Genomic DNA, 576,716 nt, shown 5'->3' with positions numbered 1-576,716 from the left:
CTGGTATAACCAACAGTAACTTTAGACATATTAAAAAGTAAAATAAAACTCAGAAAATGAGAAAGTCCAACTTTGGAAGGTCAACTTCCTCCAAAATTAGCTAACTGCAGACTGCACATTTGAATGAGGTGAGTTGTTTCAGAGGGATGTCAAATATGCAGAGCTTAAGTGAAAGCAGGTAGAGGTGGAGTTAGTGTTTTAAACCAAAGGTTTTGGTTTTAAATGACCGCTTTCTAACCCTTTTTCCTGACAATAACTTGCATAGGTGGTGATGATAAAACCTCACCAACTGCAGACCAGAGAATGCTTCTTATTTTTTTTATATTTATTCTATCACCAAAGGGCATAGCATTATATGTAATGCCACTAAATTGAATAAGCACCTAGGAGACAGCCCCTAGTGATGTAGACGGATCACAAGAATGAAGTAGATTTGCAGAGCACTTGGAATTCTCACACACTGCTGGTGAGAATGTAAATGGTGCAGCCATTGGAAAACAGTTTGGCAGTCCTCCAAAAAGTTAAACATAGACTTACCATATGACCAGCAGCTCCACTTGGAGGCATATTGCCAGGAGAAATAAAAATATATAACCATGCAAAAAAAAAAAAAAAACCACATTGTACATGAATGTTCAGCACAGCATTATTCATATTAGACAAACAATGAAAATGACCCAAATGTCCATGAACTGAAGACTGGATAAACAAAATATGGTATGTCCAAGCCATGGAATATTTTTCAATAATAAAAAAGAATGAATTACTGACACATGCTACAACATGGATGAGTCTTGAAAGCACTATGAAGGCAGTCACAAAAGACCACATATTGTATGAGTCTGTATATGTGAGAAGTCCAGAATAGGCAAATCTATACAGAGAGGAAGTAGATTCGTGAACGTCTAGGGCTGGACAGAGGTGGTGGGAGTGACTCCTGATGGGCAGTTTCTTTTTAAGGTGATGAAAATGTTCTAAACTTAGATTGTGGTGAAGCCTGCCCAACTCTGTGGATATACTAAAACCACTGAACTGTACACTTCAAAAGGATGAATTTCATGGTATGTAAATAATATCTCAATAAAGATGTTAAAAAGGAAAGAACTAAGTAGGTAATTTGGCTGAAGTGATGGGGGAAAACATTCTAAAAGTAGCTGTGGGGAAGAATCAGAGATGGGGTATCCCAGACCAGTAAACTCTAGAGCTGTGGTTATCAATCAAGGGCGATTTTGTCCCCCAGGGGACATTTGGCAATGTCTCCAGACATTTTAAGTTGTCATAACAGAGAAGAAGGCTACTGGTACCTAGTGAGTAGAGGTCAAGGGTGCTGCTAAACATCCTGCAATGTGCAGGACAGCCCTTGCACCAAAGAATTATCCAGCTCAGAATGTCAGTAGTGCTGAGGCTGAGAAATTCCGCTTTAGCTGAAAGGAGTCAGACAAATAGTAGTACCTACTTTGCAGGGTTGTTCTTTGTATTCCCCACCCTACCAGACGAGTCTGGATTAAGTAGAGGTAGGACGTTATTACCCAAAGGCATCATTTATACTGAGAATTTCACAGTCTAACAGCCTTCAGTCTGATTCTTAGAGTTGCTGACCACCCAGGTTCTGGCTTGGGGGAAATTCACTGATGTTTGACCAATTTCCAAGAGCTGGTAGACTGGAAATAAATAGAAAATAGTATATCTTTAATTTGTTCCTATAGGCATGTCCCACGTTTAGTGTATCTTTCATAAACTCTAAGGGATCAAAGAAAAGTTACCATTTATTCTAAAGACTGGAAAATAAATTTATCTTAATTTACAAATAATCAGAATTCATTGATGGTGTGTTATTTCTGAATCCAGTTTCAAAGGATTATAAAATATTCACAAGGTGGAGGAGGGGAATTTTAGCCATTATCTAGCCCAGAAATAAAGTTTGTAGATTTATTTATTTGATGGAAAATCTGTACAGAAGCCAATACAAACACATGGGAGCTGGAAGCTTCTTCTAGGTTTTCCAGAGAATCTTTATAATCAGCCACACTTAGAGACAAGCCAAGCAGCTAATCAATCAAGCAAATTAGAGGCAGAGAATCTGGGGAAAGGCATGTTACCATAAGACTAGGCACAGAGCAGGTACATGCAGATAATTCTCCTGGAAGTTGGGGACATCAAATTGGGCTCAGTTTGAGTGTCAAATACAAATAAGTTGCCAAGGGTCAGGAGATTTGGCTCATTCATTTCCCAGGGCCTTAGGATCTCATTTTTTTAAATGTACAAAATAAAAGATTTGGAGTGAATTAATGTCTCCCTAGATTCATGGAGCTTATTAAATGTCTGGATTCCTAGGCTGAATTACTAGGAAGAATGAGTTCATAGGTCTGGAGTCAGGCCCAGGCACCCAGGCTTTAAGTTACGGATGATTCTCATGTACATCCCATTTTGGGAATAACTGGACATAATTACTTTGTTGATCCTGGGTGCTGTAGCAAGACAGCGGTCTAGCACTTAGCATGGTGTGGCATTAACTGCCCCTCTGCACTCTTTGTCCGTGTAAATCATGAAGTGAAAAAATAAAGAAATCTGCCAGGGAAGATGAGAGCCTGGCAAGGAGGGTGCTAAGGGGAGTGCTGGATGATGTTGCTATGGCAACCCCATCCTTTCCCAGCGTGTGTTCTGAAAGGCTGCCTGTGCTGTGCGGTGGGCTCCACCTCTGATGGAGTGCAGATCGTTCATGTCGTCAATTTGGAGATGAGGACTTGTGGATAGAGCAGGATAATTAAATAAAAGTGCATCTGAATATTAACCATCAGCGGCACTTCTCGGTAATCTGAATTAAGTGTCTGGGTGTTTGGTTCAGGTCCATCACAGGTAAAACAAGTGGAGAGCTGGTTTCTGGTTTTTGTTTTTTCAGAGATTCTCTGAGTTTGCTACTTTTATACTTCTTCCCACTCCAAGCCCCCACCTCCTGGAGGTTAATTGTATCTTTATTTGGAGGAATGACAAAAATGTCACAAAAATTTTTGATTGATTTGAGTAGAGCGGCAAATTTAACCTCAGGAGGATGAACTTCTCTTTCACGGAGTCAGTCTTTCTACATCCTTTGCTTTTTTCCCTGTGCTACTTGTAAGATGGTGTGAATGACAAAGAGGGAGGAGGTCAGCTGTGGAATACTAAGTGTGGGCAATGAATGTCCACGGAGAGCCTGACCAATTCAGAGGTAGTTTTCTTGCTGATGGCTCAGCAATCTGAGGTGATGGGCTGGGGGACATCTGAAATGTGAACTGTAGTCACAGCTTTCCTACTAACCCATAAAATCTAGTATTTATTGGAGCCTGCTGTGTGCTGCCCTAAGCATTTTCACAAATTACTTATTTAGTCCTCAGAGCAGTCCAATGATTTAGGGTCTATTATTTATCCCATTTTACAGAGAGGAAAACTGAGGTTTGGAGGGTTTCTATGACTTGTCCATGATCCCACTGTGAAGTAAATAGTGGAACAGGCCCAGACATCTGTCTGTCAAAGCCTGTTCTCTTAACGAGCACTGTCTCCTAATTACCCACATGGCTTTTCTTATGTCTACATGAAAGAGTTGAATTAGACAAGAGTATTTGGAATAGATGTCACTTGAAATACGTTAGGGGAATGCCAGATGAAATAAATTAAATGAGAATTTTTTACAGGACTTCTTAAAGCCCATTTATTATGCTAACATATTCTGATGGAAAACATGCATCCTTTCCCCACATTTATTTGACCTTGGAGCACACTTTCCTCTCATCTTTCAAGACTATTGTTGAATAAAACCCACTTTAGGAAATATGGCATTCGATGATTTTTAGAGCCCTACTAGGATTAAAGCCAAGGTTCTTTCTTTCCCTCACCTGCTAATTCTTACTGTGCTCTTTGTCTTGCCCCCTCACCTTTTTTTTTTTTTTTGACAACTCTACTCAAGTACAATTGATCTATAATAAACTGGACATATTTAAAGTATACAGTTGGATGAGTTTTGACAGATGTATATACCCATGAAACGACCAGTAAGACCAAAATACCAAACATCACCGTTGTTTCCTGTGTCCCATTGCAATCCATCTTTCCCGACACCCCATCTCCAGGCAACCCCTTGTCTCTCCAGTTTTAAGGTAAGTTATATGACTTCTGACCAAATTGCAGATTATTCTTGGCAATGGTGAAGTGCCACATGGTCTGTGGGTCACTTCACCAGCCATATGAGGAACTTTTTCTATCAATTTAATTTCCAATCCCTTTTTCTCTTGTTCCTTTCATTTTCACTAACACAAAATGGTGTGCAGCCCAGACTTTGCACTGGAGCCCTCATTCTGCCCATCACCGTGACAGGAAGTCCAGCAATGCTCTGACCATCAGGAGAGAAAGAAAAGGCTTTCATGTGTATTTGAGGGAAGTAGGAAACATTTATCATCATAAGAAATAGTAAGGCAATAGGAGATAATTCACTGAATTCTTCAAAAAGGTGTTTGGCATTTCACAAACATTCATGTGAAGAGAATTAATCGTGCACTGTCTTTATTCATAGAGAAACAAGGGAACTTGAGGATCTGTACTATTTAGATGAGCCATGTGGCCTGGAGAATGTTTCTTAGTTCAAGAATTATCTATGAAGCTTCTACTGTGGGATCAGCACTTTGCTTGATCCTAGGGAGACAGAGACGAATAAAACACAGAGCAGTCATGAAGGAGTTAAAGAGTCAGATGTCTCCATATCATTAATTTTCATCTCAGCTTTAGTTTTTATCTTTGTAGTGAAAAATGAACAAATAAAAATGTTTCACTTATCAAGTTGTCTTTTGTGACAGAGTCAAATGTTTAGAGATTATTTGCAGTAATACTACTTAAATATCTCCTCTAGGAAGTTTGCAAAAACTGATCTCATAGAAAATGGTAGTGTTAAAAAAAAAAGTCTTATTTTGCTGTCCTGTATTCATTTCAATTTTTTCAAAAACCTTTGACATGATTTAGCTTATTTCAACACCCAGATAACCTGGTAAGATAGGTAGCACAGATGTTATCGTTCCAATCCAGAAGGTATTTTAGGAAGGCCTCCGAAGGGATAAAGGGGATGATGCTTTTCTATTCTGGTTGAAAGATGGCACCTTACAGCTTGACGGGCGGCGAGATGGCTGTGATTGTCTCCACAAGACAAGATAAATGATACGGTCTGCTCAGGATCACACAGCAGGTTAGTGCCAGAGAAAGGCAAGAATTCACCGTTGGAAGTGAAGGGAAATATTAATATGAATTTGCTGCTCTGGGGGGGAATGGGATCTGCACATCCAAAGGACAATGAGACCCCAGAGCGCTTGAGACAGGAGGTGGGACAATCCCACCCCCAGCATGGAGTGAATCTGACATGAAGCTGACCCAGAATAGATGGTTGTGCCCTCACCACATTCTACCTGGAGCCTTCATAGAGTGCCTGGACAGAGAGCCGGACGTCCTCATGGCTGGACAGAAGTCATTGATCGGCCACCTTCTAGCATCTGACTTTTAGGCGGAGCTCTTGATCAGGGCGAAGAGAAAATCAAGGCGAAGAGAAAATCAAGGCGGGGTGATAGTGCCATGTGTTATCTGAGGCACTGGGGTAGGTTCATCCCCAGGTACCTCCACTAACCATCTTCATTAAATGGTCCTTAGTTTATTAATACATTCATTGATTAATGCACTCACTAACTAAAATTTTCTAGCGAGTCTTTTGGTTTCCATACAGTATTTTTGAAAGAATGAGAATACTTACCCATGTTCCAAATGCAAACTCTGTGGAAATTTAAAAATTCACATTTTATCTGGGATTTTCTCAGATTTGAACTATATATTCTTTACATACTGTCTCTTTCACCTTCAACATTTAGATATCTTAAAATTGGATTCCTTTGTTTTTATTCTTTGTTCTATTTCCACACTTAAAAAATATTAAGCTATTAGCTATCATATGATTACTGGTCCAAATTCTCTATAGTTATTAGGAGGGGTGTTGGTCTGAAGTCAGACACAATGGCAGTAAATGACTTGTCAGAGAAAGCCAACAAGTGAGCTGTCAGAACATCGCTCCCGTTAGAAGCATATTGCCTCTTCCTAATCAAATTACCTTATGATTGTCAAGTTCTTCCTTTCACAAAACTGTTTCTAGTATTTTTCCACAAATGGTGTTAAGCTGACTAGCATGTAATTATTTACTCCAGCTTATATTCTTTTTTTTTTTTTAATTTTATTTATTTATTTAGGCTGGATTTTAGTTGTGGCAGGCCAGGTCCTTAGTTACAGCATGTGGGCTCCTTAGTTGCGGCATGCAAACTCTTAGTTGTGGCATGTGGGATCTAGTTCCCTGACCAGGGATCAAACCCGGGCCCCCTGCATTGGGCACACGGAGTCTTATCCACTGCGCCACCAGGGAAGTCCCTACTCCAGCTTATATTCTGTCTTTAAATAATGTTATTTAAATTTTCCAGACTGGGTATTTAATCTGCTACAAGAGACTTCCGGTTATTTGGGATTCAGGCTGCAAAGACTGTGTCTTATTCACTATCCGTGACTCCCTAGAACCCAACAGACTGCTTGAGACATAAGAGGTGCGTGATCAGCACTTGTTTTCCCTTGTCCTCTTCTTTCTTTCATCATCATGGAGTTGGAACTCAGATGTTTACTACATGTATGTTAGGTTGGCCCTTGGGTCTCAAAATATCTCCCATGTTTTCCCACTGAGCCCACTTCCAATCCTGTAATTCTTCTCACATTTCCCCTGTAGTAGAAAGAAAGGGGCATGCATTCACAGCTGCAGGGTGTAGACATCATGATGGGCTCTTCACATACGTTATCTCATTGTATCCTCCCAGCAGTACTTAGAGATAAGTCGTTTTATCTCCTTTTTACAGCTGAGGAAACCTCAGAGAGCTGAAGGAACCGGCCTGATCTGACTCAATTAGGAAGTGGCAGAATCAGAGTCCAAATACAGCTGTCTGATTCCTAAGCTTATGTTCTTTCTTTTACATCATTCTGCCTCATTTTCGCAGTTTGCAGTTTCTCTGCACGTTGTTTAAAACATCTTCAACGTTGAGAGTCAGCAGCTAATTTTATCTGACCCTGGCTTCCAAACTTCTAGGACTACTCTCCCCAATCCTTTTTTTTTTTCTCTCCATTTCTTTATCTGGATCTACCTGACCTCTCTCTCTCTCGAGCTCTGTACCTTATAAATTGCTTACTGTATGTCTCACCTCTGCCCCAGCATCTTTGGGCTGTCTCCCCTCCCCTCCTCCTCCACTTTGTTCCAACAGCCCCATTGCCATTTCTACCAGAGCCAAGGGTCCCACTCTCCATCAAGTCACGCTGGACACAAACCTGGCCTTAAAAAACTTCCAAACTGGATAAAAACACAAAGCTGTGTTATACTAAACGTTAAAATAGGATTCATGATTTAAACTGCCATTGAAGACAATAATTTGAGAATGACCACGAGACCATGTGTGATAACTGTCTTGGAGAGGACATTTGTGTTGCGTGGGATGTTGGAAGAGTGAAACTGGGCCGACCGTGGAGCGTGGCAGGACCCAAACAGGTCAAGAAGAGCGTCAGGGGCGAGGCAGTCAGGGGAAATGGCAGGAGGAAACGGGGGGCCCATGCAAATAGGGCAGATTCACAGAACGAGGAAGGAACGTGTTTCTAAAGAGTTTCTGGGTCTCTCCATGAGAGATGATGAGTTCTTTTGAAGAACAGGGCCATTGAAGTTGCAAGGACAGTGTTCTGTTTCGTTCTTTTCATTATTCAGTTCCATCATTTCTTTGCAGGTTTAGAACATTGCTTTAGCATCACAGAGGACAGATAAATTTACAAGCTATGATTTAAGCGCTGACTTGGGTATTTACTGGGTTCTATAGGAATGTACCTTGCATCTTCATAATTATTATTATTATTGTTCCTTCAATTATATATGTTTTAACCTTTGCCTCTACTAACTCTTTTTTTTTTTAAGCAATGACTGAGTTGTATATACTAAAATCAAGTTCTTCTCTGTCCTCTCATAATAAATTCGGCTGCAGCCTGAATATTCTGACTAAATATTCTGACTGTAACTTTGACCTGACTTCATTTTCAAGACTGTCAAAAGCAATTAGGGACAGAGTTTTCCCGCTTAGCATCTAGAATTGCGAAGATACCAAGAAGGAGTCTCAAGTGTCATTAACATCACCTTTCTGCCTGCTTTTTATATCACCCTATAAAATAGTCTATTTTACAGCCAGCAAGGCCTATTATGGGAGCTGTCCTTCTCCCTGTGGGGTGTTGGATTTCCCCCTCTACTGGGAAGCAAAAAATGAGTTCCCACCTTTGGAAGATAGCATGAGTTTTCACACTAACATTGGGCTGTTTAGTTCACCTCCCTGCCTCAGTTTCCTCATCTGAAATTACCTCTAAAGATTTTATGAGGATTCCATGGAATAAAGCAACTTGCAAAGTGATTGGCATATTATAGTACTCAATATTAGCTATTAGGGTTGGTGAGTGTAGCAGTGGAGAGTTTTTTTTTTTTAATAAATTTATTTATTTGTTTTTATTTTTGGCTGTGTTGGGTCTTCGTTGCTGTGCACGGGCTTTCTCTAGTTGCAGTGAGCAGGGGCTACTCTTCATTGCAGTGCGTGGGCTTCTCATTGCAGTGGCTTCTCTTGTTGTGGAGCACGGGCTCTAGGCACACGGGCTTCAGTAGTTGTGGCACTTGGGCTCAGTAGTTGTGTCTCATGGGCTCTAGAGCGCAGGCTCAGTAGTTGTGGCGCACAGGCTTAGTTGCTCCGAGGCATGTGGGATCTTCCCGGGCCAAGGATCGAACCCGTGTCCCCTGCATTGGCAGGCAGATTCTTAACCACAGGGCCACCAGGGAAACCCCAGTGGAGAGCTTTGAATTCATAGACGATAAATTTTTCTTTTAATGAAATTAACAGAAATTGTATTCTAGAAAAACTTTATTTTTCTCCCCAGAAACAGCATGACTAAGAATAGCAATATTTTTGAAGGAATAGAGGCGAAATACAGAATATCAGAAAAGTGCTTACTGTCAGGACCCACCTTTCACTCAATAATAACCACAGTCACTGTATACTTAATGTTTTTTATTTTGTAATGATTTAAGTATTATAGAAAAGTTGCAAGAATGCACCCATATATCCAATTAGGTAAAGGTAAAAGCTGAAGGAGGACGCTGTGAACAAAGACAGTCTTTCACGAATTCACAGCTTTACCAAGGGCTTCCTTTCTTACCATCCTCCTCTTCAATTAGTGGAGAAGTAGCAAAACATTTTCAGGACACTTCTGGTTCGTGCACTCTAGTAATGTATGTTCAGGTAAGCATTGCCTCTCAGCTGCAAGATAATCCAGCTTCTCATGATTTAAGATGCACTTTGTTTTAAACACAATTCCCTTTTTGTTATAAAAGACTTAATAACAAAGTAATTCTTCACTGTAAAACCTAACTAACTGAGCTAAACCTCAAGCTGACTCAATGAATTGTGATTTTTTTTTGCATTCCAATTTCAGAAGAATAAAACAGATGACAAGAAGAAAGCTTTAATTATTCTGAATGGCATTGGGTTACCGGGACTCTCCATCTGAGAGTCATGATGTCTGGGGGTCCCGTGTAATCACACGTGAAAAATCTCTGGTTATTAATGTTACCCTATATAAAATAATCAGTTAAAATGGAGCCATGCAATACATAAAGTTTTCTTTTCTTTTTTTGTTTTTAAAGATTTTTTTTGACGTGGACCATTTTTAAAGTCTTTATTGAATTTGTTACACTATAGTTTCTGTTTTATGTTTTGGTTTTTTGGCCGCAAGGCATGTGGGATCTTAGCTCCCCAACCAGGGATTGAGCCCGCACCCCCTGTATTGAAAGGCGAAGTCTTAACCACTGGACCACTAGGGAAGTCCCAGTACATACAGTTTTCAGTTTTAGCAGGAAGCAACATTGGATGAGACACATCGCAGCCAGTTGTTATGGTAAGATTGGCCAAGACAGGTAGCTGCCAATTGTCAGGGTGAATAGATGGTCCCCAAGGTTTAAAGAGAGCTCAGGACAAGGAAATCCCAGGGTCTTAGGAGGGTTCTGGGAGAACAGTTGTCCTGATGAAGGGAAACATGCGAATGGGCCAACAGATTCATAGGCCCTTTTATTCTCCCTACCCCATAGCTACCTTTACTTTATTCCTGCAATGAAGAACCCTCGAAAATTGAGGTGCAGTCCCAGTGTGGCTGGCCTTACCATTATAACTGATCTATTTTCCCTTGCCTGGAAAGCTCTGAAAACCTTGTCTGCCAGAAGTGTCCTGTCTTCTGAGGTAATCAGAAGCCAGTTAGGGGTTCTAGATTTCTGGTTTGGATTAAATGCCATCTGCCGAATATAGGTGGGATAATCAGTCAGGTGTGCTATCATCTCTGTGTTCCCAAAATCTTCCCCAGTCTGCCTGGGGAATTGAAAGGAGTCTAGGCTATAAAGATGAAAACTGAAAAATAAGCCCGCATTTACGGGAGACATGTAGGGTCAGTCCATGCTCACATGTGTGCACGTGCACACACAAACACAAAAAAGGTCTAATCTTTAAATTTTAAATTCTCCAAATTTGCATTTAGAAACAGACATTCTCACTGCAGACCTACTAAATCAAAAACTCCAGGGTGAGGCCAAGCACTCTGTGTTTTAATGAGAATTCTAGGGCATCCTGGGGAACCCTAAGGTTGGGGAACCACTATGTTAAAGAAACTCTGGGGACTTCCCTGGTGGCGCAGTGGTTAAGAATCCGCCTGCCAGTGCAGGGGACACGGGTTTGATCCCTGGCCTGGGAAGATCCCACATGCCATGGAGCAACTAAGCCCGTGTGCCACAACTACTGAACCTGCGCTCTAGAGCCCGCGAGCCACAACTACTGAGCCCGTGTGCCACAACTACTGAAGTCCGTGCGCCTAGAGCCCATGCTTTGCAACAAGAGAAGCCACCGCAATGAGAAGCCCGTGCACCACAATGAAGAGTAGCTCCCACTCGCCACAACTAGAGAAAACCTGCATGCAGCAACAAAGACCCAACGCAGCCAAAAATAAATAAAATTAAAAAAAACAAAACCCCAAAAATACAGCTCACCATTAAAAAAAAAAGAAAAAACAAAAAGGAACGCTGAATGAGAGGAGCCAGTCCCCAAAATGGTTTTCTGCTTCTGTTTCAGCTACTTACCCAGGAAATTAAAGCAATGTTGGGGTTATAGGTAACAGTCATGTGTTGAGGAATGAAGGCTCAGATGTTTATTTTCATGTAGAAATAAGAATCATTCTCATTTAGGTGACTTTAAAGAAAAAACAGTCATAACCTGGAAAGTTTGCATTAATCCTTTTTAGCTCCGTGGGATCTTAAAATCCTCCTCATCTAACACTGCCGTACTCTGAGATTCTGAGCCTTGTGCTTAGTAGAGCTGGGGGTTCCTGTCCACTGCAAGCCTTTCTGTGACTCAGAGGATAGCCTCTCCCTGGCATAGAACATATTCCTTCTGTTCCATTAGCATACTGCAACAGCGTAAAGAATCTATATAATGATGCAGGCTTTAAGGGGTTCAAAGAAAACAGGAATTGTGCTCATCTATGGAGGTGAAATGTCCATTCTCTTAATAGCTACTAGTTCTAGAGTGTTTCTTATTTGGAAATGACCAAAAGTAGCTTTTCTTTGAGTAGCTGAGATCCTGAGGGGGGAAAGGGTGTGAAAAGAGGCAGGACTATAAAATACACCTAAAGAGCTCCGTGTGGCACCAGAGGAGGTATGCGTGGTGTGCCTGAGAGCAGGAGAGAAGAGTGAGAAACAGGTGGGGAGAGGGGAGATAGCAGCATGTGCTGATGCTGGAGTTTAGGAGCTGGTGGAGGGTGCTCTATGCTCAGGCACCTGGAGGAAATTCCAAGATGCCTGATATTAAACTGACAACTTTCGTTTTACTGCATCGGGAAGTCTTCTCTTCCCTTACCCTACTCATAAGCATTTTCTGTGGGTGGGATATTTTGTGCGTGGAAAACAATGTCAAGGGGCTGGCTGGATGTCTGGGTTGATGCGGTAAGACAGCAGGAATCGGGGAGACAGAGGTCGCCATAGGAACAAAGGAATCATGAATACATCCAGAAATCTGGGGCAGGACTTAAAACCTCCATGGAGTGTTGAGGCAGAGTTTGGGCTGAGCTTATTTAGGTTTCTGAGACAAAGAGACATCAGCAGGTGTGTTTATTTGTGGTGGTGTTCATAGTCATCACATCAGGAAACAGTTCCACATGGGCAACTACAGGGCTGGAATGTTGTGCAAACACTAATGAAAATGATGGTCTTCTCTCTAGACCAGTGCTGGCTGATAGAACTTTCTGCAATGATGGAAATGCTCTTTATCTGCATTGCCCAATTCAGTAACCACTAGCCACATGTGGCTACTGCACACTTGAAGTGCAGCCAGTGAACCTAAGGAACTGAACTTTTAATTTAATTTAAGTACATTTCAATTTAAATTGCTCCATGTGGCTACCATGCTGGGTGCACAGGTAGAGAAAGATTGGTATTTATTCTAGAATTAATTGAGCTAGACTTTCCATTTTATTCCCAAAGCTTTTAGAAATGTTCTGTTTTGTGATTATTTTTAAATCTCTCTATATCAATTAGTGTTTCCCTTTTAACATTTTACTTCTTTTATAGTTCCATATTCTCACCTCTTTTTCCTAATTGAGTTATTTTTATAGTGTATTGTCATTTATAGTTTATTGTCATTTTGTTTTAAACGTGTTTGGGGGTTTGTTATTTGATCTCTTATTTTGTTTCTAACTCCTTTTGACTTTCTCTTTATTACTTTTCCCTTCTGTTCTCCTTTAGCTAATTTTATTCTTTTTTGTCTCTTTGATTTAGCTGTTTATTTAATTATGTTTCCTAATAATTATATGGTATTTAAGAGTTTAAAGTTTGTTATGAACTAAGCTTTAGCTATAATAAGTTATTCTGTTTCTTAGACATTTTTGGCTCTTTTATTCACTGAATTTTTCTTTTCACAAAGTATGCCATATGTTTCTTCCCTTTAGTTTATGATGGCGTCTCTTTTGTTGATGTTTACTACTTTATTCTTGGCGGTGTCTTTATTATTTTGTATGGCAAAAAGAAAATATTTTGGGCAATCTATTCTCAAACTGCCCCTGTAATCCTCAAGTCCTGGGTAGATTACTTTTATTTATACATTTTAATTGAGATATACTTGACATTTAACATTATGTTAGTTTCAGGTGTACAGCATAATGATTCAATATTTGTATATATTGTGAAATGATCACCAGAGTAAGTCTAGTCAACATCCGTCACCACACATAGTTACAAAAATTTTTTTCTTATGTTGAAAACTTTTAAGATCTACTTTCTTAGCAACTTTCAAATATATAATTCGGTATTATTAAACATAGTTACCATGCTGTGCATTACATCCCTAGGACTTATTTGTTTCATAACTGAAATTTTGGTATATGACTTTTTGACATAGCTAGTTTTGACATGCAGTCATGTGAACATGTTTTTTGGGGACTTCCCTGGCATGCTGCATGGCGCGGCCAAAAGAAAAAAAATGTTCCTTGTGTTGTTTTTTACATGAGGATGTCATGATAAGTCTAAAAGAACAAACAAACTCTTAGCTTTAAAAAAGAAATGCAATGCATATGAAACTTAGTCTCAAACCCAGGTGTGCTATACATGTAATCTTCTTTGATTTTGTAACTGAAAATGTTGGATGACTCTGCACGCTGTCTCTCTAGTATAATCCAAACTAGTTTACTCGTGCTCTTGTCCCTGTGAAATACAGTGATTTCTCAGGTCAGCTGAGGCTCATTTACCTTTGTGTCCCAGTTACAGACTAGAGCTCAGAAGCCCTAAGCCACCTAGACAGCTCCATTACCCCGGGGGATATTAGTAGAGGTACCTGTAGAGGTGAACTATGTCCACTACTTGTTGTCTAAAGTGATCTTGAAATCAATGATGCACGTGTGGACCAGGCAGAGTTCCACTCTCACTCCAGCATCCGTATGTACTCAGTCTTGGAGCTGTAACTACGTTTCCCCCGGCTCTTATCATGGCACATTTTGTTGCAATAATGCATGTCATGTTTAACCATGTGAACCCAGAAGTGGTCTCTCTGTCTCTCTCTCTCTCATTGTCAATCTCAACCTTGTACTTGCTCTCTCTCTCTCTGCAAACCTCATACCAGGGTTGGAGTCATGATAAACTTCAGGATTCTCTTACACATCACTTAGATTCAAGGGAGGTGAGGTGTCTTGAACACCAAGAGTTGCCATGATTGCAGCTCTCTAATGCTCTCTATCATGCAGGTGAGATAGACAGAAAGTGCAGTGTTTCCATCTCCAAGAGGTCCAGGCAGGAGACAGAAGAGTGGTTCCCTTGACTCTCAGACCCCCGACATCAAGGTGTAGAGTTCACTTCGTCCACATTCTTCTTACAAAGCTTTCTTCTCCTTTTGCCGTTCAAAGTCTTCTCTCATCGCTTTAGATATTTCATCCCACTTTCTTCTTGCTTGCGTAGTTTTTAAGGAGAAGTTGGATGTAATTCTTGTATTTGTTACTCTACAGCTAAGGTGTTTTTTCCCCCTCTGGCTTCTTTCAAGATTGGCTAAATGAGGCCACCAGCTCAGCTCTGTAGATGGGCAGAGCCATTGGCTGGGATCTGTGCTCAGGAATGGGGTCCAATAAGATCTGAGCACCAATTTCGGTTAACCCCTCCCCCTTCTCCATGGTCTAGTTCAGTAGATTGCCCCAGTGACCCCCATGAGGCCAGACCTGAGTGAGCCTCTGGGAAGTGCTTCCAATATTGTGGAAGCTGGATGTTCAACTCTGATTCTCTTTTCCCACTGGAGAAGCCACAGGCCCGGGGGGCCCCCCCGGGGAAGTGCTGTGCCGGCCTGGAGGAGGGGTGGTGCAGTCAGAGTGCATCCTTCTCAGTCTTTATGGTCCAGGGGATGCTTCAGCCTCACCTTCTGGTTCTGGGATTTTCACAGTGGTGTCTCGTCTATAGCTGGATAGTTGCTAGTTGGTCTCCTTGTGAGGGGTACTGTGTTGGGGACCACCTGTGTCGCCATGTTAACAATGTCATTTATGGATGCCTATTATTAGTGGAACTTACCCCATTTTCCACTTGAAATTTTCAGAGTGTACATCACATTCTGTTTAGAGGCTTCTTAGTTATGCCAACCTTACTTGATCTCTTATCTTTGGACCGTGGGGGTGTTGAGGTGTTAGCTTACAGTGCGAGCTCTTACTCTCAGCTCCAGGGTAGACCTTTATTTCTTAATCATAAAATTTCTCAAACCTATAAATCATTTAAGCAATACAGACATGAATAAGATAAAGGTCCTTATACTTGTGTTTGGAATTAAGATTGGATAAGAGACTGGAATGGAGTAATATGGAGGTAACGTCAGTCATATCCATTACCTTGTAATAAGGAGCAGTAATTTCCCATTTTGACTCAGCTGACTTAATGTGGCACAAAAATGACTGCCCTAGGGCTTCCCTGGTGGCACAGTGATTAAGAATCCGCCTGCCAGTGCAGGGGACACAGGTTTGATCCATGGTCCGGGAAGATCCCACATGCCGCGGAGCAACTAAGCCCGTGCACCACAAATACTGAGCCTGTGCTCTTGAGCCCACGAGCCACAACTACTGAAGCCCGCGCGCCTAGAGCCTGTGCTCCGCAACAAGAGAAGCCACCGCATGAGAAGCCTGCGCACCGCAATGAAGAGCAGCCCCCGCTCGCCGCAACTAGAGAAAGCCCGCGCACAGCAATGAAGACCCAACGCAGCCAAAAAAAAAAAAAAAAAATGACTGCCCTAAACGAACCCCATGGTCGAATAGGAGCCCTCCTCTTGGAAACTTGGCTGTGAATGTAAGAAGAAAGGGCAATACTCAAATGGGTGTGCATAGTCGAGAATGTTTAACTTTTTTTGTTGTTATTCTTTTTTTTTTTTTTTTAAAGATTTATTTATTTATTGATTGATTACTATGTTGGGTCTTCGTTTCTGCGCTAGGGCCTCCTCCAGTTGCGGCAAGCGGGGGCCACTCCTCATCGTGGTGTGCGGGCCCCTCACCATCGTGGCCTCTCTTGCTACGGAGCACAGGCCCCAGACGCGCAGGCTCAGCAGCTGTGGCTCACGGGCCTAGTTTCTCCGCGGCATGCGGGATCCTCCCAGACCAGGGCTCGAACCCGCGTCCCCTGCATTAGCAGGCAGACCCCCAACCACTGCACCACCAGGGAAGCCCATTTTGTTGTTATTCTTAATTAAAGGTGACTCTTGGGATATGTGAAAGCCAAGAAGAGGAGAGACTCTTCCAACACAACTGGGATTAAATCTGCAGATGGCAAGCAAAGCAGAGCCAGTCCCACCCTTATTCTTCTGCTGTGCGGGGCTGATGTTCCTGGCTTTCTTTAAGGTGCCAGATGGAAACCACTCTTGGGCAACCCTGCTTGGTGACTCAATGGCTCATTACCCCATGGCCAGCTCATGTATTTACACACTTTGTCATTCGACCTGGTAAAGTCTCCAGCACATTGGGACCTGATGGTCCATTTTCTTGGCCCCATCGTTGACTATCAAGTGTGGAATTTAACCGAGGAGATATTTCCAATGGCTTGTGAATTGTTTTCTTATATTAAAGGTAAGCATTTGTTCAAGGCAGCTGGTTATAGGGAAGGAGAGTAAAGACTTTTGCTTCCGTGCTCTCTAGAGCTCTTGCAATATGCATTCCCTTAATAAAGCCAGATGCATCCTCTTGCACTTGCATGCATGTCAAATCGTGCATGATCAAATCGACTCAGAGCTGTAATTGTAATATGCCAATTATTTTCTAAAGAAAAACATAAGACTGCTTTGTATGCAAGAAGATAATTTGTCTATTTCAGACATCATAGATCCTTTGCAGTGAGTATGAATGTTTATTCTCCAAGAAAGCCATTGTATTTACAAAGTTGCAGCTTTGGTATTGCTACAGAAGTTGTGGTCCAAATAAAATTTGTGAATTATTTGTCATAAATAACATTCACTTTGTACATTTGTCAGTTGTACTACCATTGGATCATGTGAACTGTATATGACTGGATAGTTTTATAACCCATAAGCAGGGGCTGGCCCACTGGCACATGTCAGCTTTTGTACAATTGGCAGCTAGAGAGCTTCATAAAGAAAGAGATAAACCTGATTCAGGCTTTAAAATATGACACTACTCATTGATTGGCTCCTTTAAGTACCACTTATGAGCTCCCTAGTTTTGAAATAAAAGGGAATAATCTCCCTTTTTAAACTAAATGATTTATTTATTTTCTTTAAAATACTTATAAGTTTTTGGGGAAAAAAGGGGGAAAATTACTTATAAATTCACCCACCCTAAAGAGAGGAAACTGCTAATAACATTTTTGTTTTCCATAGACTTTGATAGTATGATTGGAAGTAAAATGTCTTGTATTAGAGGAGGGTATTGTATTTGGTTAAAACACATGTATAAAACGTAAGTGGTAGGTTGAATCGGGTTTGGGAATGTGGGGAAATGTTCTGTGTGTGGTGGTACAGGAAAATGACGTGTGTTAAGAAAGTGACACATGAGGAGAAACATAAGGAGGAAGAGACTGCACAATGTTTACATTTTTGAGACTAGAAAGGATTGAGCCAGTAACTCATTTTGGAGTTCAACTAAATGAAGCAGAGGTCTAGGTAAGATGAAACCCAGCAGGGGCAACTCCTCTTGCCCCAGTTATGGGCTCCTCTAGGACAATAATAATACAATGAGAAATGCCACATGCATTTGAAGTAAGCAGTAATTGGGGCAAAGGCATGTGTGTTCTAGAAAGTTCCACCTGGGGGAAGGCCAAGGAAGAAGAGAGAGTAGTTTTCTCAGTAGTAAAAGGAGATCACGAGGGGAATGGACTTGGGTTCTAAGTAAAATCCAAGAGTTTACAGACCCCACAGATTTGAGGAGGCAAATTAGTACAGTGTTTAAAGGTGTAGACTCCAAGTTCAGACTCTGGGTTCAAAGCCTGGTTAGGTAAGAAGCCTAGCCTTTTAGTTTCCTTGATAGTAAAATGGGAACGGTAATAGTTGGGGTGATGACTGTGAGAATTAAAGGATGTAAAATGCTAAAAACAGCACTTGATCCAAGGAAAAGTAACAGTAAATATTAGCTATTATCATCTCCCAATGACTCAGTCATAATCAGTGTAGACAAACTGAGGGTGTTGGAGCTACACTGCTTCCCTTGGCTCTTGCTTCATGGAAGACACTTGAGGATTAAGCATGATCAAATGGATTGTCCTAGTGGGTTTTATGGAATGGTTTGGCTTACTAATAGTCTTGATGACTTTTTTCTGCCATACATGTGATTTGATTCTTGATTTTTTACTTAATATTAAGACACGTGATTTGTCTCGATTTTTAAATTAATATTATAATAAGCATTCTCCAGTTCCAGACATTTTTATAATGTTAATAATGTTAATTTATCCAGCTCAACATTCCACCAATGGCATTGCTAATAATTACGATTTTAAAATTTGGCAATACCTGTGATGGCTTTCAGTATACTAGCATGCCTTAGCATACCAGTGGTTATGAAAGATACTTTGGACCTAATAATTTCTAAGGGTTTGCAGTCACTTCTCTAGCTTATATTGTGTTTGTTGGAAGAAATTAAATAATAAGGAACAAATAGCCCCAACATTTTATGAAAAAAGGGAGATTGTTCTCCTGTGAAGATTGATTTATTTTAAAATCAACAAAAAGATGACCTTCTGAAACAACATTTTCCCCAAAGTCCTAGAATGTTAACTGAATACAAAAATCTCAAACACGTTTTTGAATAAAATAACAGCTATACATAAATCATTGATGTTTATGTTAAAGAGTGTTGTAACAGGGAAGAGCCAAATCTGACTACATGTTGGATCTGTTTCTTTTACTTTACCCTTTGTTTTCAGCTGCTTTTGTTCACTAAAAGGATACCGTCTGCACATAATGGCCTGCCTCGGGGAACCCTGCCCCTCTGCCCGAATGTTAAACCAAAGTGCCTTTGTTTAGGGAAACATCCCGACCCTGTCCACCTGTGGATGGCTGCAGGAAAGAAGAAACTAACACATCCCCTCCCCGAGGCTGGCCCTTCCGGTGATATTTGCAAATCTTATGGCCTGTTTACTTTACTTCCTCATCTCCACCCCCTCTCTGTGCTATGAAAGAAACTGGCATCCAAACCCCGGTAAGCTGGTTATTCTGAGACTTTAGTCTGTCATCTTCTCCGTCTGCCGGCTTTCCGAATAAAGTCGTGCGGCGAGCAGAGCGAGCTGGGACTCGGTAACAGTGTGACTTATAAGAGGGCAGAGTAGGAAGACCCTGAGCTCACCTCCCACGGGCACACCAAAATTACAAATATTTACAGAGCAACTATTGAGGAGAAAGGCCAGCAGACTAGAGGAAAAGATCTTCTACAACTAAGTATATAAAGAAGGAATCACAACAAGATAGGTAGGAGGGGTAGAGTCGCGGTACAGTCAAGACTCACACCCCCAGGTGGGCGGCCCACAAACGGGAGGATAATTACAAATGCAGAGTTTCTCCCCAGGAGTGAGGGGTCTGAGCCCCACATTGATCTCCCCAGTCCAGGCATCCTGTGCGGGGAAGATGAGCCCCCAGAACGTTTGGCGATGAAGGCCAGTGGGACTTGCTTTTGGGAGAGCCAGAGGGCTGGGGGTAATAGACTCTACCCTTAAAGAGCACACACAAAATATTGCAAGCTCCGGGACCCAGGGCAGAAGCAGTAATGTGAAAGGAGCCTGGGTTAGACTCACCTGCTGATCTTAGAGACCCTCCTGGAGGGGCCGGAGGGGACTGGAGCTCCCCTTGGGGCCATAGACGCTGGGGGCAGCCACATGGGGGAGCTCTTTCTACCACAAGGACACTGGTACTGACAAGCACTATTTTGGAATCCTGCCTCTAGCTTATAAGTGCAGGCACGGGCCCACCCACCAGCCTGTCAGCACCAGTGCTGAAAATCCAGACAGAAAATGAATTAGGAAACACTTAAACGACATACATACATAAATATACCACACACACACAGGAATATTACTCAGCCACCAAAAGAATGAAATCCTGTCCTTGGTGACAACATAGATGGACCTAGAGGGTGTTATGCTAAGTGAAACAAGTCAGAGAGAGACAAATACTGTATGATTTCACTTGGATGTGGAATCTAAAAAACAAAACAAATGAACAAACACAATCAAACAGAAACAGAGTCATAGATACAGAGAACAAACAGGTAGTTGCCAGAGGGGAGAGGGGTGGAGGAAGGAAAGAAATAGGTGAGGGAGATTAAGGGTACAAACTTTCAGTTACAAAATAGATGAGTCATGGGTATGAAATGTACAGTGTGGGAAGTATAGTCAGTAACTATGTAACACTTTTGTATGGTGACATATCATAACTAGACTTACCCGGTGAACATTTTGAAATGTATAGAGATATCAAGTCACTATGTTGTATAACAGGAACTAACATAGTGTTGTAGGTCGATTATACTTCAAAAACAAAGTCATAGAAAAAGAGATCAGATTTGTGGGGGCTATGGGGGAACTGGATGAAGGTGGTCAAATGGTACAAACCTCCAGTTACAGGACAAATAAATACTGGGGTGTAATGTGCAGTGTGACAAATACAGTTAACACTGCTGTATGTTGTATATGAAAGTTGTTAAGGGACTAAATCCTAAGCATTCTCATCACAAGGAAAAATATTTTTTCTGTTTCTTTAATTTTTTATCTATATGAGGTGATGAATGTTCACTAGACTTATTTTGGTAATCATTTTGTGATGTATGTAAGTCAGATCAGGTGCTATACACCTTAAACTTACACAGTGCTATGTGTGAATTATGACTCAGTAAAACTTGAAGAAAAAAAATATAGTGTGATTTACCCTGTTTTGAAGGGTACATGGTACAGAAAGTAGAGTCACTAAAGAATCATATTTGCTTTGCCCATGCCACCATCTTGGGTTGAAAGTACATATCCTGGAGAAACTGTGGAGAATCAACACATTACATTTGATGCTTTTAATGTCACTGTTGAAGATTTTAATTTTTTTCTAGTGACAAAAGTTATAAGTCCTCAGTATGTAAAATTTGAAAAAATACAGATGAGCACAACAAGAAAGCATCACTAACTCATTACTCAGAGATAATTTCTGTTAACATGTTAGCAAATTTTCTTAGGTGTTGAGTCTAAATTTCCCTGGGATTGCAGAAGTAGATGATGTTAAGGATAAAGAGTTATTAATAAGTCAGAAAACCAAACTTTTCTATATATAGTATCACTGTTGCTCTGGAGACCAACATCTGACCCAGAGGTAACAAGGAAGCATGCTTGATGAGGAGGGAGGGCTGCTGAGTGGAGCGACCTGTACCCTGTGGAAGCTGACTGCGCCCCAAATGAGGACCCCTAGAGAAACATGCAGTGCACACAGATGTCAAAGTCAGGACAGAGAGCCTTTGAGGCCTGGCATCTGACAAAAGGCCGACCTTCCTGACCCACTCACAAAACCCAGGCCCCAGAGTTCCGACCCATCCACATGGGACCATTCACCACTGTATTATGGCAGAGAAGGTGCTTTCTAAGCATCTGTTGAATGTGTGAGCAAAATAGGTAGAGTGATAGGACCAAAATGGCCTTTTCCAAACTCTTCCTCTTCCACTCATAAATGGCCTTTAATCAGCCTGTGATTGTTATTATGACTATAAATTTAAAAGACTCGCTATAACAGGCTGGTTTTGTTTTCCCTGAAAACACATCTCCTTGGCTCTAACAACACCCTCAGAACCAGGAACTCTGAACACAGTAGAACTTTGCACTGAGTTGCCAATTAGAAAATGATTAGTCATGGATGACCTTCATGCTGGAGAAGTAATTTGATAATAGTGTGCTCTGGCTGGGGGCTATTTGCTATAATCCAAATAAAGCATTTTTACAACTGAGTGGCAATATCCCAAATTCATCCTGGAACCCTCTTTCCATGGAGATCTAAAGGGGAAAATTCCTAACTAAAATTTTTATAAGACCCTCCATGAGGTCTCTTTCACTGACAGTTGCAAAATTTATGAATTTTTATGAATCCATCCAGTTAAAGAAATAGAGTGTCTCTTAAATATATTCTAATTTCCTTCCATTTTCATTCCACTTGAAAGTGGTCTGTTGATGAAGGCCAGATAATAAGGCCCACAACTTTCCTATGATATTGCAAAGCACGTGAAAAAAACTCCTTTTGAAAGTAACTTACTAATTATTTTGTAAACTAGGGCAATTTGTTTCCTAGAGATTAAGAAAATACAATAAATAGGAAAACATGGGGTCCTAATAAAGTGAGTAGCCTGAATAAAACCTATGAGGGTCAGATCCATAAGCTGTTGTAGCCAGCTATGAGATAAGAATTTGGGAGTTCTAGGGACTTCCCTGGCGGTCCAGTGGTTAAGACTTCCCCTTCCAATGCAGGGGGTATGGGTTCGATCCCTGGTCAGGGAGCTAAGATCCCACATACCTCGTGGCCAAAAAACCAAAATATAAAAAAACAGAAACAATATTGTAACAAATTCAATAAAGCCTTTAAAAAAAAAAAAGTCAATTGTATTAAAAAGAAAAAAAGAATTTGGGAGTTCCATCATTAACAGTGATGAGAGAAGAGCTTGATACCCAGGCAGGCACAGTTGTTATGTTTCATCTGTATCATAGGAGTTGTTAGCTCTTCTTTTAGTCTCACCGGAAGCATCAGTGCATTGTCTTGCCAATTAATTTCAAGGTTCTCCTGGTCCTCTATGGGAATTACAAGTAGAATTCCAGATACACACACACCTGGGAGCCAATGTAAGTTAATGAGATCCACACTCAGCAGGAAACACGAAAGGGGGTGATAAGGAACAGAATTGTGCACTGGAATTTAGTCTTCTGTGTGTCCCTCCTCATAATCCGGGCTGCTCTCATGACTCCCAGGTGTTTATCCCTGTTTAGACCTCACACAACTGTCTGACCCTCTTGCCAACGCCTGATACCTCGAAGATTTGGTTGTTAGAACTGCCACCGATCCAGGGCCCTGCTCTTTGACTATATTCCATAAAAGCCAGGCCTTTGAGAAATAAAACCTTGCCTAACAAGGCTATCTTTGTAGATTTGTGACAAGGGAAGCCCCAGGTAGGGCCGGAATAGGTCCACCCGTCACAGAACAGTGCAGCGGTTAGAAACGAGGGCTCTGGAGTCAGACGTGAAGTTGAATTTGGGCTAAGATGCTTTCTGTGACGCTGTTCTCTGTGCTGCTGATTCCTAGTCTATAAAATGAGGTGTCTACCTCAGCTGGTTGGTGGGGGGTTAAGGGGAATAATGCATGTGACGCTCTTACTCAGAGATGATGGAGTCATTCAGGACATTGTTACTAACTGTTGCAGGTTCCACTTCAGCCCAGTGTTGGGTTGGAGGCCTCATCCCCCCAACCTCACCCTTCTAGGCCTTAGTAACTGAAGGACTCGGTACCCAGACCTGTCTGACACTGGACATTGGCTGTCTCAAAACCAGGGTCAGGAAACCATTGCTTCGAAACTTCCTATCCAAATAGAAACAAAGTCATGAGGATGGAAACATATAGAAGATATGTTTGTAAATGTGAGTTGTAGCATGAAGAAAAAAAATACACATACACACACAAACGAGGACATTCCATGAAAGTAGTAAAAAATCAGGTCAGTCACTGGTTCCATTGCCACATGAGTCCCTTGTATTTTTACAAAGAGCTGTTTGTCCCTCAGACTTCCCCCAAGAACTGAAGGCTTTGTACCTTAGAGCCGTTGGGTCACCTTTTAGTCTCCTTGCTCTGTTGTAGATTTATACCTGAATGATTTGGAGGCATTCCAAGAAAGATCATCTATCCAGCTGTGGTCATTTTCCCAAAGTCTCTAGGCAAAAATGGGGAGATCAATTGTGGCAATAACTTTTAGCATATGGTTTATTCATCTCTATTATCTGTGAATATCGGTAGCTCTGGACAGGGTTCTTCACCAGGGGTCCCCAGATCCATAAATAGAAATCAGGGAGGTCTTTGAACTTGGATTGAAGAAAGTCTTTATTTTCCTGACTGATATTTATCACTTCCCTCCAATTTAAAGCTTGGAAACAATCCACAGCACTATTAGCAGTATTTGTGATTTTGTCACTAACAGAAGTCACAGATATTTTCATACCACATTTTAGTTGTTGCAGCTCACAAAATATCATTTATGCCCTTCGCCACTTCAAAATTAGGATAGTTATGTATTAAGGTAGTTAGCTATTGAATGCATTAAATAGATAGTTATTTGCTGCATTTATTAAGGTAGCTGGTTATTAAATGTATTCATAAGAAAACACATTCTTGTAAGAAATGCGTAATCACAATCTAATCATAAGAAACACCAGAAAAACCCAAATTAAGGGACATTCTAAAAATAACTAAAGTATTCTTCAAAAGTGTCAAGGTCACAAAAGACTAGGGAGACACAACAGCTCCATACAATGTGGGACCCTGGATTGGATCCTGGAACAGTAAAAGGACATTGATGGAAAAACCAGTGAAATCCAAATACAGTACACAGTTAAGTTCAGAGAATTGCACGAATGTTAATTTCTTAGTTTTGATAGATGTACCACGGTTATCTAAGATGTGAACATTGGGGGACTCTGAGTGAAGTGTGTATTGAACGCACTCTACTATTTTTGCAACGTTCTGTAAGTCTAAAGTTATTTCAAAAGAAAAGTTTAGAAAGAATTACATTTGGGAACTGAAGAACAAATAAAGAACCACATATATTACTCTATCAAAATTTGTTTTTCGAACATTTTGACAAAAGTATTTAAAATAATTCTTTTCCTTTGAAATCCTGTGTACTGTATTTTATGATTTAAAATATTATCCTGAGAAGCAGCCCACTGACTCGCTCAGACAGCCAGAGGGATCATGGTGCAAAAAGATGAAGAATCACTGATTTAAGGCAATTGAAAGCTGCAGATACCAAATGCCAAAGTGACTGGATTAAAATCTATGGGCGGGACTTCCCTGGTGCTCCAGTGGTTAAGAATCCATCTTGCAATGCAGAGGACGCTGGTTCGATCCCTGGTTGGGGAACTAAGATCCCACATGCCACAGCGCAACTAAGCCCACGTGCCGCAACTACTGGGCTTGCATGACACAACTAGAGAGCCCGCACACCACAACTACAGAACCCATGTGCTCTGGAGCCTGCACGCCACAACTAGAGAGAAGCCCGCACACCGCAATGAAAGATCCTGCATGCCGCAACTAAGAACCAACACAGCCAAAAAAAAAAAAAAAAAAAAATCTATGGGAAACAGGTAGCCAGAGGAACCTCTTCACTTTGGCTTTGGTTTTGAATGAGTTGGCCTGAATCCAAGGTATTTTCTTTTTCTTTTTTTAAAAAAAATAATTAATTAATTAATTTATTGGCTGTGTTAGGTCTTTGTTGCTATGTGCGGGCTTTCTCTAGTTGCGGCGAGCAGGGGCTACTCTTCGTTGTGGTGCATGGTTTTCTCATTGCGGTGGCTTCTCTTGTTGCAGAGCACGGGCTCTAGGCGTGCGGGATTCAGTAGCTGTGGCACGTGGGCTCAGTAGTTGTGGGGCACAGGCTTAGCTGCTCCATGGCATGTGGGATCTTCCCGGGCCAGGGATCTATCCTGTGTCCCCTGCATTGGCAGGTGGATTCTTAACCACTGCACCACCAGGGAAGCCTCAAGTTATTTTCTTTAGTGTCCTTCAGTTCCCTTCTACAGATGTGTCATGGAGGGAAGCTGACTTTGAATGACAGGCAAGACCAACAGACTGAGGGCTTCTGGCCGTGAGCCACACACCCGTTCACTGGGCACTCACATCGTCCTCCCAACACGGCACTGCAGAAGGCTCATTTTTCTCTGTCATCCCACATTTGTTTTGAGCTTGGGTCAGGGTTTAAATTATTAATCACTTCCTGGGATATTTGTTTCTCAAATCGGTTTCCAAACCACTTTAGCTTGTACGCACAGGCTTTATCCTTCTGCCGTGCAGTTATGTAAAAACAACCTTGTAGATGTTACCGGCCACCTCTGCAGGTGCTGGCGTTGGAGCCAAATCTACAGAGGAAACTAATTGGAAACATGTCAAGATGCTTTTTGGAATGGGTATTTATTCAAAAGGCTGCATAACACAAGAGGCAGAGAGGAGAAAAGAGCAGTGCCAAGGAAGAAGGGTGGGATGAGGAATGTGGCTGCATTAAGTCTACCCCCCAGTAAGGGATGGGCATCTTAAATAAATATGGGTACCAAACCTACACCCTTTCCTTCCCTGTTCTGAACTAAAGAGGCCACCGAGCCCTTACTGGAATGAACTTCAGTTGCTTAAAATGGAAACGTGGGTTTCAAACAGTGTGGAAACTCTCTTTAGAAATAATCTAATCAAATTAAATGGAAAAGTACAGGCTGTTGGCTTTACAGTACTGAACGATGCTTTGGCCAACGTGTACAGAAGCGGAGCAGTATTAAAACACTGCTGTCAAGTGATGCAGGTCCATCCACAACCCCTCCCCACTTAGTAAACACCTCCATTCAGGCTTCCGGAGTGGGGATACCTGCAGAACTGTGCCTGTGTTTGGCCAGATAAATGCTTTGATGCTGCAGCTGTAGGGACCATTCCTATCAGTGAGAACTAGTGAGGTTTGTACAGATTCAGAACTGAGAAAGGCCTAAGGGAAGTCTTAAAAGCAGAACTGAATATAAACGTCCAATGAGGGTTTGGAAACTTATATGCCATGGGGCTTTAGGATCTGTCTTTGTGCTTTCTCTGTTGAATAGAATTAAAAACAAGGCAAGTGTATCTTGCATTCCCTCCAAGGAACTCGAACTACTGAATGGAAGTTTAGGTGGGTCACTTACGATGTGCCAGACAGTGAGTTAAATGCTTTACAGGTATTATCTCCTTTAATTCTTGCTGTATTCTTAGGAGTTGGGTATCATCGGTCCCATCTTACAGAAATGCACGAGTTCTTTGTGGAATAGGGTTTGTATTTAGTGCCAAGCCACAGCTTCCTAGCCCCTGTCTTCAGCTTGGCATTCTAAGTCCTGATCTGGTTGGAAATCGTGAGTTTCCTTTAAAAGCAATTCATGTTACTTTCCCTTAAGAAAATAATCACATAACTATCTTGAGAGAGGAGGTGCCATAAAATACATTATGTTTAAAAAAAAACCCCAAAAAACCCCACGCATTATGTTTAAAAGCGTAGGATTTATTTTTTTTAGTTGTACAAATTTGTGGTAAAAAATCTTTTAGATGAATACATTACAGATAAGAGTTAAAGAACCTGCCAGTTTATGACAGTGAGTGTGAAAGTAATTCCAGGCCAGAAAGGAAGATTTTATTTGAAAAAGAGTACATATCTGAATTAATCAACAAGGGGCCATGAACTTTAAAAATGGTGCCATTTTGAAATGCTGGTGCTGGACAGGTGTCATTGTAACGGGATGGGAGATGAAGCACCTACCTGAGAATTCCCTGCTAACTCTGGAATCAATAGACGGTAGTGGTTGGTTGGGAAGTCCCATTAAGGGCGGCAGATGCTGGCACTGTTTTAGGAAGCTTCCCTTGGAGGCCAGCTCAGGGTAACAGATAGAGGGCTGAAAAGGGGGACCTTCAAACCGAAGGTCAGGTGGGATTTCAGGTCTGGAGGCATCAAGGGCCCTGGTAGGATGACCACAAAGCTTAGCTCTCCTGCCCTCCTCTGCTCAGGGTAACCCTTTAAGGTAGTGGTTAACAGCATGGGGTTTACAGGTTAAAGGACTGTATTCAGATCTCTGCTGTGCCACTTCATAGCTGTGTGATGTTTGGCAAGTCACTTCACCTCTCTGATTCTTAATTTCTTGATTATAAAACAGGATTTTTATACTACCTCCTATAGAGCCCCATGAAGTTTAATTAGTTAAGTTATGTAAGGAACTTGGCAGATTTCCTGATGCTGGAGCTAAAGGAACAGAACAAATTCATAAGAGTTAGACGGATACACAAATGGACAAAATGTCAGTGTGTCAATTCCACGGGAGTCAGGTTAACACAAAAATGTGTAAAATATCATTAGTATATTTTCTCATTAAGTATTTTATGCTCTACTTGACTATAATGAATGGAAAAAATATCAAGTGAAAGAACTTGCACAAGTTCACAAATAGACTTTTCCCATAAAGGCTGAAGTTCCTCAACATACATTTAGGAAAACAGAACCCTTGAGGTTGAAGAGAAATATAACATCCACTACCTTCAAGGAAATTATAACCTCGGGCTAAACCTATACTAGCAAGGACAGAAGATGCTTTCTTCAAAATACTTGTATGACATTAGGTTTACCTTTACATTTTTATTCTCTAGAATGATTCTTTTTTCTTTAGATTCATTTAGCAATTTTAATGCATTTTTATGGAATAAAACATTTGTTTATTTATTATTACCGAACAATACATTTCCCAGGAAAGGCTAGCCTGACAAAACTTTCATGCATACCTGAAAGACTGGCTGATTGGTTGTGACCCTATTAGTTTGAATCAGTGATACCCATTCATTATTCAACAGACATTTATTGTGCACCTACTATGTTCCAGGCACTTTGCAGATGCGCAGAGTAAAGAGGTGAGACAGGGCAACCCTCCTGTCATGAAACACACGTACCAGTGGGCGATGCGGAGCAGCGCTAACAGCAAGCAGCCACCAGGTGAGTAACGTCATCCGACCTCCCCCCATCCCCCATGGGACACCCCCACCCCCCGAGATAGGTGCTACTACACACCCTTCTTTTTTTTTTTTTAAATTTTTTTACTCTCTCCCTTCCCTTTTTTTAAAAAAATTTATTTATTTATTTATTTTTAGCAGTGTTGGGTCTTCGTTCCTGTGCGAGGGCGTTCTCTAGTTGCGGCAAGCGGGGGCCACTCTTCATTGCGGTGCGCGGGCCTCTCACTATCAGGGCCTCTCTTGCTGCGCAGCACAGGCTCCAGACGCGTAGGCCCAGTAGTTGTGGCTCACGGGCCCAGTTGCTCCACGGCATGTGGGATCTTCCCAGACCAGGGCTCGAACCCGTGTCCCCTGCATTGGCAGGCAGATTCTCAACCACTGCACCACCAGGGAAGCCCAACACACCCTTCTTACAGAGGGGCACAGAGAGGTAGAGCAACGTGCCCAGGATCCCGCAGCTAGAAAGTGGCAGGGCTGGAATTAGAACCGGGGGTCTAGTTGTAGAGTCCAAACTCAACCATCGGGCTATGCCGCCCCTTTAAAGAAGAAAAGCAACTGGTAAACAAGTAAACATAAAAAAGAGAGTTTCAGAGACTGATAGTGCCATGAAGTGATAACCATTATGAAGAAATTAAACTGGACATTAATAGGAGAGGTTAGTGGTGATTTCTCTGTGGGGCATGTTTGCACTGAACTCGGGGAGGAGCATGAACTAGTCGTGGCCTGATCAGCTGGGAGGCGCCAGCAGAGGGGCGTTGGGTCAACGGAGCAGAAACGGCAGTGAGACGAAGGCTCCAAGGAGGGGGTAGGGTTACGGCATCCCAGAAGGCCAGAGGGGCTAGAGCACTAGAACAGAGGTCAGGTGGGGCCCGAGAGCTAAACAGGGACCCGAAGTTCATTCCCAGAGCTGTGTGAGCCCTTTCACAGGTCGGGAATGCTACTCAACACAAACTACGGAGATAAGACCCTGGAGTGACTTTGTCTTGTGAAGAAGAAGCCATCCTATTCTTGGTACTTTTGACATAGACACACCCTCGGAGGAGCAGGTCCTTCTCGCTGCGTACATCACAGATGTCACCTGACCACAAATCTTCTGCCCTCGAGACTCGCTGCCACCAGCCAACTGGCCAAGCAGCTGCTGCTTGCTCCACAGGACAGGGAGCACGTGATTTTCCCTCCTCATTCTAGTCTCTGCACCTGGAAATACGTGCTGGGAGGGAAGGAAAGCGTATTGGAGAAACAGAATTAATATGATAGAAGAGAATTATTATAAGGTACTGGTGCACACAATCCTGGAGGCTGAGAAGTCCCAAGGTCTGCCCTACGCAAGATGGAGACCCAGGAAGGACGGTAGTTCTAAGGTTTGAGAGCTGCAGACCTGACGGTGTAGGTTTGAGTCTGAGCCTAAAGACCTGGGAACCAAGAGGGCAGGAAGCAGGAGAATTCAACCTTCCTCCCCCTTTCTGTTCTATTCAGGCCCTCAACAGATCGGATGATGCCCACCCCGACTGGGGGGTGGGAGGTGCATCTGCTTTACTCAAACTACCAATTCAAATGCTAATCTCTTCCAGAAACACCCTCATAGACACACCCAGAATTAACGTTTAACCAGCTCTCTGGGTACCCGGTGGCCAGTCAGGCTGACGAGAAAATTAACCATCCCAGAAGGGGAGCAGGCAGTACCCCCGTCTCCATTATTTGCTCTGTTAGCTTCACTGTGCTTTATGGAAACTCCCTGTCCAGTCCTTCCTCCCCACAGTCTACAGCAGAAGAAAGCTAGAGTTGACAGAGAGAATCTCTTTGCCTTTTATCTCTGCTGCCTTTATGCCTGAATTCCAAGGAAGCTGATCTTTCCTGTGTTTACTGCTTTGTGCAGCCACTAAAGAAAGATGAGCAATTGTCTCTCTCTACCAACATTTCCAAAATGTGCTTGGCTGGAGATCTCATTTGCATGACAAAGATGCCCCATGAATGAGCCAGTGGCCTGGTGGGCCAGGCGGGATTTGGGGCACACCCAAACGGACTCTATGAAACTACAGAATTGCTTATTACGTACGATGCCCCCTCCAGACAACCACACTCCGACTGTGGGACAGCTTCCCTGGAGTCTGCGTTCTTTGTCCTTTGCGGGATCTGGAAGATAGCAGGGATCAGTGAGAACTGCAGACTCCCAGCTCTGCTCCCGGGTCTTGGAGGCCATGCCTTCGAGGTGCTAGTGGGCTAACACTTATTCAGAAGACTCACCTCTACTATCATTGTTTTCTTCCTGATATTCTGCTTTATAGATCAGTCATGTGAGCTTTTGAGGCCACGGGCTTTTCACTGTTGAATAGTTCTTCGGAGTAACTCACACGTCCTGAGTGTGTGCTGAGTGCCAGGCACCATTCCAGCGTTCTCGTGGGTTATCTTGTGTAACACCGATGGCTGCGCTTGAGCTACGGGTGATTATCGTACCCATTTTACAGATGAGGACGCTGACCCTAACCACGTCTGAAGTCCACCAAGGTGGACAGAAATGCTCTCCTTGCTGGGCTCCCTGAGCTGTGTGGGAAACGGAATTCCTGTCTTTTCAGGACGCCACTGCTGTCTGCCACTGTCCCTTCCCCTCTCCTCTCTCCTAACAGATCCTGGATTTGCTCAAAGTGACAATGCTAGGGGACCGGGGATTGGCTCCGTTTGTATACACACAGGATTTGTGGGAAGACAGGTGCGAGGGTTTTCTCTCTCCAGTTCTCCAATCACTTTACCCCTTTTCCTGAGGGTGTGTCTTCATCTTTTCTACGCAAAGAGCATCTTTCTCCTTCTGTCTGGTCTCCCCAGAACCATAATCGATGCTCTTTCTTTCCTTCGATTAAAAAAATCCCCATCCCAGTAGCATTTGTTTGGTTTGAGTCTCCCTCAGATAGGTCCATGGAAGAGGGCAAAGAGCCCAGGTTCTATTTGGGGAAATCTTGATCTACGTGTTAATTACGCACCTCAGTTTTCACAGTGTGTTACTTTGGTTGCAGACCCAGCCTAAGCCAGACCCAAGTGGTTGTACAACCAAACCCTGGGAAGGACAGTGACAAGTGATGGGGTTCAGGATCCTCTACCCTCAAATATGGCACCTTGGCATGTTGAAAATTTTAAGCTAAAGGAGTCTGAGAAAACAGCAGAACTACCTTCTCCCCTGAAAAAGGTCATAAAATCCTCATGTGATGGGTGCCCTCCTATACCCACAGGAAAGAGAATCTTTGTCTCCCAAGACAAAGGGACACCAAGAAGAATCTAAGCAAACAGGACATGCTAAGTCTCCCCTGTTTACTAGCCTTCCTCCTACCCCTTAACCTGTCATGTTCCTCCACGACTATCTGCTCTTCTTCAAACCCAGCATAAAAATACCCAGTTCTGTTTCTTTGGATCTTCCTTTCCTTATGAAGGAGCCCATGTCAGGTAAAACTTAACGAAATGTGTATCCTTTTCTCCTGTTCATCTGTCTCTGGCAGTCTACTTTTCAGACCCGGTCAGGCACCCTACAAGGGTCCAGGAAAACTTTTGCTTCCCTCCACAGGGTGAACCCACGGCTCAGGAGCCCTGAATGGTGCTCGGTCTGTGCTTGACTTTCATGTCTGTTTCTCTGTGATAGTTTCATTTCTCTCCCATGAGAAGGAAAGCATGGCTGATGGCATCTCCCAAGCTTTGTATTTAACAACTTCACAGAGGGACTTAACAATCCCTCCCTTTTCTCCCTCTGGGAGGATTCGTTGGGCCAAGCAAAGACCCAGAGTAATAACATGATGGCCCAGAGTTGCCATGGGGATCACGGGGCTCTGAAGAGAAGGGTTGGGCAGATGGAACCCTAGATATCCAAGACAGTTCATCGTCCTCATTAATGTCCGAGTACAGCCTCTAAGGTAAGCACATTATTGGACTTACTGAGAATTAAATTATTTCTGAATTTTAAGCAGTTGCCTATTGCCTTCTGTTTTAATGTTAGTTTCTGCCAAGAAGACCCCAAGCCCTCCTGCTACCCTACTCCCTGCATGTGTTCCTTTCCCATGTCCCCCCGCCAAGTACCTCCCTGGATTGTACGAATTCAGGCTGTCCTACCTTGCCTTCTCTAAAGACACATTATTAGCTCACACCTTTTACTTCTTTCTCGCTTCCTGCTTGTACCTCCTAATTAGCACCTTTTCTATAATTTATTAAGCCAGAACATAATGCTGACAGCATGCTGCCTCACTACCTGGCTATTTTATTCTACATTCTTTGGTTCCCAGCTAGATTGTGGGTCCCTATTGGCAGGGACCTTCAAACATGAGTCAAGTTAGAATGGGAACAAACTGAATACATACATGATTTCCACATGTGCTAATTTTCTCAATGTTCTGTGCTAGGAAAAGCAACAATACCAAAGCTGGTTGGACAGGGCATTCATTCCTTAGGTATAAGTTCTGTGCCTCCTTTGAAGCACACTCTGGAAAACAATTTTGAGGCAGTGATGCTGTAATGGTGGCAAACAACCATGGTCCATTGAACTTCCGATTCAGCAGCCAGGGATGGTGACCTTTACCTTCATGGGTGAAGCTCACGCCTACCAGAGAAGGTCCAAGCGTTTCAACTAACATTTGTTTTCTTTTTTTTTTTTTATTTAATTATTTATTTATTTATTTTTGGCTGTGTTGGGTCTTCGTTTCTATGCGAGGGCTTTCTCTAGTTGTGGCAAGCGGGGGCCACTCTTCATCGCGGTGCGTGGGCCTCTCACTATCGCAGCCTCTCTTGTTGCAGAGCACAGGCTCCAGACGCGCAGGCTCAGTAGCTGTGGCTCACAGGCCTAGTTGCTCCGCGGCATGTGGGATCTTCCCAGACCAGGGCTCGAACCCGTGTCCCCCTGCACTGGCAGGCAGACTCTCAACCACTGTGCCACCAGGGAAGCCCCAACTAACATTTCAGGTCAACAAAGTACTTCAACTATTTTGACCAATGGTTACTCAATATACATTTTGCTCACTCCACTGAATGGCCCCCTGTAGAGAAATGTGTGGCACATCAAGAAAATTATTCAGACCTTTTATTTGGAGGAGTTTATCAAATTTTAGAACTTTTGAAGCAGAAGGCCAAAATAGTATAATAGTTTAAGAGACTGCCTTGAGGTCTAATCCCCATAATAAACCCTCATTGTATATCACTCGTAGTTCTGTTTCTCTAGTCAAACCATTATTAATATTCATTTTTCCCCTTTGCCATTTCAAACAGCATTGGGAAGAAGTGGCACAGAGCCTTAGTTTGGGTTTTCCCCAGAAGCAGATCCTGAGACAAGGGCTTGGGAGTAGAGAGTTTATTTGGGAGACAGTCCCACAAAGCTCTGTGAGGAGGTGAGGAGAGTGAAGCAAGGAAGAAAGAAGGCAAGAGAGAGAGTGTTACTGAGTGTTGCCCCTGGGGGCACCTGGTGAGCAACCAACCTCAGAGTCAACACCGCGGTGGGGAGGAAGGCTGGGCATCCATCCACCTGTCCCCATTCTCTGCTGGGTGAGGACTGTCCCCAAAGTCATGCACTCTGTTGCCTCAGTCTCCCCATCTGATAAATGAAGTCATTGGGATATTTTTCTAGGCCAGGAAAAGGTGGACTAGACAAAATCCAATGAGAGGAGATGGCATATCAGGAGGTAGAGAAACTTGAGCTCTGTTTACCGTTTAAAATTGTGTTTTTAGTACAGGTGCTCTAATAAAATTCTAGTTCCACTTACAATTGTAAGAGTGAACCATTAAAATCTTTCCCTCTAGTCAATTAGATCCTGCTGCCTACCAACCAGTGGGTTTACAACAACATTTATCCTCTTGCTTGTGGTCTGTGGGTCAGCTGTGTCTCAGCCGGATGTGGCTCAGGGTTCCAGTTGGGTTGATGTCTACTCCCTACGTTTCTCCTTGACCAGTAGCCGCTGAGGTTATGCCCTTTCCATGGAGGTTCACAGCAGTGCGGGAGGCATGTTCAGGGCTTCTGTGCAAATGGTGTTCATTAATATTTCATTGACCAAAGCAAATCAGGCCCAAAACAAGGGGTGAAGAAGTGCCCTCAGTCCACCATGAAGCCATGGCAATGGCAGGGACATTTAATTCTATAACCGGGAGGGAGTGAAGAATTGAAAGCAATAATCCTACCCACCGTACCATTCTCATGTTCAGAATCACTTCTCATCAGCCTCTTAATCATACCTGCTCTTTTGGCCTCTTCTGACCCCCGCTCAGTGCCTGGCTGGGTCTCTCTACTGAGATTTCCTCTCACTGTCATGGCATTTCCTATAGGGAAAATGTCTGTAGTAGACTCTTTTGGTGCCCGCCATGCAACCATTCCCCAGCCGCTGTGAATGTTGGCTGCTAACGGCCCAGAGCTGCTCCCTTCTCCGGAGAACTGCCCTCTGTTGATGGGATGCCCCACCCTGGGAGGGGAAACCCAGAGACATGATGGACTTATGCAGAGTGCAAAATCCAGCCCCATGACTCAAGGTGAGGACAGCTTGGCAATATAATTTAGGTTCCAGAATGTTCCTGTGGATCAGGCCAAGGCTAAATGTTCTTTGAGACTACATCCGATCTTATTTCTTTTCCTATCCTGCTTCTCTTACTCCTTTGCAGTCTTCTCCTAAGAGAATGTCCTCAAAAAATTAAATGCCCCCAAGTCTTTTTCTCAGGCTCTGCTTCTAGGGGATCTGACCTAAGACAATGCCTGTTTTTTGGCATCTCTTTTAGTGCCTCCACAGCACCCTGCCATTTCACCAACTGTAACTATGCATGGGATGAATAAAAACTTAGACATTTTCCTTGCTTGGGATGGATGTGTGAAGCCTCCTCAAAGCCTGCACCCAATATTTCTAGTCATCTGTACCAATATCTACTTCGGACCTCTTCATCTTGGCCACATGGTCACTACAGTTCCTTATCCAACGTCTTATATGATCTGTGTATGTCCGGGGTGTCTCCCTCATCCATCGCATCCAGAAGGAGTTGTGTTTAGTCGGGTAAGTTTTTCTTTTAATATTTTATTTATTTATTTATTTATGCCTATGTCGGGTCTTAGTTGCGGCACGCGGGATCTTCATTGCAGCATGAGGGATCTTTTGTTGTGGTGCGTAGGCTCAGTAGTTGTGGTGCGCGGGCTTAGTTGCCCCACGGCATGTGGGATCTTAGTTCCCGACCAGGGATCGAACCCACGTCCCCTGCATTGGAAGGTGGATTCCTTGTCACTGGACCACCAGGGAAGTCCCTAGTCTGGTAAGTTTTGACTTGGTGAGCCCCTAAGGTTCCTAGTGACCACTCTCCCTTTTCTTTTCACACAGAGGTGTTAACCTGGAGGTCCAGGACAGGGGAGGCTGTTGTTCAGGGACTTTGGAAATGACAGATCTGTGTTCAAATCACAGTTCTGTCATTTACAAGCTGGAGTTTTGGCCAAGTTACCTAACATCTTAAAGCCTCAGTTCAGCTTCTATAAATTAAGTACAATGGTACTTGAAGAACAATATTCTCCTTTGCACTCAGAAAAAAATGTGTGGTTACAAATGCAATTTTCTACAGTGCTATGAGCTGCTTTTGAGCAGAGTTCTGAATCTCAAGTGTGTTTCACGTAGAGAAAATGGGACAATATACAGGTATCAGGCAGCCCTGAGCCTGGAACATCACAATGACGGCTTTCACTCATTAGGTGCTTGCTATGTGTCAGCCACTAGGCTCAGCCCATCACATGTGTTGTCTTGGAATCCTGTCAGCAACCTGGCATTGTTCTACCTCCTGCCTCTTTGTGGCTATGGGCAGTTGATCAGCCAGTGACCTTGAAAATGTTTGCAGCTGTTGACTTCCATCTCAGGAAATCAAGATTTGGGAGAAGGTGGAGGAATTGGACTGGGAAATGTAGACGTGTGTTGCCTGGAAGGACCGAATGTAATGAAGAAGCTCACCCACTGCACTCAGTGAGAACATCTGAGCTAAGAGGTTTTTACCCCAACCGTGCATCCTATGGTCCATTTTTGTTTGCTTTCTGTAGAAGTCAGTCTTCATCATCTCTTCAAGACTCATTGGTCCCATTGGTTCTTGTAAAAGTACACAGCGCTCTTATTTCATTTTCCTTCCATGTACCCAAATCCTTTCCCCAGCCTTGCTTTCATGTTCAGATTTCTGCCTTTTCCCAAATAAATTGCTTGGACTTTGGGGGAATATAACCCTGATTTGGAGGAAGAAAGACCAAAAAGATAAAAATACCCTCCTCTCCTTTACACCCAGGAAACTGTGATTACAACTGCGATTTTCTACAAGGCTGAGAGCTGCCGGTTGCCTGGTGCCTCTTAGCAGTGTCCTGGATCTGAGATGGTAGCTCCACCGTTTTTTTTCCATATCCATGACTCCTATTGGCACCGAATACAGCTGTGTAATATCTCCAGCCACTAAATTCTGCTCTGCAATCCCCCAGGCTCTTCATTTATTATTAATTACAACCATTATTTATATGGAACTGGAGAGTTTTACATCAAGGCTGAGGCCCAGCTAGAACATAAAGCTGTGTGGGGACCAGCTTAGAGGCAAAGGGACACGAGGGATCAGTAACCCTTATCCCCTGTCACCTCCCTCCCCCGCCAAGGACAGAGGTGGAAAGAGGAGGCGTGAACAGGTACAGACAGGAAGCTGAGGGAGGAGTACACCTTGCACGAGCTTTTATGCTCTGACAAGTTCCTTTTTGAAGCAGAAGGAGCAGCTGAGGAGGCAGAGATGGTAATATAGTCTGAAATTTTATGGTTGGAAGGATAGATCATTGTATACATTAATTAATTTATTTATTCAACTGTCAGTCACTGAGTGTTGATTATGTGCTAGGTGTAGGGAAAACAGAGATGCACAAAACAGACATGGTCCCTACCCTCCTGGAACTTGCATGCTGGTCGCATTCATACACACAACTGAGACTAGGGCAGAAGTCTGGGTGTTGGGGTGGGGGAGGGCGGTGGGGTGGAGTGGTCAGGGTGGCAGGAGTGGGATAAGAAGACGGACAGTTACTTAAGAGCAAACGCAGCATGAACATCCTTTTCATGGAGAGCCGTCACATGTCAGCATGGCAGTTTTCTAGGTGTAGATTTCTGTTTTAACTCTCTCTTGGAAGATGAACTCAGAGGCTATTACTCCAACAGCAATAGTGTAGGGTGTCAGTTGTTATTTAACACACATTAATCTGGTTTTCTACATGCCAGCTACTGCTCTGAGTGTTTTATACATACTGATTCATTTAATTGACATAACATCTCCTCAAGGTAGATTCTATTTTTGTTCTCATCTTATAGACAAGGAAACTGAGGCACAAAAGTTTAGCTATCTTGCTGAGTCATGCAGATGTAAACCTGGCGTCCAAATTCAGGCAGTCTGGATCCAGAGTGATCCTTTCAACCACCTGTGCTTGGATTTGAAGATGCTGCAGCTCTACCCCTTGCCTCTTATCACAGTAAATTATCATTCATTCCCCCAAAAAGAATGTATCAAATGCTAACTACATGCTTAGTGCTAAGAATACAGAGAGACAGAAAGCAAGTTGGGAGTAACTGCCTAGTGGGTATGGGGTTTTCTTTGAGGGTGATGAAAATGCTTTGGAACTAGCTGATTACACATCATTGTGAATGTACCACATGCAACTGAAATGCTCGCTTTAACACGGTTAGTTTGATGTTAGGTGAATTTCACCTCAAAAGGGAAAAAGAAGATAGGGGTGAATATGAAAGACCTGAAGGGGCGAGAGAGGTGTGCCCACTTCATTCTAATGCAGTGGGGAATGGATGCTAGCAGAATCTTGCACAGTAGCTTATGTATTGCTATGAGGACCAAGAGGAGGCAGTGATTTATTCAGCCTCAGTGGTCAGGGAAGCTTTCACTGAGGGTTTCTATTTGAGCTAAGCCACAGCAAAGATCATAAATCCAAGCGGTCCTGTGGGACAGGACGGTAATGTAAATGTGTTGTCAGCAGAAAGGCAACAGAATGGGGTACAGAGTTTTTCAAGTGTCCATGTCCCATCCTCTCCCCAATATCCAACAGGCTCCGCCCTTTCTTTCCACCAGGGTTTGTGTGCATGCCGACAAGTCATTCACCTGAGAATCACCAAATCACGGTAAATGCCTGTTTTTCACATGATGTGTTGGGAGTGGAATGAAGGTAAGGAACTCTGAGATAGATTGGAACTGAGCTGGACAGTTCTGCAAACTCCTTTCTATCTTCCTAGATTTTATAGTCTGTTGTCACTGACTCTACACCCCTCAAAACCAGGGTTTCAGCTTTGTCGGGGGGCTGCACCTGGCACTTGGGGAATTGGAGCCAGACTCTGTAGATCCAATTGCAAGGGCATCTTCAGAAGGCACATGTTGCCCCTCAGATCTGGGTCTGAAGCCCAAACAAGGATTACAGGGCCTCTTCCAGGACCTCAGCTGTGCCCTACAAGGTAAAACGTGCTAAGAGTAAGCGTAGGTATTGTTAACCCAGTCACGATGGATTTAAAGTTTGTCTTCCTCACCGTGAAACTGCATCATACGGGCTCCTCAGAGTATGAGTCCAGACAAAGTCAAGTGCAAGTGGTTCACTTGTGAGATGATCCCAGGAAGCACCAGTAGGGAAGTAAGGAAGTGCTATAGGGAAGGGGAGGAAGCAAAAAGGATGGAGTGTTCAACGAGGTGGGCAAGTAGAGCTTAGCCCCACTGGGGAATGCCGAGAAGCAGTGTGGAACATGAGCGTTACCAACCTAGGGCAGAGGACGCTGCAGCATCGCCCTGCAAACCCCTGGTCATGGGTTGCTGAAGGCTGCTTCCAGGGGTGTTAGCTCTCCGGCACCTCTGGCTTTTCCTCAATGATCGTAGAAAAGGTTCCTGCAGCCAGAAACAAAACATACAAACAAGAGACTGCTCAGGCAGAGAGTCTTGCGTGTAGAGGTGAGGGCCCCGAGGATAAGGGCGGGGCTCTGGCAGCTCTGCTACAATGTGCGGGGCTGAACTGAAGTTCCCATCTTCTGTCTCTGTTCACCATCTTTTTTTTCACCCCAACCAACAACCATAATAATAATCCATCGCAGGCAGAGAAGGTTTCTTCCAATGTGCCAGGCGTTGTACTCAGCTCTGTCCATTGATCAGTTATTTAGTTATTCAACTATTCAGCCAAATTCATCAAATACTCCCCACAGCCAGGAGCTGTGATAGAGTCTGTGAATAACGTCATGTGCAAAACAAGCACTGCCTCTACCCTTACGGGAGGGTGGACTAGTGTGGGAACAGGCATGAGCTGAACAGTGATATAAATAAATGTCTGTGCTTGGGCGAGGGTTCTGATGGATGAACTGCACTTCCTGGAGATCCGATTAATTAGCCTGGGGGTTTAGAGGAAAGTGCACAGGAAAAGGACATGTAAGTTGAGGCTTGGAGGATGAGCAGGAGAAAACGAGGGGAGAAGTAGGATCAGAACACTTCAAGTAGAGACAATAGCACATGCACAGCCCCTGAGGGAAGATAGAACATGGAAAATTGGAGAAACTGAGAGCAGACCAGTGTGGCTGGAAAATAATGAACAAGGTGGGTGTGTGGTGAGTGGTAGAGAGGAAGCTTGGAGACTGTGAAGGACACACGAAGGGTAAATGCAGTGGAAGCCACTGCCAAGTTGAAGCTACAGCCAAGGGGTAGAGAGGGGGAAGAGTGTGACTGCATTTTAGCAGATTGCTCTAGTTCCAGAGTTCTGAATGGTTGGAGTAGATCAGCCACAATTGGGAGACCAATGAAGAGACGACCCCAGCAACTTACCAGCAAGGTACAAGTAGCCTGCGAGGTGTGGCAGGAGAAGAAATGGGGAGGTATGAGTGGAATGGGGAGATCTCAAAAAAGGAAGATGCACAGGACTTGATGAGTTGGTGGATGTGAGGAGAGGGGAGGAGGAATGTCCAGAAAGACTCCGAGGTGCTGGCTTGTGCCATTTACACAGATGGGAGTGGTTAACTCTTTAGTGCTTACTGAGCTTCTGGAGATGGGGACTAACATTATCACTCATTTAGTGAATGAGGAAATAGAGGCTCAGAGAGCTTAAGAAGTGAGTGTAAGGCCACAGAGCTAATAAGTTGCCAACTAAGGACGTAACTGAAGAGCCAGTAGATATTAAAGCCCATGTGCTCTGTCACCCTCTGCGTGGCACCTGCTCTGTCCTGTCCAGTTCCACTGCCTTGCATATGGTACCTTTGTGTATCCCTTATGTGGTCTCTTTAATTAAATCACACAGCCACTGTGTAGGTGTTATCCTTTTGGAAACCAGCACTGTGCTTGGTGCCATCCAATAAACCAATCAATAGAACTAATTTGTGCTAATAGGACAAAATGTATCCACTTGATTGCAGGCTTTCTGAACAGCACCTTTGTGCAAAGTTATACAAAGAGTATTCAGGGCTTTGACATCCTGGCCTGGTAGCTTGTGACCCCACTAAAAATCCCACGGGGAAGTTTCTCTGCCCACCCTTGGGCAGCAGCACTGGCTCTGCTAGAAAGAGAGGCTCAAGGTCGGCTCAGAGCTCCCACACAGACAGCCTTGATCCTAAGATCAGGCTCCAGAAGAAACAATGTGTAGATGTCTGTCACGTTTTCTTCTTTTTAAACCTTAGCAGTTCTCCTACTTAAAAGCATACTCTAGAAATGCACGTTGACTGGCCTGGGATTTTCTAGAAGCTGTCGGCTGGTTTGAAGACATAAATCAGGAATATTGAATGGACTCTGAACACCAAGGGAAAGCTCAAAACAACATTTTCTTTTCAAATATGGCCCTTTATATTATGAAAAAGAAATAGTCATGCTCATAAACCAATTCATTCACGTACTGCAATTCATGTACTGAAGATTTTTTTCCCATTTTCCGGAGTCACCTAAAGTGAGCAACACACGAAATCTCAAGGAAGATTATTGTCCAAATTAAAGGCGAATGTCTCAGATGACCTGACCTTGCTCTTTTGTTAACTCAGTACCACAACAGTGGGCAAGTGTTGGTTTGTTGCCATTTCAAATATTCTCTTTCTCCTCCTGGGGACACTCACCCAACTGGAGTGGGTCCTCAAAGCTGGGGTGAGTACCAAGCTCTCTTACGTGGCCACAGGTAGCTGTGTGCCGCGTGTTAAGAGGAGATGTGTGCCTCGCTACCACCGTTTCAGCAGATGAGTTAAATCCGCTCAACAGCACAGATTCTCAGCCCGTAGGAAAGGTCATGCCAAGTGGCCGCCATCAGGCACTGCAGGTAACCATCACCTCCATCCCAGGTACACGTTTCAGGAGCTCGGAAAGCAGGTGCCGTTGGGATGGGAACCTCATTTGTCTGCTGGTTTTTGCGTGTATAGGTTTCCTGCTTTCTTTCGACTTCTTTGCCTTCTGTGATTGTCTGACTGTCAGAGGATAAAGAACAACACGCCCAATTAAGCCCTTTTCATGTATTTCATCTTCTGAATAGATGGGAAATGGTGTTTATGAAGACACCCACCAGAGGACCCCTGTAGTGAATGTGTCAAAAACTGACACATTGAGAACATTGCAGGAACATTTAAAGTTCTTCCCCCAGAAGCTTGGAAATTATGTTTTTCAAAATCCTTCAGGGGCTTTGATAAATAGTCTCTAAATCTGAACAATCTTGTGTTTATTATGGGTTCTGATTTTTAGAAATATAATTTGTTATTATAGGGCCCTGATAAGCTCTTCTCCATTCCCCTGGAAAGCAGAGCAAGGAGAAATTAATGCATATTTCAACAAGGAGCATATTTGAGTCCAAATATTTGAGTAGAAACAAAAATACAAGTTGGATTAGGTCATCCTGATACATGTTCTAAATGAGTTACAGAAATACTTCATGCAGTAGGAGAAGTGTAAGCAGAGCCTCATTTACCTTTGGAATGATTGCTAAAGGAATTATGTTCATATTGGAGAGGGTTCCTTGTATTTATGGCATATATGGCATTACGGGCAAATGTGACTAAAACACAGTTTACCGCTGTGGCCTCAAAGAGGAACACTTAGGAACACTTAACTTGAAATTTTGATTTAATGTTAATAAGTTAGCCTTCTTGGAGCTTGTGAGAGACGGCCTACTGATATTCATCTTGGGAACTTTCTTATCTTAGGAGATACTTAAAGCCCAGGATATTCTTGGTTCGATAGATCAGCACTTCTCAAACTTTCATGTGCACACAAATCCCTTGGGGACCTTGTTAAAATGTAGGCTCTGATCTGCAGGTCTGGGGTGGAGCCCGAGAGGCTGCATTTCTAACAAGCTTCCGGGTGATGCAGTGACTGGGACCAGTACATGGATGGTGTGGATTTTGTGTGTCAGGCACCTCCGGCCTATTCTAGGAAAACTGGACAAGTTGTACAAATTCAAATCTTCCTTTAGATTATGAAATTTGCTCTATTTTTCTCTTTAAAAGAAAAGCTAATTGGAAATAATTCAGAAATGTATGTATAAAAGAAAGAGGCAGAGACCATATAATTAATATGTAACCACTCTTAACATTAGAGTATTTCTGAGTGGTTCTCGACCCTCTGTCAGCATCACAGCTGCCAGAGAACCTTTCATACACCACAGACACTGGGACCCACCTGTTTGAGTAACCCTGGACTAAACCTACCGGTAAGTGAGCACAGGGATGGAATAAGTGGGAAATACCTAGTGTTCTGTATGCAGGAGAGAGAGGGTTAAACATGAGGGGATCTTTGAAAGAGAATCTTGAGAGACTAGAGTTAGGAGTGACCCTGGGCACAGGGGTTCCAAGAGCAGACATTATAGATATAAAAAACTCCTAAGTTCTAGGGTGAACTGAGAGCCTTCCAGGGTGTCTGCAGAGACGCTGTCTCCCCAGTCCTCTCAGGTGGGGTTCATTCTTGTGGGAATGATGTCACTGAGATCCAACATCATCGACACAATTCCCAACACATTACAGGCCACGCATGGCCATGACTCCCTAAGGAAAAGATCCAGGCAGCCAACAGAACAGGGTCATACATTCCCTCGTTCCCTAGTTATGTAGACAATGGTTGACCACAGCTCCAAGGGTAAATATGAAAACAGTGGGAAGAGGTTTACTGCATCCATGTGGATGGTTACCGTGTAGACAGAGGATCCCCGCTTTATTTTGAGTGAAAAGAACAGGAACCCAGGGGTCAGATGGATGAACATATGATATTACTGTGTAAATTGGTCTCAGTTTCACAGAGGGCTCTTGCCTTTGACTCTAGCAGAAAATATGTTCATACTTTTAGCCAGTAAGATATAAAAAATAATAATATTGGCCCAAGTAATAAAAAGATAGCATAAAATCTTTTCACCTTAATAGATGCAAAAAGCTTTTTTTTTTTAAAATTTATTTATTTATTCATTTATTTAATTTTTGGCTGCATTGGGTCTTCGCTGCTGCACGCGGGCTTTCTCTAGTTGCAGTGAGCGGGGGCTACTCTTTGTTGTGGGGCTCAGGCTTCTCATTGTGGTGGCTTCTCTTGTTGCAGAGCACAGGCTCTAGGCACGCGGGCTTCAGTAGTTGTGGCACATGGGCTTCAGTAGTTGTGGCTCGTGGGCTCTAGAGCGCAGGCTCAGTAGTTGTGGCGCACGGGCTTAGTTGCTCCGCGGCATGTGGGATCTTCCCGGACCAGGGCTCGAACCCGTGTCCCCTGCATTGGCAGGCGGATTCTTAAGCACTGTGCCACCAGGGAAGCCTGCAAAAAGCTTTCGATAAAATCCTCATGATAGAAATTAATAGAACAAAACAAAACAAACAAAAACAGAAATAAAAGGGAAGTTACTTTACCTAAAAACATGCCACCAAAAACTATTCTGACTGGTGAAGTATTAGAACCATTCCCTTTATTTCAGGAATAAAGCAAAGATAATCACTGTAGTTGTTTCTATCTGTATTACTGATAGCCAATGCTGCAAGTAAATGAAATCATATACAGCAGGAAGAAACAAAACGGTCAGTATTTTCTGATGATATGATTATCTACATTGGAAAAAAGCCCAATATATGTATGCTATTTATTACTACAAATTCAACAGGATTTCTGGATACAAGATCAATAATCAGAAACAAATTAGAAATATAATAATAATGATAATAATAATAATAAATCCATCATCAAAAGCAACATGAATTCTAAGAGGCAAGAAATATTTATCTAGCAAAATAAGTACAAAACCATTGTGGAGAAAAATGTAAGTCTTTAGTGAAATACATATAAAATAAGCTAAATAAGAGGAAAATATACCATATCATAAATAGGACGTTGAAATTGCAGTTACTTCTAGGCGTATAACTTAGAAAAACTCTCAAGCATGAATACTGAGATAAGTTCTAGAATATTATTGCAGAACTAGTTATAAAGGAAAAATAAAAATCAAGTAGCTTAACTGTCAATCAGTAGAAGAAATGGATACAAACACATATATATTACAGTATTTAAATGGGATAATATACAGCATTTAAAATGAATGAGCTAGGTCTATATGTATCAATACATGTGAATCTAGAAACAATGTTGAATCAAAAGAGCAGGTTGTGAAGAAATACACAGAGTGTGATGGAATGTAAAATTTTAAAACAAAGAAAACAAGACTAAATGTTTTCTAAAGGATGCCTATGCACATAGTAAAAGTATAAAATTATGACTGAGAATAATGCACACCAAAATCAGACTCATGTTTACCTCTGGGTGAGAGGGAAATTTAATGGGTGAGGACTTCACCTGTATCTGTAGTATTTTATTTCTTTAAAAAGAGGAGAATCTGAAATTAACTTGATATTGGTTAAAGCTGAGTGATGTGTTAGTTGTGTCATTATTTATTTCATGACAGTATTTTTCTCAATTTATCTCATCCCTGCTGGTTTCATCGTAGAAGCTTCATCTTCGTGGCAGGAACTGTATCCTATACTTTTTCTTCTCCCAAAGCAGAAGGAACCTCCTAGAAATTGTTAGTTGCTTTCTCACTGTAATCCTAGCATGGCTTTGCATGAGACCTCTCAAAGTTTCTTCTCATTAGCAAGGTTTTAATCCAAAATAAATAATTAGCAACTTGAACAGTGCTGACTGGAGTGTGGCGAACTCCATCAAACGATCGCTTGGGTGTTGGGAAATTTTACAATTGGTGCTAAGTGATCTCCTTGACAAAGAGGTCAGCTTTGGATTAATCCACTTTATAAGAAACCCTGAGTACTTTTTCCTGTTCTAGTTCTCTTCTCAGTGGTTTAAGAATTAATTACAATGCTTTCACCCGTCTTTATAGCAGAAAAATAGCAATAGGTCCTCTGTGCCGATAAGTCTACTGGAAACACAGTTGATTACAAATGCAGTGCCCATAGTGGTTTACCTACTAAATGTTTGTGCTGATCACATGGTCTCACACCATCAGAGGTTTGTAAAAAAGGACGACTGGCCATATGTCACAACCTATCCTCAAGTCAGTGTTGAAGGAGAACAGATCATCAATGACAGGAATTCAAGAATTGGGCATATCTCACTTAGTAGGGGGGGCTCTGTATGCAGATAGTCAAGGCTGACCAAACAGGTGAGCATGGGCACCAGGAATCTAGACATAGTCCCTGGCCAGGGGCAACCAAGAGTAGGGATCATCTGATGGAGTTGTAGGTATGGAGGTTGAGGGTGCTCAGTTTTAAGAAAAAAGCCAAGCGTCTAGTTACTGGGTCCATGAGGCATGACAAGATAAAAATGTCAGCTTCACTAGAGGGGTGGGATAGGGAGGGTGGGAGGGAGGGAGATGCAAGAGGGAAGAGATATGGGGACATATGTATATGTATAACTGATTCACTTTGTTATAAAGCAGAAACTAACACACCATTGTAAAGCAATTATACTCCAATAAAGATGTTAAAAAAAAAAAAAAGTCAGCTTCAGAGGAATGAAGAGCAGAGACTAATGGTTCAATCTACCACGTTGGGCCGAAGGTACCCAATCCTCAACACACACACACATTCTAGTATCTGACATTTTACCAACACACAGTAACTTCTTCAGACTGAGACATTATTTCTGATAAAGCTCTTGTTACCTGAGAGTTAACAAATGAAGACTTTAATAGTTACAAAGGACAGGAAAGTAATATTTTATTGATCTTTGTCTGTACTACATAAAACTTGATGAAGGAGCTCTTGTTATCCCCAGGTTTTATAAGAGGAAACAGTAGTTCAGCCAAAAGGTAATTAGATATTGCTAAAGATCCTATGCTTGTCAGCTGGGATTTAAATCCCGGTCCCTGTGACAGCAAATTCCCTGCCCCTGCACCACAGCAAGCTGCCTCCCTTATCAGGGTAATTAAGAACAGGAATTAGCACCGAGGAGAGCAATTTTGATAAGGAGTGAGAAACAGACCCTCAGGAGGGCAGCCTGATGGGTACACCAAGGGCAATACAAGCCTATCCCCAATTTGATCTACTGCTGTTCCTACTGTCAAGCTTGCTGACCTCACAGACTTGCTAGTGTGGTTCTTCTTCTAAGACACTGCCTGTTGCTCTTGCTGTTCTGACGATCTGTACTTTCCCCAGTGTTTCAGAACCCGGGGTTCCTCCGCATTCCTGGTCTCCTCAGGCAGCTAAGGTGTCCCCTCATCAGGCTTTGGGTACACCACGGGCAGCTTCCTGGGCCTCATGGTCTAAATTTACAGAAGCAGCAGACGGCGCCTGAGAGTAGCAATTTGAAGAACTATTGGTTGGTTCTGGTTCTAAGATTAGCATCAAAGGCTAAATCAATAATGCGATGTTCCTCTCCCAGAGTCATGCAGATGGCAATTAGGACTGCATTACAGGGATTGCTCACGTCCAATCCCTGTACCTGAGATCAAACTTGGCTAATTTGCCACTCTTATTTTAATTCCATCAATTAGAGAAATAAATTGCCAATAAAAGCTCATCTTTTAAAAAGGTTTATTTTAACCTTTTATAAAGTCCTTGGGCAAAAGCATAGAGAAGCGCTTCCTAAGTGACTGCTAATTTGTCAAGGTCGAGAGACAGACGCTGTGAAAAATACTGCTCCAAACAACAGCTGAACACTGTCAACCAAATGGAAAAAAAAAAAAGAATGGATTTTCTGGAGTTTTTGGAAACGAAGCATTTCAGCTTAGAATGGAAATCTATGGGAAAACGGAATGTTAAGTTTAGAACATAATCTAAAAATGAGCTAGCATGAAAAGATTAGTCCTTTAAATTCAAGCATCCATTCTGTTGCCAAGTATGTATTGAGCACTGGCTGTGTACTAAGTTCTGGAAAAACAGCGATAAGCTCTACGGTCATGGTCTTTGCATTCATGGAACTTGCAGCCCTGTTGCAGAGATAGTCATTAGACAAATGTATGCATAGATGAGTACAAAACAATGGTATTAAGAGAAGGCAGTGGTTGTGAGGGCAGCCGTGGTGGCGTGCAATAGGATGACACCAATTAGAGTGAAGAGATCAGAAGAGTGACCCTTAAGGGGAGACTTGGAGAATGGATTAGAGTTATTCAGGCGGAGGACATCATTCCAGGCAGAAAGAACGACCTGTGAAAAGGTCAGAAGGCAAGAAAGACATGGAGGGATCTGAAAGATCCTTGCTTGGAGGGTGGATTCAAGCAGAAAATATAAAATATAAAAATTGTGGTTTGAGACAGAGAATCTTAAGGCTCCGGAAGGAACTTCACTCACCACCCATCCTGACATCCTGATTATACAGAAGACAAAATCCAAGTTCCCAAGGCAGGACTGAATTATCCAAGATGTCAGAGCTAGGGCAAAAAATCTAGTATTGAGGACTCAGTGTCTCTCTAAGCCCCATAGACATTAGAACCAAAGTGTTCTTTCTAAGCTTATTCCTGCCTAACTTCCACTGTGATTTTCACCATGATGTCTTAAAAGACCGAAGTGCCTAAGGTTCACGTTGGAAGGCCTAGGGAGAGGAGGTGGGGCCAAGGGCACATCCTCTCAGCCTGTGCCTCTGCCTCCCCTGGGGCACTCTGAGTAAATATGTGGGCTTAAGGTTATGACTGGTGATTTGTTCACCACTGGAGTATAAACTCCATGAAGGCAAGGACCAGGCCTGTGTTGTTGGCTTCTATGGCTACGGCAGTGTGCCTGGCAGATGGTAGACAACCAAGAAACACAACTAGCGTGACTGAGTAACTAGATGGATGGGCTCCCTCTTCAGTCCTCAGTTCAGGAACCCTATCATACCCCAGAGAGTTCCAAGCTTCTCAACCTCTTCTCTACACGCTGATTTCTATGGCCCACATTTCTAGGTAAAGAACAACAAGTTAAATCCAGTGCCAGGAAAACTGGTGTGGATTGTATTATTTAGGGCTTATCAATTTTCCTATTTTGTCGAATGTAGTTAGAACTAAGCAGTTTCTTTTAATCCCAGGATTTGTGAAGAAACAACATGCATTATTTAAAGAGCAACAACAAAAATAAACCCTTGTAAATATTGCACATTCCTTTGCAAGCAGAAGATTAATACGATAATATTATTGTATTGGGTATGGAAAACAGTCAGCGAAATGCAAACCTTGCTGAGAGAAATTGCCTTCCTTCTTGGAGAAGAGTCACAGGAGACTGGAGAGAAAATTATTTTTCTCAGCTCCGGTCCTTTAGGGCATCAAAGCTTCCTGAGAAGGATTATGCATCGTGGAAAGTGTTAATGTACCTTATTATTCCATGTCTCTCCGATGAATTCTTTGGAATCAATAAAGGTACTTAACAGCTAAGAATTACATTAGGCCACATTGCAATACCAGGAATCTCTTAGATTAATATAACACCTATCTTCGGCAAGTTCTTTGAAGCAATCATAGAGGATGAATAGGTTTTCCTGCTGTGCGAACCCAATGAATCATGGCGATTTAGTGTGTTTTTCTCCTTGCGGATTTGTTAGCTGTGGGTAGGACAGAGCTTATGAAAGTATTGCAAGTTTCCTGTATGTTTAACTTTCTGTTGGTATGTTTTTAAAATATGTAAGTTCACTAAGCATGTGTCCAAAAAGTGGCTGAAAGGTGGGGGAAAATGCTACTGCTCTTGGACAGAGAATTTGATTTAGTGTGTAGCCGGGAAGATGAGAGGGAGATAGGGAAGGTCGAATAGCTCTGCAAGACAAAAACACAGAAAATGTCACAAGGCAGCCCTTTGAACAATCAGCTCCTGAAGGGTAAAGGTGGAGGCGTTGAGAGTTCACAGGGGCTGGTGTGTTCTTGAGAAGAAATGAATTGACCCTTGAAGGGAAAAAATATGAGTGGCAGAAATGAGCACTGAGATTATTTCAAGAGGCATCCAAGGATGACGTAGTATTTGTGTTGATTATGAGTTTCTTGCAAAACTTATCTATTTCAAATTCATTCTCAAGGGCAGCAATCACTGATGAAAAGTAAAAACCTGCATGGGTATCATCAGATAAAGGAAAGGAAATTAAAAGCTAATATTTTACCAATGCTGGGGAACCAGCTTGTGTGCTTCAGAGGCACCTGCTATGCAATGTTCTTCTACCTTAAATATTTTGTAAACCTTACAGCCATAGAGGATCCTGTAACTAGAATATTCCATGGCTTTGTGACTTAACCATCCTTTGATCACTCAATTATACTACGGTCATTTGATAAAACAACCTGCTCCAACATGAAACAGCAGAAAACAGGTCTTGATCCCTGCTGATAATATGCAGCTATCAAAAGCTGCAGAAGTCCCTCCTTGTAAAACTGAGCCACCTATAACAACTTGAACCCATTCACAGATTTGTGTTCATTTGGGAAAACTTGCAATAAAACCCACTTTTCTAGACTCTGTGTGTTGCTGAGTGTTGTGTGAGATATCACGGCCCTGAGTCCAGCTGATTCCTTGGAACCATGAATATTTTCTACACAGGCACATGCAGGGGAAAAGAGAGGCAGTTATCTGAATGGTACCATCCAAGAAAGCTGCCAAGGGGTGGGGGAGAAACAGAATAGTTTGGTTAAATCCACTGCATATTTATTCAACATTTTTTGCATCCTCTTTGCTTGTATGCATATAGGGCTTCCTTAGAAAGTACTCATTTAGAGAGGCAGTAGCTGTGATTCCTTGTAGAAGGATTTTTTTTTTTTCTCAAGTGCAATGAAAACACAGGGACTATTCTGATGACATTTTTGGTTTCTGTTCTGCAGGCCTGGGGCAGAACTGTTTCTGTAAATCAGTCTTATCCCAGTGCATTCCAGCTTTGATCTTCTCTCGCTTTTCACCTCTGTGCTGCAAGCATAAGCATCACTTTCCTAAAGCTAATAGAAGACTATAGTCAAATCTATCAGGAAACATCTGTGGCTTGATAAACACCTCCTCCTCCACCTCCACACTAATTAATTTCAGTTCTAATCACTTTATTCTTTGTGTGAAACAAAACATCTAAATTTGTTCCTCCCAATCTTTGTCTACCTTCAGATTCCTAAAAATGCCCCCAAATATGCATTAACATAAGGTTCTGAGAAGCAAGCTTTCTCTCCTACCCCTTAGCATTTTTCAACTTGAAAACTTCGTTGTCAAAGAAATCGGATGCAAAACATTCTCCCTTCAGCCAAAGAAATATTTCCTGTATCTGGTGATGTTGCTTCTTCAAAGTAGATTTTCTTATTTTGGTTTCAGATCACATTAATTGCACTATTTCTTTCTTTTCCCTTTGAGATTCTTTTTCATCTGTTCTTTCTCTCTCCTGAATACATTTCCTACTAGCAGGAAGCTCTAAATGATGAGTAGAATCTTAACCTTACCAAGCTTTAAGGCACTGATGTCTACATTTTGTGTTTGCTGATAGCAGGAGGCTTTTTAGTAGGGAAAGATGTTGTAAGATTCAAATTAGAAAAAAAAAAAAAAATGATTGTCTCCTGATCAAAGTCTTACACAACAATCTGTGGGTTTTAGAGAAGTTGATTGGTGGCCACCTAAGGGTTTGGACTGTACATTGTCAAAAGAAAGTGGCAAAAAGCAACATGGCTACCTCTTGGACCTGCCTAGAAACACTGAACAAGGTTTCAATCAATCTTCCTACCTGTTAAATAAAACACCTGGGAAGCATATAAATAATGCTCCAGAGAATAGGGTGCCATAGTGGAAAGAACTCTGTATAGGCAGTCAGGAAGCCTGGGTCCTAATCCCTGACTTACCCTAACCTACACATTTGACCTTTGGCTTGTTGTCACCTCTCTGTGGCTTGGCTTCTTCCATTTGTGGAATGAGAGGGTAAATGAAGAAAATGATCTCTAAGTCCTTTTGTAGTTTTAATAAACAGTGATGTCATAATTCTACGGTACTCAACAATAAGATGGAAGGACTGAATTCTGAGTCTGAGTTTCTCTCCCTTTGCATTATGCAAATCCGGAAACCTTCAGCATATAGACAGGGGAGGGTCACATTCTACAGTAGGATTAGTTACCCTACTTTTGGAGTGGAGGGAAAATGCGGGGACCTGGAGAATGTAAAGGTGTGGGACTGCTCCTGTGCAATCCCAGGTAGAGAGGGTTGGGCAAGCATGAGTACTGCAGAGATAACCACCGTGGCAGGGCATTGGCTGAGTTTCTGAATCAGTGTGTTTAAACCCTTGTGATTGCCTGAGTGTTAAGAATACTAAGAGCATCTCTTGTTCAAATATGTGGTCTTTGACCCTGGTTCTGGACACAGAGCTCCTAAATCCCTTAGAATTTCCTGAGTGATAAGATCGTCTTTTGTTCTAATGAGGCAACTCTTGGTGGGCTCTTGGATGAAGGCTAGTCATTAGAAAAACCAAACCATGATTAGAAGCCTGGAACTGTCAGCCCACCTCTATCCTCCAGGAAGAGGAGAGGGGCTGGAAATTGAGTTAATGGTGAATCATACCTATGTGATGAAGCCTCCATAAGAATCTCAAAAGTACGGGGTTCAGAGAGCTCCCAGGTTGGTGAACACTCCCATGTACCTAGACGGTGGCACAGCCCAACTCCATGGAGACAGAAGCTCCTGCTCTCAGGACCTTTCTAGACCCTGCCCCGTGTACTTCCTCATCTGGCTGTTCATCTGTATCCTTAATAGAATCCTTTGTTATATAATAAACTGGTAAATATGTTTCCCTGAGTTCTGTGAGCTGTTGTAGCAAATGATTGAATCCAAGGAGGGAGACATGAGAAACTCTGATTTGTAACCAAGTAGGACAGAAGTTGTGGGTCACCTGGAGACCTGCTACTGTGATTGGCATCTAAAGTGGGGGAAATCATGAGACCCAGCCCTTGAGCTGTGGGGTTCGTGATAACCCTGGCTAGTCTCAGAATAGAACTGAGTTGTAGGACATCCAGTTGGTGTCACAGAGGATTGCATATGGGGGAAAAAACCCACACCTTTGGTAACCAGAAGTGTCAGAAGTGAAGTGTTCTGTGAGGGCAGTAAAGGAGGCACACGCGAGTGTTTTTTCCTTTACGGTAGCCTTCTGTGGAAATCTTCACTTTACCTCTTTACCAGGTCCGGAAGGCACTAGTATTTCTAACTCAACATAAGTGTATACTTCTGCATTTTCCCAGAAAAATATAATGGGTTATGTCAAATCCTGCCATAGTCAACTCTACAGCATGGGAGTAAACCTGAATGGGAAAACCTTTCATTTTCAAGACTCTCACCCCATCTCCCAGTCTCCCTCCCAGTCCCTGCAGTTCCTTCCTAACTGGCACACACCTCTTTTGTCTTCCCCCCAAGCGTTGTCTCTCCTAGAAATGGAAGGACGTGGCATGGCTGACCACAGCAGGTGAAGTGTCTGACGTCATTTTCTGTTATTTTTATTCCCCTGCTTCTAAGGCTTCAAAGTGAAACGCTGTCCTGGCCAACTGTCAACCTCGGGCTGGTGAACACGTCATCAGGTTCACATGAAGGAATTTTACCTGTGTCTCATTGGCTCAAGGTAGCCTTGGTTTATGCCTGTTGCCCTGTAATAAGTATTAATAGCATCCCCTTTTCCTATCAAAGGGTCCTGGGTTGCACATTAAATGATATAGACACTCTAGCTTTGCCTATCATGCCAGGAACCACACTGGTGCCAAGAAGTCCTGATTACCTGGATTCAGATGGTGACTTTAAAGTATTTTTTGGTCCATGTATTGATATATAAAGAGCTCATGAGGTCACCAAATAAAACAGTCTCCCCGTGATAAATATCCATTAATGGGGTACAAAGGCAAATCAGAAATAGGATTCATTTTCTCCATTTTCCACGATTATCTCCTGCTTAGTATGGGGTGCAGGTTGTTATGGTGACGAAGTGCAGCTCACGTAGAGGATAATTATAAAGGATGTCGCACTGTGGCCTGGAGATGTCACATCACTTATTCCCCTGATGTCTGTAAAGAGTGGCTGGTTGAAAAAGTAGGCATGAGTACTGTGGAGGCTTGGTTCTGGCTACGACAACATCCTGAAATGCAGAGCTATGTGAGACTGACCTTTTCCAGGTCCTCCTCTGAACTCTTCTTTCTACTCCAGTCCCCTTTCTCTTCCTCCCATTCCTCACACCCAGAGGTTGCATGAAGGAAGCAGGAAGCCTAGCTCATTCCATTTTGACTAATGGTTAGATTAAGAAAGTGTCTATAGAGTTGAGTCAATTATATGAGTGTTGAGTTGTCGTGGGGCTGCTTTACGGTTGACGGAGCCTGGATAGTTCTTGGCTTCTGTATTTGGTATTCTGCCATCAGATAATATCAAATTCAATTGATTGTCATTGGGTGGTTGAATATTGTTTTGTATCCTAGTTCTGTTTAATCAATCAGTGTCCCTGTATTCATCACTGACATTCTGGCAGCATGGAGAAAAGGCACTACTTGCACTGTTCATAGGTAATGAATGCTTGATCTTTAGAGAAGCAATCATCCACACAAATTCAGTTTATTTTTAAAATTTTCCCAGATTATGTCTTTTTCAGAAAAACATGAAGTACTCTTCCTTGTATGCCCATGGTTTAAAAATGTAATTTTCAAAATAGGCCAAGTCTTTGACTGGTGACATATAAACTAGAGTTCTTTGTAGTTAGTTTATAGAGGTACATTTGAAGAGGACGGAATTGACAGTACGATAAGCAAATGCCTATAGCTGGGAAACACCCAGGCCACGTGTGCAGCATCTTTCAAACTAATAGTGTGTGAAATCATGCTGGAATATTTGTGAGCTTTGTCTTGCCACCTTTTTGAAGCAAAAAAAATATTGACTCTCCTTCTATATTCTCCACAAATACAGACCATGAGCTTGTAGTGTGGACTACAAAGTCATAATACTGATTGAAATGCGTTATGTTTAAGTAGTGATGATCAATAATGATCAATTTATAAAGGTCCTTTACATATGCAGCTTCGTATAATTCTTTCAATTATATAATGAGATATTACTATCTCTATTTTGCTAATGCGTTTGGAGGTTGGTCGTAAGCTGAAGAAATAGATTTGGGAGTCAAGTCCGCTCAGTTTTGGAGAGTAATAGACTATGCAACTTTCCAGAATCGTACAAAGAAGTAATGGTACACTGTCCTAGGAACTATTTGAAGGAAAGGAATGCTGTTTCCCTTAGCTTATTTGTCACGAGAACTAGTCTTATCTGAAGCAAAGTTATTTTTGGAAGTGCACTTAGTTTGTAAAAAGGATGGGTGAGCTGACCTCATGCATTCAAATGTCCGGGATACAAGCTCCTGGCTATGAGGTCCTTAGGATCTTTTTAGCCCGCAGACTGGATGTGCACACAGTGGAAAGCAAAGTGTCTCTTTCCTTGCTCACACTACTGGAGCAGTTGAGTTGTGTTGGCTATAAAATGCCATGTTTGCTGTCACCTGGGAGACTTAATGAAGCATTCTCCATGCAGGAGGGATGATTCTGTCTGCTGACTTCTGGACTTGAAAGCAGATGGTGGAGGAGCCCACGGCTTCTGGAACAGCACAGGTGGAGGTAATGATTTGATCCTACTTGTTTTCCTTTAGAAGTCTCCTTCTTTCCTTTTTCTGCTATTGCCCTTTGTCTTCCTATTGAAAGGCTGATTGTCCCAGAAATGTTTAAGGAATATGTGTGAACATGTTTGTATGTGTAAATGTGTCTGTGTAACATTAGTTTTGCTCCATAAATCCACTTTTCTCAAGAGAAAGGTAATAAATCAGGTTGGAAACACCCTCTTGAAGAACACTCATAGAAAAAAAATTAAATAGATACTTTCTAAGAAGAACCCAAATATTTCAGTCATTTGAACAGCTCAGTTCCGGGTCTCTAAAATTCCTTCCTCTCCTTCCCTCCTCCATTCCCCTTGTTATAGAAGCACCTGGGGAGAGATGTGCTTCACATCGGGCCAGTCAGGCAGGCACTTCCATGCCACTTTCCTGGCAAGAGGAAGGTCACCTTTGTCGTCTGATTCGTTCTTAAGGTTCTCCAATTAGAGGCTTGTGAAAGAGCGCGGAGATTGTGGGTTTTGTGCATCTCTCATTCTCTCCCATCTTCTCCTTTCCCAGCCTCATTGTTTTTTAAGCATATTGAAAACATTTAAGATTGTGTTAGATCTTCAAGAGCCACTTGGCTGGTAACTCATCCCAATTGTTCTCAGATGCAAATGCAATTGCCAAGTGGGCTGGCAGTAAGTCTCGATTCATTTCAATACATGTGTAGCTGTTTGAGAGTTAATAGAAAATTAGAATCAGAGCCAATATTGTCATGCATGGAGGTGACATAGGATCTGGACTCACGTGGCCAAAGTCAGGTCTGTGGTACTTGGTAAAGCAGAGCAGATCCAGCCTTGAGATCATGCTTTGCAGGTTCCCAAACACACTGGAAAGTGAAAGAGCTACCATTGTCAGTCCCACAAGTGTAGTTCTTACAAAAGAAAGACCCTAAGACATGAAAGAGCTTTTTATCACTTTGAAAACCTCTATTACTATTGAGAAGCAGAACTTTTGCACTTCCTCATGATTTTATTAAGTACTAAGCTAACTGAACAGGCACCTTTTAAGTGCCTGAAATAAATCATCTGACTTTTAAACCTCTCTAAAGAGTCTATATAGGTATGAAATGATATATAATGTTAATGAAAATAAGGACCATTAAATGCTTTGATTTTACGAAGGTGATGATGCTCATTTGTAATTCCCACAGAGGGTGCAAACTGTGAGTAAAATTTCCGAGAGAACCAGACCCAAAATTAGTTCTTCTAAAAAATATGATAGCATCCAACAAATGACCTAGGCAGATGAATACAATACAGGCTTGTGCTTCCCATGGAAGCTACATGCTCTTTGTTCAGTGTCTCAGGAGTTAATCAACTACCTACTCCAGATGACTGGCCAACAGGCAAAGGGGACTTGAGACCTTCTGACACTGAGACCTTTGGAAGCACCTTTGCCTTTCTATATACAGACTGGGCATATTGCCAGCTCACAGGCAGAAGAGCACTTTGTTGAGTTGTCTGTCAGCAGTGGAGATCAGTTTTCACCAAGCTACTCAAATTTTCCTCCCTCGTCTCAATTGTGACCAGCCACACGCATTTGTAAATGTGTTCATGGTAGAGAATGGCCATAGGCCTTGAGCCTACAGGTATAGATTCCACGACCTTGGTCTACTTCAACCATAGCTATTTCTGAATGCACAGTTGGGCTGCACCCTTCATCCTTCTACCCATCACCAATCTATCTCCCACGTTGTTCTAAAAATCATTGTTGGCTGTGGCTGGTTGTATTTCCAAAGACAGCTGCAACAATATCTCCCACCCCACATGGTCTTCTTACAATGTGACTCCAGGGCTCCTCCCATTGAGTGCTGGACTCTATGTCCCTTGTCCTTGAACATGACGGAACTTTGTCATTGCCATGACCAGCAAAGTATGGCAGAAATAATACTCTGTGACTTTCCAGGATAGATCATTAAAATGCTATGCACTCCTGCCTTGTTCTTTTGGTGCAACTGGTCTTGGAATCCAGCTCCCTGCAAGAAAACCAAACTGGCTCCTACAGAACGTCCATGTGTAAATGTTCCAGCCAATGGCCCAGCTGAGATCCCAGTGAAGTGCCAGCAAAAACCACCAGACACTGGAGTGCTGATGCCTCCAAAAGATCCCAGTCGCTCTTTATGAATCTCCCCAGTTAGGCCCCAGGCATTAAAGAGAAGAGAGAAGCTGTCCCCACTGTGCTTCATCCAAATTCCTGACACACAGAATCCATGAGCGTAATAAAAAGATTGTTTTATGCCATTAAGTTCCAGGGTAGTTTCTTATGCAGCAGTAGTAACTGGAACATTGTCAAAGCTTAGACTTGGACTGCTTTCAAGCCCTGAAACAGAAAATCATATTCCATCCTCAGAGTCTTTCCATGGCCCATAAAACCCCTCACGTTTCCACAAGCTGCAAGCTTCAGTGAGAGCCAACTGAATGAAGTGTATGAGCTCAGAGTGCCTCAAGACAAAGACATAGCTCTTTTCTGAAATACACATTTTTTAAAGTAAATAAAAGTCTATTTCATCCTTATTTAAAACATTTTCTTAATCCTGGTGCCTTGAAGGACAGTATTCTCTTGGAGGAAAACCTTAAAAGGGAGATGCATCCTTCCCTCCTTCTACAAATTAGAAAGGTCTTCTCTACATTTAAGGCGACCTGTCCTGCTGCCCCTGTACCACTTCCTCCAGTGTCAGAAGAGTTAAGCTCTCCTTCAGACCCACATAACATGACGGACTTAGATTTTTAGACTGATTGGATGCTTCACATGCCTTGGTAGCCAGTCATAGCATTCAGCTTTATGGCTTAAATTATCACAAGGAAGAGGTCTGCCCCTTCCCAGAGCCACTGATACTCTCTTCTTGATTGAGCTGACGTTAACCTTCCTCCCTACACATACATGAAAAGGAAAAAGAGAAAAGTCACTAATTCCCTCCTTCCTCCACTCTCACATGAGTAAATGCTGACATTTGCCCCAAGACTGTTCTTTGGCTTTTGTTTCCTCTTGTGGGAGTCTCCTTAGAAGCTCTCAAGGGAACACCATGGAGTTTTATCCACATCCAGGTGATCAGACCAGCCCCTCCTTGTATGGCTTGTCCTAAAGCCCGAATCTGCAGTGTTTGGTGGTAAACAATGTCCGCATGCCCAAGTGCCCCTTATCAACCCAAACCAGGCAAAGGCCTCTTCAATTTCCTTTACTCATCAATCTCAGGGGCCAGACAATACATAATTTCCTCTACCATCAGGCTGTTAGGAAAGTGCATCTTGTTCGGAACTAGACACTTGCTCCCAAAGATGACAGTTTGATTTGAATCCCGAGGAATCAGAGAAAGCAATCAAAGTGGGAAGCGGATACAAGCTTTCCAATTGCCAGGCCATCAAACATGGTCTCTCTGGGATCGGCTTGTCCTGGGGGCAGGAGGAAAACATTTGATGAAATGTAGGATTTCAGTGGCAGCTGAAGAAGCACCTGTAATATGGATTGAAGGGTCCCCCTGGGGAAAGCAGAGGAAAAGTTCAAAGCCAAGGAATGATTTAGGACAAAGAGAAAAAACTATAAACCCCAAAGTACTAGCTGCAATGCTAGTCATTGATTGCCAGTATCTTATTTGAATTCAGCCAAGTTCTTGTTCAAAGAGTATGTTGATATTATGCCTGTCCCAGTGTAGGACAGCTGCAAAGGTAATTTTCCCAAAGGTTTCATCCATTTTGTGAGCCATATTTAGGCATTTCACCCACATTTAATTTACAGAAAGGACCACTAGGCTAGGTGTCAGAAAATCCTGGTACTAGACCAACTCTATTAGAAAGGATCCATATAATGGAACCTTAATATCCAGTAGGCATTCCTGGCTCGCTGAGACCTCTACACTATTGCCTCACTCTCCTTTTTCTAAATGATGTAGAATTCCACAATTTCCCAGGTTTTCTGTACATTTCTGGGATGAGGCAAATGTTGCCGTGGTACCTCTGATCTTGGTTCATCTTTCAATATGTGTTATCTCTTCTAAATCCTTTCAACCCACACATAGAACCTGGTCTCTCCCTCCTTGTCTGCATAACATACCTATTCACATCAAGCATCTGGGGAGAAGAACACCGTGCATCGTGTAGCAAGCCTTGGAGAAACACAGGTCAGGCGCTCCTCCTCCGTAAAATCTTTCTGGTAACCCTGCCAACCCCAGCTTCCTGGTCCTCCATCGTCACCTTCAACTATGGGGTTTGACCTTCTAGGCGGCCCTTCCTCCCCTCTCTCTTTTCTTTCTCTTCTCTTCCAAAGACCGATAATTGAAAGCCCTTCCCCTTTTTATCCCAAAGAGCACTTTAATAATTTCTTTGGTTGTCTAACTCTAGCAAACAAAAGATCCTATAAAAAAGCTAGCCCTGTATCTAACTGAAATCATGATGGCAACTGGGCATTAAGAAAGGCACTTCCCATCTTGGTACTTGAGTTTCTCATTTTTAAGATGCCAGAGTGGAGCTGTGATTCCCCACTTTGGGATTCTCCTAGAGCCCATCGGGAGCCAACACTGTGCACGTGGAAAAGAAATGTCAGCATCTGGGCATCTGGGCTAATAAACAGATTCGTGTTTTACTTGAAAAGTGAAATTCAAGGAAAATCCAAGGGGATGTTAACATTGCTAAGCAGAGTCCTGTGCTGTTTTAAAAAATATGTTCATTCCTGCTCTGCCACTAATCATCTGTGAAACTCTGGGTAATTAGTTAACATATCTGAGCTTCCCTTTTTATCAATTTTGCATTTGTAACATGCTGTGATTAGTTTTGGTCATCTCTAAGGTGCACTGCACCGCTTTGAACGACTGTTTGATGAGATGTAATAAAGCTCAAACAACACCCTATGGCTTACACTTCTACTCCCAGGTGTAAACCCAACAGAAACGCACACACATGCCCCCCAAAAGACGTGTGCGAGAATGTTCACAACAGCACTATTCATAACGGTCCTAGAGTGGGTGGAATGTTGACCCCTATAAGATAGGTTCACGTCTTAATCCCCAGAACCTGTGAATGTGACCTTATTTGGGAAAAGAGTCTTTGTAGATGTAACTAAGGTAAGGACCTTGAGATGAGATCAACCTGGACTAGCTGGTGGGCTCTAAATCCAATGATAAGTGTCCTTTTGAGAGGCAGAGGAGGAGAACTGAGACGAGGAAGAAGGTAAGGCCGTGTGAAGACAGAGGCAGAGATTGGAGTGATGCAGCCACAATCCAAGGAACATCTGGAGCCACCAGAAGCTGGAAGAGACAAAGAAGGAATCTCCCCCCAGAGCCTTCGCGGGGAACGCAGCCCTGCAGACACCTTGATTTCGGACTTTTGGCCTCTAGAACTGTGAGACAAAGCATTTCTGTTGTTTTGAGTGCCCAAGTTTGTGGCAGTTGTTACAGAAGCCCTAGAAAACAATACAAGCCCCAAACTGGAATACTATTACATTCACAATAGTAGCATGAATACATAAAACACTATAAAATACTTTACAGCGATGAAAAAGAACAAATAACAGGAATGAAGCTTATCAAGATAATGTTAAATTAAAGAGGTTAGACTGGAAGTGCATAATGCTTGCTTCTATTAATATAAAGCTCAAAAACATGAAAAACATTATCATGTGATGGATGTCAGAATGGCAAGGGGCATTGATTGGAAGAAGCCACAAGGAGACTTCTGGGGTGTTAGCAGCTCTATTTCATGAGCTGGGGAGTGATTACAAGGATGTGTTTGTTTTGCAAAAATAGGTTGAATTATATGCTTAAGTTTTAAGTATACACTTTATAGTATGTATGTTCACCTCCAAGAAGTATTTTCAAACTTTATTTTAATCTTAAAGTATTAACGGAGTTGAGTATTTTGTTCACATAAGCAGAGAACATTCACCAGGGTTTACTGCATGCTTCAGGCTAGGATATCAAATGGTTGGCCATGGTATTTATATGAGGAGTACTTTGTAAATTTAAAGCAGAATTGGTGTAAACTAAATTCACATATTCAGTGACTATCCCAATACAGCTATTTAGGTTTCAAATATTCACACCTAAATATTTACAAAAATCCCCCAAGTGTGAACTCTACTTTGAAGGTCCCCAAACATGATCCTGCTAAAGCAAGTTGGCTTGAGCTGTTTTATATCCCTCGATCTATTCATGACATTCACTTTATAAGTCCATTAGCTCACCTCCTTCAGGGAGTCCTCCCTGCTTGCAGCTGCATCTGATACAGAAGACTATATCTACCTAGTGCCAAAGTATTCATATTTAGATTATATTTGATTCATCACAAGTATTTGTTTATGTGCCATTCCGTAAGAGTTCCTAACTTGTTTCTATATGTGTATGATACACAGCTGGTGCAGCTTTTAAGCATTTTTAACCATTTAAGCATTGGGGCCTCCTCAGCTTGTTATCTAAAAACGGTCACTGAGGTGAAGACTCCTTTGCAAGAGGTTTATTAAGGAAAAGTTCCTGGGAGAAACTGGTAAGGGGGTGAGGGAAGCAGGACAGGGAAGGGGAGGAAGCTACGCAGGAGGACGGTCCCAGGCAAGTCCTGCAGAGGGTGCCTTTAGCCTTATCCCGCAGGGAGTTCTGGTAGGTTCCAGGGGAACCAGGCTTTCCTATTCCTTTGCTGTCAGTCACTGGTAGCGTCCCTGGGGGGAGCTTAAACTCTCAGCCACCCTGACTTTTTATGCAGGCAAAGCAGTTCCGCTCATCCAAGGCCAGTTCTCTGAAGAACCCCCGTAGACACAAAAGCACACTGATGCCGCAGGAAGGGTGCACCCAAACAGTGAAAGGGACCCAAAGGGACCTGGGCAGAACACAGGGCCCACTGCAGGGCCCTCCCTCGGTCTCTCTGTGCAGTTCCCCAGCCTTCCCATTGGAAAGGTGTCCTCTCCACCTGGATGGGGCAGCCCAGAGCCGTTGCTGCCATCCCTGCTGTGCTGGGCTAGGCACAGGAATAGTAGAAACCTGCCATCCCATGAGTTCCACCCACAAAGCTGGGCTTAGGCCTCCTTTACCCTTCAATCTCTCCAAGCCTATCAAAATCCAGCAGGCGAAAGGGTGACGAGGGACAGGGAATGCTGTCCTTTCTCAGGGACCCATTGCATGCAGACGCCCTGTTCTCTCCTTGTCTGAGAAGTAGAATCGTGTGGTGGCGGGGAGTTCATGATCTGTAGGTGGTTTGCCTGGGTTGGAATCCCAGTCCCTAGTGTATCTGTGAGGCTTTGGGCAAATTACTTAACCTCTCTGTAGCTCACTTTCTTCAGGTCTAAAATGAGAATGACAGTCACATCTACCTTCTGGAATTATTTTGAGGATTAGATGAATTAACACATGACGCTCGATGAATGACATAGGGAGTGTTTACAACAGGAGGGTTCACTAGACCTTTCCAGCTCTTTATTACTAAAGTCAGGGCAGAAACCTCATCCAGTAACAAAGACACAGACAGAGGTACATTCACTATGAAACTAATGAAACGTAAGCTCCAGGGCTTCTCATTTAATTTCTGTTAGTAATGTCTTATTATTTTTCTTGTAGAGAACCCCCCGCATTGTATGACCTTTTGGCCCTTCAAAACCTGGATCCACTCCTGGAAATGAGCTAGAGTTTTCCTTTGGCTTCATCTCTGGGAAACTTGAGCACAATCGAGGGAGTAGGGGAAGATGATCGGAACCCACCGTAAATACCTTGTGACCAGGAAGGGTGCAGCAAGATCAGCATCTGCATCCAGGCCGTCATCCTCATCAACCTTGCCATCACCGTCAGCTCCGCCGGCAGCCTCAGCATCGGCGTCATTACTTCCACTCGCACCTCCAATCCTCCCCCTCCTCCTCTTCTACTTCATTATCATCCGTTTCATGGCATTTCTGCTCCGTGCTCTCATTCATGCTACCACCTTTCCTGAGAAAATAGAAAAGGAGCACGTGCTAAAGTCTTCATTCTTGAGTCAGATAAAGAGGGACACAGACTGATTGATTTTACCATGATTTACTGTTCATACCACACTACTTTCAGCCTGGCACAAAGAAGACTGGATGTGTCCAAGGAACCAGGGTTCAGGGCCCCCTGACCAGAGGTCAAATCTAGGCTGTATCACTAAGGGTAGGTGCAATTGGGGAAATACCTTCATCTGTAAAAGGAGAGGAAAATGAGGCGTACCTCACAGTGAGCAAATGGAGATCAAGAGCCACTTACTTGCAACATCGAAGGCACCAACCAGACCTCTGGAATCAAATGGAGATCAAGAGCCACTTACTTGCAACGTCGAAGGCACCAACCAGACCTCTGGAATCAGCTCCGTGTCCCCACCTGACCCCCTCCAAAGGACGGAATTTACATAACATAATAAGAAAACAAAGAATAAAACTCACAAAAGGGAAGGGGAAGCAAGTATGTAAACCATTAAGAGCCAATTTAGTTCTAACAGCTAATATTTGGCTCTGGGTTACACAGGAAGTTTTCCCCCAAAGAAGTACATAATTCTTCAATAGAAATGAGGGGCTTCCCTGGTGGCGCAGTGGTTGAGAGTCTGCCTGCCAATGCAGGGGACACGGGTTCGAGCCCTGGTCTGGGAGGGTCCCACATGCCGCGGACCAACTAGGCCCGTGAGCCACAACTACTGAGCCTGCGCGTCTGGAGTCGTGCTCCGCAACGAGAGGCCGCGACAGTGAGAGGCCCGCGCACCACGATGAAGAGTGGCCCCAGCTTGCCACAACTGGAGAAAGCCCTTGCACAGAAACAAAGACCCAACACAGCCATAAATAAATAAATAAATAAATAAATTTATTAAAAAAAAAAAAGAAATGAGTTTACCTTGACCTCAAATTCTAAAAGATGTTTTTCTTGTGAAATTTTACGTGTGATTTTCTGAGGCCAGTTTCCAAAAAAAAAATACTGAAGAGTTTCCATGTGACTGTTGTTTATATAGACCCTGGATCTACTGGGAGCCTAAATATTAAAATCCAACAGAGTCAAGGTGATTCTTCAGGGAATTACTCAGCTGTAGTTCAAGAATGGGGCCTGGGGGCTTCCCTGGTGACACAGTGGTTGAGAATCTGCCTGCCAATGCAGGGGACACGGGTTCGAACCCTGGTCTGGGAGGATCCCACATGCCGCGGAGCAGCTGGGCCCCGTGAGCCACAACTACTGAGCCTGCGCGTCTGGAGCCTGTGCTCCGCAACAAGAGAGGCCACGATAGTGAGAGGCCCACGCACCGCAGTGAGGAGTGGCCCCCGCTTGCCGCAACTAGAGAAAGCCCTCGCACAGAAACGAAGACCCAACACAGCCAAAAATAAATAAGTAAACAAATACTTAAAAAAAAAAAAAAAGAATGGGGCCTGACAGTGATGAAACTTAGTACAGGGACAGAATTCAGACAACATGGAGGAAGCTGGGACTTGTCCTTAACAACTTCTTCCCTCAATGTGGCTTCTCTCCGCTGCCTTTTCAGTAAGAGGTGATGAGTGGGAGGTTCAAGGTTTAATTCTTTGATAGGACGTTCGTGTACTGATGCTCGGATTCAAGGTAGGTCCATGTGTTATAATAGTAAATAATAATAATGGCGATAATAATAATAAAGCAGTTGGGTTGCAGTCTCATGAACTGTTGAGTTTTGGCTGATGGAACGTAGGAGTGTACCTGCTAACAACAACCTATGTGTCAAAATAATTAACATGAACCCTTATTTCTGGTAGGAAAAAAAACTTATTTTGCTCGTCAAGAGGTATAGCCTTCTAGATTCAGTTTTCATCAGTTGAGCTCAAAATATACCAAGAAGTTGGAACTGGTTTCCTCAGAACTTCCTTCTGCTTCCTGAAAGCCAAATAATTATTCAAACCATTCAGATAATTGAAGGGTTTGAGAAAAGTGTGCTTCTTTTTCAGGTAAAGAAATTTCTCTCCTACCCTCTTGTAGCTTTTTCTCTTCATCAACACAACATCCAAAAAGAACACCATCAATAAAAATTTCCAAAATTTTAGCTTTTCTTGCTTGTTTATCTCCCCGCCCCAATCCCTCCCAGTTAGAACTTTGTAACAGCGGGTGCTGTCCCTGGACCCGCTTCAGCTGCAGCCTTCACTCTGCATGTGTTACAGGACCTTGGCCAGAAGGTAGCTGCCAGCGTGACAATCAAAGTTGCACAACTAGGCTTGGCATGATTGGGTACGATGTGTCTCTGAGCTATTGGGATCTCTTGAATTATTCCGAGTTGGTGAACAAAGTGTACTTGTCAATATTTGTAGAAAGGTTGTTTCTAAAGAGCTGGAGTGTCATGTCACAGGGACATCTGGGAATGGATGGACCCCCAAGTTATGCAATTCTTTGAGTCTTGATTTTTTAAATTTGGTAAACAAATATCCTAGTTTCCTTCAGGTGGGACCAGTTGGAAGCATGTTCTATGTTGTGTCCTGGAAGTCCCAGCAGGATATAGGCCCCAGGTGCCCTCACTGTATCCTGCTCACTAAAGCTCTTTGGATTGACTTCCTTCCCCATCTCACGTCCCACATCCCTAAATTTCCTGGGGTCCTCATCCGGATAATCCTTGTCTCAGGATTAGATTCCTTTTTTATGGCTCATTTCAAAAAATTTGTTGAGGTATAATTGACATATAACATTATATTAGTTTCAGGTGTCCAATATAGTGATTGAATATTTGCACACCTTGCAAAACAATCACCATGACAAGTCTAGTTAAAATTTGTCACCCTACCTAGTTATAAAAACTTCTTCTTTGTAATGAGAACTTTTAAGATCTACTTTCATAGCAACGTTCAAATATACGATACAGTATTATTAACTATAGTCACTAAGTATTAGCTTCTAGAGGAACAAAAAAATGAGACACCCTTTATACACTTTTGATAAGCTATGTTCATTCCTGGTTTACAGACAAGGAAACGAAGACTTAAGAGTCATTAAGTAACTAGCCCAAGATCATACTCCTAATAAATAGGAAAACTTGGTTCAGTCCCACATGCCTCTTCCCATTACACCACAGTGCCTCATAAAATGGGAAGAGCTAATTTGCCCTGCTGCTGGTACACAGACATGGCTCTGGGAATACAAGCATCTAGAACTGGCAAGTCCCTTTTTACTAAACTGGTTTTCAAGTTTTAATATCTCTGCAGGGCATTTTCTTGTTTCTGTTTCATTGGTAACAAAGTATATTTGGTTGCTGCTTTGTAAGTTATGCATAAATAGTTGCCCAATGAAAGTAATTGCCGTTTCATGTTAGTATCATAATGTTCTTCACCTGGAGTGCTGGGTGTCTTCCCTTTGCCCCTGGCAGATCCACTGTCCCCCAGCTCTCCACCCTGGGAGGCTGCCCAATAGAACTGACAAAAATCCACATGCAAGCAAGCAGCCGTGGAATTCAAAGGTAATGGGTTAAGCTTTTTTCCAATCATGCTGTGGTAATAACTGAAATCAGTTTTTCAAAAGAGTCAAAATTAGGCAGTAGGATGTGATGAGCAAACACATCTTAGATTATTGTTAGAAAAACAGAATTCCTTGTTTCATATTGTAATAAAAATGCATTTAAAATGTTACAGAAAAATGTGATCAAAGAGAGAGAAGCCTGCCTTTTTAGATGTCCCAGAGCAGAAGCACATGTTAAAATGTCATATTTTTTAAGTTCTGGAGATAAAAAGTGAGGCTGAATGCATAAAAGTGCAAAATGGGTATTTCTAGATGTGGAAATGCGTAATGGAAAAAGTAGGTAGAAGAAAAAAAAAAAAAAGAAAAAGTAGGTAGGACGGAATTGATTAGGTAGGCAGAAAAAGAGCAAATATTCAAGCAAATACAGGACATTTGCATGAGCAGAGCCAGTGAGAAGGAAAAGGAATTAGTACGTCAAGCAAAAATAAATCCACTTTCTACAGGCTCCATAGGCTTTCCCGAAAGAGAAAAAGAAACTTGTTTTTTGGGAGGTGACCCCTAGAATGCCCTTCTTCATTTAAGACAATTTTACCCACATTGAAGGCTCAAATCCGAAGCCTTTTCCTCAGTCGGCTGACAATGCCTTAGCCAACGAACCTCTTTGGGTTTCACTCCTCCCGTTCTTTCAGAGTAAAGTCAGCTTCTTAGCAGTGGTTTGGACTTCGCAGCAGGCTTACTTCAGCCAGGCACAATCCTCCGGTACAGCTCTGCCTGCTTACTGGCAATTCCATACCTGTGCCATGTGATATGTGAGATGATCCATTCCCTCTGTCAGGAATACCCTCACCACCCTGACACCCCATCCACCTGGCTTATTCTTTAAAACCAATGACACCTTCTGTAGGAAGTCTCTTTGGTTAGCTTCACTTACCAAGCTTCCATCCCTCTTAGGTGTATTTGAGTATAGAGATTATCACATGGAATCCGAATTGTCTATTCACCTGTCTCTCTTTTCTAGTACATTGGAAATGTCTTAAGGGCATTGGGCTGTATTTTATTTATCTTCGTGTATCCAGAGCTTGACTGGGACACTGAAGTTGGTAGTAGGGGAATCTATGTTAAACTGAATCAAAGTTGAGTATATTTAGTATGGACTTTGGATCAATGTATTTCTAAAGTCTTCTTCAGCTCCACAGTTCTCAAATCCTTTGTCCTGGGGGTTTCTAGATATCATTTTGGGTATTTGTCCCCAGATGTCTTTATGGTATGGTAAAGTAAGGCAAGTGGGGATATCGAAATTGTACCCACGTTCAACTGAGTCACCAAGAGGCAAGGGATGTGTTACCTCCACAGCAAAGTTCAAACTAGAACTCCTTTTAATGAGGCTAAGCTGATACTTCATATAAGGAGGTTTACTCTTTGTGGATGCTCATATATTTTATGGCTGTGGTAGTCGGAATCACCTGACTCTCAGCTGTGTGTCTTTCATATGGTCCAGGGCAGCACTCGGCTCCCAGGAAACTGGGTCGCCTATGATACGATGTCACATCTGTAAGATTTGACAGTTGGGACGGAGCCGGCTGGGCGCTGCAATCAGAGGGAATTTTCTGCTGGGAGATCGTGATTTGCTGCATTTTGCATTCTCTGATGTACAATGTCTTTGATTGCCAGCACTGTCATTTCAGGTTTGACATCTTTCTATGGAAACATCTGTGGCATGCAGCATTTCTGTACCGGCAAAAAGACAGACAAGACACGGCTAATTTTTTTTAATCACATGATACAGTCTGATATATACAGTAACAGCTAGGCTGCATCTAGGCTGGAATTATTTTTCAATTTACAGCTAACAGTTGTTCATCTTGTTTTTTCTCTTGGTTTTTTAAAAACTGACACTTTGTATCTATCCGCACTTCCAGGGCTCTGGGCTGAGGCCGAAAGGATGGGTATTTCTTTCTCATTTCTTCAGGGGATATATCCTTTTAACTATGGTCCTCAGCCACATGGGAAAGCCAAAAAGGGTCGTCATGGCCCATCCTTCTCCCAATCTTCCCTGTTCTTCTGTAAATGTCCTCCTTTTGACATCCCCTGCCATATCTGCATCACAGAATCTCCCATGTTCTTCATTTTGTTCTTGGCTGTTGCCGACGAGAGGGCAGACCTGGCTAAGAAACAGTTCTACACCAAACCTTGGAATTTCATGTTTTAACTCCCTCCCATACCCCTTATACACAGTGACATTCACTTAGTGTAATAATTACTCTTTACCAGGAATAACATCAAATGAGCCCCCATGGGAAGAATTTCAGGCATCAGTGGTGGTTTTTGAGGAATTGTGAGTAGAAGCTCTTCCGCATTCCTGTTATAAAACTGGTCCTGCCTTTTCCCACAGTGCACGGTGTGATGACAGAGCACCCAGCTGGCTGCCTCATATTGGTTCTGGCTAATGCACTGAATCACTGTGGACCCTGGACAAGGCGACTTACCACTCTGGCCACAGTTCTGTCAAATGTAAAATAAGGGAATGTGTATTAAATGCTATACACATTGCTCACGGCTCTAAGGTTCCTACATAGCAGCGAATGAGAGTTTCTAGAACATTTCAAAAAGTTTCCCACACTTTGACATAGGGATGGTAACAAAACTAACAACAAGGCAACTCACTCTGGACATTTATCATCATAAAGGCATCCTGCTTGCTTGCCACTAAGTGAGGTATAGATACAGCAAAATACAAAACGAAAATAAAAGCAGGATATGGGTCTCGTCATGGAGTAGCAACAGTATTTTTCCCATCATCCTTTTAGATCGTTTTAATTGTTACTCATTTTTGTCCACACTTTGTTGATCACGTGACAGGATGCACCTAAAAGAAAATTGTATCTCCCCAGAAGTTTGTTTATGGCTGGTCTTTATTTTGGTTCATAGGATATGGGCCAGCTTAGACTAGACACTGCCGTCCTTACAGCTAGGTAGGGTATTGGAAGCTATGTGGCCGACTAGTGATGGCGACTCATTCTCTGACATTCCTTCCATGAAGAGGTGGGGTCGATGCCCCCAACCCTCCTATGTGGGCAGGCTCTGGAACCGCTTTGCCTAACAGAATGTGACAGAAGTGACGCAAATTGTCTCCAGGCCTGGCCCATAAGAGACCGGCGGCTTCCACTTTCTGTCTCATAGAGCACACTTTAAGACTTGTCTTTCAAGGAAAGCCAGATCCATGGAAGAAGTTCAAGTACGGCCCCCAAGACTACCATGCTGTGAGAAGCCCAAGCCACATGAAGAGGCCTTGGAAGATGATGCACCACGTGAAAAAGGAAAGAGGCCAAGGAGCCCCAAGACACCGGATATGTGGGTGAAGAAGGCATCCTGGGCATGGATCCTTCAGCCCTGCTGTCCCAGCTGATGCCACGTGAATCAGACGATAACCATCCAGGCAAACCCTCTCCAAATGTCTGGGCAAAATAAAATGTTTGCCTTAAGCATTAAGTATGGGATAAATTGGTATGTAGAAATAAGTACCTGGCATGAGCCATCAGGACCTGTGAGAAACGAGACAGTTGTCCTTTTTATCCAAAAGCGTCAGGGCGGTGTTAAGTGTCAGACTCTGATCTTCTCTTGTGGGGCATCACCAGCCGGCCCTGTGTCTCAGGTCTCTTTTAGTTGGAATCAACAGGACATGATCCTTCATGAAGTCAAATATTTGCCTCTGCTAATGAAGCTGCGAGGCTTTCCATTACCAATCATTTGGAAGAGCTTAATGGATCTAAAATCCCAGGTGGTGTGTGTTTGGACAGAAATATGGATGACTTCTTTTGCTTGGTGGTGCAAAACCATGAATCAGCAGAACACCACTTTGTTTGAGGTGAGGGTCTGGGGAGAGGAAATAACAGAGCCAGCAACTCAGGTGGCCACAGGGAACCTTCTTCTATCCTGAGATGCCCCAACATGCACACTCTTTGGCCATGCAGACCCTCATTGCTAAACTTTGTTCTGGAGCTAGAGAAACTTCAGCCAGCTGAGCCTTTTCTCCAGTTATTTGTAAAGTACTTTCTAGGTTTCTTTCCCCCGTCTATTCAATTTTCAGTAGTAAATTCTTCTAGCTGCACGTTTGGAGGCTTTAAAAATTTTTAGATTTATTAGCTTTTCCTTTTTTGTGTTTTCTTTTTTTAATTAATAGACTTCTTTGGATACAGTTTTAGGTTTACAGAAAAAAATTGAATGCTAAGTACAGAGAGTTCCCATGGACCCCTCATCCCCAACCAATGTCCCATGTGATTAAAATCTCCCCCATTTGTTACAATCAAGGGTCAATATTGATACACTGTTCCTAACTAGAGTCCAGCGTTTACATTAGGGCATACTCTGTGTTGTACATTCTATAGGTTTTGGAAAATGTGTGATGACAAGTATCCACCATTACAGTATCCTACAGTTCCAGATTTATTGCAAAGATAGCACAGAGTTTGTGTACACCTCACACTCAGTTTTCCTCATTATAAACATCTAACATTATTATGGTACATTTGTCATGATTAATGAACCAATACTGACGCTGATTAACTGAAGCCTATACTTTATTCAGATTTCCTCAGTTTTTATCTAATGTCCTTTTTTTGTTCCAGGATTCCATCCAGGACCCCACATTACATTTGATTTTCATGTTGCCTTTAGCTCCTCTTGGCTGTGACAGTTTCTTAGCCTTTCTTTGTTTTCGAAAACCTTTAAAGTTTCAGGTATTTGGTAAAATGTCCCTCTCGGGATTTTTCCAATGTTTTTCTAATGATTAAACTAGGATAATATGTTTTGGGGGAGGAAAACCACCAAGGTAAAGTACCATTCTCATCATATCATGTTAAGGGTGCATACCATCAATGTGATTTATCACTGTTGATGTTAACTTTAATCATCTAGGGTGAGGTACCTTTGTCAGGTCTCTCCACTGAAAACTTACCCTTCATTTTCAACCTTTCCCTACTGTACTCTTTGGGAGAAAGTCACTGCACAGCCCACTCTAAGGAATGGAGATTTAGGCTCTACCTTTTTTTTTTTTTTCTCTCTCTAGCTTTATTGAAGTATAATTGACAAATAAAATTATATATATTTAAAGTGTACAACATGATGATCTGATAATGTATACTTTGTGAAATGATTACCACAATCAGGTTAAGGTGTGTTTTGTGGCTAATAATGTGGTCTATGTTTGAGAATTTCCCATATGAGCTTGAGAAGAACACGTATTCTGCTATTGTTGGATGTGGTACGCAGTTTATAAATGTTGACCAGGTCAAGCTGATTGATACTGCTGGTGAGGTAAACTATATCTTTATTGATTTCCTGACTATAACCTATCAATTACTGACATGGGTGTTAAAGTCTCCAAGTGTAATAGTGGAGTTGTCTGTTTCTCCTTCAGTCATATCAGTTTTTTGCTTCATGTATTTTGATTTTCTTTTGTTAGGTGCCTATACGTCTAGGATTGTTATATCCTCTTGGAGAACTGACCCATTTATCATCATGCAGTGACACTCTTTATCCTTAACAATTTTCCTTGTTATGAAGTCTGCTTTGTTTGAAATTAATATAGCTACTCCAGTTGTCTTTTGATTAGTGTTAGCATGGTATATATTTTTCCAACTCTACTTTTAACCTACCAGAGTCCTTATATTTAAAGTAGATTTGTGTAGACAATATATACTTGGGTCCTGTTTTTTATCTGACCATCTCTATCTTTTAGTTGGTATATTTAGACCACTCATTTAAAGAGATTTTGATATATTTGGTTTAACATCAACCATGCTTGTAACCTATACCTAGGTATAAGAATTTTTTTTTTGTTTTTGCTTTTTGATATTATTCTGCTTGATGATCTCTGAGCTTCTTAGATCTGTGGATTGGTGTATGTCATTAATTTTGGAAAATTCTCAGCTATTATTACTTTAAATATCTTTTTGTGCTCTTCTGTTTCTTTTTTCTCCTTCTAGTATTTCAATTATAGATATATTACATTGTTTGAAATTGCCCCACAGTTGTTGAATGTTCTGTCCTGTGTTTATTATTCTTTTTTCTCTTTGCATTTCAGTTTGGGAAGTTTGTATTGACCTATCTTCAAGCTAACTTACCCTTCGCCTTGCCAAGTCAACAGTATTTCTATTTCCAGCAATTCCTTTTGATTATTTCTTAGAATTTCCCTCTCTCTGCTTATCCTATCAATCTATTCTTGCATCTGACATTGTCTACTTTTTCCATTAGATTCCTTTACATATTTATCATAGTTATTTTTAATTCCCTGTCTGATAATTCCAAACTCTATGTCATATCCGAGTCTGGTTCTGATGCTCGGTTTGTCTTTTCAGACTGTGCTTTTCTCACTTTTTTGGAAAGCCTTGTAGTCTTTTGTTAATTGATGGACATGTCCTATTAGGTAATAGGAACTAAGTAAATAGCCCTGTGGTGTGAGGATTTCTGTGACTCTAATTAGGACCTGGGCTTTGTTTAATGTTTCCTATAGCTATAGAGTCAGAAGCTTCAAGTTCTTCTCTTTTTGTTTGTTTGTTTTTGTCTTCCCTCTTGACTTAGGGCTTCTTGTAATTGCTCCTTCTCAGAGAAAGTCTGTGTCTTACAACTCTTCCAGCTGTACTTCACTGTTGTTATACTAGAGCCCAGCTAGTGTGATGGCAGGTTTGGGGATGAGGAGCATTCTGTAATCTTCCAGTTACATCTCAGTCACACATTGGGCCTGTGTCTCTGGACTGTGACCTTCACGCGTGTTTTGTCCTATAGAACTTCCTCCTACTGAAGCAAGATAGGAAGCTGGGGAGGGGGGGAGCTGGTGTGGGAGGGATACCCTTCCCCCACAGCTCTGAGACAAGGCTCTGGTTAAGTCCTCCCTGGGAGGGTAGGCATTTGTTATGGAGAAAGCTCTGGGCACCTTCCACACAGATTTCTTTTTCCCTCCCCCTGCCAGATTCACAATAGGGTCTCTATCAGATCTTTAACATGGAACATGGTGGGTTCCTGCAAGTAAAGCCTACAGCAGTGTAAGGGCCCGTGCAGATGGCAGCTCCCAGGATTTCCTCCCTCTCATGCTGTCCACACTCAGCCTCCAGAAATTCATCAAAATTGCCATGTAAGTGTTTCGAACACTCAACCAGTTCATGGCTCCCGGCTTCCACTCCAAGAAAGTCTCAGCCATGATTCTCAGCATTGCCTTTCCTCTCCAGATTTTGGGGTGGTCGATTTTCCCTGCAAATTCAGTTCTCTTATGGATCTAAGAAAAGTCTATGATTTCAGTTTGTCCAGATGTTTCCTGTAAGAATAGGAGAAACAACTTCCACACTCTTTAATGTCAGAGGTTTTAGGTTCTGCAGGTACGATATTTCTCAGGCAAAGTCAGGGTTGTCCTCTTGGGGAGAAGTTGTGCTAGGCTAAAACATGCTGCAAGTTTTCTTTTTAAAAAAAATACTTAACTGCAGTATGCATATATGAATCTACAATGTCAACCAATACAGTGAACTTACTCACCAAACTGTACTAATAATTTATTTTAGTATTTTTCTAACATCTTCTAGAATTTTTCTAGTACTTTTCTAATACTTTAAACAGATATTATTGAGACTATTTTGGAAATTTAGTAAGTAAATCATAATTTTTATAAAAATACATGTGTGTGTATCCAATTTAAACCCTAATGTGCTCAGACAGAACATTCTTTTTTTTTTTTTTTGGCTGCGTTGGGTCTTTGTTGCTGTGTGTGGGGTTTCTCTAGTTGCAGCAAGCAGAGGCTACTCTTTGTTGCAGTGCATGGGCTTCTCATTGCGGTGGCTTCTCTTGTTGCGGAGCACGGGCTCTAGGTGCACGGGCTTCAGTAGTTGCGGCGCTTGGGCTCAGTAGTTGTGGCTCACGGGCATGTGGGATCTTCCTGGACCAGGGATTGAACCCGTGTCCCTTGTATTGGCAGGTGGATTCTTAACCGCTGTGCCACCAGGGAAGTCTGAACATTCTTTAAAGAGGAAGCTTTGTTACTCATCAAAGCCTGATTACAGTTTCACTTGAGAAAAACTATAGGAATCCAATAACCAAATGACATCCAGTGGGCTTCCCTGACTTTTTTAAAGGCTGCATTGTGGAAGAAGAAATAATATACTTGTACATATGGAAGGTTGCCGCCTTCTTTAACTAGTTTTGTTTCAGTTTATTGTGCCTTTAATTGCCTTTGCACTGAATACTAAAAAAAAATGATGACATACAACAGACAATGGTAAACAATAGGTTCTTCCAATTCAAAGAAAATTTATTTTTCTTTGGACCTACTTATGAGGTAGGGACTTTATTCTGTTTATGTGCATAAAAGGAGACCCTGGGAATCCTCTGTGATCCAACTATGAACATCTTGTTGACTTAACTCTCCAGGACTTCAAGCAAAGGAAGAAGTATTGACATTACTGTTTTATTTTCTATTCTACTCATTGATTTTTGGCCACTGATAAATGAGAATCTTTCATGGGTAGAGTAACTTTTAAAAATCTCTCCATGTCTCAGCAGACGCAGAAACAAGAGATCGACTGTGAGGCATAGATGTTGGGAAAGACTCCGTGAAGTGGGGGCTTCGTATACAGCCCACATCAGCGCTCTGTGTACATCCTCTGCTGATGTCCTCTCTTTATCTCCCATCCGTCACTCACTTCCTGAGTTCCCTGGTTAAACTCTCAGGCATGTGCCATCACTCAAGTGAAACGATATCTGGAATCCAACCATTTTAGATCCAGAAAAGAACCTAGAGATAAAATAGTCCTTACTCATTTCTCAAAGGCAAAAGCGAAAGCTCTGTAGGAGCTCAGAGATGCACCCAAGTTCACACGACTGGCCAACTGCCATCGCTTCCTTGCTGCCATCTTCCTTTCTTTTATAACAGCAAACCCACCAATGGATCAGTGCATTGAGCAACTCCTGTGTGGACTTGCCTGATTCTCCAGTTTTATTTTTTTGGCAAAGGGAGGGGTTTGAGGGAAGCTTGAGCCACTTTTTATTTCATGTGTTCTCAGCTAAGCTGTCCTTTGAGTCTGTTGTTTTTCCTTTGGGCCGTTAATTGCCATTGCACCAAACATAAAAATAACCCAGGTTCTTAACATTCCTGTTTGCAACAAGAACACTTGATTACATGTCACTTCATTAGTCCTATGGGCAAAGGCCACAGCCCTGGGCTCTGCAAGGACTTGTCCTCCCTGGGGGCTTCACTCCTTTACATGGAGAGCCAGCTTCTCCCTTGTTGATGGGCCAGGGGTAATCCTTCTGTTTATGTAACCAGCCCCCTTTCCTCTACAGAGGAGATCAGCTCTTGGGCTCTGCAGTGAGCCTGTGACCATGCTAAGTGCCCCTCATGTGGGGTCAGAGTCAGCCATCCTCTCTGTCATGATACTCCCTGGCTCCTGCCTGGGTCCGTGTCCCTCAGCTCCAATTCAGGGCTGGCTGGCCCTGTTTATTGCATTTGGAATCTTTCTCCTTACAGGTTTGGTTCTGTCCAGCTTTTATCCTAGGAATGTTTGCTCTCCACACTCAAAACTCTCTCCAGTTCAGTCAATATTTGTTTTCTGCATCAGCACTCTTCCTTTCTAAGTGTTTACCTGATGGCAGTATTTTTCTTTCTTGCTCACTTTCACTTCCTTTTAATTCTCTCACTGTTGAATTTCTTTTAAAAGTAGCTTTGGAATAAAAGAAGGGCAAATTAGGGGTATGGGATCAAGAGATGTCAACCACTGTGTATAAAATGGATAAGCAACAAGGAATATATTGTATAGCACAGGGAATGATAGCCATTATCTTATAATAACTTTTAATGGAGTATAATCTATAAAAATATGGAATCACTATGCTGTATAGGTGAAACTAACATAATATGGTAAATCAACTACACTTCAACAAAAAATTGTATCTCCCTAGGTCCCTGCAGCTGGCCCCTGACTCCTAATCCTCCTTTCTTCCTGTGAACAATGGTCTCCACATTTTCCACGGTTACCTTTGAGCACAAAATAGCAAACTCTGTGACATGCATGTCTTTTTCTGGATAAGGCTTTCTAATGAATTTTGCCTACTGGTGAAGATAGAGTCTGCCTAAAAAGCAACAGACAAAATGATGAGGATGTCACCGAGCAATAAATACCCCTAAATTCATCAGCTTCAAAGAAACTTTACCCACTCTGACAAAGGGTAAGCAATGCATCTGGAATCAATGACTTGGGAACTTTCCTGCTCTGACATCAATAAAAAATGACTCAGAGACTTCATACCCTCTGCCTGGAAGGCTCTTCCTTTTACTTATAGCCTCACTAATTCCTGCTTATACTTCAAGTCATGAATTAATATCACTTCTTTAGAGAAGCATTCCCTCACCCTCCAGTCTAAATTGTATACTTTTATTTGATCCTCAAGTCTACAGCCCAGTCCTCTCCTTTGAACCACAGATTTTGGTGTCCACCTACTTGGAATCTCCAATGGATGTCCAATTTAAGGCATCTTAAACCTAACAAATACAAACTGAACTCTTCATTTTTCCCCTCAAAACTTTTTACCCCTGGGGTTCCCCATTACAGTAAATGTCACCAGAAGTTACTTAGTTACTCAAATCAAAAGCTTTAGAGTTATCTGTCTTAGGTTGGGTTCCTTAGAAGCAGAGCCTGAGTTGGAGATTCTTGTGTACGTGACGTACTGTGAGAAAGCTCATAGGAAAAAAACCTGTAAAGGTGTAAGGGAAGCTGTAAGGGCAGGAGAAGATGCCTGGCAGATGTGGGTTCTGCTGGCGTCTAGCCTGATGCCACGGGGAGCTTGGAGCACGAATGGCAACAGCGTTGGCCACTGTGAGGCAAGGAGCTGGGCTTTGTTATTCCACTGTCAGTGAGTCATTGGTTACAAGCTTCCCCCTCCTACCCCAATATTTCCACTGCCTGAGGTGAATTCTCCAGAGAAGGAGGCAGCTAAGAGCTCAGCTGGGGGATGGGTGCACTGACCTGGTGGAGGGGTTTGCGTGGAGCACTGACAGAGTTTACTATACCATCCTGGATTCCTTTATTCCTCTTGCAGAACTGCTTCCTCCACACTCAGTCAGCAAATCCTGACAGCTCGACCTCCAAATGATATCCCAACACAAACTTTCTCTCACTCTTCAATCAACATCACCTTAGCCCACGCCACCATCCCTCACCTAGGCTACCGTAAGTAGGTGAACTCCTCCCTCCCACAAGAAGTAGGAAAAAAAAGAATTAAGGTTGCTTTCTCAGGGATATGCTCTTAGACCAAGACATGGACAATCAGAAAAAAAAAGTGGAAAGTTGTATTTATAGGAGTAGAAAGGCTCCCCTCAGCAAACCTAGACTGGTAAGACTGAGTGGACAGGCAATACCCAAAGAAAATATCCCAGCCAAGGGAGCAGTTGGCCAGCCAAGGAAGCTACAACAGGAGGAGTGGCAAAGAGAAGCACTGGGAGAGAGCCCGGAAGCCTCAGTCCGTGGATATCATAACTCATGTCCCTTTGACAAGACCAGTCCCATTTTAACCTGCTGCCCCTCAAGTCATCCACCCAAATCCCTCACTCCTGTGTTCTGATTCCATGCTCACCAGGTGTATAGAGGCAAAAAGAATCTGAGGGGTCCTATAGCAATGACATTTTCTTCTCATTATAAATAATAAATGGGCATTCCAGTCTTATTCGTCAGTATTTTGATACAAGAAGCCACCAAGTGATGGATTTTCCACTTTTGAGAGCCAACCCCGAACTGTGGCAAATTTCGCAGGATGTACAGCAGATTTTATTTTCCGTAAATGGCCACAGCAAGAGCTCCGGTTCCACAGGGTCTTCCAGAACTTCGCCACACCCCCATCAAGAAGTGGGAGTCCATTTCCCCTCCTCTTGAATCTGTGTGGTTTTTTGTTACTGCTTTCATAGATACTCAAGTGTTGTAAAAGTGATGCTGTGTAACTTCCAAAGCTACATCATAGAAAGCAATATGGCTTCCACCTGGCCCTTGCTCTTTTGGGATACTCACCCTTTTGCCACCACGTTGTAAGGAAGTACAGGCCTCTGGGCAAGGCCATCTGCAGGAGTTCTCGACAACAGCTCCAGCTACGGTCCCAGCCACTAGCCAATGTCACCACCAGTCATGTGAGTAGACGAACCTTCAGATGATTCTAGCCCTGGGCTTTCAGCCTCCGCAGCTGATGATGTGCAGGGCAGAGGTGAGCCGTGCTCACCTAGCCATAACCAGATTGCAGGTTCATAAGAAAAATAAATGCTGGGGTGCTTTTTTAAAGCCACTAAGTTTTGGGGTGGCTTCTTACATGACAATAGGTAATCAGAGAAAAGGAAACTTGCCTAAAATTGGCAGATCAGCCTAATATTGCCATAATCATACCTGCTCAGGGCCAGTCTTATATGTTGGTGATTTGGGATGACTCTACTCATTCCTGTGGCTCCCCAGCCCATTTCTGAAAGGTTACAGCTTTGTCTGAGTCCTTTCCTCATGTTCTTTTTGAATTATTGTACTTTATCATGGGCACAACTTTTCCATCTACCCTCACTCCCTTGATGATTTCACTTAGTTGCTTAGCTTTAGTAAAACTATTTATGCTGCAGACTGTAACACTTTACCTCCAGCCTGGACCTCACCCAGCACTCTACATCCCACTGCTCACTTGATCTCTACACTTGAATGAATAATAGGCACCTCAAACTTAATGCTCAAATCTGGCCTCCTGGTCTCCTACTCCCTCAAAAGTGTTCCTCCCAGGCTTTCTCATCTCAGTAAATGGTAATTCTGAATTTCCAGTTTGCTCAGATTGAAAATCAGAGAGATTGAGGGGGTGGTGGTGGTGAGAGACGAGAAATATTTATTATAAGGAATTGGCTTCTGTGATTATGAAGACAGGCAAGCCCCGAGATCTGCAGGGTGAGTCACCAAGCTGGAGACCCAGGGGAGGTGATAGTGTAGTTCCTGTCCAAAGACCAGCAGGCTTGAGACCAAGAAAGAGCCAGTGTCTCAGTTTGAGACTGAAGGCAGGAAAAATTCTCTCGTACTCAGGGGAGGCTCCACTTTTTTGTTCTATTTAGGCCTTCAACTGATTGGAATGAGGCCCACCACATCAGGGAGGGCAATCTGCTTCACTCAGTCTATGACTTAAATATTAATCTCATCCAGAAACACGCAGAAAAATGTCTGACCAAATATCTGGGGTCATTCAAAAGCATCCTTTCTGTCAGTATCACTAAGAAGCAAACCTCAGGTTTAGGAAGGTGTGAGCTCTGGGGTCAGTACCTAACCTTCTAGGAGCATGAAAAAAGTGCTACAATGTGTTCTGGGAGAGAAACCTCTCCTCCCACAAGCCTCCAGAATGAGAATTTGGGGCAGCCTCCCATTTGCTACACTGTATGCTTTCCTAAGAAATGAGAGCACCAGGGAAGAAGCCAGCTCTGGAACTAATAATAAGACCCAGTTAGCATTTAATTTACACACATGCTGATTTATTTTTTTTTTTATTTTTTATTTTTTTTGTATATATACACACATGTGTGTATATATTTTGCATTGTGTTTTTTTTTTAATTAATTTTTTAAAATTTATTTATTTATGGCTGTGTTGGGTCTTCGTTTCTGTGCGAGGGCTTTCTCTAGTTGCGGCAGGCGGGGGCCACTCCTCATCACGGTGCGCGGGCCTCTCACTATCGCAGCCTCTCTTGTTGCGGAGCACAGGCTCCAGACGCGCAGGCTCAGTAATTGTGGCCCACGGGCCCAGTTGCTCTGTGGCATGTGGGATCTTCCCAGACCAGGGCTCGAACCCGTGTCCCCTGCATTGGCAGGCAGACTCTCAACCGCTGCGCCACCAGGGAAGCCCGTGATTTATTTTATAATTGCACTTGCTGGAGAGGTATGTTTTTCCCTTCCCGAGCCCCCAGTGACCCAAAGGGTAATTACAGAAACGGCTCAACTCTGCTCATAACATGGAAGCGTCACAGTTCTTGAAATGACTTAACCTGCAGTGCCATCGAGCGTCCCCTGAAGAGAACTGGGAGTGAGAAACCCACCTCACTGAGCGGAATACTCCCCTTTACTCATGTATAGGAACCTACTTTAATTACCTTCTTGCTCTTCTCTGTGTAAGAAGGTACCCAGGAGACTGGAAAACAGTCATTTAAAGAGCCTGATGATAAACACTGTCAAAGAAAGCCCTTTGGAAAATAGTTACGTGGTGTTCTTTGAAGCCACGTTTCAAGGGATTTTATGCTAGTTGATGAATCTAGGTTGTCAGGCTATGGAATTTAGAGCGTGCACACACACACACACACACACACACACACACACACATAGAGTTATCAATTCTATGAAGCCCAGTGCCTGGAATGGCCTGTGATGAATGCTGACGCACTATAAGAAAGGAGATGAGAGAGGACCCACAAATGACTAAACGAGCATTTCACTAGTCAAAGCCCTGCTGGTGGCCTGGCAGCACTCAAAGTCCCACTCTGTTGTGAGGCAAAGAAGACCAAGACCACTGCAGGTTTTCTTCCACTGTACCCCTCACCCCTCTTCCCATACTGGCTTCCCATCCCAGGTTTGGCCTCTTGACCTTCCCTGACCTTGACTTCTGGACCAAGTCTTCACAGGCGATGAGACACCCTTCTGTGAAGTTAGGTAGATATCCCCCAGGTAGATGAATGGAGAGAGATTTCCAACCAAAGCACCAACAACACAAAGGGTGGGACCAGGAAGGAGTCGCATGTCTGGGAACTCGTGTATTATGGCTCAACCCTAAAAGAGAAAGGCGGGTAAGTAGGCATAATCCACCTCAAGGAGAAATTCGCAGTCGGGCAGGAGTTTGAATTTAAATAGCTATGGAAGTGCTTGGTCAGGGCAGGGACACATCCCCTGAGGTTTTTAAGGCGGCTCATTCAGGCAGCAGTGTAGATGATGACTTGAGGGAACAGTAATAGAGGCGAGAAGACTGGACAGAGGCTGTTGAGGTTTGACCGTCCAGGTTGGAGGGTAAGTGCCAGCACATAGCATGGGGAAGAGGCAGACCACAGACACGTTTGTTGGGTAGAACTGGCAGGAGGAAAGGATGTTAGGGGTCACGTCATTGTGACTAGAGATGGTGCTGGGGCTGGAGCCCAGACAGCCAGTTTCCTGGGCCCTTTCCTCATCTCCCAGGACCATTCCCGGCAGTGAATATGTTATGGGCGCTCAATAATTACTTGTTAACTCAATTGATCTGATAGTCACCTCTCATCTCAACAATTCTCTGGAAGAGGTAGTAAAATGATGAAATAGCAAATAATGTAACTTGGGTAGGTCTCATAAATTTTCTGATTCTGTGTTTCTGTGAGTATAAAATGCGTGGGCTGGACAGAGATCTGGCTAACCGTCTCCAACTCTCATATGCCAAGTCAGCCAGTTCTCAGGGGCTGAGCTGGCAACCACCTTCTGGGGTAATGTTGGCAGAAATCTTGAGAGACGATCAGACTGTAAGAGGATCTTCCAGGTCCCCTCCAAACCCAGAGCTAAGCAAGAGATTGCTGCATTTATTGATTTATTTGTGTTATTTACAGGCACTGAAACAGTCATCTTTCTGCACTTCCCTTTAATGGAGGAAATAAAATGATCTCTATTGAGGGAGTGGGGTGGGGGTCCCATGTTGCCAAGGTAGGCTTACTAGTGGTATAAAATTGTGTTTTTATTTAAGGTGAGTTTCCAGTTGGCTGGATTGATGCTGCCTTTGACACCTACTCAGTGCTTTGAATACAACCTGATTCTTGTGGCTTTGTTTTCTCCAGGCCCTGAGAGGGGATCCCTGGACTGTTGATAAAAAGCCATTCAGCAACAGTCTGCCAGTGTTTCACGATAACATTCTCTTGACTGATTCATCAGGGCTGCCTGTGCAGGTGGGAGACTGGCTGGGTCTCCCCAGACAGGTGCTGCCAGCTCTGGCCTTGAGCCTTCAGAAACTTGAGCTGAGAACCTGAAGGGAGGGCAGGAAGGTGCCCAGTGCGAGCTTGTCCCAGACTTCACCCCTGTTCAAGTCACTTGCCTGTGTTGTGCTCTGGTGCCCCAGCACACTGTTTTCCCTTGTCAGTTCCGTGAAGTGAGTAGGAGGCTATATGGTGAACACAGTGTGCTCCTGGTATAAAAAGGAAAGAAAGGAGAGGTTCTGTATAGTTCTGCAGCAACCCTTGAATACTGTGAGAGGGGGAGGCAGGAATCACGTATAAGGGAGTATTCAGGGCTGGAATTTCCTTGGTGGAAGTGCTGGCAGGAAAAGACCCCTGGATTCAGAAGCTTGGTTGCTAATCTTATAGCTTCCTCATCTATGAAATCATGGCAGGGAGTTATCTAATCTCTACTGCCTCTTGGGTCTGGGATTCCTAGAAATGCACCCCGAATAGTTAATGCTAGTTGTTCTTGATCAGTGAGGTTATCGGGTAGAAGCCAAAGGAGAAACATCAGTGCTGTCAGATCCTTCCAGCTACAGGCGTGGATAAGAACTGTCCAAGGTGCTAAGGAGGTAGAGGGATAAGGATAGTCTTTCATGCAAACTAGGAAACTTCTGAAAATGAACGAGAGGGCTTTTAATGTTTCCACCAGGACAACAGACTTAAACTGGGACAAATGGTCATCTCAAGAGAGCAGCATCCCTTGGGTAAGATTACCCAGATAAGTGCTTCACTGTTACTCCTCTTCTTGCTTCCTGTGACTGCATGCTTTCTACCCCTCTGACCACATGCACTGAATTAATCATATGGCTCTCGTTAGTCTACCATTTATCAAGGACCTAGTATCAAACCATCTGTGTGGTAAATTGTTGCAATAACAGCTCCCTTATCCATGGCCTTGGGTGTCCCCTCCCACACTGACTCTGAGCTTGGCCATGTGACTTACTTTGGCCAGTGGAACATTAGCAAGCATACTGCAGAAGATTGAAAAATGCTTGCACATTAGGGCACGATCTCTTGTCACTTTTAGAACTTTGCAGTGGTGATGCATATAACCCCAAGTTAGCCTGCTGAATGATGAGAGACAACATAGAACAGAAAAGAGCCATTCCAAATGAATGGACCAGTCAATTTAGCTAAATCAACAATTTAGCTGTTGATTGCAGACACATGAGTAAGCCCATCTGAGGCCAGAATATACTTTTGGCTAAGCCTATCCTGAATTTCCAACCTACGGAATCATGAGCTAAATAAATGTATTTTTGTTTTAGGCCAACAAGTTTGGAGTGTTTGTTATACAGCAAAAGCTCACTGATATACCTTGTGTTGTTTTAGGAACTAGAGAGATGCTCCACAAATAAAGCATTCAGTACTGTACCTGGAATATACTAAATATTCCACAGAGGGTAGCCATTACTATCCCGTTGGGTGACAAAGTACTGAAGAAGTAAGAGTGATGTCTGTGTCCTCAAAGACTTTCCTGCACTCTGATGCTGTGAGTAAACCTGCTCATATGAAATGATAAGAGAATAATTCAAAGCACTGTGTCTTTGAGAACAAAAGTACTTGTTACTAATATTTGAATATTCTCATGAAGGTTGGTTCAGTTTGTACCTGAAGAGTAGAAATGATGATTACATTGAGAACCTTGTTCTGACCCCTAAGATGAGGTGGGTGAGTTTGATTTCTTGTTACCAAGGTAACCTCTTTCAAGAAGCCTTGAGAGGAGAATTACTCTGTGTGAAGACTTGCTTTGCATCGCACACCAATGTAGTTCACAGACAACGTAAGACATCCACGTAAGAACAACAGGCTCTCGTGGAATCACCTTGATTTCATGGAATGCAACTATTTAAAGTTTAAACATATATCTGTGAAAGATTCAATAAGCATTAGTTTAAAAGTGTCCCACTCATCTCAATATATGAGAGGATTTTAGTATAAAGATTTAAAAATATAAATTTGTTCAGTTCCCCCACTTTACAAATTATGAAATTGAGGCCCAGAAAATTTAAACCATAAGCTCAACGTCTCAGAGCACATTAATGGCAGAACTGGGATAAAAAATTGGGTTTCTAGACTCCTAGTCTAATGCTCTTCTCATCATTTTGTATATTTTGTACAACTGTCAGTGAGGCAGAATGTATTTTAATATAATATTATTTTTAATTCTTTAAGGCAGCAATTAATAATTGACAATTCAAAAAGATAGCAAAACACAAATTAGACTAAAATATCATATAGTCCTTCCATTCAGAAATAATCATGGTTAATTTTTCATATGTTTCCTTATAATCACCTTTCTACAAACATGTAATGTATTTTTTTTTTTATTTTTAAATACACTTTATTTTTTTAGAGCAGTTTTATCTTCTTTATCCATTCGTCTGTCAATGGGCATTTAGGTTCCTTCCATGACCTGGCTATTGTAAATAGTGCTGCCATGAACATCGGGGTGCATGTGTCTTTTTGAATTATGGTTTTCTCTGGGTACGTGCCCAGTAGTGTGATTGCTGGATCATATGGTAATTCTATTTTTAGTTTTTTAAGGAACCGCCATACTGTTCTCCATAGTGGCTGTATCAATTTACATTCCCACCAACAGTGCAAGGGGGTTCCCTTTTCTCCACACCCTCTCCAGCATTTGTTGTTTGCAGATTTTCTGATGATGCCCATTCTAACTGGTGTGAGGTGATACCTCATTGTAGTTTTGATTTGCATTTCTCTAATAATTAGTGATGTTGACCAGGTTTTCATGTGCTTCTTGGCCATCTGTATGTCTTCTTTGGAGAAATGTCTCTTTAGGTCTTCTGCCCATTTTTGGATTGGGTTGTTTGTTTTTTTAATATTGAGCTGCATGAGCTGTTTATATATTTTGGAGATTAATCCTTTGTCCATTGATTCGTTTGCAAATATTTTCTCCCATTCTGAGGGTTGTCTTTTCATCTTGTTTATGGTTTCATTTGCTGTGCAAAAGCTTTGAAGTTTCATTAGGTCCCATTTGTTTATTTTTGTTTTTATTTCCATTACTCTAGGAGGTGGATCAAAAAAGATCTTGCTGTGATTTATGTCAGACAGTGTTCTTCCTATGTATTCCTCTAAGAGTTTTATAGTGTCCAGTCTTACATTTAGGTCTCTAATCCATTTTGAGTTTATTTTTGTGTATGGTGTTAGGGAGTGTTCTAATTTCATTCTTTTACATGTAGCTGTCCAGTTTTCCCAGCACCACTTATTGAAGAGACGGTCTTTTCTCCATTGTATATCCTTGCCTCTTTTGTCATAGATTAGTTGACCATAGGTGCATGGGTTTATCTCTGGGCTTTCTATCTTGTTCCGTTGATCTATGTTTCTGTTTTTGTGCCAGTACCATATTGTCTTGATTACTGTAGGTTTGTAGTATAGTCTGAAGTCAGGGAGTCTGATTCCTCCAGCTCCGTTTTTTTCCCTCAAGACTGCTTTGGTTATTCGGGGTCTTTTGTGTCTCCATACAAATTTTAAGATTTTTTATTTCTTGAGGTAGGCTTGTATAGCTATAAACTTCCCTCTTAGAACTACTTTTGCTGCATCCCATAGGTTTTGGATTGTCGTGTTTTCATTGTCATTTGTCTCTAGGTATTTTTTGATTTCCTCTTTGATTTCTTCAGTGATCACTTGGTTATTTAGTAACGTATTGTTTAGCCTCCATGTGTTTGTGTTTTTTACGTTTTTTTCCCCTGTAATTCATTTCTAATCTCATTGTGTTATGGTCAGAAAAGATGCTTTCAATTTCAATTTCAATTTTCTTAAATTTACTGAGGCTTGATTTGTGACCCAAGATGTGATCTATCCTGGAGAATGTTCCATGCGCACTTGAGAAGAAAGTGTAATCTGCTGTTTTTGAATTGAATGTCCTATAAATATCAATTAAATCTATCTGGTCTATTGTGTCATTTAAAGTTTCTGTTTCCTTATTTATTTTCATTTTGGATGATCTGTCCATTGGTGTAAGTGAAGTGTTAAAGTCCCCCACTATTATTGTGTTACTGTCGATTTCCTCTTTTATAGCTGTTAGCAGTTGCCTTATGCATTGAGGTGCTCCTATGTTGGGTGCATATATATTTATAATTGTTATATCTTCTTCTTGGGTTGATCCCTTGATCATTATGTAGTGTCCTTCCTTGTCTCTTGTAACATTCTTTATTTTAAAGTCTATTTTATCTGATATGAGTATTGCTACTCCAGCTTTCTTTTAATTTCCATTTGCATGGAATATCTCTTTTCATCCCCTCACTTTCAGTCTGTATGTGTCCCTAGGTCTGAAGTGGGTCTCTTGTAGACAGCATATATATGGGTCTTGTTTTTGTAGCCATTCAGTAAGCCTGTGTCTTTTGGTTGGAGCATTTAATACATTCACGTTTAAGGTAATTATTGATATGTATGTTCCTATGACCATTTTCTTAATTGTTTTGGGTTTGTTTTTGTATGTCCTTTTCTTCACTTGTGTTTCCCACTTAGAGAAGTTTCTTTAGCATTTGTTGTAGAGCTGGTTTGGTGGTGCTGAATTCTCTTAGCTTTTGCTTGTCTGTAAAGCTTTTGATTTCTCCATCGAATCTGAATGAGATCCTTGCCAGGTACAGGAATCTTGGTTGTAGGTTCTTCCCTTTCATCACTTTAAGTATATCATGCCACTCCCTTCTGGCTTGTAGAATTTCTGCTGAGAAAACAGCTGTTAACCTTATGGGAGTTCCCTTGTATGTTATTTGTCATTTTTCCCTTGCTGCTTTCAATAATTTTTCTTCGTCTTTAATTTTTGCCTATTTGATTACTATGTGTCTTGGCATGTTTCTCCTTGGGTTTATCCTGTATGGGACTCGCTGCACTTCCTGGACGTGGGTGGCTATTTCCTTTCCCATGTTAGGGAAGTTTTTGACTATAATCTCTTCAAATATTTTCTCTGGTGCTTTCTCTCTCTCTTCTCCTTCTGCGACCACTATAATGTGAATGTTGTTGCGTTTAATGTTGTCCCAGAGGTCTCTTAGGCTGTCTTCATTTCTTTTCATTCTTTTTTCTTTATTCTGTTCTGCAGCAGTGAATTCCACCATTCTGTCTTCCAGGTCACTTATCCGTTCTTCTGCCTCAGTTATTCTGCTATTGGTTTCTTCTAGTGTAGTTTTCATTTCAGTTATTGTATTGTTCATCTCTGTTTGTTTGTTCTTTAATTCTTCTAGAACTTTGTTAAACATTTCTTGCATCTTCTCGATCTTTGCCTCCATTCTTTTTCTGAGGTCCTGGATCATCTTCACTATCATTATTCTGAATTCTTTTTCTGGAAGGTTGCCTATTTCCACTTCATTTAGTTGTTTTTCTGGGGTTTTATCTTATTCCTTCATCTGGTACATAGCCCTCTGCCTTTTCATTTTGTCTCTTTCTGTGAATGTGGTTTTTGTTCCACAGGCTGCAGGATTGTAGTTCTTCTTGCTTCTGCTGTCTGCCCTCTGGTGGATGAGGCTATCTAAGAGGCTTGTGCAAGTTTCCTGATGGGAGGGACTGGTGGTGGGTAGAGCTGTAATGTATTTTTAAAAGAGGAAGAGAGATCACACTGTACTATATTTTAACCTGTTTTGTTTCCTTTAATACTATATCATAGATATATGTTCCATGTAATTAAATATGCATCTAAGCACCATCTTATCAGCATAGTTTATCTCCCTGTGGCTTTTACATACACAAATAAGCTTGACTCTCAAATTAGGTCTGTCCTGAATTTCTTCTGCCTAAGTCAGCTTCACTTTGCTCCACACACAATTCTAGTGAGTTCCTGGAATCCACAAAGTAGAAAACCACCCTCATCACAGCCTAAGGAATAGAAGCCACAGCCCACAGCTCTTAGACATCAGGAAAGATGCTCAGTGTTGTACATGGGAAGAGAAATGCATATTAAAATTGCAGTTACCCTCTTTCTGCTGTTAAAGTGGAAAAGATCAACAAGCCTGACAACACATTGCAATGGAGAGCAGGCCGAGCATTGGAAATCAGCTCTGACTGATGTATTGCGGGTGGGAAGGGAAGTCGGTACAACTTTTATAGAGAGAAATTTGGCAAAATTCATTAAAATCCCAAGTACACACATTTTTCAATTCAGCAATGTCTTTCTAAGTCTAGGAAATATCATTCATGTTTATCTTCCCAAGTACAAAATGTCATGTGCTTGAAGTTAATGATTACAGCACAGTTTCTAATCAAGCAAGACTGGGAACATCTTAAATACCTATAAATAAGGGACTGGTGGCTTCTCCATAGAATGGAAAAGCACACAGCCACAAAGAATGAGGAGGCCTTCTATGTACTGATTTGGGACAAATGCCAAGAATTAATGTTAAGCGGGAAAAGCAAAAAATAAGATAATATATAGACTGTGTTGCCATTTGTGTAAGATGAGAAATATATTATCTCAAGAACACTCAAGAGATTCCTTTGTCATTCAGAATCTTGGGTACCTTGGATGGGGGTATAGCTCAGGGGTAGAGCGTTTGACTGCAGAATCTTGGGTACCATGGAAATTGATGTCTTTGAACAAGTAGCAATTTAGGTCCAAGTTTTGGCAAGTCTACACCAATTAGCAGCAAATGAGCTGTGCTTCTTGTGTCACTGTGTTGTTTATATATCAGTCTGCTTTTTTTTTTTTTTTTTCCTACCGGTGGCTGTTTTTCTTATCAGGAAGATTGGGCATATTCAACAGTGTTTAAGGCTAGAAAAGGTAACTTCTGTATTAGGACAAGACTTTGATTCTCAGGCCAACACTTGTGTTTTATAAACAAACCCTTTGACACGAGTCCTAAATCAGTTCACAGGACTTCAATCAAGCAATGAGTTTGGAAATAGAGGTGGGAAACTGTGACAAGCTTCTCATCTGCTGCTGATTATTGGATGTCCGTGATTCAGACAGGGAAGTTCTCTTACAAATAAAGACAGAGCAACTGAGGCAGGGCACCCTGGACTTACCACCTGGTTATGCCTGGGGATAAACAGGGCTTGTCCCTGATGCTTTCCCTAGTCACACATGATGTCTTTCAAGCAGGCTCTGACCTTTAAACGGTAAAGCCACAAGTCTCCCATTACAAGAAAGAGTCCCACTGTGTGCATCCACTTACTATCAGCTCTGATCTGCGAAAAGATCCCGGGCTGTCGCCATCCTTCTCCAGGTCCATAGCTTTGTCTCTTCCCTTTACATCATTTTTCTCATAGCACAGAATTCCATGTCTTCCACACATTCCTACCTTACCCTGGAAGTTGATCAGTTATACTGTCAGATGGCTCAGCCAGCTCTTTGGAGCATCACTGATCTTGAAGTCTGTTCTGTTCAATTAAAAAAATTATCCTTCCATATGTCCTTGAATTGCTGAGGACAAGAAACTGAAAGCCTAAGTGCTTAAAGTTTCAGGTTTGCTTTAATCTTGATGTCACCCGATGTCCTGTGGCAGGTACTATGAGGATCCCTTCCGTAACCTCTCAGTACTCACCTCCACATGCTGAGAGCAAATTCCAGTGATTCTTGGCCTGAAGGCTCTCTTTTTGCCTGTGAACAGAGCAAGCCAGAGCAAGCCTGTTCCCATGTCTCTGGAATTGTCTTCAACCAATGATGAATGGGGAGCTGGTCCCTAATGATCTCAGTTTCCTAATCCTTCACTTACGATAACTTTAAGCGTGTTCTACACAGTCTCCCAGAGTTCTTCAGCTACATCGCACTCCAGTTGGCCAAAGAGGTAACCTCCTTGATCATATACATAGTTACAAATGCAGCAGTAATGTGGTATAATAAAATGTGAGGAGAAATTCTAGTTAATAGTACATGGATCACCCAATACTGGATTGAAAAAAATAAAGCAAAAAAATTAAACTCATGGATAAGTTAACTGGCAAAGGAATGAGGGAATTCTTTAAAAAGTAGAAATAATGAAAAGCCAAATCCAAAGAAGTAAGCAATGCTGATGCCAACATTTTCTCTGTAGTTATCTCTGATCTCAGGTGCTCTAAACCTTGCATTTTAGTGCAAGCATGTGATAGGGAACAAGAGACAAAACTTGGGCCCAGACTGGGTGGGAGACTTAATCAAAAAGCCATACAAGAAGTTGAGACCTTTTGAAGACAATGTTCGGGGGTGTGGACCAGGAAAAAACACTCTGCCAATGGAAGAGAGGGTGGTGATCCATTCATGTCTGGCAGTGGCAATGGGAGAAACATTAATGATAATAATAATTTTTTTTTTTTTAAAGTATACAATTCCCTATCCTCTCTCAGGTGGTTTGTTTCGTTTTGTTTCAAGGAAATTTCTATATCCTACTCCAGACCTGATACGTTGGACCTTCAGGGAACAGACTCTAGGAATCTGTATTTTTATTTATTTATTTATTTATTTACTTACTTATGGGTGTGTTGGGTCTTCGTTTCTGTGTGAGGGCTTTCTCTAGTTGTGGCAAGTGGGGGTCACTTTTCATCGCGGCGTGCGGGCCTCTCACTATCGCGGCCTCTCTTGTTGCGGAGCACAGGCTCCAGATGCGCAGGCTCAGTAGTTGTGGCTCACGGGCCTAGTCACTCCGCGGCATGTGGGATCTTCCCAGACCAGGGCTCAAACCTGTGTCCCCTGCATTGGCAGGCAGACTCTCAACCACTGTGCCACCAGGGAAGCCTGATAATAATAATTTTAAAAGAAACTTGAAAATTTGTAACCATAAACCACCATCACCAAGCTGGGGGCAAAATTTATATAACCCATGTGTCCTGAAATAATCTAAGCTCTCACTGTAAAGTTAAGTGTTCCTGAGTTGGTAGTACCCTAAGAGCTGACAGAAACAAAGGCACATCATATTGGGAGGACTATTATCTTGACTCAAAAATCCAAAAACATTCCCAGAGATGAAGTTCCAAAGAAAAGAGCTCACAATCAAATAACACCAGACACACAGGAAACAAGGTACCATGAGTGACAGTCAGGAAAAACAACAAATGAGATCATCAGACTGGTAATGAGAGCAGACATTAGGATTAACAGAGATAAAATCTATGATAAATAGGTTTAATAAACATATAGATAGAAGAGAGTTAGAAATACGATGAAGGAATAAATAAAAGACACTCAAAATTGACTAAGCATATTTGAAAAAAGAACCAAATGGAACTTCTTAAGAAAATTGTTGTAATTAAAATGAGAAATTCAATGGATGGGGAAAACAGCAGATTATACACATCTTGAGATGAGAGTTCATGAATGGAAAATCGCTCTGAGGAAAGCACCCAGAGATGTAGGTACAGAATGCAGTACAGTGACAGTACAAAGGAGGAGAGGGTAAAGAGGTTTAACACATGTGATCAAGGTTCCAGAAAAAAAAAACTGAGGCAGTATCTGAAGAACTAATGACTAAGAAATTTCCAGAAAAAAAATTACATTAATCCTCAGATTCAGAAAACACATTGATCTTGATTATCAGAATAAAGAAAAAGAAACCCATATGTAAATATATCCTAGTAAGACTATATATTCTCATATTTAAAAAAAATCTAAATAGGCAGAAAAAAAGAAAAATATATGACAATTAGAAAGAGAGCTGTTGTATCAATGACAATAGAAAGCACAGGACTGTGGAATAAGATATTTCAAAGCACTAAGAAAAAAGTAACTACCAGCATAAAATTGTACAGCCAGTCAAGATAAATTTGAAAAAAAAAAGATTAAATAAAGACATTTACAGGCAAAAAAAATGGAGACTTTTCTACTGATAGATACTAACCACAGAAACTTCAGAAAATAAACTTCAAAAAGAAAAAAGTCATGCTTGGAAAATCTAAGATGCAAGAGAGAATGGTAAGCAAAGAAAATGATAAACATGGTGGTAAATTAATGGTAATTTCAATTTATTTTTTAACACCATAGTAAATTAATGGTGTTAAAAAATAAAGTTGAACTAAAATTCTTGACAACAATAGTATAGAGAGCAGGAGGTATAGTGACTGGAGGTAAAATATTCTAAAGTAAAATCTTATTTTGTATGGAAGAAACATAAAGATTATGCTGAATTTTAGAACTTGTTCAGCTTATGTTAGGTAAGTGTGTTTGATTTTCTAGGGTGTATAAGGAGGTCTTCTGGGCATGGGCTCTATTTCTTGATCTAGATGCTGGTTACATAAGTGTGTTCATATTGTGAAAATCCAGGAAGCTGTGTACTTATGATATGTACATTTTTCTATATGTGAGTTATACTTCAGAAACAATTTAAAATATAAGGATGGAAATATCTAGAGCAAATAGAATATATAAATAGGATATATAATTTTCCAACCATGAGAGGAAAGAATGAATTAGAAAAACACACACATGATACAAAAGACAATAAACCAGGTAAAAAGTAAAATAAAACAAGAAAAGAAGCATGAAAAGGTAAAATAAAAAATAAAATATAAAATAAGATAATAAAAGAGAATTCAAATATACCTGTAATTGCAATCAATGTAAATTTGGTTAAAGGACAAAAATTTACAGTCTGTTAAAAGACATAAATTTACAGACCACCAAAAACATATTTACATACAACCATATAATCTTATAAATTGTCAAGCAAATGGTATTTATAAACACACCTAAAACAAATGACATGAGGTATTACATACATACTAACTAAAGGAGAGTTGGTGTACATTAATATTAAGCAAAATAGACTTTCTGGGCAAAGCATTACTCAGAGGTAAAATGGATCACTAAAAATTGGTAAAAGTTGCAATTCACAAAAAAGATTATAGGAATTGTAAATTTGTATGATAAACTAATAACAAAGTTCTAAAACAAACACATTTTTCAGAAGGCTGGAAGAAACTGGCAAATCTACCATAGTAGTAGGCGATGTTTAACTCCCCCTTCTCGGTAAGGGGGAGGGGGGAGGAAGCATAGGCTAGAGAAGCTTTGAGTAACAGCAGGCACCAAAGCTTGCTCTTAAAATAATACCATTCTTGGAAGAAGCAAAAACCATTCTAAAACATGACAATACCTGAGATAAAAACACCTACATATCTCTGGATGAGTTTGTTTAGAATGTTCTTTTAAAAAATAAATAAAATAAAACCCTATGGATTTTTTTTTCTGATTCCAAAACCAGTACAATATGTGCAGATAAAATTGCAAGGTCTAGGGGACTTCCCTGGTGGCGCAGCAGTTAAGAATCCGCCTGCCAATACAGGGGACACGGGTTCGAGCCCTGGTACGGGAAGATCCCACACGCCGCGGAGCAACTAAGCCTGTGTGCCACAACTACTGAGCCCGAGAGCCACAACTACTGAAGCCCATGTGCCTAGAGCCCGTGCTCTGCACCAGGAGAAGCCACCGCAATGAGAAGCCCGCACACTGCAATGAAGAGTAGCCCCTGCTCGCCACAACTAGAGAAAGCCCGCGCGCAGCAATGAAGACCCAATGCAGCCAAAAATAAATAAACAAAAATAAATAAATTTAAAAAAAATTGCAAGTTCTAATAAATGTACGGTTAGGCAGTTGGTTTTCCTCAGACCTCCTTAATCTCGAGTGTGAGGCAGGAAGTGTTCTTACGGAGGCTGTGTACTGAGTCCGACACAGTGTCAAGCCCAGCACAGGTGACCACAGTCCTATCAATTAATTAGGCCTCTCCACTCTGCTTTGTTGCCTGGAAAATCACTGGTTCGAAATTCTGGAGGGAAAAAAACAGTTCAGTGTATTAGCTGGGATTACAGGATCCAATAAAGAGATGGGTTTTTCTATCCAATTAGAGGGTGGATTTAACAGCAGGGTAAAAACTGAACAAATACTGTTTTTATCAACTGGAATTTTCCAGAGACCCTTCCTGAACAACAGTCTAGATGTACATGCAGCTTCTAGGGGATCAATAAGATTAAGCAGAAGAGAACAATGAGAAAAGAGGAAGAGCCAGGTGTATGTCCTGGTGTTGTCCAGTTAGAGGAAGCACTGAGAACAGATCCTCTGGTTTCAAATCATGCACCCAAGTTCTCTCCCTCTTTTCCCTGATAAGCAGAAGTGCAATAAGTGATTTGGTAAAGTATTAGTCTCCCTGTATTAGCAACCTGCAGGGAGCTACTTGCAAAGGTTTGCTTTCTCCTCTCAGAGGACTCCCAAGCAGGGAGAAAAACTCTTTAGATGGTCAGTGTATTCATTTTTCATTGCTTCCAGAACAAATAACTGCAAACAGTGGCTCATGGAACCACAAATTTATTTTCTTAAACTTCTTTAAGTCAGAAGTTCAATAGGGTTCACTGGGCTAGAATCAAGGTGTGGGCAGGGCTGTGTTTCTTTCTGGTGGGTCTGGGGGAGCATTCATTTCCTTGCTCATTTGTTTGTCGACAGAATTCATTTCCTTTGGGTTGTAGGACCAAGATTCCTTGCTTCTTGTCAGCTGAGGGCTGTCCCCAGCTTCTAGAGGCCACCCATGTCCCCTGGCTCACGACCTCCTTTCTGCATCTTCACAGCCAGCAGTGGGGGGTCAAGTTCCACTTATGCTTCAGATCGCTCCTCCTTCTTCCAGTGTCTCTCTCCCCAGCTGGGGAGAGTGCTCTGCTTTTAAGGATTTATGTGATTAAACTGGACCCATCTGGATAATTCAGGCGTCTCTCTCCATCTCCAGCTGCATCACCTTAATCACATCTGCGTCATCTCTTCTGCCATCCATGTAAGGTGATGTGTTCACAAGTTCCAGGCACTAAGGTGTGGAACCTTTGGGGGAAACCTTTGTTTTGCTAAGCACAGTGGGATAAAGGGGTGGACCTAGCACAGGTTAGGTCTCACAGTTTGGGGATCAAGTTGGCACTTCAGCTACAGAAAGGTTCTTCTTTGAGCTGGAAGCCCTGCGGTGGAGAAGGCACGTGGGTAGTCCTGTTCTTCCTTCCCCTTCTCCACTCCCTCCCTGCAGGGTCCAAGTCCTGGAGTAAGGAAAGCCAAGAAGGTAGTGCAGTCATCACTGGGCTGTGGGTCTTTCACTCACTGTCCTGGCCAATGGTTAAAGGACCCTTTCATGGGTTCCTCAGAGGATCTCTGCAGGGCCTCGCTCCCCTGCAGTTCTCTTGAGCAAAAGAAGGTACATCTCTATCCAAGTGGTCAAATGCACTCCTCTCTCGGCTTCTGTGCATTCAGCAAGGTTTGTCCAGCACATTCCTGCTGAGGTCTCCTCACCCCTTCAACACACCAGATCTATTTCTCTGGTGGTGGTGTTGGTCCATGAGAAACAGCTGTAGTCTCTCTACTCTTCCAAGCTATGTGTGATGGGAAGGAAAATAGGAAATCAGACTTCAGGGAGCAAGCACAAGGTGACAGGTGGGGGTCCGAGTGGGGACTTGACCAAGGACAGGGAGCTCTGAAGAGAAGGAGGCAGCTAATGCTGCCTTAATAGAGGGTGTGGAGGGAGGTCAGCGAGTGTGCAATGGGCTCTAAGACAACATCTTAATCTCAGGTGGGCGTTCTAGAAGCAGACGCTGAGATGAAAATTTGAAGGCAAGCAGTTTACCTGGAAGTTTCCTTCAACACTGGCCAGGATGTGGGGGCCTTACACAGGAATGGAAGGCAGCCTACAAAGGGTGTGTTGTTAAGTTAGCTGTATAATGAGCAACTGGAACTTCACCCTATGGGAGAGCCTGAGGAAACTGTAGAACACACCTCTGAGCTAGCTCACCTGAGGGGCGAGGGGGCTGGGGTATTTGTACACCCTCTCCCATCACTCATTTGTCAAGTGTCCTCCTGGGGGATGCTTAATCCCCAGGCACTTCTGGCCTGTCCTGAGCCAGAGTAGCCCTATTGAAAGTCTCCAGTCACAGAGATGCAGGAGCAGGCCTCTGAAGCCATCAGCTGTACGTTGACATAATAGAATTCCAGGCAGACAAGTGACGCATCCAGGGCCTAGAGTGAAAGGGAAGGGAAGCTTAAGAGGAAAGCATGTGGGCTGTTGTTGAGCCCTTTAGAGATGGAATAGGTCCTACTATCTGGATAGGGATGGATCTAGAAGTGGACAAGAGGGCATCAAAGTAGAAAGATACTGGGTTCCTTTTGACTGAGGAGCCAAGACTAACACATAAGATGTCAGCACTAGAAACCAGCATGTAAGAAGAGCTCTTGTACGCGGCATGAACGAGAGTAAACGCTGTGGGGAATCAACAAGGAGGAAGAAGTGAGCACAGCCTTGATGAAGGAAGACAGACTGGCCCGTGTCTTCAAGGATGGGTAGAAGATAGCACAACTCTTCTTGTCATTTGCTTTGGTAATGTTCTTCAGCTGTGATGCTTAATTAAAGCCAGAAGGGAAAGTGAGAGAGATAATAAATGTGTCAACACCAGAAGGGGAAAGGCACATCACCCAAGGTTCATACTAAACACGGTCGTGGGGATGTCCCCTGGGCACGTGATGTAGAGCTCGTGTGTTATCTCAGGGCTGAAATGGCTTTCTCAGCTCCCTCTCCTTAATTTTCTGGAGACTAGTCTAGAGAAAATAATTAGAGTTGTTTTGATAATGTGTATGCTTTACCACTTTCAATTAAGGACAAGAATACAGTGAGAGAGAGACAGACAGGGACAGAGACAGAGACAGAGACACAGAGACAGAGAGAGACAGAGAGAATGGATCTGAGCACATACCCAACAGTGAAAGTACTTTGTTGTGTCACCACCACCATTTCTCCATATAAACTGGCACAATGTTTTCTTGGTTATTTTAAAGTAATGAATTCCTACATTGTTTCATTTTAAACAACTTAATTAAGGTATAATTAACATATGATAAATTACACATATAATAGAGTGTACAATTTTGATGTTTTGATATGTATACATGATAAAACCACTACTACAATCCAGAGAGTGACCATATCCGTCACCCCAAAATGTTCTCCTCTGTCCCCTCTTACTGCTACTGGCACCCCTGTCCCAGGAAACCACCTGCTTTCTGTTGCTATAGGTTAGTTTACATTGTTAGAATTTTATATCCATGGAACCATACAGTATGTACCTTTTTTTAATCTGGCTTCTTTCACTCAACATAACTATTCTGAAATTCATCTGTGTTTTTTATATGTGTCAGTAGTCCATTACTTTTTTTTTTTTAAATAAATTTATTTATTTATTTGTGGCTGCGTTGGGTCTTTGTTGCTGTGTACAGGCTTTCTCTAGTTACGGCGAACGGGGGCTGCTCTTTGCTGCGGTGTGTAGGCTTCTCATTGCTGTGGCTTCTCTTGTTGTGGAGCAGGGGCTCTAGGGCGCACGGCCTTAGTTGCTCCACGGCACGTGCGATCTTCCCGGGCCAGGGCTCGAACTGGTGTCTCCTGAATTGGCAGGCGGATTCTTAACCACTGCCAGGGAAGCCCAGTCCATTACTTTTTATTGCCGAGTGGTCTTCAAGTTTGCAAGTTTGCAAAATCAGGTACCTCTTAATTTTGAGACCTGTCCATTGTATTAGTTTCCTAGGGCTGCCTTAACAAATTACCACAAACTGCGTGGCTTTAAACAACAGAAATTTTTTTCTTTCACAGTTCTGGAGGCTAGAATCTGAAATCAAGGTGTCAGCAGGGCCCTGCTCCTTCTGAGGACTAAAGGGAAGAATCTGTTCCGTGCCCTTCTTGTAGCCTCTGGTGCTGCAGCCGTCTTTGGTGTTCCTTGGCTTTTAGATGCAGCATTTCTGTCTCTACCTCCTCGTCACATGGCATGTGTGTGTCTCTGTGTCTTTCCTCCTCGTGTAAGGACACCAGTGGTATTGGGTTAAGGGCTCACCCTATTCCAGTATGACCTCATCTTAACTAATTACAACTGCAATGATCCTATTTCCAAATAGGTTCACAGTCTGAGGATCCAGGAAGGACATGAATTTGGGGAGACATTATGCACCCAAGTACAGTCATCCCTCCCCATTAAACGCTATATGGCTCTGTTAAATCAAATTAGGAAGAGAGGGGCTTCCCTGGTGGCGCGGTGGTTAAGAATCTGCCTGCCAATGCAGGGGACACGGGTTTGAGCCCTGGTCCAGGAAGATCCCACATGCCGTGGAGCAACTAAGCCCAAGCGCCACAACTACTGAGGCCGCACTCTAGAGCCCGCAAGCCACAACTACTGAACAAGAGAAGCCACCGCAATGAGAAGCCCGGGCACTGCAATGAAGAGTAGCCCCCGGTCGCCGCAACTAGAGAAAGGCTGCGCACAGCAACGAAGACCCAACACAGCCAAAAATATATTTAAAAAAAAGAAAAAAATTGGGAAGAGAGAGTGATTTAAAAAAAAAATCGTGACCTACCTTGAGATAATGTGAGCTGAGAATCACATTTCCCAAAGTGTGTTCCAAATAATTACGTATGAAATTGCATTCTCTAAAACTAGGATAGCATGCTCAAAAAAGTCTGGTGAATGCTGGGTTTAAAAAGAAGAAGAGTGTCTTTATTGAAGCCTTAACAAACCTTTAACATGTAAAAGCGGAACAAGCTTGTCCCTTTTCATTACCTTTCTTGGCACAGCATTGCTTTCAGAAGAGCTACAAAAGAATTGAAAAGCAATTTAAATCTTTATTGCAGAACTCTTGAAAAACACCACAGGGGAAATATACTACATTATGTACAGTAAAAATGCCCCTAAATCCTCATTCATTTTCCTCAAGCCTACTGATCACCTCACAGCAACTGCCCCCAAACTGTAGTCATCCTTTTAAATAAACCTCCCCAAAGCTTTCTCCCAAGATGAACTCCAAGCTGATCTTGTCCCCTTTGTTCCCTCCTACCCTCCTCCCTGCACAAATACACATTTTTAGAGAGAGGAAAAGCTCTCAGTTCTTTCTAATGTAGAAAAATTTAGCCTTTAGGAACATCTCTGGTTTTCCTCCCTAACTTCCTTGCTAATGCAAACACACTAAGACTGTTTTAGAAAGTACAGATGCAGCGGGGTGGGGGGAGGTTGCGAATAATGAGGAATTCTAGCAGGTCACACGGTGCAAGTGCGGCTGAACCAAGAAGAAGGGCCAAGGGAAGGAAGATGGCGGACGTTCGAGAAAGATGGTCCATCCCTTTGCTCCAAGCCCAACCTCCAGGGCTTTCTGGAGAATTCCTACACAATGGAAATTGCTATCTTTGATGCCCCTAGTTGGCCTACTCAAAACAGTCTGCCCAGATGGACCTCCCTCTGCTAGCTTCCAGATAATCAGTTTATGCAAAAATGGTGCAAACAAGATTTACTGTTCCCAGACTGTACCAATCTCATTTTCTCCCTTCTGTCTTTGACTCCTGCTTTTGCCTTCATTCCTTGGCTCAAGCCAAGCAGCTCCTTCTCATGTGAGTAAACAATCTGCCTGCAAAATAAACTAACAAATGTCTCTGAATTGTTCTTTGACAAGAAACATTATTTTCGTCTTAGTCACATAAACTATCCTTCACTAAGAATATCCAAGTGGGGTATACCCTGTACTCTTTTTCTAAAGTTCTACCTTTGCCTTTTAGAGCCTTTTTCATGATGCATGAGAGGCTTTAAATGCTGACACCCGCTCCCCCACCACTTGACAGTGTTGGTACCAGAGCTGCTGAAGACCCACAATGTTTTCGGTTGGAAACCACCAAAAAGTAGGCGACCAGCCCATTGAACATTCACCATTCACAGAATATACTCAAAACACAATTTAATTTTTTCTACCATTTCCCTTTAAAGTAAATTCCCTGCCTGTTGGTAAAGATTGGGATAGGTCTAATGAATTAGGCAATAGACAGTTTTACGGCTACTTTAAACAACACACAAAGCTTCAACATAGAAGTTAGAAGGACCCTTCCTTGATAGCAATGAAATATCTGAACGTGATGATTTCGTGTCAAATGTCCCACTTCCCAGCTCAGCCACTGCAGCCTGTCAGGTTGCAGGGGTGGAGGCGGGGGTGGTCCTTCTTCACTCCTACCCCGTCCTGCTCTCTCCTCCTGCAGGTACTGGCCCAGGCAGAGCTGGGCTTGTGAGAACCTCGCTCTGCAGTTACCTTTGCAGGTCCTTCCAGGTGCAGATCTTACAACACAGACCATTCTTCTCCTCTGTCCAGATACTCCATGTCCTGCCCACGGCGCACATGCTCACCGTTGAGGGTCTCATCATCCCTTCAAAGCGGTCCTCTTGCCCCGGACCTGAAACGGCTCCAGGAGGGTCTCTTTCTTCCAGGGTCAATAGCTGGTTCATGGGAGTCACTCATACATGCTATGTCCAGGGGTGAAGGGAGTATACTTACTTCCCACATGCAAGAGCTACTCACAGATGAACACCAAAGGATCTCACCAGCTTTCCCCTGACCTCCAGATTTCCTGGAGGGTAGGAGACAGGCTTCCAGCTCCTGGGCCTCCAAAACTCAGGGGATATATCTCAAGTTCTCTGAGGGGTCCCACTGAGCCCTCCCCACAAGCAACTAGGGTTCAGACGCGGGAATCGCTAACCTCTCTAGACCTCTCAGGAGCAGTTTTCTCTAAAAAGTACTCATCACAAAATCCTCTCTAAATCTGCACACTTCTTGAGCCTCTAGATGACATGCCCAGAAGTCTTGAAACTGATTATCTTCTATTTTCTTTATTAAATGATTATTTATTAATTAAATAATTAATATTTTTAGAAATTAAATTATTGTAAATTAAATCCTCATTTTGGATTCCATTTCTATTGTGCCTTGGTTCTTTTTAGGAACTTCAGTTTCACAATCCTATTACAATAAGACATGTCAGAGGACAAAATGCTAGCATACCCTTTCTCTAAGGAAAAAAAAGCCAGGTATCAGACAGGTCTAGCACTATGTGATTTTTTTCTTTGATGCTGAGCTGGCCTGATTCTCTATGTTCATGTAATGTAGAAAAATAAGACCCATGTAAACGTGAAGAAAATCATGGCTCAGAGTAAAAACAAAGTTAAATTTTTTAACTACTTCTTTGAAGTTTTAAACAGTGTGTTCTAAGTTCCAATACAATTTTTGAGATAAAACATTTAAGAATAATTAATTTTTAAAGTGACTTTGAGAAATAATCTAGATGTCCCAAAATAAGTTATTTATGAAGTAAATAGATGCATTTTAGTTTTTGGAGAACCATGAAGTAATTACGAATAATAATCTGCATCTAAGTTTATTGACTAAGAAATGTTCACGCTATACTGTTAAATTTAAAAATTAATCAAACAGTTCTTATGGTGTGATATCCTTTAATAAGTGTGTGTGTATGTATGAGTGTGTGTGTGTGTGTGTGTGTGTGTGCTCATAAAAAAATGTATGAAAGGATATATACCTATATATTAAAAGGAGTCACTTCTGAGTGATAGGATTACAGATAATTTTCAGTTTTGTTTTACATTTTTCTACATTCTCTGATTTTTTTTTTTTTAAAAGACAGAGAGAAGCAGAGGTAGAAATGTGCAGAAACATTAAGAATCAACATTCCTTCAGCAGTATGTGCAGTCTTGTTTCACTAGCAGCTGTCTGTCTTTTAAATTTATTTATTTATTTTATTTATGGCTGTGTTGGGTCTTTGTTTCTCTGCGAGGGCTTTCTCTAGTTGTGGCAAGCGGGGGCCACTCTTCATCGCGGTGCGCGGCCTCTCTTGTTGAGGAGCACAGGCTCCAGACACGCAGGCTCAGTAATTGTGGCTCACGGGCCTAGGGAAGCCCCTCTCTGATTGTTTAATATTGAATACTTTTACTATTTGTAGTGAGAATAAAAACAAGAAAGATGTTTTTATTGAAATGAAATATACTCTCAAAAATGTGAGATTTTTTAATCAACATAATTGTGCTTGAGTTTACTGTTATGAAATTCAGTAAGAGCATTTATATATTAACTATAATTTGGCTTCGATTCTGAATTAGGCAGTTTTTGCATGTGAATACATCCTTGACAATTTTTTTAAAGATATTGATGAGCCAGACCATTTGCAAATGGGTTTATTTATAGTCTCACAACTTAATAGATATTCTTTTTATTCAGTGGTTGTAAACTGATTGTAGGCAAAACTTTAGCTATAAAATTAAAATTTGTAAGCATTTTCCCAAACCATAGGAAAATATCTGTAAGAATTGGGTGGCTTTAATACACATTATCATTCAAGGTTCTTGTTAAAATAGATTGCTTATCAAAAGACATACAGATGGCCAACAAACATATGAAAAGATGCTCAACATCACTAATTATTAGAGAAATGCAAATCAAAACTACAATGAGGTATCACCTCACACTGGTCATAATGGCCATCATCAAAAAATCTACAAACAATAAATGCTGGAGAGGGTGTGGAGAAAAGGGAACCCTCTCACACTGTTGGTGGGAATGTAAATTGATACAACCGCTATGAAGAACAGTATGGAGGTTCCTTAAAAAGCTAAAAATAGAACTACCATATGACTCAATAATCCCACTCCTGGGCATATACCCAGAGAAAGCCATAATTCAAAAATATACATCACCCCAGTGTTCATTGCTGCACTATTTACAATAGCCAGGACATGGAAACAACCTAAACGTCCGTCGATAGAGGAGTGGATAAAGAAGATAGGTGCATATATACAATGGAATATTAGCCATAAAATAGAACAAAATTGTGCCATTTACAGAGACGTGAATGGACCTAGAGACTGTCATACAGAGTGAAGTAAGTCAGAAAGAGAAAAACAAATATCATATATTAACACATACATGTGGAATAGGTGAACTTATCTGCAAAGCAGAAATAGAGACACAGATGTAGAGAACAAATGTATGGATACCAAGGGGAGAAGCGGGGGCAAGATGGATTGGGAGATTGAGATTGACATATACACACTACTATGTATAAAATAGAAAACTACTGAGAACAGATTGTATAGCACAGGGAACTCTACTCAATGCTCTGTGGTGACCTAAATGGGAAGGAAATCCAAGGAATAGGGGATATATGTATACGTGTGGCTGATTCACTTTGCTGCACAGCAGAAACTAACACAACATTGTAAAGCAACTATACTCCAATAAAAAGAATAAAATTTTTTAAAAAATAAATAATAAATAGAAAAAACTAAAATGAAAACCTTTTACTTAGGAAAAAATAAAATAAAATAAAATAGATTGCTTATCAATATTTGATATATCATTGTGCCTACAATTTCTGCATGTTTATTTAAATACATATTTCATAGTCACTCACTGTAATATAACTACATGCTTCACTGACATCAGTTCTTCCTGGATCCCACAAGGAGGGAATTTAACTGCTAATGCAATGCATTCGGAGAGAGAGCAGAGAGCCGCAGCCCGGCTTAACATGTGCAGTGCATTCTTACTGCGTCTTCCTTCGGTATTACGGAGCTTATGGATGTGGAGTAAGTGTGGAACAAGAATGATCTGGTATAGCATTATCTTTTAATTGGAGTTTCTATTTCTGTCACTGTTTCATTTGCTCACCATAATAGCTTAAACCATAGCAATTGGCAGAAGCATCGTTGTTGGTTTGGACTGCAGACAAAAGGACACGTGCCAAGTGTTTTATTTCCAAAGAGGCTGGGGGAGGAATTTAGGATTTTGCCTAGATTTTGCTTGGGGAACAAATTAGATCCGAAAATAGCTAAGTGCACATTTAAACCAGGTTCCTGAGGTGTCTTTGCATCCAACAAGACCTGATGTGTCCTCCCAACTCTCTTTACCTATGCTACCCATTTCTAGCTAAAGGTTAATATTTGTAACTTGAAAGATGTATTTTCCTGAAAATAACGTATGAGGAAACTTGGAGCCCTTGTGTTTGTTGGGAGCTAATGTCCAAAAACATCAACACATTTGTACATAAAATGTGAGCAGGCAACTTTGTCCTCACATAAAAGATGGCAACATTTCTGGTAATTCCTATATCTGGAGGCAGTTCACAAATGGAGTGAGAAATGCTGAGTCTAATTCACCTGGAGAATTGTATTTATATCTGCTGTTCATGGGTCAACATGAGCTATTAAGGAATACTGTCTAAGTACCTTGTCCTTTTTTATTGCAAAAGTTTAGTCCTGTCCTTACCAAGTCAATTGTGCTTGTTCCCAAACTTGTTTATCCACGTTTCTCAATTTTTAAAATCAAGCAAGCTATTAAAAACTCATATAAAACAACGAGATGTGAATGAAAAGAGATTTTTAAAAATAAAACTAAGTTGAGTACTTTGGAAAATCTCAGTAAAGATGAATGACTTTAAAAATTGCTCTCAAATTAAAAGTGGCCTCAATGTGAAATATTGGGGAGAAAATGTCAAAAGCAGAAAGATTCCACACTCAGGTTATGTCCCTCTTGTTGTTCCTGCTGTTGTCATTGTAATTTTATTCTTGTCCCTCTCTAAAGAGATCAAAAATTGGAACTGATCGGTGAATCAGGGCACGGTTTATGCGAGAAACACAAAGCGGTCCTGAGCACTGGCAATTGTTAACTGATCTGTTTGCGGGATTCTTCCTGGATCCTATGTCCAGAGATGCTGATTTAGTTGGTCTAGACCCAGTGAGATATGAGCCTCCAGATTTTTATAATTTCCCTAACTAATTCTAACATGTAGTCAGGTTTTAGCACTAATGCACCAGAACAGGGATTCTAGAACTTCACCTGCAGATATAATCTGTGGATTGTAACTCAGTAGGTCTGCAGTGGCGCGGCCCCAGGTTCCGCATTTATAGTAAAGCTCCTGTGGGATGTTGATGCTACTTGTTCTGAAGCACGTTTTGAGGGGCCCAGGATTAAAGAACGAGAAACGAGTACCCCGTCTAACATTGGTTCTCAGCCTTCAGTGCACCTGCAATTACCTGGACTTGTCTCACTCACGGGGATCCCGGTTTGATTTCCAGGTGTTGTCACCGTGCACTCAAGGCCCAGAAGCACTTCTCTGGAAGGCAATGTGTTAAAAACAACAACAACAACAACTGTGCACGTGGCAAAGAACATTTATGTTGAGGCACATTGTGAATTGCTGCTAAAATATGTTGTTTGTTTTCCGTCCTCAGGATGGTTCCCCACGCCTCCATCCTCTCCCCTTCACTTATAAAGTCTGCTGATTAAGGGTCCCCTTGAATAGCCCATATCATGACACCATTATTCTCCCAGGACTTGCCCTACACAGTCAATCAATTCTGTAGACTTTGAAAGCATGAACAAGCCATCTGAAAACAGAACCATGTGTTATTCTTACCCAGGTCCTTCAAACTCAGCTCCTGGAGCTGTAGAAATAGCACACGGATTGAGACCAGATGCCGTGCTCTCCAGAAAGCTGGTTTGGTAACAGGTTTCAGCTGTGTGAACATTCAACTCCCCGGTGAGTTGGGAGGCCTGGAGTGGAGAAGAGTTGGAGGAAGATTAACCCTCTCAAGAGAGGATCTCTGGGAGTGCAGAGAGCAACTTAAATATCTAAATTCCACACCCAAAATTAGGAATGTTGAATGTGATCTCACTCTTGGAATAACTGATTTAGAGCTTATTATCAAGCTTCAAATCAGCAAAGATTTGCACAAATGTGTGATTCATTGTAGCAGATCAAGAGCAGAAGTCTTTCAGACATTAAACATTTGAAAAGAATTTGTTGGACATTTATCATGGATAAGATGGTGGGCTGCTCACGGGAGAAATGCCAAAGAACTAGTGAAAAAAAAAAAGTCAGAATAAACTACGAGTGTGTGGTAGATTGCATTTTCCAAAAATGGCCACATCGGTTTCTCCCCATATGCTCCTCTTGCATGGTGATTTGACACTCCTCTCGTGGAGAGATGGGGTCTATGTCCCTCTCTTTGACTCTGGGTAGGTTCTGTGACTACAGCAGAAGTGCCGCTATGTTTCTTACAAGGCTAGGTCGTAAAAGGTGATATAGCTTTCAGACTTTCTCTTGGGGTACTCCTATTGGAATCCAGCTGCCACGCTGTGAGGAATCTCAGAGAATCTCATGAACAGGTCCTGTGTAAGTTCCTGCCAACAGCTAGTTTCCCCATCAGACGGGTGAGTGAGGACACCTCCAGGTCATTGTAGCCCCAGCCATCCAGACACACGTCTCCTTCTATCCTCTTCAGCTAAGATCCCCAACATCCTGGCACAGATGCGAGCCATCTCCACTATGCCCTGCCCAAATTTTTGGCCTGCAGAACTCACGGTCGTAACAAAAGGGCTGTTTTATGCCCTACACTTTAGGGTAGTTTGTTACTCAGCAATAGATAACCGATAGAGGATGACTGAGTTTTCTATCATTTCTTATGACTATCATATCAAGCTTTCAGGGTAATTAAACCATTAAATCTGAGGCTGTCACATGTAATTTAAGGACGTTAGAAATCCAGATGTATAGCTTATAGTTTCTGTAGTAAAATTAAAATGATAAGTGTGTTTGAAATAAAAGATGAAACAAATCTAAACACTAAACACTGTCTAATGCTAACCACACATCATTGAATAGACATGCAATTAATAATGGGCAAAGAAATTGTGAATACCAAACTATAATTCAAGTTCAGTATGGTATAGAACAATAAGGAAAATGCCTGGTTATTTTTTTAATGACCTACTTAGGAATTAAAAGGCACAGTTATAGCCAAGGCTTAACTTTCAAATAACAAAATACTAATTACATTTTATTTAAGCAAAATGAAGACAGGTAGGTAAACTAATTAGAAATGAAGTTCATTTTTGTATCATTTGTTCATGAATGTAATGTTATTCTATTTATCTGTTTTCTCTTCTAATTAATATGGGAAATGGAAAAAATGAAAGGGACTTGGGAAAATTGGTTTAGAGAAATATAAACATATTTCTATATATATATATTAGTTTCTATAAACATATTAGTTTTCTAATACATATATCAGTTTTGTGTGTGGATTTCAGCTCCTTCAAAAATTTAATGAGCTGCTAGCCTCCCAAGTTTCAGAAAACTGCAAAACTAAAGGTGGCTCACAGATATAATGAACATAAAATAACGAAACAGGCCAATCAATTAGATCACTACTGTGTTGCCATGTACCTGCCTAGTGACTGACTCTTTTCTTCTCACAGATTCAGGAGCATGGAACTCAGGGTGAACAGGCTAAAAAGGGATTCTGTGGACACTTTCTCCATCATTCACCTCTCCTTCTAAAGCTCTAGCACTGAGGGATCCCAGTTCTAAAGAGCAGTCCTGTGTACCCCCTATTTATGGTTTTTTAATGTTCAATTAATATTATGGAAACAAACCCTTTCAGCAACTTTCTTCTAAATCAGTTTTCTAAAATCTGCTTGTCTCAGAATTTACAAACAAAACATACAGCTTTTTGAAGACGCAAATGTTCACAGCCCTTTATGCCACTTTATCACACCTCATGTTCTCAAAGCCCCAGAGCAAAAGGAATTTTTCTTTGTTTATTTACATTTCTGGGAAAGAATTCCCACTTGCTTCTGTACCTTATCATTTTTTTCCCAAAATCAAACCTAAAATTTATAGATAATACCTTCTTCTTCATTAAAATCATGAAATATATTAAAATCCTACCTGCTAAAAAAAAGGAGGGGGAATTTCATGTGGCTCAAGACAAAAGACATGTTTAATAAAATTAATTAAATTAAAAAGTGAAATCAAAATAAGAATGAAGTTGAATTCCAGCTGCCAGCCAGGGCCCTCCTCTTCCAATAAGTCACCAGACAGACAGTAATGTGAACCCTGATGTTTACTGCAATCACCAGTGCCAGGTGTGGTTGTATGTACACATACCTACCATAAGAAGAAGAAGGTGATATTTAGAACTCTTAAAATTTTTCTTTTTTTTACTTACAGAATTTTCCTCTCCAACAAGCTGCCTGCCTTAAAGGCTTGCTTGTTGGGGATATTTATGGTACTGGAATGAGTCTTATTTATTTATTTTTTTCTCTTAATTTTGCCTCTAAGGCCAGATTTATATCTCTTTGAATCCCAGTAATGTAAATTGTGGATTTGAGTAGATCTAGAGGAAGGACAGGAATGAGAAACATTTCTGCGATATTCAGAAGAAGTTGAAGCAAATTTGGTTGATGGAACATCGCCTCCAGTCTTAGCGAGTATGGAGGCTAAAACCTGGAGAAATGGCTAATGAAGGCAAGATTTGCACCTTGTTTTCAGGAAACAAAAAAGCACCCGCTGTTTATTTCTGCTTCTCCAAATGCAGGTGTTTTGAATCTAAATACGAGGGGGCTGGCATTTCTTCCAAACAAGCTGTGCTCTGCGGCTCTTAGAGTCCTAAATCCTCAACAAATTTACAGGTAAGGGTCTAGCCTGGACCACACATCAAACACAGCCACTGCTGTCTTTGCTCCAGAGCCATGAGCTTGCGGGATTGTGGTTTCGCTTCTCATGAGGCTCTGGCTGAGAAATGGCAACTATTTAATGGTGTGTTGAAGAGGTGGAAGCCAATGGAAGCGGAAGTTAAAAACTAGAACTCAGCCCTCTCCTGGTAACCCAAAGAATTTCCCCGGTTGCCATTGATGCTGGTTTTTCTTGTGTGTGTGCGTTCATACGAATACGTATACGCCTCAGCAGATTCCATATATGTTCTTATGCATGTTAATAACAGTGTTTTACCACAGATGGAGTGAGAGAGGGGGCACCGAATTTGAAGTGATGTGCTTATAAAGGATGTCTGTGATTTCCAATCCAGTGAACCACTGGGGAGTGAAGGAATTATGTGGAATTGACATTTCTCAAAAATGAAGCCCGAGAAACTACAAAGGCACACAGTTTCAGCTCTCAGAGTTCCCCGTGGGAAAGAAGATGGTTAAGAAGGTGGCATCTGGAGTCAGATGGCTTAGGTTCAAATCCCAGCTCCATTGTGTAAGTTCTCTGTGCCTCAGTGTCCCCATCTGCAAAATGGGATTGTTTGGGTAGTCAGTGAGCTAATACCTGTAAAGTGCTGAGAACAGTGCCTGGCCTCAAGCTAGAAAACAAGATAGGGCAACACTGAAGGACTGGCCAGGCTACACTAGTTTTCCTTCTACATTGTTGTTCCAAGGAGGCTGTTTCTTCCATTTTTATAACAGAACTTTTAGATTTGTTTTCTGAAATGCAGCTAAGCTTTGTCCCCTTTATTCTTTTGTCACGGCCGTTACCCAAGGAGCGAGGGTTTTCCTCAGGCGAAGCTGGTGCAGTAACTTCCCAGGTGGTCTCTGTCTCTGCACACCTGCTGTCCCAGATCTTCCAGGCTGTCCCAGGTGCTGTTTGCTCAGTGCTGCTTTCACCTCACCACACTCAGTACCCCTGCCCCGCTGCACGCAGCCTAGGGCCTCTGCCTGGTTTCCACACCTTTCAATCCAAACTCCTCATGGCACCCCCAGCCCCAAAGCATCCCCACGTGCAGGGCAGGCCCAGGAATACCTCCTCTTTTGCTATGTCAGTGGCCTCACCGAGGACGGGGTCCTGTAGGATCTGCATTTTCTGAAAGGAGAAAGGAAGTGTTTTCCAAACAGAGGGTGGTAGCTGTGAGAAAAGAAATAAAGGAAACCATGAATCAGATGGACATTCTGAAGTCGAGAAATGGCGCCATTCCAAGACTCAAGGAAGAATGGAAAGCAGCTTGATACTATTAATTCTCTTTTGTCTTCACATCAGTGAGCTCTCCTCCCTCACCCAGCACCTGGGACATAAGAAGAAACCAATGAACATCGATGTATTGATGATGCCGCAGGAAGAATTAATGTGTTGCAACCCTATGTTCTTTGAAAAAACTATAATGGTTATGAGAGGAAATAATTTTGAGCATAGCTCTTAGTTTTCATGTCTTCTACTCTTCGTTCCCGTGGTGTTTTTGGTTTTGTTTTTATCTCTGCAATGGCTGAGTGTACATCCTCTGTTCACACCCGCACCTTCCTCTGGGGGGCTACGTCTCCTGACCCAGTCTTGGGTTTCAAGGAGGAGCTGCTGGTCATAGAATCCTGTTGCTCTGACTGTAGCTGAGCCAATCGGAGTCCTTCCCTGGGGTTTTTCAAAATCTCACCCCAAAGCCTAGTCACGTCGCCTGTCACGGGCCACTGTGACACCACTGTGTAGTGTCCAGCTGGTCCCTGCAGCTCTCCGTCTGCTCCTCTCTCCACAGGCTGCTCTGCTCTCAAGAGCCAGACGAATCTTTCCTCCAAAACTTTACTCAAATGTCAATTGTCTTCTCAGTTCTCTTTTGACTTAGCATCCCATTCTGATGAAATTCAGAATTTTCACCACTTCCCACCGGTTTCCCATTTCATTTCCTGCCACTCTGCTCCCACCGCCACGCCATTCCTCATACACACCAGACGCACTTCCACCCCAGGGCCTTTGCAGGAATCATCTGCTCTACCTGGAACACTCTTCCCACCAAGAGTGGCTCACCCTTCCCCTCATTTAAGTTGCTACTCAAATGGCACCTGCACAGAGAGGTCTTCCCCAAAGTTCCTGTACAAAATAACCCCTTGCTGCCCCCCTGTCCACACTCCCTGTTTTCTGACTCTTCCTAGCCCTTAACGCTACCTGATATAGGTAGTTTTGGGGTTTTGTGTACTGTCTATCTCCTCCTACTAAAATTAAAAAAAAAAAAAATTATTTATGTTTTATTTATTTATTTTTGTCTGTGTTGGGTCTTCGTTGCTGTGCGCGGGCTTTCTCTAGTTGTGGCGAGTGGGGGCTACTCTTTGTTGCGGTGCGTGGGCTTCTCATTGCGGTGGCTTCTCTTGTTGCGGAGCACGGGCTCTAGGCATGCAGGCTTCAGTAGTTGTGGCATGTGGGCTCAGTAGTTGTGGCTCGTGGGCTCTAGAGTGGAGGCTCAGTAGTTGTGGTACACAGGCTTAGTTGCTGCACGGCATGTGGGATCGTCCCAGACAAAGGATCAAACTTATGTCCCCTGCATTGGCAGGCAGATTCTTAACCACTGCGCCACCAGCGAAGTCCTTCCTCCTACTAAAATGTAACCTTTACAAGTGAAGGAACTTTGTCTACTTTTGTTCCCTGCTGTCTCCCCAGCATTGAAAACAGTGTTCCACATAGTAGGTCCTCAATAATTATTATGTTGATGAATGTCTTACTGAACTATTGTTGAAAACTCCTACCCCAACGTCTTCAACCAAGTCCTAAGAGCTTTTGAAAGGCCACGTTAATAAACGTCTTATGCAATGAACGAACAAGAAAAAGATTCAGAAATAATCTTATCAAACCTCCTCTTTTTAAAGATGAGAACAAGGAACCCAGGTGGGTTGAGTGCAGTGCCCAGAAGCACACACCTATTCACTGCACAGTTGCTTTTGGCAGAAAATAAAAACCCAGGCTGAAGCTGTTTACCAGCCTCACGTAGGAAGGCACCCATGCTGCGTGTGAGCCCCTCCTGACTTCAGTACATCTGGGAAGCTTGGGGCAGGAAGCAGGTGCAGCCAGCTGGCTTTGTTTTCTCACAGGCCAAAGTGATATATGGCCTCCCCGGAGCATGCTTCCAGAGAAGGGACTTGGGAAGCATAGAACCGAAGGTCTCCCTGCCCCTTCTCCTGTCTCTCATTATCTTTGGTTGCACAAAAGGATTGAATAAGTGCCTGTCACATAAAAGACTCCCACGCCCCCGGAGCCAGAAGTGGGACAGTACAAGGGAATGCGCCAGAGGTGCTTCAGTCCCCACCCCCGGCTTCCCTCTCCCACAAGGAAGTGTCCCTGTTCCCTCCCCACCTCCGCACTGCACATCCACACCCCCAGAAGGATAGAGCATCACAGTGATAAATGATTTCCAACTTGTTTGGTAACAGAGCTCGCAGAAGGCAGTGCCGTTCTTTTATAGAATTCCTTCCATTTCCAGGTGAGGGAACTGAAGTCTGGGAGGTTTAATGACAGGCCTCAGGATCACCCATCTGGTTACTGCACAGTGCACCCCAGGCCTCGAACTTTTCCTCTAAACCTTCCTATCAAATTATATCAATTTTGGTTTCTGGGGAAGAAGCAAATTCAATTGCATTGTTCCCGTACAATACAATTCTTAAGGTGCTCATGGTAGATAATTAAACACTGCAAAGAGTTTTGTGCTAATTTACTTAATGAAATGCAACATATACATAATACATATGTGTATATATATGTTCTTTTTTAAAATATTTATTTATTTGGCTGCGCCAGGTCTTAGTTGCCGCGTGCGGGATCTTCGTTGCAGCATGCAGGATCTTTAGTTGTGGCATGTGAACTCTTATTTGCAGCATGTGGGATCTAGTTCCCTGACTGGGGATCGAACCTGGGCCCCCTGCGTTGGGAGCACAGAGTCTTAACCACTGGACCACCAGGGAAGTCCCTATATGTGTTTTTTATACATAAATATATTATATAAATATATGCATATATATATATGTATATACATATATATGAAGCTTCAGATATACAACAAGGCAAATAGAATAATATAATGGACACCATGCACCCACCATCCAGCTTAAGATATAAAACATTAAAAATACCAACAAATCGTCCTGTGTAACCCATCCAGAACATTATGGTTTTAATTTGAATTTCCTCATTACTAGTGAGGTTGAATGTATTTTCATATGTTTATTGACCGCTCATGTTTCCTATTCTAAAAATTGCTCATGTAATTAATTGATTTTTCTATTGGAGTGATCATCTTTGTAAGAGTTCTTTATATATTCTGGAATTGAATCCTAATCATGTATATTGATTATATTACAATCAAATACACTGATATTTTCCCCCAGACTGTGGCTTGTCTTTTTAATTTTTTGTTTTGGCCTACAATGAACATAAGTGTTTTGCCCTAGTATAGTTGAACTTACCACTTTTTTAAAGATTTGTGACTTTTAACTCTTAGAAATCTTTCCCTACTTCAAGTCCATAAAGATATTCTTTTACAGTTTCTTTTAAAAAAATTTAACGACTTGATTTTTGTTTTTAATCCAACCTGGAGTTTATATTTACATACATTAGGGAGGAAGGACCGAAATTAAATTTTCCGTACAGTTACTTATCCCATCACTACTGGTTGAATATTCCAGTCTTTCTCAGTACATCTGCATTGCCTACTCTGCCGTTTATCAAGTTTCCATGTGGGCACGGACCTGCTTCTGGGTCTTCTCTTTTGTTCCACTGTGTGATCTCTCGGAGCCATAAAGCTAAAAGCAGACATGAATTTCATTTTCCTTTAATAACACAAAATCGTTGAAGCTGGATGATGGGCCCACAGGACCTCATTATACCATCTCCTCTACTTTTGTGTATGCTTGTTAGTTTGCATAAGAAAGAGCTGCGCAAGTACTGCATCTTGGACCGTAGTGGAATACAGACGGCATCACTGAATGCAGGTGCTCATGGGCCATGCTATTAGGGCACCAAATCTTTGCTGATCAGTCCTTCTCTGGGAAATGCCCTTCTTCTCATACAGTACCTATTCTCCTGGCTAATGGCACTCACCCCCTGGAAGCATTTGCTGACCACTCCAGGCTGAAATGTTTGTGGTGGGGGGGGCTTTTGTCCATGCCGTGCTCCAGCAAGACTCTTACCCCAGCTGTCTGGGGCCTTGCCTTTCCTGTCTAAACTTGCCGCTACACTGAGCTCCCTGAGAGCAGGAACTGTATCATATTTATTTCTGTTTCCCTACAATAGAGCAAATTGCAGATATCGGATGCTTATTGATTACTCAGTGAATGAGCAAATGAATGTTCAAATATTCTTTTAGGACTAATGATAAGCAATAGGAAAGAAATGGGGAGACAGGCAGGTTTCTGACTCATACGTTTGGCCTTTAGAATGTAATCAGTGCTGGGATGATTCCAAATGCTAAGACCCAGACTCCATCAGCAGAAGGGCTGGGAAAAACTCATCCTAAAAAGCAGGAGGTGTCTGCAAGCATCAGCAGAATGTGTGACCTAACGCTCATGAAAGGATCTTGGAAACGTAAAATCCCCATGCTCCTACACAAAGTGGTGTGACTTATTATCAGTAGCTTCTGGTAACTCATACTATTCCTGAGTATCTCTTGCACTTCTGAAACAGTGTTTTTTTTAGGAATTCAAGCTGCATGTGAAAAATCATCAAGATTATTTTCTAAAATAGCTAAGAAAAAGTACAAGATCTCTCAACTAGGCAGACAGCACAATTCATCAAAGAGCTCAAAGGTAATATGACCTGCCCTGCCTCAATGACAATTTGAAATGCACTTAGGAGAAATAAAAATCTTTACCGGCAGAACTGGTTAATTGTCAAAGCAGAGCAATAGTGTCTGTTTTGAGCGATGCGATGCTTTCTTTTTGTTTCCAGGATCAAACACAAGTGTTTTCATGTGGCTGCTCAGACTTGTTTTCACCGACAGAGGAAAAAGCCTCCACTGGATAAGACACTCTTACCACTTCCCATCACAGAGTAAACCCTTTACTTTTCTTTGGTGTTTCTTTTACTTCTCCAAAGGAGTAACAGGAAGCTGTTTCTAACAGAATAAAGAGGACAACCTACGATGTTAATAATTAAATACCAGAAAGTAATGGTTGTCTTCGGTTTAGAATCTGGAGCCCAGGGAGATGAAGGGACTGGATCCAGGATCACAAGGTGGTCAGTAAGTTGCAAGATTTCCTGACTTCAGATCCAGTGATCTCTCCCCTCCCCGCCGGATTTGTTTGTAATTAATCTGCGTTACAACCCACTTAGGATGAATCAAGCAGATAATATGTGATGCCTTTTTGGAAACAGAAAAAAACTTGGACAGTTTGGTAATTGGACCGCAGATGAAATCCGTGAGAAATTAGGGGAAGATTCCAGGCATTCTGGCTGCGGGGTAACCCTGCATCAGATGGTGTCACTTCAGAAGCTTAAGACTAAATTTTCTACCAAGAATCTGAAAAATGCCTTGATCTACCTACTTAGCATAGCGTGAGACTGTAAGAAGGCAGAGAGGTGTGGCATGTGGTTTGATAAAAATTAGTAAAAACGGTGCCAGAAGAGAGGGAAAAACAAAAACAGATGTGTAGCCATGTATAATCAGAAAGGCATTATGTACATAATCCTACCAGCTTTATTCAATGGCTCGTTCCATCTTGGTGATCATGTTGGTAGATGAGCTGATTGCAAACTTGTGAAATATTCATAACGAGCAATTTCTGCTAAGGGACAATGAACTGTCACAGTCGAAAGGATTACAGCCCCTAGTGTGACACGATTCCGTAGGCCGCCTCCTGCCTTACCCAGAAATCATACCTGCCTGTTTCCTGCCTATGGCACAGGTATGAAAGAGCAGGGCACGGTCGGAGAAAGTGCCCAAGGGTGGAAGGACAGAGTGCAAACAGTGGCCTCTCAGTTTGGACACCAAGTGGAAAAGTGAGACCGATGTTCACAGGTTTCAACCCCAAGGCTGTCCTCCGACGCCCAGGCTTTCGCAAGTGGGTTTGAGGACTATTTTGTTCTGAGATCTATTACATTCTCAACTCCTTTTTTTTTTTTTTTAAATGACATAGCTCTTTTTAAATTTATTTATTTATTTTTGGCTGTCTTGGGTCTTCATTTCTGTGCGAGGGCTTTCTCTAGTTGTGGCAAGTGGGGGCCACTCTTCATCGCGGTGCGCGGGCCTCTCACTGTCGCGGCCTCTCTTGTTGCAGAGCACAGGCTCCAGACGCGCAGGCTCAGTAGTTGTGGCTCACGGACCCAGCTGCTCCGCGGCACGTGGGATCTTCCCAGACCAGGGCTCGAACCCGTGTCCCCTGCATTGGCAGGCAGATTCTCAACCACTGTGCCACCAGGGAAGCCCTCAACTCCTTTTATGTAAACACTGTCCTTTGGAGGTGGAAAAACTAGAGGGACAGGTGAAGCTTATTTTCACCCATGAGTTCTTCTGTCACATGGCGCCTTGCTTCCCAAAGCTGTGATCAGTGGGCCAGCAGCATCGCCTGGGAGCATGTTAGACGCCCAGCATCTCAGGCCCCACCCAGACCTTTTGGGTGTGGATCTGCATTTTAACAGGATTTGCATCCCAAGTGAATATTATGCACTTTAAAAATCTAGAGCAAAGGACTTGCACTTTTTCAAGGCGAACAAATAACCTTTTGTGATTCAAGATCCCATGGGCTTAGAGCCTTAGATGAAATAGCACACAAGCCTGGGATTTTGATTTTCAGGAGATCTGTTAATACCCAAAGTGTATTTGGAGGCTAACCCATCTGGTTTGCATGATTCCGTCACAGTTACCACAGTTACTGTAATAACTGTCATTAGTGTCTCTCCTTTATCCAACGTGTGAGAATTCCACTGCTTGCTTTGTCGGCTTTCACGATGCACTGCTCCAAGTGAGGTAATTCCTAGGTTTTCCATGTGACGCAAAGTACATTTTGTCAGTTAATTCCTCGACATCCTTACTCTTTGTTAGGCAGTTTCCTCGTGTAACCAGAGTCTGCTTCCATCTCCACATAGACTCCAGCCCTTCTTACAGACCTGGTCGTTGGCAATTTTACGTGTTGATTTCAGATTGGTCTGTTCACATGAATGTGGTTTTCATTTCACTCCGACATTTGTCATTACAGTCACAATTGACCAACTAGTTCATTGCTCTTTCATTGTCACAATGATCTGTCACTATTTATCAAGCACCTACTAGGTGCAGACACGTTGCTCAGAGATAACAGAGATGTCATCTCTAATCCTCCATGCAAAACAGCATGCGGTATTTCCCCAAAATACAAATGAAAAAATCATCTCAGTAAGCTCAAATGGTGAGAGAAATGGTAATGTCACGATTAGGATACAGGTGTGCCTGAGTCTAAAGTGGTGTCTTCTCACTGCCTCACATGCCCCCGTTAGCATTTGGCAACTCACATTGTTGCAACCACAATTTTGCATTCATGTAACAATGTTATCGATCCCTTCTCAGTGTTACAAGCATTGATTTCACATTGTGTGTTATGCATACATTTCATTTGGGAAAGGAATGTTGAAAAATGAACCCATGTTCTAGTCAGTTCTCTTAGTGTTGCAAGGAGAAACTCAAATTAGCTGGAAAAAAAGATAAGTGTGAAGGTCCAAAGACAAGGAGCTCACCTGGGCCCCAAAGGGGCTGAAGCAAGAACTCATAAGACAGGCATAAAGGCAGCCCTGAGCCCAAATGTGTCTGGGGGTCGTGGGGTTTGTCTCCATCTTGAATCTTTCTGCCCCAGTTTCCTCTGATTATGGACCACCCCCAACTACAAGAAGCGACTTTCCTGTATCCAAATAGAAAGGGCCCTGCTGTGCAAAGAGTCTCTCTCAGCAGCACACCCATTCCTGCTAAAGAGACCATAGTCCTGATGATAAAGAAGTGAGCTACAGAAATGCCCTAACTTGAGGCAAATCCTAGGGAGCAATGCCTGGCTCTGTGTTCCTTGACCTCCTGTGTTTTACATCTCACCGAGCTCCCCTGCAAACCAAGTCCCTTTAAGCCGGAGAATCCTGGCCCAAGTTTCAAAATGTTGTCGTAAAATTAATGTCTTACTGCCTTCTCTTCCAATATCTGGTGGCCCCCAGATGGTTATCTTGACCTTAGCTTTGTGTCACTGTATCTTATTCAGAGGGAACGGGACAGTTTTGTGGACAGAGATGCTTAGGCAGCATAGATGCTGAAATTCAAGGTTAGAGTAATGTGGCAAGCGGCCACCGGAAGCTGAAAAAGGCAAGGAATGGATTCTCCCCTAGAGCCCCCAGATGAAGTGTGGTCCTGCCGACACCCTGGTTTCATCCCAGTGATGTTAATTTCCTACGTCTGGCCTCCAGAAATATGAGAAAATAAATTTCTCTTGTTTTAAGCCACCACGTCTGGGGTAATTTGTTATTGCAGCCACAGAAAGCTAGCATACTTGGACATACAAAAATTCTGTACATATATGTGAGTATATCTCTACCATAAATACTCAGAAGATGCTGTCCTACAAATGTCCATTTATAATCTTTACAGGTATTGCCAATAGCCCCCCATGGTGGCCATTGAACAGCCCCACCAGCAAGGTTTAAAGCTTCTATATGCTAACACTCTTGCTATCACAAAGTTATTAAATGCTTTGATTATAAAATTAAAAATTATATTCTAATTATAGTTTTAATGTGAATTTCTATTATTCATGGGCTTGTTATTTAAGAGTCATTTGTATTTCTTTTTTCTGAAATATCCGTTTGCATCCATTGCCATTTTTCTGCTGTGGTTTTCATATTTTGCATAATCAGTTTGTACGAATCTTTATATGTTCAAGTAATTAATCTGAATATGAGTAGCAATTAATTTTTATTTGTCATTTGTCTTTTGACTTTGCTTTGCATACAGGATTTTTACCATACAAGATTTTTTTTTAATTAATTTATTTAATTTATTTACTTTTGGCTGCATTGGGTCTTCATTGCTGTGCGCAGGTTTTGTCTAGTTGCGGAGAGCGGGGATTACTCTTCGTCGCGGTGCGCGGGCTTTTCATTGCGGTGGCTTCTCTTGTTGCAGAGCACGGGCTCTAGAGCGCAGCCTCAGTAGTTGTGGCTCACGGGCTCTAGAGCACAGGCTCAGTAGTTGTGGCGCACGGGCTTAGTTGCTCCGTTGCTTCCCGGACCAGGGCTCGAACCCATTTTCCCTGCATTGGCAGGAGGATTCTTAACTGCTGTGCCACCAGGGAAGCCCCCATGCAGGGTTTAAAAAAAACTTTATGTAGTTAATATTTATAGCTGCTGGCTTTTGGATCATGCTTTGAAAGTCTTTCCCGCATTAAGATTATTTTTTAAAGTGCTTTCTTCTAATTATGAGCAGTTTCAGTTTTCACACTGAAACCTTTGATTAGTTTAGAATTCAGTTTTGTATTAGGTATGAAAGATTAAATTAAATGTAATTGATTTTCCACACATCTATCTTGGAGTCCTAATACTACTATAAATGATCCATCTTTTTAATCTTTTTTATGTATTTGGGTCTATTTCAGGACTTTCTCTTTGCTACACAGATCTTTCCTTCTACACATTGTTTTAAATAAAATAAAGTAGGCTGTAGAAAGTGAATTCTGGTTATGGTGTTCGAGTCCCCCCGCGGCTGACATGTCAGCCACCATCAGGTCTCCTGTTCCTTTGGCTCCCAGGCCCGATGTGAGGGATACTTGGGACCCTGCAGCGTCAGGAATCCTCCACAGACAGGCACCAGGCTGCACTCTGACGGCCACTTCCGCTCCTGCCCCTCCTCCTGGTGAAGCAAGCTTGCAGGGAAGGGCCTGGTCGTGAGGAAAACTAACTTCAGGACACCTTCCTCTTGGCCTCAGGAAAGAGTCCCTTTGAAGGGACCGGTGAGAAGTCGGGTCAGCACAATTGTGGGGCACTTGGGAGATAAATGAATAAAAACCATCACTGTTTTTGCCAACACGGTTACACAGATAAGAAATTACAGTCTGGGCTGGGGACATAGCCAAGCACAGCCACAGGATGTCTCGGGAATCCTCTAAGCTTCCCGCCACAGGAAACATGAAATCTCTAAAGCCATTCTGGGAGTGAAAAATAAGGTGGTACATAGGGTCAACTGAGTTCTCTGCATCAAAGACTTGAATTGTGTTAAAAACAGCAGCGGGACACAATGCCCCCTGCTTCCCGTAGATCCAAACGTGGGAGGGGAGGTATAAAGAATTTTCTCTGACATATCCCTTTCCCGTGATTGTTTACAAATCTTGCCGTGTTCTATGATTTATGCAGCTCCTTTAACGTTTTTTCATGTTTGTTTACTCCTTCGGTTAAGCCTCTTTGAATGCACAGGCATGCATAATATGACTTGATATAGCAGGACTTCTTGTTCTAAAAAGTAAAAATAAATAAATAAAGTCAGCTAGCTAGACGCCTGTCACAGGCAAATGCAGATAGGCAGGAGAGGCTAGCTTGCTTGTCATGGTAAATGTGGAAAGAGGCTCCTGTCAATCACCGCCGTGATAACATCAGTCTTTGGCCTTGTCTCAGAGACTACGGACTGCACACAGAGAGCTCTCAAAGTGTCGCAGGACCTGCACAGTCTTAAAGATATCTTCAGAGCTCACGGGAAGAAAGGGATCCACCCTTTTTCCAGTTAGTCTAGATGGATCCCCATCTCGGGGGCAGCCACGGCAGCAGAAGTCTCTATTAAAATCAAAGTTAGCTAAGGATAGAAAGATAAGCATTTCCTCCTTCTTCACCTTTAAAGCAGAATGGCTTATCCATTGGGCTCAGGGAATTGCACAACTCTCAGGGAACTGTGCGAGAGCAAGTTCTGCCTGGGGTCTGCTGGGAGAAGAGCAAGAGGGTGATGGTAGAGACCAGACGCAGATCACAGATGGTGCCGCTTAAACGCATCCGGTCACATCTCAGACCTAGCAATATCGACTTTCTATGGTAACGTTTCTCATCCCTGACAGCCATTTACATTGAGCTACTAACTCTTCCTTAGAGAGGCTATACCCGGTTTGATAAAGATGTAAGGGCTGTCTTTGGGCATCTGAAATAAGTGGTAAGGAGTAAGACAGGAAGCTCTGCCACTTGGAGTCTGAAGACTCACATTTCTGGTGATCGTTATACAGACACACTCGTGTGTATGTGCTCTCATACACTTACACACGTGTATGGCTATCTCTCCGCTCAATATTTTAGATAATTAAGAGATGATTAAATTGGAGAGTACTTTTTCAGAGACAGTGAAGAAAGAATAGTCTTTTCACTAAATGGGGCTCTAATAATTAGGTATTCATATCTTTGATTCATACCTGGCATAGTATACAAAAATTAACACAAAATGTACCATACAGTTCAATGTAAAACCCAAAACTATAAACAAATTAAACATAAATATTGGGCTTCCCTGGTGGTGCAGTGGTTGAGAATCTGCCTGCCAATGCAGGGGACAGGGGTTTGAGCCCTGGTCTGGGAAGATCCCACATGCCGCGGAGCAACTGGGCCCGTGAGCCACAACTACTGAGCCTGCGCGTCTGGAGCCTGTGCTTTGCAACAAGAGAGGCCGCGATAGTGAGAGGTCCGCGCACCGCGATGAAGAGTGGCCCCCGCTTGCCACAACTAGAGAAAGCCCTCGCACAGAAACGAAGACCCAACTCAGCCATAAATAAGTAAATTAAAAACAACAACAACAACAAAAAACAAAAAAAACAAAAAAAACCACATAAATATTAAACAAAGTATTTGCAGCTTGGTTTAGGCAAAGTTTTCTTATATATGGCAACAAAAGTATGATCCACATAGGAACAAATTGCTAAATTGAACTTAAAATTAAACATGTCTGCTCTTTGAAAGACACTACTAAGAGAATAAAAAGGGAAACTACAAACTGGGAGAAAACATTTGCAGAGCACATAACTGATGAAGGACTTGTATCTAGAATACATAAAGAACCTTGAAAATTCAATAATAAGAAAATAAACAGCCCAGTGAAAGTAAGAAAAGATTTGAACAGACACTTCACAAAAGAAGATACACAGATGGCATAAAAATACATGAAAAGATACTCAACATCATTAGTCATTATGAAGACGGAAATTAATAACACAATGAGATGCTACTACACACCTTATTAGAATTACTAAAATCAAAAAGACTGACCACTCCTAGTTTTGGTAAGTATGTGGAGGAACTGGGACTCTCATACACTAATGGTGGGAATGTAAAATTGTCCAACCATGGTCCAACCACCTTGGAAAACAGTTTGGGAAGATGTTACAACCAGTTCAAAGGAGAATCCAAAGCACCACACATAGGTATAGACAAAAGATGCTAAAATAAATTGACAGCTAGATGCAAAACCAGTCAATAGCCACAAGACATTAATCAATTGCATTCCACTGGACTGCATTTGCATTTCACGGACAAGAATCATTTGTATTACTATCAGTTTTCTACAAGTTACAGAGTTGCGAAAAAACTCAGAGACAATGGAAGGTGAAGATAACCAAGATGGATGAGGTATGAGTTAAATAAATCTTTGACAGGTGCTCATTTTTATCTGTATAAGTGTCACGATTTTACCTGTTAAAAAATTACCCTTTAATAGGAACTTTGAACAATGCCTACCTCATAATAGATACTCAATAAATATTAGCTTTTATAGTATTAATTTTATTAATATTTAAAATGACTCGAGTCACACTTTAAATTCATCTGGGGAAGGTGCCCTGTGAAGATAGCATTTATGTGTTCAGTCACTTCAGATGTTCATCCAGTCATTATTGAGCTATTCCTGGAAATAAGGCCCAGTGTTAGTTGTAACTTATTTGATAAGACAGAGCTGAGTTTATTCTTCCGCAGTGAGTGAGAATATTACTTAGCAGGCCTTTGTAGCATTTCAGAGGGGGCAAGGCAAAGTAGGGGTACTTATGAGATTTTGAAATCTAGTTTAAAGTGAATCTTTCAATAGGAGGGGCTGTGGGCTTGGTTAGGAATGGGTAAGGATCATGACATCATACTTTAGGATTGGTAGATACAGCAGGGTAGGGAATTTGTGGTGAAGGTTAAATTTGTGAGGTTCAAAGCCTCGGGGTATAAAAATGTCATTTGATTCTTTCTTTGAAGAGTTGGTGGGTCTTTCAGGAAGTTTCTGGAATGATCAATCATGTTATATGCAACTTCCTGGGCAAGAGTTACCTGAAATAGTGACAGCATGTTAATAAAGACAGTGGAATACTAAAGTCATACGATGTAGGCTTTACGCTGTGTGGGTATAGATGGTTTGGTTCTCAAGTAACATCTTTCTTTTATACTTCTTATTGGTCATTTATTATTTATGGCCTATTTTGATAATTACATATCTGGTGCAAATGTCTAAATACTAATACTACTGCTAATAATAATAACAACTACTGCTACTACAGCAACAGCAACAGTTGTGTTTATCCCATGCTTACTTGGGTCTGTAATTCTGAAAGCAGTCCTATATGGTAGTACTTATTATCCCTACTTTATAGATGAGCAAACTAAGGCTCAGGGAGTGGCAGAACACAGAACTGAATGCAGGACAGCAGGCTCCAAAGTCTACATTATGCTTCACAACTAAACAGTGAGCTTCCAAATGCCAGGCCCTTGGTCATGATCTTCAGCATCCAGTACAGTCCTGGGCACAGTGTTAATAAGCGCTGAGTAAGCATTTGTCAGGAATACTGAATAGTGAGACAATTTGTCCAAAGGCATCTGAGAAGCCTTCCCAAATGGGAGCATCTTCTGACTTTCAACCTAAACTCTATCTATCAGCCACAGTTGCTGCTTAGTTGGCTGACCAGGAAGAGTACTGCACAGTTTTATTTCTGTTTAACGACTGAAGTCCTTGATTCAGCTGCATAATGCACAGGGAAAGCTATAAGGACTCTATTACCAGCAAATTGGTACTTTAAGCCACAACATTCATTCAGTCTGGATGCATTAAAGGCCCAGGGTGAGGTGGAAACCTTCGTTCTCTAGCTTTTTCCATTATATACCGAAGATCATTGATCCCCAGGGTGAAATAGAGGGAAAGATGAATTTAGAGCACACGACAAGGAAGGAGAACAAAACTCATGCTTGTTGTGTCATTTTCACCCCAGTCTCCATGAAATTTTTGTAGCTTTCAGCATGTGATTTTGTTCATTATTTTGTTTGTAGTATTTTTTACCTGGTGCAAATTAATAATTTGTCTATCTGAACATAATATTCAATGTTAATGATCTGACATGCCCTGTGCTTTTCATCTGGCCACATAAAGGACAAGTGCCATGGAAATCTATCATCCACATCTTGTTTTATGGTTCTGTTGGGAATCAAGTTTTAGTTGATTTGTCATATCAATTTTCTCTCCAAATCTTAACTCTTTTGAACTTTTCATTACCTACCCTGAAACTGTTAAAAGTAGTCACAGTACATGCTTAGGATTCACAGTGGTTTTTATTCACCTGAAGCCTTGAGTTCACTTTGTAGTTTAATTCTTTTGGGATGTAAATCAGAACAAGGTGAAGTGGTGTTTGTATTCATTAGTGTGAGATGAATCACTTATGGGATCAGATTCTTTCCTTGAATTCATAAACAGTTCAAGGGAAAATAATCCACAAATAGAATAATCAGAATATGGGATTTAGCATAATTTCTTTTGTATTTAGGTAAAAAAATTCATTTTAAAACGTTCTAACAGATTTGATAGAAAAATTAAAAATAAAATAATTTATAGGTTGAAAATATTCTAGAACTGACTGTGGGAAGAGAAAATGATTAAAGATTATGGAATACTGCATTTTGTTTTATGGGCTTAATCCTATCAGAATTACTTCCTAATTTGTTTTTTACAATAGTTTTTTCTCATGTGAAAACTAATATAAAATTTGTCCTTTTTAAATGAAAAATGTAAGTTAGGAAAATTTCTGTTCCTGGTAATGAATGACTAGGTAATATCTAAACTAGACAAGCAGAAAAAAAATACATAAAAGCACCAAAAGCTAACAAAAGTAAGGAATTTCTGGATCAAGATCCAGGAGAGGAAGGGAATCCAGAAAGGTAAGCCCAGCATTCCAGGCCACCTCCATCCCAAGGACAATTGCCAGTCCTAAAAACAGGCCTGACCATCGGAATTGCACTTTTGAAAAAATCTCACCTGGCTACACATGCCAGAGTTCTGAGCCTGCCACAGTAAACCACCCCCAATTTTGGTCTAAGATTCCAAGAGTAAGAGTGAAATTAAAATAAGCCAGCCTTTACACAGATGGTAGCCTTGCTTCAACTATTTTGGGTAGACCAGAAAATTGCAAATCTTAAAATTGGGTTAAGATCATCCCAGACTGCTGGTGCCACTAGGTGCCTAAAAAAGTCAACAGAAAATCTTTGGAGGAGGAAAGAAAAGTCATCCTATACTGTGAAGTATTTCTACAAATAATATTTCAAACACAATGCCCAGCACATAGTCAAAGATAAACAGGCACACAAAAAGACACGACATAATAAATGAGAATCAGCAGAAACAATGAAATGGAATAGCTAGAATATATGAAAATCAAAGAAAGAGATAAATACATAGGTAATTCTAAGTAATGATTGACTGTATAAGACACTAATAATGATAATAATAATATTATTTGTAATGTGCCAAAAAAAATGAGAGCAATCAAAATGGCCTTCATCGTTAGGACTGAGTATTAAATCATCTGGTGGAATGCTACAGAGCAGGGTTCAGCCAAATCCAGCCTGTGACCTGCTTTTTCCATAGCAAATACATGACAGACTTTGTGGCCCACAAAGACTAAAATATTTACTTTCTTGTCCTTTACAGAGAAAGTTTGCTCACCCTTGCTACAGAGAAATGAAAATAAATGAGCCCAACCTACATACATCAACAAAGTTGGATGTTTAACATACATCATTCAACCTAAAAAAAGCAAGACCAAAAGAAAGACTCCAATATGATTCCATTGACATAAAGTTCAAAAAGCCAACAAACTATAGTTTCAGGACACATTTTTAGGTAGTATAACTACAAAGGAAAGCAAGGAAGCGATTACCATAAATGTCAAAAGAATGGCTACTTCTAGGTGGGAGAGAGGAGAATGTAATTGGGAGAGACTGCATCTCAGAAGTAGTGGCAGAGTTCTTGGCCTGTGCGACTGTTATTTGAGTGTTTGCTAAATTTGCTAAAATGTAGGTTTATGTTTTATGCATTTTTCTGTACATGTATTCTATTTTATAATAAAAGAGATTTAAAAGGTGAATTGTATGCAAATTAAAAGGAAAGGAAAGAAGGAGAGAGGGAGGGAAGAAATTGTATAATTTAGCCCACTGGCAAGACTGATGTTCTTTGCCTAAATGAAAAAAAAATCCTAGGCAATATTTTCAACTACTCTTTGATTTGATAGGTAATTTCATAGGAAATGACTGCCCATTTATATGTTTATAAAGGGCTTAGCTTGGAGAAAAGGTCAGTGTTCTTGCTGTGAATAAAATATTTATGAAAATAGCCTTGGCTTTTCTTTCTTTGTTTCCCTACCTGGGTCCAGCCACCCAGACTTAGGATGTGCTAAAGACTTGCCCTGGTCTCCGTGCCGTTCAGAGATATTTTTGCCACATCCTCTCTAAAGGAGTTGAGACTTTTTTCCACCGTTGGCAAGGTCTTCATTCTTTTATTCATTTCCTCTATCTCTCTGAAAATATTCCACTTACCTTATTTCACTAAGGTATATTAGTATAGTGAATGCCAATTTTAGTTCATGTGTCAGAAGAACTTCGGAGCTGCCATGTTGCACAGCTCCGGGGGGGGGTGGTTCGCGTCATGCCACTCTCTGTCGTTGTGCAGTGCTCAGAGCGCCCCCCTTAGGCAGCAGCCTGGCTAGCACTGTGCAGAGGAGTTAGCATTAATATTTCTATGGGTTTCAAGTAGAGGGGAACGGATTAAGTCTATTGCATAAAAGATTCAAGTTAAGCAATATATGAACTTCTTACTTTAAAAAACTCCAAGATAATAGTAGGCGCAATGTATTTGTAACACTCTTCAGGATATAAAGCTATATCCAATTTATATACCTTCTAGATTTTCACATAGATTGTTGCAGTTGATTCTCACAATCAAAACTAATAGCAGTAGCCAAAGTAACTTAAGTTTATGTGAACTGCATCAGATAGACCTGCCCTAAGGTCTGGGCTCTACCTTCTACTGTGAGATCTTGGGCAAGTTGCTTAACCTCTCTGAGCCTCAGATTCCTCAAAAGAAAATGACGATGATAAGAGTATCTATCTACCTTAGAGAATTAAGTGAGATGATATACATAAGGTACAGTGACTGGTACATATGTGCCCTATAACAATTAGATAATACTCTTTTTAAATGTATTCTCTGATCATTCCTGCTTCTCTTCAAAAAGGTTCCCTTCGTCCTGTATCCATCCAGTCCTCCAGTCCAGAAACTGGGAGGGATCCTCTGCACCTTCTAATCCTTCAGTCTCCTCACCCCTGTCTCTGCCATAGCTATGTAATCACCAAGCACCATTCATTATCCTGAATCCCCCTATGCTCATATTACTTCTTCTCAGACTCTTACAAACTTCCGGAGGGACACTTTGCCTCCATCCATCCATCCATCCATCCATCCCCCATCCATCCATCCATCCATCCATCCATCCATCCATCCAACCATCTATCTCCCATCCATCCATCCATCCTTCCATCCAGCCATCCACTGAAAAATCATACTGAGTACACAGAGTGAGTGGCTGAAGAAGACCTCTCTGAAGAGGTGACATCTGAGCAGCTGGGACAACTGAGGGAGTGAGCATGGAGATTTGGGGGTGGGGTGGGGAAGCATTCCAGGAAGAGAAAACGATACATGCAAAGGCTCTTGAGACAGACGTGTTTGTGAGCCAGTAAGAAGGCAGAGAATCTCTGCTGAGTGCCAGGAGATGTGGCTGGAGCAGCTGTCAGAGGCTGAACCATACCAGAGGTGGAATGATTGACAGGTTTAAGCCAAGGGGAGACATTTTTAGAAAATCACACTGAAGAGGCAAGAGGGAAGCAGAGGGACAATGTACAAGACCATTGCATGGGTCCACGGGGTGAAGATTAGCATGGCAGCAGACAGCCTTTCTAAAACACCGTTCTGAGCAGGTCACTCTCCCCACCTGGCCCCTGCGTGCACTGCGCATACACACACCTAAAACCAGCCGAAGTTTTCTCCGCTGCCCCTAGAATAAAGTCAAACTCTGGACCCGTTTCCCACCTCCTGTCCTACATGATCCTGTCAGAGCTCATGATTCTGTACCCCTGCACCCGCTGCTCCCTCACCCTGAAATCCTCTTCTCTCCCTTGTCTTTCCATTTATTCTCCAAAACTCTGCTTTATGAGCTCCCCATAGAAGCTGTCCTTGATCCCCTTCCTTCTCCCCTCCCAGAAAGACATAACTACATCCTCTTCTGAGACATAAAACTATAATCATATTTATCATTCTGTCCTGTACATTGTGAGCCACTTATGTGCAATGTTCCTATGGTTTTTTTGTTTGTTTGTTTGTTTGTTTGGACGCCTCGGGTCTTAGTTGCGGTATGTGGGATCTTTTTGTTGCAGCGTGTGGGCTTCTCTTTAGTTGTCACGTGCGGGTTTTCTCTCTCTAGCTGTGGCGCGTGGGCTCCAGGGTGCTTGGGCTCAGCAGTTGTGGCGCACGGGCTTAGTTGCCACGCAGCATGTGGGATCTAGTTCTCCGACCAGTGATCCAACCCGCGTCCCCTGCATTGGAAGGCAGATTCTTTACCACTGGACCACCAGGGAAGTTCCCAATGTCCCCATGTTTTAATTTTTTATCTTGAGCCCTCTGCATAATTACTGCCATCAGGTATGTGTTTAATTTGTGATTAATTGTATAGTAAACAGAATTTTCTCTCTGTGTGATTTTTTTCAGTGGAGCAGATTGCCTGAGATTGTTTGGGTATCTCTTGGCTGGAATGTCCAAGAATCTCAAAAGTATCCTTTTGATACTTTTGTCTCAGTGTTCACATATGGCACTGCCAGCTGCTGGAGGGCTAGGATTCAGAATTTAGCAGTCAGTGCCTCCCCCACATTCACCTTCTCTCTGCCTTTCCTGGGCTGTGAGTTCAGTTTCAGTAGTGAACACTGAGTCCACTGGTGCCACCCTTCCTGACCTCCAGCTAGTCCTAGACTAACTCTTCCTTCTCAGTCAAAACCAAATAAAAGTCATATACCCCTGTTGATTCGTATTGACTTCAGCTCTAAGAAATTCTCCTCTAATATTCTGTCTTGAACTCCATTATAAATGTTTCCCCCAGTCCTTTGGCAGGGGTCGGCTCCTCTTCAGTAGGCTTTAAAATGCTGTCTTTTACAGATTTTTCACAAACTCCATGGAAAATGAACAGAGTTATGCTGAACCATAACCTGTGTCTTATTGTGTGATGTGCTGTGGTTTTGGCCTGGCCACAATTCTTAAGTCGTGATGTGAATTTCATTTCCTGTTGCTTATCCTGCATGTTAACTTTCTGCTTGGTAAAGTTGCAAATTCCCAGTGAAAGCATTCTGCAATTGATTAGACCCAGGCCGCTTGGCAATTTCTTTCTAATCTTTTTTTATTGTGCTTTCCATAAAAATGACAGCCCTGGTATAAATCCTAGTTTAAATCAATACCAGTAAGTGCTAATCTCTTCACAGCACTGGAGATGAAAATGTCAAATGGTACCTGCTGGGCATTAGAACTCTCACTGTAAATCATCAAAAATTAAAGCAACACCAAATTGATTTTATTTCCCGTCTTTTAAAAAAATTACTTTCAGATTCATTATTTTTCCGTTGAGTTATTCTTTTTTTCCAGTTATATTCTGATTGGATGAGATTGATGAACTGAATTTGGCATGGCAAATGTGTTGACGTCTGGTAGTAAAATGTGTAGGACCTGGCCTGTACTAGGAAGAGCCTTAGGATAAAGTTGATATTTTAAAGAATGATGCATATATTTAAGTTATATTTCAATCATTATTCATGTGATAACACCTCAATAAAGTAGAATCTTGGGTGAAGAAGCTATACCACATGAAGGTACCTAAAAATGGTACAATTACGGAAAAGAATTTCTAGCCCTTTGTCTCCCATCTTTGAAGTTATTGTCAAAGCCACTTAAGCTATAACTAGATGATACCTCCTCTAGGGGTTGGCTGCCTGCGATCTGGGCATCACAGTCAAGATATAGGGCAATGCAAAGCTTAAATATTAAATTGTCAGGTGATCCTGGAAGAGCTGGGAAATTATATGGCTTTTAAATCCAGGAGGAACTTAACTAAGCATCATTTCCAACTTCCCACACTATTTATTTGACTAAATAAGAAACTGAAACCTTAGGAGATTTAGTGACAAAATGATGGTCATCACAGATTTAAAGGCAAACCAGCAGCTCTCTAGATGTTTAATCCCCATCTCTTCCTGTTGCATCACAGAGAAAAATATAAGAACTATACCCACATTGAGCAAAGGGCATACAAAACTCTGATGTGTGTGTATGTGTGTGTTCATAAAAATAGTTTTATATGAGGATAAACTCTTCAAATGTGCTGATAAAACGGAAGAGTGGCAGGAGAAAACATGTTACAGATTAGGCAAAGACTTAATTTAACTGGTCAGTTTCAGATTTACCTCCACAAAAAATATTATTTATGCTTCTTGCATGGTTCCCCTCCATCTCTCAAAGAGGATGCTAATTAGCAATGCAGTGCTTAAGAAATACGTAGCCCAAGGGAGTGGCAGAAAAAACACATCCCATAGACAAAGCAGGTCATGAAGGACCCAGCTCTTGAATAATAGAGGACTAGGGAAACTTCCACGAACCGACAACAAAGATCTCTCCGATCCCTTTTAGTTCCTCAAGTTATTCATCATTTTAAGTTCATTAACAGCAGTAACTAAAGTGCAAGGGTCTCAAAATTACCTGTCTCTTCTCTTATCAGCTTAAGCCTTGCAAGAGTAGCAAGTGCAGGAATGAGCAACGTGGACTGGGTAGAGACTGGCAAATTCAAGAGCACATCCAAAGGAAACAGCTCTTTTGCCTACGGTTAAGACAAACTCTGAGACATAATTTATACTCCAGAGTTTCCCTGCAGGGCCAGGTGGAGATTTTACCTGAAATCACACAACTGTTCCACCTACATCCCCCTCCCTTGTCTTGCTTCCCCCAGTCCTTCATCAGAGTGTTCTGGGAGCACATCCTTTATAAACCACTTACACGTGAATCCTTTGTTGGTCTGCTTCTAAGAGTCTGTCCTAAAACAACCACAACTGTATTGCCTTATTTTATTAAGAGCTAGATTTCCATCCAAATGTTTAAGATACTTTTACAAATGAAATGATTGTGTCAGCTCTGGAAAAGTTGTGGTGTGGTATGCTGTGTGTGTGTGTGTGTGTGTAAACAATTACACTTTAAAAATTACATAAGAAATATTAGTTACAGGACTTCCCTGGTGACACAGTGGTTGGGAGTCCACCTGCTAATGCAGGGGACACGGATTTGATCCCTGGTCCGGGAAGATCCCACATGTCGCGGAACAACTAAGCCCATGCACCACAACTACTGAGCCTGTGCTCTAGAGCCTGCAAGCCACAACCACCGAGCCCACAAGCCACAACTACTGAAACCCGTGTGCCTAGGGCCCATGCGCCACAATAAGAGAAGTCACCGCAATGAGAAGCCCAAGTGCTGCAACGAAGAGTATCCCCTGCTCACCGCAACTCGAGAAAGACCGTGCGCAGCAACAAAGACCCAATGCAGCCAAAAAATACAATAAAATAAAATAAAAAACAACAAGAAAAGAAATATTAGTTACACTCTTCATGACATTCTATGCAACTAGAAAGTAGTGAGTGATACAAATCTCACTGTGCAATTAGAGACATTTAGGTATTAGACAGGATATAATGGCCCAGAAAAGCAGAACTAAGCCATTTTACCTGATTCCTTAGAGATGGGATATTATGATGTAAAGTATGATTCTATCATTTCTTGGATTTGAGGACCAAATATGTTACTTATTTCAAAAAAAGAGATAAATAATATGGCGTTTACAATTGCATTATTTTCCCATATCCCAAAATCAAGAAAATGTTTCTTCAACAACACAAGCTACATCAATTAACCAATTCCACAGTAATCTGCAAATGCATAGTTACATAATTGATCTAACAGATATTTGGGCAGCCAATGGGAACAGAAACAGTACTGAAATCATAATGTATTTTTTAAACATCTTTATTGTATTATAATTGCTTTACAATGGTGTGTTAGTTTCTGCCTTATAACAAGGTGAATCAGCTATACATATACATATATCCCCATATCTCCTCCCTCTTGCGTCTCCCTCCCACCCTCCCTATCCCACCCCTCTAGGTGGTCACAAAGCACTGAGCTGATCTCCCTGTGCTATGCAGCTGCTTCCCACTAGCTATCTATTTTACATTTGGTAGTGTATATATGTCCATGCTACTCTCTCACTTCGTCCCAGCTTACCCATCCCCCTCCCCGTGTCCTCAAGTCCATTCTCTATATCTGCATCTTTATTCCTGTCCTGACCCTAGGTTCTTCAGAACCATTTTTTTTTTAGATTCCATATATATGTGTTAGCATACAGTATTTGTTTTTCTCTTTCTGACTTACTTCACTCTGTATGACAGACTCTAGGTCCATCCACCTCACTACAAATAACTCAATTTTGTTTCTTTTTATGGCTGAGTAATATTCCATTGTATATATGTGCCACATCTTCTTTATCCATTCATCTGTTGATGGACACTTAGGTTGGTTCCATGTCCTGGCTATTGTAAATAGAGCTGCAATGAACATTGTGGTACATGACTCTTTTTGAATTATGGTTTTCTTAGGGTATATGCCCAGTAGTGGGATTGCTGGGTCGTATGGTAGTTCTATTTTTAGTTGTTTAAGGACCCTCCATACTGTTCTCCATAGTGGCTGTATCAATTTACATTCCCACCAACAGTACAAGAGGGTTCCCTTTCCTCCACACCTTCTCCAGCATTTATTGTTTGTAGATTTTTTGATGATGGCCATTCTGACTGGTGTGAGGTGATACCTCATTGTAGTTTTGATTTGCATTTCTCTAATGATTAGTGATGTTGAGCATCCTTTCATGTGTTTGTTGGCAATCTGTATATCTTCTTTGGAGAAATGTCTATTTAGGTCTTCTGCCCATTTTTGGATTGGGTTGTTTGTTTTTTTGATATTGATCTGCATGAGCTGCTTGTAAATTTTGGAGATTAATCCTTTGTCAGTTGCTTCATTTGCAAATATTTTCTCCCATTCTGAGGGTTGTCTTTTCATCTTGTTTATGTTTTCCTTTGTTGTGCAAAAGCTTTTAAGTTTCATTAGGTCCCATTTGTTTATTTTTGTTTTTATTTCCATTTCCCTAGGAGGTGGGTCAAAAAGGATCTTGCTGTGATTTATGTTATAGAGTGGTCTGCCTATGTTTTCCTCTAAGAGTTTTATAGTGTCTGGCTAAAGCAATCTACAGATTCAATGCAATCCCTATCAAACTACCAATGACATTTTTCACAGAACTAGAACAAAAAACACATTGCACAATGTGTATGGAAACACAAAAGACCCTGAATAGCCAAAGCAATCTTGAGAAAGAAAAACGGAGCTGGAGGAATCAGGCTCCCAGACTTCAGACTACAAAGCTACAGTAATCAAGACAGTATGGTACTGGCACAAAAACAGAAATATAGATCAATGGAACAGGATAGAAAGCCCAGAGATAAGCCCACACACATATGGTCACCTTATTTTTGATAAAGGAGGCAAGAATATACAATGGAGAAAAGACAGCCTCTTCAATAAGTGGTGCTGGGAAAACTGAACAGCTACATGTAAAAGAATGAAATTAGAACACTCCCTAACACCATACACAAAAATAAACTCAAAATGGATTAAAAACCTAAATGTAAGACCATAATGCATTTTTCAAAATAACTTAGTTGAATACTTTAGTTCAGACATATTTGGTTATAATAATTGCAAAAATCAGTGGGGAGAGTTTCCACTCTGTGCTTAAGAGCCATGTGCTATTTGTTTTATTTTAATGGCCTGCTCAGTTGTAGGTGTATCAGATCAGAAAATATATCCTCACAGATAGTATAATTTCAAGTCATTTTTAAAGAGACTAGAAATGGGAAGACTATTAAAATGTGAAAAATATCTTAGGCTGCTGAAGTATGTTTTATGGTGCTGAAGTAGTTTGCTAAGCCTTATGATTGGTGTCTTCCCTCAGTTATACAACCAACTGGTTTTTCTAGGGCTGTTTCAAAAGTAATTCAGTAAATATGAGCACAAGTTTTTGCATCAAAAAATCTGGCATAAAAATCTAGTAAGAAGATGGAGTGGGCTTCCCTGGTGGCGCAGTGGTTGAGAGTCTGCCTGCCAATGCAGGGGACACGGGTTCGAGCCCTGGTCTGGGAGAATTCCACATGCCGCGGAGCAGCTGGCCCCGTGAGTCACAATTACTGAGCCTGCGCGTCTGGAGCCTGTGCTCCGCAACAAGAGAGGCCGCGATAGTGAGAGGCCCGCGCACCGCGATGAAGAGTGGCCCCCGCTTGCTGCAACTAGAGAAAGCCCTCGCACAGAAACGAAGACCCAACACAGCCATAAAAATAAATAAATTAATTAATTAAAAAAAAAAAGAAGATGGAGTAACACCTTCAAACTTAGAATCTACAAGTAAAAGTTACATTCAGCAAAACTACAATTTAATTGCAAAGGCAAAATATCAGTATTCTCAGACACTTGAGGTCTCAGGGAGAACAGCGCACACACGCACGCGTGAGCACGCACACACACACACAAACACTTTGCTGACACTTTCTCAGAAAAGAGAGAAATTAGTTCAGGACAAAGCAATGGCTTATGGGAAGTAAGGGTGTATAATGAAAAGTAAGCCACACACCTCTTATCTTTCCTATTAGTCTCCCCTATATTCCAATGAGAAAAAGTTTGGGAGCTCCAATCAGTTCTACAATCATTTGTTGAGCAAATACAAAGTGGAAAAAGCCTTAGTTATGCTCCGCACAGGACCACACACACACATACACACACACACACACACACACACACACCAGGCAACCAGCACTCTATCCTCTACTTCTCCCCACTACTCAAATTCCAACCCTCTACTCAAATAAGAGTACTACTTGCTTTCCCACCTGCCAATCAATCCCAGCTCTTGCACATGGGCCCCTCTTGGGGGTGTGGTGAGGTCCTTCCCTCTTGACCTCCAGCAGCATCAAATGGGAATGCTATTCCAGCCCAGACCACTCCCCCGACACACACACACTAAACTGCAAGGCGGGCTGGAGGTGGGTGGGCAAGAAGAAACCTTGGGAGGAAAAGAGTTCCAGTGGCCTTTCCTAGATTTTCAGACTCCATTCTAAGAACGCTCCACCACAGTAGGGATGGTGTTTCATAGGTGGAAAAATAGACGTTGGAAAGTATGGTATTGAAAACATTGATCCCTTGTTTAAAGAAAAAGCACCTGTATGGAGGTTCCTTAAGAAACTAAAAATAGAGCTACCATGTGATCCAGCAATCCCACTCCTGGGCATATAACCAGAGAAAGCCATGGTTCAAAAGGATGCATGCACCCAATTTTCACTGTAGCACTCTTTACAGTAGTCAAGATGTGGAAACAACATACATGTCCATTGAAGGATGAATGGATAAAGAAGATGTGGTGCATATATACAATGGAATATTACTCAGCCATAAAAAAGAATGAAATAATGCCATTTGCAGCAACATGGATGGACCTGGAGATGATCATACTAAGTGAAGTAAGCCAGACAGGGAAAGACAAATATCATATGATATCACTTACATGTGGAATCTAAAAAAATGATGCAAATGAACTTATTTACAAAACAGAAACAGACTTAGAGACTTAGAGAATGAACTTACTGTTACCAGGGGGGAAGTATGGGGGGAGGGACAGATTGGGAGTCTGGGATCGACATGTCCACACTGCTATATTTAAAATACATAACCAACAAGGACCTACTGTATAGCACAGGGAGCTCTGCTCAATACTCTGTAATAACCTAAATGGGAAAAGAATTTGAAAAAGAATAGATACATGTATATGTATAACTGAATCACTTTACTGTACACCTGAAATTAACACAACATTGTTAATCAACTACACTCCAATATAAAATAAAAATAAATAAATAAATAAATAAATGCAGTTAGAGTGCTTAAAAAAATTTTGTATAGGTCATATTTTCTACTTGTTTTATATGTTTCCTGATAAATAATTTTAGTGTTATTAAAAAAAATAAAGAAAAAGTACCTGATGTCGATTTAAGCCATGCCTCAAGAGTGCTCAGCCTGGAAGCAACCAGGTCTCCTGTCTGCTTCTCAATTCTTGCCAACTGAGCAGGAACCCAGAGGCCTCAGATGGCAGATTCATTTAAGCCTTTCTCTTTCATTTGCTCTCCCTTTGTCTAAAAAGCCTTGGTGATTACACAGATTGGGGCAGAATTTCAGTCGCCAGAAATAAGTGCCTTCTTTGTCCTGTGGCTTCTCTTTATTGGACATGTGAGTGTTGCCTTCATACATCCTGGAGATTATTTAACAACCTGAGACTGATCGGGCTGGGTGATCCATGCCATATGCCTTATTGCCACCAAACTCAAGGAAGAGAGGAAAAAAAGAACAGCTACAATCTGTCTCTTGGAACTGCTGCCTTCCCCTTGCTCAGAGCCAACTCACAGCCTCTCATATCTTCCAGGAACCAGTCTTCCACACTAGCACTTGCTGTCGTGTCACGGCCAGGATGCTATTTTCCCAAAAGTATTAACGTAGGGATGTGAAATGACATCCTTCCTGCTCTGCTACACACTCACAGTCCTCTGAAAAGTCCTAGTGTCCAGGTCTCACAGTGAGGGCCATTCATAGTGAGGGGCCTGGGGTGCATTAGTGATTTGTGAAGGTGAATGTAGATGGTAGATGTTCAAAGGAGTTAACATTGCCAAAGGAATACAATAAAGAGAATTCTCTAAGACAAGGATGCAGTGGATTGCAGGGAGAAAGTGAAGAGCAAAAGGGAAGAGTTTCTTCAATAAGAGCCTTACTTGTCTTCTTACGGGAAGCTGGAATGTTTGAGGACCAGCTGCAGAAAATTTATTCCAATTAAGCAAGTATTTTCGGCATCTTTATACTTGTGTTCGTGAGCAAAACTCTTGACTGGTGGTTTAATTTTTCAGCCCATGGCACCTAGCTTAGTTCTTTGCTCATAGGTGCTCAATGAGTAACTAAATGGTTGATTCAAAAGAATCCTATCTCTTGGTACTGAAAACAACCCCAGAGAAACTGAGAATTAAAGAGATTAAGCTCAAGGTTACATAGCTAGGAAGTTATGGAATCCAGATATGAATCCAAATCTGCTCTTTTTCCTGGTCATTGGAAAGAGAATGAGGGACAAAATCATGCTTAAGAGCATAGACTTGGGGGCCAGACTCCCTGGGTTTGAATTCTAGCTCCACCACTTGGTAGCTCAGTGATCTTAATCAGGGGAGTAACTTAACCCCTTTGCCTTGGTTTTAGCATATGTAAAATGGGGATAAGAAAAATATCTATTTTAAATATGAAATGAATTAATGTGTGTAAAGTGCCTAGAACAGTGCCTGACATACAGTGAGCACTCAGTTAATGGTTTTAGCTATTTTACATGATTATTGAAGTCAGGAAATATATTGCATCCAGTAATAAAAACCTCTGACTCATGATGTAAGTTCCCATATGCTGTACCTCTTGAAAATATATACACAATGAGGGAGTAAAGTGACTGAAAATAATCACAATTTTTCTTTGCAACTAAAGTGATACATCATCCTCTTCATCACCACCATCCTCTTAATCATTTTCATTATCACCATCAATTTCATTATCTTCATCACCAACTTCCATTTCAAAACACGTTTGCTTTATGTTTCACCTATATGCACAAACTTCTCTGCCAGACAAAGAAGGGACCCACGTTGAGGTCTCCATTCTCAAGTCAGGTTAAGAGGGACAGAGATGCTTATTTCTTATTTCAATGTGTCTCCTGTGTTTCTATCTGACTCTTTCAGTCCATAGGACAGCCTGACACAGCCTGTCATTGTCCATTTAGCATCCCCTAATCTAGTGGAAACTCAGTTTCCTTGTATGTGAAATGGAAGAAAAAAATAAGATAGAGAGAATGTCAAGCCCAGATGACACTAGGTAGGCACTGAATAAACAGATTTTGCCAATCCTTTGTTCTGTCTCAACCATTTCCTACTTGACACAAGTTAAAATAAAGGACAGGTATACTCTAAGATTAGTTAAATAGAATTAATTAAATGCATAGAAGAGAGGAATAACCAAATACATTGGAAACTAAGATGATTCCTTTAATTAGGCATCATATATGTCTCTGAGCCTCCTAGAAGCTAGGGCAAAAATTGAACGCTCCAGAAAGGAAGAAGTATACCAATGCTTCAAAAGAAATAAAGTCTAAACTGGCCAGAAATAGTGATATTTTTCTCATGTGGAATCTTATAATGTTGAGTGACATGATAGGTCTCTTGATACCAGTTTCATTTTTAAAATGCTGACCAGGTTTTTACATGGATCTTTTAATAAGGAACTTGCCTAACAAGTTGAGAGGTTAACATCAAAATCCATTTCAGTTCGAATGATTTCTTGAGGGGATTAAGCTGATATGGTCTAAGAATGATGCTGACAGTAATCCCATGTAATACAAGGGCAGAATTCAGAAAGCATAACCACTCTGAGTGCTATGGAATAAGGAATTTCTTACAGGAATTTGACATTACACAATTGTGGGAGGTGCTGGGGAAGAAAGGGTCCAAAAAGGAGAGAAGGAAGATCAGGGGGAAATCACCAAGCTGGCCTCTGGTAGCACTGCCACGAGTGGATGGATGTGTTGGAGTTTTCAGGGGAATTTGAAGGCCAAGCACATCCTGCAACTGGATTGGGTTGTTCACCCTGCCAGGGCTGTGTAATAGCAAGATGAGAAACTCTGCGTGCTTTGCTTAGAGCTGCCAGGCACACTGCCACTGACATCCTGGTTCTGGGAATTCATCTCAGTATGCCTGGGAAGCTAAACACTTGAAGTCCTCCTCCTTCAAAGTCGCACAACCCCAGTCCATGAGTTGGGCCAGGACATTATGTGCCCACTCACACATCCATTTCAAGACATTCTTTTAGGATTTCCCTGGTGGGGTAGTGGTTAAGAATCAGCCTACCAATGCAGGGGACATGTGTTTGATCCCTGGTCTGGGAAGATCTCACATGCCGTGGAGCAACTAAGCCCGTGCGCCACAGCTACTGAGCCCAGGTGCCACAACTACTGAAGCCTGTGTGCCCTAGAGCCCATGCTCCACACAATGAGAAGCCCACGCACCGCAACGAAGAGTAGCCCCTGCTTGCTGCAACTAGAGAAGCCCGCGCGCAGCAACAAAGACCCAAAGCAGCCAAAAAAAAAAGACATTCTTTTAATATATTGTTCTTAACGCTATTGCATAATTAAGGTCTTTGTTTTATTGTCCATACGTCGGACTCTGGTGAGAAGGTGGAATTTTGTTCTGATTTTAAAAGCACAGCCTCTTATTCTGCTAATGGGGTCAAGGTACCAATGATCTGGACTGAAGCATGGCAAGAAAGAAGGGTGGTAGTCCTTGTTTTGCATCCTCCATAACACTGTTATCCAAAAAATTATGACCAAAATCATCAAAATAGACCCTCCACAAAGACCCCAGGAACCCCTTAGGACAGACCACCAGTTTCAAAAAGGCATTTATTAAGTGCACTGTACTTTATTTTGTTCGTAAGCAGAGAAACTTCTCTTTTTTTTTTTTTTGGCCGCTCAGCATGTGGGATCTTACTTCCCCGACCAGGGATCAAACCTGCACCCCCTGCATTGGAAGCATGGAGTCTTAACCACTGGACTGCCTAGGGAAGTCCCCAGAGAAACTTCTAATAACCCACATTTCTAAGAAAAGGAGGGGCTGTTATCTAAAAACAACTTGCAAATTAAGTTCAAAGGCTGCGCCATGTGCTCTGAACATATTTTTTCTTTAAAGCGTCTGCTAAGTGTCAAAGGACGGTCATACCACAGGATTGTTTGATTTATCTATCCTCTACTGACATGAACATATCATGACAGAGACGGAATAAGTCTATCTCTAGTTCTCAGTGTTTTCTCCCTGTAACATTTCACTGGACTGCACCAGTCAGTATTTATGTAGCTTTGTTTGAGTAGAGTCTATGAATTCTTGTTATTTATTTTTGTGTCATCTTAAGAAAGTTTCCATGGTTCTGTTGTATGATCAGTTTATTAGTGGTCATTAAAATCAATATAACAGGAAAAGTATTTTTACTTTCTGTAACTCACCTGCTTTCTACAGAGAGTGCCTCCTGCTTAGTCCACAAGCAAACATACTCTTGAGTACCTGCATGGTTTGGGAGAGAAGATTCAAGGCAGTCTTGAGTTCCACATCTGAGTTAATACAGTGTTGTGAAAAGCTGTCAATGGGTACCAGGAGTCCAGCAGTGAATGCAAGTATGTGAAAGTAGTCTTCAGGAATTTTCAGGCACCTTGAGGACGATTAGGATTCCTCCAGGACATACAATTGGGGCTTGGGACAATTCTATTCAGGTCCCAAAGGCTGGAAGAGGCAGTGGTGATCTCTGGGTTACTTTTTATCCATGTTTATCTCTTTTACATCCATGTGTGCTTGTTTAAAACCCAAGATAACCTTGTGAACAAGACAGCTCATGTATTTTGGGGACAAAATAAAGTTGCAAAAGGTTATACAGCTTGTCCAGCATCTTTCTGATAAGGCTGGGAACCTGGGTCCTGAGATACTTTAATGTTCCTGTCACCACACCAGAGACTTTTCCAAAATCAGAGGATGAAAGGCATAAGGTTGAACACAAGGTGGCTTTCAAGTGCTTGCATTTCCAAGTGATGATGGTTGGAACTGTGATTGTGAGGGTATTCTGTGTTTTTTGAGAACATGATCACAAAACTTGGAAGACACTTCCTGCTTCTGTTTGGTAACATCATCAGATGAATTTTCTCCTCCTTGTTGCAATTTGTTCCAGGTTTCTTTTCCCCTCTTCACACCAGTTCATTCTAGTCTAAGAAGTCACTACAGTGCTCCCATTAATATTAAATGCTACATTTTAAACTTAAGATCTTTAATATCAGAGCTGCAAAACTGCTCAAAACTGCCAGATGCATAAACTTTTCTCATTGACTATACATTCGATATTTTCCTGAGAATCTACATTCTTTGTTTCTTTAATAATGATCAGACTTTAAAGAAAAGACCTATTTCTTTCCCTTGGTTAGTGTTGTTACATGTAACAGTTATGTAAAAGGTAAAACGTTAGATTTAAATTTTGATTTCTTCCAAAAACACAAAAGTATCCTTTGTTGTATAAGCTAATTTACTTTTTTTTTAATGAGTTTTTTTTTTTTTTTTTTTTACCAGTATTCTTTATTTATTTATGGCTGTGATGGGTCTTTGTTTCTGTGCGAGGGCTTTTTCTAGTTGCGGCAAGTGGGGGCCACTCTTCATCGCGGTGCGCGGGCCTCTCATTATCGCGGCCTCTCTGTTGCGGAGCACAGGCTCCAGACGCGCAGGCTCAGTAATTGTGACTCACGGGCCCAGTTGCTCCGCGGCATGTGGGATCTTCCCAGACCAGGGCTCGAACCCGTGTCCCCTGCATTGGCAGGCAGATTCTCAACCACTGCGCCACCAGGGAAGCCCAAGCTAATTTACTTTTATCCTAACCTTTAACTTTTAAAAATCATTTTTGGGCATGTCATTACATAGAGTAATCATTTTTTTCAGCCCAGAAAAAAATAATGGAAGAAATAGGAGAAATTCAGTCCTGTATTTGTGTACAGACATTTGAGTATTTCCATCCCACGATCTTATTTTCACCCTGGACTCTTATTTTGAAACTGCTCCTCAGAGTTCTCACATTCACACCTATCTCATGGTAGATTGTTGTAGCACGGTAGCATGCTTAGATCAATTGCCGGCAGCAGTAATGTTAGTATCAATCATGTACAAACGTGTAATAACTGGGAGACTGATGATATTACCCCCCTTCTTTTAGCCTGGTACAGTTTGCTCTTCTGGAGGATGCCTTTAGTACAAAGTAATTTCCCGGGAAGTCTGAAGGCACATCAGTCAAGCATTAAGAGTTCTTTCAGCTCACCTGGTCCTCAGAGGGAGAGGAGCAGTCCATGCAGAAGCTCGGCCAGCACCATGGACAGAGCCACCAGGTGGATTCTTTAGATGATTCTGAGTGCAGGGTCTTGCAACCTCCATCCCAGCGCTTTATGCCCTTCACACACACACACACACACACACACACACACACACACACACGCAGACACACATCTTTACTGACATGTCTCTTCTCTCTCCCGCCCCCCACCCCATCTCTTTTTCTGTCTCTCTCATTTCTTAGCCCTCGATATTAAGATTTCCTGGTGGTTCACAATTTTGAATTCTGGTATTTGGTCCCGGGAACTTTTCCCCCAAATCCTGATTTTCCCATTTTATCTATGCCTCTGAACACAGCTTTCCTTAATATTATTCCACTGGCCCGAGTATATGTTACATTTTTGTTCTTGGTGGTTTGTTTGTTTGTTTTTACCTTGGCTACTGTTTTTATTCAGCTGGCCTCCCAGAAGGCTGAGATTTGTTTTGGTTATATTTGTCCTAAGTGCAGCATTTAAGTATAAATAACTTTAATGTAAATGTATTCTATGTCCTGAAAATATGTAGCATGTGTCATATTTTGCATAGGTAATATGTCAGTCAAGATGTTAGCAAAAAAGAGATGGAACGTGCAGGTGGAATAATTAAGGAGGGCATATTAAGGGACTGTTTACAAATGTATGGGAGGATCAAGCAAATCCAACGAAGCATAGTCAAGTCTCTAGGACTAGCAACCTACAGGAGCCATTATCCCTTCAGCCTGAAGAGACAAGGGAAGGGAGGGGTCAGTGGAATTTGGAGAGGGAGTTTGCATGGAGAGGGCTCCCCAACAAAGCTGTGGCATTTAGAAAAGGGATGAAGTCAATATATAGTGACCCAAAAGGGAGGGAGCCTAGAAAATAAAAACCTTGAGTTGATTCTCCTGCCTTACTCTCCAATTTTTTCAAACGGTTCTTCCCATTGGCTGAATCCAATGGGATGCTATAAAGCAATGAATCTCATTGATGTGGCCCATAAAAGTCAATCTCCCAGGGCACAGCACACATTGGAGAAAGGTGGAGCGGAGATCTGAAGAGGAAAAGAGAAATTAACAGATATAATATGCATAGTTGACATCTACGTAATAAAACATAACAATGTTGAAAATTACAAAGATATTATACACTCAGATTGTATTACAGAACCCAGTGTATCCATATTCACCACCTGATGGCCTTATAACAAGTAGCTGACCTCAGGGGTCTCTTGTTCAGATATTTTGTTCTCTCTCTCTCTCTCTCTTTTTTTTTTTTTGGCTGCATTGGGTTTTCGTTGTGGTGCACAGGCTTCTCATTGCGGAGGCTTCTCTTGTTGTGGAGCAGGGGCTCTAGGCGCATGGGCTTCAGTAGTTGCGGCACCCAGGCTCAGTAGTTGTGGCTCGCAGGCTCTAGAGTGCAGGCTCAGTAGTTGTGGTGCACGGGCTTAGTTGCTCCACGGCATGTAGGATCTTCCTGGCCCAGAGATTGAACCCGTGTCTCCTGCATTAGCAGGCGGATTGTTAACCACTGTACCACCAGGGAAGTCTCGTTTTGTTCTCTCTTGAGTATCAAAGCCCATTATTCTTCATGGGATTCCTCACTCAATACTACTCACTCAATAAATCAGACAAACATGAGTCGAAAACTCACCATTGTCTAATACTCTAACATATGTTTGAAATGCCTTCAGGCCAATACATTCAGCTACATGAGAACGATTGACTTCATGTTCTACCAAAATCTTTTCCTCAATTCATTCAATGATTTAGCTTTTAAAATTCCCCTTGATTAAGGCTGAACATAACCCTTAAAATCTGAACATGGCCACAGTGCTGTGGTTTTTGACAAATCACCTCAGCTAAAAGACGCAAGCTCATGCTTCGTATTTATTCGTCTGTTCTTGCCAAGTGAACTTGCCAACTCTTCCTGGTGCATGTCTCCTGGGAAAGATGAGAGGAGAAATAAGGGCACCTTGAAGAAACATTGTAATTATACATAAAGTACTGTGGGCAAGGCGTCTCATGTGGAACTGAGAACAAGAGCCCTCCTCTCCCTGCCAGTGAAAGAAATACGAAGACTCATTCTAGCATAGATGTATATCTTTGCAAAGATTTATTCTTATCACCATTTGAATCCTGGAATTTACATACTTCTACATAGTAAAATGACTCGTTGACTTTCCCTCTTAAAGACTGAACCCATGATTTGACTTTGCTACAGCTGTACCCAGAACAGCTGAGTCAGCCCATCACCAACGTCACCAGATATGAGTTTGTGACATAGGACTAGGAACTATCATTGCCAGTTGGGCCCATGAAAATGGAATGATCTTTCATAACATCCACAGACAAATAACTGATGCATCATATCTCTCTCTCTGCCCAGCATTTAGAGGATGTGTTAGTATAGCACCAGACAATTTACACCTTAGCTTTATTGTAGTCAACACTTTTCAGTATAGTTCTGCTTCATAAATTGTCCCTCACCCTAATGCATTGTCCCTCTTTGCTGAACAGGAATTTTAATAGACACATGTTGTTTTTACCCACCTAACATCCTTGCCCCTTTCTCTGGGGAAAAGCCTCTTGTTTTCCTTTGTCTAATAAAAATGTCTTTATACTTAGTTCCTGCAGTTCATGTCATGTGTCAGCTCCAGGAGAATGCACAACACACAGGCCTGGCCAGTAACTGATTCCAATCCTCTGGACCCTGTAATTGGGGAAGAATTGGTCTCATGCCATAAGTCAAGTTAATGAACTTCTATGCCAAGATTTTATAAAAATTACTGGGGAAAAAGCTCCCTCTCCTCTGAGGTTAAGCCAACAAAGAGGATAACAGATCCTAAAAATGAAGACGGAGAAAGTTCTGGATTAAGCCGTACCTGAATCTGTTTCTACCTGTGGACTGTTTAAGTATGCAAAACAAGAAATTTCCTTCATTGTTTAAGCCAGCTACTGTTGTAGTTCTATGAAGAAGAAGAAGAAGAAGAAGGAGAAGGAGAAGGAGAAGTAGAAGGAGAATAAGAAGAAGGAGAAGGAGAATAAGAAGAATAAGAAGAATAAGAAGAATAAGAAGAATAAGAAGAATCAGAAGGGGTGGCACAGTGGATAAGAATCTGCCTGCCAATGCAGGGGACACGGATTCAAGCCCTGGTCTTGGAAGATCCCACGTGTCACAGAGCAACTAAGCCCATGTGCCACAACTACTGAGCCTGCGTGCTGCAACTACTGAAGCCCACGCGCCTAGAGCCCGTGCTCCACAACAAGAGAAGCCACCGCAATGAGAAGCCCATGCACCGCAATGAAGAGTAGTCCCAGCTTGCTACAACTAGAGAAAGCCTGCGCACAGCAATGAAGACTTGCTACAACTAGAGAAAGCCTGTGCACAGCAATGAGGACCCAATGTAGCCAAAAATAAATAAATTAAAAAAAAAGAAGAAGAAGAAGGAGGAGGAGGAGGAGGAGGAAGGGGGGTAGGAAGAGGGGGGAGGGGAGGAGGGGGAGGAGGGGAGGGGAGGGGGAGGGGAGGAGGGGGAAGAGGGAGAAAAATAGGAATTATTCTGATTAATACAATCTGGAATGTGTTCAAAAGTCTCAGGTCACATAACTAGATTCCATTACCTTGTCTCAACTCTGGGCTTCATATATTGCATTACGGCTTAGTCTGAGTTGATCCATTTTGAGCCAAGATCAGCCTTACTTCCATCATCCTCAAACTGAACATTGCCATTTAAGTCAGATTCAGACCCCAGCCATGCTTATTTGGCTATTCTGAAGAAAATGTCCAAAAGGACTCTAATTCTTGAGGTCTCTAAGAGGAGAGTGATTCATTGTTCCACACAGAAATTGAATTATTGAAATGTTCTTTCCCAACACTTTAAAACAACATACTGCAGACACATTATAGATATCATTTTAAAATTAACACTTTAAAATGATTCTGAAGTCAGTCGTTCAAATTGGTCTTCAATCATTTAAGTTGGCTTGTGAAAATATGCTTTTCAATTAAAATGTCTATAGATGCTGGACGTTGCTTGGTGTTAAAGTCTGGGTTACTGTTCAACAACTATTCTTTCCCTTCACTCTCTCACTATGGACAGAGTTAGGCTTGGCCATGTGACTTGCTTTGACCAATAGAATAATAGTGGGCATGATGCAATGGCGGCTGTAAGTGTTGTTCCATGGCTTGGCTTGGGTTTTGAGCTCCATTGATAAGTCATAAGATGAGCATGCCTCAGGTAACCACTGCCATTTCAACCTGGGCTTCAGAAAAAAATACACATGGAGAAGCTCTAAACCAAATTCATGGGTTAGAGCCAAGCTGAGCCAACCTGCAGCTTGAAGTAAAGCCACTCAGCCAAGCCCAGCCTAGATCAGTCAAACCACAGGCAACTGTAACATAAGAATAAAACACTTGCTCTAAGCCATTAAGTTTAGGGTGATTTGTTACACAGCATTATAGTGGCAATACTGGACTGCTATACTTTGTATAACCACATTGCTGTGCTTCGTGTACCATAGCATAGCTCATGCAGCCAGTAGATCTTAAGAGATATGACAGGCACAAGAGAAATAAGTGCTTGGTCTAGAATATTATTATTGAAAATTAACCTTAAACAGCATCTTAGGCACAATCAATCTAAGCAAATACTACACCCAATTTACATTGAAGCTTAGAAGATGAAGCCACTTACCTCAGGTCACACGGCTAAAATGACAAAGAACGAGCATTAAACAAAGGAATCTTCCAGTTTCATGATCCTCCCACAAAGCCTCTCTACTACCCTCCCTTCAGTAGTTATAGACTAATAATTCATACTCTACTTCAATATCTCACTCTTCTCACATTGGCAACCCTGATTCTGTCTTCCCCTGGCATTCCTCTAAGAACTACTCTGTAGCAGAATGCAGAATATAAGAAAAACTAACCATATTAGACATTTGCAAAGGTTTCACTACAAGAGAAGGGAGGAAATCCCAATATGTCTACTCTGTGTTATCTAATGTGGATGAAGAGTGCCTTTGGCCGAGACTGCTTCCATTTCCCTGAGAGTCTGTAGTCTGGAAATCTGAGTCTAGTTTGTTAGATTTTCTTACATCTATGATGATAGTTGTTTTAAAGGATACATTCTTATTTCCATGTTATTTGAATGTGTCCCATTAAGGGTATTATAAAAATCTTTCTAGCAAAAGTAATTGAGACCTCATAGACTTTTTGTTGTTGTTGTTGTTCTTTTTAAAATTTTATTTATTTATTTATGGCTGCATTGGGTCTTTGTTTCTGTGCGAGGGCTTTCTCTCGTTGCGGCAAGCGGGGGCCACTCCTCATCGCGGTGCGAGGGCCTCTCACCATCGTGGCCTCTCTTGTTGTGGAGCACAGGCTCCAGACGCGCAGGCTCAGTAATTGTGGCTCACGGGCCTAGTTGCTCCGCGGCATGTGGGATCTTCCCAGACCAGGGCTCGAACCCGTGTCCCCTGCATTGGCAGGCAGATTCTCAACCACTGCACCACCAGGGAAGCCCCCTCATAGACTTTTTAAACCAGAAGTCACAAACTCAGATGACTTTATGATCCAGGTCAGGAATGTAAAACACATGAATCAGAAAGCTGGGTGAGAATTCCAGCAAACTGGGCAGCTCAGGCCCTACTACATTTGGGGGTGGCTGATGGTAACTACTAACTCTAGCTAACTGTGACCATATTGCCAAATCTTTAATTATTCCAAAGGAAGCCCCATCTTGGAATTTTTTATGGGAAATGATCCATTTTTAAAGGATGGTGACTATTTTTTTTTTAACATTGTGATCCATACAAAAAATGTTTGTGGACCAGATGCCACTAGCATAAGTTAATACATCATAGAGGGTGTTATTAGACATTGAGTACTGTGATTAGGTCCTCTATGAATTATAATCTCCTGATTGTAGAATTTTAAAAGAGAAAATAATTCTATAAAAGCCACTAAGTAGGGACTTCCCTGATGGCACAGTGTTTAAGAATCTGCCTGCCAATGCAGAGGACACGGGTTTGAGCCCTGGTCCAGGAAGATCCCACATGCTGCAGAGCAACTAAGCCCGCGTGCCACAACTACTAAGCCTGTGCTCTAGAGCCCATGAGCCACAACTACTGAGCCCACACACCTTAGAGCCCGTGTTCCACAAGAGAAGCCACCGCAATGAGAAGCCCGCGCACCGCAGTGAAGAGTAGCCCCCACTCGCCGCAACTAGAGAAAGCCTGTGCGCAGCAACGAAGACCCAATGAAGCCATAAATAAATAAATAAATAAAGCCACTAAGTACTGTTTTGAGTAGCTAGTTCTAGAAATGTGTTTCTAAGGTGTACTTTTTGGTTCAGTCTCTTTAGTATCATAAGAAGATAAAATGGATATTATATGATGAAGTTTCCTAAAAATAGACTAGGCCATGTTTCCAAAACCATGAAATTTTAGAATATTTTCAGAAGAAATAGAAAGTGGGATACCCGAGAGAACAGCCATAACTTTATAGCTGTTCTTCCAGCATGTTAAATAACATCATACATCAATTTCTCCACTTGGATGAGGTCATCCAAAACAATACTAAAGGTTATATAATTAACGAAAGAATTTAGGTCTAAGTAAGGACTTTCCTCGAATCAGATGTTTCTTGCAATGGCAGAATTAACCTTAAAAAACTAGTATATACATTTTTAATGTTTGAACTATTATTTCACACATAAAATTTTTAACTTTTCAAATTCCAGGTTATATTTGCTAACAAGCCATGTACTTTGTTCTCTCTGAATTATTTCTATGTTATAGGTAGTTTGAAGAGCTCAAAAAAATCTCCCTGTTAAAGATAATTTCCATAATCATTGAAAAAAAATGAATTGAGGAAGATTTGCTGTATTTTTAAAAAGACTATGAAACAGAAAAGGAAATAACACAAGGTAGAGAATTCATGAATAGGTAATCACTTTCTACAGACAATAAGCAATCTCCCAATAAGCCCTGAGAAATAACTAATTAATTTTCCAAGTGAGAAAACATTATTTTGTAGTCCTGTAGACCTAAAGAGGAATCTAAAGATAGTGAATAGTAATGTGTTCCTAATTTTCAAAAGGAGATTAAAAGGGCCCTTGGTCCTCATTGTTTAGCTTCTTCAAATCCTAGCAAAATAGTAGAACCTAAATTAGCACAAAAAATAAATTTTTACTGTCCTGAAAAATAAGGAAGCAATGAGTAGCTTCTGTTTATGAAGAGTTGATTAGTCCGAATAAATTTGATGGCTTGTTGATGAAGTTATAAAATGAATACAACCCAAAGCATTCTAGATTTAATGCCTTGTTGATAACAAAACTCTCAGTAAAGCCCCATGAGTCCTCCGCACTATATTGATTTGACAGCTTAGATAACAAAAGTCAGCTGAGATAGAGTCAACAGAGATAGGTCATTTAAGGAAATGGTATAAGTTGGTAAAAGCTATAGGAATGGGAGGTAGGACCAAGTGAGTCCCGGTGATTTAAAAGGAGTGAATGTATGCCAAGGAAATAAAAATTTTTGAGCACCTAAATTTTAAGTTACAGCAAATATGAGAATGTCAATACATAGTACAGGGAAATGAAGTGACATCTTGGAAAATAAGAATTATCTGGAGAAAACTTTTAAAAAACTTGATCAGTATTGAGTTCAAAATCTGGTAGAAACCTATAAGGTGAGAAATCACAGTACTTGAGAAAGCCCAAATATGGACTAGGGTGGAGAGGAGAAGGAGGGCAGTGTCATTAGGAGGGATCTTCCTGAAAAGGTTGGTAATACACTATGATTGTAGAGAGTTGTGGCACCCAGAGAAATTCTTATTACTGCACTGAAAGTGCTCAGAATGAACTCAACAGAAATGGAAAAGCCCAACCTGATTTTTAACAAGGCTGTATTTTAAACTGTGCATTCTGTTGTTCTTACCTTATTCCCCTTCATCTCACCCAATTTGATTACACACCCATCCAACTGAAGAGAAATGAATAGAAACATAAGATCTTTTCCCTAATGGTCCAAAGAATATTCAAAGATCCAGCAACCTCTCTTCGGACTGCTTCTACCTTTCTCTCTCCTCCGCAGTGATGGGTTTCCCTTCACCTGAAGCTCCCTGGGCCCAAAATTCTCCCCAGAAATACATCTGAATGGGAGGATCCCAATCATACTTTGGGTGATTTTGCCTCTTTTAATTACACATAAGCTTACTGATTTACAGTTATGAAGCCATAAAATGGGAATATTCTGGTCTTTTCAGGACAATGTCTTCAAAGAAACTGTAGGGGTATGTGCCACATATGAACCAGAACCAAATACCCATGTTTTCTCTACATATACAACAGTATCTTAAATAGTAAGAACCTCAGTACTGATGGTTTTCATGTCTGAATCTGAGTGTCAGCCAGTTTGTATCAGTTACTCTTTCCTCAAATTCACAAAATTAGTAAACACAAGACTCCTTGAGAGAGGTTATATAAAAATAAATAGATCTATTGGCCACCATAATGTTACCTAAGAAAGTATGATTATCCTCAACATTCCTCAAGCTATTTGTGACGCTTTCTACATCACAGTCTGTACTTTGACATCTCTTTGAAATTGTAGGCTTTCAGACCTGGAAGGTATCTAATTCAACTGTCTCCTTTTGTAGATAAGGAGATAGAGGCTTTGAGAGATGCAATGGTTCGACCCCAGTGGCACAGCCAGTGACAGCAGAGGATACAATAGAGTTCCTGTCAACTGGATTCCATTTCAGTCTGTGAAATATTCTGCTGCCATTCACTCTCCAGTTCACCTTCTTACACCAAAGTTACTATTGTTAATCAAAAAAATGAGCTAGAAATAGTTATATAAAACACATGGATGTATATTTGTATTTCAAATAATATCAATACATTTCCTCCACTTGCTTACTACTTTGTTATGCATTAGAAATTTAGCATTTGCATCACAAAAAATTTCTATTTTCATTTGCTATGCTGTTCTGACAATATTACGATGAGCTGCATTCTATGTAAACCACTAAAAAGGGCTTATTTTAATCAGCTATCCAGGCTTTATTTAGCTTGTATCCAATTTTACATGGTTTTAATTATTTAAAATGCAGATACATAAGATTCAACATTTACTAGCATTTCATCTTTGGAACTTATTTAGGAAATGAAGTATTGCTCTGTGGTTTCAGGAAAAAATTAATAAATATCTCTGAATAGATGGTAATTTCGTGTTCATTTTCAGAAAGAGTTAGCTACATTAACAGCACTATTTCCCAACACCCATAATCTTCTAAATTGACTTATTTGATGCTCTTCAGATCTATTTTTCTAAAGGCTTAGATTTTTATCTCTGTTGCTGCTTTTGAAATGCTCTCCATGATTGTGAATCCATTGAATGTAATTTTCACATTTGGTGCCATTTTTCTCAAATGACAATACAGGGCAGGAAGAACCACTTGGTATTTCTTCATACCAGCCTAGTACTTTGATTCAAAATATGGGTAAAATATAAGGAGGTAAGAGAAAGGAAGAGTTGAAGGTCTCTGAGTAAGAAAACCTTGTGTTAGAATCAAATAGATGGACTATAAGGGGTAAGCAGTAGAGTAAGATAGGGTGATTTTTTTTTTTTTTTAATCTTGGCAGAAATGAGCCTCTGAGCAGTAAAGAACTGAGGAAAATAGAGTAGCTCAGTTCCCTTTTATTAATACTTTTCCAGAAACTTTGTTTCTACTCTGGCCCCTTTCATCTTTAGCCTATGTCCTAGCACCTTCTCAGCGTCTCACTTAGCTTTTCTTAAAGAAATTCAAGTAATAATAATACAAATAATAATAATAACTGCATACAGATTTCTTGTGCTTGTATCAAAGTCTTCAGTAATCCCTACATTTTTACTTGGCAATGCTTGAAAGGGCTTTTGGGGAGCCAACTCTGTCAACAATGAGATCTGTTTCAAAGACAGTGTGTCCTGTGGCATTGTGTATTCATTTCTACCATTAGTGTTTTTCTTGTGTAGATTCTAACTTCATGCTAAAGTGAAAAGGAGGAAGTCTGAAACACACACATAGGTAATGTGTCAATATTATAATCTCTCTCTCTCTCTCTCCCCCTTGCTCCTTCCTCCCTCTCCCTCTCTCTGGATGTATTGCATACACTTAAGCCTCTAGGCAAAAAATTCTCTTACCTCTTATCCAAGTAAGGCAGGATTTTGGACTTTGCAGCTACACAGTCAAGATTGAGCTACACAGTCAAGATCTGTGTACATACTCTGTAACTCAACACTATTTGAGTTGCTTTAAGACAATCACTCTCATTTTGTTGCAGACATCGCCTCCCTGCTTCCTCTCGCTAGGGCAGGAAGAAGTCAGTAGTAAGCAGTTCCTAGACTGTGAGTGCACGTTTCTTAACTGGATAACTTAGTTGACCCTTTGCCACTTGGCCTGAATTCGCCCCAGTCGAGGACGCTCAACCAGCCTCGGCCCAGTGCCTGGGATCTGTGGCTGCGCCTTTCCCAAAGCGCAGCCTGGCTGTCCTTGCGCAACGTCCTCAAGTCTGGGGGTGCACCTCGCGGCATGGCGATCCCGGCCGCGGCTTTCTTGAAGGCAGTCTCAGCGGAGCAGCCCAGACTTCTGGAGGGGTCTCATCTCTTCACACTTACTGATGGGGGGCGAGCCTGATCTCCTGCCAGGCTTCCCAGCTGTTTAGTTCCAGACCCGCCTGGAGCCTACAAAATAATTAAAAAATAGCTCGCTTCTGCACTCTCGCCCCCATGAGTCACCCCAGGAAGGCTACTTTCCCCAACGCCCCCCTCCCCTGCCAGGAAGGGGAGCAGCCCTGCCCTGGGATTTGCCCAAAGTGGCGGGAGGAGGGTTGATGTTTGCTTTGTTATTGAGAGAAGGGGAAGCAAGTATGCCTTGAGTGCTTGTGTGTGTGTGTGTGTGTGTGTGAGTGTGTGTGTGTGTGTGTGTGCGCGTGTGAGAGAGAGAGAGAGAGAGAGAGAGAGAGAGTTGTTTTGCAGCAGAAGATAAACAGGGAAGAAGAACCGAGAGAGGCCGGTGCCCCAGCTCCCCTCGGGGCCTCAGAGAGCGGCACACACAGTAATTCCCTTTCCAGAGCCCTGCAGATTTCCACAAACAATGACATCACTCCGGCGCCGCCGACCAGATTACAGCTGGGGGGATTTTCCTGGGAGCGCGCGGGCCCGGGTGGAGGTGGAGGCGCTCTCCAGGGTGCTGAAAGGGGCGGGGGCGCGGGCTCGCCGCGCGGCGCCCCCCGCCGGCGGAGGCGGACCTGCCCGGCCGGGGGCGGGCAGGGGCGGGCCCGGGGCGGCCCAGGGCGGGACCCGCCGCTTCTGCAGCCCTCATTGGCTGCCGGCGGGCGCACGTCACCCAGGCTGGAGCCTTCCTCCCGCCCCAGTGGAATTGGAGCTGAGGAGGAGCTGAAAATGCAGATTTAGCATCAGGCACAGATACACTCGCTCTTTCTCTGAGATACACACAGCTCTCCACATTAGCACCTCTGCGAGCAAGCCGGGCTGCCTGACTGCACGGCTTCCCCGCCAGGCAGATGCTAGAGAACACACACTGATTTGCTCCTTTCCAAACCCCTAGTCAGTGTTTTTCTCTACACAAAGATTTTTTAAAAACAAGCAACAACAAAAACTATATATATATTTTTTTTCTTTTTTTTTTTTTTTATTTGCACCTTCCTTGCGGGACCACTGCTCCGCCAGCCTGCGCGCCTCCTAACCACTTTTCACTCCCAAAGAAAGATGAAAGGTGGCTGTGTCTCCCAGTGGAAGGCGGCCGCCGGGTTCCTCTTCTGTGTCATGGTTTTTGCATCTGCCGAGAGACCGGTCTTCACGAATCATTTTCTTGTGGAGTTGCATAAAGGAGGAGAGGAAGAAGCTCGCCAAGTTGCAGCAGAACACGGTTTTGGAGTCCGAAAGGTAAGACCTCTCTTGCATTTCGCATGTTGTTTCAAAACGGGGGCAGCCCTGCGCAATCTCATTGCAGATTTGCAAGTTTTCTTTCTTGCGCGATGCAGATATTCTGCCATCGGCTCTTTAACACAACGTTGCCTCCGGTGATCTTTCACGGGTTATGTAATTAAAATGCCCTTCAAATTGAACTCGTAAGGTCATAAAAACAATTTATTGCTCTTTGACTTGGGGGCGAAAACAGGATAACACCTTTCAAACAATGAGGTGCGCCCGGGCTGCTGTCCGAGCTACCAAGTTCTCAAGGCTGCCTGGGGATGAGGTAGGAAGTGCTGAACAGCTGGGCTTGGCGTTGGCAGACTCGTCAGGGATGTTTCCCCCGCCCCTGCCTCCCGGAGAACGGGTAGTTTCCGACGCACAAGGCTGGAAGCTTGGACACTGCGATTCGTCTCCGCGCTTTTCGAACCCGGCGCCAGGAGGACTTCCCTCCCTGACTCCTGTCCCAGCTCTTTTCCAGGGAAGACAGCTCCCTGGCTCCAGGAGACTTGGAGACAGAACTGGTTTTTCTTTCCAAAATCGGGGCTGAACTTCCCCCGCCCCCGCCCACGCCCGCCCACCCCGAAGCGTACTCATCTCTCTAGCTCTCAACTCGCAGCTGTAGACGCTGGAGAGGTAGATTTTGAGGGTAGTTCCCTACGGAGAACTCGGGGTGTCTCTCCTGGTATGTGGGCGGCCAACTTGGCTTTCCCACAAGAAAGCGGGGATCCCCGTTCCAAGAAGTTGTCAGAGTTCAACCGTTTGGGCAGCTGGATGAGGTCCCCAGCCTCGGATGCCTCGGGGCTCCTTTGGAGACGCCAGGGTACCCAGTCTGGGAGGGAAGGGAGTGGAGAGCGCCGGATGGGGGCCGTGGCTGACCTACCTGCTTCCTGCGAAATATCTCGCCAGGGATCTCAAGTGTCCTTAGGGGACCTGGCGAGGGGTGCGGTGGAGTGAGGGTGCAAGGAGAGACCGGGGCGAGCTGAACCTGGAGGACGGGAGGGATGCGATCTGTCGACCAGAGCGCTGACCGGGGGGAGGTCTGTGGGATTCCGGGTCCCGTTTCCTCCCTCCTGATCCCAGGAGAGAACCTAGAGTTGAGCGGTGGGTGCTTCTGTGCTGCTCTTGCCTCGCAAGGGCAGCGCGAACTGGGACTCAGTCCCTTCGGTCCGGACTTCCCACGTCTCCAGCCTCCCTCCCAGCCGCCGCAAGGCTCCTTCACCTGCTGCGGGTTCTCCCGCCTCCGCAGGGCGTTGGCCACCGCGATTTCGACCCCAAATGGGTTTGACAAGTGAGTTTGACAGAGGTCTGGGAGGCGGCGCCGGGTCTGCCTGTGGCGCGCGGGCGGGTCCCGCAGAGGGACTTGTTGCTCCCGGGAAGCGTGTGGGTGGAGCAGGGGAGAGGAGACGCCAGCTGAGGGTGCAACCCGCCGCCGCTCTAGCCCAGGGCCCGGGGGCTGTTTACAGAGTGCCGCCAATACAGTAAACAAGGAGACCCTCCTTCCTTCCCACCCTTACCCCTGTCCCAAACTTGGCAAGATCCAGGACCCAGGCGCCATAAATATAGTAGTGATTATTATTAGCTGACAGTTATAGGACACCTTTATGTGATGCAGTCCTTACTTTTCTTTAATAACGCTCAACAACTCTGAGGAAGCTACTCTTCTTTAATACTTTTCTTTAATACTCTCAACAACTCTGAGGAAGCTACTATTATTCAATTAAGCCGATGGTTCTGATAAGGAAATTGGTTCAGATAAAGGCCCAAGATGAAAACAGCCAAGAACTTACACCCAGATCTTTCAGAGATGAACTTATGTTCTTCACCCCTTAGTACATGCCACACCAAGCTAAGTGCTCTGCAGGGTACGTTGGCCTTTAGGGTATGCTGAAAAGGGATGTGGCATCAGGTTCTTTAAAAAGGCTCTTAAAAAAACAAAAGCAAAACAAAAGCTCTGTGAAAGGGCTGCGGTTGATGCAGAAATACCTGTTACTCTCTCCCCATACCAGGGCCCTTTCCATGGGGTGGGCAGACAGCACTATCCTCTTTACTTCCGCTTTTGAAAATATGCCCTTAGCGTTTGATCTTAGAGATGTAACCAAATCTAGGTGTAGCTGAGACCGATAACGGCGTAACATATTTTCTCCAGGAAGCTTACTTCTTTTTTGTATAGAGGTGAACAGCCTAATGAAGGATTTTTAAAGTTTTGGTGATGGAACTTGAACAAGGAGGTGTAGAGACAATCTCACCATAAATGAATCTGAATCCTCTCAATACACTTACCTTAAAATCTCAGGGAACTCATACTTTGGGGCGAAATCAGATACCTAAGCCTCTTTCCCATCCTTTCTTGGAGAGGAGCCCACTGGTTTTGCATTACAGTCTCAAACGGGCAGTTCCCATCCAGGAGAAATGGGCTTTTTAACCTTGCCATCTCCTACTTACCTGTCCATAACCTCTCAGAAGTACTCTTATCCAAATGATTTTTGCTCTGATACATATTTAAGTAAACATCAGTCTATGGCAAGAGACTTCTGATGAATTGTTGCACGAAGCTACACTTGTCTGGAATAAACCCTCTTTTCCTCCTTTGGATCCATGTCCACCCATCCCCCAAGACTGAGCTCCAAACTTTCCCTGATGCCATGAGCTTTCCCTTCTCCAAATTCCTGTGGGATTAAAAAGCAAAGACTACATGACATAAGCTAGGACATTTCATTACTTGTCCTCTAGTCAGTTCATATATGTAAGTAAATATGGGTGTAAGTATTGTCTACCCACTTAAAAGTTAAACATTCAGGGATGGGATCTTCTATATTTCTGGTTTCCTCACCAGAGCCAGCATATTATTGCCAGGCTGTAAGAAAACTTCCTTAGTTTTATTTATTCCTCCAGGTCTCCCAAACACTGTCCCGTCTTCTTTTCGTCATGCTGTACTGTACTTTTGTCAACATTTCTTATTCATTTTTTCATTTTAAACCCCCAATACCTCCTTCTCCTTCCTCTTTCTAACACCTAGGATACCTCCCAACCCCCTACCACCCCATCCTTCCAGACGCTCAGTGTCAGACAGCAAAGATTGTCAGTAATTATTTATTCATATGAAAAAAGGGAGGGACCTACTATTTTACAAAGTTATCTCATCTAACCTCACGACTCTGTGAGGTAGAAATTATTGGCATCAGCTCTGATTCTCAGATGAAAATCTTAAAGCTCTAAGAGGTTAAAAGTAACTGCTTATATCTGGAAAGTGAAAAAAACTCAGATTTAAAGCCAAAATAATTTTGTTTTTCTATCATGCTGCCTCCAGGAAGCCTTCCGTGACTGCCAAGAACTCTGCCTTTTGGGCACCATTTTAGAGTTCAGATATTTTTCCTTTCCTTTATTTCTTTTTTCTACAATATATTTAACACTTATTTGGTATTAACATATGTTGTTAACCAATGTGTATGAGTATACACTTCTTCAGATAAGTTGTAAATCTCCCAAGAGACAATATATTATGTCTTTTTATAACCTCTATATTTAGCACAGTGTCCTATATATAAGGTACTCAATGAATATTTGTTGATTATTTTGCCTAACTCTTACAAGACCATGAGCAAACAATTATATTTCCTCTCTCAAAAGGAATAAAAATACCTATAACTTTACCCTCAGAAAGGTGTGTTGAGACTAAAACTTTCTATTTTATCATGATGTGGCCCAAAGATGTAAGTTCACCAGAGAAGATGCATATGTCTAGGAGAATGAGTGAGTTTGCAATAATGACAAAGACGTTATTCTAAAGATTGCCTTAAAATTCTCAATACACTACTAATTTTAATTCCTTTGAAAAAGAAAATGAAAATTATTTATTAATGTGTTGAGGGTTGGCCAAAAATCATGTGAGAATTAAGGTAGAAATCCAAACAACTGACAATTAAGTTTTTTTCTTTTACTATAATATGTTTTATTTTTTATCCATGTAGAACTGAGGCTAGGATGATTAAACAAGTAAAATCATGTGACTGCTCTTATATGTATAATTGTTAAAAAATTTTTTTAATCTAATAATTGTGCTGTTATGTAATGAAAGAATAAACTTCTGGTCATTTTAATTTTATTGAAGTATAATATAATTTAGGAAAGAGCATAACTTGATAAATTTTCATGAACTGGGCACACATGTGTAACCAGCACCTAAATCAAGAGATAAAATATTATCAGCATTCCATAAGTCCCCCTCTTGCTCACTTGGGTAGTTTTTTAGCTTTAGGTTTGTAGGAGTTCTTTACCTATTATGGATAGGAATCTTTTGTCAGATATATGTATTTTGAATATTTATTCTCACCCTTTTAATGGTGTTTTAATGTCCCAACAATATTGAATCCATATTATATAATTTTACTTTCACTTCCACACACAATCAATTGTCAGTCAAAAGAATTCTCTAACCATATTCCCCCGTCCTCTTAACGTAGTTTGGGGGACGAAGGCAGAAATAACAGGAAAAAGATTTGATCCTAAGTATTTCCAAAAGGATTCCTATCTTAAAAACCCTTAAGGGACAGTTTTTCTGGAACTACAAGATCTACTATCATGATAGCTAAAGGGAAAGAGCCCAGAAACCCATTTCCCCAACATGACTGCCATGAGTTCCTTTTGGACCCCAACTTAATACATTATGCCTTAGGTCAAGTCCAAGTTCATCCCTCATGCCTTCTCTGGTTGTTTTCTATCTCTTTGGAACTTCTATTGCATATAATCTGTTCCTTTCCCTTGGACCAGTCACCAGTCATATCTGTCACAGCACTCGCCATGCCCAAAGCCCCTCTGTGGCTGAAGGAAACCAGGAACAGTGATGTTAAAAGGTAAAGATGACAGGATTTGGATTAGACAGCACCGGAAACTTGGCTAAGTTATGAAATCCCTCAGAGGCTTATTTTATTTGAAATGGTTAACAAAATATGGGGGTTGTGAAAAATCAATAATATAGTGCATGTAAGGTTCTGGACACAGTGCTGAGTGCATAGAATAAAAACCTATTATTGGTAGTAGTAATAATAATAAGGTGATGACCTAGCCACATTTTTTTTTTTTTTACTCAAGAAAGCAGTTGTGGGTTATACTTTCTCAGGAGTGACAACTGATTGAGTGAGGAATAGACACTCAACCCAATGGCAACCCATCCATGAGTCAACCATGGTCCATGAGATGGCCTGGCCCAAATAATTCAGTGGTCTACAATTTGTTACAGACCATGGTAATTATCTCAACCAATCATACTGGCTTCTTTAGGAAATGTGACCCATTAGTTGCTATAGAATGGAGAATGGAGTCTAGTTGGCATGAGAAAGCCCATCCAGGTTGTGGGAGATGCAAACATTGCATCTGAGTTTCTAATAACTTCCAGCCCAAATTCCCAGCCAAAGAACTCTGTGACAGAGGCTTAAAGCTAGTCACAAAACTAATTTCCTCTTCTACAGGAGCCACAGAAAGACCACATTTCCCAGCCTGCTTTGCAGGTAGGTGTGGTCATATGACAATTCCAGACAATGTATTGTAAGCAGAAGTGATGTGCTTTTCTTGTATGCCTGATGCATAAAAACTCCGTGTAGGTTGATTTTCCACACTCTTTTCTATTCTGAGGCTTGATGTGATTGAGAACAGTAACTCTGGAAGCAAATGCTAAAGATGGCAGAGTCACAACATGAAAGGAGCCCAGGTCCCTGATTCCTGACTTAGAATTTCTCATTCCTTACGTGAAGCAGAAATTAAACTATTACATTAAGGCACTGAGATTTGGGAGTTTATCTTTAGAACAACCAGTATTACCTAAACCAATACATTCTCCATAAATATTCCTTTTCTCAAGCTGTTGAAATGACTCTCCAAACTTTGCAACCAAACCAAGGCAAATCACAACAACAATAATCTAAAAGCTTATGAGAGTTCTTAGATTTTCATCTCATAACATCAACCAACTTTTCAGGTCTTTGTGACTTGTCTTCTCCAGCAAGAATATAAAATCCATTCAACTCTCTGTTGCTCGCACTGGCAACCAGTATGCCCTACTCATAGTAGATACTCATTCTGTGCTTCTCGACTGATAAAGACACTTGGGTCACAAGATGATGGTTTAAGCCGTCACCTCAGAGAGAAAGTACTTGAAGAACTAGTCTTAAGAAACTACCCCTGTAATATCCATTTCTTAATAGGCAGAAATTTAGCTAGGAAATAGAAGTAGTTAACAACCAGCAAATCACTGACTGACAGACTCCTGTTTTTCCCTAAAATTCCCAACTTAGAAATTATCAATAGTAGAATACATGAGTTCTTTGAGCAGAGAAAATAAAGCCTGCAGTTAAAACTTGATAAATACAAAAGAAGGGGGGAAATTACACCTCTTTTTCTCAAATGAATGACTATCTAGAAATCAATTTCTATTTCAAAAGGTCTTATTAGTTGTAGACCATAATGTTATAGCACATCAGAGAGTAATGCTGATAGTTAAATTTGCAATAGTTATATATTCAGCTATAACTGCTCAGAGAAGTCAGGCTTAAAAATAAAACGTGAAACCTGAAGTTCAAATGTTTTCCCCTCACTACAGCAGTGGCTTTATTTTACATTTGAGCTCAGGTTCATCATTTTGAACAGAAACACTGTACTAAATTTCTGGAATATATTAGTTGAGATTCAAAGAATCACAGGGCAGTTGAAAAACAGGAATTACAGCTTGACTTTGTCTACTAAGATGTATTTGTTATAGCTAAAGATGATTCAGTGGCTAAAATCCTCTAATGGTTAGGGAATCAAGAAATTAAATCTGAGTTAACTCTCTTCTGTCCTAAATGTAATGATTGCATATTAATCGATTGCTTCTACATGAGGTATATAGAAAAAGCAATAAACTTTTGCAGTAAACTCTCTTGACAAATTGTTTTTGTCCCTAAAGCTCATTTGACCATGGCTTTTTGGATAATGTTGTGATATGTTGAGATCCTCTGATGAGAATAATTGAAAATAATAAACTCTTAGGTTGAAAGTGAAACATTGACACAAACTGTTAATTTTCTGATATAGAGTGAAATAGACTTAAGAATGTTACAACATGCTGATAGTTTCCCCATTAGAAAGTTGACAAGAACATGAAGAAAACTGTAGGATCCTAGAGTGGCCCTTCATTTATAACTTTAAATGTGGCATTGACTCCCCTAAACACCCAATTCTTCTCCTAGTTTTTCTTAAATTCTAATTTCATCACAAGTCCTTTTACCAGAACTTCTTCAGTCCCAAATTCTTCATTTTCATTCATCTCTTGGTTAGCTGGGTTTTATTGAAAAGCGAAGGGATTAGCCTGTACATGAAAAAGGAACTCTCCTCTCTTTGAGATAAAAGAGAGAAGAATGAGCAGATGAAGTTCAGTTTTTAGGTCACAGAGGAGGATATCAGGAGAATATCCACTTAGGAGTCACAGTTATTTCAAAGGTGTAGGAGGCAAGGTCAATTCTTAGAGTGAGGGAAGTGGTGCTGGGTTGGGGGCTTCAAAAGAGATAAAATTTTGTGCTCTGCAAATGGGGATGGGAGAGGATTCTGACAAAGGACCGGTAATGACTTATGGCCAGTACTGAGGGGCCAAGTGGGAGAGCATGGATTTATAGCAGCAGCAACTGAGTCATTTTCTTCAATAGCACTCAAGTGGGGGTGGTGGAAGTAGGGAGAGAAGGAAATGGAGTTTTAAAAAATGGAATATCCATAAAATAGAAGAGAAGGTTAATTGGGATTAGTAGTGAGAGAGCTGAAAGGGAGAAAGCTATGGTTAGTGAGTAGGGTGTTGGAACTCAAGACTCCCAAAATTGAGCATTTCCAGACAATGATGAGGTCCATGGAGGTGAGTTACCAAAGCCAAAAAGAGGTGAAGGTGGTCAAGGAGCTGAAAGTCAAATGCACAAGCATCCATCCTCGTGCACCTCAGTCGTGCCAAAGCTAAATAGCATTGCCAAGGGAGAGTGTGGAGAGAAAACGAAGAGAAGAGGTTCTAGCACAAAATCTTGGAGAACTTTGGGCGTGGAGGGAGAAAGAGGAGACGGAACTTGGACAGTTAGGGATATGGAAGATTCATTGAGAAAGTGCAGGGCTGTGAAAGGAATGGAGATGAGGATTAAGAAAGAATGGGGCAACGGTGGCCACTGGTTTTGGAGATGAAGTCATTGGTGCGATTGGAGGAGGCACCTTAGCACGTGGGAAGAGGAGAAGTACAATATGTCGGTTTGGGTCCCCAGGAGCAGTCCCTGGGACAAGGATTAAATGCAAGTTGTTTATCCAAGGCATGATTCTAGGAAATACCGGTAGGGGAGTGGGGAATTGAGACCGGGAAGGGAAGGCAGGAATTAAGGGTGTATTATAGCACAAGTTGTCACTGTGGGTAACCGGGGCTCAATCCCACCAGGAAACTCTGGGAGATGGTTTAGAACACGTCTGAGAGTCATCCTGCCTGAGGGGTGAGGGAACTGCGGTATTTATATGCCAATTGCAATCAGATAATAGTTCATGATTGATAGTTTTTCCTGGGTGGCTTTGACTCTCCAGCATTTTGACTTGGCAAATGCTCAAACAGAGCAGAATTTGGCCGCCAGAGAAAACTCTCATACAAATAGATCCAGAGGCTTTCATGCACTAAATGCTAAGGCCCAAAGGGATGTAAGCAGGAAAGTGATAGTGTCTATGACCGGAAGGAAGCCAAATTGTGAAGGCTGCAGTAAGTATGATGAAGTAGAGGTATCAAGTGTAGACAGTTCCTTCAGAAAATATAGTGGTAAAGGGAGGACAAGAAGAAAAGTATTATTATGGTGACAAATTTATTTGGTTTTAATGATTTTTATGGTAATGGTTTCTAAACACTTGTCAGACCACTTGGAGATTGGTACCCCACCAAAATACTGTGACATACTTGACTGATTATTCTAACAGATTTATCCAGACTAATTTAAATTTTAACAAATAGTAACTGAAATTATGGAATTACAGCCTGTCAGAGCAGGAAGAGACCTTGGAAAGGCATTAGTTTAACCCTTAATTTTATACATGAGGAAACGGAGATCAAACATGATGTTTATGTTCCCAACTATTTGCAATGAGCATTGGAACCCTGTTGCTCCCTGACGGTGGTTCAGACGATGCATCATCAGAACCACTGCACCAGCCTTTCACGCTGGAAGAGAGAACCAGATTGAGAGAGATTTCTATGAGTGATTAGCCATATAAACCAACCTGTTGGTTACCAGTTCATTTCAGGTCCTCCTGGTCTGCTTTTCTCAAATTTACCCCTAAAATTTTTTACAGATTCCAGTTTCCCAAACAAAACTGGGAAAGTTATAAGTTCAGGGATTCCACACCAACAACAACCTACTGGGGAATTCCCTGGCAGTCCAGTGGTTAGGACTCCGGGTTTTCACTGCAATGGACCCGGGTTCAATCAATCCCTGGTCGGGGAACTAAGATCCTGCAAGCTGCATGGTGCAGCAAAAAAACAAAAAACAAAAAACAAAAACCTATTGGATTAACACTTGGTAAAAAGCTAGAATAGGAATTTTATATTTCTTTGACTGCCCCCTTAGTGACAAGCACAGTGCTGTACTTTTAGCAAGCACTTAATAAATATCAAAATCAATGGTTAGAAAACATTCTAAAGGCTTAGCATTATCATCAGATGCTCACTAAATGACAGACAGATGTGTTATGAGATACCGCAATGAGGAAAACCACGCATGCGAGGAAACGTTATAAGAATATCCTAATTTGTATCTGTGTTAAATGACTTCAATTAATTAACTACCATTAATAGCCTAAAATTTTGTGACTTAATGAGAAATTAAGAAGCCAATGACAGAGGAGAGCAAGGAGATCCACAAATCCTATCTTTCCTTGCCCTTAGCTTGTTCTTCACTTCTGTGAAGAGGGGAAAATATCAGTTTCATCAGAAGGCTATCAGTTCTCTTCAAAAATGATGGGAGTTCAAACATAAGAAGGTAGTTGGCATGAAAGAGTCAATTCTAGTCAGTTCCTGTTGACTGTGTTTCTAGGGAGTGTCAACCAGGAATGGGAGACCAAGAGAGAGCTTGCAGAGCCTGAGATGGGGGGAGAAGGATGGGAAACAAGCCACTGTGGGTCCAGGGGCAGCACCATGGGGTGGGGTGCAGAATCAGGCCAAAGGGAACCTTGGAGAGCGTGTCTTCAGTGAGGCTTGGCACAAAGCAAATTTGGACCCAGAAGTTGAAGCCCGAAACAAGCCATTCTGGCCATTAACTTAGAAAGGAGGAAAGGACCAAAGAAAAGTTACGGAAGTTTGAAACCAATGAACAAACAAAGTAACAGGAGCACCGTCATAGCGGGGGAAGCGCAGAAGCAGAAGAATATTCCGTTCATTCAATAAACACGTACTTAGCGCATTCAATAAGCAAGTATGATATCAGGCACTGAGGCATGGACTTGGGGACAAGTAAGAAAGTTTTCAGATATTAAGGAGCAATCAAGCTCCAGTGTGCAAACCCTTTTCAAGTCTTTGGTTGTGTCACATTTATTAAGTCCCATTGGCCAATGCAAGCCATATGGCCAAGCTCAGAGTCAGTGCAGGAGGGAACTATCCTAAGGAATTGATACAGAGAGACATAAACAAACGAGGATCACTTCTGCAACATTCTCCTACTGAAGAGTTTGGGAGTTGCAGCATTTCTGAGTTATCCCATCCAAGGGTGAGGAAGCTAGGAAATGTAGCCACCAGCTCCCATTCTTCCTCGGTTGAGGGTTACACCTGAGGGGCATCAAATCCCTTGCACTTCTGCTTGCCCCAAGCAGGCCAAGCCTGCTTCCACAGTCAGAGAACACCCTCAGGCAGAGAGATGCATGAGGACTGTGGCATGTACAGGCACTGTCTATAGGGGACCTCCAGGGTAGGTAAAGGGAATGCAGGAAGGGCATCAAAACATCATCTGCTACACGGAAGGCACAGGTTAGATAAAATACAGGAATCGCAGACAAGTAGGAGTGCTCTTTATGAGCAACCAGAGTACTGGCAATATGTTTTGTGAGAGATCTGTGATATAGGACATGTGAAGCAGAAGGGAAGCCTTCACAAGGCAGGCAGTGCCAAGTCGAGGTGAGTTTGCATTGAGGCTCATAGTTTCAACAAGTTAAAATAAAAGGGAGTTTATTGAGGATGGTACAGCACGTGAAACAAAGTGCACCAGAATTTTAGAAGGATTACAATTAGTGTTGCCTGACTAGACAACATTTTGGGGAGATGAAACCAAAAAAGTGGACTGAGGATGGTTCATGAGGGGTCACCCACACCATGTTTGGAGAGTGGATTTTGTGGATAAGTAGAAGGAGACATTGAAGGATACTTGGAAAGTATAGCAGAGCGGCCATATACAGGTAACCCTAGAAAAACAAGTTGAGCTAGTAGTGAAGTAGAGGGGCCTGGATCTCCCAGCCTTGTTCCTTTGTCCCAGGGAATCATTCATATCCTGGAAGCAGGTAGCACCATCCCTTTTAACAGATGTTGCTACTAGGGAATCATGCCTTTGATCCTACCGCCACTGGCTGATGACATCAGGGATAATAATAGCTTAATTATTGTCTTTGAAGCCACAGTGGATGGCTGGTAGAGGCAGCCAATTCTATCCATGAAATTTATTCCAGCTAAGAACAAAATCACTAAATGCATACTACTTCCTCCCAGACACACGGATACATGAATCTAAAACAAGCCCCCTAACTTAGAAGCCAAAAAGAAAAGCCAGGACAGTAATGTCATCCCAGCACTCCTGATAAGTAGCTTACTCCCTGATAGTCCACAGGAAGAATGCATGTTCTTACATTTTCATTTCTGAGATAATACGTGGAAATTTTGCCTTAGGTTAGAAAGGAACTGTTTGTGAATGAGGCTGAGAGTCAGCTATTCTTCACCTATCTCATTGTCTGACTGTCATTTTAGACTTGATATAAATAGGTTGTGTAGGTTCTTGGGAGTGTATCATTGTTTGAATCCCACTGTGGACCAGTAACTCCATTCCACAAAAACAAACAACCCTGGACAACACAAGCCGTTTGGCATTTTTGTGCTCCTGGTCATAGGGAAGAGCAGCTCTTAGAATCACAGAAGAGAGTTGAGTGTTGTCCATGGAGAACAATACCTAGGAGAAGCGTAGAAATGGGCAAGGTGGGCCTAGAGCCTGGTGTCCTGAGTGCTGGGTCAAGGATTTTCCACTCTCCCCTCTCACTTCCCCTCAGGTAGCTAATTCCCCCCTTACAAATAGCCAATCCAAAGGAACATCCATCCATACAGTTATATTTTTATTGACAAGTTTTTATTGAGCCCTGCAGAGATAGAGCACATCGAAAGGGATGGGTTTTACAGACAGAAAGGTAATGTATTTAGATTTATGTGCAACAAAAAGCATATTATAGTTCTCTAGACCAGTTTATAAGACTTCCCCTGATCTGATGGCTCCATCCAGTCTCTTACAAGTTACCTATTTTATGTGCTGGGGTGTGGAAAACTCTGTTTAGCAACTGGTTTCTGGTTCTGTACCCAAAGGACCTCCTCAGAGCAGGCTAACCTTACAATATGCCCTGATAAGTTCAGGCTGAATAAGATTCTCTGTCACATCTGGTTACTCAAAGAAATGAGTCCTCACACCACAGGCCTCCTTCTGTTGACAGAGGAGCTGGAGGCGCAAATAAGCAATTAGGCTCCTCTGCGGTCTGAGCGGCATCTGTTCAAAGGAGCTGTCAAGCCTTCCACTCCTCTAGTGAAATCATATTTACTTTATTCATCTAAATAATGTGGCTTATTTGCCTTCAATATGAAATTGTCTTGGCCTGTTTCTTGTTGATTGATTTTTATGAGATAGCATATTTTTTGTGCCTCCGTATGCCTCTCTGCTAAGAATGGAATGACTTCTTATTGAACAGTTCCAATTATTATACCCTTTCATAGTTTTAGAATCATTGGATATATTCAAAATGCCCAGCTGCTCATCTCCATTTTATTCACTGCCCATCTAGGCCCCTTCAAAAAATAAAAGGAAAAGAATGATCAAAATAAAGAAAAATAATAAATAAAAATTAAAACAATAAAAGCCACATACTCTATATTCCATTTCCAACACGTTGCTCTCCGTTCGGGTCATTATAGCAATTGGAATCCACTGAAATGGGCTATATTATTTTTAAGACTATTTTTTAAAAGCCACTTTAAGTGGACAACAATTAAGGAAAGTACAGAGATTTCTCATATACACCTGCCCCTACACACGCATACTGTCTACTTTTATCAACATCACTCACCAGAATGGTACATTTTTACCAAAGATGAACCTACATTGACAATTATAATTGCCCAAAATTCATAGTTTATCTTAGGGTTCAATCTTAGTGTAAATTCTGTAGGTTTCGACATGAGTTGAATGACATATATCTATCATGATAATATCATACAAAATCTCTTGACTTCCCCCAAATTCTCTGTGCTCTGCCTGTTCTTCTCTGCCCCCACCCACACCCCCTGGCAAACACTGATCTTATTTTTCTCTGCACAGTTTTGCCTTTTCAAGAATTTCAGATAGTTGGACGCATTCAGACTTTTCCGACTGGCTTCCTTTGCTTTAGTAATATGTCTTTTTGTGGTTTGATAGCTCGTTCCTTTTTAGCACTGAATAATATTCCATTATCTAGATGTACCACAGTTTATTTACCCATTCATCTACTGAAGGACATCTTGGATGCTTCCAAATATTGACAGTTATGAACAAAGCTGCTATAAACATCTGTGTGCAGGTTTTTGTCTGAACATGAGTTTTCAGCTCATTTGGGTAAATACCAAGAAGTGCAATTGCTGGATTATATGGTAATAGTATGTTTAGCTTTGTAAGAAACTGCCAAGCTGTCTTCCAGAGTGGCTGTGCCATTCTGCATCCTCACCAACAATGTATGAGAGTTCCTGTTGCTCCACCTTCTCACCAGCATTTCGTGTTGTCGGCCTTCCAGATTTGGGCCATTCTAAGAGATGTGTAATGATGTGTCATTGTGGTTTTAATTTGTAATTCCTCATGACATGCGATGTGGAGTATCTCTTCATATGCTTATTTGCCACTTGTATGTCTTCACTGGCGAGGCATCTGTTATGGTCCTTGACCCATTTTTAAATTGGGTTCTTTGTTTTCTGATTGTTGAATTTTAAAAGTTCTTTGTATATGTTGGATAGCAATCCTTTATGTATCCTCTGCAAATATTTTCTCCCAGTCTGTCACTTGTTTTCTAAATTCTCTTGATACTGTCTTTCACAGAAGTTTTTAATTTTAATGAAGTCAATACTTGAACAACTACTCAGTGAGCTTAAATTGTTGACCCAGGAAATCGTGAGCTAAATAATCGGTTTCTGTTTGGAGCTACTAAGATTTTTGGTGGTTTGTAGCACACATTATCATGGTGATACAGGACTGAAACTCAAGTGCCTGAGAGGCTTTCTCCAAGGTTAGAGAACCGTAATGAGGACCCCTGCAGCTCCTCAGCCACCAGAGCCACAAACTGCCTCCATGGGTTTGCTTATCTCTCCAACTCTCAGTCGCTAATCATGTTCTCTGAGCTTCTTTGTGAATCACCTAAGAGCCTGACAACAGAGGCAATTAATGTTGGTCCTGTTGAGGCAGAAGACAAAGGAAGAGTCTTGTGCAGGAGAGGAGGTGGCCTTTCCCTGTTATTCTCCAGACCCACTTTTTACCCATCTCTTTTTCCAAAGCAAGACAGAAAGAGGTGAGAGTATTCAAATAGCTGAGATGTGTGATCCTAGGTCCAAACTTTAAGGAGGAGGAACTTTGGTTGGGGGTAAGATGCAACTCAGTACAGGTGAGCATTGAGAACCTGTAAACAAGAGATTGTTCAGGCTGAAGCATGGTTGTAACATAGGCAGGACTATGCCTTTGGTGCCCCTCTCCTTCCTCTCTCAATTCTCTTCTCTTCCTTTCTGGCCCTAGGAACTTCTATCCTGTCAGCAAATCTCAGTGAGGCATTTAGCTGACCATGGCTTAGGGTGTTACCCACCCCATCCCCCCAGAGATAACTGGACTTTCGTGCAAGTATTCAATACACACACACACACACACACACACAAATTAAAGTTAGGATGGGGCTGAGTAGGAACCTTTTAATGCTATCTAAATCACACCAGCTGACATTGCCTCTCCCCCAGAAGTTCTAAGGGTCCCCTTCCTCTCTCCTTCTCCCCTTTCCTTACCTTCTCTTGTCTAATGCACAGCTGCGATCTCCTTATTTCTATCCTTCTTTCTTTCTATAATATTATATGTTTCTGTCAATTGCACAATGTAGTTTTCCCGTGTGTTTCCTCATTGGCCTATAAGTACCAGTAGGGCAGAACTTGGGACCCCACCCACCTCCACCCAGTTCCCTTTCTCCCTCATCCTTATTGCAAAGTGCAGTCCCCCACCGGTAAGAGATTGCATGCAATCTGGGGAAATTAAGAATGGTCTCAGGAAATGTCAGTAAAATGCAGAGCCTAGCCCTCCCTGTAAAATACAGGACCCCTAAATGAAATTGACAAGCAGTTATCAGCTGAACCAGTTTTCAGTCCTTGATGTATTGTTTCCCAGTTTTTATTCCTTGAACCTCTTGACAGCAGCTTCCCTTGAAAATAAAATTATAAATTTCTTCATATGTGGAATGAAGTCCATTGTTTTACCAAACTAGACTCCCAAATAAACATGACTGAGCATCATGAAAATCAGCACAATGGACAAAGCCACTAAAGGAAAAGTGATGGGTCTGAGCCAGAGAGTCCTAACTGCTTGGGGGCTCTGGACCCATTTGAGAATCTGTGAGAAGCAGTGGTCATTCCTGAAACAAGCAAATGCATAGAAGCACAAAATTTGGGGTGGAGACAATGTTCTCGGACCAGCGTCCAGGGGTTGCCTGAGGGGAAAGAACTCTGGTCTAAAGGAAGGTGGGTAGTGGGCTCTAAGAGGATTTAACACGCCTTATTATCTGTTCACGATCGGCGGCCAGTTCCCTGGGGTTCCTGGCTGTTGAGGAAAGCGAGTGTGTGGGTTCAGAGAGGAGCTTTAGCTTGGAGCCATGGTTATCAGTGGGAGAAGGAGGCAGGCGGGACAGAAAAGAGGCAATGAGAAGCGTTGCTGGGATCCATAAAATTTCGCGGCATAATGAGAATTTCTAAAAACTGCAAGTCTGAGTTAGCAACGTTATTATACTGTCACCCAGCCTGAACCTTCAAGCTGACAATTTGCTGTGAATTCTTCTTTCATTTCTTTTTTTCTCCTTCCTTCTGGAACCATGTGTATTTTTGCCTTAAGACACAAAGGTGATGGTGTAAAAGGAAAGAAGGGTGTGTGTGTATGTGTGTGTGTGTGTGTTTAAACGAAGGAAACATTTGAGAATATACTAAGTGTTGAAATATATGAGAGGTTTCTTATTGGGACACAGGTGAGGGTTTGGGGACCTAAGATTGCTTTTAATATGTCTTTTCTATTTGGAAGATCAGCATTCTACTTAAGAAACGGAGGAAGGCGCAAGCATTTCTTCACTGAGGTCTGTGTGGGCAGCAGGTATCTTGCACTACTGTAAGCCGCACGGCATCTGTCTTTCCCTGCCCGTGATTAGCTTGTGCTTGCACATGGTCTCCCCAGACAGTTGCTTCTCAGAGGCTCAGAGGGCAGTGGATTTGGGGTCCACACTCCAAAGACAAGAGGCAAAAAGGGCTCAGAAAAATAACCAGTGCCTGCAGGTTAATCTCCTGTTAAGTCTGTGGTCAGTCAGTTTACCTGTTTATTGCCCGAGTTTCCAATTTCAGCTCTATGAGACCAATTGACTCCATTTCTTCCATAGCCAAGACAGTGCTTCTAATCAAAGAATCTCGGGTCGTGGGTCCCAAGTACACCGCAGAGGGTCACTCGCCAGCCTGGCTGTCCTTGAGTTGCACTCCTTCTTGTCAGGAATTCCAGCCTGTAATCTGTTGGATTCATAGCCAGGGTTATCAAGGGGGACGGGACATAGCGCTAGACAGCAACGGAAGCGGTGGGTGGGAAGCGTCTGGAGTTACAGTCAAGGAGACCAGGGATTTCTGTTGAGAGCTCCCTCTTGACTGGGCAAGTCCTGCCCCTCCCTGAGCCACAATGTCTTTCTCTATGAAATGAGGCACTTAGACCAAGCCAGGGGTGCCACTCAACTGCCTTCAGTTAACATAACCATGTGAAGTGACTTCAGTATGTGACAAAGGGAAGTGGTGGGACCTCCGGCTTGAAATTTTTAAATATATGGCCCTCTTAAGGGCATTCAAATTTAATTTTAAAAGTATTTTTACATTTTAAAAACTTTCAATTTGGGAATAATTTTAGACTTAAGAAGTTGGCAAAAATTGCACACAGGTTCACCCATGTTCATAGCAGCATAATTCACAATAGCTAAGAGGTGGAAGCAACCCAAGTGTCCACCATCTGGTGAATAGATAAACAAAATGTGGTACATACGTACAATGGAATATTATTCAGCCTTCAAAAGGAAAGGAGTTCTGGCAGTGCTTCACATGGATGAACCTTGAAGATATTCAGCTGAGTGAAATAATCCAGTCACAAAAGGACGAATATTTTATGATTCCACTTATATGAGGTCCCAGAATAGTAATATTCTTAGAGACAGAAGGTAGAATGGCAGTGGCCAGGGCCTGGGGGGAGGGAAGAATAGGAAGTTATCATTTAATGAATGTAGAGTTGAACGTGCAGGATCAAAAGAGTTCTGGATATCGATAGCGGTGATGGCCGCTCAACAATGGAGATGTACTTAAAGTCGCTAAACTGTACACTTGAAACTTTAAAATGAAAAATTTTTATATTCTGTATATTTTACCACAATAAAAAAATTACTCTTTTTTAAATGACAACAAAGTTCCCGTATACCCTTTATCCAGCTTTCCCAAAGTTAACGTCTGACAGAACCATAGTACAATTTATCAAAGCCAGGAAAAACGTTGATATAACACTATTAATTAATCTACAGACTTCGTTCACAGTTTTCCAAGTGTTCCACTAATGTCCTTTTTTCTGATCCAGGATCCAATCCAAGATTTGTATTACATTTAACTGTCCTGTCTCCCTAGTCTCCTCTGGTTTCAAAAATTTCTGCAGTCCTTATTTGTCTTTTATGATCTTGAAGATTTTGAAGGGTACTAGCCAGTTATGGGTTTGCCTGATGTTTCCTCCTGACTGAATACGGGTTATGTATTTCTGGCAAGGAAATTATGTAAGTGATGTCTCCTTCTCAGTGCATTGTATCATGAGGCACATGATTTTGATATGTTTCATCTGTAGTGAGGTTAACTTACATCACTTGGTTGAGGACGTCTCTGCCAGGTTTCTCCACTGTAAAGTATTATTTCTCTTTGTTTATCATTATATTTCCCCCACTAATTTTAGCATCCTTTGGTGACACTTGCCAGCCACAATTATTTATGGTGTTTCCAAACGGTGATATTCGATTTCTGTTCATTACTTCTACTTTTGTTAATTGGAATTCCACTGTAAGAAAGAGTTTTCCATTTGCCTCTATTCAAATTTAATTTTTTTAAAAAAATCAGTAAAACAGAGCCAGAAAAATGTCCCTCCAAAGCTCACTGGTGCTCTAGAGCCCCAAATTTCCTTTCTTGTGTTAAACATTCTCAGATTCTTCATGCCCTCCAGAATAGGAAGTAAAACTCCAAGTTCGCACCACCTGACAGTGGTCATAAGCACAAGTCTTTGGAGAGCAAAAGATAAGCACACTTACATTTTCTTTCCTTCTCCCTCCACCCCTGCACCTTTTTGATCAGATCTTACCATTACCCTGAGTACATCAGCAGGGTTAAGTAGAGAAAACATTCAAGAATCACTGAGCCTGGAAAAATGCACATGAAATATTTATGTTTAATTCTCCCTGAAGAATGTGGTTTTTAATGAACAGGAACAAAATCACAAATGCTACAGTGTTCTAAAAGATTTTCATTTGCACACCAGACCCCTAGCCAAACTTGCTGTGCCCTTGAAGTTCATCCAGTATCTGCTTCTCTGGCCTCAGGCCCCCTCCTCCTTTGCCAGGAATGTCCCTTGAGGGCCCTTATCTGGGCTGCTCCAGGCTGGTGTCACCCGCTGACAGACAGAGCCAATATTATTGTAGAGTTTCAGGTCTGCACAGTCCTAAAAAATGAAGGAATAAAACATTTTTTTCAGCTAGCTATTTGTTCCTGTTATCCATTGCTGAGTAACAAACCAACCCAAAACTTCTTAGTATAAACAACAACCATTTTATTATGTTCATGGACTTGGGATCAAAGATTCATACAGGGTACAGTGCGGATGGCTTGCTGTGGTCCACATGGGGCCCATTTCATGGGTAATGGTCTGTAGTTTTCTCTTCTTGTGATACCTAAGAGAAGAGAATGGAGAACTTGGTGTGGGGATGAATATAAAGGGAAGGCTCCACGGAGGAGAAGAGAAGATTAAAAGATGGATAAAAACTAAAGTAATGGAGGAAAGAATAGAAGGTTTGGGGGGAGGGGAGGTGAACGGCATTACATAAGAAAAGGTAGGGAAATGGGGAGGAGAACGGTGACAGGGAACCAGAGCGCCAAGTCTGACAGGGGGTTCGCAGGGGTTTTCTCACATACATGCCCATCCCAGGGGACCCCGGCATGCACCCCAGCTCTGGGGTCCCTGTTCTAGGGCGCCACCAGAAGCTAACCACGCCTGTGTCTGTTTGACTCTCCACAGCTCCCCTTCGCCGAAGGCCTGTATCATTTTTATCACAATGGCCTGGCAAAGGCCAAGAGGAGACGCAGCCTGCGCCATCAGCAGCAGCTGGAGAGAGACCCCAGGGTGAGTTTTCCTGGAAACCTGCCTTCTAACCTCTGTTGCCGCAAACGAGCCCATTGGGGGGGTGTACAAGGGAGCAGGCAGGAATTCTGAAGTAAAGGCACTTGATGTGTAGGCCAAATGGATCCCTTGCAGAGTGGTCCTGGGGACTCTGCTCCTGTCTTACGCATAATAATTAAACCCTTGATCGGCCAGAGGTGGGGGAGTAAACAGGAGTACCACCTCTTTTCTGACTTTTTCTCCTGCGTTACTGTGTGAGGACTGCTGGTTGCCCAGGGACATGCTTTGGCCTGCGATGGCTGGGAAGACACCAAGCAGTTTAATAAGTCATTTTATGGGCGGTTTCTACTGGTGAATCCACATGCTCTGAGGAGACTGCCGTGCCCCATATGGCCAGTGAGCGATCAGCTCACAATAGGCAGTGGACTTCTCCGTGTCCAAGCACGACTGAAGCCACAAGAACTGCTCAGCCCCTCTTCCCACACTGTTCTTTCTGATAAGTTACCCCATGCCCCATGCCTTCTGGATGCTCATGACTCCCACTTTTACCTCCGATCTTTACCTTGCTCTTGGACACCAGCTCTCATTTCCTACTCCCTTTCCCCTCAGAAACCTAAATTCAACTTTCTTGTAACCAAACTTATCATCTTGGCCATAAAGCAGCTCCTTTTCCAGTGTTCCCACTTCCTGTTTTCTCAGAATAAGGACTTTGGGCGTCGTTGAATCCTGACTGTCCCCACCTCCTCCGCCCTCCCCACGCTCATTCAACTGGGAGATTCTGATTTCTCATACGCAATTCACCAAGAGGGAAATTAATAATCCAGGCAGTTTGCTCTCTGTACACTGAAGGCTTCATACCCTCTTCCCCAGGACTTGGGCGACAGTGGATGTGAAGAGGGTCAGACGTTTGAGTTAGAGGTTTAACATGAGACTCCTTTGGAGCTGATGGAATCTGGAATCATTCTTGTGGGGCTTTTCATGTGAACATTTGACTGGGTTTAATGTGGCCTTTAATTAGGAACGTAGATGAAACAGACTTCCCCGCAGATCACCAACTGACAGGCCACAGGCAATTTTCCTTTATCTCCTCAACCCAGGGGATCCCGCATTCCCTAGAGTGAAAATACTGCTCTGAGAAGCCCCTTTATCTTTGCTTTTGCAGTAAGATCCAAGCTGCCGGTGCTGTCAGCCCATGCCCAGCATTAGTAAAGGGTCTGTTGTAGAAGCTGGCACCGTTACCTAAGGGAGAAGCTCTCCTTTCTGTCATCACAGCCTTGGCCTGGCTGTATCAGTTCAGTGTCTGGGGATGCCCTTGAGAAGCCCTGGACAGATATGCTGCCTGTCTCACCTGTGGACCCAGAGTGGGTACCAGCAGACAATGACCACTCTGGGGCAAGTGACACTGGTTTTCCCTATGCTTCCTACCTGCCCCATGATCTTACCCTTTATGGCCAATGTTTTACTTTTATTTATATAATTCTTAAAAGTTCCTTTGGTTTCTTTTCTTCCACAATTAAACACATTGCCCCGAGATCATTCAGAGAGGCACATAAAAGAAATTGGGGCAGAAGGAAAGTGGTGCTTAAAAGGCTTGGATAGGGAAAGAGAACCAAGGAACAGTGAAACTAAGAAGCCATTGTTGGGTTCAGAGAGACTCCTCAGGCCCATTAGGCTAAGATTTTCTTATTTTTGCACTTACTTGAAATGATCTTTGAAATGCTGATTCTTGAAGTGTGGAGTGATGTTTCTGAAAGAGAAGAAAAGATGGGATGGATAATAAGGAAGGAAATCATGTATTGGTGATTCCAATCATTTGTCTTTCTCTTCAAAATAGTATCTATTTTAACCGAAAGGAGCATCCATTCTCCATTGCCCATTATAAGGTCCCGGTAGCCATCTGCCTCTACCTGGTAGGGGTATGCATGTACCTGCCCACAAAGACCAAGAGAAGAGAGTAGCAAAACTGAAGGTTGTAAATCTCCCGTAGCTTTTATCTGCCTTCTCATCAAGGTTAAATGTCAGGGCTGCTGTGAATAATAAAATCATTTTAGGAAAAGAAATAAAGCATAAGACCTCATGATTCTTTGCAAAAAGAAAAAAAAAACAAGAAACAAAAAACAAAAAACCCTGCTAGTAATGACTGCCTTGTTCCAAAACATTAGATTAAGGCCTCAGTCTTTCCTGCAGGATGTCCTTGTGGTCACCTAATTTTGGCATCGGCTGACAGGAATCGGGTGACTACTCTTAAACAAAAAGCATTGATGATGAACAGTACAACAGCAGTGTTATGAGGATTCTGGAAGCCCTGTGGGTTTCTAGACCTTAAACTAAGGGCAGATATGTCGAGTTAGGATACCTCAACGTGGGGTTACCCAAGCACATTCAAACAGGTTTCTTGTCTCTTGCACAGACATTGCAAGTTACTTTTCATGAATCAAGATCTTAAGAACAAGTTGTTTTATCCTCCTCTGAAACACGTTGTCTCCTAGGCTTATCAGCTTTAATCATGCTCGCAGCCCCAGCTTCCTTCTTCCCCTGTCTCTGCATTACTTCCTGGCCTCTCTCACTAGCTGTCCCCTGGCTTGTGAACGACAATACAGAGCCCAAGGAGCCATGTACATAAGTCCGGGAGGGTTTCAGCTTCTGTAGACTCTCAGGGCTCAATCTACCTAGGTAGCTTTTTAGCCAAAGAAACTACCACGATCTCCTATCAACCCAACAAATAGAGAAGAAAAAGATAGAGGACCAAGCTTACTTTTGGTTTTGTTTTGTCTTCAGAACAGAAATTTCAAGGATGTTTGTCCCTCATTTCACGACTAACTTTTATGTTTAAGGAAAAGAAGAAAACGACTAGAAAGGGATCACATGGACTTTTTGTCCAGGCCAATACAGGGCTGCTTTCAATTATCTTTATATTTGTTCATCAATATTCAGGGCAATAGCTAAGAAAAAGATTCTGGTGCAGACTGTTTTAAAGGTATTCTCTTGCCTTTCCATTTCTTTCTGCTAAAAGGACTAGCATAATGCCATGTAACATCATTTAGACGCTAAAAAGCAAAAACGGTGTCTTTTTTATTTCTGGGTATCTCTGTATAGTGCAGTTCTGAGCACACAGTAGATGCTCAAAAAGTGACTGTCAAACGAATAGATGGATGGTTAATGATTTTTTTCAGAGTTTTAATCTATGAAATAATACTGTTCATCTCATGTTTTCATTGCTATTCTAAAATGTGCATCCACTAGGAAAGAGAAGTATAGCCTTCTTTCTAACGCTTCCTTTAAATACATTCTTAATTGTGGGTAAAGGAAACCAATTCATTTCATCATTTTCAAATCTTGTCACTGAAAATCCCATGAGGAACCCGTTTTTAATTTCCACAGTCACTCTGTGTTCCTGATCATATTCGAAGTCACAGTGCAACCACCGAAGCAAGAACAACATGTTTGGAAAGTGTGTGGATAGCTAAAATAATTTGAAGATGTAATAAATAAATCCAAAGCTGAAATGAAATAATAAAACCAAAAATTCCTTCTCAGCATCAAGGTCAAGAACAAATAATCCATGTTCAAAACCTCTGTGACATTTGTGAAACTTTAGCTAAGAGCAGCGTCAACAAATCTCAAAGTCAAACCTGACTATGGTCCACAGTCTACACATCAAACCCCATACGTTCTACAAGTACTTGAAAAGCTGCTGGGGAATAGATTTATTTAAGACATTTGTTTCACAGTCCTGTTGAATCATATCTGCTCATCTGACATAGAGAGCATTGAAATGAAATACATTCAGAAACATAAAGACTCACATGGTTCAATAACACCCACCAGTTATATGGAAGCCAGATAATTTAACAAAAAATAACCTGAACGTCATTTGTTGCGAGAAGTTATATTTGATTCAAGAATTACAAACGTTTATTTCCTTTTCTCAGCAATGCTACTAGACCATCCAATTATCCCTTGGGATCATTTTTACACCCGTTTCGAGTCAGAAACTCCTATCCGTCCGCTGAAACCTTTTCTCAGTTCCCCGGTCTCAAAGGACGTTTCATGTTTCCTCTGTGCTCTGTACACAGGAACTGTATCTTCCTAGCTTCTTCCTCATCCAAGTGTATTCACATGTCTTATGACCATAGGTGTCAGCACATGATCCCACAGTGATTCACTTTTGTTCTTTAAAGGTCTATTCTGAGCATATTTGTGAGTTTTCAGGGCACTCCAAAAACCCACAAAAGTTAGTTTCACTGGATAGTCTTCAAAAATCTCATAGAACGATACAATCTGAACAAAAGAGAATTTTGCCTATTCTTTAAAACTAACTGGACATGACTGGTGTGATCTGTTTGTAAAAATCTGAATAATGAGTGAATCAGGCTTCCTTTGTCCATGGGACTTAATAATACAATAATTGATATTATTTTTTAATGGATTCATTATCATAGCTGAAACTCAGGTGGTTGACAGAAGCTGGGAATGGCTTGTAATTGCTTTGGGCACTTCAGCAGTTCAAACAAGCAAAGAAATTCATTTACGTTCTTCCTCCACAAGTTACGTGAAATTTTGTCATAATCGCTAAGCTCTTAGCTTCCAGTCTTTTCAAATACCTAACATCAGTCACAGTAATTTGTAATGATAAGGACAATCCACTTGTATGTATTGTGTCTTTCCTTGGATTAATATTAAATAACTGTTTGATCACAGTCGTCCCTCAGTTTCCACAGAGAATTGGTTCCTGGACCCCCGCGAATACCAAAATCGCAGATGCTCAAGTCCCTTATGTAAATGGCATTGCGAAGTTGGCCCTCCATATCCGCGGGTTCCACATCTGCGGATACGGAGGGCTGACTGTACTTCGATTAAAATTTGGAGAAGAGAAGAAAAAACACAATTATGTTCTGGAAAATCTACTTTCAAATAGAAAATGTCGTGGAGAAAAATGCCTTCCCTCACTTTTCGTTTTGGTTTTGACCAAACCTTCCTCCAGTGGGCGTGTCCTCTCCTTACGTCACAGTGACGCATGAGAGTCTCAGCCTGCGGGACTGCTAAAAATAGAAATTAGATCATTTTAGTGCCTTTAAAAAAAAATTTATAACCCCCCCCAGAAAAAATAGCTTGGTTTATTTGGTTGGTTTTGATTTTTATACCTTAAAAAAATTGTTTCTGGTTTCCACATTTCTTTTTTTTAATAGGTTGTTTTTTATCTTCATACTTAACTCTAAAATAGTGAGGTTTGAGGTTTTGAGATACTGCTCTAAGAAATGTATAGAAATCCCCTAATTTATCTTCTGAATGTCTTCTTTAGGGAAAAAAAGAAAGCCGATAGATTTAATTATATTTTACTTATTTAGAAACACAGACATGGTGAGTTTATTATAAATCGTATAGCAAATACAATAGTATTTTGAATTTCTGTAGAGCTTTTATTCCAGAGGGCATTCATGGGTGCCTTTTCTTCATCTTCTCCTTTCCTTGTACCATGAGTTGGACCAACAGATGCTATTCCATCTTGAAATGGAGGTAACAAAGAGGTTGACGTGTGCCTGAGTCGCACATGAGTTGGAAAGCTCAAAACAGCAGTTCGGGTGCCCAACAATGGTGACCATCTTTTCCAACCTGGATTTAGGTCTCTTGGTCAGACAAGGGAACAACCTATTTGGAATTGGGATTCTCACGGGGAAAAGACGGTCCATGATGCACGATCATAAGAGCTCGATGGTCGGTCCATGAATAAAGCCGTGCAAGTATAGAGTTGGCCAATGGTGGGGTTTGAAAGTGGAACGAAATTCCCTTAACTCTTGGGGCCTTAGAGGCACAGATTAGCCAGAATTCCCAAGAGAGACTCCTCCGTGGGATAACAAGGGTTCATGGGTGCATCTGACATGTCTATTGCAGACAGAGAAATAAACTGGGGACATATGGAACAGAAATAAAGTGATGTTGATGCCAGAGAGTGCAGAATAAGATAGAGAAGGAGAGACAGAGGCACAGGAAACATTAAAAAAAAAATTATTGGGTGCGACTCAGCCCCAAACCCACCTCCCAACAGTTGTCATGTGACCCCTTCAGTGACCTGGACCTTTCCTGTTCTGTTAACAGCTCAATTTTCTATCATAAAAAAGGGAACCACATTGCCTACCTTGAAGAGGTATTCACTCCATAAGGAGTGCATAGCAAAGTTTAGCATCATTTCTTCCCTTTTTCCTCTGGTTTTCCCTCCCTGCTTCTCTCTACCTTATTTCCTCTCCTCAAGAATCCAGAAGCAACAAGCACACGCTTTTAGAATGTGTGTCTCAGGGTTCAAGAGGAAAGCTGCTTTACAAAAACTGAACTACAAATGCAAGTGAATACCTGTACAGCGCAATCCATTAGGAGGGCATTTGGGCTCATCCGTCTCAATGCCCAGCCAGCCAGCTAGTGACCCTCTGCACATAAGTGAGGAGAAAGCAAGATTACGCTCATGACATTTCTGCAGGAACCAGACCACTGAGTAAGAAGAGGCCAGAGGGGATCTCTCTGGGGCTTCCTCTCAGTTTAATCTGATAACAATCGTAAGACTAGTTCGTGTCTGTTGAATGCTGTTGTCTTAGTTTGGGTTCCCGCAAAAAGCAAACCCTGAGACAGGGGCTTAGAAGAGGGTCACTTATTTGGGAGGTTGATTCTCAGATGCACAAGAGAACGAGTAAAATGATGGAGGGAAGTGAGGAAAGCAAATAGAGGGTGAGATTTTTAGCAGGTCTGCATTGTAGGCAGCTGAGACTCAGTCCCACTGGGGGCCCTTCAGAGCTGTCCCACAAGGAAGGCGGTTGCCCGATGAGTAATCTACTGGCTCTGTCTCTCATTTTTGAGCTGACCTGGGATGTTAAATCCCTGGCACTTCCGAACTACCCTGTGCACAGGCTGAACAAGCCTCAGGATGCTGGAGAAAGTCCCCAAGCAGAGTGGCAGATGGAGATGCTTGATGCAAGAAGCTGTCGGCAGTGGCAGGTGAACTCTTGCTGCAAATCCTACCATGCAACCCGTGCTAAGGATTTAGCAGGCATCATCTCATTAAACCTCAGATATCTCCTGCAAATTAAGTGGTATCAGATCCCCAGTTTATGGGTGAGGAAATGCGAGTTTAGGGAGGCTCATGACTTACCGACCATCCTGTGGTTTGTGAGGGGTTCTCACACTGCATGGTGCTGCTCTGTCACTGACTTAGATTTTATAAACTAATTTCCCCCCTCCTCTGCACAAAGAGAATAGTAGAGCAGGAAGATTCCAAAGGAGACATTGATTCAACGCTTTGCCTTGAAGCTTTAAAATATAATTCAGACAAAATAGACCCAGAGAGGGTAACTGACTTCTCTGGGGTCACACGACCATAACTGATGGGGAAGAAATAATAAAACTCACGACTCCTTGCAACAGCAGATCTGATTTAAATAAAAAGCTAAATGAGGGACTTCTCTGGTGGCTCAGTTGTTAAGAATCCGCCTGCCAATGCAGGGGACACGGGTATGAGCCCTGGTCCGGGAAGATCCCACATGCCACGGAACAACTAAGCCCGTGCACCACAACTACTGAGCCTGCGCTCTAGAGACCACGTGCCACAACTACTGAGCCCGCATGCCACAACTACTGAAGCCCTCTCGCCTAGAACTTGTGCTTCGCAACAAAAGAAGCCACCACAATGAGAAACCTGCACACTGCAACGAAGACCCAATGCAGCCAAAAATAAATAAATAAATAAATAAATAAATAAATAAATAAATAATTAAAAGCTAAATGAGGATTGATACTGCTTACGAACTTGTGATTCTTTAAGACCTTGTTCTCACTAAATAATAACTGGATTCTCTAAATCAGAAATAGTGTAATGGGAAAATATGAAGTTACATCATTGGCTTATGTGATTTATGTGAATTCAATGAACTCAGCTATAAATAGAAAAGTGAAAAAGGAGGGAAAGTAATAGCAAGGTGGGCACTTCTGCTTATGATTCTGCTCAACTGGGATATGCCCTGAAGTGGCGTGAATAAGTAGAGTCATCTGAGAATGCAGTCGGCCTCTTTCCCTCCTGACTCAAAGTGGGAGCAGTTCACCTTTCTGGGTGAGAGACTCCAGCGTTTAAAGATAATACTTTTGAAGCAAAATATTTCCTAAGCACAAGCCAACGTGTTTGTCTGCTGTGTGAACAATAGGACAGGACCAGATTCCTTGTGGAAGAAAATTCCACACATTTGTGATGAATTGAGACACAGTATATTGATTTCTAACTTTCCTAAGAAAATTTCAAAGTTCATTTTGACCGTGCATAGTTTGCACTTTACCCACTTCAGAACTCTATCCCTGCGGTGTGATTTCTCTACAAAAAAGTAAACAAAGATGGTATCTTAGCTTGGATTTCCTGGAAACAGACTCTGAGGTGGGGAGTTGCGTGTATAAAAGATGTTTCTAAGAATGTGGTGTGCAGTGTTTTCATCTCTTGTGGTTCCCTCCATCCTCAAGCCAACAACACACATCAAATCATTCTTGTGCTTCACATCTCTCTGCTTCCTCTTCTGCTTAAGGCTCCTGTGACTCTGTTGGACCCACCTAGATAACCCAGCATAATCTCTCTCTCTTGGTCTTAGCAGATTAGTCACCTTAATTACAACTATGAAGTCCCTTTTACTATGTGATGTATCACATAATCATGAGAGTAACGCCAGGGTCTGGAGACCATGGGGGCCAAAATTCTGCCCTGAGCCTTGGTCTTTCTGGAAGAGTTGGCATGCCTCTAGGGTCAGCAGCTTTCTCCAGGCAGCCCAGCTCCCCCGCACTGCCCTGCTCCTGGGATTGCATTTAGCTCAGAGGGAAACATGAATTTGTAGGCACACAACCCTGACCACACTTCGAGCCCAAAGGGTGAAGCTGAGAACCCACGTGGAGCGGCTTCTGACTTGGCATCCCAGCTGGTGACCAAATTCATTTTCTAGACACCTCATCAAGAGGTTGGCTCAGCAAGTGTACACCTTCATGGGTTACACATTTTGAGAGTGACTTGACGGCATCTGGAGAAGGGAAAGTGTATGGCGGGAGGAAGCAGAGGAGAGATGCCTTCAGTGGTGCTCTAATCTGTGGGAAAAGCTGATCTGCCCTAATCTGCTGGTTTTATTATTCAGCAGGGAGGACTTTCTGTATCTCCTCTGGGCGCTGCAGATGTGCCTGGCTTCCTGCCTCAAAGAACTGCTGCCAGTGATATAATTAACTCTTTGTGGGGAACAGGGGAGAAGTGTTTACTATGGATTCAGAAAGGCACAGGCAAATCTGCTAAGGAGTAAGCCAGGCTTTTTCTAGTTGTTGTGAGTGTATTTTAAGTGATCACTCCTGCTCACGCTGCCACGTGTACCAAAAGAGAAGGAAGGACACTCTGGAAGACACCCTTCCAGCAAGCCCAGGGATCTCCAGGGAGTCTTAACTGTCTTTGGGAGAATTCTAAGAAGCTCTAATGCAGAGGAAAGCAACAGGGAAAGAAGAAAGTGCTTCTGTATTGTCTTCATAACTCACAAGATGACCCTCGGGCTTCCCTGGTGGCGCAGTGGTTGAGAATCTGCCTGCCAATGCAGGGGACACGGGTTCGAGCCCTGGTCTGGGAGGATCCCACATGCTGCGGAGCAACTAGGCCCGTGAGCCACAATTACTGAGCCTGCGCGTCTGGAGCCTGTGCTCCGCAACAAGAGAGGCCGTGATAGTGAGAGGCCCACGCACCGTGATGAAGAGCGGCCCCCACTTGCCGCAACTAGAGAAAGCCCTCACACAGAAACAAAGACCCAACACAGCCATAAATAAATAAATAAACCCAAAGTTAAAAAAAAAAAAAGATGATGACCCTCGAATGGTGAGCTGGCAAACTTTTAGGACTTTCTACCAAAATCTTCAATGTTTTTAAGGCAAATTTCTCCTGACCTGCCTTACCTCGTTCCTTCCCCAGCCTTCCCCAAGATGCAAAGGAAATGCCTTTAAATATCTAAAATGCCTCTATTATATCACCTAAAAATAAGCATTTTGTGTACGCTCATTAAACTCACAATATAACTCCATTATCTAGTTGCTTGCTAGCAAACCATTTATTTATTCAGCAAGTATTTACTAAGCTCAACTACATGCTGTGCACTGTTCTAAGTACTGGGACACAACAGGGAACAAAATAGACCAAGAATTCCTCCCGTGAAGCTTATATACTAGTGGGGATGAAGGACAGAGACAAAATCCAGATGAATAAAGCAATTACATGACTGCTGGTGAAGGTGTTATGAGGATAAATAGAGAAAATTGTGAGGAAGAGGGAGTGGCAGGGGAGGGGTGTTATTTTATAAAAAGCATCCAGGGTTGGCTACTCTGGTAAGGTGACATTTAAATATAGACCTGAAGGAGGTAAGGAAGGTTTCCATATGGTTGTGGAGAAAGGTCATCCCCAGCAGAGGAACCAGCAAAGGTAAAGGCCTCGTGTCCAAGGCGCACTTGATGTGTTCTGTGAACAGCGAGAACGCCAGGAAGGCTGGGAAGATGGGAGCCCGGAAGAACAGGGGAAGAAATGAGGTCAGCAAGGAAGCGAGACCGGAGAAGACATTACAGATCAGGGTAAGGACTTTGGACTGACCGAATGAGATGGGATTTCTCTACTTTGGGGTGAATTATAGATGATGGGGTGGGCATGGGGGCGCACGCTGGAAATCAGGGAGATCAGTGCAAGGTGATGACAACTTTTCTGAAAGGATGATGGAGAAAGGATGATGGCTTAGACCAGGGTAGAAGCTGGTCGAGGTGGTGAGAAACAATATTTAGGAATATTTTGTGAAAGTAGAGACTTCAAATTTACTGATTCTTTTGTTGACAGATTAGATAAGGAATGGGAGAGAAAGAGAGCAGGCAAAGGTAACTCTAGAGCTATTGGCCTGAGTTATTAGCACGTGGAGGTAGCATTTATGTAGATGGACAGATTCGGGGAGAAGCAGGTTGACTGGGAATGGGTAGGGAATCAAGTGAGTAGTTTTAAGCAAGTGAGGGTTGCATTGAGCATCCAAGTCAAGAAGTAAAATAAGCGAAGGGATATTAAAATTTAGGATAGAGTTTGGAGCTGGAGACATAAAATGGGAGTCGCCCATACATTGATAGCATTCAGTGCCATGAGACTAGTTGAGATTATCTAAGAAATGAGTGTAACTAGAGAAGACAAGCTGTGTGGGACAGAACCCTAGGGCATTCTAGAATGTAGAAGCCTGGGAGATGACTGGGGACCAGCGGAGGAGATAGAGAAGGGAAAAATAATAGAGGAAGAGGATCAGAGGTCAAGCAAAGACTAATCTAGTCAATGTGCCCTACCTTGTTCACATTTTACCAGAGTATCTTGGCCGTCCCTATAATTATTTCTTATGAGCCACTTAGAGATGTCAATGGAATGTGCTGCTTCAGTTTTTCCATCTCTAATCTATTTTTTCTGAAAGCGTATTGAACTTCATGGTGCAAACATGAGATTATGAAATAAAAATGGTGGCATGAATTTTATCTCAACCAGACACTGCTGTATCTGGGCTGGATGGTGTCACATTTGACTCAGAATGCATAAGAACCAAGCTTCTAAAACCTCAAGCCCAACTAGGCAATATCTCAGAGCCAAGACCCAGTTCTGTGAGCTGCTGGGTGAAGTTACCGGGAAACAGCCTCTGTTTGACGTGGCAAGAGGAAAATCTGAGTTGGGCATTTCTTTTTAATTTTAAGGAACTATAAAAGCTGTGAGACAGATCAAGTTTGACTGTAGACCCGAAGGTAAGAACCTTAATCTGCAATTAAGAAATACAAAAATCCAAGCTGTGTTGATTCAACCTTGATCACATTTTCATGGATTTCAGAAAGATAGAGTTCTTAAAATAATTCCCCATTAAGATTCAATATCTTTCTAGAAAGTAATTCCTCACTCCTTAAACCACTGCTCCAAAGTGAATTGTATTCAACGCTTAGCTGAAGGAGGCTATCGGTGTTCCTTAACGATGACATGAACAAATGGTTAAAATAAGTATGTCTATCTGGCTAAGATCATGTTTCATGAGACAAAGTTATGTTTGGAGTTGGATAAGCCTCAGAAAGTTTTTAAAAAACACTCTAAAACCCTCTTCGGCTATTTTTAAATTGGTTTAGCCATTTTCCTTTTATGATGTCCATTGACATGTTTGTGATCACATCTTCATCCATAAACAAGCTTCGTGCTCTTAAATCTAAGTCAAGGGAATTTAGAAAATGAGAGGAATTGAATTCTTACCATTTCAGGTAGTTTCAAACCCTTTTGGGTTGAGGAGAGGAAATGACTGAAGCCAGGTCTGGAAAAGAGTAAAAAGCCGCGAGACAAAGAGATTCAGGTCTGAATAACAATCCAATTGCTGGAGTTTATCTAATTGGTTTCCCATTATCTGTACCAAAAATATTGTGTTTTCCATCTTCTCTATGGCAAGTATGTCCCATTTAGCAATAAAGAACTAACTGCCTGAGAGAAAACAGGTAAGACAAAACAATTTTCTATTTTCCATTCCCCTTGAAAAGGAAGAGCAGCCCGCCCCATGTAAAGAATTGCTTAATGGATGTCAGTTTGTAAGGACACCTCAGAGAAATGACAGGAGAAAGCCCTCCCAGAGAGCAGAAGAAAACCAAAGTGGTTCAAATCTATTGTGTGGAAACAGACTCAAATAATTGCCTACGAGGGAGAAAAGGAGCGTGAAGGAGGGCATGCAGCTTGAGGTTGCTTTTGGGTTGTAACACTAGCTCTGATACCAACTAGCCACATTTCCTTGACAAACCGTTTTATCCCCCAGTCTTCAGTTTCCTTGTCAATACAGTAAAGAGTGTAGACTAGTTAAGCTCTGAAATGTCCCTTCAGGTGTTGATATCTGAGATTCCAGGGGCAACTCTGAAGTTCCTCCAACTGGTTGACGTGAAAGCCAGAACTAAAACCCAGATTTCCCACTAGTTTGTGATCCTTCCTTTGCATGTCTTTACTTTCATCTGAGAAATGGGGATTTTCTTTAAACCAATACTCTAAAGTGTTTGGAAGAACTATCATTTATGTTAGTATCCTCATCTTTTACAAGAAAATTTCACGTTGTGTGTTGTTCAAACTAGTTCATCAGAGCCCTAAAATTCCACTTCTTGCCTCAAGGGAAATGCTAGATGATGAGGTGGAGGTTTTTCATCCACCTCAAAGATAATAGGTTCTCTATCCTGTTTTATGAATTGGGATTTGGTGTAAGATTTCATTTGGCAAGCTGGGTGTGATGGAGCAGAGGTATTTCAACTAAAAAAATTAAGTTTGAAAACCAGTGATTTCTAATTAAGTTCTATTCTCCAACCCAGTCAATCAGTGTGTCAGATCAGGATCACAAACAGAACGCCTAGAGAAGCTGGGCAAATAAGTTACCGTAAGTTGAGGTGGGTTGGGTGTAAGCAAAGCAGTAACTCAAGCAAGAGGACAAATGATCACATTTTCTTCTGCCTCTAGGTGGGAATACAATAGGGAGTGGAGGGGACTGTGGAAAACCAGAGTTACAACCCTATCAAAAGGAGGAAGCAGAACCTCTTCCTCAGATGATTGTCACCTCACAAAAATGGAGGTCCATGGTTGCCAGATATCCCAGTTTTTCAAGAAAATCAGAAAATGCCAACCTTTGTGCAAAATCTTTGTGCTTCTTAAAAGTATTAGTGACTAAATAAAAAATTCTTGACACGTGAAAAAACTGAAGAAAATCTGTCAGCAGAACAGATTTGTCCATGGGACTCCATTTTGTGATCTGTCCTCTTCAACCTCCCAAAACAAGATGACTTGGCATCGGGCAAGTCACCTCTATGACAAGCCCCCGACCTCACAGTTTGCAAAGGTGGTCCGCATAAAAGTTCTTCCTTAAGGCAACCCCAAAGCATTGGGACACAATCCAGGCTCTGCTCTCTGGGGCTAAATCATTTCCTCCTCCATGCGAGAAAGCTCCAAACATTTGAAGATAGTTACCATGGCCCTGGACCTTCTTCAGAGTAAACATTCCTGGTTGTTTCAGATGTTTTCATTGAATTTGGTCTTATTTCCTGGCCTTCCTCATCACACCTCTCTGAACATTGTCTGAGAACTAAACAGACAATCCAGCTACCTTCTGATGATGTCAGAGTAGCACTGGAATCTTATTTCCCATATTTTGAAAGCTGTTCTTCTATGAACATACCATAGGATCACTTTATCCTTCTTTAGAGGTCACGGATCTTATTTTGACGAATACCGACCCTACAACTAGCCAGAACTTCTAGTTTCTGCTCAAATATGCTGCAAATCAATCCGTCCTTGGAAGATTGGGATATTGGTCCTAAAGCAAGGACTTAGGTTTAATTTTTGAATGTTTCATCTTATCAGAGTTCATTATGACCTGTCAAGGTTTTGTTGGATCCTGATTCAGTCTCCTCCCTGTCATCTCTGATTTTGATCAACATCAATATCCTCAACCAGTTCTTAATAAAAAGGTTGAATAGAACAGAAAAAATGACAAAGCTCAAAACCCTTTGTCCGGGATGATATAAATCTATTACTGTAGACGCTAAGGAGTATCTCACACTGACCTCATATTGAAAGGAAATTATGAAGTACCCAAAGCCCCCAAAACAGCATTCAGGTTAAATGAAAAACAGTGTCTCACCAGGGAGGCTATTTGGAGGCTGGGTTTATATAGCTTAACTGCATCACTCTGAATCTAGTTGATTTGTTTGTGTACACTGCTCTCTGAGCAATCAGTTCGTTTCCCATGGAGCAGTCTAATTCAGCTATTCACATGACCAAAATCACCAGACCAATCAGTTTTCAATCTTGTCTTTAGAGGTAATTTGAATTCACTTGATAATTTGTCCACACATCTGCAAATGGTTGTTTAATCATGAAAATTTTTAATCAAAAAACCAAAATCAATGAGTAATCATCAACGCTAATCATGAGAGTACCAGGTGGCACTCATGTGTGGACCAAATCAGATTTTTCTAAAACTTAATACAGTGATTCCTTTTTAATGAGTAAGTGAAGACATCTCAGAAATAGACTAATTCAGCTCAGGATCATATTCTCCATGGCTAAAATATAACCTATCATTTGACTTCTATCAGAGCACTCCAAAAAATTCCTCTACCACTTATTCATGTGACATGGGCAAGTCACTTAACCTTCACTAATTGCCTCTCTTTTACCATCTGTATCATTAAATAACAATGAAAGTCCAAATGTCTGAAATAAATTGCCTTAATTTTTCATCTCTATCATGGAATCACAATGAAAGTGCAAACGTCTACAAATAAATGCCTAAGATTTCAAAACTATAAGGGTGACTTCATCTTTGAAAGTACATAGTTGTTTCACAAATACATTATAACTTTTGCCAGAGCAGAAAAGGGGATGGTGTCATCTACTTCTTTTGCATTTTCTCCCACTTAATTCTCCACTATTCTCCTTGCCCGCCTCTACTCCATGAAAAATTGTAGTGTGAATTAAATCAGTGTTCGTCAAACTGTATTATGTTGGGGTCCTTGCATTTTCTACCAGCATGTTGTGAATAATACAAATATTAGTTAAGACAAGCTAGATTATGTTGCCCCCACGTCCCAATGGTTTGACGTACAAATGTTTACCGTGCACTCGTGCTGCATGACCAGCACGTGTCCCTGGGGGCCCTGATTAACATAATCTTTCAGTAACTGATGCTATTGAAGGTTCCAGCATCTTGAGGTGCCACCACCCTAACATGGCTCCCAGGGCACCGGAAGAGAAAGGGGAAGAGGAAGCATGATGAAATGCTTCATCTTGAAAAGGACACATATCACTTCTCCTCATCACCCGTGGGCCAGAAAGAGACACCACGCCTGAGTCAGCGTGAAGAAGCCGAGAAGTGGAGCGCTCCTATGTGCTCAAGAAGGAGAGAAAAACTAGACATGGGGAACAGTAGAAGTCCCCTGTACGGTGTATTTTTTATTCAGGACCATAATAAAAATATGAATAAAAGCATGTTCTAACTTTATGGGTGACTCCTTGGGACTGAGACTTTCCTATAAGCTTGGCACTCACGTTTATAATTATATCGGCAGCAATTACTACCATGCAGTCTCTGGCTAGTGAGAACGGATGGGGCATTTGTGCCAAACTGGGGACCTTGCATTTTGCTAAGATGTCTAGAACAACATCTCTCATCACGTGTGCTCTTCTGCAATGTGACCTGGCCCTTCTCTATCAATAGCTAGAGTCTATTTCTCCATCCCGTGAATCTGAGCAGGCTTGTGACTTTTTGTGCAGTAGAATGTGGTAGGAGTGATGCTATGCCAGTTCTTGATATGGCCCTTACCTGACCTGGTAGCTTCTACTCTGGCCTCTTGGAACCCAACCGCCATGCAGGAAGTGTGACTACCCTGAGAACACCGTGCTATTAGACGGCCAAGCCAGATGGAAAGGCTGGTATGCCACGAGGAGAGAGGGATGCTAAAGTGCACGCAGATACAGACGTGGGAATGAAGAATCATCCTGGAAGTGGTCCCTTCAGCCTCGGCAGCCACTCTGTCTGCTTCTACCTGGAGACAAACCACCCAGCTGTGTCTCCTCTGAACTTCTGACCCACAAAATCTTGAGCCAGATAAAAGAGTTGATACAAGGCACTCACTTTTGGAGTAGTTGATTGTACAGCAATAGATAATTTTCCCACCATTCAGCTGGGGATGAATTGTGGAGGACTGAGTCAGGCGTGGAGCCTATTACAATGGACAGACAGGCTGATCCCTGAGACACTGCCCCTCAGTGGTCTGTAGCATATCCGCAGGGTCTTTTTGTCAATGATATTTCTTTGGATATTATGCTGTTGATATTTTACTTGTAAACTTGTGTTAGTTTCATAGGTATACGGGAGGTATAAGCATGAGGAGTTGCTACCAAATTTTATTTCGTGTATATTTTAAATAACCTGCCAAGATGGGGAAGCCAAGGAAAAATGGTTTTCCTTATAAGAGTCCATTCCTTGTTTAGGTTTGTTCAAGTTTAAGAAATTAATGAATTTGCAAAAGATCTAATAGAGGTGGGTTTCTCCAAAGCATGAACTTTGGCGTGAGACAGAAGCAAAATGGCCCTTTCAGGGCAGAGAGACCAGTGGGTGCCCCGTGAGGAGCCACGTGAAGAGCTGCACGGTGGTGGGAAGAGTGGTGGAGGCAGAATCAGGAGTTGTGAGTTCTAATCACAGGCCTGTCACTTATCGTCTGTGTGGGTTACACAAAACCACTTGGCTTGGGCTTCCCTGGTGGCGCAGTGGTTGAGAGTCTGCCTGCCAATGCAGGGGACACAGGTTCGAGCCCTGGTCTGGGAGGATCCCACATGCCACGGAGCAACTGGGCCCGTGAGCCACAACTACTGAGCCTGCGCATCTGGAGCCTGTGCTCCGCAACAAGGGAGGCCGCGATAGTGAGAGGCCCGCGCACCGCGATGAAGAGTGGCCCCCGCTCGCCGCAACTGGAGAAAGCCCTCGCAGAAACGAAGACCCAACACGGCCAAAAATAATTAATTAATTTAAAAAAATTCATGCTGAAAAATCTAAAAATAACCTGATGAAAAACATGTAGGAAGTGAGTTTAAAAGAACCTCAAAATTATTTTTTAAAATGCAAACCTGTGCCTTACCAAATAGCAAATTACATTGGATTTAAATTTTCTTTGAAGTACAAGGAAACTTGCCATCTGCTGGGTTGCTCGGTCTGGAAAAAGAGGGTGAGTCCAGAGCTCTCGCCGCTCTCTGAATTCCTGTAACCTCCTAGTCTGTCTGGAGTGTAGACTTGTGGTCAAGTTTAGGAGCTTTGGTAGATTCAGGTTTTAATTGCATGTCCACCACTTCATTCTCCAACTGCATAAATTTACATAAGTTATTTAGCTTCTCATAGTCTCATCTGTGAAGTGTGGTCAGTATTAATAGCACCTATCTCGAGGGTTGGGGTGAACATATCATGAGATGATACTAAGGTAAGTGATCAGAAGATGATAGCTGTGACTAGCGATATTTTACTCTGCGGTGTATAATTACAAAGTGACTGATACGGATTTCTGAAAATTACCTGTTTTAGCACGTTTATTCACTGCAGTCCTTTAACAAGTTTACACCTATGTCATGAACACATCACATTTAGTTGAGCAGGTGATTTTATTTTCACTGTAATTTTGCCAAAATAATACAGTTTTAAAAATTAAATGCAAGGCTTAACGTTAATGATGGCAATCTTTTGCCCCACCTCTACCAAGTCCCAGTCCCTCAGAGGCATTATCCGTCAATGCTTTAGCTGTTCCTTGTGTTAAGTCCACATTTTAAAATAATATGTGTATGCTGAAATGTGCTATTTCATCTCAGATATAGTCTATTGGCTATCTTCTATGGAGGGTGAGAATTTTACTTCTTCAAATGCAAGACACACACACACACACATTTATATTTCTTCCAGCTTTTGAATACAGTAGTCCCCCGTTATACCTGGGGAATATGTCCCAAGACCCTTAGTGGATGCCTGAAACCACAGATGGTACTGAATCCTATATATACTATATTTTTTCCTACACATACATACCTATGATAAAGTTTAATTTATTAATTAGGCACAGTAAGAGACTAACAATAGCTAAAAATAAAATGGAACAATTATAACAATAGACTTTAATAAAATTTATGTGAACATGGTCTCTCTTTTCTATCTCACTCAAAAGATCTTATTGTACAAATTTAATGCCGTTTCTGTCTTAACGAAGCACTTATCACTCACCGTGGCCATAACCTTTACAGTTGGAGGTGCCACGGCAAAAGTAGCACAAATTTCTTTTTTCTTCTTCACAGTTTCACAGATAGAAGATTCATCCTTACTGTAGATCTTAGCAACATCAGCATATGATTTTTTTTCTTTCCTTATTAAGTACAAAACTTTCACCTTTTTACTTAAAGAAAGCACTGTATGTCTTCTCTTTGGCGTATTCGAATTGCCAACACAGCATCGCTACTCTTGTGATTTGGGGCCATTATTCAATAAAACAAAAGTTACTTGAACACAAGCACCAAGACACCTTGACAGTCAATTTGATAACCAAATGACTAAGGGATGGACATGGGATGGAGTGGGATGCTGTGAGATGATTATTATTGATATTTTGTACTATTATTATTTTTATTATTTTGATAACTTCTTTCTCTGCTCTCTCTTTTCTGGAGAACTATCAGTTTGTTGTTGGGCAAATTATAGGATAAATCTTATAGTTATATTATTTTTCCTTGTTTTATTTCCATATTCTTTGTCTTTTTGTTCTACTTTTTGAGAAGATTTATATGTGTCCATATATCCATATATATGTTGTGTGTGTGTATATATACAGACTTTTTTAACAGCAAGAGCTCTTTCTTGTTCCTTTTGTATAGCATCATGCTCTTGTTTCATTGATGCGACTTCTATTCTCTGCAGAGTTTTCCTCCTAGTTCTTTTATTTTTATTTATTTTTGTTTTCCACCAAAGTATTTATTAATAACCTCTATGGCACTTAATGCATAGGTTAACGTAAAAAGATTTAAAAGAATACACTGTTATATACTTCTTGCTATACATGTGTCACAAGTCTAGGATTTTCACTATATAGAATGGATTAACCCAACTGAGAATGACTTTCTTTAAAATATTCCTATATATTGGGTTTTTAATTTTTAAAGTTTCAGAAAATGCTTGTAATGCACACTTCCATGTAGGTTTCTGCCACATAGAACTCCTAGTTCTTTTAAACTTTTGTTCTACTCCCTGCATTTTCTCTTTCCTCTGAGTTCACTATTTTATGGTTTTAGTTAGTATTTATTTGCTTAAACTTTTATTTTAGAGTATTTTCTCAAATGCCTGATTATCCTTAGCTGTCCATTCATTTTAAAAAATTGATTTGAACCTCTGTGTGCCTGAATGGAGACACAGCCTTTTGGGGGGAGTACCCCCAAATAACTCTAGGTCCTATCTCTTGATCATGTCAGTTTTCCAAAGAGGAATACACCCACATCCAGCCTGAAGAGCAAAGTCTGGCTGCTTGCATTCTGGGATCTAATCATGAGAAGGGAATATCATGGTGCAGTGGTGAGACCATTTCAGTTAATCCCCACTTTTAATATAACACCTATTCCCAGCTCTTTATGTGTTTGTTATTTCCAATACTGAAACTTTCTGGTTCATTTTCCAAAATAGAAACCCTAATTGTTCTCCATACAGATTTTTAACACCTCTCCTTGCCTTTGATGTGGCTGGTGCCTCTGATTTTTGAGTGTTTCTGGGATGGCGTGGTCTGAGTCAGCTGCACCTTGTTAGCTTCTCCCTCAGCGTACACTTAGGTTCCAGCTTCCCAGTTCAGTTAAATCAATGACATTTTTTTGTCTGCAGTAAATAACCCATAACATGAAGTCTACCCTATTATCAAATGTTTAAGCGTGCAGTACAGTGTTGTTAACTGAAAGCAGATCTCTATAACTTTCTCGTCTTGTGTGACTTAAACTCTATACTCATTGAACAGGAACTCTCCCTTTCCCCCTCCCCAAGCCCCTGACAACTACTGTCCTACTTTCTGCTTCTATGAGTTTGGCTACCTTAGATAACCTCATATGAGTGGACTCATGCAGCATTTGTCCTTCTGTAACTGGCTTATTTCACTTAGAATAATGTCCTCAAGATTCACCCACATTGTAGCATATGACAGGGTTTCCTTCTTTGTTTAATTTGTTTCAAACTTGTTACTACATGTTACATGTAGTGAACACATGTGTGATTGAGCAATTGAGCACGTGTGCAATTGCCTCTTTCAGGTAGTCACCAGAAATGGAATTGATGGGCCAAAGTTGTGTTTTGACCCTGGACTGAGGGTTAGGCTTCATCCCACAGAATTTGGACCTGGGCCCTTTGTGTTTCAGAAAGTGTGGCAGAGCCTTCCTCTCGTCCTCAGAGTCACCCAGAGGAAGTTCACTGGTGGCCTAACTAATTACGCCTTGTCTGCATTTAATTTTATCCCACTGTGCGATGGACTCACCTCCCAGCTGTTGAGACACTTGATCTCTGATGTCCCCAGCATCAGTGGTCACCTATTAATGCTGACCATCAGACTGGATGCCGCATCCAGTATACCCTGGCATCGCATGCAATGGAACAGAGTAATGAGTTATGAAAGTCACAGAGGACCTACGCCTAAGTGTTGTGGGACATATATAATAAGTAGGTGGCTTTGTTCCAGAATTCTTTGGTTAGGAAAATAGTCCAGCACCTATCAGATCTATCTAAGACAAATAGAAGATTCTCCATTTACTCCTCCCTTCAAGAAGTGGTAATGAGGTATACCTAGTGCCAGGTGTTTAAGGTCAAAAGTAACCTAAATAATTAATTGCCATTCTGCATGTCCCGTGAGACTTTCTAGAGTCCAAATAGGTATATTTGCAAGTAAAGCGTAGCAAATGATAAACTTCCAAGTCAACAGTTTGGGGACCCTACGTCTCCTGCAAAAATCAATTGTTCTCATTTGCTTTTCAGTAACCTCACTGGATTATTCCACTCTACACACTGCACTTTTACTTGCTCAGCAGGCCTAGCAAGTGATGTAAACACAGCATGGAGCCGAATCTGATATTCTGCCATCTTTGCCTTCTCCCTCTTTTCCCTGAAGACTTCCTTTATGTCCTTTTTGAAACCATTTTAGCTGAATGTGAAGTGGCCCTGGTGAAGTTCACCATCAAGCCTCTCTATTTGGGTCAAACTGGCCATGTGATCCTCCCTCTCAGTTGATTTACCACTCATGTTGACTACCCATCTGCTGCACAGACTTTGGAGGCAACCTCTTTATCCTTCTAACTGCGCAGTGGAATCAGATGTCTCCCATACCTACAATGGGCCCTCACCTAGTTTCAGCCCCCCTGGAACTCCCTTCTTATCTGGACACTTCCCCTGACCCTGATGAAGAGTGGAGGTCAGAAGAAAAGCCAATGAACTTTGAAGTCAGGTGCTCCTGTCCCCTTGGGGGAAAACCTTAGTAAGGTCAGGATCCCAGACTTGGGTGCTTTATACAACTAGTTCCAGCCTTTGCTATACCTGGGTTCCCATGGTGATGCTGAGAATGTCTCAGAGACCTCCCACCCAGTTATCCTACCAGCCAGGGTGGTTGGTCCGGGCATGTAAGTGGCCCTATGCAATGTTTCTCTTTATTCTAATTAATCTGCCCACTTAACATGGGTGGAATGGCTTCTTATCTTGGATAGTCATCTTTATATTGGTTGCTCCCTGTTGGTTGCTGTGAATCCCAATGCATGCTGTATCTGTTAGCCAAGCAGGATATTTAAGTACCTTTTCCTATAGGAATGAGAATGTCTCTGCACCTTGGATGTTGCCCTGCCTCTCTCACCTGACTCCCAGGCACACTGTTCCTGCCTGTGGACGGAGGCTTTCTCTGGGAATTGTGGGGAATTCTCTGGGATCCTACTTGGCTATTGTTACTCTGATGCCCAATAAGCCACTTGACTCTTGCCCTTGGATACCGCCCTATCCTTATATCCATTCTCAAACTTTGAGCTTCCCAGTACCATGTGCACAACCCACAACAGCACTCTCCTGCCCTATAATTCTCTATTACTCTGGATTCATCTTTCAGAAATTTCTTATGGCATATGCTACCAAGGGAACCCTTTCTTATTTTCCAATGCAGTTAAGGATTTTAAAAATATCTGTCTATCTCTGTATCATCTATCACCCTGTAATATTTAAGGAATTGAAGGGGGGGTGGCTCTCAGTGTGCTATTTGTGCTGATTCCTGTGTAACTTTAAATATGGAACATCCATGTCTTTCCTTGGCTGTGCTTGCTTTTGACCCAAATATAATCTGTAAGCCATGGCAAGCTTACTCAGGGAAAGAAAGAGGGAAGCGCCCCATTGTTGTATCAAATGCAGATAAGCTCATGCCAATATAATACCTCGTCCTCATCTTTTTTATGTAGCTCAGGATAAAAAGAAAATCTCCAAAGGAGGCCTAAAGAACGCCACATTAATTAAAGGAAAGTTGTTTTTTTCCTAAGAAGTGTCTAATAACGAACGGACGAGCAAAGGAGACTCATTAATGGAAATATTTCCTTGGAAAGGGCATACATGCTGTGAAAAAAGTGTTATGCCAGGCTTTTCTTTTTAATGAAGTAAGACCTTTTGTCTTTTTTGCTATTTATCACACAGGCTGGAGAAAATGAGTTTGTGAGTCTTGTAGATAAGCTACCATGATTTGAAGATTATGCAGATCTCAGGTTACTTGTTTCTCCCTGTTCTTAGGGGAAATTTTTCTTCACTGCTCATGGTCTTGTGTGAAGGATGGTTAGAACTGGGAACCCCTTTAGGGAGTCAGACCTAAGTGTGGCAGCTTAGACCCCATCATTCCCAGTTAACTGGTCAACCACTTGCCAATAGCATCTTCTGTGGGTCCTTCCCCACTGAGCACCTGGACGGGAAGATGACCCCTTCCCTCAAGATGCTACAGTCAAACAGGAAAGGAAAAGGTGCTACAATAGATAGATGGATGGAGGGGTGGATAGATAGATAGATACATACATAGATACATAGATACATAGATAGATACATAGATAAAGAGACTAGAGAACAATTGAAGACTCAACTCTGAAGAAAGACCTATAATGAAAAAAGGTATTCACAGATAGGGGAGCTTAGGCTGAGTGAATCCTTAAGGAGGTTTCAAGGAGGTGCGGAGTAATGTCTAGTATTTGCATGATAAGCTGAGATCTTATTTGGATTTCATTTTGCCACCCCGCTCCCATCATGATGGTTACACACAGAAACGGCCTTGGAATCTCCAGAAGAAACTGGCCAATTCAATGAGCACAATCCCTGCTGGACCAAAAGAAGGGATGCTGAGGCTGATTTCCTCACATGAGGTATCTAGATGCTAGATCAGGCCTGATTTCTATTTCTCTATCAGGCCAGAGTATGATCGCTGTATGATTTCAAGGGTAAGCAATTTTGACAGGTGCTTAAGGCTTCAGTTTCTTGTGATGAAGAACTAATAGCTGTCTTGTCACGCTAAGGAAAGAGGCAGAGGACAATTAGATTTCAAGTTGCTAAACCCACCCTCCAAATTGAATTTGCAGCCACACCCAGACCAGGATCAACAGGCAGAGAAATCACTTATCTACTTCACTGCTACTCAAGCCTCTCTTTATGGCACAGATGAACAAAATGAGCCTCGTAGAAGTGTTCTGACTTTCCTGAGATGACCCAGTTGACCACTGCTCGTTCCACGGCTGGAACCCACATCGCCATCTCCAATGTGTATGACTCCACTGGTAGTCTCGGTTGATATTTAGATCTTTGGCAGGCATCTATATAGCACCCATGTAACCCTGCCTTTCTTGGGCATCCCATTGTATTACCTCCACCCCCACCCTCCTCAGCATCTCAGTGGGGTTGGGAGTTTACAGAGCTCTCCATCCTCTCCGATGGAGGATGTGTGAGATGATCCAGAAGGTATCATTGTCCCCACTTTGGGGACATTGTTCCCACTAGACAGAGACACTGAGGTTTATGGAGCTAACAAGTCAAAGAGTGAGAATAACATCCACGTCTTCATTGGTATCAGTCTTGGCCTCTGACTACTTCTTAGCTAACAGGACTGACCGAATCTCCTGGGACTCCCCCTCGTGTTTGGCTAACTGTAAGGTTCGGCATGCTATTATTGGCAGTGCCTTTCACCCTATCCATGAAGCATTTCTCAGGTTTCCCTGAGGCATTTCCTACTTGCCACCATGGCCATTTGGCTCTTCCTTCCAGGAATTACATCCGCTGCATTTTCCCTGTCATTTCCTTGTGCGAGAGAGCGGGCTCACACAAATTGTAAATCTCTCAATTGCCCCGAATTCTTGAGGAGGCTGTGTTCTGAGCTCCTCCTTTGGACAAGGGTGGATAGAGTGGCCCCATGAGATGAGTAACCTTCAGACCGAAGCTTTGCACACATCCTGGGTCTCTTCTGTCCCTGGCAACCATGACCCATCATTACAGTTAAAGAATCAGGAGTGGAATTCTCCTTCCTCCAGATCTAGAAGTCAGGCCATAGTCTACATCGTCCAGGCCCGAGCACATCACAGGCCCACCTGTGGCTCAGCACTGTGGCCTCAGAGGACACTTGAAAAACAATCTGACTATACCAGAACCCACGGGAACTGCTGCAAGTATTCCCATAGGACAGTAACTGCAGGTTTATCGTTGGTATGTTCAGTTAAATTGTATTTTATATGAATTTTAATTGATAGAAAATATAACTTTCAAAGCCTGCAGAAAATGCATACATATAAGGTAAAGATGGCCAAGACTGTCCTGCAAATAAAATCTCCACTCCGTTGTTCCTGTTTTCTCCACATAATGAGGAAACTACTCTTCCTGGAGCCCACTGCCAAAAACTGGCAGTAAAAGAAGACGTTACTACCTGGCTCATGAGGCTACTCGAAAATTATCTGAAATAAAAACAGGCCAGAATCAGCATAATAGTGTATAACAAAACCCAGATGCCTCTTGAATAAAAGGTTAATCAAATGCTAATGTTAAATGAAAGAGTTTCAAAGGCAGGAGGAAGAGTGTTGAAGATAAATGGGGAAATTAGGTGCAGCCTCCTTGCACTAGAAGAGCAAGCTCTGCACAGAATGTTTTTGAAAGGAAATTAACCTTTTCTTTAACACCTAGAATGTGTCAGATGCTTTATAAGAAATGTACTAAATACCGTTCAGGAGTTTAAGCTTAAAAAAAAAAAAACACACAAAAACCTACTAAGATGCATATGAAGGGAGAAAAATGTAGCAATTGCTGCAATGCATTGACTATTACCCTTCCGCCATATTTTGGTAGATGTTTACATATAAATCCTGGTTTTGTCAAGAATTCCATGAGTTTGCAATGTCTCTAAGCCCACCTGCTTTGCTTCATGGATTGCAGACGGGTCCTGGCCTCACTTCCCAACACCCTCAGCCTTTGTCCCCGCCCTGCTGGAGGGGGTTGTGTTCGCAGTCTGTATCTGTCAGGGTTCTCCAGAGAAACAGAACCAACAGGATGCATATGTAAAGAGACAGAGATTTATCTTCAGGGATTGGCTCATGTGATGGGGAGGACTCAAAAGTCCTAAATCTTCAGGGCAGGGTGGCAGGCTGGAAATTCCAACAAGAGTTGGTGGTGCAGTCTTGATTCTGAAGGCATCCTGGAGGCAGAATCCCCGCTTCCTCAGGGGACCTCGGTCTTTGCTCTTAAAGCCTTCAACTGATTGGACGAGGCCCACCCACATTATGGAGAGTGATCTGCTTTACTCAGAGTCTATTGATTTACATGTTAATCACATCTAAAAAATACCCTCACAGCAACATCTAGACTGGTGTTTGACCAAATATCCACGCACCATAATGTAGTCAAGTTGACACATAAAATTAAAACCATCACACAGTCCAATGGGCAAGGCCACCAAATCAAATAGCAACTGATGTGCAGGGGTGTAGGGGAGGGCTGCAGAGAGAAGGTGATGAACTGGAGCGTAAACCACAGCAAAAAGGGGGGCAAGGGGGACATTTCAAGGGTCTTCATGTCCAGAATGTTTTTATTTATTTATTTTTTAATTAATTAATTAATTTTTTTGGCTGCATTGGGTCTTTGTTGCGGTGCGCGGGCTTCTCATTGTGGTGGCTTCTCTTGTTGCGGAGCACAGGCTCTAGGTGCCCAGGCTTTGGTAGTTGTGACTCATGGGCTTAGCTGCTCTGCGGCATGTGGGATCTTCCTGGACCAGGGCTCGAACCCGTGTCCCCTGCATTGGCAGGCGGATTCTTAACCACCTGACCTGGAATCTGGGATTTGGATGGTTTTTCCTTCTCTCCTATAATGCCCTGCCTTCCTTAAGTAAAATGACCTTGCCCCGCCCCCAGGCTGGCTCTGCATTCTGGATCATGTGGCTCCACCTGCCCTTCCCTCCTCCTGACCTATTCCACCTGGCCAAGCAGGAGCCCTCCACGAGGCCCTTCCTGGGACAGACAGCTCTGCTCTTAGGCGAGCCCTTCTTGTGGAAGGTGACATCAGCACCGTTACAAGGAGGTCCTTTAACGGGGTCTCCAGCTAACCTCCACCTCGGCAGGTACCCTGTTACCCTCAGACATATGAGAATGCTCCCAAAGGCGGCGGAAATCCAGGAAAGCCCTTCAAAAAGAGGAATAACAAGGACTTTGCAAAATGGTCTGGCCCAGGGGAGGGTGGATTCGACAGGGAGCCACACCAGGGCAACAAGGCAAGGGCAGGTACGAGTCCAAGGGTGCAGAGAGAAATGAGAGAGCCCAGGAGAGGCAGCAGTGGTGGGTCTCTCCAACAACAAGATGCCGGCGTTACAGGCTAAACTGTGTCCTGCCAAAACTCTCATGTAGCTGTCCTAACCCCCAGTATATCACAATATAACTCCATTTAGAGATAGGGTCTTTAAAGATCTAATTAAGCTAAAATGAGGTCATCGGGATGGGCCCTAATCCCACATGACTAGTGTCCTTACAAATGGAGAAGATCAGGACACAGACACACACAGACATAAGACTATGTAGAAGACACAGGGAGAAGACAGCCGTCTACAAGCCAAGGAGAGAGATCTCAGAAGAAACCAACCCTGCCGACACCTTGACCTCAGACTTTTGGCCTCCAAAACTGCAGGGAAATAAATTTCTGTTATTAAGCCACCCAATCCGTGGTACTTTTTTACAGCTGTCCTAGCAAGCTGATACGCCCGGCTTCGCTCTAAATCGAATGAGAGTTGGCAATTCTAAAAGACTGCACGAAGCTATCCTAAAAGGCTATGGGAAATGAAAAGCTGGGTTCTTGGGCTGTGCTATTGGATCATAGAAGGAAATAAGGATGCAGATGTTGCTACAAAACACCTGGTGCCTAGAAGGAGACGTTTCATTTCCCTCAAAAGGGGAACCTCAGCAGAGTCCAGGCAATGCTGAATCAATAGTGATAAAATTCCTTACCATTTTGAAGATAAATTTATGCAGTGCTATTACCTCTCACCTTTGCTTGATATTGTAAGCTGGTTGGATTAATCAGTATTTAGGTTGAAAGGCAAAATGGGTGGTGGAGTTGGTCTTTTTGAAATCTAGATTTGTACACCTACAATGAACCTAATTAGTTTTGCATACAAAAACCCCACAAGAGGTAATAAATGTATACTGGTGGGTCAGTATGACCCTCTCTTAAAAACTAACAAACACGCTAATTATAACAAATGTTCCACGGCGGCGCAGGATGTCAATAGTGGGGGGTTCCGTGCGTGTGTGTGGTGAGGGGGGTGTATGGGAACCCTCTGTACTTTCCACTCCATTTGCTGTGAACCTAAACCTGCTCTAAAAATAATGTTTATTAATTCTAAAAAAGAACTGAAATAGTAACAATTAAAAAACACTTTTACTATTAAAGAAAGGAACCCATTAATTTATCTGTATCTATAAATCAATATATATTTTTAAAGAGTCTAACTTTTGTCTTGATTAGTTCAGGCTGCTATAACAAAATGCCATAGACTGGGTGGGTTAACCAGCAGACACTTATTTCTCATGGTTCTGGAGGCTGGAAGTCTAAGATCAAGCCAGCAGTTTGGGTTCTTGGTGAGGGCCCTCCACCAACCCACAGCATCCAGGAGGGCTCCTGTGTCCCCCTTCTTTGGTCTCCAGCAGCTGTCAGTCACTCTAAAGCTCAACCAGGTACCAGGTCTTCCCAGGCTGAACCCCAGCTTCTATCTCCTTCAGGGTCCTTCTTCCCCCAAGAGGTCCTCACCAAGGCCGCGTGACTCAGGCCCTGTGAATGTGATGCTCTCGTGGCCTGGCCCTTTCATCCAGCCTCCTACGGTGCAGGTACGGACTCTTAATAGAAGTGACTGCCCCAAAGCTCTCTGCAGTTAGAGACATCTGGTCCTACAGCCTTTTGTGCGTAGACCCAGGACTAGCCACACAATTTTCAGGGCCACTTATTCAAAAATTATTAAGAATTTCAAGGGTGGTGACAGCAGAACCGATTTAACCAAGGGCAGGTTCCCTGTGATCACACGAGTGACACCCACATGAAGCCAACCCTGTGTAGACCCCACCTCTCCCAAAGAAATCTCAGAGAGGCAGGGTGGGCTGCTTCCAAAACAATGGCTTTCCAGCTAAATAAGCTGTGTTGGAATCCCAGCTTTGCTTTTCACCTGCTGTGTGACTCACAGGAAATGCTCACCCCTCTGGCCTGAGTTCCTCATCTGCAGAGTGGGGAGGAGATGTAGCGTGTGGCACAGAAAAGGCGCCGAGCAAAGGGGGGTTCTTTGCCCTCCCCCCATCTCCCTCCACCAGATGAGTTTCTTCCCCTTCAGGCTAGAAGAAGCGGGACATTAAACTTACAGATTATGGGAAAAGGTGAAATCGATACCCTTAAAATATTGGGGCTTCCCCTTCAAGACCATGGTATGTCTCCCCATTTATTTACTTCTTCACGTGGGTCCTTCAGTAAAATTTCATGGTTTTCTTTATTTAGTTTTTACGTATTTCCTATAGATTTGTTCCCAGGGCTTTTATCATTTGGATTGTTATTATGAATACTTTTAAAATTATTTTTTCTGCAAGACTATTGCTAGTGCATAGGAGAGCTGTGAAATTCTTAAATGTCGGCTTTCTCCAGCTTGCTGAATCTTACTTATTATGATAGCCCGTAAAATGATTCTCTTGAGTTTTCTAGGAAGAAACTCAGATGAAGTATAAATAATGATCATTTGTCATATCTTTTATAATATTTATATCTCATACCTGTTTCTTGACGTTTTGGTTACAACCTCCAGAGAAATGACCAAAAACTGTCAGTGTGGGTGTCCCCGTGCTGTTCATGATTTTAATGAGAATGCCTCTGCTTTGTTTTTATGTCTTTTGGTTCCTAACAAATACCCTTTATCATGTTTCAAAACATTTTTTATTTTTCTGATTTATAAAAAGTATTTATCAGAAATGGTAACCTTATCAAACATACTTGCAATATACATCTACATGATCAAATTGTCTGTTTTTCCTTTAAATAATTAATTCAATAAATTATATTATATTGACAGATTTCCTAATATAAAAGCACCCCCAAATTAATTGATTAAATTTTACTTTGTCATGAGATATTATCTTTATTATGCTCTGGATTTAATTTATCAATATTTTATTTAGAATTTTAAAATCTATATTCTTAAAAGATATTTGTCTGTGGTTTCCCTTTTTGGCAGCCTGTTTCTTAAGAACTGTTAAGTCCATAAAATGAACTGGAAGCTCTGTTTTCTAATGCTTCTTTTTTTTTTTTTTTTTTTTAACATCTTTATTGGAGTATAATTGCTTTACAATGGTATGTTAGTTTCTGCTTTATAACAAAGTGAATCAGTTATACATATACATATGTTCCCATATCTCTTCCTCTTGCGTCTAATGCTTCTTAACAGTTGATAACAAAAGAACAACATGCTCCTTGAAGGTCAATGTCTTAAAGGTGAACTTGTTTTAAAACAGGGCTATTCTGGTCCTTCTTTAGAAGTGTATCTTTGACAACTTTTCAACTTCTTTTTAAATGCATATTGTCTATTCAGGTTTTCTACCACTTCCTGAGCCCATTTTGGTAATTTATATATTCCTTGAAGAGTACTTATTCATCTCAATTATCAAATTTGTTGCTGTAAACTTGTGTACAGTATTTTCTTACCATTTAAAAATCTCTTCGGTATCTATAATTATATGGTTTTATTTCTAATGTAGTGTATTGCTACTTTCTCTTTCTTTTTTATTATACTTTCAGAAGGTTTGTCTATTATGTTAGCCTTTTCAGAAAACCAAAACTTGGATTTATTTTTCAATACAACTCTTACAGGGGGTGGATTTTGTTTCTGTTTTTATCTTAATGCCTTTTCCCTATTTCCTTTGAAATTATTGTTTTTGTTTTTTGATATAATGCTATGTTATTTTATTTGCAGTAAAAGCTGTATATTTTCTATTTATATATATACTTTATTAAAATGTTTTCCTTTGAATCAAGATTTGGATTCATCTCACAGGCTTTGAAATGTGATCTTCCATTATTATTCCCTTCTCAGTAGCCTACAATTATTTTGTGAGTATTTGAAGAAAATGTGCAGTAACTCCTTGACAATTGCAGTTTTCTACATAATAAAATAAAATAGTATAATAAAATTCGATGTGTTCATGGCGCTACATAAGTCCTCTGTATCCTTATGATTTTTTGCTCTTCCTAGTTTGCCAGTTTTTGAAAGAAGTATGTAAAGTCTCCAATATAACTGATGTCCAGGTGATTTTTCCTTTTATTGCTAGGAGCTGTTGATTTGCATATCCCAAAGCTATAATGAATGTGTAAAAGTTTGTGATTGTTGTAGCTTCTGGTAGGGGTTCCTTTTAATAGTATGAAGTATTCCCTTTCGTTCCTTTTAGTACTTTTCACATAATTTCTGTTTCTCCTGATATTAACATTGCCAGCTCTCTTTTTGAGGTGGTGGTCATTTTGCATTTGTTTGGCAAATCTTTCACCATCTATTTTCAAACTTTCTCTTATAGATGTGTCTCTTGGTGATGGTATATAACTGGCATTTGCTTTGGTTTATTTTTTTGGACAAACTTTGTCTTTTATTAGGTGTCTAAATCATTCATATTCATGATGACCACTGATTTATGTGTATCTTATTCCTCTCATATTAAGTTGTCTGTACATTTCCAATATCTCCTTTTTTCCCTTTCCAGTCTTTTGCTGGAAAACCAAGTTTATTTCTTCTACCCTCACACATGGAAGTTACAGCTTCCAACTGAATCCAGGGGACACAATCTCTTTTCCCCCTAATTCTGTAAACCTTATTATGTTTTCTCCTAGCATTTAATATTTCAAATAAAAAATGTCTAGAATCTAAGAATATCTAAGTCCAGTTTGATTCTCTCTCCTTTGCAATTTTTTTTGCCTTGTCTAAAAGTTTATATAAGTTTACCTTTATCCTGGAACTTTAGAAATTTCCCATGATATGATTTATTTCCAATAACCTTGTCTGTCATTCAGTGAGGGTTACCAATCTGAAACAAAACTTCTGTAGATCAAAAATATTTTTGCTTACTCTCCTCCATTGCCTCTGTTTTCTCCTTCTCAAAGTGATGTAATAGAGATATGAGATATTCTGGGTCCATGCCTCTGACCCTTGCTTGCTTGCTTTCTTTCTCTCTCTTTGCTGTCTTCTCTGGGATAACTCCTTGAATTCATCTTCTTATTCATCAACTTGGCTTTTAGCAATGTCTGTTTTATTCCTAAATTAAATTTGGGACAGCAATCGTTTCGAATTTCTTAAAATGTTCTCTTTTTCCTGTTCATTCTTTTCGCATAGCAAATTGTTCTTGTCATTTTGATAGAAGTATCCCTCAAATTTCACTGAGATTATGAATTCAAAGTTGGGATAATCCCCTCTGCTTTTTCCTTTGTTTCAGTGAGGTCCACACTTATATTCAGGTAACATTTATGGAGAGTTAAATGTGTTCTAGATATTGTTTGAAATGCTTTACATATGTTAACTCATTGAATCCCAAACAACCCTTGAGGTTATCATTACCAACATTTCACATACAAGGAGAGCAGGGCAGAGCCTGGAAGCCAACCCTGGCCATCTGGCTCTGGAGCCTTAAAAGCCCCACCACCCACCGTGCAAGCCTGGCGTTTGCTTTTTATGCTCAGGAGGGTCTCTTTTTTCAAGCTGCTGCTTCTATAGATATATGTCTATGGTTTTTCTATTTGCCTCGTTTTCATAAATAAAAATTAAAATGTATTCATATCAATAACCAGTGTGACCCTGAGTGAGGTAAAATGATAGCAGGGAATCTGCGAAGTGATTGCTCCAGGGAGGATGAGCCCTGGGGCAAAGCTGTGCAGCTTCCAGGGTGCAGCGCTCAGAGCCACTCCAGAGCCCCAGGACCTGGTGTCTGTCTGACTCACGGTTCCAGCCCCTGATGGCCGCCGGGCAGAGATGCTACTGTCAGCGCAACGCCGCAAGGCTGCCTGAGCACAGCAGGCAACTCCTTCGGGGCCAGAGACATGGTGCAGGGAGGGTGAGTGCCAGCGGCATATGAGCAGGACATCAGCAGAATCTGCTACACCTCACACAGCAGACTCCCAACATCCCAGAACAAGAGATAGCTAATCACCTACATAAATTGTGAAACCTAAATCACAGGTTGTTTTTTTTTTTAATCTAAAAGTGTAAAAAGAGTGATCAATTTTTTAAGATGAATAAATTCAAAGGTCCTACGACGTATGACACTTTGCTGACATCTCTACCTTTGAAGCAGACAAACCATATGCGCCCCCATCACCCTTCATCTGGACTCACCTTGATGCCGTCTGTTTCCTGTCTTCCGGAAATTCTTCCAACCTGGACTGTCAAGTCTGTCCTTCTGGGTTTTCAGCTCTGTTGCATATTTTATCTTACATTTACATTCCTTTGGTTATTTCAATAGCATTTTTGTAAGGAGGAAAAAGAACCTCTGAGCTCAAATCACTGCTTTGAAAATGGGTCTTGCTGTATTTCTAGCAGATTTTGTGTTGCTTATTTTAAAATTAATTATCATAATTTTTCTAATCAGAATGAGAAAGTGTGGGATGGATTTCTTTATGGCAAAGTCACCTCAACCCTAATAGTTTCGGTGAATTCACTTCTACTTTAAAAGGTAGGCAGCAGGCTCACTGGTGACAGCTCCTGACAATATGTTAACATGTGTTTTAAAAAGTTCCATTCATTGGCCCAACGATGCTACATGAAAGTAAAATATATTTTGTTGCAGATCACGGAGCAACGTACCTAGAGAGCAACCTAAGCTCAGATAATATTCAAAGTGGCCCCTTCGTATTTTTATATTTATTTTTAAGAGTATTATAGAGGATCAATGTTTTTATGACATTAGAATTTAATTACAATGGCATAAGCTACATTAATTAAGAGTTGGCGTTTGAACAGAGAACTTAGTGAACGTGCAAATTTGCAAAGTACATGCTGGGTGCTGTACACAATGGGACAGCCAAGTTCAAAGTCAAAAAGGATCTGTGTATATTAGAGAAATAGGAAGAGGCCAGCCTGGCCAGAGAAGAGGGAGTAGAAGGCGACAGGGGACTGAGTGTCAGGTAGAGACCTGGGGTTTTGGAAGTGAAGGCAGTGAGCTTTGATTTAGTTTGGAGAAGGAAGTGAGAAGAGATGGGATTTGGGAGACTAGTCTGGTGGCTCCGCTGAGACTTTAGAAGAGGGTGGACGTCAACAGGATGACACTGGTGAGTGTCCGGGTGCTGAGGTTGACTTCCTCAGGCAGGAGGGACAGAGAGGCTATTCAGCATGGGGGCATCGTCTGGCCAGCTGGGAGTGGACTTGTCACAGAAGAAGCCAGGCTCAGTGCCGCCATCTCTGAGCGGCACTAGCTGGCGGCGGGCCTGAGGGCGCTTCAGCCTGCAAGTTGGGTTCAAGTCTATCCCTGTGTCTCTCTTTCCAGGACTAGCGGCTCCCCGGAACCTGCCCTTTTTGTGGTGCCTGGTCCGCTGGGGCTGCTGTAACAAAAATGCCATGGGGTGGGTGGCTTAACAACAGACATTTATTCCTCTCAGTTCTGGGGGCTGGAAAGTCCAAGATCGTGGTGCCACAGATTCAGTCTGTTGAGGGCCAGCTTCCTCACATAGATGGCTGTCTTCTGTGTCCTCACGTGGCAGGAGGGGCAAGGAACCCTGTGGGCACTAATCCCATTCCTGAGGGCTCCACCCTCATGACCTAAGTACCTCCCACAGGCCACCTCCACACCTCCAAATACCATCACCTCACACTGAGGGTTAGGATTTCAGCATATGAATTTGCGGGGGGAGACAAACGTTTAGTCTATAGCACATGGCAAATGGCAAGAGTGGGTTATGTACTTTGACATAATATTATTTGGTTCAGGGCCACCATTGTTGTATCCTCATTGTGAACCTAATTTCTTATCAATAAAAAGTCATATTATTCAATGCTTTTTGCCCTCAAGTCTACTTTGTCCAATATTAATATCACCACCCTTGCTCATATTAGTACATGAACCAGATTTGTCTTGCTAATCTCTTTAGTCTTTTGCCTTCCTGAGTCAATTACTTTTTTAGGTAATTTTTAAAAATAACATGTCTCAACTAAAAGTATTTTTCTTTTAGTAAAGCACTCAAAGGCTTTTTTATTTATTATCAAAACTAGTACATTTGTTCTTATGACTTTTACACTAGTTCCTTTTTTCTGTTTTTTATTTTATGGATTATATTTGTATTGTTCTTTTCCTTCCTCTTGGGCTTTAAAAGCTGTAATCCATCTTTATTCTCTTTATGGTTCCTGTAAAAATGAAAATATATATGAACCCATTTTTCGCTAATTATAAAATGTCAATGATCAAGCAATATTTATTAAATCATTCCTGAGGCAGATACTACATTTCAGCAGGCTGTTACTGCCTCCCCACTTGGCTACTTTCCAGTTTCAACTGATGCAGGTGGGGCTTAGACTTAGCTAAAGTCCACCCACCCCCCACCCCATCGCGACATTTTATAATTTAGCTTTAGAGCAATGGTTCTCACCTGGGGGAAGAAGGGTGATGTGGGCCCCCAGGGGACACTCAGCAATGCCTGGAGACAGTTAAGATTGTCCCAGTTGCTCCTAGCGTCCAGCAGGTAGAGACCAGGGATGTTGTTCAACATTCTTTGTGCCCAGGACAGAGCCCACAGCAGAGAGTTATCCAAACCCAATATGCCAACAGTGTTGAGCTTGAGAAACTGAGCTCTAGAGGTTTTGTTGCTGTGATGGTCAAGTTAATATTACTTATCATATTTAAATTTTTTTTAGTGCCAGTATTTTTATACCCTCATTCTTAAAGATTTTCCATTGCTATTTATCCCTTGACTGGCTAGAAATGTTTTCAAGTAATTTTTTTTGTCAAACAGACCTTAGAGAAGAACTCTATTTTCTGAAACTCCCAGTGCTGGAGCATTTCCCACAGACACACTCACCCGAAGGAGATGAGACTATTTCATCTGCCTCCCCTCCTCTGGGAAGGGGTCTTTTCCTGGTAGATGTTTTCACCATACATTGGCACATTTTACACTGCTATCCGTTCATTGCCTGTCCTTTGCTTGCCCCTGTTTCTATCTCTGTTGTCTCTTACGCAATTATATTCTCTATGAGTAGTAGCCCGATGTCTACAATATGGACTACAAATATTTAATCTATGATATTTAAGATATCATTGCTATCTTAATCATATTTCAGACTTTTTATGTGCAGAAAGTTTAAATTTTTAGTTTTTCTAATTTACTTTTAAAATTTACAACCTAAGTGTCCATCAACAGATGAATGGATAAAGAAAACATGGTATATATTGGGTTAGCCAAAAAGCTTGTTTGGGAACTATATATATATATATATATATATATATATATATATATATATATTCCATTGTATATATATACATACACAATGGAATACTACCCAGCCATAAAAAAAGAATGAAATTTTGCCGTTTGCAGCAACATGGATAGACTTAGAGGGCATTATGCTAAGTGAAATAAGCCAGACAAAGATAAGTACTGTATGATATCACTCATATATGGAATCTAAAAAATACAACAAACTAGTGAATATAACATAAAAGAAGCAAACACAGATCTAGAGAACAAACTAGTGGTTACCAGTGGGGAGGTGAGGAGGGGCAAAGTAGGGGTGGAGTGGGAGGCACAAACTACTGGGTGCAAGATAGGCTAAAGGATGTATTGTACAACACAGGGAACATAGCCAATATTGTCCTTTTTAAATTTTTTTTATTGGAGTATAGCTGATTTACAATGTCGTGTTAGTTTCAGGTGTACAGCAAAGTGATTTGGTTATACATATGTGTATATATATATATATGTATATACATATATATATTCTTTTTCATATTCTTTTCCATTATAGGTTATCATAGAATATTGAGTAGAGTTCCCTGTACTATACAGTAGGTCCTTGTTGGTTACATATTTTATATATAGTAGTGTGTATATGTTAAAATATTTTCTAATGACTGTAAATGGAAAGTAAACTTTAAAACTTGTATAAAAATAAAAAATTAAAAAAAATTTTTGAAATGACATATAGCAAAAAAACACTATAAATGAAGTATTAAAATATTTAAAAATAAAATTTACTATATGATCTCCTCCTTTACTTTTTTGCCAGAATGGCCTTCTGCATCCTGAGATCAGATAGTTTTCTAGTTGTCTCAAATTATGTTTTCAAGTGCAATAATTTTAACCCAACAGGATTTATCTGGGTGTTTATCATGAAATACTCTCAAACAGTTAAGCAATTCTCACAATATGGTTTAGTAAAAAAATCCATCTTTGCCCCTCTAATTTGAAATGCCACGTTTATCATGTGCTAAATACAAGGGCCAGTTTCTGGAGTTTATGTTTTGTTTCATTGAACCTAACTTTTCTGGCACTAACTTCTCAGTTTTAATTATTTTGGCTGTAGAATATGTTTTCATACCTGCCACTCTTCCTTCACTACAATTACTGTTAAAAACCAGCCATCTGTTCTGGATTTCCCAGCCCATTTATTCTTCCAAAAGAACTCTTGTAATTTTATCCAATTCCAAAAAAATATCCCTCGGAACTTTTGACTAAAATTGCATTAAATTTTGAAATTAATGTGTGAAGGACTGACACCTTTGCAATACTGGATATATCCCTGATATATCTTCCATCTCTCTTTTCTCCCATCATTTTTATGTCCTCATCGTTTCCTCTGAGTTTGGGAAGAATTATTCAAATTTACCTTCTCCCTCACTAATCCGATTTTCTACTTTATCTGCCCTTCTTCTGGCATGGCAGTGTTGAATTTAATAATCCTGTTCTGCTCTTCATGCAATCTTTCCTGATATCGAAGCATTTCCTTTTGGGGACTGTCAGCTCTCCTTTCACAAACCTGGTGGGGAATTAAAAAATACCTCACTCTTTCCTCCCATCGCTGGCCATGGATCTATTCTGGTGGAAAGCATCAGCACTAAGCCTTTGCAATGAATGACTCAGGCTTCTTAGAGCCTGGGGAAGCAGGTGTATCTACCTCGCTGGCTCCCGGAGAGACTGCTGTCCACGTACGTTGGGGCCAGGGAAGGAAGGAGTGAAAAGCTGAGATTCACGCTGGTTGGATCCCACCTGTTCAGAGACCCAGGGCAAGGTGCCCGAGCCCAAGGCCCCCTGTCCCCTTGGCGGAGCAGCCGTGAATTAGCCCCAGCAGGGTCTCCCCCGCCCACTGGGGGCAGCTGCCCTCATTACACATCCGCAGCCCTGTCCTCCCGGCAGGGCCATCTGCGCCCGTCTGGCGCGGAGTCTGCACTGCTGTGGGCGGCTGCTCCCAAGTGAGTGGCGTTGAGGGGATTAAAGTGCATCTCCCAGGGCCTGGCCGGCTGGGTCCTCCCCGAGGGCCCCTGCCCGGCCCATCTAGGCCCATCCTGGAACACTCCCTAGTTTACAGCCTATGTGTCGGTTTCTCTTTTTACATCCCTTTTGGTGATTTCCACAGCAGTTTGGCAGGATGAGATTTTGATGTCTGTGTCCAGCCCACTCTCTGGATTTAAGAAGTTCAGAGGTGGTCAGGGGAAAGTTGAGCTTTTATTTATGTTTCAATGGTTTAAAAAGTGAGAATATTCTTATTCTTCTCATTTCTTATTTTCATACTTTTTTGATTAATAATGACGAGAAGGATTTTCAGTAATATTATTTAAAATAATTCATAAAGTATTGCATTTGTCCTAACGTGAGCTGGGATTTTACCAAACTTACTTGTAAACAAGCCTTTGAAAAATCAATGTAAAAAGCAAGACACTAAGAGTGGAGATGGTGACCTACAGGATAAATGAAAAGAGGAAAGCTGTTTGATGTTATATGAATAGGAATGGAGACTTAGGACAAAAATTCCAGCACTGACATCTTATGTGGATTCAAAAGTGCTGTATCTCAGATACTCACGGTAGAAGTGGAAATGTTAGAAGCCCTGCCTGACAACTGTGATGACTCAAAAAGCAGCTGGAGGAGGAGGGTCAGGGTCAGGATCTGATGTCCGAGGCACTTGCAAAGAGTTTGGAAAAAATAGTGTCACAGACTATGGAAGTGAGAAAGCAACTTTTACATTAATATTCCATAGATGTCATTTTAAAGTCAAGTAAACAGATAACCTAATTACCATAAGGAGACATTCGACTGATTCATCTATATGCCAAAAAGCTTTTATATTCACATTGCCCTTAAGACATTTTTTGGATATTCTTCTTGGGGAAATGGGGCCTTGCCTTAGATTTGAGGTCACCTTTTATTTGGACAGATTCAGTATAAACACTGTCATAAAACCTAGAATATTGCAAGGCAGAAGTGGCCCTTTCATTTCATTTTATAGCCCAATTCTGTTTATGACCTTATAAATCACCAAGGTTATGAACAATGTATAGTTGATTCTGTGTTGTCCTCCTTGCTTATTAGCAATTTGCAATATGTTCCCAATGGAGTGTCTTGATGATTTCAATTTCGATTAAGGGGTACGAAAGACGATGGTTGTTTGGTGCTGGCAAAAAAGTATTGCTGACAGTGAAGTTGTTTGGGATCCTCAAACTGAAGGATCCCCTACATTTTCCAACAACCAGGATCCAAAAGATCAAAAATAAATATACAGATAGATTTCTCCTCTTTCACTCGCTTCTTGGTACTGTAGCCTTGACCTTCACATCAAGTCAATGTGTGTGAACCTAGAAATTGCCAGGTTTAGAAGGCAGGCAAAAAAAAAAAAAATCACACGTTTTTCTGACTTCTCTCCATAGGCCATCTCTGCTTAACCCAGAACTTCAGGCAACCCTAAGCCTTGAGGAAACCAAGAACTTTCTTGTTGGTTTCCAACAGGGGCTCCCTGCTCATGTCAACACAGCTATCTGACACTAAATTTTCTTTAATCCTAGAATATCATGAACCAATACCCACTTCTCAACCCCCCTCCAACCCATGTCAGTTTCCATCAATTTTTTTTTATCATTTATCCCTGAACACGATTAAACTTACCAACATTTTCCCAGATTGTTTGTTCCTATTGTTCACTCTTGCTTCTTGTGTTTATTCTTCCTCTCCAGGCTTTTACTTCTTGCTTTAAATCCCAACTCTGCCACTTTCCAGCCACGTGGTTTAAACTAGTCTCTGTTTTCTCATCTTTTTCTTAAATTGAAGTATAGTTGCTTTACAATATTATATTAGTTTCAGGTGTACAACATAGTGATCTAATATTTTTACAGATTATACTCCATTTAAAGTTATTTTAAAATATTGGCTATATTCCTTGTGCTGTATAATATATCCATGTGGCTTATTTATTTTATACATAGTAGTTTGTACCTCTTAATCCCTTACCCTTATTTGCCCGACTCCCCTTCCCTCTCCCCACTGGTAACCACTGATTTGTTCTCTATATCTGTGAGTCTTTTTCTTTTTTGTTATATTCATTCTTTTTCAAAAAAAATTTTTTTAGATTCCACCTATAATTGAAGTCATACAGTATTTATCTTTCTCTGTCTTATTTCACCAATCATAATACCCTCCAGGTCCACCCATGCTGCTGCAAATGGCAAATTTTCATTCATTTTTATGGCTGATTAATATTCCATTGTATATGTATACCACATCTTCTTTATTCATTCATCTGTTGATGGACACTTAGGTTGCTTCCATATCTTGGCTATTGTAAATAATTCTGCTGTGAACACTGAGGTGCATGTATCTTTTCAAATTAGTGTTTTCATTTTTTCTGGATATATACCCAGTAGCAGAATTGCTGAGTCATATGGTAGCTCTATTTTTAGTTTTTTGAGGAACTTCCATACTGTTTTCCACAGTGGTGGCACCAATTTACTTTCCCACCAAGAGTGTACTAGGGTTCCCTTTTCTCCACATTCTCATCAACATTTGTTATCTATAGGCTTTTGATAATAGCCATTCTGACTAGTGTGAGGTGATATCTCATTGTGGTTTTGATTTGCTTTTCTCTGATAATTAGTAATGTTGAGCATCTTTTCATGTGTCTGTTGGCCATCTGTGTATCTTCTTTGGAAAAATGTCTCTGCCTAATTTTTCAGGTCCTCTGCCCAATTTTTAATCATTTTTTCGGTCTTTTTTTAAAAAATTAATTAATTTATTAATTAATTTATTTATTTTTGGCTGTGTTGGGTCTTTGTTTCTGTGCAAGGGCTTTCTCTAGTTGTGGCAAGCGGGGGCCACTCTTCATCACGGTGCGCGGGCCTCTCACTATTGCGGCCTCTCTTGTTGCGGAGCCCAGGCTCCAGATGCGCAGGCTCGGTAATTGTGGCTCACGGCCCAGTTGCTCCGCGGCATGTGGGATCTTCCCAGACGAGGGCTCGAACCCGTGTCCCCTGCATTGGCAGGCAGATTCTCAACCACTGCACCACCAGGGAAGCCCTTTTTGGTCTTTTTGATATTGAGTTGTATGAGCTGTTTACATATTTTGAATATTAACCCCTTATTGGCCACATCATTTGCAAATATTTTCTCCCATTCAATAGGTTGTCTCTTTGTTTTGTTGATGGTTTCCTTTGCTATGCAAAAGCTTTTAAGTTTAATTAGGTTTCATTTTTGCTTTTGTTTCCTTTGCTTTAGGAGACAGATCCAAAAAGATATTGCTACAATTTATGTCAAAGAGTGCTCTTCCTATGTTTTCTTCTAAGAGTTTTATGGTTTCCAGTCTTAGATTTAGGTTTTTAATCCATTTTGAGTTTATTTTTGTATGTGGTGTGAGAAAATGTTCTAATTTCGTTCTTTTACATGTATCTGTTCAGTTTTCCCAGCACTACTTGTTGAAGAGACTGTCTTTTCTCCATTGTATATTCTTTCCTTCTTTGTTGTAGATTAATTGACCATAAGTGCGTGGGTTTATTTCTGGGCTCTCTGTTGTGTTCCATTGATCTGTGAGTCTGTTTTTGTGCCATTACCATACTGTCTTGATTACTGTGTCTTTGTAGTATAGTCTGAAGTCAGGGACCGTGATACCTCTAGCTTTGCTCTTTTTTCTCAATGAATATAGTACAAGATCCCTCAAAGGATCATTATAAGAACGTAATTAGAAAAAGATGAAGCATACAGCCTATTAAATGTGCATTCAGGACACAGAAGCTTAAAACATAAAATAAGCACAGAAAACGGTTTTATTTACCTTATTTATTCTTTGCACTTTTAGCACTTGACATGGCATCTATAACAGTAAGCACTTACTAAATCTTTCTTAAAACAAATAAATGAACAAAAAAAGCTTTATTAATTCACTGAATGGGTAATTCATCAAACCTTTGCAAGTTTAGCAGGGTGCCATATACACAAACATTGAAAAGAATATTACTACTGTCATTAAGTTGAACATGATACATTTCCTTACTGATAGACGTTCCCATTGTAAGTGCCACAGTATTTTCATAGCCAGACATTTTTCTGCAAAAGTGTCACTTCCAAAATGAGGGCAGAATTTGCATAAATAGTGTTTTAGTACTAACCACTGGATTTATTAGGATGAACTATTTTTATAGGGCTTTCTAAAACATAATTATATGGACATAAGATGGACAATACAATCTTATCTCCCTTTAGCTAAAGAGTATAGCCAATGCCATTTGTGCAAAGTTTACGTGAACTTCTAGTTCCACGGTTCTTTCTTGGTTTGCAGTTAAATTATTCATGTTAAGCAGATGATTTGTTTTCAACTTGGCATCAACACTAAATGAGTGAAGTATGCCAAAATAAATAAGTTAATTAAAATGAGCCCTTTGGTGAGTGAGCCTGCACACTGCCTGATTATAAAAGGTGGAAGCTTCCTAAGGAGAAGCATTTGAATCCTCAGACAGATGGCCCCAGACAGGTGATGACTTACTGTGTCTGTAAGTCACAGACATTGGATTTTGAAGGTGAAACTGCTTTTCTCTAAGTTTAAATGTGTATTATATGTCCTCCTATCCCACCACTGTTTCTCATTAGCACTCCCCCTATACAAGGCCTAGTTAGACCATTGGGTTCATTAACAGAACTTTCAGTGACTCCAGAATCTTTATGTCCCATGTAAAGAGTTCACAGCAATATGTAGTGAGTGGCATACAAACTCTTTCAGTCTTGATACCTTACCTGAAGACATTGCTGTCGGAATAATTATAACTCTGCCATAGGTCTTAGAGGAAAGTCTCTCTTAAAACTATATTGATACTTAGAAGAAACTTTGAAATCCAAATGTTATGTATCACTCATTTAGATAGCTAATTTGGGAGGAAAAATATTCCAAATGTGCCTTACTCATTCATTACACTAAGACTGAGGTGAGATGTTAATTTTTTCAATATTTTTACCCAGCTAGGTCAGCCCTAGAAACAACCATGTTAAATTGTAAGACTATAATCCCCTCTACCATGCAGAGTTATTTCACAGACTGTGTCTTGTTTAATTTGGCAAATACATATTTTTGGACAGCCTTCTTGCCAAGCATGGGGAATGTAAAGTTGAATAAATAATAGTCTCTAACTTCAGTGAATTTTCAGGCTAATGGAGAAAAATATCATAGAAACATTTGTGATGAGCTCTAAAAAGTAAAGGAATAATTAATTCTCCTTGGTGACCAGGGATGAAAAGAGGAAGGAACTGAAAGTGGAGCCAAGAGGCTTGAGGGATGGATGGGAGTGTATCAAAGCCCATTTTGAAGTGAAGGCTTGGTCAGAAGTAATGAGCCATTAGGGAATGTGACACACAGCCCAGTGTGGCCAAAGAGTGGTGTTGGCAGTGTCTGGAGCAGACAGAGAGATGGCCAGGCCAGAACAAGAGCTACAGGAACTCTGCTAGTACCCGTGGGTAATGACTACCCATATTTTATATATTGCTTCTGCCAAACTGTAGCAAGCTATAGAATGCCTTCTATTCCTTCACCAATGTGTTATTGAGTGCCCTACCATGTACCAGCAGGATTCTAGGCCCTGGAAATACAACAGACTCCCTGATTTCATGGAGTTTACATCCTAATTAGGTAAGATAGCTAATAACCAAAATAGCAATAAATTAAAAAGAAAACATCAAGAAATAGTAAATACTATGTAGAGTACTAAAGCAGGGTAATATGACTGAAGATAATTAGGTGGTACAATTAGGAAGTAGAGTCAGGGAAAGCCTTTCCAAAGAGGTTCCATTTAAGCTGATACCTCAATCACAAAAAGAGAGCCAGACATGCAAAGATCTGTGGGAAGAGCGTTTGGGCACAAGTGCAAAGGTCTTGAGGAAAAAACAAATTTAATGTGTTTGAGGAATAGAAAGGAGGCCAGGGTGGCTGGAATGTAGGGAGTTTTGTATATAAATATCAGGCAGCTATTGCTGCATAACAAGCCATCCCTAAACTTAATGACTCAATATGACAATGATTTATTCAGCTAACTATTCTGCACATCAATAATTCAGGCTGAGCTCAGCTAGGTGACTCCCTCATACATCTGTGGATACCTGTGTGTTATGTAGGCAACTTTGCTGGTCTTAGCCAGGATCCCTAACATGTATGGGGCCTCAGTTGGGACATTTGAGCTACTCAACTCTGCTCCTGTGGTGTCTCATCTTCCCGTAGGCTAACCCCGCTTGGTGACTGCATAGGGCCCCAGGGAGAGCAGAGGCTGCCATGGCTCTTGAGGCCTCAGAACGGGCACAGCATCACTTCTGCCAAATTCCGCTGCAGAATAAATATCAAAGCAAGTGAAAAGACCAGCCCACATTCAAGGAGAGGGGAAATAGACTTTACCTCTTGATGAAAAGAGGGAAAAAATCACCTTGCAAAAAGAGTGAGTGAAGCATACAGAGAGAAGTGAAGTGTCATGGCCAGTTTCGCACAGTCTCCCATAAAATTGCAGAGACTGGCCAGAGACAGACCACGAAGGGCTTAGCAACCTCTGCTGCTTAACCCATGACCAGAAGAGAAGGGAGGGTATCTTTTCATATGATCATAAAATGACAGTTAGGGCTATGGTAGCAAGGAGGAAATAAAAGCCTTAATGATGATCATTCTAGAATTGTCAAGCTGGAAGAGGCTTTGTTGATCCGAATGCGATCTTCTCCTCCTCACTGAGAGTTAACAGATGAGCTGACAGGTCTCCTAATTTCCATCCAAGAGTCATTCCATCCACCATGCTGTCTGCTTGATTAAAGACATTGCAGCATTTGCTGCCACCTAAGAGGCTGAGAAATGCAAAAGCAGACGTCTAAAGTTTGACCTCTTCTCCCAGGCACTATGTCCAGAAGTTTGGTTGCTATCATAAGGTGGAAAACATTGATGATAATAAACAAGCATGATTATATTTCCTTTATGTGGAAATTTTATCATCTGATATACCCACCCATTTAAAAGAGCTAATAAAATAATAATATGATAATCACTAACGCTGGTTGAGAACTTGCCTTGTTCATCTTACCTTGACCTCTGAAATGCCAAAAATAAATGTCGCCAATCAATGCATGTCAGATTGTTCAAACTATATTTTCTTCTACTGAAACATAATTCTCAAAAGTGGTCTGTTTCCTCACTGCATCGCAACTTCCTTGAGGTCAGGGACTAGGCCTTGTTCATCTTCATGCACCCAGGTGGTCACATAACCCCCTGCACCAAGTGGGTCATCAGAAAATACTTGTGGAACAAATGAATGAAGTTTTCCTCGAGAATAGAGGAGATAAAAATGAAAAGCCATCTGCACCCCAATGTTCATAGCAACACTACTTACAGTAGCCAAAACTTGGAAGCAACCTAAATGTCCATCAACAGATGAATGGATAAAGAAGATGTGGTACATATGTACGATGAAATATTACTCAGCCATAAAAAACAATGAAATAATGCCATATGCAGCAATATGGATGGGCCTAGAGATTATCCTACCAAGTGAAGTAAGTCAGAGAAAGACAAATATCATATAATATCACTTACATGTGGAATCTAAAAATGTGACACAAATAAACTTATTTACAAAACAGAAATAGCCTCACAGACATGGAAAACAAACTTATGATTACCAAAGGGGAAAGGTAGGGAGGGATAAATTTGGAATTTGGGATTAATAGGTACAGAATACTGTGTATAAAATAACAACAAGGACCTACTATATAGCACAGGAACTATATTCAGTATCTTGTAATAACCCATAGTGGAAAAGAATCTGAAAAAGATTCAATGAATCACTTTGCTGTGCACCTGAAACATTGTAAATCAACTATAGTTCAATTTAAATAAATAAATAAATAAAAAATTTAAAAGCCACCAGAAAGATTCAACAATCAGAGTAGTTTGAGGCCATTAAGTGCAGGGCAAATATCTTCTGAGAAACCCTGATTTCATCACTGTGTATTAACTGAGCATCTTAATGAAAATACTCTACCTCTAAGGAAAAGCGTTAATTTCTATTCTGCATTCTAATAGATTTTGGAAAGATTTCCACTGAAAAATACCTACTTTCTAAATCCCGTTAGTGATAAGTAGATCAGTTTCAGTTCCTGGAAAATTCACTTATTTGGAATAATTTATTTCCTGAAAAATAATGTAGGAATATCTCATGTGTATATATTTCTTTTATTTTTTTTTTTTGGCTGTGTTGGGTCTTCGTTGCTGTACGCGGGCTTTCTCTAGTTGCGGCCAGCGGGGGCTACTCTTCATTGCAGTGCGCAGGCTTCTCATTGCGGTGGCTTCTCTTGTTGTAGAGCACGGGCTCTAGGTGCGCGAACTTCAGTAGTTGTGGCTCGCGGGCTCTAGAGTGCAGGCTCAGTAGCTGTCGTGCACGGGCTTAGTTGCTCCACGGCATGTGGGATCTTCCTGGACCAGGGCTTGAACCTGTGTCCCCTGCATTGGCAGGCGGATTCTTAACCACTGCACCACCAGGGAATTCCTCTCATGTGTATATATTTCTTAAAGAGCTTAAACGTAAATAGCCTGATTGTTATTCCAACAGGAGCAATGAAGGGCCGGGTGGTATCAGTACCATTGAACTGATGCTGTAAGCTGCTGGACTTCCAAGGTGACCCAGAAAGTAGATGACTGAATCTAAAAGTGGGTGATTTATCACTTCATTCTGGGGGAATGAGAAGAAGTTCTTGGCTTTTCGGATGCAACTTGTGCCATTCAAGTTCATGTTAACCATGATGGATGTGCCTTCATTATGTGGTTTAAAATGGATAGATCAGGCCTGGGACAAGAACCCACGTCTTCTGGCTCTGGTAAAGTGTCTTTACAGGAAGCATAACTCCCCTGGACGACCCTGCAAGGAATCTGGACTGGAGTGAAATAGGCTGTGAGTTTTACAAGACATAAAACAATGGCTCCAAACCTGATTTTATAGGTTTAGCAATATCTCTAGAGAATAATTCTCTTTCTCTCTCCCTGCTTCTGTAATTGGCATATACTCCAAATGCCATTAAAACCAGCTTGCTCCAAAGATCTGTGGAGATAGCACTTTTCCTGGTTCTTTATTCAGTAGGCACTCATGGCTAACTAAACAGAGGGACCCAGATAAATAAATAAAAGATATTTCATTTGGTATAACTGCTTTTTGCTGCAACCTCTTTTTATTGAGAATTATCTATTTCGGCTGCAAACACGTCATTTCAACAAAGCAGTTGACACTGAAAGGCAATCTCTCCTTTTTCCATTTTAGAGACTAGATTTTACGAACTTCAAAACTCAGATGTCAGCTCTCCAATCCAGCCCAGACCTCCGGCCAGGAATAAATTCTGAAATCAGAGTGACAACAAATTCAGGGGCAGGGAAACAGGGGACTTCTGATTTCCTGTAATTTCTCAAGAAGTAAATCCTCTCTCTTCCTGGACCATCACTCTTTAAGAAACTTCAATACTTTCCAAAATGCTTCCAAACCCAGGAACTCCTTTGATCCAGATATCAATCTTATGAGGTTGGCAGGACAAATATTGACACTTTTAGTGAATGAGAAAGTGAGAGACAGAGTGTCCAAGTGTTTAACCCAAAAGTGAACAGAAAACTGGAGCATCACCAGGATAACAAAATCTGACCTGATCCCTGACTGGGAGCTTTTCCACCCTCTTCCTCTGCACAGTTTCTCTTCAAGACTGTGAGGGAGGAGGTGCAGTCTTATCCAGCAGTGGGCTAGTGTGGAGTGTTTCCAATACAGTGAGTCCCCTGCATACGAATGAGTTCTGTTCTGAGAGCGCGTTCGTAAGTCCAGTAAAGTTAGCCTAGGTACCAACTAACACAATCGGCTATATAGTGCTCTACTATAATAGGTTTAGAATACTTTTCACACAAATAATACAGAAAAAACAAACAAAACAAACACAAAAAATAAAGAGAACATTTTTAATCTTGCAGTACAGTACCTTGAAAAGTACAGTAGTACAGTACAACAACTGGCACACAGGGGCTGGCATCGAGTGAACAGGCAAGAAGAGTTACTGGAGGAGGGAGAGGAGGTGGGAGATGGTAGAGGTGAAGGATCATCAGCAATAGGAGACGGAGGGCAAGCTGCCATGTCACTCACACCTAACGTTGATGGAATGCACGTTCGCATCTTTGAAAGTTCGCAACTTGAAGGTTCGTATGTAGGGGACTTACTGTAATGTCTTAGCACTGGCCACCAACCTGCTCTGAAGAGTTGCCTCCAAACTACGGAAGGGAGCTGGTACAACTGTGTGTCTGGAACTCTAACACCGTTAGATTTATTTGTCCCAAATTCAGGGTTTCTCCCCCTCCTTCAGACTCTTCCCACAAGTACTAACTTTATTTCCTTAAAGGAGACTTTGGGTCACTTGCTCTAGTCAAAGTGTTTTCCCCCTCTGAATTCACCATCATGACAAACACTGTCCCCTAGAAATGTAAAGTGGGCCACGAAGGCCATCTTAAACTTCTAGCAGACACATTTTAAAAGGGAGACAAAACAATTAAGATGTAATTTTAATAATAGATTTTATTAATCCAATATAACCAAAATGCTATCATTTCAACAGGTACTCAACCTTCTTAGATATGTTCATGAGCTCTTTACCTTCTCATTTCCTCCCACGTCTTACTAAGCGTGTACTTTACACGCACAGTGCACCCCAGTTCGGGCCACCGCCTCTCGAGTGCCCAGAGCCTCATGTGACATGGCACGTGGTTGACAGCACAGCTCAAGGGCTCTTGTGAGCCATGCCTCGGATCTCATAAAACCGTCTCTTCAGGGCTGTGCCCACCCTGCCCTTCCCACCCCTGCTGCTCCCCCCATCACCAGAGGGGACCCCAAAAGGTCTCATACTATTGTTTCCAAGGAGGCCACAGGCAGCACTAAGGCCAGGGGTGGAGGACAGTTGGCATTAGACCGTAGAGTGGTGTCTTCGTGGGGAAAGCAAAAGGAATCGCTGTCCCTCCTCCTCACCAACCTCGTCCCCAGCCTGTTTCCATCCTGGAGAGGGGAGAAGCCTTCATAGCCGCTTTCTGGGTCACTGCTGGTTGATTCAACCAACAATGGACCATAATTTATAAGGTTTCTCTCCGCAAGTCGACTTTGGCTAATGGTGGTTCAACATTAATGTTGATGCTGACAGACTGGAGAATAAAAGGGTGCATGTTTGTTCCGTTGAGAAACCCAGACCCAAAGCCATTAACATTTCCTACTAGATAAATGAGACACAAATCATGTGTACTTGATTGTAAATGAATAGCTCGCATGCACAAGGTAAACTCTGAAAACTCCATTTTTCAGCCAAGGTAGCAGGGATGAATGACTCACTTGTGTTTTTACCAAAGACTGAGTGCTTCTCTCCAGTGGGAAACAGACCTGAACGTCCACCCCACCCCGAAAAGGCTGGATAACTCTGAGCATTAACATATGTCACCAAACAAACATGCAGATGACCAAACACCGAACAATTGCAGCCATTTAAACTCTGTCTTAAAACAGCACCTCAGCAGATAAATACACCTTCCACCAAGCAATTTCCAGGATTTCAAATCCGCTTTAATGTCCTTCCTACGTAGCTTTTTAATTTTGTGTTTCATTCAGCACCAACTTTGCAATATCAAGGGAAAACCGGGATTGAGAACGTTGCCAGGACATTGAGGTGCAAACCCAGAGCACTAGTGGGCAGAGGTTTCCAAATCTACAGGCAGTGAAATATCAATACTTCAGTTCCGGCAGCGTTTACCATCCGTGTAGAAACCGTGTTGGTTTGGCAGTGGTAGACTGAAAGAGTGTTGCCCTAGTTATGTTCTGAGCAACTTTCCGTCACCGCCTTGGGTGTGACCATGTTGGGGAAGGGACAGTGACCCAAAGGAAGGTGCAGGCTGGTTTCTGGCTGGTCTGCACAGGTGGGCTTGTTTTCTCTTACTGCACGTTAAACCAGATAAACTCAAAGATGCAGGTTTTTGCTTTTTTAATGATTTTTAAAACAATATCTCTAGTAGAGGATATTGATTTGCTCTATAGATTTTTTAAAAACCCTTTCCAATTCTCCAGTCTCTGCTAGTCATTGGTCTCAAGAATTAACTTTTCATATGTTGCCTTTGTCACTAACACTATCAGATGTTTCTTAAATATTTACTAATCTAAATGTAATTCTTTTCATGTTTGTTGTGTCTCATGTTCCTTGTGGTCGCAAATTTGTTCTCTGGGGATGCGCTGATTGTTACATTGCAGCAATAGAGATTTAGAGTAGACACAAGGAAGGACTTCCTCACAACAAGAAGCTTCTCAGATCCTTTCTGAAATAAGCAATGGGACCACTCTAGTGGGGCTTCCCTGAAAAGTCCAAATGGTACTCCCTGTGTGTCCCCCAGTTTGGAACGCCAGCCCGATACCTGAGGGTACGCCAAGGGGTAGTTCCTGTCGTGAATTTGACGTAACTGCCTGACTCTCAGAATGCAGCCTGATGGTGCTGGTGTTGGTGTGCATCTGTGGATGTGATGGCTGGGGAGGGTGGGAGGGGCTGGGGAAGGGAGTTGAGTGGAGAAGTGGAGGAAGAGGAAGAGAAGTGGAAATTAGCTTTTTTAGAACCTAGAAAAGCACAATAAATGTTGGTCTTGGCAAAGTTATTTATTGACGTGAACAGTGAGCTTGGCTGACAGTTGACGCTTCTCCCCGCCGCGCAGATCCCTCCTGGAGAAGCAAGTTCCTGCCCCCAGACCGGCTGCTCCTCGGCGGCAATGCTGCAGGGTGCAGTCTCCACACGTCCCTGAGGCCAAAGCAGAGGCCCTGCAACCCCAGGCAACGCCAGCTGCCTTTTTCCTTCCCCTTCCCCTGTGTCTCCAACCTTGCCCCCTCCAGGCTCCAGACATGGCACCGTGGGCCCCAAACAGGCTAGAGAACCAGGGCAGGGCTTCTAGCCATGAACGTGCCCATCCTTCCCCACATAACTGTCCAGAGACACGTATATGGTGAATAGTTGAGAAAAAGGAAAACCAAATGTTAAGGTGAAGCCAGACCGGGTGAATATAAATTGACCTCAAGGCCTCTCGTAGGGCCTCCCACTCCTCTGACCGTCCCGCTCTCCTGTGGGTTCAACCCATGGCCAGGCACCACGCCAGAGTGACGCCAAGCCTGCGGGGAGGGCAGGGCGAGGTAGCTGGGGGTTCCCTGGACACGACGGCCACGTCCATCTCCCAGAGTTAAAGATTAACCACAGGGCTTCACCCTCATCTCTGTTAACAACTCCATCGTCCCTGCTGACAGCACGGCTCCCCCCGCCTCTTAGCCTCCCCGCCGCCCACCCCAGGAGCAGGTGCAGCTCGGCGGCCAAGGACTCAGCCCATGAAGTCAGGTTGCCTGGGTGTCACCTCTTAAGCCTCATCCTCTTACGGCTGCTTCCTCAGCGATCAGGTGGGAATGGCAGTATCCCTGACCTCACAGCGTTACTGAAGCACCCCAGCACCCGGCGCCGGGTGTGGGCAAGCTGTCCCTGCTCAGTAAATATTAGCGCCATCCCCACAGCCCTCTCTCTGCTGCACTGCCACATTTCCAGATGCACTGTTACTGACCCAAAGCTAGGCTGATGGACGCAAAACACACCAGGAGTGCAGAGTAATGTATCCAAGTCATTCAAGGGTTTTGAAATTATCGGGTATGTGTGTGTGTATGTGTCTACACACACATAAACATGTATGTTTGTGTATATATATATATATATATATATATATATATATATGTCAGCCTCTGTGTGTTTCAGTCGCTTTACAAATGCGTGTATAGGTGAAATACCATTTCAGCTAGGCTTTGTACAATTTTCTTCAGACATCAGGCTTGAAAACATACCCTCCACTGGTTTCCTTCCCTTCCCTGTGTCCCTTCCTTGCTCGCCTACCTGAGCTTTCTGACCACCTCCAGATAAGCTCCTTGCTCTCGAATCCCGTGTCAGGATCTGATTCCAGGGGAATCCAGAGTGCTGGCACATAGCATCCTTTCCCAGAATTCAGGTGCTAGAAAACCTGCATCCTTACAAGAGAGTTAGGATCGTAAAATAGCTTCAACTTGTGTTGATCATTAAAGGAAGAGTGGCCCCTCTCCACTCTCTCTGCATTTCTGATGTTATGGTGTGTGATGTTTGGTGTTGTGACGTGACAGCTGGGTCCTAAGAGTTGAACCAGGAGATTTTCTGTTACACAGGTAACTCCACCTAGCCTCCACCTAGTCCAGTCTCAGCCAGCACTGCATTCCCAGTCCAATTTAGATTCATTCGAATCTTGCCCGACCTCTCGCGAAGAATGCTAATGGGAGCATTTCCTACAGACCTTTTCTATACGCTCTGCTTTTCTCCACTTTGTCGAGGGTGTCACATCCTCTCTACTTGCCCTCACATCTCCCAGCACCCTGAACATCATGCCCAAAAGGCTTTTTTCCCCTCTCTCAACAAACTCTTTCCCCAGCCAGCTCTTAGGGGAATCACTTAGCGTCTCCACGTGCATTAATTTTTCTCTCAGTTTCCAAAGTTTCCATAATAATGGGGAGCTTGGGAGCCGGCTCGACTGATCCCCAGATGAAGGTGGTGAGCATGAAAAGGGAGAAATGTTAATATTTACACATTAATAATTTTAGCCCCTGTTAAACTTTCCTCCCTGGAACACCCTTGTTGGTTCTGTACATCAGGGGTCCAATATTTACTCGGGTTCTCCAGAAGCTCCTTCCATTCTTTTGACCTGTCTCTCTCTGACTTTTCTTGCCGGAGTGGGCATAGTTTCTTGCAGTTTCCTGGTGTGTTGGCCGGCTGATTCTGGCTGTGTCCATTAGCGCCCCTGTTGGCAAACTTGGGTTTGGAAAATGGGTAACTAAATATTCATTTATTAGAGGTGTTTTCCTTTCACTAGCAGCTGCCATCTGTTCCCCTCCACCTCAACATAATCCCCCTTTCCCTCCAACATCCTCTTGAGATATTTCTATTCACTGTTCTTTATTCATTTGTGCATTCAATTGACAACCAATTTTTGAAAGAAGAGAAATAAGAAGTAACTCAAAATAGAACTACTAATAAAAATATTACCCCTAAATAAAAGAGATGTGGAAAAAGTTTTTTTAAAAGAAAAAAAGAACATATAAGCAACATGTGAAATATTAGGAAATAACAAAGAAAGTGAATTTTTTAAAAGAGATCTAGATGCAGGAAGAACAATTAGGGTATGGCTGGAAAGATGAATAATAACTAAATAGCTGGAAGACAGCCTACGACAAAGATGAAGGGTATAAATCAGAAGAGGAAAAAAATGTTTGCCTGATTCTGAGCTCCCGGCAGGAACACGGTTCCGAATGCCAAAGAAAGCAGAGGACAGAACACGTCCAGTTCCATTCCATCCACAATGTGGAAAAATAAAAACAGTCCTCAGAATGGCACTCCGATCTGTTATTTGCCATTCAGAGTTTCTGCGGGGACATGGCTTCATGCCCGCCCACTGTGAGAGATGAGAGATGTGCCTGGACCCTGGAGAATAGTATGTATTTAATATCCAAAATGTATTGAAGTTGCCGTGTTTGTCTTCATGTTTTTCATCTGCCCTGGTCCCATATAGACAGAAAACAACATTACCAGCCCATTTCAAAGGCAAAATGCATTCTGCATTGTATATGAGCTGGGTAATGTCAAGTGGCTATGATTGCAGCGTGGGAGTTGTTTTGTTTTGTTTTCATCTAAGTCAGGAAACAATGAGTATGTTTGTCATTTTCTAACCGTTATGGCCCCAAACCACTTGGGGCTGGTGGTCTTTCATCTCCACGGGGCATTCCACCCAACAACCACGTCCGCGGGGACGCCTATACGAATGTCAGAGTTCCGCTGGGTTTCTCTGAAGCCCGCCTCTGCTTTCAGAGCTTTGAATAAGCTACAGGGCCACAGTTTACCTCTATTGTCATTTCTTCAGAGAGACAGAGAGAAATACATCTGCTACTTTAGACGAGAAGCCCATGGGAACAGCACACACACAATCAGAATGGCCGGTGCAGGACCATCCAATTCAGCTGCAATCAAAAGAAGGGAGGGAAAAAAGAGAGAAAATCCCCATCTCATTATTTCTGCACCAGTGTTTGAGGAAGGAGCATGCTGCTAACTTTGTGAGAAGAATATATTTTCTTTTTTCATCAAACGGAGTACGGTCAACCAAGAATCAATCATTAGAGTGGGCGGTTAAAGGGTCAGTCGTAAGGGGACGGGGCACTAATTTCTGATGATAAAAATGATTTTTTTTATCCCCGTTGTAAATAACTACCAAGCCCTGTTTAAGAAGTTGTAATGGAGAATTAAAGACAAAGAAGTCATATCAGATTGGCTTTTGCAGCCATCGAGGTGCTGTAGCTTACAACCAGCTTGTATTAGCTCCTGATTCTCTGGGTCAGCAACTTAGGACGGGTTCAGCTGCGCAGAGCTGCTCGCCTCGCTCTGGGGTTACTCAAGTGGGTGCCATCAAATGGTGGCATGGTTGGGAGCTGATTGGTCTCAGATGGCCTCACTCACATGTCTGGTGTTTAGCACTGGCTGTTGGCTGGGGTGGGAGGGGTGACTGGGCCCTGCACCTCCAAGAGGCCAGCTGAGTTTGTTCACATGTTGGTAGTCACACTGTTCCCGAGAGCAGCAAGAGAGGGCAAGCCCCAGGGCACAAGCACTTTTCAAGCCTCTGCCTGAGGCACTTTTGCTCTATCCCATTGGCCAGAGCAAGTTACGTAGTCAGGCCCAGGGTCAGGATGGGCAGGAGATACTCAAAGGTGTGCTTACAGAGAGAGAGAGATGAATAAATTGGGACCGTTACTTTGACAATCTACCAGGAAAGTATTCCTGGAAACATTTTTATCTGTATCTATCAGACTGAAATTAGGGGACTTAGAATCAGGCAGTCATGATTTAAGATGAGGCAACTTAAATTCACACAGGTCACTTTTTTGCCCAAGATCACATGACTAACTTGATAATCCATTAGTTATAAAGACTTTGGAAAGCATCTAGAATCACTGATATAGTAGTTTGATTTAGTGTTTAGGGTAGGTAAAGTGATTTTTAGTGGGGAAAAAAAAAAACCCTATCAGGACTAGATAGTGTGGAAAATATTTTAGGAAAGAAAAGACCGAGCTCAGATAGGTGGGTGAATAGGTAGATGTAATGAGAGAAAACCAATTGAAAGCTCAAGGTATATTTTCCTCTTATTTTTTTAGATTTATAAGGTAGTGCTTCTCAAATTGTATGCATATGAATCACCTGAGATCTTGTTAAAATGCAAATTCTGATTCAGGAGGCGGAGCCTGAGACTGCATCTCTAACAAGCTCCCAGGTGAGGCCAGGGCTGCTGGTGTAAGGACCATGGCGGCAAAGCTCTAGAAGCTGGTCTTGTCTATCTAGTTCCTCATCTCTCTTCTTTGTTTTCAGCCTTTATTCATCTCCCCTCACTGCCATCACCACTTCCCATATTAACACGTCAGAAATCTGACTGCAGTGCCCTTCCTGGTGAGAGAGGTGAATGCCCAGGAGACACTTAGTTCTCACTCAGGTTAACCCCCCAAATAACATAGCATGCATAAGACATATCCTGAAACCAAGAGCCCTCCCCTCGCTACGTCCCTCAGTGAGACTCCTTCCTCTCTCCCCACGTCCCCTCCTCCCGGAATCGGCATCCTCCTTTCATCACTGTATTTATGACCCACAGAAGAGGCAGAGGAGGCCTCAATTCTCACGGCCCCACTCCCTGTCCAGGCCAGTTTGTTTTAAAGGGTTTTGTACCCGGGGAAGAGCCTCAGGAAGCACCAGGAGGGGGTGGGGAAGTGAGACAGGGGAGGGACTGACTCCCATAAAGTGTGTGTTGTGAAGCAAATTCCCACCATGGCACAGGGGCTCAGGCCTGTGAGGCCCTCTGGGAGACTGTGCTGAACGTGCCCTGGGGTTACCCCGCCCTCAGGGAGGCGGGGAAGGTGTTTACACCAAATCCCTAGCAGGCACCGGTCAAGGGGGCTCCCACTGTTACAGTGGAGGATTACTGGACTGAATGTCAATATTATGACATGGTATGAGTGTGTTTCATGTTTGGTAATTGCAATCATTGTTGCTTTTGTTGTGGTCAGCCATGTACAATGCTTGGTGTCAGTCTATTTATCTCTTGTAAAAATAAAATACAGTGTGTGTGTGTGAAAAAAAAAAAAAAAAGAAGTAATTCTCCAGCACTTTCGGCTTCTTGAGGCAGGGGCCTAGCATTCGAGAAAGGCCTTCAGGTGGAGTCACCGGAGTTTGTTTACAGAGGCAACTCTCGGCTCCTAGAGGACAGAGCAGAAGGTGTGTGGGTGAGCCGAGAGTCCTTCCGCCTTAGCCATCCATGGAGAACTAACCAGAAAGGCAGAAATAAATGTATAAAAGCTGGGAGTAAAACCAAGGGAAGCGCAGGAAAAGCAAAACATTATTAAAATGAGCAAACCCTTATGACAACCACCCTTTCGGTTATTTTATTTTTTTCCTCTTGAATTGACATTTTGGTTGGTTTATTTTGTTGTTGTTGTCATTGTTTTTATGCAAACTAAGAATGCCTTGGCTGCCTTAAATAATACATGCTTGGTTGACTTTCAAAGTTATCTACCTAAATCTCTCAACAGGAAAGCAGAGATTTTTTTTTTTTTTTAATTTATTTTTGGCTGCGTTGGGTCTTCGTTGCTGCGTGTGGGCTTTCTCTAGTTGCGGCAAGTAGGGGCTACTCTTCGTTGCGGTGCGTGGGCTTCTCATTGTGGTGGTTTCTCTTGTTGTGGAGCACGGGCTCTAAGCACGTGGGCTCAGTAGTTGTGGCGCACGGGCTTAGTTGCTCTGGGGCATGTGGGATCTTCCCGGACCAGGGCTCAAACCCGTGTCCTCTGCGTTGGCAGCCGGATTCTTAACCACTGCGCCACCAGGGAAGTCCCAAAGATTTTTTTTTACTACTTTCCATTAGGAAGCAATAGTAGATCTGGACTTCACTCTGTCCCTGTCATTTATCTCATTTGTGACCTCGGCCAGGTTACCCCCTCCAAGCTTCAGTTTCCTCATCTATTAGAAGACAAGAGCAATTCTGTCTGCACAGGATCGTGGGTAAAGACTGAATGAAAAGAAGTATATTGAGCAGCTCACCCATGAGAGAGGCACACAAATGCCCTCCTTCTTCACTCCCCAAGGCTCTCCTCATTACTGAAGACTAAATTCTATTCTATTCCATCAATTTGTATCGAAGCCTCACTGTGTGCGAAAAATCCATCTTAGATTATAAGGGAAGCATAGAGTTAGTAAAACATAACCCTTTCTTCCAGTCACTTTCTGCTTTGCAGAAAGGCAGACATATATAGAAGTAACTAATAAAATCAGGTAGCAGTAGGTATTGCTTTCAATATAAAGAGTGCTAAATTCCGATCTTTCAGGGAAAAATTATTCTCTATTTTCCTGTAATTTACATAACAGTAGTTGGTTCCCTAATTCACACTCAACTGCTAGAGTCTGCAAAGTTCCAGCAACTGCCATGTTCAAGGGAATCGTATTACACATGAAAAAACCTCTAAGCTCTAATTGATTCCAACATTCTGAAGATTATAAGAGTTGAAAATAATTTGGAAACTGTTGATTTGTATTAGGCACAGATTTATTCAAACCAAACAGAGAGACAAAGTTTCTGAAGTGAGATTATTTTGTCAATTGGGCATGACCAAAAGAAGAAAATAAAAATTTTTTTTCCGATCTTTGAAAACCCTTTCTCTTGTGATGAGATCGGACCAGGAGAAAAAAAAATCTGACATTTATTGAGTACCTCTAAGTGCCAGGTATTATGATGGGGTCTTCCTTTAACATTTGATTTGATCCTGTCAAACTCCCCAAAGATCCCCAGAGGAAGCTGTTGATCAAGCAAAGCTACACTGACTAGACTTGCTGCAGTAAGGGAGAATGCTCTCTTGACAGAGAATGGTTTTAGAACTGAGCTAGGTGATTTGGAGGTGAATCCTGCAAGGCAAAGAACTTGTTGGAATTGGGCAAAATGTATGACTTTATTATTATTTACTTCAGGTTGGTGAGCACACTGAGGTAATCTTGATAAGTAGGCTGTTTAGTTGGTGTTATTTGAGTCTCCTCCTAACTCCTAGTACCTCAGGATGAGACCGTATTTGGAGACAGGGCCTCTAAAGAGGTTGTCAGGAGGTCAAATGAGGTCACATGGGTGAGCCTTCATCCTCATAAAAAGAGAATATTGGGACACAGACACACACAAAGGGAAGTCCACAATTACTGAAGCCCTTGTGCCTAGAGCCCGTGCTCTGCAACAAGAGAAGCCACTGCAACGAGAAGCCCACACACCACAACGAACAGTAGCCCCGCTCGCCACAACTAGAGAAAGCCCGCACGCAGCAACGAAGACCCAAATCAGCCAAAAATAAAACTAAATTAAAAAAAACAAAAAAAGGGACTTCCCTGGTGGTGCAGTGGATCAGAATTCACCTGCCAGTGCAGGGGACACGGGTTCTATCCTGTGATGGGCTTTGTTATACCTTTTATCGAATGGTTAGCTTTTCATGGGGCAGGGGACAGCACTGGACACCCATGGCGGTTTTTTTCCTACAGCCTCCAGGCTGGGTTGACATTTACAGTTTACAAGATATAAGCACCAGATGGTGAGAACATTCTTGTGCCTCCTGCCCTCCCCCAACCCAGCCCCCGACACCCCTCCAGCACTGACCTTTTTTGAGGGCAGAGATTCTGAGACTTCCAACTGCCAACACCTGCAACTCTTCACCTGAGCGGGTTCCCTGGCCACTGTAACCCATTTGGCCCTTGCTCAGGACAGACAGGAGGTTCTGGGCAGTGAATACCCTCCTCCCTGGAGCAGTTCTTAACCAATGACCCATGGGAGTTGGTGAGTAAATACCCCAGTTCCGGCCTCCCTCAAGTAGCATAACTCTGTTCCCACAGCTCCCAGTAGGACTGACCCCCAGTTGTCCACAGAGGTAACTGGCTTGTTAACACACTCTTTATGGCTGCCATCTGTCCCTTACTGCTGCTCACTGGGATCACTTCCCTAATAAGCTGTTTGCACTCAACTCCTTGTCTTAGGGACTCAGCTGGAGACACGAATCTCTAACTCCTGGCTCTGGCAGCTCTGTGGACCTCAAGTTCTCTTAGGCTAGAGGCATGTTCCTCAGTCTGACCTAGAAGACCCAGCATGATCTGCTCCTTTTCAGGGTTCTCAGTTTTAGCAACAGAAATAGAATCTGGATAACTAAAGCAGAAAAGTAATTTATTAGAAAGGCCTCTCTTACAGAATCAGCTAGAAGGCAGGGAACCAGGCTAATTCAGAGGTTAGCAGTCAAGGTCCTGCTGGAAGAACCGTTTGTGCAGGAAACCCCTGGACACCCTATTTTCACCTTGTTCTGATCACTCTTCTGCTGCCAGATGCCATGGCTAGACACCCCCCGCCACTGAAGGCTCAGCCACCAGCAGCCCCCATGGGAAAGTCCCCAACCATCACGTGCCTGCTTGGCCCACCCTCGAGTTAGAGCCTGAGAAAGAGCTGCAGGCCTGGCGTGTTTAAAAAGCATGGCACCAATTCCATGTTTAGTTTTTTAAGGACCCTCCATACTGTTCTCCATAGTGGCTGTATCAGTTTACATTCCCACCCACAGTGCAAGAGAGTTCCCTTTTCTCCACACCCTCTCCAGCATTTACTGTTTGTAGATTTTTCGATGATGCCCATTCTGACTGGTGTGAGGTGATCCCTCATTGTAGTTTTGATTTGCATTTCTCTAATAATTAGTGATGTTGAGCAGCTTTTCATGTGCCTCTTGGCCATCTGCACCCAGCAATCCCACTACTGGGCATATACCCAGAGAAAACCATAATTCAAAAAGACACATGCACCCCAATGTTCACTGCAGCACTATTTACAATAGCCAGGTCATGGAAGCAACCTAAATGCCCATTGACAGACGAATGGATAAAGAAGATGTGGTACATATATACAATGGAATATTACTCAGCCATAAAAAGGAACAAAATTGGGTCATTTGTAGAGATGTGGATGGACCTAGAGACTGTCATACAGAGTGAAGTAAGTCAGAAAGAGAAAAACAAATGTATATTAACGCATATATATGGAATCTAGAAAAATAGTACAGATGAACCTATTTGCAGGGCAGGAATAGAGACACAGACGTAGAGAACAAACGTATGGGGGAAGTGGGGGGTGGGATGAATTGGGAGATTGGGATTGAAATATATACACTAATTTGTATAAAATAGATAACTAATGAAAACCTGCTGTATAGCACAGGGAACTCTACTTCACATCGCTGTACAGTAGAAACTAACACAACGTTGTAAAACAACTATACCCCAATTAAAAAAAGAACATAAGCATGTTGCCAGGATGTGAGGAGAGGAAACTTCCCCACTCTGGCATGCACAGCGGGCGGTGGGGACACCCCAAACAGGCAGCGTGCGCTCAGACAGTAGGCAGTCAGGAGCCAACCCCCTCCTGCCCCCGGGCCCTCCCTGCCCTGAAGTCCAGCCCACCCTTCCTCCTGCTGTAGAAAGTGCTGTTCTCTGCTTCCCACTTCTGCCCAGTCAACTCCCGTTGATTCAGAATTCAGGTCACCTTCCTCAGGGAAGCTTTTCCTGAGACTGCAGACAGGTCAGATCCCCCACAAACGCGTGCACAATAGCTTTCCTTGGAGAACCACACCCCCTCGTCACTGCATTCTTACTCATCTCTCCCCTGAAGTCACCTCTCTGGGGACGGGGACCATGTCTGTCCCCTTTTGCTCATCCCTGTGTGATCAGCACCAAGCAGAAGTCCCAGCACATATTAGGCACCAAATAAATAGCTGTTGAAGGAATGAATGAACACATTCTTCAACAGTTCAGTCTAGATTTTACCCAAATCAAGCTTGTCAACAGCTGAAGACATTGTCCTTTGGGCTCAGAGGTGAGACAGCTCAGATTTTCAGTGAGAAGCCTGTCCTCTTGTGACAGACACTAAAATAACCCAATGAGGCCTGTGGTCCTCTTGATTATATGTTCTCAGAAAAAGTTTTTTTAAAACTAACTTTTTAAAAAGCTTTTTATATCTTAAGTATATTCAGCCTCAGGGCATGTATCAGTTAACTATTGCTGCATAACAAATCTCTCCAGAGCTCAGAGGCTAAAAATAACAAGCTTTGAATATTGTTCATTCATCCATGCATTGGGTGGGGTGAGCTGGTCTAAGCCCGGGACAGCTGAGGGCGACTCTGCTCCCTCTAGCAGTGGACTAGCTCGGCCGCATTCTCCTTGTGGCCATGACAAAAGCAGAGGGGGTCAGTGAAATCAGAGGGTCCTCTAAAAGCCTCGGCTCAGTCCTGGCCCCCTGCCACTTCTGCCCACTTGCCTTTGGCCAGCAGAACTTAGATGATCAAACCTAAAGTCAAGTAGTGGGGAAATACAGGAAATACCTTCATTTAGGGGTGAAAAATCAAGGCCACCAATTCAGTCGACCTCAAGGGCAGAGGTCAAGTAAGCGATCAGATGCATTTGGAAAAACAAATGGTCAGGTGACAATCATCTCCTCAGTTGGTATGTAGGTTTAAATTCCTGTGGAGAGCAGTACCCTTCAAAACTGTCAAAGTATCAAAAGTAAGAAAAGTCTATAAATTGTCACATCCAAGAAAGAATCAGGAAAAAAGAAGAAAAAAATATAATGTGGAACTCTAGATGAGATAATGGGAAAGAAAAAGGAGATTAGGTAAAATCTAAGAAAATTCGAATAATGTATGGGCTTTAGTTAACAACAATGTTTAGTTGTGAGAAATGTACCAAACTAATGTGAGATGTTAATAATAGGAAACTGAGTGTGGGGAGTATGCACGCTCTCTGTACTTTCAACTTCTCTGCAAATGTAAACTATTCTACTGAAACAAAAAAGCAGTCGGGTATGGAATATGCTTTATGATAGCAAGAATAATCTGCTGTCCAGACTCATCAAATACTTAACCTTATTACTGTCTTACAAACGTCAGATTTGCTGCCTGACCCAGGGGTTGGAGGAGGGGGGAGTGGTGGAGGTTGGGGAGGGGGAGGACCCCCTTTTCTGAGACTCTAGGACCAGTGATTACACTCACCTGAGAGGGGCTGGAAGTATGTGTGGAGGGCTCCTGTCAGCCAGGAGGAAACAGCTGCCTGCCGGGTCCCCAGCCCTAACCATAACCCTAACCCTAACCCTAACCCCGGGCCTAAGTGCCTCCCCTTGGGTCCCTTCCAGCCTTGTGCCACTGCAGTCTCGTTCCTCTCAGCACCTAAACCCTCTACTCGTTCCTCTCCTTCTTCTGTTCCCTCAGCTCTACGTAAAGTAAGACTGGATAAGTTCTAGACCCAACACCAAACTTCTAAGATTTTGGAGTTACACAGTGCAAACAGGCTAACTTAAAAATCCACAGCTACGATGGGATGAGTGTGGCCACTTCAATTTCATTTATGCTTCAGGATCTAATTTAAATCCTACCTCCTTCTGAGAAAGCTTCCTTGACTGTCCTAGCCTTCATCAATTGCCCTTCCTCTGGACCCATGAAGCCCTTATATCACATAATATACCTGTGGTAGGGCATCTCAGCCTAACTGTAAGTTCCTTGGAGGCAGGGACCAACTTGAATGCATCCTGTATCCGCCAAAGATTGATGGAGAGCTAGGTCATATGCCCCACCTCCACCCTGCCAACCCCAAGGAAGGGCCCGTACTCTGCGCCCCTTCCCCGGGGCAGAGCCTGCTGTCTGAGGCTGCAGGCCGCTCACTGGCATCGCTGCTGCTATGGCAACTGGCATCCCTCAAGTAGACCCCGCTCCATGGAGTCGTGGAGCAGCTGCTACCGCTGGTCTCCACCAGAGCCATTTCTGCTTCCCTGAATTTTATATTGGCCGGGATAATAACACAAATTAAGGTATTTGCTGGTTTCTGTTACCATTTTTTGATAAATTACTTTTTCCATATTAATGCATGGGAAAGAGATTATCAGAAAACACACCATTTATTTTACTGAGAAAAAGCTTTAAATGCTCAGTCATGTTTTTCTAATGCAATTCAGGGTTCCCAAATTTATTTACTGCCGCCTCAATAAATCCAAGTAAATCATGCTTTTATACACGCACGCCATGCCCATGTTGAGAAGAGGTTTGTTAATAGTCTGTGTTTGTTGGGTCCTGAGTCTGACTATACACCTAGAGCAACTGTAATGAAATTCTAGTAGACAGTGGAATGAATGCTAGCAAAGAACTCTTCATCCTTCAAGGAGTTCTAGTTTAGAGATGTCAGGGAAATGGAAAAACAAAGCAGGTTAAAGAGAATTTAAGCTTACCATCCATTCTCTAAAATTCAATTTCCAAACAACAGTTATGAAGCATTTTTAAACTTAGGTTTTATTACATATTTGGAAATATAATTACATAGTTTTTTTCTCTGACTTCTCCCAGAGAAATTTTTGCAGTCTGGGAGTTTATGTGTATGTTTTCCACAATGAAGTTTCTTCCCCGTGTATGTATGTATACACATACATATATTTAAATATAGTATATAATTAGATGTAATTATATATATGATTATATACATAATATAAAATATATTAAATATATATTAAATATATTTAATTTTAAAATATATTTTTAAATTAAAAATTTCTATTTTGTTTACATTTATATATAAATTTGTTATTAAATATTTGATAAATCACCTTTATTAAAATATAATAAAATACATAAAGTGTATAAAATTAAATGTATAATATTTTATATTGTACATACTTATACATAATTTTGATGTTAGTCTATAATTTAATATATAATATAAATATATAGTATATATAGCTTAATATATAGTACATACAATTTAATATACATAAGGTATATATTTTAGTAGTAGGGACATCTGTAATGCAGATAATTAACTGTGGTTTTAAATGTCAGACGATGGGACTTCCCTGGTGGCACAGTGGTTAAGAATCTGCCTGTGAATGCAGGGGCCACAGGTTCAAGCCCTGGTCCGAGAAGATCCCACATACCGTGGAGCAGCTAAGACCATGTGCCACAACTATTGAGCCTGTGCTCTAGAGCCCATGAACCACAACTACTGAGCCCACATGCCACAACTACTGAAGCCCGTGTGCCTAGAGCCCATGCTCCTCAACAAGAGAAGCCACCGCAATGAGAAACCCACGCACCTCAACAAAGAGTAGCCCCCGCTCGCCACAACTAGAGCAACCAAGACCCAACACAGCCATAAATAAATAAATAAATAAATTTATAAATGTCAGACGATGGCATGTTTCTCTGATTACACTGAACATCTGGAGAGAGAGAGTGATGTAGAAGGGAAAGGAAGAGGAGGGCAGGATAAGACAAGTTCAAAGCTGGAAATGATTTTGGAGATTATCTGTTTTACTGGCCTGGAAGATGAGGTCTGAAGGGGAACGTCCCACAGCCAGCCTGTGGCTGAGCTGTGAGGAAAACGATGAAACAAGCAAAACCACTTGGATTTCTGCTTGAATTGTGGGAAATCATGAAAACACTCGAAGCCTCCACTGTATACACCTAACGTCAATTATCAAACCTTTGCCGGAACCCAGCAAGCAGCAACTAGGCCGTCCTGCAGGGTGTCCTCCCTCCCCACAGCTGGGCCAGTGAATTGTCCACCATTGGTTTCCAGGATCCTAGCTGTTATTTTCTTCTCCAGCTCCACGAGCAGGTTGAGAATTGTGTACTGACTTTTTAATTAAAAATAATAATAATTAAAGGACTAAACACAGTGTTGATTAGAAACAAACCAGTATTCTTCCTTAATCACTTAGGCCGAGCAATTTATCTTTGTATCTGGCAAACTCTCAAAAGGAATAAATCAATGTTAAATCTGAAATTCAATGACTCAGAGGTTTTTGGAGAAAAATAAACCTCCCAAGGCATCACAAAAAGGCAAGAACCAGGATGAGTTCTACCAGTGAAAACAGAGGTATCATCAATATTGCTAGTTATATACGAGCTAACCCCAAAGCACCTTAACTTCTTTATGTCACCTTTTCAGTTTTTTGATGTTGATTTCATGAAAATGTCCCCAATTCTTCAAAAGCAAGCTCACTTTATATATAAAGTTTTCTGGTAAAAAACAGATACACTCTTTTTCATTACCATAAACACTACCTGAGTACTTCTCTATATATGTGTTGTCTAAAAGTTGTAGAGAGTTAAAATGCTTGGTACCTATATTCAAGTGCAAATAATATTCCAACATAAGTGATTATCAGGTTTAAAAGCTGTGTCCTTACAACTCACATGTGCATAACTTCACAATTGTAAAGGCAGGATTGCAAGTAAGTCATTTATTTTCATTTTGTCCTATATTCCTAAAACTCACAGAATTAGCCTACGAAGATATGCTCATTGTAGAAAATTCAAGAAATATATATAGAAAAACATCTCCCTCCATATCAAGCCCCTCTTTCACTTTTGCACTCCAGAGGTCACCATTGTCATTAGTTTGGTATCTATCTTTCTAGAACAGTGCTGTCCAGTAGAATATAACATGAGCCATAAATGAGTGCATGATATTAAATAACCACATTTTTTAAAGTAAAAGAGAAAGTGAAATTAATAATATATATATATATATATATTTTTTTTTTTTTTTTTTAGAGAGAGAATGTTTTGCTTATCTCTTTTAAATTTTATTTATTTATTTATTTATGGCTGTGTTGGGTCTTCGTTTCTGTGCGAGGGCTTTCTCCAGTTGTGGCAAGTGGGGGCCACTCTTCATCGCGGTGCGCGGGCCTCTCACTATCGCGGCCTCTCTTGTTGCGGAGCACGGGCTCCAGACGCGCAGGCTCAGTAATTGTGGCTCACGGGCCCAGCCGCTCCGCGGCATGTGGGATCCTCCAGGACCAGGGCTCGAACCCGTGTCCCCCGCATCGGCAGGCGGATTCCCAACCACTGCGCCACCAGAGAAGCCCCAATAATATATTTTATGTAATCCAGTATACCCCAAGTATTATCATTTCAACATGCAATCGATATAAAATTACAGTGAGATATTTTACATTCTTTGCTGGTACTAGGTCTTCAAAACCCAGTGTGCATTTTATACATACAGCACATCTCAATTCACACTGACCAAATGCTCAGTAGCCACATGGGGCAGTGACTATCTATTGGACCGTGCAGCTCTAGAAGTTTCTTTCTATATGTATCGAGAGTATGGTGTATGTGTGCGGGTGTGTGTGAAACAGAAAGAGAGAGAGGTGTAGGATGGTATATCAGTTAAGAGTTCTTTTGCTGCCAGTAACAGAACTAATAATAGCTTAAATAATAAAAGCCCTAATTAGCCCACGTAACAGAAATCTAGATTTCCAAGGCGGCCATTTCCAAGGCTGGGCCAGCGACTAATAATCCAGGGTCTGGGTTGGTGTCTCTGCAATTCTCTCAACCTTACCTGTGGTTGCAAGATGGCTGCTGCCAGTCCAGAGAGCACATCTTCATCCACCAGCCTCCAAAGACAGGAAGCAGGATGGCTGGGAAAGTGAGAACAGGCTCTCCCTCTATTCATGGAGGGAAAAGCCTTTCCCAGATTCCCCCTTTATAGCTCATTGGCCAGAACAGATCACATAGCCTTCCCTAGTCACAGGAAAACTGGGTAAACAGGTGTCTGGCTACTTTAGTCTCTGCAGTGAGAAGCCGGAAAAGGAGAATGGGCTCAGGAATGGGTAACGGGGAGGCACCCAGAGATCATGTACAGGTCTGGGAGTGGGATTCCTGGCTCAAACAGCATGCTCACTTTAAAGTCAGATGGACTGAACACACACCCCACGTGGGCTATTTACAGTTCCTCCAAAAATGGATTTAAAAAAAATTTGTTTCACCACATCTGCAGCAGCATTGGCATGATTGGATTCTCAAACATCCCTATACAGGTTATACCTTTATGAGCATTGCCTTTAGTCTACCCAGAAGTTAAATGACTTCCCCAGGTCACAGACAAGGAGAGGCTCTCCCATGAACCATCCCTTAAATCTAGGTCTTCTGTTGACAAACTCAATGCTTCTTCTGTTCTCAGCTGAGATCTGCCTGACCAGTAAAGAATCGTTCATGAAAACTGAATGCATAATTAAAGAATCTCAAACTTAATTTTATGACCGGTTTGAAAACACAGTGTAAGCTTCAGTCCTTTCCAGGCATAATCTCTGGTATTTTTGAAAACCCCTGTGTGCCCAGTTCTTGTCTGAGCACCAGGCAGACAGATCCTGGGGCACTGAATGATCTTTCTACTGTGATCTGCTCAGGATATTTTTATTCTTGAAGAGAAGATAAAAATCTCATGGTAAAAACCTGATGATGAGTATTGTCCATCATCTGACGTGATTTGAAAAGGAGAAGAAAAACCTATGAGGTTGGCAGAAGTGTCCAGATCTACTTAATTAATTATCACTGAGGCTTGGAGAAGTAAAGTGTTTGGGTCAAGATCAAATATGTGAGCTAAGACCCAGGTCTTGGATTCCAGAACATATAAGAAAGGCTTGGATGCTAGTGGTGAAGGGAGGATTCCATTTCTCCTACTATCAAAACCTTCCCAGTGGTCTAGGCACTAGGTGTAATAATAATTACAGCCCACACCTACAGAGCATTTATGATGTGCTCAACACTATTCTGAGCCCTTTGCATTTGTTATCTTATTTAATCTTCACAGTAGTTTTATAATGTTGTGTATCAGTCAGCTATTTCTGCATAACCAACAAACTTTCAGGGATCTACGACAGACGCTCAGTTCTCATTAATGTATATGTGGTTTGGCTGTGGTTCAGTTGATCTAGGGTAGGCTCAGCTAGGCATGGCTTTAAGCCAAGGGCTGGGTTCAAGTTTGTGCCAATTATCTTATCACTTAATGACCACTGGGTTATCTGACAGAAGTCAAAAATTCCCAAAGGAAAAACAGAAATACATGATTCCTTATACTTATATATTGGTTTTCTGTAGCCCCCATACTTATGCCCACATCCTATTGGCCGAAGCAAGTCACATGAGCAAGCCTAAAATCAATGGGATGGGAAGTATGCTCCTCCCATGGAGGTTGAGGGGGAGAGGATGATTATCTGCTGTACAGTAATTTAATCTACTATAGGCGAATTGTATTATTATTCCTTTTTTAAAGATGAGGAAACTAAAATTAAGAGAGGTTAAGAAACTTTCCCAAAGTTGCACAGCTACAAAGTGCTAGAGTTGAGATGTAGTGGTTGAAAGACGAATAGGACTCACTCTGTCTAGAACATGCTTCGCTTCCTTAACATTGAATTCATATGGCACGACAAAAAAATGGGGGGGTACTATCTCAATTTCCAGCTTTGCTTAATCTTTTCTCTTTTTTTTGAATATTTTTTTGAATTTTTGAATTTAATTTATTTTTTTATACAGCAGGTTCTTATTATCTATTTTATACATATGTCAATTCCAATCTCCCAATTCATCCCCCCACCACCACCCCCTGCCACTTTCCCCCCTTGGTGTCCATACGTTTGTTCTCTACATCTGTGTCTCTATTTCTGCCCTGCAAACCGGTTCATCTGTGCCATTTTTCTAGGTTCCACATATATGCGTTAATATACGATATTTGTTTTTCTCTTTCTGACTTACTTCACTTACAGACATCTCTATCGTCATTTCAGGGAATTTACAGAGACCAACCTACATCGTGTGTCTGTCTGTCTGATTAACACAAATAACATCTTGCCTGGAGGGTTCACAGTCAGTGGATCTCACACATAAATAGTATTTTCTCGGTACACCTGAATGGGAACTGGAGTCCCTCAGTGTCTGGGTACAAATGGGAGGCCGCCAGCAAGTAGAGAAATTGCCCCATGTCTGCCTCTGTCACAGGATGGAATGGCATTGAGAATAGGTCACTGGATTTGATAAGGAAGTGATCGTTGATTAAGCCAGCATATGAAATTCCTGGGTGGGGGCATCACCTGACACAGGTTTCTTTAGAGCAACAGGTCTCAAGTTGTGGTCCCCTAGATCAGCAACACCAGCATTACCTGGGAACTTGATAGAAATACAGATTCTCAGGCCCCACCCCAGACCTACAGAATCAGAAACTCTGGGGGTGGGAACCAGCAATTTGTGTTTTAACAAGCTTTCAGAGGCTTCTGATGCTGCTTCTAAATATAAGAACCACTGCTCTAAGGGATTCTGAGAACACAGACAAACACAGCTGCGTGCAGCCTTCACCACTGCTGACCCGCTAAAAGGTTAACGGTCTTCTACGGTGGCTTCCAGACTCTTGGTTCTGTGAGCTCTGCCTTTATTTTACTGGATACACAGTGGATGGCTTTGCTTATAGTCTTCTTAGCCAGTGCCCTGCAAGGAGGACCCCACCTCGTATTATCTTTGGCTTTGGTTTCTCTAGAGATGGAAAGTTGGCAACATTTTCCCATTTGAAAATTATATAAATCATCCTGGATTGGATCTGAATCATTTTTTTCTTTTGCCATAAAGAACATTAGTGGGATAACTGATGAAACTTGAATAAGGTGTGGAGATTAGATAATAGTAGTGTTTCAATGTTAATTTCCTGATTTTCACAATTGAAATGTAATTGTTTTTAGGAAACACATACTGACATATTTAAATGTAAGGGGGCATACTGTTTACAACTTACTCTCAAATGGTTCAGAAAAAAAAATTGTGTATGTGTGTGTGTGTGTGGTGAGAGAGAAAGAATGGTAAAGCAAATGTGGTAAGTATTAGTATTTGGAAAGTCTAAGTGAAGAATCAGTGGGAATTCTATTCTGTTTTTCCAATTTTTTGTATTAGTTCAAAATAAAAGTTCAAAAAGGAAAAGCAAGTAGAATCACCATGACAGTATGCATGCAACTGATTTCACAGAATCTCACGTTGTTATTACCATATGTGTCTTCATTATAAGTCACTTCATATATTTATGGCTTCTAGTCCAGACAGCTGTGAATCCATAGGAAGTTCACAGCATGTTCGAGTTTATCTGGGTCACTCTCACTTTACACCTGATGAAAAGGAAACCCGAGAGGTTAAATCACTTGCCTGAGGGAACACAGCCTGTCAGGATTACTTACCAATTCAAGTCACCTGTGCCTGAAATCTCTCTGCCTGCCAGCATACTGTCAAGGTTAGGGGTTTGGAAGAGAGTGGTGAGGGCACTCTTTGCTTTTCCAGAGAAAGTTTTCAGGTAGGAGATAGCTTTGCCGTAAGGTACCAGGCACCCCTGAAGTGGAAATAATATTTCTCATCAGACTCATCAGAATGGGGAAGGGCCAGGTACCACAGGAGCACAGTACAATGAGTCAGAAGACTGTGGGTTAAAATTTACCAATTAACTTGAGCAAATCACTTAATTTCTCTAAGCCCCGATTTCTGCATCCACAAGAGGCGGGTGGCAGTACTTCTCCCTCGGTGGGGTGACTAAGATCAAATGAAATGACTCCCGGGGGGATGTGTCTGGGGCCACGGTGGTCAGTGATGGTTGGTTCTTTGCCCCAAAAAAGGGGGATGGCTGACTTTTTGGCAGAGAAGCTGATGGTAAATGTCCAGCTGGTGGGGTCAACAGGAAAGCGCCAGGGTGGGGTAGAGCACGACACCTGGGCGAAGGCGTCCAAGGCTTCTGCCCTGAGAGAAGACCTAGTATCCTGTGACCAGGACTTTTCATTCACACACTCGTGGGCCTGGGATGGAGATCTTCACCACCAACTGGATCTTCAGGGAAGCATATAAAATAGCGAGATTTCATTTTTTATTCACACATTCTCAGTGGTGTTGTGTTTCCCCTGCAATTACCTGGCTGATTAGAAAGGCATTATGGTATGGAGTCAAGGGCATTGGTTTCAAACTAGAACAAATCTGGCAAAAAAAAAAAAAAAAAATGGCAACTTTGAAATTGTGTTATTTGGGGCAAGTTCCTGAAACATTGCGAGGCTCAATTTCTTCACTCGTAAAATGGTGGATAATTGTTCCAGTTAACATTGCTGTGTAATAAGTCACCCTCAAACTAGAGAAGTGAAACAATCACAGTTTTACTCGGCTCACTGTTTTGTGGGTCAAGAATTTGGAAAGGGCTCAGCAGCTCCTGCTTGGGGTCTCACATGGTTGCAGTCTGATGGGCCACTCCCATGGCTACAGGACCCGAGGACTCGCGCACGACCTTCCAGCATGGCAGCCTCGGGGTGGTTGGACCTCCTTACATGCAACTGGCTTCCCTGGGTCAAAAGGACCAGGTGGCCTTTCTGACCTGGTACTGGAAGTCAGACAACATCTCTTCTACCACATTCTACTGGTCGAATTGGTCACAAGCCCACTCAGAGCACAGGGAGGGACATGGGTCCTCCCTGTTGATGAGAGGACCATTGAAGAATTTACAGACATGTTTTAAAGTTGCCACAATAATAACACCGTGTTATAAGATTGCTGAAATGACCAGACATCTAGTAATTGTATTTTGCATCTAGCGTTATTGAGATTTTTATAATTATTGGCTTATAGCAGGATAATAGGGTGCTGCTTCTCATCAGTCAGAGAGGCACGTTATAAGAGAGAAACATGGGTAGATGGTATAGTTTCTTCAAGCCACAGTTTTATAAAATCCTAGTCTCTTGAATCCAGGCTAGCAACTAATCCATCGATCGCTTAGATGAATTGACTGAATGCATTCTCCAGGTCCCTACAATGCATAGATCTCCTGCGTTCCTCCCCAGCACTGTGTGAAAGTAGCTGAATGGTGAGAGGCTGTCTAAATGGGCCGAGATATTGATTTTCTTTTCTACCTTTTCTGAAAGCTCTTTGCTTACCAGGTGCTGAGCAAACATCAGGCAAATGACAGACCACGTAGAAATAGGTCAAGTGAGGAGCAACAAAGGCCTCCATGGCTTTCTGACCATGAAGCTGGTTACGTTCAGGTGCTCCCCAACTTTGGTTTTAGATTGGAAGGTACACACCATTGTTCACACTTCATTATCTGCCAGTTGATGATACAACTCACTAAGTGGCATCATGGAAAATATCCCCAACCAACCCATGGAAACGAAGCTCCAGCCCCATCTGGAGTGACAGGTAGCGCTGTGCATTTCTGAGGATGGGGTATGCATCCCAGGTGTCAGTGCAAAATTGCTAATAACCTTGGAAATGATAAGGAAGGTCTGTCTTAGTCTATCTCAGTGGTGACAGATAAACCAGAATTTCTTTAATATAGAGGAAGTTCAAGAAACCACTCATAGACACTATATTGCCGTTGACACCCAGGGAAATTAAGGTGTGGTTATCTCTGCTCAGGAAAAAAAAGCCAGGGGTTCCCCCCAGGCAGCCAAAGGGAGGCAGATTAGAAATCACCTGCAACTCACACCATTGTAAAGGAAATCAGTGACTAGGGGTGGAGAAGAGCCCTTTGGGATTCTAAATGGCTCTGCTTCCAATATCAATTCCTAGAGAACTTGCCTCAAGAAACAATAAAGGAGAATCTGCAAAGAGCAATACTTTGGAGACCAAAGTATTTGGTCTTTGGAATGACCATCTTTACGCCTTAGGCAGCCCCAGCCCTTGAGTCACACCCAGTATTTGAGTCATTCCAGCCGAGACCCCCAAAATAATGTCACAGACACAAGCCATCCTTCTGTGCCATCTCCAGATTCCTAAACCACAGAATCTGTGAATGTAAGGAAATGGTTGCTTTAAGCCACCACACCTTGGGGCAATTTGTTATGCAGCAGCAGTAGCTGCAACACAAACACTGACCTCCTGAGCTGTCTACATTCCCTTCTTGGATTCTGGCATTTAGTGTTGCAGAGAAGGCCCAGCCTGGTTTGATTTTTTAATTCCTTTGTGGTTAATATGTATTTTTTTTCTGCTTGGATGCTTCTGAGATTTTGTCTCTATTGCTGCAATTCAAATATTCCCTGGAATATGGCTAAGTATAGATCTCACATTATGACTCTTGCCTTTCCATTTATATACTCAAGTGTTTTGCTTTGTGTCTCTGTCTCTTCCAATGGCTCTGAACGCTTTCTCCCCACAAGAATATTGTTGGCAACACTCCCAAACTGAGAAGCTGGCTCCCTGGTGAATTGGGGACCTTCAGCTCAAGCCACCTCCCTCTGCTGCCCACCTCCTGTTACTGCTCCAGATCTAAGGACCAGCAGCAGAAAAGAGTCAAGCAGCTTCTAACTATGTGCAGACTACAGGCTCAGTTTACTTGTGATCACAGTGAATACCAGCAGTGGAAGGGTCTCCAGTTAACACTTTGGACCTCTGAGGACCTGAGGCTCAACCTTTGTCCTTTATAACATCCGTGTAACCCACCCTACAGGACGCTGCCTGTTACGGAACTCACTCCTCCCCTTAGATCTCAGAAACTATGGCTCTCTGGCCATAAATTCCTAAGCAAGATACCCACCCAAAAGGCTGGCACCAATAAACACAAATAAGACAAGAAAGCCCACCCTTATCTCCTCCTCTTGAGGCTTTTCAGTAAGGAGCTGAAGCTTCTGAAGTGAAAACACACAGACACCTTAGAGATGGAGATCTCCAGGGCACCAGGAACTGGGTATTTGACCTTCAATTATTCCCACTCGAGGTCAGTAATATTTGCTACTGAGAAAGCATCCAGGAATATTCCCATTCCCCCAGTTAACTATAACTTTTATGTTGAATCTCTGTTTCTCTATGTCCTACACATCGATAATTTTCTCTTCAACATTTTTATCTCTTTCTGGTAAAACCATTAAAATTTATCTGATCTGTTTCTGCATTGTCAATTCTGCTCTTCTCTGCTTTCAAAACAAATTTTCATTTTGCTTTTGTGTTTGGTATCCTCTTAGTTGTTCTATGTTTCAACAATTCACTTTTTGGTCTTGATGTGTTTTTTCCTCTCAGTCTTATGAATGTGGACTACCTATTTCATTAAAATCTCGATTTGTGTCCTAATCAACGTATCAAAGAATTTCCTTCTGGCGCTGATGCTGAGTCACTTTCTCGTGCAATCCTTTCCCCTAAGTCTTCAGCATTACCTCCCTCCCTTTTCCTAGTATTTTTCTTTCCAGTTCTCCTATGTGGGTTACTTTTTTCTGGTTTTTTTTTTTTTTTTTTCTTTTTTATGGCTATTTCTGAATGAAATAAGCTCTATCCAAACCCAGCATTTGCCAGCTGACTCACTGTTGGGTTGCCCTTGGCCCTATTAGTTAAACTGCCTTCTTGGATACAGTATTGGGAGCACAAAGTTTGCCAAATTTCCAATGTCTAAAGGACTTGCAGGATTGAGATGGAATCTCCTCTGACCCTCCCTGCATAGTTCTCTGACACTCTGAACAAATGACATGGTTACAAATTGCAATCCACTGTATACACTGCCACCAGGGCTCTTCCTAGAAGATTTTACCCACACAGATGGCACTGGGCTTTCGTGATTTACAGCTCCCGAAGTAAAATGGGCCACCCTGGGCATATCTTCTCATGGCCATGACTGAAAGGCAAGAAGTACAGGAGTGGACAAGTAGACTTCTTTCAGCATAAGTTCCAAGCAATTCACACAGCCAAACCCAGTATCAATGGAGCAGAGAAATACACTCCTGTAAGTAAGGTGGGAGGTCAGAAGCGGGTAAATAGATACAAATAGTATAGTTCAACTGGTAAAAGTTTCTGAAACAGGCCTTGGAAGATTGTGCCCGATGGGGTCACCATCTGGAACTCTCGGTAGCCCCCCAGTCTGAGTAACCCCACTTGCAGTCCACCCCATGAGCTGGGTTTGTATATTCGTCTCCAGTTTCCTAGATGTGATGTTTCTCAGGTTTGTCATCACTCTAGTTCCTTCCTCTGGACACAAAATTTGCCAGTGCCCTCCTGAAAGTGGACTCCAGAACTGGACCAGATGTCTCAAAAACATCTGCCCTGTCCTTCATCTGGGACCCTACTTCTCCTAAAGCACCCAGAGTTTGACTTTGCTTTTTCAGGTTTTTCCCATTAACTATTATTATTCTTTCACGTTAAGCTGGTCGTCGCTAAAACCCTACCCTCCCACCAAGACACTCTTCTCTTTCCTGTGATCGTACAGCTGATTATTTTTAACCTAAGAACAGCGTCGTACATCTGTTTGTGCTGTCAAATTTTGATTAGTTGATATAAGCCAATCAGTTCAACCTGCTAAGATCTCTTGGGGTGAAGATACTCATCCACAGACTGGCCATTCTTCTGAATTAGTATCATGCATCAGCTGTTGATTGAAACAGTTCCAGTTACCCCACTATTGTCTTTTCACCGCTAGGTAAGACACCTTCATCAGCACTTTGCCAACTGTGCTTCATCCAACAGTGTAGCTGCTTTGTTTCTTTTTCTGAAGAATTCTGGGTGCTCTGTATCTCCATCAAACTGCCTTCATCCCTGTATCTTCAGTAGAATTAGTCAACACTCAGCCTCACTTCCCCAGCATGAATATTAGCTCCCTTCCTGCACGTGGTAGGGAAAATAATGGCCCCCAAAGATGTCCACGACCTAATCCTTAGAGTCCATGAATATGTTATGGTACATGGCAAGGGATAAATAAAGTTTCTAACAGCTGCCTTTAAGATAGGGAGATTATCCTGGGTTATCCAGAGGCCCGGTCATCACAAAGATCTTATCAGATGGAGGCAGAAGAGGAGGTCAGAGTGATACCATGTAAGAATTTGACCCGCTGTTGCTCCCTTAGAAAGTGGAGGAAGGGGACCATGAACCAAAGAATGCAGGCAGCCTGTAGAAGCAAAAAAAGGCAAGGAAATGGAGCCTCTAGAAGGAACATAGCCCTGCTGACAGCTTGATTTTAGACTTCTAGCCTCCAGAACTGTAAGAGAATAAATTCATGTTGCTTTAAGCCACTGAGTTTTGGTGCTGTGTTACAGCAGCCATAGGAAACCAAGACACTGCAGAATGAAAAGCTATTCTCTCCTGGCATTTCTCAGAGGGCAGATCTAAGCACATGGTTGTTTCTCTACCTTCCAGGAGCACGACTGCAAAGTCAATTCATTACTTTCTTCATTTGTTCTGCATCACCTTTCTGGGACTCGTTAATGCTCTGCACTAGGTGCTCTGTGCCTAAGTAGAAGTATTTTAAGAATCCATCACTCTAACCTTTATGCCCTGTTGCTGTTTTGTCATTCGTGGGCCGCTTGGCTTGACGTTTGAATTACTCTCCAGCTGCCTGGTGTGGGGGACGCACAGTAACCAGCCTCCAAATATTTCAGACATACGCCAATTGTAATTTCAACACACATCTACTTTTCCACTCTGTCAACCCGGAATTTTTCCATTGGCAATTGATGAAATACCGATAGAAGGAAAGAATTGACAAGGCATTGCTGTTGACAAAGAGGCTAACCTTTGAGGAAGATTAAAAATAGATGTCCTTTAGGAAGAAGAGGAAGGGAATCTTCTCTTTTCCTGAACTCTTTAGTCTATGGTCCTAATCCAAAAATCAAACCTTCAGTGTGTGTGAGTTTCAGAAAAGGAGATTGTGAATTTTCAAGAATCCATTTATGCTCTCTAGCAGAAAGCTTTTTGGTTTGTTCCCCCACTGAAAAAGTATGAAGAAACAATACAACCTTTGTCATAGCGAATAAACAGTAAGCGTATCCTGCGCTGAAGACACATCAGGCGTAAAGAATGTCCAGAGAAGCAAACAAGTCCGAGAGGGTTTTCACTGTCCACTCTCCTCCTTTATCTTTTTTTAAAAATAAATTTATTTATTTTATTTATTTATTTTTGCCTGTGTTGGGTCTTCGTTGCTCTGCACAGGCTTTCTCTAGTTGTGGCGAGCAGGGGCTACTCTTCATTGCAGTGCGGGCTTCTCATTCCGGTGTCTTCTCTCGTTGCGGAACACGGGCCCTAGGTGCTCCGGCTTCCATAGTTGTGGCACAGGCTCAGTAGTTGTGGCTCTCGGGCTCTAGAGTGCAGGGTCAGTAGTTGTGGCTCACGGGCTTAGTTGCCCCGCGGCATGTGGGATCTTTCTGGACCAGGGCTCGAACCCATGTCCCCTGCGTTGGCAGGCGGATTCTTAATCACTGTGCCACCAGGGAAGCCCTCCTCCTTTATCTTAATCCTCCCTCTTCCAGGGGCACCCAGTTCTAAGCGCTGGATCCTTTGTTTTTGCTTTCAGTAAGCACTTCTCCCTGGCTTGCAAGAAACTGCCTAAGAATTTCCACAAACGTTTCGGTAAACTCCCATTCTTTCCTTGCACCAATCTCAACCAGCATCATTGAGAAAAGCCGTCTAATTAATGAGTTCATGCACAAGTGTTGGTAAGTGGTAACACCTGGATGTGTTGCCTTTCCCAGAGGGCTTGTTTTCCAAATCTTTTCAATCCATAATCAACCTGGATGATGAAGGCTTAAAATTAAAGCTTAACTCTTCCTGGCTGGAACTGAGTCAGTGTGCCTGTGGTCAGGGTAGGTGATTTGAATCACCCCCAGAAGGTTTCTTTGTACCCCTCAATTCACACCATTTGCACCACTACTCAGAATTGTGCCCCTGCTTCCACGCTTATAGATGAGACAGATTCCGAAAACATATTATTCATCCTAGTTATAGAGAGTAACATTTATCGTATGCCTCGTAGTGTCCACCAAGGAAAGATTATTTTACATGATCCTCACCATTAGCCTGTCTGGTCAAGAATTCCGTCATCTCCATGCTGTACATCGGGGGTCGACAGGCTTTCTGTAAAAGTCCAGAGAGCACTTACTTTAGGCTTGTGGGCTTTGTGGTCTCAACTCTGCCATTGCAGTGAAAGCAGCCAGAGGCAGGATGTAAACACATGGGCACCGCTGCATTTAACAAACTTTATTTACAAAAACGTCTCTGCCCTAGATGAAGAAATCATGACTCGGAGACCTAGAGGGACGTACCTCAGAACACACACAAATAAGAAGCAAACCACCATGCCAGGACTGAACCCTGTTCTTTCTGGTTCTGAGTCTAATGCTTGTTCCCTGCACCACACTGCATGGTCTTTACCACTTAGGTAGAGCCATGACTTTGTATCAAATCACCCACACTCCCCCCCATCCCCTTTTCCCCACAAACATTTGTGGGGCAGCAGCTGGGCTGGGATACCATTAGTACCCTGCGATCATGGAAGCAAAGTGAAGGTAACTAACCCACAGGTCTAAGCCAGGTGCCCTTGACATTGTAGCTCTGCCTAAAGAGGCTTACCAGCAGCAGACACGTGGTTAATGAAACTTGCATTGCATATGCAGTCAGATTCACCCATTCCTTCCAGAAGCACACTCTTGAACCCTCAGTCCAGCAAAGAACAGGGACATCCTGGATACATCCTACCCAGTATCCTCTGTCTGGTCCACTAGCAGAACTGGACCATGTACCAGCATCACACTGGAGGCTTTGCAGGGGATGTAGCCACTCACTCCCACCTGGGTGCCATGAGCACTTTCTCTGTGGGCCCTGCTGGCCTCTCTTCATCTCTTTCTCCCGGTGCCTTTCTAGGAAGTTGGAGCGCTGAGTGGGCTGGTCGTGTGCGAGGACACTCAGAGGGGGCCACACCTGGAGTGGACAGGGCAGAGCCTTTGCCTCACTCCTCTTTTCCCCCTTGTCCTCCTCCTCCTCCCCCCATTTGACTTCCCTGGAGACTGCTCTGTTAGACTGAGGTCCTTCTGCCCACCTGCAATGGGAATCAGAGCCATACACCTGGCCAACAGGCTCTGGATCAATACCCAAAGCTATTAATATATTAAAGCGACTTAGACTTGCTTTGCTTCTTTTCCACACTCACTTCTCAGGAGAACCTCATTGAAAGGGTCATGTCATTGTGGCCACAGACAGCATTTAGGGGTTCCTGGCATCCTCTCAAGTGTACCCCAGTCTAACCATCCCTGTCCCAACATCTGGCACAGCACCTACTGTCTTTTAATTTCCTTTTCTGTAATATAATCCCCTAAATCCAACTCGTGACATTCCCCACCACCGTGGAAACAGGAGCTAGAGGAAGATTGAGATCATGATGATACACACACATTCCAGCTGGAATTTTACCTTCTACAGGCATTCCTGTCAGTGGCCTCTGCCCTTCGCTCTACTAGAAGCATCTTTCGATCCCTCCCTAATTACACTGACTTATCTCGTAGCATAGCTTGTATACACAGCTTTAGTTGTTAGATAGCAATTTGTTAATATCTTGTCACTGAGACGCAGTGGCTGGAACTGTGGCCAGAGGCACGAAGCCATATCCTCTCCCCTCAATTGATCGTCTTCATTCTCTCAAACCTCTCTAAATGAGGGCAATCAATATGGTGCATTCAACCATAATTGTGGCTTAACTCCCTGTTCTTTGAAAAGTTAAGCCCTGTGATTTGCCTATAATTGGACTTTCAAAAAGTCACAACTGCCTGTTCAAGGAGGAAGTTAAGCAGCCAGACTCTCCGACTGTTCTCTGCCTGCTCTCTCCCTCCTTGCCGGTGATGGACCTCCCTGGGTCAAGTCTTCCCTCCCCAAACCTCCGTCTCTAGATCCTGACAACCAAGGCCAACGGTTCGTAGAAAGCGAGGAACTGGACTATCTGAGTTTAGCCGTGGCCTCCTTCCTCCATAATCTCCCACATCACCCCAGCAATGAGGGCTTTTCTGGGTCTCTTGTTTGATGAGCTGTGTTCAGCTCCTCGGTGCAAACACTGAGCTCACATGCTGCCTTGGAAAGGTGAAGGCAAAGAAGTGGAGATGTGCTTTCCTGCCCGGGGGTCTTCTGCTGTCAGGACACACATGGGAATGGACTCCAGCTGCTTTCTCTTGCCATGTTGAATTTGATTTGTCTTCCACTAGCTAAGAGCAAGAAGAATGAATCAGGGACTTCCCTGGTGGTGCAGTGGTTAAGAATCCACCCACCAATGCAGGGGACACAGGTTCGAGCCCTGGTCCGGAAGATCCCACATGCCGCGGAGCAACTAAGCCCATGCGCCACAACTACTGAGCCCGCGCACCTAGAGCCCATGCTCCGCAACAAGAGAAGGTACCGCCATGAGAAGCCCGCGCACCACAATGAAGAGTAGACCCCGCTCACTGCAACTAGAGAAAGCCTGTGCACAGCAACGAAGACCCAACGCAGCCAAAAATAAAATATAATTTAAAAAAAAGAAAAAAAAGAATGAATCAAAGACTCTCTGGGCTGCTTTGGGAAAAGACAACCCTGGCTTGATGTAGGATGGAACAAGGGAAGGCGCCACCCCGCTATCTTTCCACAGGGCCGGAAATATGACAACACTGGCAATAATTCCGGTAGCAATTGCTGGCGTTTACTGAGTATATACCAGGGGCCAGGTGTGTGTCTGCATTGTCTCATTTGAGCCTCACCCTCACCACAACCCAAATATGAGGCAGGAGCAAAGCAACCACCTGGGACAGTAGGGGTATACTCAGACTGTGCAACGGGTCTGCTGGGGCAACGTGTGAGTTTCCTAGGGCTGCCGTAACCCAGCACCAGAGACCAGGCAGCTTAAACAACAGAAACTTATGCCTCACAGTTCTGGAGTCTGGAAGTCCAAGATCAAGGTATCGGCAGGGTTGGTTTCTTCTGAGAGCCATGAGAGAGTGACCTATTCCAGGCCTTTCTCCATGCCTTGAAGGTGTCTGTCTTCACCCCGTGGACAGCAGCCATACTGGATTAAGGCTCAGCTTAATGACCTCATTTTAACTGAATTATCTCTTTAAAGACACTTTCTCCAAAAACGATCACATTCGGACATACTGGGGGTTACAGCGTTAACGTATGAATTTTTTTAGGGGGACATAATTCAGCCTGTAACAGATCTGACTCATGGCTCCACCCTTGGCTAACTGTGTGACTTTTCCAGCCACTTAACTTCTTCATGCCTTCCCTCCTAGCCCCCCGCCCCCGCCCCAAGGTTGTTGTGAAAACTATCTGAGATGAGGTATGAAAAGGACTAAACACCACCTGGCACACAGTCAGCCCTCAAGCATTGTGAGTCGGTATTAGGTCTCATCCCCATTTTACAGGTGAAAAAACTGAGACTTAAAGATTCTGTAGTTTGCTCGAGATGTCACAGCAGTGGACAGTAGGTACACCAGGGCCTCCATGCCTGCCTGTCCCAAAGACCAACTCATCCACATTGCCACGCAGCCTCCTCTTCCACATTTTATACTAAATAGAAGTCAAGCTGTACTGTCCTTTCCATGAGATGAAGCCCACCCCAATCCATTTCAGTTCTCCCCGGCAGCTCAAATCTTAAAAGGACAGCCCCCCAGCACACCTCTGGCATCTCACAAGAGGAAGACAGATTCTCTCCAGGTTGGCTGACACACCAGAAAGGACGGGTCTTTCCCCTCCTCCCCAGGAGAGTAACAGCAGACAGGATGGTCAGGCCAGGGGCCAGAGGGCCGTCTACTCCAGCCTTAATCCTGCGCCCCATGTGGACTCATCTTCAAGTCCACCCACGGATGTTCCAGCTGATGTATTGGACAGGATGTTTCTGGAACAGCTATTTTTGTTTTGTCTGAACCTATCAGGGAACGGAAGTCCTCGGCCCATAATAAACGCTAGGTAATTTACCTCACAAATTAAGAGGGTTTTAATTATTTTTTAAAGAACAATGTTCTTTGGAAACTTGGCTATATTCTTTTTTTTTTAATTTATTATTTATTTATTATTTATTTATTATGTTTATTTTTGGCTGTGTTGGGTCTTCGTTTCTGTGTGAGGGCTTTCTCCAGTTGCGGCGAGTGGGGGCTACTCTTCATCGCGGTGCGCGGGCCTCTCACTATCGTGGCCTCTCTTGTTGCGGAGCACAGGCTCCAGACGCGCAGGCTCAGTAGTTGTGGCTCACGGGCCTAGTTGCTCCGCGGCATGTGGGATCTTCCCAGACCAGGGCTCGAACCCGCGTCCCCTGCATTGGCAGGCAGATTCTCAACCACTGCGCCACCAGGGAAGCCCGGAAACTTGGCTATATTCTTGATACTCCTCCCACTGCCCACGCCCCCAGCCTGCCCTCTCCCCACTCCCAGCAACTAGTCTGAGATGAATAAGGAGAGATGAATTTTTAGTGAGTAAATAGAATGTATTTTCTTATGGATTTGGGTTTGTTCTCCTCCAGAGAGCGCACTCTTGAAGTTGCTTAGTGTCGATGCACTTTGTCCCTCTCTCAGCTGTAGTTTAATTTGATATCACTTCTCTGTCCGTGATGTGTCAGGACGGGGTCAAGAGAGAAGAAAGGGGAGCAGAGGAGTCCAGCACACTGTGTCTCAAGCCCGGGGGCTCTTCAGAATCACCTGGAAAGCTCGAGAAACCCAGAGGCCGTGACCCACCCGCAGGGACTTGTTTTACAACTCCCCAGACGATTGCTCTGTGAGGCCGGGCTCGGAACCTCTGCTTCCCCAGACAGAAGCATCACTGGATGCATCAGAGAACCAGAGGGGACCTCAGAGTTTGGAGCCTCCTGAAGTTCTCAGCCCCGGTCTATAGCCCAGTCCCCTGGGAGCTCTTCAAAGTACAGGTTCCCGGGCAGCACCCCAGGCCCCTGGTTCAGAATAGCCCCATTACGGTGTCTGAGATCCATAACTTTTTAAAGTTCCCCACACTCTGATGCATTGTCAGTGAGCACGCAATTTGTTATAAACTTTCTGGAGGGCATTTGGCAATAACTGCCTGATGAAAATTTAAAGTCGTACTCATCAACCCAGCGATTCCACTGCTTATAATTTATCCTGATGACATACTTTAGAAACATCACCACTCTGTGTGTGTGTGTGTTTGTGTGTGTGTGTGTGTGTGTGTGCGTGTGTGTGTGTGTGTAGATATTCACTGCAGCACTCAGTGGAACTGCAAAATATCAACAACAAAAGATGCAGCCAACCAGGGCATCCTTCGACAGGTGACGAGATAAAGAAATTTTCTTGAACCACATGATGAAATAATATGCATCTGTTAAAGGGAATGAAAGAGTTTTTGTTAAGAAGAGTATATATAATGCTGGAGAGGGTGTGGAGAAAAGGGAACCCTCCTGCACTGTTGGTGGGAATGTAAATTGTTACAGCCATTATGGAGAATGGTATGGAGGTTCCTTAAAAAACTAAAAATAGAACTACCATACGACCCAGCAATCCCACTACTGGGCATATACCATGAGAAAACCATAATCCAAAAAGACACATGGACCCCAATGTTCACTGCAGCTCTATTTATAATAGCCAGGACATGGAAACAACCTAAATGTCCATCGACAGATGAATGGATAAAAAAGATGTGGCACATATATACAATGGAATATTACTCAGCCATAAAATGAAATGAAATTGAGTTATTTGTAGTGAGGTGGATGGACCTAGAGCCTGTCATACAGAGTGAAGTAAGCCAGAAAGAGAAAAACAGATACAGTATGCTAACGCATATATATGGAATCTAAAAAAAAAAAAAAAAAGGTACTGATTAACCTAATGGCAGGGCAGGAATAGAGATGCAGACGTAGAGAACGGACTTGAGGACACAGAGGGGGAAGGGTAAGCTGGGATGAAGTGAGAGAGTGGCATGGACTTGTATATACTACCAAATGTAAAATAGATAGCTAGTGAGAAGCAGCTGCATAGCACAGGGAGATCAGCTCGGTGCTTTGTGACCACCTAGAGGGGTGGGATAGGGAGGGTGGGAGGGAGGCTCAAATAGGAGGAGATATGGGGATATATGTATATGTATAGCTGATTCACTTTGGTGTACTAACACAACATTGTAAAGCAATTATACTCCAATAAAGATGTGGAAAGGGGCTTCCCTGGTGGCGCAGTGGTTGAGAATCTGCCTGCCAATGCAGGGGACACGGGTTCGAGCCCTGGTCTGGGAAGATCCCACATGCCACGGAGCGACTAGGCCCGTGAGCCACAACTACTGAGCCTGTGCGTCTGGAGCCTGTGCTCTGCAACGGGAGAGGCCGCGATAATGAAAGGCCCGCGCACCGCGATGAAGAGTGGCCCCCGCTTGCCACAACTAGAGGAAGCCCTCGCACAGAAACGAAGACCCAACACAGCCAAAAAAATAAATATAAATAAATATATTTAAAAAAAAAAAGATGTGGAAAAAAAATAAAAACTTTATTATGTTCATCAAAAAAAAAGAGAATAGTATATATAGTTATCATGATCCTTTCATAGTAAATTTAAAAGATACCACCAGATATTATATCTATATTACAATAGATATATCTACAGATATGTAGAAATATATAGATTATAACATATACATATTATATATGTAAATCTGCTAGTTGTATACTATATAATATCTATATTTAGATATTAAACATATGGATATTCTATATTGATATTGTATATATGTATGTGTATATATAAATCTCTCTTTTAAATTTGCTACGTTGTATGAGTTTCCTATGGCTACCGTAACAAATTCCACAAACTTGGTGATTTAAAACAACTTCTATTTAGTCTCTCACAGTCCTGGAGGCCAAAAGTCCACAATCAAGGTGTCCTCGGGGCAGTGCTCCCTCCAGGGGCTCTGGGGGAGATTCCTTCCGCCTCTTCCAGCCTCTGTTGGTTGTCACGTTCCTGTGCTTGGGCTGCATCACTCTCCTCCCTGCTTCCACCTCCACGAGGCTTCCCCTCTGTGTTTCTCTCCTGTGTCTCTTGTAAGGATACTTGTTCTGGATCACGTGTCGTTGGATTTAGGGCCCACCCAGATGATGCAGAATGATCTCATCACAAGATCTATAATTACATCTACAAGGATCCTTTTTCCAAATAAAGTCACATTCTCCGGTTCCAGGGTTTAGGACGTGGACATAAAATTTGGAGGGAGGGGGATTCCCTGGTGGTCCAATGGTTAGGACTCTGTGCTTTCATTGCTGAGGGCCCGGGTTTGATTCATGGTCGGGGAGCTAAGATCCCACAAGCCATGCGGCCCAAAAGATAGATAGATGGTAGATAGATAGATAGATAGATAGTTAATAGATAGATTGATAGATAGATAGATAGATGATAGATATAGATAGATAAAATTCAAAAAAATTTTTTGAGGGATATATATTTTGGGGGAACATTCAACTCACTACACTGTAAAAGGATCATGCTAAATACACTGCTTTTAACAAAATTTCCCTCTTTCTGTACATATATGTATTAGAGCGTATGTATAAACATTTCCTGGAAGAGCTCCCAAGAAATTACTAGCAGCAGTTACCTTTGAAGGGAACTATTTGTGAGCGGAGAAGAGGAGGGAAGGATAAAATGTTCCCTTTCCATCATGTAACTTTCTTTCATTTTCAGAGGTAACTGAACAGAGGTAACTGTACCTCTTTCATTTTCTAATCATGCACATGTGCTACCTTATTTATTCTTTTTAGTGTCAACAGGAATTATGGGGAGGTAGGGGGAAATCATGTTTTTTCTTTTCTTCTTTCCTACTTCTCTGTTTTAAAATAATGTTTAATTTAAGAAGCAGCTCACCCCGGTGACTCTGCTGTGCGCCCCAGTTAGAGAATAAATGATCCAATCCGACCCCAACCTTCCACAGACAGAGAGGGAGGAAGAGCCAGGCCCGGCAGTGGGCAGGGTGCCGGCTGAGGGCAGTGGGCGTCCCCCCGCCCCGCCTTGGGGTGACACCTTCAGCAAGGTGATGGCACGAGTCCCACGTCTGCAGAGCTCTTCACCAAGTGAGGATTCCACAGCCTGCATCCAGCCAGAGTCTCATCATAATTCCCAGAGGTGGAGGCAGGTCTTTTACGGAGGAAGAAAACCTGCCTCTAAGACAGAGTCAACCTTGGTGCAGGGCGGGGCCCCCTGGAGAGTCTGAAGAACCTCCGATGCTCGGCCCCAGCCCCAGAGGGTCTGCTTGGGTCCAGGTGTGGCCTGAGGGTGGGGATTGTTAAAGCTCCCAGGTGATTTGATGTGCACCCGGGTCCAGGACAGCCGACTAGAGGACCGACCAAGGGAACTGGCGTTTGTGGGACCTGACCTGCCATGTGCTGGGCACTGTGCTGGGTGTGTCACAGCAGTTGACATGATTCATTTCTCAAAACAACCCTCAGAGGTAATTATGATTCCCATTTTAGGGGTAAGGAAACTGAGTCTCAGAAAGATCGCTATGATGCTCAAAGACACAGGGTTAGGGGCAGGTGCCGGTTTCAAACCCACATCCGTGGCTACACCTCAGGCCCACCCCAGAGCTCCTGACCCCGATCCAGGGCTCTACCCACAAAACCTCATCACTCCCACAGACGACTGTCTCCCAGTCCTCTTCTCAGGGTCTCCAGTCCTGGGGTGAGGCAAACTGAGAGAGGTTCCACTGTGATTAACCCCTCAAAAGTTTACCATCAGGACTTCCCTGGTGGCGCAGTGGTTGAGAATCCGCCTGCCAATGCAGGGGACATGGATTCGATCCCTTGTCCGGGAAGATCCCACATGCCGCAGAGCAGCTAAGCCCGTGCACCACAACTACTGAGCTTACGCTCTAGGGCCTGCGAGCCACAACTACTGAGCCTGTGTGCCGCAACTACTGAGCCCGTGTGCCTAGAGCCCGTGCTCCACAACAAGAGAAGCCACCGCAATGAGAAGCCTGCGCACTGCAACGAAGAGTAGCCCCCGCTTGCCGCAACTAGAGAAAGCCCGCGCACAGCAACAAAGACCCAAAGCAGGCAAAAATAAATAAAATAAATTAAATTTAAAAAGAAAAGCTTACCATCAGAAAATCTAGAAAAGCCAAAACTATCATACACCATCTATTCCTAAGTGTATCTTACAACTGCTCTCTGCAAATGCCAAGAGTGACAAAATGTTCATTGCCTCCCCTGGTGCAACAAAACGTGCGGAATAGGTGTGGGCAGCTTGGAGGAAAACCCTGGAGACAAGAGTGAAGCATTTTCTCAAGAAAGGTTGACCACCAACGCGCTGGATGGCACGGAGGGAAACAGACACGGACAACTCTGAGTTTGACTCTGTCTGTGAAGGAGTTTAGGAACTTCTTAACCAATTTATTTTACTAACATTTTCCTTTTGTTTGTTTGCAGAAGTGACATATGGTAAAAAGCAATCTTTGTCCAAATGAAACTACAGGAGCACTTTACGTACCACATGAAGCTTACAAATAAGGAGGAAGCATTGGGACATAGTTTAACTCTTAGCTGTTGTAACGGTTTCCATAACCAAGTACCACACACTGGGTGGCTTTAACACAACAGAAATGTACTCTCTCACAGTTCTGGCCAGCAGTTCAGACTTCAGATCAACGTGCTGGCAGGGCTGTGCTCCTGAGATCTCTGGCTGGGGCCCTTCCCTTGCCTCTCCTGGCTTCTGGTAGTCCCAGGGCTCCTTGGCTTCTAGTAGCAAAGTCTGTCCCGTGCCTCCTCCCTCCAGAGGTGGCTTCACTCTGTGTCTGTGTGGCCATGGGGGTGGCGGTGTGTATGGGTGGGGAGGGTGAGTGTGTCTTTCTGTGGCATTTTCCTCCTGTGTCTATCCATCCTCTTCTTATGAGGACATCGGCCGCACTGCATTAGGACCCACTGGGCCCCAGGCTGCCCTCACCTTAACTAATCACATCTGCACCGACCCTGTTCCCAAATCAGGTCACCTTCAGAGGTACTGGGGGTTAGGACTTCAACATATTTTGTTTTCCGTATTTTTTTTTAATTGAAGTATAGTTGATTTACAGTGCTGTGCCAATCTCTGCTGTACAACAAATTGACTCAGTTTTACACATATGGACATTCTTTTTTAAATATTCCTTTCCATTATGGTTTATCCCAGGAGATTGGATATAGTTCCCTGTGCTACACAGTAGGAACTTGTTGCTTATTCATTCTTCTTTTTTTTTATTTTGCAATTTAAAAAATTTTTTTTTCTTTTTTTAAATTGATTTGTTTTTTGGCTGCTTTGGGTCTTCATTGCTGCACGCAGGCTTTCTCTAGTTGCGGCGAGCGGGGGCTACTCTTTGTTGCGGTGCATGGGTTTCTCATTGACGTGGCTTCTCTTGTCGCGGAGCACGGGCTCTAGGCGCGCGGGCTCAGTAGTTGTGGCTCACAGGCTTAGTTGCTCTGTGGCATGTGGGATCCTCCCGGACCAGGGCTCGAACCCATGTCCCCTGCATTGGCAGGTGGATTCTTAATCACTGTGCCACCGGGGAAGTCCCTGTTTATCAAGTCTAAATGTAATAGTTTGCATCTACTAACCCCAAATTCCCAGTCCCTCCCTCTCCCACCCCCTCTCCCCCTAGTCAACCACAAGTCTGATCTCTATGTCTATGAGTCTGTTTCTGTTTCGTAGATAGGTTCATCTGTGTCATATTTTAGATTCCACATAAAAGTGATATCATATGGTATTTGTCTTTCTCTGTCTGACTTACTTCACTTAGTATGATAATCTCTAGTTGCATCCATGTTGCTGCAAATGGCATTATTTTGTTCTTTTTTATGGCTGAGTAGTATTCCATTGTATACCACATGTTTATCCATTCATCTGTTGATGGACATCTAGGTTGTTTCCATGTTTTGGCTATTGTGAATAGTGCTGCTATGAACATAGGGGTACTTGTATGTTTTTGAATTACAGTTTTGTCCGGGTATATGCTTAGGAGAGGAATTGCTAGATCATATGGTAATTCTATTTTTAGTTTTCTGAGTAACCTGCATACTGTGTTCCATAGTGGCTGCACGAACTTGCATTCCCACCAACAGTGTAGGAGGGTTCCCTTTTCTCCACACCCTCTCCAGCATTTGTTATTTGTAGACTTTTTGATGATGGCCATTCTGACTGCTGTGAGTTGATACCACATTGTAGTTCTGATTTGCATTTCTCTAATAATTAGTGATGTAGAGCATCTTTTCATATGCCTACTGCCCATCTGTATGTCTTCTTTAGGTCTTCTGCCCTTTTTTTAATTGGGATTTTTGTTTTTTGGTTGTTGAGTTGTAGGAGCTGTTTATGTATTTTGGAGATTAGCCCTTGTTGTTCGCATCATTTGCAGATGTTTTCTCCCGGTCCATAGGTTGTCTTTTCTTTTTGTCTCGTTTTGTTTTTTCTGGTTTCCTTTGCTGTGCAAAAGCTTGTAAGTTTGATTAGTTCCCATTTGTTTATTTTTGTTTTTATTTCTATTGCCTTGGGAGAATGACCTAAGAAAAAACTGGTACGATTTGTGTTAGAGAATGTTTTGCCTATATTCTCTTCTAGGAGTTTTATTGTGTCTTGTCTTATATTTAGGTCTTTAAGCCATTTTGAGTTTATTTTTGTGCATGGTGTGAGGGCATGTTCTATCTTCATTGAATTTACGTGCAGCTAGGACTTCAATATATCTTTTAGGGGGACTAAGTCAACGCATAATAGTGGTAAACAAAATAATTCTGAGTAATACAGAAAAGAATAGTGTGATACGATCGACAGCATCATAGATTTCATAAACCAGTATTCTCAGCAACATACCAGTTTTGTGTTTTGTGGTTTTTCTTCTCATGCTCACTTCAAGCCAAGATGTTCTGCATGCCCTTTGGAGTCAGCACTCTGGATTGCCCCCCTTTCTCCTGGCCCCTCCCTGGCCCTGCACAGTCGGTGCTAATTAGCGGCTGTTTAATTATCAGCCCAGCAGGGAAGTGATCCCAGCCCTGATCCTTAGAGAGTTTTATGAAGTTATGCTGTCCCAGATACAGGAAGGTTGACTGTATTCCGTGCCTTAGGGAGAGACTGCGTGCTTTAGTGGAAAGTTCATGGCCTTTAGAACTGATCAACCTGGGTGAATGTTGTGTTTTCAGTTTTTGGACAATGGTCTCTGAACCTTCGTTTCCTCAGTTGTAACCATACCCACCCACAGTTCTGTTGAGAAGGCTAAATGTAGGGAAAGTACCTTGTTAACATAAGTTATAAAATATTACGCCAATATGCAGGGGTGGTGTCTTCCTCACCCTAGTATCATCTGTATCTAGCACACTGTAGATGCACAAAAACTTTTGTTGACTGAAACATTCTTGATTAAGGAGAGACACCAGGAGAGCAAAGGCAGTGGGTGTTGTTTGGGTAAAATCTGTGTTTGCACATGTGTCAAATTCAGGTTTAAAATTTGAACCGGAATTGTAGAATATCCTTCTGTTCATTTTTAATAAAATAATACCCAGTAACACACACACCTCCTTTCTTATATTTCTTATTTGTATAAATGTTTAGGTCAATGGGCCAACTTGGGGGAGAATTCTACTGAAGCTAGCTGTATGGTTTTTGTTTTTGTTTTTGTTTTTTGTTTCTTTTGAGAAGGCAGGAAGCTATGGTTAAGTTGTATGCATGTCATTGGTACTACATCTAAGTGGTAGTGAAAGGAATTGTCTGTGAAAGGTCACAATTCAGAGGAGGGAGAAAAGAGAATGAAAGTGGCCTTTTAGTTATAATGTGAGGGAGGATTATAAATGCTTGGAAATATTTCTTTGTCATTAAGAGCTTTATCACACATAGAATTGTAACACTGAAATCTTCCCCAGAGGTCTTTAAAACTAGTTTATAACCTCATCTCTCAGCTCATGACAATTTCACTTATAATAGAAAAAAACCCAGATGACCAGTAAGAGGGAACTCGTTGGGTAAGTTATGGTACATTCCTCTATGGAATATTCAGGTAGTCATTAAAAATTAAAGATGAGAGGGACTTCCCTGGCAGTCCAGTGGTTAAGTCTCTTCACTTCCACTGCAAGAAGTGCGGGTTCTACCCCCGTTCAGGGAACTAAGACCCCACAGGCTGCACGGCCAAAAAAGATAAAATAAAAGATGAGAGCTATGTAGCAACATATGAAAATTTCTATGATTAGATACTTAATGAAGAAAGGATACACAATTTTATCTATAGTATGATTACTATTATGTAAAAATTAGGTTAAAATGCAAGTTAGGGTTGGACAAGAACCAAAAAAATGGAAACAGCTGATGGCAGTACCTGGCATCATTGTGGGGGGGGGGGTGCACTCTTCTCCAGTTTTTTGTGTGTAACAAGTGAAAATATGTGTCTTAAAGGTGTTCATCTCTCTTGGAATTGTAACTGTGATCTTCATTGAGATCACGATTCAGAAAGCCCTCTGCAGTGTCTTAGGATTCCTGATTTTTAATAACATGAGGTGCAAAATGGCAGACCCTTGAGTCACGCTTCGGTGCTTTTGAGTTGCAAGGAGGGCGCCGTCCAGGGAGCACAACATCCTAAAGCATCATTGGTTTCCATTAAAACCTAATTTATGGAATTAAAAATTAATTTTATGGAAATGAATTTAAACAGCCTTTCATTAGAATGCACTTGGTCTAACTGAGTTTGGAGTGGTGTTGTAATAGCCATTCCTCCACCGTTATTGGAAAAGATGGAATCTGAGATGAGTCTTCCTGTCCTTACACTGCTGGGAACAACTTGCGGAGGAGTTTTCCAACATGAGTCCAGTATAATGGGGACCCTTCAGGGGAAGTCAGGCAAGGCTCCCATCCGTGAGCAGAGCAGGTAAAGATTTGGTTGTGGGACTGAAACGGGAAGTTGCGAATTCAGGATGGACGGCCAGCTCCGGCTCCTTCTTTCCCAAGTTGCTTGAATACTTGCTTCCACAGTAACAGGAAGTTTTGAGGGGGCATGTGGTGGTTCTTTACAGGTTGAGAATGTAGGGGATGGGGAATCTCCCCCCTACCACTCTTGAGTTCTTATGGCTGGACTAATAATACACGGAAATGAGACAGATGAACGGGAGAAAAAAGAAACACAATTTAATTCATGCATGTGCAGGTCTCATAGAAGCTTTTATACTTTTTAGACAAAGAAACAATAAATTTAGGAAAAATTGACAGGACGAAGAAATTCAGGTTTTGGGTGCCCAATTAGTGAAGAATCTAAATAGAATTGGGGCTTGAGGTAGTGAATTAAAGAAGTAAGAAGGTTTGTTTATACAGGCTCCTTGGCTTCGAATTCCCTGTCTCTGGTGATAGGGTGTCCTTCTACCTCCAGTTGCAGGGAGTGCACCTTTCATATAAGAGATTTATTTCCTGTTTCTAGGGAGGCAGGAAGGAGGGTCAGAGTGTCCCTCTTGCATTGGCCATTTCTTAAGTAACTTTAATAAATAATCAATATGTCATTGAGGCACAATTTGGGGTGGCCCCCCAGGGCTCCAACAAGAGCTACATTTACTTCAACATTTTAAATGTTCTACATTAATGAATGCACACACACAGAAATGCATAGATAAGCATATATATATATATATATGACATATATACATGCACATATATATATGGTGGCAGCTGTGAGACTACACCTTGTAGACCTGTGACCTCACGGACCCTAGCTGCCATCCTCTGAAAGCTACCACTGTGTTGACCACAGGCCACACTTTCCACGGCTGCTCCAGCCGAGGATGGGAGATGCAAGCGTGCTGACGCAGTTCTACCCTGAGAGACTCAGGGTTCCTCCAGCAGCTGCCTCTGATCGCCAGCAGCCTTGCCAAGCCTGCCTCAGGCGATGGGGCAGTGGATGGGCAGTGGAGGACACTTTGGCTCCGCCTGTTCACTCTCTTCTTTATGGGGTCAAACTTGCATCACTTTCTTGTGTTTTCTCTCCTAACAAAATCCTTACACATTTAATCTCCTCTTGACATCTGCTTCTCAGAAGGTACATGTGTATACACACTCACATACATATATGAATAGATATATTTGAATCATAATTTATCTCCATTTGATGGACACTAGTTGTGTCCAGATTTGTGACATTATAAAAATAACCATCCATCCCATTTTTTCCAATTATTTTGCTATTTCTTTCAGGGGGCAGGGGTTAACTCTGCCACAATGACTGTCTCTTGTTGGAATCCCCCTCAAAGAACTCACAGAGCAAATGCCATACCCACTACTTCTCTAGAAGTAGAATTTCTCGTAGAATTAGAGTTTTTCTGCAGATGAGACCCGGGCCTTCCGGCATCTGCATGTAGAGCAGGGAAGTGAGGAACTACCCTCCCACAGCCTCCCCCACCTTCCAGGGCAGCAAGGAAAGGGAGGGTTATCGGCCACATCTGTGGTCCCTTTGTTCCTGACTTGGAGTCTTCTATTTTCCCTCATCCCATGTCAGAGTTTGTGGGTGCAAGCAACAGAAATTGATTCTGGGTCACGTGAACGAAAGTGAATCTGTTGGAAAGGGATGCGGAGCTCACAGTCTGGAGGAGGCTGATGGATTGGTCTTGGGGGAGCTCCAGGCTGGGCTGTGGGAACGATGATGGCCAGGATCTTTTATGGGGAGAGCCTGGTGAGTGAGCCTCTGAGATAAATAGCCTCCAAGGGTCCCTTCTGCCTTCACATCACTTTCCCAAGGTTCATATCCTAGAAGAGAGATACCCATTGAGGCACCTCTGAGGCAGAGAGAGGCTTCAGATTCTTTACAGGAGGCTGGTGCCTTGAATTTCACTCCCACCAACACAGAACCCAGTGGGCTTGAGGTAATCTCCCAAATGCACTGGGGAGTCCTGGCAGAAGGAGAAATGAATGTTCAGAAGCAAAATATAACTTTAAAAAATTAAAAGCACCCAGCACACACCCTTTTATCCATTTGCATAGTCCTTGAGTGTGTAGATGCTCGGCCACAGCTATTGGATAATGAACTAGTTATTGCCCAAGAGAAAGAAAGGTTCCCGTTTGGGACAAAGCCCAGCTGTTGCCAGGAGCCCCCTAATTCAGCTCCTAAGTTTCATTTCCATCCAAGCGCTTGGGGTTCTGTCTGACTGTCCCCAAATGAAGTGTCATCATTGCAAGGACAGCATCAATTTATCTTCAAAGAACTTACCTTCTAGAACTTTGCTGTGGACTTGCTGGCTTGTCAGGCAGGTTTTTCTTGTTTTGTTTTTGGTTGATTCCCAAAACAGATGCTGGGAAGCCCTCCAGAAAAATAGTCTGTGCCAGTTCCACTGTTTCCCTCTATGAATCCACATTCCTTTCCTTAATAGAAGTGCTTCACTGTTTTATTTCACTAATGCCCCTACCGCCTTATCTCCCTTGAGAATACTTTTCTCCATCTCCTTCTTATTTTAAGGACACTCACTTTGAGCCATCCCCAAGGCCTCTTTGTTGAGCGCAAGCAGAAGTAAATGATCTTGGAAAATAATCATAAAGTAAGAATGTGCATGAAATGAACTTGGTTTCTGCCGAGGGAAAAAAAAAAACAAAAACACATTATATACAAATAGAATTTGAATTTGTAGAAATGAAGTCCAGAAGAAGGGTGTTCAGGTAACATGCCAGTATTGTCATTCCAGGTAAAGAGGGCCTTGCAACAGGAAGGGTTCAACCGAAAAAAGCGAGGGTATAGAGACATCAACGAGATCTACATCAACATGAACGACCCTCTTTTTACGAAGCAGTGGTATCTGGTAAGCGTCTCAGTATCATTCCTAACGTTTCTCAGCTTGGAACTTCAGACAGAAGATACGTTTCTATTTCCTTATTATTCTATGGGATGTCAGCTAACACCCACTCGGTACTAGCTGATAGGTATTGATAGCACCTGACTCGGTGCTAGCGACTCAGTGCCCCCTCTGATAGGTATTGATTTTCTATCACCCTCCATGCATCTTGTCCTCTAATCTGCTTTGTTTCTGGAACGGCTTAAATAGCCATGACCTCCTAGGGTCAAAGCAACCACCAAGAGCTTATCAGATTCTCCCAGACCAGTGTATGAGTGAAGACTTGCAAAACCATGTGAAAGTCAAGTCAAAATTCTGGGAGGAGTAATCCAGGGGTCTCAATGGACAGAGGAAGTGGAGGACATGGTGGAACCACAGGCATAAGAAAAAGAATCAGGTGACTTCACAAGGGACAAGCAAGAGAGCTCAGAGGCTAAAGTAACAAAAGTAGCATCTATTAGTGCTTCCTAAAATAATGACAAGAAATCAGTTCACTGGGGCTTAACTGATGCAGGATTCAGGGCATGGAAACCCCGTCTGCCTGGTGAAGTGAATATTTTCTCACACACCAGCAGTCCTTCTTGACCTATTTGGGTGAGTTGGTTATGTTTAAAAGGGGCTCAGTGTCTCCAAACCAACCCAAACTGCAGGGCATATTGAAGGAAAAGGAGTGACTAATTTATAAATATTTATAATTTATAAACCGCCCATTGTAGGAATGCATCACAACTTCCCTCTTGGGGCTTCAGAGCTTGACTATGCTTTATGCTTTGGGGCATGGAATTCTACAAATCCAATCTGCATAAGTGAATGAGCTTATGTGTATTAGGATCGGCTACGTTTCTTGCAATAACAAACAATCCCCAAATCACAGTGGATTAACAGAATTAAAGCTTGTTTCTCACTCATGCTTCACATCCAATGCTTTGTAATCCCCAGGGACCCAAGCTCCATCTCAGCTGTATCCCAACCCCTGCTTTCATGGGCATCTCAACCAGGGGAAGAGGCAAATCACACTCTGGCTCTTAAAGCTCCTGCCTGGATGTGACAAATGGTTCCCGAGCTCACATTCCAATGCCCCAAACCAGTCATGTGGTTCTAGCTTCCAAGGGGATGGAGGGGTGTCATCTTCGCGTGTGCCTAGGAGGGGAAGAGCAGTCATTTTTATAAACAGCACTAATGACATTCACACAATGTTTCAGCAACACCGTAACAGCCAGTACAAGCTCTGACTTCGCTATTTTTTTTTATGATTTATCTTTGAGAAAATCTGCACAGGACAAAAAAGCATAAAAAGAGGGTAGTGAACATATTTGTATGGAATTTTTCTTTTTTTTCCTTTCTTTCTTTTTTGATTTTTTAGGGGGAAGGCATTTTTGTTTTTTGCATTAGAACATGCACCGAAGTTGAGCCAACTCTCTTGAATTCAGTTCAACAAATATTTTTAAGCAAGACTTGCTGTGGTGGTACTGAAATTACAAAGATAAATAGAACATGCTCCCTCTTGTAAAGAATATTGTTATTTAGTGAGGAAATCACATTCAAATAAGAATAATCCGAGACAATATGCACTGAATTCTGAAAGTGAGGGATAAAAAAAGAGCTACAAGAGCGAGCATTTAATTCTAAATTGGGGAGGGTTTCTTGCAATGTTGGCTCTAAGGAGTTTAAAGATAATGATCTAGTCATAAGAGATAGGAAGATTGAAACTGTGTTTGCGTATTTCCGTAAAACAGAAAACATCGATTTTGTGTATATCAAAAAATGGAGGGAGAAGACTAGAAGAGGTGGATGGGAAAACACCCCAAAGCACTGTTTCATGGACGATGTTGCCCTTTATCTGGCCCTGGAATACCGGGTGGCTGAGGAATGTGGCAAGTAAACATTTACGCAGGTGCTTTACCACCTACACCAAACTAATAAGATTCTCTGCTTTGGAATTCCTGAACCAGATCAATACCGGGCAAGCTGATGGTACTCCTGGCCTTGACTTGAATGTGGCAGAAGCCTGGGAGCTGGGATACACAGGGAAAGGTGTTACCATTGGAATTATGGACGATGGTGAGTATTTCAAAGGCTGTACATCACCTGGAAGCAAGTGTGTCTTTGCACACCTTTGGAACACAAAAGATTCATTGTTTTGGAGATGCAAAATAGAGGCAGAATGGCCAGATGCTGGGCATGGTCGTCTATACTGTGTCGACATCCTCACATTTCTCCACATCAGTGGTCCTCAAGCTTGAGGATGCCCTTCACAAATATTTATCGAATTAATAAGTTAAAAAAATTTAAATGAACTAATGAAAGTTGACCATCATTGAACTGTAATTTCTTATTGGGCCACTGCTTATACCTTACCTTAAAATAGCTTCTGTTTATATTTACCATCTATTTCTCTAGATCTACACTGTCCAGTGTGGTAGCAGTATGTGGCTATTTACATTTAAGTTTAAATTAGTTAAAGCTAAATACAGTTAAAAATTCAATTCCTCGATCACATTCGTTTCATTTCAAGGTCTCACTAACCACATGGGGCTAGTGGCAATTCAACTGAACTTCATTTCTAGCATCCCAGAAATTTCCATTAGTCAGTGTGGCTCTAGATCCCCGCAACAGCTTTTTAGTAACGGGATTGGGGTTTGGAGAATTTTGACTTTATTGCTACTTTCAGAATGAGTCCTTGTAAAGCAAACTGATGACATTTTATTATACATGCCCCCTGCAATATGTTATTCTATCCCACATGCCTGCCCAGCAAAGATTTAGCAGAGCTTTCTTTTTTATAGTTTGTGATATGAAAACCAATGGGTTTGATGAATTGCTGTTTTTCTAACTACACATGCCCTTGGCTCTGCCAAGACTCTGGAGCATCTCTGCCCTGCCGTCGTCCCGTCGGGGGTGTATACTTGCTCTTCGTTAGCTGTCTGGGTCCTGCGTAAAAGCTCCACTGTGCACTATTGGTCCAATTACATATAAAGTCTATACAGAGATGAAACAATGGAGCCTTTCTCTTCTCAAGATCCTCAAAGAACATTATGTTCTCTACAGCAAGCCTTTGAAGCAGGATTGATGGGAAAACAAGGAGAGCCAGTGTGCTTAAAATCAGCACTGTCTTTGTGTGGGCTCATTAAATATTAACATAAAAACAATGCGCAGTGTTTTCTGAGGTGTGAGGTGTTTTGAAATGGATGTAAAAGCTTTCTCCAGGGGCCAGGGCTCTCACAAGAAGAAAGGCGCTCTCAAGAGTGTGTGTGTGTATGTGTGTGTGCGCGCGCGCGTGAGCCAATGTGGAGAGCTTACCTGCTTCTCCTTCCTAATGCTTTGGCTTAGAAACTACCGTGGATGAGGCCAGCTCACCCAGGAGAAAGATGCATGTAGGTTTGGGGGAAACCTGCCTGGGATACACTGTAATCACCATTTCATCACACAGATGTGGGGGACCAGAGAAGCACCCTTAAAAATGGCCACAGACAGGCACGGTGCTCTCACAGAACCCCCAACAGCCCCCGAGATGCCCGTTTCACGATTCTTTAACTCCAGACCCCTTGACTGACCGTTCTTCGTCCCTTCTGAAGAGAGCTAAGGAGAGGACGTCACCTGCCTCTGGTCCACATTTCCTGGCCCGAGAAGCCGAGCCCGTTACAAAGTCTCAGCAGAATTTCCTATTTGATGTTATTTCTCCTGCTGATTTACTGGCCTTTGAGATTCAAAAAAAAAAGTGAACTCTCTGCCCCTCAATTGTATTCCTAACTTCTCCATTGTTTTGGTCGTCCACTGCTGCAGAACAAACCACCCCAAAACTGAGTGGCTTAAGGCAACCACCCTGTTGCTAACTCTCACCATTCTGTGGGTTGCCCAGGCTCAGAGGGACAGTTTGGCTCTTGGTCTCTCTGGCGTCTCTCATACAGTTGGGGTAAGAAGGCAGCTGGGGCCAGTGTCAACTGGAGTCTCAACTGGGTGCTAAAATGGCTCGACCTCCCTCCAGCTGCACGTGGTCTCCCCAGCAGGGTGGCTGGATTTCTTACGGCTGGCTCGGGGCTCCTAAGAACAGGCATCCTAAGAGACAAGAAGCAGGAACTGCCAGCGCTCTCAAAGGCTGAACCTGGAATGGGCACGCATTGCTTTGCCCCTTCCATGGGGTAAACAGTCTGAGAGCCAGATTCCAAGGGAGGAGAAATATCAATAGATCCTACCTCCTGGCGTGGAGAGAGACAAAGGATTTGTGGCTATCTTGAAATCGGCACATGCTTGTCCAGTAGGATAACTGAAGAAAAGAAGATGACTAAGCCGTTCTCCAAACCCACTGTTGAACAGCAAGATGAGCGCAGCTGGGGCAAGAACGGCCACGGCAAGGGCAAGTCCAGACGCACAGCCTCTCACCATGTGGTGGGGCATCTCTGCCTGAACAGCCACAGACGGGAAGCAGAGATGATGGGCTGGGAGCATCAGGGCTGCATCTTCTCTCTCAGCTGCCTGCACACGTGGATGGTGTGGAATCGTTCCCCAGATAGTCTCTCAGCAAGACATCACCCCAAAACAAGGTCAAAGACACACACGGATGCTGACCCTGAGACCTAAGAGCAAAATTAATGTCATATTTTACAAGCCTGCCTTGTGTGGGAAATAATTGGTGATCTGCGTGTGGAAGGTTCGATTTGTGGACAAGCACAGTTTTAATACCCGTTCACCTCTCTCCGGTTGCCCAGCTCAAAAACTCAGCCATCATCCCCTCTGCTAGATCCAATGACTTGATAGATGCTCACTGCTTTCATGTAGGTGCTTTCGTTAGGTGCAACCCAATGTGACTGCCATACCCTACATACCTCTGGGAAAGGACCTCCATGGCTAACTGTTGCCAAAAGGGCAGAAAGACTTTCTTAAGGGTCTGCTCTGACATTCTGGGCATGTTGATGTCAGCAAGGACCCTGCTTAATGATGACGATTCATCCCTTTTGTTGTGATGGAATTGTTTGGTGTTGGGAACTTAACCTGGAAAGTAGGATGTGGCCATAACGAGACTCGGCGATAGACAGGAGTCACCCAGCCCCAGGACGGGCGCTGGCTATCGAGGTCAAAGATGGTCAGTGAAGGCATGAGTCAAGGCCTTTAGCTGATGGAGCCAAGGAAGTAAGATTGAAGGCCAGTGAGGCAGGGTCAGAGAGAGCTTTCAAGCTGAAGTAAAAATAAAAACTAGCATTTCGTGAGTACTATGTGCTAGGCTCCACTTAACATTTTGGAAACAGTCATAATTATTCTCTAAGGTTTGTGTTATTATTATCAACATTTTGCAGATGAAGAAATTAAGGTTTAGGGAGAGGAGAAACTGCCCAAACTAATCTTCACCACCATCTTCAGTGCTTGAAACACACCCTGTGGCTCTGCCTCCCTGGTGAGACTTTGTGATGGGGCCTCATCCTTATAAGCAGAGGTACAAGTTTCAGGGCCAGACAGTCACCCACAGCCTTCCAGGAGATTTAGAACTCTGTCATATGCTGAAAAACGGTGTTTTCTCTCCTACCTTGGGCTCTGCAGGTCCCAGAAGGTCCAGCAGGGTGTCTGTTCCCGTTATTATTGCTGTGTAACAAGTGACTCCAATACTTAGCAGCTTAAAGTAACTATCTTGCTCATAATATTTGTGGCACAGGAATTCAGGAAGTCTGGACAGTTCTCACTTGAGGTCTCTCATGCAGTTGAGGTCAGGCGTTGTCTGGGTGGGGGTCATCTGAAGGCTAGAGTGGGCTGGGCGTCCAAGACGGCTCACTCCCATGGCCAGTGGTTGACTTTGGCTGCTGGAGCTCAGCTGAGGTTGTCAGAGCACCTGCAAGTGGGCGCCTTGCATGGCAACTGGCTGCCTCAGAGTAAACGAACGTCCAAAAGCAACAGGGGGAAGATGCCTGGCCTTTTCTCACCTAGACTTGGAAGTCACACAGTGGTGTTCCACTATATCCTATTGGTAGAAGCAACTCAGCCCACTCAGATTGAAGAGGAGGGAATAGACCAACCTCCAATGGGAGGCTCACATTGTCACATTGTAGAAGACCATATGGATGGGAGATATTGGGCCACCATCTTTGAAAAATCCAATCCATCCACTGAGGTTACTCCTCATCAACATATAAGTCATTCAGTGTGGTGCAAGGGCTAGCTCTCTTGGGACAATGGAAGGAACTGGGCTTAGGACCAGAGTCCAGAGATGTTATACATCTCAACTGAACTATTAGCATTATAACTAAGAATATGTACATGGAGCTCACTAATTCCCTGAGGTCTCCAGAACTGCCAGCGATTCCTGAGAATATGGACTGTTGTAGGTTAGACTTTCAAACTAATGACAGGATACTAATGGTTTATGAACAAAAATATAACCAAGTATTTGTCATTTGTGTGCATTATGATTGGCTGGTGATGAGTCAGTGCCCCCTGTAGACTGTGAGGCTTAGATGATTGTACAGCTCAGGTTTTGTGTCTAAATTGTGTTTTTCCAGGACCTACGTAGCACCTGGCTTTCATTGCTGAAAATAAACCAGTGAATGAAAATAAGAGTGAATACATTAATAATACAAGAACTGAAAAATAAACAAACTGATTAAGAAGATGTATTCAGTGACTTCCACCTTCAAAGATAATCAAATATACAAAAATATTGAAATACTAATTAATTGCCAGGTTATTATTTTCATGCTTAGTTCATTATTATTTTTTCTGAGTCATGTCTGTCATCCTTAATCTATCAATAATATTTTCTTCCTCAGACCAAAGTCTGTATCTGTTCTAACTTCACATTCAGTCTTCCACTTAACCTAATTAAAGATCCTTTATTTTAATTAGGCTAAATTTATCTTATTTCCATTCTGATTTCCTTCTGGTTTCAAATTACCTCTTTGCTTTAATATTTTCCCATCAAAGAGAAGAGACTACTGCCTCTTAGAAAATTCCTTTCCTAAGTAACTTGCACTATCAGAACTTGAGGCCGTGTTTTAAAAACTGACTCCCTGGGCTTCCCTGGTGGTGCAGTGGTTGAGAATCTGCCTGCCAATGCAGGGGACACGGTGTTCGAGCCCTGGTCTCGGAAGATCCCACATGCCGCGGAGCAACTAGGCCCGTGAGCCACAATTACTGAGCCTGCGCGTCTGGAGCCTGTGCTCCGCAACAAGAGAAGCCGCGACAGTGAGAGGCCCGCGCACCGCGATGAAGAGTGGCCCCCGCTTGCCGCAATTAGAGAGGGCCCTCGCACAGAAACGAAGACCCAGCACAGCCATAAATAAATAATTATATATATAAAAAAAAAAAACTGACTCCCTGTTAAGAAAAAAAAGTATTCTCTGTATCTTTTAGACTCATCTGTATGTTGTAAAATGTTTTGCCTAATAATGAGTTCAAAAAATGTAACCAATTTCCACAAACATAGGACAATTTAATTTCAACACAACACTCTAAAACCAAGTAGATTTTTCAAATATTTCTGCTCATCTGCACCATCCACAGAACCCTAACAATGTGGTAGATGAAGGTACTAATGAGGATACAAGAAATGTAATTTATTAAGTGTTTACTGCAAGCTAAACACTTTCAATGAACTGGCTCCAACCTCGAAAACTGCTTTGCAAGGCAGACAATATTCCCATTTCAAAGATGAGGAAGCTGAGGCTCAGAGATGCTATGTGGCCAAAGCCACACAAATATTACAGTGTCTGAGCCTGGACAGAACTGATCTGTTGGTCTCGTAGCCTGTGCTTATCCCCAACTCCATCCTACAGCCTACACTGACCATCTCTGAATCAGGGTCCAGAGCAAAGGTCTGAAACTTTTATAATATTAGCCTTTAAATTTCCTGACCGCTGTCCTCCTGCAGCTTTGGGGAGGGGAGAGGAAGATGGTGGGGGGGAAGGGCCTGGCTATAGTCTCACAAGCAGCGTGAGGACAGCAATTGCTTCCGATGTCAAAACATCAAAACGTCAGCAGAACAGTGACTCCCAGTCCAGAAATTACTTGTGTAACCAGGAAAAACAAAGGAAAACTTCCTTTTAGAAATATACATTTGGATACAAGTTCTTTTTCACAGGACAAAGCTGCAGTGTGGCCTGGCCTTGGTGTGCATGCAGTGAAGATGGCCACTATGATAGGGACTTAATGACGCTTCTGGCTTTCAAATATTGCAACCCAATAGAGTTACGAATGCCACTGGAATAATCGGACCACCCTGTTCTCACCCCTACCAGGTTGAGAAGAAAGCAAGCACAGAGAGGCCAAGCACCCTGCCTGAAGTCACACAGCCAGTTGGCAGCGTGGTTGTGATTAAAACTCGAGTCTTTGACTCCAAAATCTACACTCATAACCATGATGCTAGGTAGTACAGGAAGCCAGCCGATTTCTGAGAGGGCTGGATTCTCTGTTGTCACTGCTGCGATGATTATATGGCTCTGCAGACCTGGATGAGAGCTTTGCAATTTGCCCTTTGAAGTTTCACAGTGCTTTCTGAGATCCACGTGTTAATGGAACCCAGCAGTGCTCATGGACCAAAATTCTACCATTGCAACAACTCTTGGACAGCAAGACAGGCCACATCCAGGAGAAAGCGCAGGACTCCTGCTGGGAGGCTCCCTGGAAAGTCTTCTGCGGAGACAAGAACCAGCTCCCACCCAGGACACCTCGTGAGAAATCACTTGCCCTTTGCCTAATGGCTTTTCTCGCCGAGCTGTGTTCCTCTGGTTTCTGGGCCAGGCAACGCGCTCCTAATCCATTGCTGTCTGGGCTCTGTTAAATAATAATCGCTCTTCCTCCCCAGAACCGGTTTCATTTCAGAAGAAATGCCAGTTGATGCTTTAGAAATGTCAGGATTTCCACAAATCTCTCTTAGATCAGTTCTCTGTTGAGCCATCCGTCTTAGGGTCACAAAGCTGGCATTTATGTCAGAAGTGTTATCCTGGGGCCTCAAGCTCTAACTGGCTTCCCTCCTCTGACACATCTGGTGGCCGCTGGCTCTCCACGTGGGCGGGGCCGTACCCTCCCCCGGGGATGGAAACTCGAAGCTGGGGCCCAGCGTTAACCCCCCCCACACACACATCTCCTGGTGCCAGCACATAAGGGGCGCGCCTTCTCGAGCAGCTTTCCTGAGGATACGTGGCAGGTATTAATCTATTGTTCTGTACTATTGTCTTTTCACAGGGATCGACTATCTCCACCCGGACCTGGCCTCAAACTATGTAAGTGCAAGCTGCCCTGTGTGGGGAAACGCGTGTGTCCTAAGTGTTCTGGTGCCCCTCATAGTGGGAACTCACACAGACGCACACACATGCCTGCATGCACATAGGCCATGCACACTGGCACACGGGCACGCCTGCACATGCATGCACCCCAGACTGCCCGTCTTATAAGAGCCACAGCTCAGGCCAAAGACAGACGAGGTATGGGGCCTGGCGGCAGGCAGGGGTGAGTGACTTCACCAGAAGAAAAGAAGGAAACTTGAGATCTGAAAGAACAAAGTGCCGAGAAAAAAGGTACAGGGAGCGGGAAGAGAGAGCCTTGGCAAGTTTTAAAATCAGCTCCAGCTGAGGATGTTGAATGGTGGGTGGGAATGAGCCATTTGGGTTCTTGCTGGATAAAACCGATGGCAAAAGCCAAAAAGAGCAGCAACTCACATTGCACCCGTAGCTTTGTGAAATCAAGCATGCCGCCTTCTTCTTATTTTGGGGCTGATGAGCGCTCCACACTGACTTTCCCCACAACTCTGAGTATAGCATTTAGTATCCCTTGACAAATAACAAATATTAACCGGGAATCACAGTAAATGCTATTGGGCTGGAACCCCATGCTCTGACTTTTGACCCAGCAAGTCACCTGCTGATTTCCTGATAAAATCTCCAAACCCTTTAAACATTAAGCGATGGCTTTATTTTAACCCCAGGGAGTATACGATTCAAGCATTGGGGTAGTCACTTAAAATTACCCAAACTATTATTAAGTTACACTTCTCCTGTAACTTCCAGAGCTAAGTATTTTTTTAAATGTTATTTATTTGCTGAAAAGACTCATATTTAGGAGAACATGAATTTAAATAGAGGAAAGTTGGTTAACAAGCAGAAGTGTTTGGGGATCAAAATTCCGGGTCATTCTTCCTGGAAGGTGTGAGTGTCCACATTGCAAGAAGAGAAGGGAGATTTTCCATATGTGTAGTGGACTGGGAATCGGGAAACAAAGCACCAAGGTGCTGGGTTTCTATTTCCTGCATGGGTCTTATAAACCTGGGAGAGTGTACACTGGGCGTGGTCCAACCAACATGCCTCCAGAGAGAAATGACAGAAATCAATCCAAAGCTCTGCTCCCCGAGATGAGAATCCACTCTGGCAGACAAGGCAGTGAAGAGCCACCTAGGAGTTGCAGATTCTGCCTCAACGACCATCTGCAGAGTCCAAGGACAGCATTCTCTCCTCCCCTCTGACCCCCCTGCCCCACTGCTGGCACACGGAGCTGGCTGTTCCTTTGCTTCCTTAGAGGCACTGCCCCACACAGGGGCTCGTCTGTGCCCTCCAAAGCCCTGCCTTTCCCAGCCTCCCCAGTAACTGCAGGACCTTGGAGAATTCTCCAGTGGGGAGGTTGAGAGATGCATGTGCCTCATTTTCTCCAAGGTTCTGATACCCAGAGGCCCTTCCTCATGGAGAAATGGCAGGACAACAGCCTGGAGGGGGGCAGGTTCGGCCTCAGGGCTGCCGTGCGCACGAGGCATTTCTGGTCTCCTTCCCAGCTGAGCTGCGGCTGCACAGGGTTCCCACCATCCCCCAGACCAGCGCCTCTTGGGGAAGCCAAATGAGGGTCTGCTCACTTTTGCAAACCAGCGTTGCTCCTCTTACAGCTTCTAAGACTTCAAGGTGGGGCGGCTGCCAGTCAGGCTGGAAGGTGGGCAGCGCACGGCCTCCCTCCTTCGAAGGCCACTGACGTGGAGACTGACCTGGGCCTCCCTGGCCAGCCCAGGTGTTTCCGTGACAGCTGCCCCTGACACCAGTCACCGGATTAAAAAGAGATAGTAATTCAAGTGGGAGAAAAATCCTCTGGGGCTCTGATGAACTGCAGGTACGATGCCAGTCGACAGTGTGATTCATCTGCCAGAGACTCTAATCTGAAATTGGAAAGGGAAAGATACCCATTGAGAGGTGCCAGCTCCATCCAATTCTGCAATATCAGAACATACCTAAAAACCCTATGGGTTCTTTGAGTGTGGTTTTCTCAACAACAAACAAAGGGAAAACCCTTTGTTTCTTTCCAAAAAACTTTTTTCTAATTAAAAAAATATCCAAGAGGGAGGGGATATGTGTATACATATAGCTGATTCACTTTGCTGTACAGCAGAAACTAACACAACATTGTAAAGCAATTATACTCCAATAAAAACAAAATAAAATAAGTCACTGCTGACCAAAGTAAAAAAATAAATAAATAAATACCTGTCCTCTATAGAAAATGTAGAAAAACATAAAACATATTCAAAACTACCTATATCACCATTCTTAATACTTTAACATATTTTGGACTTCATTTCTCTGTATATATTTTTAATAAAATTGGGCTCTTTTTGCATATACAGTACCCCCCTTCCATGTGATACATCATGAACATTTTTATACTATTAAATAATCTTCAAAACATGATTATAAGGGCTATATAGTATTGCCTCATGCGGTAATTTACTTAAACTTTCCAATCCCCAATTCTTGGACAACTAGGTTGCTTCCAATGGGAGTCTCACTCTTAGAGGGAGTGTGACAGACAGTGACAAGGGTGGTAGAGGTCTCCAAACCACAACATGCTTAGGAGAGTGGAAAGAACTGGAAAAAACACAACTTAAGAAGCACATTAAATATGTTTTCAACTATTTCCAGTTCTCCATGATAGATGAGGCATTCAACTTGTTCAGTAATTTCTCCCATGAAAATTCCCACCAACGTGTGACCATTGCAGGAGGAGGATTTTAGTTCAGTTAAAGGAAGAACTATCTAATGATTAAGGAATAAATAAAAAGAATTAGCTCTCCCAGGAAGTAATGGGTTCTCCTGATCTGAAAATGTTTATGAGGAGAGTTGATGGCCTTTTGGCGAGGGTGTTGAGGAGATGACTTAAACTAGATGACACCTAAGAATTGACCAGAAAATGTGAGCTCTGGACAAAACTGCACAATTTGACAACTTCCCTCTAAAGGAAGGTCTGAGTCTTCAGCAATTATCAAGACCCTTGGAACTTTACAAACCAGTTGTATGTAATTACACATGGCTTTGAAAATGTCCTACGTCTTTGGTATAGGTGAGAAAACTGAACACCCAAATAGCTCATCCTTAATTCCTCAGCGGAGAACCTGAACCAGCTAGTTTTCACCAGTCACAGCTCTCCCTCACTCTGTGAAGGGCTGAGAGTGACAACTTTGAAGCTACTAACCAGATTTATCTTCTTTATTTTTAATTAAAATTTTTACGCTATAATTAACAGAATGAGCATGGCAAGTGGAGTAGACCTGCCCAGGAGGGCAATGAAATCAGTGGATGGTGATATACTCGAAAATTGTTTGAGCAAAGGATTAACAGGCAGCTTCACACCTTGTTAGGTGACTTCATGGCTTGGATGTGAGAGCGAGCCCCCGTGCCCTTCCAGTGGAATGCACTTTGGGGAGGTCTGTGTTTGGGTTCCCGCAGAAGCAGACCCGAGACAAGGGTTTGAGGGCAACTAGTTTATTTGGGAGGAAGGTCAGAGGAAGGGAGAGGGAGTTGGGGAAGGGAAAGCAGCCAGTAAGGGGTGCATTTCAAACAAGTCACTATGGTGAGTGGCTGGAATCCCACTGGGGCATCTGTGAGATGACGCAGAAGACGTGCACCAGAGTTATCCCACTGGATGGGATCCCCGGGAAGCTGGGGTATTTATATAGCAACTCCCATCAGTTGTTGGTTGAGGGTTGGTCACGGGGGATGTTAACATCCCAGCTGCTCCTACCTTCCCACTGTCCTGGGAAACGCCCTCGGCAAACAGAAGTGGGTACAGGCAGCTGGAGCCCACCAAGGACGCAGAGATGACAGAAAGAGGCATAAGGCTGGGTCCAGGCAACGTCTGCCAGAGGGAGGATGCCTTGGAAATATACTAAAGATTAAAATAAACAGAAATGTGCTCAGTGAGAAGTAAAAACCGTATCAGAGGTTCTTAGACAAATATGACAGAAACGTCTTCATAATCAAACCAGGCAAAATGTTTCCCGAAACAGAATAATTTTCAAAGCTTGTTTATTCTGTATATTAAAAGAAAAGACTCAAGGTAGGCTGGTCGTCCAGTGTTCTTTCTATTTAAACTGAGAATTTTAATCCTCTGAAAGCTGTAAATCAATATATAAATATAAGTCATTAGTGTTCATTTAATTCAACAATTCTACCCTGTATCTGTTGAGTGTTAGGAACAAAGGATAATAATGGCCACTTTTATTGTTATTCTATCATTCTATGATTGAATTTAATCTGAGGAACTCAGTCTCACTGGTAAATGCTCACTATTCCAAATAAATACATTCACCTCTCTTCATCTCAATAGTAATAACATGAAATGAGTCTTGGCCAAGACCCTATTTTAGACCAACTTGAAACTGGGATTCCTTTACCCCGTCCTCTCTGGATATTTGCTCCAGCTCAGTCAGATGGCTGTGCATTGGGCCTGCTATGGCCGAGCCCCAGAGGAAGAGAAACCAGACACAGGTGTTCTCCAGAGGAGCCTGAGGTCAGTAAGGACACAGGTGTGGGGCGTGGCTTGCAGGTGAGGGGTGGGCAGGCAGGGAGGTGGCCGTCTTGGTGCTGTGTGGCCCCCATGCAGCAATGATCACGGGCCCATGTTCACGGTACAGGTCCAAGCCTGGGGTCCTTTCAGGCCTGCAGCATAGAGGGAGACTTCTATTCAAGAACATGCAAGTGTGGGTGAGGCGGCAGCTTTCAGAGCATGGGGGCGGCTGAAGCCGAGCATCTCCTGCTTTGCTCCAAAAGCAGGAGCCTTTCAGATGCTTTGCTGCTGGAGCTAAGGAGGTGAAGAGATGGCTAGTGGTTCTGTAAAATCCAGAGAGAGCCTTCCCACGGGGGTGAGGGTTTTCTCAGAGGCAAGTAGCTTACTTAGGAGGAGACCCCAGCAAGCACGAGCCGCCTCTCCTGGCCTGCCCGCCATACACGCAGAGTGGGGTCAGGCAGGGTGGCCTTGCTGACCCTTGGAAAGCGGTGAAACCTGAAACTCAGTGAAACCTGAGTATGACTCCCGGCTGCCTGAGTCTAAGATGTGCAACCTTAGACTCACCTATTAAACCTCTTTGAACTTTAATCTCCTCGTTTGTGAAATGGGCCAAAAAGAGTATCAGGTGTGTTGTGGGGTATCGCTGAGATACCGTGTGTACAGCACCTGGCAGATAATAGATGCTCAATAAAAATCCATTTCCTTCTCAAAAGAGTTGAGATGACATGAAGGCAGCCTGTCCCGATGGAGAAGCAGGGACACGCCTCCAGAAAGCGGTGCAATTGCTCGGGGCTCAGCGTTATCAAAAGAGAAGGGCACCTCCAGACTAAGCGTAAGATTGTGAGACTAGGAAAAGCAGAGGGCAAAGGTGGAGGTTACCAAAGTCAATCTCAAAGATCTATTTGAAAAATAAAAGATTGATCTGAAAAAGACCAGCCAAGCAAACAGAAGGAACAGGGAGAGAGAACCAACTGCCTGCAGCCAGGATAGAAGGAAGGAGGAGGCCCAGAGAGAGAATTTCTGATCTGTTTTTCTCCGTCACAGACCTCTGAACTAAAACGATATTCACGGATATTCATCCCCTAGGTGGGCGGGGAATTGTACAACAGTAACTTTTCCAAATGAGGTTTTCTCCAGGCCGGAGAAACGACCTCTCCTGACACCTAAGTGGTCACAGTGCGGAGCCCAGGCTTCTGCCCTGACGCAGAGTCCTGGCCCTTCTCACTCTCGGGCCTCCACCTATTAGCTTGGAAACTGTGGGTCACCCTCTGAGCAGCTCCAAGATCCTGCGCTGAGAATCGGTGCAGGTTCACGTGCTCTTCCTGCAGTTTTTCCACAAATTCTTGAACGCAGCAAACGCGGAAGGTTGCCTGGACTCCGCTCCCCAGCCTTCTCTCAGCTTCTGCTATGGGGTTCCACAGAACCTCCCCCTAAAGAGTGAAGTGTATTTCCCAGCCCTTGACTTTGGGCTGGGCCTTGTGACTTTTCTAAAGCAATAGAATAATACAGAAGTGTCAGTGGGCCAGGTCAGAGGCCGTAAGCGGCCTTGTGGGGTCCTGCGCGCCTTCCTAGGCTTCTACCATCACCATTAGAAGAGCAAGCCTGGGCTGGCCTGCAGGGACCCAGGGGGGCGATGACAGGCTTGTGGGGAAGTGCTCCCCCAGCTGCCAAAGCCTAGAGCGCGGCCACCCGCGGCCACCTACAGAACGGCAGGAAGAAGCTGAGCAGCCTAGGCGAGACCCCCCCAAAATCAGCTGAACCCCAGGCAACCCCCAGCAGCAAGCAGGCACCGCCAAGATCCGCAGAGCTGCCCACCTGCGCCCCGCCTAGGTCACCTCACTCCCGGCCGAACTGCAGACTCATGAGTGATACACACGCTTGCTGTTACACGGCGCTGACACATCATGATGGTTTTGATGCCGCAACTGTTACAGTCACCCACACTGGACCCTCTTCCGGGTCCTCTGACGGTAATTGAGGCCCATCCCAGCCTAAGCAGAATATAGATTTCTCTGGCCGCACCCCAGACCTACTGAAACAAAACCTCTAGGAATAGAGGTCATCACGTGTATTTCTTTGACAACATTCCCAGATTCTGATGATTAACGTCATCATTCATTTCGGCACTTTCCTCACTCGTTCATTCAGTCATTCATTTATTCATTCCACAATGCTATTCCCCTAAAATGTGTGACTCTATCACAACTAGATCAATAGCTCTGTGTAGGGAAGTGAGTAACTTTTTTTTTTTTTTGTAAGAGTAAAGTTAAAATTTACGGTAATTTTTTTTCTATATACAGAGAATTACAGTACCTGTTTATGGGGACGCCTAGTGCAGGGCTCCCCTCTTTTTCACTAAGAGTTCCACTTACCACAGAAAATCTATTGGGGTGAAGGGGGGCAAAAAAAGTGATGGACCTCAGCTGACACCCCCTCTGCCCCTTTCTTAAAAATGTAAAGATAGATCTCTATTGTCAGCTTGTTTTTTTGCCAAGACTTAGAAAGCTGCTCTTCCATCAGTTCCTGTGTGCTGCACTCGCCCATCTGCAACAGTGAGTAACTTTTAAATTTTGTGTCCTTCTTCACGTTTAGCGCAGTGCCGAGCAGGCATTTAATAAGTATTTGTTAAATTGCATTGCATATTAATTAATCATTCATACTTTGCAAATGAGATCAGGAGCTAAATCGCATGATGGGCCTCTATCAGTGGTGATGGGAAATGCTGGCATACAGAGCTTCCTCTGACTCCCAGCTGTCAACCATCTCCAGGTGATGCCACCACCCCATTCCCCATAATGCGTGTTGCCAGTGAGGGGATAGAAGGCCCCGGAACTAACTGAGGTCCCCACGGCTGAAGGCCTGGAGAGAATGTGATTCTCATTGTGGATAAACCACCTACACATAACCAAGAGCTCTTTCTCTTCTGTAATGTCTAGAACTCCTCAGGTTGGGGGAAATACAGTTAAGTTCCCAGATGGGAAAAGATGAATTATCCTCTTTGGTTCAGTTCAAAATTTGGAACATCATTTATGCTCCAGGGCTGTTATTTCACCAACAGAAGTTCTTGGAAAAGAAAAAAGCCCACCCCTAAGGACCCACACTTTTCCATTCTTTTGATGGGTTCCTGATTGGTGACTGGCTTTGAAGAGGGGCCTTTGAGCTCCACGTGGCAGACGGCCGCCGTGATGAGAGGGTGGCTGCTGGACATGGGCCAGGCCTCAGCCCTGAGTGACTCAGATGCTATGAAGTATTGATGGCATGCATCACTTCAGGCTTTTAGGCTGATTAATATTTAAATAAGCACATTAATATTGCATATGAAATTGAGGTTTAAACAACCTTTGTGTCTTGTTGAAAGGAGCTGGCATTTTTTGATGTACTCATTAATGCTGGCCAGATCACAGCGAGTACTTGATCACCAGGAGGCTAGACTGAATATTGGGGATAAGAATTTTTTTTCAATCATTTGGACAGACCATCAGTCAAATGACTATGATCTGACTCAAGCCATGTACTAGAGGAATCTGTCCATTTTTACAGGAACATACTTTGACATAGAAACAGAAGAAAATAGAATCTTGATTAACTGAAAAGAAGCTACTTATTTGGACGTAGACTTACAACTGCAGACGAAAGCAAAGGGGAAAAAAAATCTGGTTAATAGATTTTTCCACATTGCTCAGTTGTCTAGTTTTCTTCCATTGAACCTAGTCAAAAGTTAAGAGAACTGTATTGAGTTTCTACTGTGTTCAAGATATTGTGCTAGGTGCCTGGACGATAAAGTGTGAAAAATCCGGTCCCTGCCCTTGAGAAGCTCAGAGTTCAGTGGGGGAGGCACACAAGTAAGTATGACATGATATCATTACATCATGACATGCCCAGCCCTGTCCTGGAAGGAAAAACACCGCCCACTATGGGAAAACAGCAACAAGAACAAGCAAGTTGACCCTAAATGTTAGAGGTGGGAAGATACTTAAGTGCATTTAAAGAATGTTTTCTTGGGTCGATACAGCATAGGAACTCATCTAGAAGCTTGATCTATATGATACTGAACAAAGGGTCATTGGATTATAATTGGTTTTTCACCTGTAGCTTTGTTTCTACCAAGAAGCCTAGACTAAAAGTAACCCATTAAAATCATTTTCTTATCCCCAAATGTCAGTGACAGAGTCTCTTCAACTAAATGTAAGTGTCTTAAAGACTAAGGTAATGTCTTCCAATTCTTTTGTTCATGAGAAACTCAACCAAAGGTTTCATTCCCCAAGGAGATCATTAATAGAAATTCTTCTATAAATGAATGACTGAATTTTGGATGGATGGATGCATGCATGCATGCCTGGGGGGATGGATGGATGGATGGGGGGGTAGATGGATGGATGGATGAGGGATGGATGGATGGATGGGGGATGGATGGATGGGTGCATGGATAGATGGATGGATGGGAAGATGGATGGATGGATGGGGGATAGATGGATGGATGGAAGTGGGGATGAATGGATGGGGGATAGATGGATGGATGCATGGATAGATGGATGGATGGGAGGATGGATGGATGGATGGATGGGGGATAGATGGATGGATGGATGGATGGATGGACAGTGAATGGATAGATGGGGGGATAGATGCTAATGAAACTATTAGGATTTGAGAGGTGTTTGTGTCCAGTCCCTCACTCAATACACAGGTGGAAACTGAGGCCCAGGACAAATGTGAATGGCCGGAGGCCACACAGCAGATTAGAGCAGAGCTAGTCCTGGACTTGGGTCTCCAGCATCTCCTGATCCTGAGGCATGGCTGCACCCACTCACCTCACAGTTCACACCACAGGGCGAAGGCACACATCAGGCCAAACCTGGCCCCAGTGGGGAAGTACCTGCGTGTCCCTCTGCAGGGGCTTCAAGCCCCTCGGCCCCTCTCAGCACAACCTTCCCCTGCCAAGTCCTCTCAACCCACCCTCTGCCACTACTACCCCGCATTCAGCCACCAAAGAGAGCCCTTGGGAGCAGCGTCTGCCTCGCCAACCCCTTGAACCTGATTTCCGTGCCCACCCTGGCATTGGTCTGGTTTTGCCTCCAGCTCCCAGCACCTGTTGCTCTTTTGGAGGGTTGCCCTAGGGCTCCTGGAAACTGCTCTGCCTCACACGCGTGGCGACCTGATGAGACTGGGAACGTCCACCCTGTCTTGGCACCCGTTAACCCTCGGCTGGCTGTGGGAGCCTGAAAGCCTTGTCTCAGGCTGGGAAAACTCTGGGCTGTAACCAGCCCTCCAGGGCCCCCTGCCGGACTCACCTGAAATCACACCCTGGCTTGGCTTCCTCCCTGTTCCGGGCTGCCTCCCTGGCTCTTTCACTGTTTCCTCTGGGAGCACATCTTTAATAAATCACTTGCCCACAAGTCTTCATCTCAGAGTCTGCACTGGGAATCCTGACCTCCTTACATTTGAGCAATCTGGAGCTTCAGGCAAAACAGAATTTTCCATCCTGTGTGGCCAAGGCAGAGAGAATCTCTGACATAGAAATAAGATTAGCTTCTCAACCACGGTAACCCTGCTGGCTCCCAACCTACGGGAAATTATTTTTCATAAAGAAAGAACCCTTAATTACCAACCGATAATTAAAACCTGAAGCCAAGTGCAGGAAGCAGGGGCTTGGGTCTGAGCAACGCTGCTCACCATTGTCTGCAGGAGGGTGGGGAGGTCTGTACTTTGAATGTCATGCACACACAGCCCCTCCACACTGAGTGCTGTGCTATGCGGAAGAATAAGATGTATTACAGTGTGTGGGAGATGTTTTCATTAAGCTATGGAAATAGGAGGCTTACGTTTTATAGCTCAAACGTTGCCAATTTTTTAAATAAGAGGTTTAGTGTAAATCTCAGCTATTCAGGGAGCACCAGCTTGAGGAGTCCCATTGAGTCACTGTGAGCAAAAATGCCGTGTTTGATCTTCATGGTCCTCAGTTTCCCCATCTGTAAAACGGGGTGATCGTCTTCCCACTTCAGAATCAAAGGAATATGATGACTGGCCATATTACTGATATGAACAGTGGGTCTTCGTTGATCTATCAAAAAATATACATTGAACTCCTCAGAGTGCTAAAGGCATGGATGCCCATCTGGTACTGATCCTGGGCCTCTTCTCCAACATCCCCCACAAAGGCACACACATGTCCTCTCTTGGACTTGTAGAGAATGTTCCAGAAGCCTCGGCAGGAAGGAGCCAGTCCCTGTGTGGGTGCCAGCGTGATGACCAGGCAGGCACTGAGTCATTTGATACAGTCAGTACCTTGCTGGGATTCTTACCAGGAACCTTTCAAACAAGAAATATGTCCTCTGTGAACAAGACCATAGCCTAAGTTCATTAACTCTTCAAAAACTAGTCACTTGCTAGCAATTGCAATGATTCTATCCCACATGATGGTTTGGTTTGGGAGTTTTCACTGTTTCTTGTTTGGTCTTAGCTCACAAATCCATCCCCCCACCCCCAACATGGAGAGTTGACTGTTTGTAATGGAGTGTAAGATCCCTCTTTTCTCCCTGCCTTGGTCCTGATATTTTGATCCCTTCCGTCTTGAGCGGCTTCTTTGGAAATGTGGAGGTTCTCTACCCGGCAATTTTTTAGAAAGTGCTATGTGCCTGGTTTTGTGTTTTGCATGTATTATTGCATTTAATCTGCATGTTAAACCAGCGAAGTAGGCGCTTTCTCATCCACCTCCCACAGAGAGGAAACTGAAGATCAGAGAGGTTAGTGATCTGCCCTAGCTCACACAGCCAGCGAGGGGTGAAATGTGAAGTTCACCATCTGTCAAGCAACTTTGTTGAACTTAGTCCCCCTCCAGCCTCCCGCAGCTCAGCCAATGGCACCGCCGTGGACCCAGTGACAAAGCCCGAACGCAAGAGTGGTCCTGGACTCCTCTCTTTACCCCTCTCCTCTCAGCCACCAGATCTGCTAGTCCTAGCCCCGCTCTGCAACAAATCTGCTTCTCTGTTTCTGCCACTGGCATCCAGGACCAAGCCGGCATCAACTCCCCCCTGGACCCCATGAAGGCCCCAGCTTCCTGCTGCCACTTTTGCCCTCTGCAATGCCATCTCCCCAAAATAGCCAGAGAGGGGGACTTCCCTGGTGGTCCAGTGGTTAAGACGCCATGCTCCCAATGCAGGGGCGTGGGTTCGATCCCTGGTCAGGGAACTATGATCCCACATAGCAGCCGAAAAATAAAAAATAACCAGAGAGTTATTACAGAGGAAAAAAAGGACAAGAGGCCAGGTCACACCCCCAATTAAACCCATCCAGGGGCTCCTTCTGCACCCAGAGTCACACCCCTCCCTCCCTGCGAAGGTCCACGTGTCCTGGCTCTGGCCACCCTTTCAACCTACCTCTTGCTCCCTCAGTATTTATCAAGCTCTACAATTGCAGGATTTGTCCTAATTCAAGACTTAGAAGGCTCATACGCTGAGTCTGTTTCAACCTCTGGCTTAGTCCCTTCCTAGCTCTTAAAACAGTTTGTAGTTAAGTGTTTGGTTTTCGGGTTTTGTGCCTCCCATTGGAATATCAGCTCCAGGAGCTGACAGGGGTCTTCTTTACCACATTCACTTCTTCACCCTCAACAAAGCACAATGGCCTTGACCAATATGCATTGGATGACAGTCTGATGAAGAAGTGCTTTCTGTTTCCCTTTCTTTAGCCTGCACCCCCTAATATCTTCTGGTCATGCTTTGTCCTCACAAAACCCCTCTCCCTGGCTTTTTTTGTTCTGCTCTTTTTGTTCAGCTCATAGAAGAAATTATTTATGTGCACCTCCATAAACACTATGAAAGGAAGCCTCTGGTCAGTGCATCAGGAGGATGGTCTGCACAGGAAATGAGCACTTGTTAGTACTTGCCAGCTTCTGGGGAGAACCGCTCTATTTCTTCATAGCCACAACCCAAGGAACAGGAGACCCCCCTCTACCCAGGCTGACTTGTGTCCCTCAAGAGAGGAACTAGAAAAAGCAACAGCCATGGTTGTCTTGATGTTTAACTCATTCATTTGTTTTAGGCAAGTGACAATAGCCATTCGACTTCTCCAAGCATGCGTTTTCAAGCTAAAAAAAATTAACCTAGGTTTTTTATACTCTGTTAAGTATCTAAAAGATTTAGAAAATTGAAAAATAAAAAGGCTGTACATGGACATGTTCTTAGCTGGTAAGCTTTGCTCATCCACTATTCCACCAGGAGAAGGGAATTCCCGACATATGGGACCTCTACTCACAGGGCTCTCCTAAGAAACATGTGGTGTCATGTGTCCTCATGATTAGTATTAAACTCAATGCACCATATATACAAATCCTCCCAAAGGAAAACAAACCTGCCCCGGAAACAAAGCTTGTAATTATAATCACAGATGCTCTTTGTTCCTCACAGGGAATGCTTAAAATATCAATTTAAATGCAAATGAATCTTATCATTCCAAATTAGGCCCATTCCATTGTGTTGAAATTAATATAGAAAATAATTTCGAACACTAAATTATGAGTAATTAATGTTGACACTGTGAAAAAATACACTCATTTCGAAATTCTGGGGAGGGGCAGACTTGTCTGTGTGTGTGCTGTGTATGCTATAAGTAGTGCCTGGCAGGGCTAATTTGCAGGATTAACACAGCAGGGATAAGGGGCGGGAGACACATGGCAATGATACGTCTTAGCTATCCTCTGGGTCTAAGGAAACACACTTACATGATATTTAAGAATAAATTATACCGGGTATACTAAAGAGCTGAAGAGTGAAAGGAGAGCTTGAAGAATTAAAATCTTTCCCTTAAATATCAAAACAAAAAGGACCTATGTCTCCTCTATCATCTAATCTAGGAGTTGGCAAATTATGATCCATAGGCCGGCCACCTCTTTGGGTAAATAAACTTTTATCGGAACCCAGCCATGTCCATTTGTTGACTGTCTAGGGCTGCTTTCACAGTACAATGACCAAGTGGGGTAGTTGTAACAGAGACCATCAGACCTGCAAAGCCTGAAATTTCCACTATTTGACTCTTTACGGAAAAGTCTGCTGAAATCCCCTCATGTAATCTGCTGTGCGTCAAGACATAGGAAAATGGCTTATTTTAGAAACACGCGTCCAGAGAGTTGCAATGCGGGTCCAATCACGGCTGTACCACTTTCTAGCTGTGGGGCATCTGACAAGATGCTCTACATGTTGGGGGCATAAGATCCTCATTTGTAGGTGGAGAAAGTTGGACTCTTGTCTGCTGGAACCCTAAAATCTTATGAAACTCTCCTCCTTTCCAGTAATATCACTGATTAAGAAACAAAAGCTGAATTAGTTTTCTAAGGAAATGAAATTGTCAAATAGTTTGAATCTACTTAACTTGCTTTTGAGAATGACAGACATAAAGTCAAAGTCATGCGCCTTTTCCACGCAAAACGCTCTCTACATTAACCACTGTGGCCGAGTGATTTCAAAGAGTTTTGCATTTGTTTACTGTCTTAGTTTGGATTCCTCCAGAAACCAACCCTGAGGCTTGGATAGTTTATTTGAGAGGTGGTCCCAGGAAGCAAGGGCAAGGGAAGGAGTCCAGACAGGGCATGTTTTAAGTAAGTTAGTGCCGTGGAGCTCAGGTCTGCTGGGAAACCCTGGGCTGTGGGTTAGACCATGAGGGGGAAAGAGTTGGGGTACTAATACACCAACTCCCATCAGTAGTTGATTGAGGGCTGCTATCAGGATGAGGGGAGAGCAATTTCCTCTTCTTCTGGGCTGCCAGGGTCATGGGCAGATTGGGCTCCTGAGATACAGAGATGGAAATCTGGCAGAGGAAAGTTGAGTCAAAATTGAAAGGCTAAAAGCAAGAGGTCATGAATGGGATACCCAACAACATCTGCTAATTACAAGTCTCCAAACTTTCTAATCACACATCCCCATCCATAAAAATTTTTGAGCAGACTTACCAAGTATATTCATAGTTATTTATTCACACAGTGTATGTACTACTGTAATAATGGAGTGTGTACATTATAAAACATACTTGAGAAAGACAATTTTAAAGATAAAATAAAATATTTTAAAAGTTATAATACACTCTCATGTTCATGGCAGCATTAGTCACAAGAGCCAAAAGGTAGAAGCAACACGAGTGTCCATCAACAAAAGAATGAATAGACAAAATGTGGCCCATGCATATGATGGAATATCATTCAACCTATTGCATGCAACACTGTGGATGAAACTTGAGGACATTATGCTAAGTGAAATAAGGCAGTCACGAAAAAGACAAATACTGTATGATTCCCCTTGCTTGAGGTACCTAGAATAGTCAAGTTCATAAAGATGGAAAGTAGAATGGTGGTTGCCAGCAGCTGAGGGAACTGGGGAATGAGGAATTATTGTTTAATAGGTAGAGCGTTTCAGTTTTGGAAGATGAAAAGTTCTGAGATTAGTTGCCCAGCAATGTAAATATACTTAACACTGCTGAACTGCACATTTTATAAGGGTTAAGATGATTAATTTTATGCTATGCCTTTTTTACCACAACTGAAAATAAATACATAATTTTAAAAATCAAGCTAAAACAAGGAAGTTGTAATATTTTCTCCCCACACCCCAGTGGATCATCTTACACATCCCCTGGGGTGGCCACGCCCATTTTGAAGACCTTTGCACTCACTAGCCAGTGTGTAACCCTGTCTAGTGTGATCAGTAAGAGGTTCTGAATAGAAACTCTTTTGGCTAGCTAGATGTGACGATTTCTCTCTTCAAGGGAGATAAAACAGTACAACAGAAATGGCACTGAGAAGGTCCATGCAAACAGGTGGCTCTGGGTCCAATCCCTCTCTACGACTTAGTTACTGAGACTTGAGGCAAGTTAATTAACCTCTCTGGGTTGTACATTCCTCAAATGTAAAAGAAAGATAGTAATATCTTTTCATTTAGTCATTCAACAACTAGTTATTGAGTGCTATACTTCATAACAAGATCTATGGTATATTAGTTACCTAATGTAATATTTGGTATATAATATTTGCTATGTTAGTTACCTATATTATATTTGCTGCAGAAAAATTACTCCCAAAACTTGGACATACAGTATCTGTGGGTCAGGAATTCTGGAACAACTTGGCTGGATGGTTCTGGTTCAGGGTCTCTCGAGGTGTCGCCAGGGCTGCATCTGAAGGCCTGACTGAGGCTGGACCTTCTGCTTCCAAGACGGTGAGCCTTGCTCACTGTGGGAGCCTCTGTGCAGGGTCATGAACGCCAGGAGGCCAGACTCACTGGGGGCCGAGCTGCATGCATTGATGAACAGAGTGGACATGGTCCCTACCCTCAAAAACCTTTTTGCCTAGAAGGGTCTCCAGATAGACTCCAAATAAATAATTACAGAAACAATTGCTTATTTACAACTGCGGTGCTTTGCTGTGGTGCAAGAGTACTGGTTCCTGTAAATGTGTTTTATGTGAAGAACTTGATCTCGTTCGCTGGGTGAGGGAAGATTTCCCTGGAGAAGAGACACTTATGCTGATGCCTTAAGTATGAGGAAGAGTTAGCCAGGTATCTGGCAGCAGAGGGAACAGCTGTGCAAAGGCCTTGAGGCAGAAATATGCTCAGCCCTTTCCAGCATCTGAAGAGAGCTGCTGTGTGTGTTGGGGGTGGGATGAGGTGGACGCAGGAGCCTATCAATATCAATCCAGGGAGAAAACAGCCTGAGCGACACTGGAGATGCAGAAAGAGACCTGACTGTGTGGACTTTGTGGGCCATAAAGATTTTCTACTTCATCCTAGCAGCAAAGGGAAAATTTTTCTTTTGGGTGACAGTGTGGAGTGGGTGTGTGACATGAAATGATATGCCTGGGTTTGGTATTTTTCAAAGATCTGTCTGCTATGGAGATGGATTGGGGGTGGGCAAGAATGGAAGCAGGGAGACATCATAGGGGGACTTTTCTAGGAGAAATTATTTTTAAAAGAGCTGTCTTTTTTTTTTTTTTTTTTTTAAAGAGAAAGCAAAAGAAAATGTAACACTGAATTTAGGAGACGCTAACTAAATATTACTTCCCTCTTCCTCTCAAAAAACAAACAGCTCAGGAACATTTAAAGTAAGGTGATATCTGCAAACAAAATATTTCTAAATAGTAGGCAAAAATATTGTTAAATAATGCAGGCCTCACTAGGCACCGTGTAAGCTCAGGGTCCAGAAGGAACCTTGTCCTGGAAACACGGAAGAGGATTCAGTAGCAATCTTAACGCTTTGCTCCACTGTCAGCAGGAACCTGGACCAGCCCACAGAGAGCTCTGAATAGCATTTATGATCCTTAATCAGCAAGCACGCAGCGTTGATCTGGAAATTAATTGGATGCTCGGGTTTTTCACACACCATGGACAGTTAGATATTACAAAGATTTTGACAGGAATATATTTAGTAGCAACATCACTGATGTTCCGTCACAAGCAGAGACCTATATCCACTTTGGGGCTCATTATATCCTGAGTGACAATGGGTGCTTAGCAAATCTCTTTTGATTATGATGATTAACCACATTGCTCAGTGTCTTTAACAGCTAGTGAGGAATTGGACCAGAGCTGGGGTTTTCTAAATATGATCCACTATACTATTATTTATTTAACCATCTTTACTTAATTGACTCACTCGTTTATCAGATTGCTTTTAAGGGTAATTATATGTTTACCACCATAGTGGAAAACCTCACTTGCTATGCAAATAGGATAATCTTTAAAAATAGATACAGTCCACCCCAAATCCCCTGTGCACGCCCCAAGAAATGCTGGGCTGGGACGTGCTTGTAGCAAAGGATCTCAGAATGCATAGCCAGAGTCATGGGTTCCCACAGCTGTGTGAGTCTGCAACACACAGCAGGTGATGCAGGGAAAGGATGGAGGAGGAAAAGAGGATGGTTTCTCAGGTGAACAACAGTGAATACCTGCTGCAGCTACAGGGACCACCAGCTAAGAGACAGAGAGAGGCTAGTCTTCTGGACTCACCTCCTGGGCCAGGGACCAGGACTCAGTTATCTGGGGAGGGGCAGGGAATGAAATGGGTGGGAGCTCAGTACCGTGTTTACTGCTGCTGACAGATTCCTTTAGCCTTTACTCTATTAAACAATATTTACAGATGTACCTAAAGGTAGGTGTTTTCAGGGGCAAAACCTACATTCAACTTCATACGTTGCTAGTGGGACTGTCAAATGGAACAATCCCTTTGGGAAAAGGCGTGGCAGTCTTACAAAGTTAAATACACACTTACTGTACAACCAGCAATCCCACCCTAAGTATTTACCAAGGGAAAATGAAAACATATGTTCATTAAAAGACATATAGAAGAATGTTCATAGCAGCTTTATTCATCTTTGTAAAAACTGGAAATAATTCAAATGCCCACTAACATGTGGAAGGACAAATAAAATTGTAACATGTTCATATAATGGATACTGTTTCACAACCAAAGGAATAAAGCTACTGATGCAAATAACAAAGTAAGCAAATCTCAAAAATGTTATGTTAGTTAAAGAAGGCAAACACAAGAAGTACATACTCTCTGGTTCCATTTACATCAAGTTCTAAAACAGGCAGAATTAACTTACGGTGATAAAAATCAGAAGAGTGGTTGACCAAGGTGGATGGAGGGCGTGAGAGAACTTTCCAAGGAGGTGAAAATGTTCTATATCTTGATTGCCGTGATGGCTACATGGGGGTGTATGTTGCCAAAACTCATAGAGCTGAACATTTAACATCACATATTTTGCTATAGGTAAAATATACTTCAATTTTTTTTAAATACAATTTTAAAAATTACGTGTTAGCAAAAGAGCCGATGTAGAAATGAGTTACTACTGAAAATGCCCTGTGAATGTGGGAAGAAGCAGAGGGGAAGTCGCCCATCTCCTGGGAGAGGCGCTTTCTCACTGGCCCTGGGAGAAGACAGGTGCCTGCCCTCCGCCCTCCAATCTCTGGAAGGGGTGTAGTTTAATGATTCTTAAGTCTTAGAACCCCATCACTCTGTATAGAATACTACTCAGCTGTAAAAAAGAACAAAATGTTGCCATTTGCAGCAACATGGATGGATTTGGAGGGCATTTTGCTAAGTGAAATAAGTCAGACAGAGAAAGACAAATACTGTATGATATTTATAGGGGGAATCTAAAAAATACAACAAACTGGTGAATAAAAAAAGAAGCAGACTCACAGATGTAGAGAACAAACTAGTGGTTACCAGAGGGAGACAGGGAGGGGTAATATAGGGGTGCGGGAGTGGGAGATACAAACTACTGGGTATAAGATAGGCTAAAAGATGTATTGTACAACACAGGGAATATAGCCAATACTTTGTAGTAACTGTAAATGAAAAGTAACTTTTAAAATTGTATAAAATTTTTGAAAAATTTTTAAAAAGAACTGCATTACTCTTGCTTTTTTCCATATTTGCATTTTTAATATCGGAGGCTTGCTCATCATAAAAAAAGATTCAGACTGTATAACAGTGTAGATAAAATTAAAACTGCGATTTCTCTTCTCTCCCCTCTCCTACTCCTCCTCTACAAAACCTACTCACTTCTCAGTTTTCGTGATGTAGCTGTTTTGTGTGGATCCTTCCAGATTTTCTCCCCCAAAACTGGAATCATACAGTAGATCATATTGTGCAGTCTGCTCTTATGTACCAACATCTTCTCTCCCATAGAATGGATACACCATAATTTGTTTAATTGAACCCCTAAAAATTGTCTTTTTGATTCTCCCCCAATGTTTTGCTATGATAAACTATGGAATGACTATATTGCCTTGAACATAGATCTCTGAATTCTTGTGTGAATATCCCTGTAGAATAAATTCCTAGAAGTAATATTTCTGGGTCGAGGAGTATATGCAATTTTAATTTTGATAAAGCTTATCAAATCATTCTCTGAAAAGCTTGAATTAATTTACAGTCCTCCCAAGAGTATCACTTCTTGTTTTGATCTCAGAGAGAGGGACAATAAACTGAAGAGAATACTGCAATGTTGAAAGACTCTCCAACGCCCTTGAAAAACAAAAGTGATGCAGAGGCCAACACATTCCTATTTTCACTGCTGATCTGAAATTTCCATAATGAGGAAATAAAACACATCATTTAAAAAAAAAAAAAACACTCAGGCTATGAGATTAATGAGGGTTGAGAGGTATGACTTGAACATTTGCTGGTTAACAGAGTTATAGAAACACTGTTATGTCAATTACAGTAATTAACCAAAGATGAAGATGAATCACAGGGACCCTCTTTGCCAGCCAAGTCTCAACCTAAGTGCTGAGTAATGAGCTGCTGGTGGGGACGGGACGGCAAGAACTGGCTAGACTGAGAAAAGGATGCCGCTCTCATCCTCCAAAATGTCTGCTGGGTTCTCAGAAACACAGAATTCCATCCTGCCTCGGCTTCCCAAAAAACCCCCCGCCTCATACAGCTTGCCCTTCAGGAAATAGGACGCTTGCCAACAAACACACCTTGGCTGTATTCCCAAGGTATTTTTCTTCCTTAAGTGGAGTTAAACTCTTTCTGAACCTGAAAGAATATGACCCTGAAGGAAACAGAGCCTGTCCCTGAGATGAAATGCACAAACAGGAAAAAAACCCAGAGGCAGTGCTTCAGCATCTTGCCCACCAGGTCAGAGAGAATTCATGACCCACCTAGTAGTCAACTGTGTTGGAAATAGTTCTTTAGAATGGGGAAAAAAATATTTGAGAGAAACGGCGGTATATTCCAAAGCTCTAACTAGAAATCATATTGCATACTCCACCAGGATAAGAGCACTTCACTTATTATCGCTTAAAATCACTCTAGTCTGGGAGCCAATTGCTATTTTTTCAATTCACTTTTTATTTACAGAAAGTGAAATTTACTCTTTTTGGTGCACCATTCTATGAGCTTTGACAAATGCATAAAATCATGTAACCACCACCACAACTGATAGACGGAACACCTCCATCACCCCCATCCTTGCAAAATCCCCTTATGCTGCCCCTTTGTGGTCAACCCACTGCAGCCCCACCCTCAGTCCCTGGCAACCACAGATCTGTTTTCTGTCCCTGTAGTTTTGCCTTCTCTAGAGAATCTCATATACAGGGGATCCTACAGTCAAAAAAAAAAAAAAGTAAAAGTCTTTTGAGTCTGGTTGTTTTCATGCATTTGTGATCCATCCATGCAGCTGTGTATATCAGTATTCATTCCTTTTTATTGCTGTGTAGTATTCCATTGTACGGACGTACCACAATTCGTTTATCCATCCTCCACTTGCAGGACATTTGGATGACTCCCAGTTTGGGCAATTATAAATCAAGTCACCATAGATGTTCACATACAGATTTTTGTGAGAAAATAAGATTTCCTTTATCTTGGGATTGCTGTGTCATATGCTAACCCAACTGCTACTTAATCTCTAGAAAATATAAATGTCCCGAGAGTGCAAGGAGCCTGGAAACATTTCTGTTGCCTCTGGGGTGAGAATGCTCTTCTCCAGGAATACTGTTCTCACACAGCATGGGTCTGGGGGTAAACGTCCATTCTAGCTGGAATAGGGCACTCAGGGTGTGAACTCTGAGGCCTTCAGTCCAGTGAGTTCAGAAAATCACTTGCCCATTTTTGTTTTAGGCCCTAAGTCAAGCTAAACCAAGACACTTCCATTTCCTTTCTTTTTCCCATCAACTTTTGTATCTTAAAAGTCTCATTAAGATTTACACACAAATAGATATTGGGATTTTTAACTGAATGAAATAAATTTCAGTAGAAGTCTGATCATTTTTCCATTTGAATTTTTTAAATATATGCAGTCCCAAAATTTGAACACTAAATGTGAATTTATGTGATTATATTCCCAGAAAGTTAAAAAAAGTCTAAATCACCATAATTATACATTCCCTATTATGTCTCAACTCAAACATAAATTTTGATGATTTGTCTTCAAAAAGATAAATATTTTAAATGTTTCCTCTTTCTATCACAGTTGAACACCGCTGAGTTAAATCCAGTGACTGTTAGATTGAGGCTAAAAGTTCGCTGTTTGTAGCACAGCTAATGATTTCGATCTTGCTTCAATTGAATTAAGTTTATGAGACCTCTATTTTTATCTCTAATATCAGCTTATTTTATTTTTCCATTTTCCACTTGTTTTTCTAAAATAATAAGGGCAAAATGCAATTAAAATATGCAAATAATGCTGCTGACAACACCACCATTGCTAAACGTGGTATAAATAAAGTGGCATGAAGCTGGTGCATATAAAAGGAGGCCTGGGAATATCAATATTTAATGTACAAAAATACAAGTAATGAAAAGGTGAATATTTAAAGGTTTGGAAACCCTTGGAAACATACTTGTGCTGTTTTGCCCAATTCCAAAAACAAACGACCTTATTTTACTAATTTTGTAATTCTGTAAGGTACAGAAAATGAGTACACTCCACCTGATTAGTCCCATAACATCAAATGATGCTGGAGTCCACAAACTAATTTAGACAATTCTTATCACTAGTTCGTTCACTCATTCAACGTGTAATGAAAGTCTGCTCTGTGCACTGTGGCATCAAAAGACCCACTCCACACTCTTGAACTGCTTACTGTGATCTGGAGGGGATGCAAGTGAGGTGAGGGCTGTGAAGGGACATCTACCCACAGCAGAGTGTCACCCGAAAAGAGGTGACATCTGAGCTGACTCAAGTGAGCCCAACTGAGGGAGGAGAGAGTTCCAGACAGACGCCACAGCATGGAGTTCAGACACGGCTGGATGGAGCTGCACGCCGGGGAGGGGGGAAGGTAACAGTAGAGCCACATGTTAGCTCCTAGGGCTGCTGTAACACACACCACAAACTGGGAGGCTTAAGACAACAGAAGCGGGTTCTCTCACGGTTCTGGAGGCCGGAGAACAAAATCCAGGTATCAGCAGGGCCGGTCCTTTGGAGACTGTGAAGGAGAGTCTGCTCCCTGCCTCTCCTAGTTTCTGGTGGTTGTGGGCAGCCCTTGGTGTCCTCAGCTTAGAGACCCATCACTCCAATCTCTGTGTCCACCTACACCTGTCCCTCTCCTCCGTGTGTGTCTTTGTGTCTCAGTCTCTTCATATGACTTTCTTATCAGGACACAAGTCATGGGACTTAGGATCCACCCTAATCTAGCAGGACCTCATTTCCAAATAAAGTCGCCTTCACGTGGGGTGTGGGCGTTAGGTTTTCCACACCCGAGTTATGACTTCAACATACCTTTTTGGGAGACGCATTTAGCTCCCAAGAAGAAGGGTTCTGCAAACCACAGCCCACCCACCCACCACCTTTTTGCTGCTGTTGTTTGTAAATAAGGTTTATAGGGACACAGCCACGCCCATCTGTTTACATGTCACTGAGGGCGGCTCTCCCACTTCAAAGGCAGAGGTGGGTCCTTGGGACAGAGACCACAAGGCCTAAAACACTTACCATCTGGCCCTTCCAGGGGAAGGTTGGTGACCCCTGAGCTAGAGAGACACTAGTAAAAGGCTGATCATGAACTGCCTTGGGAGTGAAGCTAAGAACTAAGAACTTGACCCTGAAAACTCTGGGGGATGCAGCCCGGTGTTGAGAGAAAGCGTGCGAAATGGGATGGAGAAGTGGCAATAAGAAAGTGGAGTGGGCGAGGGATTTGCAGGCCCCTTTGAAACATCTCGGTGATTAGAGAAGGAGAGAAGTTGGGGAACAGGCAGTGGAGGGCGGAGAATGAAATGGGGAATTTTGTGATTTCAACAGAGTCACTGTTCTGGGTTATGAGAAGATGAAGGAAGACGCTGGGATGAAATTGAAGGGGAATTGTTGGAGTGGCGGGGAGAGGGCCAGGGGGCCAGATGAGCGTCGTCATGGTTCTTAGAAATGCCGGGAACAGCGACGGTGGCGAGGAACACCGTGAGTCAAGGGCACGTTGTCCCCAAAAGGTCTAGAGCAGAGTATTTTCCTTCCCGAGAGACTAGTGTCCATAATTCAACTGCTGCAACCCGCGTGCACAGATTGTGTGATCAATGTGGATTCTGCTGTTCGATCCTTGTAGCAACTTAATAAGGTACGTGCACAGCCTCGGAGTGAAGGCTGTAATCACTTTTCCATAGGTTATGAATTATGAAGTTGGCTTCCCATCACAAATGCTGTCAAAGCTTTTTGGCTTCAAAACCAATTAAAATGATGAATAGCTGTGAAAGGAACCAGAAGTGCATTTAATCTTTCTCCAGAACAGTGGGGGATCAGTCCTTTTTTTGTGTCACATTTCACATAGGCTGGGAACATAAAATTGGTCTCGTTCAAAGGTAAGATTCAAACAACTTCTTCGTGAAAGGGAACTGATCCACTTTGCTTTTTTCCAGCCATAAACACTGAGATATTTACGTGCCTCCTCATCCTCTTTGCTTATCTCCCAAGGTCACAGCACTCTCTTTCCATCTTCTCCTCTTAGCAAGGTTATCCTAAAAAGAATCACCAAAGCAGAGATTAGCTCTTTGAAGCAAAAAGGGACAAGCGAGAAGGGTGCTGACAAGCTTTTGAGTTTGATTTATTAACGATTTGAAACTGCGTAACAATCCAAAGCCTTGGGGTCCCCACTCCCCGTCTCTCTGCCATTTACTGTATCTTAGGTCTTAATGCTCCCACTCAGTTCCAAGGGCGTTGGGACAACCAAAGTGATCAGTCTCATAATTTTTTTCTTTGCTTTTTATCATAGGAAAGAGCTGTAGATGCCATGCACTACAGAAAGGAGAGAATGAGTCTGAATCAGAAGTCCTGATTTTTAATACTAACTCAACCACTTCTAGCTGAAAACCTTGAGCAAATTACATAACCTCCCTGAGCCTCGGTTTTCATATCTGTAAAATGGAGGTTACAATTCTCAATTCTCAAAACTGTTGTGAGACAAAAACAAGGCCCTACTACAGAGCACAGGGAACTATATTCAATATCCTGTGATAAACCATAGTGGAAAAGAATATGTATATATGTATAACTAAGTCACTTTGCTGTACAGCAGAAATTAACACAACACTGTAAATCAACTATAGTTCAGTAAATTTTTTTTAATTTTGAAAAGGAAAAGAAAAACTGTTGTGAGGCTCAACTGAGTTCAGTTTGTGTTGAATTATACACACACTTAGTTTATACATAAAACTGACATGTGTATGTGTAATAGCAACAGACTCCTGTGTGATGCAGTTATTATTCACAGAGCTATGCCTTTGACAGAAGGAAAACATTGTGTAAATGTGTTTAAGACAAGATCTCCAATAAATAATATTTGGACAGAACAACTCCTTCGAAGAGGTGACTCAGCTATCAGTGAACTCATCTTTGCTATTTTTAGGGCTGGAAGAAAGAGAAGCAGGTGATGCTGAAGTTGTATAATCGGTCGCACGGGGAGGGTACTCAAAGGTAGTGGCCTTGACCTCGGCAGCCATTCCAAGGCAAGCAGAGCCTTCAAAGAGGAAGCAGAGGAGCAGCCTTGAGCATCTCTGCAGCATCGTAGGGCCCCCAGTCACAGGAGATGGAAACACAAATTGATTTGTACCTGGCCCCCTTGACAGTGCAAATTTAGACCCCAGAACTGTGTCTCTCTCTCCTCGTGCTGATTTACAGGGTTGCTATCGCAGGGCCTTGACAGCACACTCAGTCTTTGTGGAACTGCGCGAATCAGGCTCGAACTGCCTTTAGCCAGTCGCTCCCGACCCCTTCAATCTCCCACCCGGGGAGGTCCGTAAGAGCAGCAACTTGAGCCCATTTGTTGGCTGCCCCGCTTCTGTCCGGGGCCCCGGAGCGCGATCGCTCTCCTTACCATCTTATTACATCATTAAGGCTAAATTCAACTGCCTTTCTTAAACCCCCATCTTTCTTCTCTGCTGGAGTGGTGGGCACTGAACTGATGAAGGTTCCCAGCACTGTCCAGAGCTGCTTTTATGCAACTTGCTCAAGTTCACCTTTGTCACTGTGGGGGGCACAGAGAGACCTCAGCAGTAAAGGCTGTGGAGGAATCCAGTAGGGCTGGCCCAGAGCTGGGAGGACTGGCCAGTTCTAGGGTACTCGCCTGAGTGGAACCAGTCAGGAGCTTGGATTGGCTCCAAGTTGAATCCATACGCAGATTCGGACTGTGAGGCCAAGCAAAGACCGAGCACAGAATCTCAGCACCCCTGCGGTTACCTGGATGCACCCTCATTTTTACCAAATCCAAATTAGATCTTGCTATACAGTTCACTTTAGCTTGTCTGTACCATGTGTTAGGATCCAGGAAACATATCATTTCTTTTCAGGAATAGAGGCAAGGCATAGAAATAGGTATGCATCGTAATATAAACACATTGTTTAATGTTTTAACTCCTACTGCTGCTAAAACGGCTTGGCATTTAGTTTGATTATAATTGCGTGTATTTTTAAAGTTTTGACAGAAACTTTATTTTAAGCAGCAGGAGGCAAAAAATAATTCAAACTTTAATATTCATCAAAATTTATCTAACAGCAGGAGACCCTACACTCTGAATTTTACTCTCCTTTCTTGCAGAATCAACTCCCCACTGCCCCAAGAGCCCTCACCTGCCAGGAGCACAGGGAATCCAATCATATTGTGCATAATAGCCACACTTTATCTTGCTTTCTTTTGTTTTCTTTGGTTCATCAGGCCTTCCCTTCCCAACCAAAGGAATTCATTGCAACAGCTCTGTTCTTAGAACTGAACTTCTCCATAGAAAGAACTTCAGCCTAAGAGATACCAAGAAGTTCCTGATGCTCCCAAAATACCACCCTTCAATCTCTGCTATTAGAGATTGAGAACTATAGCTTTTTCCAATGTCCATGCTCTTCTGTTAAAGCGAATAATACTGGGAAGGGCAGTGTACTGAACTTATCCATGCTAAAGTATGAATGGCTTCTCAAATTCAATTTCTTTCTGTTATAGAATTTAGGTAGAAGAGGGAGGAAGGAAAGTAGGAGATTAAGGGGAAGTGAACGGGACAAAGGCAAACATGCACTCGTTTTATAAATAAAAGAACCAGTGCGCACACATGAATTCCCTGGAGATCCTGCTAAAATGCAGATTCAGATTCTGCCACTCTCGGGTGCAGCCTGAAGTCCTGCAATTCTAACAAGTTCTCCGGTGATGTCAGTACTTCTGGTCCACAGACCAGACACTAAGCAGCAGGGGGGCCGGAACTTGAGCAGTGAACAGAGATGTCAGCTCAGTGGTTCTCGACCTTGTCTCATCAGAACCACCTGAAGAGTTTTTGTGTCCTTTTTTAAACTACTGATGCCCAAGCCCCACCCCAGATGAATTAAATCAAAATCTAGGGGTCACTCAAGTATTCATATTTCTAATAGCTCCCCAGGTTATTCTATTGAGCAGCCTGAGTTGAGAACCACTGTTAGCCAATAAATTCATTGGAACCTCAGGTGTCAGTCTCTGGCTGATGTATTAGCTCGTGAGGGCTAAAGGCAAGATACCCCAGCCAAGGGCATCTTCTTCTCCAACGGGAACTTGCTATTGCACAATGTTTGGTAAATAGTTGGTACTCAATAAATATGTGTTCCATGAATAAATAAATGATCGGCCGAATGCATGAATGATTGAACACCTTCGAAGGCCAATAGTCTACAGACTGTCAAGGATTGAATTCACAATGTTGAAATGACAGCTGACAGGGCTGAAATTTGAAGACAGAAAGTTTTTTCCATTACTCTTACAAATCCCCCAAATAGACACTCAATTCTCGAGCCACTGTTAAGGGTGGATCTGCTGGTAACTAGAGGAGTCAAAGCCATAAACATCACCATCTCTTTATTCCACTGTTTCCCAGTCATCCACCAGTCATAACACATTTTCACAATTTTTGCTATCGGTGCTATTACTTACCTAGCATGTTTCCTTCAATTGACTCACTTTTTTCACATAGATGGATGTATTTTAAAGAGAAACTATAAATCACTGTTTCAAATAGAAAAACAACCAATATCCCTCAACATATATAGAAGTACCTGTCAAAATAAATACAATGAAAGCAACTCAAGCTGGATGTTGCTGCCTGCCAACGCTTGCCCCTGTCAGATAAGAAGATGGATTTGCGAGAAATAGGAGGAATTAAAGACACGGGCGCACTTAATGGAGGCTTGTCGTTGGCATAATAAGAAGGATCGGAGGGGTGCTTTGCAAGGAGTCACAGTCAAGTTCTACGATGCCAGGTATTGAAGGCACCACATGCAAGCACCTCAGGGAACACCATTCCCAGCCAATGAAGTTCAAGTTGTACCCAGAAACCCAAGGGTCACCAACTAATGCAGATGGAGCTCTGGAACAAAAAAGGAAGTATTTCCTAGATCTCAGTTTCTGGGGAATCCAGTCATCCATGTGATCTGTCTGTAAACAGGGTGATGTTTGTTTTCCTACTTCTAAGAGGAAAAGCATCATCAACAGAGAAAATCAGAACAGGTTGAACCTGGCTGTCAAAAACAGGGGAATTAGCTTTCTCTTTGGAGGCATATTTGTTGGTTTAAGCCTTGGATAGAAAAGTCACTAAATAAAACCATGCTGTTATCAAATGAATGGATCAGACATAGTAAGAGATGAGCTTCCCGGCTCTTTAGTGAGGTGTGTCCCAGGGTCGGGAGGTAAATTCTTATCTCAGTTCATATGCTTGGATTTGGACAGAATGACCCATTGATATTTCAGGGAATAAACCCACTGAATTATTCTCTTTTATTTGCTGGTTGTTTTTCTTTTAAACAACACACACAGAATGTGACATTGTGATTCTAATGCAGAGGCAAGACTGAGGAGTTAGGGGAGAGGCCTCCGGGACCGGACTGCCTGGTCTAAGTCCCTGCTGTGCCCCCTTTTTATATCTGTCTGACCTCAGGGGAAATAGTCAACCTCTCTGTGCCTCACTCAGTCTCCTTGCTCCCAGAATGAGAGTGATAATAAGAGTCCTACCACATAAGGACATCGCAGGGAGGAGTAAATGCAGACGAAGCGTCTAAAAGAGCCCCTTGCACAAAATAAGCACTCAATATGTGTTACCTGTTGTTATTATTATGCCAGAAAAATACACAAAATGCGATGCAATGAAATCTGTCTTCCTTCCACCCCAGGCCCTGGGCCTCTCCCTAGACACAAAGCAGTATAAAAAGGCTCCTGTGTAGCTTTCCAGAAATACTTTATGCATTTACCATCAAGTGTATCCTTCTCTTCTATGCTAATGGGGGCTCACCATGCACTCTGTTCTACACGTTGTCTTTTTTACTTGATATTTCTTGGGAAGGAGTACATTGCAGGCCACGTACCTTGTTCTTTGCTGGGACTGCAGTTTTGCATTGTGTGGCTGCACCATCCTTGACTTACGTCATCCCCCATGTGGGACACAAGCCATTTCTGGTCTTTCACTTTTACAATCATGCTGCCGTGAACACAGTTAAACACAAATCTTCCATATACGTACAAGTATACCTTTAGGAGAGATTCTTACAGGTGGGATCGCTTGGTCGAAGAGTCTGTGCATCTTTTATTCTGATAGATATTGCCAAATTTCTCTTTGAAGAGATTACACCAATTTGCACACCACCTACCTATGTACACAAGTATGTCTTTCTTCTCATACTCAGGATAATATTTTAAATTCATGAAACAAAATGCATAGGATAACCAAGGAAAAGCAATTATATTGAAACAGTTATCAAAAGATTAAAAATATGCTTTTGCAAAACAGTAGTATGTATCCCTCTTAATAAATGCACTAAATAACGAAATCTAGTGCCAGGTAGGAGTGAGTAGAAAAGATATCTCAGCAAATCTGTAATAGTTTTAATGCGGTATGAAAGTACATATTGGTGACAAGCTCTCAGGCACTGCTAGTAATATTGTGACCTGTAGTTCACATCCATAATTGAAGGAAATGCTAAATTTGAGTTGTCAGCTGGTGAGAAAAAAAGATGTAAATATTTTCCAAACAAGTGTTGGACCCTGTCTCAGAGTCAGCGCTTGGAGATTAATCACAGTGAGTGGCAGCTTCTCCTCCACGCATCAGTTCAGCCCCAGGAATTCATGCTTTTAGGGCAGCTATTAAAATTCATGAGTGGGAACTGGCCTCAATCTAGCCTGAGACAGGCTTCGTTGGCCTTCCAAAGCAGTAAGACGGGCTAAGAAGACGTGAGCAGGCAGAGATAGCTCTAAAGCCATCCAGAGGGGCTGCCTTGACTGTGTCTTAGAGATAGTAACTGCCCCACTTCTGCCTTCAATGTATCTGCTCTCCTACCCGCACAGGGTTTTGGAGAATATTAAATAAAATAAGAGAACGTAACCTGCTTTGAAAAACTTAAAGGCACTCTATTAACTTAGGGCACTGTGTTAACCATTAGGAATTTACATTATTATTATTATTACCTCCTGTTATGTTTAGTTCTTAGAACCTCCCTCAGATCGGCTGATAAGAGTGACATTAGGGCCAAAGAATGGAGCCGCTCAGCTTTGGAAACTAAAAAGCATAGCGGTCCAGGACGTGGCTTAGGCTTGGTGGTACCTGCCCGGCCTGGCTATTACGCTCCTCTTACCCAGACAGTAATCCAGTGACTAGCGAAGTTGCTGGAATGTCTAGGAGCAAGAAAGAGGTGATGGTAAGGGGTGTCAAATCCACAGAGAACACTCCGTCCCTGGAAAAACACATGACTCTGGAAATCTTAGGAGTATAGAAGAAAGATTTCAAACAATTTTCTGACTATGCATCTTTTTTTGGTGTGTGTGTGCTGGAGAAATGTTAAATTTCATTAAGTTTTACAGCCAGACTTAAGATAGACATAAATCCCTTTAATGCTGGTTTTAGTCAAAAATGAGCTGAACATTATCATTAAACCAGTGCATGTGGGAGAATTATTTGAGGAAAATCCAAATAGGCACAGTCGGGAAATTTCCGCCGTGACCATGTTAAATGCAAGTAGGTGCAAAGCAAAATTTTTTCGGCTCTAGTGGACTGGACCCTTTTGCTGCTCAGTTTCCATACAGAGGAGCTTTGTTCTGGAGCAATATGGTTGCAGCCTGAGAGTCTATCTGGGGAAGCTCATTCCTGCTTCATTAATCCGTGAGCACAGTGCAATTTCAGCTAATACCGTTACACAGCTCCTAGCTGGGTTATTTGATTAAATGCCTTTAGGAAAAGTAGCAAGTTGGAATAAAGGGACATATGCAATGTACTTTCTTGTTCTGAGTGCCTATAGCTGTGGAATGACATTGGCAACGTATCCTAGGCCATGCTGTACCCATAGTCACAAACTCCTATTGCCTGAGATATTATGTGAGTCTGGTATTACCTGACATCTCACAGGGGCCACATTGTCTCCCTGGTTCAATTTCTCTGCGGTCTGAGCTTGTACACGGCTGTAACTAGGAGACGCATTTCTTGCCGTGGCTCATAGACATGCTAGTACTTAAGTGCCTTCTTGTGAAATTGAAAAAAGCACCCCTTTCCGGTGGGTGAATTGCAAAACGGCACCTTCTTCTGGGCAAAGAGATTAGAAAATGTGCCCCCTTCTGGGCAGACAAATGAGAAAAGGGTGGCTCCTCCGGGCAGGCGGACCGATTAGTTTTTCAAGCCCCTCCGCAGGGCACAGGCTTGCAAGTCCAGTGTAGCCCCTCATTGCTCCCCTTGGGCGTGGCTGCTTGTGAAGGCATGACCCGCACGGCTGTGCAAGGCAGCCCTGATTAAAGATGCCACTTGCCTCCTAGAGGGGGGGGATAGGGAGGGTGGGCGGGAGACGCAAGAGGGAGGAGATATGGGGATATATGTATACATATAGCTGATTCACTTTGTTATACAGCAGAAACGAACACACCATTGTAAAGCAATTATACTCCAATAAAGATGTTAAGAAATAAAAAAAAAGATGCCACTTGCCTAATTTTATAGTCAGACCACAGAGTTTGCTCCTTAGTGCTCTAAAAAATTCAATCACACCAACGGACCTTTATATTAAATACATTGGTCTATTACGAGAGCCTGGTATTGTCAGAATGTCGAAGCAACATCAGGTTTAAAAATGAAAGATGGGTGAGCCCTTGTGTAGCAGACACCACGTGTGCCCATATCACCTGGGCACATGCTGTTTACTGCAAGCACCTGCCAAGGGTGATGTTCTGACCGTGGGCACAGACAGGATAATTGTAGATGGAAAGACAGATGAACTAGAGGGTCGGTGCCCCTAGGACTAGCCTTCAACCCACGATGGGCAGAGGGGCGGTGGGGACGATGGTGGGGCTTCCCCACCATCCCAGCGGGATGCCCTCACGGCCTCCACAAGCGCCCCAGTGGGCTGAGCCCCCATTTCTGGCCACAGGAACACCCGATAACCTACTTTTGATGGGTGTGAGGCCCAGGACAGGTAAACTTCAGACTCTTAGCAACATAGTGAGGTTAGTTTGTATCAGATTCCTTTTCGGCAGCTGCAGCTCACCTAGAGAGAAGGGGCCATGGGACAGGTATGTCTCAGGGCAAAGGAGCCTCCCAGGAAGGCAGGACTGGGTGAGGTGCTGTAGCGCAAGCCTCAGGCTATCAGCAGGCAGCCTGGGCGCCCAAAGGCCTAGGATGCCAGTCAAGCGTTGATGAACACTTTCTATAAAATACGGTAAATATTTTAAGATTGGTAGGCTTCTGCCACAACTACTTAAGTCTGCTGTTACATTGTGAAAGCACTAGGCAACCCATAAACAAATGCACATGACTATGTTCCAATAAAACCTTATTTACAAAAACAAGTGGTGGGCCAGATTTGGCCTTTGGGTCATATTTTGTGACTCTTGCCATAGGTGATCAAAGAAAGTAGAGGACACAAAAGCAGAAGAAAGAGGTGAGACATCGTCCGCAGTGTGCTTGCTGGCCCACATCCCTTCCTTCCTTTTATCCTCACAGCAACCAACCAGTTACTTTTTTATCGTCTGCATTTTAAAGATGAGGAAAACCTCAGTTACCAGAAAACAAGAATATTGCCAAGACCAAATAGCCTGGGTTCAAAACCAGATCTGTCTGATTTAATGCCTCTCTTCCTTCCCCTACTTCAAGCTGACGCCTGCAGATACGTCTGTCTTGTGCTACCCAGCAAGGAAAGTCCACTTGTCCCAGAGGCAGTAAATTCCAGATTTGGGGGTTAAGGGTGGCAGTGCTAGAGTTGAGTTCAGTCTCAAGGGGCTCAGAAGCTCCTCTGAAAATGTTAAAGCAACAAACATGATTGCCACTGGGTCCACCACCAGCTTCCAAGGTGAGACCAGCCATAGCATCAGACAGGTGCCATTTGTCAGCCTGTGCCTTTGATGGCAGCACCTCAGATATAACGGAGTCAGAAGATATCATGAAAATAAGTAAGTCCCTTGTCCTTACTTAGCCTAGTGTGCGGGCAGGCCATCTGATGGGAAAGTGCGCAGCGCAAACAACAGCCAAAAGCGTAATTATTAAACTTCTTTGCTGGGAGTTAATCTAGCCTTGCTTTCTGACTATGCATTCAAGTGTTCAGACACTAAGCTTTAGAAATACTAATTGCTAGAGGGATTTTTTTTGCCTGCACTCAACTCTTAAAGAGAAAATGAGCCATTATCAGAAGTTTCGTCTAGAAATAACTTCCAGGGATGCCCTGAGGTCAGTTTGCATTCAGCCCAATCTTTCTACTTTCTCCACAATGGTACAATGATAATTCAAGTTCTTAATGGTGACTCTGAATCATCCTGATACTGAATCATCAATGATTAAATTATGTTCACTAAACAGCTAATATTTTCTAAAAGAAAATAGACTAATGCATTTTAGGACGAAGTTACAGAATTCAAACCAAAACAAACCTCTGGCTTAGCCTAGGATACCAGAGCATTAAATCTACAGAGACTCCACTTCCTCCCACATGTCTACGTTAATGGATATTTTAGAAAATTCCAGTATAATCCAAGACCAGTTTAATTTATTCCTGTACACAAACAGTTTTATGGAAGACGACATTGTAATTCAGATCAATAAATGACTCGTCGGTTTGGGCTATAAAAGTATAAACAGAACCCTTGCAAAAAATCACTCATTCTTCTTCCTTGCTGTAAACCATTTGATTTTTTGCCAGAAAATATACAGCCAAAGAAGAACACCTGTTTGCCTTCCTTAATACTCAGCCTCAGCCTAGACTATTACACAAGGAATTAGCATTAGTCATCAAATTAATTGTAAAGACAACAAATTAGAATTCCTAAGTCCTCATCCATCTCAACATTGAGGTGAATTTGACTGCAGACAATACATGGTCTTTCTTCTTGCTGTAAAAGTGGTCTCAGAGTCCCGTGGATTCTCAGGAACAAATTCTGCTGTCTGAACTCTCCAGTTCCCCACTCTGCCCCCACCCACCTTGCGGCAAGCCATTTTCTCCAGAACCAGAAATCAGAGCCAAAGACCTCGGCCCAGACCTCAGGTGACAGTGTGAACAAAAAAGGTGAGCCAGGGAGGAAAGCTGGTGAAATAGGTCAATTGCTTAGGCAGCAAACACAAAGGTGCAGAAAATTCTGATTTTATTTTTCTCTAGTGGAATTTAATTTCTCTCCAACAACCTACTGGCACTGATGGTAGAAATTTGACCTTGGCCAACACAGGTTTTGCTCCCACCCTCCTGCCTCCACCCTCAAGTTGCAAAGGAGTAGCACAGCATCAAGAAGAGGGGCCGGGCTCCCGGAGCTCACGTCTCATCATCTGTCCACCGTGGAAACTACTGCTGCATCCCCACCCAACTGGCCTCGGTCATCACTTCACGCAGATCCTGCCTGAACCCTGGATCCTCAGTGTCGTGACCGTTGGACTTCCTAGGGCAGCTGGTTCTCTCTGTCGTGTTCTCACTAATCTCAGCCTCCCACACAATATTCTGCTGCTTCCTGTTCTGCAGTGAGCGTCACAGGAACACGGAATGGGGCGTCCCTGAGTCCCTCAGCTAAGACACCTCACGGAGCTACTTCTGGTCCTCAGCTCCACGCCCCTGTCCTAGGATGAGTCCCAGACCTCTCTGAGGTTGGACATTCCAACACACCCCCTTCCCACTCCAAGAACACAGCTCAGAAGAGAGAGGTAGCACTCAGGGCTCCCTCTGAGGGCCCTACAAGTGCTACTCAATGAATTTTCTATTCAATTCACCTTAGACTGGGCCATTTTCATTTCTTCTACAGAGAAACAAACCAGGCCTAGCAAATAGTCTTCCAGATCTATCGCTTAACTTTCAACCTCAGCTTTGAAACCCCAAAGAAAAACTATTAACTTGTGTTCCTCTTAATATTCCAACCCCACCAGCTCTACCTACGCATGCTCTTGTCTCAAAAATTCAGGGAAGATTGGGGTAATTGAACATACTTAGGGAAGACGAATAAGTTACTTTCAAAATAGTATCCCTCAAAAGAAGTGAGATCCAAATAGCTCAAGAAACATCAAGAAAGAAAAAATATGCCAAATCTGAGAGAGTCTCCCAAAGACTGGGATTATAGCCCAGATAGAGAATTAAACTTTTAAAGGTGAATGAAGGTAGTTTGGGATCTCAGTGGAGGAGAAGCAGGCCTGGGTATTTGCCAGTAATTATGGCCAGTGGAGACAGGAACACATCCTCTCTAAAGACTAGGATTTGAAGGAAGACCTAGATTCTAGAACACAGGATAGCCATGTTCAATGCCCAAGATAAGTGACTGGTCCAAATTTTGAATAGAAAGGTGGGGGAGGGAAAAATGAGGAATTGTTTTTCAATGGGTATGAAGTTTCTGTTATGCAAATGAATAAGTTCTAGACCTCTGCCATGTGACAGTCAACAATACTGTATTATACACTGTAAAATATGTTCAGAGGATAGATCTCGTTAAATGTTCTTACCAAAAGAAAAAAAAGAAGAACACACAGACACAAAAGAACACAAGGAAATTTTGAAGGTGGTGGGTATGTTTAGTACCTTGGTTATGGTGATGGCATCATGAGTGTACACATATCAAGATGTAGACATTAAATGTGTGGAATTTTTTGTATAAGAATTATACCTCAATAAAGCTAAAAACTTTTAAGTTAAAAAAATTTTAAACAAATTTCAAAGTGACTTCTGCCCCAAGCACATTTTTAAAAATAAATTAGTATTACAATTCTGGTCTTTCCAGCTACTGGCCCTTTGTCATCCAGCAAATGGAAACACATAAACTCATGGAACTAGTCAATTTGCTCTTAAAACCATTATGCCACTAATACATTAAGTTTACAAACTAAAGTGTTTTGACTCATAAAAGAGCACAATTCTCTAAAACGTCTCAGGGCCCATGGAATTGAGAAATTTCCCAGCTGGAATATGTGTCTAACCCAGTGTTTCCCAGCCCAGTGTATACTGCGGACCAGGAAACCATCCAGGGTCTTGGCTGCACACCTCAGAAACAAAGGAGGGAGGATGGGATGAGGAGAGAGGAGCTTCACGGAGCTCAGCATCCCTGGGCAACTGACAGGCAGAGAGGAAGGAAGGGATTAGCCAACAGATGGTGGGGGACCATCTCCCATCATGGACCAAAATAAAAGGCTGACCAACTGAAGACCTAAATGGACAAAATTAAAGCATGAAATCATTTTAAGTGAATAGGTAGTTGATTTCTGTGGGGAAAGACTCTCAATGGGAAAATTGGAGGTATTGGACTGAATAGAATTTAAACTTCTCATTGTATCTTGTAGTGTTGAGGACTCCTGTTTGCAATCAACTATTTTTTGTGGGATTGATGTCTGTCCCCCCAACCAGGCTGTAATTTACATGTGGGCAGGGATGTCACCATTGTATTCCCATACTTGGGAAAGTCCCTGGCATATATTAGACTCAATGATATTTGCTGAGTGAATAAATGAGGTTGATATCATGGCCAGTATTCGGGGCTTGGGTTTAACACCTGTAAATGTAAAGGAGACAAGCCTCTGTCAGCCTGAAGCAGGGAACTGGAGTGAGCTCTGCATAAAGTAAGAAAACTCTAGAGGCTGCCTCACTTGTGACATGAGAACTAGATCCTTCTGGCCATCAGTGCAAGGAAGCTTAACGAGAGTCCTGGCTTCCGGGGGAGACCCACTGACCCACAAGTGTCACTCAGCTTAAAATGGAGACAGTCCTGGGTAGCACAGGACGCAAATTTGCTAACCCTTTGAGGGCCCGGAATAGGATGGGATGAGGGAGTCTGGAAAAGAGGATAACGGGAGGATAGAACCCTCCACGGACACACGTCTGCTCTGTCACCTCCTCAAGGGCTGGTCCAGAGAGAATGTTAACACAGCCCTCCACGGAGGGACCGTCCACATAAGACGGTTGCATCTCTCGGATCCTCTCGTGCCCGTGCCTCTGGCTTTATGACCTAATGACACATCTTGTGTTTTGCAGAATGCCGAAGCAAGCTACGACTTCAGCAGCAACGACCCCTATCCTTACCCTCGATACACAGATGACTGGTTTAACAGGTAAATGGGGCCTCCTGAGGTGTCTGGGACGTCAAGTGTGGGGTTTTATTTCGCTCTGTTGTGTTTTTAAGGCTTAAGTATCACCAGCAAAATGCTCTCACTGCCTTGCTAAATTATATGGTGATTTTTTTTCCTTCTTTGTGGCTACATTCTCTAAATTCTTGATTTTTTTTTAATATGGCAACGCTCTTCTAGAATTATCTCTTGACTATTTTGTTCTGTTGAACTAGGAATTATTTGCCACCTTATTAAAGATAAAAAAAAATAGGAATAATAAGAAATCCTTTCTCAACCCACCACAAGTTGATTGTAAACACATGGGTTTTACTTGATCTGTTGAAACTATTGCAGAGAGCTCTTTTGCCCCAGGGGTCTGTGTCTATATGTTTTTGCAAAGTGTTTTTGCTGTAACCTTATAACAGCTCATGTAGTCCCTTTTGACAAAACAGTAAGCATAATTGGCAGAGGTTTGAGGTATTTTTTTAACTGAGGTATAATAATTAGTTTCAGCTGTACCACATAATGATTCCATATTAGTGTATACTGCAAAAAGATCACCACTGTAAGTCTAGTTAATATCTGACACCACACATAGTCACATAAAAAAACTTTTTTCCTTGTGATGAGTACTTCTAAGACCAACTCTCTCAGCAACTTTCAAATATGCAGTACAGTATTGTTAACTCTAGGTTTGAAATACTGCTTGCCATCCTGTTATGCAACACTACCCAATGAATGGTTCATCCAAAAGTGTGATTTTTCTTCGGCCTGTTTTGCTACAAAACATGTAAATGCAGTCTCTTTCTTCTCCAAGTAAAATTCTTGCCTAAGTTGTTGATCACATGTAAGAAATATCAAGAAATTAAGGCACGTGGCTTGTTCAATCAAAATTGACTCAGTTCTAAACCTAGTGCTTCCCCATTATTGATGTTTTTGAGTGAAGCTGATGAGAACGTATGAACTTCAATTAATGATATAAAAATATATTGTGTGTACAGCACTTTACTCATTTCTTCTACTTCTCGTGACAAACTCAAGGTAGATGAAACAAATGCTGTCATCCTCAGTTTAGTGACAAGGAAACAGGCTCAGAAAAGTTGCCTGACTTCCCTGGACAAACAACCAGTAAATATCAAAGCCGACACTTGAACCCAAGCTCTGTAAGTGTTTCTAAATCCAAATTGTACCCTTCTTTTATAAGCATCATCTTTATTATAAAAGACAGAAGGCATGATGACCAGAGAGTGGCCAGGGATGGGTCCCCAGTGGACCAGGTAGCTTAGACTCTGTTCCTACAGTTAGCAAGTTGACCAGAGACTGTGTGGGGCACAGACAGTGCACACGGGGCTTGGTAATTACAGAAAATGCAGAAAAGAATAAAGGGGAAAACATAATTCAAATTTGTAACATTTTTAAAAGATCATTGCTAATATCCAAGAGCACAGTTCACTCTCTATCAACCTCATCTGCAGCTTTAAAACATCATGCAGGGTTTGGAAGTGTGCGCTTAGGGGGTGAGGGTGTATAAAAAAGGCCAGAGAACTTTTGACTTGAAGTGTCTCTTACTCACCTAGATCCTTGCATACCCACCCTTAGCTAATAAACCATTCTCAGACACAGGGATGTGAAGTCATCAAATAGAAGTCACTAAGCCAGGGGCGAGACATAATTATTAACAGCGGCCTGGACCCTTGTGCTGAGAAGGACAACGAGGGTGGCCGTGGCTTCAGCACCATCGGTCACCAGCTGTCTACACGCTATCAGAAAGGGCAGTAGCAACACGCGTGCCAGCTACTAGCTTTCTCTCTGCAGCTAGTAGGTATTAAATTCATCTTCAGTGGATGGACCCAGGCACAAAAATATAACCAACAGAATGGTTCCCTCCATCCCATTTTCTGAACCCAAACACAACCCCCCACGAGTAAGTCTTCCTGTGTGATGAGCTGTAAGAATATTCTTTAAACAAAAACAAAAGCAAAACGGAGATGTCCTCTACCTTAAATAATTTCATTCGCAAACTTGATCTTGAAAGTTCAATTTTAAACTGGCTAAAATCCTCTAGGACTAATGAGCTAAGCGCATAAAATTCTTTTTTTTTTTTAAATTTATTTAACTTATTTATTTTTGGCTGCATTGGGTCTTCATTGCTGCGCATGGGCTTTCTCTAGTTGCGGCGAGCGGGGAATACTCTTCGTTGCGGTGCGTGGGCTTCTCACTGCGGTAGCTTCTTTTGTTGTGGAGCACGGGCTCTAGGTGCAAGGGCTCAGTAGTTGTGGCGCGAGGGCTTTGTTGCTCCGTGGCTTGTGGGATCTTCCCGCACCGGGGCCCGAACCCGTGTTCCCTGCATTGGCAGGCAGATTCTTAACCACTGTGCCACCAGGGAAGCCCAGGGCACTAAAATTCTTCTTTGCCAGAGGTGGAATCCCCAAGTGTCCAACTGCCTGAGACACAGTCATCGTGAGTCAGGCAAGTATGATCCTTGCCTCTTAAGGAACCAATGACTCAAGACACAGTGGCCACTTTGACCCATAAATGGGGTTTTTCACAATTATCAAGTCATTTTCAAAGATCCTCATCTATCATGACTTGTTATTACAAAGACTGGACGGTACCACGGTTCAAATCACGGCCTCTCGAAACAAAACTACTGTTGTAAGTGATTATGAAAGGAAGGCGGGTCAAAGTTCAGGCCACAGCCCTGGGAGGATCTGTGGTCCGAAAAGTTGTGTCTGTCCTGGAGGTGGTTCCTGCTTGGCCCAAAGAGAATTTGAAGATAGCACCCTTCCCTTGAGTGTAAGATAAGTTTATTAAAAATTCCCTTTTGGATGAATATTATGCCTAGTATTTCTTTCAGTATAACTAAGGGCTTGTAGAAGAAGGAAAGAGAGTAAAGGGGGGGGGGTTAAAGGAAATATAATTGGCCATGAGTTAATAATTGTTAAAGCTGGATGATGGTTACATGAGATTTCACTCTACTTTTGTCTATTCTGATATTTTCTATAACAAAAAGTAAATTTTAAAAGCATAGGGCGTAAAAAGAGATAAACAGAACTGGGCCTTTAGCTTGGTACTCATGAAACTATTCATTTTGGTGGTTAAGCTTCTGAGGCGCTTGCAATGTCCCATGAGGAGGTGACAGCAGCCCGGATCACTGCAGTGCTAAGTGTAGCCAGGGCTGAAATCATGCGAGGAAAACGAACGCCTATTAATTACTATGTTTAAGGCACTGTTTTAGTGCTTTGCACGTATTAATTCTCAATCTAACCCTCTGAAATAGGTGTGAACATTATTATCCCTATTTTGGAAACCGAAGCACAGAAAGATTAAATAATGTGTGCAAGGTCACGCAGCTAACAAGTGGTGGAGACAGGATTTGACACCAGTGAGGGGCCATTACAAGCACTGCCTCATAATAAAAGTGCTTTGGAGAGAGAGCGTGGAGAAATGCAAAGTTATCTCTGGCTGGGGAAACTGGGACAGGTTTCCTTGAAGATGTGGCATTTGGTCTGGGATTTGAATGAAGGTACTAGGTAGAGTTGGGAGGGGAGGGGAGTGTATTCTGGGGTGAGGGTACAATTTAGTCAAAGAAGCAGAGGCGGGAGGTACAGACGTGTTCAGGAGGTGTCCTGGATAACTGGTCCTGGAGTTAGAGACTGGTGTAGAAGGCAGCAATCTGAGAAGGCTTCATGGAGGAGGTGAGCATGAAAGGTTTGGACAGGTTGCTAGGAGAAAAGAGGAGAGATCTTGTGATTGGGTCGGAAACTGGGTGTGGGGCATAGACAAGGACGATTCTCCCATTGCACTCTAGGAATGCCGCTGCCCAGAAGCTCTGAGAGCCTTGAGCACTTGCCCTTGGCTGGAGCAGGGTTTACTGCCCAGGCAGCCTGAGCTTCCGGCCTGCCAGTTTCTTCAGGTGTTCTCTTCTGGGCTTGGGCACCAGTCCCAATACCCCATCTTTGCTCAGCAGACTCGGGGCTCTTGGATAAGCTAGTTTCGGCACCGAAACTCCAATGAAGGGCCGCCCCATGCTGACCAGCAGTGGGTTTGCTGCTGCTTCTCCAGCCACACTGCCTGCCACACAGGCTGGTTAGAACGCAGAGGCAATTCCTGCCCAGAAAAGGCCACGCTCTCCATCACTGGCTTCTCACTGCTGTGGAAAGTAGAAAATAAAACGCTCTACCAGGGGCGCTCTCAAAAGCAAGCAAGGAGAACGTTCCCCTTGGCTGAGAAACTGAGTTTAATAGCTGCGTGTCTCCCCTGGGCTTTCCTCACACTTTAAACCATCATATCTCCTCTCTGTGCTTATAGGTTAACTTGTTTTCCTTCAAGTGTACGCTTCTTTAAGAACATACTTAAAACTCCAAGCCAAGGACTCCTTATGAAGGCAAATTTCATACATATGCAGAACTGCTTTTAGGGGACCTGTATATTAGAACTCCTTGCCCTGTACTTCATTTGATTTTGTAGAATTATTCCTTTTTCGGCAGAGCAAGTGTATTTATTCTACTGTGAACCATTTGATAATTGTATGCGGTATCTGCGCTCCAGGTATGTATTTGAAACACAGTTGAGAAATTTGGAAAAGGAGTATCATTTCCTCCTAGCTTGCAATCAGAGAAATACAGACGACCAAGCAAAATAATAACAGCCACAGTAGCAACAATAACCCAAACTGCAAAAAGGTAGAAAATAATACATATTTAATCAGCATCAATAATATGCAACACAGCTATAACTGATTTGCTATGAGGTATCAGGATCTAGTATCACATTTTTTTTCTGGCGTTCAATGAATATTGATTGGCTGGTTGATGGATGGGTGGCATACTTTCTCAGCCATGCCAAGATGTTGAGTGCCCTTGACATCTGTCCATTTCAGAGCTGCCTGCTTCTCCCAAGGTTTGCGGCTCACACTTTGTCAATAATCTTCCAGCCTTGCTGGGTTTTAGGTCAAATGTTTGGTGATGCACTGCAGATCTGTATTCCATTGCTGTGCTGTTGTCCATAAAACTCTCTCTTGCATAGCATTTCTTTGACAGGCATGCACCACTGAAATGTCATCCCCACCATCGGCAATATTGACAGAGCATCACTGGGTGCAGCATGCTCTATCTATTACGCCCTAAAGAGTAAGAGATTCTGGATTAGATGCAATTCCTGGTCACAAAAAGTTTACTGTAAATTCAGGGAGAGAGAAGACATTTATTATTCAAGCAACCAAAATGAAGGGAAGTATGGATAAATGGATGCCAAGGATCATCTGTCTCTATGTGAGCACGTTTGATTGATAGCATTAGTTAAACCTTCAAATAAGAAAGATTTTCAGTGATTAACTTTTTTAAATTAAAAGTCATATTTTATTCTGAAGAACCCAATAAACAGGCCTAAAAAAGAACATGGGGGGAAAATTGCTCTCTCTGGTTGGCTATTAGCACAGTGATGGAAACCAATACTTTACCCTGGGGACACGTAATGGCTTAGAAATCGACAAACATCTTTCCCTTCTGTCTTTACCGACTAATTCTGAAATTGCCTCCTGGATAACAAAATCCAAACTGCTTTCAAAGACCTAAGTTTTTCTTTCATGTGAGCGTTGAGACTACCTCATAAGCGGATATCAGCTCAAAGGTTTGTCTTTGCAATCAACCCCCTCTCTCTAGCCAAACCAGAGCACAGTGAAATCCAACAGAGTTTAATTTTATGAGCTCTTCTGAGCCACTGGAGAAATACCACAAAATTGTGAGTTTTTAAAAAAATCTCTAGTCCGCTACCTGGATGACACAAGTTTTCATTATTAAAATTTTCCCCTTCAGCTAAAAGAAATAGATGTAACACAGATTTGGTGTTGTGGAGAGAATCATATAGATTGCAAAAGAAATATCTGTATGTTGGTATAATCATTTCTACTTTGGAAACTAATGTTTGCCATATGGGGGGATTTTATGGTCCTCAGGTGGCAATTATTCTTTTCTTAAGAGAGAAAAATACAGTAGATTATAATGGACAAAGGTAGTGGTATGTTGGTCGCTTGGTATGGAATAAGTGATCCCTGAATCAGTTTCCCCTATCTGTGAAATGGAACTAAAGCTCCACCTTGGAGGTTTGCATGAGGGACTAGAGAGAAAGAGCACGGACAATGGCTCTGGGGATTTTTATGAGCCGGGCCTGGAAGCAGCGTACATCCCGTCACCCACACAACATCAGCTGAAATTCAGTCACTTGGCCACGTGCACGTGCGGGGGAGGCTGGGAAATGGAGCCTAACCGGATCCCAGGAAGAAAAGAAAATGAGCTTGGTTACCAGTTAGTATGTTCTGTCACCAAAAAAAAATCATGTGGCAAAGACAGACCATGTTGTAGCAGAAAACCTAAGCCAAGGACCCTAACCAGTGAGTGAGTCAAAGAACCAGTGAAAGCTGGTTAAACCACTAAGTTACTTTTTGAATTAGTCAGGATTCTGCAGAGAAAAAGAACGAATCAGATATGTATTTAAAAAGAAAGAGATTTGTTATAAGGAATTGGCTCATGCAATTATGGGGTCTGGCAAGTCCAAAATCTGCAGGGTGGGCTGGCAGGCTGGAGACCCAGGAGAGACGAGCTGGAGTCCAAAGGCAGTGCTGGAGGATTTTCTCTTACCCAGAGAAGGCTGGTCTTTTTGTTCTATTCAGACCTTCAACGGATTGGATGAGGCCCACCCACACTACAGAGGACAATCTGCTTTACTCAGAGCCCACCAATTTAAATGTTAACCTCATCCAAAAAACACCTTCACAGGAACACCCAAAATAATGTTTAATCAAATATCTGAGCACACCATGTCCCAGCCAAATCGACACATAAATTTAACCATCACACTTTTTATCTGCACATTTCTGAGCATCAGGAATACATGATATATTTTTTTAAGATTTTTTTTTTTATTAGTTATCTATTTTATACGTATTAGTGTATACATGTCAATCCCAATCTCCCAATTCATCCCACCACCACCACCACCACCCTGCTTTCCCCCCTTTGGTGTCCATGCGTTTGTTCTCTACATCTGCGTCTCATTTTCTGCCCTGCAAACCAGTTCATCTGTACCATTTTTCTAGATTCTACATATATGCGTTAATATACGACATTTGTTTTTCCCTTTCTGACTTACTTCACTCTGTATGACAGTCTCTAGGTCCATCCACGTCTCTGCAAATGACCCAATTTCATTCCTTTTTATGGCTGAGTAATATTCCATTGTATATATGTACCACATCTTCTTTATCCACTCGTCTGTCGATGGGCATTTAGGTTGCTTCCATGACCTGGCTATTGTAAACAGTGCTGCAATGAACATTGGGGTGCATGTGTCTTTTTGAATTATGGCTTTCTCTGGGTATATGCCCAGTAGTGGGATTCCTAGTTCATATGGTAGTTCTGTTTTTAGTTTTTTTAAGGAACCTCCATACTGTTCTCCATAGTGGCTGTATCAATTTACATTCCCACCAATAGTGTAGGAGGGTTCCCTTTTCTCCACACCCTCTCCAGCATTTGTTGTTTGTAGATTTTCTGATGACGCCCATTCTAACCGGTGTGAGGTGATACCTCATTGTAGTTTTGATTTGCATTTCTCTAATAATTAGTGATGTTGAGCAGATTTTCATGTGCCTCTTGGCCATCTGTATGTCTTCTTTGGAGAAATGTCTATTTAGGCCTTCTGCCCATTTTTTGATTGGGTTGTCTGTTTTTTTTAATATTGAGCTGCATGAGCTGTTTATATATTTTAGAGATTAATCCTTTGTCTGTAAATTCCTTTGCAAATATTTTCTCCTATTGTGAAGGTTGTCTTTTCATCTTGTTTATAAAGGTCATGCTTAAGAACAGGGGGTCGGAAGCAGCAAACCTGTATCTGAATTCTGGTTTTGCCTCTGAACTGAGAAGTGACTTAGTATCTTGATGCTCGACTCCCTCTTCTTTAAAATGGGGATAATGATAGTTGTGAGAATTAAGTAAAACAAAGCCTGCAGCACTCTCGGCATGGTGCCCACCCACGGTGGGTGTCAGTAAATGAGAGGTGCCGTATGCATGCTGCCCCGTGCATCTCTCCCTGAATGGAGTCACATAGAAATGCATGCTTCGGCTGGAAAGGGCAAGAAGGGTGGCCAGTCGCTCTAGTGAAAGGTCAGCAATGTGGAAGAAGGGGCACTGTCTCTCCGGAGATGTGCCCCCTCCGCGGGTCGGAGCAGGTCCTCAGGGTTTTCTTGGACATCTCAGCAGCCACCACGGCTGTAGGGAGGCCCCAGTGCAGCCATCATCAGGGTCCGGGCTTAAGCCCCACCCCACACAGGTTAACCTGGGATTGTCCCTCCAGCCTTGCTTGTCCAGCGTATCAGTTATCTATTGCCAAATAATGCCACGTAACAAATCATCCCAAAAGTAGTAGCTTAAAGCAATAAGCACTGATATCGCTCACAAGTCTGTAGGTCAGTGGGACAGTTCTGTTGATCTGGCTCGTCCCTGCATCCAGGGTTGGCTGGCAGGGAGGCTGGGGGCTGGCTGGCTTAGGATGGCCTCTCTCACATGTCTGGGGGACAGCTGGCTGTCAGCTTGGGTGACAGGCATGAGGGGTTACAGTCTCTCACCATCCAATGGGCCAGCCTGGGCTTGTCCACATGGCACCAGGGCAGTTTCAGGAGAAAGGGCAGCTGTGGTCCTCTTGAGGGCCAGGCCCATCACTTCCACCACATTCTTTTGTCCAAAGCAAGTCACGAGGCCAGCCAGACTCAAGGTAGGGGAAATGTGCTACCCCTCTTCATGAAGGAGCAAGAAAATCACACTGCCAAGGGCACAGGCCCAGGAGAACAGTAGATCGAGGCCGTTCTGGCAACGTGACACTCCTGACTCCTGTCACTTGCCCCACGATGACCTTCGTCAGAAGGAGGCCATTAATTAGTTAAAGCACAAAGTTACGGACTTGTTTCTATAGAATCAGAGAGCACTCACTAACCCTAGTCAGCGGTTCAGGTCTCCCAGGGGCCAGACGATGGGTCCACACAAGTGTTGGATCTTCACCAAAAATCAGTCTTCTTGCCCTTCCCGTGGAGCACTGTTCAGTAATCTATTTTTTCAATTACTTTCGTTCTGAATATGTTGAAGACATTTAAAAAGGTTATAAATTACTCAGATTTTGTTAGATAACATCTTTTTGGCCAAATCCCACTCTTTTGTGAGCTCATCAGACTTCTCACCTGGACTGTTTTATTCAATCAGCCAATCAATAAACATTTACTGAATTTCAAAAAAAAAAGGAGGCCAATCAAGCCATCGAGATTTGTCCCTCCTCCCCACACCCACAGCTATTTCCACTTCTGACAGACTCATGTTTTACTCTAGAGACAAAGGGAAGCTACTGGATGTGCTTGAGAGAGCAAAGGGACCAGATGAACATGGACTTGGAAAAGGATTCTCCTGATATTCAGGGGAGCAAGCTCGCTCTCTGAGATGATCAGGAAAACAGGACTGAAGGGAAGGCACTCAAGGCCGTGGCGACAGAGCTGACAGAGGCCCAGGGGTGCGAAGAGGCCTGGTGTCACCAACAATTACAGGGAGCCACTACCCGCTTATAATTAGTGTCGCCTAATTTAGCAATGAAATGTTTTTTCCAATATATTCCTCTGGAGGGACCACGACGGTCATCTCCCCACTTAAAGGCCAAAATTAAGGATATGGAAGCATTCAGTGTCTTTAATCTGCTCAAGGAAGTTCGCACGATTTTGTCCTCCAGCCTTTCGTGAGCAGTTTTAGGGCAGAGAAGGTCTGTCACAGGGTGGGAGGGTGATGGGTGGTCCAGTAGCTGACCCTGGGTCTCAGACCTGGCCCAGATCCTCGGACACTCAGCTTTGACATCTGTGAAATGGAGTAGTACCTACTCCCACGAGGGGTAAAGGGGGTGCGACAAGAAAAGCACCGATTGTGGTCCCTGCTGAGGAACGACTGCCCCGTCCACAGCAGGTGCTGTTGGTCCTCCTCGCTCCTCAGAGCGGGGCTCCCCCTCCACCAGCATAACGTGTGCTTCACAGATGTCGGTCACAGCATCAAGTGTTCCAGGCAAGGCCTCGGAAAGGAGAGCCTGGCAGGGCTGATTATTAAATAATAAGGAAATTAGTGCTCACTCGAATTAGATGTGGCACTGCTTTTTAAACTTTTATTCAAATATTTATTTGTTCAGCATGAACCAAACAACAAGGGAACCAGCCAAATTTAATCAGTGTCTGCACAAGTTCCATTTTTAAATATATATGTGTGTATATATAAAGTATATGCATGTCCTCTTAATACAGCGTGTATTTTATATATTTAAATATCTAATATGTGGATTATATATAATGTATAAGTATATATACATATGAATATAGAAGTATATAATTACAAATACATAAGTAGATATAAGTACAACTCTGTACTTAAATATATACATTTAAAGTCTACATACGAATCAATATAAAATGTGTATGTATATATTTCACTTTATATAGATACATGTGTATATACTTCCATGCTGTTTTTCAGAATTTTATTTACCATTTTCTTCAGCACTGAGAATAAGATGGGGGCCATGAAAGCCACGTCCATGGTAGTTTCTCCCACCAAGTTAAACCATAACTAAGTCCCTTCTCAAAAATCTCAAATGAGATCTACCAAAAACTTACAGGCAAGAAGACAGGGGTTTTGCCTGTAAGTTTTTGGTAGATGATACTCAGTCAGCACGTGGGCTCTTCACAGAGCTTTGACCACAGGGCTGGCCTCTGCAGTCACAACGAGGTCTCCTCGGACACCGCATACAGATTTCATTCTTGTTCCAAAGGGAATTTTGAGTCCATAAGATGTGTAGCCTTCATGGAGGCAGGATTCACTTTTGCTCATATAGAGAAAGAAAATACGTGTGTATACTTTCAGTCCTCCGATGTGATTTTTTAAGGGCGGGTGCGAGCTTTGCTTGCCCCAAGAGAATGTGGCAAAGAGTCTACACTGCAGAAATCAGGACTTCTTGGGCTACGCAGCCAATAAGTCCCCTTCCCCACATGCCTTCCTGCACCCGCCGTGTGAATAGTGAGGGGGAAGCCAGCCCTCACCACCATCCCCTCTGCAGGCCAGCTGACACTTTTGCAGCCGACTTCGTATTTAGCTGCCTCATGGGCCATTAGGATGGACTTTCAGGTTGGGGCTGGCCGTTTCCAGTGATGTGTACTTTGGACCACTCCTCCTCTTGAATGCTGTTTGGGGTTAAAACACGGCATTCTGATTGACTTCGAGCTTACGCGGGGTTCAGTTCCCCGTTGCCGTTTAACAAACGGCCCCGAAACCTAGTGGCTTAAAAGAGAATATTTACTAGCTCACAATCCTGCAACTTAGGTGGGCACCTGTCTCTCTCCATGTGCTGCTGACGGGGTAACCTGGCAGGGTCTGGGGGAGGGAGGCCTCCAGGGGCCTCACCTGAGGTGTTGGAACAACGGGGGCTGCCCAGCTGCACTGCCCGCGTGGCCTCAGCTGTAGCCCAAGCTCCTCTGTACGGACCCTGGCCCAGAGGACAGAGGGCATCCTCTCGCTGCCTCCCATGGGTCCAAGCCAGCCACCAGGCCGGCCCAGTTCAAGGGGAGAGCCGTTTGGATTCCTTTGGTGGAACGGAAAAGGGAGCAAAAGGGAAAAAGTTAATGAAATTCCAGTGTCTATTGCAGAGAACATTCTGGAACATAAGCCCTGAGAAGGCCTTGCTCAGGATTGTAAGACCGGCAAACTTCAGAAAGATTATCTAATAGATGCCTGGGACTCTTAATCTGGTCGGCCTCAAAGTTTCTGTGGACCCCTCGAAATTGAATGCAAACAGTTGCCAGTGTGTGTTTATTTGGTTCCAGAGGAAGGTGGGAGATGTGTAGCATTCAGTATGTCCTAAAGGAGGCTATAATCCAAAAAGGCAAATAACTTTTATCCCACAACTGACAGGCAGCATTCATTACCTGCCTGTGGACAGAACCAGCCTTGAAAATAAACACCAGCCCACAATTCTAGCGCTTCAAAAAAAAAAAAATCAGCTGTTTCGACCAGCACCAACCTGTCTTAGATTGTGTCTCCTTTTCACAGAAAGCCTATAACTGTTTTCCGCAGTAAGACACTTCGAATTTTAAAGTAAAGATCACCTCTCAAGGTTGAAAATGTTCTGAGAAGACTCTTCATGGTAGAAACAAGCCAAGGTCAGGAAGGGCAGCTGGGAATTGGAAGGGGTCGAAAGGAGAGACACAGATGGAAAATCCAGGGTCCTGGGCTGGCTCCGGGCTAACTGAACCATTGAAAAGAACCATAGATAGAATTTAAGGGATCTTCTCCAAGTCATTTGACCCTGTATCTGACTTGTCTTTACTGTTCTCTGCAGCCATGGGACCCGATGCGCCGGGGAAGTTTCTGCAGTCGCCAACAACAACATCTGCGGGGTCGGAGTGGCCTACGGCTCCAAGGTCGCAGGTAGGCTGTCCCTGGCAAACAACCCCAGGAGGCATCACACTCGGGTCTCGGGCCTGGCCACGGCGCGGCGAAGATTCCCAGTGGAGCCGGAGGGCGGGGACTGGTACATTTAGCAAGAGTGAAAAACATTTTTTTAACTTAGCCTATATGGCAAGATCAATAAACTTAAAAAATTTTTAAGGTGCACAGATCATGAGTGCACAGATCATGAGCACACTGGTCAATGAAGTTTCACAAACTGATCACATCCATGTAACCATCAAGAAACAAAACACGACCAGCACCCCAAAGCCCTCCTTGTGTCCCCTCCCAGTTACTGCCCATACGCACAAGAACAGTCACGACCCTGATTTCTAACAGCAAATGTCAGTTATTCCCAGTTTTTAAACTTTATATAAATGGAATTGTACTGTGTGTACTCTTTGTGTGTCAGTATCCATAACATCTTTTTTTTTTTTATTGGAGTAGAGTTGATTTACAATGTTGTGTTAGTTTCTGGTGTACAGCAAAGTAATTCAGTTATACATATATATGTGTGTGTGTGTGTGTGTGTGTGTGTATAGATATTCCTTTTCATATTCTTTTCCATTACCGTTTATCACAGGATATTGAATATAGCTCCCTGTGCTGTACAGTAGGACCTTGTTGTTTATCTATTCTATATATACTAGTTTGCATCTGCTAATCCCAAGCTCCCAATCCAACACTCCCTCACCCGCCCTCCCCCTTGGCAACCACAAGTCTGTTCTCTATGTCTGTGAGTCTGTTTCCATTTCTTAGATAAGTTCATTTGTGTCATATTTTAGATTCCACATGTAAATGATATCATATGGTATTTGTCTTTCTCTTTCTGACTTACTTCACTTAGTATAATACTCTCCAGGTCCATCCATGTTACTGCAAATGGCATTTTTTCATTCTTTTCATGGCTGAGTAGTATTCCATTGTATATATGTACCACATCTTCTTTATCCTTTCATCTGTAGATGGACATTTAGGTTGTTTCCATGTCTTGGCTATTGTGAATAGTGCCGCTATGAACGCAGGGGTGCATATGTCTTTTCAAATTATAGTTTTGTCTGGATATGTGCCCAGGAGTGGGATTTCTGGTTCATATGGCAACTCTATTTTTAGTTTTCTGAGGAACCTCCATACTGTTTCCATAATGGCTGCACCAATTTACATTCCCACCAACAGTTAAGAGGGTTCCCTATCTTTTCGAATTATAGTTTTGTCCAAGTATCCATAACATTTTAATAGGAATCAAATAAAGACGGTAGAATATAAGGAGGTGTGTACAAATTATTGTAAACATACTCAGAACTCTTAATGTTTTTGGTGGGGTTTTTTGTATGTTTGTTTGCACAATGCCTCTCATCTTTAAGGGAAAATATTCTACATAGAACCTTTTTATTAAGTTCCACAGGAAAGATATTTAACAAATTCCTCTTTATGGGCCTTTAGAAACAAGGGTGGCTGGTCACCAGAAATTTAGAAACCAACACCTCCCCCCCCAAAAAAAATAGAGAGAGAGAGAAAGGGAGAGAGAAAATGAGAGAAAGGGGTTCATAAGCTTTCAACAAGATGCTGGAGAATGGAGTGGCTCCTGGCTCATTCCCAGTTTTGCATCAAATTTGGTTCTTAATTTATTCAGGCTGAGTCATCCAACCTTGCTTTTCTTTTTTTTACAACTGTCTTGATATTTTTTTCCTGGTGATTTAATGGAACCATAAACATACTTTGTGCTGACACTTGCATTTCCAGGGACCTAAATAAAGCAAGAGCAACCTATACAAAACCACCATTAACCTCTTTCAACACTGTCTGCTAAGAGGTTTGCCTGAGCTGGGTGCTGAATTCCTCAAACGAATACATCCAGAGGGTTCTGAAATGTAACTGGGGCGGCTTTGCCCCTTGGCTTTCATCTCTCTGTATTCTGTGTGCCTCCAAAATGCTGGCATCAGAATGTCAGAAGACATTATGAGCTCAGGGGAAAGAATATCACCTGGTTAATATTTTATAAGCCAGGCTCACACTCCGGGTGCTTTCCGAGTAGGGGGTTCCCTGTTCGCAGGGCAGAGTGGAGGCAACTGAAAATGTCAAACGTGGATTTCTCATTCACAATGACGGTTTTCAAAAGAGTTTTGAAGTTTCTGCATGCCCAAAGTAACTGGGTTTTTGAACAAGGGCTCCTCAGAACAACTGCCTGCAACAGTGAAGAGTTGGGATTAGCTCATGGCATTTGGGGGTCCGCTGGGGTCTTTTTCTCCATCTGCTTCTTCTTTTTCTCTCTTGTAATTTGCACTCTGAAAACATCTAAGCTGATTATCAAATGTACCTGATTCTCCTGCTCCCTTTGTTTGAATTCCCTAAAAGCAAACCTGAAGCAAGGATCTGGGTGCAAGGAGTTTCTTTGGGAGGTGACTCTGGGAAACCAGTGAGGGAAAGAGAGGGGAAGATGGTGGGAAGAGGGACCAACAGAGGGTGTGTAGATGAGCTGGTCGCTCCCTAACTGGGGCTCTGGGGGGCTGTTGCCCCCTGAGAGGAGGAGGCTGGGAGTTTATCCACCAACTCCCATCCCTCATCGGTGGGGGGTGGGGTGGGGGTGGGGGTGAGGGGCGGGACCTCAGCCACGAGCACCTGGCCTGTCCAGCCTGCAGCTCCACCCCCAAGGCAGAGGACACGCCCCAGGCAAGCCCCTCGTTGGGGTCGGCAGATCCAGGCAGGGTGTGACAGCCTCTGACTCATCCCTGATGCCAAAGGCGAGCGGATGCAGCCCGATACCTCAAAGACACGACCCGACCCGTGTCCGTGAACCCCGATAGCTCACAGGTCTCAAGGCAAGGCTCTGAGGATCCAGGAGCCAAGCCCAGAGCCGGGGGGAGGCAGGCCCAGCCCCACAGAGGCTCTGAGCAAAGGGGCCGCCTTCTTGCGCTCCCTTAACCCCAGCTTGTCTCCTCTGTAGCCACTCTTACGGGTCCTAAGCGCTCATGGGCAGGAAGGTCCAGTCCCCACCCTGTGCCCGGCACGACATCCAGTGACTCAGGGCTCCCACAGGGGAGCAAAAGGAATTCTTCCTAAGAACGCCCTGGAGAGGTACTCAGGAATCGCAACAGAAGCAGAATTCTTCCTTACAGATTTGGGGGGAACATTTTGTTCATTCTGGCTGGCAATTTCAAAAGTTGGCTGATTTTCCTTTTCTATTGATAAATGGGCCGTACTCTCCGGAGACTTTCCTTTCCCGAGCTTTCTGAGCTGGTGAGGTCTGGAGCGCCATCTGGTGGCCGACTAATATCACTGCTCGTCTCAAGGTGTTCAGTCACAGGGTAGGGAGGCGATGTCCCAAATGCCCCCTGGATCCCGGCTCTCTTGTCTTCAAAAAAAGGCTAAAGTTAAGGTGCTGCAGAACCTCAGTCCAGAAAAAGAAAGGAAAGTGGAGACGAGATGATAAAATGAGTCCTCTGAAGGGAAACAAGGAAAAAAATCATTGAGCATCTCTTCATCGGCCCGTGAGCCTTTTGGGTTTCTCTTCTACTCATACACTTTCTCATTTTTCCATGGAGGTTCCTGTCTTTTTCCTGTTAATTTGCACATGTTCTTGGTATGTCCCACATATTAGCCCCTGATCAGTTTTAATCAGTACAAGGATCTTCTCCCAAACTTTCACATGAGGCCATTAGTCCACCTGGCCACCACCTCTTCATCCTGCAGCAAGCGGGTCCCCACGGCATCCTCCAACATCATTGCCCAGGCCAGTCCCCATCCACAGATAAAGATGCTAAATCTTCTCTTCCCAGCACTAATACTGTCAGTTATCGCAAATTCTTGTGCCTGGTTCTTTGATCAGTGTCATTCTCCGCAGGCAGACAACAGTGTCCACAAAGACAGGAGCCATGTCTGTTTACTCTCCCCTCCGCACCCACAGCAGGGTCTGGCACACAGAGGATGTTGAAACCCTATTTGCTGAGTGACAGAAAGCAAGGAAGCAATAAAGAGAAGGAAGCGTCAGTGGATAAACCCATGATAATCAGTAGAGATTAGTCACTGAATAAAAGAATCGGTGGATGAATGGAGTTGAGGGATTAAGGGCATACAGATCTAAGTACCCAAAGCTGATGGAATTTCTACCAGGTATCTCCCCTTCTACCAGCACCGTCTCACCTTTGCTACTTTATCCCAATCAAATTAGTTCCAAGGAGACCTGGGCCTTCTCATCACCCACTTCCCCTCCCCAGCAAGGGCACACTGGGAATGTCCACCAGCAGTGAAGACAGGCAGGGGACCCCTTTGCATCAACACCCTAGGCCACTCCAGGCCAACGAGCATCACGGCCATCCAACCACTGTATGTCATCTGGATGCTGGAAATAGAGCGTGTGAATTCCCAGCGGCTCATCTTTTCCATTTACCCGTCAGAATCTCAAAATCTTGGGCCCCAAAGAGGGTCTAAAGTTCCCTGAGTTCGAACACCCACTGACACTTGCATGATGATAACAACAATAGCAGTAACAATAATAATAATAATATATCGTCTCTTCCAATGTGTCTGGCACGATGCAAAACGCTTTACTCACTTAACCCTCTTTACGGCCTTATCATACATTATTATATATCTTATAAAGAGAACATATTTATTATATATTATTATCCCTCTTTTACAGAGAACGAAACTGAACATGGGGCCACACAGCTAGTAAACTGTAAAACAATTCAGCACCCAGCGCAGCCTGGGTCCCTGCACTAAAACGCTTGAAGAGCTTCTCTCTCTTTTTTTTTTTTTAAATTAATTAATTAATTTATTTTTGGTTGCGTTGGGTCTTCGTGGCTGTGCGTGGGCTTTCTCTAGTTGCAGTGAGCGGGGGCTACTCTTTGTTGCGGTGCGCAGGCTTCTCACTGCGGTGGCTTCTCTTGTTGCAGAGCACGGGCTCTGGGCACGCGGGCTTCAGTAGCTATGGCACGCAGGCTCAGTAGTTGTGGCACACGGGCTTAGTTGCTCTGCGGCACGTGGGATCTTCCCGGACCAGGGCTCGAAACTGTGTCCCCTGCACTGGCGGGCAGATTTTTAACCACTGTGCCACCAGGGAAGTCCCGAACGGCTTCTCTTTTCCTGCTCTCCTGATGTAGCCTGGACCCAGCCTGGAACTGCACGCCTCCAGTGACGGGAAACTCACTCTCTCACAACAAAGTCTGTTCCGCCTTTGGACATGGGTAACTCTAGAAACTTCTTCCTTAAGATGAGCTCTCTCTTTGACTTCTGTTGCCTGTTTCCATGAGCACAGCTGTTACCACTTCTTCTAGCTAACACATGGCAAGGAGAGAGGGAAATTCCAATTAGTCTGGCTCCCAAAGAGTAAATGCTCTGTAACACGCAGACCAGTACATCTGGGCTGTCCCAAAGTCTTGGTGCTGTCTCAAAGCTTTAATAACTTCAAAACTTTTTTGAAAGTTTAATTACTTACATTTCCTTATCCACTTATTTATATGTTTTGAAGAGAAAGGTTAATTTCCATTTTTTATTTTAAACATGCCTTTATTAAAGTAACTCTTTAAGACAACCTAATTCTTTTCTTAGTTTTAATTTTTAAATCAATGTTTGGCATCTTTAGCCAAAGGGACTGAGATAAAAAATCGAAATTGGAAGTGTATTATTCAAAATTCACAAAATCAAATAAATGGACAACCAATATAAATAATGAACACTTCAAATGATGTTTCTTGCAAATTTGTCAGATTTATACCTCTGAGAGTATGAAAAAGGCTCGAAATGCATCATGCCTTTTGGGAGATGCTGTCTCTTGCCTTCAGTCCCTTCCAGGACTCAGGAGTTGCAGCCGGGTGCCCACCGTGTGCCGGTCCTGCTGGGGGGCGGGGATGCAGCAGTGAGCCAGCAGACAAGACACCTGCCCTCACACAGCTTCGAGTCTAAAGGGAGACCCGGACAACGAGCAAACAAGCACGACAATATCAGATCATGATTGCTGGTTGCCGGGGCACAGCAAGTGACTTGAGGGCAGGTTCTACAGCATCACACCTGGGCTTCTGCAGAGCCCCTCAGAGCAGCCCCAGGCTGGGGCCAGGCCAGGTGGCATTGGCCTTACCTGCCTTCCTCTGAAGGCAGAGCAGATAGACTTATGCATCTGCTGACGAGCGCTCCTTTGAGCAAAGATTCTAAAAAGAGTTTGAAAACCACACTGTAGACCGTTATCAAAGTACCCTGAAATTTCTCTACCAGCGATGAATTGCTTCCACATATTTGGCCAATAAAACTCCTAATAGTCCAGTGAGTTTGTACATATTTTATCTGAGTTTTTAAATAAAGCAGTAAAAATCGCTTGTTGGCACAATGATTAACATGTTTCCAGATCCTTAAGACCTAGACCAGCATGCATCGGCTCCTTAGCCTGCAGATGAATATTAGTGAACACAAAAGTGGCGATTATCGACACTGAGGTGTGGGGACAGATGTAGCACTTCCTGGTGTCCGTACAAGCTCACCTTTTGTAACAGGAGGAGAGGCAGAGGATTTAGCTCAAATCCCTGGGCTGTGCAGCCCCTAGAGCCCAGGGCTGCACGCAAGCAGTGCAGCAGGCGTGAGGCTCAGGTTCTAAAAGGCAGGAGGGACTCACAGATTCACTGCTGGTCATGAATGCGGTGCTCAGGCCGGCGGGAGGGCAGGGGACAGAAATGCTTGATGTGCAGGCTCTCCTGCCATCACCTCGCCCGCAGCCAGCAGAGCATTGTGCAAACGTGAGGATGCTGAGTCCTGGTTCCCTGGGCTTCCCGCTCTCCCTCTGCCTCTCACTCTCACCCTCTTGCCTTCCCATCTTTCTCGCTCTCTCTCTCTCCCCTCCCCTCCCCCCTAGACTATCCAGGGACAGAGTCCCTCCCTAAAAACCCTTGGGTCACCCTGAGCCTGGGTCTTGGCTGCTAATGGGGCAGTTGCCTGCAAAAATTAATACTGTATCTCATTCAATTCATGCATGCCTCACTCCCTCCGAGCTTAATGAGATTCAAAGAATGCCGGGGGCCTGGCCCCTGAATGTGAATGAGAGCCCTCTTCCCAGCCCGTGGCCGCCCCTGCCTCCCTAGATGATGAACAGTCAGAAGATTAATACACAACAGCTCTGATGTTCTGGGCGGCACAAAGGGAGCCAGGGCGGGATGAAGAGGGAGAGAGGCAGAGAGACAGGACCTGCAAAGAGAGAGGGCAAAGGGCACCAGCTGGTGACAAAATGCAAGGTCGCCACTGTTTGGCACGTGGGACAGTCCAGGCGCACTTTGGCCAGAGTTGAACTTCTCCCTCTTTCCAGTGGAGGCAGGCTATTCAGTGCTGGTCATCTGGGCACCGGATGAGTTCAAGACCATCTGAGTTTCCTCCTTGCAGACAAGTGAATACCAGCCTCTCTGCGACATTTCCAGTCCACAAAGTGGACACGACGGGTGAGAAGAAGCTGTGCTCTTCAGTTTATTGTGTAAGCTGTTGGCCACCTTTGTTAAACAGACTTTTTAAATGAGCAAAATATAGGTGGGCCAAAAGCGAAATGTGGAGTTTTAGATTGCCTATCCCTAATGAAATGAACCATAAAACTTAGCTTCTGGAAAGTTGAAACCAAAGACTATGCTTACGCTGTAGGAGCTTTCTCCCGGAGAAAGGATATTAACTAATAATTAGACTCGTTGGCAAAAACGGTGACCTGATTTATGAGTAGAGGATGGAAAGTCTGGACCTGTTATCTCTGCTAGGGAAAAATTCAACTAAATTAGGTAATAATATCATGCATTTATTCACCAAATATTTATAAAGCTTAAGATAAATTCCAAGCGCCATGCTGATGCCCAGGGACATAGAAGTACACAGAATAGACACGTGCCCTGTACACAAAGACCTTGCTGTCTGGTGGTAAATGAAACACACAAATAAACAATTGTAAGAGAAGGCTGACAGTGCAGTGCTAACAGAGGGCCTGCAGAGCTGGACCCAGAAAGACTTCGGGGGAAAGGCCTACTGAACTCATAGGTTAGACAGGAGGAGGGTGAGCACTGGGGAACTTTGCAGTGCAAGAGCAAGGGACGGGCCATGCGACGTGGGAGGAGGAAAGAGAACCTTAAGAGAAAAGACAATTTTGTGTCAATTTCATGGGCCCTGTAAGAGCCTGAATCTTCCTTCTTTATTTTTTTTTTTTTCTGGAAAAATGTTTATCTCAGAATTAACACAACATGCATGTAAAAGCATTAACTTTATACACCCAATGTCCCAATTACCTAAACAGTCATTCTCATGTCAGGTTGCACTTCAAAACCGCCTTAGACCAATACCTGCTTAGGCCCTGTGCAAATATTCAGAAACTCCAGGGACCGGGGAGAAGCGGCCCAGGCACAGTATTTAGGAAATGCTCTCCAAATGACCCTATAATTGGGAACCGCTTTAAGATGTACAAGCCTATTACCTGCAACTAGAAAAGAAAAATCAAGATGCGAAGGCAGTCCTATAACTTTATTCGACAATCAGCAGTTAGGTCTCATCCACATGAACTGTCTGTAGATTTTGGGTTTTTTTTTTTTTTTAATTTATTTTTGGCTGCATTGGGTCTTCGTTGCTGGGCACAGGCTTTCTCTAGTTGTGGTGAGCGGGGGCTACTCTTCGTTGCAGTGTGTGGGCTTCTCATTGCAGTGGCTTCTCTTGTTGCGGAGCACAGGCTCTGGGCGCGCAGGCTTCAGTAGTTGTGGCGCGTGGGCTTAGTTGCTCCGTGGCATGTGGGATATTCCCGGACCAGGGCTCGAACCCGTGTCCCCTGCATTGGCAGGCGGATTCTTAACCACTGCGCCACCAGGGAAGTCCCTGTCTGTAGATTTTTGAAAGTGGTGACAGGTACAGAGGTTACCAATGTATATGAATCTTCCTTCTTTAAGTTGGTGTGCACACCACATTAGGTGATGCTTGTGTAATAATGCCCTTTGACCACTGGGGACAAGTAAGAAGGGTCAGAAGCCAGGCTCTGACTATGTACAGCCCAGCCCTTCGTTTCAAAACTCCCGTGGACGGAAAGACTTAGGTCAGCTTCAGCAGCACTCTAGGTCCCTTGCTACGAAATAGCGTATCAGGCAGAGAACAATCTTGGCCCCAAACAGCAATGTTTTGAGGGTAATGATGAAGGAACAAATGCCCTTCCCATTGGCTGCTGCTGAGTGAACCCTGGACAGGCTTTTTCTAGACAGTCCAAGGGTGATGTGAACTGTGGATGCCACAGGCCTGGGCTCCTCCTGAGTCCCTGTACACACAGTCACACAATCAGAGAAAAGTTCCCAGCGAGAAGTCACTCCTACAAGGCATCAGAGTAGCACAAACTTTACAAAGGTGGCCTAGGGGAGAAGGAGGAGGGGGTGTATCTTGCACCCCACTGCAAATATATTTTAGAATGACCCCTTCAACATTTCTGTCCGCTCCCCCCCCCAAAGCCCCTTCTCAGCTACGATGCAAATGAGAGTTCCTTCCCTGCCCCTCCCCCTTGCACTGTCCTGCCCCTCCTCCCTGCCCTCTAGAATTGTTCCTTAAATATCTAAGAGCAATCGCCTCCCCACACTGTCATGCCCAGTAGCTTTATTTCTCCTCTGAAACGTGTCCCCCATCAACCCCCCAGTCCCTGGAAGCCAAGCTTCCCCTTAGAAACAGACCACATTAGGAATTCTAGCAACTTTTGCGAGGGGGATAAAATTGTCTCCAAATAGTTGCATAAGGAAAGGAGTGGGTGGGGTCCAAAGGGATGGAGTGGATCGGTCTGTGCACCTGCCTGATCCTCTGATCACACACACAGCATGAGGCTGGATTCAGGATCGCCCAGCTGAGCCCAGGGCACCAGGAAGGCAGACCTCAACCACACCCAGGACCCCAGCCCCCTACCCCACCTTGCCTCCTGTGAACCGGGGACCGGCACCCAGCGCTCCCCGGCCCTCACTGTCCACAGGGATCCGAATGCTGGACCAGCCCTTCATGACGGACATTATCGAGGCCTCTTCCATCAGCCACATGCCTCAGCTGATAGACATTTACAGCGCCAGTTGGGGCCCCACCGACAACGGGAAGACGGTGGACGGGCCCCGGGAGCTCACACTCCAGGCGATGGCGGACGGCGTGAACAAGGTAAGGTCGTTCCTGTGCCAGGAGGCCCTGGGCCACTCCCGGGGAGGAGGGGTACGGGGTGGGGGTGGGGGAGGGGGAGGGGTGACGAGTGGGGGAGGGGCGGAGCGGAGGTGCCGATTGAGCGCAGCGAGGGGCGGGGCGGCGGCAGAGGTGGGGCTGTTACCCTGTGCCTTAGCTCAGGTCCTTCGAGAAATGGACCCCAAATCGGGTTAGAGGTCCAGACTTATTGGAGGGGGCGCCTGTGAAGGACAAAGGCGAGGGGGCGGGGGCCCTTCGGAGGGCGACGCTATCCTGGCCCCTGCGAAGGGAGGGGGGAAGGAGGGTCCCACAGGGAGCTTCACTAGCACCCCACCGTGCAGGCGTGGCTGGGAGCAGCCCTGGGAGCGGGGTCTCCGCGCAAACCGGGTGTCGTCAGAGCACAGCAGGGGAGCTGCGTCCAGATGTTCCCGTGGGGGAGTCAGCGCGCGTTTTCGTGGCTGCCCATCCCTGGGATTAGTCCGGGAATGGACAGAGCCAAGGAGCAGGGACCAAAGCAGCTCCTCAAAGGGAGGCAGCCGGGAGCCGCGGGTCACTGTGCGGGTGAGCGGCCGTGGGGAGCAGAAAGAAGTGGCCTCTGCGATCCCAGGGCAGAGTCCCCCCTACAAACCACAGCCAGGCCAGAGTCTCCCTGGGTTCAGGTCCCAGGTCCGCTGTTCAGGGTCTGCGTGTCTATCCGCAGTGACCTGACCTCACTGCGCCTCCGTTTTCCTGCCTGTAAAATGGTGATAACGGTGCATTTCTCCTGGGGTCGCTGTGAGGTGTGAGATGGACATGCAAGCGCTGGCCCTGGGAGGCCCCACAAACGGCTGGTGTTTGCCTGGGTCGTTAGGGACTCTCAACCAGCCGCCCCAGAACTTTGAGGCATAATGCACAGTGTTTCACTAGGCTTGTGGACTCTGTGGTTCAAGAATTCAGATGGGAACGGTGGGGATGGCCTGTCCCCGCTCCACAATTGCTGGGCCTCAGCTGGAAGGCTGGGGACTTGAATCTCCAGGCTGGTGTGTGTTTGCAGGCCCCTGCGAGGGGCTGAATTACTGGCCGTTGGTGCCACGGCACCACCTCCTCGGGGCACTTAGTCACTTTGTCTTAGTCTTTTCCCAGGATTGGACTTTCCATCAGGTTGATGCGATGCCCTGTCCCTGCCCTCAGCCCGTCTGAGACAGCCACAAAGATCCCTGACATTGGAATGGCACAGTGCAGTTTACAGAGGGGGGGGGGGGGTCACCAATAGGATGGCGGGGGAGGGGCAGGAGGTAGTGCTGCTACCCCATTTCAATGCCCAGACCCTTAGGAGTTTATAGGGTGAGACTTCTGACATACAGACAGCTATTTTCTTATTGCATTATTCGCGGTGTGGCTGGAGAGAGACGGTTGCACATCCAGGCCCGGGACCAGGTGACAGTGACAGCACATGCCCAGGGGGACACCTGGCAGATGCCCCCCCTTCCCCATCAGACACGGATTTTCACTGAGAAGCATTTTTTGACACCTGAGGCCAAAAGAGAGTCAGAGAGTAGGTGACGTCTGGCCTCCGTCAGAGTTGACAGTGCAGATGGGCTCAGTGCAATGCATCCCCGGGCAAGTCCTGTCACTCTCCACGAGCTTCTGAACGGCTCCATCACATTTCAAGGCAGGGTACGTCTCTCTTTCCATCTGTAGCGTCCCCTGCTGCAACTGAAAAGGCTCTTTCAAGTGTGATTGTTCTGCAAAGCATGCCAAGTACGCCAAAACTTAAGAGAATAATTTGTTATGACTTATCTTCAGCTGACAGCATGTAAATATTTTACAAAGTGGAGTATGGTGAAAACTACAGTTTCTCATTTGACTTTTCCCCAAGCTGTAGGAAGGATTCTTTCCTTATTTCAAGGTGAAATTTTTTTGGACGGTGTTATAGAATTGTGTGAGCAATGAGGTATTATACATGAGCAAAAAAGACTTCCTCTCAGTTATTTCAGCTGACTGGTCAGGTCTAAAGGAAAATGTACCCCTGAAAGGTGATCTCCACCTAAACAAAGGAGTCAGATAATTACCTGTTACACTAAAGAAATTCTTATGCTTGTCTTTGAATTTTAGCATCTTGCAGATAGGTTTTGTTTGACCAACACTGTAATGATAGAAGGGAAGAGGAAGAGGAAACAGAGGATAAGAGAACTTTCCAGGGATGTACCGTCTGCCACAGACCCCACCACTCCCAATCGGATGACATCTGCTTCTCACATAAACATCACCTACCTGGCTCCTTAGGGATTTGAGTTTGCATCTCCTAAATTTTCTCAGTAAATACTTAACGGAGACAGCAAGCAGCTGGCATGAAGGAAGAGAAGAAGGAAACCTTTCCCCCATTTGTTTATTTCAATTTTTTCCTCTTTATAGTCTACGTGTTGAATTTACAGTTAAGACATTCTTCACATTACATATGGGAATAGGTGACAGACAGAGACCCCTGAATTATGATATATCCTGAAATTGACTTCTTAGTTCAGGATCCCCCAGAAGCAGACCCTGAGGTGAGGGTTGAGTTCAGGTCATTGATTTGGGAGGTAAAGGGAGTGAATGGGGAGGTATAACAGGGAAGAAAGGGGTTATTAAAGGATTTGTTATCAAGTCAGCTACTACCGTCAACTGGAGCTTAATCCCACGGGGAAACTGGGAAACCATGCAGAACACACACTGAAGTTATCCCAGCTGGCGGCACGGGAGCTGGCGGAAGAGTCAGTGGTTCAGGTTGTTCCCAAGGGGCGTAAATATCCCAGCACTTTCAGCTGGGAGGGAGGTGTACAGGGCAGCCTTCAGCCTCTGGGGAGAAATCCCTTACATGAAGAGACGCCTGTGCTGACCTCTGGAAACCCCCAGCGCACAAGAAACCACAAGCTCGAAGGAATACGGGCGACACCCACTACCATCTACCACAATCTCCAGAGTGCAATTTGGGCAAAGCCTAATCTGAACTTGGAGTCATCCCTCTCTGGGTAATAAAGGACAAATACGGCGATGTGTTTGCTGGTCAGAAAAGGATGTAGCCCTTACAAAGAGACTGATGGAGAACAAAGCCCAGCTGGTATGGGATACGGCATCTTACATCACTCTGACAACCAGAAGAGGAATTCAGAGACCACTAGAGGGTCTTCAAAGTGACAACTGACTCATGAACTTCTTTCCACATCTTAAGGAAATGCACCCAGGGCAACTCTGGCACGTTTTTGCCTGGCTCTGATGACTACACCCCAACCTCTTATTAATCACACCTCAGGGTTGCTACCAGAGGGAACATCTCAGGAATATTTAAAGACAAGGGAACAGAAAATCCTCTGAGGCACAGATGAGACAGAGCATTGATAGTTTATTTCCTGGGCGGGGGATGGGAGGTTGCAAAGGGCTCAAACACAGATCCCAGATCTTGGAGCTGGAATATATTGTGCTAGGGGTCACTTGCAAGACTGGCTCAGAAGCCACCATCCAGGAAGGGGGGCGGGGTGGGGGAGGCTGCCCAGGGAGACAGTGATTAATCAGGGCGGGCGAGGAGGAGCCTGGCGCCCTGCTGAAATTTAATCAGCGCAGTGGGCCTGACACAGCGGCACAAGTGCCGGGGCCTCTGGCGGCAATGATGCCTCCTGCCAAGAAGCTCTCAGGACTCCTCCAGGAGCCCTGACTGATGCTCTGGAACCAAACGAAGGTTCCCAGCTGCGCAGCGGATGCTGCTGCTTGGAATCTGCGGTTCGGCCTCTGAGATGCCTTTCGCGGTTACAGCCCCTCCTTTCACTTCCGAGAAGGAGAAACGGGAGGAAAAGCTGGCGGGTTTCTGGTGACCCTTCCTAAGAGCTGGCCAGCCCCAGCTGGGGTGGCCAACCGTCCTGGTGGCTCGGGACTTTCCCGGGTTCTGCGCTGAGAGCCCCACTTCCCAGGAAACTACCCAATCCCGGGCAAACCGCGGCAGTTGTCACTCACCTTCTTGATGGTGGTGACCCATCTGCGCCCAGGGAGAAACCCAACCACCAGGTTAAGGGACTGATGTGGACGTAAGCCTTCAACAACCCCCGTGGCATCAGAAAGGTTCATCACGGCGTGTTTGGATCCTGCTAGAAAGAGACAGGATGGCACAGGAGCCTTACCTCCGAGGTGGATATACAGCAGCACAGGTCAGGGGCAACCGCAGGTGTGGTGAAACAGGGGCTCAAGTGAAGGATTTAAGCAGAGGCTACGTAGTGCCACCCTCCGTTCGGCTTTCTTGGGGATCTGACACCCCACCCACTCCTGCTGAACTCCGTGGAACCCACGGGGGTGCGAGGCAGGCGCTGCGGTCCCCTGGCCCGGGGGCGGCTTCCTGCGCGTCACCGGCTGCCTCTCGCTGCGCCTCTGCCTGAGGACCTGCCGGCCCCACGGGAGGCGCTCCCAGTCCCAGGGCGCGCAGCCCGGACTGTGGGGCGGCCGACGGCGGGCTGTCCTGGGGGCAGGTTCTTGGGGGTCTCCAGAGGCTGGGGGGAGGCTCCTCATCAGCTCACACTTGGTTGGCCCTTCTCCCTCCCCCCACCCCTATGCCCATCTCATGCTCACTTGTGCCTCCTGAGATCGCCCCCGAAGTCCTGGTGTCAGCACCTGTTTTTGAAGGGGCATAAATTGGGACCAACCCCTTCTCCCTGTAGGCGTGACCGGCAGTTCTCTGAGAGTGAGCCCCCGCTCCCAGGAGGGGTCCACTCATCTGTCACCCTTGTTTAAGGCGCTGTGTGACTTCACCACTACCCCCAACATTCCAGGTACAGAAAAGAAGGGAATAAAGAATGAAAACATAAAACAGCTACACAGAAATATAATGCAATCACTGATATTGTGCCAGAGAGGGACTTTCTACACGTAAAAGAGGAAATATTTACCCCCCCAAAAAAGAGTAATAAATATTACTCATAAAACCTTTCAAAATTTCTGCAACTCTGGTCATTGTTAAAGCTGATCAATGGATACAGGGAGATTCATTATACTATTCACTCTAGTTTTTGTGACGCTTAACGTTTTTCAAATTAAAAGGTTTTTATTCACACTAAAAAAAAAAAAAAGCAAAAAGCAATTCAGTAGGTGGTTAAGTTGTCAAGAGTCAGAATATACATTTAGAGAAAAGTGAAAACAGCAACTGTTCTAATATTATACAAATGGCTACTTGTGGCTTGGGATAAAATTTTCAGGGACTATATTATATTCCCTGAATATATATATTTCAGGGACTATATTAAAAAGATAGAGCTTTTTTTAATGCTGTATCTTTTTTTAATGTTATATCTATATAAACTAAATGGAACCAAACGTGATGAACTGTATCAGTCAGGAGAGGCTACATTATGCTGCAGTAACAAACAGCCCCCAAAGCTCAGGGGCCTGAAAGCACAAAGGTTTATTTCTCAATCAGCTGCTCAGCCATCATGGTCAGTAGAAGGCTCTGCTCACCACAGTCTCCTGGGGATCAGAGCCGACACCTGGAACATTGCTACTCACTGTGCAGAGGGAAAGAAAGAGCTCTGCACAGCTGGCACTGACCGGTAAATGGTTCAGCCAAAGAATGATACCATGTATCTGTCACTCCCACTCACAACTCACTGATTAAAACAGCTTACAAGACCCCACCCAAGCACAAGGGGGCATTATCATGGGCCTAGACAGTGGGCAGCTAGGAATATTGACAATCAGCACCAACAACTACTACAATGAGCCCAGAAAAACTGCTAGGTGACCAGTGATCTTGTGAGGACAAACACACAAATGTCAAATGTGTTTGTGAATAGGTTGAATAAAATTGTTCCATGAACTGTGAGTACAGAAAAGCAGTGCTTGTAAATCAATACATAGTTTTATATGGTATTTAAATATATATTTGTAAAAAAATAATAGACATAAGTAATAAAGTGGAAATTTTTCTGCAAGTCAAAATGCAAAATACAAAAGAAAAAAGTGGGTAAATATACATATGCAATATAGATGACAAAAACTTTGTTAAGGTCTTTAATATAGAAAGAGCTCTAACAAATCAATAAAAAGGATATCATGAAAGAAAAAATAGGTACAGGACATTATCTTTGGGGGCTTGGTGCTTTACTAAGGTATTCATAAAGCAAGAATACTAATGAGCAGTAAAGGTATAAAAAGATAAGCTCAACTGATAGTGGAAAAAAATATATAACTCAAGACAATGAGGTACCAGTTTTGTCCACCAAGCTGGAAAAACTATTTTTTTAATGATTCTAAATCTTGACCCAGATGGGCTGGATGTGGAGTTCTTGTGCACTGCTGGTGAAAATATAAATTATTAATAAGCCATATAAAGAGCAATAATATGGCACTATGGATCAAGAATCTTCATTCATTACTTTTCACCTAAAATTCCCTATTTTAAAAACTCTGCTTGAAGAAATAAACAGAAATACAAAGACGTATATAAAATAATGTTCATTTCAGCACTTTAAAACGTAGAAACAGCCTTCCACGTATGTCTAAGAAAAAGAGTAAATAAATTATGGAATAGTTATTTAAGAAGACTAATAAAAACTTATAACATAGAGTAATATTTAATTATGTGAGGAAATGTTAATAATGTAATGGTAAGTGAGAAATACATTGTAAGCAGGGCCACAAAGGTGGATATACTTTATGATCCCAATTTCATTCTTAAACCTGTTCTTATATTTTGCATTTATATATATAACTGACAAGAATACACAAAATATCACCAGTGATTTTCTGTTCATGGACGATCACATAGGATTTTTATTTTCTTCTTCATGCTCTAGATTCCAGTTCTTCCACAATGAATATGGTTTTCATTATAAAAACACAATGACTTTTTTAAAGTATGTCAATGTTGTATTAAGATGTCAAGGTGACTAGAAAATAAAAATGAGTGTAATTGAGTGTTTAGGAAATACAAACTTTATCAGGCTGGCCTCACCAGTGTCTGCAGGCAGATACCACCACTGGGCCAGGGCCTGGGGAGGGGGGTCATTAGTCCGGGTCGCTAGGCACTGGGGAGGATGAAGGGACCGACTCACTTTAGCCCCAAGTCTCTCAAAGCGGGATCTTCACCTCCTGGGACAGGTGATGTGCTGAGGGTACACAGAGTCACCGCACCAGCCTCAAGCTGGAACTTTACCACAGCCAATGGTAAGCAATTTGTGCCATTATTTTATATTATAAGCAAAATACAAAATCGGCAAGAACTTTTAAGAAATGTGAGTCTGTGAAAGGCTGCTTTAGGCTATGCTTTTAAAATCGGCAAGTTCCAACTCACTGCCCTTTGCCAATAGGTTAGAGCAAAGACTCAGCCTCAGCACTGTTGACACTTGGGCCAGATAATTCTTAGTTGGTGGCTGGTGGGGACAGGAGGCAGAGGGCTGCCCTATGCGTTATGAAAGTTCAGTAGCATTCCTGGCCTCCACCCATTGGATGCTAATAATACATACACCACACACATCTACCCACTAGATGCTGGTTGTGACCACCAAAAATGTCTCCAACGGTGCCAAATGCCCCCTGGGGCATAAAATCACCCCTGGTTGACAACATCGGTGGTTAAATACCGCCAATAGTGCCTTGGCGAAAAATTCTCTTTTTGTGAAAACTTTTGAGAGACATTGATCCCGCTATACTCCAGAAGACTAAGACAAAGACAGAATTCAAAGTGGAATTGCACCACATATTTAATTTCATCTAAATACACTTGCCAAAGGAAAAAAAAAAAAAGCAGGAGTGGTAGGAGAGGCAGAGAAGGCAATTCCATTGTCAACCGGAATAACATGGAGGGCAAGTGTGCCCACCAATCTCCACTGAGCATGCGTTACAGAGTAAGGGCGGGAGACCCCCAGCAGGAAGCCCACCCCTGCACAGTGCAGGCTCTGGGCCATCTACCCCCTCATCTCTGGGTGACCCTTCCACACCCCGTTTGGGGTTTTGCTCTTCTTTACCACTTGCTCCCTGGGTAAAATTCCCTCTGTTGAACTGCCCAGCATGGCAGTATCTCGATCAATGCAGTGTATCTGTCGGGATCAAGTTAAATTTGTAAGTTAACTTGGGGAAAACTGACATCTCTGTGATGCTGCCTTTCTATCCAAGAACATGACAGTGTTGATGTGTCTTTCCACCTGTGTCCCTCCATAGAATTTCAAAGTCCTATTTTTTTTTTGTTTGTTTGTTGAATTTCTTCCTAAGTATTTTATCCTTCGTGTGGCTGGTATGAATTGTGCTGCTGCATAGGATTGCTGTGAGGATGCAGTGAGTTACTATGTAAAGTGCTCAGAGCGGTCCCTGGCACACAGTAAGTGCTGCAGAAGTGCTTGCTGCGATTATCATGTCATACCCTCCAATGGATGATTGCTTGAATGTGGGTCACAGTTGTTCTATCTTGGTTTCAGCTCAGCTGCTGTTCAGGTGAAGCTGGGGGGCAGAAGTGGATCTTGGGGTGTCATTTCAACAGGAAAGTGTGGCATGCTGATAACAGGCCCATCCCACAGCCAGCTCTCAGCCTCTTATAGATGCCCCTCCCCACTCATCTGCCCCCAGAACTAGGGTCTGCTTCTCAGTGGCCCATCTTCCCCAGAAGCCAGGGACTATTTGGTGCTGATAGCCAATCATTAGAAGCAAGAATATAATTATTACTGCCTCATGTAAACACACACACACACACACACACACACACACACACACACACATCTTAGGAAAATGAAGTTTAATATTCCTAGCAATCAAAGTATTCTTTTTTTTTTTTAAATTAATTTATTTATTTATTTATGGCTGTGTTGGTTCTTCATTTCTGTGCGAGGGCTTTCTCTAGTTGTGGCAAGTGGGGGCCACTCTTCATTGCGGTGCGCGGGCCTCTCATTATCGCGGCCTCTCTTGTCATGGAGCACAGGCTCCAGACACGCAGGCTCAGTAATTGTGGCTCACGGGCTTAGTTGCTCCGCGGCATGTGGGATCCTCCCAGACCAGGGCTCGAACCCGTGTCCCCTGCATTGGCAGGCAGATTCTCAACCACTGCGCCACCAGGGAAGCCCCAATCAAAGTATTCTTGTGGGCAAGTCTTACATCCAAAACTAATGTTTGCTGCTTACTCTTCAGAAACACGCTGATAGTTATTCTCTGTGTATCAGTGAGCAAAGCCGCATAACAAACTTACCCAAAACTCAGTAGTTTAAAATAACAACCATTTAAGTCTGATCATGGGTCTACAGGTCTGCCGACCTGGGCCATCCTTGGCTAATCTCAGGTGGCCTCACTCATGCACTTGTGGTCAGCTGTGGGGTGAGCTACAGACTTTCTGGTCTGAGGTAGCCTCCCCTGTCTGGCAGCTGTTGGCTGTGACAGTGAACCTGACTGGACTGTCGGTCATCAACCAGCAGGCTAACTCGGGTTGGTTCCCATGGTGCTCTGAGGGATAGCGGAAGTGGGTAGGGCTCCTTGAGACCAATGCTTGGAACAGCACCACTTCCCACCACATCCTGTTTGCCGAAGCAAGACAGGAGGCCAGCCCCGATTCAAGCAGTGAGAAACAGACCTCTCCTCTTGATGGGCAGGGCTGCAAATCATGCAGTAAAGGGGGCATGAATACAGAGAAAGCCTGACAAGTTAGATTCACGATCCATCTCCCTACACCAAACTGAGAACGCTTTTAGCACTGGTTTCCTTTTAGCGAAGGTTGCTTGTCTCACTAGCAGCCCACCTGTGGGCTGGTTCAGAGGAAGATTCTTCAGGTGGCAGCCTCACCCATTTACCCTGATTCACGTCTGTTTCACTTTCCGAGGGTGCCATTTCTTGACATTGAGCCCAAATATGAGTCTGCTTGAGAGGGTGATCCCCTGCACCAGCTGTAAGGATGATGCATTTGTTTCCCTCTGTGTCCTGGTTTCTGAGAGCAGTTGCTCGTTTGGATAGAGTTTTCCAGGACAGATATACCAAGGTGCTGAAGACAGTTCTCAGCTAGTGGCTGAATCAACCTTTGTTGATGTATTGACTCAGTCAGTCACAGGCTAATTAACTCCAAGTCCTGTTAGAAGCAATGAGAATGTCACTTCTCATTGTCAGGAGGCAGAGAGACTTTGGCAGTGACCCAATCATCCTCTCTCCTCTGGCGTCGCTGCCCTTAAACCACTGAGTTAGGACCGAGGACCGCTGGTGGCCGCGCAGGGACAGACTTTCTCCGCCGTGATTTCTACTTGTGTCCTCGCCCTAGAGGGTTACCCAGCGTCCTGACCAGGCTGGACACCTACTGCTCACCGGCCACACAGCATCCCTGCCCTCCTCACCGCCCACCCAGCCTGTGGGGCAAAGCAGGGTAGCCCGGCCCTCCTGCCCCTGGGGTCAGAAGGTAGGAAGCCAGAAGGAATGGCCACTTCAGGTTGTGGAGGCAGAGAGAATTCTCCTAGAAGACAGAGAACAGGAAAAGAAAAATAGAAGCACTAAGAAAGTGGTTTAAACAGAAAAGCAATGCAAACTGTAGGTACCTATAACTAAGCTTGCTGGTTATAACTAATCAGCATATGGTAGTGATCACTGTGCACATCATTATGTTTAAAATTATTTTTGCTGTATGTTTTACTTGATCATATTAGACTTTCTTCTTATATTTATATATTTTGTGTTCCCTTACACAGGTACAATATATAATATTTTGCTTAAAATAATTCTAGTATGATCCAACTGAGTAAAAAAAAAGTGTATTATATACACACACACACCAACATATATATAATCTGTAAGTAAAATGTGTATTTTATACTTACAATATCTACATATATATGTAAACTTATATAAAATATATATAATATATAAAATAGAAGCTATAAATATCTTTTATATCTTATTTAGCTAAGTATTGATATAAATATACAGGTACATTTGCATTTTTGCTGAAAAATGCCTGAAAGAATATATAAGAATTACATGCAGGGGGATTTTTTTTTTTTCATTTTCCTTTCCATATACTTTGCCTTTTTACCATGAGAATGTACTATGTTTAAAAGCAGTTCATTTGTTAGTTTTAAGAAGATTCTTCCAGTTTTTCTCACTTTGTTATCCCCAGCTTAAATTGTAAATTCGGATGACTTTTCTATTGAATCCTTCCTGAAAAGAAAGATTCTCACGGTGCCCGGCCAGTAGGATAGTGGTTTTCAAGGGCAGATAGAAAGGAAGCCAGTCCTTGCGCTCAGCTGCTGAAGAAGCCCAGGTCCCCACCCGGACCCCGACCCCAGCCCCGGCGGGACCCCCTGCAGCCCGCGCATCTCTCCCTGTCGCTCCCCCCCCCCCAACCAGGGCCGAGGGGGCAAAGGCAGCATCTACGTGTGGGCCTCAGGGGACGGCGGCAGCTACGACGACTGCAACTGCGACGGCTACGCCTCCAGCATGTGGACCATCTCCATCAACTCGGCCATCAACGACGGCAGGACCGCCCTGTACGACGAGAGCTGCTCCTCCACCCTGGCCTCCACCTTCAGCAACGGGCGCAAGCGCAACCCCGAGGCCGGCGTGGTGAGTGCGAGGCCGGGTGGGCGGACACTCCTGACGTCATGTGCAGACACAGTGACGTCATGGGAGGAGGAACTCCCCGCCCCCCTTCCCTCAAAGAGTCAGCGCCTATCCCCAGGGGGGGAGATCCACCCTCTTCCAGGCTGATGATGCCTTGTTATCAAGGTAGAGACCTACGATAAACGAGAACGTGATGACCTCCTTCCCGCTCATGTTCCATCGATTTTCTTGTTCATTGTTTTGGCTTACAAATAATGATGAACGCTGGTTTGCCCCCAGCACGTCACTTCTAAGGATAACTAATATTAAGAACTGGGGCATCACACCTGCACCCATCTGAGCCAAGAACTCATCCATTTATTACAGTAATTTAAAACTAGCATCCATGGACGGACTTTTCTGGGGCCATAAAACCCCCCAAATTGGGCACATGTGTGTCTTCTCAAAGGAAGAGTCGTGTGCTCCAGCGTATTTTAAAATGGGTCCATGACTGAGAAAACAAAAAGGTTAGGAATCACAAACTTATTTATTGCACTTTGAGCACCTCTTCCTTCCTGGGCACCGAGGTTTCATAGTGAATTTTCCAAGGCCCCTAGAAATATCTGTCTGTAGGGCATAATGAGCATTTTTGGATCTCTTCCTCTCTCTGGGTATCTCACTCACACAGGGGCCTTTCCTCAGTCTTCCAAGCCTGGAATCTAGTGGTTGGTTCAGGAGTCCCGCTGAGATACATCCTGCCCGGCCTCCGCCTCCTCTGGGGTTGGGAGGAACACAGTCACCAATACCAGCTAGTCCTGCAGTCCCAAGTGCCTGCCTGGGCTCCACCTGACCAGCTGGCCAGGCTCTCACGTGACCCAGGAGAAGCTCTTTACCTACAGGAGACACAGACCTTAGCCTGACTCCCTCCATGAGCCTGGGGCTTCCCCTGGTCTTGGGGAGGACGGAGATCGTGTCAGCTCCTCCCACGCAGAAGGAGGTTTCGCCTCTCTCATCCTACAAGCTACATGGGCAGAAAGGGACGAGTGAGAGCGGCCCCAATCCTGTTCTGTTTGTAAGGCTTCTCCTCCCCCTAGAAGCTCCCCCTCCCTGCCCCAAGAGCCTCCCAATGGTGTCACTTTGTCCTCAACGCCTGTCTATGACTCTCTTTCTACGACGGCTGGGGAGGAGCCTTGAGTTCTCTTTGAATATTGTCATTTTCCACAAGTAGATGCTTTTAAACCTCCCTGATACTTTGTCCCCCCAAAATAATAGGCCCACTTGAGGAGCCTACAGACAAACAGGAGGAAGGAGTATTCTCGTGGTTTATAAATGATCTTAATGAAAACCCTGGCTCTCGCAAACACTGCAAATGGGGATTTTCTCTTTGTAAAATTCTTTAAAACTTAGTTGATCAGCCTCCCGTGGGGTGATCACTCCTGTATCAGATGTGTTGCTCAGTGTGTTCCAGACTCTCTCCGTGGATTTTAGATGTAGAGAATGTAACACTTTCTCTTTAATGACCTGTCCCTCCAGGCAAACTGTGGCTGAGCTCGTTTTGTCTTTCCTCTTTGGGAATGCCACCCTTTTTCCTGAAGGGAAAAGAAATTGCTGATGGACTGGCCCTGAGCTTTCCGAGCCAATCCCAATGCAACAAAATTCGCCATTGCTTTGACTATGGTGGTGATATTGGCTTGTCACTTTCCACCTATGATGTTTCCTTTTAGGATCCAGAAGATAAATGTCTCTCTGGTCTCTAGAATAGCTGCAGATACGCTTCTCTGAACAACTAACTTGCTTTTATCTTGTGGATACTGTAACTATAACTGATTGTGTTTCCCTTTTTGCACGGGCTACTAGGAAACTCAGATAAAATGCATGGCAAAATAGATACATGGGTGCTAAGCTTATCCTTACCTTCGTCTTAATCTTCTTCAGAACAAGGCAGAGTTTAAGTAAAAGAAACAGAAAATCCTCTGCTCCATGTCGTTTTGGGTTTAAAGCAGTGCGACTCACTCATTACTCCCTATCTTCCCCTCCAGGCAACCACAGATTTGTACGGCAACTGCACCCTGAGACATTCTGGGACATCCGCGGCTGCTCCTGAGGCAGCTGGAGTGTTTGCACTGGCTTTAGAGGCTAAGTATGTTTCCAGCTCGGGACCAAGGGCCGGTTCTGTAGGGTGGACTGAGACATGTCTCCCCACCCAATACCAGGTGTTCACAGAGGCAAAAGTGGGTGTGAGAATCAGTAAATAGTCAGGGCCAATGAACTCTGGTGGGCATTGCTAAATGATGCACACACACACACATACACACACACACACACACACCCCCCACAAAACTACATCCCTGAGAGAGCACAAGAGCCCAACATCCAACCACGCATAGGGGCACATAGATGTTTTCTTGGTGAAAACACCCTTTCATCTTCTGTGGATCCCATGGCTGTTTTACTCTAATAATACTCCCAAACAGCTAAATGAAGGAAAACCATTGCCAAGCCGGGTATCCAGCAAGGTTTTCAGAACATGTGTTAAACAGGACGCTCTCGCTCCAGATTTGTTAACTTATAAGGCTGAACTCATTTTAACACTGAGACAAGGTGGGCGAAGTCACACAACGTAGACCAAGAAATGGGCTTTGCTGGGAGACCATCCAGCTACCAAAGAGGGGAGACCATCCCCTCTGTTCTCACCACCTCCGCAGAGGTACAGCTGGACCCACCTTGGATTTGAGCATCAGCAGAGGTCCCTGCCCACCCACTCCCCTGTTTTCTCTTAGTGCAAACCAGAGGCTGGCCTTGGCTTTGAACAATGAACTTGTGGCTTCAGGCACCACCCATGTGGTGTAAGTGCAAATGCCCGCTAGGCAGGGAATTATCCGAGAATACAGAACCAGCAACTTATAAGAAGTTGAATTCAGGCTCCTGGGGAAGGGAAGCTGAGTTCCCGTCCCTGTCAGCCATTGCTAGGCAACCGGAGCTTCTAGCATCATCCTTCAGGCAGCCCTGCTTGACTCTCCACATATGCAGTGCATTTTTTGACTTGCAAAGGAGGTAAGAGCTGATTCCTAGAATAGGAAAGGACTTCAAAAGATTATCTAGTCCAACCCCTCTGCCTTTAAGCAGAAAAGACATCATTATTCTCCTTTTACAGATAAGGCCCCAAATTGGGAGTGACTTCTCTTTTGGACCAGGCCAAGCTTTGATTCTTTTAACAAAAGTCAGTTGGACATTTTAGGAAAGAGGAGATGGACACTGGTCAAAGCTTTCCTATTAAGCACAGAGACCAAAACTTACTCTCATATTATGTGCATTTCCTGAACATGAAGCTGTTCCTCTCAGGGCCTGTTGGGTCCTGGAGTCTGAGCTGGCCTCGCTCACTCCAGCTGGGAGCAGACAAACAGAGGGGGGCTGCTGCCTGCCACAGAGCCTCGCAGAGGACAGGGAACAAGAAGGGGTTCCTGGTCTCCCCTTAAATCTAAGAGGGCAGAACCTGACTCAAAGTCTCCTTAGATTCTGGCAAGCAAAAAGTCACTTTCCCAGGCCTATATGCCTACAGAGTGACCCCTTACATACATCAAAGTAATGGAGCAGGCTGCTGGAACTTTAAACAGATTCATGGGCTCTGCACCAATTATTCTCCATTCTTCAGCACACTTGCAGATTTCCTTACAGAAAAGAATGCAATCACCACTTAGGCACACTTTGTTTTGGAGCAATGGTCATGAATTGAGTGCTCTCTATTGCCCTGAAGAGGGAAAAAATGATACCTGGTGGTAGGTGGTTCAAGCCCATCTTGGGAGCCAGTCCTCAAAAATTCCTCAGAACACCAATCACCTGAGTTGGAAACACACCCTGAGATTAGAGTTTGATGCAAGCGATTTATTAAGAGAGGGCTCCCGGCAGGGACCACTGGGGAGGAGAGGAAGCAGGTTAGGGGTGCGGAAGAAGCTGAGCAAGGATGCGATTTCAGAAGTTCTGGCCTCAGCCTGATCCCAGGGAGAGCTCTGGAGGGTAAATTATGCCTCAGAGTTTGTTCCACATCAAGGCAAGGGAGCTGGGCTGCCATATTCTTGTGCTGTTCGGCCGTTGGCTAAGAGCCCCACCTGGGAAAGTAAACTCCAAGGCTTCTCTGTGGGCCAAGAGGCTCCAACAGCCAAGAGCTGAAACCACTGCTCAGCATGAAATAGCCCCAGGAGAGAGCCCGGAGGGCGGAGGAGGGAAAGACTCTCCAGGAACACTTCCTACAGTTCATCTCTCTTTATCTTCAGACAAGGCAGCTGGGAGTCCTTGGTGACATATGTGGCAGCAGTCGAGGGCTGTTTCCCACCCAGAGGTCCAATAAGAAAGCTTTTCCAAAGCAACTTGAATACAGTAAACAAATGCATTCCCATCGGGACCATGGAAGAGGGAGAATGACCACCCCCATGGCTCCAGGGGACAAAGGGAAACCACGCCTCTGTCCTGACCAGTCATCACCTTGTTGTTTAATCTCATAAAACGCTTTTCTGCCAAATGCTTGAAAATGCCTTCTTGAGTTGTCGGGAACATTGCTCACATTTCCCAGTGAGACCGATATTAGAGAAATTCCAGAGAATTTCTTTAGTGGGGTGTTACTGCTGCCTTCAGATATTTGGGGTTCTCTCCATGACCCCAGTCTTTCTGGGTGGTTCAAGAGGGCTGAGCTGGGTTTGAGGGGTAGATGTCAAAAGAGGCAAACTTGTGACCCAGGAGAACCATCCATAGTAAAGCGGCCCATATACTGAACTAGAACAGTGTTTCCAAAACTGACCTTCCAAGGGATGGATTTTTTCATGCGAGCTCTATCAAAGTCTGCTAGATACAGAGAAAAGTGCGCAAATATTAGGTACAGCTCAAAGACTTCTTGTAAAGTTAACAGATCCATGTAACCAGCACCCAAATCAGGAAACAGACCACTACCTAAGTCTCAGTATGTACTCTTTGGTTCAAGATTATGTCTGAGAGATTCCTCCATGCTGCTGTGTGTGCTTATAGGTGGTTCATACTTGTTGTTGAATATTACTCCATTGTTTAAGTGGATATTTGGGTTGTTTCCACACTGGGGCTATTGTGAGTAACATTGCTGTGAGCATTCTTGTACATGTCTTTTGGTGAAGGTGTGGACGCATTTCTGTTTGATGTATATTAGGGAGTCAAAAAGCTGGGTCATGAGGTATACATAGGTGCAGGTCTAGCAGTTTTCCAGAGTTGGTGCACTTGCTGACACTCCCTCCAGCAGTGTATGAGAGTTACAGCTGTTCCACATCCTTGCCAACATTTGCTATTATCTGTCTTCTACACTTTAGCCATTCTTGTGGGTATTCCATGGAATTGCACTGTAGTTTTAATTTTTATTTCCCTGATAACTAGTGAAGTTGAGCACTGGGGAGTTTTGAAAATGATAGATTCCCAAGACTCAGCCAAAAGTCACTGAATCACATCCGTAGGGATGAATGACCCAGGAATCTGTCTTTTCAATGCCTTTTTCAGGGACTACAAGAGCAGCCAGCCCCGCGCTGGTCTGTGGCCTGGAGGGTGTGGCATCCAGAAGTACGGCAAGGGCTCTGTGAACCTAGCACTCAGGTGCCGTTTGCGGAATATGAACATCGGACCCTGCCTCTGACTAGGTGCCTGTATTAGACTGAAAACAGGGAATCCAAAAACAACAGCTAAACCGAGACAGGAGTTTATTTTTCTTTTCTTTTCTTTTTTTTTCTTAATAGCATAATAACAATATATTTAAAATAGAATATTAATTTAATTTAATAAGTTTCTTATGAAGGAGTTTATTTTTCTGTCATGCAGAAGATAATACAGAGGTGAGGACCCTGGGCAAGTGCAGAGTGGCCACTGAGAATCGGGGACTCTGTCTCTAGATTTCTGTTCTTCTACACCTTCATGTTATCTAGATGCCATGGGAGCTCCAGCCATCATGTTTACATGCCAGGCAGGAAGAGGGGAAAAGCAAAGGGAAAAAAGAAATCCACCAGCTGAGTGATCCCTGTTTAAAAGTTTTTCAAAAAATCACCCAGGGACTTATTTCTTATTGGCCAGAACTGTCACATGGCCACCCCAGACTGCAAGGGAGGATGGGAAATGTAGTTTTGTAGCTGTTCTCTCCTTAAATTCCCTTTGCTGTCTTGATTATCAGGAGGAAAATGTGAATTGGGTTCCAGAGAATTTGATACCATAAATAGAAGAACTCTGAAAAACAATGGTCTTTCAGGGGGTAATCCTCACAAATAGGGAACTCAAAAAAAAAAAAAGAAAAAAGAGGTCACTATTTTGCACCAGTGGGAAGTTAGTACACCAACCCAACCGTAAGTGCAGGGCTCTGTAGGAGATACGGTTCTATGGATCATTCATAGGCAAAAACTCACTTGCCAGGACCAGCTTTAGAGGCTCAGGAAACAGCCCATCCTGAGGTCTCCTTGGTGCAAGATTCCTCTTCCAGCCATGCGGGGCCAGTCTCTCCCTGGGCTTCACACTGGTTTTTCCAAGATCCCACACTCTCTTGCTCAAGATGGCTGCCACCTTGGCCAGGCCCTGAGTGACCTCTCTCCTTGGAGCCCTGGCCTGTCCTCACATCTTATCTAGAAGTCCTGGGTTTGGCTTTGACTTCCGGGGACGTTCTCTCTGAACCAAGAGGCAGATGGCCCATCCCAAGTGGCCTAGGACCAGTCTGCTGACAGCTGAACGTTTACCCCGGAACATCACAGGGTCCTATGAGCGATTGGACCCAGCCAATAGGTGCCCTGCCAGCTGCACAGATGTCACCGTTTTCACTGATAGTTCACGGCGGGTTCCTCGCACATGGCCTTGTTACAGCTCCCGGCTCGTTCCTCGTGGTCGCTTGTTCGTGGGCCAGGTTCCTGCAGCATCCGCTGACTAGTGTGGTCCTGCTTTCCAATCCCATGTCTTGATTCCTTCTCCCTGGTGATGTTTCTGGAGATCGGATCACGGGTCTCTCTGCCCTTCCTGTCTGTCACTAAGATAAAGTCTCTACGTTCTACTGTGTCATCCTCTCCGCCTCTGTTCCTGGCTCTACCTCCCTGACTCACGCAGGGCTCCCAACCTCCTGTGCTGATACGTGCCTTCTCCCGCCTCTAGATCCTTCCTTCCAGAACCTTCTCTGCCTAGGAACTCCCCTTCCCTGTGTTTACTCAGTCATTCCCACTCGTCCCTTTGACCTTAGCTAAAAATACTGCTTCCTGAGAGACCCTTGCTGACCCCCTGGACCAGAGTTTCTCAAATCTGCCGCTGATCAGAATCCCTGGAGTGCTTGCTAAGAACAGATACCCAAGCCCATGCCAGGTCCACAGACTCAGAGTCCCCAGAAGCTGCAGTTTTAACAAGCACCCCCAGTGCCTCCAGGAAGTTAGGAACCACCATCCCCCCCACCCCCCACCCCGAGCAGGTTTGCTGGAGCCTTTGGCAGATGCTTGGACAGGCCCATGGGATCAGCATCTCTGAATCCTGTCTGACTTCGTCATTGTGTTCACGTTGGTTCACATGTGCAGACGAGGTTGTGAACCGCCATCTCAGACCCGTGTTCTCAAACCCCGTGTGCAGAAGCATCACCTGCGCTCTGTCTTGAGTGCACATCCTCAGACCCACAGCCTCCAGGAGGCCGATTCCAGAGACCTGAGGTTGAGGCCAAGAATCCATATCTGTCACGAGTCCCCATGAGGTTCTGATGCAGGACCACAGTCTGTGAGACTCCCTGGCTGGGATAACTCAGGGTTCCACTGTTGGCTCCCCTGGCATGACAGCCCCCCACCTTTTAAAATATTGAGTTGTCTGTCTGTCCCCCGGGCTGTAGTCTCTGAGAGGGCAGGGACCTTCCTACGACCTGCCCGGAACTAGTGCGGAGCCTGGACACGATACCTTTCCATATATCTGTCTTACTTTCCCAGCTATTATATAAAATATTTGAGAAAATGTCATGTTCCTTGTCCTGTAGCACTGAACACAGTGACTTTTATATTGTAGATATTCTGTAAATTTATTTTTTATTATTTAATAAGTATCACCTACAATCCTTGAGCTGCTATGGTAGGATTAAAGCCTAAAGCACGTTGATGAAATAATTATTTTACGCAATAGTATCTTCGGTCAATTCAGAAGTTGCTCAGAATGGGGAAATAAGAGGGACTCTGTTTTACTTTTCAGACATAAGCAAATGGTTGTTCAAATGGTGTCACAAATTCAGTGACATTGGAGTATGGAGCCCCCTCTGATTTATTTTAGAAGTAGAACATCCTTGTTCTAACACATTCTTTCTCTCTTATGGACCCGATGAGAATAAATCCGTGGAGAAACGTCTAGTGGGGTTAGAAGCATGGCTCATTTTTGCAGCAGAAACCCTAGCAAAGATGAGAGATGCTCCACCTGCCAGCCAGCCCTTGGATCACCTTGAGGTCACCATATCCTTGTTTATCAACACTTTTGAGTTAAATGAATTCAGAATCCTATTCCAGCAAAACACTGAGCTTTTGGCCATAATCAACTTCAGGAAATTTCACACTGTTCACCTGGTCCATATGTCCAGGGGAGCATATGTCCAAGATATGTTCCTACATTTGTCAAATAAGCATGGACCTTCCTTGAAACTTTCTCTTTAATAGCTGAAGGTCTTCCTGGACTTCCCTCTGCTCAATATTATGTACAAACCTAAATGGGAAAAGAACTTGAAGGTCTGCATTTCAAGAACATATGAATCACTATCATCTTTTGACTCTGTTTTGAAGCTTTGAACCAATGAATGCTGCCTGTGTTGAGATTTTATCAAATGAGTGATGGTGTTCTTTGAATCATTTGATTCTAAGGAGAACCGTAGTGCAGGGTTTTCCAACTTTTGTGACCGTGACTCTCAGTGAGAAATTAATTTTGCATTGCAACCCAAACACATACCACAATACCACACACACAAGTGCGTGCAAACACACACACACACACAGAGTTTCCCATATTACGTGCACACTGTTATTCTTTTCTGTTCTATTCCACTTGTGATAGCCCCATCCATTAAATCTCTGGTTCTCAACCTCAGCTGTCTACTGGAATGACCTGGCAAGTGTTAACAATCTCCAAAGCCTGGGTCCCACTCCCAGAGATTCTGATTTAAATAGTCTGAGATGTGGCCTGAGCAGAGGGGTTTTAAATGTCCCCACCAGACAGTTTTACTGTGCAGCCAAGATACATAGCCTGTGCAATCAGTTGACCTCCTAGCCCACAAACGGGTCATGACTTACACTTTGAAAAGCACAGACATTGACACTAATGTCAATAGCACAGACTATTGGACATTAATTTCCAAAGACAAGTCTGCAAGCAAACTTGTCTATTTGCTGAACGAAGAGTGTGCCGAGGGCTGTCCTGGGCACTGGGAGACAAATATGCTGAAGCTGTTGTCTCTGCCCTTGAAGAACTGACAGTTCATGTCCCCACATGGAACACTCCTGCATAGCCAACACCCAGATCAAGAAACAGAACTCTGTCAGCACCCAGCAGCCCCCTGTGTCCCTTACAGGCACTGCCACCCCAAGACCAACCACTAACCTGGCTTCTGACAGCACAAATTCATTGTGCCTCTTTTTATACTTTAAACAAATGGAACCATACAGTATGTTCTCCTCTGTGTCTGGCTTCTTTCGGTCAGAATTCTTATTGTGAGATTCACACAATTGTGAGATCCCTGTTATTCTGAGTAGCTATAGTTCATTCTCATTGCAGTGCAGCGTTCCACCTCCTATAAACACACCTCAATTGGTTTATTCACTTTACTGTGGATGGGCATTTGAGGACTTCATAATTTAGGCCTATGAACATTCCAATACGTATATGTCTGGTGAATACGTACACACATTTTTGTTGGATACATACCTAAAAATGGAACTTCTGGGCCATAGCTTAAGCACATGGGCAACATTTGAAGATAGAGCCAAACCATTTTCCAAAGTGTTTGCAATAACTTACACTTCCATCACCAAAGTACCCAGTTGCTCCACATCTTTGTCAACACTTGGTATTGTCAGTCTTTTTCATTTTAGCCATTCCAGTGTGTGTTAGATATCGCAATTGAAATGTGTTTAAGTAAGAAAGGCAAGATATTTTTAATTGACATATATCTATACCTATATTCTCAGTAGTGCATGGAAATCCTCCCTTGACTTGTGGGTTCATAGATGTCTCAACATCTTACCAGGGATCTATGTCCTACCTTAGTCATTGTGTCTCTCTCCCTCTCTCTCCCCCCTCTTCCCCCGCCCTTGCTCTCAAACACTCTGCCTCCGGTACCCAGCCTGGGTCTGACCTGGAGAGACATGCAGCATCTGACCGTGCTCACCTCCAAACGGAACCAGCTTCATGACGAGGTCCATCAGTGGCGGAGGAACGGGGTCGGCTTGGAGTTTAATCACCTCTTTGGCTACGGGGTGCTTGATGCAGGCGCCATGGTGAAAATGGCCAAAGACTGGAAAACTGTGCCCGAGAGGTTCCACTGTGTGGGAGGCTCCGTGCAGGACCCTGAGTAAGTGGGGGCAGCAGTTCTACTGCTGTTTGTGGAAAATACCCAGAGATGGTGCCACTGCACTGGTGACCATAACAGATTCCCTCTCTGCGTCATCCCGAGACGCACTGGATTTGATTCAGGGACAACCAGCTTCCAGGCAGAGCTGCAGTGTTGCACAACTCCAAAGTATCCAGTCTACAAAGCCCTGGGGCCTGGAACTTCTTTCCCTTATTGCAAAGAGGGAGAGATTTACAAAGAGGGATTGCCAAGGGGAAGACTTACAGCGTCTGCACCTTTGCGGACGCTGGGCCACAGCAGTTGGGGACCATGGGCAGTGTGACCAGCGCAGGATGTACAGTTAGTTGCATCCTGGCTACATTCGAGATTAACAGGAAGGTGGCACGGTTGCAGTATTTAGAGGAACGGGCGCTGGGGCCTGCTTAGTCGAGGTTCACCTTGATATCAGACCTTGTTCTCCGCAATTGCCCTGGACAAGCACAATGGGTCTCTGTTGATCCTCACGCCCTGTGCTTCTGGGGGGCGGAGGAGGGAGGGAGACGCGGAACGTATGCCGAGATGAATGACCGTTTCTCTCCCAATTCCGAGTGCACTGAACATTCTGTCATAATCCAGGTACAGGTTGGAATTTGGAGCCAGAGGCAACACTGGAAATAGGCTGTCTGACGCCTCATTTTAGTTAAGGAATCTGAGGCCCTGAGATGTGACCGTCTCAATGGCTCACAACTAACTGGGAACTTATCCAATGTCAGCAGCATTATTTTTTTTTTAATCTGGAAAAGTCTTTTATTATATTTCAGTTGATTCACTAGGTTAAATTTATTTCACAATATCTGTAGATGTTCTTGTCTATATAGAAAACATATTTCTTACAGGTTTTTATGCAAATCCGTTGAGAATTTACCTTCCACAAATGACCTTCTGTTAGTTGAGACAATTTTATTCCAAACAAAACACACATGTACACATATACTGTGACAGCAATTTTTAAAATTTAAAGTATAGAGGAATTTCTTGGTTGGTGTGTGAAAATACGTATGTCAACGCCCCACCCCACAGAGGTTCTGATTTCTAAGGTTTGGGGTAAGGTCCAGAAGACTGAGATTTGTGGGTGGTCTCAGCAGCATTATTTTAATGAAAGGAAACTCGAGAACTATTTCAGCACTAACTCAGCTGGGCTCCAGGAGGACAGGGACCTAGTCTGTCTCGTTTGCTGGTGTGTCCTCAGGGCCTAGAACAGCACCTGGAACTTAGTGGTCAAGGGATCAATATTTGTGGAATGAATAAATGAATGAACATTTAGCCAGCATCACCTGGGCACAAGGAAGATGTCTACACGGTGGCAATAGGACCACCAGACCAGCCAGGGAGATTCAGGTGCAGGGGGCAGGCAGCCTTGTTGGAAGGGCTCTGTGTCCCCTCATCCACCCACACCTGAATTGTTCTCAGATGCAGGTGAGTGAGGTCTGGGGCAGATGTGCTCATGGAAGAACTCAGAGGCTGGGCAGGGGGTCCTGAGGGCAATGCCCAGGCCAGCTTATGCCTCTGGCAGAGGAAGCCTTATCACCAGGAATCCAACTTCTCAGGGGCTGGGACGGGGTCTGCAGGGGTCTGCAGGCTTGACAGCTGCCACTTTCTATGCAGGGCTGCACAGAAACGGCCTCTGAGCGGGTGAGTGGCAACCATCAGGGTTATGCGTTTCCTCAGCACTCATCTTCCCAGAGAAGCAGTCAATTCGAAAAGCAATTTTCTAAAGAGATTTTATCGGGAGAGTCTGTAAAGGATGCTTGACTAAAATAAAAGGGAAAAATGGAACGGGCTGTGAGCATCTGTGCTGGACCAGCCAAGGACCGTGAGCAGAGGAAGCCCAGGCCGCCCCATCGGCCAGCGTGTCCCCAGAGCACGCTGTCAGGCGCAGGCCACTTCCACCGTCCCCTGTTCACTCAGCTCCTTGAAGACTGTGGCGAACTCTGGATTTTAAGTGAATTTGCAGATCAACGTTAAAGCCTGATCTGAATGCCTGAAGCCACATAGTAGAGAGAGCAGAGGGTGTGCTCGGCCACACCGTGCTGGCCGGGTGGCTGTGGACTGGTCACTTCTGAGCTGCAGTGTCTTCTGTGTGGGTTAATGCCCACCTGACACTGTGACATGGGGAAGAGCAAACATCGAGTGACCCCTGTTGAGTGTTCTTCAGTGACTACCACATGGCAGGCGTTTTAGAGACTCGGGAAAGGGCAGCTGCCATTGTTACTATTATTATTCTAGCAAAACAACTACAGCTTCATAACTGTTTTTATCATACGGCTGAGGATTGAGAACCCAAAGGGCATTCCAAGGGCCCCCTGGGAAGCAACGCCTATTTCTAGGCACAAAGTCACTGAGCCCTCATTTTGCACCAACATGCAGTAAGACAAAGATATAAGCCATGTTTGTCTTTATAGGACTTGAGCCCCAGGCTTCTGTGCTTATTTCTGAAAGTTCAGAGAGCTCACACCTTCTGATGGGTGCCGCATTTTCAGCAGCGAGTGTGTTCCCAAACGTGGCTGTGTGGCTAGATCAGAGTCTCTGAAGAGCCTCTTTGGTTCCGCGAACAACCACCTCCTACTGCAACCTTCTGATAAACTGACTTTTCCTGAACACCTGTCTCTGTTCTTTTAAAATAAGAATGAGTTGTATTCCTTTTCTTCTAAAAGCAATATATGGCACTGGAGGAAAGTCAGAACATTCAAAGCAGCAACAAGAGGGTAAGAAACATCCACGAGAGCTGCTCCCCGGCTCTCCCGACCGACCGACCGACGCCAGGTCGCCTGTGAGAGGGGGTGGTGTTCTCTTTTCTCTGCCAAGCTTGCTGCCTCTGGAATTCACAATTCAAGTCAATTTCAAAGTGACTTAACATTCCAAGAAGAGTGCAGTTGAATGTCCTCTCCCCAGGGCCCCACGCCCTCAGTGGGCAGGTGGGGATGGGAGTTTGGGGAGCCGGCAGGTCCCCCAGGCGCTAAACAAGCCAGACTCCCGGGGGCCCAGGGGGCCCTGGAGGGGCCTCTGATCCTGGCACACACCACAACCCCAAGGCTTCTAGGACAATTTGTGAATCCTAACAGGTGTGTGTGCTTGTTCCCACGCCAACCTGCCCAGGTGGATGGCAAAATTCCAATTATTTTCTCAACAATTAGATCTGTGCTATACAAAACAGAAGCAACTAGCCACGTGTGGCTATTTAGTGAAATTAAATAAATTTAAATTGATCACTAAAATTAAATTTAATTAATTAAAAATTCAGTTCCTCACTCATACCTGTCACATTTCGAGTGCCCAAAAGCCACATGTGGCCAGTGGCTACTGTATTAGCACAGATACAGAACATTTTCGTCCTTGCAGGAATTGGTAGTGCTGTTGGCCAGCACTGGTCTAGACATTTGTAAATGTACAATGTATATGAGTGTGTGTCTATATTTATCTTCACAGTAACTCTTCAAGGTAGGAAGTCATATCCCCATTGTACAGGTAAGGAAAATGAGCTCAGAAAGTTCAAATTCCTTACCCGCAACTGGACCTTTAGTCTACCCATGTAGCTTTCTGCCCAGGGGCTGGAGCCCATGTGATCATTAATCATTTATCAGCTCACCTGTTATGTTTCTGACCCTGTTCTGAGTAAGTGGCATCTTCTTTGAGAGGTCCAGGTAGTGGCTTGCCGTACTCACATCTCCAAAGTCGGCCTAATGCCTGCTTTCCACCAAATTGGATGATTTCCCCAGAGCCTGGTGCTGGGGACCCCCCGCCCCTGCACCATCACTGGATCTCCGTGGCCAGAGTCCACGCAGAGCACACACGGTCCATGAGACTGTTTATGTGTATATTTTTAAGTTCCTTGGGAAAGTATTGCCTTTATCAATGAGCTGCAGGGGAGCTCCAGCAAGCCCTCCCAGGTTCATTGCCTTGGTTCCAAGGGCAACGTAGAACCAAGGCTTGGCTCTGAGCTGGGTGTATGGCCAGCATCTTTTTGTAGATGTATTCTACAAGATGTGTATTTAAAAATACACACCATGGGCTTCCCTGGTGGTGCAGTGGTTAAGAATCTGCCTGCCAATGCAGGGGACACGGGTTCGAGCCCTGGCCTGGGAAGATCCCACGTGCCATGGAGCAACAAAGCCCGTGCGCCACAACTACTGAGCCTGCACTCTATAGCCCGTGAGCCACAACTACCAAAGCCCATGTGCCTAGAGTCTGTGCTCCGCAACAAGAGAAGCCACCGCAATGAGAAGCCCACGCACCGCAACGAAGAGTAGCCCCTGCTCACCGCAGCTAGAGAAAAGCCCACATGCAGCAACGAAGACCCAACGCAGCCAAAAATAAATAAGATAAATAAAAATTTTTTAAAAATACACAGCATTTTATGCTCCAAAATAAAAGCCATGTCCAGGGAGGACATTAACAAAGACAAAGGGCCGGAGAAAGGGAGCTAGTATCATGGTCCAGGCACTGTGCCCAGTGTTTTCCTACATGGTCTTATTTAAACCCACCCACAATGACAATGAGACTTCAAGTATTTGAAAAAATTTCCCAAGCTCTCCTGACCACTAAGCATAGAAGCAGAATTCTAACCCAAATAGGTTTATTCCCGAAGTCTGGAGTCCTTCCATTATACTATGCACTCCTCAAATGTAGTTTCCTGTATTATGTTTCTAGTGCAAGAACCTTTGAGCATCTCACCTCCAAAGGAGGCCACTTCCAGAAAGGAGATCAGTTATATGGAAAGACAGCTGAGGAATCTTAGACTGACCATCCGTGGGGCTCCAACTCTGTGACCGAAGAGACTCCCAAATTCCCCTGATCTGTCACAGGACTGTTCTTCACTAGGATTAATTAACCCAATTTCAGCTTTTTTATGATAGTGATAACAATCACACTAGCAATAATTTCTCCTTATCAAGGTAGTGAGTACTTTAAAAGAAAAGTATATGAGCTCCTGTCTCAGTCTGGGTTGTCCCAAAAGTAGACCCTGATGGGACTTGGGTACTGACAATTTTTTGAGAGATGATCTCAGGAAACAAGTGAGGAGGTGCAGCTGTAGGAGGGGAAGAGGAAGCAATCCAATAAAGATGCATTGATGCTCGATTGACCGGCATCTTGCCACCCTGGGCAACACTGAGTTGTCCCCACCGGGAACGAGGAAGCCAGGTGTATGTACTCACCACCTTCCATCAGTCGCTGGTACGGGTCTTTCCCTGTGGGCTTAAATCCCTGACACTTTGGGGCCAGCCTGCACGCAGGCTGAGGACGCTCCCAGGAGGCAGGAAAAGGCTCCAGGAGAAAAGCTGGGAGTAGCTGATACCCGTGGTGGATGCAGTCAGGGTCCACAGTAGCCTCAGCTGCAGGCAAACCCAGCAGTGACTTAGGAGAAGCGGGAACGGGGTCCACAGCATCTGCTGCCTGGCCCGTCCACACACAGTTGGTTCCGAGAGTGTGGGTGACTTGCTCAGGCTCACACAGCAAGTGTAAGAGTTAACCCTGGATTTCGTTCCTTTTTATGGCTGAGTAATATTGCATTGTATATATGTGCCACATCTTTATCCATTCCTCCGATGATCTTATTTGTAAAGCAGAAATAGAGACACAGACAGAGAGAACAAATGTATGGACACCAATAGGGAAGGAAGAGGGTGGGAGGAATTGGCAGATTGGGATTGACACATATACACTATTGATACTATGTATAAGATAGGTAACTAATGCGAACCTACTGTATAGTTGGGTTTTTTTATATAAAGTTATTTATTTATTTATTTTTGGCTGCGTTGGGTCTTTGTTGCTGTGCGCAGGCTTTCTCTAGTTGCAGCGAGTGGGGGCTACTCTTCATTGCAGTGCGTGGGCTTCTCGTTGTGGTGGCTTCCCTTGTTGTGGAGCACAGGCTCTAGGCGCAAGGGCTTCCACAGTTGTGGCACATGGGCTCAGTAGTTGTGGCTCATGGGCTCTAGAGCACAGGCTCACTAGTTGTGGCGCACAGGCTTAGTTGCTCCGTGGCATGTGGAATCTTCCTGGACCGGGGCTCGAACCCGTGTCCCCTGTATTTGCAGGCGGATTCTTAACCACTGTGCCACCAAGGAAGTCCCTACTGTATAGTTCTAAATTTTAATTTTCTAATAAAATTTTCAGCTACCTAAAAAAAAAAAAAAAAAAAGAATTCAGCCCAGGGCCCCTGGTCTCCCCGCTCCCCGGAGCTGCCTCCAGAGCCCCTGGGAGGGTGTGCCCAGCCCTCACAGTCTCCTCCCCTCTGCCCTCAGGAAAATACCGCCCACCGGCAAGCTGGTGCTGACGCTCACCACCGCCGCCTGCGAGGGGAAGGAGAACTTCGTCCGCTACCTGGAGCACGTGCAAGCTGTCGTCACGGTCAACGCGACCAGGCGAGGGGACCTGAACATCAACATGACGTCCCCCATGGGCACCAAGTCCATCCTGCTGAGCCGGCGGCCGCGGGACGACGACGCCAAGGTGGGCTTCGACAAGTGGCCTTTCATGACCACCCACACCTGGGGGGAAGACGCCCGGGGGACCTGGACCCTGGAGCTGGGCTTCGTGGGGAGCGCGCCCCAGAAGGGGGTGCTGAAGGAGTGGACGCTGATGCTGCATGGTACACAGAGCGCCCCGTACATCGACCAGGTGGTGCGGGATTACCAGTCCAAGCTGGCCATGTCCAAGAAGGAGGAGCTGGAGGAAGAGCTGGACGAAGCGGTGGAGAGAAGCCTGAAGAGCATCCTGGGCGAGAACTAGCCCCTCGGCACCCTCTCCCCAGCGCCAGCCCGCCGCCCCCGCCGGGCACCTAGCAGCGAACCTCCCCCCCACACAAGCGAGTCCAACTTCTTGCTCCGAAGCTTCGCTCACTGTCAGTGATTATTTTCATTACCATGGAAGCCACCTTTTTTATTCTGTGCCCCAAATACAGTGTTCCCACCAACACCTCTGTCCTATTTGTGACTCGAAGTTCTTTATTTCTGTCATTCAGATAGGTGATATCTTGCCAACAAACCTGGGACAGCTTTCCCCTCGGTTTCTTTCATAGAAGAGAATGCATTTAAAAAGCCAGGCACGGTGACTCCAAGGACGTTTATTCACGGTCTCAGCTGAGGACCTGTTACTTAAAAGGAGAATCCAAGATTATGACAGAGGTGAGCTCTGAGTCTCTTAAAGCACAGATGCTGTAAATCCTTTGGGGAAAGATGTTTTGACTTTTAGCAAGATTTTTCAGGGACGTAAATGAAGGTGGCGTGAATTGAAAGGTGCCCTAATTACCAGATGGGGAAGAGAGAGTCAGAAAGCATGAAGGTTGGAAATCTTACCACCAACGCCCACGTCGTGGCTAGTCTCACTCGGCCGGCGTGATACGTGTAAAATCTCAGTAGCCCGGCTGCCCTTTACCAGCTGCTGCTCTGAGTGATGGTAAACTCTGCTAGAGATGCCCAAATTACCCTGTGTGTGTAGCCTTCATCCCAGCCCCAATTTTCTGGGGTTCCTCCCATAGCTATCCAAAAGAAGAAAGGCAAGGCAGGATGGCAACACTTCTGGGAAAGAGTAGCTTAGTGGTTTTTAACACAGGAATGTTCCTTTTCTGCAGTCACTCTGGGGCTTCCTAATCTGATGGAAGTGAGAGGTAAGCCGAGTGTTTTCGAGAGCTTTCCGCTTGGGCTTTGATTTCCAAAGCGCATGACTAGAGGGAAACACCTTCTGCATGTTGTGATTTCTCCGATGAGTTGGGGAAACGGCCTCTGTTCCAGAAGAGGTGTGTGAAGGGCGAGGGGGCCAGCCATCTCACATGGACCCTCCCTTTGTATGGAGTCCCTTCTGCTGAAGAGGGGAAAAGCCAGCTCATTCCCCCGGTGACCTGAGGCCTGAAGGAAGCAGGAGGAGCCCTCTGTACGGAAGCATTCAGTTACCATCTCGGCAGCTAAGCTGTCAGGAGGGGGGTTTACATGTAATCCAAAGGTGACACACCCTCTTCCCCAGTCAACCCCCAGAGACCCCATCTCATCACCAAATAGAAATGCTTTCTGAGCAGCTGTCACTTTGTTTTCCTATTCGAGGATTGGCTCCTCATCACCAATCCCAATGCCCACCCGCTCCCACGAAACGATGTGTTAGTTTGATTTGATTCCAAAGAACTGATCAACCACTTCTGTCCACACTTCTCTCTTCCCATGGGAGCGGGTAGCTCAGCCTGGAGTTCCTTTCCTTAAAGCCAGCAACACAAGAGCAGGAGGTTCCATCCCCTGAAGGTGGCAACTTGAAGGGAAAAGTCTGGAAAACCCATTTTCTTTCTTTTTCCCCCCACGTTGGCATGAATTTCTGTCTTCTCTAACACCATATGACCTTCTCTATAGAATGCTTTACAATGTAATACTATTTATGATTTTTAAAAGAAATTTATTACATGTTGCAAAGGTCTTTTTAAACCAGTTTAGACTTAAAGAAAAAATAAATGGAAATCATCAAAATTTCATTTCACATTAACAGTCTGAAAATAAACCAAAGGACGTTATGTGTGCATGTGTGTATAAGTGCACACAGAAATATATATACATATGTAGACTATATACACGTGTGTATATATGTGTATATATCTTTATATACACTTGTATAACTGTATATACACACATATACATAAAATGTGTGTATGTGTATTTATTGAAGAAACAGACACCACATTCATCTCTAAAAGAATATTCAGAGGGTATCAAGATGATTCTGGCTGAAGAAAAAGGCTGGTGGAAATTCAGGTGAAATGTTCGTCAACTCCCATTACTTCACCTCTGTAATCTTGCACCTCTCTGTATAAACATTAAGTGTCTTATATAGCAGCACAGATATAAAATAGTTGTCCATATTTTCACAGTTATGGTATAATTTGTGAAATTAGAGAGTAACTTATCAGCTTCTTAATAGAAATGGCAAGTTTTGATATGAGTATACAGTACATAAAAATATATATAGTGCTATTTAAAAATATTTGGCCTCTATTTCATGTTTTACACCAGTATTAACACTAAAATATGTCTACCTAGTGAGGTTTTTATGACATCCTGATTCTAATGCAAGAGATAGTTATTTATAGTCATTTATTTTAAAAATGAAAATAAGTGGATAATAATTAATCAAGTTAACATTGTTATTCCCTGTGACAAAATTTTATAAGTAAATTTAAAAGTACATGATGTAAATTAGGAGATTCAACAATAAAACATTACCTTCCAGAAATTACGTGGGATGTGATATGTATTACATAAAAACACTTCCATCCATTCTGGGAGCAGATAATTAAAAGTTGCCAAAGAGAGATCTAAAAAACTTGCTTTCATAAATATTCATGAAAGATTTATAATTAGCAAATAAATCATACCCGAATTATGATCTATAGCAGCATTTTTCAAACTCAGGTTACACCCCATTAGTAGTTGTAAAATAAATTTAGGGAGTTAAAACCAGCCTTTTGGAATAGAATAGAATACATCATGCATATTAATGATAACTATTGTTTCCTGAGATTTTTTTTTCAGAAATGTGTGTGTGTATGTGTGTCTGAGTGTGTGTATTGGCTCACAATGTAAAATACATTTCTTACTGGGGTCACAGTCAAAGATCTTTCAGAAACACTATTCTAGAATATATTCACCAGGCTAGACTAAGTTATACTGCAGTAATGAACAGCCCCCAGATCTCAGAGGTTTAACACAACAAAGGTTTATTTATGATTTACACAAATTTCACGGACGATCTGGGTGACTCCCCAAGGCCACAGATCTCCATTCAGTGACCCAGGGATTCAAGCTGCTTCAACCTTCAACCTTAGGTTTATCATCACAACATGAGGCTGCGACAGTCGGCAGGCAGGAGAAAAGAACCCATGAAGATTTGTTCACTCTGAAGGAGACACACATGTCACTTGACCGACCGTGCACTGGCCAGTACTGGTCAATGACCCTGCCTACACAGGAAGCAACTGAGAGATTATAGGACAACTAGTGGGATACTTGGTGAGCACTGGGGTCTCTACCACAGAGAGAACTTGATGCCACTTTAAAACATATTCTTATGTAAAGAAAGTAAACTGAGTGGAAAATGTAAGGGAAGAGTAACTGGGGATGTATTTATAACATAAACTATGTAATGAAAGCATACCCCTGCATCAACACCACAGCTTGACTTCAGTGTCTGTTCAGTGTCAAGAGGGTACTTATTTTGCTATAACTTTCCTGATCCAGAACTGTATTTAGTAGTCACAAAATTAAGCATGCTTCCAGGTGAAATGGAACATGGTACTTTACCAACTTTGCAAATCCTGTGACTTGTGGAGGAGTTTATTAAAAAGAACTGATCTCTTTCAAAAAAGAAAAAACATATTCTTAGGTACTGATTCACATGGCAGCCTCTCCTCACAGGACGGTACCATGAAGAGTATCACAAACCAGCTCTACCCATGAGACCACATGCAGTTCTAGCAAATCTTGATAGTTATTAATAAAATACAAATATATTTATCATAGTTCATTGTAAAAACAATTTTCAGTTTTATCCTGTGATACACTACTGTAAAATCTTAAGAGAGCCAAAGGCTGAAAACACATACTGAAAGGTGTAAAGTCCAGTCTGATCTTGTGACAGACTGAAGGCTTCTTTTCAATACTTAAGTTCAAAGAATGATTTCCCAAAGATTAAGTTAAAAAACTGATCATTCTTATAGAGTTACTACTATGTGTCATTTTTATTGTCACTTACAAATTAATGAGTGGTTTTCACGGGATCAATGCCTTCACTGGTTGGAGTCATCACATGAAAACCACACACTACAAAACCTTTAGGAAACATAGCCAAGCATTTCATATTTAGAGAGAAAAATGCTGAATGCATTAAGAGAATTGGTGAACGCATAGCCAGAGTCAGTTTTTGGAGGTAGAGTCTAATTTGATAGAAATTTCTAAAAATCAGAATGCCAAGATTAGAGGCACTAGTTGTGGGAGAGAAGAAGGGGTTTGAAAAACACTGGGAGTTTGAAGTAACATGAGCACAGGATGTGTCCTGCGCCAGTGAAGGGGGTTGGTTGCAGCTGCCAGGTGGTTCCCTGTCTCCAAAGAAGGAACAAGCTGTGGGGAAAGGGGGGCCGGCACTCAGCACGTGGGAGCTTAGGAAATGGAGAGTGGGGGACGGAAGTCAGGAACAGTATCTGGCGGTGCTCAGCGTAGGGAAACACGACGCCGGTATAAAGGGGGATTCCATCCTCTGAAGAGCTCAAGTCTGTTGAGGACAGAGACCAGTGCACAGAGAAGCCATCCCCAGACGAGCACCCTGAAACCCCATCCGCCTGCCAGGGGGGGTTCTAAGCCCACACACAGCCTCCTGATGCCTTCATCAGCTTCCCAAGGACATTGACACCAGGAGAGGGGGTGGCCGGCCCCTGGAGCTCTAGGAAAGGAGGCTCCGTCTTTGCTTTGCAAATTAATAAACTCGTACTTGAGCTGGTCCACTAATCTCTTGTGCATTTAATTGTCCCTTTCCTTGGGTTTAAAAAACATTGGTTGAATTTGGTTTTGAGTTTATAAGGCGCCAGGAATCAAAATCTGACCCGAGGCAAATTCTCCAAGCCAGCCTGCCAGCTTCATTTTTCTCTCAGGACTTAGAGGAGACTCACTGTGAACCTGGGGATAGAATGAACTTGACCATGAGAAATGTGCCCGGGCCAGGAGACGCAGACTCTGCATTGCTAAATTCCTAATATTCAGCCCTGCACTGTGTGGGGTAGGATGGGGGCAGTTAGAAATCTCAGCCCACAGAGTTTCAGATGCACAAACAGCCAACTGAGGCTGGGAATTCCTTAGTTATAATGTGAACTGTCACCATTTCCTACCATGGAGGCTTCAGGCCACCCCACCCTCACCTTCCCAGCAGGGAGGGGTCCCACATCACAGTGCCCTGAAAGATGTTCCCCTGCACCCAAGAGGATGCCCTTGGTCTACTCCAAGCTGGATGGAAGGCAGAGGCTGCAACCTATATTTTTCTCTTTTGACCCCATGTCTTGGAGCCACTGGCCACAGGTGACAGGTAAGCCACCAGGTAACTCCTGGTCACAAGTACACAGGTGAAGGGGCAGGTGTGACAGGTGAGTTATTGACCAGGGATGTAATCTCCTGATAGATAGAATACCCATCTCAACTCAAAAACCCCATGTCTCTGAATAAAACATAAGTCAGCGTGGCTTTTTTGTGGCATTTATTTGCTTTTATCCAAGCATGAGAGATGGGAGTCGAGCATTTGCACTAATCATGGGGCTTGAATAATGTTCTTCATCATCAATGTGCTAAATGCCGTGTGAGTTTTGAGGTGACTTCTCTCACCAGCAACATCCCATCTACAAACCTGGGATACAACCGTTTTAGGATAAACTTGATTATGGTGGTTGCTTGAAGATCCTTTCTCAAAATATAAGTTTCAAGTCAAGGAGAGACCTAAATGGAATTTTCCAACATGAAAAGGGAAGGGAAAAACAAGCAGCGATGCCAGGTAAGATGTGTCCTCTGATATGCAAATTGGATTTTGTATTAGACCTTGCTGGTGCCTGCCCTACAGCAAGGATCAGCAAACTACAGCCCAAGGACCTGATCCAGCCCACTGCCTGTTTTGTAAATACAGTTTTATTGGAAGCAATCATGCCTATTTGCTTTTGTGTTGTCTGTGGCTGTTTTCATGCTGATACGACGGAGTTGTGTAGTTATAACAGAGGCTGTACAGCCTTTAATCCTTTATAGAAAACGTTTGCCAACCTCTGTCCTGTATCTATCTCCTTGAGTGGCCCCAGAGGTCACCTGTAGACAGTTTCTATACATGCCAAGGATGTTCTCTCTGCCAGGGATGTTCTCTGGCTGCACACAAGTCCTCGTGTACCACGAGCAGAAGGGCCAGGGAATCAGCGCCCCATAGCCGCCCTCGCCTGAGGAAGGGTGGGAGCTGGTCCACAGATACCCCAGCTTCCTCACCTCCTGTCAGGACAATTTGAAGATGTTCCACCTGGTCTCTTCCCCGTGGGTGCCTGTGCAGGCATCTCTCTTTCCAGTCTCACTCCCTCTCCTTCACCAGTCAGGGGACAGAAACCCCACTGGTGATGTTAACAGAGAGAACTGAATATAAAACACTAAAACTGAGTATAAAGACTTAATGCCTTCTTAATTAGAAAAGCAAAAGAGAACATTAAAGCACCGCATGGACCAAGGAGTCTAACACCTGCGTGAAGGTGAAGGCGGCTTGTCGGATGGTGTTGGGGTCCCGGGGAGGGGGCACCGCCCACCCAACTTCCCCGCCTGCCCAGAGGTGGAGCGAGAGTGCCCCTGGCAGGCAGGCCCACCCTGGAAGACCCAGACCCCCAAGGAGACTGCACCGAGGCTGCTTCTGCAAATGTTGGAAAAACTGAGAACTGGCTTCAGCTGCTCTGGGAAGGAGCTGCCGCTGCCAGGGTGAAGTAGCGCTGCCAGGAGATGAGAACAAACAAGGAGCAGGGCCCTTCTCCCTCCTCCAGCCTTTCCCTCTTCTCCTACCAGGGAGATGCTGGCAGAGCAAGAACGGGGCCGCAGCTTCCAGCCTCAGCACTGGAGTGTAGAAAGGTCGGCTTGGAGCTGAGACTGGTGCTTACCAATGGCACGCTGAGCTCCTGTGATCACCGCTCTGATAAACCACCTGCACCTGAGACCTTGTTTAGGGTCTGCTTCGGGGGCAACCCAACCTAATCCAAACTTCCACGAGTTGCCCCTTGATACCAAACCTCCTTCACTAGCAGTTATCTTTGCGATCTCTGGGGTTGCAAGCAACAGAAACCAATTCTGACTAGTGAAAACAAACAAGCAGCATGTCCGAAGCATGCAGCGTAGCTCTCAGAACTGTAAGGGAAGCCTGAAGAGCCGGCCCAAACCAGCCTGGGAAAGGGACAGGGATTGCAGCAAGCCTGGGCACAGGGACGCACAGCGGGAAGCAGTGGCACCACGTCAGAACTCCCCCATCACGGGGCAGCTCCAGCACATTCAGTCTCGGCTTCGCTAGACTCAGGTCTCCTATCCCAACAACGGGTCTGGTTTGGACACTTGCCCACCCGCAGGCAGAGGGAGGCAGGATGTCTTGATGGTCCCATCAGGGCTGTAATCTGTGTGGGAGAAGCAGCTCCTCAAGACAAAATCAGGGCTGAGGGCCTCCTGAGCAGTGGGAGAGGTGGCTGGGAAGACGCCCACTGGCCGTCTTAGGTTGTTTCCTCCCAGAAGCTGGCTCTGACACAAGGAGTCGAGGTCAAGTCATTGACTTGAAAGGAAGCATCTTTATGTAGGGAAGCAGGACGGTGGGACACGGAAGGGAGGAGTCCCACTCAGGGCACATAGATGAGTGGGCTTCTCCATGGGCATCTGGGGCTGACACCCTCCGGGGACTGTGTACAACATGCCTTGGAGTTATCCCAACAGAGAAGCGCGAGCGCTGGGGCCTTCATGCACCCGGGCCCTCTGGTCTTGGATGAGTGCCGCTTACGGGAGGCCCTGCACTGCCCACCTGCCCAGTGTGTGGACCGAGCTCACTCCTGGGGCCACAGGAGCCCCTGAGGGGCAGAGTCACACGTGCCTGCTGTGCTTGCCTGGGGCGTGGGCCTGAGCCAGAGCAGCAAGGGTTGGAGGGTCTGGGGGATCAGCACCAGGGCGGCTGATACGACAGCAGTTACTGGTCACCGACTCAGACGCTTGGAGAATGGGGGGCTGGGGGGCTGGGTCACAGCTTCTTTATGGGGGAAGGCGGCTTGGGAGAGTCTCGGTCCTGGGCTTGAGGCTGAGTCGGGGAAGAGGCCAGGACCTCTGATATAGCAGTTAGGACCAGCACTTGGGGCACCAGGAAATTGGGACCTCGGCACGTGGCAAAGCTCCGGCGTTCTCTTGTCTTTGATGCCACTGGGAGGCCTGCTCTGAGCCCCCCGGTTTACTTTTTATAAAAACTTGCTTGTTTTCAGAGACCTCAGGGAGAGGAAAAGCCAGGAAATGAACCCATTCTGCAGCTCTCCTGGGAAAAACAGAACCAAGAAGGAAAAGTGGAGAGGAGTGCCAAGAAAATGAGCAAGTGGGGCTCTGGGGTGGGGGGAGCGGGGGCCAGACAAAGAGCCTGACTAGACGCCAAGGTGTCCGCTGCAGGCAGCCCTGCATTTCACACTGCGAGCCAGCCTTTCAGGCTGAGGTGAGCCTCCTGGAAATGCTGCTCACCTGGCCCCTGCCTCCCGCCTCAACCTCCCCTCCTTCCATCGTCCCCACCTCTTTCCATCGTCCCCCCCAGTCCCCTTTATTTCCCCTGCTTGAACAGGCCAGTCCATTCCTGCCCCAGGACCTTTGCACTGGCAGTTCCTGCTGCCGGGAATGCTCTTCTCTCCGATCTGCACGTGATGGGCCCATCTTGTCATCAGATCACACATCACCTCATCCATGGGGTCTTCACTTGACCATCCAACTCAAAGGAGACCCCTGGCACTCCAGCACATCTCTCTGTAGTATTGTCTCTAGGTGGTTTTCTCCTATTTACTTATCTGCCTGCTTGTGCAATTCCTTCCTCTCCTGCCAGAAAGTCATGACTTTGAGAGCAGAAGCACGTCCGGTGTTCCCTGCTGTCTCCCCAGAGCCACGCGTGGCACAGAACAGGCCCCCAATCCATTCTTGATCATTGATTGAATAAAATATAAAAATGACCTTTCTTTCCAAAAAGATAACCCCCGCCTTTTAAAACAGGAATATTAACGGAACACATGGTCCAAAAAAATAAAAAGTCTTAATGGGGAAAAGAAAAGGTTTGCAATGGCTGTTATTGACTATAATATACACACTGGTCCAAATTCCTAGCACATTCTGTGCTCCACTAATGGTTTCCATTATTCTCTCTTAAGCTTTTAAATGATATGTACCTCAAAACTGTGCCATGGATCCGATTCTCCACTCATCTTTTGGAAAGAACAACAAAGGCATATTTCTTTCTTGAGATCGAAACCTCAAATGAATTCAGAGAAAGATTTTTTTAAAGCTCTAAGCAGAAAGGAAAGGAGACTCCATTTAGTATTCTTTGTATTATTTCTAACAAAGAAATAATAGGATGTAATTTATGACACCATCAATTTTCTCTAATAACGTGTAGCTGTCTCGCCAGGTACTTTTTTTTTTTTTTTTAATTTTTTTTTTAAATTAATTTATTTATTTTTGACTGTGTTGGGTCTTCGTTTCTGTGCGAGGGCTTTCTCTAGTTGCGGCAAGCGGGGGCCACTCTTCATCGCGGTGCGCGGGCCTCTCACTATCGCGGCCTCTCTCGTTGCGGAGCATAGGCTCCAGACGCGCAGGCTCAGTAGTTGTGGCTCACGGGCCTAGTTGCTCCGCGGCACGTGGTATCTTCCCAGACCAGGGCTCGAAACCCGTATCTCCTGCATTGGCAGGCAGACTCTCAACCACTGCGCCACCAGGGAAGCCCTCGCCAGGTACTTTTGTTTAGGCAAATGCAATAATCCATTTCAGCACATTTATTCACTGCGTTTAATGTATTTTGGAGCATCTACCTGGGGAAGGAGTAATTTCTTAATTGGGTAAGTAAAAAAATTATTTTTGGACTGTTAGTAGAAAAAAGAGATATCTACAGGCAACATAAAAATTTTTGTAAAGATTCTGGCTTCAAGTAATTACTATTTCCTAGGATGTGACACTGTAAATACCTGACTGCATGTGTGTGCACAGGAGAACATGCACAAATGTGTAGTATGGTATAGTATATTACGGTAACTGAGATCATTAATAAACTTGAAAACTCTCCCCTTACCAGCATGCCACACTGTCTGGCACACAGAATATGTTCAATAAATGTTGGACTAGTTAATTAACCGCTAAACGAGGAACTACGTGATGACATTTGATTTTGCTTTCTGTAACCGGACCCAGGATTGCAATCTCTGAGTGACAAATTCTAAGTGACTCAGACAAAAGGACATTCAGCACATACTCTGTGACAGGTGGCACTGGTCCCCCACTTACATCCCATGACCCTTACCATTTCCATGTATTTCCATGCCTGACGTCCAAACGCCTGCACCTGTACTTCTCGGCTGAGGGCTTTCCTGGTCCCCAAAGTCAACGCCCTGGAAGCAGCCCTCCCTTCTGACTGACCGGCGTTGGTGGGTCAATACATCAGCTCCCTCACCCTCGGGCAGGGTAACTCTGGGGCGCATGTTCTACCCCATCTCCCAGAACCCCCGGGGGTGGGGGCCAAGCGCCAGCCGCCCACAGGACTGACCCATCTGGTAGCCCATCTCCCTACCGCCGTCTCCCTGCCCTCCTGACACTTCCTGAGACCACATCCCCCAGAAACTACATCAAATCCTTGCTGCGAGATCAGCTTCTGGGGGAACCCAAACCAAGACAGACACCTTTAATTGTTTTACTTCTAACAAAACACTCCTCATGTGATCAAATGTTTGTCCTTGAAATGCAGAGAAAACCAGCCAATCCATCATCTAACACGTTTCTGTGTGAAATCCAGACTCTGAGCCTCTAACGAGTCTCTCAATGACCCATACGAAGGGCTCGTCTCTTTCCTAAACGAGCACGGCTTGGTGGCTGTTAACAGAGCACCCCTGTCCTGAGCGAGGCTAACCCACCTCGAAGCCCAAAGCCCCTGTTAATTAGACAAAGGATGTGCAAGCAAAGAAAACGCTTTAATGAAGGCTTCACTGGCAAGCCAGACAGGTCAACTATGGTCTAATCCAAACAAGAACCCTCAGTCTTGTATGGTTCGTCCTAAAATATCCAAGCACTTCCCAACAGTGGCCCAAAGGCACTTTCTCCCCTCGAGCCTAGGCATTGGAAGAGCACTTCTCCTCCAGCTTCTTCTTGTCTGCCTTCGTCTTCTCGATCACGGTCTCCATGATCACAGCAGTCTCTTCGTATGTCTGGATGCTGTCGGTGGAAAACTTCTCAACGGATTCCATTACCTCCACCTTCTCATAGGCCAGCGTCCTGGGAGGGCTTCTCGCCGGCAGGCTGCTTCTCCGAGCTCCAGGCCCGTCGGACTCACCCTGAGTGACCTGAGGCTCTTGAGACTGGGGTGTAGACGGCCCCTCTGGACCAGGCGTGACTGCGGGACAGGGCTCTCCGGCCCCCTCCTCCTCCTTCTGGCCATCCTGTTTCCCCTGGGGGCCCTTCAGTTCTTCGGCATTCATCTCATCCCCCTTGTCTGCAGTGGGCGGGGTAGGGGGGTGTCCATCTTCTTTTCCCTCGGGAGGCCCCTCTCCGTCCTCCAGACCATCTTCTGTCCCCTGGGGAGGCCCCTCTCCGTCCTCCAGACCATCTTCTGTCCCCTGGGGAGGCCCCTCTCCGTCCTCCAGAGGGGGCTCCGGCTGCTGGGGAGAGGGCTCCACGTGGCTGTCAGGACGCACAGAGTCGTCCCCCTTGGTAACCACCACACCCCCTTTGGCGGGGACGGACAAGGAACAGAAGCCTGGGTCCACGAAATTGGCATCTCCGGAGACCAGCACATACCGCCCCTTGGTGTACAGGTCAGCGGGGGGCTCGGGTTCTTTGGGGCCTTTCACCCTCTCCTTGACCTTCTTGCCTAGTTTTTCAAAGGCTTTGCTTATCTTCCCTCCGTCTGGGACATCCTCCGGAGCCCCGTCCACGGTCGGGGGACTTGCTTCTCCATCCCCTGATTCAAGCTTAGATTCACCCTCTTCTTTAAGTACCATCTGCCCTGGCTTCGGGTCTTCAGGACCTCTCAGTGGTGCCTCTTCCAGACTTTCATCTGCTTTGTCTTTCGCTATAATCTCCTTTTTCCTTGGAACGTTCTTGGGGAGGCCTTTTTGTCTTGGTTTTGCTATTGTTATATCCTGCACAGCCCTGGTGAGATCTTTTAGGAAAAAAAAAAAAAAAAAGGACAATGAGGCAAGTATCATCACCAATGAAAGAGGAAGAAAATGTATTTGTTGAAAAATACACTAATTATCTTGGAGCCCCCTGCCTAGCGCTGGGGTGGGGTTTCCTACGTATGATCAAAAGCAACAGGGAAAGATCCCTGGGTCTGAAGCATCCACGGCCCACATTGAGGACCCAGCTCTGCTGGCCACTGTGTGACTCTGGACAAGTCACTCGGCCCCTCTGGGCTTGCAGAGGGGAGGGAGGCGCCAACAGTTCCCATCACACCGGGTACAACGGACTGAGATCCGCGATCCTCCTGCAGTAACACTCTGTGGGAGCAGGGCTTCAGTGCCCACCCAGCCCCCTGCCCCCCGAGTTCACAGGGGACACTGGGATCCACAGAGCAGACAGCGGAAACCCAGTCCACAGGGCACCCTCGCCTCAGGCTTCCCCGAAGGAGCAACGCACAGCTGCCTGGGCCTCTGACGGGCTCGGAATGGCCTCGGCCATGGGGAGTAGCTCCCTTGTCCCGCTCGCAGCCCAGGCCAGGTGAACACAGCCACCCCTTGCTCAGCACCCCTTCCTCCTGGGCAACAAGAGGCAGTGATGCTCTCAGACTCAGAACAGGAATCCCCCGTGCCCGAGGCCATATGCATTTCCTCAGATCAGCGAAGAGGAAGAACTGAAAGTTTAACACAAAATCTCACCCTGCCTCATCCAGGAGGCTTTCCAGCTTTGCTCACAGTGATTTTTTTTTAACTTTTTCATCCCGAAGTCTTCTCCAGCCCCTCCCTCCCTTCGTTAATCAGAGGACTCAGTTGCACAGAGCAAGGGCCTCCCGTGGGGCTGACCCTCAGCGACACAGCAGAGTGAGCAGGCCGTGAAGCCATGATGGGGGGGGGGACGCAGGGGGGACACGACAAAGCAGGTGGCTGGGAGCAGGTGTGGAGAAGGGCTTACTGGCAGGACCAGCTGCCGAATTTCAGGGCCCGCTAATCAAAACTGTGAAGAACGTCCAGACCGCGACCGCACAGCATCAAGCCCAGCACCCTGAACACAGCCACCCGCCCCTGGAGCTGGCCCTGGGTGTCTGGGGACCCCTGGCAGCAACGTTCTGACTCTGGGACCACATCTCTGCAAAGCCCTCTGAGCTTTCTGAGACCCCTGGATTTGAAGGCACTATAAGCACAGGCTTCTCTTCTCCCAGGCACTGTTCTGTTCCTTCAGGACTGGGGAGACTGAGCTGTGAGCTGACATCTCACAGGCGCGTGAAACCATCCCCAAAGGACCAAACGTTGAAGGCAGAAGCTGCGCTTGCCCACCAAGCTATTTCTGCTCAGTTTTGAATGGGAGAGAGAACTGAGCAAAAATTGAGCATCTACTCTGCTCCTGACACTAGATCAAGCACCTCTGCATAAAAGAGTTCATTTCACTGGCGGGGGCGGGGCGATGAAGACATACAATTCAGTATTCACTTCTTGCCAAAGTAAATGTTGAGCTGCATTTTTTCTCCCCAGTTAAATGCCTCGTGTTCACGGACGGCCTTCCTGAGGTGGCCTAACCCCCATCTGATTTTCTCCTTGTAAACTTTTTGACTCAGTCACTCAGCACCTGTTGGAGGACATCAGTGAGGGAGAGAAGGAACCTCACATAAAAGCACTGAGTTTCCAGACGGACGGGGAGTATGAATGCTAAGTTTAGGGAGAAAGCCGCTTGATTTTTTCTTTTTCCCAGGACAGAAAGTCACAGAAGCCAGGGTTGGGGACTCACCTTTCCCACCGTGTCGAGGGCTGAAGGAGGCTCCGTGGCTCACGGTGTACAGGGTGATCGGAGTTTCAGTGAAGGCGGAGCTCAGCCTGGCAAAAAGAACCAGAAAGAGGGTGGTCTCCAGCTTTAATTCACTGAGCCAAACAGATGGGGGGGGGGGGGGCAGGCAAGAGGGATGCTCTAATGTCCAGCAAAAATGAAAAAGGCTTTCTCCAGATCCAACTGCTCATGAACCACAAACACATCTACACACTGGAGGACAACGGAAAGGAATAATCATCTCTTTGAGCTCAAGTCAAAGCTGTGAAACACACTTATAAAAAAAATTGTAATTCTTTTGTTCTGGAGTATTTTTTAAATAAGAGATTGGCCAGCCCAGGCTGAAGTATTTAGGGCAACCAGGGTATAGTATATCCAACTGGTTTTTTAAAAAAATAGTTATATATAATCAGAGACAGCGGAAAGATAAAGCAATTGAGACAAAACATAAATAGCTGGTGAATCTAAGAGGATTCGGAATTTCCTTGTTCTGTGCCTGCAACATTTCTATCAATTTGAAATTATATCAAAATTAAGAGTTATATATAAACCAACAAAAGGGGTATCCAGTTACCTTTTGATGAAGCCCTGCCTCCAAAACAAAAATTTTCACAAGGACGTTTAAATACCCGTTCAAGACTTATTTTTGTATATGTGTGCATGAAGCATTCACTGTGACATAAATATAGAGTTCAGCACAATACGTTGACCAGAACTAGAGAAAACAAAAGAAAGTCTTGCTTTTCCTCCCACACATTAGAGCACTCACAGCCAAGACAGGGCCCCAGCGAGAGGGAAGGAAGTGCTCCTGTGTCTGGGTGCTTCTCTTTTAACTCAATCTAAACCCCCCAAAATCAGCAGGACTGAATTGAAGAACCTCAACTTAATAGAGAATCAGAGTCCGTATAGGAGGGGGCTGGCCTCAGTCCATTCTCTGAATACCTACAGATACAGACATTGATGTAGCCATAGATGTAGGTGCAGGTGTGGCTATAAATAATGGAGACATCGCTGTAGATGTGCATGTACGTGATGATGTAGATACAGGTGACTTAGGTATAGATGACGTATAGGTGTAGGTGTAGATTTAGGTGATAAAGATGTAGGTGTAGCTATAGATAATGTAGATATGTGTATGTGTAGGTGACACAGATGTAAATGATGTAGCTGTGGATACAGATAATGTAGATGTAGGTGTAGGTGATGTAGATATAAATGTAGGTGATGTAGAGGTAGGTGTAGGTGTAGGTGTAGATGAAGATGCTGTAGGTGTAGCTACAGATGAGGTAGATAATGTAGATGCAGTGTAGATGTACACACATACAGATGATGAGGACATAGATGCAGACGTACGTGTAGGTATAGGTGTAGACATAGGTGATATAGATGTATTTTTTTAAATACATTTATTTATTTATTGGCTGTGTTGGGTCTTTGTTGCTGTGCACAGGCTTTCTCTAGTTGTGGCGAGCGGGTGCTACTCTTTGTTGTGGTGCGTGGGCTTCTCATTGCGGTGGCTTCGCCTGTTGTGGAGCACAGGCTCTAGGCACACGGGCTTCAGTAGTTGTGGCACACGGGCTCAGTAGTTGTGGCTCACGGGCTGTAGAGCGCGTGCTCAGTAGTTGTGGTGCATGGGCTTAGTTGCTCTGTGGCGTGTCGGATCTTCCCGGACCAGGGATCGAACCCATGTCCCCTGCTTTGGCATGTGGATTCTTAACCACTGTGCCACCAGGGAAGTCCCAATATAGATGTATTAATACATCTAGAAAATGGACAGTAGACGATGCAGGTGCAGCTGTGAATGATGATGAGATGGAGACAGAGATCTACTTCCCAGTGGAGTTCAAGTCAAAGTTCCATTACGTGGAGGAGACCAGACGGCCTGTCGACAGCCACGTTACTGACCCAACCAGGTGGTCAGAGCCACGATGGCAGCAGCAGTAATAACACCGACACTGAGCACTGGTTGAGCTCCAGGTACCGTGCAGGCCCCTCACCTGCAGCATCTCAAGAACCACGCCTGATCGTCCTCTGTGTTAAGACACTCATGTCCCCAGAGGCCTGTGAGCTGAAGGGAGCCTTCTCTGTGGGTGCTTTCTGACCCCCTGCTTGACATTCAAACACTTCCCCCATCACCCCCGCCTCCTCTCCCCTCTCCCTGCTGCAATTCACTCCAGGGCACAGGTCACAGGCCACACACCCTCTGCTACAGACCCACTCATCCTGTCTCCCGGACTAATATTCAAGTTCTGTGAGGTCACGGATTTGGGGGTTCCCTTCCTGGCCACATCCCCACTGCCTAGAACAGGAACACAGGAAACAGTCAGCAAAGATCTGTGGAACAAGTAAGTGGCCAGCCAGAGAGGTCGGCGCTGTGCCCGCGGGCTCTGCCCACCCCTGACCCCACCTGTTGCCTTCGTTCTCGATGATCCGGTGATACCGGTCCAGCTCGTTCCGCAGGGTCTGCTGGGCGACCACCAGCTGCCGGCAGTCGTAGGACGACCTCTCCAGGCTCCTCTCGGCCTCCTCAATCTCCTTCCGCAGGGTGTCAATCTGCTCGTTGTAGAGCTGAATCTCTTCATCGTAACACTCGTGGGCATCTTTGATGGCTTGTTCTAGGGCCGCCGTCTGTGGGCAAAGACACAGCTGTAAGGAAACCCAGCCCGCCCTCTCCCTTAAGACACAGACCCAGCAGGGAGACCCTGGACGCGGCATATCCAGTTTTATTTGTTCTGTGGGTTTGTTTCTCTGTTTCTCTGTCAGCAGGGAATCCTTAAGCCACAGAGGGATGTGAAGCCCTTCTCCTTAAGCTGGCATCAGCACCCTCGGAGATCTGCCCTAGCGGAGCCTCCACCCCGCAAAGGCAGTGGGAAGATGACAACCCCAGAAACTGAAACGAAAACTGCCGTCTATGGAATAAAATGGACAACTCAGACAACGTACATTCTTCATAATTTACTGAGTTAGCATAAATCTGACAGCTGAAAAATTAGTAAAAAGAAGAACATGTACTAAATAGGTAAGATGCTATTTTTACTGAAATAATTAAGGGAGGAAGTTTCCTTGATCTTATTCAATCACTATGGCACTTTAATTTTCTCCTGATTTCTGATCAGTAGAGTTACATTGGTAGCTAAAGGGTGTGTGTGTGTTTGTGCACACTCGCACATGTGTATAAATAAAATAACTTCAGGGAAACACATTTACATATTAATGCAGGACAAATCAAAATTAAGGTGGGAAAATAAAAAGAGGTGGCCTCGTAGTCACAGTAAGAGCTGTGACAACCGCTAAAGGGCTGCAGCGTACTGATTTACAAGCTTAGCACAACCTCATTTTCCCAAAGAGAAGAGATCTAACAGGCATGGCCGGTTCTCAAAAGCAAAATAGAACAAGCAAACCAAACCCACTTCTCCTGGAAGAGAGCTTCTCAAACTTCATGGTGCATCTGAACCCCCCAAGGATACTGTTAAGCTCAGATTCTGACTCAGCAGGTCCAGTGGGGCCGGAGGGGCTGCATTTCTTTTCTTTTTTTTTTTCTTAAAGGATAGTTACTTCTTTTTTTTTTTTTTTTTTTTTGGCTGCGTTGGGTCTTTGTTGCTGCGTGGGGGCTTTCTCTAATTGCGGCAAGCGGGGACTACTCTTCCTTGCGGTGCGGTGGCTTCTCTTCTTGCGGAGCACAGGTTCTAGGCGCCTGGGCCTCAGTAGTTGTGGCTCACGGGCTCAGTAGTTGTGCCATACAGGCTCAGTAGTTGTGGCACACGGGCTTAGTTGCTCTGCAGCATGTGGGATCTTCCCGGACCAGGGCTCGAACCCGTATCCCCTGCATCGGCAGGCGGATTCTTAACCACTGAACCACCAGGGAAGCCCGGGGTCTGCATTTCTAAGTGGCTCTCACTCGATGCCCATGGCTCTGGTCTCCAGGTCACACTTTTTGAGTCACGGGGGACTAGACAGGTATCTGAATCCAACCTCACGTATGTCCACCACAAGACGCCTCACACGTGCAGCTAAACAAGCATATTGGACATGTAGAGGGTGATTATTCCTGCGACAGCCTGATTCCTCACTTTATGTACAGATGTGGCCGTGGAACAGTGATGTCCCTAGTGAGGACACCGGCAGACTCAGCTGACAAAGGTTGTCAGGAATGGATCTGTTGCATCAGGAAGGGGGGAAGGAAGGGAAGGAGGGAGGAAGGGGGGAGGGAGGGAGGGAGGAAGGGAAGAAGGAAGGGAGGAAGGGAGGAAGGAAGGAACAGAGGGAGAGGTACATGCACTAGACACTCTGGGAAGCTGTCCACTGGCCTGTGTTGTCCCCATGTCTGATGACTGTCCCATCTCACACGTAGGAAGTGTCCGGGCAGCAGTGTGACCACACTCCCCTGACCAGAGCCGCAGAACCAGGACTCAGGCTGGCCTGTCACGTGCTTCCTCCCCGGGCATCTGGGAAGGGATCTCAGGAATAGCAGTGACTTGGTGGCAGGTTCTAGACTCACTGGGACACGTAAGCCCGGGGTCTGAGGCTGCCACCCTGGAGCAACAATCTTTCATAAAGTGCGTGGAGAAACTGAGAAAGGCAATTCTTCAGAAAGACAGAGACATGAAGCCAGAAGGCCAAGGCAACAGAGATGAGAGAGCTGGCGAAAGAGAGAAAAGAGGGAATCGGGGAGAGTGAGCGGCTCCCGCCGCCCGTCCTGTTCCCAAATGTCATCAGCCCCTTTACATCTTGCTCGTTTGGGGGAAAATATCTTCACAGTCGAGAAAGCTGGAGACACCACCCCAGGTGACGCAAGTCGCACCCCCAGTACAAAGACACAGCCACATGGTGCACCTGGTGAGAGGTACGGAGGACCCATCACTTCTGTTGTGTTCCTGCCGCAAACGCAGAGCCTCAGCTCAGCCCCGAGAAAGCATCAGGGAAGCCCAGATGGGGGGACGTCCCACAGGAGGACTGGCCATCAAGGTCATGAGAAACAGAGACAGGCAGGAACTGTCCCAGACTCGAGGGGGCTGAGGAGATAGGACAGCTGAATGCAAGCAGGATCCAGGACCAGAAAACACGTGAGCAGGGTAACAGGTGAGACTTCAGGCAAATCTGTTACCAGGATGGCGTGCTCGACAATGTCCTGGTTCCAACCTTGGTGCTGCGCTATTAAGAGGTTGACTTTGAGGGAACTGGGTGGAGAGTACGGGAAACCTCTGGGCTATTTTTGCAGCTTCTTAGAAGTCTAAAATTATTTCAAAATAAACCAAGCGAGTTTGACCAGGTTTCTGTTCCTCATTAAAAATTATCTCCATTCAAACAGTCTCCTAGGATGTCAAATACTGAGGCACAGCCTCTGATTCTTGGTGTGGCCACAGGCTCTTACCCACACCGGCGTTCACACACTCTAGGAAATGCTTCCATGAAGTAAGGAATTCAAAGGACCCCTTTGAGGCTCAAATCTCAGAGACAAGAAGCCATCCGGAGTGGATGAATCCCCACGTAAGACTCTCCATTTCCACGGAGCAGTCCTGAGAACGAAGCCTGCGGGTCACAGGCTGGCATGGCTGGAGTCCAGCGATCCCAGTGTCAACCGGGCAGCAGGAGGGCATGAAAGCTGATCACAACTGCCTTTCATCAAAGCTTAGCTTTCTCCCACGTGAGCAGGAAAGGGCTGTGCCCGCAGCACCTGGGTGTTATAGCTCAATAATTAAAACCATTCATCAGACGGTGAGGTGTTCAGGAAAACCAATAAAAGCCCCGCTTTCAGCAGCTCAAAGGGGGTTAACGCAACGTCTCTGATGGGAGTGATCTCGGCACAGGCTTCAGACGCCGTCCAGCCCCAGCCTGACTGTGGGAGAAAGAAACCCTCGTTCCAGGACCCACAGTCCAGAGGGGGAGGCGGCTCAGTCACAGGAACAAGCCCAAGGTGTCACAGAACCCACGGAGAGGCCCAGGGTGCTGGGGACATCACGGAAGTCTTCCAGGAGGAGGTGGGGCCGGTCCAGGTGCTGCAGAAGCCAAGCCACGCGCAGAGAGAGAAGTGAGGAGCAGAGGCGCTGGTGCCAGGATCCGCAGGAGGGGTCCAGAGAGGAGAGAGGGAGAGAGCAGCCCACAGACAGCCCTGGCGGCTGGAAAGAAGCAGGTGGAAGTTGTGGGCCTCTAGGCAGCCGGAACTTCATCTTGAGCTAGGTGACTGTGTGTCTCCGCTTGGACCGCTAGATCCGGCTGACAGCCGTCTCCCCACCGGGCTTGCGCGGCCGGAGCAGGAGTCAGGCCAGGCTCTGCTCGGTGTTCCCCGGACCTCGCATGGGGCTGGCCAGAAACGGCTGAAAGATAAGGGTTTCAGCACAGCTGCAGGGCTTGCCTCTGCACAGCATGGTCCTTAGGGACCCGGGCCAGTGCTTCACAGTGAGCCCATCTGGAGAGGTGACCTCCTGCCTCAGTCCCTTTAAGCACCCAGACTCCTTTGGATCCAAGGTCATTTCAAAAAGGAAAAAGAAATCAAGTGTCCTTCACCGATTACACGCTGTCTTACCAAAACCTACCACCAGGTGGTGCTAAGGGACTTTAACGAGAAATGACACCTGGGAGGCGTATACTTTCCCAATAATCTGACTTTTTTCACTTTCCTGTCACAGAAACTCTCAGCAGATGCAATTTAGAGAACCAGAACGCCTGTCCCTTCTCGTCCGCCTGGAAGAAGTGCCATCCCCGGGAGTCTCGTGTATGGTCCACATTCAGCTCCAATCGTGGGTGCGGTCCTGGGCAACCTGTGGACCAACGTTCTCAAACTTGAGCCTGCAGAGGCACCTGGAGGGCTTGTTAAACGAGATGCTGGGCCCGCTCCGGAGTTCCTGGTTCCGTGGGCCTGGGACGGGCCCGTGAACGAGTATTTCTGACAAGCCCCCAGGTGATGCTGCCGCTGGTGCTGCTGGTTCCGGGACCTCCCCCTGAGGACCCTGCGATGGAGGGTTCCAGAAGCATCAGATGCCCTAACCATAGGCAGAACCAGCTGCCACAGCCCTGCCGGCTGGAGCCCTCAGGCTGCAAGGAGCTCCCCCTCCCCTGGCCCCCACCATGTCCCCAGTCATGGCCCTGGCCCCGCTGAGGGGCTAGGCTGACGAGTCTCCCCTGGAACGCTCAGCTCAGCTACTCCACTGGGAAGTCACGACAGCCTTTTAAAATCAGCAAAAAGCCAGCCGTGAACATCTCGTGAATAAGGCTATGGAGGCCCCGAGCCAGGAACCCGGGTGCCCGAGATGTAGAATATTCTGGCCCAACGTGGGACCCACCCCTACATCAATGTTCTCAAAGTGTGGTTCCTGGCCCAGCAGCAGCATCTGGAATTTAGAAATAAAAATTCTTGGGCCACGCCCCAGACCCACTGAGTCAGAAGCTCTCAGGTGGGTCCTGCCACATGCGTGTTTTGATTCAAGCTAATTAGGCAGATTTTCGGCCCCCATGACCTTTGCCCCCCATGACCTTTGCCCCTTAGCCGTATGCCCATGAATATATTACGTTACTCGGCAAAGGAACTTCTTACTCAGCTGACCTTAAAAAACAGGGAGATTATTCTAGATTATTCCTAATTCCACGGGCCCTTAAGAGCAGAAATCAGAGAGATTAGATGCACGAGAAAGATTTGAAGCACCACTGCTGTCCTTGAAGATGGAGGGGCCACATGCCAAGGAAGGTGGACGGCGTCTGGAGTAAATCCTGGCCAACAGCCAGCAAAGAAATAGGGTCCTTGGTCCCAGCGGCACACAGAAGGGAATTCTGCCAATGACAGGAACGGGACAGGAAGCAGATTCGGCCCATCCCCCAACAAGAACCTCCAGATACGGGGGACCCAGGCCGGCCGACACCTTCATTTCAGGGCTGTGAGCCCCAGAGCAGAGAAACCAGCCAAGCCTGCCCCGACTTCTAACCTGCAGAACCGTAAGATCACAAGGAAGTGCTGTTTTAGGCCCTGACCTTTGTGAAAATTTATTATGGCTGCAAGAGAAAACTAATATGACTCTTGTTTCATCAGACCCCCTGCTAGGTTTTATTTATTATAAGCACATATATTATTATAGAGGAAATGCTTTGGCAATATTTTGATAACTAATTCGGCAGATAATATTTTGTTTCAATATAATTGGTTTCTTTTTAATTCTATGTACTTTATTTTATGCCTTTAACATTTTTCTTTTTTTTTTATGGAAAATGTCAATATCTTATTTTACTATTATTAATGTTAAGTATGTGATGCCAAAGAAATGAAGGTAATTTTACAAACTCAGAATTTTGGCAAATACATGAAATTTCCGTTTTATTACAGTTTTATAGCACATTAGTTCAAATGCATTTCTCTACAACTACTCCAAGAGAGCTCCTCTGGAATTATTTCAGTCATCCTTAATATGTGACTTTACCAAAGACTTTGAATGTAAAATAAACATATAAAATTTCAAATTACTAACTTTTAATTATGAATGGGATAAGAAATAAAGTCATCAGATGATGGCTGGGGCTATTAATTTCCAACAAGACACTTTGTTGAAATGTTTCTTCTGATACCCCAGGTATAAATGAGAACCTTCAAAAAACAAGGGCAGAACCAAAGTACAATAAAGAAGCCTCTTTAGCTTATGCCTCCCATAGTCCTAAACCTCTGACAGAAGCTATGTGCCTTTAACATTTTTCTGAGAAAGGGTCCGGGGCTTCACCAGACTGCTGGGCAGGGGACTGGGGCGGGGGATGGCACAGAAGAGACAGTGAAGCCCCACCAGTTAGAGAGACAACGACCTCAAAGTTAGACAAGCCAGTCTTTGTGCAGCAGCTACGGGTGGGGACAGGCGGCCAAGCAGAGAGCTTTATCTCATATTCTCAGAAACTAGGCTAATCCTTTATGAAACGTCTTAATTTTATAGTCAATAAATGCACATGTGTCCACAGAGAGACAAGCATTCTTTTCGCCCTGGAACCAGACTTCACTGGTTGATGTGCCCACCACATCAGGCTGGGCTCCCTCATCTCCTGAGAAGGAGACTGGGCTCCTTCTCAGTCTCTTGGGCAGAGGTTTTCAATCTTATCGCCGCGGCCACTGGAAGAGCCACATTTTACATCACAAACCATAGACATCATACAAAGATATAAGTACGTGTGTGTATTTGCACAAATCTATATACTTAAACACACATACAGATATATTTAAAACAAAGGTTTCACAAAATAAATCCTGCCTCTACTCGCCATGCACCCTGTCATTTCCTCTTCGGTCTTAGGCTAGTGTTGTGAATTCCTTCTTTTCTCAAGCCAGTTGATTCTGCTGAGTTCATTTTACAACACAGTAATGAGTTGTAAATGGTGGTTTGGAAAACACTGGTGTCTAGAACCGTGACTGGGTGTGCATCCACTTCTCCAAACACTCATTCACACACACACACGTACACACACATACAAAAACATACACGCATACACTTATATACACACATGTAGACGTACACACAGACACACGTATACACATACACACGTGCACATATGTACACATATAAAAACATGCACACATATTACACACACGTACACACACAGTTACATACACGCATACACTTACATACACACGCATACACACACGCACGCATATAAAAACATGCACACACATTACACACATGTACACACATACAGTTACATACACATATTTTACACACACGCATACACTTACATACACACATATATACATACACTAACGCACAAATATATATACACACATATACACATACACGCATACACACACATATACACATACACTTACATACAGACATATACACACGTGCACACATGCACACATATAAAAACATGCACACACATGACACACACACACACACACACACACCCTGACCCTCCCTCCACCCTCTCAGGGCCTCAGAGGAAACCACACACTCACCAAGTCACCAAACCGGTGCATCTGGTCCCCAAGCTGCGGTTTGTCACAAGAGCAGGACGCGTTTTAAGGGCAGTACTCGCTTTCCTGAGCTGGGGTCTTTGCCTTGGGGGACCATCCCCAGGCGCCCGTTCGCTCTCCATGGCCCCTGAGTTGCTGCACAGGGAGGGGCTGGGCAGTGGGTGGGGCAGGAATCAGGATTCTGTACTCAAGTCCTGAGATCTGGAGGACACCGTGTACCCACCAAAAGCACCACATCTCATGTGGTTTCTGCAGGGTTTGATCTTGTCAGGCATTGGTGGGATAGAGACAAAGTAACATATAGCCTTTAATGGTCTAGGTTTTCTAGAGGGGCAGATTTTTAAAAAATATTTGTTCTCTTGTCCCTTATGTGTACTTGTCAAACCGAACGTCAATTTACTTTTGGATCTGGGAAAAATGGTTACACAGTGTAAGAAGCATATTCTAACCCAACGTCCCCATCAGAATGGCCCGGTGTACAGTAACAAGAGAAAGAAAACGAGGAATCACAGGGTTGGCGGGGGTGGGGTGACCCACGAAGCTCGTTAACCACGAAGGAAGGCCACAGAGACAGGACTGAGCTTTCCTGCCAAGTTTGCAAACAGCTTTTCTGCTCATTTGCAAACTAAGCTTCACCAAAAAAGGAAAAGGGGTGGGGTGGAAATGCAAAGTTTCCACTAACAAATTCTGAGCAGGAGCAAATCCCAACACAACCGCTCTCTCCCAGGTTGCAGTCAAATTCCAAAGGAGAGAGTTTAGGTCATGAGAAGAGAAACAGGAAGCACAGATTCGCGCGAGCGTAGGGTAAAAACCCCAACGTATGTCCGTTTCTTATTTTCAAAAACAAGCTTAAACTGGGCAAAACAGATCGGTTATGCAGGAGTGGGGATAGCTTACCCTCGGTGGGGGAGGGGCAGCGACTCAAAGGGGGCCTGTGGGGGACCTCCGGGGGCCACGAATTAGTGGGACCCGCTGCCCCCCTTGGCCCAGGGCTTTTCCGGTCTGGGCAGGAAGGCGTCCCCGGAAGTGGACAGCTGGTCACCCCACTGGGGATGCTGTTTGCGGCTCTGAGGGCTGAGGACACAGGTGTGTTGAGTTTGTAGAATTCACAGCACTAGATGCACGCGTGCACACCTCTGCAGGCACGTGACACCTGAATGAGAGGAGCAGACAGGAGGGGCGGGCATACCTGGGCCTGCAGCTCGGCTCTCTGGGCCTGCAGGAGGCAGAGCACCTCTTGGCCGTCCTCCAGCTGGCTCTGCAGGGCGGCCACCTCCCTTTCCGTCAGGAGCTTCGCCTGCACAAAGAAGCCAGACTCAGCATGCTCACACTTGGAGGAGAGGGGCCGCTGTGTTCTGCATGTTTACGTCCCCCCAAGTTCACAGGCAGAGGCCCTAACCCCCAATGCATGGCATCTGGAGGTGGGACCTTTGGCAGGAGGGTTGGTTTAGATGAGGTCATGAGGGTGGGGCCCCCATGATGGGATTAGTGTCCTTATTAGGAGAGGACGAGACACCAGGGCCCCCTCCTCCATGTGGGCAGCAAGGAAAGGACAGGGAGAGGGTGGCGTCTACCAGCCGGGATGGGGTTCTCCCCAGGGACCAAATCTGCCAGCCCCCTGACCTTGGACTTCCAGCCTCCAGAACTGTAAGCAATAAGTGTCTGTTGGTTGAGCCACCTGGTCTATGGTATTTTGTCACAGCAGCCAAGCTGACTCAGGCGGGCCCACCGTGGCCACTCACTGCCTTTTCGCTTTGTTTTCTAAGTCTGAGCCCTGAGCCAGAGCCACCAACTGTGCTGAGCCATCCCCATGGCACACAGCAGGGGCCATGGCGACAGGGGAAGCCCGGTTGGTGCTCCCGGAATGTTCCAGAAGGAGGTCCACCCTCAACCTCTCCACACTCTGCAGAGCAGCTGCCCTTTTCCCACCAGCCTCTCCACATTATTCAGAAACATCCAAACCCCTTCCTGAGAGCCTGGCCTCTCTAGAGCAGCGCCTTCTGACACGGAGACCCCCCCCCCACCCACTGGGCAGAGTCACAGCCCAGCACGTTCACGGCCACCCGCTGAAGGTGCCCCTGCTCTGCAGCCGCCTGCAAAGTGGCCAGAGCAATGAGACACAGAGAAAGTGAGAGCGAGGGAGGAGGAACGGGCCTGGGGACAGAGCTGCCGAAGGATGGTGTGTTTATTTCTGAGTCTCTCAGTGGAGACGTGCATTCTCTCCGTCTCTCTGTGTGTCTCTCTCTCCCTGTGTCTGTCAGTCTGTTTCTCTCTCTGTCTCTGTCCTCCCTGCTTCTCTGTGCCTCGGCTCCCACCTCCCTGCCCCAAAGACACAGCCATGGGGACAGCTGGGAGCAGAGGGGACTCACGTCCTGGGTACCACTACATGGGATGTGCAAACATGCCAACTGAGACCTGCAGCCTCAGCATGGACGCAGACACAGTGCAAATCCCTCACCCACCTCCCCGCCAGGACCCGGCCTGCTTGTCTGGCCCCGCCTCTCCTCACCACCCAGCTCCTACTTATACTACATCCTCCCCATGCCCACCCACAGGTGCCCTCACAGTGCCTCGCGCACAGGAGGCCCTTGGATACTTACTGTAGAGGAAGGAAGACAGCCGGCAGCTGTCAGCTGGAAGCCGGCACTAACCAACCCGCCCAGCATGATACTCCCTCCTTATAAACTTACAGACGATGCCACCTCAACATCCAAAGATGTCACTCTGGGATCCCAGGGGAACAAGACAGAAACAAGACCGGCTCTGCAACTGTGTCTGAGCTCAGACCAAGCGACCACCGTGTAACCACAGAAATGACCACTACCTCAAGTGGTGATGCCTAGTTACCAAGCACGGCCTTAGCCTCACCCCATACCTCGGCCTCCAAGGTACAGACTCGGGGGATATTCAGCCATAAGACCAGCCCCCCGCCCCCCGAGAGCACCCAGGCCAGCGCAGGCCCCCATCCACGGCGTACACCCTCCCCTCCTGTGGGGAATAATAAACCCAGCTTGATTTGACCACAGGGGTGGCCCCAGGGACCTCTGGCTACAGGACACTGACTTAATGCTTTATGGACACATTAACCCCGCGCTCCTAGGAAGCAATGCTAATCATATCCTTTGTGCAAACTCAACTGGCATTTTCTAGGACAGTAACAAGAGTCAAAGGAGCAAACCTGAAAGCAACCACCTAGCTCGTAGGTAGAATTTTTCAGCTGAGATTAATAAAGAATGTGATTCTTTCTAAATCTGCTTTTTAACGTGCACACGAATCCCTGAGCATCTTGCTAAAATGCAGATTCTGACACAGTGGGTCTGCTGGGGGTCGGGCTGCAGATGTTGCATTTGTCTCAAGCTCCCAGGCAACGATGCTGAGGGTCTCTGATGATCACTGACGCTATCAAACTAGGTCTAGACGGCTCTACATTAGTACAACTCAGAAGAACAGGGTTACAAGGGAACAGATGATGTGATTTTAAAAGTGTGCTCTGATGTAAAACACCTACGAATTAAAGGAAAAATGTCTTCAAAACAGAAATAAAGTGTCTGGAAAGAAGTCTCTGACAAAGAAAATTATGCTTTAGGAGAAGCTGTTTTTTAGGCCTTAGCGGCAACCCCAGTTCAGTTGGGGTCATTGGTGGGCAATGTGGACAAAAATATCCCCATCAAGGCCAAAAAAGTAACTCTCCTGCCTCTTAGATGTTACTTGGCAGGGTTCAAAAGTGTCTCTGAAAGCAAATTTGGGGTTTTCTTTAGCTTTGACATAAAAAATTAGGTTCAAACAAACATCAAGCAGTCAGCTACCCTAGCCCATTGTTTCTCCAGGGTGTGGGCCTGGGTAGACTTCTGTCCTAAGTCATCCTTGCAGAAAAACCCAGAGTCTTCTCAGTTGAACAGTCTACAAAACCCTGTCCCAGCGTAACACTCCTCTGGAGAAAGGACACATGACATTTTTGTTTTAATCTGCATCCTTTTCAGTTTATTTTTACAATATCATATCATGCATCACAAAATCCCATAAACCACATTAGGGAAAAAAATACATCAATATCCTGTTGCCCTGCTAGAGAGCTAAGTGAGGAAGGGATTTGGAACATTATATTGGGAATAAGGTTTTACATCCAAATCCCAGTTTTTTAAAAAATCGGCTTCAATCACCTCTATCCTTTCCCAAGAGTTTTCATGCCCCAGACTAGCAGAGCCTGACCTTGAAAATAAGAGTCACTAATTGTCTGAGGTTCTCTGTATTCAAAATTACGGTCAAATTGATAAGGAGAATAAGAAAACAAACAACCCAATAAAAAAATATGGGCAAAAGTCTTGGGTAGATAGTCCAACAAAGAAGCTATACGAATGGCAAATAAGCACATGAAAAGATGCTCAACATCATTAAGGCGTGAGGGGATGCAAGTTAAAAGCACAGCGAGATACACAACATACCTATTAGAGTAGCAAACGGCAAAACCAAAATAAAAACCCGACATACCCAGCGTTGACAAGGAAGCAAAGCAACAGAAACTCCCATCCGTTGCCAGTGGGGATGCAGCAGTGCTACAGCGCTTGGGAAACAGTCTGGTAGTTTCTTATAAACTAGACAAGGAAGGACAGCCCGTAATCCTCAAGAGGAAATACCTAAGAAGATGGTCAGGGGCACAGTTTATGTCCCCAGATGTCTAAATACCCACGTTCACCGTCTGAGTGAAAGAGCAGAAGAGTGAACTTTGAACGTGACCCTGCAGTGGGGGTGACCTGACGCCTCTCCCTGGGTCTCTGGGCCCCCGGGGCTGCAGGACAAATCCCCACGTGCGGTTTCCCAGCCGCCTGGGCTCCCGTTCTTACCTCCCTCATGCCACTGGTTATGGCGGCTGCTTGCGGGGTGGTCTGGATGATCTGCTGCAGGATGCTGACATAGGTCTGAATCTCCAGAAGATTCTGTTGGGGGAGGAAAGCGTTCTCATGAAAACTTGAGCTCCCCACATTTTCCCCTCCAGTACCAGGTGACCCGCGGGATGAATGCCTTCACGTGTCCCACCGCCACAAATCGGACAGACCGTGATGGGTGCGGAGGATGCTTTATGCCTCCTTTAATCTGCATGAGAACACTGGGCTCCATGAATAAACCGAGGCTTAGTTCGTGTCACCTTCCCTTCAGTCCCGTGGCTGCCTTGTGGCTGTCTCCGTAGCGCCCTGGATGCAGGGTTATCAGAAAATCAGCGATGGGGGACAAAGAGTCCCTGGAGGGCACAAAGGACCTTGCTGACTGCAGCACCGGCGGTGCTTCAGAGGACAGGCTGTGGCCAGTCCGGTAGGGACTGCCTCACTCACTAGCTGCATGTGGCCTCAGGCAAGGTATTCAAACCTCCTAAACCTCCAGTTCTTCCACAAAAGAGGGATTAACAACCTGAAGGCAATGCCTGGTCCCTTTCACCAGCAGATCACCTGGGCCTGCTCCGTGCCGGAGAGCTGACGACGTAGCACAGCTGCCCCCTCTGCAGAACTGCCCTCGGCCACACAGTGGTCACCCTGCCAGGAAGCTATGCAACTGCCCCCAATGCCACACCATCCCCCACCCGGACCAATGACTCCTGGCTCAGGACACAAGACCAACCCTCTTGCCTCAAGGTGGGACCAAGCTTGTGGTGCGATTCACGCTCCAGAGCCCCCATGGGATCAGGCTGAGCCTGGACTCCAGCTCAGCCCCTTCCCCTGCGCCTTCCTGCCCCCCACCCCACCTATACGCACCTCAGGCTCTGCTGACAGGGAACCTAGGACACTGTCTCTTGAGGCTGTTTTTTGGGATTCAGTGAGACAATGCAGCAGGCACCCACAGAGGCAGGAAGGGACTCTGATGCTGCCTGAGCACTTGCGAGGTTCCAGGTTGTACCAGATGCTTCACCCATGTTACCTCACGTCGCCTCAGTGTGGGTTTCCCCAGCAGCAGACAGTTATAGATCGAAAGTTGTGTCCCTCCAAAATTCATGTGCTGAAGCCCTAACCCCTGGCAGGATGGTGTTTGGAGGTGGGACCTTTGGGGAACAATTAGATTTAGGTGAGGGCATGAAGGTGGGGCCCCCAGGGTGAGATTAGTGCCCTGATAAGAAAGGCAGTCACTCTCTTTATGGATACGGATCTAGGAAAGGCCAGGTGAGTGCATGGCAAAAAGGCAACTGTCTGCAAGCCAGGAAGAGGGTCCTCACCAGAACCTAACCCTGCCGGCACGCTGATCTCGGTGCTCCAGCCTCCAGAACTGAGAGGAATGAATTTCTGTTGCTCATAAGCCACCAGTCCGTGGTACTTTGTTATAGCAGCCCCAGCTGAGTAAGATACAGACCCTGGGGGAAGGATCTGGGTGCAAATAGTTTGCTTGGGCAAAGATGCCGGGAAATGTGAGCAGTGGAGTGGGGAGGTGAGACACCTGTGTTATCAGGTGAGTTACCCCTGTGGGCACCAGTCCTCGCGGGGCTCTCTGGGAGCCGGTGCAGAGGGAGCTGGGGTACGTGTCCACCAACTCCATCCATCCCTGGCTGAGGCTGCTCCGGGGGCATTAACTCCCCAACATTTCCTGTGAGGCAGACCTGCCCTCCGTTGCCTAGTGCACATCCGTCCTGGGGCAGAGACACAGATACTGCAGCTGGAGGGAGGCCAGGCCCCCTGGAGAGGTCAGCCCTGAGGGTTGAGGGTCATGGCCAGGCCCACAGGTGTCTATGCTCAGATAACACGGCTGTGCAGGAAGGAGAGTCTGGCGTTTGCATTTTGAAGATGAAGAAGCTCAGAGAGGTTAGGCCACTGGCCCTTGGTTACACAGCTCCAGGGCTGGACTTTTCCAGAACACCAAGGCCCCCGCAACGTGAGGCCTGTGAGAAGCTGGCGGGGGTGGGGGCAGAGCACAGCGCTACATGCGAGGAGGCCCCTGCATGCCATGTGTTCCCTCAGAGACAGCGCTAAAAAATTACGACTTTTGCATTTTCTCCATTTTCTGAGCTGAACCAGTCAACAGGCTACAGCTTAATCCAGACGGATCTGTGTGCAATTACTCTGTGGACTGTAACGTCCTGCACAGATATTGGGTCCCCCCGACCCATAACCCCACACACCCACACACACACACACACACACACACACACACATACACACACACACACCCCCATGCACACACACATGCACACATACACACACATACACACACACATACACACATACCCCACACGCACACACAGCCACGTGCGCACACACACACACCCCACACACACACCCACGCACGCACACACACACCCCCCCATGCACACACACTCACATACACACACACCCACACACATACCCCCACGCACACACACATACACACACGCACACACACACGTACACACACATACACACACACCCACACGCACACACCCACACCCACACACATACACACATACCCTCCACGTGCGCACACACACACACCCACACGCACACACCCACACACACACATCCCCCACACACACCCACACGCACACACACACACACACACACATACACACATGCACATGCCCACGCGCACACACATACACACATACCCCCCCATGCACACACACTCACATACACACACACACATACACACACACACACATACACACACACACACACACACACTGCCACCCCTCCCACAGCCCCGCAGGTCTGGCTCACTAGGTGCCGTCCAGCGACCAGCCCAGCCCCGCTTGGTTCGGGGCACCGCACACAGGGCAGCCCACCCCAGCCACCCCATTTTTTTCAGCCACGAGTGCCCTGAACTGGTTTTCTGGGGGGAAGGGCTACAGAAGGGTCATGGTTACCTTTTTGTACCTGTCCTTGGCCGCACTGATGTCATCCTGCAGAAACTGGGCTTCGATCTGAAGGCGCAGGTTACTCAGCAGGGCTTCATCTGCCTCCTGCAGTGAGAGGCATCGACTCTGAGGGGCCGCGGGGGGCGGGGGGCGGAGAGCACGGGCGTGCGTGTGACATCGGCCGGGGCCTTACCAAAATGCAGACTTGTTTGCTGGGTCTGGGAGGGCGTCTGAGATTCTGCATTTCTAGCCAAGCACTGGGTTAGCCCATTGGTCCTGGTCTAGAATAGTAGTTCTCAGCCGAGAGTGATTTTGCCCCCAAGGGGACATTTGGCACAATCTCGAGGGTTTTTTAATTGTCACCACTTGGCGGGGGCGGGCCGGGGCAGGGGCGGGCGGGGGGTGTGTTACTACCGGCATCTAGTGGGTTGCAGCCACCGATGCTGCTAAACATCCTACAATACTTAGGACAACCCCACACAACAAAGAATTCTCCAGTCCGAAGTGTCAATAGTGCCAGGGTTGAGAAGCCTTTATCTAGAAAGATCAGGGAGAAAGAGTATATTTATATACTGATAACCTTAAAATTTAAGTTACATCTATATTTGTTCTATATCCTATCATCAGTGAGTTGAGTTTCTAAGACTAAGAAACAGTTTTCCCTTAACACTGAAACCTTTATTTTAGAATGAAGCTAGACTAACACAACACTGTAAATCAACCACACTCCAATAAAAATTAAAAATAAACAAATAAAATAGAATGAAGCTAGACCCCTATCTTACCATTCACAAAAATGAACTCTAAATGGATTAAAGATTTAAATAATTTAATACTGAAACAAAAACTCCAAGAAGAAAACAGGAAAAAATCTCCCTGACATGGGCGTTGGCAATGATTTTTTTGGACATGACACCTAAAGCACAAGCAACGAAATCAAAAATTAACAAGTGAGACTACATCAAACTCAAAAAAAGCTGTGCACAGAAACCATCAACGAAGTGAAAAGACAACCTATGGGATAGGAAACCTTAATTTTAATAATTTTCTCCCAAGGACTGTTGACACCTTGAGGCCATGTATCTTCAACATAAAATTCATGTTTTAGCATGATTGCTGTGGTGAATAGTGTTTGTTCCTTTCAAGTTGGAAATGACACTTAGGACAGAAGATTGAATGTTCTCAACAAACTTTTTGATAATTCACCAACTTTTATCTCATTGATCTTTTTTTTCAATAAATTTATTTATTTTATTTATTTATTATTTTTGGCTGCGTTGGGTCTTCGTTGCTGCACGTGGGTTTCTCTTGTTGCGGAGCACGGGCTCTAGGCACATAGGCTTCAGTAGTTGTGGCACACAGGCTCAGTAGTTGTGGCTCTTGGGCTTTAGAGCGCAGGCTCACTAGTTGTGGTGCACGGGCTTAGTTGCTCCGCAGCATGTGGGATCTTCCCGGACCAGGGCTCAAACCCATGTCCCTTGCATTGGCAGGTGGATTCTTAACCACTGCACCACCAGGGAAGCCCATATCTCATTGATCTTGTTTGGATCAACCAAATAGGTATGAGTAAGTGTTTGTGCTCTTCATAAGATAGTGCTGTGATGTCTGGAACTGACTTAAATACTTCAACAGTTCAGCGAGATGTTACAGGTCCAAGTTCCTTGCCCCTGCTGCCATGCCCACCTGCCAATACCTGAGGGCCTGCTAAGTGAATTTTTACTGACTTCCTAATGACTTGCTAAAAAGCATGATGAACGTTAGCAATGGGCTCTCACTGACAGAGGTAGAAATGTGGTTTGCTAAAATATTTAAGATACTCCCTACCACTGCGTGAACAGTGTTAAGACAGTCAAGGTATGTGGACAGGCCAAGATATTTTGAGACACACGCCATCCTGGTACTAATAGCGTTTAGGTTCCAGGGAGGCATTAGGCCTGCACTCTTCGGAAAGGCACTTGATTCCTTATAATCGTTCCTGTAAAAGACCGCTGGTGTAGGGAGATATGATTGTCTGATGCTGACAGCAAGGATACCAGAATCCTGACCCTATTGTATCACCTGCCGTGAATGAGCTTTTCATGCAAAGTGTTGCCTTAGCACCTAAAACAGCAGAGATCTGGGACTGCATGGAGCCTGGAGAAGAGGCTGTATGAACCTTAGGGGACTGCATCAGAATAAAGGCTTATTTAATAAATATCCATTCACGTGAATTTGGTCTGAAACTTCAGCCAGATTGTCAGGGATCGGCTAACCCTCACCCAACTCAAACCTCAAAATAGGTACTCAAAATGGGTAAACTATTTTACCTACCCAAGAGAACTTCAGAGTTTATCTTAAAGAACTTAAGAGTTGTGCTCGATCAGATTGATCAATTTGCAATAGTTAGCAATGTACCTTCACACATGCCTTTTGTGTAGGTTTATGCAAGCAAAAATTAAATAAGTTGGGACTACTCTGGTGGTGCAGTGGTTAAAAATCCGCCTGACAATGCAGGGGACACAGGTTCGATCCCTGGTCTGGGAAGATCCCATATGCTGCGGAGCAACTAAGTCCGCGAGCTACAACTACTGAGCCCACGCGCCACAACTACTGAGCCCACGCGCCACAACTACTGAAGCCCCCGCGCCTAGAGCCCATGCTCCACAACAAGAGAAGCCACTGCAATGAGAAGCCCGTGCACTACAATGAAAAGTAGCCCCCGCTCGCCGCAACTAGAGAAAGCCTGCGCACAGCAACAAAGACCCAATGCAGCCAAAATAATAATAATAATAAAAAAAATTATTTTAATTAAATGTTATTCTAATACAGCGTTGTCCAACCCTCAGGCATAATTTTAAATTTCTTAGTAGCCCCATCAAATAAAAGAAACGGGTGAAATTAATTTTAACAATATATTTTATTTCACCCAATATACCCAAAATCTTATTTTATCATGTCATCAACATTTTAAAAGCTATTGATGAGATATTTTCCTTTTTTCCAGGCTAGGTCTTTGAAACCTAGTATGTATTTCACACTCACAACACATCACATCGATGTGAACTCTGCATTTTGACCCCTCCCCAGCCTCACATGGCTAGTGGCCCCTGCGCTGGACACGGAAGGTCTAGAGGACTGATTTTAGACACGTGGACCATCTTGTCTCCCTCAGTGTCTCCTGCTCTAGGGGGAATCCCACAGCCCTTTCAGCCTCTAATTTCCGGTTACCAAATCCTTTCCCCTGAAGACTCTGAAATCCCTTCATGGATACCAAGGATGCCAACACTGGGCAAACAGGTGGGGAGGGAAGAAGGGAAGGACCCCAAGACCCAGAGCCGGTTCCTCACTCGCAGCCCCTGGACTCTCCTGCACGCTTTCCCCGAGGTGCCGCCCACTTCTCAGCCCTGGAGCTGGGCCTCCGCTGTCCAGGCTCAGCTGCCCAGCATGTGCGAAAATCACACCCTTTAAGGGACCCACCCATGGTCTGAAGTATTATTTTTAAATCAGAAGTAAAAGAATGAACCAAATTATTAAAAGGGATGCATGTCTCCAGGTACAGGGCTCTGAACTAAAATAATGTGAAATCCGTCTTTGGGTGTTTTAGCTTCTGGGCTCATTCTTTTGATAAATGAGTTAACCAGTTGCTGACTTTTGATACGCTCTGCCTTCAGGAGTTTACCATCCTGGGGGCTTAATGATGGGTCCTCAAATCCTGTGTCACAGGGATGGTCACACAGAGTACAATGAAAACACAACAGTATTGTCCTTGTTTCAAGACCTGTGCTGCCCGACTCCCCCCCCCAGCCCCCGGGAGAGCAGAGCATTACTGATACTCTTGTGCAAACGCCCCAGGGAAGGTGGGGGGCCCCTTGGAGGTCCTGGTGAATGGCTTTCTGAGTTACTCAGGACTGTCACATAAGCCTGGGGAAGCCCCTTCATGAGAGACATGGTGAAGGAAAGAAAGCCTGGGTGTCTTTCCAGCAGTGGGAAAGGGCTGAGGAACCAGATAGATCCTGGGTAATTTACAGGCCTTGGGAAGGACAGAAACCAGGGCAGTCCCAGCAATCTAAGCAGCTGGGGTCCAGGGCACTGCCCTTGGGATGACCCAGCTCCAAAGGCATTCATCTCTGCCCCCAGAAGGCACATCTCTGAGAGAGAGCTGCGATTGGCCCACATGGTCACATGACTGTCGTCTTGCCGACAATCCTCCTAGGACCACACTGACCGGAAGGAAAATCAGCCCCACCCCCTTGAGGCACGGTGGTTCCTTGTGAAAGTGATTCTCAGCTCTGGGGATGGGACACTGCTGAGTGGGTGTGGCTAAATCCGGGGCAGAGGCGAGGCAGTGCTGGGTGGAGACCTGAGTTTCACCTTCACCTTCGGGATGCTTTCCTACTCGCCCCACTCTCGGCCCCTCAAGACTGCTGAGGATGGAATGGGGCAGGGAATTCTCAAACATCTTAATTTTTACCAAAAATTCATCCACAATTGATACACAATTACCGGAGCTGAAAAACTGAAAATGAGGTTTCAAGGACCTTTTGTGTCATTACTTATAAAGGGATCGAACACTCAAGATTTTAGAAATAGAAGGGATCCTGGGACTTCCCTGGTTGCGCAGTGGTTAAGACTCCATGCTCCCAATGCAGGAGGCCCGGGTTCGATCTGTGGTCGGGGAACTAGATCCCACATGCATGCCGCAGCTAAGAATTCACATGCCACAACTAAGGAGCCCTCGAGCCGCAACTAAGACCCGGTGCAACCAAATTAATTAAAAAAAAAAAAATAGAAGGGACCCTAAAGGTCATTGGTCCTCAAACTTTTTAAAGCCACATGTGTCATCCTTCAAACAAAATATCCCAGGGAAGCCAACATACAGAAGGAAAGCAGAGATGTGCTTCTTGAAGGACATGACGGGGGGACAGGAACGCCGATCGGCTGGCAACCCTCTTCCCTCAGAGGCCCTTCAGCAAATCCACGGAACCCGAGGACTCTGACAAACGCAGCTCAGAAACTGGAGTCTCACCTCACGGATGGGGAGATATCGCACCAGTGGGCCGTTCAGCTAGTGAACAGAGGTTAACTGGAGATAATGGGAATGCGATCTTCCCTCTACTAGCCAGGAGTTGAGGGCTGAGTGCTGACCCTGTCCTGCAAGGTGCTTGCTGTCTGTCCCCCACCTCCCTCTCAGGGTCAAGCCAAACAACCACTCTTAGGTCCCATCCGCCAACCTTTAAAAGAGTGATAGTAACAGGCCAGCCCACATCCGTCCTTAAAAGAGAGAGTAACCAGATGCTCTGCAAGCACATTCTCTTGGTTTGAAGACAATCATCTGATAAATTGCCCGGGAAAACTCCCAAAGGTGAGTAGCTGCCGCTGGAATGTGCAGTTGCTGATACGGGGAGAAGAATTCGTTTGGAAGTGTTTTCTTTTGTTTGCACTAGAACTCAGAAATGTGTAGACGCTTGTGTTTTTATTATGCTTTTGGATGCTGTCAGCTGCATTTTCAAAAGCTCCACCAGCCGAAGCGTCTAGATTTTTCCAAATCGAGACTCTGGGCCAATATTCTAATTTTAGAAAACACTCCAGCCCTGATACTGTGTATGTTTTCATCTAGGCCAGTGGTTCTCAAAGTGTGGTCCCTGGACCACACCATCTGGAAATGAATAGGAACGTAAAAAATCTGGTGGATCCCAGAACTACCGGATCAGAATTTCTGGGGTAGAGGCCCAGGAATCTGTGTTTTAACACGCCCTCCAGGTGACGCTGATGCACAGGAAGTTCCAGAACCGCTGGCCTAGACGATTTTTGAGAAAGTAACTGAAGAAATAACTAGAGCCCAATATACCCTTGAAAAATCAGCCTTGCCAACCCAGTCACAGAGATGCTGGAAATCCATTAAAAACCCAACTGTCTGTATCCACACGCAGCCCCAAATCCAGCCCAACTAAAAAAATAAACAAAAACCAAAAATACCAACTGCTAAAGAATGGGTATTCAAATTCATTAAGATTTCTAGTTAATTAGGGTTTGATTTAAAAAAACACCTACTTCAATCCTGGACGCCAAAAACCTTTCCAAAAATGTTAGAGTTGCTTTCCTTCCAGGGCTCACGCTGACCTGGAGGAACTGGGCACGTCCCTCCACCCTCCACCTTCCCTCTTCCCACCACCTCGCCTTCCTCGACTCCACTCTCACCCTCTGCATCCTTCCTCACGCTTCCTCTGCCTTCTGTTCTTCCAGCCGCCCACCGCCAGCCTCCTCCTAAACTCTTCTTCCCCAGATGGCTCTCCTCTTCTCCAGAAGTTCATTTCCAGCCTCAGAGGAATTCCTGGACGTATGAAGGCTAGTAGCCCTGAAATCAAAAGCTTCGTGCCCCATCCTTTCACCCCCTGAACTCCCCTGCCTCTTGCTCCTTTCCAGACACGTTTAAGATACACGACTTACACGGAAAAGCACATACGGCAGCTTTAGGTATTTCCTAAAATTGTTTTCTGGTGAAAGCATTCGACTAGCACCTACATCATTTTCAAATTGGCGATATACATAATGAGTCCTAGAGATTAGCCAAACCCAAATATTTTAAAGTCATCAGTTCTAGGGACTTCCCTGCTGGTCCAGTGGTTAAGACTCTGTGCTCCCAACGCAGGGGACCCAGGTTCAATCCCTGGTCAGGGAACTAGATACCACATACTACAACTAAAGTTCCTGCGTGCTGCAACTAAAGTTCCTGCATGCTGCAACTAAAGACCTGGCTCAGCCAAAATAAATAAATACTTTTTTTTAAAAAAAAAGTCATCAGTTCTAATAACTTTTAATGGAGTATAATCTGTAAAAATACTGAATCACTATGTTGTACACCTGAAACTAATATAATAGTGGGAACCAACTATACTTCAATAAAAAATTAAGAATAATAAACAAAAAAAAATGTTAATGGACAAAGATAAAATAAAAGTCACCAGGAATGCTTACCACATCCAAAGGCTGAAAATCTGAATAACTTTGGCCCGAGTATGTAAGTAGTATGTTGAGGAATCTATTTCATTTCAAAGTGCATAGCGAGGAGTGGCTTGCTTTAACTTATCTGGCTGTTAAAAATACAGGCACTCTGTTCTGGAGGTTTAATTACATGGGCAGTATACATAGATGGCAGCTTTATGAACATGGTGGCAACCAGTCCTGTCCATACATTGTGATGTTTTCCAAGCCAGATTCAAAGACTGGGTCAGAGATTCCTAGTGTACCCCATTTCACACGGCCACACCCAGGGATCAATCCCTTCCAAAGGGACCAAAGGAAACGGACATTAGGCTGCGTTGACAGTAAAAACCCAGTTGATGTGATGTCTGTAGATATTCAAAGCTTTGTCAACTAAAATCAATGATATGACCGACAGCCAACAAGATGTGAATTCTACTGTACCATTTCACCTCCTTCTTCTCCAGTGACCGTCTCAGTGGACAGAGAACCTGAAGGTCCAGCTGGCTGACCCTTGAGGGGCTGTCTTAATGTGAGTTTTCAGAAGCAGACCCCGAGGCAGGGACTGGGAAGGGGTCCCTTATTTGAGAGGTAATCCCAGGAGCACCGGAAGGGGTGGGGTAGTGACACAGGGAAAAGAACAAAGCCAATAAAGGTGTGGAATGAGCGGGTTCCCACTGTGGGCAATGGGCTCAGTCCTGCTGGGGACCCCCCCAGGAGACTGGGAAACTCACCTCTGAACTGTCGGGACGAGGGGTGGGCCAGCCAGGGACTCAGCCACCCCCTCCTGTCCCCCAGTGGCTGAGGGTCGCCCCTGGGGTGCTAATGCCCACACTTCTGGACCGTGCCCCCTGCGACTGCAGATGTTCCCAAGCCAGACGGATGCAGGAAGCTGCCAGCGGGCCCAGCATCTCTATGTGACATTGAGGGCGGCCTGGGGGGATGGACAGGGCACCAACATCTAGTGGGAAGTGGCCATCTTCACCCAGAGACTCCGGCTCTGTGTCTATCTCCTGAGAGACAGCGGTTCCCTGACCGTCCTTGGGAGGGAAAGAACGAGCCATGGACCCAGAGCACCTCGCTCTTGCCCACACCTGCCGCGGGTGGGCTGTGGGTCTCTGAAGTCGTTTAGCCTCAGCAAGGGTGAGTTCTCCCCTGACAGAGGGGCGATCGGACCGGGTCATCTGAGGGTAAAATAAACAAAATCCAAAAGGCTGTTCCGAGGCTCCCGTGAGCTAGTGCAGGGACCTCCCGATTCACTGTATTTGCATCCTGTGTCTGTGATTTCCGCTACATCCAAAATCTTCTACTATTACTCACCCCGTATTTTTTTCAAATTGATTCATGTTTATTGACATGCATTTAAAAAGAAACTTATTTTTTTAATGTCACCTGCTCTAGAGAAAAGGTAGTCATAAAAATAAATTCACAGCTATGAAAAAGCTGTCCCTCCGTGCACTTCCACTCCTCCAGGGGTACGCGGCCCTTCCCGAGAAAACTAAGCTGGCATCCATCACATCATATGACCTGTAATAACAACTGTAACAGGCAGGTCACGTGCATTATTATGTCATTTAACTCTCACCAGGCATGCAGACAGACACCTGCTCCTCTGGTGGTGGGAACTAGCATTGCTCCCATTTTCCAGACGGAGAAGCTGAGTCTCAGAGAGATGAAGCCTCACAGATACTGAGCGACAGCGTGAAGGGTCCTGCTAGCAGGCTGCCCTCCTGTTCTGGATGGCACAGTCCTTGTGGGGAGAAATGTCTTTCCCTGGACCCGGGATCAGCCACGCCGATGCCTGTGCTGCCCCCGCCCGCATGCTTGGTCCCATCTTTCCCCAGAACCTTCGTAACGTTCTCACGGGACTCATACCCCAATCGTCCACACGCTACATCACAGTATGACGGGGGGAAATGGTGGGATGCCTTTCCCTTATTTTTCATTTTCTTTCTACTGTCTTATTTTTCTACCGGGAATAGGCATTGCTTTTGTAGTAAGAGAGGAAAAAAAAAAACCAGAGATTTGAGCTTGTTTTTAAATCCAGTGTCACTTGCCACCAAAGGTAAAAAAGAAGGACTAAGTTCTTTCTCTCTCTTCTTCAGGGAATGCCCAGGATGGCACCATGTGAGCAACAACCTTAGGGCCCAGTCCAGAGAGAGCCCTGCTTGCAGGGAGGGCAAATAGTCACAAAGCAAAACGAGGTGGTGCTGCGGAGGGGCTGAACTGGCACCTAAAGGTGAAGGGTGTCAGGTGCCCCTGTTCCTGAAGGCCTCGGCCAATAGACAAGACGGTGGCCCCACCTGACAGCCTGGAATCGCCACCAAAAACACAAATGGGGGTGAGCCACAAGTGTCAGCTGAAAGCTGGGTGAGGTCAAATGCTAATAAGGCCCCAATCCTCAGACTTCCAGCAGGCCTTGGGTCCTTGCAACCCAGCTCAGCACACGGCCAGTCATGAGCTGTGGGCTTAGGGCTTCCCTGCAGGACCCCCTCCCCGCCATCTCTGTGCTCACCTCTGTGTGCCCATCTGTTCCACTGGCCTGAGACAGTCCAGCTTCTAACAATCGACCTGCGTAATTACTGACAGCATCTCCTTCACACAGTGTCCCGAGTTGGACAATACGTTAGATGCTCACAGAAATATCATACAGTCAGTAACATACACAAAGCAAAATTCAGTGTCCCTAGAGTGTAGTTCTGACTTTCCCACCGACTAGCGGAATAATCCTAGACAACAGACGTTGGACGAAGCCAGGAAATTAGTGGCAAACATTCCGAGCTAACCCTGAGCTAACCCTGACCGTCTGAAGTTGCCTGGGGTTCCATGTGGAGAAGAATCTTATTTTTTTTTTCATTTATTTTATTGAAATATAGTTCATTTACAATGTTGTGTTAATTTCTGCTGTACAGCAAAGTGATTCGGTTATACACATATATACATTCTTTTTCACATTCTTTCATGGTTTATCACAGGATATTGAATACAGTTCCCTGTGCTCTACAGTAGGACCTTGTTGTTTATCCATCCTATATATACTAGTTTGCATCTGCTAACCCCAAACTCCCAATCCATCCCTCCACCACCACCCCCCTCCCCCTTGGCAACCACAAGTCAGTTCTCTATGTCTGTGAGTCCGTTTCTGTTTCATAGATAGGTTCATTTGTGTCATATTTTAGATTCCACATACAAGCAATATCATATGATATTTGTCTTTCCCTTTCTGACTTACTTCACTGAGTATGATAATCTCTAGGTCCATCCGTGTTGCTGCAACTGGCATTATTTCATTCTTTTTTATAGCTGAGTAGTATTCTGTTGTATATAAATACCACATCTTCTTTATCCATTCATCTATCGATGGATACTTAGGTTGTTTCCATGTCTTGGTTATTGTAAATAGTGCTGCTATGAACAATGGGGTGCATGTATCTTTTTGAATAAGAGTTTTGTCCGGATGTATGCCCAGGAGTGGGATTGCTGGATCATATGGCAACCAGGTGGAGAAGAATCTTAAGGCCACATTTGGGCGCAGCAGGGAAGGGTGATGGATTTTATCAGCAATGAGGTTAGGGGTGGGGAATGGGGAAGGGGGAAGGCAGCCAGGTACACTGAACAAGCAACCCTTCAAATAACCAGTTCCCATAGGTCCTTCCCCTCTGACATCTGAGCTCTGAAATAATCAGAAAAGGATAATGCTTATAGCTCTTTGCCATCCCTGGTTTTGTCCAACCTCTGTGGTCCACAGTTATTCTGCTATCTGGTAGTCAAGTTCTCCTGGCTACAGGAGAAAATCCAATCAGTTAGGATGGTGATGGAGGATCCAAAGAAGGAAACTGCCCCTGCGAAGAACAACTACACCCAACCTCTGCAGGAGGGTCTCCAGCAAGAAGCTAAGAATCCTGGAGCCTCGCACATGGCGACTGTTCATGTTTCAAGAGTGAGGAGCTTGAGGGTAAAAGGAAATTTCATCCTCTATTCTCTTGAGACTTTCTCTGGGGAGGAGTAATCTCAAGACTCTTAGCCAACAGGATAAGGTAGCATTGCATCCAAATAACCACTGCCCAGAGCAAGTTCCCTCCTAAGTTTGGTGCAAACAACAGCCAGTCTCTGTAACGCTGGCCCATTTTGATAGCCAAGCAAACCAATGAGCTTAACCATCTAGGGATCTCTCACGAGCTCATTTAGCTTATGGTAGAGGAGTGTGTGTGGGTGTGTGCATTCACTCACAAAGATTTAGTTGAAATTACAAAGTCAAGAAGGAGAGTGACACACAGACATAGAGAACAGACTTGTGGTTGCCAAGGGGGAGGGTGGTGGGGGAGAGATGGATTGGGAGTTTGGGGTTAGCAGATGCAAACTAGTGTATATAGGATGGATAAACAACAAGGTCCTACTGTAGAGCGCAGGGAACTATATTCAATATCCTGTGATAAACCATAATGGAAAAGAATATGAAAAAGAATGTATATATGTGCATAACTGAATCACTTTGCTGTACAGCAGAAATTAACACAACATTGTAAATCAACTATACCTCATTAAAATAAATTTTTTAAGAAAGAAGGAGAATGACAGCAAAAGAAATAGGGAAATCCTGAAAGAACACAAAGAGGCAGTGTGTGAAACAATCATTCAGCCATTTAGCTCAACTTTGTCGTGAATCTATTCAAACCCAAGGACGGGCTCAGCTCACCTTGTTTAGCCGTTTGAGCATTTCTTTCAGCAGCAGCTGACACTCACACTCATTTTCATACCTGCAGATGGGACACAGAAGGGAGAGTTGGGCAGCTTCCGTGATCTGGTACGTGTGGTCACACAATCAGCACTCAATTAACCTGAGTCCTACCCCCTCTCATTAAGGGAAGCAGGAGCTGATGCTGCATTTCGGAGCCACTCCTTCCCAACCTTCTCCACATCACGGCACACGTAGGAAGTGCCGCCAGTGGCACCATAGATGGAGCAGGAGTCTCCCAGCCCGGAGTCCCAGCCCCAACCCCCCAGCGCCCCCTCCCAGCCACCCAAAGATGCAGGAATCAGATCCCAGCACACCTGTACCCCAAGTGCAGCGGCAGCACAGAGACTGGGAGGCTGTACTAACGATCTATTACATCAAACACCACTAACCTGACCTGGTCCGGATACCCTATCCTATTGTATTTATCATCATGTGTCAGCTTTTCTGGATTACGCCATTTAATCCTCACAAAACCCTGGAATACAGCAGTTCCTGTTACTCCCTCATGAAAGATGAGGAAACCGAGGTTGAGAAACTGGCCCGAGGCCTCCGCAGGTGCTCCTGGCACTTCACCTGCATCTGTGAGGCCTTGCCCTGCACACCAAGGGCCTCCTGTGGGGTGGCAGGCAGGGCAGGCTGGACGGGTCAGAGAGTCAGTGCCCCTGGGAGCAGCCTGCAAGCTCTGACGGGGCGAGTGGGTACGTACACACCCCGGCTCCCTGGCCCTCAGCTGGGACCACTGAGGTGTGCTCTCCACCCCGCAGGTGGCCTCCAGTGGCCATGCAGGTAACTTGCCGGATGATGCACTCAGTGTTGGCTCCTTCCCTTCCTGCCTGACCTCCTTACTCCCCAGCTGGTGCTCCCTGATGCCACCTCCCAAATAAGCGACTTTCTCAGGCTCGGCTTCAAGGACTCCAAACTAAGAGAGGGGTGCAGGACTCAGATGTGAGTCTGACAACAAAACTGTGTCCTGACAGCCACACCATGCTGCCTGGGTAGAGCAGGGACACCCTCAAGGTTAAACATACACAAGATTAATAAAGCAGCAGATACTAGGAGCAGGTGTATTTTTTTCTCCTAGTCGACTTCTTCCCTGGACTTCTAAAAAATGGTAAAGATCAAGGAAGCAGAGAGACCCCAGAAATCATTCTGGTCAGAACGAGTTTCCTTCTAGGGGGAATTTCACCCCCTGAAGAAAAAGAGAAAGCCCCTTCCCAAATGACCCCTGACCTCTTTCCCTGCAAGCTGCCCCCAATATCCATTCGAATAGGACTTAGAGCCCGTCATGTTTGGTCGCCACAGGGCTGCCTAGAAGGGAGACTGCATTTCCCAGCCTTCCTTGCAGCTTAGTGTGGTCCTGACCAATGGGATGTAAGCATGTCTGTGGCCCCTTCCAGGTATCTTCGGTAAGAGATGGTGTAGGTGTGTCCTTCTGCATCCCTTCCTCCTGCCCCTGAAACATGGATACCACCTTCTTGAAGACCACACAGAGCCTTCTGGGCCTTGAATATTGTAGGGTGCCATACTAAACTGTTAGTCCAGACCTTACACAAGAAAGAAACACACTTCTGTTTGGATAAGCCAATGTCAATTTGGAGTTTACTTGTAGTTGAAACTAATCCTAATTAGCACTCAGCCCAACCCACAAAGCATCGCTTTCTGTGTCCCTGCACACCCATGCCACGGGTTCAAGTCAAGGACTTTAGACCGTGACAGGTGCTGGGAAACCATGCCTCAGAATTAAAAGTCTTGACCTCAGGGAAGAACATGAGGTATAGGAACGCTGTTCTAAGTGTTCCCAGTTCTAGAGCCACCTAAGCAGCTCAGCTATAACCAGTAAGCAAAATATATTTGCATCAGTTTTACTTTTCACACCAGGATGTCACATTTAACAGTTTCTTTTCTGTGTGGCTCTAATGGAGCCAGAAATGATGTTTTTTAATGGTTAATTAGCTTTAAGAATAAAACTGTTAACAAAATCTAATTTTCTCATTGCTTTTTCCTGCTAGAAACATCCAAGGATTTCTGTAGCTTAAAAACATATTTAATAAACAACATATTAATGTGATTTTCATGCTGTAGACAAGCCTAGATATTTTATTACAGACAAGTGATTTCATTATAAAGAATCCATTGTAAGAATTCATGATATATTCATATATTCATAGAAGTGAATATAAAAGTGAATTCATAAAGTGGAAAAAACCACTTTGGCTTCAATTACCTGATTGTTTTACAGGATTATTTTTGGTTTTCAGCAATTTGGATAATTGACTCTATTCATCATTGTATTTTGGTAGTTTTGTTTTTATTTGTATTTAGTTTTTATTTTATTTAGCCTTTGTTTGATGTGCTGAAGACCTGATTTTGAAATTATTCAACTATCCAGGTAAAGAACATGCCTAACAAGGCTGCATATACCTTCCTATTTCTGCATTAATTTCACCTGGTTCTGGCTAATCATCACCTCACCTCTGGAATTAAACCAAACTCGGTGCGTGTACCCATGCATGTAGATGGGTATGATTTTTATAATGATTTTCAAATCCCACTACCCAAGTTAAAACATCAAAACTTCTCCAAGGGGGCAATGGGAGGGAATAAATTAACGAGAATTATCAAATAAATCAGAGTCTGAAGGGTCGGCTCCACGATGGACATACAACTCAGAACCAGGTGAAAGCAGGAAGACTCAACACGGCCGCTCCTCCAGCGAGGGCTCCTGGGAGTCATGCTTGCCCAGCCAAATCACAGCTGCCTGTGGCCCAAGGACCAGGTAAAGGCCATTTGGGGATCTGAGTTATTCTGATGACCCATGGAACTGCCCTGGGTGTCAACCAGCATCCACTTCCATTTTCTTTAGGGAACATGAGCTTAATATGAATGAAGTCCTACCTTTGGGCCTCACTCCACAGGAGTCCAAGAACAGCTTCTCTCTAAGACACAGTGTTCTGGAAAGGGTATGGGCCTAGGGTGAAAAACCCAAGTTCAAGTCCTGCCACCCACAGGCCCTCTGCAAGCCTCAGTTTTCCCTTGAAGGGCCACAGGGATTTTTCAGGTGCCTTCTTCCAGCTGCAAACCTACTTCTGTGGATTAAAACCAGAAACAGGGACTTCCCTGGCGGTCCAGTGGTTAGGACTCCATGCTTCCACTGCAGGGGGCACGGGTTCGATCCCTGGTCGGGGAAATAAATCCCACATGTGCAATTTGGCCAAAAACAAAACAAAACAAAAACAAAAACCAGAAACAGAAGGACTGATGGGAATGGAATCGATGCTTATGATCTGATAAATATGCTCAGTATCCAATGCTGAATACCCTGCCCACGACTGGGGTTGAGAATGTGGAACTCAAACACAAAGCATGTTTGAAGAAAACCCTCTTTCTACCCTAGACCAGAGGTTCTCAAACCTGGCTGTTCACTGCAATCACCAGTGGAGCTCATTAAATATAAAAAACCTGGGCCCCACTTGAGGTCCAGGATGGGGCCTGCACATCTGTACTTTTAAATTAATTTATATAATTTTTAAACAGATAAATCTCTTACATGGTTAGAGAATTTTTTAAATGACAGAAAAAGGTAAAAGTCTCTCTCTCACCTCTGCTCCTACTTCCTTATCCCCATAGGTAACCAGCGGTATTAGGTTTTTGTGTGTGTGCTTGTGTCTTCTTTTTTCTTATGCAAGCAAAAAATCTCTACTCTGACCCCCATCTTTTTAAAATAGATGATAATAACACACTTTTTTCACAATTGCACAGTATTCCATTGCATGAATGAAGCACAATTTTATAACCTGACTCCTATTAACAGGCCTTCAGGTTGGTCCCAGGCCTTTGCTATTGCAGATCACACTGCAGTGAATATCTTGGTGGACATGCCCTTTGACACCTCCTGGAGTGAGTATCAGAGGGTAAATTCCCTGAAGTGCCCAGCTGAATCAAAGCGCACACCCATTTATCACCTGGAAAGATGCTGACAAATTGCTGAGCATCTTTTTTCTTTGAATAGCTTTTTGGGTGATTTTAACACATTATTTAGTCTGTCAAAAGGGGGGACATTGCCCAGGAGCAGGACCTCTGAAACTTCAAGGTCGTTAACTTAAACGACGAATCACCTAGGGGTCTTTTTCAGAGTCTGATTCAGGAGCTCTGGGGTGGGCCCAAGAGTCTCCATTTTTAACAAGATCCTGGGTGATGGCAATGCTGCTGGTGCACGGATCACACTCTGAGGGGCCAGACACTAGCAGGCACACGCTGAAGCAATGTCCAGGTGTCCGCTGTGATGCAGTGAAGGCCGTTAGACTTAGCACGCTCAAGACTTGAATTCCAGTCCCAGTGCAGCGATCCACCAGCTGAGGGACCCTGCCCCCAATCTCTACATTGTCTGAGCCTCAGTCTCCTCATCTGTAAACTGGGCGCAGTACCGTCTATAACAGGATGAGGCTGTGAGGATTAAATAACATCGACACGTCTCAGAAACACTGTGCCGAGCAGAAGGAGCCAGACACATAAGAATATGTCTAGAAGATTCCAGAACAGGCAATAGTAATCTATGGTGACAGAAATCAGAACGCTGGGTGCCTCTGCTTGCGGGGACTGGGGAGAGGGAACCAAAGGCTGGGAAAGGGCAGAAGGTAACTTTCTGGGGTAGAGGAATATCTGGCTTGTTTTCGTAGTTACATTGGTATCTATTAATACATTCGTCAAACTCATTGAGCTACGCACTTAAAATCTGTGCATTTCATTGCATGTAACTTATATCTAGACTCTAAAAGACATTAACAGCAAATTACACCATTTCATGCAAACCGTGACGTGCCACCAAAATGGAAGCTAGTCCTATCTTAGGGAGATGCAGCACGTGCGTGCCTCTGCCGGGATGAAGTCACCGGTCGCCTGGGCCCGGAGACGGCCCTCCTACCTCCGGCGGCAGCGCTATCCCGGCCCGCGCTGCCTCGTTACTCCCACGGCTGCGCTTACTTGCTTTGGAACTCGCAGAGGGCGCGCTGCGCCTCTGCGCCCTGGCGCTCCAACCGGTTGCGCTCGGCCGCCAAATCCCGGGCACGCTGGCGGTTGCCCTCGACGTGGCGGGCGAGGGCATCCTCGGAGCCGGCCAGCTCATCCAGGCGCTGGAAGGCGTCCAGCTGCCTCCGCAGGACGACGTGGCGCTGCTCGAGTGCCCGGGCCCGCTGGACGTGGGCGGCCACGCGCTCGCCGAGCCCCTGCAGCTGCGCTAGGCTCGGCGCGGCCGCCCGGCCCTCCACCAGGCTGTCCGGCTCGGTGGCGCGCGACGCCTCCTCGGCGCGCTCGTACTGCTCCTTGCGGGCCTGGAAGACGTAGCTGCGCCGGTACATGACTCCTCTGCGGGCGAGCGTGCAGCCGGCTCCCGGAGGCCCCTCGTCGAGACAGCAGCGCGCTAAATAAACATCGGAGGCCCCTGGCACGCCGCTGGGACGTTCCAGAGCCGATCAGCTGTTGCTCAGCGCTGCGCCCAGCCTCGGGCAGAACAAAAGAGCGGTCGGCCTGCTTTTGTGCGCTGGATTAGCGGCCCATACAGCTCTGGGGGTTGTAAGGTTACATTGGGCAATGTGGTTTTTGTTCCGTGATTGTTAAAGCCCGTTGTTTTATGAGTAAATGGAGGGTCAGGAGGACAGGAGAGGCATGCCTTTCTTTTGACTGGTTCCACTGGGAATTGTGAAGGAAGCCCAAGGGAGCTTGTTAAACTTGGACTAGTCGGAGAGCCCAAGGACCCCTGGCTTTGTCTTCTCTCTCTTTCAGTCAGGCTGTCAATGCCAGAACTGTTTAACAATACCATTTTCTTTTCTGATTACTTAAGCAATTCTTTTTCGTAATTGCAACATGACATTCAGGACCCCTCCTTATATTAGGGGTTCTTAACCGTGGATGCAAAATCAAATGGCACCTCTGGGTAAATTGTGAGGTGTATTGCAAGTAAGTTCTTACTGATACTTGTGCCTGTTTGTAACTAATCTCTTCTTTGTACAATACCTCAGAAAAGTTGTCCTTATTATAATATTATCCTGACTCTCATGGATTCTGAAAACCTTTCCAGAGTAGGAGATACAAGCAGAGCTCCATCAGGACATTGGCATAATCGATTCTTTGAACCAAAGAAAAAATTCTTAAAGATTTAATAAATTGGCCAATTCTCAATTACATAATATAAAGGAATTTTTGTTTTGCCACTATGTTTCATTTTAATTTGTATTATGGAAATAACAAAGCTAGGCTTTGACAAACTTAAAAGTAAATTGTGGGTGTTGAAAGAAATGAATAGCATCTGATGAGAATGCTCCTAAATATAAATATTTTGTCCTATCTCCAGTTTTAAAAATCATTATCAAAAGCCTGTTTTCATAAAAATAAGGATTAGCAGTGCCATATAATTAACTCTATGGATTGCACATAGTATACTACAAATTAAAGTCATAGTTATCAAAGATCAAGAAAATTACACAGATCTTTGTTGGTTTCTCAGAATTTATTTTTTTCTCCAAAAGGACTATGATAATGGATTCAGTCTGGAATGAATCTATGTAAGGGCCAAAGTTGTGCTGGCGGTGTGGTTATTATTCTATTTTGCTGTCTTAAGCCATTTAAAAATAGATTTTATGATCAAATCAAGGAGCATCAATGAGTATTTTCTAAGGTATGGCACACATATACCATGCTGATTGCATGGTAAATTGGTTTCAGGCTTCCTAGAGAGCAAAACCAACATAGGACAAGAATAATTTATAAAAAAATCATTCATTCCCTTTGACATCATGTATCAGTCAGCTATTGCTACAGAACAAAATGACCCCCAAACTAAGCAGCAGACAAGAAGCCTTTATCACTCTGTTCCAGGTCTGCAGCTCAGCTGGATAGCTCTCCTGCAAGCTGCAGGTCTTCTGATCAGCTGGTGCAGCTCTGCTCCAAATGTCTGTCATCCTCCTAGACCTAGCAGTGACAGAAGGACGAGAGCAAGCCCAGGCACACAAGATCGTTCCAAGCCCTTGTTGGCATCGCGTCCGCTAACATCCCATTAGTCAAAGCAAAGCCCACAGCCATAGCCTCAGTCAAGAGGCAGGGAAGAGGCATGGCTCACCGAAGGCCATGGCGAGGGTGTGGTGTGGAACTCTGTCACAATGGAGTGAAGCACTGGGACCAGCAACCCAGTCTACCACTCATAGAAATCCCGTTTGAGAAAAATAATAAACTTCTAGGAACATAACAAAAGAAACAATATTATTTCCTTTTAATCCAATGGAACAAACACTTAGAAAATATCTACTCACAAAGCATCATCTGGAAGAGTTAAATACTGAACAAGGTCAAGTCCCTACCTTTAAGGGGCAGGAGACAAATTCCTACTCAACGAATGACGACACAAGGAAATCTGGGATAAGTTCTAAAATAGAGATGGTAATAAAACGCTGTGGTTGTACCAAGGCGGCAGCAGGGAGCGGTGCGTGAGCAGGTAGGGAAGTTGGAATCCCAGGCAGAACAGCATGAACGAGGTGTGAGCCCAGTGCTCCCCAAACGTGGTGAGGCCAAATCGAGGTGGGCATGGCAAGAACGGTCCCACAAGGGTAAGTTCGAAGGCCTCCCATTAGTGGTAGTGGATTGAACGTGGGCATGATCTCTACTCCCTCCCCCAAGCCCCACCAAAAATGGCAGCAAAGAATGTTTTTAGATTAAAACTCCACAAAAATAAGGAAGAAAAGAATACAGTGGACAAGATAATGTCAACAAATTTTCAGGAGACTGACTTAGCACAGTGGAGAAAGCTAAGAAACCTAAGTGTCTCGGGGGGATGGGAGAGGAAAACAGCTGGTTCATGCAAGAGAATCTCAGAAATCTTAGGAATTGGATGTACCAGATATGGCAAAAGATGGAGGTGAAGGGTAGCATTACCGAGTCCAAGCTCGTACTGCTCACCACATGACAGGCCAATAAATAGAGAGGAGAGTTGTTGGGGGAACGAATAGCGACTTTATTCAGAAAGCCAGCAGCCCGAGAAGATGGTGGACTCGTGTCCCAAAGAACCATCTTCCCAAGTTAGAATTCAGGCTTCTTTTATACTAAAAGGGGAGGGAGGGTGGCTGGTTGTTGCAATCCTCTTGGTGCCGGAATCCTTTGTTCTTGCAGCTGTCCAGATAGGTCTGGTCACAATGCTCCTATAAAACTTCAACAAGTATTATTCTCCGTCTGCAACTTTTTATCTCTATATGAATGGAAAAGTGTTAATACCTTTAAAGGTCAGAGCCTTGAGAATGGGTTCTCCTGTGTATTTCAGGCTATAGGCAACATTCTTTTACAAAAGGTGCAGAGCCCGCATGACTAAGCCCCAGCAACAGGGCACAAAGGTTAGAGCTAAAGGAATAGATTCAATATGGAGTCAGGTTTGTTCTCTGTTACAGTAGAGCTGAAACACAGGAGGGTTGCCTGAGAGTCTGCATAGGAGCAGTTAGAATTTCAGATCTCCTACCCTACCCTGCACAGCAAGGCAACCACCCAACCCGCATCATGACAGGAGACTGGAAGTTATTCTCCAGTGAAATTGAACAAGAGAGGTCTTGAGTTCAAGTTGTCAGGCACAGCCAAGGGTAGAATGATGGCCAGTTGAAGCCGGTGGGAAAGAGAGGCAGCTGCAGGCAGTGGGAGGTGGGCCAGCAAGTCCATCTGGTCCCAGTATGGGCACTGGTAGAAGGGGGATAATCACTTACAGAACGAGGGTCACCATACTTCCCAGTTTACCTGAGACCATCCACGTTTACACCCTTTATCTCAGTGTAAGTGTAGGTGGCACCCACTCTCAAGAGTATCGTGGTTTGTCTGAGAAGGACACAACAAACATCTCATCCTGGCCCTGGATGCATAGCCTGAATCTAACCATATAAGGAAACATCCAGACAAACCCCAAATAAGGAACATTATTAATAAAAATAGATGGGAACAATGTTCTTTAAAATGTTAATATCATAAAAGACAGACATGTGGAAAGATTCCAGATTAAAGATGTGACATCCAAATGCAGTACTGATCCTAGACTGGATCCTGTGCTGGAGGAGAAAAGATGCTGTAAGATCATCACTAGATCCTTTGGCAAAATCGGAAGATGGACGATAGATTACACCTGTATCAATGTTAAATTTACTGAAGTTTATGACTACGCCAGTGTTAGGTAAAATAATATCTTTATTCTTAGAAAATAGCCTCTGGGGACTTCCCTGGTGGTCCAGTGGTTAAGAATCTGCCTTCCAATGCAGGGGACTCAGGTTTGATCCCTGGTCGGGAAACTAAGATCCCACGTACCGCAGGGCAGCTGAGCCCCGCACACCACAACTACTGAGCCTGCGCGCTCTGGAGCCCATGTGCCACAACTAGAGAGGAGCCCGAATGCCGCAACAGAAGATCCTGCGTGCCGCAACTAAGACCTGATGCAGCCAAATAAATAAATAAATATTAAAAAAGAAAAAGAAAAGAAAATATCCTCTGAACTATTTAGGGGTAAAATGCATGATGTATGTAACTTACCCTCAAATGATTTTTTAAAATTACATGTATAAATATATACATAAACATAAACATTAAAATGTATAGAAAGAGAAGGAAAATGGGGCATAATAATAACAACAGGTGAATCTGGGTAAAAGGTATGCGGGTGTTGTTTGTACCATTCTTACATAGTTTGAGATTATTTTCAAAAACATTTGTGAAAAGTGTGATCACCTTATATATTAAGCACTTTGCGGTGTAGACATCTAAGAAATATTACTTGCTTTACTTTACAGCCGACTAGCTACATAAAAGCAAAGAGAGGGAGAGGGACAGAGGGGAAATGGTTTAGTCAACTGTGCAAAAACAATAGGAGAAAATGGTCTATAACCATTGACCAATTTTACCCATGTGGAATATGTGATGACATAAGTGAAAAAGTTTATAACAAACATGAAGGGGAGCAGATAAAACAAAAAACCAGATGCATAGTGATTACAGTCATATAAAAACATACATATAATTAGAAATTAGTGTAATATGCCAGGTTTTATGTTCATCACATCTTTTTATTTCCATTTCAAGTTGTTTCAATACATGACACTTTTAAATTTTTTAATAACATTTTTGTCCACTGAAAAAATAGGCATAGATGGTTTGCCTTTTAGTCAATTTCATACTCTAGAGGTTTAAGCCTTCCCTTTCAGTTCAGATACATTCTGAGTTCGCTCTGGGCTTTTTATAGACATAAAGGGTAGTGAAGGGGTCCCTGCCGTCTACTAGCTGTGAGGCCTTGAACAATTCAGTTAACCTGTTTTCTGAAAAGATGGAATTGAGCTAAGGAATCTCTACCATCTTGCTGCTCGTTATGGGCTGAACTGTGTCCTCTAAAAATTGTGTCCCCCAATTCCTCAGAATGTGACTGTATTTGGAGACAGGGCCTTTGAAGAGGTAACTGAGATAAAATGAAGTCATGTGGTTTGGTCCTAAGAAACATGACTGGTGTCCTTATAAGAAGAGGAGATTAGGACACAGATAGGAGCAGAAGGGAAAACCACGCGAAGACACAAGGAAAAGACAGCCGTCTACAACAAGCCAAGGAGAGAGGCCTCAGAAGAAACCACCCTGACGACACCTTGATCTCGGACTTCTAGCCTCCAGAATTGTGAGAAAATAGACTTCTATCGCTTGAGCCACCCAGTCTGGGAAACTTTGTTGTGGTAGCGCTAGCAATCTAGTAGACTGTGCAAACATTCTGATCCTGCACGGTCTCCTATTACGGTCCATCCTTTCCCAGGACATACACATGTCTGCCACAAGAGGGCCACGCTGCCGTAAGAGTGCCTCCTGGCCCCCAGGGCCACTGCAGACAGCAGAGGGGGCAGCTGGGTGCACAGATGCACAGCTGGAAGCCTTGCCACCAAACTGGATCAACTCAAAAGGCGAGTCACTCTGGAAAGGCTCGTGTTGAGTAAGGTGGCCAGCAACCCCGGAGTGAAAGGGCAAACCTCTGACCACCCCCAATGCCGGCTCCCTTAGACTGGCCTCCCCATCAGCTGTAAAGCAGGCTTGGCTGCTCTGTAAGTGATGTCTCGACATAAAGGAAGAAACACACTCAAAAGCAAGGCTCTCTCTCCAACTGCACACACGTTGTGGACGCTGAAGGCCTTCTGGAATGTGAAGCCATAGATTCACTCACTATCAAAGCCAGGAGGGCACTCAGTATCCACCTGCTTTTCTCAGGGTCCAATACAGTAACCGAAGCAAATATCAAATTTGATGACAGACGTATTTCTTGTAGTTTTTGACTGATGGGGCCAACAAAAGGCATAACAACTAAATGCAGTGCATGATCCTGAATAGGATTCTAGACCAGAAAAAACAAACAAAAAAAGCTATCCCGGAACATTATTGTGATGATTGATGAAATTTGAATAGCTAGCAATATTATGTGTTAAAATGCCTAATTTTGATAATTGTTCAACGGCATATGAGAAGATGACCTTGTTCTCAGGAAATACATGATGGTTTAAGGGATGATTAGGCACAATATCCAATTTACTTGCAGTGCTTCAGAAAATAAATAATATATATGCATATGTAATAGACACACATACAAATCAATGTGAATAATAAATAAAACAGAGAATAATAAAGCAAGTAGAGAAAATTGCAAATAATTGGTGGATTTAGGTAAAGGGTATAATGGGAGTACCCTATACTATTCCTGAAACTTTTCTGTAAGTTTGAAATTATAACAAAAGAAAAAGCTACCCTCCAAAATCCCAAACACCTCTGGAAAATTTGTGCTGAGAGTAGATGCTTCTTAATGATAGCAAGAGAATGCAAAAATGCTCCTTTGATTCACCAGATGATATCATGGTCTCCACAACCAGGATTTCACTGATGACCAAGGCAAGAGTTTAACACACTAGTGATGAAGGGGTTTTGAGATGTATCTGGACTCACCTCCCCTGAGCACCAGACGACGGGGCACAGCCTTGGAATGTCGTTGAGACACTGTCACACCTACTCATTCATCCTCACTCTGGTTATGCATGAAAAGTGGCCATGCCTGTGACCTCAGGGATGCAGCAATGAGTCACGGTCCCAGCAGGTGCCATCCTCAGCACCAAGTTTGGAGAAGTCTCTTTCACAGTTATAATTTCTTGTGGCTTTCACTCTAGCCATGCTATTCATATTTCTGCTCTGTGCTTCTCTTGAGGATATCATTAAACAGACCTACTGCCATGCTCAAGTTGGGTCAGTCTACATCTGAACCACCCACTTTTCTTTTGGAAATAGATTGTCAAGTGGTTTGATGTATCATCGAGCCACAGTTGGCCAACTGGCATGCTCATTTTGCCCTAAAAGGAAGATGTTCCAGACCCCAATTTGTACCAATAGGAAATGGATCACAAAGAATTAGGCACAAACATCCATGAAGGCATTTCTAATAGAACTACACAGTCACAGATTTAAACCTACATCTGGTATACCCACTGTTTTTATGGGTCCATATCTACTTCCTTATTGCTATCAAGAGGAACTAATTGAACTATGTCACAAGAGAAGATGTTCTATCTTCTGAAGTTTACCAACTTCTCAGCTTTGACCTGAAATTGGGACAGATGATATCCCAAGCTATTTTATCATCTATTTTCAGATTCTGCACTCAGGGATACTAAGACTGTACATTTTAAGCCCTAACTTTCAACTCTCAGACCTAAATTCCACATAAAGTTTTCTAATGAAAGTTCTAATAATAGCTGGTTTGCAGAAGATTGCCATTGTTTGGAAGGCACATAGTGTTACTGAGTCCAGGCACATACTGCTTGCCGCACAACAGCCAATACATTGACAGATGAGCTCTTAGGGCAAGGAATAATGACTTTATTCAGAAAGCCGGCAGCCAGAGAGGACGGTGGGCTCGTGTCCCAAAGAACCATCTACCCCAGTTAGAGTTCAGGCTTCTTTTATACTAAAAGGGGAGGGGGTGTGGCTGCTTGTTGCCCACTTCTTGGTGCCGGAATCCTTTGTTCTTGCAGCTGTCCACGCAGGTGTGGTCACAATGTTCCTATAAACCTCCAACAAGACAATTATTTTCTTTTCTGCAACTTTTTAAATTCTATACGAATGGAAAAGTGTTAATACCTTTAAAGGTCAGAGCCTTGACAATGGGCTCTCCTGTGTATTTCAGGCTATAGGCAACATTCGTTTACAAAAGGTGCAGAGCCTGCATGACTAAGCCCCGGCAACAGAGCACAAAGGTTAGAGCTAAAGGAATAGATTCAATATGGAGTCAGGTTTGTTCCTCTCTGGTACAATTCCCCACTGTCAATGTCCATTCCACCATTTTGCGGGAAAAGGGGCGACAACCGCTCTGCTGAATGGGGGCGATGTGGGGGTGATTGTGGAACGGAACTGATCAACTTGGGACAGGAAGTATTGCCAGGTTTGGGCAACCATGGCTCCCCTTTTTATGGCCCTGTCACAACACTTAGACAAGCACTTGAACATATACATAAATTCCAGCACTTGGTATAAGGATACCCAGGATGCTCTGCTCTGTGCTATCTTTATATCCTGCCAAACATTTCAGAAAGTGGGGTTATTTCCCCCCTTGGTCCTTTCCAATGAGTGGCTGTCTCCAGTGTAGTGAAACAAAAGAGAAGACCAAAAGTCATCATTACTTATCTGGTAGGAGGCTTGGCTCGAAACAGCAACTTAAGATCTTCTAATGGCTCATAAGACCAAGTCCCCTTTTCTTTCTTCTGTCCAGTTTCTGGAGGAGCGAATTTTCCTCAGGTCTGGTGAATCCATGGCCTTACATCCTGGCTAACCTAACAGAGGAGGGAGTATTTAGCAGGACCTCATACGGTCCTGTCCGCTTAGCCGCAAGTTGATGTCCGGGTCCTTGTTCTCTCCAGGTTTTGAGGAGGACTCATCTCTGTGCTAGAAGGGATGCAGGACCACCTCAGTTGGGTAGGCAGACCTATTGGAAGCAAACTTTTGAACAGAAGTTAGTATACTGCTAAAGTCTTAACAATTGGCAACTGCCAGGTCCTTTAAGACGACCTACAGATTCTCCCACACAGGCAGACACCTGGAATTGCCTAGCATACAATATTTCAAAAGGGCTTAATTTAAGTTTGCCTCTGGGAGCCGCTCTGACCCATCGCAGGGCAACCGGTAAGGCTTTATCCCAAGTTAAATTAGTCTCTTGACATATTTTAGCAATGTTCTTTTTACTGGTTTTTTTTTTTTTTTTGGCTGCACCACATGGCTTGCGGGATCTTAGTTCCCCGACCAGGGATGGAACCCGTGCCCGCTGCAGTGGAAGCGTGGAGTTTTAACCACTGAACTGCCAGGAAATTCCCAGCAATGTTCTTTTCAAATGTATGATTCATTTTCTCAGTTTTTTCCTGTTGATTGTGGTCTCCAGGATGCATGTAGTTTCCAATCAACATGCAGAGTTTTAGATACCTGTCGGGTTATAGCGCAGAGAAAAGCAGGCCCATGGTCACTTTGAAGGGTGTTGGGCCATGCAAATCGGGGGATAATTACCTTAAGGAGAGCTTTCACTACTTCAGAGGTTTTTATTGTCTGGGTGGAATATGCTCCCACCCATCCTGAAAAAGTGTCCACAGACACTAACAAGTATCTGAAGTTTCCTGCAGCTCATCTACCTGCCAGTTCTCTGTGGGGCAGGTTCCTGTATACAGTACTGAGTTCCCATGGGGGGTGCTGTGTCTAGCAGCGGTCTTTGCATTATTTTTAGCACAAATCATGCAGTTCTGAGTGACTCGTTGGATGGCCCTTTGTAGGTTAGGCCCCATTTTATACTTCTGAATCCATTGTAACGTGGCATCTCTCCCGTAATGGGTACTATTATGAATGTGCCTCAGGACGGGGTCCAAGCCTCGGGATCAAAACAATTCCTCATGCACTACATTTCCAGCCGGGCGAGGTGTGATCAAGAGTGGATCCCCACTCTTTAGCCCTTTCTTTGTCCTTTTCTGAATACACCGGCTGGTATTTTGACAGATGGAGCTGAGGAAGAAGTGACCCTCTCACGGCTTGATAATTGCCTTCTTTGCAGCTTGTTCAGCTAATTGGTTTCTTTTTATTATATGAGTTTCGCCTCTTTGGTGGCCTGGGCGGTGCATTACGGCCTCTTGTAAGGGCTTATGGATTGCTTCTAACAGTGACAGGATTTCAGAAGTGTGTTTTATGTCCTTATTATTTGAAGTAAGGAGGCCCCTCTCTTTCCAGATTGCCCCATGAGCGTGCACCATGGAGAATGCAGAGTGGGAGTCTGTGTATATATTCACCCACATTCCTTCAGCAATAAAGAGACTGCTTGTCAGAGCAAAGATTTCTGCCTTCTGGGCTGAGCTCCCTGGGGGCAAGGCTCTCCTCTCAGCAGTCTTCTCTGGGGTTATTACTGCGTACCCAGAGCATCGCCTACCTGGTCCGTGAAGCTGCTCCCCATCAGTGAACAGTTCCAAATCTGGCTGGCCAAGCTTTGGTCTGCTAGAGCACACTAGCTCCATGATGTTCGGGCAGCCGGGCTCTGAGGATTGTGTGGCTTCAGTCGGGAGCAATGTGGCTGGATTTAGGGCTGAAGTGACCTGGAGTCTTACGTTGGGATTGTCTAAGAGAATGGCTTGGTACTTTCCCATTCTCCCAGAGGTCAGCCAATAGTCCCCTTTTTTGTTCCAGTAAAGAAAGGAAATAGTGAGGGACACACACAGTGGTAGGTTGCCCCAGGGTATATTTCTCAGCTTCCTGAAGTATGTCACAAGTAGCAGCTACAGCTCGAAGGCAAGGGGGCCACCCTTAATGATATGATCTAGCTGCTTTGAGTTGAGGGATGTTGCCCCGAGCTTGAATTAACACCCAGAGACTTATGCCTTGTCCTTCATGGACATACAATTTAAAAAAAAATAAATTTATTTATTTTATTTATTTATTTTTGGCTGCGTTAGGTCTTTGTTGCTGTGTGCGGGCTTTCTCTAGTTGCAGCGAGCGGGGGCTACTCTTCGTTGCAGTGTGCGGGCTTCTCATTGTGGTGGCTTCTCTTGTTGCGGAGCATGGGCTCTAGGCACGCGGGCTTCAGTAGTTGTGGTACACGGGCTCAGTAGGTGTGGCTCGCGGGCTCTAGAGCACAGGCTCAGTAGTTGTGGCTTAGTTGCTCAGCAGCATGTGGCATCTTCCCGGACCAGGGTTCAAACCTGTGTCCCCTGCTTTGGCAGGCGGATTCCTAACCACTGCACCACCAGAGTAGTCCACATTATTTTTTCAAGGCAACCTGAGTTTGGGGGTAACACACACACTGGATCTGAAGATGCTGCTTTGTCAGGATTTCTACGTGATGTCCACGTGACGCTAAGAACAATTCCAGGGCATCTCAGAGCTAACAAGCCGGTGTTCCCAAGGCTGCATTTGGGGCACTAGTTTGCTGAGTCACTTGCAGTGCTGTTCTGCAACTGCCTGTTAGGACCTCATAAGACCCAGTTGTTAAATTTTCAGGAATTTGGGGAGCTGGTTGACACCTCACTGGTAGCTTGAAATCAGCCAGGTGGGGATATTTACACCACAGGAATTGACAAACACCATAAACACAGTTCAGGACATTTGCCCCTTGAAAGTCAGGTGTTCAACATCTACTGCCATCGCATTACCTGTGAAATAATATAGATCCACCTCTCCAGTGGCAGATGTTGATGGAGAGAAACTTTTGATGTCTTTTCTTCAGACTCTGTAAGCTCAAAGAAGAGAATCAGGCTTCCCAAGTATGTTACATAAAATGGTACCCTAAATTTAAATGCTCAGCTTAGAAAAAAAAAAATTAGACTAGAATCAGAGTATATAGCCTGAGAAAATGTCTTGTTTTGATGTCAAGTTGGCTCAAGAAGTTTCTGAAAATTAATTTATGATAAATTGCCTTATAAAGTTAACATAGCTCCCAAAATGTTATGGGGCCATTTCAAAAACTGGGGAAGTCAGCCAGTAAATTAAAGTGTAGCTCTGTAAAGGAAGAAAGAGATTTATCTCAACAATAGTTGAGACCCAGCTGGAGGAATTGGTCTTTATTTTAGTGGAAAGGGAGATAGCAATCCCTAGCTAATCTCAAGATTTATTTTTCCCCCTGAAATAATGGCTGACCATTGGCTCTGTTGTTTTTGGCTAAGTTTTCTACAAACAAGAATTTTGCAGCTGCAATGACCTAACTTGGGAAACAATTTGATAACATTTTGTAGAAAACACAAAACATTTGTTTTACTCTTTCTGAAGACCAGCAGTGGGACCAGGAGGCGAGCATAATATTTTGCCTTGAAACAGAAAAAACGTTAATAACATCAGTGGCTGGAAGAATGTTTCAGTTCAAATAAAGGTCATCTAAAGCCCGTGAAATGTTGTCTTTCAAACCAGTAATGAACACGCCTCACACAACCAGCTAAAATCCTGGATCCATTCAGTTGGTTATTAGGGCATAAATGGAGACCTTTATCATACAACAAATAGTTAGCTCGGCAGCTAGTTTTGACAAAAACAGCAGGAACAGTGGTTAGCTGCAAAAACAGACATGTTTTAGAAGAACCAGGAGAACACTTCTTCATGTGGTTGGAAAAAAAGAAAAGCTGTTTGCAGTGACTCAGATTTCAGTTGGATAAGTGCAGACAATCCAAATTAGGCAACATTATTGCTGATAGTTCGTTAAAAAAAAAAAAAAATTATATCAGCTCAGCTATCAGCAAAATGCCCTCCCAAAGCTGATTGAATATGTACCAGTGAAGTTATTTGAAGTAACTTGATACATTGTGTCATAGGACATATAGATTAAAACCATGGATGCTTGAGTTAAATAGTCCAGGTTTAAATCCTTCATGACCCATTAGCTATGTGATCTCAGCAAAGAGATGATCTCTCTCAGCCTCACATGCTTCATCTGTAAGCTAGAGATGATATTAGTTCCCAAAACATGTTGTTAGGGTTGAATGATGTGCTTACAATGGTCAGTGCATAATAAATATCAGCCATTATTTTTTGCATGTAGCCTGACTTACTTTAAGCACTTGTGTTGACTTGGAGTCCCCAGAAGCAGACCCTGAGGCAAGGGTTCAAATACAAGTATCATTGGCGCTCTGCATCCGTGGGCTCCACCAACCGAAGATTAAAAATATTTGGGGGAAAAAATTGGGGGTCTTCCCTGGTGGTCCAGTGGTAAGGCTGTGTGCTCCCAACGCAGGGGGCCCCGGTTTGATCCCTGGTCAGGGAGCTAGATCTTGCATGCCACAACTAAGAGCCCACATGCTGCAACTAAGAGCCCACACTCATCAATGAAGATCCTGCGTGCCGCAACTAAGACCCAGCACAGCCAAGTAAAGAAATAAATATTTTTTAAAAATAATAATAATTTAAAAAATTTTTTAAATAAATAAATAAATAAATTTATAAAAAAATTAAAAAGGTTTCCCTGGTGGCAAAGTGGTTAAGAATCTGCCTGCCAATGCAGGGGACACGGGTTCGAGCCCTGGTCCGGGAAGACCCCACATGACGCAGAGCAACTAAGCCCGTACACCGCAACTACCGAGCCTGCCGTGCTGCAACTACTGAAGCCCGTGTGCCATATTGAAGCCTGTGTGCCTAGAGCCCCTGCTCCACAACAAGAGAAGCCACTGGAATGAGAAGCCCACGCACCACAACAAAGACCCAACACAGCCAAAATAAATTTATAAAAAAAAATAATAATAATTTTAAAAAATATTTGGGGGAAAAAAATTCGGGGGGATTCCCTGGCAGTCCAGTGGTTAGGACTCCATGTTTTCACTGCTGAGGGTGCAGGTTTGATCCCTGGTCCGGGAACCAAGATCGCACAAGCCTCACAGTGTGGCCAAAAAAAAAAAAAGGAAAAAAATTCCAGAAAGTTCCAAAAAGCAAAACTTGAATTTGCCCATGCTCAGGCAACAATTTACATAGCATTTACATTGTATTTACCACTATTTACACAGCATCCTATTAGGTATCATAAGCAACCTGGGGATGATTGAAAGTGTCAGGGAGGATGTGCGTACCTTACATGCAAACACGACACCATTTTATAGAAGGGACTCGAGCACTTGGGGAGGGGTCCTGGAGCCAATCCCCCGTGTATACTGAGGGATGACTGCAGTGTATTTGGGAGAGGATCCAAGACACCAGTAGATGGGTGGAGATGTGGGGCGGGAAGGGAAGCCAGTGAATCATGGGCAACTGGGGCTCACTGCATCTGGGGCCTCTTGGAGACCGAGCAGGACGCCCCACAGAGACATCCCACCTGGGGCAAGGAAGCTAGGTTCATATCCACCAACTGTCCATCTCTGGTTGAAGGCGGCTCTGAGGGCAGCCTTCAGGGTTAGAGGAACATGTTCAGGGGACCCTGGAGGGGCACTGGTAGAGCTTCTAGAACCTGCATTGTTGCTTTCTGATCATTACATGAGCTGAAGTTCCTCTACATATTTAACGGGGCAACCCTACAGTGATAATAATGCAACAAAACAAAACAAAAAAAACTGTATTCATTCTATGCTGGTTTTAATGGAGGTACTAAGAGAAGAAATAAACTATGTAACAAAAAAAATTTGTAAGTTTCTCTCAAATCAACACAGCACTGGGAATAATATGTGGAGTTTAAACCCTAATTCCGCTTTGAATCACTTACTTCTTCCTCAGTATCTACCACCAGAAGCTAGAAATGTATCTAATGTTTTTCATAGTGCTGTGCAATAGCTAAGTTTTCACGAAAAAGGAAAAAAAATCCCTCTTTTTCCAAAAATCACCAAGCTTTAACAGCTGCAATAACATGCCTCCCCAGTAACTGAAACGACTCAAGTTTTTAGGAAAAATAACGTATTAAGACTTTCCCATGCATCCAGTCAAAGGTTCAGATACTAAAGTGGTAATTAACACCTATAAACTCCATTCCTAAATTGAGAAATTTATCTGTTACATAGTCTGATCATTTGTGTCTTTTTCATGTGAAAAGAGGAAAGTCCGTATATATGGCCAACATTTCCAAAATAAATAACTGCCTCAGAGAAAAAGATTGGATGATTTGACCACATAATATATAGACTTTTTTGTGCTACAAAAAAAAAAAGCCCAAAAAACAAAAAAACCTAACAGCAACAACAACCCCCAAACAATGTTAGATGCTAATCAAAAACGGAGGGAAAGCTTGCATATTGGATAAAAGACAAAGTACTACATAAAGATCACAAATCAATCCAAAAGGACAAATAGAAAAGCGGACAAACAACAAAAGCAGCTGAGAATTTTATCTGTTACAGAGTCTGACCATGTGCGATATTTTCAAATGAAAAGAAAAAGCCGTATATAAGCAGCCCAGGTTTCTAAAGCAAATAATTATACTTTAGAGTTTGATATGAAATGTTAAGGAGCAAGGTGCATGGTCAAAAAACATGAAAAGATGTTCAAGCTCATTATTCATCAAATACTGCAAATATAAAATGAGAAAGTGGTACCTCCCAGCTAATCGGTGAAGGTTAAAAAGATCATTAAGTACCTACCTACCCTTGATGTGGGTCCAGGACCTGGACAGCCATACAGTATTCCTAGGAATGTAACATTTCTAGAAGGTAAACTGACAACATACTGCATATTTCTTTGGATAGCTCAGGAATTTCAACCTAGCAACTTTACTTACAGGAATTCAGCCTAAGAAAATAATTGGACAAATGTCTGAACATGTTCTCAATGGAAGCTGTATCAGTTTGGGCTTTCCAGAGAAACAGAACTAATATTATACATATATTGAGAGCGAGAGCGAGAGAGCGAGAGAGAGATGAATTGAGAGTAAGGAACTGGCTTATGCCATTGTTGGGGCTGGTAAGCCTGAAATCCATAGAGCAGGCTGGCATTCAGGTAAGAGTTGATTTGCAACCTTGAGTTTGAAATCCATCAGGGCAGGTCAGCAGGCTGGCAATTCAGGCAGGATTTCTACTGTTACAGCCTTGAGGCGAAATCCTTCTCCAGGAAACCTCAGTTTTTGATGTTACAGCCTTTAGTTGATTGGACACAGCCCATCCACATTAGGGAGAGCAATCAACTCCTCAAGGATTATTTGACCAAGACACTGGGCACCGCAGCCGAGCCACATTGACCCATAAAATTAACCACCACGGATGGTCATGCCTGCTGCTTTACAGAGAAAACAGGAATCATCAAAAGACACTCTGAACTTCCACCTGGAGTTCCTAGTCCAACACCCCTTTTCCCTTCCCGGGTCTCCTCACCAACATTTGAGTCTGTTTACCACATGCCCTTTCTTTTTTTTTTTTTTTTCTTTAAAAATTTTTTTGGAGTATAGTTGATTTACAATGTTGTGTTAGTTTCAGGTATACAGCAAAGTGATCCAGTTATATGTATACATATATTCACTTTTTTAGATTCTTTTCCCATATAGCCCATTACAGAGTATTGAGTAGAGTTCCCTGTGCTATACAGTAGGTCATTATTAGTTATTGATTTTATATATAGTAGTGTGTTTGTGTCAATCCTGATCTCCCAATTTATCCCTTCCTCCCCTTACCCCCCTGGTAACCAGAAGTTTGTTTTCTACATCTGTAGATAAATTCATTTGTAGCCTTTTTTTAGATTACACATATAAGCAATATCATATGATTTTTGTCTTTCTCTGTCTGACTTACCCTAGGTCCACCCATGTAGCTGCAAATGGCATTATTTCATTCTTTTTTATGGCTGAGTAATATTCCATTGTATATATGTACCACATCTTCTTTATTCATTCATCCGTCGATGGATACTTAGGTTGCTTCCATGTCACACATGCCCCTTCTTGAAGCATTTTTCTTAGCTCCAAGATTCCACTTGCTTCCAGGTTTTCCATTTCTTTACTCCTTCTTAGCCTCTCGAAGGGATCCTCTTCAAATTCACATCCTTGAATTAGTGGGGGTCCGCAGGTTCTGTCCTAAGTCCTCTTCTCTTTCCACCCTCTGGGCCACCTACAATCACATTCAGAGGCACATAGCAGGCACCCGCCAATAGCTTAACCAAACATGATGGGTTAAGAGATAGAGATAGGCAGGTCAGGGCTGGTTGGTGGACCCTGATTCCTCCCCACTCTCATTCTGCCGACCTTAGTTTGTGGCTCTGGTGCCCCTGCTCACGAGATGCCTGCTGCCAGCGTCTCCCCACCAACTGTTTGGAATCTGATTCATTCATTTATTCAACAGATATCTATTCACAACCTACTATGTGCCAACACTCTTCTGCACTGAGAATACAGAAGTGAAAATATATATAAAAATCCTTGTTCTTGTGGAGCTTATAGTCAGATGGGGGAAAACTGAAAGTAAATAAGATAAACAAGTGAAAAATGCCCTGTGTCAGATTGGGTGATGGGTGCTATGGGGAAAAATAAAGCAGAGGGAACCGTTGCTTCCTGCTGTGCCTTTTCTCCTATTACACATCGGTTTTGGGGTGGGGTGGACCAAACATTTTTGTTTGGGGACTTATTTAGCAGTATTGATTCTCTTATAGCCCTACTCGGAAGCCTTCCATACTCTCTACTCTTTATATTTCTTTATTTCTGAATTTATAAAAGCCCCCAAACTGCATATAATATGAGCCTTTAAGCATGAGTAAAAACTACCCCAATGAATGGTTTGGAAGGCGTGTTAGGGAATGGAGATGCTCCAGAGCTCAACATAGTTTTTTTAAGCAGCAAGTTACATCCCCCTGCAATCCTCCCTGCAATCCCTCCTACAATCCCCCTGCAATCCCCCCTACAACCCCCCTGCAATCCCTCCTACAATCCCCCTGCAATCCCCCTGCAATCCCTCCTACAATCCCTCTGCAATCCCCCTGCAATCCCTCCTACAATCCCCCTGCAATCCCTACAATCCCTACAATCCCCCTGCAATCCCCCCTACAACCCCCCCTGCAATCCTCTGAAGCTTTTTACCCGAATCCTTTCTTGCCTCTCCAGTGCTTTTGCCCTTCAGATGGACCGTAAACATAATTTCTTGAACACTACTAGAGAGACTTCGAGACAATAAGATCGGTACTAACCAGCTCTCACAGATGTTTGATCATGCTTGCTTGTACAGTGTTCCCTCATTTTAAAAAAGGAATGTCATAAAAAGTTTTTTCCATAGAATTAAGTAATATTAAGATGGAAAAAAATTAAAAAGCAGAGGGAATCGGAAGGCTGGGGTGTGTGTGGTAACTTTAGACAGGGTGGTCAGGAGAGGCTTCACAGAGGAGGTGACATCTGAGCAGAGAACCAAGAGAAGTGATGGGACAAGGACCTGGATGCCTTCCTGGCACAGGGGAGCACGCTGATGACGGAATACGATGCTAGCCACGGTTTTTAACTCTTTTTTTTTTTTTTTTTTTTTTTTAATTTTTATTTTATTTATTTTTGGCTGCATTGGGTCTTCGTTGCTGCGCGGGCTTTCTCTAGTTGCAGCGAGCGGGAGCTACTCTTCGTTGCTGTGTGCAGGTTTCTCTTGTTGCGGAGCACGGGTTCTAGGCGTGCGGGCTTCAGTAGTTGTGGCATGTGGGCTCGGTAGTTGTGGCTTGCAGGCTCTAGAGCGCAGGCTCAGTAGTTGTGGCACACGGGCTTAGTTGCTCCGCGGCATGTGGGATCTTCCCGGACCAAGGCTCGAACCCGTGTCCTCTGCATTGGCAGGCGGATTCTTAACCACTGAGCCACCAGGGAAGCCCCTAGCCACGGTTTTAAAAATCACAGGAATACAAAACTATATCTATTGATAGATCAATCGTGTGTGTGTGTGTGTGTGGTGTGCTGTGTAAATGTACAAACTCTGGAAGGGCACATTTCAAACCAATGATAGGGTTTCATTTTGGTGAGGGGCAAAGAACTGCAGGGGAGTGAAGTTGAAATTTTCTATGTTTTGTTTTGTTGTTGTTGTTGTTGTTTTTTCAAGTAGAGGGAAGGATTTTTTATTTATTTATTTTTGGCTGTGTTGGGTCTTCGTTTCGTGCGAGGGCTTTCTCTAGTTGCGGCAAGTGGGGGCCACTCTTCATCGCGGTGCGCGGGCCTCTCACTAACGCGGCCTCTCTTGTTGCGGAGCACAGGCTCCAGACGCGCAGGCTCAGTAGTTGTGTTTCACGGGCCTAGTTGCTCCACGGCATGTGGGATCCTCCCAGACCAGGGCTCGAACCCGTGTCCCCTGCATTGGCAGGCAGATTCTCAACCACTGCGCCACCAGGGAAGCCCTGTTTTGTTGTTTTTAAACAAGAGAAAGTACTCCCAGGTAATTTGTGTAATTAAAAATTTTTCAAATCACCTTTTAAAATGACTGGATGAAAAGGCAATGGGCAATGAGGGGGGAATACTTATTTTCTTTCTTATACATTTTCAGATTAAAAAAAAACCTGCATTTTTTAATAAGCAGGAAAAAAATGCAACAAGGCGATTTCTGTTCTGTAACTATTTTTACTGCTTTTTGAGTCAACCAGCAGATGACCCAGGGCCCACCTGTGTCACGGCTCGTGGCCGGCGGCGGGGTGTTCTTGCTGGGGCCGCCCCCGTGACTGCCGCCTCTGTGCTGCCAGCATCACCATGGCCACCTGCAGACACACTCCTGCCACGGCCTCTGGGGGTGGGGAGAGCCCCCCAGCAGGCTGCAATGCTTAATAATATAAGATGAGCGAAGAAGCAAAGGGAGGAAAAGTACAGAGGGCCAGGCCTTCCAAAGGCAAAGTCCCGGGTCCTTGGCACCCATACCGGGCTCCTGGCACAGCCCCTGGTTAACCTCGCAGTTTCTCTCTCCGGGAAGCTGGAGATAAGCTTCCCAGCAGCTGGGGCAAAGGGCAGTCGGACGCAGTGTTTGGCCGTGCTTGTGTTCCAGGCCAGCTGGGCGGTGGCTTCTTTACAAGAGCACGGGGAGAGACTTTAGCCATTTCTCTGCCCTCCGACCTCCCCTGCAACGTGTTCCAGAGTCTCAGCCCTGGGGGTCTGCACCTATCCCAACATGGCCTCCTCTTCCAAAGGATGGATGCCTTCGTCCCCTGAGACTGGGTGTAGGCGGGTCATCGGCCTGACCTGGCAGACTGACAGAAACATCTTTTTAGACTTGATGCCTCTTCCCGGGTGCCTGGCCTGGGCCCCTCACAGGCTTCACAGTCACTTAATCCATTTTATTTGAGGCATGGAACTGTGGTCTGAGCCTTTCTCACTTTATTTCCTTTTTGGGGGGTGGGGGAGTGGGGGGGGGCATGCTGCGCCGCTTCACTTTATTTATTGGTCCTCCTCACCATGGATTTACTATGACTCCAGACTGTAAAGTGTGTGTGTGTGTGTGTGTGTGTGTGTGTGTGTGTGTGTGTGTGTTGGGAAAGCCAATCTTAAAGAACACTACTAGTAAGTAAAGCTGCTCTGTTAATAAACTTACAATGGTTGCACAGGATAAAGCAGCTGCAAGGAAGATTTAAGCTACTCATTACTAGGTTTTGCTAAGTTGTTACACCAGCCTTTCCACTGGGTATGAATATTCGTATATGTTTTTTTTAGAAAATAAAATCAGCGGATGGAAGTTAAGGTAATGCTGACTTTGTTTCATGAGAAATAAAAACTCTACTCAGGAGGAGCCCAACCGTTATTTACGGCTCAGACTTTCTAAGTTTTCTCTGAAACAAGCTGATATTCTGGATTCCCAATATTCTCTCCAGAATGCCTAGTTTCTTCTATACAGAGAGGTGGAGGAATTTTTACTCAGGAAGGAAATTTTGTTTTTTTTCCTAAGGGGAAAATATTTCTAACTGTACCCTCATGAAGTATTTTCATTATATTAGCCAAAAAGAGTCTGGACTAAATAAAGTATAAAACCAAAGGCATTTGAAATGGCTTCCTAGCCAGGAAGATCCGGCAACCATCTCAGTTTCTGGACTCAGAAAAAACAAATGAGATCGCGGCTGGCCAGGAAGGCCACCGCACAACATCCAGGAAGTGTTTTCTGCTCTTTTTTCTCTGAAAGCTTGGGAGTGGAGTCCCAGTTTATTTGTTGACTACACTGTTCTTGTTTCTTGTAACCATAGAGTCTGGTTTAGTTGAGTGTTTCTTATGTCAGGCTCCTGCCAGGCCAATATTTATCATTTTAGAAATTTCCATGAGTCATAAAATAAACCTGAACCCCGCTCTACCTTCTATGGCACTTCTTTCCTAGAGTTGTTTAAAATAAAAAGAAAAAAATGCTGAATCTGGAATCCAACACAGCATTTATCAGACTACATGCATACTTTCTCTTGCATCAAGGGTCCTTCTCTGAGACTTGAAAGCCATTGAAGGTGTGCAGCCTGGTGCCTGACCCCTTCCTACCCCCCAGCCCAGACCCCTCTCCAGAGGGCCAGGCCAGGGCTGGGAAACAAAGGAAGCCGGAGAGGTCTGAAGCCAGGAAGTGACTCACTGGCTCATGGGGCGGGAAGGAAGGTTTCCCACAGGAGTGAGGAATAAATGATCATAGTGATCAAGTGATTCCTTCCAACTCCAGCGTGGAAAATCTTGCGAGTGGACCACCTCTTAATGACTGAGCCTGAATTTACTGACCAAAAAATAAAAACAAATGACTGTAAGACGTGATATGTTAGCCTCTCACTGACATGAAGAGTATGTGACATGAATGCTATTTTCTCCCTTTGTGCCCATCAGCTCCCTTCCCCCAGGTGTGGGTGGCTGACAGAACCCCATCAGGCCACCGCCTGGACAATTACAGCAACTTATTGATTTTGCTGTAAAAATAGGCCCTGTGTCAAGAGCCCAAGGCCTGGAGTTTATATATCAAAATTCGAGGGTCTGCCTTAGTATTACTAGAATAGGATACTCTACAAATTGCTAATACTGTGCTAGATACTCAATAAATCTTCTCTTTAGTGCATTTTTGAGCTAAAGGGGTTAAATTCATCAACACCTTCAGTTTGCAGGTGAGGACAAGGAGGCCCAGAGAGTTATGTTGTACAAGAGGTTACATGGCCAGTCAAAGCTGGAACTGGTGATGGCGGTATCAAACACCGCATTGGAAGACTGATGATGGAAATACTGGCGTCTTAGAGGCAAAAGCAAAACAGTTATAGCAAAAGGCCCCGGATTTCACATCACAACCTCTGTCCCTTGGCTGTTTCTGGTCTAGCTGTCTTTGAGCCTGCTTTGAGTTCCTCACTGGGCAGAGCTGGGTATCTTTGGCTGGACCATCATTTGACACCCCTCCTCCCACCCCCAGAAGAAGGGAAAAGAGGAAAGGTAGGAAGCACAGCAGAGCAGCCTCTCAAAGCAAAAACAAACAAACAAACAAAAATTCACATTTACATCTACCTAGGTATCTTAGTCCACGGAGTTTAGTTTTTTGGTAGAAACATTTGGTGCTCTTTCCTTCCAACCATCAGTCTCTGAGGGAGCCCCTCTCGCCACCTTTCCGTACTTGTGTTCGCCAGCCTCAGTGAGAAATCATGTGGGGAACTTCCTCTCCTGATATCTCACCCATTAAGCTCCAGTAACATCTCCCTGCTAGGATCTGCCCCTCCAGTAGGAGTCTGAGAATTCCCAAGGGATCCTGGGCAGAGTTGTTCTTGGCATTGATCTGTTTGCACTCGTGATCTCCTTGTGGCAGGGCCCATGACTTATTCATCTTCGTGTTCCTGGTGGCGAACACAGCCACAGCTGGCACACAGTAGGGACCCAGCTATCAAATCTAACTGAAAAAATCTTGCAAAGTGGCATCCCACTGTGAACGCAATGTTTCGCCTCCAAACACAGACTTTCATTTTTTTTACCATTTACCTCCTCTTTTTCATATGAGAAATTCAGTTGGTAAAAATAGATGGGATGACGCAAACATCCTTTAAAAAGGCCAGGCTGCTAGGACTCCTACTTGGTTAGTGTGTATTAGATTGAACCACAAGAAAGTCCTGTTTTTGTAAGTCAAAGATAGTTGAGTTGAGTGTTGCCCATTTTCTATGTTCAGACTAACATAAGTGAAAATAATATAACTACAAATACACCGCTTTTTACTTTTCATCAGACTCTCGAAGGGAACGTTTGGCCCAAGAGGGATGAATAACCACTGGTCGGGGTTATTGTGAGACTACCTACTCCCTTTTCTCAAGTATCAATAGTGCACTATTATCTGAAAAACACGTCACAGTTGTTCAATTTTTAACATTATAAAATAGTGGTATATGACTTTAAGGATTAATAGAGAAATCGATAGTGTTACCATGTGGTACTACATTGTTCCCATGAATGTACTTAAATATATTTAGCCCTTTCCTAAAATAGATGCCCAGGCCCCTGGGGCTGCCTGATCCAGCAGGACTAAGCTACAGTAAAGGAATGTCCAGAATGTATTTCCTATGGCTTCCATTTGCCTCGTTTTGTATAACCGCCCACCCCCCATGGTGTTAAGGAAGCAACAAGGGGTCCCTAGTTCTCTTGTTCAGCATCACTGTGAGTGACGTCACGTGGCGTGATAATAATAATAAGCAGATGGCTTATTCCTCTGGGCTCCTAAGGAACATCTCTCCCCCTAACCTCATCTGTAGAATGGGACTAATAATAATATCGACCTATGGCCATCACCACCAGTTATCTCCCAATATCCATTTCCCCTTCTTCCTTGGTAAAGGAACCCCAGTTTCTTCGCTGAGCACGTTGCTACTCAGAGAAGAGACCACACTTCCCAGCCCCCCTTGCAGCCTTATGACCAAGTTCTGCTCAGTGAGATGAAAGGAGAAGCCTTGCCTGGAACTTCTGAGAAGCTTCTTTAAAAGGGAAGAGGCAGAGGTCACATTTCTACTTCCACATTTAAGGAGTCTGCAGCTCTGTCCTAACAACAAGTAAGAAGCTAGACAGACAACTCTTCTTGGATCCATAAGAGAGAAGAGAACACAGGGCAAACCACCGCCCCCAAAGTGGAGACAGACAGGAGAATCCAGGGAGCTGGGGTTAACCACAGCAGTCTTACGAGGGGAAACCACCGGGGAACCAGTGCCAGGTGGGAAAACCTGAACTGTGATGGACAAGTTAGGGGAGGCTCAGTGCGGACAAGGCTGAGGGTTAAAAACTCCCGAGAGACTCAGTCACAGGGGGACCCTATGCTTTGCCTCCTGAAGCTTACCATGTTCCCACAGTAAATATCAGAGAAAAATCCCCTCCTGCTTCCAGCAGGGCAGGGCAACAGGAGCCACTGGGAAATCCTCCAGAGCACTTTGTTCTTCTTAACAAAGCCTGCCCTCAGGGGAAACTAGTTCACCGGAGCCTAACCAGTCAGGATTTGATCAGAGCCTAACTCATCTGGGTAAGGGAAATACCCACCTCCAGCCCACTCTAGACAACTTGGGGGTGGGGGCAGGAGTGGCTGAGAAACACTTGTGCCGTCCACAGAGGCACAGGCTCAGTAAAAGACTGAGACCAAAGCACAGGAATATAGAACACTTCCCCTCCCCTCACACTGCACCACCATGTTACTAAAGGCCTATTCACCACAGTTCCTTTTACCTAGGACATCGTGTCCAGCTACCAAGAAAAAATGACAAGGCATACCAAAAGGCAAAAAACAAACAAACAAATAAAACCCACAAAGAAATAAAGAATGCCTTTGATGGGCTTATTAGTAGACTGGACACAGCTGAGGAAAGAATCTCTGAGCTAGAGGACATATCAGTAAAATCCTCAAAATCAAAAAGCAAAGAGAACTGAGACTGAAAAATACAGAACAGAAAATCCAAGAACTGTGGGACAGCTACAAAAGGGGTAACATACATGTAATGGGAATACCAGAAGAAGAAAAAGAGAAAGGAACAGAAGAAATATTTGAAACAATAGTGACTGAGAATTTCCCCAAAGTATTGTCAGACACCAAACCACAGACCCAGAAAGCTAAGAGAACACCAAGCAGGATATGAATACCAAAAAACTACACCTAGACCTATCATTTCAAATTACAGAACATCAAAGATAAAGAAAAAAAATCCTGAAAGCAGGGGAAGAAAACATTTTACCTATAGAGGAACAAAGATAAGAATTACTGACGTTTCCTCAAAAGCCATTCAAGCAAGAAGAGAGTGAAGGGAAACACAAAGTGTTGAGAGAAAAAACCCACCAACCTCGAATTCTGTACCCTGCAAAATTATCCTTCAAAAGTGAAGGAGAGGGACTTCCTTTGCGGTCCAGTGGTTAGGACTCGGTGCTTTCAATGCTGAGGGCCCGGGTTCAATCCCTGGTCAGGGAACTAAGATCCCACAAGCCGCAGGGCATGGCCGAAAAGAAAAAAAAGAACTTTTACTTTTCTTATTCTTAATTGACGGATTAATGGATAACAGTTTGTTTGAAATAACAGCAACAATGTATTCGATTATATATGCTTTTGTATATGTCATATATGCCTATCTATGCTTAGATATAAATGAAATGAATCACAGGAATAATATAAGAGGAGGAGGGTATTAGGATTATTTTGTTACTGTAAGGTACTCACACTATCTGTCAAGTGGTGAAGTGTTATTTGAAAGCAGACTTGGATTAGTTGTAAATGTATACTGCAAACTCCAGGGCAACCACTAAAAAAAGTGAGAAAAGTATAACTGATATGCTAGGAAAGAATAGAAGATGAAATCATCTAAAATGCTCAGTTAAAACCACAAATGACAGAAAAAGAGTGGAAAGCAAACATAAGAACAAAGAACAAGGGCAACAAATAGAAAACAGTAGTGAATATTATAGATATTCAACCAGCTATATCAATAATAATTTTGAATGTCAATGGTCTAAATGCACCAATCAAAACACAGAGATTTTCAGAGTGCATCAAAAAAAAAAAAAAAAAAAAGACCCAACTCTATGTTGTCTACCAGAAGCTCACTTTAAATATAAAGACACATACAGATTAAAAGTAAATGGAGAAAAATATACCATGTTAACACTAATCAAAACAAAGCAGGAGTAGCTACATTAATTTCAGACAGACTCGACTTCAGAATCAGGAAAGTTCTTGGGAATAAACAAGGGGGTTATATAAAGTTAAGGGGTCAGTTCTCCTCTAAGACATAATTCTTTATGTGTATGTTCCCAACAACAGTGTCAACCTAAGTGAGGCAAGTCCTGACAGAACTGCGAGGAGGAATGGGTGAATCCATTATCACAGTTGGAGACTTCCAACACTGTTCTATCAGACATGGACGGATCCAGTAGGCAGGAAATCAGGAAAATCAGAAAGCAAGTTACGGGACACCACACACCCCGCACAAAACCATGACACAAAGCACCGACAAAAGCAAACCACAACACAAAACACCTGCATGTGGCTTATTTCTCCATAAGGCCATTCATCAAATTGATAGCAGTGGTTACCTCTGGGGAGGGAGGTGACGCTGTGGGGATGGAGAGCAAAAGTGCTCTGGGGGCTTTTCTTATTGTATCTTGGAATCTTTCATAATGAGAACACACTCATATCTTACTTACATAATTAAAATTATTTTTAGAAAAGACCACAGACATAAATAAGGGTAGGGGAGAGAGAATAGGTGAATTTGTGAAGAGGCAGGAAAGAAGATAAAAATAGTTTTTCTGCAATATATACTGGCAGGGTTATGTCCCCTCGCAGGCTTTTCCTGATCATTGGTTAACACATCTCTCTTCAAGTGCCTCATTAATGTATATTCTCCCCTGCCACTCATATTTATGGTTTTAAATGAAAGCACCTATATGTTCACAGATGGTTACACATGCAAAATGTTTTCTAAATTAGAAATGGAACACACTCAGTCTCATATTCAAGGGGATACCTTATGCTAAAACTCTTTCCCTCTGTGGGATGAGAAGGAATGAAAATATCTAGGAAACTAATGTGTAAAGGAAGAGGTTAAAGTTCAATGGAGTCTTAAGAAAAATGGGGGCTCATTTTAGGTTAAAATGAGCTGATATAGAAGTTTGCCTGATGGACTGTAAAACATCTTCAGATACTTCACTGACTGAAACAAACATGTATTAAACACCTACTATACATCAGGGGCTATGCCAGTCCATATAAGATGCATCCTAGGGACTTCCCTGGTGGCACAGTGGTTAAGAATCCTCCTGCCAATGTAGGGGACACAGGTTCGATCCCTGGTCCGGGAAGATCTCACGTGTCCCAGAGCAACTAAGCCCGTGCGCCACAACTACTGAGCCTGCGCTCTAGAGCCCGTGAGCCACAACTACTGAGCCCGTGTGCCACAACTACTGAAGTCCACGCGCCTAGAGCCAGTGTTCTGCAACAAGAGAAGCCACCGCAATAAGAAACCCGCGCACTGCAACTAAGAGTAGCCCCCGCTCGCCGCAACTAGAGAAAGTCTGTGCGCAGCAACGAAGACCCATCACAGCCAAAAATAAATAAATTTTTAAAAAATGCATCCTAAACACCCCTTGACCTCAAAGATCTCTCAATATAGTGATGGTGGCAGCAAATGCATATATAAATTACAGCTATACTAACAGTAGGGAAAAACGTTAAGACCTCACTATGGAAGTGTGGTCTGAGGACCCGCAGCATCTGAATTTCCTGGGGCAACTGAGACCCACTTCTAAACCCTTGAATTTGCATTTTGACAAGATCCTCAGGTGGTCTGGATGCTTATCAAGGTTTGAGAAGTGATGAACTGTGGGACTATAGAAGGACCCACTCTTGATCCCTTGGGAAGTGGTCAGAAGTCTCCAGACTCTTGGGAACATTCCAGGATGAGAGACCAACAGGCCCGTGATGTTGGCAGTTAGAGCAAGAAGGATTCTGGAATGAGAAGTTTAGTCTGGAAGGAAATTGGGAACTTTGGAAAGTGTGGGAGACAGGACAAAAAAGGCAGGCTGAGGCCAGAGGCAGAAGGGCCAGACTGAACTGCTGAGATTTCTGGAGGAAGCCACAGAAAATTTTAAGCAGTAAAGTGACAGGATCAGATTCCTCTATTTGGCCATAACTCTGGTTGCAGGGAGGAGGACGAAACGCATAAGAGAGGCTGGAGCAGGCCCGACTTGCGTCCTTACATGAGCACGATTCAGTTTTGAACAGAAAAGAAGTCTTTGAGGACTCAGAGATGGAGGGTGGCACTGAGTCCCGGCCGACAGGGAAACACAGGGCTTCAGCTGCAGCTGGATACAGGTGGGTTCTTTCTTCTCAAAGTGCCGATACCCACCAGCCACATCAGCATCATCCGGGAATTGTTAGAAATGCAAATGCTTGGGTCTCACCTGAGATACATTGTCAGAAACTCTGGGGATGGGGCACACAAATCTGACTTGGAATAAGTTCTCTTTCACATTGCAAACCACTGCTCTAGCCTACCAAAAATCTTGTAGTAGGTGCTAAGGCTTAGAATTGCCACAACTTTCTTTCTTAAAGAGAAAGCAAACACAAAACAGGAGAGTAATGAGAAATGAGTCTCTATGTCTAGGGGCCAGAATAAAAGCCAGATATAACCTAGATTTTATATAGTGCCCAGGAAAAGCAAAAAACATATTTACCATCTTGTCCAAAAGCCTCACATTTGGAGAATTAAAATAGTTCTGGTAGAGGCCTGTTAAGTTCTAGGTAGCCTAAACTAAGTAAAACTTAATCATCACGGTTGTAAATTCTTTGTTGCCTTTATTCCCCAGAAAAACACCCTCAGAAAAAGCGCTGGGATTCTTTCTGGCCCTCTGAAAATTGTGTTTCTGATGCAACCGCCCATTAAAAAAAACGCAATCCCAAATTAAAAACCCCCAAAACGGAGCAGCGGGGCTGGCGCCACCATCCTGAGGCATCTCTGCCGTTTCCCGGCCACACTGCTGCGGACTGCAGTGCTGCTTTCCCGGGCTGTTCCCAAAGACAAATAAATCACTCCTTGTTTTTTCCAAGACCTGAAATTAGCGATGACTCAGAGCGCTCTGAATCGCCACAGTCGCCTCGGCAAAGAGGAAAAATGTGCAGATTTTTCCTCTCGCCCGAGGGCCCGACGTGCCGGGCTGGGCCAATCAGGCGAGGATGGCGGGAATCGCACCAAAGTAGGTAAAAAATGCGGGACGCGCGGCCCCCGCGACCGCCTGCGCCCGGGCTCCCGCTGGTCCTTCCTTTGTCCCTCCCTCCCTCCCTGCCATCCTCCCTCCTCCCTGCCATCCTCCCTCCTCCCTCCCGTCTCCTCTGCCGCGGGCCCCGCCCCTCTCACCCCTCCCCTCCCAGGCCCCGCCCCTCGCGGCGGTGCACACCTGGCCAGGTGGATACTTCCATGTAAGGGCAACGGCAGCGCAGTGGGCGGGGCGCCACGTGGCCCCGCCCCGGTGAATGGGCCACCGCCCCTCGCCCGCAGGTGCCAGCTGAAGCTCCGCCCACCTCGTCCGGAGCTGTTGGGGGAGCACCTCGCCCCCCACCGACAGGCCAGAGCTGGTGAGGGGTACCCGGTGCCCCTTCTCCGGAAGGCGAGGAAGACTCCGCCCCCGTGGAGTCGGGGTTGGGGGGCCGCCGGGGCGGGGCGTTGCCAGGTCGGCCGGTTGCGTAGCAACGGTGGGCAGCGCGTGACGTGCGCCGCCGCGTCGGGGCCCGAGGCGCCCGCCAGTCCTTGGGAGGCTAGCGGGGCTGCTGTGAGGAGGACGCTCCGCAGACTTGGTGCTCGCCGGCTCCCTCTCCGCGCTCTGCGACCGCCGCAGCGAAGATGGTGAGCTGGGGGCCCGGGGCGCCGCGGTGTCGGGGCGGCGGCGGCGCGGGGGTACCCGGGCTTTGGCCGCCGCGGACCCGCTGGGCCCCGCGCCGGGGCGGCTCCCCGGCCGCTGCATTCTCGCCGCCGCTGCGAGGCCTCCGCCTGGCCTCGGTAGCCCAGCCGGGGTCGACCCCCCGCGCCGGCGACGCCGCCCGGGGTCCGCCGGCGCTCCCGGGTGGGGGCCTCTTTGGCGCACGTTTCTCAGAGGCCGGGCGCGGGCGGTCGGCGACTCGGGCGGTTTCGGCCCCTGAGGTCTGTGCGTCTCGGGGAGGGAACGAGGCTTTCATTGAGACACCTGGGGGGCGGGATGACCACCGAGCGTGACCCCCGCGATTCCGAACCGGGCCTGCGGTCCTTTGCTGCCGCCCCCGGTGGTCCGCGTCCCGCAGCTCCTCGTCCTGCGCGTCCGACCGGGCGGTGGCCTGTCCGGCCTCCATGTACGGTCACAGATTTTCTTTTACCTGCAAACAGGTTGGCTCTGCCAGCATTTAGCGTGCAGGTGGTGGGCATGATGGTGGGATGCTAATAAAAGCAAATGAAAAAGCTTTTTGAAGTCCATTAAGCTATCCGAGTCGCTAAAAAGTAAACAGATGTTCCGCATATTCTAGTTGTTGGACTCTGCTTAATTCACGTATTTTCCCCTCTAAATTGTCACTCTCGTTTGCTGTAGAACCGTGCTCTTAAGTGGACAAACAAGTAGAACATTTTGTCATTTTCTGTAGTCTGCGCATACTGTTACCATTTTTGGTCAATGATTTGCAGGCAAAGGCTTACCAGACTTTGCTGGAAATATTACACTGTTATTGCATCTGTCTGCCTGGAAGCAGTTGGTACCAGTTTATCTTCCTACACAGTGTTTTCACTGAATGACAATTTGGGTTTTCTTACGGTATTGCACCTTTCAGGGCTATGCAGACTGGCTCAGTGGTGGAAGAAAATTAGAGATTAAACAGTAGTTTCTGGATGACTGAGGATATGTAGTACGAATTTGATGTTGTTCAGTTTTTGGTTCTTCTTTGGGTTGACTTTGTAAGCTACAAAGAAGATCAGCATCTTACAACTTTCTAACTTCTTTAAGATTATACTACTTTGTATACTACTTTATGCTAAAAGACTTAATCTAAGGGCTTTGAGTTTTCATAAATTTAAGACCATCCACTCTGACGAAAGTGCTTTGAATCAGGCTGGAGCCGGCTTTAGTGCCTTCTGATTTGACATAACTTTATTTTCTGTTTGGAAATAGGACCAAACCTGTTTACTTTAGCTAAATGCTTAAATTTGAAAGCTTAACTTTCTTATTTCTATACATTCAAATAAAATGAAGAGTCTGTTTTAAATATTTATGGTTCGGAAGGAGGAGGAGAAATAAAAATTAATCAAGATGGGTGATTCCGAGTACGTTTCAGACTTAGGGAGGTCGGAAGAACTTATGAACTACTCTTGTTAGGATGCTTGCAAAGAAAGAGAGTTTAGAATACAGGTGACCATTTTTATTTTATTTTTTTAATTGACACAGTTGACTTACAATGTTGTGTTCATTTCTGCTATGCAGCAGAGTGCTTCAGTTATACATATATATGCATTCTTTTTTAAATATTGTTTTCCATTATGGTTTATCATAGGATGTTGAATATAGTTCTCTGTGCTATACAGTAGGATCTATATATAAAAGTTTACATCTGCTAACCCCAACCTCAGTCTATCCCTCCCCCAACCCCCTCCCCCTTGGCAACCACAAGTCTGTTCTCTTTGTCTGTGAGTATGTCTGTTTCGTAGATCAGTTCATTTGTGTAGATGACCATTTTTAAAGCTTACTCTTGTATTTAGCCTTATGAGCACAGAGCTTCTCCCTTCATTCCAGCTATTAGAGAATATTGTGAAGATGTAAGTTTATTCCCTGATTTTAGCACTTTATCTCTGTATTTGAAACTGTTTAGATCTGTTGGTTAGATACTTGGTTCCAAGTTTCTAAGATTTTTTTTTTTTCAGATTAAATTTTAACTGTTGATGGATTTGTTCTACATTAGCAAAATCACCTCCTGGTACTCACCAAGTCTTCTCGAAGCACTTGGGAATAAAGCAATTTGAAACCAACTCAGAAGATCACCCTGAGCACTTTAAGATGAGATTTCATGTTTTTAAAGTCTCACTTTACAGTGCCAAAAAAAAAAAAAAAAAAGCCTACCCTCCACAGGAACCACATCTACACACTCCAAACAAAACTTTGGTGTGCGTGTGTACTGGGTGCGCCAGCTTCCTCATACAAAGATTATTTACCAGCCTACCATCAAATTCCTAGGGTTATCTGCTGAGTAGTTCTTCCTGTTGGGTATGGATTGAGACATCACAGGAGACTGGCCTAGCTCCTCTTGTAACCAGTGGCTCTCTGGGAAGTCAGAGTGCAGTCTTGTCCCTGAAACAGTAAAGGTCTGCATGATAATCTAACTCTTAACCTTACCCTAATCAGAACTCGGCTCTGAGCTGTTGGCTCAGACTGAATTACACGTGTATTCTTCTGCTTGATGATTAGCAAAAACACTTTTACTTACAGCAATCTAGTGGAAGAGGTTGGGCATGTGTTCCTGTGCCTATTTAACATATTAGAAAACAGCCTGTAAAGGTTTAATTGACTTGTGGCCTTTTCTGACTCCACATCAGGTTTTAAAATAATTTAAAAATTAACTTGGAAACATTTTAAGCAGGAAGGTACACAGAATAATAAGTTCCTTTGTACAAAAAAAGAAAAGGTTAACTTTTTGCCACATTTCAGGTTTTTATGTTACCATTACAGGTGAATACGCATCTTTTTCCTCATCCCATTCCCTTCTCCCCCCAGAGGTAACCACTTCTGTGTCAAAGACGTAAGGTACTGGCCAATTAAGGAGATGATTTTTGCAGGTTATTGCATTTGAGAGAACATTAATTAAAATGAGGGACATCTCAAAAACAAAAAAAAAAAAAAAAAAAAAAAAGGACAGAGACCTGGGGCTGGTAAACTGAGGAGTCTTGAGGAAGCCTGGGGACAGGTCTTAATCTGGAAGTAAGCAAGGGCAGGATCCTTTTGTTGCCCTGAACACAAAATGATGGGAGTGAATTTCTTAATCTTCACTGCTTTTCAGGAGCTCAGGACTCAGGTAAAGTTCAACATAGTCACCTGAAACTAACACATTTCATTGATGTTTCCATACTTTCAGTTGAACATGTATGCATCTGTAATAATATATGTTGCCTTGATGTATTTTAAATTTTTATATAAATGTTATCATGCTTCATGTATCCTTTTGCAACTTTGAAAAAAAGAACTTGGTGAGGTTTAGTTCTAGTTTGCCTCCCATCAGCTACTTTCACGAGCCTGTTTCTCTATTTTCACTACTTGGCATTATGAGACTTTGAAAACCAATCTGATAGGTGTGAAATGGTTTCTCATTCTTTTAATTTGCATTTCTCTGATTAGCAGTAGTTGAGTATCTTTTCATTCTTGTTGCAGCTTATGTTTTTACATGCATGCGCTTTCAGTGAATTTGACATTGTGTAAATACTCCTACCTCTTCATGTAAACTCATTTGTGGAGCCATAAAGTAAATCTAACCTTAAAAGAAAATCAGCGAGAATGTGCTTGTCAAAGCCAGACATGCATAATGAAGACCAATATACCTTGCCTCCGGCACCTGCTTTTCTTTGCGTGCCTCTCAAGCTGCTAAGTAACAGAAGTTCAGTACTCTTAATTCTAGCCACCTGCCCTTGTGAGGCCCTGGTGTGGTAGAATGCACAGTGATCCAGAATAGAGTTCCGTCTTTGCCGCAGGCCGTGGAGATTAACATCCTCTGTTCTATACTTATCCTTTTCTTTCTTTTTCCTAGGCGGTACCTCTAGCCAAAATGTTAAAAACAAACACACATGGGATATACGGGAAAACTGTACTTTCTGCTCAATTTTGCTGTGAACCTAAAATGTCCCTAAAAAATAAAGTCTATTAAAAAAATAAAACAAATAACCATAATCGTTTTTCATAAATAGAATTGTTTTAAATCAAAATGGTGTTTATTGTATACAGGAAGACGCTAAACATTTGTGTTTTTATTTATGTTAATGTAACTTATATTTTCTTTCAGTAATAATTAAGATACTTTGAGCCGAACACCACATTTGAAATTTGAAAAAAAAAATTGAAACTCTCTAAAAACTGTTGTTTTAACATGGACTTTTTTTTTTTTATCTACAGAGTAATGCTCTAGTCTGCATAACTAGGCCTGGTCTCTGTCGTACTCTTTGCTATTTGCATACCTAAACCACAGAACATAATAAACCATAAACATGATGCTTGTTATTTAAGCATCTTGAGCTACCTTTCCACATAGCCTAATATTCCTCTCTAGGTTTTCCATGAAAGACATACTCAAAGATTTATACGTAACACTCAGAAATATTTTAATCAGTTTTTCTTCTGTCCCTGCCTCCTTGCCTTGATGTTAGAAACTAGTTTTCACTTGGAGTTGTCCTGCTTCTAAAAGCTGTCTCCTGTTCGTTTTGCTTGAAATTTTACATTGGGAGAAGCAGAGAAAAATAAACATCAGATTGGTTCATCTCAGTAATGCTTTGACAGACTTGTTACTTAATTCATGGAATCTTGGAATTCATGTACAAGGAATCTTCTGTACAAGGGCCCCCATAGAGTTGAGTACATAGTCTTGAGTGATCCTTAACTCTTGTAAGATTGTCTTCTAGTAGCTGACATTGTAACGCTTATGTGCTGTTTACCCTATTTCATGATTTGTTTGCTGTGTTAAAGAATCAATTTTTGGTAGATCTTTTAAAAGTAGCTGATCTCAGGAAAAATGCAGTCAGAATTCTTAAAATTCATGTTTTAATCTGTAGTGTGAAATGGTGGAGATTTTGGCTTTATTTTTTTTGACATGACAAGGGACCGTCAAAGAACTCTTATTCTGTTGCAACAAGGCTTAGGACGAGCACTTGAAAGGTAGAAACTTCAGTGTGTACTGTAGCAGGAAACCTACATTTAAAACTGATTTATCTGTGTGTTTGTGCTTTTGGATCACATTAGAGGAAGACTGCTTACTACTTTCAACATTTTTGCGTTACTTTATAGGTTGTTCCTCCTCTTTGCCTTATCACAGAAAAGAAGGATGAATTTTCTACCCATATTCCTATCTTGGCTTGTTTTCAGAAGATTGCCAACTTGTAAATTTTTAAATTCTTTCACAAAGCACATTTTTGTTGGTGGTAGGTTTTTTTTTAAATTTTTTTATTTTAAGTAATAGAGCTAAAACTAAAGCATGGGCAGATACAGGTAGAACTTGTCCAGCTTGTGCTGGAGCTATCTTTTAAGTCAGTTATGGAAGCTCTGAAGCTCTGAGGAATTCTCAAATCATTGAAGCCTTGTTTTAAAAACGTTGTTAAGTCATCTTTAGACCCGTGTTGTCGAATAGAAATAAAATGTGGGTTACATATGTATTTTTAAATTTTCTAGTAGCCCCATTAAAAAGGTAAAAAGAAAAGATGAAATTTGTTTAACCCAATATATCTGAAATATTGTATCAACATTTAATCAATTAAAAAATGAGACATTTTACATTCTTTTGTCATACAAATTGTTTGAAATCCAGTGTATATTTTATACTCAGCACAGCTCAATTCAGATGCTCAATTTTCATTGGAAATATTTGGTATATATTTAGATATAAAATTTACAGTTGAAAAAGCAGAGTCATATACTTAAGTTGCTCCAAGCATACTTAGTTTTCCAGTAATGGAATTGATAATCAGTTTTAAAATTTAAGTTAATTAAAGTGAAATAAAATTAAAAATGCAGTTCCTCGGCAGCACTGGCCATGTTTAATGGACTCTGTAAACCACATGTGGTTAGTGGCCACCTTAATGGACCAGCCTCAGACTTTGTGGATTGGCCTGTTTAATTTGTAAGGGGAAGTTAGCGTGGGTACCAACACTTCTGTTAATTCTCTGCATGTCTGCATATGACTAACAGTGCTGAGATAGCCTATGAATCCCTTTTATGGAACTTATTAAGATGTTTCGTGGGACTAGACTGTTGAGCTCCATTGGCTAGGATTTGTATATTTCAATAGCACAATACCTCTCCTAGTAGGCCCACAACAGATGTTACCGAATGAACACGAATGAGTGAATGAGAGGGCATTCTTCATTATGATGTGGCCGGGTCCCAGGGAGATGGATTACTTAATTTTTATACTTTCTATTCCCACATACCTTTTTTTTTAATACAATGGGAATTGAGTTTTAAGTACTGAACTAATTGAATAGTACCTCCCTTTTGTATATTGCATTATAGTTTAGTTCGAGTCTTAACAGTGAAAATCCTTTGAGATAGATAAGGCAAGTATTATTAGAGTAGCACCTTTCAACTAATTCTGACACGCAAAAACTGCTCAGTAATGCCACTTCCCTTTCTTTCTTAAAAATGAAACTGAATGGTATTTGATGCTCATTGAGGCATCCTGAACCATAGAAAAGCACTTGAAAGCGTAACAAATGAAAGAACAAGAAGTAATGCTATCTTAGATAACTTATAAGTATTTACTGTGTGTCGGGCATTGTGTTAACTTATCTCACTCAATCCTTATAGCAACCCAGTGAGGTAGGTATTGTTATCATTACTGTTAAACTGTACTGAGAAGTGGTTAAGAGCTTGAGCTCAGAGTCTGGCTGCCTAGGGTTTTTGAATCTTGGCTCTGCCACTTACTGACTGTATGACCTTAGACATATTACTGACTGTTCTGTGCCTCAATTTCATCATTCCTCCAAGTGGGAATGATAATAGTACTTACCATCACAACATTTTGTCGATGCATGTAAGTAAAGCAGTGCCTGGCACATAGTAAAGTGCTCATCAGCACTGGCTAAAATAATAATATTAAACAACCTTAGATCCAAGTTTAACAGACTCTTTTCTTTATATTCTGAGTACACCAGTATATACTTCATTAATTGTAGATAAAATGAAAACGGTGAAGGAGTGCATAAAAACATGTTTCTATTGTTTATTATTTCTTTAATGTTATTTTACTTGGAGTCATTATATATGATCATTTTTTTATGATCAACTTTTTAATTTGACTTTTCAGGTGATTTTGATCCTTGATGTAAAAATATCTTGTCTTCCACTCATAGTTATATATTTCCTGAAGTAATTAATGGAGAATGAAACACAGTTCTTCATTGCCCTCAAGGTTTAGAATAACAATCATCTATTCAATAAATATTTGAGAAGTTATTATATGCCAAGAACTGACCCAGGTACTTGGCATACAGTACGGAAAAACAAAGTCCATTCCTTGTAGAAGTTATATTCTAATGGGGGTGGGCGGGTGGGAGAGACAACCAAAAAATGACAAGATCATGTCAGGTAATGGCAACTAGTGTGAAAAAAACAGGGTGATCAATAGGGAGTACTAGAAAAGTTGCCTACCTTGGGGTAGATTCTTAGGGAAGTCCTCTTGGGGTGACATTTGAGCTTAAGACTTGCATGGCAAGAAGGAGCTAGCTAGCCATGTTAAGAGCATTTCAGGTAGAAGGAACTCTGTAAGTAGAAAGGCCTTGAGAAGAGAATGAGCTTGACATGCCAGGGACACAAAAGGTTTGTGTAGTTGGAATTCGGTGAAAAGCAGGGAGAAAAGTAGGAAATGGATTGTAGGCAGGAGCTAGAACTGGGTAAGCCAAGGTGATTGCACCAGGAAGCTGTCGGGTGTTTGGTGGTAGGGAGGTGTTAGGGTGTTAAGTTGTGGAATGAGATAGGATTTAGATGTACAAATGGGGACAAAACGGATTGACTGTTGCTATTATTCAGTCAGTCAGTGGTAGCTTGGATTAGGATTGTTAGTACTGGGATAGTGAGAAGTGATTGGATATTGTATATTTGGGGGAAGAGCTGACAGGACTTACTGATCATTTGGGTGTGTGGCATAGGGGAAAGAAAGACATCAAGGATAATTCCGAAGATTTAGACCTGAGCCACTAGGTAGTTGGTGGTGTCACTGTGCTGGGGTCCTATATAAAAGAAGCTAAAATAGTTTGGCAAAAATTGAGGTTCTTGGAACTTTGAGGAACAACAAATTGATCCAGAAGTATTACAGATCTTTAAAATATCTTCACATCTGATTGTAATAATAATGTATGCTCATTATAGAACATTAAGGAAAATTGAGTTGTAATGACAGTCCTATCCAAAGTGCATTTGGTGCACTTTCTTTCAGGCCATTTAAAACATATGCTCATTCTTTCAATAAAGAAGTGTTAGGTATCTTCTGAGAATCAAGTACTGTTGTAGGTTCTAGAGATTCAACAGTATACAAGACAAAGTCCCTTTTCCTATGGAATATACATTCTCATGGGGGAGACAGGTAAGAAGTCAGTAAATAAATGAATAAGATAATTGGAGATTGTAATAAGTACTATAATGGAAATAAGAGAGATAATGAATATCTGGAGAATGTCAATGTAGATTTTTCTCCAACAGTTGAGTTCATCTGTAACAGTTTTATGTCCTTTATTTCTCACATCTCAATGTGACAAGGGTGTCAAGCGAATTTAATGGGGAAACGAATAGCGTCTTCAACAAATGATGCTGGGACAACTGATGTCCACATGAATGAATTTGGATCCCTGCTTCACACTATATACAAAATTTAACTCAAAATGGGTCATAGACCTAAATATAAGAGCTGAAGCTATAAAACTCCTAGAAGAAAACATAGGCATAAATCTTTGTGAACTTGGATTAGGCAGTGTTTTTTTGACAATTTTCTTGGTATTTTTAGGCAGTGACACCAAAAGCACAGGTGCCAAGAGAAAAATAGATAAATTGGACTTTATTAGAATTGAAAACTTTTTTGCATCAAAGAACACCATTGAGAAAATGGAAAAGACAACCCAGAGAATGGGAGAAAATATTTGCAAATCATATGTCTGACAAGGAACTTGCAGAATATATGAAGGACTCTTACAACTCAACAATAAAAAGACAACTGAATTATATGGGCAAAGGCTTTGAATAGACATTTTTCTAAAGAAAGATACACAGATGGTCAGTAAGCTCATGAAAATATGCTCAAAATCATTAGCCACTAGGAAATGCAGATCAAAACATAGTGAGATCCTATTTCATACCCACTAGGGTGGCTGTAAAAAAAAACCTAACAAATGTTGGCAAGGGCATGGGGAAGTTGGAACCCTCCCACATATGTTGCTGGTGGGAATGTAAAATGGTGCAGCCATTTTGGAAAATGGTTTGACATTTCCTTAAGAAGTTAAACTTAGGCGTTACCATATAACCCAGCAGTTTCACTCCTAGTTATATACCCAAGTGAAATGAAAACACATGTCCACATAAAAACTTGTACATGAATGTTCATAGTGTTATTCATAATAGCCTCAAAGTGGAAACAACCCAGATGTCCATCAACTGATGATTGGATAGATAAAATGTAGTATATCTATACAATGGAGTATTATTTGGCAGTAAAATAAATGATGTGCTGATACATGCTATGACATGGATGAACCTTAACACATGTAAAGTGAAAGAAGCCAGTCAGAAAAAGACTGCATGTCGTATGATTCCATTTATATAGAATATCCAGGATTGGCAGATACATAGAGACAGGAAGTAAATTTGTGGTTGGCTAGGTTTGGGGTGGGTAAGAATGGGAAAGAGGAGTGATTGTTCATGAGTACTGGGTTTCTTTTTGAGGTGTTCAGAATGTTCTAAAACTAGACTGTGATGGATGCACAACTCTGAATATACTAAAGCCCACTGAATTTACACTTTAAATGGGTCAATTTTATGGTATGTTAAATATATCTGTAAAAACTATTTAAACTGTGTAATGGTATTATGCATATACAGTGATGGTATTAAATCATCTTCCTGTTAGATTTAAATCTGTATTGTAAGTAGTGCTCTGTCATCCTTGAGCATAAATCTTTGCCTTCATTGGCATTGTTTGTTCAAAATAGAGTCCTAGGTATGCAATTACTGAGTCAAAAGTTTTGTATTTGTGTGTATATATTTCTGATTTTTAAAATTTGCTCATCATAGAAAACTTGGAAAATAGAGGAAACTAGGGAGTAGATAAAAGTCACTTATATTCCCACTGTTAGAGATGAAATTTCTTTTTCCTTTATGTATTTTACTGTACATAAAACTTTATATCCAGCTTATTTTTTCACTTAAACCAAATCATAAATATTTCCCCCATGTCATTAAAAGCTTACCGTAAACATAATTTTAACAGCTATATCACAAGCTATCCTGTGGATATATTATGATTTTCTTAGTAATTCTCCTGTTTTTATTTGAACTGTCTCATTTTTAGTATTATGCAGATTATTTCCCCAGAATAAATTCCTTGAAGTAGGAATACTAGGTTAAAGGGTCAAAGAGTTTACATTGTTTTAAGGCTCTTGGTATAAATGGCCAAATTGCTTCCTGAAAGGTAACAGTGAGTAATATCGTTGCCTGTGGTGGAAGATAAATCTGGAAGGGTAGGTTGGTTCAGATAATAAAGGGCCTCTTGTGCTGTGTTAATGAATTTGGACTTTTGTGGGTGCTTGGGAATTGGTGAAGGTTTTTAATCTTGGGCGTGATAGAAGATTTGAAGAGTAGATGAGAAGGAATAGATTTGAAATACACATTTAAGGAGGAATTGGTAGGGCTTAGAAGCTGAGTGTGACCACGGAACAAAGGTAGATCAGTTAACCAACAGCATCAAATCTGTTTCCTGTCTTCGGTTCACTGACATGCTAGCTCATCCTCCAGAGAAGCCAAGTTGTTAAGCTAAGACAACATCGTTTACCATTAGCTTATGGTGTGTTCAGTATTATCTTTCTCAGAAGGGACTAGAGTATTTTTTACATTGTTGCTCTTGAAGTAAAAACTAAAAGTAATGTATACTTTTTCCATTTAGGACAATTTACATAAAGTAAAATTCACCATTTTTAGTGTAAGTTCTGCAGATTTTGGCCATATACAGTTGTGTAACTACCACCACAATCAAAATATAGAATAGTTCCTTCACTCCAAAAAAGTGCCCATATTAATACCTCCTCCAATCCCCAGCAACCACTGATCTGTTTTTTTTTTTTAACTTTTGAATTTTATTCTTTTTTTATACAGCAGGTTCTTATTAGTCATCCATTTTATACACATCAGTGTATACATGTCAATCCCAATCGCCCAATTCATCACACCCCCACCTCCACCTCCCGCCGCTTTCCCCCCTTGGTGTCCATACGTTTGTTCTCTACATCTGTGTCTCATTTTCTGTCCTACAAAACGGTTCATCTGTACCATTTTTCTAGGTTCCACATATATGTGTTAATATACGATATTTGTTTTTCTCTTTCTGACTTACTTCACTCTGTATGACAGTCTCCAGATCCATCCACGTCTCTACAAATGACCCAATTTCGTTCCCTTTTATGGCTGAGTAATATTCCATTGTGTATATGTACCACATTTTCTTTATCCATTCATCTGTCCTTGGACATATAGGTTGCTTCCATGACCAGGCTATTGTAAATAGTGCTGCAATGAACATTGGGGTGCATGTGTCTTTTTGAATTATGGTTTTCTCTGGGTATATGCCCAGTAGTGGGATTGCTGGATCACATGGTAATTCTGTTTTTAGTTTTTTAAGGAACCTCCATACTGTTCTCCATAGTGGCTATATCAATTTACGTTCCCACCAACAGTGCAAGAGGGTTCCCTTTTCTCCACACCCTCTCCAGCATTTGTTGTTTGTAGATTTTCTGATGATGCCCATGCTAACTGGTGTGAGGTGATACCTCATTGTAGTTTTGACTTGCATTTCTCTAATAATTAGTGATGTTGACCAGGTTTTCATGTGCTTCTTGGCCATCTGTATGTCTTCTTTGGAGAAATGTCTATTTAGGTCTTCTGCCCATTTTTGGATTGGGTTGTTTGTTTTTTTAATATTGAGCTGCATGAGCTGTTTATATATTTTGGAGATTAATCCTTTGTCCATTGATACATTTGGAAATATTTTCTCCCATTCTGAGGGTTGTCTTTTTGTCTTGTGTATGGTTTCCTTTGCTGTGCAAAAGCTTTGAAGTTTCATCAGGTCCCATTTGTTTATTTTTGTTTTTTTTTCCATTACTCTAGGAGGTGGATCAAAAAAGATCTTGCTGTGATTTATGTCAAAGAGTGTTCTTCCTGTGTTTTCCTCTAAGAGTTTTATAGTGTCCGGTCTTACATTTAGGTCTCGAATCCATTTTGAGTTTACTTTTGTGTGTGGTGTTAGGGAGTGTTCTAATTTCATTCTTTTACATGTAGCTGTCCAGTTTTCCCAGCACCACTTATTGAAGAGACTGTCTTTTCTCCATTGTATATCCTTGCCTCCTTTGTCATAGATTAGTTGACCATAGGTGTGTGGGTTTATTTGTGGGCTTTCTATCTTGTTCCATTGATCTATGTTTCTGTTTTTGTGCCAGTACCATATTGTCTTGATTAGTGTAGCTTTATAGTGTAGTCTGAAGTCAGGGAGTCTGATTCCTCCAGCTCTGTTTTTTTCCCTCAAGACCGCTTTGGCTATTCGGGGTCTTTTGTGTCTCCATACAAATTTTAAGATTTTTTGTTCTAGTTCTGTAAAAAATGCCATTGGTAATTTGATAGGGATTGCATTGAATCTGTAGATTGCTTTGTGTACTATAGTCATTTTCACAGTATTGATTCTTCCAATCCAAGAACATGGTATATCTCTCCATCTGTTGGTATCATCTTTAATTTCTTTCAGCAGTGTCTTATAGTTTTCTGCATACAGGTCTTTTGTCTCCCTAGGTAGGTTTATTCCTAGGTATTTTATTCTTTTTGTTGCAGTGGTGAATGGGATTGTTTCCTTAATTTCTCTTTCAGATTTTTCATCATTAGTGTATAGGAATGCAAGAGACTTCTGTGCATTAATTTTGTATCCTGCAACTTTACCAAATTCACTAATTAGCTCTAGTAGTTTTCTGGTGGCATCATTAGGATTCTCTATGTATAGTATCATGTCATCTGCAAACAGTGACAGTTTTACTTCTTTTCCAATTTGTATTCCTTTTATTTCTTTTTCTTCTCTGATTGCTGTGGCTAGGACTTCCAAAACTATGTTGAATAACAGTGACGAGAGTGGACATCCTTGTCTTGTTCCTGATCTTAGAGGAAATGCTTTCAGTTTTTCACCATTGAGAATGATGTTTGCTGTGGGTTTGTCATATTGGCCTTTATTATGTTGAGGTAGGTTCCCTCCATGCCCACTTTCTGGAGAGTTTCTATCATAAATGGGTGTTGAATTTTGTCAAAAGCTTTCTCTGCCATCTATTGAGATGATCATATGGTTTTTATTCTTCAATTTGTTAATATGGTATATCACATTGATTGATTTGCATATATTGAAGAATCCTTGCATCCCTGGGATAAATCCCACTTGATCATGGTGTATGATCCTTTCAATGTATTGTTGGATTCTGTTTGCTAGTATTTTGTTGAGGAGTTTTGCATCTATATTCATGAGTGATATTGGTCTGTAATTTTCTTTTTTTGTAGTATCTTTGTCTGGTTTTGGTATCAGGGTGATGGTGGCCTTGTAGAATGAGTTTCGGAGTGTTCCTTCCTCTGCAATTTTTGGGAAGAGTTTGAGAAGGATGGGTGTTAGCTCTTTTCTAAATGTTTGATAGAATTCACCTGTGAAGCCATCTGGTCCTGGACTTTTGTTTGTTGGAAGATTGTTAATCACAGTTTCAATTTCATTACTTGTGATTGGTCTGTTCATATTTTCTATTTCTTCCTGGTTCAGTCTTGGAAGGTTATACCTTTCTAAGAATTTGTCCATTTCTTCCAGGTTGTCCATTTTATTGGCATAGAGTTGCTTGTAGTCTCTTAGAATGCTTTGTATTTCTGTGGTGTCTCTTGTAACTTCTCCTGTTTCATTTCTAATTTTATTGATTTGAGTCCTCTCCCTCTTTTTCTTGATGAGTCTGGCTAATGGCTTATCAATTTTGTTTATCTTCTCAAAGAACCAGCTTTTAGTTTTATTGATCTTTGCTGTGTTTTCTTTGTTTCTATTTCATTTATTTCTGCTCTGATCTTTATGATTTCTTTCCTTCTGCTAACTTTGGGTTTTGTTTGTTCTTCTTTCTCTAGTTCTTTTAGGTGTAAGTTTAGATTGTTTATTTGAGATTTTTCTTGTTTCTTTAGGTAGGCTTGTATAGCTATAAACTTCCCTCTTAGAACTGCTTTTGCTGCATCCCATAGGTTTTGGATCATCATGTTTTTTCATTGTCATTTGTCTCTAGGTAATTTTTGATTTCCTCTTTGATTTCTTCAGTGATCTCTTGGTTATTTAGTAATATATTGTTTAGCCTCCATGTGTTTGTGTTTTTTATGTTTTTTTCCCTGTAATTCATATCTAATCTCATAGCATTGTGGTCAGAAAAGATGCTTGATATGATTTCAGTTTTCTTAAATTTACTGAGGCTTGATTTGTGACCCAAGATGTGATCTATCCTGGAGAATGTTCTGTGCGCACTTGAGAAGAAAGTGTAATCTGCTGTTTTTGGATGGAATGTCCTATAAATATCAATTAAATCTATTTGGTCTGTTGTGTCATTTAAAGCTTCTCTTTCCTTATTTATTTTCATTTTGGATGATCTGTCCATTGGTGTAAGTGAGGTGTTAAAAAGTCCCCCACTGTTATTGTGTTACTGTCGATTTCCTCATTTATAGCTGTTAGCAGTTGCCTCATGTATTGAGGTGCTCCTATGTTGGGTGCATATATATTTATAATTGTTATATCTTCTTCTTGGATTGATCCCTTGATCATTATGTAGTGTCCTTCCTTGTCTCTTGTAACATTCTTTATTTTAAAGTCTATTTTATCTGATATGAGTATTGCTACTCCAGCTTTCTTTTGATTTCCATTTGCATGGAATATCTTTTTCCAACCCTTCACTTTCAGTCTGAATGTGTCCCTACATCTGAAGTGGGTCTCTTGTAGACAGCATATATATGGGTCTTGTTTTTCTATCCATTCAGCAAGCCTGTGTCTTTTGGTTGGAGCATTTAATCCATTCATGTTTAAGGTAATTATCAATATGTATGTTCCTATGACCATTTTCTTAATTGTTTTGGGTTTGGTTTTGTAGGTCCTTTTCTTCTCTTGTGTTACCCTCTTAGAGAAGTTCCTTTAGCATTTGTTGTAGAGCTGGTTTGGTGGTGCTGAATTCTCTTAGCTTTTGCTTGTCTGTAAAGCTTTTGATTTCTCCATGGAATCTGAATGAGATCTTTGCCAGGTAGAGTAATCTTGGTTGTAGGTTCTTCCCTTTCATCACTTTAAGTATATCATGCCACTCCCTTCTGGCTTGTAGAGTTTCTGCTGAGAAATCAGCTGTTAACCTTATGGGAGTTCCCTTGTATGTTATTTGTCATTTTTCCCTTGCTGCTTTCAATAAATTTTCTTTGTCTTTATTTTTTGCCGATTTGATTACTGTGTGTCTCAGCATGTTTCTCCTTGGGTTTATCCTGTATGGGACTCTCTGTGCTTCTTGGACTTGGGTGGCTATTTCCTTTCCCATGTTAGGGAAGTTTTCGACTATAATCTCTTTAAATATTTTCTTTGGTCCTTTCTCTCTTTCTTCTCCTTCTGGCACCCCTATAATGTGAATGTTGTTGCATTTAACGTTGTCCCAGAGGTCTCTTCGGCTGTCTTCATTTCTTTTCATTCTTTTTTCTTTATTCTGTTCCTCAGCAGTGAATTTCACCATTCTGTCTTCCAGGTTACTTATCCGTTCTTCTGCCTCAGTTATTCTGCTATTGATTCCTTCTAGTGTAGTTTTCATTTCAGTTATTGTATTGTTCATCTCTGTTTGTTTGTTCTTTAATTCTTCTAGATCTTTATTAAACATTTCTTGCACCTTCTCGATCTTTGCCTCCATTCTTTTTCCGGGGTCCTGGATCATCTTCAGTATCATTAATTCTGAATTCTTTTTCTGGAAGGTTGCCTATCTCCACTTCATTTAGTTGTTTTTCTGGGGTTTTATCTTGTTCCTTCATCTGGTACATAGCCCTCTGCCTTTTCATCTTGTCTGTCTTTCTGTGAATGTGGGTTTTGTTCCACAGGCTGCAGGATTGTAGTTCTTCTTGCTTCTGCTGTCTGCCCTTTGGTGGATGACGCTATCTAAGAGGCTTATGCAAGTTTCCTGATGGGAAGGACTGGTGGTGGGTAGAGCTGACTCACTGATCTGTTCTTTGTCCCTGTAGTTTCTTTCACCTTTGCATGAATATCATATAAATGGAATTGTGCAGTCATAACCTTTGAGTCTGGGTTCTTTTCACTTAGGATAAGGTATTTGTGCATCAGCAGTTTGTTCCTTTTGTTGCAAACAGTATTCCATGCCCCAGTTTAGGAATATATTCTTTGTTTCCTGTCTTAGTGAAAGATGAGGCAAAATGTTGTGGAGATCTATTTTTCTTCTAATATTAATAAGTGCTTGAAACGGTCATTCTCTCCACCTTGGATAAAACCACTAATAGATATATTTTATTATTAAGTAGTGCTTTTTATATTTTTTCAACTGCAGAACCAATTGGCTATTTAACAAAGGAGGGGATTGCAGAAATTTTGAAATGTGTCAGTTTGTTTTATGGGATATTGACTTCTTAGAGGTCATACTCTTTGCATATTGAATACTGTATACATTAATGTCTCTTATCTAGCATTTATCCTGAAATTAAGTGATGCTTACATATCAGACAGTTTTAGAAATAAAAAGTATGTATTTGTGATCTTTAGAACAGAATATTAAGTAGAAAACTTACATTGATTAAGTAAACATTTATTAAACAGCTTCAGTTCTGGGTAGATGGGGGATTGTGTGTATGTGTTAGGCAGAGGGCATTGATAAAGATACCAAGAGTTGAGGTGATGTCTTATGGTGGTTTTGATTGTTTCCCTGATGATTAGTGATGTTGAGCACCTTTTCACGTACTTCTTGGCCATCTGTATGTCTTTAGAAAAATGTGTATTCAGAGCTTCTGCTCATTTTTTAATTGAATTTTTTTTGTTGTTGCTGAGTTGTATGTGAGTGAGTTCTTTACATATTTTGGGTATGTACCTTATCAGATACCTGATTTGCAAACATTTTCTCCCATTCTATAGATTGCCTTTTCATTTTGTTGATGGTTTCCTTTGCTGTGCAGAAGTGTTTTCATTTGATATAGTTCCACTTACTTATTTTTGCTTTTGTTGCTTTTGTTTTTTGGAGTCAGATCTGAAAAATCATCACGAAGACCTATGTCGAAGAGCTTACCATCTATGTTTTCTTTTAGGAGATTTGCAGTTTCATATCTTCCATTCAAGTCTTTAATCCCTTTTTTGAGTTAATTTCCTTATGCTATAAGATAGTGGTCCAGTGTCATTCTTCTGTACGTGGCTGTCCACTTTTCCACTTTTAATCTCTTTATTAAAAGAGATTGTCCTTTCCCATTGTACAGTTGAGCCTTGAATGGCATGGGTTTGAACTGCACAGGTCCACTTAGAGGTGGATGTTTTCAGTAAATATGTGCTATGGTACTACACAATCCGTGGTTGGTTGAATCCACCAATGCGGAACCATGGATTTGGAGGGCTGACTATAAAATTATATGCAGATTTTCAATTGCACAGAGGGTCAGCACCCCTAGCCCCCAAGGTGTTCAAGGGTCAACTTTTTATTCTTGGCTCCTTTGACATAAATTAATTGACCATATATGCATTAGAATGTCAATTATCAAAAAGACAGAAATAACAAGTTTTGGTGAGGATGTGAAGAAAAGGGAACCCTTGTTCACTATTGGGGGGAATGTAAACTGGTTCAGCCATTAAGGAAATCAGTATGAAGATTCCTTATACTGATTTTTTAATTTAATTAAAAATTAAAGAACTACCATATGATCCATCAACTCTACTTCTGGGTATTTATCCAAAGGAATAAAAGATGTATGCAACCCCTTGTTCATTGCAGCATTATTTACAATAGCCAAGGCATAGAAGCAACCTAAGTGTTCATTGATGGGTAAGTGAATAAACAAAATGTGCACACATATATAAATACATAAATGGAATATTATTTAGCCATAAAAAAAGAGATTTCGCCACCTGCAAGAACATGGATGGAGCTTGAAGGCATTAAGGTAAGTGAAATAAGTCAAACATAGGAAGAAAAATACCTTATGATCTCAATTATATGTGGAATCTAAAGAAAAAAACCCAAACTCATAGATAAAGAGAACAAATTGGTGGTTGCCAGAGGCAGGGTGGTGGGCAAAATGGATGAAGGTGGTCAAAAGGTACAAACTTCCAGTTATAAAATAAATAAGTCCTGGGGATGTGATGTACAGCATGGTGACTATAATACTCTAATAGTACTTATTGCATATTTGAAAGTTGCTAAAAGAGTAGATCTTAAAAGTTCTCATCACAAGAAGGAAAATTGTAACAACATGTGGTGATGGATGTTAACTAGACTTATTATGGTGATCATCTCACAGTATATACAAATACTGAATCATTATGTTGTACCCATGAAACAACAGGTATGTTGTCGTGACATAACAATGCTGTGTCAGTTATAGCTCAAAAAAAATGTCTTCTTTCAGTTTCATCATCATCGCAAGTATATTCATGGTTCCATGATGTGATATGCAATGAGTTGTCATTATAAAATCAAATGATGTAAAAATTTTCCTTCTTTACAGGTTTTTTTTGTCAATCAGTTATGAGGAGTCTAAAAAATAAGCATTATAAATATATGCAAACAGTATGTCAGAGGTCTGAAGTTCTATATCTTTAGAAAAAAGAAAATAATAGCAGATCTGATCAGGACCAAAATATTCTGTGGAGATCAATAAAAATTGCTTAGAAGTTTTTCGCTTTGTTTCTTTCAGAAAACCCTAAAGTTTTGAGATGTAGTATTTTCCTTGGTGTAAACTGAAGAATTGTACCATAAAGAATGGGGAAAAAATACAACACTTTATAAAAATTTTAAGGGATAATCATTTTTCAAGACCTGATAAAGTGGGCTTCCCTGGTGGCACAGTGGTTGAGAATCTGCCTGCCAATGCAGGGGACACGGGTTCAAGCCCTGGTCTGGGAAGATCCCACATGCTGCGGAGCAACTAGGCCCGTGAGCCACAACTACTGAGCCTGCGCGTCTGGAGCCTGTGCTCCGCAACAAGGGAGCGATAGTGAGAGGCCCGCGCACCGCAATGAAGAGTGGCTCCCGCTTGCCACAACTAGAGAAAGCCCTCGCACAGAAACGAAGACCCAACATAGCCAAAAATAAATAAATAAATAATTCTTTTAAAAAAAAAAAAAAAAACCTGATAAAGTAGGTGATATTTCTTAGGTAGAATAGGGTTGGAGAAAAAATGATACTGTTAGTTCTTGCCATTAGGAGCACAGTCTAGAGAATCAGACACCCAATAGAAAGTTCATCACAGTCATTGATAATGCTGTGATGGAAATAATCGTCCTCTTGTGTTAGCATATGGTGGTTGAGAGGCCAAGTAAGCATTTTCTTCCCAGAGGGGAGGCCTGAGCTGAGCCCTGAAGGACTTGGCCAGGGGAAGAGGAGGAAGGTGAAGCATCACTAGAGAATGTGGTGTATTCAGGGAATCCCAGAGGTGTCGTGCATGACTGGAATTACAGGGTACACGTCAGGGAAAAGTGGGAAAGGAAGCTGGAAAGATAGGGCATAAAGGGCTTGGCATGGATTTTATCCTGAAGGAAATTGGGCACTTGAAAGAAAACAGGAAAGACCTAGGACTATTTGCCAGTGTGCTTACTATCCCTTGGTTGCTCTTACCCCCTCCCATTTTGCTATCTAGATTTGGGGCGGGTGGGGGGAGAAATGGGGGCTGTTACTTTCTCTGTAAGGTTTATGAAACTCCTTATTGTTCATGCCCTCCCTTTCTGGCTCCCTGCCTCTCAGCCTCCCAGCCGGTGGGGAACCTGTTACACCTAGTAAGATTGTAAATAAGATTGCATGCAATCTGAGTGAGAGAGATGATGTTTAGCAACTGGGCCTTTATTATATCTAATCTACTTTGGCTGTTGAGATGATTTTTCTGTAAGTTTCTTTTCTTTTGGTGGCGGTATGGGTGGTGGTTCGTAGAATTTAGGTTATAGAATGAGTTTTTTTCCCTACTAAGTGAGGTGTAACCATAAAATTGTTTTCGTGGAACTCTAAACATTAACATACAGCTAGTAGAGAGTTGCTGTTTGGTCTGCATAGGCTGTCTCAAGGACATTGTCTGTACTTTGCTGTGAGGTGAATGAAGGACTTCTACACGTGGAAATGGGCTGTAAATTTAACAGTTTAGTCACCCTGGCTTTGGGGGATGAGCCAGGGTATTAGGGCAGAGGGTTAACTTGGAACATTTTCTGGCTCGCTGCTAGCCTGTGTAGTGACTTTGCGCAAACGACAGAACGGCGCTTCCCTCGGTGGCGCGGCCCCAGGAGGCAGGCAGATGGCGCTGCTGCCAGCTTCGCAGCCCTGCAGAGGCGCCTCTCTTGGCTAGTGGAGCAGGGGCTTAATTTAGCTTTTTCTGGCCCCCTTGGCCAGGCACGGTCTAGAAAACTGTACTCAGCAGCTCTGGACATTTTGGGCTTATCAAGGGATGGAGGATTTGCTGTGTGCTTGCCTGACTGATCTTTACTTACTGGGCAGGAACAGATTTTAAGGCAGAGCCTGTTAGCTCGCCCCACAGCAGGCCCCAGTTTTCATCATTGTGAACTTTGCTTCACACCTGTAGCTGATAGTTGTGCGGAGGATAATGGTAAGAGGTGGTGTGACTCAGTCTTGACTGTTAAAGAAGACCGTTCTCATCCTTTATGTTCTTCATGTGTTTGCTGTTCATCCATTTAATAGTCACGGGAAGAAAGGAGAGAGATACATCAAATGTCAGTATGGTTTTTAAATCTGTAGTTGTGGTCGTCAGAGAACAGGTAGAAACTACTGTTTCGAATAAAAGTTTTAAGCTGTCTGGTTGTTTTGACTCTTCCAAATTAACACTCAGAATATCCCCGCGCCAAAAAAAGAGTCTATTATAAGTCTCTTATCCCCCCAAGATTGCTTCCTTACCTCCAGAAATAGTTGGCCATAATTATTACAGTAAACTGGAGCTGAAATCCTTGCCCTTGGGGGCATTATTTTACTGCATAGTATAGTGACTGTGGTTCCTGAGGACAGGAGGCGTCCATAAAGCTCAATAGTATAGTGTTTTTCCAAGGCCGAAAACTACGTAATATGTTTTATAGATGTGTTTACCCAGTATGTACTATTTTGGTACATCTTGAGTTAATTTTATGTGTTATTTTATGTTAAACTATTTAAAATCCTCAGTTGCATTAGCCATATTTCATGTGCTCAGTAGCCATGTGTGGTAGTGGCTGCCATATTGGACAGTGCAAACAGAGAACATTTGTATCATCACAGAAAGTTCTGTTGCTCAGCGCGGCTTCAAGGTGGTGTTGGAGATGGGGTGTCTTAGCATCATTTGCATATGGCCACCTATTTTCCTGTTTTCAGTATGATGACTAAGCCAGAAAGACATACTGTTTACCTCCTCCAGAGAATAACCTCCAGAATTCCAGGGAGTGGGGTGGCGGCAGAGTGGAGTTCAGGAGGGGATCTAGGGACCTAAATGCTTCTCAAACTAATTTCATTCATTCTTATTTGAACTCCCAGTGGCGTTTTGGTAGGGAGATAAATTAAATGTATGTATTCTGCCTCCCATCTTGACACAGGATCTGTGAGGTTCTTAAACCTTACATGTAAAAATGTCCCTGAAGTACTTGTCACTCTCATTTTATTTGTTGTGTGAACATTATTGCTCAGAGGCACCAGTTGTAGTAGCCAAAAGCCGAAATATTCTGTAGTCAGTAATTTTCTGATTCTCTTGGCCCTTGTGCAAGGCATGGTGTAAATAAAGGAGAATTGTGAACCCATTTTTAAACTCCCCAACTTCTTTGATTAGCAGTTATGGTGGGTGTTTAAGAGTTGGTAGGTTGAGAAAGGATCTAATTAATGCCATTTTTTTCTGCCAGGTGTTTGTAAATTTGAAAATGTATTTGTCTGCTATGCAGCATTCTACTTTCAAATGTTTCAGACTCTCAGCTTAGAAAAATAATTTTTTAAAAATCAGTAATTTTCTGAGGCAAAACAATAGCTTTCCTTCCTGTTTTCTCCAGTGAGGACTGGGTTAAGCGTAGTTGGCATCAGTTATGGAGCCACTCAGGCGTCCTGCTTGAGTTTGGTAGTATAGACACGGACCACTGTTTCTGAAGTTGTGTTGAAAGGTGGGCTGCTGTAAGCCATCACATTTCGTTTTTGGCCTGGTTCAGTTGTCTACAGTAATTGAATCAGAAAACTTGAGGGGCTTCTCTGGTGGCGCAGTGGTTGAGAGTCTGCCTGCCAGTGCAGAGGACACGGGTTCGTGCCCTGGTCTGGGAAGATCCCACATGCCACGGAGCAACTGGACCCGTGAGCCGCAATTACTGAGCCTGCACGTCTGGAGCCTGTGCTCCGCAACAAGAGGGGCCGTGACAGTGAGAGGCCCGTGCACCGCAATGAAGAGTGGCCCCCGCTCGCTGCAACTAGAGAAAGCCCTCACACAGAAACAAAGACCCAACACAGCCAAAAAAAAAAAAAAAAAAAAACAAAAAAAAACCCCAAAAAACCTTAACCTTTAAAAAAAAAGAAAACTTGAGCTTTCAAAGATTACCACCCTTACTCTAGAAATGGAGAGAGTTGATGTTTTAAGTGTGTTCAGTCATCTGCAACTTTAAAATACCCAGTGTTTCATAGTCTTTGTAGCTTTTACTTCCCCCTCTGTTTGTGAATAGTAACTTTATTTTTATTTATTTATTTATTTATTTATTTATTTATTTATTTTAAAGAAATTCACGTTCTTTTATTTATTTATTTATGACTGTGTTGAGTCTTCACCTCTGTGCAAGGGCTTTCTCTAGTTGCGGCAAGCGGGGACCACTCTTCATCGCGGTGCGCGGGCCTCTCACCATCGCGGCCTCTCTTGATGCGGAGCACAGGTTCCAGACACGCAGGCTCAGCAATTGTGGCTCACGGGCCCAGTTGCTCCGTGGCATATGGGATCTTCCCAGACCAGGGCTCGAACCCGTGTCCCCTGCATTGGCAGGCAGATTCTCAACCACTGCGCCACCAGGGAAGCCCCAATAGTAACTTTATTTAAAGAAGCGTACACTGGGTGAATGTTGAATATAAAGACAATGCCTCCCTGTACAGTATGCATTTAATCTCTGAATCAGTGTTTTACACAAGCTCTGCCAGAGGATACTCAGGTTTGAGATCCATTATGCTTCAGGAACAAGTTAAAACTGGTAGTCACGTGAGATAAAATACAGTGAAGAGGGACTTCCCTGGGGGCGCAGTGGTTAAGAATCCGCCTGCCAATGCAGGGGACGCGGGTTCGACCCCTGGTCCGGGAAGATCCCACATGCCACGGAGCAACTAAGCCTGTGCGCCACAATTACTGAGCCTGTGCTCTAGAGCCCGCGAGCCACAACTACTGAAGCCCGTGCACCTAGAGCCCGTGCTCCGCAACAAGAGAAGCTACTGCAATGAGAAGCCCGTGCACCACAACGAAGAGTAGCCCCACTCTCCGCAACTAGAGAAAGCCTGCACGCAGCAACGAAGACCCAACGCAGCCAAAAATAAATTAATTAATTAATTAAAAAAAATACAGTGAAGAATCATTTAACAGCAACTATTTTGACATGGGGGTGGAGTTCTAAAAGCAACTGTTATTCTCCAGTGGTCACTGGTACAGAACAGAGAGAAACTGAAGTCATGGATAACATATCTTTTTAAGGTAATCACAAGGCTCTTGTAATAGCAATCTATTTTTGCTCTCAAGATTTTCTTTCCCAACAGTGCAGCAGATTTTGGTCCTATTTCAGAGTATCCTTTAATGGTCTTTATTGTTAAAACTTTGCAGTTGAATATAAATAACTCTTTAGAAATAAATTTAAAATTGCAACTGAATTTGGTTTTGCTTTAAAAAAATAAACTTTGGATTTCTTGACAGCTGAGCAGTTAAAATGTTAATAATTAACATTTTAGAGAAACACTGAAAACTGAGACTTATGGGAGAGGATCTTTTCTATTAGGTAAAAAACAGTGAACAAATGATTCTGAATATTAGTGTTACAACTGTTTTTAAGAGATTCATTGAAATGTCTCTGTGATAACAAATCCACAGAATTTAATACTCACAGGAATTCTTAACCATCATGATAGATGAACTGTATTTCAGTATAATTGGCTTCTTTTTTAATGCTCTTTTATTTTGATTGAAATACCATGTTGAGAAAGGACCCATAGGCTTTACCAGGAGTCTTTGGCCCCAAAAATGCTTTGACTTTGGGCCTATTAGTTTTTATAATGTACTCTATCACTACTGCTTCATTATAAAAGTTAAACTTGTAGGCAAAGAAGTAAAATAGCAATGAGCTAAGATTTTAATGTTTCTTGAAATTTTAGAGCAACAGTTTAGTGATTGTCACCTGGAGCTGATTGGAAATGCAGAATCTCAGACTCTACCCCCCAATATTCTGAATCAGAATCTGCAAAATCTGCATTTTAACAGGATCCCCAGGTGATCCTACTGACCTGGTGCATGCCCCTAAGTAAATCAGTTGAAGGAACTCTTTTACTCAGGAGATGTTAAATGACACGCCCGAGGTGACGCGGCTGGTTAGTGGGGAAGCTTGGGTGGAGCTGTTGCTCTCATAATTCTGGTGCTTTAATTTCAAGTTATGTGCTTTTGGCCTCTAAAAAGTTAATAAACTGTAGTAACTTAAGGATTAGCTTATCTTTTTTCCGTCCCACTAGTCCGTACCCCAGGCTTTCCCGTTCACCCCCCAAAGGTGGAAGAAGAGCCCTGCTGGGGCCTGTGAGCCGGCGGAGGGGCGGCGTCCCCTGCCTTCCCAGTCTGCCCTCGCGGTTTTATTTTAGTTCAGCTTTATAAAAATCATTATCAAGAGTCTAGGCACCAGTTGTTTAATCTTCCATATCAAGTGTATTCCAAGTATATACTAAGTAAACCAAGGTCTCACAAATTCAAGCATATTTTATTCATTACAATTGAATCTAATGTACATGTTGCCTCATGCATGTTTTAAATTACTTTCAAGGGCAGAAGTTAGTATTACAGTGTTACTAGTCATAAAGAAATCGTACTTGTCTAACATCGAAGCCCCTAAAGCCACCACAGTGGGAAGATGAGAGAAAATGAGCATTTGGTGATATCAGTCAGCCTCCTGGTCACTGACCTGGATGAACACTTGCTTCTGTCTGCTTCCTCGCTGTCTTCCCTTCCCAGCCAGCGGCTGTGGAGCACAGGGCATGTCTGCACCTCCTCTTCCTTGTACTGTGCCTGCCACGCTGGTGGAGGCCTCATGGGCCCGGCCTTGCCGACCGCAGTGGCCTTTAGGTGGTCTCCTTGCCCCAGTCTCCTCCTGTCCTGGCTCTCTCATGCATGGCTTCGTGCATTTTCCAAAAAATACCCAGTGCCTCCAGACTCCTGGGCCTGCCGTTGGTGGCCTCTCCCCCGAACCCACTCCACATCCTGGTTTCCTCCTCTCATACTGGACGAACTGCGTTCTGTTTGTCAGGAACTGTCTTTTCATCCTTTCAGCCCCCTTATTTTGGAGTGCTTTAAGTCACCTTCCAGGCGAAACTCTCCTTGATTTACCTGCGTCCCCTCCCTGTCCCAGTTTGATCTCTACCTTCTTTAAACGCCCTTCTGTTGGAGTTTATCAAGGAATAATGAACGTTTTACCAAGTATTGAAGCACTATATGTGCTCTTTATCTTCTCCACTATCAGTACACTTCCTCGAGGGTCTGATTTATCCTTGATTTCCTCAAGGGAACACAAAAGTGAACAAGACAGACACATAGTCTTAAGGAGCTTACTGCCCCTTTGGGGAGACAGTCAAGTAATCTTGAAGGTAGGACATCAAGACTGTAGTAAGTGCTGTGGGCTAGAGGCATATGATCTCACGGAAGTGCGTGATAGTGGTTTTGACCCAAACCACTTGTTTTCCAAGTGAGAATTGATCTGAGGTGTACAGAGTGAATGAGGCACAGTGAGCAGAGGCCCCGAGCCGGGAGGGAGCCTGAATGCAGACAACTGACAGAAGGCGGGTAGTGAGCTTCCTGAACTTCTGCGCACGGGTGCTGGAAGGTAGGGCTGCAGAGGTGGGCGGGGCCGGGTCACGCCTGCCGAAGAGTGACTGCTATTTCACCCGCAGATCAGTGGAAAGCCGCCACTGAAGTGCTTTACGCACGGTGATGGGATTCCTGTTCCAGATCTGTGGCTGCAGTGCAGAGGATGAATTGGGGGAGTGGAGGGGATCACGGGGGGCGTGAGCAGTCTGTTGTGTTTGGGATGACAAACTGAACGCCAAATATCAGTGGCCTAATAATAAAGGTTTATCTCTATCGTGCAGCGCAGTGGGGTTGGGCAGCCCTCTTCTGTCTTGAAGTGTGTCTGCCACGGTCATCTTTGCAGGGGAAGGCAGAGCTTGAAGATCAGCTTTAAAGGGCCAGGGCTGGCAGTGCTTTCTGTCACGGTGCCCGCCTCTCACTGAGCAGGTCTCAGTCTTGTGGCCCCAGCTGAGCTTGCGAGAAAGGCTGGAGAACGTGGTCTTCCTGGGTGCACTTAGGTCCTCGTCTCCCTCCCCTGCAGCGGCTTGAGAGGTTACTGGCACAGTTCCAGTAATAGGCAGTGGTAGCTTGGGCTGGGAGAATGGCAACAGAAATGGGGAGAAATGAGTATCTTGGAGAAAAACTTGGAAATTCAAAGGGCTAAGTGAGGTGAGGGTAAAGGATTGTTGAAGATGTCTCTTAGGTTTGGGGCTTATATGAAACTGGGATGGTGGTGTGTACTGGGAAAGGAAGACTGATGAGAAGGAGCAACTTGTATCTGGTTTTGGACATGCTGAGCATCAGATCCCTTTGAAACATCCAGCTGCAGATGTTAGATAGGCAATTGGGTGTGAAGGCTGTGAGCTCAGAAAGGCAGAAGTCTGAACAATGTGCGAGTCATTTGGATTAGGTGATGGAAACCTCAAGCGTGGATACCTCGGGAGAATGCAGAGTCCTTCCTTTCCACCAACACCTCCATCAGCATCTGCTTTCTGCCAGATTGCTCAACCGTTGCCTCTCTGACCTCACTGAACCTGTGGGGTCCTCGGATCCCTTTGCTGGTCCTTAGGGGATTCCCTTTGGAACTCCCCATCATCTTTACCCTCCCTCTTCCTATTTTAGAGGAATAAAGGCATAGTCTTTCCTAAGACTGACTCCCCCATCTGTGCCCTGCATCTCATCAGTCTCGTTAGGATTCTGACTCTGTTGTTTGAGTGGTTAAGTATCCTCTGGAGCCAAATCGCCTGAGTTCAAACCTCAGTTCTTCTGTCAGTTTCTGTGTGACCCTGGCCAAGTTACTTAATCTTTCTGTGCCTCAATTTCCCGATCTGTAGGATGCAAACAGTAATAGTAGCTAGTTCATAGAATGGTGATTTAGAAGTGTGTGACAATAGAAGTTCTTAATATTAGTATTTTTTTCTTTTTCTTTAGTGTTTGGCTTTCTTTCTCTTGTTCCTTCAAGCTCTTAAACTGTTAGTGTGGCCGCGTCTCCCCAGTGGAAGACCACTTCCATGCATTGGAAGTCAGCGTTCAGTCCTCCCCTTCGCCATCAGCCATCCTGTCTGCTGTACCTCAGTTCCCTGTGCATCCCCAGCCCGCCGCCCTGGACTCCTGCCCATCCCTCCGTCTCCTGAAATGCTCAGAGGCCCAGTCATCAAGCCCAGTGGTCCGTTTCCAGTCATTCTCGAACTTTACAGTTTCTGGTATTGCTGACCTCCCTTCTGGAAATATTCTCCCTTGGCTTCCAGGATGGTCTTTTCCCCCTTCTTACTTTTTCTTCTTAGCCTTCTGATAATTTCTTCTTAATTCCATTGACTTGTTTCTCTTTTGCTACTTAATGATGATATGCCTCCGTGGTATTGACTTTGGTCCAAAATACCGATTAAGTGGAGCCTTCCTATTAGATTTGTGCTGTTTCCAGTTACTAACTGGTCATCTCCACCTAGATGTCTTGCACATTCTTCAAGATTAACGTGTTAAACTGTGCCCATCCTCCCCCTTCTGTTTATCCATCAGTCTTTCTAGTCACCAGTCTGGAGAATCCATCCAGGGTCGTCTTTGATGCTCTTCCTTCCTGTTTCACTCAGCTGTATTGGCTCTGCTTTGAAATGTCCTTGGATTTTTTCTCTGGATATTGGCAGTTGCCTCGGAAGTGGTCTTCCTGCTTCCAGTGTCTTTGCCAGCTTCTTCTTCACAGTCTTCGGTGTTAGTGTCCTCAAGCATAAATGTCTGTAGTATTCCCCTCATCAGAAACCTCCACATTCCTCATTTCAGATAGAAAAAAGCCAAAATTCCTCCTTACTGAGGCTTTTAAGGTGCCTGTAAGTTACAGCCAGATTTGGCTGAGGTTAGTTGCATTATGATTGCGGGATACACATTTACTTTCTGTTTTCAATTACTGATATGTAATTAATTTAATTTCCAAGTCGGAATTGAGTGTTGTTTGAAATACTTCACTTAGATATTGACAGATACATTCAAATATTAATTGGTTGGATTTAAGGCTTCAAATGTTTCCTTCATGCTTTTAAAGATGGGTTAGTCAAATGTGATTTACAAATCACCGTTATGGACTAGGGAGTTAGAGGAATTAGGGTCTGTTTCTAATTCCTTGTTAATTTTTGTCACTTTGAACATTTTATTCATCTCTATTCAAAAAATCAAAATAAAGATTCTTAACTTGCTTTCCATAGATGAACTGTGAATATCAGAACAATACTACTCCTAAAGCAGTAAAAGAAGGTTTAAGGTAGTATTTTTTAAAAATGGGAAAGCGGTAAGATTGTGTAACTTTGGAGGTAGTTTTCTAGCCTTAATTTTCTATATATTCCTCTTTGTTAGAGTAAAATGTTCATTTAGGGTTAGATGAGGTAGGATTGAAGTGGATTATGATTAGATGTAGATTAGATTAGATGGGATTGAGGTGAGCTCTTTTAATGAATGAGATGATTAAGTAGTCCAGTTACCTTAATACTAAGTAACTGCTAGGGTCTTTGTGTATTTTAACCCCCAGAATTCTTACGTGCATTTTTAAGTAACAACTTTATTGAGATATAATTCACATATCATAAAGTACAGTTCGCTGATTTTCAGTATGTTTCCAGAGTTGTGCATCCATCACCACTGTCAAATTCCAGAACATTCCATCACTCCAAAAAGTTGCCCGTCCCATTAGTAGTCACGCTGCATTCCCTCTCCCCTTCACCACTGGAAACCACTAATCTGCTTCCTGTCCACGGATGTGACTGTTTTGAACATTTCAGGGAATAGACTTGTGAGCAGTGTGGCCTCGTATGTCTGGTCCTTTACTTAGCATGGTGCTTCTCAAGGTTCATGTGTCGTGTAGCGGGTATCAGCACCTCATTCTGTTATGGCTGAATAATATTCCATTGTATGGATATGCCACATTTTGTTTATTCATCAGCTGATAAACATTGGGTTCTTTCTACTTTTTGGCGGTTAGAAATAATGCTGCTATGAACTTTCACGCACAGGTTTTTGTAGGGACATATGTTTTCATTTCTCCTGTGTCTACACCGAGGAGTGGTGTTGCTGTGTGTTAACTCCATGTTTAATGTTTTGAGGAGCTGCAAGATGATTTCCTGAAGCTGCTGCACCACTGTTGCAGTTCTTTCAGCAACATTTAAGGGCCCTAGTTTCTCAACAGCCTCACCAACATTTGTTTCTGTCCACAGCCATCCTGGTGGGTGTGAAGTAGTTTTTCATTGTGGTTTTGATGTGCACTTACCTAATGACTAATGGTGCTGAGCGTTTTTTCCAAGTGCTTCTTGACCGTTTTTTAAAAATCTTCTTTGGATAAATGTCTATTCAAATCGCTTGCCCATTTTTAAATTGGGTTGTCTTTTTTATTGTTGTTATAAGGTTTGTTTATATATTCTGGATACAAGTTTCTTATTGGATATACGATTTGCAAATATTTTTTTTCCTAGTGTGCAGGTTATTTTTTCATCTCACACACATTTATATTTAATCAAATGACGTGATGTTAATTTTGGGTATCGTTAACATTTTGGCATTGTTTAGTATTTAAATTCTATTAAGTTTATAATTCTTGCTTTAGAAAGCTAACATGTAAACCAAAGTAGTTAATGAAGCATAAAAAATTACAAAGTTAATGGAAATGGCACATTCCTTAAAGAAGATGAAAAGATCAAAAAGTGATTTTAGATCTTTGGTTATCAAGATCTTATGTAACCACTTCTTTATTTTGGAATAGCAAGTATAACATGGTAAAAGGTTATTTTCTGTAGTCAGTATAATCCTAAATTAAGCTATCCTCTTTGTTATAGCAGTAAATATTTATTTATTTTTAATCGAGAGATAATCGACATATAACATTATGTAAGCTTAGGGTTTACAAGGTGTTGATTTTTGATTCATTTATATATTGCAATATGATTACCACCGTAGGTTAGCTAACACTTCTATCACATCACATAATTATCATTTCTTTTCTTGCGGTGGGAACGGTAATGATCTAGTCTCCTAGCAGTCTCATTTATTCTAATTTAAATTTAAAACTTGGAGATTTTATAAATGAAATTTTACAGGTATGTGACTGATATGTTACTGGATATTAATCATATAATTTTGACATGTGAGTAGAACAAAGACCTTTCAATTCTTTTATTAGCGAAGGATGTGCTGTAGGAGTGGAATTTTCCCAACCCAGCCACTCTGACCATCTATTATTCGTTATGAAAAGAATTTCGGGTATTGTTAACACCCAAACTGGGGAGATGACGGCCCCAGTCTGGGCTCTGAGCAAACCTGTGTAAGAAGAAACTAATTCAGCACCCCAGAAAGCACTGTTTTCCAGGTTTCAGGGTTGGAGGAGCGGCTGTGGCTGAATCTTACCTTACTCCCACATAAGAGTGATGAATGGCTTAGATAGGTAATCTTTTTAAAAGTTTAATGACTGAAATTAGTGTTTGCAGCCCAGATTTTCTAGTCTTCCTATTAGATGGTAAATATACCTTAAAAAATTTAAGTGTATGCCAGTCTGTAAACCAGAAGTTACGTAGTGTTTTGCATTTGGCATGATAAAAACTGTAAGCCTCCTTATGATTTTTTTCCCCTTCTCATTCTAGGCCTCAGGAGTGCAAGTTGCTGATGAAGTATGTCGCATTTTTTATGACATGAAAGTTCGGAAGTGCTCCACACCAGAAGAAATCAAGAAAAGAAAGAAAGCTGTCATTTTTTGTCTCAGTGCAGACAAAAAGTGCATCATTGTAGAAGAAGGCAAAGAGATCTTGGTTGGAGATATCGGTGTAACCATAACTGATCCTTTCAAGCATTTTGTGGGAATGCTTCCTGAAAAAGATTGTCGCTATGCTTTGTATGATGCAAGCTTCGAAACAAAGGAATCCAGGAAAGAGGAGTTGATGTTTTTTTTGTGGTAAGTGTTGTTAGAAATATTGAACCTTCGCGAATCTCAGAGTTAATCTCTTACTGTTAGCTTAGCACCTCACCAGATTCTTCTCCAGCACGCCCTGCCAGGAACCAGCCTCCCACTTCACTTGTGCCTCTGTGGCTTGCTGCCTTTGAAGTTGGTGCTGGCGTGGCCTCCAGCTGGAATTTGCTCTGCGTTCACACCGTCCAGTAGGGTAGCTACTAGCCTCTTGGGGCTGTTGAAATTAAAGTCTGAAGTTCAGTTTCTCAGTTGAATCACCACATTTCAAATGCTCAGTAGCCACATGTGACTAGTGGCTACCTTTTTAGGTAGCACAGCACCGGTACAGAACATTTCCTTCGCTGCAGAAAACTCTTGTTTATTGGACAGCGTTGCTGTAAATAGTGAAACTGTGTTATAAAGTGATTTACATGGCCTTAAAAGGCTGTTTAAATTAGTTATCCTGGTCTTTTCAAGTAAGTTCATATTTGAGATTAAGCTTGACTTAAAAGTCACCCTGTATTCCTCATCTAATTGTACTGTATGTAGTACATTCCTTGATATGGAATTCTTACACAGTGAGAATCTTCTCTGGCTTCCAAGGGGAAGGGGGAAGTGGTAACAGCCTCTGATTTGGGGGGAGTGAGTGTCCTCTGGACTCTGGCCTGAGCTGGGCAAGGCAAGGAGGGGCTTAACTCTCAGCTGTGTGCCACCAACAGCGTGGGACCGTGGGGCTGGGAAGTCAAAAGAGTTCAGGTCTCAGGGAATGTAACCCTAGGCCTCAGCTCAGTCCCTTGCAGCCCTGGCTGCACCTGGTGACGTCAGATGCACGTATTGGGCGCTCACTGTGGAAGGAGCCTGGCGGCCACAGACACAAATGCATAAAGATAGTAGTGAGACTTAAAACTGAGCATGTTGAATGAAGGTGCATCCTTTAAACTTTTATTTCTGCTACATGCCAGGCATTGTGTTAGGGCTGGGAAAATAGCTGTGAAAAAAACAGCTAAAGCCCTGGCTCTTCTGGGATTTACTCTTGAATGGCAGATATGGCAGGTAAAGGTTTAAGCTTTTAAATTGGTTAATATTTCCTTCATTTGCACTATTTTTTATCCTGGATTTTTATCCACTATGAAAATGATACATCCTTATTAAAGAACATTTGGAAAATAAAAGTAGAATGAAGAAGAGAAGATTCAGTGTTAGTGCAGTGTCTTATTTTTGCATTATTACTTTTTAAAAGAAAGATAAAACCTTATAGGAGTTTTCCATAACAGGCTCTGTTTAGGGCCCAGGGAACGGCTCTTACTTCAAGTATTTTAAAGATCTGGTTAGAGTAAAATCAGAACAGCTAAAGCTATTTTTGTCCCTGACCTATTTTGCATAAGAAAAGCACCCACTTAATTTTGTAGCTGGTGCATCTGAGGTCCTTGTTGTGGCTTTGCCTCCCTCCTTGGACCTCAAGAGTTGTGAGGAATATGCGCTGAGAGACCGAGAAACTGCCCTTCGCCTTGTTCCCAAGAAGAGACTCAGCCCGCTGTGTGGGCGGCAGACTAGGTGAGGGCCCCACCGGGCCACGGTGTTCATGACTGTGGAACGTCCTGGAAATATGGCAGCTAAATGGAATCGTGGTGGTGTGGAGTGCAGGCAGGCCTGAGGTTTGGTGTATAGTGAGAGACAATGCATTCGTAGATGTGCAGTTTGAGTAGATGAGATTTTTCTGTGCATTGTTAGTATTTCTGTTACTCTCAACGTTGCTGGTAAAGAACATGGTAAAGCGTATGCTGTGCTTCCAGTATTCATTCAAGAGGGGGAGGCACTAAAAATTTTGTAAATACAAGGTAATAGTTATATTAACAGTTAAGACATAATGATTGCTGAATTGCCATTAAGCTTAGAAAAAGAAATCCTTGTGACATGTTTTATTATGTTAGACTGAGATGGAAAACGAGTGCCTGAGGTCAGAATTTGCTGCTGGAACAGATGTGAATGAAGGGACCGGGTGGGCAGGGGCAGTAAGGGGACTTGGACTTTATATACATTCTTTTCCAGAAAACAACCTGAAGCAAAAATTGCTAGCATTTCTTAATTCTGGGTGGCAGATACTTGACTTACAGATTATTCTCTGTACTTTTCTGTATTTTGAAACTTTTCCACCAGAAAGTATTAAAAACCTCATACAAAGGTGGTAGTTATTAGCCTGAACTCAAGCCTTTATTGATACAAATGAAAAACAATTATCTTCAAGAAAACAGCTGGGTCATACAGTGAATTATCCAGTGTTGTTTCTTTTATTCTAGCGCCATTAACCGATTTCTGATCATTGGTCCTCAACTTTTTCCCCGCCTTGGTCAACCTGAGTTATTCTGTATATGCTCAGTCACCACAGTCCGAGGAGCGGAAATGGAAAAATTGTGTAGTTAGAGAAGCTCTCCCAGAAGATTCTGAGGACCCTCCCTGCCCACTGCTGCAGATGTTTATTTAACAAGATGTAAATTGAACTGTCTCTAAACCAGTGTTTTTCTTCTTTGGCGCTTCTGTATCCAGGGCTCCAGAACTAGCACCTCTGAAAAGTAAAATGATCTATGCGAGCTCCAAGGATGCGATCAAAAAGAAATTTCAAGGTAAGGTCTAGTTGACTGCCAGGTATTCGGCTGTGTCGTGAGCCCTGGCATGGGGACCACCTTTTCTAAGAAACACCTTACTCTCCTTGGAGGGCCCCGACCACAGAGGAGGGCATCACTGCTTGTTTAGAGGAAAACCCTGGAGGCTGACCTGGCTTTCTGCACGTCTCTGCCTTGCGCAGGCCACCCTGGGCCGAAAGGCCTGTGTTCGATATTCTGTTCCCTCGACGCTGTGTGTGTACTCCTGTTCAGGCTGGTGTGAAACTAGTTCGAGATGCTGTCAAGTTTCTCACGTGGCAGGTAGGGACTAACTGGTCATACTAAGTAATAAATTTGCTGTTGCCTCTGAATATAGTTGATAGAACAAAGTTGCACAAAGGAAATGTTCATAAATGGGAAGGGCTGCTCTTGTTGCTGGCTTTTCTTTGGAATGGTATGATTTTAGGTTATAGACTCATCTGTGTCCAAAGGAAAGTGGCCTCAGTCCTTGGGCTGGCCAGTTATATTTGACTTGCCGCTGGGTGAGTGGGATCCTGATGAGATGGCCTGGACGCACTTACTGTCTTCAGCCAGGAGGAGATGTTGGCATGATGGACAGAGCGTGGGGCAAGTGCCCTTAGCCCGCTGAGGGCTAAGCTTGTCGTCTGACTGCTGTGTGACCTCCACGGGCCGGGTTCTCCCAGCTGTGAACGGGAGGTGCGCAGTAGAAGAGGTGGCCCCCTACCTTCCTCTTGTGGCTGCTGCAGACAGCTGGGAGAGCCGCGGTCACAAGGGCTTGGCCTAGGGTCGTTTTCTTTTTGTTTGTTTTACTGTGACTGATCTTTATATTCTTGTAGTAGATCAGGTTTGCCCTAGCTTGTTTTACTTGGGGAAACAAGATTCTCGCTTCCTTTCCTGCATCGTTCAGTCCTTGTCAGGCTCCTTGTGTGCTTGGTTTGGTGTCAGGCTGCCCCCTGGAAGTGTGTGCACCGGCCGGGGAACTGGTGTTCTGACGTGACCCCTTAGCTCCAGCACCGGCACAGGGCACCCCAGAGGGCATCGGAGTGGATTCCTCCTCCTCGCTCTGCGGTGCCTTCCAGTAAAGGAGCTGCTCCGTGGACTTGATCTGCTGATGTGAAAGACCGTCTCCCTGGTGCCTTTTTTCCTGGTGAAACCATCGCTGGCTTTCTCCAGTCAGTCCTGAGTGGTCCAAAAGCTGACCTGCTGTGCTTTCAGCAGCTTAAGAAATGGTCTTAAAATTATGGAAAATCAGAAAGTGCAGCTGTTTAAAAGAGAGCAGCTGTTTACAGAGAAGCTACTGTATATGATTCCATAATTGAGCTCCTTTTGTGCAGTGTGGTGTTGTAATTTTTATGAGAAGGTGATCAGTAAAACATTTCACATAGTCTTCATTGTGATAGATTTCTTAGATGTATTGTGTGGTGCCACTGGAGACCTGTTTTCTAGAGCAGAAGTGATCCCATTTGTAAGTGCTCCTATTCCTCAATTCAGTTGACTAAATCAACTGTACAATCAAAACATCAAATTCATATGTTTATGTATATTTCAAAAACCAAGAAAAATTATTCCTAGACCTGCTTTTTAACTTGCTGAAATACAGTGCATCTGTAGAAAAGCGTACGTGAATTACAGTTGTTTCCTGGTTTAATGACCAGCGCCCCGAAGCCTTCCTGGTGCCCCTCCTCACACCACTGCCCCTACTTCTTCCCCCCAGGGACACCAGTCCCCTGGCTCCTAACAGCATAAGGTAGCTCTGGCTGATTTTGTGTTATACGACTGGAACCGTCTAGAACATACGCTATTAAGTCTGGCTTCTTTTTGTCAGCATTAGTCTGTGAGAGTCATTCGTGATGATGCAGGCGGTTACAGAGTACTCATCACTGTGTGGTATTCCGTGGTTTGTATATGCCACGGCTTTCCCACCCATGTTTGAACTGGTCGTTTAAAACGGTTTGATATCTTAGAGAAATAGGTAAGCTACTGCCATAATTCTAAATAGAATTGTTGTTTTTCCTCCCTAGGCATAAAACATGAATGTCAAGCAAATGGGCCAGAAGACCTCAATCGGGCTTGTATTGCTGAAAAGCTAGGTGGATCCTTAATTGTAGCTTTTGAAGGATGCCCTGTGTAGACCATCACTCGGTGCCACAAACTGAAAGCTTCCGTGTTTAATGTTATCCTTTTGCTATGTAAGTAAAGCTGATACGTTTAGGCCAGGGACTCGCTGAGGGGAGCTGTCTTGTCATTTGCTAGGGTAAACTATTCCATGAACATGTGCAAATGGCCCTAAATAAATCTAAACTCTAAAGTTGTATTGGTGTGAAATTAAATTCTTACTGGCCAAATGCCTGTTTTGATTAGTTGACTTGTAAAGATTTTTGTTAAGCTCATGATTTTTAATAGTGCAGTTCACAAAACAGTCCAAGGCCACATGAAGAGAATTACTGCATCTTCATTAACCTCAGCAGTTACTTTGTTTCTTTTGCTTAGAGAATTGGTCATAATCTGGTTATAATTTTGGCCCAAATTCTTTTTTCTCTGTTGAGCTAAACTGAATAATGGAAAATAATTCTCCTCACAACATGTAACAGCACTAATGTACTTACTAAACGATGTAAGATTCTACCAGACGTGTGGTGGAGACTGCTTAGAACCAGCACTGATCTTGCACAGCACTACTTTATGCACGTAGTTGGCACACAGGAAGCAGCTCCTGCACCTGCAGCTGCTTGCTGGTCTAGTCGGGAGGCTGTTCTGAGAGTGACCTTGCATCTTGGAAATCTGGAGAATGTGCACTGTCTTGTAACAACGAATGCAAATTAGGGCTCCAGTGTAATCCACTTTGTTGATGAAAATGGTGAGGTGGTGTATTGACAGACTGGGATACCGGGATGTCTTTAATTGTGTCTCCTTCAGAACTGTGTTGCTTCTGGTACAATAAGGTTTGGAAGAACATTATGTTTACTCTGGGGCCTGGGCAAGCTTCTTAATTTCCTAGAGTAGTTTGCCGACTGTCTGAAGCGGGGAGCAGGTGTGACGGTCGACAGCCGCGGGAAGCCACGCTGAGGACACCTGGAAGTGACTGCCTTTCACATCACAGGTGTAACACTGAACAACACAGAGATGCACAAACAGTGGAATTTAGAAGTAGCAGTACTGGCTTTATGTAATAAAGGAAGCATTTTTAATTTCTCTCTCGTGTAATTATTCATGGCTGAATTGGGGATAAAGGATTTTGCCTTCCATGTGTGGGGTTAGGTGTGGAGGTTTGGGTATTTCGGACAATTAGCGTTAAGGCCACAGCTCCCTCCTCCTCTGATTGAATGAAAAAGTTGGTATAAAAGTTGGGAGTCTTTCTCTTATTCCAGATGTTTATCCAAATGCCGGGCTTTTGTCTCCTCTCTGATTTATTTGGGAGCCAAAAAAGGATACGCTTTGATCAAAGTACTTCTTTCAAAATTATCTAGAAAATAGTGCTGGCTACTGGTTTACTGATAAGCTGCTTGTCATTCTTTCATCTTGAATTTGTTTTCTCTTCTGCAAAGCAGTGCTTTTAGTGAGTGTACATTAACAGGCCTCCGAGAAGCTCTGCGGGCCCAAGACTGCCCTTTTCAAGAATCAGCTTTGTAGGTAGAGCCAGGAGTCTAGAAGGAGAAGGTCTTTTCTGTGGCTTCACCTTGTGACGTGTGGCCCCACCTGTATGAGTTGCACCGCTCCTCTGTGCAGGTATGTCGGGGCGGGGGGGGGGCTGCCGTTGGGAGGGTTTCGAGCACAGGGATGTGATGTGATGTAAACAGCTCCCAGCGCTCCACTTGACTCCAGAAATTGGGAAATGCTAATAGTCACTTATATCTCTGCCTAGGGGAACTTTTGGATTCCTGAGGTTGGGGCCCAAGAATCCTGCTAACCAGCACTCCAGGTAATTCTGCTGCAAAGAGTTTTGAGACCTCAGCTGACATTGTTGAGGAATAAAACCACAGGTATTCTCTGCTTTCAACACATTTACACTTTTATAAGTGTTAACACATTGCAGAAGTGTGTGTGGAAAGCTGACTTAGGGTTCATTTAATCATTACTCTTTTGTCCCGAGGAAGAAGCAAATAAAGCCACTGCTAACAGAAGTTCCGAGCTTGACTGTGAACTTTGTTACTCAGAGAATATTAATCTCTGAGAAAACAGTGAACACAGTGACTCAGTAAGATTAGGCTTAGTCGAGTGGTTTCCTTTTTTTAGAACTCCTCAGAGTGCCGGCTGGTCCACACACAGAAGTGCAGCTTCTGTTTCTTCACCAGTTCGTGCCCTTTGGACGATCAGAGCCTGGATATGCCCAAGGGCAGACTCATTACTTTGTCACGACTTGGGGCACTTCTGAAACGTGCAAACAGTCTTTACACCAAGTTCCAGCCGGGCTGCAGCTGGAAGAAGGGACACTGCATGGTTGGCTGGGGGGGCAGCAGGAGGGGACTTACTGAGCCTGCAGCCAGTGCCTCAGTAGTCAGTCCAGAAGTAAAGTAACTTGTCTAAGGTCACACAGCTCATGGGCGGCACAGCTGGACAGCTCAGGTCTCGTTTTCTGGTCCTAAGCTATTCCCATCACGCCCCTGGCGAGTTCTTCATTTCTAAAATCTGGAGTTCTGAGATTTTATTCGATTTGGGGCAGGAAGGAAAACAACACTGTTCTTTTGGGTTTTGAGTCCTGTTGGCCCCAAACCTGCAGGAAGCTCAAAGAGAAGGCGTTTGTGGAGTGTCTGGTGGCTTCTAGGATCTTGCGTCTTTCCTGCCTGCAGGCCAGGCATCCCGGTGTTTGTGCGTTTTATTGACCCTCACGCTAGTCCAGAAAGCCGCCACCAGCGTGACGGGGCTTCTGGGTCTGGAGGGAATGTTGATGGGCCTCGTGACCCTGAGCTTCAGGGTCAACCCGGGAGCCTCTGCAGGGGGACTTTTGGACCAGATGCTGTCAGAGCTCCCAGCTCTCCTGTCGGGGCCTGAGACACGGGCCCGGGTCTGTGAGGGCAGCTGCCCGCCCCACTCCCCAGCCCGAGGGTGGGACCTGGCCCAGGGACAGCGAGGCCCGTGGGCTCCCCCTGCCGGCCAGCCGGGAGCCGCTGCTGCTGGGCCTCAGGGCTGGGGGCGGGGGGTGGCGCTCACCCTGCACTGGGCCGCCTTGTCCCCACAGATGGGCACTGGGCCCCACCAGGCGGTCTGAGGACGGAGCCCAAAGGCGGCAGCTCGGCACCCCCAGGGTCTCTTGTGCCTTCTTTCCTGGAAATGACCCATTCCTGTGCTTTCAGGGGGCTTCTGCCCAGCCTCAGGGTCCTCAGTTCTGCAGCTGGTGTGGTGAGGGAGGGGAGCTTGTTGGAAACGCAGGCTCCTGGACCCACGGTGGCCACTCTGATGCCAGAGACCTGGTTTGGGGCACGAGGCCGGCCTGTTTCCCACCAGAAAACGGCCCCAAACCCCTACCCTTGCGTGAAGGTCCCTGTGTGCGGGAGGGTGAGTCTTGAGCTGGGCGTGGGCTCCAAGCTCACAAACCTCCCCAGGCCTCCTGACCTTGGCTGGTGTTAGAGGCGGGCCTGAAGCCTGCCCAGCCTTTCACCAGGGGAGCCACTCTCACTTCTGCAGGGTTCTTTGCAGGATGGGAGAGGTTCCCCTCCCATGGGCACTGAAAAGATGTCACTTGAGAACCAAGCCTGTGGCCAGGCCCGTGGCCGGGTCAGGTGTCATCAGTCACTTCCGCTTGGGCTCCTGGCCAGAACCTGTGTCCTGCGTCCCGTGGGCTCCCTCTCCACTTTAGCCCCCTGCAGAGTTCCAGGACGGGTATGACTGTCCCCCCCAGTGCTCTCCTGTCCAGAACCCTTGACTTCATGAGCCGGCTACACAGGGCCCTCCCACTCACTCAGCCTGTGTGCCTCTGCACCACTGTCCCCTTGGCCTTGACCCCTCCTCCTTCCTGACAAGGCCTCTATGCTGAACTCCAGCTTCTGCTCACACCTCTGGGGAGCCATCCCAGAATTTCCAGCACCCCGATCCCAACACAGTTGCAACATACAAGTGCCACACAGCAGGGCCAGGTGGCCTGCGTACCAAGTGCCCCTGAAAGCCAGGCCCAGGTCTTGGTTGTGCAGACTGAGATCAGCACTGCCCGGCCTCTGGCAGTGGCTCGCGTGGGGCCTTGGGCAGCACCCTGATCTCTCCCTCCCCGAGGTCCTGAGGCTCCTGTGACAACCACCCCCGAGGGGAGTCAAGCCCGCCACTGCGACGCATGGGATGCAGAGCTTCCCCAGCAGGTGGCGAGACCCCCAGTACTCAGCTGCTTTCCCTGGGGCACCACCCTCCCTCCCATCTGGCTGTACCTGCAGTCTAAGTTCAGCCCATCAGACCCCTCTCCCAGGATTATGGGTCCTGGAACTGAGCTGAAAGTACCAGCGAGACCCCCAGGGTTGCTCTGATTCACCTTCTGTTCCTAGGTTGGTACAACTGCTCCTGTCACCCTGCCTCTAAATCCATTTTTTTTGCTTGAGCTCCAGGTTCCTTACAAAGCCCCTGACACACCTCCTGACCAAAGATTCTGTGGTCCCCTCAGAACACAGTGGGTCCGAGGATCACCCCAAGTTCAGCTGGCTGCCCCCCGCCCTGGGCCAGCCCTCCTGCAGCGTGGATGTTTGCCCAGGTCCGTGTTCATTCCTGGAACTCACTTCACCTGACAGCCTAGGCTGCCCACAGCCCTGCTAGACAACCGCCTCAGTTCCTCGGAGTGGGGCCCATAGGGCATCTGGCCACCAGGTGTCACAGGCCCTGCTCCCTCATCCTGCCCGGTGGGCACTGGGGCCCGGGTGGGGAAAGCGCGTGGGGACCAGAAACCACACTCATTCTCTTCCTGAAGTGCCGGGTGACACGCGGGTTTTAATGGCATCAACACCCAGGAGGTCACACGTCAGTTGTGGTGGCAGCTTCTTCCAGGGGTGAGAGCTGCTGCCTCGCTGGGCTGTGACCCTAGTCTGCACTGCAGCCTTCAGGACTCACCACCCGGACCGCCCATCGCCCGACCGCCAACCCCACAAAAGACACAATTGCACTGCTTGACTGACATACACACCCCACGGTCCCAGCCCCCTAGCACACACCCGGGTCTGTCACACAGCTGCTGAGGGCTTTGGCGTCTGCTGGCCGGTGGTCCAGGGCCAGTCCTAGGGAATAGTGTTTATCGAATGTGGCAAAGATTCTTTTACAAATTGGGGTCTGGAAGAGCTACTTCTGGTGCTAAGAGACTCTCATCTCTATGGCTTCTCAGAGCTACCCAAGTTGGGCCCAGATAACGCTGTGTTGGTTTGTTTATTGGTCAGGAATGTGTAAGGCATTTTGGTAAGTTGAACAGTGACTTCTTTTTCCGCAGGAAGCTCAGACAGAGGTTCCCTCCTTCGAGCTGCTGCTGCCGGCCTCCTGTGAACAGAGGGTGGGGGAGGGGGAGGCTGGGCCTAGGGGCCTCGTCCCTACACCACCCTACCTACCTACCACCTTCCACCTTGAGAGGCCCCTGGGGCTGGAGGAGGCGCCCGAGGGCTTGGCGGGGCGGGCGACAGGAGGAGAGGGGCCCGTGGGCAGCTTTCAGGCATCCCAGGGCGCCCAGCCCTGCCCAACCCCCGAGGGGATGGCCGGCGGCACTCACTGGTCTGTCCAGCTGCTCCTGCAGCTTCTTCACCGTGTCTTTCTCCTTTGCCAGCTGCTCCTGGGTCGTCTTCAAAAGTTCCTGTAGTTTGGTGGCAGCGTGTCCCAGGTCACTGGTTAATTTCTTCTCTTTTTCTAGTCTCTCCTGTGGGTCAAAGGGTTGAAGGGGTCAGCCTTCACGTGACGCACAGCAGGAAGGCCACCTGGCTGTGCCCGTGGGGCTGAGGGTGTGAGGACGCGGCCTCCGGGTCACAGGGCTGTGCTTCAGGGTCGGGCACTGGCTGCTGAGCACCTGCCCTGTGGCCAGGGTGACGGAGGAGCTCCGTTTCAGTTCCACTTGATTGAAATCGTCACACTGACTGGTGGCCTCCAGCTGTGACACTGGAGACTTAGGGATCCCCCCCGACCTTGCCAACCTCCAAATTAGGCTGGACGCTGCCCGAGGGGCCTCCGGGGGTGACAGCGGGGAGCCTTGTACCTTGAGCCGCGTGGCCTCCTCCGCCTCTGAGGACCCGAGGGCGCTGGCACAGCGGAGCTTCTCCAACTCCCCCTGCAGCCGACTCGCCACGAGCTGAGCCTGGACGGAGCGGGGCGGCGGGTCAGGCCCCATGCGGACAGGAGGCGGGTGACGATGGTGCAGCGAAACCCCCTCGGGCGGGACGCGGCTCGACCCCCAGACCCGCTGCCCTGACCCAGAGAAGCCCCGATGGCGCAGGGCAGCCTGACCTCCTCGAACTCGGCCGTGAGCTTCTGCCGCTGCGTCTGCTCGTCCTCCAGGATGGCTTCCGTCCGCTCCAGCTGCACCTTCAGCTGCGTGCAAACACCGCAAGCATGCTCGGAACCTGGGGCGGACCCTCGGCGCCCAGGGCTCCGGGCAGCCTGAGACCTGGGGCCAAATCTTCTGGCTGTGCCCCGGGCCCCCTCGACCCTGCCCTGCCTGGGACAAGCGAGCGGGGAGGCCTGTGTGCCTGAAGCCCCCCCCGGGGGAGGCACGGCCCTCACCCCTGGGGACGGAAGCTGGTATGGCTGAGAAGAGACGTGGACACAGCCCTCGTGCTGAGACCCCAGGATAGAGAAGCCTAGGCCTGGCACGAGCCCTGGCGGCCTTCCCACCCCGGCGAGGCTCTGGGCGGCCGCCGCCCGGATCAGGGGTCTGGAGGGCAAGGGCCCCACCAGTGATGCCCCAGCCCGCCGCCCCCCCCACCCCCCACTCTGGCGTCCTGAGGAGTCGGGCGTCTGGGCAGTGGGGCCGGGAGCTGCGAGTGGCCAGAGTTTAGCCGGAGCAGAGGCTGCCGTCCCTGCCCTCCAGATGGGTGGAGGGGCCCGCATGGCGGTCAGTGACGGACACCCGGGGACAGGCTCACCACCCTAACCTCGACGGGGTCCTGTTCTGCTGAGGGGGCCTCTGGGGGGGCAGCCAGGGACCCGGCTACGTCACCATCCTCTACGTGGCTCTTCATTTCACTCAACTGCTGCCTGACCTGGAACAGGGAGGGTGGGTTTGTGCCTGGCGTAGCTCGATGCACGCCCGCCCGCAGGCCCCCAGGAGGACGGCAGGTGCTCTCAGCGGCCGAAGCCCACGGGGGACCTGCTCTGACAGCTGTGGCCTGTGTCGGCTCCCATGCAGGTTCCCTGGGGCAGGAGAGCCAGCGCCACGAGCCCTCACCCGAGCCAAACTGCGGCCGAGGGGCCCGGGCTGACCCCACGCACATGCTCCATGGCAAGACCAGCAGCGCGGGGCGCCCCCCGCCGGGAGCCAGGTGACCCCCGAAGGACACGGTACGCACGGGGCTACGGAATCTGAAGAATGGCAGGCGGCCGGTGGGCTCGGCGCGGACACCACCGCCTGCCTCCCGCTGCCCTCCTGGATGTGGTCCCCGTCAGGGCCTTTTGTGGGGTCCCCGACGAGCTGACACTCTTACCTCATAAGGTCCCCTCACCCCTGAGCTCCACTGCTGGGGGGCCCTAAGCCCCAGACCACTGAGCCTCAAATCTGAAGGTGCAGCAGTGTCACCCACAAAGCTTGGGTGAAGGTTCCCAGCGGGGCTCTGGGGGGGCCCCCTGACAGAGCCGCCCCAAGTGTGTGGGGCCTGACCCTCCAAGTCCTTTCCTCCTGCCAACAGCCCCAAAGGTCAACACCAGACCGCAGAGACCAGTGACGAGGAGAAACTCGGGGCCTGTCCTCTGCATGTGGCCCAGGCCCGGCTTGGACATGGCTTTGGAGAGTGACCCTCAGACTCGGCACCTGCCCTCGCAGGCGATGGTCCCCGATCAGGCCCGAACGACCGGAGGGGGCACCCAGGGAGCCAGAGCGTGCGCCCAGCGAGGGGGCTGCTCGGTGGATGTTGCTTTGGGAACACCAGCCCCCCGGACCACACCTTGAGTCTCCTCGTAGAAAGCCAGACACGAACGTTTTTCACACACACATACGCACACACACACCGCGCCCCGCCGGTGGCTCAGTGTTAACAGCCAACTCATGATTTAATAAAGACCATGCAGATCACACGGACCGTGTCTGTGGCCTCACGCGCTGGTACTGGAACTGGAGCCCCACCCCACCCCCATAAGGCCGGGCTGACCTGGCCAAGGAGCGGGGACCAGAGTCACACATCAAGGCTGAAAACCGGAAGAACCAGAGGCCCCCGCGTGGCTGGGAGCTCCGCGCGGCTGCGGACGAGTCACCTGGTACCGCCCAGCGTGGAGCAGGCCGCCCTGCACACCGCAGATCTGACTGACCTGACCTGAGCCACCGCTGGGTGAGGAAGGACCCTAGTCCCACAGAAGAAGGACCCTAGTCCCACAGAAGGCCACGGGGCAGAAGGACCCCCCCCCCCCAGAGCTCCCAGAGCAGACCCGGAGCCCCGTGGTCCCGGCAGCCACAGGCCCAGTGTGCAGCGTGGAGCAAACGTGTGAGGGGCTGTCCTCACCGGGCCCAAGCACAGACCGGCACACGTCCCCTTTGACGGGACGCAGAAACACACACACCCGACCGCAGGGCACACGCCGGCCACACCAGTTCGCTCACCAGGGCAAGCTCGTCGCTTTGTTTCTGGGCTTCACTCTTGGCTGCATCCAGCTGAGACTGAGATTCTAATAAAAGCTGCCTCAACTTGGACAGAAAACAGACCCGGGTGGTGGGAGAAAAGGAGAGAGAGCCAGTTCCGGTGAGTCAGCACCTCACACCCAACCAAGCACATCCACATACGCCACCCGGAGATCTCGCCTGCGGGGCGTGGGGGAGGGGTGGGCGCAGGCCCCCTGGAGCTTCTGCTCTTTTTTGAAGACGGAGGAAGGATCGTGTTCAGTACACGCTAGTCTCAGGCCTTCGCAAATGTTTATGGACTGTCTTTTGCAGAGCGAGGCCAGAAGTCAGAGATCGAACCAGGATCGGGGGTGCCAGGCTTGTGCTCTCTGCTCCCCGAATCAGAAAACACTGTCAGATTTAAGTGCCTTCCCCGCAGAGATGGTGTCTCCACACCGGGTAGAGAGAGCCTCTCGCTGCCAGGCTGACCTGGCTGCTCCCTGCCCTGGCCGCGGGGCCGCTACCAGGCCCACCCGCGCCGGGACACTCACCCCCGCCACCTCCGTGGCGTAGTTCTGGCACTCGGCGCTCGCGGCCGCCATGTGCTTCTCCAGCTCAGCCTCCAGATGCGACGTGTGCTCCCTCACCTGGACACGACACACATCAAGGGCCTCGAGCCGGCCGCGGGAGGGCACGGGCCACGGGGCAGGGCGATGGGGCCACCAGGCCCTGGGACAAGGGCTGAGACAGGCCCCTGTGGCCTGATGGCTACGAGCCAACTGAGGCCAGGCAGGGGGGTGCCCCCCAGGCCAAACACCTCCTGAAGAGGCACCCTGGGGCAGCACGTGTTCTCAGACCTCAGCAGCTTTTAGATTTACTTGCAAGGAGGGTGCGGAGTGCGGCGGGGCCACCCGGCAACCCTCCCGTGGTTCATGAGGCCACGGCAGAAGCCATGGTGCACTGGGGGCGCCCAGCCACCCCGAGGTCATAACGGCTCATTAAGGACAGGCAGGGACGCGCGGTCGGGGAAGGAAAGCCGCTAGAGGAGCCTCTGTAGCAGGACGGCAGCCCTCTGGACAGCGCCCGCACGCACCTGATCGGCACTTTCAAGTTCCCCTTTCAGCTTCCCGACAGTCTCTTCGAGATGCTTCACTGTGACCCGCGACTACAAAGCAAGAAGGGGGAGCGCCGTCAAGCATGAGCCCCGTGGGTCCGTCCCAGGATGCACCCCACCTCTCGGGAAGCCCTGTGGTGCCCTCGGCCCCCCAGCCAGGTATAAGCAGCAGCCTCTTCCTGGGGGTGGGGCTGGGGGGGGGCTTCCTTGAGACCAGGACTCAGCTGTCAGTCATTCCACAGTGACACTGTATGTGGCATCACCAAAACCCAGCAAACGTGACTCCCAAGTGACCCAGATGACCCCGTGGGCGTTCCCCCTGGATTGTATGGCATTCTGAGGGAGTGAAGTTTGGGCTCCGAGGGAAGGTGGGCCCTGGGGAGATGGGGCTGCCCCGTACCTTCTGGAGCTCCTCCTCCGCGGTGCTCACCCGGGCCTTCCACACCTGCTCCTCCTCCTCCACGCTCTTCTGCAGGGCTTTGAGCATGGCCTCCTGCGGGGACAGCACTAAGCAGGGCCTGGAGGTCCCCCCCGCCACGCACACCCCCCCGTGGCTCCTGCCAACCCCCTGCAACCACCCGGCTTGGATCCCAGTGCGGCCGGCAGAGCGGGAGGAGGGGGTACAGTTCTGGAGGGGGGCGCCCGGCCGGTGTGCGAACAAGGTTGTCAGGACTCTCGTCTCCGGTGGGTTTGCACCAGGTGGGCCTCAGCAGCCCAGGACAGGGGGCCCAGGAAGGGGAACCCAGGACTGGCCATCGCAGAGGGAGGCTGAGCGAGCGTGGCCCCTGGAGTCGCAGGAAAGCGGATTCAAGCCGAACACTGCCCTATCCCTTCCCAGACTGTGCCCCAGACCTTCAACCTGAGCTCACCCCCTTCACCATTCAGCCAAAGAAACTGGGCCCAGAGAGGGGCAATGACTCGCCCAAGGTCACAGAGCCCAGGCCTCACCGTCTCGGCCAGGATGCTGCGGTACTGGTCGCACTCGGCCTGAAGGCTGCTCTGCGTCTCCTCCGCCTCCCTCAGCTTGGCAGCCAGGTCCTGAGGGCGGAGGGCAGGACAGGGGCCTGCTGAGCCAAAACCCGATGGCCGGCTCCAGGCACCCTCCATCCCGCGGACAGGGCAGGGCGCGAGCGACCGCAGCCGCGCTCACCGAGGACTCCGTGTTCGCTGGTGGCTGCTTCAGCAGCTCTGGGCCTTTCTCTTTGAGCTCCTGCAGCCACTCGGCGTAATCCTGCGACAAAAATGTTCAAGGTCGGTCGGGACGTGCCCCCCACCCCAGGGGTCCCCAGGGAGCTGCCTCCCCTCCTACCTGGTGGGTGGGGGCAGAGAGGCCGGGGAGCAGGGCCAGCAGGGCCTCCCTGGTCTGGGCCTCCGTCAGGCTGAGCTGCTTCTCGGACTCCTCCTGGGGGCGGGGCGGGTGGGGCGTGAGGGTGGTCAGCCACGGAGCTTAGGGCAGCCCCGGGGGGGCGGGGGTTTCACCCCAGGAACACGTCCTCAGCCCTTTAGGGGAGGGACAAGGATCAGAGGAGACCAATGGTGGCTCCGTGGGGCCGGCTGGGCGGGGGTGTGTCTAACCTTAGCAGTCAAGTTCCGGCCACCCCACCCCAGGCCTGGCCAACTTTAGACAAACTCAGCTCTAAGGAAGCAGGATGGCAGCACCCCCTACGGGACGTGCAGGTTCGCGGACACCTCCCAGCAGACACTCAGGCTCAGGTCTTGCTGAGCGTGTGCATATGGGGGGCGGGGAGCGCAGAGAAGAGGTGCGGCCACCAGGGTCAGGAGCTCCTGCAACCCTGGGGGCGGGAGGATCAGGGCTCCCACGTGCTGAGGGGGTGAGGCAGGTCGGGGTCTCGGCCCTCCAAAAGCTCCTGGGCCCCCTGCTGCAGCCGCGCTGGCCAGAGCCCCCTCCATCCTCCCTGATGCTCCCACTCCACGCGAGAAAAAGGAGCCCAAGAAAGAGGGAAGGAGCCATAAGCAAAGCTGAGGACAGCACTGTCCCTGGGGACATAACCCCTCCCCAACACCCTGGGGGCAGGGGGCGGTGCAGGAGATTTCTGGCTGAAAGTCCCATCTGGTCACCGTCCGCAGCAGGCTGAGGCTGCTGCCTGCCCCTCAGGGCCCGAGACCTGGAGCTGTACTAGGAGCTCCCGGACTAGGGCCGGGAGTGAGGCTCTGTACGTGATTTGGGGGCAGATGGATGCCCAGCCTGACCACAGCACCACGTGCCTGGACTTGAGTCTCAGAAGCCGACCCTTCTCGCTCACCCACTGATCCGTGGCCTGCTGTGGGCCCCCGACCTCGTGACCCCCATTCAGGTGCCCCGGTCATGGGAGTCCAAGCAAGGGCCGAGGACCCAGAGGTCAGCTCCCTGTCTTTTATCTGGCTGTGTGACCACAAACAAGTCAGGTGACACCTCTGGTCACAGCTTCTGCATTTGCCACAGAAAGGCCAGCCAGGCGCCCAGGTCACTTCTGGGGAGTCTAAGCGTAGCTCCACTCGGCTCCCCAGCTCCGCCTCTCGGAGGCCTCATCTGACACACCCTCAGGCTTCCTGGGAGGCTTGTGGAAGTTGCTCCAAAGCTCATGGTAACAGGACAGACATTAACTCTGCATTGGGGGCGGGGAGGGGGGCTGGGAGGGCAGGCCTGGCCAAAGCGGGTGGTGAGGCCCCGCCTGCTCCTGCTGCAGCTGCAGACCATGTCCCGGCCAGGGCCCCGGACACTGACCCACCCGTGCTCCCCCGACCTCGGCCTGAGTGCTTGCTACTAAAGACTGTCCTTCCCCCAAAGCTCAATCACGGAGCCCCTGGGCCAGGACCGCAGGGGGCCTGAGAAAGCAGACAAACATCAGGGGAGAAGAATAACACGAGCGAAGTCCATGCACAGACCCATCTTGGGGCCCCCATGACCTCTGAGGGCAAAAGGCCCAGCTGAGAAGCAGGAGACAAGGGCTCACCGCTCCCCGCATCTCGGGGAGAAATGCGTGGCAGGAGGGCAGGAGGGCGGGCAGGAATATGCAGCGGCCGGGCCCTGGGTGGACTTCTGAGACGCCCTGAGGCTGGGGCTGCCCTGCACGCAGTCTGTGGGGTCTGCTGAGCTGCCAGACCGAGGCGAGCCCGAGGCCGACGCTGACCTTGGCCTGGGTCAGGGACCGCAGCTTCTCCTCGCAGCCCCTCTCGGCCGAGGCCAGAGCCTCCATCGCCTTCCAGTTTTTCTCTCGGAGGTCCTGGGAGGAGAGGGGAGACGGTCAACAGCCAGGCTGGTCTCCGCCGGGCGGGCGAGCCCTCTCCGACCCATCTCTGGACCTCACAGGCCACCCCGGGCAGCGCTGGCGCCAGGCTGCTCTCGGGTGGCTGGGGCCCGCGGGCGCCTTTCAGGGAGACTCGTCTGCGGGGGGCGGGGATCTGCCAGCTCTTCAGTGGCAAGAGGGTCTGCCACCAAACAGCCGGCTCTGGCCCAGCCAGGCCCAGGGAGGGTGGGTGTGTGTGTGTGTGTGTGTGTGTGTGTGTGTGTGTGTGTGTGTGTGTGTGTGTGTGTGTGTGTGTGTGTGTGTGTGTGTGTGTGTGGTCCGGGGGGACAGCCCGGGTCGGGGGGACGCAGCCGAGGCTCCCATGCGCCCACCGCAGAGGAGGCGCCCTACAGCCCCCTCCTCACGCCAGGTGACCACATGACCAAGCCGACCCAGTGGGAGTCAGGACCCCCGAGCCCACCACGGGGAGCAGCCGGAAGGGACAGGGAGAGTCCCCTCGACACTCACATTGTTCTTCACTTTCTGCTGCTCAACTGCCTCCTTGAGCTCCGTGGCCTCCTTCTCCAGACACCACACCTGCGACTCCAGCTCCATGAGGCTGAGGGGGGATGGCGGCGTCACTGTCGGGCTCCAAGGGCCCGCGGCCCCCGTAGGCCCTGTCTCGGGGCCCCTTCCTCTGCTCTGGAACACCCGTGGGGCCTGGGGCTGCGGTCAGTCCCCTCCCCAAGCCGGGCACCGGCTTCAGGGGAGCCCCAGCAGCCACCGTGGCCCCTCCTCTGAGGGCTGGGGGCCCAGAGGCCAGCAGAGTCCCACTTGGTGACAGTGGCTGCGGGGACGGCAGCGGTCAGGGCTGCCACAATGGCCAGCGCGGGGACGCGCCCTGGAGAGTCAGGTTTTCAGATGCTCTTTCTTCCGGTGAACTGAGCCTGGTCCCACTCTGTCCCGCAGCACGCGTCGGCTGGCCATTTCCTGCGGCCACAGCTGCCCTCGAGACTGGGCTGGGCCTCCTCGGAGGACGCCGGGGCCAGAGGCTCGGGTGGCACCGTGGCCTGCACACCCATCAAGTGCATCCCTGCTCTCAGCGCTGGGACCGTCCTGTGTCCAAAATCTAATAACTCTGCTGAGACCCGAAGGCTCCCCCTCAGTCCTGCGCCCAGGCTCCAGGGAATCAGCCCAAGACGACCCCGGATGTGTGCGGCTGGCAGGCCGGGGGTGCCATCGTCTCACACTTCTCTCCGGACTCTAGGCCCTGCGGCTCCGTCCACCCCATCACCCGGAAAGCGAGGGGTGGACGCTCTAGAACTGCTCTGGCTGTTCTGAGGAAGACGCTTCAAATGGACACTTAATACGTCACCTTCTACGTTAAGATTTAGGACAGGGAAGCCCCGGGGTCGCATAAAAGCTGACATCCAGAAGCCGCCAACGCCGACTTGAAGCAGCACAAGCAGGGCCCCTCTGGGAGCAGGAGGAAACCCGTCTGAGGATGCCCCCGGGGGGGGGACACGTTCGTATTTCTCCCCGTGGGCCGGCAGTACACCACGCTAAGGAGGAGCACGAGGACCAACCAACCTCAGCGAGGCCGTGCGCGCTGCCCGCCCTGACGCCCCCAGCACCATCTCACTGTCATTCTAAGTACCGTTTGCACGTGGCCTTGAAGACGGCTGTCGACTTCTTGGATGTTGGTTTCAGGCCACAGAACCTGACCCCACCCTCAAAGCTCCACTGGGACCCCTCGCAGCTTCTCCTCAAGCCGCTGGCATTCTGCACCAGGTGGCCCCCCACACACCCCTGCAAGAGCGTCCCCAAAGGCACGAGGCCCCGAGGAAGAAGGCACAGCAGGCTGGTGGCAAGGACACGCTGATAGTCACCCCCTTGGTAGCTACTGCCCGAGTTCCAGAACATCTGGGGCCGGATCACTCATCTCCACCCGAGAACACGATGGCCTGGCCTAGACACAATTTCCAGATAAACAGTCTGAGAAGGAAATTTTAAAAAACCCTAATTCTGCCAAACATCTACATGATGCAAAAAGCTAGAATCAACCCTGCTTGCAACATGACTTAGGTAACTAGTAATTAGCTGTGCAGTCCAAGAATCTGATCTTAAGATACAAGAAGCAAAACACTAAACAAACACAACCTCTCTACCCCGGCAAGTACCATGAGAAATAAAGTTTGCCCAAGCTTTCTGGAAAGGTGCACGGAGAGGGTTTGCTTGAGGCTCCAGCAAGGTGTTTTGGGGCCTCCGTGAGGCCGGCTTCCTTCCCCAGCCCCCAAACCCGAGCCCAAGGCCACGGAACATGGGCCGTGGCCCGGTGAGGCGCTGGGGAGGGGACTCACTGGCTGCAGCAGCCGGAACAAGGGAGGTTGGTCAGTGGACAACCCGGGACATGACCGACCACCTGCACGCTTCACCCCACGTGGCTGCCCTGGGGACCCCCAGCCACGGCAGCCAGGACCAACCCCCGAGCTCATGGGCATCTGCTGAGGGACACACACCCGGAGCCAACGGTCCTAGGACTTCCAGCCCCCTGGCTTGAGGAGCCCACCAGGTCTTAGCAACAGCAAACACACAGTCCGAGCAGGCCTGGGGCTGGGCCACTGAAGTTACCCGGCATCAACCCTGCGACCTGGTCAGCTGTGAACCACACCGCATCCCAGATCTGTGCAAAAGCCCGGGCAGCCTCCCAGGTTCTCCACTCTGGGCAGGTAACCACTTTCCCGTTTGGGTTACGACTTCAGCCCCTAAATTCCCTCGCCCCGTGTACGTGGAGAGAACACCCTGACCAGCCGGTCCTTCCCGGGGAGAGAAGGACGCATGGATGCATGGATGGACAGATGGACAGCAAGAGGCCCATCCCCCTGCCGAGGCGCAGCCACTCTCCCCACAGCCTCGCTCCTCGAGGCAGGAGCTCCCTGCAATGTGCCCTCTTCCCTGCCCAGCCCGTCCTGGTCCTCGAGGTCGCTGGAGGAATGGGGAAAGGCAGGGCCTCTCAGAGGGCTCCTCCCTGGGACCCCCGCACCCAGGCCACAGCCCCTGCCTCCTCTTACCGGGCCTGCTGCTGGTCGGCCTCCTCTCGGCTGGCCTGGAACGAGAGACAGAGCCCTGCGGTCACGAGACCACCTGGCACGACAAGTCATCAGGGCAGGGCCCCTGTGGGGTGGGTGGGGACGCTCCCGGGAGGATGTGCAGCTGACCTGGGCGTCCCGGGCCTGGCTCGCCTCCAGCAGGGCCTCGATGGAGCAGATCCTCTCCGTGAGCTGCGAGTTCTGCGCCCTGGCCTCGTCCAGCTGCCCGTGGACGCTGCTCAGCTCCTCGCACTTGTTCCTCACCTCAGCCTCGGAGGACTGCAGCTTGCCGTGCAGCTCTGCGGGGAGGGAGGCCGGCGGGTTGCGGGGTGCGGCGAAGGCCGGCACGGACGCCCCATGCTGCCCAGGGCACGCCCGCGGGCTTCCAGGCACTCCCCTGACCCCTGGGTGTCCCGTTAGCTGGTGGAGAAAGTCACAGCCTGGCTTCCTTCTCAAGGACTCACTAGGGCAGAACAGAACGCCCCCGGATCACTCAGGAAAAGATGGAAATCTGAATGGGCTCCTGTTGCAGTTTCTAAAACCCTGCTCTCTGGGAGATGGGCTCACGTCGCTGAGACCAGGGGCAGGGGGGGCGCCTCAGTGTGTCCTCCCTCGGTGACCTCCGCTAAGCCCCACCACGGCTCTGAAAGTCCTCCACGTGTGTCTGACTCCGAACAGCGGCCCGGCCCTGGTCTCCTCCCCGAGCCTGGGCTCAGCCGCCGGCCACGTCCACACACAGCTCTGCTCAGGCCTCCTGGTCCCCTCGCTGTGGCTGTTCTGCTTTCCTGTGCCCCCAGCTCTCACTCATCTACCAGGCCTGTGGATCCAATGTCCACTGCCTGCCGAATCCACCAGCGCCTCCGTGGCTGCCTGGGGCCAGCCCAGGTGCCTTTGGTCCGATGACTGCAAGGCCCCATCCCTGGTCCCCACCTGGAGCCAGAGCATCCAGAAGTGCAGATGGGATCCCGCCAGCCCTGCCCACGCTCCCAGCCCCCTCATCACTCCACACGGCCCCTGAACTCCTCAAAGGAGGGTCACCCGGCCCTGCTCGTCTACCCCACACTAGCCACTGCCTTGTTCTCCAGTCTCGCCTGCTGACCTGCGTCTGTTTCTTATACAGGCCAAGTTCAAGTTCACTCCCATTCTCAGGGGCCCCTTGCTGGTTTCTGTGAGGCTGGCCTCTTCCCATTATCCAGACCTTGGGCTTAAACATCCCTTTCTCCCCAGAGAGGCCTCCCCTGACCACTCAAAGCCACACCTGGCCCATCACAGCAGGGGTCAGCAAACTAGGCCCTTGGGCCAACCCAGCCCACCACCTGTTCTTGAAAATAAAGCTTTATTGGCACGCAGCCAGGCCTGTCTGTCTAGGGTGGCTTTTGCACTGTGGCAGCAGAGCTGAGCAGTTGTGACAAACACCATTTAGCCTACAAAGCCAAAAGTATTTACTGCCTGGCTCTTCACAGACACAGCTTGCCGTTTCTAGGACCTGCTCTAGGTCACGCTGCCTACTTGAGGCCTGTCGACATGGATCCATCTACTGTGCCTGTCTCTCCTGCCGGAACACGGCCCCAAGCCTGCTGCTTCACTCCCGGCCAAGCCCCGGGCGCCCACAGGAGTGCTCAGCCCCCAGCAGTGGCTCCAGAAGTACTGGTGAGCTCTCACCGGCACGGTCTGCCCTGCTTCTCCAAGGGCCCTTGGTGCCCTGGGTTTCGTCACCATCTCCCGTTTGAGAAGGTGACTTGTGAGCACAGGGGGACCATAAAGCCACCTTCCAAATCTGGCCTCCAGGCCTGACTGGGTTGGAAGAGAAGGCCAGCAGCAGCCCCAGGAGCACCACGGCTCCACGTGGGCCCCACAGCGAGTGAGGCCGAAGTGGCAGCATCTCCCACCTCGAGCCCACCCCCATATCCCGCCCCACGGGCCCCGCCCCCCATGGCCAGCCCTCCGGAGCCCAGGCCCGACCCCGAGCACCCCCGGCGCGTCCCCTGACGGGTGGGAAGTCAGGGGTCCCGGCTGCCCGCGCCCCCCGCACGGAGCCGGCCCCCACGCCGCCCTCACCGGCCATCTGCTGCTGCTGTTCCCGGGCCTTCTCAGCGTCCGCCCGGAGGCTGGCGTGGCTGGTCTGCGAGCGGCACAGCTCCCGACTGACCTCATCCAGGCGCTTCTGCAGGGCCTCCTCGCTCTCCTTGTGAGACGCCTGGGGGCCGGCAGAGGGAGGAGGGCCGGGAGGACGCGGCAGGAGGTGGGCCCTCAGCCGGCTCTGCCGTCTAGAGCTCCTCACACCCTGCCATCCTGTGCCGATGACTTATATAAGCCTCCTGGATTTCCAGGTCAGTTCACCTGCTAGAAGAGGCCACCCTGGCCCCTGAAGAGCGGGCTCCCGGGGAAGAGGCCTCAGGTGAAGGCAGGACAGTCCCAAAAAGGCAAAGCCCCATTTTCACCTGAGTGTGGCACAGGGAGAGGCTTCCTACAAGCTAAACGTCCGGCCTGAGCTGGAGATTTCCCGAGGGGGCCTGGTAAAGGTCATGGTTGTTAACCAGTTCTGGGCAAGGCATCTGTGTGTGTCAGCGTGGTTAATCCCCAGCCACCCCGAGATACAGGTACCACCACCACACCCACATTACAGGTGGGGAAACTGAGGCTCTGAAATCCGGGGCCTCACTGTCAATAACACGGGGACTCTGGGACCTCAGAGGGAGGAGACGCTTGCGGCCTGGGGCTTCCTGGCTACAGTGATGGTGACAACCTGGGCGCCAGAGCGAAGGCTCCAGCCCCGGAAGCACCAGGGCCACCCGACAGCCTTCGGAGCATAACCACCAGGCCGTCCCCAGGGGCTCTGATCTCACTGCTCAGGGTGGACCTACTTTACACCAAATTATCCATCTCAACTCCAATCCAAACTTTATCTGTGCCTGTTCTTAGGCACACACACGTCAGTCTTACAATTTCGTGTCTGTCGTTCTAGTCCCTTCTATAAAACAGCCCCACTGCCCCACGTGCTACAGCCGAGAGCTTCAGTGACTGAGCAGAAACAGGTGCAAAGCTGTGTGGGTCTCCAGGGTTTCCTTGTCCTCCAGAGAAGTTACACGCACAGAGGTATGACAACTGCCCCACGCCTGGTCACCCTACCCCGAAACAGGCCAGCTGGGGGACGCAGCACTCGTCGGGCCAATGAGCAGGGAGGCCCCGAGACTGAGGGGCCCCACTGGTTGCTGCCCAGCCCCTATGGGGCAGGGAGGGGACAGTCTTCCTCCCTCCAGACAACAGGTGTCCCCCTGGGAAAATACGAGCTTCCAGGCCACATTCAGAGGCTGAGAAGAAAGAACACCCACTGGGCCTTGAAGCCAGAGGCTGCGCCTGCCGGCCTGGCTGCGGCCGGAGCTGTGACACCACAGTGTGGGACGGTGACTGCTCTGGGACTGCTCTGGGGCTCAAATCCTGGCTCTGGGTGAACTGGCGGAGTTGCTTAACTTTGTGCCTCCAATTTCCTTCTGGGTAAATTACAAATAATAACAGCATCTACCCCATAAGGTTACAATGAGAATTAGCTGAGTTAAGCTTATAAACGTTCAGAACAACGCTTGGCACACAGAAAGCACCCACTTGATGCTGAGCAGCGATCACTACTAACAAGGCCAAGGTCGAGGGTTCCAGCCCCAGCCCTGCCTGGGTCCACTGCGGTCACAGTCACAGCTGAGAAGGGAGGACCCAGGGTGGCCGTGCGTAGAGCTTGGGGGGCAGGATGCACGGGCACCGAGGCGGCTGCCACCCCAACCCACCTGCAGCTGCAGGACCTGCTTCTCGAAGGCGGCTGTCTTGGCCTCCAGGGCCTTCCGCTGCAGCTCCTCCTGCCGTGCGGCCTCCGACTTCTCCACCAGCTCCTTGCTGACCTTGCCCAGCTCCTGCCGGAGCTTGGCCAGCTCTGCATTCTGCCTGCAAGACAGTCAGGAGCCCCCGCATGACGGACAGAAGAGGGCTCAAGTCAGCTCTCGTCAGCCCCGAGAGCCGCCCGGGGAGATGGGACCGGAGGTCTGAGCCCTTCCTCCGGGGCACCTGCTCTTTCTTAAGTAGCTGCCCAAGTCTTGGAGACCCTCTGAGGCCCTCTGTATAATCAGCCATGTGGGTGTGATGTGTTTTGTTGAAGATGCTGTTTTACAAGCACGGTGGAGGGACCAGCAAAAGCCAAGGGCAAAATGTGCACTAAAGCAGCCCACGGAGCCCCTGACAGAAGTGGCTGATTCCTCACGGCTGATCTGGGCCCAAATGAGCCCTGGGATGCTGCCTGCAGGGCCGGGGCCAGCGGCCCGCTCGAGTCCACATACTGGATTCACCGGCCGACTGGACCGCAGCCAGGCAGGGAAAGAGGCTGCAGCATTTTACACGAGACGCCTCAACGCTGCACAAGAGCGGGGTCTCAGGGCCGGCGAGGAGGTTCAGGAGTGACGGAAGGAGATGCGGCTGACAGGACAAGGGGCAGCTCCGGACCCGCCTTTCCCAGCACGAGGAGGTCGTCAGCGTGCAGCCCCCTTCACAGCACAAAAGACACCTCTTCACGGCAGGACCGACCGTCTGGCCAAGGGACAGTACCAGACCAGGCGGAGGCGACACAGGAGACGGTCCACAACGCTGGGAGGCAGGAAACCTGGCCAAGACCAGCTCTGCCCTGCTGCCTGGGGAGGGGAGATGTGGGCTCCCCGTCTGCACAGGGGAGGCCGCCCCAAAGCCCTCTGCGGGGCCCTCAGCGCACGCTTTCCAGGGCCAAGATTCAAGACTGGGGAGCCCACGCGAGGCTGCACTCCGGTACCAGGGATGCGGATGGGGATGGGGGTGGGAGGCCAGCTGGGTGGCCCCTTGGGACCGACATGAAGCTCTGGGAGGGACGCAGGGACACCCGTCCCACAGGGCAGAGTGTCCGCAAGCTGATAGAGTCAGCAGCCCCAACTCAGGGCCAGGCTTTAGAGCTGTCTCCAGGATGGAGCCAGTAGTGGACCCTACATGAGAAGGAAGCCAATGTCCCTCCGTCCCCACGGTCACCTTCTGCCGTGGCTGCTGAGGAAACCGCAGCCCCAAACCATCAACCTGCCAGCAGGTCAGGACGGAGATGAAGACAGGGACCCCTGAGAGAAGGGATCAGCGAGGAGGGTGGCCGTCAACCTCACTCCGAGTCAGCGGGGCCGCCAGGAAAAGCAGCCTTGTGAGCACAGGCTTTGCTCCCGGTGCCGCTCGTGGGCGACACTCTTTCCACCTGCCCTCCCGCTACGGGCGCCTGCGCTCTCTGCTCCCGTCAGCCTCCTCTGGGCGAGAGGGGATGCTCTGGGGATAACAAGCACCCCAGAAATCCCTACAGGACACCCCAGATGAGAGAAGGCAAAGAAACGGGAACCAAGAGAAAATGCAGTGGGGCTTCCTCCTGGCCAGCCTGCTGGGATGGTGATGCTCAAACCAGGGACACAGAAGACAGTGTCCCTAACAGGGTGAGGCTGAGCCCTGCCCCCTGGGGAGTGGCCTCTGCCGGCTCACGGAGGCCTCCCGGCTTCAGCTCCTGAGCGGCAGACGTCCCCTCCTGCACAGGAGACCCGACCAGGGGGATCAGGGCACTCAGGCCCACGGCAGGGCCCACACCACACCAGACCCTCATCTTGGATGGTCAGCCTGGCTCTGATACTCTGGGCCAGAAGCAAGGACACTGTGAAAATAGACATGAAAAAGTATCTACTCTCCCAGCAAAGCCAGGACCTGAGGGGATCTGGTGACACGGACGCTGGGCACGGGCTGGAGCTCACTCGCCCTCCCAGGGCCTGACCACACGAGAGGTCGCCGGCCACGTGTTGAAGGCTCAGAGGGACCCTGCCCACTCCGGGCCCTCGGGGAGCTGCCAGGGTCCGACCAGGGGCGCAGGGCTTACTTGCTCTCCACCTGGCTCGTGGCCTGGTTCAAGGCGTCCCTCAGGATGGAGTTCTCCTGCTGCAGGCGGGCCAGCTGCGTGTTGGGGCCATTCTCCAGCTGCTCCTGGAGTGTCCGGATCTGAAAGGTCATCCAAGGGGCATCAGAGGCCGCTCGGCCTGACAAAGATAGCCACCTCGGAGCAAGGTCGGCAAGATCCCAGCCCGCAGACAAAAGCCCGGGGGGCTCCGCCTTCTCCACCCGAGGTGGAGAGGCCCCCTCAGAACAGGGGCCGGAAAAGTGCAGAGCCGAGCACTCAGCCCAAAGCCCCAGACGGTGCCGGTGTGCTCTGCCCCGACCAAGGCTCTGAGATCCAGCAAAGGGCCACAAGCCACAGCCTACGGTTACCCCGAAGATGCCCGTTCCCTGCCCTCTGACCTCCCGGGGCGCAGCCCGCTGGGAGCGGAGTGCAGGGCTCTGACTGTGCAGGCCAGGGCTGGCCCGGCCCTCTGCTGGGGCTGTGCTGTTTCTCGGACCTCTTGTTTTACGGTGTTCTGCCAACCTCGAGTGGAGGAGGTGGAGCCGGCATGACTCCAGGGTCATGGAGAGGCTGCGAACTTGACCCATGGGCCCCCAGGGGAAAGGATGCAGTGCTGACCACTTGGGACCAGAGTGCTTTCAGAAAATGCTCTTTAGAATGTACATACATCTTCCTGGTCATTAACGTTACACACACACACACCATCTGGACAGGTAAAACAACCTTCCCCCAAACAAACCCGATGGTGAGGACCCCCTCCGCGGGCACCCGTGCCCGCCCTGCTGCCCACCTTGCCCTGCAGCTGCTGCACCTCCTGCACATGTTCCCGGTAGCTGGCCTGCATGCGCGCCTGCACGGCCGTGATCTCCTGCTCCCGGGCCACCAGCTGCTTTTTCACTTTGGCCTCCCCGGCTGCTGCCTTGGCCTTTTCGGCTGCCAGCTCCTGGGAGAAAACAGAGGGCAGAGAAGCCGGTGAGGCGGGTGGGGGCAGCTTATCAGATGAAACCAAGACCATCATGACCCGGAGCATGACCTGGGGCCAGGAGAAGCCTGACAGCAGAGCCACAAGACCCCCGTTCTGAGCTCTCGGACAGACCCGAGCAGCCACAGCAGAGAACGAGCAGGGGATGACGAGGGACCCCCGGAATCCCTGCCGGCCTGACCGGTGGAGGGCTGGCCATCAGGCCTTGAACACAGTGGGCGCAGTGGATACAGGAAGGAGCTGGGGAACATGGCATCCTGTCCCCGGGCTCTCCAGGGGCACTGGCTGAACCCTGCTGGGATTACAACACCCTGGGTTGGCTCAGACCCCGACAGCCAGGCCCCAGAATGCCTTTTTTACTTGAGCATCTCTGTCAGGACCGACAAGGCAGCAAGCCTTGACAGCTGAGGGGTTAGCCCACTCCTGGAGGGCCTAGGTCCCCGTGGACAGCCGCTCGGTCCACCGCCCTATCCCTGGAATGTCTGCTCTGGTCAGTGCCAGATGCCCACAGTGAACACGGGGCGCGGGGCCTGGGGGCCCAGAGCCTCAGGCAGGGGCGGAGCGCAGGGTGGGAAAGGCTGGCCGAAGGACGGCGTCTCCATCATCACAGAAGGAATGGCAGTGGACGGAAACCAGGGGGGAGCAGGAAGTGATAGTGTGAGGAGGGGTCCGTGCACCGGCCCCCGGGTGGGGGTGCTCTCTGTCGAGGGGGCCTCTAGCCAGACTGGGGCACAAGTCCCACGAGATGCAAGGCCCCCCCTGTCCTGGGCAGCGGACCAGAGAAGCGGGAAAGCCCCCTCTTCTCCAGGCCGGGATGCTAGGGAGGTCCATCGCAAAGGGCCAGAGGGTCCCTCCCGTCTGAGATGGGGCAGAACCGGAGGCCAGGGAAGGGCTGGGCTGAGCGGGTGGCCGCTGGGTGCCCGGGCAGCCCTGCATGCCTGGCGTTCCCTGGGACCATCCGGGACCCCTGGCCCCGCTCCCCAAAGACAATCCTCTTCCTGGCTGTGCCCCGGGTGAGGGCCCACAGGGGCAGAGGCCACTCTGGGACACGCATGTGTCTCGTTCCTTCAGTCCTCTCAGTAAGGCGAAGCTCCCCATCTCTGGTTTGAAGCTGAGCTCACAGAGCCTCGGGGAGGACACGCTTTCGAAGGCCGAGAGCAGCCCTAAGCGACAGGATGGGCAGGAACCTGGGGCCCTGTGAGCCCACGAGGGTCCCAGAAGGCATGGTATGCGAGGTGCCCCTCCTCTGGCTGAGCTGGCCGCTCGGCGGGGACGCAGGGCTCCGGCAGGCGTCCTCTGACCCGTGCCTGCCACCCCACCCCAAGCGGAACGGAGGCCCCTAAGTACGCGGTCCAGCCCCTGATGAAGAAACAAGCACAGAGATGCCCTCACGGCCACACAGAGGTGGCCCTCCGCCCACCACGCCGGACGCCCAGAGGCTGAGCGTAGGCCTGGGGACGGCCTTCCCCACCCTGAGCAGGCCTCGGGCAGTTCTGGCCATCCACCCGGCTCAGGGTGTAAAGGTCCCAGTCTCCTGGGACAGGATCCCAAGGCCACCAGGATTCAATGGGATTTCCCTTCCTTTGGCCCCTGGGACTTTTCAAAGGCAAAGAAAGGCCAGATTTTCCTCGAGGGCATTTGTTTTATCCTCCACGGCTTCTCTTTCTTCTAGGAGCTCAGAATCCCAGGACTCCTTCTATCTGTCAAATTCTTAGTTCAGTTGCAATGGTCGGACTTATTTTCTTGAAAGGCACGCCCGCTGGTGGGGGCCGGAGCCCCGTTTCCTCTGAGTGAGCTGGGAGGCACCATCACGACACCACCAGCCCAGAAACTCACTCTGCTCCCCAGGCCAAGCGGGCCCCGCACCGTGAATCTCCCGAGGCGGCTGAGGCGTGGACTGGAGCACCCCCGCCCTGAGGGTCTCCTTGTCCACCGAGGATTCGGAGCTCAGCCTCTCGGGCCCGAGTGAGGACAGGATGGGGTCCAGCCCAGAGTGTCACCTCGGGACAGAGGCCCTGGTGCCCAAGCAGATGACAGCTGGAGAGACGGTTTTCCAGAAGGACGGCTCCAGAGCCACATGTGGTTCCTCAAATCCCTCAACACGTCCCCGAAGATGCTCAGAAACCAGGACGGAGGTCTCAGGACGCCCGAGCCCGTGAACTGGTGCCCGGAATGGTCTTTGAACCCAGCTCTGTTGACTTCACTCACTTGCAAGGCGCCCACTTGATCTGGCAGACGGTCCACACGGCCTCTGTGTCCTTTAGCCACAGACCACGAGAAAAGGAATTCACCAAAACCCTCTTTTGCAACCATATAAACTTCTCTACAAGGACAAAGAAATCGTGACAGGAACTAAACATGAAACGTGGATCCTATCCACCCCCCAGCTCCTGGGAAGATCAAGTTAATCGGAACTTCTACATTCTCAGAAGTTTCTCATATAACTTTACTCAACGGTGCTGGGCTGGGAGACGTGGCGCAGCAGTGGAATCCCCTCCGCTCTGCTTCAAACTCTCAACAGAGAAATGCAGGGACTCAGCATCCATGGACTCCAGGGCACAGAAGGACAGATGGCGATGCCTGGGCCTCAGCGGCCCCTGCCAGGCAAGGTGACCTCTGAGCTGAGACAGGAAAATGGGGGCCCCGCCCTGGAGGGCTTCCTGAAGGAGGGGGCTCTTTCCAGTGAGCCAAGTGGTGAAGGGCGCCCAAGGCTAATGCAGGAGCACGAGAGGCCCCGGGGAGGCAGTGAGGAGCAGGTGCGTCGGGGCGCAGACTCGGGTCTGAAGATTGGGAGCCACCTGCACGTGAAAAGGCAGCCCTCCCAGGACCGTGTAAGCGCTGAGAGTCCGGGAAGACCCCCTGCGGCTCAGGGAGGAGGATGCCGTTGGGGAGGCAGGGCCCCAGCTGGACGCACCGTCGGACGTCTCGCCTCAGAGCCAAGGCCTGGAGCCCCAGGGGCTGCGCCTGTGTCTCACGGCGGGGAGACTGTGCCTGGGCAGGGCTGGAATTGCGTCTGGTCGGGGAGGGGGAGGGGGTCTGTGGGGCAGCTGCGCTAGGGTTTGGAAACTCAAGTGGCCGCCCCGGAGGGGAGCAGCAAGTCTCCTGCACGGGCAGCAGCACCTAAGGGGTGGCCGGAGACCCCAGCAATGGCCACCATCACCATCAGAGGCTGCACCTGCTCGCTCACGACACGTCCAGCCCACCCTAACCTCAGGGCCCGGCACGAGGAACTGGCCGGGGAGCCACACGGCCACCAGCCGCAAGAACAGTCGCTCCCCTTTCCTCTCACGTGAGCTTTATTTTGGGGGTCAACACGTTTCCTCAGGTTGTCCAGAAAGAGGATACGGAAGAACGGCCCCTGGAACCACAGACTCCACAGCGGCTGCTGGCCGCGGGCCCTTGGGGCAGGAGGCCGGTGACTCACGGCCCACTTCCACGGTGCAGAGGCTCCTGGCCTGCGACGCGCCAGCAGCCGGGCGGGCAGGGAAGCGCAGGCGGCTCTTGGGAGCAGGGTGAGTGGCTCCGGCCGCCCTGCATCCAACCAGCAACCCGAGGCCGCGAGGGACACTCCCGAGAGAGAGGACGAAGCCCACCGGGCAGGAGGCCGCCCTAGGGGAGGCCTCGGAGACCGGCCTTCCCCTTCCGCCTCCGGGCGGAGCCGGACCAGCAGCGACCACGGCAAAGCCTCGTCTTCCGCTCCCGCCGCCCGTCCGTCCCCCACTGAACAAACCTTCCCGTGTGGCCTGGAGCCACGGCCGTCGCTCGGGACAAACTCTGACGCCTCATAAGCGAGCGACGCAGGCGCCCAGACGTGTGGGACGTTCCGAGGCCCTGGCCGCCTCCCTGCACCTGCTGGCCCGCGGAGGAGGAGGGGAGGGCGAGGGCCATGCGGGGCGCGATGCTGGGAAGGGCAGCTTAGACGGGGAGGGACCAGCCCCGCTGCAGGGGACCCGGACCTCCTCCTCACAAGGAGCGGCCGCGTGCCGCCCCCTCCTGAACGAGGCCCCCAGCCCGTCGGGGCAGCACGGGCCCTCGAGACCAGTGTTCACTGGGTACATACGTGTCACGTGCTGAACCACCACGGGACCGCTCCCCAGACAGCGGGGAAGGGGCAGCAGCCCCGCTAAGCCCTCCCCACGGCTTTCTGCTCCAATTCTCAAGAAAAGACCCTGGGACCCACTGTGCCCACCCTCCTCTCAGGGCATCACCCTAAAAAGACGGGGCCACAACCACGGAGCCGACTGTCCCCTCCCACCCGTGTGTTCCCAGTCCCGAGAGGGACCCCGCTGTGCAGGGGTCCTCACGCAGCCACAGCCCCCGGGCCGACCCGGCGCCGGCCCTACCTTGTTGAGCTCCCTCAGTTTGCTCTTGGCGGCGGCCGCGTCCTCCTGCTCCGTGGCCAGCAGCTTCTCCTTCTCTTCCAGCTGGCGTTTCAGAATCGCCACGGGGTCACCCTTCTGAGTGGCCTAGAGATGCCCACAGAGCCGCGTTAATGGGGGTGGGCAGACGCCTGGCTTGAGACTCACCCCGACCATCAGACCCCGACCCAAAAGCAGAGCGGCGGGCTGACGGTGCGGGAGCGGCGCCATCCCGACGGCACACACTTCTGGGGGCGGCCCCCGCCTCTGCCGCCCGGTCGGCCAGGCCTCGGGCCCAAAGCTCCGGACCCCTGGGGTAGTTGTGGGAGCATGGTGCTTCCCTAACCCAGGTCGATGGTGGCCAGGGCCTCTTCCCGGCCTGCTGGGGGCCATTGGCCATCGTCTCTGGCTTGGTGCCCATCCCTCAGCTGCTGGAGGCGGCCTGCAAGCTGCCAGCTGAAGCGTGGAGGCCCGGGTGCAGGGTGGGGGTGGGGGGTAGGTACCTGGGGACAGTGGCCTGAGCTGAGTTCAGGCCTCTCTTGTTGGAGGGGAGTGGCCACCTTGACCTCTGGCCACTTCAGGCCCAGGAGACGGCCCAACACTCACTGAGCAAGGAGCTCCTGTAACCGCAGGACCCGTCACCACTCAGCAAGGGCTGGGGCGGGGGGGTGGTGACCCCAGTGGCCTCAGGACACTCCCAACATCTCTCACCACTGAGGTGCCACAAAATCCTCCAGCAAAGTTACCTACAATTCCAGCTGTTTAAGGAACAAACACGCCCCGCGGCACCTCCTGGGGGCAGCTTGTGGCCATAAGCACCAGACAGAGAGAAACCAGAGGGACAAACACCCTCCTTCCCGAGCCCGAGCTCCGGCCACAAACCAGCGGGGCCCAGCTCCTGGCCCCCCAGACGCCCCACCCCGGCCCTTAACAGCCCTCCTGCTGCAGCGGCTGGGCTGCAGCTGAAGCAGAAGCATCTGCAGGTGATTCACGCAGCGCGACCTGGGGAGGGGGACAGAGTTCTGCCGAGAGGCAAGCGGAGGTGTTCCAGGAACACTCCGTGCAGCTTGTCAAGGCGGGTGCGGCCAGCCTGCGGGGCACCACCCAGGGGAGGCCGGGGCCCAAGACCAGGAAACCACTGCCACTCACTGGCCCCTGGGGTAGGGGGAGGGCGCACCTTATGCCACGTGTCCTGGACGACACCTGCTTTCTCAGACAGGATCTCGATGAGCCGCTGGGCCTCGCCCTCACTGAACACCATGCTTCCGACCGTGGAGACCAGCGTCTTGTAGGGGAGGCAGAGCGGGCTGTCGGTCTCTGGGGGCCCTGCGCAGAAGGGAAGGGGCAGTGACTCACACTCGGGCACCAGCCACCAAGCCCGTCACACCCCAGAGCGGCAGAGGCCAGTCAGAGCCGAGGCCTCTGTCCGGCTGCCCAGGGTCCGCGGGCCGAGTGCAGCGAGCCCGCCCTGGGGTCTCAGGTCCTGTTCAAAAACAGCAGCGGGGAAGGTCCCCAGGAAAGGAAGGCTGAGTATTCCTGGGTTGGAGGAGATGTCCCCCTACTTTTTCATCATCAAAGTGAGCAGACTTGGGCAAGGCATACTTTCCCATAGGTGCTTTTTTCCTTCCTTCTTTTCCCAGCAAACTGCCTGGGCCAGCTGTGGCTGCGCGCCACCCAGCGAGGCTCACGCCCCTGCCAAGACAAAGCCCCGCCATCGGGGAGCAGGAGGCCGCCTCCCCGACGTCCTGGTTCAGACCCTCTATTTCCAGCTCTCCCTGGATGAAGCTTAAGGCAGGTTTCAGGACAGGGATGGCTGGGTTCGTCCAGAACAGGACTGCCTGCTCGCCGGTCCATTAGCGCATGACCTGCTGGAGGACACAGAGCCATGTGCCAACAGCCAGCTGTCACTCCTGGACGCCCGACGCCCCCACGAAAGCTTCACTCTCACGCAGCCCCTCACACAGCCCCAAAGACACGAAAGGGCGAACAGAGACGCCCCGTCTGGCAGCTCCTTGTGCTGAGGCCCCAAACTGCCCACGAGCTGCGGAACGACAGGGCCCCAAACAAGCTGAAACAAAGCCAAGCGGCCGCCTGCAGCGGCACCTGCAGCCAAGCCCACCTCACTGAGGACAGCCAGGGGAAGGTTTCCATGGCAACCTGAAATTCTCTGGCTTGTCACAATATTTTCACTCCCTAGTCACAATATTTTCATTACAAGTCAAAGCACTTAGCAGGATCCCCTAATAAAGGGGACGTGGCACGTGGGCGAGCTGGTTGCTACGAGCACCTTCATTTTAGAACTTTCTATCCCGCGAAGCTCGGGAGTAAAAATAACCACGCTGACATTAAAGGCCTAGGAGCTTGAGGGTGTCATGAAAACTGGGAGGTGGGGGGAGGCCCCCTTCAGCCTTCATTCTTTTCACTGAAATATGTACGTAAAATAACTTTAACGGTAAACTTCTGCACCCTAGAGACAATTCAAGTACAGCTAAGCCAAAAGAGAAGGAACCACTCGGACGAAAACCTCACGGTCAGCATTCTGGTCTCTGGGCTTCCTGCTCTGCCCCGTCGGCCTGCAGACCGACGTTTCTGCCAGGGTTTTTCAGAAGAGGGAGGTCGGCCGGAGTCAGACTGGGCAGGATGGCCTCTCTGAAGCTGGCCACTCAGATGTTTTCCTCTCCGGAATCACAGAGGCCTGTTCCTGCGCTGCCCCACACGCTGCCCCCAGCCATGCCGGCTGCCAGGCACCTGCCATGTGGCTGGTGGTGGGAACTGGGGTGGCTCCCAGGGGAGCACACATCAGATTCTGAAAACTTGGTATAGAAAAACAAAAGAATGCAAAATATCTGCAATAATTTTTTTATATTGATTGCATATTGAAATGATAGCATTTTGGGTAACTGGGTTAAATGAAACATATTAAAATGAATTCCATGTGTCTCTCATTTTAGTGTGGCTCACAGTGTATTTCTGTGGGGCAGGCTGGCTACTCCTTTCCAGCCCTGGGGCCCCAAAGCACCGCCTGCTGAAGCCCTGGCAGCCCGGTCCCTGCAGAGGCCCCAGAGTGACCATCCGCCTAGGCCCCAGAGCGCCCGACCGGGGGAGGGGACACAGACCTGGATGACACAGCTACACTTCCCTATGGAACGCCGCATCCTTCACGGCCACTACCCCAGTGGTCTCACAAATGCATTCCCTCCAGGAGGGCCCTGTGCACAGAACGTTCCTGAGAGTATTCTGGGAGTGTCATTCTAACACACGTTTGTTACAACTTTCTCATGTAATTATACTAAATTGTATTAGATGTTCTAGTGAACAAAGTCACAAAAACTTGTAACAAGTGGAACACCCCAAAGCTATGTAACAGCAGAACGTTAACTCTCCTTGCCCACCCCCCACAGAAACTTCCACGGCCTTCTCCATTCCCATACAAACACTTCAGAATTATTTTTAGAGAGATATGACTTTACATGTTTTCATTAAGGTAAGAACGGTGCCATCTTTATTCTCCCCAAATCAGGGGAAGTAAAACTGAAAGAAAGCAAAGTACTGGGAACCAGAACTCTGGGCCTCGTGTGAGTGGCATTTATTTCTGGGTTTCAGGGCCCACGAGGCGGGCCCGCTGACCCATACACAGAGGACTAACGTGTCCCCCGGCAAAGGCTCGAAGGCTAGAAATAATCCTTGGGGTTGTCGAATCTTAAGGCCCTAAGAGAAATTTGTCAGAGACTCAACATCTATTCTGTGAAGCCACAGGCTTCACAAAGACCACGTGGCAGTGAACTCCCGTGAGACGGGAGCAGCCAAGGCTTCGCCCACGTTGGTGAGTCTGAAATTCCAGGTACGGACGGGCCCGGACGCCTTGGGGAGGAACCAGGCAGCAGAAGGGCACGGTGGCCGGGCAGGGCCGGCGTCTCACTGCTCTGGAGTAACCCGGGCTCCTGCCTGGCCAGGGACGCCGCGAACACCCCAAGCGCTGGGCCCTGCAGGGACGGGGCAGCCTCCCCTGAGCGGGTGGCCTTGGCCATGGTCCTTTCCCTCCGGGCGACAGCTCCCACGGGGTCCAGGTCAGAACCCGCAGAGCTGCGGACGCATCGAGGAGAGCTAGAAACGAGATTGCTGTGTGCCATCTCCTGACCTTTAGTGCTGACAGCTAACTCAGTGAAAAATAAATAAAACCACCACGGAGCTGAACACATCCACGGGCCATTTCCGGCCTGCAGGTCATCCCTGTCCTTGGGCTGTGGGCACCCTGGTCAGAGTAAGGCCCCTGGAGCCAGGTGGTCTGGGCTTGAATCTCGGCTCAGCTCCCTCCCACCTGTGCATCCTTGGGCAAGTGGCTTCACCTCTCTGAGCCTGTTTCCTCGTCTGTGAAATGCGGGCAACGGCAATGTGCTGGGCACAGGGTAAAGCACGGCAGAACCGATCAACAGGGCCAGGAGCACCACACACCCTGACCCCTCCTTGGGCGGACAGCGCCCCAGTGAGGAACTTGGGTGGGGAGGCAGGGGGTGAAGCAACTCTGCCTTCCTCTGCACCCCCAGCTGGCGCCCACGCCCCCGGGAGCAGAGCGCTGGGGCCCAAGGCCCCTGCTCGCACCACTGTCTTTGCACACGAGGTCAAGCAGGCAGCGCGTTTAGGGAAACGAGGGGCCCTCTGCCTCCCTGGGCTCTGGGCTGCGAAGCACTCAGCGCTTGGATAATGTGCCTCAAATTCCAAAACTACGCTCCCTTTTGTGACCACGCCGGGAGGCTTAATCACCCCAAATTAAACCTGTCCTGCAAAAAGGGCTTAGGAGTCTCCCCCTCTCACCATCGACCGTGGGGTCTCAGCCACCGGGGACTTGGCGCTGTTTCAGCAGCAGCCCCTCCAGGTCCGGGCCCTGGAAGCCCTGCCTGCTCATGCCCGGCTCAGTCAAGCGACCAGGAGGCGTCAGAACAGCTGCAGGAACTGCGTGCACACAGCTGTGATCGAGGGAGTTACTGCCAGGCCCTGGCACGGGCGTCAAGAGCTCCAGCTCCACTCCAGCTGCTGCTGCAGATGCCCGGCAGCCCTGTGCAGATGGTCTCCAGACATGAAGCATGCACCTACTGTGTACCCTGCAGTCTGCAAAATCCTGGAAAGGCCTGTGGGACTCCCAGCTAGGAGAGGGGAGGAGACCCCGGACACGGAATCAGGCAGCAGAGCCACAGGGCACCTGGGGAAGCAGCCACGGCATTGCCGGCGAGGCTTTTAACGCAGGAGATGCTTGCGCCAAACACTACCAGGCGGAGAGCAGGCGGGGCCAGGGCTTCCGGAAGGGGAGGGAGTGGCAGGGATGACCCGAGGCTGGTGGAGCAGAGGCAGGTGGCGCTGGCGTGGATCCCAGGGATCCGGGCTTCACCTCGTGGGCAAAGGAGCAGTGCCAGGGAGTGAGCAACGTTTGCACTTGAGGACACCTGGGGGCCAAGGCTGGAGGCAGGTCAGGGAGGAGCCCAGGGCCAGGGCTGAGCGTACTCAGGAAGCGGGGTGGCGGTGACAATCCAGGGCTCTGACAGCAGACACGGGTGGGGTCCTGGAGGCCGGAGGAGAACTCCAACGGCAAAGACGCTCACGTCCCAGGGAACGTCCAGACCGGTCTGAAGGCCTCTGCTCACACACACAGGTGCAGGCCGAATGGCAGCTGCTAGCTCGGGACCTTGCAGGGGCGTCACCCCAACAGTGTGGGTGGGGGACCTGCATGCTCCCCCCAACAGGAAGCCAGACCCCAGCCTCGGGAAGCCCCCCAGGACATCCCCAATCACCTGAGCCAAACTCAGGTCAAAGACCAGGGCCCCAGGAAGGGCCCCTGCGCCTCCTGGAAGCCCAGCACTTCCTAAGCAATCGTCAGATTCAGAAACAGAGCCAAGCCCCCAACTCCCGCTGACCCCAAGTCCAGAGGGCGGCCACCGTGTCCAGAAACAAGGAACCTGGGCCACCCCCCCAGTTGCACGTTCACGGACAGTGGCCGTGAAGGGTCCTCCTGAGCCTTCGGGAAAGCAACCCTTCGAGGCCCTCGATGGAAGATCCACCAAATGCGTCAAGAGACGCAGCTGCAGCTCCTGCCGCCCTCACAAGCTGCTGGTCTGCACCATGGCGGTCAAGGGCAGCACACACGCGGCCGACCCCAAGCCCGGCTCAGGCTGAAGCCCAGCACTGCCCAGGGCTTCTGCCTCCCGACAGGGTGCAGGCCTCAGATCAGCGGCTGCACTGGACCCTGGCAATGGCGTTTTAAGTGCACTGGAGAAAAGGACAAATAATGTCAAGAGCAACCCTACTTGGGACCTTTGAATCAGGCCTTTTCATTTGGTTGGAGAAAAAAATAATCTCTTGACAAACTGGGAGATTGTACACATAATGATGTCTAATGGAGTTTTTAAAAAATCCTATAAATTGAATGACTGTATTTTTCCCTTTATACTTTTGCTTTTCCCCCCAAATTTTAACAAAATCAATTTTAAATCTGAAAAAAGAACACATCACAGTATTTCTTAAAGAAATACAACCCCTGGAGGGCCTTTGCGCAAGCTCCTTCCTCGGGCCTGAGGGGACCAGGAGGTCTGACCTACTGCCTGCAGGAAGGACGGGGAACGTACAACCTCGGGCCTCCTGCCCTGGCAGTGATGGGAGCCACAGCGCCACCCCATTTGACAGGACTGAACGGAGAGCCCTGGAAGAATGTCTTCCACCAGCTTCTCTGAGACGTGACACCAGACTCGCTTCCCCAGGGGATGTTTTGTTCTTTCAAAAAGAAGAAAGGGAAAAGTTGAGTTTGAAGAACTTACACAGAAAGTGAAAAAAGCTCATGAGCTCTGCAGTTTTCTTCAGAGCTTCAGACCCTGAGAAACTAAGTTAAGTTCAAAAGAGAGGCTCAAACGTAATCTCCACACACCCCCTCTGTGCCTCGGCCTGCGCGGGGGGGGCAGCTGCTGGTGGCCGAGCCTGGGCGGGTGCAGATGGAGACCCAGGCCCGGGGTCCCAACTCTCCCTTCTGGGAAGTCTTGAAACAGAGCTGAGCTTTGGTTTCTGCTATCCTAAAACAGGTAAAAATACAAACCCACCTTAAAGGAAGTTGGGGGATAAATGCACAGAAAGACCCCCTCCCCACACACCAGGCTGGAGCGCAGTGGGGCCCATTCCCCGGGACCCCGGCCTCAGGCACAGCAGCCCGCGGGGCACAAAGGATGGGGGGGCGGTGGGACAGCAGGAGGCAGGGGTACAGCTACTGTCCAGTCACACGGCTCAAGATGAGGCCCTGTGGGCTACAGACACCCCGAATGAAGGTCTCCTGGTGGGTCCGGCCCCTGCCCTGTTACGTTACAGAACATGACCCTATTCCTGCATCTCCCGGGGTCCAGCAGCGGCAGGAGGCCTCTCACAGCACGGAGCTGACACCCCTAGGACGCTGCCAGGTCCCGGATGCAGCAACTACCTTTATCTCTCGTCTGACCTCAGTCACCACCACCACCTGCTGGGTGCCCAGGGGCTGGGGCAGCCCAAGAAGCACTGGCCACTTCCCCTCCTCAACCTGCGCCCCCGAAGGAGCAGGAGTTCTCTCTGCGGCTCAGAGGACGCTCGGGGCCCTGAGGTCAGGGCTGGGCTCCCTCGTGGCGCCCGAAGGGGTGGCACCTCCACTTTGGTACAAGGAGGGCCTGTTTCTTCAACTCACAAATAATGGAGTTTTGGTTTCTCTTCCATTAACAAGAATACGTGTTACAGAAAAACTGGAAAATGCAGAAGGGTGAAGGGAAGAAAATAAAATTCACCCACAGTCCTCCCCGCAAAGATGGCCCTTCTGCCCCGTGGACCTGTGAGTGCATCGGACTCAGCCGTCGTGGGGTCGTGCGGGCCGGTCTGAGGGTACCTCCACCTCCTGGGGGCTGGCTGGGCCCTGACATGATGGCCTCTGGTCCCCGGTAGATGGCCCACGTCCGCGTTAAGGGCCAGGGTCTGGCATGATGCCAGGCACAGAGTCCAAGAGGAGGGCCGCCCGGCCTCAGCCTCGCTCGGCAGTGATGCCCGCAAACCAAGCCCCCGTGGCAGCACGAGTCCCAGGGCTCGGGCCCAACTCAGTTTCCAGAAGGTGCCTCCTGTCCGGCCCAAGTCTGGGTATCCAGTTCCCCAGGCCTGGCTCGCACTGTGTTTGCGTGGACTCCCTTCCAGGAGCTGAGGAACGGCCCTGCCGAGACGGCCCCAAACCACCCCCATGTCCACTCACTTCCTGGGCAAGAAGCGTGCTTTCCTGATGAACACGAATACTTGCCGCGGTGGCTCTCGGAGAACAAATCAGCGGAGGCCTGGACAGTGCCGCCGACTTGGAAGCTTCAGTTCTGGAAGTTTCCACTTCGTTATGATTCCGTGAGTCCCCTCTTCTCTAGACACTGGGAAAAGAATCCGTGCTTCTGTTTCAAAACCAAGTGTTTTCTCGTAGTCCACACCTGGGCTCCTGACGGCCCTGAAATCGCCACCATCTCCACGGAGCCACGTGAGCCGAGGTCAGGTTGGAGGGGTGGCGCTCGCGTGGGCCCATCACCGCGGGAACCGTCCGCTGCGCCAGGCCTCCGGAGGGTAAGGCAGATAGAGCTTGTCTTCCTAAATTAAGAATGCACCTGCCTTCTGACTTAGCAATTACCTACCTAGGAATTCACGTTACAGAGATACTCACCCAGTGATACACATACGCCACTGCAGCATTAATTTTAGCAGCAAAAGAACGGCACACTGCTTCATGGCATTTAAATAAATGACGTTATGGTCACGCCGTGGGCTGTGATGCAGCTGAAAGCGGCAGCCCTGGGGCGCGCTGAGGAACGAAGGAGGCAAGTCCGTCTCTGCAGCGCAGGCCGCTGCGTGTGCCGTGTGATGGGCGGGGCATCTCCGGGGCCCCCCAGGAGGTGGGTGGTGGCTGCGATGGAGTGGAGAGGAAGACTCTCAATTCTTTCCTTCCACGCTTCCATACTGTTTGAATTTTGTTTGCTGCAAGTACACATTTACACAATAAATTTTAAAAAGGATTAGGAAGGTGGGTGTTCACTGTCAAGTCTGGTCAGGGACAAGGGGTGAAAACCTGTCACACAGTCTCGATTTGCTCCTGTAGGAAGATCAGATCAGAAGTTCCGGAATAGCTCCAACTCGGGCCTGTGGAAGTGTGTCCTGTGCCCGATCTCCTCTGGGGCTCCTGTCAGCGGAGGCCCTGCCGGGACAACCAGGTGTCAGGTAAGGCCTGGACAACTGAGGGAGCCACCCCAGCTCCAGGGCTGGTCTTGCTGCTGACGTGCCACATGTGTGGGCCAGCCACAGGCTCTGGGAGCTCACTCACGGCTTCTGTGATGTGTGGGACAACGGGGAGCTCCCTCCCACCCCACTCAGGACACAGACAGAATAAAGACGGAGGAACTCCTGACGCCACCACAGGGCTGCAAAGACAAGTCCATTTTCACGGGGCCTCCTGCAAGGTGACCCAAGAGGCCCCCTCACTCCCGATGGCTCTTGTTTAGAAAAGCTTTGTCCAGTAGAACCTTCTGTGCTGATGGAGATGGTCTTCATCTGCACTGTCCAAACGGGCAGCCACTGGCCCTGTGGAACTACTGAGACCTTGAGTGCTGTTTTCACTGACTTTTGATTGATTTGAATGTTAACTGGCCCCACGTGACCAGCAGCTCCTGTACTGATCAGCGCAGCCCCAGAACCTAGCTCTCTGGTGCCAACGGTTAAATCTCGTGGCCCTAGACCCTCCCCTGCCCGAGTCCAGGTCCCCTCCCCCAAGCTCTCTTCCTGGCCTGCTCCACACCAGCGATGCAGACCCCCTCCCCAACCATCTCCCCCATCCCCGCAGCATGATTATCAGGACACCTCACCCCCCAAGGCATTCACACCTCCAGGCCCCCGAGTTTCTGGATGCCCAGGGCCAGTCAGCCAGCGGGGATCTGTCCACAGTTCCCTCGAGGGGGTACCCATGGCCCTGAAGAAATGGGGTGGGTGGCCCCCAAACCGACTGAGTTCCGGCTGGCAGGCAAGGAGGTCAAGGGCAGGCAGCTGGGGTGACCTCAGCCTTTCAGGTCAAGGGAGGAAGGCGGAACACGAGGTGTAACTAAGTGAAGGGAACGCGGCCTGCTTCTCACTGGGTAATGCGGCCACAGGGGCAAAAAGCTCGATGTGAGTCAGATGAACTGGACCCTGAGCTCCACAAACAAGCTGTGATCGCAAGGGAAGTGTGAGCTGGTTCCATGAGCCACGGGAAAAGCCGAGCCGCCCATCCACACCCGTCCTCGTACCCTCAACCACCATGGCTGTGGCGGACGTGGCTCAGCGGGGAATGCGGGGGAAGTCAGAGCGACAGGCTCACTGTGCCCTCGGGAAGCGGTCCTTCACAGGCGCAGCTGCAAAGCTGCTCGAAGCCAAGCCCTTACAGAAAGAGCCCACCTCCCCTTCCTGCCCCTGCCCCCACCCCCAGCAGACTCGGGGCCCTGACCATCCCTGCAACAGCACCGGCATCTCCGGGGAGCTGCTTAGAAATGCAGCATCTCGGGCCCCGCTGGGAACCACTGAGTCTTTATCTTAACAAGACCCTGCACGTCAAAGCCTGAGAAGCCCTGCCCTGGGGGGATCTCCACGGAGACGGGGGGGGGGGGGGGGGGGGGGGTGGGAGGGCAGCGGCGGATAGGGGCCTGCATCCATCTCGAGGGCCCACCAACCGTGGGAAAACGGGGGAAAGCACGTGGGGCACGTTCAGGAAAATGAAAAACCAAAAGCGTGTTCCCGTTTCTGACTCTTCAGAGTTGAAGAATGAAGCAATTCGCCGCTCAGGTGTCACATCACCCGCAGGCCACCCGGTGTGGCTGTGCTCTCTTTGGGGCCTGTCCGCGTGCTACACGGCTGGCCGTGTGGCCCAGCGCCCCGCCCTTCGTGATTTTCTCCCTGCAACCTCGGAGTCACAGCCCCCTGCCACCTGAGTTGATCAGTACTAATTTCGGCCATCTTTCCTATTTTCTAGGGTTTGATTTCTTTTTACGTTAACTCTAATTGATACACACCTGACATTTTCACAGGGGCTGAGCAGACCCTTCCAAACCTTAAACATCCTGCCCAGGATCACTGCCTTGACCTGTCCCCTCCCCGCCCTGAAGTGCAGGTGAGATGCAGTCTAGTTAGGACCGCTCTCTTCCCTGACCTGCTGGCCTCGGTCCAGCACCCTACCGTAATTACAATAGTTTGGGGCTGTGTTCACACATCAGACAGACCGGCCTTCCAATAGCCACTTAAAAATCTATTCAGTATTCTTATTTTTCCCTCCAGAGGGAACTTTTAAGCCCACTGAAATTTTGGCAGGAAGAACAGTAAACTACTAGGTTAACTTGGGAGTGACTATCATTTTATCTGTAATATTTAATCTTTCTTATCCTGAACCATGGTATTTTTTCTGTTCAAATTTCCTCTTATACCACCTCAGGCGAGCTGCTCTGTGGGTTCACACGGGTGGTAAGTTAGGTCTTCCTCCCAACAAGGTTCTTTATTATCTGCAAATTAGGACAATTTTGCCTTCCTTTCTAATATTATCATGTTTCTGTTTCATACCTTACTTCAATGGCCAAAGCCATACCCAGTAACGATGACCACAGGAAGCTCTAGTGTGAACACACCTGATGCGCGAGAAGCCAGAGAACAGGCGGCTCTCACCTGCGTCCCCGTCTTCTGCCTCGAATGCCCGCCTCCCAGGGGCAAGCGGAGCAACACCGTGGAGACAGGGCAGCGTGCTCTCCCTCCGCCACGGCGTCAGGGCTGAGGCTGAGCGCCTGGGCTTTCAAAGGGCCTGAGAGGCTGGCGTGGCCTGTGGGGCAAGGTGGGCCGGTCCCTGACCCTCACATGGGACGAGTGTCGCCTGAGTAAATACCCCCCCAGAAGTTGGGGCGGAGGAAACAGCAAAGCGGATACAGCTTCACAGAGGGACAAACGTAGGGCCCTGCCTACCGGGCACAGGTCCAAACGTTTCAAAGCCCCTAATGTACCTCACCGAGACAAATGCAATTAATTTTCCAAATCAACTAATGGCTAATCTAAGAAAGAAAGAAATCTAGAGAGAAAGAGAAGAAGAGAGAGAGAGAGAGAGAGAGAGAGAAAGGGAGGGACAGAGAAAGAAAACATCAGACTATTGTATCAAGTGAGTGATGAATATGAAAGAGGAACTCACGGGCCCAATTTCTACAGTAATCCGTACTAAAAAGATAACGGAAATTCATGTTCTACATTATCTAATATATGTATCTGATACATAATATCTATTTTAATGTTCTATTAATGCTCCATTACATAAAGGGCGTGGGGGGGTAGCGAAGAGGGAAAACTGGGAGGCAGGGGTGTGGATGCCATTGTTTCTCAGAAACGTCATCCTACTGCTATTCATGCAACAAACATCTAGAAAAGAACAAAGCTATGCTAAAACACCAGGTGAGGTAAGAACGCAGAACAGGCTGACGCAGCCAGACGTTTGAGAAAGACTGCAAGACACGGAACTGTCCTAGACTGGGTGGTGGATGGCGTCACGGCTCCTAATCCTCACCTCTCCTCAACTCACACCTTTTCCCAGGTCACTCCGCAGTCCCTCCCACTGGGGACAGCAGACTTCCTGCCCCTTGACTCAGGCTCAGTCTCATGGCCTGCTCTGGCCAACAGGATGCTGGTTTGAGCAGTGCCCTGTCACAGCTCTGCCACAACCGTGGGAGGGCCTCTGCCCTCGAGAGCCACTGATGCCTCGGCCAGGGCCCCAGAAGAAACACGTAGAAGAGACCTACGTTCAACCTGCAGCAGGAGCTGAACCAGTTAAACTGCAGCATGAAGCAGAGCCACCAGCCGAGATAACCCCAACCAGTCAACCTCCAGCCAAGTCAACAGAAACATGAGCAGGAATAAACGACTGACACTGTAAGACCCTGAATTCTGGGATGTTTGTTATGCAGCCATGTGGCGATAGCTGACTGATACAGATGGCTTCCCCAAAGGGAATCCATAAGCCACTTAAAGACAGCTTTTCCCTCCAAATTCATAAAGAAATCAAAGCTACTCACCAGGCTCACCTTTCTTCTTAGACCCAGACTTCTTCTTCGCAGGAGCCTCTTGCTTTGGTGCCTCCTGGCTCTGGACCATATCTGCATTTTTGCCCTGGGTAGGAGGTGACTCTGCCTTTTTACCCTGATTGGCAGATGCATCCACCTTTTTGCCCTGGTTGGGGGACCCTTCTGACTTTCTGCCCTGGTTCAAGTTTCCCTCTGCCTTTTTGCCTTGATTGGGGGCCCCTTCTGCTTTTTTCCCCTGGTTTGCAACACCCTCCGCCTTTGTGCCCTGATTAGCAACCGAATCTGCCTTTTTGCCCTGATTCTGGCCCCCCTCCGCTTTCCTGCCCTGGTTGGGGGTCCCCTCTGCCTTCTTGCCCTGGTTGGAGGCCCCTTCTGCCTTCTTCCCCTGGTTGGAGGCCCCTTCTGCCTTCTTGCCCTGGTTGGGGGTCCCCTCTGCCTTCTTGCCCTGGTTGGGGGTTCCCTCTGCCTTTTTACTCTGGTTCTGAACCACTTCTACCTTTTTGCCCTGATTGGGGCTCCCCTCTACCTTTCTGCCCTGGTTTGGGGTACCCTCCTCCTTTTTGCCCTGATTCTGAACTCCCTCTGCCTTTTTGCCCTGATTCTGGGCCCCCTCGGCTTTTTTGCCCTGATTCTGGGCCCCCTCTGCCTTCTTGTCCTGGTTCTGGGGCCCCTCTGCCTTCTTGCCCTGGTTGGAGGCCCCTTCTGCCTTCTTTCCCTGGTTGGAGGCCCCTTCTGGCTTCTTGCCCTGGTTGGGGGTCCCCTCTGCCTTCTTGCCCTGGTTCTGGGCCCCCTCTGCCTTCTTGCCCTGGTTGGGGGTCCCCTCTGCCTTCTTGCCCTGGTTCTGGACCCCTTCTGCCTTCTTTCCCTGGTTGGAGGCCGCTTCTACCTTCTTGCCCTGATTCTGGGCCCCCTGTGTCTTCTTGCCTTGGTTGGGGGTCCCTTCTGCCTTCTTGCCCTGATTCTGGGTCCCTTCTGCCTTCTTTCCCTGATTCTGGGCCCCCTCTGCCTTCTTGCCCTGATTCTGGGCCCCCTCTGTCTTCTTGCCCTGGTTGGGGGTCCCCTCTGTCTTCTTGCCCTGGTTGGGGGCCCCCTCTGCCTTCTTGCCCTGGTTCTGGGCCCCCTCTGCCTTCTTGCCCTGGTTCTGGGCCCCCTCTGCCTTCTTGCCCTGGTTCTGGGCCCCCTCTGCCTTCTTGCCCTGGTTCTGGGCCCCCTCTGCCTTCTTGCCCTGGTTCGGGGCCCCCTCTGCCTTCTTGCCCTGGTTGGGGGCCCCCTCTCCCTTCTTGCCCTGGTTCTGGGCCCCCTCTGCCTTCTTGCCCTGGTTGGGGGCCCCCTCTCCCTTCTTGCCCTGGTTGGAGGCCCCCTCTCCCTTCTTGCCCTGGTTGGGGGCTCCCTCTGCCTTCTTGCTCTGCATAGCACTGGTGGCAGAGGCACTGCCCTTGGCACCCACTGGGGACACAACCACCATAGGGACCTCCTTGGGAGCGGCTTCCAAAATGGCAGCCTTTGAGGCAAGAACCTGGATGGAATTTACTACAGAACTGACTGCTGGTTCCACCTTTGCCACTTTTTTCTCCTTCTTCTTTTTGTCCTTAGGGGAAGAAGCCGGCTTCTCCTGGGGCATGGCTGGTACCGTGGCTACAGGGGGAATGACCACGGGGGACTGGACTGGGGTTGGAGCCACCGCCACTGCAGGCGCCCGCACTGGGTCCTTGGGGAGGATGGTCACGTTGGGGCCTGGCTCATGGTCAGGTATCTTCCCGTTGGGTTTCTCGTCCTTTTTCTTGGTCTTTCCTTTCTTCTCCACTGTTTTCTCCTTCTTTTTCTTCTCCACTTTCTGGTGGTGAGTCTTCGCCATCTCCTTGCGCTGGTTGGCTAGAGCTTCTTCATACGACGTCTCCTTCATGGAGAACGTCGACACCAGGAAGATGCCGATGGCGGAAACAACCATGAATCCACCAAAGACCACAACCCCCAAGGTCTGGGTGTCGTAAATATCCATCCTGGCTTGCTTTCCTTTCACCTGCCAAATACATACGTGTCAATTACTTTTTGTAGAAACTGAGGTATTCAACAATCGCCACCCCTACCCCCAACACCTGACTTACGGTTTCACTAATTCTTCAGACTGATAAAGTGAAGGAAGAAACAAACTCAGGCCATCTCTGACGTCACCCATTCTCCCCGCCCCCTTCAGAAGTGAGCAACTCTTACATAAGATATTCCATTAGTGCCGGGACATACGAAGCCATGGAGAGATGGCAGCGAGGAGCTCTATAACCAGGGCACATAACACCCAGGAGACTCAGATGCCGTGATCCCAGTTCACGATGTTCCCCACCGCAGGGGTCAAAGATACACATGAGCACAAGCACCGGCCAGGTGTGAGACAATTGGGAGTAGTGAGGACTGTGGCAAACTGTCCCACTACATTAGGGCCAGGTGTCGCCCAGCCACAGCTGATTACTGTAGACATGCGGGCACTGTGTTGAGAGATCTTTTGCTTTCTCACATTAGGACAGAAATTTTTTTTTCCTTAACATGAAGTTGACTGATTTTAAAAATACCATGTGAGTCAAACCAAACACGGCTGCCGGCTCTCAGCCACAGCGTCCAGGCCAGCAGGCCCTCGCGAGCCATCTGACTCTGCTGCCTCCATTTCCTCCAGTGCTGATAAACACAACTACCCAGGGCCAAAGATGAGAACCTATGCATTACAATCCGGAAAGGTGATCAAAATTTGGTGAGGAAAAATGGCCTTTAACCAGTGATAGCTCCGAAGAGCTATGCAACCTGCAAACTTGCACATTAGGAAACAGGAAATATCAGTCTTGGGAAGCCGACCAAGTAAGACTCCAGGTTTGGAATTTCACATCCAGAGGCTGCAAAGAGGGAGGAGGACAGTGCCACCAGGTCCACTCCTCACCCTGGCGAGGGGACCCTTTGCCTGATGACACACTCCCAACCGAGAGGATGAACCACCCCTTCTTGCTGGCCAGGGACCAAAGTCCATAGGGTCGGAGGTGGCCAGGTCCACACCCATCAGCTGTCAGCCGGGCTAAATCTGACTTCAGTGAGAAACTCCAACAGGTTCATTTCTTGGATACATTCAACTTTTATCAACTAATTTTGATGCTACTACAATCACATTCCAGTCCCCTGAACTGGGGAGTGAGAAACAGCTCCCCCAGGAGGACCAGCAGTGGACCTGAGAAGGGAACGCAATAGTGAGAGGTGGGGGAGGAAGGCAGAAAGGGGGAGAGCTGAACGGCCCCCGGGTCCCCAGAGCCGGGATAGGCTGGGCCCAGGCTTCTCGGTGGCTTAAAAGTTGAGATTCCTCTTCCAGTGGCAGTGGGGGTATCTAAACAACAGTCGTGAAATCCAAATTTTGACATTAGGGCATTTGAAAGGAGGGACTGAGCAGAGAGACTGTTGTAAATGGTTCAGCATGGTGCTCTAGAACAAATGCACAGTCTCGCCGTCCTTCTACAAAACCCTTGCAGGAAGAGGGTGGAACGCGCTCTGCTCTCCACGGTGGTAAGTCTCTCAGCTGAGGCTGTGACACTTACTTCACCCAGACTGTCTCCGGGCCTGCAGCTCCAGGCCAAGCTCCACATTCCACTCCTCAGGCCCGAGGTGGACTCCTGGGGCGGGCTCTGACCCCGGGCCATGGGTTCTGGCAGCGAGATGCACAGCCAGGGCCCCTCACACATGACAGTCGGGAGAGGCCACCCCACACGAGCCCTTCGGGATCCTCGCAGCCGAGTGTGCAAAAGGCCTGGAGGGGGGTCCCGTGGGCGGGAGGACAGGGGCAGGAAGCTGGAACGTTCCAGGCCCCGTTCTAACCCTGCTGCTTGGAGGGCGTCCACCAACCGAAACTCCGGGTCCTCACAAGCACCCCTCAGAACTTCACGTTTCAGGTACAAAGCAACACCATAACCACTATATCCATCCTATTCAGATGACAAAAACCCTTTGACCTTCTGTACAGCACGGGGAACTCTACTCAATGCTCTGTAATCACCTACATGGGAAAAGAATCTGAAAAAGAATGGATATAAAAATCCTTTGAAACACCCCTTCTCCAGAGGCAGCACCACGCCAGGGGCCCGGGTCACCCCGGCTGCGGGTCCGTAAGCCCCGGGTGGCGTCCCCAACAAGCCCTGGAGGGCGGGGCCCCTGGAGCCCCAGGGCCACCAGCCCCCACGATGGGCGCCTGCCCCCCACCGTGGGCTCTGCAGACGTGTGGTTTGGTTAGAAAAGCCACGGTTGAAAAGTCAGCTTTGACTCTCAAGTTAGGCAAACACGGGATACAAAAATATATTCTCTGTCAGGGGCACAGAGTGGAGAAAAGCCAGCTGGGAGAGCACCTCCCTCCGCAGTGGACAGACGGACGTCTGAGTCCATCACAGATGTGTCTTCCCAACTCTGCAGGACCGCTGCTCCAGAAAGAAACTGCATCCCCACCACTAACTCCTGAGTAAGAGTTTCTTTGAAAGGACGCTTTCACAGGAAAATGAAAAGCCCTAGAGTTGTGGTAACTCAGTGAAACAGTGAAGGCTCAGGACACATCACCATCACCACGGACAGCCAAGAAGTCGAGGTGGAAGCCGCCTTCCCGCTGCCCCGCAGAGTCGGCTCCTGCTCGAGGGGCGGGAGTACCACCCGTGCTCACAGGCACAGCAAAGCCAGCGAGGTCTCAAGGTCAGCCTTCAAGGTCAGCCTTCCGGCGCTTCGCTTCTGAAATCCCCACCATGGTAAAAGGCGCCCAGCAGGGATCTCCCGCAGGGTTTTCCCAAGGGCCATGGCCAGGAGGGCAAAGAATCCGGCCAACCGTGCCACCGCATCCTGTGTGGGCTGACCGCAAAGAACCTGCACTCTGTCAATCCCGGAAACTTCTATGAAATGTGCACTCTTATTTACTATGGCCAGTCTGCTTAGAATGCAAAGCAGAAAGGTGAAGGCCCGCCAGGGCAGGGAGCAGGAGACTGCCCAGAGGCTCGGGGACCACTCCCAGGCTTGGCCAGCTGACACCCCCGGGGCCACCTCAGGGCTCCTGAGAGAATGGCTTTCCTCTGTTCCTGGGAGTAAGGACTCGGGAACAGAAGTTAAGTGGACGCCCCAGGCACGGACTACATTTGCTGATTCATGTGGCCCGACCTGGCTTTTCCAGTCTGGCCAGTTCAGTCCAACTTGGCAATGGGGATCTGGGGACGTTTTGTGAAAAGGCCCCTCAACAGCACCCTGGGGTGGGGTCTCATCACTCTCCAGCTGCTCCTCGGGGGCCACGTGTGGGCACTTGGAGAAGCCATGGCAGGGGTGCGAGACGAAGCCTCCCGACTGAGCCCAAGCCCCACTTCCTGGGCGTTAGGTGACTTACCAGGAAGGCACAATCTAAAACACAACGACGATAAAATGGAGACACTAGCAGATACGGCTGCATCAGGATCACTGTCTCCTTGTTTTTGTAAATATTATGAAATATTTCAAGTATACGGAAGATTAAGAAAAATACCGTGAACGTCCATTTACCTACCACCCAGGTTTAGCAAATCCAAACATCTTTCCCCATTTACTTGAGACACATATATGTAGTATCTCATCCTTCTCTCCAGAGAGAACCAACACTCAGAATGCCACCACTTCCACACGCGTGCGTGTGTGCTTACACATGTCCAGCACCGCTACGGTGAGGGCTGCATGAGACACCACTGTGGGCATCACCGGGCAGCATTTCATCCTCTAGGACACACCGCCGGGCCCAGGGCTGCTCCCCCAGGGCAGTGCCGCGAGCCCCGCCCTCTGCGTCCCGCACCATCTCCTGCGCTCACACCCGGATGCATCCCCATGTGCCTCCCATGGTGAGCAGCCCTTCACGCTGCTTCCACGACGTTGTCTGCTCATACCCTTGGCCCATTTTCTAAAGGGCTGTCTTGGGGCTTCCCTGGTGGCACGATGGTTGAGAATCTGCCTGCCAATGCAGGGGACACAGGTTCGAGCCCTGGTCTGGGAAGATCCCACATGCCGCGGAGCAACTAGGCCCGTGAGCCACAATTACTGGGCCTGCGCATCTGGAGCCTGTGCTCCGCAACAAGAGAGGCCGCGATAATGAGAGGCCGGCGCACCGCGATGAAGAGTGGCCCCCGCTCGCCGCAACTAGAGAAAGCCCTAGCACAGAAACGAAGACCCAACACAGCCATAAATAAATAAATAAATAATAAAAAAAAAAAATAAAGGAATTCCTTAAAAAAAAAAAAAATTTAAAGGGCTGTCTTTTTCTCTCATTTGTAGGTGTCCTTTACACATTTGGATATTAACCATTTGTATCCAAGTCTGTGGTTTCTTTTTCAACCAATTTTGTTTGAAAAATTGTTTCACTGTTTTGTTTTACAGTGTTTTCTTGTTTCATTGCTACCACCCCAGAGTCAAAGAGAACCTGTTTCCTTTTTCTTTTTTTAAGGAAAAATCTGTTGCTATCCTTTAAATCTAAATAATTACTCAGTTGTGTTGGAGAAAGGCAACGAGGCAAAAGGAACAAAGGGGTTGATACAGAGTGAAAACCTCCCTTTCACCCCTGACTCTCAGCCACCCAGGTTCCAACCACTGGGAGAAAAGTCCTTTCACTGTTTATTTTCTTCTACAAACTTCAGAACACTTTTCATAGTTGGGTTTCTAATCACCTGGGATCTACTCTGGCATAGGACAGGAAATAGGGTCAGCTTCCCCCACGGCTTAAGTTACCCAGCGCCCCTTCCGGACTGGTCCATCCCCCCTACCCCTCGACTTTCACAGCCGCCTCTGTCCCATCTGGTTTGCAGTACACGTGGATCCCTCACTGGACTCACACTTTGTTCCACCTACGTGTTATTTACGCCCTGCATCAATACTACATTTTGGCCTATGCATCCCTTCCAAAAATTCTACTGGAACTTTTATTTGAAACGCACTGAATTTACAGGTGAACATGGGGAGAGCCGATGCTGTATACCATGGGAGCTGTCGGTGAATGGAGCGTGTAGCACTCCACTTATTTCAACGTTCTTTTATACTTGCAGGGAGCTTTTATGATCTTCTCTATAGAAGTCTTACACATCTTTTTTGTTGTTGTTAAGGTTATTGCTATTTTTAAATGTACTAGAAAAAGATATCTTTTTCTTTTCCTAGCTACAACCAGCAAAGTTATTCATTTTTGCATGTGTCGTTTACCTAAATATTATGCTAAACTCTCGTCAAATCCAGGAGTTTGTGGATTCTCTTCAAGAAAAATCACCTATGAAGAGAGTAATTTCTTGCTTTCTAAGCCACACCATCGCTTCTCTCTCGTCTCACAGAGCCGGCTCCAGGCTCGCTGGTCTCACGGCCGAGTCTCCACTTCTGATCCTTCATTGTTAGATGCTGTGTTGACTGTAGGCTTTTGGTAGAAACCTTTGATCACGTTAAGCTATCTTATATTCCTAGCTACCTTTCCTTTTTTAATAGGGTATTAAATTTTAGCAAATGCTTTCTCTTTACCACCTGACATTTAATCTGAATTGGACTGAATTAAAAGAATATATTCTAATGTTAACTCACAGATGGCTCTGATGGCGTAAACACTTCTTGACGGTGGGTCTTTTCTTTTCTAATCCCTCACTAGATTTGGTCTGTTCACATTTTTATGTGGGATTCGGGTGGCTGTGCTGTCAAGTGGGGGAAGTCAGAACTCATTCTCAGACTGTTCTTACCCAGTCTTGGTAGCAAGGTCACTTCAGTCCCATAAGATGAGCTACAGGGCACCCTTTTTCCTCCATCCTTTGTAGGTTCACAAGAACTTGCCTGTAAAACTGTCAGAATCTGGTTTTTCGAGATCTGTTCTTGGAGGGGGGGAGAGTGGGTAGAGAGCTGATTTTTCTTTAACTGAAGTATAGTTGCTGTATTTATATAAGTTACAGGTGTACAATACAGTGATTCACAATTTTGAAAAGTTTTTAAAGTATAAACCTACTCCATTTATAGTTATTATAAAATATTGGCTATACTCCCCATGTTGTACAATAGAGCCTTGTAGCTTATTTTATATCTAATAGTTTGTGCCTCTTAATCTCCTAACCCTCTCTTGCCCCTCCCCGCTTCCCTCTCCCCAGTGGCAACCACTAGTTTGTTCTCTATACTGTGAATCTGCTTCTCTTTTGTTATATTCACTAGTTTGTTGTATTTTTTAGATTCCACATATAAGTGACATCATACGGTATTTTTCTTTCTCTGTCTGACTTATTTCACTTAGCACAATACCTTCTAGGTTCACCCATGTTGTCGCAAATGGCAAATTTTCATTCTTTTTTATGGCTGAGTAGTATTCCATCGTATACATATATATAAATATATATGCGATATATATATATCACATCTTCTTTATCCATTCATCTGTCAATGGACATTTAGGCTGTTTCCATGTCTTGGCTATTGTAAATAGTGCTGCTAAGAACACTGGGGTGCATGTATATTTCTGAATTAGTGTTTTTGTTTTTTTCAGATATATACTCAAGAGTAGGAGTGATGGGTCATATGGTAGTTCTATTTTTAGTTTTTTGAGGAACCTCCACACTGTTCTGTTTTCAACAGTGCCTGCACGAATTTACATTCCCACCAACAGTGTATGAAGGTTCCCTTTGGCAGACAGCTGATTTTTAATTGCTATTTCAATTTCAATGATGATTCCAGAACCAGCTTTTGGGTTTGTGATCCAATCTATATAATTAATTTTCATTACTCCTTCCTCCAACTTCCATTGGTTTATACTGTTCTAACTTCTTGACATGAACACTCCATAATCATGGATTTATCAGTTTCTCCTGGGAATCTGTCAATTTGTGCTTTATTTGGAGGGCATCTTATTAGGTGAATATAAGATCAGAATTGTTACATCTTTCTGATAAAGTGCCTACTATTTTTTCCTCTATTATAAAGTGATCCTCTTTATCCCTAATAATGATCTTTATTTTTTCCACTTCATTCTGATTGTATGTCTGATTTGACATGAATTACACTACTATGTATAAAATAAGACAGCTATTGGGAACCTGCTGCATAGCACAGGGAGCTCAGCTCAGTGCTCTGTGATGACCTAGATGGATGGGATGGGGGGATATATGTATATATATAGCTGATTCACTTCGTTGTACAGCAGAAACTAACACAACGTTGTAAGGCAATTATACTCCAATTAAAAAAAAAAGTTACGCCAACTTTTGGGGGGTTAATATTGGTCTAGAATCATTTTCTGCTCTCCATTTGCAACCTTTCTGGGTTCATATGTTTTAAGTGGAGCTCTTAAAAACAGCATATAGCTGGATTTTATTTTCAGACCAGCATGGCAATTTGTCTTTTTAACTGGTAGGGTTAGTTCACCAACATCTACTGTGATTGCCTATGTAACAGGACTCATTTATACCCTTGTTTTGTTACTCCTATTTACAATACTTTTTCTTTGCTTATTCCCCCCCTTATTTATTTGCATTCCACTGGACATCTTTTCCTCTGTGTTTGAAAGCTACACTTTTCTGTTCTTTTGTGTGTCTGTGTGCGAGCGCTCTTTTTAAAAGCTGTAATGAAAATGTCTTTTCCCCTTACGTTCTCCTAACATACACACCTGACACTTCCCAGGAGCCTTGGTGCTCCACCCGCCTCTCCCTCACACATACCTGGGCGACCTGCGGGCGCTCGGAGTTCCAGACACTCGTGTGAAATGACCCAAATGGTTCCCAATCTGTTGCTGGCCACTGCTTCCTGCACCTCACGCCTTCTTTTGAGTCTCCCCAAAGTACATCCTCGACTACTTGTTTCAGCAAGAATTTCCTCTTACATCCTCAGTCCTCACAGCCCTGGAAGGCCTTCTTTCCTCCACCCTCGCTCTTCGTGAATGGATTAACTGGGTACAGAATTCCGTGCTGACAGTTATTTTCTCTCACCACTTGGAAGATTATTATTTTATCTGTCTTCTGGCTTTTTTGGTTGGCAGCCATGGCAGGGTGTGTGCTTACTATGGAAAAACATGTTGTTGAGCTGTCATTCCTTTGTAATACCTTTTAAAAATACCCCCTCACTTCTAAAATCCATCTTCAGGGTTCTAAGCCTTCACCAATGCCTTTAGATGTGTATTTATTTTTACTGTCTTAGTCAGGCTCACTGCGCTTTCGCATGTTTTTCACCAGTTCTGGAAAGCCCTTGGCCACTTAGTTCTTTGCGATTTCCTTGCTCCTGTTTCTTTGTGGTAGAAGTCCTAACTAGACTTCAATCTCTCTGTGCTACCACTCGGACATATGTTCCACTTCACCAATTGTCTCTTCAGCTGAATCTAACCAGCTCTATAATCAGTCCTTTGAGTTATTCTATTTTTTTTCAAGTTCGCCTTGTTTTCTCCCTGGTGTTGTTTTTTCCCATTAATGTTTTCCACTACCTACTTTTATACCTCTGACAGTGACTCTGGTGGGACTTTATTAAGTTGCAACCCTGTCTGGGCTGAATTTCAGGCTTGTCTCTAAAGAGCTATTTTATCTTTGCTTCAACGAGGGCTTCAGAGAAGGCAGCAGGTAAGGACACATTTTTAGATGCAGCAGCTCCTGTTAAATATTCCCAGGAGACTCTGCCTCCCCCGCCTCAGGAGAAAACAGATAAGCTCCCATGCCATCTCCCCTGGCCACTAGTCTGTCCTTTCAGTGCAGGTTTTACATGGGAGTGTCAGTGGGGTTCTCACTCCCCCCACCCAGCTCCCACCTGGACATAAAAACAAAAGACCCAAGACCCAGACTTTGGAGGACTACGCGACACCCACACTGCAGGGTCAGCTTACTTCTGGACCCAGACAGTCCCCGCCCTTGGCTTACGGGATTTGGTAATATCTTTTACTACCTTGTAAACTCAGCTATGCTTTTTAGAGAATGCTTATTAGCTCCATCTAACATTTCTAAATGTTTATAGAGAAGAGAGTTTTCAGGTCATCTCATCTAAAATTTTAAGTGTAACCTCTAATTCTTCTTTTTTTTTAATTTTCTTTTTTTTAAACCTAAAACTAAGAGAAAACCTGGTAACTAAAAGATATAGTATTCGGAAATAATTTATTTCATGTTTTAAGAGGATGGAAATAACTGACTTCCTACTTCAAAGAAACAATGCTATTCATTTTAAAGAAAGATAAAACACTAAAAATAGAAATGTCTTCTATTCTAAGCCTTGGCTTATTCATTGGCCATTTCAGATTCAATTTCTTTGCTAAGGAAAAAAAACAAAGCATTGACATGCTTTTGTGTTTCTCCAAAATAACAGTCTTTGGAAAAGTAGGCACTTAAATAGACCTAAATCTTCTGAGCGCTTACGAGGAGCCTACAGGGCTCACTACACGCCCGAGGTAGGGATCAGGAATCCTGAGTCCTCAAATCACCCACGAGCAGTTCAGATGTGCAGAGTGCTTCCTGCAGTGGACACGAAGCTCCCCGGAAGCATGATCAGTAGTCTCCCCACCGTGTCCAATCAAACCTCAGCACATCCACGCTCCAAGCGTCTGCTGTGTGAAGGCTCCACTAAATACCAATCAGGCAGGGCCCACTCCTTTACACGGTCACATGGTTGAGAACCACCTTGAAACAGAAAAGCACAGGCATCCTGGTGGAGGAAGAGAACACACACTGTGGGGTCTCACACGCTTTGGGAAAGAGTTATTTTCTTCTTGGTTTTTCGGGTTTTACACTATTGCAAATGGGGTCTCTCTTAAATTTCATTTTCTGTTTGTTGCTGGTAATACTGACATGTAATTGATTTCTGTAGGGTGGTTCCCCCCGAGCCCCAGCAACCTTGCCTAATTCTACTAACACTTTCTTTCCAATCTTTCTATCTTCCGCTTCACTTCTCTTGAATTTTTGCACAGGGCAGGACCGCCAACACCGTGCTCAAGAGAAGGCGTGTCTGCTGGCATCCTGTTCTTCCTGATGTCAAAGCAAAACTTCTGGGTGTCTTGCTATGCAGTGCGATGTTTTCTGTAGGCTTTCCTGTAGGTGTCCCTTCATCAGGTTCTTGGTTCTCTTCTTAGCTTAGTGTTGTTAAGTTATATGTTCCCAGAAATTCACTGATGTTGTTAAAACTTGCAAAATTATCACCATGCTGAGATGAAAAAAGAAGGTTTATACGTACAATGTGTGGTAGAGCCCCCTCCTCTGGTGGTTAATAAACACCTATGACACTGCTTTGTTTTTATTTATTAGCACAAGTTGTTCATGATAACCACTCATCTTTTTAATGTCACCACATCTGTAGTGAAGTCCCATTTTACACTCTTGGTATAATTTGTGCCTTTTTCTTGACCAATATTGCTTGATATTTGTCAACATTATTCATCTTTTGTAAGAATGAACTTCTCCACTGTATATTTACTTGTTTTCTGTTTCATTAATCCCTTCTCATTGTCACTTCCTTCTGAGTGGTTTATTTTGACTTTGTTACTTCTAGAGACAGATGCTTACTTAGCTCATTAATTTTCATCTTCTTTCTTAATATATGTATTTAAAGTTATCAATTTCCCTATAAATAATATTTTAGCTACATCCTACAAGTTTTGATGTGTAGTATCTTCATCATCATTCATTTCAAAACATTTTCTATTTTCCTTTTTTTTTGACCTACAAATACATGCTAGAAGTGTTTTATTTTAATATACACATACGTGGAGATACTCTATTTATCTTTTTATTCATATTTCTAGTTTAACTGACCTCTGGTCAGACTACCTGCTCTACATAATTTCAATCCTTTCATTTGTTGAGACTGACTTTAAGGCCCTGGATACAGCCAATCTTTGAAAATTCTGAAGTCAAATACGTATTAGCTGGCTACAGTGTTTTGTTTTATTTATATAGAGCCATAGATCACATTCCTAATTTTGTTCAAAGTTCTAATCCTTAGTGATTTTTGTCTGCTTAGCTGTCAATTACTGAGAGGATATGCTAAAATTCTCTACTATGCTTATAGATTTGACCATTTCCTGTAGTTCTGTCAATTTTTGTTTTATATATTCTTTCATTTTCACCCTGTCTCTTGTAAACAAGAGTTGGATTTTTAAAATCCAGTAAGATATCTTTATGTTTTAACTGGAGTATTTAGTCAATTTACAATTTAAAAAAAAAAATTTTTTTTTAAAATTTATTTGGTTGCACTGGGTCTTTGTTGCGGCAGGTGGGATCCTTAGTTGCAGCTTGCGAACTCTTAGTTGCAGCATGCATGTGGGATCTAGTTCCCTGACCAGGGATTGAACCCGGGCCCCCTGCATTGGGAGCACAGAGTCTTAACCACTGTGCGCCATGAGGGAAGTCCCCAGTTTACATTTTAAATGCTGATATAGTTGAGTTTAACTCTATAATCTTATTTTGTGTTATTTCCCCACCCATCCTGGAGTTCTTTTTGTCTCCTTTCTTATCTCTTTTTGGATTGTTTTTAAATCACTCCATTTTTTTCCCCCCCTACTATTGCAGAATACAGTTTCTATTCTTTAGTGACTACCTTTAAAACACAATAATATGTGAGATTCACAAAGTTCAAAGTTAAACAAAACTTTACTCCCTCCACTAATTCTAACACCCCTCTAACTTAGGTGTCATTAACCATACCCTTTTTCCAGCGCCACCCCCCCCAAACATTATTATTATTCTTTCACATTTGTTTAGAGTTGCCCAAATGTTCCCACCTTCTTCATTCTTCTTTCCATTTGGCACTATTTTCCTTCCAAGAACATCCTGGAGAATTTCCTTTAGCCAAGATGTCACTAATTAACGGTCTTGGTTTTTGCCTTAAAAGTTACCTTCATTTCACCCTCACTCTGGAATTTTTCCCTTTGGTTGCTGTATCACTACACTTTCTACATGTGGGTGTTTTTCCCTTGTTTGGATGGGTGCCTCCTCCATTCTGTACAATTCTCAGTCATTATTTCATCCAACACGGGCTCTGGCACACCACCTCTTCTCCCTGATTCTCAGTTGGTCTTAGAAGTTACTGCCCTATTTGGTTCTAAAGTGAAATCTGTACATTCTGCTCTATCTTCCAGTTAATCACGCGCTGCAATCCATTGGGTTTTTAACTATACTGGTTGAGCTGCCCATGGCTAGAAACTGCACCTGATTCCTTTATCAAATTTGCTAGGTCACTTAACAGTTTCCTTTCTTTGTAGGTATTTTCCACCTTGTCTATTACTTTAAGCAGAGTAAGAAGCGCTTTTAAACACTGTGTCAACCACTCACTGTCTCTGTTTTCACAGACGTTCCTGCTGGTCCTCATTCACTGAACGCGCGGCATTCTGTTTGGTTATTCTCAACCAGGGATGCTTGTTTGCCTTGAAAATTACACGTGGGGATTCTCTGAGCCGAGGATAAAGGCGCAGTCCTTCAAAGACCTGCTTGCTTGTGGACTGGCCCTGGAGCAGTCTCTACAAAGAGTCAGAATTGGCTTGAAAATGTCCTACCTCTGAGGTCACGGGATCTGCATGAAGGACAACATCTCAAGAGGGGACGGGCTTACTTCTGACTCACCTTCACCCTGGAGGTGCAGGAGTCCTCGGTGGGCACAGCTTCCATCATCCTGCCCACCTTGGTCTCTGCCCCCTGCGCCCAGAGGTGCCATCAGAACTCCCAGTTTGCCCAGTTCACCGAACGCCCTCAGGACTGTGCTCACCATCCAGGGTTATTCTCTGCACTGAGACTCTGGTCCCCTCACTACCTTCCTCAGGATCTTCCAAGCCATTCAGTGCTTTCCGCAGGTGCTGTTTTCATCTGTTCTGCAGCACTTGCCCCACCCAAGGGAGAAGACTGCTCCAGCCCACCAGCCCACCCTGCCACCGGAACACAGGCCACCTGCCCTTCTTCAAGCTACTGACATTTGGCACTGCTGCCACTCATGGCCAAACCAAACCCCAGCCAGGCAAGCTCTTAAAAGGAAAGAGGTCATCCCTGCGATGTGACCGGAGGGCTGCTATGTAAGGTGACTCCCAGATCCAAGCCTGGATGCACATCTGTCCCAGGAAGAGGGGAGCCTGCCCGGTGCCCTTGCCTCCTGGCCCTGGGCTCTGCGCAGGGTCCCGGCAGGTGGGCAGAGGCTCAGGTGGAATGACCTCTGGTACCCAACAGCCAGCTCCCTTGTTTTGAAGAAATCCACTTAACACTCCAACAGTCACTACATTTACCTTGCTGGGACCGGGGTGAGGTGGGGGGCCTGATGAAGAGTCTCACCGCAGATCAAAACTCTGTGAGCCCTCCCTCATGTAATGCGAGGGGCTGCCTTTCTGCTTGGAGAGCATCTGCTCACCGGCAGTAAAACCTGACCCTTTTCCGCAAGCCCTATGAAAAGGCTCATCTTTGATGAACCATCTCCAGGACACGGGGAGGGCAGCACGAGGGGGTGCTTCTTATCAGTAGCAGTGGTAACTCAGCTTCACCCTGGTTCCTTGCTGAAGTCACGTTCCAAGCTCCTATGCTGCCGGTGGGAGTACAGACGAGGACCAGCACCCTGGGGAGTCCGCACTGTTGTCCATGGCTGAGCATATGCCTCCCGTGGCCGCAGCCCCACGCCTGGGAACAGACCCAGCGGGAAAGTGGACACGCAGCCGCCAAAGTCAGGGGCAAGACTGTATTTCACAGTATCATGTAATTTAGAGTACATCGAAATAGAAACCCCAAAGTGGAAACTATCCAAGTGCCCCGGCACAGTGATGTGCAGAGCATATACAACAGGGGGATGAACTACAATAGCTCAAGACCACGGACGGACCTCATGCTCACACTTAACGTCGAATGGGAGGCCACGATGAGCACAGGCCGTGTGTCCACTTGCCCCGAGTTCACGCGCAGGCGGGAGGGACCTGTGAGCTACAGGTCAGGGGTGTGGTTACCCCCGGGCACGGGCAGCTACCCGAGGGGCACGAAATGAGCTGCTGGGGGACAATGTTTCTTGGCCGGCTGGTCACACGGGGCGCTGCTCCGCGAGCTGTAGACGGGACAGTGCATTTTTCTGTATTTGTATTTTACTTTAGTAAAGAGTTAAAATATGTATATACACACATGCCAACTTTGGTAGGAAAATGAATCCACACAGCTCGCAAAGGAGGAGCATCTCTGATGCCAGGCAGGTCTGTCATGGCACGTCCACTCCTGCCACCCCAGGCCCCTCATGTGCGCTCACCACGCAGCTCCCAAGAGAGGGGAAGTGGGGACCAAGGTCACGGTGGGCACCGCCTCCCGCCTCCAAGCCCCACAGACCTCGCCGTCCCCGCGGCTTCCAAAACCAGACTGTTCAGAACAAATCTCAGGGCTTCCCTCTGAGGTTGGAGGCGACAACACAGGCTACAGTGGCCGGCTCGGCCGTGGCTAAAGCCCCATCCATGCCCCTAACGACACGTCACTAACGAGGCCGCTGTTGACGGTGTCGTCACCGCTCACTCTTGCGCACTGACCCCTTCCCCGAGTCACTGCAGTTACTACGAAATTGCCCAACTACGACGATCTAGAACTCACCAGGAAATGAAAACGTGTTCAACAGAAATAAAGCTGCATCTAATTCCTATGCAGGATGAGCCTTAATTAAAAAGGAAATAGTTTTTGCTCCAGCTGAGTTGTACATTTTAACCACTGAATGAAAAGTTCCAATAGAACATACTGCCTGGGCTGAGGGCCAGAACCCGGTCTCTCACGGTTCTGCGTGAAATGCGTAGGCCAGATCCTCCCGTCAGGAGGGGCCAGGAATCTATGATCTACTTTTCCATTTCTTTGCCTAAAAGCAAAGGCAGGCAGAGAGGAGGCAACGAGGGATGTGGGCTCGGCCTGGAAGGGGCTGCGACCAGCCAGCCCTCCTGGCTCCAGTATCCCGCACCTGCCCAGCGTCCACGCCCGGTCCTCGAAGAAACGCCATCTGGGAGGCGGGAGGTTCATCTCATCCAGCCCTCTTAGTCCAACAAAGTCTGACTAAAAGAAGAGAGAATGGAATGCCAACTACCAGAAAAGAATTTCCCCTCCTACCATGAAGGAACACTCTTGCTCACGAAACACGAAACCCACCTCTTTTCAGAGGCAGTGCACAGTTCAAACCAAAAATAACGTTTTGTTTCCTGGTGAGGGCGTCGTCACCGATACGCTCGGCTGCTCTGCAAACCCATCTAGCTCATCAGCTCCGCCGGGAAATAAAGGATGCTCGCTGCGAATTCTCCTCCTGGAACCAGCGCAGGCACCTGGGAAGGGCCCGGTCTGGTGAGGCCCCCGCCTGGGTGACGGACAGCAGAGAACAGGCAGCGCTGAGACCAATCTAACCGGCCTGCAGGTGCAGGGCACCTGGGAGAGAGTGAACGCCCAAGCCTTCTGCCAAGGGTCACTTCAGAGCCTTGGCTTCTGCTGGCGGAGCAGGATGGGCCACGTGTGGCAGCACCGCCATGAGTGTAACGGTCAGTCTCCCAACTGGAGCCAGGCTGGAGGGAATCCAAAAGTCGCTTGGCTTTGGAATATGTTTTTTGTGTTTATATTTGATGCTCTAGGAATCCAGGCTACTTGAGGCTAAATGATAATGTACTCACAGAACACAGGCACTAGAAAATCATCTGTTAGCTCGGCAAGGATGGGCACCTACTGTATGCCACTGTCCAGACACTAGGGACACCTCGGGGAAACAGGGGGGCCACATCCCTGCACTGGGAGAGCTTACACTCCAGTGTCAGAAATGACAAAGTCAGTCACGTATGTGACACATCAGGTAGTGATAATGAAAACAAAGCCACGCAGAGAAGTGGGACAGGGGTCACCGGGGCTGTCACTTTAAATAGGGTGGTCAGGGAGGTCACAATGCACAGACCTGAGGATGGTGGGGGAGCAAGCCACGTGGCTGTCTGGGCAAAAGCTCCCCAGGGAAAGCAAGAGCATGTGCAAAGGCCCTGCGGCAGAAGGGCCTGCCCGGGAAACAGAGGGAGGCCAGTGTGACCAGAGCAGGGGGTGGGGGTGGCAGCAGTGAAGCCTGAGGGAAAAGAGGGGCCTTGGAGGCCACTGGACAGACTCAGGCCAAGGAGGGTCCTGAACACAGGGTGACACAATCTGCTCTGGGAACAGACCAGAAGGCAGGGGGTGAGGGCAAAAGCAGGCAGACCACTTCAGACCTAGTGAAATAACCCGGGGGATGAGGGGTCTGCACCAGGCTGGCACCAGGGGATGCGGTGAGAGTGGACGGAGCTGATAGGTTTGCCGTCGTAAAGGATACAAGTGTGAGAAGGCACGGAGTGAAGGATAAACCACGATGTGTAGCCTGAAAGATGGGGCCAACTGGCCTGGTTTCATATTACACGAGGAGGAAACTGAAGCCAAGGGATGAGAACTGTCACATCCAAGGTCACAACACTTACTCTGGGGACTAGAACCCAGACCAGTGCTCCCCCCGCTGCCCCAAGCTTCAGCCAGTGGGGGACGCTGGGGACTACTCAGGTCACATGCGGACACCCTCCAACTCCTCCTTGTTCTCAGACGCTGGGGTAGACAGTGTCCCTTGGGGACCGCCGGCACCCAAGCACGTACTGTGAGTGAGGCTGGGAGGAGAGCACAGCCCCTGCCCAGGGAAGACAACGACAGTCTACGGCTGCCACCCAAGAAAGCAGAACTGGTGTGCCCAGAAATTCCCACTTTCCCCAAGAGGACCCCAAAATCTAGATGTTAACAACAACAACTTGTCCAATTTTAAAAGGTGGCTTAGTTGTTTAGCAACCCGGGCCTGAACAAACCTCACGTGCCAGCCAAGTTCCATCCACGCAGGGCTCCAGCTGGGAACCAGTCTCAAGACAGCCTGAAACACACCTGGTTCACTCACAACTCAACCAGGGTCAGGGCACAGAATTAAAGCTTTGGGTCTAAGATGGTCTTCTATTCCGACTTTGGAGCCAGCAGATGATATTCACTATCACTATAAATAGCTGATCACTTCCGGCACAACCTTAGGGGCCTCCCGTCTGACCAACAAGAAAGTAGCTGTCTATCACTCTGGGTTCTTTGTTAACTGGTTTGACGTTACTCTACACAGTGTACTAAGATGAGGCCACTAGTACAGCCAAGAATTCAGAAATTCTCCCCAAATACTATCCAGTCATCCTTTCAAAGTTCTATGGAATATAACAAAGCCCTGCAAATAGCCAGGAAACAACTGCCGCCAGCCAAACAGGAAAACGCCTGTACCCTGGACTGTGTAAGGTTAGGAGACCGGCAGCTGTTCCAGCCTTGCCAAAATCATCAAACGTAGAAATTACAGAACTTTCTTTATAAATTAAAGTTGCCCTGCGTTGCTAGGCAGGTGGGAGATGCATGTCACTTACGGCTCTTAAAGGAAACACGCTACATGTGTCTGGCCTTCAGTAGTGGGAGTCGGCCTGCCTGTTTCAGGAGACTCATCAGAACTTGTGTGCCTAAGAAAACAGCCTCCTAGGAAGTCCCCAGGTTAATTTTCTATAATGCTAAGTGGCCCTCTTGCCCAGGCTCTCTCACTTAGAATTAAATATTTACTTTCCCTACAAGCCATATGTTTTTGGCCCAATACCTATTTTCTGTGTCTGTTACATTTGACCACTTTGATGCTCTTGGTGTTAGGTGAGAAGCTCTCCAGGGCATGACCACTGTCTGTGCTGCGCCCCTGCTCCCCCGCCTTCTTTCCCTTAACATGCAGTTTATAACGCACACCAAGAGTCAGGAACAACTGCTTTCTAACGGTGACATCTTATTAGGTGGAAGCGCATGAACTGCCACTAGTTTAATTTTATTTAACTTTAATTAAGTTGAAATACCTCCGTGTGGCTACCGTACTGGACAACACAGTTCTAGATGGAGTGTCTTCAGACACGAACGAGGTTCGTTTGTGGTGTCTAAAGGCCTGGCACACAGGAGACGCTTGACGAAGACATGAAATGAAAGCACTGTCTTGGTACTGCCACACCCCACACTGACTCCCCGCCTTCGTTTCCATCTTCCAATTCCAGGTGCTCCCTGGGGTACTTACTGTCCCAACGAGTGTGGAATTATACGGCCTGTAGGTGTTGGTGAACATTCAGAAGGCCGTGCCCACATCGCCCAGCAGCTGGGCAACAGGAACTGACCTGCTGGGCCTCTATGTTCTCATCCACAGGATGGGAACAACCACATCTACGCTATGGAAACGGGCTGCTGTGAGGCCGAGATGTACACCAAAGCTGTGAATCTGACTCTAAACAGTAAACCTTAAAAATCAAGTTGGGCTGAGCTTCAGTTGTCCAATGAGATAGCTGGAGAAAATTTAACAGGTGTGCTGGTCTACCTCATTTCATCCGCAATTATTGTGTTACGGGCCAGGCCTTAACCATCGCCAGGCCAGGATGTACAGATGGACAGCACTGTCTCCACTGTCATCATTCTCACTGACCATATTTTTCTCCCAAAACAAGATTTTAGCACAGAAAAATCTGGATTCTCGAAAGAACTATTGACTCCCTGCCTATATGTCACTCACCTCCTCGTTACAACTCCTTGGGATAAAAGAACAAGTGAGAAAAGTCTGGGGTCCTGACATTTTAAAAAGGCATCCTTGCTACATAATAAACCAGTATGCCAATCAAATTGTTTGCATTCAGCCACTTACGTGGAATTTGGTGCTGTATCATCACTACAGCCTACTGACTTAGGGCTCGTTTCAGCAAAGAGCATAATTGCTCAAATGTGACTCAGTGGCTTGGGATTTATTTAAAATTCTCCCGTCACCAAAAACTATTCATGCACCAAGGTACCAAACTAACTTCTTAATCTCTGTAGAGATGTTCAGAGGCCGACTCCTAACTGTGAAAGCGAAGAGTTCTGATCCGGCACAGTGCCTGCGGCTCCACTCCCTGGCGGCTGTTTCCAGTCCCCGAGACACCTTTCTCTCCTTATCTGGCCACCCACCCCGCCACCCCGCAGCTCAACGGGTCCAGAAGCCCTGAACGTGCAAGCCCTGCTCCGCCTCCTGCCTCCAGCTTTCCTCCTTCGCTTCATCAGAGAGGGAAGTGGCATCTCCAGGCCCTCAGAACCGGAAGCTTCTTTCTGGAAGGAAAACAAGTTGGCAGCCCACAGTGGGCCTGACCTTTGGAGAGTTCATAAAGGAACAGAGACGTCACCACAGCCTGCTGCGGGATCACCGAGCCTTCTCTGGGGTTGGATCAGGGTGAAGTCAAGACAGCCAAGCACAGAGAAAAGCGTAGGGGGAGGCAGAGTGCTCCCCAGCCCCGCGGGAACAGCCAAAGCTCTTAAGAGACCTCCTTCCCCAAAGTCCAGAAAACGCCACGCAGACGCCCCCGCTCTGAAGGTTCCAGCACACCAGCAAAACAGTGACCCGCGAGGCTCCCAAGAGCCTGCAAAGTTTCATTTTCTAAATGCTTCCTAGACTCTGCTGACCTCCGAACTCCAGGAGTTACTGCCAAACTTCCTTCTGCTGGCACAAGGTCCCAGGGTTTCCCAGCACTTACCTGGGAGGCTGCCGGACCCTACAGTGAGTGGGTGGTTCTATCTCCAGGTTACAGATAAGGAAACCCGGGTTCAGAGAGATTAAGCACCCTGAGCAGAGGGTCTGCAGCGTGGCAGGGGTGGGATCCAGACGACAGGACGTGGCAAGGCTGCGTCCGCAGCGGGCGGGCCAGAGCCAAACCCAGACCCCACCTCCCTCCCGGCCCGGACACCCTAGAAACTCATACAAAAACAGTAACAGTCAACACCTGTGGACTACTCCCTACACGTGCTGGGTCTTCACGGTTCTCTCTCCGGCAGCCCGGCTGTTCCGACGTGGAAGCGGACCCCGGAGTGTCGGAAGCGGACCCCGGCGTGAAACAGCCTGGCCGACTCCCCACGGTGCCGGCTTTCGGAAGCCCACCCCTTAGCCATGACACCACCCGAGCTACCGTTTGTGACCTGCAGTGTGGGGAGGCTTCCCCGAGGCTTCCCAGATGCTGCCCGGGAAGCGTGGACCCCAGCCCGCCCTCCCAAGCCCGGCGCCAGGGCGGGAGCCCGGGACCCGGGGCGGGAGCCAGGCGGGGTGCCAGCGCTCCTGACGGCCGGGCCGGAGGTGCCACTTCCGCCGGACCTGGCACCGCCGGCCCATTCATCGTTCCCCCGCCGGACGCCCTCGCACCGGGTCCGCGAGGCCGGCCGGGCAAACAGCGCCCCCGGCCCCGCCGCCAGGGGGAGCAGGGAGCCGCCTCCCGCACTCCGGGAAGTTGCCACCGCGGCCGCCGGGCGTCCGGACCCGGACGGTCCGGGTCCCTGCACGGCGGCCCCCGCGGTCCTGAGCCCGGCCCGCCCCGTCGGCGCCTCCCGGCCCCGCCGCGCCCCCGGCCGCAGCCCGAGACGGGCGCGCTCAGCCCGGGCCCCCATTCAATCCCGCCCCCTCCCCCGCCGGCCCCCGCCGCCTTCCGCCCGCCCCCACCCCGCCAGCCCGGACTCCAGCCCGGCAACGTCATCCAGCCGCTTCCCGAAGCTTAACCCCTTCCTCCGCCAGCTGTGCGCCGCCCCACCCCGCCGCCAACTTTCTTCGCCCAACTTCGGAGCGCGCCGGCCGGCCCGACGGCCCGGCTGCGAGGGACGGAGAGAGGTGGGGGGGGGGCGGCCACGTCTCGCCGCGGGGCCGCCGCAAGTCCCGCAGACGGCGAGGGCGTGGGGTCCACACCTCGGGCACGCTCGGCCAACGCCCCTGCACGGGGTTCGGCCCGGCACACGCCCCCGGGGCCCGCCCGGACCCCCAGGGTCCGCGGCCGCGGCGACGGCCGGGGGCGCCGCCGGGGGAGGGGCCGCCAGGGAGACGTGTCACTCTCGGCGCGGCCCGCCCGGCCCGGCCCCGGCGCCCCGACGGCCTGGCCCGCGCGCCGCCGCCGCCGCTGCAGGGCCCGGCCAAGTTTCTTACCTGCAGCCGGAGACGCGGGAGGGAGAGCGAGAGGGCAGGAGCCGCCGCCGCCGCGGAACCGGGAGAGAGGAGCCGGCCGAGCCTCCGCCGAGAAGCCGCCCCCAAGCAACTGCAGGCGCCGCGACCCCGACGCCACCCGCCCCGTCCGCCGTCCGCTCCGGCCGCTCGCTGGCTGCGTGCGCGCGTGTGGAGTCGTGGCACTTTCTGCCTCGGAGCTGGCAAACGGCCCCCTCCGCCGGGATCACCGCCTCCTGCCTTCCCCACCCGGGCCAGCCATTCATCGAGCCGCCTCTCCCCATTGGCCCGTGCCCCGCCACTCCGCCGGCCGCTGACCAGTCAGAGCGCGGGCGGCCGAGCCGCGGCGGCGGCCATTGGGCGGAGAGGCGGGTCTCCGCTTCGGCCAATGGGAGAGGGGAGGAGCTGCGGGGAGCCGCGGGGGCGGGGCCGGGGAGGGGCGGAGCCGCGCGGCGCGGCTCTCGGCCCTGCGCGGTGGCGGGGCGGGGCCGGAACGCGCGGCCGAACCGGGGGGTGGGCGCCTGCCGGCCCCGCCCACCCCGGGCCAGCGACCCTGCTTGCCGGAGCTGATTCCGGGAAGGCTGTGGCCCGGCGGGCCGAGAAGGTTCGAATCCCGGCGGCGCCGCGCCTGCGCCCCTGGCCCCTCCGGGCTGAGATGGCGGTGGGTGTCACCCTGAGCAGGGTTGCGCAACATGCGAACAGTAGGGAGAAATGCTTCGTTTAAAACCAACTGACTTCCCCCGCAGCAGCGCCCCCTCCGGGCCCTAGATGTGAGGACAAGTTCTGCTGGGGGTCAGTCCAGAGAGGGCAGGGCACTATCTTCAAAGAGATTGCAATCAGCACCAGAAAGAATTTTCTTGAGTAAACTGGGGCGGAAAGGCCAGACGGTGCAAGAGGAATGGAGGGTGGACGTCATTTGCACCCATTTTTAGGGAGGTTACAACTGAGGCACCGTCCAAACCTCAACTGGCAGCAGGGCAATGACTGCAGTTGACCTTCTGGCATTTTACTCCACAATGGGGAGGGTGAGAGGGTCTGACCCACATAAACTCACCCACTTTCCAGAAAACGGAGCAAACGGTGCTTCATGACAGGACTTCCTTCTCGACCCCTACTCCACCACCCGCATATAACCCAGCACTCTCTCTTCATAACCAAATAAGTCTTTCAATTAAGATAATTTTAGGCCTGGTTTTTAACCATTATATCAGTGTCTCTTAAAGCTAACTCTTTGAACTTGAGTCAAAGCCACTTTCTTTGAAATTAAGGTTTCTGGGAGGCCAAAAGGGCTGCTGCAGGCTGATCTGCACTGTACCACTTCCCCCACCCCCGTGGCTGCAGAATCCTGTTCCTAATAGCTGTTTCTTGGACAGTCTCGCATACCCCCTCCCTCTTTGTCACTGGTACTGTACGAGTTGTTAGATGTGGAAATACAAGCCATCATGAGGGAATAAAGAGGGGCTGGGTTGAAATTAAACCGTTCATTCATATTTTTAATCTCAGCAGTTCCCTAGCATATTAATGATTAATCCGCGGGAATTAACCTGGATTAGCTTTCCACACTCAGTCTTTTTCCAGTGGTGAGCCCCGGCTTGACGTAAAAGTCAAGAATCCCAGCTTCTGGGTGGCATATGCTACCAACTAGTTCTGATTGGCCGTGGGTAAACCAGTTAGCCTCTCTGAACATGGATGTACACTTTTAGGACAATCACTCCCCTCTCTGGGTTTTGGAGAGTCATTCTTCCATCCACCCATCCATCCCATCCACCCATCCATCTATCCATCCATCCACCCATCCACCCATCCACCCATCCACCCATCCATCCATCCACCCACCCACCCATCCATCCCATCCATCCACCCATCCATACACCCACCCACCCATCCACCCATCCACCCATCCATCCATCCACCCATCCACCCATCCATCCACCCACCCACCCATCCATCCCATCCATCCACCCATACATACACCCATCCATACACCCATCCATCCATTCATTGGTGTCTGTCGAGTGCCCGGAATTCACTACAGGCTGGGCAAGCAGCCTAGAGTGATACTCAGACCTAGTAAAGACCCAACTGCCCTCGGAGGCCTTGCTGTGGGCACAGACCTCCTTCATCTTATTCACACTGGTTTTCCCAGAAGCAGATCCTGACCAGGAGGGTTTGGGTGCAAGTGACTCCTTTGAGGGATGATCACAGGAAACACTGGTAGGAGAGTGGGATGGGAAGGGGCTGGTGAAGAACACAATGTCAATCAAGTGGCCTCTGCGGGCAGCCAAGGCTCAGCATCGCTGGGCACCAGGGAACCGTGTGGAGCCCGCCCCAGAGGTGTCCCACCTGCGGTGCCGGACTCCCAGTCCTCGTGGTGGAGGGCTACTTCTGGGGGGCTTTAACTCACCCCGATGCTCCGTCAGTCAGAGAAAGTCTTCCAGCAGAGAGAAGCAGCTGTTTGCAGCAAGAAGCCTTTGGCAGAAGGCTGAGTGCCTGGGGCGTCTGGGGGCCACGATAGCATCTTCTACCGACCCCACGCCTGCACAGAGTAGGGGCTCCGTAAATGCACATTCCATAAATGTTGTTAAACGAATCATAGGATTACAAACTCCCTATGAGTGAAGGGTGTTTACAAAAAAGGGTCTCTCTGTCTGCTCCCTCCCATGATTGACGTTTTGTTTGGCCTCAACACAACATAGGGATCAGTATGGACGAGTGGCCTGGCCTGAGCCTTTGCCTTTGCTCGGTCCCTGCCCCTTGTCCAGCCTCCACGAGGAGGTCAGCCCCTGCCCCAATCCACCCCCACCTCCTAGCCAGCCTGACTCACAGCCGCTGCTGTGCCTGCAGACTGCCCCCCTCGGCCCTGCTCCGCCTTCTCAGTGTGTCTCAGCCTTGCTCTCTCCGAAGGCGTGTCTGGGAAAAATGGGAACCACCCCCAGGACTAGATGGACAGGGGGTGCCTGTGGGGGAGCGAGGGGCTTCCCCCAGGCTCAGAGCCCCTGGCCCTGCCGCAGGCCTGTAACCATCAAGCCACCCAGCACGAGAGGGATCCCATCGCCCAGCGCAGCCTCCAGGTCCTATCTGCTCAGTGCCAGACACAGGCTGGAGCCTGGGAATCAGGTCCCTGCCGCCCCCTGGATGACAGGCCAGTGAGGGCTGTCACATGAAAACAGGCCAGAGAGAGGCCGAGGCGAGCTCAGACTGCGGAGAGCAGAGGGGTGAGAGCAGAAGCTTGAAAGAGAAGGGGGATTAGCCAGGCCAGAAGGTGAGAGAACAGGGCGGGTGGAGGCCTGGAATCTAGGTAGCATGGTGCACGAGGGGCCCGCCGATTTGTGATGTTTTGCCAAATCTTGAAGGGTGAAGGAGAGGGTAAGAAGAGCTGAGTCTCAAAAGGTGAGCCTCACGGGCACGAGGGAACCATTTAGAGGTGATGTAAACGCTCCACACCTTGGTGATAGTGACAGTTACACGATCAAATTATGCGCTCTTGAAAAGGGCAAATTGGTTTGTAAGCAAATTATTCTTCAATCAACCTGACTCAAGAAAAAAAAAAGGATATGTCCTTTTTGGGTTTTAGTTGTATATTAAAAACAAATAAAGCATTCTTATTGGGAAAAACTAAACATACAAGAATAATTACCTAGAACAGCCCATGAACTCATGACAGGGCTTTGCTTTCTATTACTGACTTGCAAATATTATTTTTAAAGAGTAGGCAGAAAGAGAAGATATCATACAGTGTGAAAAGAGGTTTTACTTTATCAACAACTAAAAAAGGATGATAAATGACAAGCAGAAGAAAAATATCATGTGAAAAAAAGGACGTAACATTTTTAGGTCTTATCACGTGCCAGGCACTATCGGAGATGCCTTACAAATAAGTAAAATTATTTAACCCTCAGAACAACCCAGTAAAGGAGGCACAGTTATTATCTCCACTTTAGAGATGAGGAAACGGAGGCACAGAGAGGTTGAGTACCCTGCCCTTTGTCACAGGGCTGGTCAGAGGAGGGGGGTGGGCGCCAGGGTCCATGAGCGTAACCACTGCATTCGGTGCCAGATCCCAGAAGGTGTGCTGTACCTGTGTGGGTTGCAGTGGTGGTTCAGGGAAGGGTTTGTGGTCAGTGACAGCCAAGGTTGCTCCCGTGGGCCCCTATTTCAGCTGACTGTGATGCTCAGCTGGGTTGGGGACCCACTGGGTTGGAGGCCATTGCAATAGTTCTGGTGGTGAGGGCTTGAACAGGGCAGTGGCAGCGTTGGGAGGTGTAAGGGTCCTTCATGAGGGTGTTTAGGAGGTGAAGTAGGTGAGGCTTCATGACCACGGGAGTGAGGGACAGGGAGGAGCCGCCTGTGAGCCCCTGTTCTTGGCCCGAATGACAGGGAGCATGGTGGTGTCACTGCAGGGGCAGGACACGCAGGAGAATGAATAGGTGGGGGAAAGGAAGCGGGGAGGATGTTGCCTGTTGTCTTGACATGTTGAATTTGAGGAGTCTTGGGGAAGTCCAGGGGGAGATATTGTTTCATTGGGTCTGAAGCTCAGGGGTGGAGGCCAGTGTGGCTATTACAGTTGGAAACTTGAGCACGAGAGAAGGTTCAAACCTTAAGGACATAGATGATCACACCCAGCATGTGAAGCTGGGAGCTGCACGTGGATGGGAACAGGAGAAACCAGAGCTTGAGTCCTGCACAGAGAAAGGAAAACCCACAAAAGAGTCTGTATCAATCTGCTTTTGCTGCATAATAAATCACTCCAAAACTCAGTGGCTTATCACAATTCTGGTTTCCTATTAGAGCTCACACATCTATGGCAGCTGAAGCTTGGCTGATCTTGGCTGGCTCACGCATAAGTCACGCATGGGTGGGCTGGGGGTTCACTTCTAGTCTGGGCTTGACTGGAGCATCTCGGTGCTGCTCCACAAGGCTCACTCCTTTCTTTGGGAATCAGAAACTAGAGAGGGCATTCACTTCTCATGGCAATGGTTGAAGCAAAAGAAAACAAGCAGAAATACACATGGAAGGGAAAGCGTTTCAAGAAGTAAAGAAGGATTAAATGCAGACTGGAAATTCAGCAAGATGAAGACTGAAATGTGTGTTAAACGTGGCAACTCAGGAATCAAAAGGGACCTTCAGGACAGTTTTAGAGGAAGGGGTGGGTGAAAAGTTGGCCACCGAGTTGTGGAGGGCTGAGAAGTGAATGGAGCTGGGGGGGCGGGGGGGGCGGGGGCAGGTAGAAGCAACGTGCATCCATTCATCCAACAGATGAATCCAACTCAGGACCTATCACATGTCAGTCACTGTTCTAGGAGGTGAGGAGACAGCCTTGAACAAGACAGAGGGTTCCTTTCGTGGAGTTCACATTCTAGTGGGGAAAAGACGGTAGCCAAGTCAACCAATAAATAAGCAAGGTGAGTCAAAATGGTGCCAAAGGCTACAAGGAGCGAGAAGAGGCTCCTGTGAAGGAGAGGGGCGGGCTTTGGGAATGGGGGGTGCAGAGGATGTAAGAGGCCGGTCAGAGAAAACCCCTCTGGGAAGGTGATGGTTGAGCTGACACTTAAAGGACGAGAAGAAGCTGATCTTGTGAAAAGAAGGAAGAATAAGTGAAAAAGCCCTGGGGTGGGGAGGAGCTTAGCAGCTGGTTCAGGGAACAGAAGGAGGGCTGTGTGACTGGAGCTCAAGGAGGAAGGGAGATAAGGCAAAAGCCGTGAGGCAGGAAGGTGCAGACAGGAGAGGGGCCTTAGGATGTATCTGAAGCCAGGGGAGCGGGAGCCTTAAGTGGGAGAGTAGTGCTGTCTGATCTGCATTTTTTTTTTTAATTTTTAAATTTTATTTAATTTATTTTTTTTATACAGCAGGTTCTTGTTAGTCATCAGTTTTATACACATCAGTGTATACATGTCAATCCCAAAAGATCACCTTAGCAGTGGTGGGCAGAAATGTTAAGACGTGGAATGGAGGATCCCAGGACCAAGTAAGAGGCTTTTGTAAGATTCCAGGCAAAATATGGTTGATGTGCTGGTAAATATTTAACTATTGGCTACTGGAGGTGGGGGGCAGGGGAGCATTCCTAATTTGCAGCATTTGCCAATTTCTGGGGTGTGAATACTCCCATCGGAGCTGATTTCAAGTCACCAAACACAAAGATGGGAAGAAATTCACGGTAACATACCATTATAAACCGTACAGATGACCTCATGAATAATCTCAAAGGCAGATATAATAGTAAAATGTAGTCAAATAATTAGGAAGTGATGAGGATGAGTATTTATTACTTTTTTTACTATAATCTATGTCATTGTAAGTTTATATCATAAAATGTTTAATAATGGCTGTGTTTAATGAACTGCTTGAAAAATTCCTGAAAATGCAACAATCAGCTCTTATGAGGTGGCTGGTTCCTTCACAGCACTGAATATAACAGTCACCTGGACTGGAGTGGAGGGTGAGTGTGTGTGTGTGTGTGTGTGTGTGTGAAAGAGACTCATCAGGATTTGAAAATGTTAGAAAATGAAATCCTGTTCACGCTCACGTTGACATTTCTGCACACATCTCACGCCATGTCTGAGCTGTGGACTCATTGGGGGCAGTGGCTGGAACTGATGCATCATTCTGTTCCCTGAAGACCTACCCAATGCCTTGATTCTGATAAAAACTCACCTTAGGTTGGCTCTCCTCAGAGGAAGACCTTGAGAAAAAGATTTGAGTGAAAGCATTTTATATGGAAGGTGATCCCAGAAGTCACCAGGAAGGGAGTGAAGAAATGAGCCAGGGAAGGAAGACAGCCAGTAAACAGTGCATCACCAGCAAGTTTCCACCGTGAGCAGTTGAAGCTTAATCCCGCTGAGGAACCCTGGGACATGGGGGTGTATGCCTCAGAGGTACCACCCTGAGAACCGAGGAAGCCAGAGTACTTACTCACCAACACCTACGCATCACTGGTTGAAGACTGCTCCTGGCATTTCCAGCCCACACCCCAGAGAAAGACCTGAGGAAGGGTGCTGGTGTTTGCAGTCAGCGGCTGTGGAGATGCCCAGGAATGGCAGAGGGGATGTGAACAGGGCACCAACTGGGCTGATCCAAAACTGATAAATATTTCTTCAACGAATGAACAAACGAATGAATGTAGGGCCCTCTGAGCTTCTATAAACACAAATTTAGGGTTTAAAAGCTTTGAAACAGAATGCAGATCCTTCCACTCCACAGTCAGCACATTTATCTTATACTTTTGCAAAATCTAGAGCAGGGGACCTATGACATCCCAGACGATTTAAGTTCTGCAGCGGTGTTACTCGAAATCAGAGTAATGTTGTTATACACTTAAAGAAAAATCTCTGTAGGTAGATTATACTAACCATCAAAAGAAAAATAAAACTTAGGCAAGAAAATAGATGTAACAGTGATCCCAAATTACAAATTTCTATGGTTGCTAGTGGTAGTAAAATATACCTTGGCCAAAAATGTTTGGTTTGTTGTGTGGGTGATGTTGGAAGTGAGCTTAGAGATAGGAGATTTTGCAAAATTGAGGACTGACCTGGGGCTGGCTGGGTCCCCAAAGAAAATATGGGGGAAAAAAATAGATGGATGATGTTTGCCTGGTACTTTCCTATTCCTAAAGTGCTTTGCAAATGATCCTTACTAGAACCGTGGGAGGGAAGTATTATTATCATTACCTCAGTTTACAGGTGAGGCAGCTGGTGTTCAGAGAAGTGCAGTAGCTTGCTCAAGACCCCACACTTATAAATGACAAAGTTAAATAAGTCTAGAGACTCCAAAAATGGCATCTTTCCCTGATACAACCCTCTGCTTTTGCCATGGAAAAAAAACAGTGGGGAAATGAGCAGGTATAACAGACCCTACATGAGTTAATGAAACCTTTCTCCTTTCTACTGTCCTTCCAGGACTCCATGTGTTTCCCCTTCAGCCTGCTCCTCAGATAACAGTGAGCACTTGGTAAGCTGTCAGAAATATTTTAATTGAACTGAATGTGGTCAGCCTGGCTTGGTTAGATGCCTCACACTGAACATTCAGATTCAGAATCTGAGGGCCATCAAGTTAAAAGGCTTTCCCTGAGCAGAAAGCCTCCTTAACTAGTCTAGCTAGTTAGACGTCTTGACTCTTTTTAAAGATTACGAGCAGTGAAGAACTCAGGACTCCCGAACTTTGTCCCTCCTGCCCGGTTTACTTTATTCATTCATTCGATGAATGTATCTGGAGCCCTGCTACACACTAGGGTCTATGCTAGGTGCTAAGAACTCAGTGGAGAACAAGAAAAACAGGACCCTGTGCTCGGGGAGCTTGTGGTGTAGTAGGAATGGGCACAGGCAATCAATAATTCATCAGCCTAACGTTCAGCTTGTGGTAAATGCTCCAGTGTAAATAGAGTGAAGTGGTGTACAGAGCTGTGAAAGACCCAACTGTCTTTCTTCTCTTGCTCTTTCCAATCCATCCACTCGCTTTTAGCAAACTCAACCTTCCAAAACCGGTGCTTTCATGTTGTCTTGTCCCCCCTTCAGGAGCCTCAGATGGTCCCATCTACGTCAAATCTTTGTTTCTCTGCCTGACTTGTGTGGACTCCCGTCTCCTGGTCCCCCAGACATTCGCCAAGCTCTACACATTCCCGCCCGTGCCCATGTGGTGCCTCGGCCCAAAGCACGCTCTCCCCAGCCTCTTGCCGTCCCCTCCTGCCCCAGCTCTCAAAGACTGCCTTTGCTCATTCATCCCGGAATCAGGCACTACGTTTGCCAGGCCCCCACTTCTTGTGGTGCAGAGCTGCATCGAACTTGGTTTCTCTCTGCCCTTGAAGAGCTCTCAGAACTGCTTCCTCCACAAAATCTCTGAACACATTTTTCCCCCATCACTGGCTCCATGTAGAAGCTGCCCCAACACAACTGGGCACTAGAGTTTGCTGGCAGATTCTGTGAACAGGAATTAGAACTCTTCAACCAATGTTAAAACTTATAAAAGGCCTGAGTTGTACGTTTTTCCTTCTGAATCCACTGTGATTTCTGGTTCTGCAATGAGATGCTTTTAGCTTTTGGGAAGTCCTTTGTTGTGTCTATCTTAAATCCCTCCTACCTCCTTCGTACTTCTTTCTTAAAGTCTTATTCTTCTTGGCTTTAGGGCACAGATAAGGCACCCCCATGCAATGTCCGTTCAATGTTCACGGAGTGCGTCTCAGTTGATTAAGTGCCTGGCACTTAAAAATCATTATTCTATCCCCTCCTCTGGGTTCTTTTCTCCAAACTGCAGCTCTTTAAACCTTTTTTCCACGTCTTTAAACCAGAAGCAAAAAAGAAAATAAAATCCAGAAAGGGCCTGCAAGGGCGATTGAGCTCAGCTCTCTGCCTTTGGCCTGGCAGCCCCTTCAACCAGATAACAGATCAAGCAGACTGTCTCAGTTCGGCACAAGCGTCCAGCCTCCAATCTGAACATGCGCTGTAGACAAATTAGATTTGGTGGGATGAGAACATAGCCTGTGGCCCCATTGACACCTTCTTTAGATTGCTGCTGGCCACTGCAGTCAGAAAAATCCAGGCCTGGGCAGAATTTAGTTAGCTGGTTTAATTTAGGCAACTTGTATTCCTTCTTCCATTGTGAGACCATAGACTCTCACAGAGTTCTGGGTGCCACCTGTGGGTGTGTGTGTCTGCGTGCATGTGTGTGTTGGGTGGGGGGAGATGAACTCTGACTAATTCACACTAAAGTATTACTGGCTTACCACGCAATGCCTCTAAAGGCAGGGGAGGGCGAAGGCAGCCATTGAGGATGGGGCTCCAGCCTCTAAACCATCTGTACCAGGAAGGCATTAAGGTTTATATTAAAGATGCATGTGATTTTTGCATTCTTCTCCACAATATATCCACAAAGGCAGTTTTTCTAAAAATGGAAATCATTTTATTGTTATTTTTATGACATGAGAGTAATGTATTTGAGTACATAATGCAGATAATACAGGAAAAGCTATCAAGAAAAACATGGAAAATCACCTGAAGTCCCAACCCCTGCCATGTGACACTTTTTACTTTTTCCCTTCTACACTATTTTCTATTAATAAATACAGTTTGTTTTAATATATATTAAATATTTAACATTACAATATAATATATATTTAAGATGTGTATAATATAATATAAAGTTTTAAATTATTTACTACTGTGTAAAAAGATCCTGGCAATTTACCTGGTAGTGTCAGGTCCAGGCAGTGAGGATGGCTCGTCTGACCTAAGGAGTGACCCCTCGGTCTCTGCCCAAGTCTCCCAGGCCCTGCCCGGCCCTCAGCCCATGGCAGCGGGCAGCCGCTGGTGTGGACAACTCCAGGGCCTGGCAGGTCTGTGAGCGCTGTCGGTGCGCTGGTGTCATTCCCTGAATGACCCACCTACAAACCTAGATTCATCTTCCTTGCAGAGAGGCCTCACTCTCCTCCAGCAGAAAGAGAAACACGCCCATTCCTAAAGAAGTGTTTTCTTTCTTTCAGGCAGGAAAATTAATGAGCTCCATCTTTGGCATGGATTAGAAAATTCCACCGTGGCCTTGGCAGGGCTCATGCCAACACCAGAACTTTAAAGAAACCCCACACTGAGAGCTACGAGGAACAAAGGTAAGGCTGGCTGACCTGATTTCCTTGCTCACAGTCGGGAAGAGAAAGGGGAGAGGAACAAAGCACCTGGCTGGAGAGGTGCGCCCGGTTGAGGGAGGTGCTTCCCCCCCTTCTCCGAGCTGTTCTCGGAAACAGCAGCACAATGCCCTCCTTATTCCCTGGTCCTCACCACACGGGCTGACGTAGAGCCTTCCCCGGCAAACATTCAGACTGTGGCCGCCAGCACGTCTCGGGCAGATTCCTCCAGCCACTGGGGTGGGTGCCCGGTCTCAGCAGAGGAGGAGAAAGCCGTGTTTGCTTCACAGTCTCTGGTTTTTGGAAAACAGTTGGCAGACTGAATAAATACAACATGTTGCCTAGTTATCAATAAGTATCTGTTCACTCTCAGTACATGATTTTTGAGCACCAACTTTGCTCCAGGGGCTGGAGACATAGCAGTGAACAAAACAGACAGAGACCCTCTACCCAAGGAGGTTTGGGATGGGAGGTGGACAATCAGCACTTAACAAACAAAATAACTTCAGGTACTAATAACACCAGATGATGAGGTAGAACATGGTAGTGGGGAGGAGGCTATCTCAGGACGCTCAGGAGAAGCCTCCAGTGACGTTGTTGCTGAAATCTGCATCACCTGAAGGATCCAGCGGAGGCAAGATGTGGGCACAACAGTCTTCTAGGCAGCGGGAACAACACGTGCAAAGGCCCTGAGGGGGGAACGTTGTTTGACAATTTCAGGGAACTGAGTGGAAGCTGATGAGGAAGGGGTGGTAATGAGCAAGGCATAAAGAAAGGCAGAAACCAGGTATATTACAGGAATCATCACATCTAACATTGTAGAGTGCGTTACAGTTTGCAGAGGGCTTTGAACACACACTATCTCAATTCAATCATTTTCCTTAACGATATTCCTTACCCAATAGAGGAAGAAACTGAGACTCAGGAGGTAACTTCCTCAAGGTCACAAAACTAGGAAGTGATGGGACAGGACTCTGACCAAGGAGTCTGTTTGCACAACTCCAGAGGGCTCCATCCACGTGGCAGGGGAAGATATTTGTATCATTGCTTGGAGTTTGTGCAGTGCACGGCCTGTGCCACTGTACATAGTGACCCTGTGCCAGCTCAGGTCTATTTTCTCCAAATTTCTGTGTTTTTTTTTCTGTGCTGGGGCTATTGGAAACCCAAAGAATAAAAATATTATTTCAGCCCTTGGTGAGCACATGATGTGGTTAAAGAGAAACAATATAAGAAAAGATGGTGGATGATAACAGTATTTGTTTCCAGCAAAGATATTATGGATGATTTGGTAGGGGCTGTGAGATTTGCACCTGGTTTGAAGACTTAGATTGGTGGGCATACAGGAAAAAAATCACAGGACTTCATGACACAAACATGCAATTAATACCTGGTGAGGGGCTTCCCTGGTGGCGCAGTGGTTGAGAATCTGCCTGCTAATGCAGGGGACACGGGTTCAAGCCCTGGTCTGGGAAGATCCCACATGCCGCGGAGCAACTAGGCCCGTGAGCCACAACTACTGAGCCTGCGCGTCTGGAGCCTGTGCTCCGCAACAAGAGAGGCCACGACAGTGAGAGGCCCGCGCACCGCGATGAAGAGTGGCCCCCGCTTGCCGCAACTAGAGAAAGCCCCCGCACAGAAACGAAGACCCAACACAGCCAAAAATAAATTAATTAATTTTTTAAAAAACCAAAAAAAAGGCAAATGAGTTTAAAAAAAAAACAACAAAAAAAATCTGGTGAGTCGTCGACCACCATAAGTGCTTGCCTCCAGTGGCTGCAGAATTTTTAAAAAATGAACGTTTATTATTCTATCATATAAAAGATAAGATCGGGCTTCCCTGGTGGTGCAGTGGTTGAGAATCTGCCTGCTAATGCAGGGGACACGGGTTCGAGCCCTGGTCTGGGAAGATCCCACATGCCGCGGAGCAACTAGGCCCGTGAGCCACAATTACTGAGCCTGCGTGTCTGGAGCCTGTGCTCCACAACAAGAGAGGCCGCAATAGTGAGAGGCCCGCGCACCGCGATGAAGAGTGGCCCCCGCTTGCTGCAACTAGAGAAAGCCCTAGCACAGAAACAAAGACCCAACATAGCAATCAATCAATCAATAATAAAATAAATCTTTAAAATAAAATAAAATAAATCTTTAAAATAAAATAAAATAAAATAAGATCATACAAGTAAAATTTTGGCAAATCTGAGAAGAGAAAAAAGATCATCTATAATCCCATTCATGAAACACAACTGCTTTTCACATTTTAGTGTAGTTCCATCTGTTTTTTTCCCCAGGGAAGTAATATGTGTGTGTGTGTGTGTGTGTGTGTGTGTGTGTGTGTGTGTGTGTATTTATACATACATACATATATATATGTATCTGAAAAAATATATATGTAATACACATCATATATACACACACTGCAAGTACAAACACACACACATTCTCACCTTTATTGCAGTATAATTTACATGCTTTAAAATTCACACATTTTAAGTGTGAGGGTTGACAAGTTTTGACAAATGTATGCACCCGAGTAACCACCACTATACTAAAGATTAGAACATTTTCTTTTCCCCCAAAGATCCCTCGTCCCTTTACCCCATGCGCCCCAGGCCCTTCCTTCAGGCAATCACTGACTCACGTCTGTAGCCTTGGACTAGTTTTGCCTGTTCCAAAACTTCACATAAATGCAATCAAGTGTGTACTCTTTTGTCTCTGGCCTCTGTTGCTCAAGGTATTTTTGAGGTTTATCATGTTAGCTTGTATGTACCAGTGGTTTATTCCTTTTTATATCTGATTAACATTCTATTATAAGAATATACAAGAATTTGTTTATTCAGTCACCTGTTAATGGACATTTGGGTTGTTTCTGGTTTCTGGTTTGGGGATATTGTGAATAAAGCAACTATGAAATTCCTGTACCAGTCTTTTTGTGATGTTTTCATTCATCTTTGGTAAACACCTGGAAGTGGAATTACTGGGTCATAGGGTGGGTCTCACTCTATGGAAAACTACCAAACAATTTTCCAAAGTGGTGTAGCATTTAGAATGTACAGAATTCAATTGCTCCACATCCTCGTCAACACTTAGTATTGCTGCTTTTTTTTTTTAAGCGTTTTTTAAATTTTATTTATTTATTTATTTTTGGCTGCGTTGGGTCTTTGTTGCTGCACGCGCGCTTTCTCTAGTTGCGGCGAGCGGGGGCTACCCTTCATTGCAGTGCGTGGGCTCCTCATTGCGGTGGCTTCTCTTGTTGCAGAGCACGGGCTCTGGGCGCGTGGGCTCGGTAGCTGTGGCTCGCGGGCTCAGTAGTTGTGGCATAAGGGTGCATTTGCTCCGAAGCATATGAGATCTTCCCAGACCAGGGATCAAACCTGTGTCCCCTGCATTAGCAGGCGGATTCTTAACCACTGCGCCACCAGGGAAGTCCCATTTTGCTCCTTTTTTTGATTTTAGCTATCCTTGTGAGTGTGTGGTGGTTTTAATTTGCATTTCCCTGATCACTAATGATGTTGAGCATTGTTTCACAGACATGTGTTTTCATCGTTGTAATTCTTTGTATTCATTGCTTTTAAAATTTATACTTAATATTACCATTCTTCTCTGTTACCTTGTAGTCTTCATGACCACTATATTAATGGCTTCTAATAGTCCAATGAGGGAATTCTATACAATTTATTTAATCATTCCTCTATTAGACATTTATATGATTTCCAATTTCCCACATTCCTAAATAACACTGAAATTCACATGTGAGTGTATAGATTTCCCCCATATTTTAGATTATTTCCTTTAAATTAATGACAGAATAAAATGATTAGGTCCAAGGCATTTTTGTGGCTTCGGGAGGGTAAAATATGAGGTGAACATTGAGACCACTGTCTTCAAAGGCACAAGCTGAGCCCCTGTTCCCATCTCAGTTCTGTGCTGGGGTCTCGGAAGGGGACCCCTTTCATGAATGTGAGCCTTTTGTCGAGAGGCAGAGCTAATGATGGCTTTGCAGCCAAATACGTTTTGAGTCCTGGGTGATGCTGTTATTGACACCAGGCTCCAGTAGAATGGGCTTCGTTCTCCCACCAGCCATGTTGAAATGTGGGGCAAGAAGAACTCAGGTGCCTTGTCCCCTAAGAATGATCTATGCAGGTGCCCAGCCAAGCAGCCTTGGGCCCCTCAGTAGCAGTTCCAGAATTTCTGTACGTGAAGCGTCCGACTGAAGGGGGTGGGAACTTGCCTTGAAGGGTATTTTGATGCCATGCCCAGTGTTTTCATCTGGGCTGGGTGTTTGTTGGGGGCCTCGGGAGAACTGGTGATGATGGAGAGGTGCGTGTGGAAAGAGTGGGGGGCTATGGCCCCCTGCAAAGCAGTGGGTTGATCCTGCCTAGTCCAGGCGTGAGGCTGGGCACCCTGGAAAGCATATTCATCCCATCGGCCAGCAGAGACCCTTATCAACCCCTCTCCAACCATCCCACAGCCGCCCAAACCTAATAAGAGCCATATTTTATACAGTGTCTGGTCCCCCTCCAAATTCTTATTTCAGGAAGAATCATCCAGGGAGGTGGAAACCAGGAGGAATTTGCATGGCAAATCAGTCCCCTGCGGGTACCACATTCAGGCCTCCAGCGTGGGAGAAAAGGCCTTGGGGCCAGCTTGCCGAGGCCCCTTCTTCCCGCTGGCCTCTCCTGAGAGTGTCAGCTGAGCTCCTGTGTTTCCTCAAGATGTCCTTGATGACACTCCAAAGAGTCACCAGCAGAACACCTCCCTCTGCCCTGAGACCCAACACTCACCAGCAATTCCCAGAAACTCCCGATTTTACTAAGCCACTTTGTCTTTCCTCCTCTAAATGTGAACTTATCAAGGACAAAAACCATTCCTTATTCACCATGTCCTAGTTTGGGTTCCCCTCAAAGCAGACCCTGAAAAGAGGATTCAAGGGAAAGTCCTTTACTTGGGGGCTGATCCCAGGAAATTCTGGTAGGGGAGGGGGGGAAGTGAGTCAGGAGAGAGGCAGCAAGAGAGGATGTGTAACCAAGGCGGTGACCACTGCGGGCAACTGAGGCTCGGTCCCAGGGGACCTCTGAGAGATGGTACAGAGCCCTCCTCCAAATGACCACACCTGAGCAGGAGGGCGACCAGGTGGGGAGACTTTAACCCCTGACCTTGCAGCTGCACCGCCTCCAGGCAGGGTGGGCTGCAGCAGCTGGAAAAAGCCACCCAGCAAAGAGACACAGGTGCTGGCAGCTCTGGCAGCTCCCTAGTGCACCGAAGGGGTGGAGCCAGGAGGCTGCAGGCAGCCAGGGCACAGACAGCATCAGCCGTGCCTCGCCAGCACAACTCGGCACCCGCAAGGGACAGATCCTCAACGGAGCGGGTTGTTTGAACCCAGAGGGTTGGAGGTACCCCCGGAAGTCAGTTTGTGAAGGAAAGCTGTATAAAAGATGGGTTTGTTTTAACTGCGTTGACCCCGGCCAGGCAGGGGCGGGACCCCCAGCATCGGGGGGTTCAAAGCTGCTCCCAGGCTCGCAGGACAGACACCTTACTGCCTCTCCAGCAGTGCTGGCCCAGAACAGCACCCAGAAAGGTTCAGTTCTTGGTGGGGGGGGTGTCCCCTGACACCAGCAGGGACAGCAGGCTGTGTGTGGGCCGCCCCAGGGTGTGACATCACAATGCAGTCCATTCAGGATCTGGGGACTGACTTGCCCCTGGGCCCAGATATAAGCTGAGCCCCCAGGGCTGGCCTGCACTTGCGGGGCCAGGCAACCGAGACACGCTGACCTTCGGCGCCGACCTTCCAGGCACCCTCGGTGAGTACTCGGGCTTCCCGAGAGCTGTGGACACAGAGACAGCCCGTGGTGGGCGGGCCGAGCCCTTCGGGTCTCATACTCAGAACAGCATTATCCAGTCTGGGGGCCAGGACTGTACCAGGACCAGCCCAGGACCCTTCCTGGGGAAGCCAGCTCACCCCACCCAGGCACCCCTTTACCAGCCCCTGCCTGTGGGGTTACTGGCTGCAGGAAGTGATATTCTAATCACCTCCAAGGCCCGCTTTGCCACCTGGCCCCGCTCCCTTGGGCAAAGGTCAGCGATGTGCTTGTTAGAGGCCCCGGGGGAGGATGGCCAGGCTCTCAGATGACAGATCCCAGGGAGGTCGTAGGCCGTCCTCGGGCCCAGGACACACTCACAGCCGTGTGAGCAGGTGGAGCCTTGGTGGCACGAGGGATGCTGAAACCACCGCCCCTCCAGACACGCACACCAGGACCCTTCCTCTCTGTACACACTGCTTCTCTGGCGGTTTTTAAATCAACTCCCATGGCCCTCAGGTGTGTCAGGACTCTTCCTCCCCTTCCGGGACAGTGAGGGAGACTTGAGCCACTGGTGGGAAGTGGGTGGATGGATCAGGACCCCAAGAGAGCAGGCAACACGGAGGAAGGGGGTGGGGGTGAGGCAGAGATGGAAACCACCTCTCGAGAGGACGCTAGCTCTTCCCAGCCGGGCCTCCAGCAGTCGGCCAAGGGTGGTCTGCGGCCAACAGTGGGGGACCCACGCAAAGGCACCAGGAGGCAGGGCCGGCCTCCCCGCAGCCCCCTTGCGCTCTCCTCCAGCCTGTCCGTCCATCAGCTTCAGGCGTCCAGACGGGCCTCTCACCGTCTGTGACGGGGCACCCGCAGGTCCCCACAGCATGTCTCGCCCGCAGGGTGTTGTTCTGGGGCCCACGGTTTTGAGCAGCTCCTGGCCTTACCCGAGTGTGTCAGGCAGTAAGCGAGACGGGTGCGCAGAGAAACCGTTTACCCTGAGGCTTCACCATCACTCCTTCGTCTTCTTGGGATGCCTGACCCCTACCCCGACTCCTCACATGCGAGCCCCTGGTGTCGGTGGTCTCCAAGTCCGCTGAGAACACTGGCTCCACCCAGGTCCACTGACCGAGAAGAACAGTCTAGGGGCCAGAGATAGAGGGCCCCTGCGCCAGTCCCCATTTGGAGAGGTGGGAGGGAACACATGTGAAGCACCTACTGTGTGTCAGACCTGCTACCTATGCCATTGCTCTTAATTCCTGCCACCAGGAAGGTGAAGCTTATAGACACAGAAGCCAAGAACTGTGTTTCAAGAGGGGCATTAACCTAGAATTTATATATACTCTGTGTTCACACCGGCTCTCCAACATGAGAGCACTCTGAAAATAGAACGGCCTGTGCCACTGTACAGGAAGCGTCCAGGCAAGCCAGGTGCCTCCGCCAGCAGGGCTGGGACGCGACCCTTGTGATCAGTCGGGAGATGGACCAAACGATCTTTAAAGGCTGCTCTGGATCCCAGATCGCAGGATCTGGGTCTCAACACCTTGCTAATCTTCCACGTTTGAGTCCAACTGGGTCAGGCCTCCCAGGGCGGCTGCAAACTTTGTCAGGAGGGGAGAGCTGAAGGAATCACACAGATCAGCTCTGTGGACCTGCGGGGCCCCAGGGGTCCAGGCTGGAAGAGGGTGTGGTCCAAGGCCACAGCCAATCTGCAGAATGAATGTTTGTTGAATGAATGAATGAAGGAATGACAGCGCCAGGGTTGGAACCAGCCTGGATGTGAATCAGACATCCCTTCGCCCATCTCGCCTCCTTTCCTAAGACTCTTCCCGATCAAATTATGCTTCGGCTAACACTTACTGAGCACCTGCTGTATGCCAAGTGTTCACAGAGATTAGTTCATGCAGTCCTTGCCCTAACCCATCAGGTGGGTGTCCTCGCCCCCATTTCTCAGATGAGAATGATCAGGTACCTGCCCCAGAGGCTGGTGAACTTGCGGAGGTGTCACAAACGCTAAACAACAACGCGGTCCCGCTAACTCCAGGAAGGGCATGCATCTCCACCTTCGGCCTCCCGGCGCGAGCAAGGAAGCACTGCTCGTCCTCACCTTCCTAACACAGACTGCCCACGACTTGACCGGTCCCTCAGGGGCTGTCTTAGCCCCGCCCCCCAGACTTTGGCCTGGCTGACATCGGGCTCCCCGTGGACCCTCCTGGTTCTCTGCCCGTGCGTCTCGCTCTGACAGGACACCAACAGATGTTATGTGCCAAGGAAGAAAATATGCTAATCGAAATCAGCCTCAGCTAATTGTAGCAATTTCCCTTCTGCGAGTTGCCCTGAAATAGTAGCCACGCTCTGTTCTTTTTCACATCAGGGAGCCCCAAATTGGCAGCTTAAATGAGGTTGCAAAGAAGGCAACTAAACAGCCTCTTTGCTGCCAGTTACTGTGAATGAGGCCTTGAACACGTTCTCCGGGCAAGACCCCAGCTCCGCTCTCTGTGCACTTGACATCTCACTGGGGATTATAGGGACCTGCTCTTGGGCTGGAAGAGCCTCACTGAATCCTGGGGAAAACCAGAACCTCAAGGGATGTAATGAAGTACCAAGCCCAAGAGCACACAGTCTGACCTTGAACCCTGGCTTACTTCTGATTTGTTCTATAGCCAGCGCCGGCCAATAGGACTTTCTGCATTGACAGAAACGTTCCCGTCGGCGCTGCCCCATATGGTAGCCACGAGCCACGTGTGGCTGTTGAGCTCTTGAAATGTGGCTCGTGGGACTGAGAAACTGCATTTTCAATTGTACTTAACCTTCATGTAAGTTTAAGTTTAAAGTAAGATAATAGCCTTGTGTGGCCAGTGGCCACTGAACGGACGGTGCCTCTGTAGCCCTGCCAACTTCTGTGACTTCATCCCCACCCCACAGACCGGCCACCCATGCCTCAAGTAGGCAAACGTGTCCCCCGCCCCTTGGCTGCACCCCCTTTCCTCTGGCTCAACATCAGGACCTCAGGTCAAGTGTGTCTCCTCAGAGGGACCTTCCCCACCCCCACTCCAAATGGGTCCTTATCCCTCTGAAGTCATCATGTGTCTTAGTTCAGGCTGCCGGAACTAAATACCATTGACTGGGTGCCTTCTAAACAACACAAGTGTATTGCTCCCCGTTCTGGAGGCCGGACGTCTGAGACCAGGGTGCCGGCAGGGTCGGGTGGCAGACGGACACTTTTTCACGGATCCTCACGTGGTGGAAAGAGAGGGAGAGAGCTCTCTGGAGTCCCCTTGATATGGGGACTCACCCCATTCACAAGGGCTCCACCCTAATCACCCCCCAAAGGCTCCACCTCCTAACACCATCACCCCAGGGGTTAGGATTTCCACCTGTGAATCTGGGGGGACACAAACATCCAGGCCACTGCATTGTGGTTGCGTGGTCTCCTGTCTATTGCTGTCTCCCTGGACAAGAACGTCAGTCCTGCGAGAGCAGGCGTGCTGTCTATGCTTGCACCTCCACCCGTGCCTGGAACAGCATTTGGAACAGCGCCTGGCAGGTGGCAAGTGCTCAGCACAGGGTCTGGAGCGAGTGAACACCCTGCAGATGGCCCGGTAGCCATTCCTCAGCTAAATAACAAAATGACTCCAAACTTAGTGGCTTCAAACACCAATGATGAGTTATTTCTCCTGATTCTGTGGGTGAGATACTTGGGCAGGGCTCAGCTCCATGTGATATCAGCGAGGGTCATGTGCTCAGCTGCATTTATCTGGGGGCTGGGCTGGATGAGGCGGCCCAAGAAGGAAGGCCCTCCTCAACTCGTTTGGAGCTCACAGGTCCTCAGGCGGCATCCCCACAGGGTTAGCCTAGAGTCAGATTTGTTATATGGCAGCTGGCTTCTGCCGGAAGAAGCAGAGCCTCCAGGCCACTTGAGGGCCAAGCAGGGCACGGAAACACTACTTCCAGCACACTCCTGGGCCCAAGCAAGTCAGGGGGCAGCCCAGATAAAAGGGGAGGGGAAACTGTCCACCGCTGATGGCCGAGGCAGCAGTACATGCAGGGAGGACCAGCTGATGTGGCCACAGTCACCACAAGGTGTTTCTCAGGCTGGAATGTGCACCAGACCACCTGGGGTCTTGTTAAAATGCAGATCCTGGGACTTCCCTCGTGGTCCAGTGGCGGTCCCTATGCTCCCAATGCAGGGAGCACGGGTTCAATCCCTGGTCGGAGAAATAAGATCCCACATGCCACACCACGTGGCCAAAAAAAAAAAGTGCAGATCCTGATCCAGTGTGGGGTGTAGCCTGAGCCTCCGCATTCCTAACGAGCTCCCAGGAGACGCCAAGCCTGCGGGTCCCCACCCACACATGCTGGCGCAAGGCTCTCTTAGAGCACAGCCCATCAGCGCTGGCCCTCTGTTTAGGTTCGGCCCCACAGAGCCTCAAATACCACCACAACTGCATCCCTCCACTGGGTTGAGCCTTGTGCCCTATTGCTGGGGTCCGTGTGATCTGTCCCTTCTCCTGGCACCCGGGCTTGCACCCACACCATCATGGGGAACCATCCCACTCCACGTCCTGAACAACCCCCTGCACTTCACCCTTCCTCCTCCCATTTAACATTTGATGCTGCCCATGCCCCTGGCAAAATTGGTTGGGGCTCTTTCAGTTACAGGATTAGAACCAAACTCAAACTAGTTTAAGGGAAAAGGATTGATGGGAGCATGCAAGGGCTTCAGGAATGGCTGGATCCAGGGCCTCAGTGATTCCAGAAAAGTATTTGTCACCATCTTCAGCTCTGCTTTCTCCTGGGGTCTTGCTGGCAGACTCTCCAAAGTGAGGAAGAGACGCCCCTCTGCTTTGCACTTTCCAGCAAACGTGCCAGAGTTCTCTCTGGTTGGCCTTGTGGGGTCCCCTGCCCACAGTGAAGCAATCGCTGTGGCCAGGAGGATGTGTTACCTCATGGCCAGGCCTGGGTTCTGTGTAGGCCCTTGGAGCCAGGTGGTGAGACCAGCCCCCGTGAGTCACATGGAATGAGGGCAAGAAAGGTGGGATTCTCTGTGGAAAACTGGACAGGAGGAAGAACTGCTGGGACGTCAGGAAACGCACGGTCGACATGAGACAGGTGCTCCATTATGGTGGGGGAAGCAGAGGGCAGGGGCCCTATCAGTTCCAAGGGGCTACCTGGGCCTCCTGTCTCCCAGCACAGACCCAGAGGGACTGCTGAGCTAAAGAAGAACTTTAGCACCAGAGGAGACCTGCAAATTAGCCAAGGCATGTTCCACAGAACCCTGGCCCAGGGATGTGAACTGATGTTATTTCAAAGGCCGTGTGGTCCAGGAAGGTCAGGAGACAGTGGGTTAGGCCATGTCAGGGCCTTGAATAAGCTGGCGGACACTGTGAATTGACAGGAATTGGGGGGGAAAATTAGAGGCTATTGTTCTGTTGAGCGCACTTTGGGAAATTATTAACCTAACTCTACCCCACTCATTTTATGGACGAAGCAACCAAGAAAGGGAAGCGACTTGGACAAGGTCATGCAGCTCTTCAGTTTCAGGCTGAGCCCCACCTGCTGCTACGGTGACCTATGTGACGCTGCATAGACGCATCACCTTGTGCCTCAGGGGGCCCTGTCCCAGCCCTGGTGGTTTTCCTTCCTCTGGAAGGTGTTCTCTTTTCTCTTAGACATTCCCGCACAAAGGCCCTGTGAGGGGCTGCCGGCGCCCAGAGGGCTGCCCAGACCTGAAGGGACTATGGAAAGTGCAGGAAGCGCGTGGGTCTGCGCTTAGGAAATCGCGGCCTCCTGACAGGCAAGGTGCCCGCATTGTGAGGTTGAAGAGGCTCGATGCCTGCACAGACATGGAAGAGCCAGCAACAGCCAGGGGTGCCAAGCCCGTCAGGCAGGAGGGGCCAGAAGGAAGGTCGTGTTCCTGGAACCAAGCACGCACTCTAAATCCAGACAGAGGTTGTGCGTCAGGGCCGCAGCGAGCTGACGTGCATGACGGCTATAACAACATCGTGTTTGAGGACCTGGTCTGGGCACTTCTCAGCCACTCCAAGACCCGCATTCATAAAGACAAAGCGGCTGTCGGTTAGTCGGTGGGACTCACAAGTATTAGCTACACACGGAGGATTCAGGCTCTTCTCCTTGCTGAGTTCACCATCTTGGCTCTGTTATTAAACTCTCTAAGCCTCAGTTTCTTCATCTGTTAAATAGAGCTAAAACGCATTCCTGCCTCATGGCTCTGTTAGGAGGATTAAATAAGCCTGTAGCAAAGGCTCCTGAAGTGGCCGCGGGAATGGAGAGGTGGGATCAGGGCCAGGTGCCCGGCTGCTAAGGGGCAAAGCTAAAATCAGACTGCGTCCAGCCAATGCCTCTGCGCGGCTCCCTCCGGCCCCTACACTGCCACTCAGAAAGAAGCAGCATCCGTGAGCAGACAGCGGTGGCTCGGAGCCCAGAGAGGTGCAAAGGGCTTCTCCATATGGGGCAGGGGGTGTGTGGCATATGTGTCCCTGGTCACTTCGAGGTGACTCTATCCGAAGGCCAGGCGGAGAAGCAGATGTCGTGAGCAGAGTGAGGTGTGTGTACCTAACCCTTGAGAGCAGAGCCAGCGCCAAGCGTGGCTTGGTGGACTTCGGCCATCAGCACTCAAGGCCACCCAGAGGGAAGGGACTGGAGTCCACACCTTGGCATTTTGGGCCGGGTTTGCACACACAGGAAGTCAAGCCTTCACCAGCAGATGCTTTGACAGTTGAAAGTCCCAGTGGGGACTGAAGGGGAGATGCTGGGACTGTCTGGCCACTGAGTGGGGGATGGGAGCAGAGGCGGGAATGGTGGTTACCTGCTTGTAGATACACTTCGTGGGGAAGGTCAAACCACGTCCCCAGGAAACCGTGTCCGAGGATGAAGATGAGAACCACTCTTGTAAGAGATGAGAGTGGCAGCAGAGGTTCCTAATCTGGGGCGCTGGTCCACAACCCCCAAAAACAGATGTCAAATTTTATTTATATGTGCAGGTGGCGCGTTTTTCTGGAAGGAGAGTCTATAGTAGGAGAGGCAAACTGGTGGCGTGGCTTGGTTTTGTTGGGTCCACACTGTGTTTCACGTATTTGAATTTCTGCCCAACATTTAAAATTGGGAACTTGCATATAGAAATCAAAACTTTTGTGCGGCTTCCCTGGTGGTGCAGTGGTTAAGACTCTGCACTCCCAATGCAGGAGAGCCCAGGTTCGATCCCTGGTCAGGGAACTAGATCCCACATACACACCGCAACTAAGAGTTCGCATGCCACAACTGAGGAGCACATGTGCCACAACTAAGGAGCTGGCGAGCTGCAACTAACACCTGGCGCAACCAAATGAATAAATTAATTTTTTAAAAAAGTTTAGGGGCTTCCCTGGTGGCGCAGTGGTTGAGAGTCTGCCTGCCAATGCAGGGGACACGGGTTCGAGCCCTGGTCTGGGAAGATCCCACATGCCGCGGAGCAACTAGGTCCGTGAGCCACAACTTCTGAGCCTGCGCGTCTGGAGCTTGTGCTCCGCAACAAGAGAGGCCGCGACAGTGAGAGGCCCATGCACCGCGATGAAGAGTGGCCCCCGCTCGCCGCAACTAGAGTAAGCCCACACACAGAAACGAAGATCCAACACAGCCATAAGTAAATAAATAAATAAACAAACAAATAAATAAATAAATAATTTTTTAAAGTTTAAAAAAAATAAAAATAAAAAATGTTGGTGTCTCTCGAAATAACTCACAAGATCTGGCCACCTGGGACCCACACCCCTGAGAGGGGCTACCTCATTAAGGTGGGGTGTGGGGCCCCAGACGGCCACATCCGCACCCCCTGTGGCCGCCTTGATGAACCCCAAATGCTACTCCACACTAACCATTGCCCTTGCACTGTCTTTCCTCACGGATTTATTTCGTTCACTTGCCTGGATCCTCTGGCTTTTGCGTTTGTAACCCCTAATGTGAACTTTGAACAGAGGCTCAAAATGGTGTGTTTTCAACAAAGGCCATTGAAACTGAGATCCCTTCCAGCCTAAACTCTTCCCTGACAATCCAGGGTGGAGACTGATGCTTAGTAGGGGCAGATCACAGCCCTGCCAACGCCAGGGAATGCGGAATCTCTTCCCCGGAAGGAATGTAGTTATGCTCTGGGTCCAGGAGCATGTTTACAAACGGGCAGGCTTATCTCGTGATGGCTACAGAACACCCAAAGGTCTCCAGAAATAACTGCAACTCCTCCGTATAGTCTCTGCAAGGGTCCTCTTTTCAAAATACATAGTTCGTGTTCTGCTCAGATGATAATGTAATGAGTGAAACCAATGGCAATCTTTGGGGAAACCTTTCTTTATGGCCTCGAGAACCTGGCTTTTGAAAGCGGACAAATCAGAAAGAGAACAGAACTCTGGCTGAGACCTCCTCTCTGAAGCCAGAGCTAACAAGACTCTGAGTCTCAAGTAGGACTTTGCATTTGGGAAGATGGGGCAAGTCACTCAGAGCTGCTTTCTGAGTTGAGACTCACAGGTGCATAGACGCCTATTCTCACAGCACTTAGAAGGTACTGGACCTGCTGCGCTGAGGACCCAGACAAGGGCAGGCACACAAGTGTGAGAGCAAAGGGATAAAGGAAAGTGGAGTCTTGGACTAGAACTTGGACTAGAATCTTGGAATCTTGCCAAAGAGCAAGTAGAAGACACATACGTACAGGCCTTGCATGTCTTAGAATGGACTGAACATACGGCTTAAAATGCGGCACGATAGCAGGTTTCCTCCTGTACAATGGCCGGCAGCTGCAGCCCTTGCTCGTATCTGCACCAGAGCAGAGGAATTCAGTCCAGAGCTGGGAGGAGAGAACGTGATTGTCCAGAAATCCAGCGGAAGACTTTCTTGATGACTCAGTGTTTGGGAACCAGATGTTAGTCCAAGCACAGTCGGGTTTGAGGCCTGGTGATGCCCCAGGCCAGTTAATGTGTCATATCTGTAAAGGGGGCCATCATAGACCCTGCTCCCTCGCGCTGCCGGGGAGATTAAATGAGATGATACACAAGAAGAGCTTCACATGGCCCTGGAAGCCGGACCAGCGCTAACTGCTCTCTCGGGCTGGATTTCCCAGTCACCGACCCTGAGAATCTGATTTGAGTGCAAGAAGTAATTTGCCAGGGGATCCGGGTCACACCAGGGGGGCAGGGGGAAGGGAGGCAGCGAAGGGACGGCGGTGGGGTGCTCAGAGCAGGTCGCCGCCTGGGGCCATCCACCTGCGGGTCCCCACCCGAGCTGTGCAGGGACTGGGTGCTTATCCACCTGCAGGTCCCTGCGGTGGGAACCGCGAGCCCCGCCCGAGGGGACGTGGGCGGGCGGGGACGGCCTCTGAGAAAACCGCCCTCGTTGTTCTGATTCTTCGAATTCCGACCTGGGAGAGGCAGGAGCCCCGCAGACCTCAGCTCACATCCATCCCTGCCCTCTACTGGCTGCGTGACCCTCTCTGCCTCTCCGGGCCTCGGTTTCCCCATCACTCAGAATGGGAACAATTCCCCACTGCTGCCCAGTTAAGTCTGAGGATTAAGTGTGACCACAGCCACGGACAGGGAGAGGCGGTCGGTACCCTGCAAACGTGAGGCCCTTGATTGCGTTCCCCTCACTTCCCCGCAGTGGACGTTCTGTTCTTGCCCCAGGGTGAGCCCAGCCGGCAAAGAAGGTCCATCCAGAGGAGCAGGACACGCTGAATCCAAACTAGTGTTTGCCTCCGAGGCGACTTGTGAGTGATGCGCTGCCTTACAGCAATGATCTCCCGGCCGGCCGGCCGTGTGTTATCAGGCTGTTTCCCCTCTAGCTCTGTGGGTCTGTGGCTTTCATATCCAGAGAGGGAGGCAGAAGGGATGGCCTGAAAGGGGCCAAGCCAGGAGAGAAATCCCAACAGGAAGAATTTCTGACCCTGCAGCTCACCAGGCAGCCCAGGGTCCAGAGTGTGGGCGGATCTAGGGGCTTCTGCTGAGTCGGAGGTGGGGAGAGAGCTGCCGGGAGAAATGCAGGGTGCCCGGCAGAAACTGAATTTCAGATAAACTACAAATAACTTCTTTAGAATAAGTATGCCTTGTGAAATACCTGGGTCAGACTTAACATTAACAAATTATTTGTTTATCTGAAATACAAATTTAACTGGGCATCTTGTATTTTTATTTCCTAAACCTGGCCACCCTAGTCTGGAAGAACAAACCCTCACAGGAGGTTTGGGTTAGAAATCAGCCCAGCGACCATCCAGCCGGCCCTGCAGGCCAAGGGGAGAGGAGAAGGGTCACCCGACCCCGGATTGGGCCTCCGGGGGCTTCACCCCAGGGCCTGTAACCACCCCCCCCCCAATTGAATCGCTGTTACCATAAAGCATCGTTAACCGTGCAGTGGAGTCGGTCACAAATGCACTCGCGCTGCACACACACGTGCAAAGAAAATGCACTTCTTTGTTCTTACGCAGTGGGGTCCAGGCAAACATAGGCTAGCCGGTCAGTTCCGGCAAGCAGACCTGAGACCAGGATGCAGGTGCACGTGGCCCGGAGAGGGGGAGGGGGGAAGGGAGCAGGAGGGGGAGGAGCGAGCAAAGCTGTTGCCACTGGGGGCCCCGCCCGCTGGATCTCACAGGAGCCGGGGAGCAGCAATGGTGCTAGAAAGCGGGTCCCGCCCCAGATGAGGGCACCGGGCTTTGTACTCAGTGTCAGGGTCACAGGCGCCTCCACGGGTGGCTGCTTCCACTGCAGGGCCGAGAGAGCCGCCGCTGAGTGTGGGAGTGTGGGTGGCAGTACTTTTAGCAGCCGGGCCATAGGTGCTCCGGCTGGTCCAGGGGACCTGGGCGTGCGCCAACCGCACCTAGTACGCGCTCTGTCTTCAGTTTCACGCTGTGTCCTTTCAGTGTGAGCAGTCAGCTATCCAGGCCGATTTAAAGAGTCTCTTTTGGGAGATGGTCTCCTTAGCAACCGCTCTCCCCCTCCCCAGCCTCCCTAAGGAGTTCTCTGGCTGTGGGGCTGGGCAGCGATGCTTATGCGTCTTTAAGGAGGGGCGGGGAGGGGGGGTCAGGGCTTTGAGAACTCGTGGTGTCTGCAGGATGATGGCCTGACCCCTGAGGCAGTGGCTGCTCTGGGGGTCATCAGCCCCTTCTGGTCTTGTAGGGATATTTTGGCACCAGGTGCTGGAGTCTATGGCTCGGCCATTGCCCTGGTTGTAAGGTCCCCATTCCTGGGACCGCTTCATCCAGATGCCAGACTCTGGCTCATCCATCAGCCCTCAAAGCATCTTCTGCCTGGTGCTCAGGATCATGTATCCAGCAGTTGCTCACGGCCGCTGCACCACTGACCCAAACACCTTGGAAGCAGCCTGTTCTTGTCATCTCTTGATAAGCCCAGTGAAGCAGGCCACTGGGTCTCATGCACCATTCTCAGGGCCTGGCCAGGGTGCCAGAACTTTCCCTCTGGAATCTTACGTGTCTGCCCACTATGGGATTTTTGTCCCAGAGAGGGAGCTCCCTGCCCCTATTACCTGCTTCCCAAACAACCTGTTCTCTCTTGTGGGTAATGGGGTGAGCTTTCTCCTTCCTCTTTCTAGAATCTGCGGCAGAAAAGGTAGATTGTCTCTTCTTTCTTTCTTCTGGGGAAGCTCCTTCTCCTTGTCTCTGGGGCTATAATGGCAGAGAGAGGAGGAATCTAAAGCTCTACCCAAAAGGGGGTATAAATCAAGAGGTAAACAAAATTGATCTGTTACAGCACACCCATGTTCATAGCAGAATTATCCACAATAGCTAAAAGGTGGAAGCAACCCAAATGTCCATCGATGGGTGAATAATGATAAAATGTGGTCTGTGCATAAAATGGGATATTATTATTCAGCCTTAAAATTCTAACACTTGATGCAATATAGATGAACCGTAAGGACAGTATGCTAAGTGAAATAAGCCAGTCACAAATAGACAAATACTGTACGATTCCACTCATATGAGGTCCCTAGAGGAGTCACATTCGTAGAGACAGAAAGTAGCATGGTGGTTGCCAGGGGCCGGGGGAGCTGTTGTTTAACTCCAGTACGAAAAAGTTCTGGGAATGGATCACACAACAAGGTGAATATACTTAACTCTACTGAACTGTACACTTTTAAAATGGCTAAGATGGTAAATTTTACGTTACGTATATGTTTACCACAATTGAAAATAAAAAGTGAGGAAAAAAATATCTGTTACAAAAGCAGATGTCCATGGAGGGTAGCTAATACACTCATCCGTTCCTTAGGTGACGTATTTTATTAGATCAGCCCTGGATCCTTTGCAGAGAACAGGGCCCCAAAGAAGAGGAAATACTTTCATGAAAGAAAAATGCAACCAGGAACAGTCTCAGCTAGAACCACCACCCGGACAAAGGCTATCCAGCAGAGACAGGATTTTAGAGACAGGGCAATTATATTTAGGGAAAGGGGGTTAGGAGACTGAGAATCATGAGACAGGAGAGGTGACAGCTGGAGAAGCTGTGGCTTCTTCAGGGGACCGTTGCAGATGGTCTCAGTTGCAGGCTGCGATCTCAGCTCAGGTCTATAAAGCCTTACTCAGAACCGCTGGGGCTACAAGTTCTGGGCGACTCAGATTTTTTTGGATTTTAGAAAAGCAATGTGGTGCCTATTCTGTGCATCCGAGACCATTCCCAGCAGAGTCTGGCTCGGCACCCTGTAAACAAAGCCATTAATATGCCTGTGGTAAAATGTATAAATATTCACACTAAGTGGGATAATAAAGACTATAAATAGCCTCATGTCAGTTCAGACTAGGTTTTGCTGCCAAAGAAGTTTCAAAAACAAAAAAAAATCTTCTGGTTTCCAGAGCTTTTTGGATTCTGGATTTGAAAATGGCAGAATAGGGATCGGGGATGTGTGTGAAGTCTGCACCATCTACAGACTATAAATTAACAAAGACACATGATTTTGGGAGGGACCAGAATGATGAGTTCCAGTGAACCCAACGTTCTGATTTTATAAATATGAAACAAAAGCTTCTCGCCCAAGGTCACACTCCTGGTCGTGGGCAGAGCTGGGATCAGACTCAGGTCTCCTGTGCCCAACCAGCACACCCAGTAGGGGTCTAGCCGAGGCCTTCAGACCCAGATTGCGCTTTGAGTGGAGTCTGGAATCCGTGAAGCCAACCCTCCCTCTCCTTTCTAGTTCCCTGAAGAGGGGACCTCTTGACTCTAGGCATGTCCTCCCGCATAGCTGAGTTCACCTTGTTAAATTTTCTCTGGGCAAAGGCACCCACAGCAGGACTTGTCCTACAGGTTCAGAGACAGCTCAATGCCTTGCATATAGATGGTGCTCAGTAAAGAGCTGCAGAATCATTTAATTTTTTTTGGGTATTCATCACTTGTAGACCCATCTAGAGAAAGAGCTATAATTAAAAGGCCATGTGGGGGCTTCCCTGGTGGCGCAGTGGTTGGGAGTCTGCCTGCCAATGCAGGGGACACGGGTTCGAGCCCTGGTCCGGGAAGATCCCACATGCCGCGGAGCAACTGGGCCCGTGAGCCGCAATTACTGAGCCTGCGCGTCTGGAACCCGTGCTCCGCAACAAGAGAGGCCGCGATAGTGAGAGGCCCGCGCATTACGATGAAGAGTGGCCTCCGCTTGCTGCAACTAGAGAAAGCCCTCGCACAGAAACGAAGACCCAACATAGCAATCAATCAATCAATCAATCAATCAATAAATCTTTAAAAAATAAATAAATAAAAAAGGCCATGTGTAAGACAGCCACCAAAGATCTTGTTTGCCATTGTAGAACTGGAACTAAGGGCAAGGAAAGCAAATATTACCTTTATTTTTGAATGATGAACATTAATGGTCATTGAAAATTGATTTTTCCATCCCTGATGCCTAAACCATGGAACTGATCCCGCCCCGGGTCTCTGGGCAGAGTGAAGATGCTTTTGTGCCTAGAATAGTACCTAGTATATAGTAAGTGCACCACCTCAAATGTTGAATGAGTGAGTGAAGGAATGAACATTGGGGATATATTAGTTAGGACTCTTTGTTACAAATAGCACAATCTCAACTTAAACTGATTAAACAGAAGTAGAAAATATTGCCTGACGTAATTGAAAAGTCTAGGGGTAGATGCCTTCAGGCGTGGCTAGATCCAGGCCTGCAAATGATTACTGGGGAACCTCTCTCTTTCCGTATCTCAGATCTGGCTTTCCTATATGTTGTTTTCCATCTTAGGCAGGCTCTTGGGAGCAGGTGATGGCAAAGATGGTTACAGCAGTTCTGGTCTCACATTCTACCAGCTGAGTAATCCTTGCAGAGAAAGACATCCTAGACTGGGCCTGGGCTAGGGAATGCACCCATTTCTGAACCAATCACCGAGCCCAAAGTGATCCGCTAGTTTCATTGGCCAGGCCTGTGTATGGTTGCCCCCTGGAGCCAGGGTGTTGGGAAGACAAAGACTGAGGTTTGGAGAAGAGAGGTCACCGAAGGGAAGTGGAGGTGATGGTCCCTGAAGCAGAAGGAGCACGCACTGAGCAGGGGTAGACAGCTGACGTCTCTTACAGAGCTGGATGCCAAAAGCGTCTTCCCATGGCATGTGAAGGATGCAGCAAGCTCATGTTTTAGAAGATGATAGTGCTTAGAAACAACAGACACCAACTTGATCCTATACCCACAGAGAGTCGGCTTGAGGAATAATGATTAAACACAACCCCAATGAGTCAGCTCACCTGGAGTGGGGCTTACTCTCTCCCCGACTGTGCACTAGGAGTCGACATTCTTGTTTGATCTGAACAGTCATCCTGGGGTCACTCATTATGCCCACTTTACAGATGAGGAGACTAAGTCTTCAGTTCAGGAATCCTCTTGAGCTCTCCTAGCTAGTAAGCGAAGGGGCAGATGATCCCACCCTCTTATTTCTGACTCCCTAGCTTGGGCACTTCTTGGGCCCATCTGTGTTGCTGGGCCTGCCATCTCTCAGATCTGCTTTTCC

General features: G+C 45.5%; 4 protein-coding genes across 11 annotated transcripts; 2 read left to right on the top strand and 2 right to left on the bottom strand.

Moving 5' to 3' along the window:
• Nucleotides 1–154,644: 154,644 nt before the first annotated feature.
• On the top strand, nucleotides 154,645–367,528 carry PCSK2 (proprotein convertase subtilisin/kexin type 2). 2 transcript variants are annotated; one of them, XM_059896781.1, is made up of 12 exons: nucleotides 154,645–154,821; nucleotides 174,663–174,767; nucleotides 269,681–269,794; nucleotides 271,780–271,888; nucleotides 278,993–279,030; nucleotides 315,933–316,009; nucleotides 328,412–328,500; nucleotides 338,462–338,637; nucleotides 349,957–350,172; nucleotides 352,188–352,288; nucleotides 360,473–360,700; nucleotides 366,982–367,528. In XM_059896781.1, exons 1-12 carry the CDS (start codon nucleotides 154,645–154,647, stop codon nucleotides 367,466–367,468), a joined length of 1,917 nt encoding a protein of 638 aa, XP_059752764.1. In that variant the 3' UTR covers nucleotides 367,469–367,528. The 2 variants fall into 2 exon arrangements, with proteins under 2 accessions (XP_059752764.1, XP_059752765.1); XM_059896782.1 differs by lacking the exon at nucleotides 174,663–174,767.
• Nucleotides 367,529–378,451: 10,923 nt separating this feature from the next.
• Nucleotides 378,452–445,221, bottom strand: BFSP1 (beaded filament structural protein 1). 5 transcript variants are annotated; one of them, XM_059896581.1, is made up of 10 exons: nucleotides 445,139–445,221; nucleotides 432,597–432,911; nucleotides 424,575–424,890; nucleotides 410,836–410,896; nucleotides 399,189–399,284; nucleotides 396,214–396,306; nucleotides 392,562–392,669; nucleotides 383,846–384,066; nucleotides 381,403–381,488; nucleotides 378,452–379,624 (listed from the first exon to the last, which is right to left on the bottom strand). In XM_059896581.1, the coding sequence occupies exons 4-10, from the start codon at nucleotides 410,854–410,856 to the stop codon at nucleotides 378,576–378,578; spliced, it is 1,674 nt and encodes a 557-aa protein (XP_059752564.1). In that variant the 5' UTR covers nucleotides 410,857–410,896; nucleotides 424,575–424,890; nucleotides 432,597–432,911; nucleotides 445,139–445,221; the 3' UTR covers nucleotides 378,452–378,575. The 5 variants fall into 5 exon arrangements, with proteins under 5 accessions (XP_059752564.1, XP_059752568.1, XP_059752566.1 ...); XM_059896585.1 differs by lacking the exon at nucleotides 392,562–392,669; XM_059896583.1 differs by lacking the exon at nucleotides 432,597–432,911 and having other exon boundaries at nucleotides 424,575–424,724; nucleotides 445,139–445,220.
• Nucleotides 445,222–445,259: 38 nt separating this feature from the next.
• On the top strand, nucleotides 445,260–483,133 carry DSTN (destrin, actin depolymerizing factor). Its single transcript, XM_059896587.1, has 4 exons — nucleotides 445,260–445,584; nucleotides 477,019–477,326; nucleotides 479,865–479,941; nucleotides 481,963–483,133. Exons 1-4 carry the CDS (start codon nucleotides 445,582–445,584, stop codon nucleotides 482,070–482,072), a joined length of 498 nt encoding a protein of 165 aa, XP_059752570.1. The 5' UTR covers nucleotides 445,260–445,581; the 3' UTR covers nucleotides 482,073–483,133.
• A 3,677-nt stretch (nucleotides 483,134–486,810) lies between these two features.
• Nucleotides 486,811–545,585, bottom strand: RRBP1 (ribosome binding protein 1). 3 transcript variants are annotated; one of them, XM_059898135.1, is made up of 24 exons: nucleotides 545,333–545,585; nucleotides 522,404–524,432; nucleotides 510,502–510,650; nucleotides 509,310–509,432; nucleotides 504,775–504,927; nucleotides 503,967–504,085; nucleotides 501,841–501,994; nucleotides 500,120–500,258; nucleotides 498,191–498,360; nucleotides 498,044–498,078; nucleotides 495,501–495,591; nucleotides 494,877–494,969; nucleotides 493,055–493,147; nucleotides 492,896–492,976; nucleotides 492,694–492,783; nucleotides 492,146–492,238; nucleotides 491,725–491,796; nucleotides 491,183–491,278; nucleotides 490,635–490,718; nucleotides 488,980–489,087; nucleotides 488,333–488,416; nucleotides 488,085–488,183; nucleotides 487,608–487,751; nucleotides 486,811–487,381 (listed from the first exon to the last, which is right to left on the bottom strand). In XM_059898135.1, the coding sequence occupies exons 2-24, from the start codon at nucleotides 524,409–524,411 to the stop codon at nucleotides 487,340–487,342; spliced, it is 4,320 nt and encodes a 1,439-aa protein (XP_059754118.1). In that variant the 5' UTR covers nucleotides 524,412–524,432; nucleotides 545,333–545,585; the 3' UTR covers nucleotides 486,811–487,339. The 3 variants fall into 3 exon arrangements, with proteins under 3 accessions (XP_059754118.1, XP_059754117.1, XP_059754116.1); XM_059898134.1 differs by lacking the exon at nucleotides 488,980–489,087 and having other exon boundaries at nucleotides 545,333–545,416; XM_059898133.1 differs by lacking the exon at nucleotides 490,635–490,718 and having other exon boundaries at nucleotides 545,333–545,416.
• Nucleotides 545,586–576,716: the final 31,131 nt, after the last annotated feature.

This window comes from Balaenoptera ricei, chromosome 15 (genome assembly GCF_028023285.1).
Source record: "Balaenoptera ricei isolate mBalRic1 chromosome 15, mBalRic1.hap2, whole genome shotgun sequence".
Classification (NCBI taxonomy): Eukaryota; Metazoa; Chordata; class Mammalia; order Artiodactyla; family Balaenopteridae; genus Balaenoptera; species Balaenoptera ricei.
The sequence above is the reverse complement of the archived record's forward strand: the minus strand, read 5'-3'. Positions and strand labels throughout refer to the sequence as shown.

Bases quoted from the DNA above. Each gene is read 5' to 3' on its own strand.
- DSTN (XM_059896587.1), top strand. The intron at 477,327-479,864 runs GTAAGTGTTGTT...TTCTGTATCCAG, and splicing joins GAGTTGATGTTTTTTTTGTG to GGCTCCAGAACTAGCACCTC. The intron at 479,942-481,962 runs GTAAGGTCTAGT...TTTCCTCCCTAG, and splicing joins GATCAAAAAGAAATTTCAAG to GCATAAAACATGAATGTCAA.
- BFSP1 (XM_059896581.1), bottom strand. From the start codon at position 410,856: ATGCTCAAACGGCTAAACAAG. The intron at 396,307-399,188 runs GTAACCATGACC...CTCCCCCAACAG, and splicing joins CCAAGGACAGGTACAAAAAG to AATCTTCTGGAGATTCAGAC. The intron at 381,489-383,845 runs GTGGGGTCAGGG...TCTTTTTGCCAG, and splicing joins ATCGAGAACGAAGGCAACAG to GCTGAGCTCCGCCTTCACTG.
- RRBP1 (XM_059898135.1), bottom strand. From the start codon at position 524,411: ATGGATATTTACGACACCCAGACCTTGGGGGTTGTGGTCTTTGGTGGA. The intron at 500,259-501,840 runs GTGGGTTGGGGT...GCCGGCCCCCAG, and splicing joins AGCAGGTCCTGCAGCTGCAG to GCGTCTCACAAGGAGAGCGA. The intron at 494,970-495,500 runs GTGAGTGTCGAG...CTCTCCTCCCAG, and splicing joins AGCAGAAAGTGAAGAACAAT to GACCTCCGAGAGAAAAACTG.
- PCSK2 (XM_059896781.1), top strand. From the start codon at position 154,645: ATGAAAGGTGGCTGTGTCTCCCAGTGGAAGGCGGCCGCCGGGTTCCTC. The intron at 269,795-271,779 runs GTAAGCGTCTCA...TTCCTGAACCAG, and splicing joins TTACGAAGCAGTGGTATCTG to ATCAATACCGGGCAAGCTGA. The intron at 352,289-360,472 runs GTATGTTTCCAG...TCCGGTACCCAG, and splicing joins GCACTGGCTTTAGAGGCTAA to CCTGGGTCTGACCTGGAGAG.